Below are 432,074 nucleotides of genomic sequence, written 5' to 3' on the forward strand. Positions count from 1 at the left end.
GGTCCAACTCTCACATCCATACATGACTATTGCAAAAATTATATGCTTAATAGTCATTCGTAATTTTCTTTGAAATGTTTGTCCATATATTTGTCCATTTTATTATCAAGTTGTTGGTCTTTTTCTAATCATTGGTAGAAGCTCATTGTATATTGTGAAATTTATGTTTGATTTGTGATATGAGTTAAAATCTTTTACCCAAACTTATGATTTTTGCCTATGGTGATTATTTCCATAGAGAGTTTTTTAAATGTAGTTGAACTTCTTGGTCTTTTCTTTTTTAGCTTCTGGAATTTGAATCCCATTTTATTTTTTATTTTTTTTTAAATTTATTTATTTTTTTAATTTTAAAATCTTTAATTCTTACATGCGTTCCCAAACATGACCCCCCCCCACCTCCCTCCCCACAACATCTCTCTGGGTCATCCCCATGCACCAGCCCCAAGCATGCTGCACCCTACGTCAGACATGGACTGGCGATTCAATTCTTACATGATAGTATACATGTTAGAATTCCCATTCTCCCAAATCATCCCACCCTCTCCCTCTCCCTCTGAGTCCAAAAGTCCGTTATACACATCTGTGTCTTTTTTCCTGTCTTGCATACAGGGTCGTCATTGCCATCTTCCTAAATTCCATATATATATGTTAGTATACTGTATTGGTGTTTTTCTTTCTGGCTTACTTCACTTTGTATAATTGGCTCCAGTTTCACCCATCTCATCAGAACTGATTCAAATGAATTCTTTTTAACGGCTGAGTAATACTCCATTGTGTATATGTACCACAGCTTTCTTATCCATTCATCTGCTGATGGACATCTAGGTTTGAATCCCATTTTAAAAGGCACTTTCTGCTTTGAGTTATACTGTGTTTTCCTCTAGGACTTTTATGGATTTACCTTTTTATGTTTATATCTGAGAACCATTCCTTGTGCAAAGCATGAGGCATGGATCCAATTGTATTTCTATGCAAACATGGCCACCCAGTTGTGCCTGTGCTGTTTTTTGAATAATCTGTCTTTTCCCCACTGATTTGAAATGCCACTTTTGTAATATACCAACTTCCTCTATGTATGTAGATCTATTTCTGGACTTCCTATTTTTCTCTCGATTAATGTGTTGTCTATTCATCCACCAGCACCCCCACTGTCTTAATTATTACAACTGAAAATTTTGCTTTAATGTCTAATAAGGAGATTTATAGCTTAGAAAGATCACTCTGACTACATTTTGGGGAAGGGATTTGAGGAGAGGCACTGGGGAGACCCACCAGGGGCTCCTGCATAATTCAGATAATGCTCAAGCTCAAGGAAGTTGCAGGATGGATGGGGAGAACAGGGTGGATCTGTGAGGTCCTTAGCAGGATATCACGGTTAATAATGAATTGGATGTGGACTGAAGAGTCCAGAATGCCTCCCCAGTTTATGGCTGGGGTCATTGGAGAGTTGAGGTTCCATTCACCACTGAAGGAGTGCTGCAGGTTAAGGGCAGCAGATGGAACTTGTACAACTGGACCTTCCTCATCATTCAAGACAAGTCACCTGGGAGAAATAATAATTTAGCTAGTAGTTATGCAGAGACTATTGTGCTAAGCCAATAAGGCTGGCATTAGATTATTCCCACACTGCAGATGAGGAAACTGAGGCTCAGAGACGTCAAGAAACTCGTCCAAAGTCACAGAACTGTTATTGGGCAAGGAGGCAAGTCCAGGTCCGTCTATGCCCAGATCCTCCTAGGAGGGGACTATTAGGCTCCAGGATCTCCCCATATGAGTACTTACCCTTCAGAGACTGAATCTCCAGGCGTTTTCTTTCCAGCATCTGCAGCAGCCTGAGACACACGGCTACGGGAAAGCAGGAGAATTCTACAAAATGACTGCCTCAAACATTGGTTAAAATATGGCCCCCGTTGGAGGAAAAGGAGATGTTATGGCTGTGGTGCTCGGCCGGGCACATGGATTAGCTGCGGAGCTTCACAAGCTGCTGCTGCCGAGCCCACCCTCAGAGACTTTGACTTTTCTGGGGAACAGCCTGGGTGTGGAGATGTTAAGCTTCCAGGTGATTCTAACGTGCAGCCAGGAGTGAGATTCACACATTAAAGGGACCAGCTTCTCCTCTTGTACCGAAGTGGTCTGTGACCATGCTTCTGTTTCTTTGATAGATGATGGTAAAAGGCAGGTATTCCACTGACACATTAGAGAACTAAGCGCCTGACTCATCAGTCCTTGGGACCTCCCTACAGGAATCCTCTAAGCCGGGCAGAACAAGCAGTGGCATTTAAGCAGGCTCATAGCCACTTCCCAAATTTCTCCCCCCACTAACCTGCAGCAGTGCTAGCAATGCCTGCCCCAAAGACTCAATTTTGGAACTTATGTGGTGTATTTTAATTAGGTTAAAGAATGTTGTTGCCTGGATGCATAACATATTAGCTGAGGGATCCATCAGCCAGGATTCAGCAATCTGATTATCCACATACCTGTCAGCATAAGTTAGATTATGCTGCATTAACAGGCACCCCCAAAATTTCAGTGGCTTAAAACCACAAAGACTTATTTCTCACGGTGCTGTCCATCCATCCCAGCTCAGCTGGGGCCTCCAATCCACACAGCTCTCTGGAGCTGAGGCTGGCACAACGGCCCCCACCTGGAGTTAAGATCGCCATGGCAGCGGAAAAGAAGGATGGAGCTTCCACCAGAAGTATCACTGCAGTTCATACTTCATCCACAGGAGCAAGTCACGTGGCCACATCTGACTTCAAGGCAGCTGGGCAGCACCATCCTACCTTGCACCTGGGTGCGTAAGGTCCTGGGGTCCCTGTCTGGCCAATTCCCAACTGTTGGAGAATTTTATTTTTTTTACTGAAGTATAAATGATGTACAATATTACATAATTTTGTATATTTTATATAATTTTGTACAATGTTATATAATTTTATATATTATATAAAGTATGTAATAGTGGGCGAATATATATTACATAAATATTATATAATTTTGTTCAATATTATATAATTATGTAATTTGGGCTTCCCTGGTAGCTCAGATGGTAAAGAATCCACCTGCAATGTGGGAGACCTGGGTTCAATTTCGGGTTGGGACGATCCCCTGGAGAAGGGCATGGCAACCCACTCCAGTATTCTTGCCTGTAGAATCCATATGGACAGAGGAGCCTGACAGTCCATGGGGTCACAAGGAATCAAACACAAGCGAGCAACTAAGCACATTATATCATTAAAGGTATGAGTGAGTGAAGTCACTCAGTCGTGTCCGACTCTTGGCGACCCCATGAACTGTAGCCTACCAGGCTCCTCCATCCATGGGATTTTTCAGGCAAGAATACTGGAGTGGGTTGCCATTGCCTTCTCCAAGAGATCTTCCCGACCCAGGGAATGAACCCAGGTCTCCCGCATTGTAGGCAGATGCTTTACCGTCTGAGCCACCAGGGAGATGTACAGCATAGTAACTCAGATTTTTTAAAGATTATGCTCCATTTATTAAACATTGGCTAGGGCTTCCCTGGTAGCTAAGTGGTAAAGAATCCTCCTACTAATGCAGGAGACATGGCTTTGACCACTGATTTGAGAAGATCCCACATGCTACGGAGCAACTAATCACACAGCCCACAGGCCGTGGGCCACAGCTACTGAGCTTGTGCTCTAGAGCGGGTGCTCGGTAGCAAGAGAAACCACTGCAATGAGCAGCCCGCACACCGCAACTAGAGACGAGCCCCTACTCGCCACAACTAGAGAAAAGCCAGCAACGAAGATCCAGCACAGCCAAAAATAAATACATAAATAAAATGATATATATAAAGAAAAATTGGTGCGCCCAGAGCCAGTGCTCTGGGACAGCCCAGGGGCACAGGGTGGGGAAGGAGGTGGGAGGGGGGTTCAGGGTGGGAGGGACACACGCATACCTGTGGCTGATTCACGCTGATGTATGGCAAAAACCATCACAATATTGTAAAGTAATTATCTTCCAATTAAAATAAATGAATTTTTTTAATTGGCTAAATTTCCTGTGTTGTACAATATACCCTTCCCTCTCCCCACTGGTAACCACTAGTTTTTTTCTATATCTGTAAGTTTGTTTCTGTTTTGGTATATTCACTAGTTGGTTGTATTTTTTTTTCACCTGGGTTCACTGTCTTTCAGAGTTCGGAGGAGTTAGAAGTGGCGTCCTGGGACCAGCAGCTGTCCCGGGCAGCCAGATGACCTCCTGCCATACCTGTGGCCCATCGTGGAGTCACCAGGCCCCACCAGGCCCAGCCTCCCTTTTGTCAAACTCTCTTTCTCTGTCAGCTCCCACTGGACTCTGAGCAGACCAGTTTCTTTTATCGTACGTCTCCAGCTGGGCTGCAACCTGTGGATCACTCCAGGTTCAAAGAGTCTGAAGCAGAGGAATTTAGTGCTATGAAGAGTGCTTTTATGGGCTGCGGTTCTCACCTTCCAGGCATGTTTGAAGCAGCTCTGACTCAGTCTCCCTTTCAAAGGCTGTGTTCAATGGGGAACCAGCAGGGAGCTAGCAAACCTGAGCGTCTGAGGGACTGACTCAAAAAGTAGAATAAAAGTGAACAGGTGCGAGAGAGCAGAGTGCCTGCAGCAGCCTCCCACCCACCTCACTGGATGTGCTGGGAATGACGAGGCTTCAGCCTCGCCCTTCCCTGCAACCCAGAGGGACTGGCTTTCTCCTTCTCCTCCTAGCCTACAGCGCCCAGAGGTGTGGGAGGTGGCTGCTGCTACTGCGAGCTGGATGCCTCGCAGGACCCCGGCTCCTGAGCAAGAAAGGGCCACCAGTTACCCTGGTGTGCCCCAAACCCCAACTTGGGCACGTTTTCAAGATGCTTTCCTTTTCATATTTATTCTGAAGGGGATGTTCCTTGACTGGGACTCTGAGAAGCTTTGTGCCCATTTCGGAATCTAGCTTCTCTCACCTGGACAATGGGATTTCTCCCTTCCTGGGTACCTTGAAGAAAGTGCTACAAAACTGAACAGGCTGGCTTCAAACCCCTGGGTCTTTGAAGCCCAGTTTCGAGTTCGGTTCCCAATTATGCCTCCTACTAGCTCTGCGCGCATGTGCTAAGTCACTCGGTCATGAGCAACTCTTTGCGACACTATGGATGGTAGCCCACCAGTCTCTCTCTGTCCATGGGGATTCTCAAGGCAAAAACACTGGAGTGGGTTGCCATGCCCTCCTCCAGGGGGATCTTCCCGACCCAGGGATCAAACCTGTGTCTCATATCTCCTGCATTGCCATGCAGCTCTTTATCACTAGCGCCACCTTGGGTGTGTCCTTGGGTAAATTACCCTTCCTCTCTGCTTTAGTTTCTCCATCTGTAAAATAGAAGTGATACCGAGTGAGGTACTAAATGCCCAATGAGATAGTTAGTCCTCTATTCAGAGGATCAGCTGAGTTGATGTGTGCAAAGCACCAAGAACAGTGCCTATCACCTAGGTTGCACTCTTGAGAGTTAGTGGTTAACATCATCATTGTTACAAATCCCAAGTACAGTCTAGTCCACACCTCACCAGTCAATGGCAAGAGTCATAAGCTATAAAGTAAGGACTCAGGGCAATTCCCAGAACCCTCCCCAGGCTAGAAGCACCCACAAACCCCAGCATTCTATGCACTGACCATCTCTTCTTTCCCTTTGGAGTCTACAAACCATGGCTCTAGGCTTAGACACGATCTAAACTCAGGAGCAGTAAGTTCCCACGGTGTTGCCACATAGGGGCTGCTGAGAGTGAATGTCCTGTAGCCTCCCTGTCTGCTGTGAGCAAGCAGGTGGAGTCAAAGGGTGCTGATAAAGCCTGTTGAGTGCTGGGGACATCATCCTGCAAAGAGAAGAGCATTTGGAGCATGACGAGCTGGGACATAGGATTCTCTTGGGGCTTCCTTCCTTCTCCTGTCTAGGCAGAGGTTGTTGACAAAGCCACGGGGAGATGAGAAGTGAAGGAGACCTCGGTCCAGGTTAGGATGGTGAGATTTGGGATGTAAGGCATTCTGACTATTCAGGGCATAGAGCCTGGGGAGGCTCAGTCATTTCAGGGCAGAGTCACCCTCCAGGCAGATGCTAAATGACCTGGAGCTCACAGCCCAGGGTTCTGCACACGTATGCACACATACACACATCTTGCAAGCTCATGCGTGCACATACACACACACATCCCCAGGGGTGTTACTCCTAGCTGCACGTTGGTGCCTTAGCATCCCCTAGGCCTAACTGAAACCAATAAGCTGTGTATTCGGTGGACGTAACAAGAAAGAAAAGGCCACCTTAAACCTTTTCCGTGGCAAACCTCCCATCACATCCTGGCGGCTGAAGTGGCTCCAGAAACGAGAGAGGAGGCAGCGCGGCAGCTGACGCCCTCTGGTGGATAGTCTGGGCTCAGCTGCCCGCGCGTGTGCTCCAGGAAGGCGGCGGGGGAACAGCACAGCGCAAATAAGCACACGTTTCCGGGCTGGGTGGACGCGCTGCGAAGAAATGAGAAAGCGGCCATGCTGGCTCTGAGATGCTCGCACCCTTCCCCATTACGTCTCGCCTAGCCTGGTTTGCTCTTCCTGTCCTGGCATCTGGATGGTAACCACTTAAACATAACAAATAAACAACCCCAGAAGCTCCTTTCACTGAATGCCCGGTACTCTACACCCTGCACAGGCTCTTCTCATTCATCAGTTCTGTAACTCTATTTTATTGAATATTTTATTTTTGGCCACACTACAGTGTGGCTTGCAGGATCCTAGGTCCCTGACCAGGGATCAAAACTGGGCCCTTCTCAATGAAAGCTCAGAGTCCCAACAACAACAGGGAATTTCCTCTCAGTGTGACTTTTATCTGATTTTACAGAAATCAGGGCTCAGAGCAGGTAAATGACTTGCCCAGAGCCACACAGCCAGCCCATAGATGCCAGAGAAATGCCAAAGATGTTAAGTATGTGTATTTATTTAAATAGCATACATGTACAAAACTCAAATCTTATAAAGAAGTTCACAGTAAAAACCAATCTCCCCACCACCACTGTCCCCCAGGTCACCACCACAGGGACAACCTCACTTTCTAGTTTCTTGCAACTTATCCACAAATATTCTATGAATCTAAAAAGAATTATTTTAAAAAAAAAAACACACAAAAGGTAGCATGCTATACAGGGCTTCCCTCGTAGCTCAGCTGGTAAAGAATCCACCTGCAATGCAGAAGACCCTGATTCATTTCCTGGGTTGGGAAGATCCCCTGCAGAAAGGTTAGGCTACCCACTCCAGTATTCATGGCCTTCCCTGGTGGTTCAGATGATAAAGAATACGCCTGCAATGTGGGAGACCTGGGTTCAATCTCTGGGTTGTGAAGATCCCCTGGAGGAGGGCATGGCAAACCCACTCCAGTATTCTTGCCTGGAGAGTCCCCATGGACAGAAGGGCCTGGTGGGTAAAGAGTCAGACATGACAGCAGCTCCGCTCAGCACAGCATGCTATACACTCTGCTCAGCCTTGTCTTTCTCACTCAACAATGTCACTGAAGGCCGTTCTGTGGCAGCAAATGCATAAAGCTGCCTTATTCTTTTTGAACGTCTATTGTATGGAGTAACCACAGGTCATTTAACTTGCCCAAGGTTGGGGGTTTCCATGTCGCCAGTCTCCTGCTAACACAAATGCACCACAATCAACCTCCTTGCACATATGTCCCTTTTGCACAGGAGGAATTGCTGGGTCAAAGGATATGTATATCTGTGATTTCGAGAGATGTCACCGAACTTCCCTCCAATATGGCTGTACCACCTGACCCCAGGCCCCGCCACTGGCAGAAAATGGGATCCGGGTTCTCCTGACTCCACAACCAAGGCTCCCACCCCTGCCCCACGCCCCACTTCGACAAACCCTCAAAGTTACAACTCAGACCCACCAGGCAGGCAGGGCCAGAGCTGGGCCAGCAGGCTCTCCCCAACCACGTCGGAAGCCCAGGGTTCATGGACGAGGGGAGTCTTCCCGGCTCTAGGGGTGGAATGTCCATGCAGCCACGAAGCTGTAGCTCCTGAACACACAAGACCCTCTAGGGACACACCTTGGTCTCCCAGGCATCTAAAAGGAGGCAGAGAAGTGACCTCTGTCCCTAACTTTCAAGTCAACAGGGCCTCCCGTGGCCACCCTCCAAGGATCTGCACCCTTGCTGAGGGTGCACCTGCTCTGGCCCCTGCTGAGGGGAGGAGGCTCTGTTAGCTGGGAGCCTCTGAGACTTTGGCCCCACTGCACTGGCTGCCACGCGGATGAGCCCGTCTTGCTGGGCGCCTCCACCACAAAGCAGCGTTCACCTCTGAGGAGAGATGGCGAGAGAAGACCCTGGCGACTCGCTGCCCCCTCGTGCAGCCTCCTTCACCAGCAGAGCGTCCTCTCCTCTTTCCCTGTCCCCCACTGGAATCCAGGGACATCTGGTGAGCCAAGGCCAAAGCAGTCTTACTCCTGAGGGGACTGGAGGTGTGAGCAAGGACACTTTCATCAGCTCAGAAGAGAGTCAGCCAGGGAGATCCACGCCACCCACTGTAGAGAGTTCCAGGAAGGGAGTGGGGGGACGTGAAGCAAGGGTCTGCTCTGCCCACCAGCCCTGGGGGCTGTGGGGGTCAGGGAAGCCCAGCTGACTCCCACTCCACACCTGGAAGAAGCCATCACCAGAGACCTGGGGAAGGAGCTGGGGCCTGGAAAGTGCCTGGATGGCTCCAGGGTGGGCGGTGAGCACTGCCAGACGGGGGAGCACTCTTCCAGCCCACTCACCAGTCAGAGCAGCTACCGTCATCACTTCCAGCAAACACCCGTGCCAGCTGACCAGGGCAACGCTGCCATCCTTACAGCTCACACGAGGAAACTGCACAGCCCTTTAAATGGCAGAGTCACAAACAAAACCTCAGCTTTCTGACTGGACACTCGAAACCTAGGGTAGTATCAGCAAGCCTGCAGAGTGACATGACATCAGACCAGAAGCCCCCAAGAGACTATTCTCTAGGGAACCCCACAGCAGCTGCCCTTTAGGTTAAGATACAAACTGTGTCTCAAAAATAATTAGAAAGCTTCAACTACAAGATGACAAGATTCCTGAACCTAAAAGTTAGGGATCCTTGAGCAAGGCAAGTTGTCAGCCTGACTTTGTGCTGTTTCCTCTTCTGAGTGTGGAGTTTTAGAAGTTGAGCTCCTGCCAGCTTTCTCTAAAAAATGCCAAGCTTCCTCCAACACGTCAGACCTGGCTCCTGTCACCAGGGGAAGTGATTTCCCACTCGGACTGTGGTCCTCACCCTTGACTCTCATTAGAAACACTCAGAAACATTGCCCATTTTCAGGCATAATAATGAAACTATGAAAGTGAAGCAAAACTGTTAGTGGCTTCAGGTGAGTCCAACTCTTGGAGACCCCATGGACTGTAGCCCACCAGGCTCCTCTATCCATGGGTTTTCCCAGGCAAGAATCCTGGAGTGGGTAGCCACTCCCTTCTCCAAGGAACCTTCCTGACCCAAGGACTGAACCCGGGTCTCCTGCATTCCAGGCAGATTCTTTACCACTGAGCCACCAGCTCCTCAGAAAAAGTAAAAGTTATCTCAGCCATATATACTAACCTTTCTGTAGATGAGATAATAGGATGTCTGAGATTTGATTCAAAATAACTTGGAGGGGTGTGAGTGAGGGTGGAGATGAAACAAGGTTGGTGTATTGATAACTGTTGAATCGGGACTGTGGGTACACAGAGGTTCTTATGATATGATTCTATCTACTTTTGTACATGTTTAAAGGTCCCCATAATAAAAAGTAAAAAGAGGAGGAGGAGGGAACTTGCGGAGAGCATGGTGGGACGCAGCTCCTTGGGCCTGGCTGGAGAATCCTCAGACTGGAGCCCTGAGCCAGTCAAGCTGGGAGGCTGTGTGCCCCTGGAGACCCATCTGTCTGTTGTCAGCTGCCACTCGGGCTACACGGGGTGTCAGTGCCAGGAGAGTGAGCCGCCTCGGGATCAGCCTTTGCCTGCTCGCCCCCCGCATCACTGTCAGGATCACAATAAGGAGAGTGGCAGAATCTACGCACAGAGCCGGTTTAATCTTGATTAAAATCTTTTTTGTGCACGATGTTCCCAATTTGTTTCTTTATTCCTGGTATCTGGAATCACACAGCTTCTGATGTGTGTCTTGAAGACGGAGCGAGTTTAAGTGACACACCGTGGTGGTGGAAAGACTGATGCCAGCCAGCAGGAAACACCAGCCCCACTGCTGGGCTGCTGCGCCTGGTCGGCCTCTGGGGGCCTCAGCCTGTGCCAGCTTGGGGGGCCTCATGGGGAACTCTGGGCGTGGCGGGCAGAGAGATGCAGGCAGCCCAGGCCTGGCCAGTATCATTCCTGCTGTGGCCGACTCAGAGCTCAACTGAAAGTTTGATCTGACGAAAGCTGACTCAAGCTTGTGCCTAGAGCAGGGTCATCACTCTGGGCTCCCCTGAGCCCCCGAGCCAAGAGAAAGCTTCTGGCTCCAAGCACCTCCCCAGCTCTTCAGCCAAAGCTTCTATTTCCTAATCTGCTTTATGTATTGAGGGGTATAGGTATGACCTTTTCCACTTTTCAAGTTCTACTTCATATATATATATTTAAAGTTTGAATATATATATATATATATATATATATATATATATATTTTCCCCCTAAGTTTGAAAAGAACTGACTTTGATATATGAGGAAGACTAGAAAACGTGGCCCATGTGTCTGTACAACCAGAACATGTGGGGACACTGAATGGGATAACCTGGTTGGAAAAGAGTTGGTGGTTTCTTACAAAGTTAAGCACACATCTACCACGTATTCCTGCCATTCTACTCCTACGTATTTTCCCAGCAGAAGGAGCCAGGGATGAGGAACACCTGAGTCTGATCACCCCTGAAATCCTCAGAAGCCCCTATCATCCAACAGGAGCCATGAGCCCACTTCTGACCCAGGCAGAGGCAGGATGACTTTGACCCAGCCCTCATACAACCAGGTGGGGAGAGCTCCTTCTCCCCATCTTCACATGGACCACCACCAAGCTCAGAGGGTCAGGACCAGTAAGGGTAGGGGAACTCCCCTGAGTATTAACATCTTTTAGGGTGAGAAGGAGGACCATCACTGGACAAACCCTGCTCTGAAAGAAACCAGTTCCCAAATTGTCAATTGTAAGCTAAGTAACTTATTATAATAATAAGTATTTATAATAAACATTACAACCGGCATGAAAACTGACTTTTATTGAGCCCTCACCAGGTTCCAAGAACTCTACAGATATAATCTGATTCAGTAATTCCAACAACCCTATAATGTATTATTCCTATTTTATGAATGAAGAAATTGAATCTCAAAGAGGTTAAGCAACCAGCCCAAGGTCACACAGCTGATAAGGAGCAGAGCAAGAGTTAGAGGACAGTATCTGCTTTTTTAATTCTTGGGGACCCATGTGAGAAGTCACTTCTCAGCTGCCCTCAATGCAGTTGAAGAGATTAATGAAATTCTCAAGATCAGCTTTCCCATTTTGACCTTTTATTTCCTGAATTCACAGGCCTGGTTATTTTTCCATTAGCCCCTTCCAGAGGAAGATAGAACAATAGCCTTTTTCCCTTAGGCTCTTCACTGTGTCCCTGGCAAGGCCATGAAGGTATAACATGAGTATTTGTTGGAACCTTGCTTGAAGACCAGGAAGACTGTGATCCTAGACCTAAGGGGATCCTTAAACTGCCTAGGAATCCTAGGCTGCCTTCTCTGCGAAATCCAGTACTCATCGTTGTCATTATTGTCACCATAATAGTTAATAAGCATTGAGTGCAAACTCCCTGAGCTAAGTGCTCTTTTTTTTTTAAAGGTATTAACTCAGTTAATCGTCACACAGTTCCTTAAGATGGATACTATTATTATCTTATTCTATAAATGAAAACTAAGGCCTGGAGAGCTTAAATAACCTGCTCAAAAAATTATGCAGCAAAGACAGCAGCTCTCAGGTGAAAGGAGCTCCCTCCTGGTTACACAGAGATCTAGTTACAACGAGGCCTCAGCGCCTCTGAAGTGGAGAGGAAGCTGAGCCTCCAGTGGCATCTCCTGTGGTCTGACTCTGAGATCTTCACCCTGCTGTGTAGACAGCCCCCCTCAGGACTGGCAGTCCACGCCCGACTCCTTGAATATGCACTGCCATGGCTTGGAGAACACGCATACCTTTGTCTACACACGTGTTATAAAAACTGACCCTCCCGTGGGGGGCTGAGCCGGAGGTCAAATACTGACTGAAAAACTGAAATTTAAAACACCTGTGGAAAATATTTTATATTCAGAAGATCAAATAAGATCTATAAGAAAGTCCTATGAAAAACGCAAAGCAGTTTCACGGTGATTAGTAATAAATGCTGGCACAGCGCTAAGTTTGACCTAATGCCTTCCACGAGGCAATTCTCCTCTCCATGGGGAGCCAACCATGTGTGCCACTCACCCTCTCAAATTCTTTCCTCTGTGTACTCAGCACCAAAAGACCCCAAGTCTCTTCCCAGCAAGGAGGGCTGCCCTACATCCCCCTCACGATGCTCTGATACTCTTTGCCGCTAACTCTCAGAGAACTGTGGGCAGTCCAGGATTAGCGCCTCAGGAGAGTTCAGAGCTCACCTATGCCAAACCTGCTTTTTCTATTGTGAAAAGTCTCCTGGCATTATGTCATCTTGCAGGGTCCTTTATGTCAGCCGACTACAGTTAGCTTTGGCCAAGTTATTGATACTTTAGACACATAACCCAACGTGAAAGATGCAATTTGAATTCCTCTCAGTTCCCAGCGCTTCCCAAGCGAGAGGCATTCATGTTCAGTTCTCCTACCGGTTGCCTCTCCGAGCTTATTTATGACTATATTGGATTCCAAGGACAGGAAATTACACAGACAACCTCCATCCTCCTTCCCATATTCTGGGTAATGACGCAGTTTCTCTCACACCTCGGCAGCTCTTCTGGGAGCACATGCCAGTCTGGGATGATGGAGGGGCCATTCTAGCCCAGCCATCACCAGAGCAGCTCACACCACTCTCTTGGGCTGGAGGGAAGCCAGTGACCCCTCAGACTTCCCTGCCTCCCAGGCCTGTGCCAGAGCCATGGCTTTTCTCCTCAGAAACTCAGTTATCGGAATCAGGGGCAAAACACCTTGTGATTTTGTCATCCAGATTCATCCCCGGAATGAGCTGCACTAAAGTCATTTTTGTATCCTGAAAGGAGCACAGAGCCTCTGCCTTTCCCCCAAGCCCAGCCAGACTGCCCCAGGACTCTTGATTCTCCCCGCACATTGCATGTTACATGTTCCAGATTATAGATCTGATTCAGAGCACATCTCATACCCACAATGTTGCTGTTGTTCAGCTGCTCAGTTGTGTCCAACTCTTTGTGACCCCATGGACTGCAGCACCCTAGGCTTCCCTGTCCTTCACCACTTCCAGGAGTCTGCTCAAACTCATGTCCATTGAGTCAGTGATGCCATCCAACCATCTCATCCTCTGTCATCCCCTTCTTCTCCTGCCTTTAATCTGACCTCTGCTCTCACCTGGGCCTGCAGACCTGCATACCTAGAAATACTAGAACCCTGATATCCATACACAGCTGTCCTAAACTACCTGTTAAATACTTGACAGAGTAACCACCAACCTCAGATTCAAAATACCAACCCTGACTGCAAACACTCTAGTTACCCCATCATTAAAGGAACAGACACCTCAAAACACAATGAAAGGTTTTTGACATATGATTTTCTGCCTGAATGAGGCGAATAAGAAGGGGAAAGACTGGAGGTGTAGAAAACCAATCTATTGGTTAGCCAGGCACTCTGCCTGCATCCCAAGACCACTCCAAGCCCCTTGCATCCCACATCATGCTCCATCCAGTTCTGCTCTCAGATTAGGAGGCCCACTCAGGGATGATTGAAAACAGGCACTTAGGAAGATTTGTTTTAGGCTCTGAAGGCTAATAGCAACTACTTTAAGTGCCCTCAGCTCCCTGGCAGCACGCCCCAATTTCATCTTGCTAAGTGATAACTAATGACACTTAAATTCCATCTTCTGGGAGCAAGGGAGCACAAGATTTCTCTGCCAGCCAATTAACCACAAGGAGAATGTTTAACCTCGTGGAATCCAAGATATTAAAATTAACAAGGAGATGATCATTTTTCACCTATAAAATTGACAAGTATATTTTAAATGGCAATAAAAAGCATCTATACACAGCTGGTTGGGAATATGTACTTTCAGGAACATAATTTAGGACTATCAATCAAAGTCTTATAAAATGTGCTAAACCTTGACATAAAGAGGAAACTTCAAGGATGTTCATTATAGCAATGATTATAATGGCAAATACATATATATAGGAATCAACCTAAAGTTCATGTAATGGGAAACTGGTTAAATAAATCAGAATGTGTTCATATCATGAATGAATGATGATGATGTAAAGTAATTTGATGACATCTGAAAATGTTTATATTACAATCTTAAATGGGAAAAGCAGGTACAAGATAGTATGATCCCATTGTTTAAAAAAAAATATATATATATATGTGTGTATATAAATGAGAGCAAACCAGTTAATCCTAAAGGAAATCAATCCTGAATATTCATTGGGAGGACTGATGCTGAAGCTAAAGCTCCAATACTTTGGCCACCTGATGCGAAGAGCTGACTCATTAGAAAAGACCTGATGCTGGGAAAGATTGAAGGCGGGAGGAGAAGGGGACAACAGAGGATGAGATAGTTGGGAGAAGGAGACAACAGAGGATGAGATAGTTGGATGGCATCACAGACTCTATGAACATGAGTTTGAGCAAGCTCTGGGAGATGGTGAAGGACAGGGAAGCCTGGTATGCTACAGTCCATGGGGTCGCAAAGAGTTGGACACGACTGAGCAACTGAACAACAACTATACATACATATATATATATATCAGTTCAGTTCAATCGCTCAGTCGTGTCCGACTCTTTGCGACCCCATGAACTGCAGCACGCCAGGCCTCCCTGTCCATCACCAACTCCCGGAGCTCACTCAGACTCACGTCCATCGAGTCAGTGATGCCATCCAGCCATCTCATCCTCTGTCATCCCCTTCTCCTCCTGCCCGCAATCCCTCCCAGCATCAGAGTCTTTTCCCATGAGTCAACTCTTCATATGAGGTGGCCAAAGTACTGGAGTTTCAGCTTCAGCATCATTCCTTCCAAAAGAAATCCCAGGGCTGATCTCCTTCAGAATGGACTGGTTGGATCTCCTTGCAGTCCAAGGGACTCTCAAGAGTCTTCTCCAACACCACAGTTCAAAAGCATAAATTCTCTCTATGTATTCCTAGAGTTCCCTGGTGGCTCAGACGGTAAAGCATCTGCCTACAGTGCGGGAGACCTGCGTTCGATCCCTGGGTCGGGAAGATTCGATCCTCTGGAGAAGGAAGTGGCAACCCACTCCAGGACTCTTACCTGGGAAATCCCATGGATGGAGGAGCCTGGTGGGCTACAGTCCATGGGGTTGCAAAGAGTTGGACACGACTGAGTGACATATATATATATACACATATATACCTACGTGTGAGTATATATATCTGTGTGTGTATATATATATATATATATATATATATATATATTCTGATTCTGAGATACGTGTGAGTATATATATCTGTGTGTGTGTGTATATATATATATATATATATATATATATATGTATATATATATATATATATTCTGATTCTGAGATAGATGTTTGAAAAAGTTATTATTGGTTACCTAATGGGTTAACATTGGGTCATGGGGCTTCCCAGGTGGTATTAGTGGTAAAGAACCTGCCTGCCATTGCAGGATACCTATGAGACATAGGTTCAATCCCTGGGTTGGGAAGACCCCCTAGAGGAGGGCAGGGCAACCCTTTCGAATATTCTTGCCTAGAGAATCCTATGGACAGAGGACTCTAACGTCACAAAAAATAGGACCTGATGAAGCACACATGCATGGGCAATTTCTACATTTTTGTAGTACTTCTCTATTGTTTCAGTATTTTCCACCATGAATATGCAATAATTCATCATCTGAATTTTCTAAAAGTTTTCACTGTTATAATGAAGGTGATGTTAGGTACATCACCATCTTTAGGACTCTTACTGTCTTCTCTTTGAAGGAAAGGAAGAAGGGTGGGTACTCTAGACCTGGCCGGGATATTCCAACAGAGATAGTGATAGAAACAGTTCTAGATGAGGTGGGACTGTCTCGAGAATGCAAGCCCGCTCCACCAGCATGCTGCTATCCACAAGTGAGAGTAGTGACTTGAAGGCCCTGGGAAAATCGAGATGACCAGAAACTGTCCAGAGACCCTGCCCGATGGGGTAGTGGCCTCCAGTCCCTTTCCCTTGTCCTTATGCCAGCCCAGGAAATTCAGTTGCAGTTGAAGATCTCAGAAATGGGCAAGTACATAGACATACGTGTAGCAAGTCACCGATCATCCGGAAGGTCAGCAGAGCCGTGGAGACACTTAGCTTGGAGCTAAATCACACTTTGGAAGTCTTTCTAGCATCAGGAACTACAGAAAGCATAAAGCACTTATTCAGCACAGCAAGTGTCCACTCTCCAGAGAAATAAAATGGGTGCTGTTTAAATACGATCAGAATTTTCTTTCCTAGGAATAGTGGAAAAGGAGATAGAAATCAGGTACCTCTTGATTTAACTTATTAAGTAGCCAATTAGTAGTGAAAACAGTTGGCAAAATAGTTACATGAGAACTAAACAATGAAACCCAAGCACCATGGTACATTCCTAAGAAACAAATCACAGTTCACAGCCACACAAGGTTTGCAAAGCACTACAAAATGGGATGTACTGGTGGTTAACAATTGAAAGTCAATATCTAAAATCAACTATTTGATAAAAGGCTGACCTGAAATCAGACCCATTTGGTGAAGTGCTTCTTGGTATGATATGTGAGGGTGGGATGGGGGTGTCAGAAACATCATCAGACCAATGACCAGCCCAGATAGTCCCCAAGGGCCATCTGGTTCTAGAGGAACGCAGCTCTTCCCCAGGGAGATGGCTCCAAGCCTGCAGCTGGCCCCAAAGTTGGAAAGAATGCACCCTTATGGAAAGTTTGATTGATTCCAAGTCTGAAAGTCTGTGTCCCCTCTGGGCACAGCCAAGTCTCATATCACACAACAAATGCCAGAAGGGATTCGGCATTCCACTTGCCTCTGCTTTGTAAAGACAGGACAGGCTAGACCAGATTATCAAGAGTGAGGACAGGATGGAGCTCAGATCTGGCTTCATCCTCTGAGAGGCAGGCATCTCTCTCCAGGGGGCCTATGACCACTTCCCCACCAACTTCTCAGCAACCAGAAGTCCTGTGAGGCCCAGGCTATCTGAATGAACCTTCAGAAGGAATTGTGGAGTTCCAGAGGAACTGTGGAATGTTCATTGGAAAGACTGACGCTGAAGCTGAAGCTCAAATACTTTGACCATCTGATGCAAAGAACTGACTCATTGGAAAAGACCCTGATGCTGGGAAAGATTGAAGGCAGGAGGAGAAGGGGACAACAGAGGATGAGATGGTTGGGTGGCTTCACTGACTCAATGGACATGAGTTTGAGCAAGCTCCGGGAGTTGGTGATAGATAGGGAAGCCCAGAGTGCTGTAGTCCATGGGGTCGCAAAAGTCGGACACAACGGAGCAACTAAACTGACTGACTGATCCTGTGCCATGAGTCTAGATCAGAGCAGATGAAGGGAGTACTCCCAGAGATCGGAGCTGGAGTAGGTCCAAGGGCTCCTGCTGCCCCAGCCCCCTGACCACATGGCCCAGATGTGTTGGACAGCTTTCCTGCCCCCAGGAAACTATGGGGTCTCAGAAGAGCTGCACAGGGGTAAAGATACTCACCCTAAGTCCCTACCTGGTAAACTAAGGCAGCCGTGGAGCTTTGGCCTCACTCTGAAGCTGTACCCTCAAGCTGTAAACCTGGTGAGTCCACAAGAAGACGAACCCTGAACCGGACACAGATATTTTAACTGGAGAGTAGTGGAGAAAGGAAACCCTGGTCCAGCTCAGCTGCCCAAGTACCCCAAGGGCCAAGATTCCACTCCAGGCTCAAGGGCCCCATTGCAGAAAGAGAAAAGACCCCTAAAGAAGAAACTGCCCTGAGGGAGAAATCACCAGGAATGTTCCCATCATCCACTGAGAAGTATTCCCAGGCAGAGGGAAGACAACAGCCACTCTGAAAACACTTCCGGGGGTCCAGGTGCCAGATACAGAGGTGGATTTGACCAGGCTCCCTTGGCTCAGGTGGCCTTAGTGGTAAAGAACTCACCTGCCAGTTCAGGAGACGTAAGAGACACGCGTTCAACCCCTGAGTCAGAAAGATCCCCTGGAGAAGGGCACGGCAACCCATTCTAGTTTTCTTGCCTGGAGAATCTGATGGACAGAGGGTTGCAAAGAATCGGACATGGTCCAGAGCAGAGGGGTCCTGGGGACAAGATGGCTGTCTCTGATATCCCCCCACCCTCTGCCTCAATCAGCCACAAGACTGGTATCTTGAACACTACACACACACACACACACACACACACACACACACACACACACACCCCTAGCATCTAGGAAGGGAAATTCTATCTCTTGCTTATAACCAAGTTACCCCCATTTTCTGACCTTAAAAAAGAACAGCAGGTTTCCTTTGAAGGTTTCAAACCTTATTAGCCACAGTGGGAAATGATGCTTTAATGGGGCTGTGACGGTCTGAGCCTCGGGTGTCTGTGTACGCAGCCATATTACTTAGCAACACCATAGCCGTTTAGGTTTAATTTCCTAGTTTGCCTGATAAGCAGGCTGCAAATGTAATTTGTGATGCCGCAAGCTGGGCAAACTCAGGGGGCTGTTAGATGAGTCACCGGGTGATCGAGGCCACCGTGCCGACCTCTGCGGAAGAAGAGTAATGAACCCTGATCTGCGGGGCCGATAGCACCTGGGCAGACACTGTTTTCTCTGCATCTGGCAGCTCGCGTTGCCTCCCATCCTGCTTTGGGGTTTGCTGCTGTCATTTATGAAGGGAAGCTTCACTCACCCCTCAGCTCCTGTCAGAATTCCCTTCCAGCTTTCTGAAAACTCAAAGCCCTCTAAGACCAGACAGCTAATAATAATAACAATGATAGTAATAACAGTAATAATAGCAAGTGTTTTTTGACTATTTAGTAGGTGCTATGCTAGTGTTTCACATGAATTATCTCAGCCAATTTTCGTAACGACCCCAGGAGGTAGGTACTGCTGTTATCCCTACTTTCAGATGAGGAGCCTGGGCACAGGACAGGTAGCCTCAATGGTAAGATAACAGGGAGGAGAGGGTGTGACTGTCCACTGAGCAGGGCACGCCCTGCCGGAGGCACCAGCTGTCATTCGAGGCCAATCAGCTGTTACCTGTGTTGCCAGAACTGCCACTTTTCTAAAAGAGCAGGAAATCCAGATTTTTATATAAAATGCCATGAGTTTTAAGCCTCAGTAGCGAATTCAGTTATTGATTCAGTTATTTAATAAATACTATGAGCACCAAACCAGGCAAGTCTGCCTACCAGTTGCAACCTCCTTCTCATTAGAGCAAGCAGGGAAATTCATCAACAATTACACCCCAGGTTTTCTTGCTTCCGTGCCCCCAGCCTTTGGCTCAGCCTCACTTAGCTGTATCCTTTCAACTGGAACTCCATTCTCCCAGGAGCTCAGAATAACAATCTTAAAGTCGTCCTTGGTATCTTCTCTTTTCTCACATCTCGCAGGCAGCCTGTCAACAGGTGCTCTGGGTTTCCCCATTAAAATTATCCATAATCTTCCATTTTTCACACCCCACCAAAACCACCCTGGTGCAAACCACCATCAGAAACCAGCAGCCAATGAGCCACCAGCTACACCCAGCTTTCCCCTTCCCTCCATTCTCCCCAGATCAGCCCTGCCCCTGGAAAGCCTACGTCAGATCTGGTCACTTCACTGTTCAACCCTCTCCAAGGGCTCCCATCTCACTTGGTGAAAGTCCTAAATGGCCCTCAGACCGACCCCACCTCCCACCTCTCTCTCCCTGGACTACAGACACACTGCTTCATCCTTGGTGGTGGCGTTAAGTCACTCAGTCGTGTCTGACTCTGCAACCCCATGGACTGCAGCACACCAGGCTTCCCTGTCCTTCACCACCTCCCGGGGTTTGCCCAGGTTCATGTCCATTGAATCCGTGATGCCATCCAACCATCTCATTCTCTGTCTCATCCTCTGTTGCTCAAATACATCAAAAGCAAATGCACCAGGCCCCCCACCGCAGGCGCTGGCACTCCAGCTCGCTCCAAGTCTCTCCCCTTGGGATCCTCTTGCGTGCCACTCTCCCTTCACTCTGTTCGGTTGCCACGGATTTGGAAAGATCTCCCTGGACCCTTACCCCAAACAGCAGTCTTCTCATCACTCTCCCTCCCCTGCCCTAAGATGTACCCTGCGTCAGCTGTTTGTGTGCTCTCTCTCCCCACTGGAAGACATCCTCCGCAAAAGGTGGGAATTTGCCTTCTTTTCTGCTCTACCCCTGGAGTCTAGACCCATGCCTGGAGCATAGGTCATACACAAACATTTAACTTCATTAAAGGTTTGTTGAATGGATGAAGAAATGAACATAGTGGGCCCTTATGAGACATGTTCCTTGCTCAGATTGCTACACATGCCTTGAAGCCATCTTCTCTTCACTCCACGCGCGCCTGGGGGACTGTTGCCTCCACAAGGCCAGCCGCTTAACAACCTCAGTTCAGTAGGGTGTCGACTGACTGACCAGGAGACAGTCCTCACTCTTGCACGTCTGCCACATGGAACAGAAACTGGTGATCTGTGAGCCTCTCTCCCTGGATGGAAGGAGCCCTGGCTCCGTCATGATGGTGATGACTTTTATAATTACTCCGGATGAGACATGCAGGTTTTGTGTGAGGGTAGAACATTTTAATCCTTAATTACAAGACTAGATAAAAGCTCTTTACTCATTTATCTGCAGAATGCGTGCCTTTGCTTGTTGGCTTTCATTTCATTTCTGTGCTTATTTGAAAACTCATATATTCTGGGAAGGGTAGATGTGATTCAGTCCTTCATATTTCTTTCATATAGACAGAAACAGAGAAATATAGACTGTATGATTCCAACTCCATCCAAATCCTCCAGAAAGTCTGGACAGTAATTCAACAGTAATTCGAGCTGCAGTAATTCAACACATATTCCCTCCATAGACCTCCGTGGACCCAGCACAGCATGGTTAGCACCCCACAGGATCACTGGAGGGCAGGACCCACCCTGATTAGCCAGAGGTGATGTCCTGGATATTCATCCCTCCCTGGCCACTAAGTGCTCCAGCTCAGCAAGACTGGATGACCACTCAAAAGGCCAGGATGACCAGATCCAAATCTCAAGTTTACATGGGAAAGAAGCAGAACCGAGAGACCCAGTAAGACATACTCATGTATGGCAGGGAAAGGCTTCATCTAGCAGCGCCAACTCAAAAGCTGATGGGAGAGAATTTAGGAGGGTGTACAGAAGTGTGGCCCAGTCCTAAGCTATGGCCCAGTCCTAACCTTCTGTCATTTGCTGAGGCACCTAGAATGCAAAACAAGTATCTCTGACCACCTTCTCTGTACCCCCACAGTATTCCTTTCCCAACATCTTTTCATCATTGTCTCACAACTTGCAAGTCAATGTTTTTTTCTTGAATGTTTGATGGAAAAGTCCCACTTTGGGCATATATGCCCCACCCGTCATCACTCCCTCTCACCCCCACCTACCTTTCTAAGGATGTGATAGAGTCTTATCATGAAAGTGTCCACAGCGTTGGCTCCTCTGCCAATCTGCCAAAACCAAGTCTGCAAATGGCAAAAGACTTCCCCTCTGCCTCCCTCTCCCAAACAAGGAGGATCTTTTCTCCTGGAGGAGTGAGTGAGAAGAGAGAGAAAGGGGCAATACTTGCGGAGAGCTTGAATGATAGGGAGGGGTGTTCTTGGGCAGTTGGAAGTACTGTGGATGTGGTAGATGAAGGCAAGAGATTTTATTGTTGTTTACGGGCTTCCCTTGCATCTCAGCTGGTAAAGAATCTACCTGCAATGCAGGAGACCTGGGTTCGATCCCCGGGTTGGGAAGATCCCCTGGAGAAGGGAATGGCTACCCACTCCAGTATCTTGGCCTGGAGAATTCCACGGACTGTATAGTCCATGGGGTCACAAAGAGTCAGACACAACTGAGCAACTTCCACTTTTCATGTGATTTATGATTTATTATGTGATTTATGCTATCCTCTGGAGAGTTTTATTTTTAATTTATTTTATTGAAATATAATTGATTTACAATGTTATGTTAGTTTCTACTGTAAAGTGACTCAGTTTTTTATATATACACACACACATACATATATAGGCTTTCCAGGAAGCACAATGGTAAAGAATCTACCTGTCAATGCAAGAAACACAAGAAATGCAGGTTCAGCCTCTGGGTCAGGAAGATCCCCTGGAGAAGGAAATGGCAACCCACTCCAGTATTCTTGCCTGGAGAATTCCATGGACAGAGGAGCCCGGTGGGCTACAATCCCTGGGGTCTCAAAGAGTTGGACATGACTGAGCATGCAGATGCGTGCACACCCACATACACAACAATATATATATATTGTTTTCCACCATGGTTTATTACAGGATAATATAGTTCCCTGTGCTATACATTAGGACCTTGCTGTTTATCCATCATATATATATAACAGTTAGCATCTGTCAATAGTCTTAATCCCAAACTCCCAATTGATCCATCTCCCAGCTTCCCTCCCCTTTGGCAACAGCAAGTCTGTTTTTTATGTCTGTCTCTCAGTCTGTTTTTGTTTCATAGATAAGTTCGCTTGTGTCATATTTTAGATTCCATGTATATGTGATATCATATGTATTTGTTGGAGAAGGCAATGGCACCCCACTCCAGTACTCTTGCCTGGAAAATCCCATGGATGAAGGAGCCTGGTAGGCTGCAGTCCATGGGGTCGCGAAGAGTCGGACATGACTGAGTGACTTCACTTTGACTTTTCCCTTTCATGCATTGGAGAAGGAAATGGCAACCCACTCCAGTGCTCTTGCCTGGAGAATCCCAGGGATGGGGGAGCCTGGTGGGCTGCCATCTATGGGGTCACACAGAGTTGGACACGACTGAAGCGACTTAGCAGCAGCAGCAGCAGCAGCATGTATTTGTCATTTCTTTTTGACTTACTTCACTTGGTATGATAATCTCTAGATCCATCCATGTTGCTGCAAATGGCATTATTTCATTCTTTTATGGCTGAGCAGTATTCCACTGTGTAGACATCCCGCATCTTCTCCATTCATCTGTCAATGGATATTTAGGTTGCTTCCATGTCTTGGCTATTGTAAACACTGCTGCTATCAATGTAGTGGTGCATGTATCCTATTGAATTAGAGTTTCATCCAGATATATACCCAGGAGTGGGATTGCTGGATCATATGGCAACTCTTTTTTTTAGTCTTTTGAGGAACCTCCATACTATTTTCCATAGTGGCTGCACCAGTTTACATTCCCATCAACAGCGTAGGAGAGTTCCTTTTTCTCCACACCCTCTCCAGCATTTGTTATTTGTAGACTTTTTAAAGATGGCCATTCTGATCGGTGTGAGGTGGTACCTCACTGTCATTTTGATTTGTGTTTCTCTCATATTAGCAGTGATGAACATCTTTTCATGTGCTTGTTGGCCTTCTTTGGAGAAATGTCTATTTAAGTCTTCAGCCCATTTTTCCATTGGGCTATATTTTGTTATTGAGTTCTATGAGCTGTTTGAATATTCTAGAAATGAAACCTCTTTTGCAAATATTTTCTCCCATTTCATAAGTTGTCTTTTCATTTTGTTTATGGTTTCCTTTGCTGTGGAAAAACTTATAAATTTTATTAGTTCCCATTTGTTTACTTTTGCTTTTATCTCTATTGCCTTAAGCGACCAACCTAAGAAAACACTGGTATGATTTGTGTCAAAGAATGTTTTGCCTGTGTTCTCTTCTAGGAGTTTTATGGAGTCATACCTTATAAGTCTTTAAACCATTTTGAGTTTATTTTTTGCATAGAGTGTGAGGATGTGTTCTAACTTTATTGATTTACTTGCATCTATCTAGCTTTCTCAACACCAGTCACTGAAGAGACTCTTTTCCCCATTGTATATTCTTGCCTCCTTTGTTGAAGATTGATTGACCATAGGTGTGAGGACTTATTTCCAGGATCTCTATTGTTTTTTGTGCCAATACCATGTCATTTTGACTACCTCAGCTTTGTAGTTTTGCTCTTGACAGTTTTAGAGAAAGCTAAGCAATGTACTTGAGCTGCTTTTAAGTTGCCTTGGGATCTTGGACAATGTTCCTTTTACCATATCACTCTTCACTTTGAAGAGTTTGAAAGAGTTTCCAGCCTTTGAAAGAGTTCCAAACAGAAATACTCACCCTGGGATGTTCGAGGAGAAAAGTTTGTCATCAGCCTTGACACTAACAGTTGTGTGACTTGGGACAAGTCAGCCGACCTCCTCCAGTTTCTTCATCTATAAAATGAATGACTTGCAAGGAATGAGCTCTGAGGCATCCACCCTAAAACTTTGTGATGCTTGAAAGTTCTACTATAGGCAGTTGGGGAATGATGGTGATGAGCTAGCATTCACTGAATGCTCATTATGTGCCAAAGTCTTTAAAAGCACCATCACAAGAGAAAAGTTCTAAAGTTTTTGTTCTGGTACTATAATCACATGAGAAGATGAGTTTCCAAGCATGATGCCACTCTTGGGGCTGGAAATAGGACAACTTAGCAAAACACAAATGTGATGATTATTCTCCAAATTATTATTTTACCATGAGTTCAAGCCCAGAGACCCCTTGACACACAGAGCTTCTGGACAGCATAATGGGGGGCTGGATAAGGGTAAGGGCTCAAAATGGTGCCATAGCCCACTTTTTATTGCAAACTTTGATGTTACTGGCCCAAGATTACTTGGAGGTTTTGAATTCAAGATTTCCTTCATTGTTAAGGTGACTAGTCCAGTCACTGAACTCTTGCTTTGGCCAGCCAATTGTAGCAGTGACTTCCCAAGAGGGTGGTCTCACTCATCTTTATATTTCAACACACAACACAGTGAGACCTAAGGGAACAAAGCTGTGTAGAGAAGATCCGTGTTGTCCCCATCAGTGGTACCTATGGTGTCAAGGAAGGGAGCTATGTGCAAATTACAGCCTGTTGGCCAAATCCTGCCCACCGTCTGCTTTTGTAAGATCCTGGAGTTAAGAATGATTTCCACATTTTTAATGAAGGAAAACCAAAAGGGCATTAAATTATATGTGAATATTAGATACTCACATAAAAATTATATGAGATTCAAATTTCAGTATCCTTAGATAAATTCATACTGAAACAGCCACACTCATTCACTTATGCGTTGTCTGGGGCAGCTTTCATTCTATAAAGAGTGGCCACAACAGAAACCATGTAACCTGTCAAACCTAAAATATTTACTATCAGGCCCTTTGCAGAAAAAGTTTGCCAAGTTCTGATCTAGAACACAGAAGGCCCACAGATTACAGAGGAATAAAAATGTAAAATTTCAGGCCAGCTTTGATTAGATGAAAGCAATGATCTCTTTATTTCATCCAAGAATTCACATCCTTCACTTTTATCTTTCTTTTCCTGAAAATTTTAGTTGTGACATTTCAAGGATATTTCAAATAATCATTACAGACAGTATGCCTACCCTTATTCTTTTGGCTCTATATATGTAGATAAAGATATATTTTTAACTTTTCATTTTTACCAAGTCAAATAGTAACAGAAGGCTTATAATTCTAGTCAGAGAATTACACTTCTCCACTAAAAGAGACCACTCCTTTAAAGTCAGTTAGCTGTTTCTCCTGTAGTCACTTACCTAAAAATTGAGCATAACTGGTCTTTCATGATTGTTAACTTTACATGTCATCTAAACTGCATCATGACAGATGAGGATTTAACTCATATTCCTTCCTCCCAAGAGAGGTTTTCTCACAATTTTTCGTTACCTCAGTAATCAGTGTTTACATGCTAACTCTAAATGTTTCTCATGACAGAGACAAGTACTATTCCATGGTTACATTCCTCACTGAGGCCTCATTTTGTTATGTTCCGTGTGTTCTACCAGAGTTCTAGACCTCCAGTAATGATCTTCCCCAAACTCAGTACACCACAAATTACGAGAGCAATTAAGTGTCTTTAAAACAGACTGTGAAACACAGATGTTGCTTAAGACTGTTCAAAATCATAGGAACTCAGGCCTGAACTTTTGTTCCAAATTGTAATACCTTGTGTGGCTTTTATATAAGGTAGATTTGGGGCCTTTTGCTTCTGGTCCTGAGGGAAGAGTAAGAAGGAAGGAGTGTTGAGGACGGTTCCCCATCCCTCACTTCCTCTGCTTACAGAACACTTCAGCAAACAGCAAATTCCCCCAAACCGCCCTGCTCAGACTTCTAATGTAAAAGACAGTCAAGAACACCACGACTCCTGGCCACGTGCTAGTCTTAGAATGAGAAGCTAGCTAACTCCTTGAAGAATTCTCAGTAAGGACCAATCAAGTGACTTGCCCAAGCTCAGAACTTTGTTCAGTGTGAGTCCAAGGGATAAAAATGAACAGTGGATCAGATTGCGTTCTGCCTCTGAATGGAAAGACGCTAAAAATCACAATCCAAACTTCGTGAAATCATTTCACATACTTTGGATTCAGAGCTGACTGATAAATAAGAGCTTTCTTATTATAAACAATGCTACAACAATACCCTTGTACACAAAGTCACTTTCATATGTATACAAATACATGCAGAGGATTAACTCCCCAAAGTAGAATTGTTGGGGCAAGGGATATATGCATTTAACGTGTATATATTTATATATATATATATATAAAGAGAGAGAGAGAGAGTCTTTCAGAGTCGGATCTTTGCTTATATTCCATATATGATTTCTAGATCTGAAACGTGCATGACTACATGGCTAAAATTAAATTGCATCTTCTATGCATTGTATGTGTTCATTTCTCCAGGCTAACTGAAGAATGATTTATCCTAAATTGCATTCCTGGCCCAAGTAACTCCCCATGCTATACTGATGTATTTGTTGTGCAGAGTCCCTTCTAATGCCACCTATCCCCACCTATGTTGTTTTTTACATTCCTTCTAGTCCAAATTCATCCCTATATTGTTGTTTATAATCTCAGTTCCAAGTTCAGCAGTGCTCTGCCTTTAGGAGAAATGACAGCTTATAATAAAAGGTAGATCCCACTGATTCACTGTAGATCAGTAAGAATTCTGACCCCACAAAAGGAGCCTGCTGCAATGTTGACCTGGATTACCCTGACCAATAATGAGCAGAAAGAGTAAGCTCTTTTCTCAGGGAGAGAGACTGTGAGGGCCCCTCCTCCCAGAGGTGACCTCCACTCAAAGAAAGTAAAATGATTTTTCATTGAATTGTACTTAGAAAAGGTAAATATCTTTTGATTTAGATCAAATCCCTTTTAGAAATAATGTTTGCAGTCTTCCAGACTGCCCTCAGCCAGAAAACCCCATTAAGGAAAATACTATTGTCTCAAAAACTATGAGAAGAGTTTCTGTAAAGTTAGTATCAGCTTTGTTAAAGATAGAAGTCTGTATGCTTATTGCATTTGGCAGCTCCAGTGATTTGATTTTTGCTGACAATAATGTTTTGAAGAATTGAATATCCAAAGAAATGAAAGAACTGCCTGTCCTATATCCTCTAGGAAAGGATTTGTAATACTCTTTGAGACTCAAGTTGATAATAAATGTATTAAAAGATGGTTAAAGTCTTTTATGTTAAATAAAGGTAGGACAGTGAAAATTTTGATCTCCAGTAATATATTACATTTTTAGAATGATATCCAATTCTGTTAATACCTTTCCAGGAAGTAGTTTGGAATATTTATCAAGAGTCTTTTTAAAATGTGAAGGGAGGGGGTATGATTTAAATAAGACAATATGAAGATTCTCTGTGGCACTGGAACCATTCAGTACCAAATACACTGGTAGATACACCACCCCACACATGTGATAAAATTGCATAAAACTTAATACATACATGCATGAGTACAAGTAAAAGTGGGAAAATCTGAATAAGATAGGTGAATTGTATCAATGTCAACATCTTGGTTGTGATATCACATGATAGTTTTGCTACATTTAGCCTTGGGGGAACATATACAAGGGATCTCTGTACAGTGTTTCTCACAACTGTATGTAAATCTACAATTGTTTTGATTAAATGCTCCATTTAAAAAATGTAAGCCTGCCAAGACAAATGAGATGCAAAGTTTCCCTGGATAAAGAAAGAAATTACTTTGTGTGCTGTAAAAATTTTAGCTATAAGGAACTTCCCTGGTGGTTCAGTTGCTGAGACTCTATGCACCCAGTATGGGTGGTCCAGTTTTAGTCCCTGGTCAGGGAGCTAAGATTCCACATGTCACAACTGAAAGATGTCACATGCTGCAACTGGGACCTGGCACACCCAAATAAATAAATAAGACATCTCTAAACATTTAGCTGTAAGGCAGAGGATGGCCACGTTGCAGGGAATGAGCAGTGAATGGCTCCTCCTAGGCTTTCCATTCTTGTCACTTGGGGAAGGGAAAGAAAGAAGGGTGAGGACTTCTTTGTCCCAGTAAATTCGTATTTTGAGCCTTATTCTCAAGAAATAGAGACACTTGCTGTAGTATTATTTATAATAATAAAAAACCGGAGATAACCTAAAAGTCCATCTTTATGAAATTGATTGCTGCATTATAACATTTCTACCCTGGAATGTCTTGGAACCATTTAAACAAAGCTACGAGGTAAGACACACCAGTATAAAACACAGTTAAGAGAGGGAAGGGCTTCCCAGGTGGTGCTAGCGGTAAAGAACCCACCTGCCAACAACGAGATGCAGGTTTGATCCCTGTGTCAGGAAGATCCCCTGGAGGAGGGCATGGCAACTCCACTCCAGTATTCTTGCCTGGAGAATCCCATGGACAGAGGAACCTGGTGGGCTACAGTCCATAGGGGCGCAAGGAGTCAGACATAACTGAAGCAACACAGCATAGCACACAGCACAAGAGAAGGAAAGGCTGTGTGTACTTTACAGTATTCGAGTATTGTAGACAGTCACCTGGGGAGAAGCAGGGAGCAAAAACTGGCAGAGAATCTGTCAAAGTGCTGCTAATGAACTCTAAAAAGAAATTTGAGACCATCTGGGGAAAGGTCAATGCAGAATGGGTTGGATATTAAGTAATCATTGTAGATTTTTGTTGGATGTAACTGTGTGTGTGTTTTAAGTCCTTCCTTCCCCTTTATGTATTAGTGTTACATACTAAATACATACGGATAATGTCTGGGTAGATTTGCTTAAATCCAGAAGTGTCCATATATTACTTGCACAATTTAAAAATGAAATAAAATAAAGCAAATGTTCCCAGTAGTTATCTCTGGGCTATGTAATTATGGGTACCTCTTTTTCTTTATGCTTTACTATATTTTCTATGTTTTGTATGATGAATAACTCTAAAAATCAGAGGGGGAAAAGTAGGGTGTGTTTAAAAAAATCAGGCCAGAGAACTAAGTGATTTATACACAGGTAATTGCAGCACTGATTTTATTAATCTGGAGACAGTGCCTTTTAAGGGACAATTTACCTTTAGACTTATCAGCTGAGTGGTTGCAGATGCCCTTAACCCTGGGTGATGGAACCAATTGCTCACAGAGTGACCCACGCAGCTGTTTTCCTGCCCAAGTAGCCTGGGCATGATGGGCCCAGTAGCTTCCTGGTGGGTTCCACAGGTCTGAATGATTGTATCTCAGGCTGGTGGCTCATATCCAGGGAAGCCCATCAGAATAACCAACGGCAATTTTTTAAAATAACAGTTACAAATAGTGAATAAGGCCTCCAGGATGCAGGTGCATGGATTATCTAAAAGTTGCCCATGTAATTTTGATGAATACATATGGTCAAGCATCTTTGATTTAAATAAGCAGAAAGATATGTAATATATATAATATAGAAATAATTTTGTGAGTATATGACTTTGCTTACATAGCCTTAAATATTTCTGGAAGCAGATGTAAGAAGGTGATACAAAAACAATGACTTTGGGAGTTTCTTGTGGTGGCTGGGAACAGAGAGAAACTTTTCAATGTATATCCTTTTGTGCATTTCACATTTTATGTGAATGTATTGCCTATTCAAAAAAAAAAATAAGCCAAAAGTGAAAGAAAACCAAATTTTAAATGAACCTCTGCTTTAGACACTCAGCTCGGCAGAATCACTTTTGCTAAAATGGTCACAGTTCTGTAAAATGGTCACATTTGAAGCGGAGAAGTTTTCACTAAACAATTTTTTGAGAAAGCACCCAACATTGACTTTAAAAAAGCACTAGAAATTTATCATCATAATGGATCTTCTAATAGTTACGGAAGCTACTTACCACTGTTGAAACATGCAGTCTACCATTGGGCAGAACATACAGGCAGACTGGCTGGAGAAGGAAAGGGTTCTCATTGTACATTAATCATGAAGCATTTCATAAAATATCTTTGGTGATAGCAGTTACCTGGCTCACTCAAGGGTGAAGGTGGGAGCAAGCTTTTCCTTAATATTCTTTTCTGCCATTTGAATTTTGTGCTAAGTACAACATGTTACCAGTTTAAAATATATATGCAGTATTTTTAAAGTGTGAGCATTTAAGACTGTGTGATCAGCTAGAACTACAGGGAGCCAATTCACGCCCCGCCCCCCACTGTAAAGTTACTCCCAGCAGCACTTTTGAGTTCAAAGGGCAAAGTTGATTGTGGACACCTTCAAAAATCTGATTCTATATATTGAGGCTGACACATTCTGTGGGTGGAAAATCCTGTTTTAGCAAATACTGCACAATAATTAAATGCGGCTGGGCCTGATCATAAAATCTAAAATTAAAATAAAATCTGATTCCAATTCAAAAGAGTGGGCGCTCAGAGTTACAGAGGTCAACTGGAAAAGACTGTTCATTTACAACAGTGAGCTAGAGGTGATCTCATGGTTTAGGACCATTGGTTAACAAGATGACCAACAGATGGAGCCAAGACAGGAACCTCCTCTCTTTAACCCAGTGGCCAGAAGGCAAGTCATTTAATTCTACCTAAACCCCAACTTCAAGGTCAGCATGGGCAGCCATGAGGAGATACCCCTTGTCCAAGGTAAGGAGCAGCAGCTGCACTTTGCTCGAGCAGCTGTGAAGAGATATCCCATGTCCAAGGTAATAGAAGCCCAAGTAAGGCGGTAGGTGTTGCAAGAGGGCATCAGAGAGCAGACACACTGAAATCATAATCACAGAAAACTAGTCAATCTGATCACACTAGGACCACAGCCTTGTCTAACTCAATGAAACTAAGCCATGCTCTGTGGGGCCACCCAAAACGGGCGGGTCATGGTGGAGAGGTCTGACAGAATGTGGTCCACTGAAGGGGATGGCAAACAACTTCAGTATTCTTGCCTTGAGAACCCCATGAACAGTATGAAAAGGCAAAATGATAGGATACTGAAAGAGGAACTCCTCAGGTCAGTAGGTGCCCAATATGCTACTGGAGATCAGTGAAGAAATAACTCCAGAAAGAATGAAGGGATGGAGCCAAAGCAAAAACAATACCCAGCTGTGGATGTGACTGGTGATAGAAGCAAGGTCCGATGCTGTAAAGAGCAATATTGCATAGGAACCTGGAATGTCAGGTCCATGAATCAAGGCAAATTGGAAGTGGTCAAACAGGAGATGGCAAGCATGAACATTGACATTCTAGGAATCAGCGAACTAAAATGAACTGGAATGGGTGAATTTAACTCAGATGACCATTATATCTACTACTGTGGGCAGGAATCCCTTAGAAGAAATGGAGTAGCCATCATGGTCAACAAGAAATGAAGTACTTGTCTGAAACGAAGTACTTGGATGCAATCTCAAAAACAACAGAATGATCTCTTCATTTCCAAGGCAAACCATTCAATATCACAGTGATCCAAGCCTATGCCCCAACCAGTAATGCTGAAGAAGCTGAAGTTGAATGGTTCTATGAAGACCTACAAGACCTTTTAGAACTAACACCCAAAAAAGATGTCCTTTTCATTATAGGGGACTGGAATGCAAAAGTAGGAAGTCAAGAAACACCTGGGGTAACAGGCAAATTTGGCCTTGGAATACCGAATGAAGCAGGGCAAAGGCTAATAGAGTTTTGCCAAGAGAACGCACTGGTCATAGCAAACACCCTCTTCCAACAACACAAGAGAAGACTCTACACATGGACATCACCAGATGGTCAACACCAAAATCAGATTAATTATATTCTTTGCAGCCAAAGATGGAGAAGCTCTATACAGTCAGCTAAAACAAGACCAGGAGCTGACTCTGGCTCAGATCAAGAAATCCTTATTGCCAAATTCAGACTGAAATTGAAGAAAGTGGGGAAAACCACTAGACCATTCAGGTATGACCTAAATCAAATCCCTTATGATTATACAGTGGAAGTGAGAAATAGATTTAAGGGCCTAGATCTGATAGATGGAGTGCCTGATGAACTATGGAATGAGGTTCGTGACAGTGTATAGGAGACAGGGATCAAGACCATCCCCATTGAAAAGAAATGCAAAAAAGCAAAATGGCTGTCTGAGGGGGCCTTACAATAGCTATGAAGAGAAGAGAAGCAAAAGCAAAGGAGAAAAGGAAAGATATAAGCATCTGAAGTCAGAGTTCCAAAGAATAGCAAGGAGGGATAAGAAAGCCTTTTTCAGCGATCAATGCCAAGAAATAGAGGAAAACAATAGAATCTTCAAGAAAATTAGAGATACCAAGAGAACATTTCATGCAAAGATGGGCTCGATAAAGGACAGAAATGGTATGGACCTAACAGAAGCAGAAGATATTAAGAAGAGGTGGCAAGAATACACAGAAGAACTGTACAAAAAAGATCTTCACGACCCAGATAATCATGATGGTGTGATCACTCACCTAGAGCCAGACATCCTGGAATGTGAAGTCAAGTGGGCCTTAGGAAGCATCACTATGAACAAAGCTAGCGGAGGTGATGGAATTCCAGTAGAGCTATTTCAAATCCTGAAAGACGATGCTGTGAAAGTGCTGCACTCAACATGCCAGCAAACTTGGAAAACTCAGCAGTGGCCACAGGACTGGAAAAGGTGTTTTCATTCCAATTCCAAAGAAAGGCAATGTACCACACAATTGCACTCATCTCACATGCTAGTGAAGTAATGCTCAAAATTCTCCAAGCCAGGCTTCAGCAACATGTGAACCATGAACTTCCAGATGTTCAAGCTGGTTTTAAAAAAGGCAGAGGAACCAGAGATCAAATTGCCAACATCCGCTGGATCATGGAAAAAGCAAGAGAGTTCCAGAAAAACATCTATTTCTGCTTTATTGACTATGCCAAAGCCTTTGACTGTGTAGATCACAATAAACTGTGGAAAATCCTGAGAGAGATGGGAATACCAGACTATATGCATGTATCCGTTTCCCCCCAAGCTCCCCACCCATCCAGGCTGCCACATAACACTGAGCAGTTCCCTGTGATATTCAGTAGGACCTTGTTGCTTATCCGTTTTAAATAGAGCAGTGTGTATGTGTCGATTCCAAACTATCCCTTCTCCACATCCTTTCCCCCTCCCACCACAACAGTAATTTCATTCTCTAATCTCTGAGTCTATTTCTATTTTGTAGATAAGTTCATTTGTATCATTTCTTTCTAGATTCCGCATAGAAGGGATGTCTCCTTCTCTGTCTGACTTGCTTTACTCAGTATGACAACCTTGGCAACCCACTCCAGTATTCTTGCCTGAAGAATCGCATGGACAGAGGAGTCTGGTGGGCTACAGTCCATGGGGTCGCGGAGAATCAAATATGACTGAAGTGAATGAGCATGCAGGTCCATCCATGTTGCTCCAAATGGCATTGCTTCATTGTTTTTAATGTCTGAGTAATATTCCATATATGTCAAAGCCTTTGACTGTGTGGATCACAAGAAACTGTGGAAAATTCTGAAAGAGATGGGAATACCAGACCACATGACCTGCCTCTTAAGAAATCTGTATGCAGGTCAGGAAGCAACAGTTAGAACTGGACATGGAACAACAGACCGGTTCCAAATAGGAAAAGGAGTACGTCAAGGTTGTATATTTTCACCCTGCTTATTTAACTTCTATGCAGAGTACATCATGAGAAACACTGGACTGGAAGAAACACAAGCTGGAATCAAGATAGCTGGGAGAAATATCAGTAACCTCAGATATGCAGATGACACCACCCTTATGGCAGAAAGTGAAGAGGAACTAAAAAGCCTCTTGATGAAAGTGAAAGAGGAGAGTGAAAAAGTTGGCTTAAAGCTCAACATTCAGAAAACGAAGATCATGGCATCCAGTCCCATCACTTCATGGGAAATGGGGAAACAGTGGAAACAGTGTCAGACTTTTTGGGGCGGGGGGCTCCAAAATCACTGCAGATGGTGATTGCAGCCATGAAATTAAAAGACGCTTACTCCTTGGAAGAAAAGTTATGACCAATCTAGATAGCATATTCAAAAGCAGAGACATTACTTTGCCAACTAAGGTCTGTCTAGTCAAGGCTATGGTTTTTCCTGTGGTCATGTATGGATGTGAGAGTTGGACTGTGAAGAAGGCTGAGCGCCAAAGAATTGATGCTTTTGAACTGTGGTGTTGGAGAAGACTCTTGAGAGTCCCTTGGACTGCAAGGAGATCCAACCAGTCCATTCTGAAGGAGATCAACCCTGGGATTTCTTTGGAAGGAATGATGCTAAAGCTGAAACTCCAGTACTTTGGCCACCTCATGAGAAGAGTTGACTCATCAGAAAAGACTCTGATGCTGGGGGTGGTTTAGGGTGGGAGGAGAAGGGGACAACAGAGGATGAGATGGCTAGATGGCATCACTGACTCAATGGACGTGAGTCTGAGTAAACTCCGGGCGCTGGCGATGAACAGGGAGGCCTGGCATGCTGCGATTCATGGGGTCGCAAAGAGTCGGACACGACTGAGCGACTGAACTGAACTGAACTGATATCACAGCTGTCACAATACAATCTAATAGAATTGTTTCAAATGAAGTTAAAGACAATTAAGTGCTGCTAGTACCAGTCAATCCTAAAGGAAATCAGTCATGAATAATCACCGGAAGGACTGATACTGAAGCTGAAACTCCAATACTTTGGCCACCTGATGTGAAGAACTGACTTATTTGAAAAGACCCCGATGCTGGGAAAGATTGAAGGCAGGAGGAGAAGACGACGACAGAGGATGAGATGGTTGGATGGCATCACCGCCTCGAAGGACATGAGTTTGAGTAAGCTCCGGGAGTTGGTGATGGACAGGGAAGCCTGGAGTACTGCAGTCCATGGGGTCACAAAGAGTTGGACATGACTGAGTGACTGGACTGAGTGCCAGCTTATAGCAAAACTGAACAAACTTTTTGCCCAAACCAATAGTTAAAGGTTCACGAGAATTCATTGTTGACCTATTGATGTTTTAAGTAGATGATATATTTTTGATGTTCTAATTATCTTCTAAATATTAAATTTATATGGGAGTTCTGCTAAAATGATCAAGCATTGACATAAGTCACCTTCAGCCCTCTGTTAGGAGATGATTTTGACAACTGTTTAGCAAGAAAAAGATAAGATTTTGGATGAGAACTTCAAGCTCACATGATTCTTGCTCACAGATGAGTCAGTTTTCAGGAGGATCTAGCAATGAGAAGTTTTGCCCTGAGATTAGATATGCTTAAAGTTACTTTCCAAATGACCACTGTGAAATAATTACATGGTCCCTGGTTGTTTTAAACAGATTTTTACTTACTAGCGTTTCTGTTTCTCATTCAGTTTACCCTTAGATTTTACAAGTGACATTGCCCTATAAAAAGAAAAGTCTCCATAACAAAATATACCAGTCAAGATCAAATATGACTTTAAAGATTAGTATCATCACACGGGTGACATGAGAAACCTCCAAAAAGACAAGCATCTTTGTCTATTCATTTGGCACATTTTCAAATAGGAGAAGATCCAGGGAAAAAGAGGAGAAACTCATTTTAAAACCCAGAGAAAATTAACAAAACCTAAGTATGACAGAGGAAGTTTTGATACACACTCTGGCATTTCATCACAGCTCTGCCTCAACACAGCCTTCTCAGCACTGATCAACAGCCAAACTTCAGCTCTCTGGGCAGCACGGTCAGTTCCCAAAGTTCAAGGATTTCTCAAAAGGTCAGAGTTGTGGACACATTGCTCAAACCAAACAAGAGAATGTGAAATAAGAGGAGAAGAGGATGGACGCATTAGGGCCTTGCACTGCATGTGCTAGGAGTCATCCCGACAGGGTTTGTAAGCAAGTCCTAACCTCACCATTATGGAGAGCATTAAAAGCAGCTGCTTAAACCTAAGACTGGGTGTGTCACTCACTTCCCTCCAGTCAGCCAGAGCCTGGTATTCACGCTCAGAGGGCCATGGAAATGTAAGTAATTGAAGTCAGGCACACAAACACTCCAATTGGTCCATCTAAAACCTTGGAATTCCCCAGGATCAGGCCAGCAAAGTGATGTCCAGACTTGTGGGATTCACCATTTCCAGTCCTACAGCAACACTTCCTCCTTAACTCAAATCTTGAAAACCAAGGAAACCACCATGATGAAGCCAAGGAAGCCATGTGGTAGATGTTTTAAAACTGAAGCCTGTCCAGAAAGGACAAGACCTGCCCAAAAAAGGAGGCGTAAACCTGTTCCGAACCTGGGAGGATGACTCTGAGCTACAAAACAAAGGAGCGCTGTGTCCCAGGTGAAGGCAGAGCAAGGCCAAACTGGGGGTTGGGGGTGGGGCGGGCTGCCTCCAGAGCAGGAGTACAAGGTCATGGAGGAGTGCTCTAGAAGAAAATAACCCTTCTCTTACTCTCAGCTGAAGTTTCCCTTGGTTGGACAGCCATAGACATTCCAGCATTTAACACTTCTTGGGGGTAAACCTAGGGCTTCTCAAGAGCAAATGACCAAATAAATGGTAAAAGAGAATATGGAAGAAAGGGAACAAGAGTGAATCTACAGCTTTAAAAAGGCTGTGAAAATACATCAACCAAAAAAAGCAATCTAAAGAGGAAATAAAGAAAATAATTCCATTACCAAGAATGAAATCTTGGAACAGGAATGATTTTTAGGGCAGTGAAACCACTCTGTATGATACTATAATGGTGACTGCATATTGCAGATGGTGAGTGAAGCCATGAAATTAAAAGATATTTACTCCTTGGAAGGAAAGTTATGACCAACCTAGATAGCATAGTAAAAAGCAGAGCCATTACTTTGCCAACAAAGGTCTAGTCAAGGCTATGGTTTCTCCAGTGGTCATGTGTGGATGTGAGAGTTGGACTGTGAAGAAAGCTGAGCGCCGAAGAATTGATGCTTTTGAACTGTGGTGTTGGAGAAGACTGCAAGGAGATTCAACCAGTCCATCCTAAAGGATATCAGTCCTGGGTGTTCTTTGGAAGGACTGATGCTGAAGCTGAAACTCTAATACTTTGGCCGCCTCGTGTGAAGAGTTGACTCATTAGAAAAGACTCTGGTGCTGGGAGGGATTGGGGGCAAGAAGAGAAGGGGACGACAGAGGATGAGATGGCTGGATGGCATCCCTGACTCAATGGACATGAGTTTGGGTAAACTCCAGGAGTTGGTGATGGACAGGGAGGCCTGGCGTGCTGCGATTCATGGGGTCGCAAAGAATCGGACAGTGACTGAACTGAACTGAACATATTACTATACATTTGTCTAAACCCATAGAATGTACACCACCACGAGCGAAACCTAATGTAAACAATGGACTTTGAGAGACTATGATGTATTGGTGCAGGTTCATCAGTTGTAACAAAGGTACCGCTGTGGCTGGAGATGTTGATGAGGGGAAGCTGCACATGAGTAGGGCAGAAGGTATATGGGAGTGTGATTGCTGGATTACATGGTAACTCTATTTTTAGTTTTTTGAGGAACTTCCATATTGTTCTCCATAGTGGCTGCACCAATTTACATTCCCACTAACAATGTACAAGGGTTCCTTTTTCTCCACACCATCTCTAGCATTTATTACTTGTAGACTTTTTGATGATAGCCATTTTGATTGGTGTTAGGTGATACAGTATTGTAGTGTTGATCTGCATTTTTCTAGTAATTAGCGATACTGAGCATTTTTTCATATGCCTGTTGGTCAACTGTATGTCTTTTAGAAAAATGTTTATTCAGGTCTTCTGCCTATTTTTTGCTTTTTTTTTTTCCATATATATATTTGGTGTATTTGGTGCTTGGATATTTTGGAAATTAATCCGTTTTCAGTCACATGGTTTGCAAATATTTTCTCTCATTCCATAGGTTGTCTTTTCATGTTGTTTATGGCTTCCTTTGCTGTGTAAAAGCTTAACTACATCCCATTTATTCATTTATACTTTTATTTCTATTACTCTAGAAGATGGATCCAAACAACTATTGCTGCAATTTGTGTCAGAAAGTATTCTGCCTATATTTTCCTCTAGGAGTTTTATAATATCTGGTCTCTAGTCCATTTCAGGAGAAGGCAATGGCACCCCACTCTAGTACTCTTGTCTGGAAAATCCCATGGATGGAGGAGCCTGGTAGGCTGCAGTCCGTGGGGTCGCTAAGAGTCGGGCACGACTGAGCAACTTCCCTTTCACTTTTCACTTTCATGCATTGGAGAAGGAAATGTCAACCCACTCCGTTATTCTTGCCTGGAGAATCCCAGAGACAGAGGAGCCCAGTGGGCTGCTGTCTATGAGGTCGCACAGAGTTGGACATGACTGAAGCAGCTTAGCAGCAGCAGCAGCTTAGGTGATTAGGTTCACTACCTATAGGCTATCAGATCCTTCAAGGAGAAGCAGGACACTACAGTGGCCCCAGCACCTGGACAGGCTGACAATCAGTGAGGGCTGGGGCCTCTGCCTAGTTGGAATGGGGAATGGGAAGACTGCCCAAGAGATGGATTGATGAGGTCACCAGGCATGGACAGAAAAGAGGCAGCAAAACTTCTCCTCCTACTTGGAAGCTTCCAGGCAGGCTCTTCCCTATGAAAGAGAAACCCTTCTACTCCCCACACTGCCCAGTTCCCTGCCCCAGCCAGCTCTTCCCTCCTCAGCTGCTCCCACACAGAAAGCAGTGCCAGTTCTCAGGAGCTGCAGTTACCCAAAGTTAGGCTTAGAACAGGGACATGAGGGCCATTCAGATTCCTTACTCTTACCCTAGATCTCCCCTTCCCATTACTGGAGGAATGTGAGGAAAGTAATACCCAAAGGGAGGCAGCCAGCCAGGGGTAAATTTATGTTCTGGGATTTATAGTCTAGTAGCTTGGTGGCTGAGAGAAGCCATTATGAAGGGTATCTTTGCTAAAACAGAATGCAATAAAAATAATTGAGTGGTTCAAAAAGAAACTATTTTCACAAGAACAAAGTCATAACAGTTTAATAATTTAAATAAAACCAACTTCAGGAACAATATACACCATACATAAAAGTTGAACAATTAAATTGAACAGTGTATTTAAATGCATCAAATTCTTAGAAACTCCCAAAATGAACTCAAGGCCACGGATATGAAAAGGTAATTTTGAATAACTTACCAGAGTAAAACAGACAAGGTAGTTACTCTGCATTTACCAATTCTCTAGACTGATACCATGGATATTTTAAACTTTTATGAGAATACTTCTAGGGAATCTTAAAATAAAGAGTTAAAAAGGAATACAATTGATTTCAGGAAGATGAATTAACAGCTAACAATTTCTTTGGTCCTCCAAGTCACAGCTCTAAAAACCTTAAAATATTAAGCATGAGATGAATGTTAATTCTATCTCTGTCTAAATGTTAAGCAGGATAATGTCTATATCAGGTTAGATTTTAAAAGGAACTCAGAATCAACCACCAAACTACTTTAGAAACTCCAAATATAGAAAAAATAAAGGAACTAGAAGTAGGGAAGAGTTAAAATTAAAAAAAAAAAAACAACCACCTCTGCCATCTTGCCCTTGCATAAGCCAAATAGCATCAGAGTGGCAGAGACGGAACTGCCAGAGTTGCAGCAAGCATGTAGTTAATCCTTGTTAAGGTAACAGGATAAATTTGAAGAGCACAGTGTCAGCCTTCTCCATGTCAGAGACTTCTCCATGGAATAACCGTGTTTGTTTTTGCAGAGAGTTGGGGTTTTTAGTTGTTGTTGTTTGTTTCAATTTGGCCCACACTGCCCCAGTGGAGGAAATTTTAAGATAATCATTAATAAGGCAGCAGCTTCCTGGACTGAAAGACCTATCCCACTTGAACAGTCACACCAAAGATAAGATCCACTTGGGCCACACGGGAAACTAGTATACCAGTTTCCAGTATTTTACACTCATTCCAGAAAACGATGGTGCGTTTTCACAGACACCGACAAAATCGCTTTCATTAGACATGGGACAGAGCTCAAAACAGTTCACAGTGCAATCTACATTCTCTCACGTTCACGGAAGCTATGGTTCTGCAAACCTGAAAATGATGGACACTTTTAAAAGTTTTTGTAAATACTTAGAAAAATATTTGACAGGTTAAAAAAAAATTTTTTTGAGGCATCTACAAGGAACTCACAGAGTAAGCTCCCAAGAAAAATGAAAAGGTAGAACTGTGATAACTAGTTATTTTCAACGTCAGGACTAAGTCTTATAAAATAATGGCTTAAAAAAAAAGGCAAAGGTATCTACACTCTAAATGGTGTGATATTCTCCTCAAGGCACAGAGAGTTAAATGTCTAAATCCCTGTATATTGACATGAGAATATACTCGTAAACAACTCCAGGAACTAATTTCCTGTACTTGAATTTTAAAAAGAATAGAAGGTAGAAATTGCCTTTTTAACTCATAGTGAAATTAAAATACCTAGATATTCCACTACCTTCCCTTGGTGACATATGTTACAACTGGATAGTTTTAAAAATATATAAAAAATAAACTATCATTGGTGGTTAAATAATCATGATAAAATGGAGCCTTCTGGATTTTGAATTTGCAGAGCAATGCTGCACAGTGTATATAAATTATTTCAAGCACGACACCATTTTTGTTTGGAGAGGGAATAAACATATTGACCATAATTTTCTCCCATTCCCAACATTCCTATGCTTCTGAATCAAATTACCATACTCTGAACAAAACATATGAATCCTTCTCCCTTCCTAGCACCCTCAGGTTACCTGAAAGGCAGTGGTTTTATACAAGTAACTTATACTATCCTGGAGAAGGGAATGGCTACCCAATCCAGTATTCTTGCCTGGAGAATTCCAGGGACAGAGAAGCCTGGTGGGCTATAGTCCATGGGGTCACAACTTATACTATTGGCAGTTTTCTTGGATGTTGCCACTAAAAGGTGGCAAGAAGAAAATACAGGGCTCACCCCTTAATTAATTACTTTTATTTGACTTGCTATAAATAATTATTAAATACAATTAATGACAAAGATGAGAGTTCACATCTGTAACAACTGGAAGTGGAATGTACAAACAATTAAGACCAGACAAAACAATGCTTCTAGCTGCACGATCTGTAAACCATGTGGTACAAGCTGAGGCTCAGCTCTTGATGAGGGTCAGAAACTCTTCCCGGGTCTTCGGGTCCTCCCGGAACACCCCCAGCATCGTGCTGGTCACGGTTCTGCTGTTCATTTTCTGCACTCCTCGCATTACCATACACATGTGTCTATGAAACAAGGCAACAAAGGTAGTCTCATGGAGTAGACAGTTGCTGGTTTGGTTTTTAAATAAAAGCAGCCCAAAAGATTAAATCACAGTTATCAAGTATGTCAAAATGTCACTTCTTAGATAAATTTGTTCTAAAACTTTTTTTTAAGTTCCTAAGCCTTATAGCTTTTATTGTTATCAATGGTTAGGTCCTTAAGGCAACCAGTCAGAGGAGGAAAAGTGGACTTTTCTTCCTGGGTGAAACGAATACAAAGGTCTACAGAGATACACAACTTCTAGAGAAAAAGAAATTCAGAGTTCTCACTTGATCCATCTTCAGGACCAAGTCAGCACTTAGCTAGCCTAGGTGTTCAGAGAAGTACTGAGGCACACTGGTCTCACCAAGCGGGATCCACAGAATGGGGACCAAGGGGGGTGAAGTTAGCCAGCAGTGCACAAAGAATGGGTGAAAACTGCCCACGAGATGTACATAATCCTCAAAATTCATTCGAACGTAAGGAAGTGTCTTCAGTTGCTCTTTTTACCTGTTTTTAGGTACAACTCTTTATTTTTTAAATGTGTGACAACATATTTGGAAAACTCTGCTCAAAGAATCAAAGAGCTAAAGAAATCATTAGCTGCTACTGTTGTGTTCATTCACTACACCTAAGCCTATGACTCCCTACACCCCCAACCCCCAAAACCACTATGATATTATTAAATGCAAACAGACTTACGTTGCTTCAACCACGACCCCCACTCCAGCAGGTCGCAAGGCCTCTGTGATTGCTACGGCAATTTGTTTCGTAAGGCGCTCCTGAACTGCGGATGTGACAAGGAGCTCAGTGAGTCTGACCCGAACAGACAGCTGGAAGCTTTTGCTGTTTCTAGAATATTTGAAATCTTAAAAGCAAGACTTTGGTGAGGCTGAAGAGCCACCACCTTTCACCAATGTGCTTGCTCTGCTGCCCAGGCCCCAGGACACCCCTGTTCACTTCCCTCGCATGCAGTACAGGCGCCAAAGGGAACTGAGGAAGCCCTGGCCCGCCAGCGCCACTGGAGGGCGCAGATTAGAATGGCGACTGTCTCTTACGGGCGCACAAAGACCGACAGAATCCTGACAACCAGCACCCCACGTACGGAGAGCAAAATAAATGAACACACAGCTTGCAACAGGATTAACAAAGGGGCTATAATCCAATTATTATATTGCTCTTAGAGCCACGTTGACAACCAGTGATTTAACCTAAATATTCCTGTGCTGAATAAACAATATCTTTGAAAACCTAAGTGTTCACTGCAGCACTGCATTTATTTGAAAATTGACAAAATCCCCAAATATCAGAGCAGGAATTGGTTAAATCATGCCGTAGCTCAGCTGTACAATGGAATGCTGAACAGTCAGCAAAATAAAAGACATGGTTATGCGCATGTGAAAAAAAAAGTTTAAGATTTGCTAAGGGAAAAAAGGGTGAAGACTTTTCAAATACATAAAAAAAGTAAGTTGATTTTCTAAATGTTGGTATATACAATAAAATACGAAAGTGAAAGTGTTAGTCACTCAGTCTTGTCCGACTCTCCACAACCCCATGGACTGTAGCTCATCAGGCTGCTCTGTCCATGGGATTTTCCAGACAAGAATACTGGAGTGGGTTGCTATTTCCTTCTCCAGGGGATCTTCCCGACCCAGGAACTGAACCCAGGTCTCCTGCATTACAGGCAGATTCTTTACCCTCTGAGCCATTAGGGAAGGTGGAATCTGCAAATACAACGATTTTTTCTGGAAGCCTGAAATATAGTAGACTTTCTCTTTCTGTTTTATATTCCCACCAAGGTGTTTCCCCCCCCCCCACTCTTTTATTTATTTATTGTGTGCCATGCCATGCCATGCGGCCTGAGGGAATCTTAGTTCTCTGATTAGGGACTGAACCTGGGTCACCACAGTGAAAGCACCGAATGCTAACCATTAGACTGCCAGGGAATCCCCTTAATTTTTATAAGACATATATATTACACTTGTAGTAAGAACAAAAAATACTTTTCCCTTAATAAAAAATGATTTTATGTAAATAAAATACTTTAAAAGTTACCTTGTAATCTTCTACTGTAGATTTCTACAATCCTAGAAAAGAAAGAATTGTTTTAATTATAAACTGAAGTGAAACTGGAAGCCTTCCCCATAAGTCTAAAGAATAATTGCTTTATTGAAGTAATTGTAGGGTGTGGGCAGTGGATAAATGCTTAGAGGAGAAGGATACAAGTAAACGAGAAGAGGGAGGTCTGAAGGAGACCACCAACCACAAGAGTGGTGCTTGTGAAGAGTGAAGAGAGGTGCTTCCCTAAGTCTGCAAAGACAGAAAGAATGAAGTGTAAACATTCACTGAGGAAAAGCAACAATTAGAGGTGAGTAATTTTCAAGCTCCCAAATCATCAATTTTAGACCACGTCTCAAGTGTTCTAATTAATCATATCGTTTAATCAGAGCTTAAAGCGCAAGCTAAAAATAAAGACTATTTGTTAATTAATAGCAGACCAACGTCAACTATGTACCAACTAAACCTATTAGGATAATCAGATTAGAGTTAAACGGACTTCTTCTTCAGACATCTCTTTATAATACATAAGCACACAGTAATCGCCCGATAGGAGCCCCTGATCTCAGCTTATAACAGTCTGTCCAGTGATCCATTCCCTTTCAACACCTTTTCTTCTGGCTGTAAAACATGGAGATAGTCACAGAATTACACATTTGAGGATTGAAATTCATGTAAAGGATCTTTCCTCTAAAATTTGGCCTTTTAGTCATGAATTTGGACTCAATTTAAGGATCAGCTCACCTACAAGGTGTGTTACAGCCCTTTTCCCCACTGTGCCATTCAGACAGAACTGCCATTCAGCAAGAACAGACGACTTGCTTCTTTATTACTTGTGACAGCCAATGAAGGCAGTCACAGGTGGGCCGCCAGTCTAACAGGAACGCCTCTTACCTTTCTCTACCACCCACGGTGCCTGCCTGTGGCTGGCTGACAGTGGCTACCATGCTGAAAGAGCGTCATTTGTCATTGACCGTCTACTGTGTGTGTATGCGAGTATGTGGCAAACAGGGGTCTTATACCCACAATTTATAATTTCTTATTCCTAGTTCATTCTTTTTCAAGTAAGAAATACATATTGAATCCCTGTCTTCTCAGCATTAAAAATAATCATCTAGTGTACTGTCAGACCATTCAAGATGGCTGTAGTCTTGCTTTCTGGACGTCTGCTCAATGAGGCCCTGCTTCTCTCACATGACCCAATTCTCTTAATTACAGAGCTTAATCAGTAACTGCCTCTGTGCTTGCCCAACGCTCAGTGGCTGGTTTCCCTGGTAACTGATGAGCCAACCTGACATCAATTCCTTCTATACTCTCTCCGAGTAGCTAAGGTGGCTGCTGTGCACAGTGAGGTGTTGTTCCAGGACCTTGCTTTGAACTCATAAGGCTCCCCTGTGCACCAAACTGCTGATATCTCTGTTGCCGTTTCAGGGCTTGTTCTTCGGTCTTGAGGCTGGGCAATCGCAAGGCTTGCAGGCCTGCGGGGTGCAGCCCAACAACTGCCAAGCCAGCCAAGGCCAAGGAAACTACCACGAATGCAGAGATATCAGGAAATGTGGGTGGGGAATGCAAAGTTTTGGGGGAATCCTGAGGTGGCCATCCACGAGCAATGTGGGACCCTGTGGCCACTCACCACCATGAGAGATGCCTGCTTTATATTCCCCCCAATGAGTGAAATGTTGATACACCTTGTATCATATGCTATACCAAGATATAGTACAAGTATGCCGTACCAAGACATCATTGCAATCTAGTTTACCATATTACAGGAATCAACAGTTTTCAATTTTAATCTAAACTACTTTTGTATTCTTAAAGTAAAGCTCCTTGGATGATAAAAGTTTTTTGATAGTTAGGATTTTTATGACTACACTCATAATTGAGATTCGTCTATAATTAAACAGCTTTGTCAGGCTTTGTTATCAGGCACAGGCCGCTTCATCTAATACAGCTTTTTTGTTTTCTTCACACTCTTGAATTACTAACATGAAAGTCAGTGGTTATTCAAAAGTTTGAAAAAATGCCTACTATAATAACTAGGTTTAGCCCCTTCTCAGCCACCCCTCTTCCAATATTAATTTTACTTTTCCTAATGGTTACTAAAAAGCCTCTTGATGAAAGTGAAAGAGGAGAGTGAAAAAACTGGCTTAAAGCTCAACATTCAGAAAACTAAGGTCATGGCATCTGGTCCCATCACTTCAGGGGAAATAGATGGGGAAACAGTGGAAAGTGTCAGACTTTATTTTCTGGGGCTCCAAAATCACTGCAGATGGTGATTGCAGCCATGAAATTAAAAGATGCTTACTCCTTGGAAGGAAAGTTATGACCAACCTAGATAGCATATTCAAAAGCAGAGACATTACTTTGCCAACAAAGGTCTGTCTAGTCAAGGCTATGGTTTTTCCTGTGGTCATGCATGGATGTGAGAGTTGGACTGTGAAGAAAGCTGAGCGCCGAAGAATTGATGCTTTTGAACTGTGGTGTTGGTGAAGACTCTTGAGAATCCCTTGGACTGCAAGGAGATCCAGCCAGTCCATTCTAAAGGAGATTAGTCCTGGGCATTCTTTGGAAGGAGTAATGCTAAAGCTGAAACTCCAGTAGTTTGGCCACCTCATGAGAAGAGCTGACTCATTGGAAAAGACCCTGATGCCGAGAGGGATTGGGGGCAGGAGGAGAAGGGGATGACAGAGGATGAGATGGCTGGATGGCATCGCCGACTTGATGGACATTAGTTTGAGTGAACTCCGGGAGTTGGTGATGTACAGGGAGGCCTGGCGTGCTGCAATTCATGGGGTCACAAAGAGTCGGACACGACTGAGCGACTGAACTGAATGGTTACCAGCTTATCTAGGTTTTCTAATGCTTGGCTCATTCCGATCCATCTTTGTCTTTAATCTATGAGTAAGTTTTTAGGGAAATTTTAAAGAATATGTTTGGTTATATAACCTCTCATCTCCAGATAAAATTATTAAACTTATAAGCAATTATGATAGATCATGCTTTCAGCTTGTCACCATTGAGTAAGATGCTAGTTGTGGGTTTGTCATACATAGCCTTTACTTCATATATAGCCTTTACTATACAAAGCAATAAGGTATATTGCCTTTGTACTCTGAGTTTTTATCATGAATGGACATGGAATTTTGTCAAATGCTTTTCTACATCTATTGAGAGGATATGGTATATCTTTTAGGGCTTCCCTGATAGCTCAGTTGGTAAAGAATCTCCCTGTAATGCAGGAGACCCCAGTTCGATTCCTACGTCAGGAAGATCCTTCGGAGAAGGAATAAGCTACCCACTCCAGGATTCTTGGTCTTCCCTGTGGCTAAGCTGGTAAAAAATCTGCCTGCAATGTGGGAGACCTGACTTTGATCTCTGGGTTGGGACGAGTCCCTGGAGAAGGGAAAGGTTACCCACTCCAGTAGATCCTTCTGTCCATATCAAAGGTTGGGAGGTAATTAATGTTCCTACTCCTTAAGGTTTGTGAGTTGCTCTATGCATTTGAGCCAGTTAACGTTTTGTTTCCATTTGATAAGGATTCATGACTACTTTTAATTTTTCTTTTTTTTCTTTTTTGGCCAAGCCACACAGCATGTGGAATCCTAGTTCCCCAACTAAGGATCAAATCCATGTCCCCTGCATTAGAAGCACAGAGTCTGAACCACTGGACCACCAGGGAAGTCCTCATTACCACTTTTATTATACAACCTTCTCAAAATAAGAAGACCCACTTTATCCCCTCTGACAAATTTTGCCTTAATTTTAATTAGCATTTTATTTTTTTAAAGGGGGGATAGGGTTGGATACCGGAGAAGGCAATGGCACCCTACTCCAGTACTCTTGCCTGGAAAATCCCATGGACAGAGGAGCCTGGTAGGCTGCGGTCCATGGGGTCGCGAAGAGCCGGACACGATTGAGCAAATTCCCTTTCACTTTTCACTTTCATGCATTGGAGAAGGAAATGGCAACCCACTCCAGTGTTCTTGCCTGGAGAATCCCAGGGACGGGGGAGCCTGGTGGGCTGCCGTCTGTGGGGACACACAGAGTCAGACATGACTGAAGTGACTTAGCAGCTTAGCAGCAGCAGGGTTGGATACTACATTTAGTCCAATGAGCCAGGTGGCTCAGTGGAAAGAAACACACCTACCAATGCAGGAAATGCGAGCTTGATCCCTGGGTTGGGAAGATCCCCTGGAGAAAGGAAAGGCAACCCACTCCAATATTCTTGCTAGAGAGTCCATGGACAGAAGAGCCTGGCAGGCTACCAGACCACAGAGATGCAAAAGAGTCAGACATGACTGAACATGCACACACTTACTGGTCTTATAACATCTGTGCTAGGCCCTCTTTCTCTCTGTATTACAACATAATATGTATAATAATATATATAATAACTCTGTACTATACTTTATCTCCTCTTCCTCCTCTGGCAACTGGGAAAGTAATCTGGTGATACTTTTACAGGAAGAACCCTTGGATGGTATAATTTAAGCTTTGCAAATCTTAGAAGTATTTCTGATGCCTTCATATAATTTGACTTGACAAGCTAGACTTGATACCGGGCTGCAAATTCTCAAGTGTGGCTAGAGAAAAAAGGAAAAGAACAGCAAGAAATAGAGCCAGGTCATGGTGGGACTTAACTAAAGTAAGAAGCTTGAACTTTATTAAGGGCTACAGAGCTATGAAGGGGAAGCACTGTCAAACCCACACTTGACAAAGAACATCCTAGCAGCACATGAGAGCGGAGCTAAGGATCCTAAGAGATGTGAGGACAGGAGTTAGGAATTTAAAACATAATCCAGGAGGAACATCAAGGTCCCAAGAGTGTCAGTAAGAATAGCCAGCAAGCAGCATGGGGTCGCACAGAGTCGGACAAGACTGAAGTGACTTAGCAGGTAGCAGGTGGCATGGTGATGTGAGGGAAGCGGGTGGTACAGGAGGTCAGTGAGCATACAACAGCAAGAGAGGGATTCCTCCTCACTCCTCACCCCAAAATACATATAGCAAAGATCTACATATAAAAATAAAGTCATAAAAATAACCCCCCAAAACAGGAATTTATGACTATGCAAGTTTTAAACTTCGTGAAAAAGGACAGTAGAAAACAAGACAAATGATAATCCTGGAAAATGATTCCCAGCTTTAATATTCAGAAAGCACATATAAACCAGTAATAAAAAGACAAACAACCTACTTGAAAAATTAGCAAAAACTAAGATTAGGAAGTTTCTGAACAAATTCAACCTCACTCTAAGTGCAAATTGAAACAATAGGTACCAATTTTTACTTATCTTGTTTGGACTTCAGACTCTTCAATGTTTGCCAGTGTTGCCAAAACGGTAGAGAAACACATGCCGCTAACCTATTATCAGAGTACAGATCTGTAGGATCTTTTCTGGAGAGCAATTTGGTAATATAAACAATTTAGCTACTCTCAACCCAGTAATCTTATTCTAATCTTACAGACTTAAAGTATGGAAATAGATAAAAATGTATTCACCAACAGTTTTTTCCCCCTATTTTTGACAAGTCTCAAGCTGTAGGCTTAAAGGCTGGTTAAGTGAATTATATCAAAGAAATACTGGACTTCCCTGGTGGTCCAGTGATTAAGTATCTGCCTGCCAATGCAAGGAACATGGGTTTGATCCCTGGTCTGGGAAAATTTCACGTTATGGAGCAACTAAGGCCCTGTGACACAATTACTTAGTCTGCTCACCGCAACTAGAGAGTAGCCCTCCCTCGCTAAAGTGCAGACCCAGCTCTGCCAAAAGTAATTAATTAATTTTTAAAAAATACAATGTGGTCATTAAAAGGAACTTGGACATTTTAGACTAAAAGATGTCCAAGGAATTTCAAGGAATTTTAAGTTTTTTTTCTAAAGTGGTAGTGAATGTAGGGCATGATCCCCTTTTGTCTTATTTAGCGAGTAGTTTCAAAGCCACACGTTTGCACTGAAATCATCCAGGAGAGTGAAAGATCTCTAGTGGGGAATGGAAATAGGAAAGAAAAGTTTTCCCTTTACTCACTCACTTGTATTTAAGTTTAACCGGCATGTTACTTTTATAAGAGAAAAATGAGAAAATAAAAACATTCCCTTTGTAATCTAATCTAAGGTTGTTAACTATCTCCCAGTCTGAACCTCTTGGATCAATCGACCTGCTGCCCATCCACTGGAATATGCCTTGCTCCTACCCTCTGATTTGCCTTTGGTTATTCATTAACTATACCTAGAGGCACTTCTCTTCTGTTCAGAACTCTGCTCAGCCCTCCACCCCAGGACTCCTCCAGCCTGCCAGGCCACAGCCATCGTGGGTCCTCTGCACCCAGGGCTAACCAGGCGAGCCTGTGGCACCTGCTGGCTCTCCTAGAGGGTAGTGGCCATGTCATACTTCTCTCTAGCAACCACGGTAACTGGCACAGTGTCCTTTCACAGTAGTTGCCCAGCAGCTGAACCATAGCCACGTGAGGCACTACAATTCTATATTCAAGATCTAATTGTGTTCACTCAATTATTCTAAAGCAAGAAAACGAAACCATGTTCAACGTATTTTCAGCAACAGAAGGAATTTCTATTCAAACTAAATTTACTCTTGAATTCTACCAGGGTTAAACCAGATCAACTTGCTTCTGGCATTTTCTTGTTACTTAAAGCTTTACTGTTTGATATTTGACTTCCCTGGAAATGAAAGGTCATTCATTTGAAGGCAAGCATATAACAAACTTCACATACAAGATTAAAATGAGCGGTGAAATTTTCTAAGACATCCAGCTTTATTCCTTTTCATGCCCTAAATATTCCCAACTTCTTATAAGGAATAAGCAGTTGGATAATATCTTAGCCTTCTGTTTTATTTAATAGATCCTTTATTTAAAATCTTTACAAAATATCTGAAACTAATATACACTCAGTTCGCAGTTCTTTGGTTCCTTTTTTGGTGTCTTACGTTTTAATCCTATTCGTGTAAGAACAAATCCCCATGCTAATAATTAACTCCTTTGTATTGTTCATGAAAGCTTAATTATTGGAGAGCTTTTCCTCCCATTAGGAAAGGAAATAACCAAAGGCTATTCTCTTCCACCCTCAAGTCACCACTCTTTCCAGGACCTCACTAGATCACTCTCACACTCATTTTTATAAGGTGTTGCCCATGGTCTACACATGGTGAGGTCTTCTAGAGAAGACTGCTTACATTAAGACCACAGCCTAGTGTGGTCTGCCAGGCTTTTTATAGTATAAAAACTATCTACTTTACACCTTTCACACACAGAGAGTCTAATACAGGTGGGAGCAGGGCCAGGATTTCTATATGAAATGTAAGACTGGCAATCTTGCTGGAAAAGTGGGTACCAGGGAACTGGGCCTATACTATGTTTGCACAGCAAGCCCACTGAACTTACTTAGACTATGTATTATAAAACAGTAAGCATAACCAATTGTAATAAAGACATATATTTAGCTGATATAACTTTAACATTTGGGAGTAAGTTACTGGGGAGGAGGTTGCTAACAGAAATTACCCTACCACCACCACCAGTGCTATTTTTCAGCCACTCCTTGGCACTGCCATTGGATACGGATCACTGAAAGACATCAACATGCTTGCATATTTGTATTAAGAGCCTGACTGCAGTAAAGAAATAGTTATGATTTAAGAGCATCCTTTCATGGTACCAAGGAGCCCCTTCTGGTTGTGAGATTGAGGGATGAGGTCAGAAACTAGGGAAATTAAATTTCTCTCTTCTACCTACTTTCTCCTTAATCCCTAGAAGAAATAAGTAAGAACATGGAAGTCAAAACAAAGTAAAAAGAACAGCTGTGGAGAGCAGGTGTCAGATTGCTGGAGTGCTGTTTACAGAGTCCAACACAGAACTGGAAAGGATTTGGGCCGTTTCATGATCGTCTAAGTAGAGAAGAAGCAGGAACACATCAGAGCCACAGGATAGTCAACTGGTCACAAAGGTATGTTTATTTCAGTGTTGATATGGTCACTTTCACCTCAGTCAAGTTATCCAAACTTAGCTTGGTTTATTTTTAGAAGGAGGAGGTCAATTACTACATTTCATTACCTACTCCTTCATTTTAACTCTCCTTCAATACACACACCTTCCAGTATTTGCTCATCACCTAGGAATACAAGGAAACCACACAAAAGGGTATTTAGGTCTGGCCCCCAGTATTTCACTGTTCCTATCAGAGATATATAAACACTAACCCTTCTAGCTAAGCACAGGCGACCATGCTGGTATATCACCACTTCTTTCCTAAAACTTAAGAATGGTAGTAAAGGCCTGAACCCGCGGGATAAAGAGAGAAAAAAAATATTGTAGCACAAACAGAAACAGAGGAGAGTAAGTATTATCTCAGGATAGAGCTGAGGGGGAAAAAAGAAAATGAAAAAGTCAAGGAAGGCACAGTCTTGGATCTGAAGAGTTAAAGGAACCAGAAGTGAACCAACTGGCCCTGCAGCACCCAGAGAGAGGCATGGAGGTATCCAGGCACAGTGGAAAGCAAGGCTGAGGCCCAAGGTGGTTCGTTTAAAAGTCAAAAGTGCAGTGCAGTTACACCTCTGCCCAGGTTTTCTCTCTCACCCCTCTTAGCTAAACCACCCTTAAAGAATGGGAGCTGAGCTGAACTTACCCTCAGGGCCTCTCCAGTCAGGAAGGCTCTGCCGAGAAAAGCTTGAGCTAAGGCTTCAAGGCTGAGCAGGTGGGAGGTGGAGAAGGAAGGCAGGCCAACAGGGGAGGGAAAAGAAAAGGGCAGCTGTGTTTCAGGCTCTCTAAGTCTGTCTTAGACAGACTATATATATGTCTATATATATGTCTCTGCGACCATAAAGTAAGTTGGAATGTGCCTCCCAAGTGAGATCCACATTGATCAAGAGACAAAGCTTGATAAGATTCTCACCATGTAGGAACAGGTCCTATAAACCTGTCCTCTTATTCACTACAGTCATACTTACCGAGCAAGTTTGCTGAGGCCAAGAACTTGCTTGTTAGGAAGATAACCGATATGGACCTTCAGAGAAGAGACAGAAATCATGAACTAAGTGAAACACAGTACTTCTCTGTGATAAAAGGAAACAATACAGTAACTTACTATGTAGTTCAGCATAGTGCAAACATATTTCTAAAGCATCTAGGTACTTTGAGATAGAAAATGAAGCACTTGCATAAGTAATTAAAAATTACATAAATGAAATAAAAGGGAAATAAGAATGATTATTAATAAAATGACAAGCTTGAAGTATGGTCGTGGTATTTCCTGGTGAAGTTAAACTCTGGATACAATTCTTCCTTTAAATGGCTGAAACTGTAACTATAAATATTGCCATTCCACACATCATGGAATCCCACCTTGAATCCCACCCTCTTGCAGATCTCTGTTGCACAGAAAGAGGGTACCCATGCCCTTTGTCATGCTGGGAAACCCCATTTCTAAGCTGCTGGAGAACACCATCCTCCTGACAGGGAAAAAAGGACACAGTTACCAGTTGGGACTCAGAATGAACCAGAATCCTCAGTCCTAAATTCTTGTGGGACCTACTATAAAGCAAAGCCATTTCTATAATCTTAAAGAGCACTGGTTAAAAAAAAAAAAAAGAGCACTGGTTAATATCTAGTATGAAAATGTTACCTGTCTTTCAGTCAAATGTTAAGTATGAGAGGACATCAAGTTCTCCAAAAAGATTAATAAATGATCATTTACAGGCAATCAATTTACCTAATATAAAATGACTGATTCATTTGCATGACAATCTGCCAGCCTTAGTTGCATTTGTTCACCTAATATTTACTGTACACTTGAATAATCAGTAATTAGTCATTTTACTGACTAATTAATCATTAGTCCTAGTATAGGTGCTATGCTTTGGGAGTCTGAGAATACCAACTCATTGCCTTCCTGGTCAGCAGAAAGAAAAAATTATGTAGCACCTGGACACTGGGTATTTCAAAGAAAAATTAGAGTGGAAACTTCCCCATAGAACCAAGATACAGAAGTATCATCGAGATTTACATACTTATATGCAGAGCTATAATTTGTTTGCACAATTTTTAGTCTTCCTTAAGATCCCGTCATCTACATGACCACTTTAGACAATCATCACTGAATAATATGTTCAAAAACAGAGCTAATAAGAACACAGACACAGAGGTGATCATAGCAGAAGGCAAAAGCATAGAGTGGAGAGAGACGCAGTGCAGGGTCAAGCCCCTGGGTTTGGCCGCAGCCAAGTCACAAACTCCCTATGTCTTCCCAGACAAGTCACAGCTTCCTAGGCCTAACTTTCTCACTTAAAAGGTAGTGATGAGCTCACACGTTCCCTCATTTTTTAAAATCCTGAACCCTGCTGTCACAGCCTAGCATCATTAATTGTGGAACTACCAGACCATATACGCCTCCTGATATGGTGGAAGACAGAGTTCTCAGCACCCCAATGAACTACTCTATTCAAATATGCTTTTAACCTTAAACTTAAGAAGTTTTAGATCGAATCTAGTATATAGAAAAATCCAAAGACTGGATGGAGAGCAAATCCAGCAACTGAGAGGCTCTATAGAACAACTGGTCTAGTTAGTTGAGTAACAGAATGTCATTAGGGTAGGCAGGTCGGTGGCTGTCAGGGGAGACTATTTTAAAATAAGAGACTTAAGATATGTAACAACCAAATGTATAAGCCTTATTTGGATTCTGGTTTAAACAAACCAACCACAAGACAGTTGAAACCCCTGAGAAAATATAATATGGATTAGTTATTAGATGCTATTTAGGAATTACTGTTACTTTTGTCTGGGCTTCCCAGGTGGCACAGTGGTTAAAAAAAAAAACCACCTGCCACTGCAGGAGACCCAAGAGATGCTGGTTTAATCTCTGGGCCGGGAAAATCCCCTGGAGGAGGAAATGGCAACCTGCTCCAGTATTCTTGCCTGGAGAATCCCATGGACAGAGGAGCCTGGCAGGCTACAGTCCATGGGTCGCAGAGTTGGACATGACTAAGTAACTAGAATACACACACTTTTGTCTGCGGTAGTGCTACTGTGGCTAAGTAAGAGTATTTTAGAGATGTGTATTAATACTTAGTAGTGAAGAGTCCTGTTGGCTAAGATACTTTAATATATTAAAGGACTTACTGTGAACTTTTAAGGTTGATAATCCAATCAGAGTTATATTTCTCAAAAAAAAAAAATCCTTATCTTTTAGGGAAATATGCTGGAAGAAATTACAGAAAAAAAAAAATGTCATCTAGGATTTGCTTCAGAACAGTCCAGTGGGGACATATATATTAATAGAACAAGACTGTCCCTTTACTGACAACTGTTGAAAGTGGTTGATGGGAACATGGAATATTATATATGCACTCAATATGCCAGCAAATTTGGAAAACTCAGCAGTGGCCACAGGACTGGAAAAGGGCAGTTTTCATTCCAATCCCAAAGAAAGGCAATGCAAAAGAATGCTCAAACTACCGCACAATGGCACTCATCTCACATGCTAGTAAAGTAATGCTCAAAATTCTCCAAGCCAAGCTTCAGCAATATGTGAACCGTGAACTTCCTGATGTTTAAGCTGGCTTTAGAAAAGGCAGAGGAACCACAGATCAAATTGCCAACATCTGCTGGATCATGGAAAAAGCAAGAGAGTTCCAGAAAATAGAAAACATCTATTTCTGCTTTATTGACTATGCCAAAGCCTTTGACTGTGTGGATCACAAGAAACTGTGGAAAATGCTGAGAGAGATGGGAATACCAGACCACCTGACCTGCTTCTTGAGAAATCTGTATGCAGGTCAGGAACCAACAGTTAGAACTGGACATGGAACAACAGACTGGTTCCAAATAGGAAAAGGAGTACATCAAGACTGTATATTGTCACCCTGCTTATTTAACTTCTATGCAGAGTATATCATGAGAAACGCTGGACTGGAAGAAACACAAGCTGGAATCAAGATTGCCAGGAAAAATATCAATAACCTCAGATATGCAGATGATACCACCCTTATGGCAGAAAGTGAAGAGGAACTAAAAAGCCTCTTGATGAAAGTGAAAGAGGAGAGTGAAAAAGTTGACTTAAAGCTCAACATTCAGAAAATGAAGATCATGGCATCCGGTCCCATCACTTCATGGGAAATAGATGGGGAAACAGTGGAAACAGTGTCAGACTTTATTTTGGGGGGCTCCAGAATCACTGCAGATGGTGACTGCAGCCATGAAATTAAAAGACGCTTACTCCTTGGAAGAAAAGTTATGATCAACCTAGACAGCATATTCAAAAGCAGAGACATTACTTTGCCGACTAAGGTCCGTCTAGTCAAGGCTATGGTTTTTCCTGCGGTCATGTATGGATGTGAGAGCTGGACTGTGAAGAAGGCTGAGCGCTGAAGAATTGATGCTTTTGAACTGTGGTGTTGGAGAAGACTCTTGAGTCCCTTGGACTGCAAGGAGATCCAATCAATCCATTCTGAAGGAGATCAGCCCTGGGATTTCTTTGGAAGGAATGATGCTAAAGCTGAAACTCCAGTACTTTGGCCACCTCATGCGAAGAGTTGACTCATTGGAAAAGACTGATGCTGGGAGGAATTAGGGGCAGGAGGAGAAGGGGACGACAGAGGATGAGATGCCTGGATGGCATCACTGACTTGATGGACGTGAGTCTGAGTGAACTCCAGGAGTTGGTGATGGACAGGGAGGCCTGGCGTGCTGTGATTCATGGGGTCGCAAAGAGTCGGACACGACTGAGCGACTGAACTGAATCTACCTATTCTTAGATATGTTTGAAATTTTCTATAATAAAAGGTTTAAAAGAGATGCCACTACATACACATCAGAATGCTAAGCTTAGAAACACTAAAAGTGCCAAATGTTGATGAGGACTCATAAGAGTAAATGAAATGTAAACTGTACCCAGTTGTTACGACCAATTTGGAAAACTAAAAGTCAGTATTTAATAAGTTGAACATAGGTATACCCTGTATCCACAGTTCCACTCCTAGGTATACTGCTAAAGAAATGCATGTGAGAGGTGGGTCAAGATGGCAGAGAAGGAGGATATGAAGCTCAGCCTCCCCCACTCCCCAAAGTCACATCAAAAATCCATCTACACGTGGAACAATTCACACAGAAAACCTACTAGAAACTGACAGAAGATTTCTTATATAACCACAGCTATAAAAAAGATATCCATGTAACTAGGTAGAGATCTGATTATGAAAAAAAAAAAAGGTATCAGGGCCAGTGCCCCTAGGAAAGAAGGTCCACAGGTGCAGACCCTCCCCCTGCGGAGCCCCCTTGCCTACTGGGAGGTCTGCTCAAATAAACAGAGAGGCTGGAGTGGCCTGGACTCTGGTCGCAAGGAATGTATACATGCTAGCTTACTAGCAGTCAGTGAAGAGTGACTGGCACTGGCTCCACCTGGCCTCCACACTTCCCAGTCCAAAATGCTTGCTGAGGGAGGTAAGGGTGAGTGGGAAGAGTGCTGCTATTATAGATGATTCAAAGAAATGGAAATATATACCATCCTCTTGGATTAGAAGGATTTTTATTGTGAAAATGGCCATATGACTCCAAATACATATCTACAGATTTTATGCAACCCCCAGTTCAGTTCAGTTCATTTCAGTTGCTCAGCTGTGTCAGACTCTTTGCAACCCCATGGACTGCAGCATTCTAGGCCTCCCTGTCTACCACCAATTCCAGGAGTTTACTCAAACTCATATCCATTGAGTTGGTGATGCCATCCAACCATCTCATCCTCTGTCATCCCCTTCTCCTCCCGTCTTCAATCTTTCCCAGTATCAGGATCTTTTCAAATGAGTCAGCTCTTCACATCAGGTGGCCAAAGTATTGGAGTTTCAGCTTCAATATCAGTCCTTCTGATGAACACCCAGGACTGATCTCCTTTAGGATAGACTGGTTGGATCTCCTTGCAGTCCAAGGGACTCTCAAGAGTCTTCTCCAACACCACAGTTCAAAAGCATCAATTCTTCAGCACTCAGCTTTCTTTATAGTCCAACTCTCAGAACCATACATGACTACTGGAAAAACCATATCTTTAACTAAACAGTACCTTTGTTGGCAAAGTAATGTCTCTGCTTTTTAACACGCTGTCTAGGTTGGTCATAGCTTTTCTTCCAAGGAGCAAGCATCTTTTAATTTCATGGCTGCAGTCACCAGCCACAGCAATTTTGGAGCCCCCCAAAATAAAGTCTGCCACTGTTTCCCCATCTATTCACCGTGAAGTGATGGAACCAGATGCCATGATCTTAGTTTTCTGAATGCTGAGCTTTAAGCCAACTTTTTCACTCTCCTCTTTCACTTTCATCAAGAGGCTCTTTAGTTCTTCGCTTTCTTCCATAAGGGTGGTGTCATCTGCATATCTGACGTTATTGATATTTCTCCCCGCAATCTTGATTCCAGCTTGTGTTTCTTCCAGTCCAGCGTTTCTCATGATGTACTCTGCATAGAAGTTAAATAAGCAGGGTGACAACATACAGCCTTGATGTACTCCTTTCCCTATTTGGAACCAGTCTGTTGTTCCATGTCCAGTTCTAACTGTTGCTTCCTGACCTACATACAGATTTTCTCAAGAGGCAGGTTAAGTGGTTTGGTATTCCCATCTCTTTCAGAATTTCCCAGAGTTTGTTGTGGTCCACACAGTCAAAGGCCTCGGCATAGTCAATAAAGCAAAAGCAGATGTTTTTCTGGAACTCTCTTGCTTTTTCGATGATCCAACAGATGTTGGCAGTTTGATCTCTGGTTCCTCTGCTTTTTCTAAATCCAGCCTGAACATCTGGAAGTTCACAGTTCACGTACTGTTAAAGCCTGGCTTGGAGGATTTTTAACATTCCTTTGCTAGCGCGTGAGATGAGTGCAATTGTGCGGCAGTTTGAGCATTCTTTGGCATTGCCTTTCTTTGGGATTGGAATGAAAACTGATCTTTTCCTGTCCTGTGGCCACTGCTGAGTTTTCCAAATTTGTAAACTCTTTGTAAACATCAAAATACCTATTACATTTTTCACAGAACTGAAACAAGCAACACTAAAATTTATATGAAACCACAAAAGACCCAGAATTGTCTAAACAATCCTGAGGGAAAAGAGAAAAGCTGGAGGCATAATTCTCTCAGACTTCAGACAATACTACAAAGCTCCAGTGCACAGAGATCAGTGGACCAGGACAGAAAGCCCCCAAATAAACCTATGTACTTACTTCCTGTCAATCTATGACAGAGGGAACAAGAATATACAATGCAGAAAAGACAGTCTCGTCAACAAATGGTGTTGGCAAAGTAGGACAGCTACATGGACATTAGTGAAATCAGAACATTCCCTCGAATTATAAATAAAAATAAACTCAAAATGGTTTAAAGACCTAAATATAAGACATGACATGCCATAAAACTACTAGAAGAGAACATAGACAAAACATTTTCTGACACAGGTCATAGCAATATTTTCTTAAATCAGTCTCCCAAAGGAAATAAAAACAAAAATAAACAAATGGGACCTGACCAAACTTACAAGCTTTTACACAGCAAAGAAAATCACTGATAAAACAAAAAGACAGTCTATGTAATGACTGAAAATATTTGCAAATGATGGGATCAACAAGGGGTTAATATGCAAAATATACAAACAGGTTACACAACACAATATTGAAAAAAACAATCCAATCAAAAAATGGGCAGAAGACCTAAAGACATTTCTCCAAAGAAGACATACAGATGGCCAACAGGCACATGAAAAAAAAGGTAATTATTAGAGACATGCACATCAAAACCACAACAAACTATCACTTCACATAAATCAGAATGACCATCACCAAGAAGTCTACAAATAATAAATGCTGGACAGGGTGTGGGGAAAAGGGAACCCTCTTACACTGTTGGTGAGAATGCAAACTGGTATAGCCACTATGGAAAAACAGAATGGAGGTTTCTTTAAAAAAAACTAGAGTTACCATATGAACCAGCAGCCCCACTCCCAGGCATGTATCCAGAAAAGATACAAACTCTAATTCAAAAAGAATGTTCACAGTAGCATTATTCATATGAACATCACAATGTTCACAGCAGCACTATTTATTAATATGATAGCCAAGACATAGAAACAACTCAAGTGCCCATCAAGATACAACTGGTTTATGACGATGTGTTATAGGCACGTGTGTGTGTGCATGTTAGTCACTGACTTGTGTCTGAATCTGCGACTCCATGGACTGTAGCCTGCCAGGCTTCTCTGCCTGCGGGATTCTGCAGGCAAGAATATTGGAGTGGATTGCCATTTTCTTCTGCAGGGGATCTTCCCAACCCAGCAATCGAACCCACGTCTCCCACACTGCAGGCAGATTCTTTACCGTCTGAGCCACCAGGGAAGCCCAGTTATATGTATACAGTGGACTATTACTCAGCCATAAAAAACAATGAAGTATTGCCATTTGCAGCTACATGGATTGAGCTAGAGAACACTAGGTGAAATAAGTCAGGAAGGGAAAGGCAAATATCATGATATCACTTATATGTGGAATCTTTAAAATAATATACAAAACGAAACAAACTAATAGACACAGAAGACAGACATATCATTACTAAAGGGAAAGGCAAGAGGAGAGGGATAAATTAGGATACAAACTACTATACATAAAATAGATAGGGAATGAGTATTTACTGTATAGCACAGGGAAATATATTCAGTATCTTATAGTAACCTATAATGGAGAAGTCTGAAAATATATATATATATATATATATAGCTGGACAACTTTACTGTACACCTGAAACTAATATAATATTGTATATCAACTATACTTAAAGTAAAAAAATAGATTAGGGAGTTCCCTGGTTGCCCAGTGGTTAGGATTCTGGGTTTTCACTGCCATGGCCCGGGTTCAATCCCTTGTTGGAGAACTGAGATCCTGCAAGCCACATGATGTGGCCAATAAATAAATAAAATGGTTTTTTAAATTAAAAAATAAATAAATAATTTAAAAAGAAATATGATGCATCTGTACATCAAAAGAATGCTGGTAGCAGTATTGTTTGTAACAGCCAAAAAAAACCAAAGAGTCACCATCACCACCAACCGAAAAAGTCAAACACAGAGAGAGAGGAAAAACAGAAATATCCACCAAAAACAGAACAATAAATTGTGGTATGTTTGTACAAAGGAATTATATATAGCAATGAAAATAAACAAACTACAATGACAGGCAATAACATGGATGACTCTAGCAATGTAGAACAAAAGAAGCCAAACACGAGAAAGAGTTCATACTGCAGACTCCACCTATTTATATACAGTAGTTGAAAAACGAGCAAAACCAATCAATCTATAATATTAGAAATCCATACACTGTGCTGACAAGATGCGCTGGGGATTAACAAGGGGCACAAGGTGAGCTTTCAAGACATTGATAGTGTTCTGGTTCTTGATCTGGGAGGTAGTAGCGAATTACTCTAATGAGTTGTACATTTTTCTGTTTCACTTCTACAAAAATGAAAAAAATTACAAAAAATGTGAGGCAAATGTTAACACATTAAATTTAGGTGATGGATATATTCATAACCACTATTTCCTATAAGTCTTCCATTCCAAAATTTAAAAAGTAAAAAAAAAAAAAATTATGATATGGGAGGAAGGAACAGGGCAACTCTTGGTAACCCACATGTTCTCAGAGGGATGTTTAACTACAACATTAACATTATCTAGGTCATAGATTCATTTTTCTTAAAATATTTTAAAAGCGTTGGAAACAAATCCACTAATACCATAGCCTCTGCCACAAGAAATTCTGCAATCATTACTGTTCACGTCATATTATACGAAAGTATAGCTTGGATCAAATATTATTTAGTTAAAATAAAGGGCAAAGATTTTTCAGAGACTGCTGCAGGTACCTAGAAAAAAAGATGGTCTTTAATCTCATTATTTTAACCTATTAACATGGTATTTGCTGTGAAATGCTTGCCCTGAGGGCCTTCTGCTTCTTGTTTCTATTTAGCTCATTTCCAGCCATTAAATTAGTTGGGCTGATAAAGAATAGATGTTCATGCATATCTGGGATATTAGGAATTACCAGGTGACAGTTTAAAATATAATTATCCTAATTTTAAAACTGTCGTTGTGCTTTTAAACATTGTTATGAAACAACACAGAAAAACTTACCTTTCCAACAAAAGGAACTAGATGATGTTCACACATGGAAAACATGTCTATGTCCTTCACAATCACCATCTCATCGTGGTCTTCATCAAATATAGCATCATTTAGGACATCTGAAATCAGAGGCTTGCTTTAGCAATGTTTCCAGTTTTACAGTAAAACAACGAATAGAAAAGTTAGCACTCCATAGGTACATATAAATTGACAATCAAGAATGTTAATCCTAATTAAAACATGAACAGCATGCAAATTAAAACTAGCTATTTTTCTCCCACCAAATTAGCAAAGTCTTTTTCCTTAAATCATAGAAAATCCTTAGGAGATGTTACTACATTAAAAATGCAGGATTACCAGTGTATTTGCAGCATCGGAGAGGGAGAGAAAAACAGGGAGGAAAGGAGATAAACTATGCAAAACAGAAGAATGGGTGTTTCTGGCGACAGAAATAGGCTACTTTCACTTTCTACCTGACATCTTCTTGTACCTAACACTTTGTCTATAATGAACATGTAGAAAACTCTATATGAGAAAAAGTTAAAATAATGAGATAAAAAGTTAAAATAATGAGATTAAATACCATCTTTTTTCCAGGTAGCTGCAGCAGGCTCTGAAAACCTTTGCCCTTTATTTTGACTAAATAAAATCTGATCCAACATATACTTCTGTATAATATGACATTAGCTTTCTGACTTCTGAAGCTATATCCAGATACCCATAAACTTGACCCCTGTTATTACTTTTATAATATTTTCTAGACTTCCCTGGTGGCTCAGATGGTATATTTTCTAGCTATTGTATGCAAGCATCAGACTCATTCTAAACAGTTGCCTTCTTCTCTTCCTAAGGAAATTAACACTATAGTTTTTATGTGTGTGCCTATTCAGGTTGGCTCAGGGTGATGAACAGTGTCTGGTTTAACCTGTGGACATGGTCACATATGGCCAGGCTTACAATAGACATTCAGAAACAAGAACTTTATTGTTAAAAACTACACTCATATCTGAACAGCGCCGCAGACTGGATATATTCAAGTCACCTAGCTGCGTGATTTCAGAGATTTGGGGATACCCAATCCACACAGCATGAGACAGAAGGGAGGAGATGAATAGAGCTTGTAGCCATCTACTGTTATTTCCCCTCAGAAAGGCAGGCTGCTGAGTGAGTCACAGAGAAGATATGCAAATGTCCACCCACACAGCTCGACCTTCCATGGCTCCGTCGCTACTAGAAGAGAGTCATCACTGATACTGAGTCATCATTAAACACAGTTGTCATCGCCTGTGCTAGGCTATTCAGAGACACACCTGACTGTGTCGCAGAGCAGTCATCAGTGTGGTAAACAGAAGTAAACATGTGGGGTTTAGACACACAGATAAACACAACACCCTTGTTGAGAGAGGTTGATAAAATCCAGTGAGGAGAAGGCTCAGGGCCACTCTTTTAAGTAAATACTCCTTCTCCAAAAGCAGTTTTCTATTCTGAATATGAGGCCCTAACCTTCAGCTGTGTCTTTGAAAGAAGTTCAGAAATAGATTTTCAGTGCTCCCCAAAGGATCCTGGAGTTCTCCATGATTTCAATGTAACAGTACTGTCACTCATAGCTGACTAAAATCTTGAGTCACACAAGGAATCTTCCTGAAAGTACAAACAAAAATTTTTTTCTTAAAGAACAAAAGAGAATTGTCGAATATAGGAAGTGTTCATTTGTCTTCTCTGGCAAAGAATGAGAGCATACCCTTCTAAGTTCTGACAGCAACCATATGGCATGTGTTAAATGCTGGCCCTTGAGTTACGCTTATGTTAGCGTATGGCTCCATCACTGACTGCTGAATCTTGAGCAAGGCACTCTATGCCTCAATCTTCTCAGCTGTAAAATGGTCATGAAAAAAGCTTCCACATCATACGGGTATCCTGAGAATTAAATAAGATAATCCACTTGTGTTTAGAAATATGCAGGTGGGGTCAGTGGTAGATAATATTATTACTATAATTATGGTTAAGAAAGTTGCCAAACTATGTTCCCATGAACACTGATGTATGTGCATGTGTGTGTGCCAAGATGCTTCAGTCGTGTCTGACTCTTTTCAACCCTGTGGACTGTAGCCTGCCAGGTTCCTCTGTCCATGGGATTCTCCAGGCAAGAATACTGGAGTGGGTTGCCATGCCCTCCTCCAGGGGATCTTCCCGATCCAGGGATCGAATCTGCATCTCTTATGTCTCCTGCATTAGCAGGTGGGTTCTTTGCCACTAGTGCCACCTGGAAAGCCCACATTGATGTACATCACAATTTAAAAAGCAACAATTTGCTTCTAAGGAACAGACTACAGAAAAGGAAAAGCAATAACTTTATTATGGAGAAACATGGCAGACACTCCTTTAATCAAGTAATTAAGGTTAACTTTACCAGTAATAGGGGGTTTCCCCAGTGGCTCAGACGGTAAAGAATCTGCCTGCAATGCAGGAGAACGGGGTTCAATCCCTGGGTTGGGAAGATCCCCTGGAGAAGAAAGGGAATGGCTACCCACTCCAGCATTCTTGCTGGAGAATCCCATGAACAGAGAAGACTGGTCGGCTACAGTGCATGGGGTCTCAAAGAGTCAGACACAGTTGAGCAACTAACACAATAAACTGCAAGTAATAAGACATATTGATATCATGTAGCACCTAACATAAGACCATGAGCAGGGCACATCACCTCTGTAGTATTCTTCCCAAAAATCTGAAACTGCAGTCTAATCACCAGACAAATCGAAGGACATTCTACAAAATACCTAATGTGCGTCCTGTGCCCAGTCGTGTCAGACTCTTTGTGACCCCATGGACTATATCCTGCCAGGCTCCTCTTTCCACGGAATTTTCCAAGCAAGAATACTGGAGTAGGTTGCCAACAAAATACCCAGACAAGTACTCTTTTAAAGAAAGACACAGAGGGAATTCCCTGGCAGTCCTCTGAGTAGGACTCTGCACTCCCACAGGGGCCTGGTCGTAGAACTCTGATTGTACAAACCATGCAGTGCAGCCAAACGAGTAAATGAAAAATAAAAAAGATATGGAAAGACCAAGGAACTGTCCACATTAAAAGAGACTAAAGACACCTAATAGCTAAAAGCCACAGAAAAACTAAAATTGAAATAAAGCCTGTGGTTTAGTTCACAGTGTTGTGATTGCACCACGGCCATATGAGGTGTTACCATTAGAGGAAACTGGGGGAGGGGTGTATGGAATCTCTCTGTACTATCTTCTCATTATTCTGTAAGTTCAAAAGTATTTCAAAACAAAAGTTTAAAAGAAACAGCAAAACAGTGTCTATCAACTGTAATATATAAACAGTGGAGCACTATTCAGCAATGAAATGGGATAAAATAATGATTTGTGCACTGCGGTTGAACACCCTAAAAATTACACTAAGTGAAAGAAGTCACATACATACACACGAAAAAACTCTGTGAGATTCTAGAAAAAGTAAATATAGTGATAGAAAGGAGGCAGGCAGTTTATCAGAGACCATAGAGGTGGGAGAGAGGATTGGCTGCAAAAGAATATGAAGACATTTTTTGTTTGATTTATGGAAACCATCTAAACCTTGGTTGTATTGGTGGCTATGCAACTGTATGAGTTTGTCAAAATTCAAACTGTACACATAAAGTTGGTAAATTTTATTGAATACCTGTTGCAAATTAATAGAGCTTTCTTTAAAAAAATTGTGGTATATTATGCAACTTTTTGTGTAAAAGTCGAAAGGAGAAGTTACGAACATAAATACATAAACACTTATCTTCAAAGAGAAACACTAGAAAAATAAGCCAAAAAGCAAACAAAATGATTACCCATACAGGACCAGGAGAACAAGGGGAAAAGGATACCATGGAAGTGATATATCTTCGAATAAAATCTGTTCTATAATTTTGAACAACTCATACAACTATTTTACATACTCAAAACTAAACCAAAAAGAAAACCAGCGACCTCCTATGTTGTCATGCTTTGTGTGCTAATGGAACACTGATATGTTCCCTATATCCCATTTCATTAAAATGGACCCAGACTATATATTTGACCCAGCCGAGTCGTTTTTCTTCAGTAATGAAGTCTCCCCGCTATATGTATTTATGTTTTGCTGCAACATATCTGAAAGCTACCATCTGCAGCTAATAAGAACAAAACACTATCACAGATTGTTTTAATTTCCTGCCTGTTATCAGCAGCAAGGAGGTAACCCTGGAAACAAGGATTTATAGCATTCTATTTCCTACTGTTGGTCATAACCAACAAAAGAAACCAAGCTGCCTCCCGAAGTTAAAGGCCATCTATAACACCACCACACACAAAATGTATAAAAATATACCTTTCTCATGTCTTTAATGAGTAAGCAATGACAATGAATAACCCTGCTGCGCAGCCATCCCTCAAGTGTTTAGTCCCTTCCTGAAAGCGCACCCTCTGAACCAGGAGTTCTGGCTCCTCCAGTGAGCTTGTTAAAACACAAAATCAATGAACCCTGCTCCTAGAGCTTCTGATTTAGAAGGTCTAGGTAAGCCTGAGAATTTACATTTTTAACAAGTTTGAGTTTTCCAAATTTGCTGGCATGTTGAGTGCAGCACTTTCACAGCATTGTCTTTCAGGATTTGAAATAGCTCAACTGGAATTCCATCGCCTCCACTAGCTTTGTTCGTAGTGATGCTTCCTAAGGCCCACTTGACTTCACATTCCAGGATGTCTGGCTCTAGTGGCCAGACATGATCACACCATCATGATTATCTGGGTCGTGAACCACACTCAAAGCAGCTGTTTTGAAGTATTCCGTGTTCTTTGCTGCTACAGATTCTTTACACCTTCAAATGCTCCTAGTCACACAACATATATCTTAAGGAACACAGACCTGTTTTTGCAGGGGTAGAAGGAAACTCCTAGGGGAAATTCCACACAAAAGGAAAATTATATCTACTGAAATTTCTTTTGCATGAATGGTAATAGTAATTAGCACTATCCTGGATGTTTTGTGATCAGCACCAAAAATTAGAGATCTCTGAGGAAGGAGAAAAGGAAAGATATAAGGCATCTAAATGCAGAGTTCCAAAGAATAGCAAGAAGAGATAAGAAAGCCTTCTTCAGCGATCAATGCAAAGAAATCGAGGAAAACAACAGAGTGGGAAAGACTAGAGATCTCTTCAAGAAAATTAGAGATACCAAGGGAACATTTCATGCAAAGATGGGCTCGATAAAGGACAGAAATGGTATGGACCTAACAGAAGCAGAAGACATTAAGAAGAGGTGACAAGAATACACAGAAGAACTGTACAAAAAAGATCTTCATGACCCAGATAATCATGATGGTGTGATCACTCACCTAGAGCCAGACATCCTGGAATGTGAAGTCAAGTGGGCCTTAGGAAGCATCACTATGAACAAAGCTAGTGGAGGTGATGGAATTCCAGTTGAGCTATTTCAAATCCTGAAAGACGATGCTGTGAAAGTGCTGCACTCAACATGCCAGCTAATTTGGAAAACTCAGCAGTGGCCACAGGACTGGAAAAGATCAGTTTTCATTCCAATCCCAAAGAAAGGCAATGCAAAAGAATGCTCAAACTATCACACAATTGCACTCATCTCACATGCTAGTAAAGTAATGCTCAAAATTCTCCAAGCCAGGCTGCAGCAATACGTGAACCGTGAACTCCCTGATGTTCAAGCTGGCTTTAGAAAAGGCAGAGGAACCAGAGATCAAATTGCCAACATCCACTGGATCATGGAAAAAGCAAGAGAGTTCCAGAAAAACATCTATTTCTGCTTTATTGACTATGCCAAAGCCTTTGACTGTGTGGATCACAATAAACTGTGGAACAATTCTGAAAGAGATGGGAATACAGACCACCTGACCTGCCTCTTGAGAAATCTGTATGCAGGTCAGGAAGCAACAGTTAGAACTGGACATGGAACAACAGACTGGTTCCAAATAGGAAAAGGAGTACATCAAGGTTGTATATTGTCACCCTGCTTATTTAACTTCTATGCAGAGTACATCATGAGAAACGCTGGACTGGAAGAAACACAAGCTGGAATCAAGATTGCCAGAAGAAATATCAATAACGTCAGATATGCAGATGACACCACCCTTATGGCAGAAAGTGAAGAGGAACTAAAAGCCTCTTGATAAAAGTGAAAGAGGAGAGTGAAAAAGCTGGCCTAAAGCTCAACATTCAAAAAACGAAGATCATGGCATCCAGTCCCATCACTTCATGGGAAATAGATGGGAAACAGTGGAAACAGTGTCAGACTTTATTTGGGGGGGCTCCAGAATCACTGCAGATGGTGACTGCAGCCATGAAATTAAAAGATGTTTACTCCTTGGAAGAAAAGTTATGATCAACCTAGACAGCATATTCAAAAGCAGAGACGTTACTTTGCTGACTAAGGTCCGTCTAGTCAAGGCTATGGTTTTTCCTGTGGTCATGTATGGATATGAGAGTTGGACTGTGAAGAAGGCTGAGCACTGAAGAATTGATGCTTTTGAACTGTGGTGTTGGAGAAGGCTCTTGAGAGTCCCTTGGACTGCAAGGAGATCCAACCAGTCCATTCTGAAGGAGATCAGCCCTGGGATTTCTTTGGAGGGAATGGTGCTAAAGCTGAAACTCCATACTTTGGCCACCTCATGTGAAGAGTTGACTCATTGGAAAAAACTCTGGGAGATGCTGGGAGAGATTGGGGGCAGGAGGAGAAGGGGACGACTGAGGATGAGATGGCTGGATGGCATCATGGACTCGATGGACATGAGTCTGGGTGAACTCCCTCCGGGAGTTGGTGATGGACAGGGAGGCCTGGCGTGCTGCGATTCATGGGGTCACGAAGAGTCGGACACGACTGAGTGACTGAACTGAACTGAACTGAGGAAGTAAGAATTGCACAGCCAATGTATTGTCTGGAGGACAGCATTTAAAAATGACGGAAGAAGACCTGGAACACTGAACATGTGCCTGATTTAAGCAACAGGAGAGAGAGAATGGGGTCTGCCTACTGCTTTCAAAATTAAGACAGAAAATGACGAGACCTAATAAGGCATCAGACCTCTGTGCTCTCGGCTGGAATTAAATCAACTCAAGGGGCCAACAAAGATAAGCCCAGCTGATTCAGTGTAGAAACAGCTGAATCACTGGCCTGAACCCTCTAACATTAGAGCTGCCTCAACCAGCGTACAGGCCTTACTGTGTTGTACTTCCTGCACCACTGTTATGCGTGCTTACTTCTCCCAAACTTGGAAGTAAGTACTGCGGCTTAAGGCTTTGGAGTTCCCACACAGTACCCTACATGCCATGCGCAGAGCCAGAGCTAAACAGAGATCTTCCATTTTATCTAATTAATATGTCAGTCTTTACCCTGTGATTTACTTCCTTAAAATAGAAGAGACTTTAAAGAAACTCATGTGGCCGAGGAAACATAAGAATTCTTAACTGCGGTATTATTGGTAATAACATATATTCGGTATTTAAGTGTGCATCAGAAGAACAATTATACATCTTACTTAGAAAAGCACTAAAACAGACTTCCCTGGTCATCCAGTGGCCAGAATTCCACGCTTCCAATGCAGGGGGCCTGGGTTCAATCTCTGGTCAGGGAACTAGATCCCATATGCTACAACTGAGAGTTCATATGCCCCAACTAAGACCTAGCACAGCCAAATAAAAATAAATTTTTAAAATATCATTAAAACCATCAGCTAAGATATCTCCTCCTCTTGAGCAACAGTAACCTTCTACCAAGATGTATGCTTGATTGCCTGAACCCCTTTGTCAAAATCACATATGTACTGACCACCCCGCTTACCTCTTCTGAACAGTTTTCAAAGTTCTCTGAGACGCTGTCTCTTGGGTTATAATTCTCAGGTTGACTGGAATAAAATTTTCCATTTCTTACTTAGATTGACTATTGATTAATTATTCCATTAACCAGAATATAACCATTTAGAAGAAATAAAAACAATACTATATGTTTGTGGACATACACATAAAATGAAAATATAAATATAGGCGTGAGAGTAAGAGAACAAATTCACAGCAGTGGTTAACTTTGTGCAGGGAGGGCAACCAGATCAGAAAGGATAATGATGAGCTTTACATGCATTTTTAAAAGCAATTATAGCAAAATATTAAGGTTTGCTAAAATCAGATGAATGCTGGCTAAAGAGTTCTTTATACTTTTTCTTATATATTTGAGATATTTCATTAATAATGAAAAAAGATTCTTTAAACTGAGCTCATACACATGTTGGTGGGATTTTTTTTTTCCCCTGAAAAAAGGCAAGCAACGAGAGTAGGATTTCATAGGAAAGACTGTTTGTAATGCTACAAACTCCATCAGAAACACACTAAATCACACTCTGCAATTAAAAGAAGCCTTCTGGTCTGAGTGTGGCATTGAAATGTTTGCTTTCTACCTCTTGTCTGAAAAGTCTGTCCTAAGAGCAATATTAAAATGAATTAAAAGAGGAAAGAAAATCACTATTGCCACTTTCATTTCCATCACGGTACTACACATCTTGTTAGTACTTCAACACATACAACTTTCAGCACTTCACAAGACAAAGCTAACATTTGTGAAAACTGGCCAAAAGAAGCATGAACCCAAACATTCCACAGACTGACATAATGACAGAAACTAAGCTGACTTTAGACAACCATTCACACCATCTGCTGGAGTAGGCAGAGCTGCTGCACGCTTTGATATGCTCCATGAACTTACTTCACAAACTGCAAGTTTGTCAGCAGGAAAAATCCAGTGCATTGCAGAGAAAGTGAAAGTCTGGTTATTTTGGAAATTTTCCTTCCTGCCATCCTTCACTTCAGTTCAGTCACGTCCGACTCTTTATGACCCCATGGCCTGCAGCAAGCTAGGCTTCCCTGTCCATCACCAACTCCCAGAGTTTACTCAAACTCATGTCCATCAAGTCGGTGATGCCATCCAACCATCTCATCCTCTGTCGTCCCCTTTTCCTCCTGCCTTCAACCTTCCCAGCATTAGAGTCTTTTCCAATGAGTCAGTTCTTCACATCTGGTGGCCAAAGTATTGGAGCTATAGGATCAGAGCTTCCAATGAATATTCAGGACTGATTTCCTTTAGGATTGACTGGTTTGATTTCCTTGAAGTCCAAGGGACTCTTACGAGTCTTCTCCAACACCATAGTTCGAAAGCATCAATTCTTTGGCACTCAGCTCTCTTTATGGTCCAACTCTCACATCCATACGTGACCACTGGAAAAAACCACAGCTTTGACTATATGGACATTTGTCAGTGAAGTAATGTCTCTACTTTTTAAAATGCTGTCTAGGTTTGTCATCCTTGGCAGAGGTAAATTCTCATATTGCTTCTAAGCAATTAAAATATAGTTAAGACAACATGAATAGACCTTAAGGGCATCATGCTAAGCGAAATAAATCAGACAGAGAAAGACACACAGCATATGATCTCACTTATAAGTGGAATCTAAAAAGGCTGAACTTGGAGAAACAGAGTCTAATGGTGGTTACAAGGGGTTGGGAGGGTGAAGGAGATTGGGAAAGGTTAGTCCTAGAGTACAAACTTCCAGTTAAAGATGAATAAATTCTAGGGATTTAATGCACAGCTTTTTTATTATAATCAACAGGACCAGACAAGGTCAGTTTTCATTCCAGTCCCAAAGAAGGGCAATGCCAAAGAAAGTTCAAACTACCATACGGTTGTGCTCATTTCAAATGCTAGTAAGATTATGCTCAAATTCCTTCAAGTTAGGCTTCAACATTACATGAACTGAGAACTTCCAGATGTTTAAGCAGGGTTTAGAAAAGGCAGAGGAACCAGAGATCAAATTACCAACATTTGCTGGATCATAGATAAAGCAAGAGAATTCCAGGAAAACATCTACGCAAAAGCTTTTGACCATGTGGATCACAATAAACTGTGGAAAATTCTTAAAGAGATGGGAATACCAGACCACCTCATCTGTCTCCTGAGAAACCTGTATGCAGATCAAGAAGTAATAGTTAGAACCTCACATGAAATGAATGACAGATTCAAAATTGGGAAAGGATAAGACAAGGCTGTATATTGTCACCCTGTTTAACTTTTATGCAGAGTACATTATGCAAAATGCTGGGCTAGATGAATCACAAGCTAGAATCAAGATAGTCAGGGAAAATACCAACAGCCTCAGATATGCAGCTGATACCACCCTTATGACAGAAAGTGAAGAGGAACTAGAGAGCTTCTTGATGAGGAAGAAAGAGGAAAGTGAAAAGGCTGGCTTAAAACTCAACACTCAAAAACAAACATCATGGCATCTGGTCCATCACTTTCATGGCAAATAGATGGGGAAAAAGTGGAAACAGTGACAGATTTTCTTTTCCTGGGCTCCAAAATCACTTCGGATGGTGAGTGCAGCCATGAAATTAAAAAATGCTTGCTCCTTGGAAGGAAAGCTATGACAATCCTAGACAACATATTAAAAAGAAGAGCCATCGCTTCACCATCAAAGGTCTGTGTAGTCAAAGCTATGGTTTTTCCAGTAGTCATGTATGGATGTGAGAGTTGGAACATAAAGGAGGCTGAGTGCCAAAGAATTGATGCTTTTGAACTGTGGTGTTGGAGAAGACTCTTAAGAGTCTCTTAGGGACTGCAAGGAGATCAAATCAGTCAATCCTAAAAGAAATGAATTCTGAATATTCATTGGAAGGACTGCTGCTGAAGCTGAAGTTTCAATACTTTGACCACCTCATGCATAGAGCTGACTCATTGTAAAAGGCCCTGATTCTGGGAAAGACTGAAGGCAAAAGGAGAAGGGACAGCCGAGGAAGAGATGGTTGGATAGAATTACTGACACAATAAACATGAATTTGAGCAAACTCTGAGAGATGGCGAAGGATAAGGAAGCCTGGCATGCTGCAGTTATGGGGTAGCAAAGAGTCAGACGAAAAATCACATATTTGAAAGTTGCTAAGAGAATAGATCTAAAAAGGGGGGTAATTCTATTGCAACATATAAATGTATCAAATCAAAACCCTGTACACCTTAACTTTATACAATGTTATGTGAGAATTGACACTTTTGAAACATGGTGTTGAGGAAGACTCTTGAGAGTCCCTTGGACTGCAAGATCAAACCAGTCAGTCCTAAAGGAAATCAGTCCTAAAAAAAATAAAATAAAATAAAATAAATCAGTCCTGAATATTCATTGCAAGGACTGATGCTGAAGCTGAAGCTCCGATACTTTGGCCACCTGATGCAAAGGACTGACTCATTGGAAAAGACCCTGAAGCTGGGAAAGACTGAAGGCAGGAGGAGAAGGGGCCAACAGAGGATGAGATGGTTAGATGGCATCACCATCTCGATGGATATGAGTTCGAGCAAGCTCTGGGAGTTGGTCAGGGACAGGGAAGCCTGGCGTACTGCAGTCCATTGGGTCGCAAAGAGTCAGAGATGACTGAGTGACTGAACTGAATTGATGTCAATTATCTTGATAAAATTGGGGGTGGGGGGGAAGATAGCCATGGCTATGGAAATAAATGTTGGATGTTCTCAAAAGAGTATTGATACACATGTTTCATTCAGCAAATACAGTAGCAGTGCATTATTCCATCCTTTCAGTTGGCCTTATCATGAACACAACATCTATCGGTGACAGACATGCTTCATATAGAAGTTAAAGACCTATTTCTTGATTGCAACAGTAATGTTCATAATAGTTTATTCATAAGACAATAAAATACTGAAATGAGCAAACGGAAGCACATAAAACCTCTCTACCCACAATTACTGACTGGCTCTTAGGGAACCACATGCACAGTGGTTCAAGAAGTAGTATGGTAAAGCAGAAGGAATGAGCTCTCTCTTAGGCTCTGTGCAGACTGTGACCTGGCTGGCAGGGCCCTTACAGGTAAGATGATGGTTTTGAAAAAGGAATTCAACATGACTCCTAGTTCTGGCTTGCACAGTTCGGGGGTGTTGGAAATCAATGCCAAATTACAATAGAATTACTCTCCCACCCCACTGGTCAGCTTTTGGAACGTGCACAGCAATGGCTAGTGGCTTCCTGTACTGAGGCAGAGAAAGGCATCTGTTTTATTCAGATTGATTCATGGATAAAACTGAAGGTTGCCAATCATATACACTAGTAACTCTCAAAGTTACCTAAGCCAAAGAACTCTCATTCTGGTCACAGTTTACTACTCTGAAAATTTGTAGTAGTTGAAAGTAAGATCCTTAAAAGGCTATTTAAAGAAAGAAACATGGTATATTCAAGGAGTCATTAAAAATACACACACACTTGTCAAATTCAGTTCTTTAATTGGATAATTCTGTATATCTTCCATAGTCCAGTTGTGTAAGTGAAAATGGAAATTATAAAATAGATGGTGGTAACAAAGTCTGGTTTGTGGCAGTTCTAAAGAAAGAACACACCAATCTGATAAACTATCCATTTGCTTCAAAGTCTTTAGTACATTCATCCTTAGCATTCTGCTTCACTTATGTCATGAGATTTCATACTGACAGATTTTATAGAACCATTCCATTTTATGGAACAATTTGATGGATTTTACGACAAATAAGTACCAGCAGGGTGTACAAGCCTCTATCATTCGTGACAAATGATTAAAGGACAAGAGATCATCTTTTAGAACAGTGGCTCCCAATCGCTTCTCGGCCTTTTGGCTAAGATCAAGTGCAGAACAGTGGCTCCCAAATATAGCCAATCATAGGAAACCCCGGAAATATATAGTTTCCCAAGCCACCCTGACAAAGTCTGATTCACTGGCTATGGGGTGATCCCAGGATTATGTCTTTTAAAAACCCAAGCAATTCCAGTAATCAGTCAAACCAGGAGCACATGTATTTAGGGGTGAGCGAGGATGAAGATTGGAAATGGACCTGCTGCTGTTGCTGCTGCTGCTGCTGCTGCTGCTGCTGCTGCTGCTGCTGCTGCTGAAGTCACTTCAGTCGTGTCCGACTCTGTGCGACCCCATAGACGGCAGCCCACCAGGCTCCCCTGTCCCTGGGATTCTCCAGGCAAGAACACTGGAGCGGGTTGCCATTTCCTTCTCCAATGCATGAAAGTAAAAAGTGAAAGTGAAGTTACTCAGTCATGTCTGACTCTTAGTGACCCCATGGACTGCAGCCCACCAGGCTCCTCCATCCATGGATTTTCCAGGCAAGAGTACTGGAGTGGGATGCCATTGCCTTCTCCAAATGGACCTACTACTGGCTCTAATTTGCTGTTCAGCAAGGCCCAAATGATGGGCAATAGAATTTCTCTCCATAAACCTTCACTACAGTCACCACAGCAGAGGGTGACAACCCAGGCAGAACACTGTGAGCTCTGCGAAGAGGCCTGGCAGAGGGACTGAGGTTGGGGGCAGCGAGGCGGGTGACAAGAGGAGAGAGGAAGGGAAGAAGGCGGAGCTACCTTCAGAGCAGGTGGCAGAAAGAACCACGTGGTCCAGCAAAAAGCAGAGGAAGGAGGACCTCCCATGAGAAAGCTGTTCCTATCTCCCTGAAAAATATCAGCCATTTAAGAAACCAATTGGCTCCTACAGCTCACTAGAAATCACTTTTGAGAATAACATGATCGAGTTTTCCTAGGAGTCCTGTACTACTACTTTCCAAGCTGGACACAAACATATCAAACTGTGATATCAAAAACCTTAAGATCTGAGAAATAAGCCTACATGTAAAAATATTCAGAGAAAGACCATAGCTAAACTACAGAAGTAATAGTTCCCATAAGGGGAAAATTATGAACCAGGAGAGGAAATACAGTTAAACTAAAGATACAGATTTGAGCCAGGCCTTAAAGATGGATAGGAGGAAAGAGACGGTTTTCTAGAGGGGATGAGGAAAGAGGGTGCCATATGAAATGAAATAGGGAGGTGGCAAACGATAAAAAGAAAGGTGCACTGCCTGAACGAGTCATGCATGGGGCAGAAACTAGGTTCCCTTCATTTAGAGCACTTTTCTTTCAAGTCCTGCCACACTCTGCATTCGTCAAAAGTTATCATCCCCATTTGACAGATGAGGAAACTGATGCTTTATTTGGAAACACTAAGTGCCTGCTGAAGAAGAGCCAACTGTTAGTTCAAGAGCTGGAGTTTGACCCCTGTCCTCTGACTTCCAGATGAGAGCCTCAATCACCAGCCACCTGAACCTGGAGAGACCAGACCAAATCGGGAGTGGCTGCAGCTATGAGGTGATGAAATCCAAAGTCAATGACAGCAAAGGAAATGTCGCCATTGTTATTCAGTCTCTCAATTGTGTCCGACTCTTTGAGACCCTGCAGACTGCAGCATTCCAGGCTTCCTTCTCCTTCACTATCTCCCGGAGTTTGCTCAAACTCATGTCCATTGAGTTGATGATACCATTCAACCATCTAATCCTCTAATACCCTCTTCTCCTTCTGCCCTCAGTCTTTCCCAGCACTAGGGTCCTTTCCAATGAGTTGGCTTTTTACATCAGGTGGCTTCAGCTTCCATATCAGCCCTTCCAATGAATACTCAGGACTGATTTCCTTTAGAATTAACTGATTTCATCTCCTTGCTGACCAAGGGACTCTCAAGAGTCTTCTCCAGCACCATAATTTGAAAGCATCAATTCTTCAGTGCTCAGCGTTTTTTATGGTTCAACTCTCACATCCATACATGGAAAAACTAGGACATGAAGAGAGCAAATCTGATTTTTCAAAAGAAAGATAAAAGTAATTACAAATATGGAGGCTGAAGGAGAGGAGAGGGTCAAGCTAACTGCCAGCCCAGGAGAGCAGCTAGAAAGAGTGGCCTGATACCAGCTGGCTGCGGGAGCCCAGAGCTGTTGCACCTCAATGGCAAAGTTCTGTTTTACGAACTATTTATTTGGTTTATATGCAGGAAAATTCAGTAATTTAATGCTATTTTGACCTTTACTTTTTGAAATCAAACTGGAAGTTTCGGGGGAAAGGAGAATCCCATCAAATCTTCAAACTAATAAAAAGGCTTTTTTTAAAAAGGAAATTCTCTATGGCAGTTTATCCTAGGAAACCAATAAAAGACTATTTTTCAAACCAATTAGAGTCTTACAATCTTCAAGATCCAAATATTGTATCTCTTCTAATTGTGATATTACATGAAGAAAACAGTGCTCCTGCTGAAAATGTTTTCCCTGAATTTAATTAAGTCTTTAGACCTAAATTCCAGTTTCTAGGAATATGAGAGCTAGAGAAACAAACTGAATGAAAACAAGAAGAAAAGAATCACACAAATCTCAAAGGTAGAATACCTTACAGGAGAGCTGACACTCTCTGATAAATTAGGAGGAGGAGGGTAGTAGAGCTTTAGATTAAAACCTAACGATCAAGTGCAAATGTATGGATACTAAGCGGGTCGTAGTTTGAAACAAATCATGAGTGAAAGACATTCGGGATAACTGGAGAATCTGAATGTAGATTAGGTACTAAATGATATGAAGGAATTAATAGTTTTACTAGTTGTTGCTATTTCATCACTAAGTCACGTCTGACTCTTTGAGCCCCCATGAATGCAGCCTGCCAGGTTTCTCTGTCCATGGGATTTTTCAGGCAAGAATACTGGAGTGGATTGCCATTTCCTCCTCCAGGGGATCTTCCCAACCCAGGGATCAAACCCACGTCTCCTGCATTTGCAGGCAGATTCTTAACACGGAGCCCCCTGGAAAGCCCTACTTTTACTAAGGAGAGTATAAATAGTTAAGAAGAAAAACACCTTTGAGTGTGACACTTCACCTCAAAACACACACCTCTGATTTCCTCTCAGAAAGGAAGAGGCCATACCAACGTGACAAAATGTGAATTTTGAATCTGGGTAGTAAGTATATAGTTGTCCCTTATACAATTTTATCCACTTTCCTATCTGGAAGTTTTACATACTAAAAATTAAATGTAAAATAAAGCATGATGATTCTGATAACAGAATATCAGTTTTCTTGGTATTACAGTTTAACCAACAATTCCTCTTCTAAATGATATGAAGATTTACAATAGACTAAAACCTCAAGTGCTAGTTTGACTAGCAACTGTTTATTCTTCTTGAAGAAGTGTCTACAAGACTCCTGAGGGGAAAGTCTTTAAACGAAGGCTTTGTACAATCAGAGGGGCTAAGGTTAGAAGACCACCAACCCTAAAGAACGCATCAGTGAAGAAACTTTAAAAAAAATCTGCGTCACAAGAAAAATAAGAGAGTCCTGTTACCATAGAAACTATCTGCGCGGCTTGAATGTTTCAAAGGAACACAGCACCTCGAGCGACAAAGCAAGCCTGTGGTCCTTGCTAGGACCTCACCTGTCAACTGCTGGACGTCAACAGAGTGAGCAAAGAGCCCATGCTGACACGTGCGCCCATAGTCCAGAGACCTCGGCAAGACAACTCAACTTTAATCTGTCCGCCACTTCCTGCAGACCAGATCCACGACAGTCCTGGAAGTGCTTTGAGCAGGGTCACAAAGCAGTTAGCGTGGATGCCCTGACTAGTCTGGACGAGCTGTTCTTCCCATTGGGCCAGGATGATTCTTTGCTAACACACTAAAATGGCTTGAGAAGCACCAAATGGACCCTTAGAATTATACCAGTGAGCATTTATAACATGTAAATATGCAGTTAAAATACTTGTCTTTTTTATAAACTACTTCACTTGTAAAGAGCCACCCTCAAAATGGTTCAGTTTATTGTGAAGGGGGTATAAAAAGAAAGCGATGGATAGTAAAATCAAACAAACAAACAAAAAAACCAAGCATGGCCTAAAGTTTGGCCTCCACTGAGGCAGAGTCTGAAGGTGCTAACAGCTGGCGGCTGTCCGCTCACTGCACCTTACTCTCACGGCTGAAAGGCAAATTGTTTCTGATGGGCAACCAGAGTGGCACACCGCCACAGCTCCCTGGGCGTGGACTGAAGCACTTCTGTGCTGAAGGGGTGGTGAATTAGAGAGGTGTGACCCACAGCAGCCCTACCTTAAAGTGGTCTGGCCTCCCCCACAGCCTTGCCAGGTTCACAGCCTCTCTGGTGAACTCCAGCACCCAGCACCTTCATCACTTCTCACCGACATCTTACCACAAGTGCATAAAGTATACAGCCGGTATAATTGTATTTTAAGCTATTTTAGTGACACATTCCTTGTTTGGGATGTTTGTCAATGGCCTCTTGAACTGGGCCCTGATTCCTACTTGGAGTAAAAACTAAGACAGGTACATAAAACAAATCATGCCTCACAGTGATAGCCATGAATTTCACTGAAACAGCATCTGGACAAACGATCTCAAAAAAATTCAGCACAGAACTCAGCAACTGCCAATTTCCTCCTCTAAACCTGGATGCTTTTTCTCAGAACTCCAGAGAAGCGAAAGATGTTGATTGGGCTGGGGAGATGGGGGCAGGGGGAGAGACTCTTATGTTTAGCAACCAAACCCACCCCCACTCCCCCACCCCCGCCAAAAAAAGAGGAAAAATTAGAGGAAAAGAGCAGACAAAATGACCAAACACTGCAGGACAAGCCCCATGTAGGACGTGTGCCTGAGTCCTATGTGAGGAGAAAGAGTGGTTTTTCAAACCAGGCTATGTACTAAACTAAACTCAATTGCCCTCCTGAGGAGAAGGTGATGGAAGATAATTTTTAAATGCAGGCAAGAGGCTGGAACACAATAAAACCTCACAGCTGTGGTGAGGAAAGACAGGAGGAAATGAGTCAAGTGTTTTCAGAAAGCAGAGACCTATTCCATGTCTGTAAGATCACGCTGGCACTACTGGCTGGGAGCAGGACATCTAGAAAGTGAAACAGCCGGTAAAGACGTCACTGGACTTCGGGTGAGAGATGACTACGAGTCAGACCAAGGCAAGGCAACAGAGTCTACAGATATTCACGAAGTACAAAAGTCAGAATGTGGGGCACAAGTAACCACGGCGATTAATGAGAAGGAAGAATCGCAAGATGAAATGAACAACCTTTACAACATTTATAAAGTCTGTAAATGTGTTGAGATAAAGTTGTCCATTAGAAGGGCTGACTTGCCAGAATGGACTTTAAAAACATCAGAGAAAGGAGCCAGCCCTTTCCATGCTCATCTTTAAAAAGTTTAAAATAAACCTGCTGCTGCTGCTGCTAAGTCACTTCAGTTGTGTCCGACTCTGTGCGACCCCATAGGTGGCAGCCCACCAGGCTCCCCTGTCCCTGGGGTTCTCCCTGGGGTTCTCCAGGCAAGAACACTGGAGTGGGTTGCCATTTCCTTCTCCAATGCATGAAAGTGAAAAGTGAAAGTGAAGTCGCTCAGTCCTGTCCGACTCTTCGCGACCTCATGGACTGCAGCCTACCAGGCTCCTCCGTCCATGGGATTTTCCAGGCAAGAGTACTGGAGTGGGTTGCCATTGCCTTCTCTGTTAAAATAAACCTAACTGCTTTGAAAGCTTCATTTAATTCTATGATACAGATATCTACAAATATAAGTTGTGAAAAAAAATGTTCTTCTTATTCCAGAATACCTAACAGCATAATCTTGATAATCATGGACTATCTCTGTTTAAAAAATGATAAACACAATTTCCTCTGAGGTTCAGCTCAAAATCCACCTCCTCTATAGTCTTCCGTGGTTTCAAGTTTCTCTGCCATAAGAAGCCACCTTCCTTGTGACCACACAGAACCCTACTTGCTCCTCTCAGCAGGAACTCACTGTCTGGTCCCTGCTAAGACAGATCACAGGCCAAGCCAAGGCCAACCAGTTTTCCTTCCCCTTTAAGAGTTACCACAAGGTCATTCACAGACTGAGTGTTTGACAAAGAAATACGAACACAGTCAAAGTATCTTCGATTCTAAAGATTTCTTTAAATAAGTAAATAAAAATGTAATACAAATTTAAGAACATACAACATTCTACAGAATGAGTTACTGGTTAAAACAAGGACCAAATGGGTCTTTTCTAATTTTAAAATGATGTTCTTAACACGGATGAACCTTGAAGACATGCTAAGTGAAATAAGCCAGCCACAAAGGACAAAATGGTATGATTCCACTCATAGGTGGTCCCTAGAGTACTCAAAGGCACACAGAAAGTAAAACAGAGGTTACCAAGGGCTGGAAGGCAAGGGGATGAGGGAGTTACGGGCTAACAAGGAAGATTTCAGTTTGGGACAAATAAAATTTTCTGGAAAGAGACTGTGGTGATGGTTACACAACAGATGACTATACTTAATGCCACTGAACTGTGCACGTAAAATGGTTAAAATGGTAAACTTTATGTTGTTATACCACAAAAAAAAGCAAACAAATTAAAAAAAAAAAAAGAACATAACATTCAATTGTATGCAACATCAACACAGTTGCAGATATGCTGTCTGAAACACAACTGGGTGAGCTGGTACAGATGCAACATAATTTTGCTACACTGTTTTGCCTAATTATCCAAACAGGAGATAAGATAAATTTGTATCTCTGCAATTTACATACCATTGTAGTTATAGAAAAAATTTCTTTAAATAACAGGAAAGATTAAGAATTTATAACTTCATTGAACAAAAAGTATAAGCCCTAAAAACAGATATTTAAAACAGAACTGAAAAGTTTCTAAACAGTAAAACCATTAAAACAGACTCATAATATATAACTGAATCTTTGCTGTATACCTGAAACTAAAACAACACTGTTAACCAACTATACTCCAATATAAAAAAAAAAGCTAAAAAAAAAAAAGACTCACATTGATAAAGTAAAATGATCACAACATAATTAAATGTGCTTTAGACAAAATATATAAAATTTTGGTTTTTAAATATCTCCTTTAAGTGAAGTTTGCTAGTTATTAATCCATGTTAGAACTGAGTGTAATTTAGCTAAATTGTGCAATTATTCACAAATTCCCCTGATTAAAAATTCCATGAACTATCTTAAAATCAGGATGTTAAACGATGCCTCAAAATGAAAACTCCTTGGCTTTCTCTTTGCTAGAATTCAGTACGAAAAGCAGAGTTCCTATGGGTTACGCTTCTCACACCTTAAATGGACCTTCATATTGAAACGTAACACAGTCACTTAAAACCTGAGCGGGCATGACATTGCCTGAAACAGGAGCACTGTCCGCACACACACCTGGATGCTGCAGCACTGCCCTCTCGCAAGAGACCTGAACCAGGTGCCCCTCAGTTTCCACCTCTTTATAGTGAGGACAGTCTCCAAGTTGACAGGAGGATCATATGAGCTCACATGCACACAACCTGGCTCACTTCCCAGGGTTCGGGCGCCCACCCTCTTTTCTTCAACCCCTAAGGCGTTCATTTACCAGCATCCAGAATGCTGATGCCTCAATACACACCAAGGGGAAGCCCACAAGCTCCTACCCGTCCGGGAAAAATACCTCAAAAAAGGCCTTGTTTTCTGTAATTTGTCACATTATTCTCTAAAGTCCTACAATCTGACTTCTAAGCACATTAAGCTATTGAAACTACTAACACTGAAATAAAATCTCAGTACTCATTGATAACACAGACAGAATGTCTAGAGCACTTCATAGACGCTGGGCACTTCACGCGTACTAACTTACTTAATCCCCCAGTAACCTTATCAGATAAGCGAGTACTATCAGACGCCCTGTTTTACAGATGAGGCAATCAGGCACAGCTGCTCAGTAACAGGGTTTGAAGCCAGGCAATCTGGCTCAAGTTGTCTGGGGACATTTCCCTTCTGTTCTGGCTTCCTTTTTAAACCGCTTCTTGCCCACTCTTACACTCCTGTATCTCCTGCCCCTCACACCTCCTTTTAAGGCTGTCCCTGCTGGTTCTTCTCTCACTCTTAGTGTCAGCATACTGACACCTCCTCTTCCTTTGAGGAGCTCAGGCACTCTCCTAGCTGCAGCTGTCAGCCTTATACTGATACTTCACAAATTTGAATTTCTAGCCTTAAACCATTAGGTTATCTCTTGGCCTGTTTAAGCCACTTTCTTTTCCTCTGCCCAAATACAAATTTTACCCATCCTCATTTCAACATCTATTCCCATTGCTTTTAGTGCATAACAAGATATCCCAGAGTTTACTGGTGAACAATTATTTTATTATGTCCTAGGATTCTGTGGGTCAGGACTTCAGACAAGGCACAGAGGAGATGACTGACCTCTCTCTGCTCCACAACATTTGTGGCTTGGAAGGGACAACTATTTGGCTGGGGACTAGAATCACCTGGAGGAGTCTTTACTCGAATATCTAGGGTTTGGTGCTAGCTGGTGGGTGGGACCTCAGCTAAAGCCATCAGCTGGAACACCCAGACGTGGCCTCTCCTCGAGGCAGAGATCCTCACAGCATGGCAGCCTCAGAGTAACTGGACTTTTACATGGTGGCTCGGGGCTCCAGAGTCTCCCAAATTCTTAAAAGACTTTCCAACTAATCCAAGCCCACAGTTCCTCCTCACCATAAAAGAAGGAATATACTAAGCATCAAGTGTTTTTCACATACCTTCTTAATTCTTATAAGATCCCAGGCAAAGCAAGTATTATCATCCTTCACAAAAAGAGAAAGATGAAATTTAAGTTTAGAGACATGCCAATAATTATACAGATAGTTAAGGGACAAAGTCACATTCAAACTCAGAATCACAATGAAGATCAAGCTTGCAAATATATACATCTAAATATTTTTTCTCTAATTCCAGGGTAAAGGTTTTCCGTAACCAGATTTTTCTTATCAGCTAACCATTAAAAAGTTGTATTTCTTTTGCTCCTAGACTTGAAACAAATTTGTCAGGATGTTTTTAATTTGTCTACTTGGAAATACATGCACATACTTCAAAAACTAAAAACTGAAAATATAGTGAGAAGTCAAGCATGTCATCTGTCATCTGCCCAGTTCATATCCCTGATTGACATGTAACCACTCGGGCATCCAATTCTTAATGCAATATAAATATTTTATTGTCACCTACACACACCCTCACACACCTTTCCCTACAAAACATAACTCATCTGCATCATTTCGCTATTCTAAGGCAATGGCACCCCACTCCAGTACTCTTGCCTGGAGAATCCCATGAACAGAGGAGCCTGGTAGGCTGCAGTCCATGGGGTTGCAAAGAGTGGGACACGACTGAGCGACTTCACTTTCACTTTTCACTTTCATGCATTGGAGAAGGAAATGGCAACCCACTCCAGTATTCTTGCCTGGAGAACCCCAGGGATGGGGGAGCCTGGTGGGCTGCCATCTATGGGGTCGCACAGAGTTGGACACGACTGAAGTGACTTAGCAGCACTTAGCAGCAAGGGATCAGTAGGGTGCTTCCTTTTTCATGGCTGCAGTGACTAACCTTGAGCATAAAGCATTTTGTGTATGCAATTCTCAGAAACAGGATTTTCAAATATGATATATGCATTTGTATTTAACAGGTGTTAAGGATAGTTACACTCTCAATGGTAATATTTGTTTCCCTGTAACTTTAATAATGTAATGAATATCAAGTTTCTAGGCTCTGGCCAAACAAACAAGGAAAAAATATATCTTTGAGTGGTCTTTGTGTATATCTTTCACTGAAGATGAGGTCAGACAACTTTCCATGTATTTCAGAGTTATTTGTATTCCCTTTCCTGTGAATTGTCTGCCCTCAGGTCTAGCCAACTCTTCAACTGTGTTTTTGGCCTTCCTCTCACATTAATTTCTAGCATCTCTTTTTATATTAGTATGGTTATTCTGTTGTCTACAATATGAATTGTAAATATTTCTTCCCAGTTTGTCATTTGACTTCATTTCTGTTAGTATTTGATATGTGAAAAGTCTTGGTTTTTATATAAAGTAACTGTTCTCTTTTATTGCTTCTAGATTGAGTCATAATTAAGCAGATCTCCAGTGCAGAATTAAAGAAATATATATAAGAAAAATTAACAACTTTATATCTCTTTAAGCTTTATTTAAAATATTTCTAAATTTACTGAATGGTTGCAAAGATGGCCTAAAGAGTTCCCATATATTTTCTTTATAAAAGAACTCCAGTTAATAAATTCAGAAATTAAAGAACTAAACACCCCTATTTTTCAACTTCTAAAAAATACTGGATCTAGGCAGTCACCAAGGACTACTAAAATCAGTAACTGAAAGGCTGGTGAGAAACTCTTAAATGGACAAATTGGGCTGATAACACCTAAAGCCTATCCATTTTAACATCACAGAATGACAGACAACCAGATATTTAGGTGCTTACCAATGAAAAAATACGCCACCAACCACGAAGCATTCTTGACTAAATTTAAGAGTCAGTGTGATGAGAGGGAGGCAGGGAGTTGTTGTTGCTCAGTTGCCAAGTCATGTCCGACGCTTTGGGACCCATGGACTGCAGCACGCCAGGCTTCACTGTCCCTCACCATCTCCCAGAGTTTGCCCAAGTTCACATCCATTGAATCAGTGATGCCATCCAACTATCTCATTCTCTGCTACCCTCTTCTCCTTTGGCCTTCAATCTTCCCCAGCATCAGGGTCTTTTTCAATGAGTCAGTTCTTTGCACCAGGTGGTCAAAGTACTGGAGCTTCAGCTTCAGCATCAGTCCTTCCAATGAGTATTCAGGGTTGAGTTCCTTTAAGATTGACTGGTTTAATCTCCTTGCTGTCAAAGGGACTCTCAAGAATCTTCTCCAGCACCACAATTCAAAAGTGTCAATTCTTCAGCACTCTGCTTTCTTTATGGTCCAACTCTCACATTCATCATGACTAAAGGAAAGACCATTGCTTTGACTATACAGATCTTTGCCAGCAAAGTGATGTCTTCGCTTTTAAACACATATCATCTTCTAATTTCATGGCTGCAGTCACCATCAGTAGTGATTTTAGAGCCCAAGAAGAGGAAATCTGTCACTGCTTCCACCTTTTCCCCTTCTATTTGCCATGAAGTGATGGGACCAGAAACAGTTAGAAGCAACAGTTAGAACTGGACATGGAACAACAGACTGGTTCCAAATAGGAAAAGGAGCACATCAAGGCTGCATATTGTCACCCTGCTTATTTAACTTATATGCAGAGTACATCATGAGAAACGCTGGACTGGAAGAAACACAAGCTGGAATCAAGATTACTGGGAGAAATATCAATAACCTCAGATATGCAAATGATACCACCTTTATGGCAGAAAGTGAAGAGGAACTAAAAAGCCTCTTGATGAAAGTGAAAGTGGAGAGTGAAAAAGTTGGCTTAAAGTTCAGCATTCAGAAAACTAAGATCATGGCATCTGGTCCCATCACTTCATGGGAAATAGATGAGGAAACAGTGGAAACAGTGTCAGACTTAATTTTTCTGGGCTCCAAAATCACTGCAGATGGTGATTGCAGCCATGAAATTAAAAGATGCTTACTCCTTGGAAGGAAAGATATGACCAACCTAGACAGCATATTAAAAAACAGAGACATTCCTTTGCCAACAAAGCTGCATCTAGCCAAGGCTATGGTTTCTCCAGTGGTCATGTATGGATGTGAGAGTTGGTCTATAAAGAAAGCTGAGTGCTAAAGAATTCAGTTCTGGGTACTCATCAGAAGGACTGATGCTGAAGCTGAAACTCCAATACTTTGGCCACCTGATGAGAAGAGCTGACTCATTTGAAAAGACCCTGGGAAAGATTGGGGGCAGGAGGAGAAGGGGATGACAGAGGATGAGATGGTTGGATGGCATCACTGACTCCATGGACATGGGTTTGAGTGGACTCTGGGAGCTGGCGATGGACAGGGAGGCCTGGCATGCTGCAGTTCATGGGGTCGTAAAGAGTCGGACATGACTGAGCGACTGAACTGAACTGAACTGATGGGACCAGATGCCATGATCTTAAGTTTTTTTAATACTGAGTTTTAAGCCAGCCTTTTCACTCTCCTCTTTCACCCTCATCAAGAGGCTCTTTAGTTCCTCTTCACTTTCTGCCATTAGAGTGGTATCATCTGCATATCTGAGGTTTTTGGTATTTCTCCCAGCAATCTTGATTCCAGCTTGTAACTCATCCAGCCCAGCATTTTGCATGATGTGCTCTGCCTGCAAGTGAAAGTGTAAGTTGCTCAGTCGTGTCCAACTCTTTGCAACCCATGGACTATACAGTCCATGGAATTCTCCAGGCCAGAATACTGGAGTGGGTAGCCTTTCCCTTCTCCAGGGAATCTTCCCAACCCAGGGATCGAACCAAGGTCTCCTGCATCTCAGGCAGATTCTTTACCAGATGAGCCACAAGGGAAGCCCAAGAATACTGGAGTGGGTAGCTATCCCTTCTCTAGCAGATCTTCCTGACCCAGGAATTGAACCAGGGTCTCCTGCACTGCAGGTGTATTCTTTACCAACTGAGCTATCAAGGAAGCCCTGTACGTATACAGGGTGATAATTAACAGCCGTGACATACTTCTTTATCAATTTTGGACCCATCAGTTGTTCCATATAAGGTTCTAACTCTTGCTTCCTGACCCACATACAGGTTTCTCAGGAAACAGGTAAGATGGTCTTGGTATTTCCATCTCTTTAAGTTTTCCACAGTTTGTTAAGATCCACACTTAACAAGGCCTTATTATCACAGTCAATGAAACAGAAATAGATGTTTTTCTGGAATTCCCTTGCTTTCTCTATGATCCAATGAATGCTGCCAATTTGATTTCTGGTTCTTCTGCCTTTTCTAAACCCAGCTTGAACATCTGGAAGTTCTTGGTTCCGTTATGCTGAAGCCTAGCTTGAAGGATTTTGAGCATAACCTTACTAGCATGGCAGATGAGTACAACTGTCTGGGAGTCTCAACATTCCTTAGTACTGCCCTTCTTGGGAATTGGGATGAAGATTGACCTTTTCCAGTCCTGTAGCCATGGCTGGGTTTTCCAAATTGGCTGACATATTGAGTGCAACACTTTGATAACATCATATTTTAGGGTTTTAAATAGCTCTGCTGGAATCCCATGACCCCCACGAGCTTTACTTACAACAGTGCTTCCTTCCTAAGGCCCACTAGAACTTCACACTCCAGGATGTCTGGCTCTGGGTGAGTGACCACACCATCGTGGTTATCTGGGTCATTAAGATCTTTTTTGTACAGCTCTTCCATGTATTCCTGCCATCTCTTCTTGATCTCTTCTGCTTCGATTAGGTCTTTACCATTTCTGTCCTTTATTGAGCCCATCTTTGGATGAAGTGTTCCTTTGATACTTCCGATTTTCTTGAAGGGATCGCTAGTCATTCCCTTCCTGTTGCTTTCTTCTAACTCTTTGCATTGTTCATTGAAGAAGGCCTTCTTGTCTCTCCATGCTAGTCTCTGGAACTCTCCATTTAGTTGGGTGTACCTTTCCCTTTCTCCCTTGCTTTTCGCTTCTCTTCTTTACTCAGCTGTTTGTAAAGCCTCCTCAGACAACCACTTTGTCTTGCATTTTTTTCCTTTGGGATGGTTTGGTTCACTACCTCCAGCATAATATTATGAACTCTGTCCATAGTTCTTCAGGCACTCTGTTCACTAGAGCTAATCCCCTGAATCTATTTGTCATCTCCACTGTATATTTATTGGGGATTTGACCTAAGTTGCACCTGATTGGCCTCGTGGTTTTCCCCACTTTTTTAAGTTTAAGCCTGAACCTCGTTATAAGGAGCTAATGATCTGAGCCACAGTCAGCTCTCAGTCTTGTTTTCGCTGACTGTATATAACTTCTCCATCTTCAGCTATGAAGAATGTAATCAATCTAATTTTGGTATTGACCATTTGGTGATCTCCACGTGTAAAGTCGTCTCTTGTTGAAAAAGGGTGTTCGCTATGACCAGGGCATTCTGTTAGCCTTTGCCCTGCTTCATTTTGTACTCCAAGGCTAAATTTGCCTCTTACACCAGGTATCTCTTGACTTTCTACTTTTGCATTCCAATTCCCTATGAATAGGACATCTTTTTTTGGCTTTAGTTCTAGGAGGTCTTGTAGGTCTTCATAGAACTAATCAACTTCAGCTTCTTCGGCAAGCCTCTAAGTCTAACAACTAGTATATAAGCAACACAAGAGCTAAAGGAACATGTTAAACTATTAATAAATCATGAGAAAATAATGAGCAGAACCCAGGAGGTGGGGAATTCTATAAGACAAATGACCTTGTTTCTTCAACAAATTGTTAGCAGATAAAAAGAAATACCAAACTAACAAGTTAAAAGAGACTTGAAGACTCGATTTATCAGATATAATATGTGACTCTTATCTGAATCCTTATTCAAACAAAGCAATTTGTAAAGAGATATCTATGAGAAAAATCAAAGAAATGTTAACAATGGTTAGATATTTGATATTAAGGAATTATTACTGATTTCAAATATGATACTATTTTAAAGTCTTTATATGTTAGAGATACAGTAGTAAAGTCTTTATCAATGAAATGACATATCTAGGATTTGCTTTAAAATAATTCAGCAGGTGATTCATATTGATGCATGGCAGAAATCAACACAATATTGTAAAGCAATTATCCTTCAATTAAAACTAAATAAATTTAAAAATAATTTGGCAGGGAAGGTGTGTGACAAGCAGGATGAAGAAAGGCAGACTTCTGTTTATATTAATGGTTGGGTGATAGGCATATTCAAACTCATTATACTATTCTAATTTTGTTCACATTTGAACAATAATTTAAAAACTGACTGCAATCCTGACACTTTCTAGCGATTTTTCCCCGTGAGAATTTTGATGTGCCAGGCAAACAGGCCAGTCACTTCAATCGATACCTTGGAATAACATGTTGACTGAATATAGAAAAAGCCATCTCACCAAACAGGTGAGTTTCTACAGGTGCACGACTCCATGAAGGACACAAAGATGTCTAAAGGATGACCTCTGGCATAGAAGTGTTCAGGAGATCCAACAAAAATAACTCCCATGACTTTTTCATAAAGCTAAATCCCCTATATCTTTCTTTAGTGTTTAAAAAAATAAGCAGCATTTATTGAGCATTTATGCATAGAGCACTGTGCTAGAAGACACACATTAAGAAAGGGTCCCTGTCTTTAAGAAATTAATTCAAACCTTCATCAACTTGTCTACATGTGCTGGGCAATCTGCTAGACATTCTAAGGTAAGGACAGACCATTGCTTTTCTTCTAGAAAACTGTGACTCGGGCTTTAATAAAACCAAACTCTAATGAGCAAATGTTCTCTCAACCTTGAGTGTAACAAATTTACCTTGATTCAGACAATCTCTGGACAATCTTTGATTAACACAATCTAAATTATCCCTCAATCTAATTTCCATAAACTCGATGGAGAATATATAACCGTAGGGAATGTATTCATTATATTTCCTAGAATTATGAATTGTTCATATAATTTTAGATTCATAATCTAGGATTCATCAAAAATTAGACAGTTGCCCTCTCCTGGCAAATTTCATTACTGCAGTCTGACTCAACCAAATACTGGACTCAGATTAGAGAGGTATACAGCAATGAGTCAGTGGGGGAATGCCTAGGCATGGAACAGTTTCCAGAGCTGGACAAAGAAAATAGTAGAGAAGATACAAAAAGGAAAGAGGAGGAGAAGGGAGGTGATTCAAATAAATCTGTAAATTACTATTGTTACAATTAAATTGTGAGATTATAATGATTCTCACTCTCTATCATTCTCCCAATGCTGATACTTTTCAGATAAAGTGAAAGTGAAAGTCGCTCAGTCGTGTCTGACTTTTTGTGAACACATGAACTATACAGTCCATGGAATTCTCGAGGCCAGAATACTGGAGTGGGTAGCCTTTCCCTTCTCCAGGGGATCTTCTCAATCCAGGGATTGAACCCAGGTCTCCCGCACTGCAGGCAGATTCTTTACCAGCTGAGCCACAGTGGAAACTCAAGACTTGGGTAAGTTCTTTCTGTGCCTCAGTTTCCTTATCCCTAAAAATAGGGCTCATATTACCTACCCCATTGGTTTACTGTGAGGATCAATGAGGCAATACATGTAAAGAATGCATGACTGTTCAGCACACAGTAATCAGCTGTGTTTGTTGTTATTCAGATGTCAGCTCAAGCATCCACACTTCCGATCTCCCAGCACAGATCAAGTTCCTTTGTTAAATGCTCTCACTGAGCTGTGTCCTTTTTATCATTACGTTTCTCAGTCTATAATCACACATTCATGTGATTCTATTGAATATGTGATTTAATCCAATAGACTATTCTACGAGAGAAGAAACCATATCTGGTTTTACTCAGTCTACTTCCCAGCATTCAGCACAGTGGGTGGTACTCAATGAATAAATTAAATTCAATTATAAAGTTCCAGACAGTCTAATGAATAAAATCACTTAACACTCGAATAGGCTAAATTGTGTTGAAGATAAGCTGAAACCCTAAATCTCAGTACCTCAGAGGGTGATCTTATTTGGAAATAGAGTTAACTGCAAACATCATTAGCTAAATTAAGATGAGGCCCGTGTGCTAAGTTGCTTCAGTCATGTCTGACTCTTTGCAACCCTATGGACTGTAGCCCGCCAGGCTCCTCTGTCCACGGGATTCTCCAGGCAAGAATACTGGAGTGGGTTACCATGCCCTGCTCCTGGGGATCTTCCCAACCCAGGGATCAAACCCGTGTCCCTTATGTCTCCTGCACTGGCAGGCGAATTCTTTACCACTAGCACCACAAGGCATATTGGAGTAAAATGGACTCAATCCTATGTGACTGATGTCCTTAAAAAAGGGAAATTTGGACACCAGCAGAAGCAGAGATGGGAGTAATGCAGCTGCAAGCTAAGAAACACCAAGGACTGCCAGCTACCCCCAGAAGCTGGGAAGAGGCAAGGGAAGGATGCCCCTGACTCCCTTCAATATTCAGAGGGAGTGTGGTTCCACCAATGCCTTGAATTCAGACTTCTAGTCTCCAGAACTGTGAGTCAGGTTTCTGTTGTTTGAACGGTTCAGTCTGCAGTCCTTTGATATGGCAGTCCATTGAAACTAGGACAAGTACCAGTTTGTTTGGTATTTCAAAGTTATGTGTAGTGACTTTTCCTCCCAGGCCAGAAAAAAAAAAAATTAATAGATAATACATTTTTAGAAGAAACTAGTAAGACTAGCTTTTCTCCTCCATTCTCAATGACTATACCCTAAAATCCAGTCATACACTTTAACAGTCTTGTTATTTTTTTCTTCTTTATTCACAATACCTTTTCCAGCAATATACAGAACTAAGTCCTACACAAGAATTCATTAACAAAATGAAAACAAAACTTAGTAGTGAATTGAGATTTAAATGAACTATACACATCCAAAATAGTACCTCTCGATGATGAGGTTAACTTTTCTACAACATACTTTAAAACTTGGGACATAAATTCATCTTTTGCCCACAATATGGGAGGGGATAATAAATAAGCTGACTTTTTGTCCCCCTTCACATCTTAGAAGTTGTTATAATTCCTACTTTATTGTGGGATTCTGATATGGTAAATCACAGAAGTTTGTGATTCAAAGAAAAAGAAAACCTTTTGTGAGTGCTGGCATATTTCAGTATGAAGTGGCTAAGAATCAATTTTGTGCAAACAGAATATCTAATGCCTGGCTTTATCTTTAGAGAATAGCTGTCATCTTGCAGTATACATGGTTGAGGCAGAGTGGGGAGACAGTCAAGAAGTCCATCACCGGTGGTGCCATCGCTTCCTCTTGCATTATATACAGGTTCATATGCTCTCCAAATCTGGGACACTGTCAGCTTGATTTATGAAAACTTCCCTGGCATCCTGGACAAGGCAAACTAAAATCTATTTCAACTAGAAATATGACAGAAGAGTCAAGACTCTTGCGTATTTCCGTAAACTCATAAAAAGGACAATTAATGAGACAAGTTATACTTAACCTCTGGTGGATAATACTTTCTAAGGCTTCCCTGTGGCTTAGCTGGTAAAGCATCCACAGGCAATGTGGGAGACCTGGGTTTGATCCTTGGGTTAGAAAGATCCCCTAGAGAAGGGAAAGGCTACCCACTCCAGTATTCTGGCCTGGAGAATTCTATGGACTGTATAGTCCATGGGATTGCAAAGAGCTGGACACCACTGAGCGACTTTCACTTTCACTTTTGAGTGTTCCTGATGGCTCAGATGGTAAAGAATCTGTCCGCAATGGAGGAGACCCAGGTTCAAACCCTGGGTCAGGAAGATCCCCTGGAGAAGGGAATGACAACCCACTCCAGTATTGTTGCCTGGAGAATTCCATGGACAGAGAAGCCTGGCGGACTACAGTCCATGGGGATCACAGAGTCAGACATGACCGAGTGATCAACACTTTCACTGTCTAAGAGGTCGTTACCATTTACACCCAGGAGAGGACAGGGAAAGGGAAGGGTCAGACACAAGGACATGAAGACCAAAGACCTCAGGGAATAGTAGAACCTCCAATTTAATTAAGGTTCTGAATTTCAGAAATAGTGGAAATACAGGAAATATTTAGAAAGAAGACCTCAGCAAACTAAAATCTTGAATATGTAAGAGAACTTGGATGGGGTTAAACTCACATGGAACAGCAATAGCTAAAGGTGAGCTGTCCCGTGATGCTATTCAAAGGACAGCCAGTTCCTGGAAGAGATGAGTTTGTCTTCCAGCCTTCCCTCCACTACGAGCTACAGCCCAGTTGGTGAACAATAACCAGGAGACTTGCACAACCTTGACACAGCCCCGTTATAGCTGACCACAGGTGTACCCATTATAAGGTACACACGGGAAAGTAAAGAAAAGTGTACCAGGCAAGGGTAATGAAGCTACACTGCAGGGCAAGGAGAACTGAAAGACTCCCCAAACACCAGAAACTAGCATCAATCCACTTACAAATTTATTTCATTTTATATTTTATGATATTTAATTCAACACTAGTAATAGGAATTAATACACAGAGATATAAAAGATGTTAAGTATCTTATTTATAAGCACAGAAAAGTGATAGTTTCAAAGAAGTCTGTTTCTATCCAAAATAATCTATAGTGGGCACTGAATTATGATCTCTAAAGAAATGAAAATTAGGAATTGGGTAAGAGTGTTTTCTCTATTACTTACTTCTGTATTTTCTATAGATTTAAAGTATCCTTCCTTCTCCCACCTAGGCGGGCCCAAGGCCTGGACCTCCACCCTTTCAGGTTCATTCCTCTAAGTTCAGCATCATCCTTGTCATCCTCTCCTCTGTCTTCTCTTTATGTACCTCTAAGAAATCAATATTAAGTGCTTAAGTATGATCCTCTATATAGAGGCTTTCAAATTTTTGACCACAATATAAGAAACACATTCTTCATATGCAGCTAGTACATACCGCCCCCAGAAAAAAATTATACCAATAAAACCTACTTGGAAGTTTCTCAAAACACTTACCCTTACTATATATGATAGACTGATTTTTCTCCATTGTACTCCACCTTATTTTAATGCTGCATTAGGTCAGCTGTATTAGGTCTGACCCAAGTATTAGGTCAGAACTCAGTCTGAAATTCTTAGTAGAGACGATAACACTGATATATCTTACTAAGTAGCAACATAAGGAAGCAGATAAGATCTGTCTTTAGTCTGCCAGGATTCAAACACCAGCTCAACCACTTGAAGTTGTCAACCTCTCTGCCTCTGCTTCCTTATCATGGGGTAAAAGAACAGTGCTTACCTCAAAAATGAAGGTTAACCAAGACCACACATATAAAGCACTTGGAGCATGAAAAGCATTCAATTAATGGCTATTAATAATTCTTAAACGGTCTGTGAGTTTTTATTGTGGTAAAAATATACATAACACTCATCATCTTAACTATTTTAACATGTGCAATTCAGAGGCACTTAGCACATTCACAATGTGTGCAACCATCAAAACTCTGATCCCAGAACACTTTCATCACCCCAAAAGGCAACCTAGAACCGGTTAAGCCCATTAAGCAGTCTCTCCCCATTTCACTGTTCTCCCCAGGCCCTCTTGGGCAGGGTGATGATTAGATTCTCCCTAATCTGATTTCTCTTCCTAGGTCCACAGACTTTTTAAATAATAAATTAACACTTGACTAGAATCATTTTCTTAGATAGAATGAAGTGTTCTTCACAGTCATTAGTTCTATGGCTCATGAAACAAACCTACGAATCATTTCTTAAGTAAACCGTTTTGAGACACTTAAGGTAATTCTGTGACCTGCCTCAGGGTCAGAAATCGCTCTCTCCGTGAATTCTATTAGGGCAAGATTTTCAAAGCTTGACCAAGTGCAAAGGACACTTTCAGTGTACACAAGAGGCAGACCGAGCAAGGCCCTGAGGAAATGTTTCTGTATTGTGGAATATCACCAAATCACAGATTATTTACAAAAGGAAGAATGTTAATTCTTCAGTCTTTGCATTTTGAAATTCTGTATTCAAGGCTCCAAACGTTTACCAACATGGGGTTAAAAAAAGTAAACGTGGACACAGAACTAGATATCCATGTCTTGGCTTTAGGATGTACTGTCATTTCCTTTTTGGACCTCACCCCTCTCACACTGATTTCCCACCCTTCCTTCGGAGTGGGGTGGGGAGGGAGGGGGGGTGGTACCAGTGCAAAAATAACTGTTTTTCCCAGAATCAATTAAAAGAGTCTCCAGAAACTTGACGGGGGAAACAACCTGACCCCGGAGGTAACTTTGCAAAGCATCTCTTACTCTTTGAGAAATGGTGATGGTAGGTTTCTTGGGTCAAAGAAATAAATGTCACCAAGAGATACAGAAGATGTGAACTGGAAAACAACGTCCTTAGTCCCACCTGTGTAAGTCAGCGCTTTTTTTTTAACTCTCCTTTTTTTTAATTTGACCAACACCCCTCACCCAGAAAACAGGCAGCGAAGTCCTCTGTTAATTTCCACCCCGACCCTGCGCCCTTGCTCTCAGCCTCCTAGGCAAAAGCCTGACCCTCCTCTGGCGCAGAGAGCACTGGGTCAACCCTGTTCCTTTGGGATGGGGATGAGGGGTGGGTGATACAGGGACTCCGAGTTTCACTGCCCAGAAAACTTCCGCGACTCCCAGGGAGACGCCTTCCTGCTTTGGGATTTGGGAAGTGGGGTAGGAAAGGGGAGAAGGCTTTAAGCAGCAAACTAACCCAAGAAACTTCACACCTCAAACTCCGGGAAAGCCTGTACCCAGAACTAGATCCAATTCTGGGGAAGTCCTGAACTGTAGTGACCTCGATGTGAACAAAACATAACTATGACTTTCGCAAGACCGGGGTGCCCTGGCAAGTCAGTGAAAATGAGGCTCCCCCGGCGCTCCAAACACACGAAGCCAAGACTTCATCCCAGACCTACCAAAAAATGAGACCTCAAGGGAAAGGATGACTTAAGAAGCCATCACTTCCAGGAGCCCAGATGCACGTTCCTCAGGTATCCAGCCCTGGACGTTCAGGCTCCCGCCCGGGGGCATGAGGAAGCTCGGCGACCGCGGTCCCGCCAGCCCAGGCTGGAGGAGAGGGCTGTGTGCAGCCAGTGCGGAGGACCCCGCGAGGACGGCTGCAGACAGGCCCCGGAGGGAGAGGCCGCTGACTCTCCAGGCGCCCGAAATGAGTCCCACCCAGGCCCCCGTCCTTGGCCCGACGGCTGGGCCAGGGCCGAGGGCGGGGTTCGGCAAGTGCCAGCATTCGGCTTCCTCCGCCAAGAGTGAGCAACTCCGGAAACTTCCCCGAGCCGGCGCGAGCTTCCCGCAGCCACTTCCCCCGTGCCCTGCATGCCCGCCCGCCAGCGAGCACACTGACCTGAGATGGTTTCCTGGTAGCCCTTGGTGAAGAACTGCATGGCCGTGGCCGCCCTCCAGGGCGTCTTGATCAGCCCCTGCCGCTCGGGGTCCTCTCCCAGCGAGCGCAGGATGGACGAGTAGGCGGCCGCCAGGTTGGGGAGGTTCAGCTCGTTGTCCTCCTCGCTGCGGGGCCGCTCGCCCTTCCAGCCGTCCGCCGGCTGGGCGCTCTTGCTCTCCGGTCGCGGCGGCTTCTCCGCGGGCGGGCTTGGCCCGGGTCGCGGCGGCTCCCCCTCGAGGAACCCATTGCTGCACCTGGCGCCCCGCGACTTCAGCGTCACTCGCCCCGGACCCTTCTCCATGGACCCGCCGCTGCCGCTCCGGAAGGACCCTCGGGTGCGTGAGGGACTTCAGGTGAACTTCCCGGGCGGGGAATGGGCTGTGACCCGAGTCACCTGAGGTAGGTAGGCCGGCCTGGAGCCAGCAACACGTTCCGAGTCCGGAACAGGCGAGCCAAAAGAGTGCTGTGTCGCCTCCTTTTTATGGGCTGGCGGCTCGGTCGGCGCCGCGGGGCGTTTCTATTGGCCGAGCCTCCTGGCGTCACGGCGCTCACTCCGCCCCCCCCCGCCCCGTCCCTCCCTCCGCGGGGCGCCCTAGGGGCCGGCAGATGCCGGGAGGACCTTGTCCGAGCCCCTCCCGCGCCAGCCGGGCGGATTGGATTGGATTGGACCCTTTGGCTGTGACCAAATAAACCAAACCCTAAAGGGGGCTGGTGGCCGGAGCGTGGGGAGGCAAGGTCTGAGTGCCCAGTCAACCATTCCCTCTTAGAGCAAAGAGGAGGCTGCATCAGAAGTGTTCTGGTCCCTTCGTCCTGTCAAAGATAAGCAAACAGGTGGCCTTGTCCGGGAAAATGTGAGTATGGAAACCAACTCATACTTTCAGGTCAAGAGAATAACATAAATTGAAACGCTTGAGTGCGTTAGTTAAAAATGTGTCCAACGCACCTGCTTCCTGGCGCTGTCAGGAGGAATGTTACACCAAGTGGCCCTTAAGTGAGTCCCTATATCTAGGAGGATGACAATATGTGGTGGCCAGAACTTTGATCCTGCAGAAATTGATTAGCAAGGAAGAAAAACTAGTGCTTTCATCAAAAAACCATTTGCGGTTTGTGGAAACCCAATTGTAGGAATTTGATGCTGATGATTTTAACAGTGACATGCTAAGTACCTTTCCCCTGATGTTGCTAGAGATTGTGAAACGTTATTGATCAGCTGGACTCTTAACCAGTGACATCTGCTTTGACTGTGTAAGATTTTTTAAATGGACCTTTTTTTTCTCATTAGGGCGATTATTTCACAATGCCAAAGGTGAGTTTTAAAACATGTATCAAATTAATATTTTATGATTTGCTCCAGAGAGATTCTTATGCTGAATTTCTCACATATAGACAGATATTTAAAGGCTCAGGATCAGACACACTAGAAGGGAAGTCCCTGGAACTGATCTATACTAATAAATTGGCTCAGTCATTATTACTAATTTCTATTTATTGGATGTCTGCTTCAGGCATGGCCCTATTCTAAATGTTAAGGAAAGAAATATGGGAAATACCTAGCCTTCTAGGAACTTTTAGTCTGAAATGTTGGTGTAAGTGGGGTTTTTAAAAATAGTTATTGGACCTCTATATACACTAAATATCAAATTATACTGATCAACAAATATGAACCTGCCTTGGAAAGCCTCTTTGTCACTCTCCTAGTATTTATTGTAAGTGCCCCCCACACCCCTGCAAGATCCTATAATATTTTTTCCCTCTAACTGCTCTGCCCACTGTCCAGTGATATTTCCTAGTCAGAATTATCCACTAGGTCTCAAACTATTTCAAGCTGGAGACATTAAAAGATGACCTTGGATTTAACAAATGAAAACAAAGATACCAAGTGAAGTATTTTTAAAATGGAGGGATTCAAAGGAGATGCTATCCATAAGATTTTTTTTTCAGTAGCCCTTGCAAAGATTAATATATTTCCCAAAGCAATTTCTAATGAAATTTTTATCCTGAAAATGAACATTTTCTTATAAACACTGCCACTAGGCATTAGCACTTTTGTTACCGATTACCAGTACAAGTAACTGGTAGTTATATATTATTGGATAATATATACATATATATTGGATTTGTTATATATTTACTTGTAAAATGGAGGCCATGCATTTCAGCCAAATGCCCAAAGGTAATACAAGGAAGCTTTAAAATCACGAACACTATACAAACAGTTTAACAGTGAAATGTAGGTAGTTGGCAGAGAGTTGGTTATCAGTAGAAATGGGAGAAGAGGGAATAAATTAAAAGAGGAGGGCTATATTCCACAGAATTAGTAGTATAAAATGGTTCAGCAGTGAAACTATAGGCATTCACAGCCAGGAATTACAACAGCATTTGGTTTAAACCCAACAAGGAACTCATTTTCACCTTGGACTCACCGTGGGAGTTGTTGTTGTTGTTGTTGTTGTTGTTACTCGCTCAGTCATGTCTGACTCTTTGCTACTCTTTGAGACCCCATGAACTGTAGCACACCAGGTTTCCCTGTTCTTCACTGTCTCCCAGAGTTTGCTCAAACTCATGTCCATTGAGTCAATGATGCTATCCAACCACCTCATCCTCTGTTGCTCCCTTCTCCTGCGCTCAGTCTTTCCCAGCATCAGAGTCTTTTCCAATGAGTCAGCTCTTTGTATAAGGTGGCCAAACTGTTGGAGTTTCAGTTTCAACATCAGTCCTTCCAATGAATATTCAGGATTGATTTTCTTTAGAATTGACTGGTTTGATCTTCTTGCAGTCCAAGGAACTCTCAAGAGTCTTCTCCAGCACCACAGTTCAAAAGCATCAGTTCTTTGGTGTTCAGCCTTCTTTATGGTCCGACTCTCACATCTGTACGTGACTACTAGAAAAACCATAGCTTTGACTAGACAGACCTTTGTCAACAAAGTGATGTCTGGGAGTTGCTTTCTATCAAAAAGCCAAGGAATTTTTTCTTTTTTTAAGTTCTCCATTTCTAGGGCAGTAGCAAAACAGAGAACCAGACGAGTGAGATACACAGCACCAAAGACTGAAAATACTGCAGGGCTACAGACATATGTAGTCACTTGCCAAGGGTAACAGGTAAACTAACATTAGGCATTTAACAATGGTAATTGGAAAAAAGTGAATTTCTCTAAGTGTACTTGATGGAAATTTTTTATTTGCAATCCAAACTTTGGAGGAGATTCTGGATCAGGATAGACATAGATAATAGCAAGATAAAAAATAATAATAAGATGGACACAAGAAAAGTCTCCTTGTTCCGCTCCTAATTTCTAGAAGTTACCCTATGGAGTCAGTGCAATCCTGAGATGTCTCATTAAATCCCCAAAATGTAGGGAGAAGTGAAGTGAATGGAGGCCCTTACATTTCTTCTGTTCTGAATGAGGAGGAATGGAACAAGAGAGAAAACAGGAGAATGTGAACCCGGAGCTGACTTTCTGAGATGGAAGGGAAGGCTTGAGGGCAACCTCACTGAGTTGAGAAAACTATCCCCCAGCCCACAAGTATCTCACAATGGAAGAACAGACATACCCCAGCTAATCACCTGTGCTTGGCTGTTGTTGATGTTTAGTTGCTCAGTTGTGTCCAACTCTTTTACAACCCCATGGACTGTGGCCCACCAGGCTCCTCTGTCCATAGGATTCTCCAGGCAAGAATGCTGCAGTGGGTTCCCATTTCTTTCTCCAGAGGATCTTCCCAACCCAGGGATCAAACTCATGTCTGTTTTGTCTCCTACATCGGCAGATGGATTCTTTACCAGTAGCGCCACCTGAAAAGCCCAGGACCTTGGTAGAGGATCTTTAATACCATCTTGGAAGAAAGGGCAGATGCTAAATAGAGAATGTTAATGGGGAGTCCAACCACCACAGCTGAATTCTGTCCTAACTGTCACAGTCCCTCACAGAAAAAGAGATAGGACATAACCTCCTCCAGCCCCAAACTGTAGCTGAGTCAGGAAAACAAACAGGTTTTGCTGTAACAGAAAACACAAAAAAGTCATCCTTGATAATATGAGGCGTGGATAGGAGGCAGAGAAGCAGCAAACATACAATCCCTAGAGAACAAAACTAAACAAAGAAAGGTAATAATGTAACATGTGAAAGCTACATAGAAAAAAATTCAACAGAAAAGACAAACTCGTTTATAGAGTTTAGAAAATAGAAGAAAATTCCTCACAATGATTTTGTGTGTTTGGTGTAATATGGACACTCAGTGCTGGGCAGACTGGGAGCATCCAGGAGTTGAGTAGGAGGCAAGATGGGTGGGTCACTGGCCCACACCTGGCCCCAGGAGGGGATGCTGGAAGATGGGGGCAGGCCCAGGCATGCCAAGGGAAGTACCAGAAGGGTGGCCTAGGCAGGCAGACAGACCCTCCATCTTCAGAGATCTGTAGGCCAGCCTTGAGGAGGTATCTAAGCCAGGTGGTGACTGCTCAGGCCTGAGCCTGGCTCAGAGAGGCAGGGTTGGGGCCTGGCTGGGGGATCCCAGAGCTTAGGGGCTGGCATCACTGGGGGCTTCCTCAGTTGGAATCAAGCAGCTCCTGGGGGCAAACTTGGAGGTGGCCGTTCTCTTCTAGGTGGTCCAGACAGGTGTTGATCTGGTCCAACATGGAGTTGATGGCAGCTTATTCTGCTTGCCCAAAGCCCTCATCCTCACCTTCCACACACCCCTCTACTTGCATGCCCAGGTCCACGTTAAGGCTGACATTGCAGGCTCAGGCACCACAGGGGCAAAGTAGCAATAAAACACAGACACTGTTAGGCAGATAGCCCGTGTGGGGCAGAAGGTGAAGGCTCACAAATGTTCTCTGCTACAGAACAACTACAAAAGTTCAGTAAGACCAAAACCAAGATAAGAAAATGATAGAATTGAAAAAGGAGTTGCAGATCTAAGGAAATAGAAGACCATCATTATATAGGATTATTTAGAAAGAAAGTGAAAGTCACTCAGACGTGTCTGACTCTTTGTGACTCATGGACTATACAGTCCATGGAATTCTCCAGACCAAAATACTGGAGTGGGTAGCTTTTCCCTTCTCCAGGGGATCTTCCCAAGCCAGGGATTGAACTCAGGTCTCCTGCATTGTGGGCAGATTCTTTACCAGGTGAGTCGCAAGGGAAGCCCAAGAATATCAGAGTGGGTAACCTATCCCTTCTCCAGCGGATCTTCCCTCCCCAGGAACTGAACCAGGGTCTCCTGAATTGCAAGTGGATTCTCTACCAACTAAGCTATTGGGGAAGCCCGATTAGAAAGAACCATGTACAAAATAGACCCTGCTGAAAACATAATTATTGACGTGAAGAACGGCATGGGAATGAATGCAGAATAAAAGATAAAGATGAAAGCTGTTAGAGAACAAAGATGATCTAGCATAAGAATAATTAGGGTTTCTGAGGTAGAGAACCCAACCAGTGAGAGGATGTAGTCAAATATATAAAGTAAGCATATTTCTCGTGTGGAAATAAATGCTTATATTTATATTCAAATGATTTTCAACAAGGGTGCTAAGACAACTCAGTGGGGTAAAGAAGAGTCTTTTCAACAAATGGTACTGGGACAATTGGATATCTCTTTGCATCTCTATCTCACACTGCCTATGAAAATCAGCTCAAAATAGACCAAAGACTAAACCTAAGAGCAAAAATTACAAACGTTTTAGAAGAAAACATACGCATCCATCTCCATAACCTTGGGTTATGCAATTAGATTTATTAGAAATGACACCAAAAGTGAAAGCAACAAAAGCAAAGATAAATTAGACTTTACCAAAATTAAAAACTTTATCGAAATTAAGATTGTTGTATTTCAAAAGACACTATCAAGAAAGGCGAAAAAACAACCCACAGATTGGGAGAAAATATTTGCAAATCATATATCTGACTAAAGGATATATCTAGAATAGTATCTAGTATATATAAGATGTCTTACTGACTTAATAATTGAAGGACCAATAACCTAATTTTAAAATGAGCAAAAGATTTGGATAGACATTTCTCCAAAGAAAATACACGTGTGGCCAATAAGTGCAAGAAAAGATGCTCAATATCATTAGCCATCAAGGAAATTAAAATTTAGGTATGGTTGACTACTACCTTACACCCACTAGGATGGCTATATTCAAAAAGATAGGTAATAGCAACTGTTTCTGAGAATTGAAGAAATTGGACTCTTTATAGACTTCTGGTAGGAATATAAAACAGTTCAGCTACTTTAGAAACAGTCTGGCAGTTCCTTAAATGGTTACGGATAGAGTTCCCATATAGCCCAGCTCATCTACTACAGGTATAAACCCAAGAGTAATAAAAACATATGTCCATAAAAAACCCTGTACACATCACTTCTCGGCCTTTTGGCTAAGATCAAGTGCAAAAACCTGTACGGAATGCTTATAGCACCAGCATTCATAATACCAAAAAGTGGAAACAACCCAAATGTTTATCAACTGATGAATGAATGAACAAAGTGTGATGTGATATATACATGCACCGGAATATTATTCAACTGTAAAAATGAAGTACAGTACTAACATAGCCTATAACATGGATGAAGCTTGAAGACATTGCTGCTACTGCTAAGTCACTTCAGTCGTGTCCGACTCTGTGCGACTCCATAGACAGCAGCCCACCAGGCTCCCCTGTCCCTGGGATTCTCCAGGCAAGAACACTGGAGTGGGTTGCCATTTCCTTCTCCAATGCATGAAAGTGAAAAGTGAAAGTGAAATCACTCAGTCGTGTCCGACTCTGCGCGACCCCATGGACTGCAGCCTACCAGGCTCCTCCGTCCATGGGATTTTCCAGGCAAGAGTACTGGAGTGGGATGCCATCACCTTCTATCCCAAGTGAAAAAAGCCAGGTGAAAATGGTCACATACTCTGGGATACTATTTTATGAAATGTTCAGAATAAGCAAATACATAAAGAGAGTAAATTAGTTGTTGCCATGGCCTGGGGGGGATAGGGAATAGGGAGTGACCACTAACAGGTATGTGGTTTCTTTGAGGGACGATGAACATTTTTTGGAATTAAATAGTGGTGATGGTTGTGTAACTTTGTAAATATATTAAAAATTACTGAACTTCACACTTGAAAATGATGAACTTGATAGTGTTTGACTTATATCTCAATAAGAATAGTTCTCTTAAAAATAAAAATATAGTTGGCAAAAAATATATACAGTTTTCTAGAACATATTGTTCTAGAAAAAAATTGAAACAGAGGCTTAACACCAAGTTGGATAGAAATCAAGGATAAAGATGGCTTCAAGGATAGGGTATTTTAAGCATCCAGGCAAAATACAAACCAAACCAAAACAATAAATTGCCTAAAGAAGGTTGAGAATAAGAATATAGCCTATCCTCCAAATTTTCCATAGCAACATCCATTGCAAAAAAATAAACAAAAATTTTGAGGAGATAGCTTTATGGCTTCAAGGAAAGTAAGTTATCCCCACTCAAGAAAGCATTCAAGTATAATGGTACACCACCTCAAACATACAAGAACTCAGAAAACACAACTCCTGTAAGTTCCTTATTGAGAAAACGACTTGATATGAGATCTTGCTAATTAAGAGATAATCAAAATAAAGAACTCAAGAATGGAGAAATGACTCTTTGTGACCCCATGGATTGTAACCCAACAGAGGACCAGGCAAGAATACTGGAGCGGGCTGCCATTTCCTCCTCCAGGGATCTTCCCAACCCAGGGATTGAACCTGCGTCTCCTACATCTCCCACATTGGCAGGCAGATTCTTTACCACTGCGCCACCTGGGAAGCATTTAAATATAAAGCCAATTTAAACTATTTAAATATAAAAACAATGCTAAGGTATAAAACCAGTAGGAAATAACTTTTGATATCATTACGAACAGAAAAACATGAACTGTATCAACCTGGACAACATAAGAAAAATAATACAACCAACCAAAGGGAGATAGGCACAGTCTTCATCCTTCTTAAAATGAAGTCAATAATATTATTTAAACTGAAACATAGTAGTAAAAAAAAAATCATCATGGTGTCTAGAATTTTTTTTTTAACTTCACAGGGATTGTTAAAGAAATATTACTGGGAGTGAAAAAAAAATTGTGTCAACTTGACTGGGTTAAGGGATGCCCAAATATCTGGTGAAACATTTCTGGGCATGTCTGGGAGAGTGTTTCTAGAAGAGATTAGCCTTTGAATTGGTGAACTGAGTAAAGAAGATTGCCCTCCCAATATGAGTGGGAATCATCCAATTCCTTGAGAGCCTGCAGAGAACAGAGAGACAGGGGGAAGGCAAATTCACTCGCTCTGCTTGAGCTGAGAGATATATCTTCTCCTGCCCTGGACGTCAGTCATCACTCAAGCACCATGGTTCTCAGTGGGCTTTCCAACTCAGATCATGGCTTACACCATCAGCCAGCTCCTCACTCCACCCCTATTCCCAAGACTTTGGACTCAGACTGAATCACAGCACACTGACTTTCCTGGTCTTCCAGCTTGTAGATGCCAGATCATGGGACTTCTCAGCCACCGCAACCATGTGAGCCAAATCCTATAATAAATCTCTTCTTGTGTATATATTTACATCCTATTGGTTTTGTTTCTCTGGAGAATCTTTACTAATACAGATTTTTCAAAATAGATTCCTTCAGATTTGCTTCAGATCCCCTTTTTTCCTATTTAATTTAAATAAAATGAATTTAAATGTTTCTGTTAAAAATAGTGTTTCTGGTAGGATACCATTTGGCAAAGGGTTTCAACCAACTTGTAGTGAAGAATCAGAAATTCACATTGGGATGCCACTGAATGGTATTCATAATTACTGATTCAATAAACTGCATATGGTCCTCATTCTACTGGGTTGATTCAGTCATAAATCACTTTAAAGTCCCAAGTACATGGGAATTCCCTGGCAGTTCAGTGGTTGGGACTCCGTGCTCAGCCTGAGTTCAATTTCTGGTGGGGGAACTAAGATTCCCCCAAACTATGCAGTGAGGCCAGAAAAGAGAAAAAAAGGCTCAACTACAGCATAAGCCCCAACTGGAGATTGGGTCCTGATGCCCACAGTCAGCAATCAAGTAAATGTCACTGATTTAAAATACTGAAGACTATTTTAGCCAGGTTTCTTCTCTGGGTGTGCTACATGTTAACCGCGGCATAGGAAATAAGGTCAGGGAGGACAGAATCCAAGTTTCCTAATGAGCTTTAAAAGAAAGTCAAGCAACAAAAGCTGTCACACCCTGAGTTGCCTTTGGGAGAATTCATAGAGAGAGCTGAATGTGAAGCATTCTCCAGCCTGTTTGATGATGGGGGCTGGGAGTGCAGCTTTAGTCCTGGGATCTCTTCCTCCAGTCACTGCCCTGGTTTGGGACCACCTGCACACCCGCCGTAAAACACAAGCCTCTTGACATCTGTATTCCATCTGACCTTGTCCATATCGGTAGGCACTGATAGAAGACTTCCTGGAGATAATTTCCCCTGTTCAATACTGGATTCCCAAACCAGAGGTGAACACTGAGATGGAGAATCCAAGCCAAGAAGGAGAAATTTAAAATTTCATGCCACGTGTTCAGTCGCTCAGTCATATTCGACTCTGTGACCCTGTGGAGTGTTGACCGTCAGGTTCCTTGTCCATGGAGCTTTCCAGGCACAAATATTGGAGTGGGTTGCCGTTTCCTTCTCCAGGGGATCTTCCTGACCCAGGGAATGAACCCACATCTCCTGCATTGGCGGGTGGATTAATTGTCCAAATGCTTTTACTTTGAACTGAGTCTTTCAGAATTTCAGTCATTTCCAGAGTCAAGTGTTTGTCCTTTTTGGTCTATCACCTACAAAATATTTATGGTTTTAAAGGTTAACAAAAATTAAACTTGTCATCTGCTCTGGCAGTTAATGAATTTCAGAGAGGGGTTTTACTGTCATGGAGAGGGATTGGCCCTGTGATGTCATCAGGGTTAGGTGTCACACATACATTCTACAAATATTCAGTGAATGTCTGTATAAACTGGGTAAGCTCACAAATTAGAAAAAATAAGGGCCAGCTCGTGTAGTGGTTACGAAACAACCTGTCACCCTCTCTGGGTTCATGCTGTCAGCTCCATTGGCTATCAGCCTGGCGACCATGGGCATATTTCCTAACTTCTTAAAGCCTCGGTTTCCTCATCCGAAAAATGAATATGATGATAATAGGACAGTCTTCTTAGACTTGTGAGAGTTTGAGATAATCTATGTAGAGAATTTTGCAATAGTACTAGAGACATAAAACTGAATGACAAATGTTAGCCATTGTTAATGGCAAAAGTGTTTAAAATACAAAAATACTACTCTAATTATAGAATTGGAATTGGAAATGAGTGTAAGTTCTAATTTACTTAGAGGAGCCTAAGTACAGACCAGAAAAAATTTACTGTTTTCTCTTATTAACTGAAAATCAGAAGTTGAAATAAAATATTTCTGAAATTATAATGTAAATCCATAAGAATATGATTTGCTTCAAGCTTTTCAGCAATAGATTGTGCTAAGTGAGGCAGAACTGCATTGGTATCTTTTTTAGCACACTTTGTGCAACCCCTGATCATGGAGGCACAGAATTATACTTTAGACAATGCATTTTGTTGAATATAATTTCCTATTAAATGCCTATTTGTTGAGTTCCCAACCAGGCCTTGTGAAATGGCACAGTTCGATAAGGAAGGCTTCAAATTCGTGTATGATGAGAACACTGGAGTGGTGCTCTGTCAGCTGAGACAAAAATGATCTGGACTCTGACCGCCATTTATCTGCAAAGAGCGTCGTCTCTAACCCAGCTGTGTCTGATGGCGAGGTGGTACATCCAGTCTTGCATTTCCACTGTTCATGCCTTTCCTCTGTTCCCCTCCTTCAATTAGTGTGGGAGCTATTTCTGGAGGACGCCTAGTTTATCCGAAGTAGAGGATTTGTTTTCTAGTCGGCAGATGCTTTCAAGTGGTAATTTAACTGTCAATGAAAAATAAATAAAAGGTGTTGTGAATTCTGTATGATCTTAGCAATTCTTGGAAGCTCTGTTGTTATTGAATGTATCTCCCTCTCAGCTGCCTGAGGAATGGCATGTTAATGTCACACATCATGCAGTTCTTTCCTGAATGTAATTGTTGTTTTTCTGATGCCATGCTTAGAGGTGTTCAAATGTTTGGCTTCTGGCAAATATTTCCTAATATATTTCCAAATATTTCCACTGTCATCATTCATGACAGTGATGGGTCTGAAGCAATTTTTAATACATTTTAAAATCCCACTAACTTGTTAAATAACCAGAGAAAGAATTCTATATAAATTGAAAATATCTTTATTACCACAAGAGGTGTCTGGGAAGATATATGTGAAACTGTAAGATCTGATGTTTTTAAAACCATGGTTGGTCCACATCTTAGAAGCCAGTCACGCATCAGAGAGGTGCCATATAGTGAGATGAAGCCTGGGACTGGGTGGACCATTGGTTTCTGCCAGCCACTGCTAAATGCCTACCAAATATTCTTTTTTTTAAAAAAGTTTTTGTTTTATATTGGAGTATAGCCGATTTACAATGTTGTGACAGTTTCAGGTAGACATATGCATGTATCCATTTCCCCCCAAGCTCCCCACCCATCCAGGCTGCCACGTAACACTGAGCAGTTCCCTGTGCTATTCAGTAGGACCTTGTTGCTTATCCGTTTTAAATATAGCAGTGTGTATGTGTCAATTCCAAACTATCCCTTCTCCACATCCTTTCCCCCTCCCAGCACAACAGTAATTTCATTCTCTAATCTCTGAGTCTATTTCTATTTTGTAGATAAGTTCATTTGTATCATTTCTTTCTAGATTCCGCATAGAAGGGATGTCTCCTTCTCTGTCTGACTTGCTTTACTCAGTATGACAGCCTTCGCAACCCACTCCAGTATTCTTGCCTGAAGAATCACATGGACAGAGGAGTCTGGTGGGCTACAGTCCATGGGGTCGCGGAGAATCAAACATGACTGAAGTGAATGAGCATGCAGGTCCATCCATGTTGCTCCAGATGGCATTGCTTCATTGTTTTTAATGTCTGAGTGATATTCCATATATGCCAAAGCCTTTGACTGTGTGGATTACAATAAACTGTGGAAAATTCTGAAAGAGATGGGAATACCAGACCACATGACCTGCCTCTTGAGAAATCTGTATGCAGGTCAGGAAGCAACAGTTAGAACTGGACATGGAACAACAGACTGGTTCCAAATAAGAAAAGGAGTACGTCAAGGTTGTATATTGTCACCCTGCTTATTTAACTTCTATGCAGAGTACATCATGAGAAACGCTGGACTGGAAGAAACACAAGCTGGAATCAAGATTGACAGGAGAAATATCAATAATCTCAGATTTGCAGATGACACCACCCTTATGGCAGAAAGTGAAGAGGAACTAAAAAGCCTCTTGATGAAAGTGAAAGAGGAGAGTGAAAAAGTTGACTTAAAGCTCAACATTCAGAAAACGAAGATCATGGCATCTGGTCCTATCACTTCATGGGAAATAGATGGGGAAACAGTGGAAACAGTGTCAGACTTTATTTTTTTGGGCTCCAAAGTCACTGCAGATGGTGATTGCAGCCATGAAATTAAGATGCTTACTCCTTGGAAGAAAAGTTATGACCAATCTAGATAGCATATTCAAAAGCAGAGACATTACTTTGCCAACTAAGGTCCGTCTAGTCAAGGCTATGGTTTTCCCTGTGGTCATGTATGGATGTGAGTATGGATGTGAGAGTTGGACTGTGAAGAAGACTGAGGGCTGAAGAATTGATGCTTTTGAACTGTGGTGTTGGAGAAGACTCTTGAGAGTCCCTTGGACTGCAAGGAGATCCAACCAGTCCATTCTGAAGGAGATCAGCCCTGGGATTTCTTTGGAGGGAATGATGCTTAAAGCTGAAACTCCAGTACTTTGGCCACCTCATGTGAAGAGTTGACTCATTGGAAAAGATTCTGATGCTGGGAGGGATTGGGGGCAGTCTGAGAAGGGGACGACAGAGGATAAGATGACTGGATGGCATCACGGACTCGATGGACATGAGTCTGAGTGAACTCTGGGAGTTGGTGATGGACAGGGAGGCCTGGTGTGCTGCGATTCATGGGGTCGCAAAGAGTCAGACCCGACTGAGCGACTGAACTGAACTGAACTGAACTGAATATTCCATATATATTACATCTTCTTTATCCATTCCTTTGTCAATGGACCCAACTCAATATTCTTTCTCCCCTTCTTATTTTCACTGACGTTAACTCCAATTTAATTCGGAGAGGCAGTGTGCCTGGACTTAGCTAAAAGCACATCGTTTCCAGTTTCCTGAAGCTGCAGTGCTCATTTAACATAATTGTGTTTAATGAGCTTATCAGTCGCTAGATGGCACTTCTGGGAAAGGCCTTTGAAAGGGTGCAGACAGGTGCTCAGCCAACACATGCCTCCTTCCCTTCACCTTCTTCCTCTTGCTAGGAATGCAGAGGCCATGCTACAAATAGATGAGGCATCAAGTGCCCAGAAGACCACAAGCACATGCTCAGGACAGCTGGGCAGAAAGAGAGGAAGATCCTAAGTCCCCGGTTACAGAGCAAAACCTCTGTTCCAGCCCTGGATCACCTCACCCCAGCCTGTCATTCCTTGAGAAAAGTGAAGCAGTTTATTGAGCAACTGTTGTCTTGAGTCCCTGTCCTTAGAAGCCAAACACAATTCCTAACCTGTAGTGGAATACTGCAAGCAAAATGGGAAACTGCACAGAGGGCTTTAAAGATCCACCTGCTGGAGGCTGGAAAGCTAGAAGTCCCTGTTTCAGCAAGTCACGGCATTTGGTCAAACTCTGAATAGGAAGAGAGATGGAACCTGGTTGGTGGATAGTATTGCTGAGTCATTCTAGACCAGCTCTGCCACCCCCAGAGCACTTATTGGGTAAGAAGAATGATCCTTTATATTTTCTTTGCATTTTAAATTATAGAGTGCATTCTACTTATGGCATATAAATGAGAAGAATTCCAAATACTTGGCATGGCATCCAAGATATGAAAACTATTTAGAAATTTCTTGAATAACTAAATGGGAAAATCTTATCATTCTATCTTTATCTCATTTCAGAATGTAGGTAAATGAGAATCCTGCTTTTGTTGGTTTTACTGTTACTTATCTGCCAATTTATTACACCTTGCTCCAGAAAAGTAAACAGTGTACAGATTGATTAAATAATTAGGTTGGACTTTGTCATGGGTAGTCCTAGACAAACTGTGATAGACAATGATGACGGCCCAGTCACTGGTACTTTGGACCTCTCTTATGGGCAGCAAAGCCTATTAATTAATCCTAATTAATACAAATTCTAATTAATACAATCAGAGCCAGACCTAAAGAAATGTAAATGTCAGTCATATTATGTTAGTATCCTGCGTGATTTTCCTGACTCCCCAATCTTTGACATCCATCGCTACTGTATAACTCTGGGTTGAAGAGGGGAAATCCCACATTTGAATAAAAACAACTCTGAATCTTTCCTGTAATCAGACCCCTTCCTGATGACTTCTAGCCTCACAAAGCTTTCTATTCCCTTCTGTAGCTGTCAAGGGCTCCATTTACTATGATTAGAGAAATGGTCTTGCTGCTCTCCTTGACTTTCTGGGTTTTTTCTTGGGTGGTTCAGGGTTTGAATCTCTAGAGCTGACAACCAGATTCTAGTATAAGGCAACAACCATCCTTGTTTCCTTGGGACCTTTCCAGTTTTAACCCTGAAGGCCTAGAATTGCAGAAAACCCCTCATTTCTGATCAAATTGGGATGTTGGTTACACTGGTTACACTTAAAATATGTTATCCTGTTACTTTTCTCAGAGCTTCTGAGTTTTTATCTACAACTACCTTTCTGCTTTCTTTCTTACTTTCATTCTGAAGTGACATTTGTTGTCTAGTCTGTGCCAAGTATAATGTTAGGTGTTGGAGAAGTACAAACAGCAATAGGATTAGGACCTTCTTACCTACTAAAGGAGACAGATATATAACTCTCATTACAAAATAGTGTAATAAACTGAGCTAAAGAAGTAAGTGAGAAATATTTTTGAATACAGAGGAAGAAGTAATTTAAGGTACTGGGTGAGTTAGGAAAGGGCTTCATAGAGAAGAGGACATTTGATCTGCATCTTAAAAATGATTAAGTATTCATCAAGCAGGGAAGTTGTTGAGTAGTTTCTTCTTACAACTTAATCCTTTTTAAAAAATTTTTTCTTTTTAAGGATCCAACTCAAGAATATTTTTTTTTTTTGGGCCATGCCATGTAATATACAGGATCTTGGTTCCCCACTTGATTACTTACTCAGTTGCTCAGTCATGTTGGACTCTTTTGAGAACCCATGGATTATAGCCCAACAGAGGGCCAGGCAAGAACAAGAGCGGGTTGCCATTTCCTACTCCAGGGGATCTTCCTGACCCAAGAATCGAACCCACGTCTCCTGCATTGCCAGGCAGATTCTTTACCACTAGTACCATCTGGGAAGCCCCTTGTTCCCTGACCAGAGGTCAAACCCATTCCCCCCTCCCCCAAAGTGGAAGCTCAGTGCCTTAACCACTATACCACCAGGGAAGTCCCAATCCTTTCTTTTCAATGGAGCTTAAATGGGAATAGAAGTTCAGTATAAAGACCAGGAAATGGATTCTCATTATTCATGATTTCTTATTTTTTATGAAATTTTTATCTGTATCTTTCTCCAACCAAGAATTATGGTTTAGTAGTTCCAGCTAAAGAATGCAAACAGAAGTTGTTGAATGGATGGTAAGACTAATTAAAAGGGACAGACAGCTGGGGCAAGCCCTTCTGCCGTTTCCTCTTCCCTTTTCTGGAATTCAGAGGTGATGACTGGCACTCCTACAGACATCTTGAACTAAGAGGCAGCTTTCAGAATGGTCACACTAATGATGACGGATCAGAAAGTGAGAGGAATCTGATCCCTGATACTTGTAGAGCAACCACAGGAGTTCTGGGCCATCTACCTCAGGACTTTTACAAGAGAGGAAACTCATCTTTTGTGTGTTTACAACCATTGCTGTTTAGGGGTTTGGACTGTATGAAGTTAAACCTAAACACAATGGATAATAGCAGACAACCTTTGGCCATGTTCCTCTTCACTCCAACTCGAGCTCCTATCGCCCTCCAAACACTGTCATTCTCCGGTAACTCCCACTCTTCTCAAGGTTAGCTCTGTTTGCCCACCACCTCAGCCATCTCTCTCCTGTCTATTTACTCTGTGAATTAGTTAATCTACCCACTCCAGACCTCAGCCTAGCTCAGTCCTAATGGTTGTGTTCTTTCTACTCCCCAAAACTATTCTTCTTATTGTAGATAATTTCCCCCTAAAAAGAGTTCTGTATTAACTCTAACATTTTCCCTCTACTACATATGTTATATCAAAAATCCCAAAGCTTTCTCAGCCAATTTTTAGCTATTTGCTGAAGTTCTGTATTATTTACTATCCATGGAAAAGCTTGGTCCACAAAGGAAACTCTCAACCAAAAACGTGCAGATTGAATTTATGGTGTTAAAAGACTTTTTGGTGCTATTTAGTTGCTAAGTTGTGTCCAGCTATTTTGCGACTCCATGGACTGAGGCCCACCAGGCTCCTCTGTCAGGCAAGAATACTGGAGTGGGTTGCCGTTTCCCTCCTCCAGGGGATCTTCACCCTCAGGGCCCGAACCCGTGTCTCCACATCTCCTGCATTCTTTACCACTGAACCACCTATGAAGCCCATGTTAGAAGATGATCTGAGGCACATTAACATTTCACGTTTATCTGAGCACATCAATTCCAGTTGGGCAGCACTAGACTAGAAGGGGTTTGGGTATGCCCCAGAAAGGAGTCAATGTAAAGACTTTTATAGAGAAGCCACATAAACAAAGCAAGAAAGTTATTTAATTGGTTGTAGCTTAAGCCACTGCCTTGTTGGGAAAGACTAGCTTCTTCTGTGGGCTTCTCTGGTAGCTCTGCTGGTAAAGAATCCACCTGCAATGCAGGAGACACTGGTTCAATTCCTGGGTCAGGAAGTCCCCCTAGAGAAGGGACAGGCTACCCACTCCAGCATTCATGGGCTTCCCTGGTGGCTCAGCTGGTAAAGAATCCACCTGCAATGTGGGAGACCTGGGTTCAATCCCTGGGTTGGGAAGATCCCCTGGAGGAGGGCATAGCAACCCACTCCAGTATTCTTGCCTGGAGAATCCCCAGGGACAGAGGAGCCTGGTGGGCTCCAGTCCATAGGGTCACAAAGAGTCGGACATGACACAGCACAACACATCACAGAGCTGGCTGTGTGTGAATGGCTGTCCTTAGGTTTTGATTTCTTAACCTTGAGGCATTTTCAGGTTAGAATTTGGTTTGCTTACTTAGGCAACTAAGGCATTATAGCCAACTCAGTCTAATAACCTTTCTGTTTAATTAATTTAACAGTCCAAAGCCCTAATAATTTCCTCCATATTTCATTTGCATAATATTAATTGCTTAACAATAATGTTGAGAAAGAATGCAGTTTGGCATTGTTGAGGAGGAAGACATTTTCCTCTATCCTTCTAGGTTCTTCTGGCTAGTCTAAGAATTAAATTGACATAAGATAGGTAAATAGGAGAAAATTAGACAAAATTTTAATAGCATGCATATATGGGAGAGACCCAGAAAATCTGAGTAAGTTATCAAAATGGCTGAAACCCTCATCTTAAATATAGGATGTTGGGAGTGGTGGTTTGGGATTTCAAAGGCAATTCACGTAGAGGTAGAAAAGCAATTGTTTGGTAAACAAATGTTTGCCAGGCCTGCAGAGACAACAGGACTGAAGAATTTCCCCAGCTCTTAGCTCAGATTCATTGCAGATATCTCTGATAAGAGCTCTATTCCTGTGACAGGCCTTTCACCTAAATTCTTCACACAGTTAGGGGGAAGGTCACAGTTTCTTCGAGTCTTATGGGCCTTGATAGTTTTCAGCTCAAAATAACCACATGCCAAAGAGAAATTTTAGGGAGGGAAAAGTTCTTTTAGGAAGTTTCAGGATCCACAAGTTAAATTGATAGATTGTTCAGTTCAGTCGCTCAGTCGTGTCTGACTCTTTGCGACCCCATGAATCACAGCACACCAGGCCTCCCTGTCCATCACCAACTCCCGGAGGTCACTCAGACTCACGTCCATCGAGTCAGTGATGCCATCTAGCCATCTCATCCTCGGTCATCCCCTTCTCCTCCTGCCCCCAATCCCTCCCAGCATCAGAGTCTTTTCCAATGAGTCAACTCTTCGCATGAGGTGGCCAAAGTACTGGAGTTTCAGCTTCAGCATCATTCCTTCCAAAGAAATCCCAGGACTGATCTCCTTCAGAATGGACTGGTTGGATCTCCTTGCAGTCCAAGGGACTCTCAAGAGTCTTCTGCAACACCACACTTCAAAAGCATCAATTCTTCAGCCCTCAGTCTTCTTCACAGTCCAACTCTCACATCCATACATGACCACAGAAAAAACCATAGCCTTGACTAGACGGACCTTTGTTGGCAAAGTAATGTCTCTGCTTTTCAATATGCTTTCTAGGTTGGTCATAACTTTTCTTCCAATTGCATCTCATTAAACTGGTCTCTTAGTCTGGTAGCTAGGGGAGTCTAGTTAAATTCACTGCAGGAGGCAGTGACATAGGTGGGCTCTCAAAGTTAGGCCAATAAAGTACAAATGGTCAGATATTTAATAAGAGGCATTTCCATGGAGACAAAAGAAAAACAAAGGTCAATGATTGGAGCAAATTATAAACCAGTTTCTGAACCTGGGACTGTCAGTTGAGAAAATTTCTGGATGTCAAAGCTGAAGCATCTTCTGCAGGTTAAAATGTCTCTGATGATGTCATCAGGTGTTCAGGTAAACCTTCTGAATGGCTTACACAGCATCAAGCATGAAGATTGCATAAGCATGTGCTGTTGTGGTGATCTCTTTCAAGTGTATATCAAGTTGTTCAGCTTCAAAGGACTTCAGAAAAGGGCAGCTTTAGTTCTTAATGATTCTGAGTCAAAAGTGGGAGAAAAATTGGAAATGTTACTTTAGAGTGTTGTCAAATTTTGGGGGAATCCAGAAGAATTTAGGATGCAGTACAGTTTATAGAAAAAGAAAACTTTAAAGTCGATTGGCAACTAGAGTCTAATATCCACAACTGTCTAGTATAGTTTCTTCTGAAACACAACTTTTTCTCCTTCAGATCACCCTGAGTTCTACCAAAGAGAGCCAAATTAAGACTTGTTTGCAAAATAAGTTTAGTCTTATTAAACTTGGCCTGCTTATTTATACAAGTTTAGCAAGAATAGCAATTGACCAAGTACCTGCATCTGCCAGGAACTGGCCTCCTTTACTCATTTATCTGATAAGGCTGCTGAGATTCCTGTAAGCAAGGTACCAGGCTCTTTTTTCAGGGGGATTTATGGCTCCATAAAGTCAACCTTCATTCCTTAAAACTGTCTTGTCATATTTGATTGACGTTTCAGTCAAAACCATGGTAATGTTTATAGCCAATCGTTTCAATTGTGTCTTCTTATAATAAAGAAGACAGATTTTAGTGAACTTATGTTAATAACTATATTGCCCTGAGGATAAGAATATTTACTAAGAGTTTCCAAATTTTGGAGGGATCAGGTAGGGAGAAAAAGGATAAATGTTTCAATTTTGCTTACAAATATAATTTAATAAATTGGTATAAATCATAGTGTAAGAGGAAATGTTTCCTTATATCTGGAAAACAAAAAATTTTTTAAACTAATATTTCAGACAAAAAGTCATACACATTATAATCATATTTATCAGTTTATTTAGTCCCATGTGGTTAATTCTTATTGATCAATCTTGATCTTCTTTTAGTAGTTTTATGGAACCATCAAGTTTTTCATTAGAGTTCTGTAATTCCTTGCCTAATTCAGTGGTATGATCTGAAAGTTATCAGAAAACTATATATGTCAAAAAGTCCCTTCTATGAATCTTCTTGAAGATGAAGCATTTTTGCAAAAGCATTAGAGTGAAATAATAACCATTTATAAATGACAAAAGACTTAAAATGGCATGGTTAGCGATCTGATCACAATGCAATTGACATAGAAATTTTGTTATTTCTGTGACATTTTAAGTTAATAAGAAGAATTGTGACTGACAATATTATATCAGGACATATCTAAATTTGGGGCTTCCGTGGTGGCTCAACTGGTAAAGAATCTGCCTACAATGCAGGAGACCTGGGTTTGATCCCTTGGTTGAGAAGATCCCCTGGAGAAGGGAAAGGCTACCCACTCCAGTATTCTGGACTGGAAAATTCCATGGACTGTATAGTCCATGGGGTTGCAACTGGGCAACTTTCACTTCATTTATCTAAATTTTACAAATTTCATATAATTTCTAGAACATTTATATTAATAACATTTATCCACATGATATAATCTAAGAAGTTTTATGAACATCCTTTGACAACTCCTCCCATGTAATTTAACATACTATTAATAAACAAGACTAGTTAGTTTAATATAGCTCTTTGAGATATTTCAGGGCCCTCTGAAACATCCCAAAGTTAGCTAGAGGTCAAAAGGACTTCAATATAGAGTTTAATTGCAGAAAGTTTGTCAAAGATATAAAAATTTTTTAAGCACTTGGTCAAATAGGATCATAGGTCACTGTGAAACAATATTTATTCATGTAATCAAAGTGACAATTAAAATCTTCAAAGGCAAATACAGAAAGCAGATTATTTAAAAGGTAAAAAAAATATTTACAATCTGTTATCAAGAGCAGATCAATATTCTAAGAAAACTCTGTTCCTCTTAACAGAAAGAAAACCAAATTCTAGTTTTGCACCAGCTTACCTTTAATATTAAAATACATTCACTCACCAAAGCTATCTTGAGAAAGAGGAACAGAGCTGGACGTTTCATGCGCCCTGAAGTTAAGGAATATAACAAAGATACAATAATCGAAACAGTATTGTACTGACACAGAAATAGGCACAGATCAATGGAACAGAATTAAACTTACACGTGTTGGCCAATAAATCTGTGACAAAAGAGGCAAGAACATACAATGGAGAAAAGATAATCTTTAATAAGTAGTGGTGGGAAAACTGGACAGCTATAGTAAAAGAATGAAATTAGAACATTCTCTAATACCATATAAAAAAATAAACTCAAAATGGATTAAAGACCTAAATGGAAGACCAGAAACCATAAAACTCCCAGAAGAAAACAGAGAATACAATCTTTGACATAAGTCACGGTAATATTTGGGGGGTTCTGTCTCCTTAAGTAAAGGAAACAAAAGTAAAAATAAACAAATGGAAACTAATCAAACTTAAAAGCTTTTGCACAGTAAAGGTAACCATCAACAAAACGTAAAGACAACCTCCCAAATGGGAGAAAATATTTGCAAATTATATGATCAGTAAGGGGTTAATATCCAAAATATATAAACAACTCATGCAACTCAATATTAAAAAAAAACCAAACAACCTAATTAAAAAATGGTCGGAAGACCTAAATAAACGTTTTTTCCAAAGAAAACATACATATGGCTAACGCATATGAAAAGGTACTCAACATCATTAATCATTAAGAAAATGCAAATCAAAACCAAATGAGATATTATTTCACACGCGTCAGAACAGCTATCATCAAAAGAACACAAATAATAAATATTGGCAAAAATGTAGAGAAAAGGGAGCCCTTGTACACTGTTGGTGGGAATGTAAATTGGAGCAGCCACTATGAAAAACAATATGGAGGTTCCTTAAAAAACTAAAAATGGAACTACCATATGGTCCAGCCATTCCATGCCTGGGTATATATCCAAAGAAAATAAAAACACTAATTCATAAAGATTCATGCACCCCAATGCTCTTAGCAGGGTGATGATGATAAAGTTTTTATTTTCTTAATTTTCTTTCACTGTCCCAATTTTCCTATCAGTTTAGGTACAGGATTTTATTGATTTGAGTCTGCATTTATTTGCATATCAGCAATTGACGAAGTCAATAAAATGGGGTATGGAATATACTGAAATATACTTACTCTTGACTCCTAATTGCTCTCTGTCCATTCAACTTCCCCAGATTATGCATTTTGATGTGCCAAAATTAAACTAAAACATTATTTGTTGGCAATAAAAAAGAGACAGTTATGGAGTAGCAAAATATGTCTTTATTTTTCTTCAATATTTAAATTATAAAAAGTTTCAGCAGTATCAAACAGTAAAGCTGAAAGAATTTTACAGCAAACACCTGTATACATACCAGTTAGATTCTACCATTAGTATTTTCCTATACTTGCTTCATACATAGCTATCCATCTATTTAGCATGCCCTCATCAATCCATTAATCCAGCTTACCATAGGTACTTTTCAAAGCAAGGTGCAGACAGTATACATCCCTTCTAAGTACTTCAACATGCATATCATTAATAGAATTCAATATTTTATACTTTTTATTTTGTTACAAAATTTATCTACAATGAAATGCACAAATATTAAATGTACTTTCACTGAGTTTTGACAAGGGCATGTACCCATGTAACCGAAAACCCTATCAAGATATAGAGCATTCCACTACTTCAGAAAGTTCCCTGCCGTGAACCTGCCTGTCTGCCCCCTTAAACAGACAACGAAGGAAAACACTGTTTTAATTTTTTCTACCATAAATGTCTTGCCTCCTGCAGAATTTCATGTAAGTGTTGGGGTACCATTCTCCCCTTACATTGCTCAGATTTCTGCCCATTTCACTACCAGAAGCACTAATGGCTTTTGTCCTAGACTCTTTCAAAGGATGTTTGTAATAGCAAGTGATTCTGGAATGCAGAGATGATGTCTGCTTCGAAAGCAAAGTGCAGATATGCTCACAGGAAAATACATGTTTAAATAATGTCTGAAAATTAGCTTCATTGGGTTTAGCCCACATCCCAAAGAAAAAGTAGGATGTGATCTCTGTTATCAGCTGACATAAGCTGTCAAGTTTAAATAAATAAAAAGGGGTGGTCATTGGGGAAATGAACCAGAGAAATTTAGTGGGGAACAGCACTTTAGGTACACATTGTCATGGAAGCTTCCCTGAACCTTTAAGAGGTAAGGATTGATATTCTCATTTTAGAGAGGAAGAAGCTGGATTTTGTTCTGACATTTGTCAGGTGAGTACCAGAAGCCCCAACCGGACCAAACCATCAGTCTAGCCACCATGAAAAAGTCGAGGATCAAGGTAGCAGCTTCTCTTTTCTGACTTCAGTTGTCTCTGTAAGACCGAGGATTGACAACCGTGAGCCTAGACGCTCACCTCGACTTTCACATTTTCATTCACACACTGTTTGTCTACTACCTGCTGCCTTGCCCCAAGATTTCAGCAAACCAAATTCCAGTGGAATGCATACCCATTTCCCTGTCATCAATGACCATCAGCAGCTTTGTCAATAGTGATCTAATGGCAGGTCTCCTTGCCCACCTCCCCTTCTGCAACTGTCCTGCTCTGATGTGACCAAAAGAGGGTAAGTTGCATTGGCGTCCCCATACTGGCCCCTGATACATGGACCCAGGTACTCCGTAGAAGGGCAGTCCCGAATGTTGACATCTGTGTGGAGACAAGTAAAGTGTGGAGACACTTTATTTTGCAAGTAAAGTGCTTTCAATTATTTGTTTTCATCAAAAATGAAAGGAGGGTCAGTTAATATATCACTTAATTTGTGATAGCTCATTATGTGATTTTTCATATATAACTTGGAGGCAAAGTAAATAATCTAGTGTTCTTAAAACAATTCTTGCTACTCCCCCTCTTCAGTGTTCATATCTATAAAGATAAAAATCGGAATGGAATGGATTCTGAATCTTGTCTCATTTAGCAATAAATAATATTCATCCATGGCCACATGAACTATGAGAAGGTGGAGGGCCAATTCTGTCACTAAGAAATAAATTTCCAAAAAATTATACTATTAACACTTAGCACATTTTGTATTTGTATTTGTGATATATTACTTCATGGAGAGAGAACTCAATCCAGAATAACTTGAAAAATTATTTGAAATATTTTATTAATTTAAATTTATACTCAAGTTCTTTTTGTACAGAGGCTTGGCAAGGGCAAACAACAAGAGACTTTCAAATGTGAATGCTGAATAAAGTTCAGTAGAGGGAAGAGAAATGGAAATATAAGTTTAAGAAAAAGATGAAGAAAAGGAAGAGCTTATTCAATATTTGTATTACTGAATGGTAGTACTTTAGTACTTATACTCCATTGATTACTCTCAGAATGCTGCTGTGGTTATATTTTAAAGTCCATGTTTAAAATACACTGCAAATATATCCTTTATAACCATTTATGCTTATAAAACTTTTAGTAATCAATCTAACAATGTGTGTGTGAAGCAGGGAAAAGGTGAGTCAGTTCAACCATTCAGTCGTGTCCAACTCTTTGCAACTCCATAGACTGCAGCACGCCAGGCTTCCCTGTCCATCACCATCTCCTGGAGCTTGCTCAAACTCATGTCTATCGAGTTGGTGATGCCATCCAACCATTTCATCTTCTGTCATCCCATTCTCCTACTGCCTTCAGTCTTTTCCAGTATCAGGGTCTTTTCCAAGGAGTCAGTTCTTCTCATCAGGTGGCCAACGTACTGGAGTTTCAGCTTCAGCATCAATCATTCCAATGAATATTCAGGACTGATTTCCTTTAGGACTGACAGGTTTGATCTCCTTGGAGTCCAAGGGACTCTTAAGAGTCTTCTCTGACACCACAGTTCAAAAGCATCAATTCTTCGGTGCTCAGCTTTCTTCACAGTCCAACTCTCACATCCATACATGACTACTGGAAAAACCATAGCTTTGACTATCCAGAGCTTTGTTGGCAAAGTAATGTCTCTGCTTCTTAATATGCTTTCTAGGTTGGTCATAACTTTTCTCCCAAGGGAGCAAGTGTCTTTTAATTTCATGGCTGCAGTCACCATCTGCAGTGATTTTGGAGTCCAAGAAAATGAAGTCTGTCACAGTTTCCATTGTTTCCCCATCTATTTGCTATGAAGTGATGGGACAGGATGCCATGATCTTCATTTTTTGAGTGTTGAGTTTTAAGTGAGCTTTTTCCCTCTCCTCTCTCACTTTCATCAAGAGGCTTTTTAGCTCCTCTCCACTTTTTGCCTTAAGGGTGATGTCATCTGCATATCTCAGGTTATTGATATTTCTCCTGGCAGTCTTGATTCCGGCTTGTGCTTCATCTAGCCCAGCACTTCACATGATGAACTTTGGATATAAGTTACATAATCAGGGTGACAATATATAGCCTTGACGTACTCCTTTCCCAATTTGGAACCAATCTGTTATTCCATGTCCGGTTCTAACTGTTGCTTCTTGAACTGCATACAGATTTCTCAAGAGGAAGGTAATGTGGTCTGGTATTCTCATCTCTTCAAAAAATTTCCACAGTCTGTTGTGATCCACACAGTCAAAATCTTCGGCATAGACAATAAAGCAGAAGTAGATGTTTTTCTGAAACTCTTGCATTTTTGATGATCCAACAGAAAAGGTAAAATGGTAGAAATTTCCAATGGAAAAGGAAAAACAATTATCCAAGGCAAAAGATAGAGGGACAGATAGATTTTCTAAAATTCTTTTGGAGGTACTGGAGCAAAAATGTTTAGTAATAACCTCTGTAGAATTTGGAAGCTTAAGTGGCAGAATATAACCTCACCTCCCCTCAACCTGTGCTGGGCAGTAGCCACTAACCAATGTGCTTTTAGAGCACCTGAAATATGGCTAGTCTGAAAAACCATATTTAGAAACAAATGCAATTAAGTACAAAATACACACTGGGTTTCAAAATTTAGTAACTATGTCATCAATAATTTATTTTATTTTCTTACTTTCTGGCCAAGCCACACAGCATGTGAGATCCTAGTTCCCCAACCAGGGATTGAACCTGTGCCCCCTACGAAGGAAGCAAGAATTCTTAACCACTGGACCACAGCAAACTCCCTCATCAATCATTTTTATATTGATTACATATTGAAATGATCATATATTGGGTTGAATGAAATATATTATTAAAATTAATGGCACCTGTTTTTTTTTAATGTGGCTACTAGAAAAATTTAAATTATATCGGGAGCTTGAATCTGTGGCTCATGTGATATTTCTATTGAACAGCTCTGTGCCAAGACAAATGTTTTCCATACCTCAGGCATCCCCAGAGCCCTGCAAGATTTTTGCAATATCTGCTCTTTCTGGTGGTATTATTATTGTGCACTTAATATTAACACATTTTTACTTAAAAAGTTATGTGTAAAGGAAGCTGCATATCATGGGGCTAATATATTAGCTCAAATTGCTAATAAACATTAAGTAAATATATAACCCTTAAAATACAAAATGTCTGTGTCTGAATGCACCTCTGAAATCATGTGATGCGGTAGGAACAGACCCAACTGCATTGGGAAACTCTGCCTGGACTGGGTAAGAGGAGTTTGGGGAGGGATTTCTCTGGATGATAGGTGTATCCTCAACAGTGCTATTTCCAGTCACCTAAAGTCTGGCCACCAACAGCTGCAGTCCTGGAGGAAGCAGAGTCAGATTACCACTCCATCCGGTGGAGGAGGTGTGAAGCAGCTCCCTTCACACCTTCATTACCTTCAGTCCCTTCATTACCCTTCACTCCCTTCATTACCACTCCCTAAGGGTGATCCAGACAGCTTCGACAACAAGCATCCCAGTGGCAATCAGGTGGCCTGAGTAACAGAGACCTAGTTCTATTTTCTACATCCCCTCAAATACCACCTCCCAACCCTCTGTTCTGGTGTGGTCCTCCAAGAGAAGAGGCCCCACCTTGACAAGTAGGAGTTGAAGTCATATTAAATTTGATTTAGAAAACAATGTGATTTCTGCCTTCAGTATTGTGAAGGAAAATTCAAATCCCTTACACACTTCTGCAACAGGGGTACTGTTTTCCTTATATGTAGATGAAACTCAGATGGCCTAAGGGACCTCCAAGGTCATACAGCTAGCAAGTGACACCTAGCTGACTTCAACTTTGGAAGCTGGGTGATTCCCGTCTGCTCCCATTTTGCGATGGTCATCAAGGACACAAGAGAGATGTGATCCTACCCTCTACATACATGAAATCTAATTGGTACCCAAAATATTTTCCCTTCATATTATCAGGAAAACATAAGGAAAAAACTTTCACTGGCAAACATACACCCAATTCAATTTCCATAAGCAAAATTTAAAGCTATGTTCAACATTCTTTTGGGTCCACAAAGTAGTTTATTGATGTTTATTTTCATATTTTCCTCTGACCACAAAGAAATAATCATTTGGCAGGTATGGTAAAAAATAGTCCAGGATGAAGTCTGACAGACCTGGATTCCAAATCTGAATTCTACCCTTTCCTGTGTGACCTCAGGGACATAGTCTTTGTGGGCGTCAATCTCTTCATTTGCAAAAAGGGGAAAGTCATTTTGAGAATTAGAAATAATTTATGCAAAGGACCTTGCAAAAGTACCCTAAGTGATCATTATTAATAATATGGTAATTATAGTAAATAATCATTCCTTACTCCTCTTTGTCCTCAAAATCTTCCATCAGCTTTAACACAAAATAAGATCAAACCTTTTATCTTTCTAAGCAAAAAAAGAGCCTAAATGGTGTTTGTGTGCCTGCACCTGTCTATTAACTCACTTAGTGTCATCATTTCCTGGGAATCAATATGACTATTTGCCCCTGGACATAGTTTCCCAGCAACACACATCTTGAACCAATTCAGGTGAATTTCCCCTGTCATTATGGTCACCTGGCTCTTGCATCAAGTGGCTCCTGGAAACCTTCTATAAATATTAGAATTATGTTGGCCAGAGGGAAATGAGCAAAGGTTATGTTTATACACCATCTTTCTCTTGAGATTTTACACTGAATAAAGAGCCATCTGCTGAGGCCACTACAGTCTCTTTGAAAGAGGTTGGGTGGGTATTTTTGTGCCCAGCAAACAGAGCAGAAGAGATTTATTCCTAGGGTTTTCTGACCAGAAGAAAGGAATAATCCTTCAGTGAATCTTCAACAATTATTGTTGAGGATCAGGAGTGACCCAAAAAATAATCTGATTTTCCTGTACAAGGTCTACCCTGACATTTTCTCTCTGTTTCCACTGGGAGCAGACTGGCAAGTACATTTAAAGCAAAACAAAAGTCAAGTTATTGCTAAACCATTTAGCAAACAGTATATGAAGTTTCCATGTTTTAAGTGTAAATATTATTCACTTTAAATTTCCTTTATCTTTCCAAGTCTGATTTTAAAAAAAATTATGTTGCTTGAATCTCTGCAGGCAAGACATTTACTTTGATATTCACTAAGTAGATTTTTGTGATTGCTCAGCAAACATATTTTTAATAATGATGTATAGGCTTTTTATTTGAAAAGTAACAATTATTTTTGATAGGATTAAAATATTCCCTAATTTCACTACAGTGTTATCAATTTGCTATATTTCTTTTTAATAGTTTTACTTTGTACGAATGGTTGTTTTATTTTACTCTGTTATATTTCCATTGGCAACCTGCTTTTTTCTTTTGCATGTTACAACATTTTCATAGCTATTTTTAAAAACTGGCTTACTACCCAGTTAATTTGATAAAATCTCCTCTTTCTCTTACTTTGTCACTGACTGTCACTCACGGACAATCATTTAAAAATAACCTTTGGAATTTAGAAAGATGGTAATGATAACCCTGTATGTGAGACAGCAAAAGAGACACAGATGTAGAACAGTCTTTCGGACTCTGTGGGAGAGGGCAAGGGTGGGATGATTTGGGAGAATGGCATTGAAACATGTATAATATCATATGTGAAAGGAATTGCCAGTCTAGGCTTGATGCATGATACAGGATGCTCGGGTCTGGTGCACTGGGATGACCCAGAGGGATGGGATGGGAAGGGAGGTGGGAGAGGGGGTTCAGGATGGGGAACATGTGTACACCCGTGGCGGATTCATGTTGATGTATGGCAAAACCAATACAATATTGTAAAGTAATTAGCCTCCAATTAAAATAAATAAATTTATATTAAGACAGAAAAAAACCCAAAAAACAAACAAACAAAAAAATAAATAAAAATAACCTTTTCCAGGGTCTTCAATGTGTACCATGTATAGATAAGTAAATTACTATTTGCTAATAAAGTAGTTTTTCTTATTCTGTACTTATACATAAAAATCTAAAGTATTCCATTAGATGTTATGGAAAAATATGAACGAACTTTTTAGTCAACCCAATACAAGCAATGTGATCTTGTGTAAATTATTCAACTTCTAAACTTAGTCTCTTTATCCACAAAATGGGGATCATAAGAGGAGCCAGTTCAAGAAGCTATGAGATCAGGGCTCTCATATGCTAAGCAATCAATAAATACTGTTGATAAATATATACTTTAAACAAGATTCATTTCCAGTCAAAATAAATGGAAAAGGAGCAGTTGGACTTCTACTAACAGAGGTCAAATTAGGTTATGATCTTGCCCAGTGTGTAGAGGGCAGCTGAAGAAATGTAAGTAGCACAATCAATGGGTAATGTTATCTCCTTTTCCAGCAGTGTTGAACTGGCAGCTCTGTCTCCAGCAGAGTCACAGACTACAGCGCAGCGTCACCGCAGGTCCCTACTCTGGTCAGCTGGTGCCTCCAGCTAAGCCTACCAGCCCTGCTCCTCTCAGCTGCCAAGCAAATATTGAAGCTCCACCAGACAACACGGGATGCTTTCCTGCAAAGTGCAGAACCTGTTGTTTTACTTTAGCCTTCAACTGTCTGGATGTTATTCCAAACACAATTTTGTAATTTGGAACCCACACTTGGAATTTCCTGTAAGCTATTCTTCAAAGATTCTGAAATGCCTTGTATGAGAAAGAGGAAGAAAAACTACCTGATTTTCAGTGTTTCTTAAAATATTTAAATATCATTTTAGATTTAAAGAAAATTCAAAAAATAGCATAAAATTTCCCATGTGCCTTCTGCAAGATCCCCTAATTGCAAACATTTTACCATGCTTGCTCCTTCTTTCTCTCTTAGCTTTGAGTCACTCAATGCTATGTGTGAGTTCAACACGTTGTCTTTACAACCACTTCCTTCATGTGAACTGAGATGTTCTCTGTGATATTTGTCCTTTAATTTACTACTCAGTGTATATTTTCAAAATATCTCTCTATAACATAGAGAGACATTTATATAATTAATCAAGGTGATATACATGTATAGTCCAAAAACCAAATAGAAAAGATGACCTTATGATGTGGAAAGCCACAGGTCTATGCTCAGCTCTGCTTGTCAGAGGCAGTATCTTTTAAGCAATCCTTTTTGCTTTGGTTTTTTTCCAAACTTACACATCTCAAAACAATATACTTCTACTGCTATTCCTTCTAATCAACTTGGACATTTAGTTTTACCTTTGTACCACAAAAGAAAAGAATTTAGCTCATTTACTCCTTCTTTCTCTTAGTAATATTATTCTTAATTCTTATACTAGTCACCTCTGTATCTTCAGTCAGCATACTTAAGTCTCAGCTTCGGCTCCAGCCACCAAAGAATGCCAACTTCCTCCAGCTTGGTAAGCAGAGGATATTGAGCAAACTAACTCCTTACCCTCTTCCCTTCACCTAAAAGCTTTACCTTTACTTTTACATTGCTGATTTCCAACATTTTCATTCTGTCCTAGAAGCATCATTCAAATGTCCATAATTTGTCTATGAGTTCATCTTACAAGGTGGAAAACTGACAAGAATTTATGTTTCCATGATGATGTGACTAGGAATCAAGCTCGAGAGTCCTTCTCCGCAAGGCCAGATCATGACCAGCTGTCTCTCAGTGGAGAAGATTCCTGTGTCAAACCAAGGGGGATTCCACCTTTTACCTCCTCCAAATCCCTGAATTGTATCTTTGTGATTTCCCAACTCCCGGCTGCTACCTGATCAGTCGTTGTCCTGGCATCTGTGTTTTGTCTGTGGCTTACTCTTTCCTTCTCAGTCTCTGTGAACATGTAGGAACACCATCCCCTACCCTCCCACTCCTCTCAACCCCCTTCACCCCTTCCCCCAGTACCAGAACTCACTGCTTTGGTTTGCCCTAGGAAATCTGCTCACTTTCCTTAGAACAACCTTCCAATTTAATTACTTGCCAAGGATGAAACAAATTCAGATTTTGCACAAATTCTAGATTTCTGTCTTCTATTGAAAAGTATAAGATTGGGTAACTCTGGGCTTGAATTCTGCAGCTATGGGCTAGGGTGTCACCATACTAGCTTTCTTCCCTTTACCTGTCTGAACCCTGTGGTAATGGGTTTTCAGTACATACTTATACTTGGTCTCCTTGGCTCCAGCCCCACATCTCACTCCTGCCCCACATCTCACTCCTGCCCCAATCCAAAATCTCGCTCAGCTTCCCCAGGGCAGACTGTGCCTCTTCTGGGCTATGTAGCCCCTCCTTATATCTTCTTCCCTGTTATTTACTCAGCAGGTGGTCCACAGACCAGAACAGCCTCAGTGACATCATCTAGGAGTTTTTCAGAGACACAAAACCTCTTACTCTACCCTAGATCTGAGCCCTAATCTGCAGTTTAATGAGATCTCCTATAGTGTGCCAATGAGGAAAAGAGTGGGCCTGGATTATGGTTTCCCTGCCTTGTTCATTGGGGTGGCCTTCTCTTTTCCTGTCCTCCTAAATGTACTGAATCCTCTCATGCATGGATGTCCCTCATTCCTTTCACTTCATCCTCAATTTTGTGGATCTGTTTATTTTTTATTTTCACTTCTTTTCCATTATTTAATGGGATCTCTAGAGGCAAAGGGAAAAAAATTGGGTGGTCAGTAATCCAGCGAGCAATTTGACAGTTTTCAGACACAGGTCTTAAAACACTGGAGTATTAGAAAATGTTACCATGCCCTCCTTTAGTTTTGTTTGCTTGGTTCTGTTTTACAGCTGTTCTCTCTGTAAGTACACAGATGTGAGCAGGGATGATGGATGGTTATGGCCTTGATGGGGCAGCTCCTTACATGGGAGTCTCCTGATGCTCTTTGGTTGCATAACTTAGCAAGGGATTGTTTGACTGCAGCGCCGAAAACCAAACAGATAGCAGGTGTTGGCAGCAGGTAAGGGTTTATTGCAGGCTGCCAAACAAGTGAGTAGAGACAAGCCTCAGATCCACTGTCACTTGGTCTTTGAGTTAGGGGGGTGGTTTAATGGGAAGAACTAAAAAACGGGCTAAATGTCATCTTGTGACATTTCTCTCTTCATTTTTTAAAAAAATTGAAGTACAGTGAACTTACAATGTTGTGTCAGTTTCAAATGTACAGCAAAGTGATTCAGTTATACATATATATTATTTTTCAGATTCTTTTCCATTGTAGGTTACTACAAGTTAGCGATTATAGTTTCCTGTGCTATATAGTAGGTCCCATTGTTTATTCATTTTATATACAGTAATGTGTATAGGTTAATCCTAAACTCCCAATTTATCCATCACCCTTCCATCCCCTTCGGTAACCAAAGGTTATTGCTTTATGTCTGCGAGTCTATATTTGTTTTGTAAATAAGTTCATTTGTATCATTTTTTAGGACTCCACATATAAATGGTATCATACAATATTTGTCTTTCTTGTGATATTTCTTAATCATAGTTTTGAGAGTCAGGATGCCTACTGTTTTGAGTCTCTGGTCTGGTGGTCCATGACCTAGAGAAAATCTGAGTCTGTATGTCAGTGATAAGTTGACAGTAGCCATTTTAGCATATTAACAATGTTATCAACAGCAGCAATTTTAGTCTCTTGACTCTGGTTTTATTATAAACTTCAGTCAGCATGCGATTGAGGTCAGAGGGGACAAGACAGGGAATAAAGTTTAGGATAGGGAGGTTAACCATAAATTCCTCAGAGGAATTTGGTTTTAGGGGGACTTGGTTTCAGTTGATGACTTTACACCTGAGAAACTCAGAGACATTGCTGCCTGAAAGACACACCCGTCTTCCAGGCAGACTTACCACCCCATTCTGCCAGAAAATACCAGCATTAAAAAAGCAAATTGGAAATTACAATAAAGACAAAGAGAATGGAAAACAGCTTAACAGAGTTGTGTAAAGCCATGTTTCTTTGTTGTTCTGAGAGTATTTTTATTTTTAGCATCACGACTGCTACTGTACATTTGTCCCAGCCAGTCATCCAAGTACTTGTGGAAATTAACTGCAATGTTATGAATGTTTCACAGATGGATGAACCAAAACTGATGAGAAAACAAACTGGTTCTGATCTTTTCACCATTTGGAGAATCTGAGTTTTATCTGACTGAAATAAATGTTTTCAATGAGAAACTGCATCATGCAGGATTTCTTTTCCTGCCAGAAATGGAATGCCCAGCTAAAAGTGGCCTGACCCGGTGGCTCTCAAAATGGCTCCATGTTAGAATCACCTAGGAAAACTGACTCCTACCTGGTGAAATCCCATTTCATTGGTCTGGGTTATGACTTGGGCATTGAGAGGACTCATTCTCAAATGCAGCCAAGGATGGGAACCACCTGCTTAAACGATGCAGACGCTTACTGTTTCACTTAACCAGAATCCTGGAGATGACATTATAGGGATGGCTCAGGGACTCTGTAATGTCATCAAGGGCTCAGGCTCTTCCCGACTCTCTCATTAGTCATGCTCAGCATGTTGTCAGTGTCTGCCCTCCCCAGACACAGATGGCTGCTGTCGCTCTGAGCATAAAGTGTTCAAACACAGCAGGGAAAGTGAAGCCAAAACTACCTCCTCCTCTTTGTCAGAGAGGAAGACTTTCTAAGAAGCTCGCCTGCCTCCACCCCAGGAGATTTCTCCTTATTTCATTGGCTAAAACACAGCCACCCAAAGACCAGCTGCTGGCAAAGAAGAATGGCTTACATCCATTGTTGCTGTTGCAAAGCGAAATGAGGGTTCCATTAAACTAAGTAAAAAGAGGGGAAGGCTTTTCGGTGGGCAACCAACAGTGTCTGTCCTTGTAACCTCATTATCCAAAGCGAGTTAGCAACAACTCATCATTAACCCATGGAATAACATCAGGCTCTGCTGGACCTGAAACTAGTTTTTAAGTTTTCTTTTGGGGCAGTTCTAACTCTCTATATGGAGTACTATTTTATGATTTTTTCCTTCTTAGAGGTCTTCCCCCAAAATGAAGGGAATATAGAATTTTTAAAAATAAAATTTATTACCATATGGGCCACTGACACTTTTATAAATCTAAGATACATTATGGGATTTTACTGGTCTTATTTTACTTACTTCATGTTTGCCACTTCATCATTTAGGGAACTCTTATCATACACCAACTTATCCTAGCTATATTTTAAAAAGAATTAAGTTGTACAAAAAATGGAAAATGATGAAATCCCTTAAAAGATGATACACTGTCTTTAAAAAATATATTATCCTGCAGTTTTCTTATCATAGTGCCCAAAGTATTACGTTCATTTTCAAGAAGGAATAAAAGAAGACTTAGAGGGACTATCTTGATGGTTCACTTCAAGATTTCATAGAACAAATTGAGAATTCAGAATTTTTCATTTTCCATTCATAGTGGCAAATAAAAGGAAATTGATACAGGAAGATGTTTCAAAGTTATTAGATGAATCAGAAGATAAATACAAAGAGGCAGGTAGCAGCACTCTTAGACTCTGTTAATGATGGCAAAATTGGTCAGGTTATGAGCTTTCAGATGAATATATTGTAGATGAATCTTCTCAAAACTCAATAATCGATGTGACCTACATATTCCAAAGGACACAAAAGAAATGTGGTATTTTCATCCAGTTAGTCATTTGACAGGAAAAATGTCACTCTGCAATATTTTGTGACAAGAACTTGGACCATCTTGTTTTGCCAAAACGATGTATGATGATACTCTTTAATCTTTTTTATTGTTTGTGTGTCAGTGTTTGAGTTGAAGAGGTTTACTATGTTCAAATTCTTGTGAACATTTCAAATAAAGTTGTTTTTCTTATTACCACTTTATTCTGCAAATTAATCATAAAATGACTTCAAAATGCTAATGAGCACTTTTCTTGGTATACTGATAACTACACAAATAAACTGGAGAAGGAAATGGCAACCCACTCCAGTACTCTTGCCTGGAAAATCCCATGGACGGAGGAGCCTGGTAGGCACAGTTCATGGGGTTGCGAAAAGTTGGACATGACTGAGCAACTTCACTTTCACTTTTCACTGTCATGCATTGGAGAAGGAAATGGCAACCCACTCCCGTGTTCTTGCCTGGAGAATCCCAGGGACAGAGGAGCCTGGTGGGCTGCTGTCTATGGGATCACACAGGGTTGGACACAACTGAGGTGACTTAGCAGAAGCAGCATACAAATAAACATTCGGGTTTCTCAGTTGTGAACTCAGAATCCTTTATTAGTGTTGATAAGAAAAACATATTGATTATCTTGTTTAGGAGAGGCACTGTGCCAGGCTTTGACAATACACAAAAACCCATGTTTGCTCTTGAAGAGCTTATATCCCTGTTAGGGGTCAGGGATATGAATTCTCTTCCACGAGGTAGAGATGCCTCATTAAAGTTTTCATTTCTAGTTGTAGGACATCCTCAGATATCCCCCCTCCCAGTATTACTATCTTACAAAGTGATATTAATAGAATATCAAAACCAAGAAATTGACACTGAAATAATCTATAACACTTATTCAGATTTCACCAGCACAGACTTATTTGTGTGTGTGTGTACCTCTGTGCAATCTTATCACAAGTAAATCCTTGTGAAACCACCACCATAATCAAGATACTCAATTGTACCATCACCTTAAGACTTGCTCTTGTCACTCCTATATAGCCACATCCCCCCTCCCCATCTTTAACCCTGGCAACTACTAATACATTGTCTGTCTCTGTATTATTTCATGAATGTTGTATAAATGGAATCATGCAGTGGAATGGCATCAAAATATCTTTTGAGATTGGCTTTCTTTCAGTCAGCTCAAGTTTCTTGAAGTTAATCCTAATTGTTGCTTGTATCAGTAATTTGTTCCTTTTTGTTACTGGGTAGTATGTCATGCATGGTATGAAAGTACTAGAGATTATTTAGTCATTGAGGGACATGTGGGTAGTTGCCAGTTTGGTGCTATAAAAATAAAGCTGTTATGACAGTTATGTACAAGTTATTTCCCATGCAAAAATAAGTCTTCATTTCTCTGGGATAAGTGCTTAAAAGGGTAATTAGGGTCATGTAGTTAAGTTCCTTTTAGTTTTGAAAGGAACTATCAAACTATTTTCTCAAATGGGTGTACAGTTTTACGTTCCCACCAGCAATACAAGTGATCCCAGTTTCTCTGCATCCTTACTTGCATTTGGTGTTACCATTATATTTCACTTTGCTGTTCTGATAGGTATGGAGTGAAATCTCACTATAGTTTCAGTTTGTATTTCTCTAATAGCTAATACTCTTGAACATCCTTTCATGTGTTTGCCTTCTGTATATCCTCTTAGGAAAAACGTTTCTTAGGAAAATGTGTGTTTGTGTCTTCTGTTCATTTCTAATTGGATCACATTTGTCTTTAATGCTGAGTTTGCAAGTTCTTTATATATTCTAGATATGCCAAGCTACTATTTTTAATCAGCTGCTATAACATTTGAGGGTGAAATGATGTTATGAAGAGTCTCTATCTCATTGAACCACATTAATACTCCTCCCTCTTTAGAAAAACCAACTATATCAATTCCAAACCATCTGTCTTCATAGAGGAACAACACTCCGTGGAAGCCAGGTTCCAACTTTCACTGAATACTTTATTTGCCGTTAATCTGCTCTGCAGCATTCTTTAAGAATTAGAGCGCTACTCTTCATCCTTCTTTCTCTAGGGTTTCTGTTATGGGGGCCACAAAAGCATCTGAGATAATGATTACCTGACAACATCTGTTTGTTTTTAATTTTTTCCCCACTTGTGTGTTTTTATTAGAGAAGCAAAAGGGTTTTCCTCTGCTCATTTGTTTCTCTGCTTCCCTACAACTTTAGCTTTCCCCTGCTATGGCTACAGCACATGCTTTTACATACCTGTGAAGCTCGGTTCCTCTGATTAACTGATTCTGCTTTGGTGTCCACATTCCAAATTTCAGGAAGAGAGATGGGATTACTGAATATTGAGGTCAGTTGTGCACTTCTGGTGCGGTGTGGCCTGGAGAAGTGATAGCAAGTGATAAGTGGCTATCCTTCGGGGGATGTGACCTATGAGGTTCTCTGAGGAGGTCTGAGCAGAAAATCGCTGTCATTTCTATTACAAGGACCACAGGGAACAGAATCACAGAGGTTAAGTTGTTCCCACAGTTACATAGCTCCAGTGGTACAGGAAATATATAAACCCTAAGCCTACCAAGTTCCAAAAATTATACGGTATCGACTATGCCAATCACCCCACCAACATGGTTCCTTCCCTTGAAAACCTGGGTCTCTTGGTGAGATCAACAAGTATCTACAATACAATTACAATACACATACAATCTGACAGAAAAATATACCTGGAGAAAACCAAAGAGAGTTCTAGTAAATGAAATACAATTCACAATTAAAAGAATAACAGCATTCTTCTCTTTTTAAAAAGTTTGGCGTTAGTTTAAATTTATGCTTATATTATTAGCCTCATTATATGAATACATTAGTGTGTTTACATGTCCTTGAGTGAAACAGTTCAGTAACATAAAAAGTTAATTCCAAAAAGTGTCAGAAAAAACCAGAATGCCACAAACACCTTTAAACAAGATACATGGTTTTATTCAAGATACTTTAATTTTAATCAACATTAACTGACTTTCTAATGCTAGATCAATGTTATATTCTTGCAATAAAGTCAATGGGATAACTAAATAGTATCTTTATAAACACAAAGTTGGATCTGGCCGACTAAAATTTTTACTTAGGATTTTTCTTCTATGTTCATGAATGAGATTTGTTTACAATTTTCCTTTTTAAAACTAATCTTGTCAGCTTTTGATATCAAGGTTAATGACAGCTGCTATATCAATAATATATAGTTGTAACTTTTACTTGACTATGATAGAGCTTGACTCTTAAATTCACCCAGCTGGGGACTTTCTTTCAGAGAAGTATTTAAAATATAGACTAACTTTTAAAACTGATTATAGACTATTTAGATTTTCTATTTCTTTGAGTCCGTTTTTTTTTCTTCCAGTTTTATTGAGATATAACTGATGAACAGTACTGTGTAAATTTAAGGTGTAAAACATAATGATTTGACTCACATACAGCATGGAGTAATTATCACAATAATTTCAGTGAATATCTTATATAGTTCAGTGATCTTATATAAGTTCAGTGATCATCTTATACAGATACAAAAGAAATTAAATATTTTTCTTGTGATGAGAACTCAGGATTTCCTGTCTTTCATATATCTCATACAATAGTGTTAATTATATCATGTTTTGCACTGTTGTTGTTGTTCAGTCGCTAAGTCATGTCAAACACTTTGAGATACATCCCTAGTACTTATCCTAGGGCTGGAAATTTGTATTAATACCTTTTGACTATCTTCATCCAATTCCCCTCTCCTCTACCCCTGCCTCTGGAAACCACAAATCTGATCTCTTTTTCTATAAGTTTGTTTTGAAGTACAACTGACTTGTAATACTGTTCAGTTCAGTTCAGTTCAGTCACTTAGTCATGTCTGACTCTGCGACCCCATGAATCGCAGCATGCTAGGCCTCCACAATGTACTGATTTGATATTTCTATAAATTTCCAAATGATCACATCTAGTTACAAACTGTCACCAAAGATGTTACATAGTTATTGACTATATTCACGCTGAACTATATTGATTATATTCATACCCACGACTCATTTATTTTGCAATTGAAAGTTTGTAACGATTCAATTTTTTAAATAACAACTTTGCAGATATAATTCACATATGTTAAATTTATGCCTAAGTATTTTGGTCTTTTTTATAGAAACTTGTTCATCAGAATTTTCCACTTTATAGTCATAAAGCTATTTAAAAGTCTTGAATTAGTCAGTATTCAACCAGAGAAACAGAACCAGTAGGAGACATATATTGAAATTTATTGCAAGAATTGATTTATATGATTGTGAAGGCCAGAGGGCTGGACTAAAACCCTAAATCATAGGGTAGACCTTAAGGAAAAGCAGCCTGAAAAACTCAGGCATGAGCGGAAGCTGCTTTCTAGGGTGTGGTTTCTTCTTCTCCCTCAGGGAAGCCTCAGTTCTGCTCTTAACGGCCTTTCAACTTGTTGAATCCGACCCACACAGACTATGTAGGATAATCTATTAAAGTCAACTGGTCATGAACTTTAAAACACTCTATAAAAATACCTTCATAGCAAAATAAAGGTTAGAATTTGATTAAATAACAATGGTAGCCTAGTCAGTTGACACATAAAACTGACCATCATAAGCCTCTTATTTTTACTTACTTATTTTTGGCTGCAATGGGTCTTTGCCTCGAGTGGGTTTTCTCTAGTTGCGGCAAGCAGGGGCTACTTTTCGTTGTGGTGCACAGGCTTTCCATTGCAGTGGCCTCTCTTGCAGAGCACAGGCTCTAGGAGCAAGTGCTTCAGTAACTTCAGAATGCAGGCTCAGTAGTTGTGGCTCCCAGGCTCCAGAGGATGGGCTCAGCCATGGGCTCCAGAGCATGGGCTCAGTAGCCTATAGGCTTAGTTTCTCTGCAGCTGGCCTGTGGAATCTTCCCCAGACCAGGGATTGAACTGGTGTCCCCTGCATTGACAGGTGGATTCTTTTTTTAATTTTAATTGGAGGCTAATTACTTTACAATATTGTAGTGGTTTCTGCAATACATTGACATGAATCAGCCATGGGTGTACATGTGTTCCCCATCCTAAACCCCCCTCCCACCTCCCTCCACATCCCATCCCTCAGGGTCATCCCAGTGCACCAGCCCTGAGAACCCTGTCTCATGCATCAAACCTGGACTGGCGATGTTTCACATATGATAATATACATGTTTCAATGCCATTCTCTTAAATCATCCCCCCCCTCGCCTTCTCCCACAGAGTCCAAAAGACTGTTCTATACATCTGTGTCTCTTTTGCTGTCTTGCATATAGGGTCATCATTACCATCTTTCTAAATTCCATATATATGCATTAATGTACTGTATTGGTATTTTTCTTTCTGACTTACTCTGTATAATAGGCTCCAATTTCATCCACCTCATTAGAACTGATTCAAATGCATTCTTTTTAATGGCTGAGTAATATTCCACTGTGTTTATGTAGCACAGCTTTCTTATCCATTTGTCTGCCAATGGACATGTAGGTCGCTTCCATGTCCTGGCTATTGTAAACAGTGCTGTGATGAACATTATGGTACATGTGTCTCTTTCAGTTCTGGTTTCTGTGTATGCCATGCCGAGGAGTGGGATGGCTGGATCATATGGCAGTTCTATTTCCCGTTTTTTAAGGAATCTCCACACTGTTCTCCATAGTGGCTGTACTAGTTTGCATTCCTATCAACAGTGTAGGAGGGTTCCCTTTTCTCCACACCCTCTCCAGCATTTATTGTTTGTAGACTTTTTGATAGCAGCCATTCTGAGTGGCATGAGATGGTACCTCATTGTGGTTTTGATTTGCATTTCTCTGATAATGAGTGATGTTGAGCATCTTTTCATGTGTTTGTTAGCCATCTGAATGTCTTCTTTGGAGAAATGTCTGTTTAGTTCTTTGGCCCATTTTTTGATTGGGTCATTTATTTTTCTGGAATTGAGCTGCAGGAGCTGCTTGTATATTTTTGAGATTAATTCTTTGTCAGTTGCTTCGTTTGCTATTATTTTCTCCCATTCTGAAGGATGTCTTTACACCTTGCTTATAGTTTCCCTTGTTGTGCAAAAGCTTTTCAGTTTAATTAGGTCCCGTTTGTTTATTTTTGCTTTTATTTCCATTACTCTAGGAGGTGGGTCATTGAGGATCCTGCTGTGATTTATGTCAGAGTGTTTTGCCAATGTTTTCCTCTAGGAGTTTTAGTTTCTGGTCTTACATTTCGATCTTTAATCCATTTTGAGTTTATTTTTGTGTGTGGTGTTAGAAAGTGTTCCAGTTTCATTCTTTTACAAGTGGTTGACCAGTTTTCCCAGCACCACTTGTTAAAAGAGATTGTCTTTCCTCCATTGTGTATTCTTGCCTCCTTTGTCAAAGATAAGGTGTCCATAGGTGTGTGGATTTATCTTTGGGCTTTCTATTTTGTTCCATTGATCTATATTTTTGTCTTTGTGCCAGTACCATACTGTCTTGATGACTGCAGCTTTGTAGTAGAGTCTGTAGTCAGGCAAGTTGATTGCTCCAGTTCCATTCTTCTTTCTCAAGGTTGCTTTGGCTATTCGAGGTTTTTGTATTTCCATACAAATTGTGAAATTATTTGTTCTAGTTCTGTGAAAAATACTGTTGGTTGCTTGATAGGGATTGCATTGAATCTATAGATTACTTTGGGTAGTATACTCATTTTCACTATATTGATTCTTCCAATCCATGAACATGGTATATTTCTCCATCTATTTGTGTCACCTTTGATTTCTTTCATCAGTGTTTTATAGTTTTCTATATATAGAGAAAACTATAAGAAACTTTTGTTTCTTTCGGTAGATTTATTCCTAAGTATTTTGTTCTTTTCATTCCAATGGTGAATGGAATTGTTTCCTTAATTTCTGTTTTCTCATTGATAGTGTATAGGAATGCAAGGGATTTCTGTGTGTTAATTTTATATCCTGGCAGGTGGATTCTTAATCCACTGCACTACCAGGTAAGTCCCCAAGCTTCTTAACTTTAAAAAAAATCTGTAGATTTTGTCATTAATAATTTCCTTTTTACTTCTAATATTATTTATGCTTTTCTCTTTGTATAATGATTTATCTTGTCTGATTTTTTCCTAATGTATCAGTCTTTCAAAGAACCAACTTTTGGCTTTTTGACTCCAATATGTTTACTTTCCACTCCATCAGTTTTTGCTCTTTATGACACAGTTCCTGAGTAGGTAGAAACTGGTTTTGGTTACAGGAATACTACCAGCAAAAGGCTGCACTTTATAGGCTTGGGCTGTTGTATTTTTCCTTTAACCCTCTGTCGACCATGAATTTGGACTGCACACCTATGTGAAAACAATAAAAAAAGAATATATATACAGAAAAAAAGCCTAATGGCATACACACTTACCAGGGGTCATCTGTGGGTATTAGGATTGGGAGTGATGTTCTTCCTCATTCTTTATTAGTATGTAATACTAATAACTAAAGTATATACTACTACTAACTAAATACAATGCAATACTTTTGATTGATCTTAGATCTGAGGGGGAAAAGCCTAATGGGCACTTTGGGTGAAATTTTAGTATGAAATACATGTTAGGCAATAATATTCTTCTGTTAAATTTGTTATAGTAATGATATTGTGGTTATATAGAAGAATGTCTTTATTCTTGAAGTACCAAGGGGTGAAGTGTCATGTTGCGTATTTCAAATGGTTCCAGAAAAACTGTTTTACAAAGCATTTATGGCAAAATGTCAACAATAGTCAATCTAGATAAAGGGTATATGTATGTTTGCTGTAGTCTTTGAAATTTTCTGTAGGTTTAAGAAATATAAAAATAAACACCTGGGGGGGGGGGGAAATTACATACTTCCATTATAAAATAGCTGGAAAATCAAAAAGGCCCCTAAGACAACCAGTCACTGAGTAAGACGCTTTCTACATAGATGGGTCTCATCCTTTTGTCTAAAGGGATCTGCTCCATGGTAGTGACAATGGCTTACCTCAGGCTGCTGCATTTAGAGTGGCTGTAGATTACCACTGTCCCCACAGTTGGTAGGCATAACCCAGCACTCACTCACTTGCTCTCTGGGATAATTAGAAGATGATGTTTTGAATATCAAGTTATAAAATGAGCTCTTTGAGAAGCTTTTTCTACTGAAGAATGAAATTGAGCACAAGACCACTTTCTATAGAACATAAGCTCAAAATAGGCAACAGTACTGATATCATGATGATGGCTAATATATTTATTTCCATTTGCATTTTCCTACCATTAAGTTCCAAGTCTCTGAAAAGATTTTTTCCTTAAAAGAGGTTTAATATTATATAGAAAAGAAATAGGGATGATATTTCTTCATTTATGAGCTCTGATTTTTAAGTTCAGTTCAGTTCAGTCATGTCTCTTTGCGACCCCATGGACTGCAGCACTCCAGGCTTCCCTGTCCATTACCAACTCCCGGAGATTGCTCAAACTCATGTCCATGGAGTCAGTGATGCCATCCAGCCATCTCATCCTCTGTCGTCCCCTTCTCTTCCTGCCCTCAATCTTTCCCAACATCAGGGTCTTTTCCAATGAGTCAGTTCTTCACATCAGGTGGCCAAAGTACTGGAGCTTCAGCTTCAGCATCGGTCCTTCCAATGAATATTCAGGATTTGTAAGTTAAACTAGGTCAATACAAAAACTTTCCTTCAACCAAACAAATGTAGACCAACCTTTTACAGGTACTTCCCTGGCTGACCAGTGGTTAAGTCTCAACACTTTCACTGCAGCGGGCACAGGTTTAAACCCTGGTTTGGCAACTAAGATCCTGCATGCCGTGCAGCATCACCCAAAAAACAAAGAAAAAAGAAAAAACTTTTTGCGAACTCTTGGTATCATCAGGTTCCTATGGATTTTAAATATAAAACTATAACACTCAAGTATATAATATCCTTAAGAATTATACACTGTGATAAGCAAGTTGGAGAAGTAAAAACAAAATACCTATCTATAAGCATGCTTCCAAAGTAATATAAAAAATTTTTTACTTCAGGATCTTGAAACCAACATTAATTCATAATTAATTCAGAATCAAACTTAATGACAAAGTAAGATTAACTAGCCAACAACATAGTAACAATAGCTGATAAGTATATAAAACACTACAATGTGCCAGGTAAGTGCTTTTACCTCATTTAATTCTCTTAGCAACCCTTAAATTACATATTATTAATATACCCATTTTACAGGTGAATGGACAAAGGCTACGACTTGCCCAAGGCTTTTTAGCTGGTAGGTATTACAGTGAGCCTTTGAACTCAGGTAGTCTGTATGGCTTTGAAATCTGTGCTCCTAACCTGTGTTACAATGCCTCTCAATACCAGCTCCTAAATAAAAAATCAGAAATGCTCTTTCCCAATCTTAATCATGAGACAAGGAATATCCTTTGGCCACTATACATCTGAAATTTCAACATATTTTGTCCCTTCCAACCTAAAACTACCTTCAATTTTGAATCACTTGATTTTATTACTATCCTCCTACCCCAGAGTACCCCTGTACTGTCCCTCATAAAGTGGCTCATTTGTATTAAGCTCTGCTTAGAATACTAACCAAAAACATGTATGAACTACTTAATTTAATCTTGTTTGTTCAAAACAAAAGAGGAGTTAAACACTTTCTCACTCTTTAATTACTCTCTTATCAAGGCTTCAAAGATTTGCTCAATAAAGCACTGCTGATGCTGATAACCAGAGTAGTTTACCAGGAACATATGCTGAGCTTCAATATTATCAAAATAGTACCTTCAATACCTCTGTGTGTTTAATGTGTAACAGGATAAGGGTGAAGGAGGGGCTTGCGTAATTCAATGAAGCTATGAGCCATGCTGTACAGGGCTACCCAAGATGGACAGGTGATAGTGAAAAGTTCTGACAAAATATGGTCCACTGGAGGAGGAAATGGCAGTATTCTTGCCACAAGAACCTCATGGACAGTATGAAAAGACAAAAAGATGTGACACCAGAAGATAAGCTCCCCAGGTCAGAAGGTGTCCAAAGAAGCTGAAGTTGACCAGTTGTATGAAAACCTACAAGACCTTCTAGAACTAACACCAAAAATATATGTCCTTTTCATCATAGGGGAGAGGAATGCAAAAGTAGGAAATCAAGAGATACCCGGAGTAACAGGCAAGTTTGGCCTTGGAGTACAAAATGAAGCACAGCAAAGGCTAACAGAGTTTTGTCAAGAGAACACGCTGGTCATAGCAAACACTCTTTTCCAACAACCCAAGAGACGACTCTACACAGATATCACCAGATGGTCAATACTGAAATTAGGTGGCTCAGATGGTAAAGAATCTGTCAGCAATGTGGGAGACCTGGGCTAAACTCCCTGGGTTGGCAAGATCCCTTGGAGAAGGAAATGGCAACCCACTCTGGCCTGGAGAATTCCATGGACAGAGAAGCTTGGTGGGCTATACAGTCCATGGGGTTGCAAACAGTCAGACATGACTGAGCGACTAACACTTTCACTTTCTTTCATATTCTGTGCAGCCAAAGATGGAGAAGCTCTACACAGTCAGCAAAAACAAGACCTGGAGCTGACTATGGCTCAGATCGTGAGCGCCTCACTGCAAAATTCAGGCTCAAATTGAAGAAAGTAGGGGAAACCATTAGGTTATTCAGGTATGACCTAAATCAAATCCCTTATGATTTATACAGTGGAGGTGATGAACAGATTCAAGGGATTCGATTTGGTAAACAGACTGCCTGAAGTACTATGGATGGGGGTTTGTAACACTGTTACAAATGAGCTTCCCTGGTGGCTCAGACAGTAAAGCATCTGCCTACAATGTGGGAGACCGGGTTTCAATCCCTGGGTCTGGAAGATCTCCTGGAGAAGGAAATGGCAACCCACTCCAGTATTCTTGCCTGGAAAATCCCATGGATGGAGGAACCTGGTAGGCTACAGTTCATGGGGTCGCAGAGTCAGACGTGACTTAGCGACTGAACAACAACAAAAACAAGATGGGGGTAGTGAAAATTATGGTAATAAACATAAAATATATTTTCTAGAAACACTTCCATTTCATGGAAATACAATGTGAAGACCGTATTAAGCTAAACATGAAAATTAAGTTTTATTTTTAAAAAAACAGGCAATACAAACAGATAAAAGTAATATATGAAGAAATTTCCAAAACAAAGGTCTCATCTACAAAATTATTTACATGTTTAGGGCCCATATGAAAAAAAATATGGTCCCCTGGGTCCAGTATAGACATAAGAGCAATCTACAGTAACACACTTTGGAAGAGGACTTTCGTAGCACTTGCCAATATGTGATATTTACCAAACAAGGAACACTCTAGAAGGTGCTTCAATGCTCAGAGGTTTTAAGACCTTGGCTTTGATGATTTTGAAGGTAAGAAACAAAATCAATCCAGCTTCCAATGGGACATGACAGTGGCCTCCAGTCAGTGGCCATGGTCGTGCTTCTGAATGGCCCTCCATTTGGGGGCAGAGCAATCTGCAGAGATGATAGTTTTTACAGATGCCCCACTACTTACACCAATATAGTTACTGGATTATCTTATAAAGACTAACAGCATTCTTTAAACTCTTTCAAAAATACTTAAAGAGTTTCCTACAGATTTTTTTAAAGGTTTAGATTCACCAAAGATCCATTACTCTCCTAAGTTCTAAATTTACCTCCTTACTCTATTCCTGCTTAAAAGCAAAAGCTGACAGTTTCTGATTTGTAGAAAGATCTAAAGGTTTTTGCTTTTTAGGTAAATTCAAATTCTTCATTTTTTCTTCCTGGTTTTCAGTTTCCTGACTTTCATCGACCACACGTTTTCGCTTCTTTTCTTCAGCTCCATCACTTGCAGTTCCTCCTTTGGCCTTGGCAGCCCATGCCTTTGTAAAAATATTCGAAGAGAAAAGATTTTTAGGAAATAACAAATTAATAGGAAGGAAATGATTTCTTTACTTTTACAGGAAACATTATGCCATAAAGCAGCATAATTAGCACTTGAATTGTGAAGCTAATCATTAAGGGTTCTCATTTTTTAAAAAAATAAATTGCTTATTATTTAATTGCAGGGTACATTTAAAAATTTACATTCTAACTATAATATTTCAATCTAAACTCTGCTTGTATTTAACCATATTAAGAGCAAAACACTGTAACTACAGGTACTGTTTAAAAAAGAAACCTTTTATTTTGAGATTAGAGATAGAGATTCCATGCAGTTGAGGAAGTAATACAGAAAGCCCCCGTGTCCCCTTTACTCAGTTTCCCTCAATGGTTGCATCCTGCAAAACTATACTGTACTATTACAGCTAGGATATTGACATCGATAAAACCTTTTTATTTCAACTCATTTGTGTGTGTATGTGTGTAATTCTACTGTAGGCTGTGTATTTACCACCACATTCAGGATATAGAACAGTTCCACAAGCATGAGTATCCCTCATGCTGCCCTGCCCTATTCCTCTCCCAGGCCCCATCCCCTGGCAATCAGTACTCTGATCTTCACCCCATCACTTTGTCATGTCACAAATATTACATACGGTATACGTTCTTTTGGGATTGGTTTCTATTCAGTAAGCGAGAACCTAACAGGGTTCACTCATTTATTTCTTAAACCTCTTTTAATCTCTAACAGTTCCTCCTCCTCCTACTTTATTTTCCTTCCCAGTCATTATTATTGAAAAGGGTACATGTGACCTGTAGAATTTTTCACATTAACAGACTGGATTTAAGAAATGTTTAAGGTTTACACTAAAAATACTGATTACATTTTAAGTATTCAAAAACACGACCACAAGTTTTGCCACGTCTCTTCCTCTTTTCCTGCATAAGCTGACAGTTTCAGCTTATGGTCTTATTCATTCAGATGCCATTTTATTTAATACTTTAGAATTTTTATCCTTTTATAAATGCTCACAAAAAATGAGAAACACAAAGATGCTAATGAGATTCTAAAGAAGGTGAGAGGTGGTTAGACTAGTTTCTAGTTTCGTCATTTTGCAATACATTTATTTTGTAAAACCAGTTTATCAAGGTAAAATATCTATGTCACAAGGTACCCATTGCTGCACCCTTGTCATCCCTGGGGAAGGTAAGTCTGAGATTTGATACAACATACACATTCCTTCCCCTTGTAAAAGAAAGCCGCTCCTAGCCTTTTTCTACATGGCAGGGAATGACCTAAGAAGCGATAGGTACAAGTCACCTGTCCTAATTTCCACATGAAAGGCTAGAACAGAACACGGATTGTTTCCTCACAAAGCAGTATTCTCATTTAGTGTTCAATGTGTAAGTAAATAGTATTTTAAGAAATTCTGCTTACAAGGACTCTAAAGCAGTTGTCCAAAAATGTGAATTAATTTCAGTTTTCCTTACTAATTTTATTTGATTCTGACTTAAAAGCAATGTACTTTTTCTTGGGCTATTCCCCTAACTTACAATATGCAGAAACTTATACAGATGTAGGTAGTATATCTGCCAAAAAATTAACCATCAACACTAAATAATTATTATATAGATCTAGATGTCAAAACTGACATTTTGTTTGTTGCATCTCCTCTCCACCAAGAGGCTGAGTGTATCCAATTTTAAAACACAGAAAAAAAGCATTTTCTATAAGAATTTTTAAAAGCCAGGAATTCGCCAAAGTCTCAATCTCGGTACAATTATTCTTACCTTCCTTTCTTCAGTTGACAGTACTTTAAATCGAACCATTCCTTCTTTTATTATGTCTGCTTCATCTGAAAAGTCAGGATTGTCAGACAAAATATGACTTCTGTTTTCTTCCAGCCACATCTGGAACCCGGTCTTAGGCCTAAAATAGCAATTATACAAAAAAAATTTTATACTTAAGACAGTTCTGGAGTATTTTATGATTTTTCAGGTAAGTAATTAACCATTAGTCTTTGCATACCTATATATAATGTAAGACAGACACAATTAATTATACTTGTTAATATTCATAATTACATATTACTTAAAACTGCCTAGAGACTACAGGAATAATGAGTTGAAAGAAATCCTTTGTAAGATCAATTCAAAGGGATTACTCACATTTATATTTTCCAAGCACAGCACCTGTGAACTCTTTAATGAATATTGACATACTCAAGGTCTCCAATCTTCCTTAGCCCCTCTAGTCCAATAAAACCCTCCCATGAATTCTTGGTAGCCTTTCTCCATTCCCTAAACCAGCTATTTGAAATCTTCATGATTTCTCTCAAGCTCCTTTCTCCTGCTAGCACAGCTGACCTGGGAGCCTAGGTCAGTTCTTCTACCATTATGTAAAGCATGGACACAGCATAAATGCCAATGTTACCAGATTTCAGTTCTGACACAAACTGTTTTTTAGGTCACACCTGAAGATTTAATGCAAATATTTAACATTTACTGATCACTTTTCTTCTGTATAGGCTGTTGAAAGTATAAAAAATTTAATCTTCTTAAATAAAAATTTCACTGTTTAATAGCTAAATTAAATTTAGGACAAAATAAAAAAAATAAAAACTACAGCTACCCCCTCAAATTAAATTGGTTAATACAAGATGTAAGAGTTGGACTATAAAGAAAGCTGAGCGCCAAAGAATTGATGCTTTTCAACTGTGGTGTTGAAGAGGACTCTTGAGAGTCCCCTGGACTGTAAGGAGATCCAGCCAGTCAATCTTAAAGGAAATCAGCCCTGAATATTCATTGGAAGGACTGATGCTGAAGCTGAAGCTCCAATATTTTGGCCACCTGATGCAAAGAACTGACTCATTTGTAAAGACCCAGATGCTGAGAAAGACTGAAGGCAGGAGAAGGGGACGACAGAGGAGGAGATGGTTGATGGCATCACCTACTCAACGGACATGAGTTTGAGTAAACTCTGGGAGTTGGCGATGGAGAGGGAGGCCTGGAGTGCTGCAGTCCATGGGGCTGCAAAGAGTTGGACATGACTGAGCAACTGAACGTGAGATACTGGTTACATGAGATACATAAAGTTAAAAATGAAATGGTGACACTTTTCTGGTGGTCCAGTGGTTAAGAATCCTATCAGTACAGGGGATTCAGATTCAATCCCTGCTCAGGGAAGATTCCACATGCTGCTGGACAACTGCAACTACTGAGCCCACCCACACACAGCAACCGCTACAGCCCACACGCTCTAGAGCCCACTGCAACAAGAGAAGCCACTGCAACGAGAAGCCCGTGCACCACAACAAAGACCCAGTGCAGCCAAAAAGAAATAAATTTTAAGAAATGAAATGGTGACTTTTTCAGTATAGCTGATGTATTTCAAATAAGTCTAGCATACAAGAGATCAAGAAATCTGGTAACATAATGAGTTGGTGGACAAACAGGGACTCTTGTATTGCTGGGGGATACAAACATCCATGCAGAGCAATTTTGCAGTATCTTTCAAAATTAAGTGTACATTAGCTTGAACCATACAGGAATCTATCTTACAGCTATATGTACATAATATTCATATAAAATTATTAATTGTACTACTATTTGTACCAGCAAAAGACCAGCAATGACTTTTTGTCTACTTTCAGAGAACTAAATAAATTATGGTACAGCCATGCAATGAATGTAAAAAGATTAAAGAAACTCTTCATGTAATAAAAAGGAATGATCTGCAAAACCTGCTCTTAAGTGAAAAAAATAAGGCACAAAACAATGTGCATATTATCATTTCTGTAAACCAAAAAAAATGCATAGAATAATTTAAGAAGGCTATAGGAGAAATTGTGCAGTGAGTATTTGTGCACAGGGAACTGAGTGGATAGAAAAAAGATTTACTCTTCACCACACATCTTTTTGTATCTTTGACTGTGTTTCTCCCATGTAACTATATTATTTAAAAACAAACAAATGAAAAAATGAACTAATTAAAAAAATATAGTATCTCAGTAAAATGTGTTCACAATTTAAAACCTAGATAGTTTATCAAAGCATACTTTAATAAGTAATGTAAATAGATACTAATCAATATTTGTGGCTTCCCTAAAATTACATGATTTCAGAATGCCCACTACCTGTGCCAATGTATTATTTATATTAATGAATAACAGAGTCACACAATTTTGTATTGCTACTTCTATGTGCCTTTTATTGGAATACTGCATCTTGAGAATACTAAATTTCTCTACGTACTGACCTTTGGTTTTCAGTGTTTTGAGGACACACAGCTGGGGTTTCAGATGATGAATTTTTAGGATTTTCTTCTTTTACTTCCTCAGTCCTGTCAGCTTGGGAAGTTCTTTTCTGGAAAAAGGATGCTGCAGATGCCTGTGAAAACAAACGTGAATACTGCAACAAAATCTAGCATGATTCTATATTTTATGAGCAAATTTGGAAAAAGGTGGAAAAATACCTATTTTTATTTAGAATTCTTACACTAACATGTAAGTCCTAAGGTTTTCTGTTAAAAGTAAATATTTATACACATGCATACAAAACTTCCAAAAAACTATACCTCAAATTAGTTTACCTATTTTACTGATGACAAATCTGGGATTAAATTACCAAAATTAGGATAAAACCTGGGAAGAAAACTGAGAACACAGAACAGGAAAGATTAGGGCCAGCTACTAAGCTAGCTGTCATTAAACAAGGACAGGCATCAGAACTGTCTGGGAAATGAAAAGAATACAGACAGATGCCTGAGTCCCTGTCCTGGGTCTATATATTAATAGTAATACAATTATGGAAGTGACATCTCATCATTGTCACAGTTACTGGATAATCCCATTACACTTGAGGGGAGGGGCTGTACAAAGTCATGAGGACCAGGAGGCAGGAATGAGTGGGGCTCTCTGAGTCTCTTCTAAATAAATGCGAATACACATCTCTTATAAAAATCACTGGCTTGGTTTAATTGGGAGCATTTTTAATACTTTCTTAAATATCTGGCAGCTGTATAATATGATTTAAAGTATTAATATTTAAAAAAAGTGATTCCAAAGCAAAACCAGAATTGAGAACCACTGCTCTCACTACACTATCTGTTATATACAACCGGGGCCTCCTGTCTCATACCTGAAAGAGTGAACAAAACTAAAGTAAGACAAACAGACCATGAGCTGTTTACTGTAGATGGAGGCAGTTGAAATCATACCTGCTTAGACTTCGGCTTTGGAATCAAGGGCTTTATAACTGGAGACTTTTCATCATCTGTAGCTCGATTAAATGCAGTAGATTTCTTGGATGATTTGTTCATACTGTCTAAAATATTAGTTGAACGTCCTGAATTCACTGAAATGGCTGGCTCTTTGGAACTGCCTGATACCTAAAGAGCAAACTAGTATTAGCATTTCATAAAGCTTAAAGAAGGAAAAAAACCCAAGAGATTTGTTTTTCCTTTAAATTTCTATCAAGTTTATATTATAGTCTAACCTTTAGAACTGAATACATTTGGTTGAATCCAAATTAAGACTGATGCACATATTCCCAAATACCACATCCCCAAGAAAAATAGGGAGTACCTTTCATAACTGTAGGTTCTTAGAAGATAAGGAGAAAATAAAATTCTCGGTCCAAGTGTGAACTAGTGCTGCTTTCATTTTTATTTTAAAATATTTACTTACTTAAATATTTTACAGTTTAATCTGCTGCAGTCTTTAATGCCTCTAAGTCTGAGGAGGGTCATCTGGTAGTTTGGAAATATCTCTCTGTATGGAAATGTATTTAAGTAATAGAAAACATCACTGGAAAGAGTTTACCTTGAAGGGGTTTATTCGTCCTTGGCTGCTAGAGATAACTGCACCTTTCATAAGAAAGAAACCCTCACTTAATAGTCATAAAACTGAGAAGACTTTTGACTCCTACAATAATAATGAATATTTTAATCTGTATTATATGAAAATACTGTACTTTGCAACTTTAAAACTACTAATAACTATATGCAACCTCCTTCCTACTGTTAAGATGAAATAAAAGCTATTAGATAATGAGAGCTAATCCAAGTTGCCACTATGCAATATATTAACATAAATACAGTATGTAGAGATCTACTCTTTTCTCACATTACCAAGGAAGAATGGTGCCTTATTTTAGCTAGTTAATAATTCCTTTACAAGTGCTCTAGATTCCACCCCTTCTGCTTTTCAAGAAACTGAATCAACGGCTACATGCATCACCTTTGACTTTTCCTTCTTTATTGGCTTCTTAAATTTCCTAACTTAAAGAAACAAACAGAAAACAAACACGTTCTCTGCCACACACAACCCTCACCCCTCATATAATTTTCTCTCACATGCCCTAAGCAGCCAAATTTCTTAAGAGCTATCTACACAGCTATTCCCATTCCCTCACTATTCATATGCTCCTCCAACCAAAACATGGCTTTCAGCCCTACCACCCTGCAGGATCTATTCTTTCTAAGAACTCAATAAACTCCATGTAGCCCAAACTGGTGTTATCTTTTTCAGCCAACACCTTATTTGACCTCTCAACAGCATTCCACACAGCTGAGGGTTCCTTTCTTTTTGATCTCCCCATTGACTTCTGAGATAATGCATTCCCTGGCTTACCTCCTTCCTCTCTGTTCTCATTTTCTTTTGATGGTTCCTCCTCCTCTTCCTCTACCTGATGTTTAAATGCTGGCGATTCCCTAAGCCTAAGCTCATTTTTCTCCTCACTTTGATCCTCCCCAGTGCTCACACATACCTGTGGTTTAACTTGTTATACTCATGTCAACAATCTTAACTTCTATATCTGCATCCCAGAGATACTACTTTCCCGAGCTCTTGACCCAAACAGCCCACAGTAATTTCATCATCCTCCTATCTAAAGATACATTTCCCTATACCTGACTCAGTAAATGGCACCATCACTCACTCAAGTACTCAAGCCAGAAACTGACAGCCATTCTCCACACCCTGAACTTCCATACCCTTTACATTATCTTCGGAAATGTCTCTTCAACTCCTCCCTTTCTTCAACAATCACCACCACCCCAGTCTAGGTCACTATCAATCTCACTTGGGACTACATCAGTAGCCTCCTTATACACAACCCTCCTCTGCACAGTATGCCATATATGCTCCTGATTAAAACCTGCAACAGCCTCCTGGCAACCCCAAAATAAAGATCAAAATCCTTACCATGGCCTACATGGATCTGCATGGTTTGGTTCCTGTTCACTGCTCCAAAACCATCCAGCACCAATTTCTCTTTGCTCTCTGCCTTATATGAACCACTCTTAAAACTTCATACATGCTGTTCCTTAAGCCCACATGATTCTCTTCTGCTTGGCTGCCTCATTCCTCCTTGAGATCTCTGCTTTAAACATTCCATGAGGCCTCCTTGGGGTCCCAACTATCTCCCGCCACTGACTAGATTACAGTCATCTGTTATATGCTCTTTTAATAATCTGTACACATGTAAAAGTATATTTTCAAAATCAGAATAATGTATGTATATACTTTTAAAAGCCAACTGGTATGAAGTTTATGCAGGGATCAAATATGCATATCCACTTCACTTCTGTGTCTTCCCTCTAGTCAATACCTGACACACAATAGGCATTTAGTAAGTATCTGTTAAATGAACACAGTTTCACCAACATTTCTGATTAAAAATAACAATTACAACAAAACAGGCCCTGAAGAGTAAGGGGTATTTGAGTAGATGTAGCAGTTTAAGGACTACTTCAAAATTTCCTTGATATTTACAAAATCAAAAACGTCTTACCTGACTTAAGAGCTAGCATATCAGAGGAATCTGCACTTTTGAAAAATGGGCTCTCTCCTATAGAATAATTAAAACAATATAGTATAAATGGGAATATAAAGGAATCTTCTGTAATCAACAACAGGACAAAAAGACACCTTGAAAACGTATGGGTATTCAATTTCCCTTAGCCAAGTAAAATGAGGGAAGTCACACACATGACACTTCTCCTCTTTAAACTGCCTTAAAAATGTATTTTACCATGTTTGTGTATTTCTGGTCTTTCTTCTGTATTATCAGCTTCTCCATTATCCTCCGTATCTTCTTCAACTTGATTTCTGAGCCTTGGCTGACTCCACTCTGTAGAAGTATTACTATAACTAAAAAAGAGCAATATTATTCAATAAAGAGCAATTGAAAAGACCAGGTCAATATTGCAGGATGGTAAAACTAAAACAACTGAGTATATCTTACCCAGCATTCAACTTTTTCCTGAAATCCTCTTCTTCTTCTTCCTCAGCCTGGGTGGCTGCCAACTCTGCTGCCTTCTCTGCAGCCAGTTCACTAAGTCTTTGGGCCAATATTAATCTCCGAGAACGAGAAGCATACTTAATGGCTAAATTCACAGCATTCTGAGTCATTAGACCAGCAAGTTCCACACAACGAAATTCCCGCTCCAGTTTACAGGAAAGCTAAAAGGAAAAAGGGCGGGTGGATCAAATTATGTTAAGTAAAACTTTTTGAAAAATAAAAGACAGACACTCCTGGTAGAACCGTTTTCTTGAGACTGTATCTCTGATTTTAAGATGCACATTTTTACACATTTTAATATCTCTTGAAGTTGGAAGCATCTTACAATTGATGGTGAGTCAGTTTAATTGGCAGCATTTTTTCCTAAGTGACTTTTACAATCATTAATGACATAACATTTCAAGTTATAAATTGCAAGAAGAGTAAGGGATTTATTTAAAATTTAAAAATGGTTTCCCGCCCATTCTACCACTTCAGTCACCAAACAGGGTAGCAAATTTGAAACAAATAATAGAATGTAAATGATTTATTTGTTATTACTTTGTCCAGAAGTGGCACACAAAAGCTACTAAGTGAATTTGGGTGGGCAAGTAGATTTACCCATTAGCTTTCTAAATATGATTGTCTATGATCTCTGACTACTAGAAACAGTTATACAATTTCTAAATTAGCAAGCAACCTCCTTTTTCTTGCTATATTTTTTATACTTGCAATATAAAATGAAGAACACTCATTTATCATCTCTCACAGAACATGGACTTTCTTCTGGTATAAATTTTGACAACTCAAAGTGAGACAACTGACGTATTTACAACATGAGGAAAATGAATACTTTGAAGACAACTAAAAGTCTCACAACTCAAGGAAGTATTATTTGTTACTTAGACATGTCAAATCTGATTCATCAGCACAGACGCTTTAGGTATTTACTTGCACACTCTTCTCAAGTTTTCCAGAATCACTTATCTATAAATAGTACCTCTCAGTCTGGGTGGTACGCTGCCTCAGGAGGCATTTGGAAATGAAAGTAGTATAGTTTCCTAGTAACTAGGTGGCACTATGGGCATTTGCCAGGGGACAGGAATACTGAAGAACTAACAGAGTGCTATGACCACCCTGCTGAGGAACACTGTACTCCAGGGTAAAAGCTCCTCTAGGACTAAAGCATGAGTAACTTAAACAGGTTTCCTTACCTGTGTAGTAGGAAATAAAAAGGTTACTAGTTCATGTTGGTACACAAATGGGACTTTGTAAATGGAACAAAACTTTCTCTACAGTAAACTAATTAAATTTCTTTAATACTAAACTCAAGGCAGTGTTACATAGAGGTGATGGTGGTGAATACCACCTTTTGGAGACTGAAGTTACAACCAGTTCTATGGACTTAGATATCACTTTTCCCTCAGAACTCTTTTTTTCTCAACCTTAGAATGAAACCAAAAGTCTGGGCCACTTACTCTCTGAGGAAATACTGAGGTCTACTGTGTATTAGACACTGTCCGTGCCCAGTAAATGGCAGAGAACGAGACATGGTCATGGCCCCCAAGGTGCTTACAGTCTAATACAAGAAGAACAGGGAAGAAATTACATTATATTCCTCCTCATAAACCAACCTAGAATGAGAACACAAACTTAAGAACTTTATCTTTCAAAAAGTTCTTTTATCTTTAAAGATAAATGTACTTAAATATCCAGGGCACCAAACCTGGTCACTGGCTACAAACTTTTACCACACAGAGTTGCCTAAGAGGACAACAAAAGACAGGCATTCTAAAAGCCTGATGAAAGTTCTTAAGACTGCTCATTCAGCCTTGGAGATCTGAAAGTCTACACTCAAACTTTATCTGTTGGATATGATAGGAGCAGGAGCTGGAGCCAGTTCTCAAACTTTATGAACAAGCATCCAAATTGCCTACAGGGCCTGTTACAGTACAGACCAGGGAGCAAAAATAAAAACGGAGTCAGCACCAAAACAGTTTATTTCTTCCTGTGTTCTGAGGTAGTATCTTAAATATTTAAATGCAACATCAACTGGGAAACTGGTATTTTTAAGGGAGAAAAATACCAATACCACCAGATACAGCTTAAGAATTCTACGTTGTGAAAACTGCTAATTCACATACCATTAAGAAATTCATCCTAGAGAAAAATTTTCCCCCACTGTATTTATTTTACTCACCGCAAGCATTTTCAGTAAAAGTTCCTGTTGTTCTTTTGTTGCTTGATTTTTAGTGCTCTCTTCATATTCATAACCATTTTTTGCTAAATAATCAAGATGGTTGTGAAATATAACTGAACGCCAATACTGTTCCTGCAAAAGTGGAACAACGGCTTAGGTCAACTATCAGCTGACTATCAGGCAAGAGTTAAACATTTATCATATGATAGCAGTTTCTGAATAAGATATTTTCTGAAACATTCCTTTCTACAGCTTACTTTGCAATTCAAATTGTATAATACTATGGTTTGACTTTATCTTCTATACTTACAAACAGGGGGTGCAATACAGTGACTCTTGAACAGTGTAGCAGGCAAAAGCACCTACCCTCTGTGTAGGTGAAAATCTGCACATAATTTATAGTAAGCCCTCCTTATATGCTGTTGCTCCATTATCAGAGGTTCAGTATCCTCAGATTCAACCAACCTTGGATCATGTAGTACTGTAGTACTACTGAAAAAGCCCATGTATAAATGGACCCCCACAGTTCAAGCCCATGTTCTTCACGGGTCAACTGCAGACCATTTTAAAGATTCTTAGTTATCACGGCTAATGCTCAGAGAACTAGTTAAACTAGATTTGTATAAGCTGATTTGTTTCGTGTTTAGAATTACTAATTACAAGATATCAATGACACAGGGCTAGAACTAAACTTAGGCAAGCCTGGTGCCTAGGGTACAAAATTCCAGGAGGCACATCCTCTCAACAACTTGTCCAAGCCTGACGGTGAGGGCCTTACCTAGCGAGGCCCTAACGGTCATACCCATTTACCTCTTGGACAAAGTCCCTGGAAGCAGAGACGGCAACCAGGTGCCCTGGGGTTCACAAGACCTCCTCCCTCCCAGCTACTGCTATTATTTAATTATAAGGTAAGGAATACAGAACAAAAGTCATCAAAGTAATTTTAAATGCCTGTGTTATAGGCAGGTATCATCAAATTGAGTGTCAAGATAAGCTTTGTGCATACCTCCATCTGTCCTTTCTCTGTGGCAGTCTGACAGTAAGGAAGCTTAAAGGACAAAACAGCTACAGCAGGGCGTGGAAGGGTGGGAGGAAATCGAGAACCTTTGCAAGGAATACACCTGTCAGAAAAGAAAGAGTCTCACCATAAAAACTTTTTTAAAATATCATAAAAACTGTTACATGATAAATTTTCCAAAAGTTCGTAACTTGGAATAACATTATTCCAAATTTCTCTTTTAAAAAAGTACTTTAGGGGACTTCACTGGAAAAGACCCTGATGCTGGGAAAGACTGAAGGGAGGAGGAGAAGGGGATAACAGGATGAAATGGTTGGATGGCATCACTGACTCCAATGGACATGAGTTTGAGCAAGCTCCAAGCTTAAGGAGATGGTGAAGGACAGGAAAGGCTGACGTGCTGCAGTCCACGGGGCTGCAAAGAGTTGGACACAACTGAGTGACTGAACAACTGGTGGTCCAGTGGCTAAGACTCTGTGCTCCCAATGCATGGATTCAATCCCTGGCGAGGGAATTAGACCCCACATGCTGCCACTAATCCTGCATAATGCAAAGAAGTCTGAAGATCACAGGTGCCACAATTAAGAGTTGACACCACGAAATAAATAAATAAATATAATAAACAAACAAAAAAATACTTCAGGCCTGATTAACTATAAAAACTATCCCTCTACATATTTCAATTACTGCAAAAATCCCTCCCCACATCAGCTTTACTACGTGAACAATCACTAAATGAAATCAGCTCCTTTCAGATTTTCCTTAGCAAAATGCCCACTTTCAAAATATACAAACTGTGGCATAAATACTTATCACAGGATCCATATGATAAAACAGATTACCCTTAAGATAAAAAGGTGATAAAGCATATTCACTTTCATTCTTCAGTTTGGAAATACTTGGTAACTATTGGTAGAAAATGTCATATAAGAGAAAAAGATGATGAAATGTCCAATACAGGTTAAGTATTTATTATTAGATATTAGTGACAGTGAAGCAGAAGATGCACTATCATTGTAAAAAGGTTATAATGTATATCTATCTGCTCTGCTATGCCTTATGTGTTAATTGGCACATAAGTTCAGTTGGCAAGGACTTTTCTGACTCGATATATAAAGCACTTATACATGCCCATCAGGATGAGTACTTACGTAATTTATGAATGAAAAAATATTCATTCATCACAGTGATTTATATATGTAAAATACTCTTTTAATGTATGTACTCCAAATCATAAGAAAAACATAATTGCATACTCTAAGTACCATACACAAATTTTCTAATGCTCATGAAGGTATTTAAAAAACTAGTACCTTGTTCCATTCTTAGCAAAAGGCATCCATTTATAATACAGCCTTTTAATCAGGACTTTGAGTGATGACTTTCTTAAAGGAAAATACTAAGTAAAAATTAGGGCTTTGGGTTTAAATTCTTTTCATAAATATCTTCTAATATTATCAAGTGTCCATTAGAGTAGTTAAAAAATCAATAAGTAGCAATACCCAAGAATATTTTTCAAATTACATAGTTTCCCCCTTCCCTGTAAGATTTAAATACTCCTTTTTCTTCTTTTTGTGACTATACAATAAAAACAAACATGTTTTTAGAGTTCCAATTTTTTTAATCATAAATCTCATTTTCTTTATTCTTCCTCCTCTTTCATAATTTCATATAAATCAGTGGTTTTCACCACACAGTATCAGGTGACAGTGTGAATATTTAGTGTCTGAAAATCTCTTGTAGCAATTCTATTATGCACCCATACACAAAACCATTTTAGTTGTGCATAATGGAAGACAGAATATTTGCATTCAGAAAGAACAAGTCCAACTACATAAATATATAATGTACATTAACAAAATTAGGAGGAACATTGGAAATAATCTTAATTGCCTTAACGCTCTTTTCTCTACAAAGTGACAGACTCTTGTTTAAAAACATTTTACAACTTTAATACTTTATTGATTTAGTCATAGTAAGCGATTATCATAAAGAAAAACTGATTAGGATTTTACTAACAGTTTCTTTAAAACCACATTTACATTAAAGTAGAGCACCAATTCACATTTCTTATCCTTTTCTTAACTTTAAAGACTTGAAGTAAAATGATCTTTTCTGTTAGATATCTCTTTCATGGAAGAAGAGGAAAAAACAAACTCAACTAACTGCTGCCTTGATGGGTTCTGCCTACAATGAATGTGTTTCCTAGAAACTGTGGCTAACTCAAGTAAAGAATAAAATATGACAAAATAAACCACAGTTTACCAAGGAACAAAATGATTTCAATTCTTTTTCAAGTAAGTCAAAAATTTGTTCTCTTATATTAAACAGTTGAAAAATATCAACCTGGAGAAAACTGGGGCCGATGTCCAGACTAAGTTTCCAAAAGTCAGTGAGTTCGCTTGTCTTCTGTGTTGTAAGGGACGCTTTTCCACACTGGAGGCAATTTAACTCTTTTAGAACATAAGACTCAGGAGAAGATAATGATTTTACCAGCCAACCCTTCCAGGGAGTTGGCCTATTTATCTTCATGGGGCACAGAACATACAGTCAGGACTTTTAACATATGTTTGTTAAATGAATACAACTTGCAGAAAAAAGTTTTATGTCCAAATGCATTAAAAAGAGGTAAATACTCAACACAATACTGAATATAGAGACAATATGTACTGAGAATTCTACACTTGCAGTCAAGGACTAAATTTCTGCTAGCCCACTCCCTACAACAATGTTGTTTAGTTACTAAGTTATATCTGACTCTTTTTCAATCCCATGGACTGTAGCCCGCCAGGCTCCTCTGTCCATGTGATTTCCCAGGCAAGAATACTGAACAGGTTGCCATTTCCTTCTCTAGCGGATTTTCCCATCCCAGGGATCAAAGCCAAGTCTCCTGTATTACACGCAGATTCTTTACCACTGAGCCACCTGGGAATCCCTTATAACAATAATTAAGTCAAAAACCTCAAAAAGTAACTAAATTACATACTCAATTCTAAATCAAGGTTTAAAACAAAAGGCTGTAAGAAAATACGAAATGCCATATTTACCCAGAAACCCCCTCTCTGGGAGAAATGACTCTAGTCACACTAATAAACTTAGTTTCCCTCTCTTTCTTTTTTTGGCTGAGTGGTATGGCTTGGCTTGCAGGATCTTAGCTCCCTGACCTAAGGTTGAACCTGTGCTCCCTGCACTGGGAGCTCCGAGTCTTAACCACTGACCACCAGGGATCAATAAGCTCTAAGTCAAGCAATTGGTTGAAAACTTCAAGTGAATATAAAGAAATTCTTAATTTAGTGACTAGGGAAAACAAATAAATTAACTAAGTTGACAGGATAGGCACAATATAAAGAATTTCCAAGTACTTTTAAAAAGAGTCAACTAAGCATTTTCTAATAGCTCACCTCAGCTGCTGGGGATTTTCATGGATACCAACCACCCAGTAGTGGTCAGATTTTCCTTTACAGTGTTCTCTTGTGTTACATACAGGAGTCCATGTATGACCAAGTCCTCTGTTAAGCATTCGAACAATGCCTTCTGAATCCACATAACATGGGGTACCTATATACCAACAGAAAAACAAATCACCTGGAATCATAGCTATGTATTTGTTAAATAAACCTTTCTTTCAAAAACACACACTGATCATTTAATCTTCAATTCAAAACAAAAACAAACACCTCCTCCAAAAAAACCAAAAGGGCAAATAATCCAAGATTATTTCCTATAACATTTCATTAACCACAGAGTAAGACTTAACTGAACAAAAAGGAAAAAAAATCTGCAAGTGATATGACTTAAAGAGGGCGGAAAAAAAAAACCCTGATGAATTCAGTGAAAACTATGCCACCTGCTGGAAGACAGCAGTTTTTTAAAAAGCCAATTTCAGCAAAGAAGTTAAAACTTGAATCTGATGATTCCTTAGTCAAGAGAGACTTGGAAAAACGAGCAGAACCCGATGCAAGGTGATGATATAGAGAAATGTGTCTTTAGTATTCTTCCTCCCCCTCTCTCCTGGTCTCGTCACTGTTCTGTTCCCAACAGTTCCCCACTGCTCTCTTCCTAAACTTACCTAGGGAACAAGTAAGCATCCCTGTTTCCCCACCTACTCTGCCCCCATTTCAGGAAATGCACGGTACATTTCCCAATTGTCCTTTTCTTTATCTGAGACTTCACATCCCTCTTACTAGCAGTTTCCTCAGGGTCTAGATCTGATAGGTAATTGGAAGAAAAAAACCAAACCGATAAAAATGGAAGTTATTAATGATCACAATATTAAAGCATAAGTGACTAATATCTCAATAGAAAACACATTCAGAAATGGTTGGATTTTGAAAAACAAACTGGAGTTTCCAATGATGAATCATCAAGAATAGAAATATTTAAGCCAGAAGACAGGGTTGACAGGTGCCTTAAAATAAGGCATGCCTTAGTGTCCTTCAAACATCTGTCATAACCCACTGAGTCTGCAACAGGACACTGTTCAGTAGAAATATGTGAGCCACAAATATAATTTTTAATTTCTTAGTGCCATATGAGAAAAGGGGGATAAATGTGAAGGCAATTTTAATAATATATTTTATTCAATCTAGTCTATCATTTTAACATGTAATCAATGTAAAAAAATTACTGAAATTTTTTACATCCTTTTTTTCATACTAAGCCTTCCAAATCTGGAAAGTATTTTATAGTTATAGCACATCTCAACTCAGATTAGCCACTTTTCAAGTGCTCTCAGCAGCCACATTTGGCTGGTGGTTACTGTAGTGAATAATGCAGCGATAGAAAATTCCTGATTTCCACATAGACTCTGCTAGAAAAGCCACAACTTGAACAGGTACTTGTATCTCCTCTTTGCTAGCTAATAAACTTTCAGAAAAATTTATTTCCCTCTTAGTAAGTTTTCTGATCAGAAGAAGACATCTTGTACATAAAACAGTGGCTACCTTGCCTGGAAATCCTAGTTTTCAGTTCTGTTAACATATTAAAATAAAGTAATTTAAACATAAAATACAGACAAGTTATCTTTAAACAAATTAATTAGGAATAAAATAATGAAATAATTTTCTTCTTGAAAAATATCTTTAATATAAATAAATTTATCTTGCCTTCAGCTGAAAATCCAACCCATACAAGATAGGATTTCCTTGTAAGAGGAAGAGGATCACCATGCAAAATTTGTTTTTTCTTTTTCCCTAGCTCTAGCAGTTGAACTCCAAGGCACTGATCCCCATCAAATCCTGTACCTAGTGAGAAAATGTAAATATAAGTCAGGTATCAATGGTTATTTAGCTATAATGCTAAATTATAGTTAAAACAATTAGTCTAAATTATTTTCTGTGAATTTAGGTTATTTTGTGATAAGCTCCTAGATTAATTAGCAGTACTTTTTATAGATAATCTTTTTATCTGAGGCACCAATAAGGCATTAGAACAGTATGTTACATAAAGTAAAACTTTACATAAAGTGGTAATGTACATGGTAATTCTCAAGAATTGAGTTTTATAAGTGGTAATTCTCAAGAATATAACTGTAAATATTCAAAAAGTGGTAATTCTCAAGAATATAACTTTAAATACTCAAAAAGTATTTACAGAGAGCTTTCTTTGTACTAGGTAGAGGCTATAATGTAAATAAGACAATGTCAGTGTTCTCATGAAATTCATATTCAGATAGGAGAGGAAAAACCAATTTAAAAAAGAAAGAAAATACTAAGTATCATCATTGAGGATTAAAATACTAATGTGATACAGAGGGTCACACTGAGTGGCTACTTTAGACTGGACAAAGGTGGCCTTTGGAAAAAGTGAAATTTAAACTGAGAGATGATTTGCAAGTTGGAGCTGGCCATGCAAACGGTAAGAGGAGGAGCACTATAGGGGACAGTTAACGAAAAGGGCCTAACAGAGCAAACATGGTGATTTCGAAGAACACAAAGCAGTCAGTAGGGCCAGAATTGCTGACAAGAGAAAACGTAGTAAGAGATGAGGCTGAAGAGGCAGGCAAAGGTCAGATCATGTAAGACTTTGCCACCCGTGACAACAAGTTTGAGTTTTATTCTAAAGCAACAGAAAATCATGAAAGGAATCTGTGCAGAAGAGGGAAATGACTGGATTTATGTTTTTAAAAAACTACCAGTAAGAACTGAAGATGAAAAGCTAGTTAGGAGGTTATTGCAACACCTAAGAGATGATGTCTCATTTGGACTAAGGTTTTAGTGGAGGTGTGGAATGTGTTGTGTGCACTGACATGATATGATTTTGCTGACACAGTGATGCTAGGGGTGTGAGGGAAGAGAAGGATCAAAGATAACTCTTACATTTCTGCCTTGAATATTGGTAGTACGCCATTTATCAAGATCAAAAAATGAAGAAGCAAGTTCGGAGGGGGAGAAAAAGCCCAGAGGCTTTACTGTGACCAAGTTAAGTTTGAGGTGTATATCAAAACTCTACATAGAGATTTCAAGTTGACAATTGGATATGTAAGTCTGCAGATACAAGAAGGGAGTAGGGTTGATGATACTAACTTACAAGTCATGAACACAGAGATGTACTAAAGCCATGGGTCTTAAAGAAATAACCCAGATGGTTTCTCAAACTGTATTTTTTGACTTGTGAGTCATAAAATTAATCCAGATCAGTAACCTATTAAGACAAGTCTTGGCACAATGATGGGTACTGAAGATAGAATATGAAGAACACAAAGGAATATAAAATACTAGAAAAAATCTACCTCTGTGATAAATAATGACAAGCTGTTCTCCATGTCCAGCCATTGACACAACAGGCCCAGGGAGACTGAAGACCTCTTTTTGAACACCTCCAATGGTAAACAAGCGAAGAAGCAAGGAGGTAGTGGCAGCAGCAGCCCATCCCTGACCAAGACATATGGCTTCAATATCTTCATTCGGAGGCATGTCTACTATCCATTCTTTGCTGGAATCCCAAGAACTAAGGTGCAGGCAGTGAAGCTTGCTAAACAAGACAGAAACAATCAAACTTTCACATTTGATATTATATATATATATATATATATATATAAAACTAATGATACTCAAAATCAAGTAACAAAGTCAAATAGTTTATTTTTCTATTATAACAAATAGAACAAAATCAAATAGTTTATTTTTGATAAACAATAACAAAATAAAAGTTTATTTTTCTATTATACACAAATAATGGCATCTTTATATGCCATATAATATACCAAAAAAATGACCATTTATAAACAAGACAGCTTTAAGAATTATGAAATATCCTTAAAATGTACTATGTTAAAACTTTCAACAGTCATGTTATTAAAGAATATTTAAAGATACAGGAAAATGCTCACAACATGTTAAATGGAAAAAAACCCAGGATAAAATCAGCAGAACATGATCCAAGGTTACACACACATACAAAAATCATGACTGTATTTTTTAAAAGAAAGGAAGCATCAAAATGATCAGCAAGGGTGCTCTCATTGCCAAAGACAAAAACAAAACCTTTAATATGGGAGAATAAAGAGAAAAAAAATTTATTATCACACCAGGGAGATTACCAGCCACTGCTAACAATTTGATTTGTGCTTCCAGTCTTTTTACTTTTGCATCTATATATACATGTAAGTTGTTATGAAATTCAAGCTTCAGAATGTAGATGTCATAGTATTCAGAATCAGAGGCAATACTGATTTCCTGAATAGTAATTTTAAATTCAAATTTAAAATAAAGGGCGATGGGAATTATTCCCTGGCAGTCCAGTGGTTAGGACCCCTTGCTTTCACTGCCAAGGGTGTGGGTTCAATCCCAGATTGAGGAACTAAGATGCCACAAGCCACATGGGCACAGCCAAAAAAAAACTGACCTAAGTAAATCAGAAAAAGACAAAATACCATATGATATCACTTATATATGGAATCTAAAATGTGACAGAAATGAGGTGAGGGGTCAGTTATTCAGTCATGTCTGACTCTGGGACTCCATGGACTGTAGCCCAACAGGCTCCTCTGTCCATGGAATTCTCCAGGGAACAATACTGGAGTGGGAAGCCCCGATGAAAATGAACATATCTACAAAACAGAAATAGACTCACAGACATAGAGAACAGACTTGTGGTGGCCAAGTGGGGAGTGGGGAAAGGATTGGGAGTTCGTAATTAGCAGATGCATATATAGGATAGGTAAACAAGTTCCTACTGTATAGCAGAGGGAACCATATTCAATATCCAGTGATAAACTACAATGGGAAAGAATATATATGTACAACTGAATCACTGCTATACAGCAGAAATTAATGCAGCACTGTAATCAACTATACTTCAATAAAAAATTAAAAACAAAATAAAAGGATAATATTGTCTAAGACTGTGAAATAATATATCTAGGAAAACAAAAAGAAGAACAATCATCAATCAGGAAATCATAACAATCCTAACAATCTGAAATCAAAATTGCACATGGAGCCAAGGGGGAAGGAAGAACTGCAGGGGGAGCGGCGGGGAGGATTGCGAGTCTGGGGTTAGCAGATGCAAACTAGTATATATATAGGGCTGGATGAACAACGAGGCCTAAATGAATAGCATACGGAACTATATTCAATATTCTATGATAAACCATAATGGGAAAGAATATAAAAAAGAATGCATATATAACTGAATCACTTTGCTATACAGCAGTAACATAATATTGTAAAACAACTATATTTCAATTTAAAAAAACTGCACATGGAAATAAATGTTCTAATTACGTAAGATATTCTGAGTTAGACACTAAGTCAACAGTGACTGAGTAAACTGATTTAATTCAAAAATCAAGTACTGAGTTGATTTTACATTGCATAAATTAGGAAACCAATTAAAATATTAAAATGACCCAATCTGGTATTTCTCATGCATACTCTTCCACCTGAGGATCTTGTTAAAATGTAGATTCTGACTCAGAGGGTATGGAGTTGGGTCTGTGATTCTGTGTTTTCAACATGCTCCCAGGTGACCATGCCTATAGTTTGTGGACCATACACTGAGCAGCAAGGAGCTAATGTATCAGTCAGAAGGATTTTAATTTCAAATAACCTGGGAGTTAGTAAGATCTATGATCAAATGTATAATAAGCACCATGATCAGCTTAAAAAATTAACAGAGAGGGCAAGCTGAAATAACAAAACTGAATAAAATGCTTTCTTCTTTTAAAAAAATACAGATTCTGCATCCATTGCTTTTCCAACTTAATTTTCTTGTCTCCATACCTACCTACCTACCCTACCTACCTACCTACCTACCTATTAACATATCTAAGAAGTCTGAAGTATATTAAGTCAAAAAGTCAAAATGATAAATAGTACTTATAAAATTTTTCAATGTGTTCCCTCCTCCCTTTTTTAAAAGAGAAGTTGCAAATCTAATCTACAGTGACAAAACCCAGATTAGCAGTTGTTCAAGGCTAGAATTAGACTAACTGTTAATTGTTAAAAGTAATTATATTTGAGAGAAGAATTCTTCAGGCAATTTTCATTTTCTAAAAATTCTGTACTACTTAAACTTGCTTGTTTACAATTAGTATGTATATTATTCTTATGAAAGAAGGGGACAATCAGGCAAAATCAGACATATGTTCTGAGGTATTACAGGTGTACTGTGTTTGTACTAAACTCTTCGACCTGAAATTGCATACTACAAAAGATTTATAATTTTGTTTTTTGTCTTACAACTTTATGTACTGAATTTCAAAGTTCAACAGTAATGAAGTTCTCCTAAAAATCTTGAATTTACCTTGCTAGTTCATCAGTGCTTTCACATGCCAACAAAACCGCTTCACGGGAAAGATCTGCTACTGTGTAGTTAAAAGTGTTCAGTAAGTGTGTTGCATGGTGTATAGAGGTATCATGGAATTCCACATCTATGGCATTGTCTTGCTCATCATTATAGCAGCGAATAATTCCAACAGAGTTCCACACCTACAAACATGTTAAGGTTAAATACAAGTGAGAAAGATTAAAGTTCTTAGAATCGGCAGGCTAAAATACTAAAAATTAACAAATAATGCAGTCTGCATAAGGGATTAAGTTATGGAAGCAACCACTTTCAGGTAGCAGGAGATACTTGAGCATCAGAGCATCAATTACTAATTATTCTTTTCCTCATAAGAAGGTACATACATACTTATTTATTAGCAAATGTAGTATTTTACTTAATATTTTTAAAGTATATTACTTTCATAAAAAATATTTTACAATTGGCCTTTGAACAGTTGAACCATTCCTCAAAGGAAACATTTCAAAAATTTATTTACAAATATGGATATAAATGACTGCATACTTTTTTGGCCCAACCAAATGGTTTATAGACATGGCATAAATATATACATTATCAGGCAGCATAAATTGATACCATTTGAAAACCTGTATTCCACTCATGTACACTACTGGCTCCCCCTAAGCCAGTGTATCCTTTATTCTACCACAAATATAACTATTAATATAAAGTACTTGACAATATTAGAAAAATTAAGATCTATCACTTGATGATGATTACTGATGAGACAATAAAAAGTTTTTCTTTTTAAATAAAACATCACCTTTAATATTTATCTATAAATTTATGCCAGGACCATACCATTCAAAAAGGACAACTGTTCAAGTCCTCAGTGGAAAAACTCAAGCAGTCAACAAATAAACATATTAAACTTTTTTAGCTCTTAAATTTAAGACAAAAAGTGAATTAGTTGTTTATCCATAAGTATTTATTCAATGCCTACTGTGCCATACCTTGTTCTAAGTGCTATCAATAAACAAAACAAAAAAAATCTCTATACTTGTGGAGCAAAAATTCCAGTAGCATGGGTAAAAGGGGCAGACAATTTTTTACAGTACTTATCACCTTCTGATACTATATTATACTTTCTAAAGAACACCTTCTAACTAGTCTCTTCGAATCTGTACAATCTTCTATATAAAACTAACATGAGAAATAAAAGTTGGAAGCACAGTCAAGAGAAACTGCAAGATATACAGTCACATTTACTTATGTTCATTATATGTCATTTTGTGAAGCAGAATTTTATTTAACCCAATTTTCAAAAATCAGGTTGAAATAAGATTAAAACTGTTAGTTAACCATAAAATAAACCAACCACAAAATTGTAAGCAACCAAAGTGCTCCAGGTCAGTTAATGAAGGTTTTTAAAACATATTTTTACCAAACAAAATTAACTATAATGAGATAAAATATTAAAGTGAGATAAAACTACTTTTAAGTTACATGTAGACCCGCAGCTTACCATGAATCTGTGAGTGAGATGCACAGGCGTAGAACCTGACTGGAATGGCTTCTGCCGGGGAGTCGGCATAGGACCATCATAAAATGGCCTCTGGGATGCTACAACTGGTAGATTGTGAATGCTGCCTCCCTGATCATCTTCCTCTTCTTTGAAAAGACTAGAACCAATTTTTAGCATTGTAACATCTAGAAAACAAAGGGTTATAATTAGAGAATCATAAATACCAGCTATCTTGGAAAAGTATTATGAAATCTACTAACAATGTCCAATCATATTTAATAATACTAGCATGCTATTTGCCTCTTTCACTGTGTTAATATCTGTGGTAATAGTTCAAACGTCAGAGGGTTAAACGTTGGTACCTTAGCATGAAGTAAGTCAGTGGCACCAATGTGTATTAGCAATCAACGTATTGTCAACCAACTGCAGTAAAAATAGTAAAAATATTAATTTTATTTAATTTTGAGTTTTGCATAGACTTTTAAAAAATGTTCTCTGTGTTAAAATGGGAAATGTGTATACAGAATTGGGATGACTGTCTCCAAAAAAAAGCATTTGTTGAGCTGTAAGCTGAACTAACTTTTTCATGTAACAGCATTTTTACCTAAAAGAATGCCAGATAAACTACAGTTATACCAACTCAGGAATGTGGTAAACATCTTCTTAAAAATGAAGTGAACTGGTCATTTAAGAAAAATAACTGACAGAATTTGTGGTTAATGATAAAATTTGAGCTTTCAAGTGAAAATCAGAATAATGAAAAACCTGTATCTGCCACCATGAACTTGGCTGCTCTGAAATATTTTAAAACTTCTGATGAGATTGGTAATGATACTAACAAATATTCTGGATAACATGCCAGTATCAAGAAGGTCTGCAAAGCTCAATAAACCAGCATTTTCCAAATTACCAATGCATATGTGACAGAATCAAGCATGGTAAAAGATCCATTCAAAGCTCAAGTTAGACCAATGGGTTTTAACATAATAAGAGAGTTGGAAAGTTCACCAGCAAGTTTTCAGATTCCACATTGCAAGTAATCTTTAAGAAACTATCATTTGCTGCATTTTGGTAAAGCATCAAAGAAGAATATCTGTAGTTATTTCAATAGACTTATTAAAAATACTTCTCCCTTTTCAAACAATATATTGTGTGAGGCTAAATTTTCTTCATATACTTCAAACAAAACTAATGTATGGCAGTAGACTGAGTCTTGAGGCATGTGAGGGAATTCAGCTGGCTGTCTTCTATGCTAAGATTTGCAAAAGGGTGAAGTAACACCAGTTTTCTGTTTTATTTTCTAACCGTTATTTTCATAAAAAGTATTATTTATGTTTACATGAGTTTGTTGTTAAAGTGAATATTTTAAAATTTTCTCAGTTTTAATTTCTAACATAGTAAATAACAATAAACGTAACTTGGCAAACAATTTTCTTTGGGATCCTCAAAAAGTTTAAGAATGTAATGAGTTCCTGAGACCAAACATCTGAGGAGTACTATACTATAAATCCTGCATGCTTTAAATGTAGCACAATTTACCATGAACATTGGCATTTTACTTGGTAATGTTCAAATGTGTTAATTTTAGCATGTAATAATCATTTATTTAAAGGTTCTTAATTATAATCTCAATATCTTAAACAGATACCAAACTATTCAGGTCACCTATTTCTTGAGTTAACTTGGCAGTTTGTGCCTGTCAAAGAATTTGTCCATTTCCGGCTTCCCTGGTGGCTAAGTGGTAAAGAGTTTGCTTGCCGAGGCAGGAGAAACAGGTTCAATCCCTGATCTGCTAATATCCCACAGGCTGCAGGGCAACTAAGCCTATGCACCACAACTATTGAGACTGTGCTCTCGAGCCCAGGAACTGCAGCTACTGAGCCCACATGCCTCAGCTACTGAAACCTGCATGCCTTAGAGCCCATGCTCCGCAACAAGAGAAGCCACTACAATGAGAAGCCCTCACTGCAACTAGAGAATAGCCCCCACTCACAACTAAATAAAAGCCCTCTCAGCAACAAAGACTCAGCATACCCAAAACGAGGTAAATAATAAAAAAGAATCTGTCCATTTCATCTAAGATGTTGAATTTATAAGCATAAAGTTGTTCATAATGTTCAGTTACTAAACATTTGTTAATAGCAGTACTATCTTAGAGAAATATAACGTGAGTTATAAACGTAATTTAAGATTTTCTAATAGCCATATTTTAAATAGTAAAAAAATACAGGCATAATTAATTTTAATAATATACTGTATTTAAAATATAATTTCAATAAGTACTCAATGTAAAAAAAGGCCAGATATTTTACATTCTCTTTTTTGTACTGTCTTCAAAATCTTGTCACATTTAATAATCACAACATATCTCAATTTGAACTAGCCACATTTTCAGCGCTCAATAGCCACAAGGGGCTAGTGGCCATAATATTGGATAGTGAAGGTCTATGGGATACACAATGATGATACACCTTCACTACTTATATCAATCATTTGTGTCTTTCTTTCTTGATCAATCAGGATAGAGATATAGCAGTTTTATTGACCTTTTCAAAGAATTAGCTTTTGGTTTAACGCTAGCAAAGTAATGCTCAAAATCCTTCAAGCTAGGCTTGAACAGTACATGAACTGAGAACCTGCAGATGTACAACCTGGATTTAGAAAAGTCAGAGGAACCAGAGATCAAATTGCCAACATCTGCTGGATCATACACAAAACAAGAGAATTCAAAAAATCTACTTCTGCTTCATTGAGTATGCTAAACCTTTTGACTGTGCGGATCACAACTAACTATGGAAAATTCTTAAGAGATGGGAGAACCAGATCACCTTAACTCTCTCCTGAGAAACCTATATGTGGGTCAAGAAGCAACAGTTAGAACCAGACAAAGAACAATGGACTGGTTCCAAATTGGGAAAGTAATATGTCAAGGCTGTATTTTGTTACTCTGCTTATTTAAGTACATCATGCAAAACAATGGACTGGAAGAAGCAAAAGCTGGAATCAAGATGGCTGGGAGAAATATCAGTAACATCAGATATATAGATGATACCACCCTTAAGGCAGCAAGTGAACTGGAACTAAAGAGCCTCCTGAGGAAAATTAAAAAACTGGCTTAAAACTCAACATTCAAAAAACTTAGATGATGACATCTGGTCTCATCACTTCATGGCTACTAGAAGGGCAAAAAGTGAAGTAACAGTGATAGATTTTATTTTCTTGGGCCCCAAAATCACTATGGACAGTGACTACAGCCACAAAATGAAAAGAGGCTCCCTTCTTGGAAGAAAAGCTATGGCCAACCTAGACAGCATAGTAAAAAGCAGAGACATTACTTTGCTGACAAAGGTGTGTATAGTCAAAGCTATGGTTTTTCCAGTAGTCACGTACAGATGTGTGAGTTGGACCATAAAGAAAGCTGAGTGCCAAAGAATTGATGCTTTCGAATTTTTGGTGCTGGAGAAGACTCATGACAGTCCCTTGGACAGCAAGGAAATCAAACCAGATAATCCTAAAGGAAGTCAACACTGAATATTTATTGGAAGGACTATTGCTGAAGCTGAAGCTCTAATACCTTGGCCACCTGATGTGAACAGCCAACTCACTGGAAAAGATCATGATGCTGGGAAAGATGGAGGGCAGGAGGAGAAGAGGGCGACAGAGGATGAGATGGTTGGATGGCATCATCGACTCAATGGACATGAGTTTGAGCAAACTCCAGGAGATAGTGAAGGACAAGGAAGCCTGGCATGCTGCAGTCCATGAGGTCACAAAGAGCTGGGCACAACTTAGTGGCTGAACAACAACAAATACCTTTTGGTTGTCTACTCTTCAAAAAAAATTTAACAGCTTTATTGAGATATAACTGACATACCATATAATTGACCCATTCAAAGTGTACAATTTCATGGTTTTTGGTATATTCATAGAAATGTGCAACCATCAGCACAATTTTAAAATGTTTTCATCACCTCAAAATGAAACCCTGTACCTCTTAGCTATTACCCTCTATTTCTCTATTCATCCTTATGCAACCACTAATATACTTTCTGTCTCCACAGATTTCTCTGTTCTGAAAACTTTACATGAATGGAATGATGTAATTTATAGCTTTGTGACTGGCTTCTTTCACTTAGTATGTTTTCAAGGTTTATCCATGTTGTAGCCTGTTCTTTATTATTTCCTTCCTTCTGCTTGCTTGGGATTTAATTTCCTCTTTTTCTAGGCTGCTAAAGCAAAAGCTTTAGATCATTGTTTTTTTAAGGATGAAATGTTTTTCAATATATGTATTTAATAGTATGGCAACACTTTACCAACTCAATCATCAGTCAGTTCAGTTGCTCAGTCATATCCAACTCTTTGTGACCCCATGTACTGCAGAACACCAGGGCCCCTCCCTGTCCATCACTCCCAGAATTTATTCAAACTCATGTCCACTGAGTCGGTGATGCCATCCAACCATCTCATCCTCTGTCGTCCCCTTCTCCTTTTGCTTTCAATCTTTTCCAGCATCAGGGTCTTTTCAAATGAGTCAGTTCTTCGCATCAGGTGGCTGAAGTATTGGAGCTTCAGCTGCAGCATCAGTTCTTCCAATGAATATTCAGGACTAATTTCCTTTAGGATGGACTGGTTGGATTTCCCTGCAGTCTAAGGGACTCTCAAAAGTCTTCTTGAGCACCACAGTTTAAAAGCATCAATTCTTCAGCACTCAGCTTTCTTTATAGTCCAACTCTCACATCCATACATGACCACTGGAAAAACCATAGCTTTGACTAGACAGACCTTTGTCGGCAAAGTAATGTCTCTGCTTTTTAACATGCTATCTAGGTTGGTCACAGCTTTTCTTCCAAGGAGCAAGCGTCTTTTAATTTCATGGCTGCAATCACCATCTGCAGTGATTTTGGAGCCCCTCCCAAAAAAAGTCTCCCACTGTTTCCATTGTTTCCCTATCTATTTGCCATGAAGTGATGGGACCAGATGCCATGATCTTAGTTTTCTGAATGCTGAGTTTTAAGCCAACTTTTTCACTCTCCTCTTTCACTTTCATCAAGAGGCTCTTTAGTTCTTTTTTGCTTTCTGCCATAAGGGTGGTGTCATCTGCATATCTGAGGTTACTGATATTTCTCATGGCAATCTTGATTCCAGTTTGTGCTTCATCCAGTCCAGCATTTCTCATGATGCACTCTGCATGTAAGTTAAATAAACAGGGTGACAATATACAGCCTTTGATGTACTCCTTACTTACCAACTCAATACTGACTTTGAATAATAGTTTTAATAAAAAATGGAAAATTCACAGTCAACTCATACCAACTGAGTTTTCATCATCTTCGAGGATGTGACTTCGCTGTCTAGGACGACCTGAAGCCAGCATAAGGTCATCATCATCTTCCTCATCATTCACAATCCCTTTTGAAAAAGAGTGGGTTTTGACTGCATTGTCTTTTAGACAGTCACTGACATTACTTGTATCATCTCCATCAAAAAGATCTTTATAATCCTTTTCTACTCTGCTAGACACCTTGAACAAATTAATACAAATAAGAAAGCATTAGTGAACTATTTAGATAAACACAATTACTCAGAAGGCAACCTTTTAACATGTACCTATAAACTCTACTGAGTAAGCAAATGCCTTGGTAAAAACAGTTAGCAAATATATTTATTAGGACTGTTATTTACATTATGAAAGACCTAGTCCTTACTTTAAATGCCTTATAGTCTATAGATAAGTTGGAAGTATAAGACAGACACGCAAAGAATACATGTGAATATCCAAATATAAAGCAAGATTTTATTCCTCACAATCATTATCCAGAAAAGAAGTCACCTATGAGTCCTTAAAAAGTCTCTCACTATAAGATATTCTCTCTTTATTTTCTTTTTGAACAAGATACTGCTTAGGTAAGATGTTTAAATGATCTCAGTTAAAGCTTGTTCTGGGGATATTTTTGGAAATTTTTTGATGCTTATAGAAGTAAACAGAACCAATAGAAAAATAAAAGTGGCAATTAAATTCAACATTTATCATTGATTCCTAGGAATATGAATATATTGCAAGTATTGAATGTCACTGTAAAAAATTTTCGAAATCACTTTAAAAAGTGAGCAGTAAGCAGTTATGCTGTAAAGATCACAGTTATTAACACAGAATGAATAAAAACCATACAATGTTAAGTCAAAGGAAAAACTTATAGCTGGGAATAAAAGTCTAGTAAGAACACCATTAATGGATTTGAAAGGGACTATATCACAAATCTGTTAGGTGGAAATGCATATAAATGTGTTCTGGAAAGTTGACATTTAAAAAATGAAGAGAACAGGAAAAATATTTCTAAGTTCATATGACTGAATACTTAAATAACTAAATGCTAAAAGAAGGTATTTAACTATTTTATCCATAGTCCTAAATGTTTACATACTCAAGTTGGTAATAAATTTGCTTTTAACTTTGTTATCAAAAATGAGGATTTTAATCTTTTCCTTACAGAGAGGGCCACTCAGTGCTAGAGGTGTTGTAAGAGAAATATGTACTGTGAGAAACAAAAGCAAAAAGGAGAGAGAAGACAACTCTAAATAGAAGGGCTAAGGTTTTATAAGAGGTGACAAACTAAATTATAACAAATTTTTTAAAATTCTTTAAAATTTTATTGAAGTACAGTTGATTTACAGTGTTAATTTCAGCTGATTGAGTTATACATATATGTATTCTTTTTCATATTCTTTTCCATTATGGTTTATCATAGGTTTCCTGTGGTACACAATAGGACCTTGTTGAACTAAAAATTATTTCTCAATTTACTTTTTATTTTTATCAATGTTATATATACATATAGTCAGTGTTACAGGTTTAATATAAAAACAGATGATGGATTTGTTCACTATCTTGATTATAGTTATGGTTTCAAAATTTACCTAATCATACATTTCAAGTATGTAGTTTACTTTGTATCAACTATACTTCAATTAAGCTATTTAGGAAAAATTAAGCTATAAGGATATGCTGTACAGCATGAAACATAGCCAATATTTTTTAACAACTATAAGTAGAATACATCCTTTAAAAATTGGGAATCACTATATTATATACCTGTAACTTACATAATACTGTACGTCAACTATACTTCAGAAAAAAAAATTCTTCTCTCTGTTTTGGTCTTTTTCCCTACACAGATTTCCCCCAAAGATCTTCCAATCTCCTGCTTGAAAAGCATAAGACTGGCTGACAATGCTCTGGGAGCCAAGTATGAAAAGTGAGCTGGAAATCCGAATGTTCAAATATATACATTTTCATATATTCTTTTTCAGAACAGTTTTTCCCCTTGACCCAACACCACTCAGTGGTACCCAGTGTAACCTTACTTGGAGAACAAGTCTCCAGCTTTCTGCCAGAATGTACACGGGCTAGGGAGGACAATCACCCAGCTGTGCTCACTGCTGCTGAGACTGGAGGGGTCTATCTGCTTATTAAATCAACCCTCCTGTTTCCAGCTCCACTTTTATGTACCTAGGGCTACCAAATTTTGAATTTTGGGGACTAAGTCAAGCAAGCTAAACGGCACCTCAGCTGACCCCCATTGCAGTCTTAGGACTCAGCTTTTTGAGAAGTTCAATCTAGTTTCTAATTGTCCTTCTATTTTCCAACTTCCAGATTTTTTATTTTTTTACTATCATCATTTTAACTATCTCCTTTATGAGATCATGCACTTGAAAAAAATTGTCAGGATTTCCTTGGTGGTCCAGTGGTTAAGAATCGGACTGGGTTTGATTGGGTTCAATTGGGTTGGGTTGGGTTTGACTGCGGATTGGGTTCAATTCCTGTTCTGGGACGATCCCACATGCCATGGGACAACTAAGCCAGAAATCCATAACTACTGATCCTGTGCTCCTCGGCAGAAGCCACCACCGCGAGAAGTCCATGCACCACAGCTGGAGAGTGGCCCCCACTCGCTGCAGCTAAAGAAAGCAGAAATGACCCCGCACAGCCAAAGATAAATAAATAAACATAAAAAAATAAAATTCAGTCGTTTTGGTAGGGCTTTCAGGTATCAGGTATTTGAGCATACATAAAACAAGCTCTGAGAGTTAAGGCTAATTCAGGACACAAAAACTTCAGGTTAAACTAAATCACAGCTATTAACTCTAATTTTCATCTATAAAACATTTAACTAAAAATTGCTAGAACACATGAATACTAAAGCAGTATTTCACAAAGGCATTTCTTGGAGAGCCATGGAATATTAACGGACATTGTATGGAGGGGAAAAAAGTTCCTTAGCAAAGTGTATTTGTGAAACATTAGGATAAAACAAGTTTAAACAGTTCTATGACAGAGCATTACTGAACATCTAATAACATAAATTATAATTTTCAAAGAAGGTAACCTAGTTTGCAGTGTTTCCCAAATTCATACGACCACAGAAAGACTGAAGAAACTGCTCAACCCTATTACTTATTACCTTACTGTTTGACATCTTTCCATTGGGGTCACAAACATTCTCCAGGAGCCCCAGATTTCCTTCTGCATCAGTATAAGCTATTTGAGCACAAGTAGGATGCCATGACAGGCCACAAATTGCATAACCTTTCTCATGTTTCACCCTAAAAATTAAAATGTAAGCTCTTAAAACCTTGTCAAGAAAATTATAAGCTATCCATTTCTGTAGATAAATTTTATTTAGCAAAGTTTTGATAAATGTATTAGTGTGTATTTTAACAATCTAATGATCACAAATTTGAAATGTTTAATAAAAAGCAAAAATCTAATAGAAATAAGCAAAAAAGAGACAAAAGATTTACTGAATCATACCTTTCAATGCAATTTTTGGTTTCCACATTCCAAATTATAATTAAACCATTAATACTCCCTGCAGCTAAATACTGTCCACAAGGAGACCAGGTTACTATATTCAGTGTCTAGTAAAGAAAAACAATTAATAAATAACTATTTTATTTAATTTGAAACTAAAAAACTCATTTTATTACCAAATTCAAAATTTTATATCCAATTTTTATTTAAATCTGATACATAAATGGCAAGACAAAGTTTATTTATTTTTTAATGTTCTTTTCCAGTAATACTTAACAAAGTAATAGCAGCTACTAGTTTGCTTATCATCAGAAAATTACAAGAGCATAATTTTAAAAACAGAATCTAAGAAATGCTTTTATCCTGGAGAGACAACACAAGTTATCCTCTTAGCAGTCATCAAGATGAAGAACCAGGAAGTGAAGTGAGTCATACTAAGAAGCATAACTGCTGACCTACTGGGCCTCTGTTTCCTAACTGCAAAGTGGATAGAATGAGAGAAAAGAGGGTGAGGGTGAGAGAGAGACATAGACCAACAACCTTTCCTGTCCTAAAATTCCAGGGTCTAATAAAAAAGTCTCAAGGAAGTTCACTTAACAATAAATGCTTACTACTAATAATGTGAGAGTTATCTATTCTAATATTATGCTAGGCATTTGACTTCTTACAAATTAAAAGATTTTCTTATCAAATTTCACAAAGGAGAATGGTCAAATAAGGACCTAATAAAGACTTATCTACTGTCCAATTATTGGCTAAATGAAGAAAGGCTGAGGGGTGGAAGATAGAGTTCTTCTCCATGTCTAACAATATTTAACTGTAATTGTATTAAAGCAAAGTATGCAGTAAATATTCCTATTGGCCTCTTGAAAGTATCACTTACAAAACCTACCTGAGAGATGAAATCATCTGAAAGATCAAACTGGTTACTCCAAGTTTCTCTTCTATATAGCTTAACAGATTTTTCCACAGGAACTGCCAGTAACTATTAGGAAAGATAAATGATTTAAATAGAAGTTGACATTAGGTTTAAAGAGGAAAAAAAAGCAGAAAATTCATCCAAATAAGAGCAAAGCTATATTTTAATTGGCAAGTAACCAAACTCAGAAGGTTACTTAAAATCCTAATAAGCAAAGAATGGGTGATGATCACTCAAATGCTTGTACTGAAAAACAAAGCACTTATAATACTCATATTTTTATTTTTTTTATAATACTCATATTTTTAATACCATTTCTTGAGGCATATAAGCACTTTGGATCTAGAAATTCATCTTGGACTTTCCTGGTGGTCCAGTGGTTAAGACTCTGTGCTCCCACTGCAGGGGGTTCAAGTTTAACCTTTGGTCCTATTTCGCATGCCACAATGTGTGGCCAAACAAAAAACATTTTTTTAAAAAAATTCATCTCATTTGCTGGAAGGAAAGAAAAGAGCCACAATACTTTGTGTATCTTAGAAAAAGGAAACTTATCTTCTTACGTATTCTTCCAAAGAAATAAGATTAGTAAAAAATGACATATTCTTTTCACACTTACCAAAAAAATGTATGGTTTTAAAAATTTTATTGTTTCATAAGCAAAGAAAAATACATACCAGATTTCTCAACTATCACTTTAATGCTGAATGTACTCATAAAAGTTTCCATGACACAAAAGGGTATACATTGAAAAATAACTCTCTCTAATCCCTAAATCCTATTTCTACTTCCCAAAAGCAAAGAACTTAAGCACAGTCTATACACGAATGCATTATGTACATATATGCAAAGAAACAATAAACAGCATTCTATCTACTATCTATATCTACAGCTTTATAGCCTGATGTTTTTAGTATTTCTAAAGATTGAGTATTCCCTGTGAAGACACAGATATACCTCATTCTAACAGTTGCAGAGTATTCCACTCCCAGGAATAAACACCACAATTTGATTAATTCTCTATTAAAGAACATTTAGGATGTTTACAATCTTTTGCTACTACAAATAATGATAAGACATTTTTGCCATACATGATACATAGTGCGTATGTGCCAAATATATCTACAGAATATATGCCTAGAACTAGTTCTATTGTTCATGCATTCCAATAAAAACTACCACATACTCCTCCATACAGTTTACATCAACCCTTTGAAGTTTGAGCATCAGACAAATGAAAAACAGATGATCATGTTTCAATTTTTCTTTCAGTATGAAAGCAAGTGTTAGTTGCTCAATCCTGTCCAATTCTTTGCAACCCCATGGACTGTAGCCCACCAGGCTCCTCTGTCTGTAGAATTCATGTTTGGGAACGCATGTAAGAATTACAGATTTTAAAATTTAAAAAATAAAAAACTGAAAAAAATAAATAAATAATTAAAAAAAAAAAAAAAAAGAATTGGAGTGGGTCCCCATTCCCTTCTCCAGGAGACCTTCCAACCCAGGGATCAATCCCAGGTCTCCTGCGTTGCAGACACATTCTTTACCATCTTAGCAACTAGGGAAGTCCTTAGTATAAAAGGCTGCATGTATTTTCATATGTAAAAGCCATTTGTGTATCTTTTTCTATACACTGTCTGCTAATGTCCTTGTTCATCTTTTTATTGGGATTTTACTGATTTATAAGAACTTTGACTATCAAAGAAATGAACTCTAAATCATAATTATTTCAAGCTCTCAGTTTACATTTGTCCTTTGCACTGAAATATTTTTTTTCATATTACCGAACTTATAAATTTCTTCTCAAAATTTTCACATACACAGAGAATCTGAAAAACAATACAGCAAATATCTATACAATGAGATTCACCATGTGATAGGAAGGCCTCAAGATGGTTCCCAGTAATTCTCACCTCCTGGTATTTATGCCTTTTGCCAGTACCTTTATTAAATCTCCTTTTCTTCACCTTTTTAATATACTAACTTCCCACATTTGCTTGATCTACCTCTCTGTTTAATAGATATCTATTCATGAGTAAGCAGCAAACTTTTAATTTCCAAAGCACATTATATGTTATATTTAACTAGATTTCGCCACTTTTCTTTTTCAAAACTTTTAGTTTTCCATATGGCTTTAGAATAAGTTCTTTGGTCCCCCTAAACATCTTACTGATATTTATATTGAATGTTTTCAACACTATAAATAATTTAGGCAATAACTGATACAGTAATATCAAAAATTCATTTCAAATAATGGGATATATTTTTTAATGTACTTTTCTAAATATTTTCATTTGCAACAACATGGATGAACCTGGAGGTATTATGCTTAGGGAAATAAGTCAGAGAAAGGCAAATACTGTTATGTTATTACTTACATCTGGAATTTAAAAAATAAAATAAGTAAATAAAATGAATAAATAAAACAGAAACAGACTCACAGATAAATAGAACAAATTAAGTGGTTACCACTGAGAAGAGAGGCAAAGTGCAAAAGAGGGGCTAGAGATTAAGAAGTACAAACTATATCGTATAAAATAAATAAGCTAAAAGAATATATTGCACAGGGGATGCAGCCAATATTTTATGTAACTTTAAATGGAATACAGTCTAAGAAAATCCTGAATCACTATGTTGTATATCTGACACCACGAAACATTGTAAATCACCTATTCCTCAATAAATAAGTAACTTAGAAAAAAGAATGGGATAAATTTTTTTCTAAAGTTTTCTTTTACTCTTCTGGGTAGCATGTTTCTCTTTATTTGGCTCTTACACATTTTTTGGAGTTTACTCCAAGTTATTTTATCTTTTCCCACCATAGTTTCTAAATGGCTGCTGTTTATATACAGGACTGTTACTGGTTTCATATATTAATTTTGCTTCCAACTACCAGATTGAATTTTCATATCAGTAATATTTTTCCCTCAGTTGATTTTCTTGGGATACAAGCATTTTCTTGTATACATTCTCCTTCTCTTCTTTGAAATGTCTCATATCCTTCCATTGTATCAACTGTATCAACAAGTACCCCCAAGATGTTAAACACTAGTAGTAAAAGTTAACATAACAAGACTGTTTCCACATTGTTTCATTTAGAAAAATAAAGGAAAAAAAAATAGAAAAAAAGACAAAAGTTGAAATGTTTCTTAAAACTTTTCAATAATAATTAATTGGCTTTAGCTCTAAAATTTATAGAATAAATGAAATAGTTACAATTAAAAAAACTATTCTTACACTCAAAGGCAACAAGGACCGAAACACATAAATAAAACAAAGGTTGAAAAATGAGAGTTGCTCACCTTCCCACTTTTCGGCTGCCAAGCAAGTCTGCAGATCGACTTTGCATTTACCACATCATTGCATTTTTGTAGCAGTGGCCAACTAACAGGACATGTCTGATTAAAAACAAAATTAAAAAAAAAAACAGGAAAATCCAAGTCTTCTGACTGAAAAATAACCATTTTAAATAAATAAAAATAAAAAATAAAATGCAAAATAAAAACTTATTTCCCTTTATGAAAATTCTCCCCAAAAGATAAGCAGCACTAAATACATTTAATAAATGGTTTCTTCAAACTGATACATCACTCAGAAAAAAGCAACTTAATTCACTTTAACCTAATTATAATACAGTATTTGATTTACCTAAGTTCCTTTAAGTTTTTCAGAATTATAAAGAGCACAAGTCTTAAATAATTAACTCAATAAGAGTATTTCCTACGTAGGACAAGCAAACAATATACTCACTGAATAAACACAAACAAATCCCCCAGTACATTAAAATCTTAAAGTAACTATGAAAAGAAACTTGAGAGATTTACTGTAAAATGTCAAGCTGTCAAAGTCAATTCTTTTAAACAGTTCACACATGAGGGAAGGGACTGTGGCTATGAGCTGAATCGTATCTGTAGGGGATGTTTTTCTCATCAGCCACATCATCCCCACAAATGCCAAGCCTTCTCTGATTGCCTCAGGAAGAATTAATTGTTCCTTCCACTGATCCAGAAAGCACTTTCTTCATACCTCTTTTAAAACTACTATCAGGCTGGGTTAGTATAAATTGTGTGACTCTCCAAATCAACTGTGGCCCATGTCTTATTTTTGAATCCCCAACATCTAGGGACCAAAATATGGTAATTAGTTTGTAAATATATAACGATCAAATTTCCCTTACTGACTTACCAAACCTAAAAATGAAATATAAATCTATAATTTCCTTTGTGATTGGGTGCAAAATCAATTAGTCTTCAACATATTTACTTTTGAAATTACCATGGAATTCAATCACAAAACCAGTATTTTATGCTACTGAAAAGAAACGAACTATGAAGGAAAAGAATTACTAATTTGGCCCAATAATAAATTATGTAACACCCAATATATGACCAAATAGGCAAACAGTTTAAAATTCAAATTGATGAGTTTACCTGATCTGAAATTTGCCACACTTTGACAGATCCATCACAACTAGCTGATGCCTGCAGGAATGAAACAATAGATTTCTCTATAGTTAGACCCATAATACTATATGGAAACTGGTTCAAACAGGCTTTTATCAATTGCATGAAATTTTATGCTACTTTTCTTACAGCTTTAAACATATTCATCAAAAAATGCAAAAAGAGGGAAAAAATGATTACCAGAAAGATGTCCTTAGGGTCAAAGGAAAGACTTAAAACAGGGGCATCATGTCCTCGAAATGTTTTCTGTTGGCTGCAATCCATCACATCCACAATTTTGACTAGAAAGTCACTAAGAACAAAAAGAGTAATGTACATCAATAAATGTCAATGCAAAGGCTCTCAAAAGCTATGACCCAAATATTTCAAAAACACAAGAGTAAATGCCATCATTTCTTTGTTGCAACATGTGAAATCTGGCACCCATATCTAATAACTTACCTTTTAGTTTTGCTCTATGCTGTTGCTGCTAAGTCGCTTCAGTCATGTCTGACTCTGTGCGATCCCATAGATGGCAGCCCACCAGGCTCCCCCGTCCCTGGGATTCTCCAGGCAAGAACACTGGAGTGGGTTGCCATTTCCTTCTCTAACGCAAAAAGTGAAGTCAGTAGTGTCCGACTCTTCACGACCCCATGGACTGCAGCCTATCAGGCTCCTCCGTCCATGGGATTTTCCAGGCAAGAGGACTGGAGTGGGGTGCCATTGCCTTCTCCTTCTGCTCTATAAAGATGCTATAAAACATAACTCAAGGTTTCCTATATGTTCAATACAAATACTTTTAGAAAGTGGCTTCCTTAGCTAAATCTTAAGCTTCTATTATTTGCTAATCTAATTCCAGTAATAATCATTTTTAAAAGCACTTTGCCAGCACTGCCCTGGTGGTCCAGTGGTTAAGAATCTGCCCTGCAATGCAAAGGACACTGGTCTGACTCCTGGTCTGGAAAGATCCCAAATGCTGTGCAGCAATTAAGCCCTCGAGCCGCAACTACCCACACCGAACTACTAAAGCCCACTCGCCCTAGAGCCCATGCTTTGCAACATGAGAAGCCACCACGATGAGAAGTACGCACATCCCAACAAACAGTCACCCCTGCTTGCCACAACCAGAGAAAGCCAGTGTTCTGCAACAAAGACCTACCATAGTCAAAAAATTAAGTAAATCTTAAAAAAAAAAAAAAATAAAGCACTAGGCCTTTTACTCCAACTCAGAAATTCACCAATTACACTTTCTTCCTATGACAAATAAGCATCAAGAGAAACAAAACTCCTAACTGTACAGTGTTGCTGCTAAGTCGCTTCAGTCGTGTCCGACTCTGTGCGACCCCATAGACGACAGCCCACCAGGCTCCCCCATCCCTGGGATTCTCCAGGCAAGAATACTGGAGTGGGTTGCCATTTCCTTCTCCAATGCATGAAAGTGAAAAGTGAAAGTGAAGTCGCTCAGTCATGTCTGACTCTTAGCGACCCCAAGGACTGCAGCCTACCAGGCTCCTCCGTCCATGGGATTTTCCAGGCAAGAGTACAATGTACGTTCTGTCTAAAATAATTTTTAAAATTTTGTATCCAACTATCATCTTTCCTCAGTCTTTTCCAATATTTACTTAGCAGGCTGTCAACAAAGCAATATACCTCAGTTCACAAAGAAGCACTAGTTTATCATCAAAAACCTTTACCAGAAAAAAAGACTAAAATATAATACTTAAATAACAACAACAAAGAAGGACTAGAGTCCTGAATATGTTATCCTGAGTCCAATGAATGAGGCCATTTTGTTCTAATATTATTTCATTTTCTGATACCAAAGAGCCTTACCTAGATCCAGCAGCAATTTTTGTACCATCCCCATTAAAGACCACATGGTTTGCATTTGTGGTGAAGCGAGTCAATATTCCATCCGGAACTCCTTCAGGAAATGTGTGCACTTGAATAGTATTGTTAGATACTGCAGTTACCAATTTTCCATTCTAAAAGAAAAATAAAAGAAACACTGGTAAAAATGAACTAATTGGGAGTCCCTCAGTAGTTAAAAATCCTGTAAAAAACAACAACAAAAAATTTACAAGTGTAATCAAGCTGGAATCAAGATTGCCGGGAGAAATATCAATAATCTCAGATATGCAGATGACACCACCCTTATGGCAGAAAGTGAAGAGGAGCTAAAAAGCCTCTTGATGAAAGTGAAAGAGGAGAGTGAAAAAGTTGGCTTAAAGCTCAACATTCAGAAAACGAAGATCATGGCATCTGGTCCCATCACTTCAAGGGAAATAGATGGGGAAACAGTAGAAACGGTGTCAGACTTTATTTTTTTGGGCTCCAGAATCACTGCAGATGGTGACTGCAGCCATGAAATTAAAAGACGCTTACTCCTTGGAAGAAAAGTTATGACCAACCTAGACAGTATATTCAAAAGCAGAGACATTACTTTGCCAACAAAGGTCCATCTAGTCAAGGCTATGGTTTTTCCTGTGGTCATGTATGGATGTGAGACTTGGACTATGAAGAAGGCTGAGTGCTGAAGAATTGATGCCTTTGAACTGTGGTGTTGGAGAAGACTCTTGAGAGTCCCTTGGACTGCAAGGAGATCCAACCAGTCCATTCTGAAGAAGATCAGCCCTGGGATTTCTTTGGAAGGAATGATGCTAAAGCTGAAGCTCCAGTACTTTGGCCACCTCATGCGAAGAGCTGACTCATTGGAAAAGACTCTGATGCTAGGAGGGATTGGGGGCAGGAGGAGAAGGGGACGACCCAGGATGAGATGGCTGGATGGCATCACGGACTTATGGATGTGAGTCTGAGTGAACTCCGGGAGTTGGTGATGGACAAGGAGGCCTGGCGTGCTGTGATTCACGGGGTCACAAAGAGTCAGGCACGACTGAGCAACTGAACTGAACTGAACTGAATTGAACTGAACTGAATCCATGTTAAGAGAAAAATAATCACTCAATGTACAACTTTTCTCAAATAGCTATTAGCAAGAAAAACTTATTTGCTGTCTTTAGAAAATTTAATTCCCCCTTCATCAGCCCAACTTTCAGCCTCTGATTTTTCTTGTACTTCTGCCAAGAAAAATAATTAAATAGTGTTTTATGGATTTCCAAATGTCACAAAAAAAGAGACTCTGACAAGAAAGCATAGCTCGTCTCAATGAGGGAACAGCACAATGGACACGCTATCAGTGCTGCCCTATGTTCCGGAAAACAAGCATCAGATGTCTTTGTGGAATAGAGTGAAGTCTAAATGCACAATTCACAGCTCCCTTTTTTTTAAGCACGCCACGTAGCAGGCAGGATCTTAGTTCCCTAACCACGCATTGAACCCAGGTCCCCTATAATGGAAGTGCAGTGTTTATTTAGTATTATAAAAACACCTGAATACATAGAAAATTTTAGGATCTGAATATGATCAGCAAACACTGTTGTTCTGCAGAGCTTTTAGCTAAGAATCATAAAAGGTTAAGGATCTGCCCTACCACCTTAATTTTTATTACTTATCCAGGAAGAATTAAGTCCTGATGGGCAAGACATAGTCTACCAACCCCACACACAACTTAAAATATCATATGGTCAATTTATTAATTTATATTGAATTATAACTGCTGAAAAACACAAACTACTCTAGTTTGTTAATGAACTTACTTTACCCTACACCAATAGGTCTTAGCCATATTTGCATACTTGGGATCTCTCAGCTTATCTGCCACATCTGCTCCCATTCTAATGGGAAAAGAACCTGGTAATACAATGGCAAGTTACCATACAGCAGTATTTGGGGAGATGTATCCATCTGTTCAAACAACAGCACAGACAATTCAAATTTGAACTGTGATAAACACCTCTGAGTTCAATTACTGGAACACTGGTGAAAAATACTGTTTATGCCTGTTTGCAACCACTGTATATAATTAAAAACCCACAATAAACTAAATTGATAATGTTGAAGATAAGCTAACAATAATTTAAATGTGAAAACAAGAAGAGAATTAACAAAAAACTATAACCAACTCAACACAACACTGATGGTGCAAAGTGTTCTTTGGCCAAACTGTTAAAACACCAACTATTTATTTATGTGCATGGGCAGAAATTCTGCAACCTGGCTATTCTTTACTTTGCAGACAGATTTCTTAGTAGAATACTAAGCATCCTCAGTTATCTCCAGTAAAGAATCTTGGTAGTTCTTTAACACAACTTTAACTAGCCCTCTATTCATGTGAAAATGTTAAAATACATAACTACACTAACTCCCTTGCAAGCCCAGAATAAAGGCCTTGCTTTTAAGTCATTTTCAAACAAATCTATTAGGAAATCAACTCACTACCAGTATATAATGTCAACTAGTAAAAACGAAAGAAAAAAAAGAAACCATGCAAAGGATCAGAGCTGTGTTCTGGACCAGGTCAAGACTATTCTTTTTCTTGGTACACAGGGAGGAAGGAACCCCAGTAAAGGATAACTTGGGCCCACTGTGTTCCTTACTAGCCATTTGACCTTCCTATGAGCTTTGATTTTTCCCAGGAAAAAAAGACAGTATAAAATACTAGGCAAGTATTAACAATAGTTAACTACTCACAGATACATTGATACATCCCACTTTTACTATTTTGGAGGGTGGTACTTTTTTTTGCTTTGTTCTCAATTAAAGCACCTAATTGTATTTTCCTTATAACCAATTATGCTTTAAATGAAATACATCGCAAAACTGTCAACTTTGCATGGCTATTTGGAAATATCTTTTCATTGAAGTATTGGGTTAGCCAAAAAGTTCATTCAGGCTTTTATTTTATGTTATTGAGACAGCTAAAGCTTAGGCCAGTTGATAGGGAGTCCAAGGACCCTCAAGGAGGAGGAGGAGACCAACATTCTTTATACATTCTTTTGCCTTAAAGCATCTAGTCACATAGGCTCCACAAACAATACATCTTGCACACGTGTTATGTTTTTTTTCTTTTTTTAACTCCATGTTAATGATTATAATGGTAACCACATATCTTGTCTGAGAATCTGTTTTTCCCTCAAGACTGTTGTAGGAATACATCCCCTCTAGCTAATCCTGTGCTGATGTTATCTCAAGATGTATGTTATGGGGGGGAAGGTCCAATAGAGCTTTTACAACCTTGAAACAGTTTTTTAATTTATTCTTAGTGATAAATTAAAAGTATGTAACGCTCTGCTCAAACTGATGACAAGGGTATTTTCTCTACCCCCTTCTGATGTCTATGTCAGAAACTTTCTCTGCTCCTTTTCAATAAACTCTCTTTGCCACAAGCCTTGAGTGATTTCTGTTATTTCCATGAGGGAATTCTTCTCCCCACAAGAGCCATGAGCTGGGTAGAACACAGCCTGCACTCTGTGGCTTCACCACACCAGAACTGATTTCATCTCATTATGAAACCAGAATGAACTTTGAGGCCAACCCTACACGGCCAACCCTACACGGCCAACCCTACACGGCCATATACTATACTATAAATTCCATTCCTAAAGCCAAACATTTTAGCACTTAACATGGGACTTCTAGTGGGCTGAATGATGTTGATGCTCAGTCCCTAAGTTGTGTCTGACTCTTTGCGACCCCATGGATTGCAGCACACCAGGCTTCTCTGTCCTCCACTATCTCCCAGAGTTTGCACTGCTCAAATTCATGTCCACCAACTTTGTGAGGCTATCTAACCATGTCATCCTCTGCCATCCCCTTCTCCTTTTGCCGTCAATCTTGCCCAGCATCAGGGTCTTTTCCAATGAGTCCACTCTTTGCACCAGGTGGCCAAAGAATAGGAGTTTTAGCTTCAGCATCAGTTCTTCCATTGACTATTCAGGATTGATTTCCTTTAGGATTCACTGATTTGATCTCTTTGCAGTCCAAGGGACCCTCAAGTCTTCTGCAGACCATAATTTTAAAGCATCAGTTCTTCAGTGTTCAGTCTTCTTTATGATCCAACTCTCACATCAGTATATGGCTACTGGAAAAATCATAGCTTTGACTCTATGGACCTCTGACTATATGCCTCTATTTTTGAATATGCTCTTTAGGTTTACCATAGTTTTCCTTCCACAAGCAAAAGCATCTTTTAATTCCATGGCCACAGTCACCACTGCAGTGATTTTGGAGCCCAAGAAAAGAAAATCTGTCACTGCTTCCACTTTTTCCACTTCCATTTGTCATGAAGTGATGGGACCAGATGCCATGATCTTAAGTTTTTTTAGTGTTGAGTTTCAAACCAGTTTTTTCAATCTCCTCTATCACATTCAAGAGCTCTTTAGTTTCTTTTCACTTTCTGCCATTAGAGTTGTATGATCTGCGTATCTGAGGCTGTTGATATTTCTTCTGCAATCTTGATTTCAGCTTGGGATTCATCCAGCCCAGCATTTCGCATGATATACTCTTCATGGAAGTTTAAGCACGGTGACAATATATAGCCTTGTTGTACTCTTTTCCTAATTTTGAATCAGTTGTTTCATGTCTGGCTCTAACTGTTGCTTCTTGACTTGCATACAAGTTTCTGAGTAGACAGGTAAGGTGGTCTGGTATTCCCATCTCTTTTAAGAATTTTCCAGATTGCTGTTATCCACATAGTTAAAGGCTTTAGCGTAGTCAATGAAGCAGAAGTAGATGCCTGTCTGAACTCCCTTGTTTTCTCCATGATCCAACAAGTGTTGGCAATTTGATCTCTAGCTCCTCTGCCTCTTCGAAACCCAGCTTATATACATCTGGAAGTTCTTGGTTCATATACTGTTAGAGCCTAGCTTGAAGGATTTTGAGCATAACCTTGCTATGATTTAGCTCATATTTAATGTACAACAGTCATTTATATTTTTCTCCTGGGAAGACATTTTCTATTCTATATGACTATTTAAAAAAGAATATGTAAAGTATTTAAGACCATCTCATCTACCTTAATGAGTCTAGGTTTGAAAAATATCTGAATTCTATAGAAATATTATTTTTTCTATCCAAATACAATACACTTAACTCAAAATTCATCAAAAATAAAAACTCAGATACTTAGTTTGCAAAGTCCTTCTGAAAACACAGCTCCATTCTCCAAGAAACCTATATCTCATTCCCATATTTACTTTAAATAAAATATTAGAAATATGAAATAAGTCTGTATCTTGAAGTTAATGAAACAGTCCTTTTTTCCAGTATAATTTCTCAAGTTATGTGAATTAGTGAGCTAAAATTTTGAAAATATATTGTTAATTTTCCAAAGGAGAACAGGAACATTTAAAACTCTAAAGATAAGGTATAATTTCTTGCATATATTTTAACTGGCTCACTGTCACTATCCATTAATCACCTTTTATAAACCACTCAGATTTTACCTGTAAAAATTTTTAAATTATGGCATTATTACACATTTTAAAATATTATTTCATAAGAGAAATAAAAAAAAAACCTGCATTCAGAACTTCTATAAAAATATTTTTCATCCAAACATCACATGGCAGTGTCATTTCATATCAATTGCTGTAATTGTTTGTAATACCTTTAAAGCACATGAATATGCTTTTTCTCCAACATTAATGGACTTAGGGTCATCATCATCCAAATCTTCCCAAATCCTCACATCACCATCACTTCCAGAAGTTACAATACAGCTGTGAAGGAAACACACTCATTAAAAAGTCACCCAGTTTTAGGTTTATTAATTTTTTTAGAATGCTACTTTATCTCTTTTTTAATTAAATCAAGGTTATCAGCCAATGTTTCCTTATTTTACATATATTAACCTCAATAACAAGGACTGTTAACCTCTCATTCTGTAAAATAAAATGTAAGTTTATGTTCTCTACAGTTTCTCCATGGCATAAAATTATTTAGATATTTGCAATAATGTAAGACAGTGAAACCTGTAATCTCTGTAAGAACAGGGACACGGACCAGGTCTACTTCGCTTACCATTGTGCCTACAGCACAAAGCAGTCTCTGACAGAAGCTTTGATAAATGCTGAATGAATAAATGGATGAATGCAAGAGCTCAATTATCCAAAGCTGATTATTCAAGTGGCTATCTGTCATCTCTCAAATCTTATTTTCTGAGTGATGTTATTCATTTGTTATGTCCTCTCTAGAAACAACAGTAAATAAAATACAAAAATAAAATGGTAAATGGCAAAGAGTAGCCATATAAAAAACTATGGATGGGGGCTTCCCTGGTGGCTCAGTGGTAAGAAGCCACCTGCCAATGCAGGGGACACAGGTTTGATCCCTGATCTAGGAGGAACCCACATGCAGCAGAGCAACTAAGCCCATGCACTACAACTACTGAGCCTGTGCTCCAGAGCCCAGGAGTGGTAACTTCTGAGTTCATATGTTGCAACTACTGAAGCCCATGCTCCTCAACAGGAGGGCTCCACAATGAGAAGCCTGTGCACCACAACTAGAGAGTAGCTCCTACTTGTAACAACCAGAGAAAGCCCACACAGCAATGAAGATCCAGCACAGCCAAAAATAAAAACAAACTATGGATGTTCAGGAGAAAAAAATTAATTTCCACTTGCAAAGTCAGAAGGGTTCATAAGAAAAGGACAGGTAGGACTGGATATGCTGAGATTGGTAAAAAGGACAGTTTCAAACAGACAATACTACATGAATCAAAATAAGAAATTAGTAAAGCATAGGGGAGTTTACATGGAGCAGGCATGCCAGGAAACTGAAGGGGGAAAAAGTAGATTGACTTTAATGCCAGAGTAAGGAGTTTGGATTCAGTTCTATAATAAATAAATAAGAGGACTGTAAGTCTCAGTTTGCCCTGGACATTCCTGATTTATGCACCCCGCTGATTTGGCATTTATCCTAATTTTTTGCTTTAAAATGTATCAGTATTAGTTGCATTAAAATTTGTCCTAATTTTTCACTTTAAAACACATTAGCACTAGTTGTGTCAAAATTGGTGAATTTGACAGACTTCTTTTCCCTTTCAGTTTCTGCCATGATCTTGTTTGCGGTGTAACAAGTGCCATGAATCGAGTTCTCACCTCAACATGTAGATAAATCTGCAAGACAACCACTGATACCCATCTCTCCCTTACCAACCCTTTCTTGATATAACATAACACCTCTTTTCAAAGACAACAGGTGTTAACTGATAAAAAAATTTTTAATGTTTTGACACAAATTTTTTTACAAAAACATTGTCTTGAAATAGTTTTTGAATAGTAGTATGTTACAGATCTATTAAAAAGAATAATTTGCCAATCATTAAATAATTTAAAAAACTGTACTTTATTTTGAAACCCTTCTCTCCATTCTCAAAGGTGTCCTAGGTTAGATAATAAATGAAGAAATCCACTGTAAGTTTTTAAGCAAAGGACTAATTCTATCACACCTTTATCCTCTCTCCCACAGCAATGCTCTTTCCCTAATCTAACCACCCTTTCCTAACCCTTCCAGTGGGCCTCATGAGATTCATGGTCAGGCACCAGCAAAATCAGCTTTTTTCTGAACATTCCTCTGAAAACACTGCTTCCTCTTCAGCCTTCTTAAGTGGTGGCTGACTTCTTTTCTATATCCCTCTGGGACCCCACGTTATTACCCTGGCCATTCTATCACCACACCCTACTCTCTCAGGAAAAAAAAAAAAAAAAAGGCCTGAAACTGTCATCAGACCAGCTACAAATTCTTCAAGAGAAATCCCTTGTTCCCTAACAATTTTTAGCAGAAGGCTCCTTGTTATTCTCTAACACTATTCCTATTGCAATTCTGTATTTTCAATATCCATGTAGATGAAACCTTCTGATACTTGATCTTGTACCTCTATCCCATCTCAGACTCAAATTTTGTCTTTATCAACACTGCAATTGGTTCATAATCTGCTTCAAGCATCTTAATCACTTATTGTTCCACCTTATACCCTTAACATCCTAACTCCAACTATTTTTAAATTCTATTACAATTCTATCTACAATCTACTGAAAGTACCTTTTCACTGTTTCTCATTCCCTCAAATTCTCACATACCTCCTAATCTGGTTTAGATCCATACTGTCACTAAAATGAATTCTTTATGTTATACTCAAATAAATCCTTTGGGTTTCACTTTGTCTACCAAAAAAAAAAACCAAAAACCCAACAACAACCCTGGTTAAACATCCAACTCACTGCCTATTAATAAGTTTGCACTTACAGAACTAAACAGAATTGGAGAAAACACAGAACCAGATTATTTCATCCCAATCTAAATTCATAACTATTAATTTGAATTAGGCCTTTAGTGCTGCCCTGTAATCCAATTACATTTCCCTAGTTCATTCAACTTACCCTCTCTTCTAACCACCTATCTCATATCTACTCCTCTTCCTTCAAACCTCTACCTCCTGTCCATTCTCAACTAATGACTTTATTTCCTATTTCACTCAGAAAACAGAAACAGTCTATAGAAATTATCCACGTTTTCCACATTCATTCTAGGTGCTCCTTTCCTCTGTTTATAAAACTGACCGTGCTCCTATCTCTGGCCAATCCCTCCTGCTTTTTACTCTACCATAGTGCCTCTCATCCACTCAAAGACATCACCATGGCCATTCTCCTTCTTTTTATTCTAATATTGGCTTAACCCTCTTTTGGTTCCTCTCCACTGAAACATATGCTATAATCTTTCTCACCTTAAAAGATTACCTTTCCTGACTTCACATTCCTATTCCACTACTCTCATTCTTTCAGTGTCATCCTCATAAACTCCAATCATTTTCTATTCTCCTAAATCCATTGTAACAAAGCTTTTATTCTTACCGCTCCATTAAAAAAGAAAACAAATAAAAATACCCTCAACTTGACCCACCAGCAGAATTTGCCAGTGTATTTCCTCCTCCTTAAAATATTTATTTGGCTTACTGATACCATTCTTGTCTCTTGATTTTCTACTTTTCTTACAATCCCTTCTTATCCTCTTTGGCTACACCTCCTTCTCCTACTTGGTATCCTAATATTCTGGAGTGCCCAGGGCTCAGACCTACAATCTCTTAAAAAAATTAAACATTCACTCCCTCCCTAGATGATTTCATCCAAGTTCACAGCACTAAATATCCCTCCCTTCTGAAACTAGGCCAACTTCCCCCTCCTATATGCTTATCACTATAAATATCACTTAATAACTCTAACTGTAATTCTAAATGTATTTTTTGTAATTAATTTGTATTCTGTTTCTGTCAATCTACAAAGACTTTAAGGTCAATGAGGGAAAAGACTGTGCTTTGTTTGCACTATTGTATCTCTAGCACCCAGTGGAGTAGACATGCAATATTTTCTCAGTGAATCAATAAATACAGAAGTGACAGCAGAAGCCACACAACTGGACAGTACTGAATAGGAATTCAGAAAGCTAAAAGGGAAGCTGGGAGAGATATTCACACAGTGAGATATGGGGAAATCACTGTGGCTTATACATGATTTAACGTAAACTCTATGCTACTTATATCAACCTGTCTTATGGCTTGTCAAACATACACTGTACAACTGCTTTAACTGATTAAGAAAAGAATATGTTGAAAAGTTAAAATGGACTAATTGTAACTCAGGCATTCAAATTAGAGCTGGGTGGGCATTGTGGATATGGTTTCAAATACATTCCTGAACTGCTGAGAATTTGAATTTTCTGAACTGTATGAGATTCAAGGATACCACTAGCTGTTCTCAAAACAGTATCTGCTAGCAGCTGCCAACTGCAACCTTATAACCATACAATCATACTGGACTCCAGCTAATCCTTAACAAGCACCCTTACTTCTTGCCCACACCAATCATAATTCTGACAAACTACTCATGCAATTTTGCAATCTGGGCTGTTGTAAGTCTCCCTCATTTTGTAGTTCAACAGAACACAATTCAAGTACTTCTTTAATCTGTATCTCCTGGACTATAGTCTTTTAGTTTGGCTCAAGTAAAACTCTTTCCTATTCCGAGTGTAGACTGTTAATATAGATTATACCCCTCCAAGGGACTAGAATAATCCTGACAAAATATCACAAACTAGGAATCAAGCAGAGGAAATAAGCTGGGGGCGGGGGGTGGGGGGGGGAACATATCAAAAAGTTTTGAACAGTTTTAAAAAGCAAAGAGCATCACAAAAGGCCCTCCAAAAAGTTTGAATTAACCACTAAATTTGACAATCAGGCAGCTAGCATTCTGGCAAAATAACTAATAATGTGAGATGCATAAAGGGGAATGTGGGGCAAAGCTCGTATCTTTCCAATTCCTCTGGAAGTAAGATTTCACACTCCTTAGCTTTCTTGATATACTAAAACTACCATGCTGGGCTGAATGAAACAGTAAATCTATGGACAACACATGTGCCATTTTGGATTTCAACCTTATTTCTATCTGGATGAGCCACTTTACGCAGCACTAGTTACATGACATAGAATAATAACTAATATTCACACCTGAAACCTCTTTTTTTGGTTCTCAAAGTACCTTACCTCCCAGAATCATCAAAACAGACATCTGTGTGTCCCTCTGTGTGGCCATATCTCATGGGCTTCTGTGTGGCAGGCATTTTTTCCTTTACTTATCTGAAAATGTTTGATAAAAGTTAGTATTATTTTAAAGGACAGGAAAGCCGGGGGCTGATCGTAAAGAAGGGAGGTCATTCTTCTGCGGGACACGCCCTCGGCAGCCCCTTTACCCCCACCCGAGGGGCGCAAACACGATATAGCGAAGGGTCCGTCCGACATAGGCAGGAAGAGAACACGCTTCTCTTCGATGGGCGGCAAGGACGAGGCCATTGAGAACGGCGACTCACCTACAGGACCGAACCTCCACAGCCGAGGAAAGGCAAGCGGGAGCGAGCGCCGGCGCCGGACGCTTCCCGCGCTCGGCGTGGTCCCACACTGCGCCTGCGCGGGTCCGCCCACTCCCAGCGCGGTCCAGACCCGGGACGCCGGGCGGTGGCGTCAGCGGCGCGCACGCTGCTCGGGGAAAAGCCGGTTGCTGGGGGAGTGAGGAAGAAAGGGAGGGAGCCGAACACGGAAGTGGTGGCCGCGCCGGCGGAGCAGGTGGAGGCGGTGAGTGCGACGTCTGCGATGAGAACCCGGCACCGCAGGATGGGGGCCTGCAGACAGACAGTCGCCTCGTAGGACTTACATGAGGTGCCGGAGTGGCTGGGCCTCCCTTGTCCACCTCAGCGAATACCCAGAGTGATGGCGGTGGTGATGGCGGCAGTTCCAAGGATAGCCCCTGGTAAACTGCGTTCCGAGAGGTGAGTGGGGGAAGGGTAGTTTCTGCTTGGCCTTGCCCTCGCGGGGTCTGCCTCTACTTTCCTGGCGCTCCTCACTGGCAGCCATATCCGGGTCCCTGAACGGGTCCAGCCCCTCCTTGGGACCGGGCTAGAGAATGAAATGTCTGGGCTTGTTCTTTAAAGAAAAGGAAGACGAGACCCTTTTCAAGCCTTTAATCTTGGCATCCTTGACGCCTTCATCTTGCCATTTCTATAGCGGTAAAGGAGAAAAGACCTAATCTCAGTTCACGATTCCTGGAGGTGCGGCTTGTACATTAATGCTTGTTCTATAGGACATTGTATATGTATCCCTTGAAGTAATTCGTGTTTCCCTATTCAGACTCCACCTAAAGTTCAATGAAGTGCATATCTAATTTTATATCTATAAAAGAAGAGCTAAAGTGTATTGTTGAATACTTCATTGGATCCTTGCAATCTTTGCTAAGGTCTTGGCCATTAAATTTATGCTTTGGTTGGATCTTTACGTTCTCCATGTTGGGAGACCGATCTCTCATGAAAACCTTCACAACTGATATTTTTTTGTGGTACCCACCTTCTAGTCTCAGTCGGAATTTGATTATGACATAAGTGAAACGTTTTTCCTTTGTAGAGTTTTCCCCATGGTTTTTCAGTCTAGTTTCGTTGGGGAAAGTTGCAAACACATTTAGACAAACCGTGGTATTGTTCTTACCGTGTTGGCATTGTGTAAGGTGTTGCTTTAAGTACTAAGGCTCCAAATGAAGAGTGATTGGCTGAAAAGAACTTGGGATTTGTGGGGAAATAACCAACCTATTGTTTTTACACAAGAGCAAAAGATTCCTGAGGTGATTCTTTCCGAGTGACTTAATTTTTGTCCGGAGATGTTTCATTGTTTAGATAGACCGATTTCTAGTTCTGTTTTTTTTTTTTTAATCCAAGTAAATATCATTGCATAGACTATGGGGTTCGAGACGAAGTCCGATAATATATCAATATATCATCATGAGATTTCGGTGTAGGACTTTTCAGAGCCCAGCATAAGAAGAATCTGCAAATTTGGAACAAGATTTGTAGGTATCAAATGCTCTAACTATAAAATCTGTAACACCATGTGACTTTAAAACTATGAATGGTGTTCGCGCTTCTCTCCTTTAACTCTGCCTTAGCAATCAAGCCATTTGATTCATAGGTTAAAAAAAATGTATATATGTTTTGTTTTTTTACAGATTTAACATGTATGGAATAAGCTTGGGCCTTAAAGCTGAACAAACCTAGATTTTAATTTTGACTCTCACAGTTACTCGTTGTGTGACCTTGAATATGCTTCTCTACTTTTTCTGAACGTGAGATTCCTCATCTCTAAAATGAAGATGACACCTATTTCCATAGAACTGTTATAGTACATAGAAGATACTCATGAATGTATAAAAGTAATTGTCTTGTGTTATTAATGGGGTACTTTGGGTGGGCATTTAATGGTTCATTCAAAATGGAGTTGTTTGAATCACTATTCAGTAAAATTTTTTGAACATTAAAAGGTGTATTCTTGCTTTTGCCAGTGTGTTTTCACATTTCCATTTTTCAGTCAAATTTTAAAAACAAAAATTTTAATGTCTTCAATTAATTCATGATGTTGTTGAGGGAAACAAACATTCAGATAACACATACAAGACAATAGTGTGGTAATGAAATGTGTATAACTTGAATCTTAGTAAAAAAATTGCCTGGTTAGTTAAGATAATATAGATTTTTAAAAAGAAACCAGTGTTGCAGTCTGCCACTTATGTGGCTGTCAGAGTTTTCCAAATGAATTTATCATAGCAGTGCATGTCTCACAGGAGTGGATAGCTAAATGAACTCACTGAAAATGATGCCAAGGTCGCAGCTTCAACTGCAGTGAAGGTTAGTTAGCTTTGCTCTGTGGTGACCATTCATACTACCCTTAGGCTCACAAATATTGTTGTTCTCAAGGACAATAGGGTAAGAAAACATGAGTATATTACCATTCTACTGTGGCAGTATGACCTATATAATAATAATATCACATAATCTTAGTTTATCCAGGAGGCATATCAATATTGCCTTATGGGAGGAATGTTTAAACTCCTTTTTAATAAAATATGTATTTGATATAAAAATTATTAATCTTATGAAAGATAAGGTTAGAAGAAGAGAGTAATAACAAAACTGAGAACAGAGTAAAAAAAATATTGAAGACAGTTTAGAAATCTGAAGATTTTTATATCTCTGGAAGTGTCAAACTTACCAGCCTATTTAATTTATTTTGGGGGTAAATAATACTTGCATACATAAAAATTTTTAAGGTATTAAAGGGAATACAGTGAAAGACCTTCTCTCAACCTACCCAATTCCGCTGGCTAAGGACAGCTAGTATTTGACTCCTGTGTTGTTACAATGACGGTGGATCCTTACCACAACAAAATAGATATAATCATTGTTTTATCAATAAAAAAAATCAAGGCTCAGTAAGGTGATGAGTTGTCAAAAGTCACACACCTAACCATGTGTCAGAACTAGAAATAGATCTTTTACTTCTGATCCAAGTAGTCTGCCAGACTGCCTCTCCAAGTCATAACTGTTGCCATAAAACTTAGAATTTAGTTTTATCAGAATATGAAGGCAATTTTAAGTCTAGAATAACATTATACTAGTTTGTATGTAAAACTTGTTACCTAGGCTTAAATGTAAGCATATATAATTAACATAAAGCCATGAAAAGAAGAATCTATGATCAGTAAAAAAAAAAAACACTTTGCCTACTGTTTCTGTTGAAATTGATTTATTTATACCCATAATATTTTTCAAGAATTTGAAACTTAAAAACTTTTTTTAAAAGAGCATATTTAATATCAGGAGTAATAAAAAGAGCTTTATGATATTTCAGAAATGATGAAGCATCTTCAGCCTCAGATTTTTGAGATATGTTTTTGTGTGGATTTTCTAGCCTTTTATGTAGCCTGTGTTTCCTTTCATTCTTTTTCCTTATTGCCACTTTCCTAGCTCTTTTTTGAAATTAGCTTATTTTACATGGAAGGTTCTGAGAAAACATAACATATTGCAGAATGTAATACATATTCTCATTAAGCTCAATGTATGCTATTTTCATACATTTTAACCCTGACAGTAAAAACATGAGGCAGCTAGCATTATCCAGATTTAATAATGTGAACACTGAAGCTGAATGAGATTTTAAAAATCAGGAGAGACAGCTAGTAAGCGACAAAGTCTGAATTTTAGATCATGCTTGATGATCAGCTTGATGAACAGCAACTCATGCTGCTTCATCTGCACCATGCTTCATTTTTTAATATGATATAGTCAAAAACTAGATTGTTAATTTTTTAGGGACCTTTAAAACTTAAAAACTTTCTCTTTAGACCAAATTATACTCATAGGAAGAAAGACTGCAAGGAAATTGGCCAAAATGTCTAAATTGATTACTTCTAGGTAATTGAATTACCATCTTTTCCCCTCCTTTTTGAACCTGCCTGAATGTTTCCTGTATTATAATATGCATATATTATTTTTATAATTAAAAAACTATAAATTGAAAGGACAAAATACATCTGTACAATCCAGTTTATTCTCTGAGAGTCACAATCAGGTATCTTAAGCTTCTGGTTTCTAAAATCCTGTTACGGTTTTTGTGCTTTTAGAAGTTTGTAGTGCCAGCCGTTAGTTTTCTGTTCCCTCTTCACTCTAGATTAACCCTCTTCAGTGACTGGTCCTAGACATTTCTCTTTAGCTTGCATACCCATGATGTACATTCATTTTAATGTTAGCCCAAGTTAATGTTTCTCCCACAGTTTATTCCACAAAAAGTGTTTACTTTGAGTTAAATATAGGAAACTGTGGCCTAATCAGGTTTCTTAACCTTTTGCTATCTTTCAGTGGGGAAGTGATTTCCAAACTTGTTTGATAATGAAACTTCCAATTCTGTAGGACACGTATTAATACCTTCTAGCACTAGTGTACACAGAAGTTCAGATTGGGGAACACTGGTATAAGCAAAATGTAGGAAATTAAGAACGTTTAGAGAAAGGAAGAAAGGGTATGCTGCTGCTAAGTCGCTTCAGTCATGTCCGACTCTGTGCCAACCCATAGATGGCAGCCCACCAGGCTCTGCCGTCTCTGGGATTCTCCAGGCAAGAGCGCTGGAGTGGGTTGCCATTTCCTTCTCCAATGCATGAAAGTGAAAAAAGAAAGTGAAGTCGCTCAGTTGTGTCCGACTCTTAGCGACCCCATGGACCGCAGCCTATCAGGCTCCTCTGTCCATGGGATTTTCCAGGCAAGAGTACTGGAGTGGGTTGCCATTGCCTTCTCCAAGAAAGGGTATAGTGGTGCCAATCAGTGTGTGTGTTTACTTCCCTGGTGGCTCAGAGGGTAAAGCGTCTGCCTGTAGTGTGGGAGACCCGGGTTCAATCCCTGTGTCAGGAAGATCCCCTGGAGAAGGAAATGGCAACCCACTCCAGTACTCTTGCCTGCAAAATTCCATGGACAGAGGATCCTGGTAGGATATAGTCCATGGGGTTGCAAAGAGTCGGACATGACTGAGCGACTTCACTTTCACTTTTCTCTTTTTCCAAATCAGTTGAGTCCCCTGAGCCATGGCTTGTTAGCATTGAAAAGGAGGTACTTTAAAATATTTACTGGAAAATTGCTTTTGTAATGAGAAAAAAGTACTTTATAGTTCAGAGATGTTTCTCACTTAAACATTTGAAAAAAAATTTTCATGTTTTTTGATTAACATTCTGAGGAATTTATCTGTCGTGTACTATCCAGTATATTCCATTTGTGGACTCTTAAGTGTTTCCTTAGAATACAACTCAAATATTAGCCTATGATCAAATATCATGGACTATGATCAGAAAGCAATCAAGGAGTTTTGGGACACGTAATAGCAGGTAAACTTTGGAATAATAGATTTAATAAGGAAAATACTACCAGAATAATACTTTAGCTGTGAATTCTTTATATAGTATAGTAAATTATTCTTTATAAGGTCAAATTTAATACTTAGATGAATTCTGGTCCTAAGTAGCTGTCAGCATTGTGGACATAGTAATTCAACGACTAATCAATATATATAATAATCCTCTGTTATCTAACATCATAGAGAATACAAATGAAGTTTCTAGATAAATGAAGTTTAACCCTTTGTTGACTAACTTTTACAACAGTTTTCAATGGAAATTTGAATTTTTCAAATTAATCTTTCCAGCCTTATTCAAGAGAACTAACTAAATGTCATTTAAATCTGTTGTTAGTCTAGGATGGTCACTTTGGGTATTCAGTCTTTTATCACTATCTGTGCAGTTGATTGTAGAACCTGGGATCAAATGGCTACTGAATCTGGGAACTTGATTTCTTGAAAAAGGCTTTTATATCAACTTACTTTAGACACTTGCCACTTCCTCATTAAGAAATAATAATTTTAAAAATGTCACTGTGTAGTCCCCAAGGTATTGTAACTTAGATGCCTTCATAAAAAATTAATTGTTGAATCAAGAGTCAAAGCAGTCTTCTCCCAAGTGGTTTTTTCACTCTTAAAAAAAGAAAAGCTTCTTTGCAGTTACTAACAAAGACTGTTGATGCGTCGACATTTTTCAAGATATCATCTTTGATTTCTATACTACATAAAAATGGTAGTAAAGCCACTGTTTTTTTTTTTTTTTATTTTGTAGCTCATCTTCTACTTCATTTTTACAAAGTTTATGTAAAGCTCCAACTATTAATTATGGGGTTGAGGGGACTCACTCAGATTCAGAACCTTACACTGTTTTTTAACATTCAAACTTTATGTGTATAGACAAACGTTTGGCAAGACACCGAAACGTTTTTTTAAACTCATTTTTAGTCTTTAAAAATAGATTTTTTTTCACTAAAAATTAATAGTTATTTTTATTGAGAGAAATGTAATTGAGTTTTTTAATTTTGTGAATTTTGGTTTAATGCAACTTTCAGAAGAGATTAGATATTCTGTCGTGTTTAAGTGTAAAGATGCAAGAGTTTATACAATACATTTTTATCATTATTGTAACAAAATCATGTAATAGTGAAGGAAATTCTGAATATTTTCTTTTTCTAAAAAGATCTCTCCATAGCCTTTTCTTCTAAAGCAGTTACTTTCTCAGTAGTAATTCTGATGTTACCTAAACCATGAATAGCCAGTGAAATATTTTGTTTTGCCTTTTTTCTTAATGTATCTGCCAAGTAACTTCTCAGAGCTGGCTTATTATCCCAATAAAGGTCATCAAACTAAGAACACTTGTCATTTTGAAAAAGAAAAATACATAACTTGTCTTATAATATTAGAAGCTAAACTGGGGAAAATTCTTAAAGAGATGGGAATACCAGGCCACTTGACCTACCTCCTGAGAAATCTGTTTGCAGGTCAAGAAGCAAGTTAGAACTGGACATGGAACCACAGACTGATTCAGAATTGGGAAAGGAGTATGTCAAGGCTGTGTATTATCACCCTGCTTATTTAACTTATATGCAGAGTATGTCATGCAAAATGCCAGGCTGGATGAAGCACAAGCCAAAATCAAGACTGCCGGGAGAAATATCAATAACCTCAGATACGCAGATGATACCACCCTTATGGCAGAAAGCAAAGAAGAACTAAAGAGCCTCTTGATGGAGGTGAAAGAGGAGAGTGCAAAAGCTGGCTTAAAACTCAGTATTCAAAAAAATAAGATCATGGCTCATCTCTTCATGGCAAATAGATGCAGAAAGAGTGCAAACAGAGACAGACTATTTTCTTGGGCTCCAAAATCACTGCAGATGATGACTGTAGCCATGAAACTAAAAGATGCTTGCTCCTTGGAAGAAAAGCTATGACAAACCTAGACAGAGTATTAAAAAGAAGAGCCATCACTCTGCCAACAAAGGTGCGTCTAGTCAAAGCTATGTTTTTTCCAGAAGTTATGTATGGTTGTTAGAGTTGGACCACAAAAAGGCTGAACGCTGATGAATTAATGCTTTTGAACTGTGGTGTTGGAGAAGACTCTTGAGAGTCTCTTATACTGCAAGGAGATCAAACCAGTCATTCCTAAAGGAAATCAGTCCTGAATATTCATTGGAAGAACTAATAATGCTGAAGCCACTACTTGGCCACCTGATGAAAAAAAAAGCCAACTCATTAGAAAAGACCTTGATGCTGGGAAAGATTGAAGGCAGGAGGAGAAGGGGACGAAAGAGGATAAGATGGTTGGATGGCATCACTGACTTAGTGGACATGAGTTTGAGCGAGCTCTGGGAGATGGTGAAGGACAGGGAAGGCTGGCATGCTGCTGTCCATGGGGTCACAAAGAGTTGGAAACAACTGAGTGATGGAACTCTGCCCTGAGATAACTAGCAAACATGGTGTTACAGAATTTCCATGGTCATGTCTATTCACAAAGTATTGTAAAGATTCTCTTACGTAAGATAATATAATCCACAAATGTATTCCAACAACATAGAAGCAGTTGTGATCCACTAAAAGTACACAAAGAAATGGAGAGGGTTGCCATCAAGTACTTAGCTTTTTGGAGCTCCCATTCCTCCCCCCAGAACAGCACCTCATCAGACAAGTACCCATCTCACAATGAGTAATGGGAACATTGCCAATCATATATTCAATATTAATAGAGTTTTCTAATTTTTAGACAAGTATAAGTAGAAGTTAAATTTTCTTCCTGCTTTGAAGACTACAACATTAAGTGACATTCTGGCCAATATATCGATATGGTAAGTAACTAAGCGTTAGTCGCTCAGTCGTGCCCAACTCTTTGCAACCCCATGGACTGCAGCCCACCAGGCTCCTGGGTCCATGAGATTTTTCTAGGCAAGGATACTGGAGTGGGTTGCCATTTCCTTCTGCAGGGGGGACCCAAGGACTGAACCCGGGTCCCCTGCACTGCAGGCAGATTCTTACCCACTGAGCTACCAGGGAAACCCATTGATATGGTATATTTTACCAAATATATCTTTTTCCATGACAGTTTATAAAAAGTGCAACTTCTGAAGCATGAACTGAGTCTTCTGTTAAAAGAATAGCTATGTAAGATTTATATAAGGCTATAGTGCTTAGATACCAAAAGATAACCAGTCAGAAGATTTTCTGTTCATTAACTCTTCAAGTACAGGTATGGAAAATTCATCTAGGACAGTGGTATTTTTCACTTTATTTTTTGGATACCTGTAGCATTAGTATATGTAAGAACAATTAACCTAAAATCCAGAGATACTTGATTGATTACTCTTATTATGTACAGGTTGGTAAGCCTTGCCAAAATAAATCTATTATGTTAGCATTTAAACTTGTTTTGAGTGAGGCTGGAAGTCAGTTCTCTGGTGGAAAACGTCAAATTGTTCTTAGCTTCATACTTCATAGTCTGTTGAGTTTTAGCTATGTCTAGCTTATTAATCCTTTTTTATTTTGAAATATTAGCTATCATCCTGAAAGTTATATGTGCTCATAAACTTTATAGTTAGCATTGGGCTAGAGACAGAGGTATTTCAGTGATTTCTTTACTTATGAACTATTTCTATAAAACTGTCTTGGGTGCTATAATAAAACAACATATGTAATGTCTGTTTCTTTTTTAAAAAAGAAATATGTTAACCTTTATTGTATACTTGCTCCATTTAGAATCTGAGCTACATATGTATTTTACATACCTTATTTCTTTTAATTCCTACCAGCCTAATGAAATATATAGCATCAGTGTCTCCATTTTACAGATGAAGAAACTGAGGTTTTAAGGTCATATGGCTAGTACAAAATCTATTTTATTTTTTATTACTTTCATGGTTACTTTTTTCCTCCAAGTTCTTTGTGTCTTAGTAACTTGTTTATTTTAAAGGCTTTCCTCAAAAGTCTAGTGACCTGTTATAAATGAAGCACAACAATGCTGTCTGAAAGTATAAGTAAGTAGGCATGGCTTATGGATGGATGAGCCTTACAGAATGCCTGGGTGGCCCTCCAGCTTTTTATTGGAGGATTTCCAATTACCAGAATCTGTAGATCTTTTCTCTTTGGTTATTCTGTTTCTCCAGTTTAGTACTGTCCAATCTCTTATTAGGGGGGTGTAAGTTTGACCACTGGAATTCTGGAAGCTGGATGGAAGAATGGAGCAGGAAACTTTCTGATTTTAGTCCCAGGCCTCCCATCTATCCTTATTATGCCTGGTATCCAAAGTCTTGAGCCTTTCTGGTTCAGTTTCTCCAAATAATAAAATCCTGTCTCCTCTAAGTATGAGAGTAAGAACCAGAGAGATCTAACTGCCCTAACACAAATCTTCAACCTGCTTCCGCATGTTTCTGACCTGTTCTCCATACACACTTTCTGTAGAATCTGGTGCCTCTGAGTGTCCTGGACTTTGCCTGCTCCGTTGTCTTCTCATCAGCATTGCCTCTGTGCCTGGTGTCACCAACCTCTCCACTGCTGAGTCAGTCATTGCTCCTCTGTTCGTTTTCTGTCCTTGTATTTTGTCACTCAGGTTATATATACGTGATAGTTTCATTGAAGATGAGATTTGTGTTTTTATTGCTTTGGGCTGACTTCTGAGAGAAAGGTGGAGCAAAAAGATTTTCACTTAGCCGTTTTTAAACTGCATCATTACTTCTTTTATAATTAGAAAAAAACCAAAGCTATTTTCTTTTTGAGGGGGAACCAGCTATTCATTAAGAAATTTAATATGGATAGCAGCAATTATAACTAAAGAAAGTATTGGAATCACTAGAAGAGTTTATAGGAGACTTGGTTGTTTTTGAAGAGTGATGGAAGCAGACCCTGGTAAAGATGGAAATGTCATCAAGAGCAGATGTGTGGAATTAGCTCTGATAACAAATAAAGGAAGATGAGCATGTTTATATGCAGTGGAGTAAAGTTGACCTTAAAATTAATAATCTGCTCCTTTGATATTTTTAAAGTAAATAAAAACACTAGATATTTTAAATCTTACATAATATACTTTTTACATTATCACATTGAATAAAAAAGTTGAGAGTATGTAGTATTAACAAAAAAATGCTTGAGGCTCCTATTTAATTTTTTTAATCTTGAAAAGTGTAAGTATAAGCTCTTAGTAATAAGAGACTCTTCTGATCAATGACTTCATATTCTTCATATTCTGTAGCTTCTGCCTGTTTATTTTTGTTCAGTGAAATTTAGTCAATGAACAACCAAAGTATATTGTTAAATATAATTTGGTATACTAAGTGATGATGTTTCTTTGAAATTTAGATTTTAAAATATTTTTTCTCTGTGAATTTTAAATGATTATGTACCAGTGAGCTCACTAAATCAAAATAATAAGTATAATCACCTGATGCTATTCTTTGTTTAGTAATCAGGTACTTTATATCGCAAGGGCTTCCCTGGTGACTCAGTGGTAAAGAATCTGCCAATGCAGGAGGTGTGGGTTCGATCCCTGGGTCATGAAGATCCCCTGATGAAGAAAATGGCAACCCACTCCAGTATTCTCGCCTAGAAAATAACCATGGCGGGCTTCAGTCCATGGGGTTGCAAAGAGTAAGACACAACTTAGCAACTAAACAACAGCAACTATATATGGCAAGCCTTTATCATTAGTTCATACCTTTAAGCCCATCCCAATCATATTTGTCACTGCAGATGCTTTTTTCAAACTCCACTGCTATGAAAGTGGATTCTGGTAGCTCTCAACATTTTCTTGACTGTTGGGATGGTTGAGAATATTGAGTACAACTGATTTTCTTAATCACAAAATTCAATATCCATTTATAAAATACTTGAGATTATAGAATCCCTCCCCCAAAACTTGGACTTAAATCTTATTCCATCTAAGAATAGCTAAGTAGTTTTTATCTATGACCGATCATTATTATTAATCTTAAAATTTTGTTTACATTATAAATTTTAGGGTATCTAGCCAATTTCATAGGAAAGGCATTGCCCTATAGAACTTTATCTGTTTGTTTTTTTGAAATTATCAGGAAGAATATATAAGTGTGTGTGTATGTGTAAAGTAACAAATTTTTATCCAGTTCCAAATTTTCCACACACTATGTAGACTAATAGTGAAATTGACCAAATATTTAAATGAGTTGACAAAAATTATGTTAGGAATTCTTGCATGATGTTTCTACTGTTCAGTGCTGATTATTTATTTAATAAATTCTTAACAGCTTTTATAACTTAAAATTATTCATATTTTCAATCAGAAAAGAAAACGAGAGAGAAGAAAGGTGGTTGTTGTTGTCTAGTCACTAAGTCAGTCATGTCTGACTCTTTTGATTCTGTGGGCTATAGCCCGCCAGCTTCCTCTGTCTGTGGGATTTCCCAGCAAGAATACTGAAGCAGGTTGCCATTTCCTTCTCCAGGGGATCCTCCTGACCCAGGGATCGAACCCACTGCAGACAGAACCCATTTCCTGCATTGCAGACAGATTCTTTACCACTGAGCCACTGAGGAAGCCTACAAGGAGGGTGAAAGTGAATGTCGCTTAGTTATGTCTGACTCTTTGCAATCCCATGGACTGTAGAGTCCATGGAATTCTCCAGGCCAAAGTACCAGAGTTGGATAGCCTTTCCCTTCCTCAAGGAATCTTCCCAACCCAGGGATTGAACCCAGAAGGAGGGTAGTGATCGTTAAATACCAGCTCATAGTTTTCTCATCTCTGACAAAGAATTCCCTGGTCTGCTGTGAAATTAAAAAATAAACCACAAATTATTCACATTTCAGACATATATTTTGGCTGACAGGATGCTTAGCTTTTTTGATTCACATTGACAACTAGCTGTGGGAAAGAAACTCAGATTGTTGACTCAATGGCACTATAGAATTATTAGTATATGGTAAAGTAGCTTATTTAAATGAGAACAAAATATCTTGGAACTGCCTCCCAACATTTCCAGTACTTTTTTGAAAAGTATATTAATTATCTATGGCAAAAACCACTACAATATTATAAAGTAATTAGCCTCCAATTAAAATAAATTAATTTTTTAAAAACCAAAAAAAAAGTGTATTAACTATCCCTTTTCATCTTGTATATAATTGGGACTTGATATATAAACTATGCAATGTTAATGACAGACACTTAATGATCTTTATTTTTTTTCCTTAGATACATCCAGAAAGTACCCAGAAGAAACATTCTACTGGAAAAACTGAAAAAGCATTATTTATAACACTGGAATTTGTGCACAATTTGTTAAAATGGCAGAAAATAGTGAAAGTAATAGTAAAAATGTAGATGTAAGGCCCAAAACTAGCCGGAGTCGAAGTGCTGACAGAAAGGATGGTTATGTGTGGAGTGGAAAGAAGTTATCTTGGTCAAAAAAGAGTGAAAGTTGTTCAGATGCTGAAACAGTGAGTGCTATAGAGAAAACTGAAGTTCCTTTAAGGAGCCAAGAAAGGAAGCACAGCTGTTCATCTATCGAGTTGGATTTAGATCATTCCTGTGGGCATAGATTTTTAGGCCGATCTCTTAAACAGAAACTGCAAGATGCTGTGGGGCAGTGTTTTCCAATAAAGAATTGTAGTAGTCGGCACTCTTCAGGGCTTCCATCTAAAAGAAAAATTCATATCAGTGAACTCATGTTAGATAAGTGTCCTTTCCCACCTCGATCAGATTTAGCCTTTAGGTGGCATTTTATTAAACGACACACTGCTCCTATAAGTCCCAAATCAGATGAATGGGTAAGCACAGACTTGTCTCAGAACGAATTGAGGGATGGTCAACTAAAACAACGAAGAAACATGGAAGAGGTCAACTGCTTCTCACATACCAGTGTTCAGCCCTGTGTCATAACCAGTAACAATTCTTCGGGTAGAGGTGGTCTTGGGACTGACTCTATAGTGAACCTGGCTTCAAATAACAGCATAGAAGATAGTGATATGGATTCAGATGATGAAATTATAACACTTTGCACAAGTTCCCGGAAAAGAAACAAACCCAAGTGGGAAATTGATGAAGAAATCCTGCAACTGGAAACACCTCCCAAGTACCATACTCAGATTGATTATGTCCACTGTCTTGTACCAGATCTCCTTCAGATCAATAATAATCCATGTTACTGGGGTGTTATGGATAAATATGCAGCTGAAGCTCTACTAGAAGGAAAACCAGAAGGCACCTTTTTACTGCGAGATTCAGCACAGGAAGACTATCTTTTCTCCGTGAGTTTTAGACGGTATAGTCGTTCTCTTCACGCGAGAATTGAACAGTGGAATCACAACTTTAGCTTTGATGCACATGATCCTTGTGTCTTCCATTCGCCTGACATTACTGGGCTCCTAGAGCATTATAAGGACCCGAGTGCCTGTATGTTCTTCGAACCACTTTTATCCACTCCTTTAATTCGGACTTTCCCCTTTTCCCTGCAGCATATATGCAGAACAGTTATTTGTAACTGTACAACTTACGATGGCATTGATGCGCTTCCAATTCCTTCTTCCATGAAATTATATCTGAAGGAATATCACTATAAATCAAAAGTTAGAGTACTCAGGATTGATGCACCAGAACAACAATGCTAGAAAAACGGTAGGAACAAGGGTGTGGTTATATATGTATTTTCATTTAATATTTTATTTTTCTTATTAAACCACTTTGAATTTTTCTACAAGGGCAGTTGAAGTCCAGAATAAACTTCTGCCCTAAATTTTACTTCCAGATCAGTTTATTTTTCTTAGGATACAGTAATTGTTGAACAATAATAATTGTTACACACTAGGGGTTAATGGATATTTTTGACCAGGTTTGGTTTTTGTTTTTACCATGTAGATTGTTTACTTAATTTTTTTCTTTTCTTAATTGTAACTTAACTATGATCCAGGGATATTTGAAGTTTGTAGGCATTGCAGACACATTTAAATAATCTGTATTTCATACTTTTCTTTAAAAATAATTGTTTCTTTTCCTACATATAACATACAAAACACTTTGTTAACCTATGTCATTGGCATTCCTATACATAAGATATAGTTTCCACATCATCCTTTCATTTGTTTTAAAAGCCTGCAGTAAAGCTGTGTGTGTGTGTTGTAATTTACTAATAGGGATGTTAAAAGTTAACAAAATGGCTTCAAATCAAACTTGATGTGTTTTCATTTTAAATATTAATTATAAAGCTGAATTACTAAATTTGATTAATCAGGTCAGGAAGAATCAAATGAGGACATGGTATCTTAGAGGTGAATTTATTCTTCTGTAATGTGGCATGGTCATTTATTATTCCTTGAGTAGATCTTTCTCTCAAACTTGGAAGAGTTACCATCTTCAGAACATAAGTATTGTTCCCTTCTCACTGGAAGCTTTAAAAATAATGATACTACTATTAGGAACTAGTAATTACTAAATAATAAAGCAACTGGGGTTTTTTCTGTATTGACTTGTGAACTGTTGCTTCTGCTTAGCTCTCTTAGAAACAGCCTGTTACTTTGGAGAGATGCCACAATTTATAAACAGCCACAAATTTCCATTGGTAACCAAAGAGACCTAAGTAGTTTTCCATTATTTTGAATTGAGCTTGAATAAAGATTCAAGAAGTAAACATGGAGCTTAGTATTCAGGGAACTTAATACTGGTTTTGATCTTCAGATTTCAGGTAACTATTCCTATTTTCAGAACTAACATATCTTTAGTATGGCTTCAGAAAAAGGAAAACATTTTGAGAGCTATACTGCTTATGCCATACTGAACAACACTGGGCAATGGGTATAATATTTTTAAGTTTAGCATCTCAAGAACAGAGAAGCATTTTGTAGAGAACATTATCCCAATATAATAAAATAAATGGAGTGATAGCCTATTTAACTTTTCTTTTTTAAAGAATCAATAATAAATTTCCTAGACAGTTATTTCTTCTGGTGAGTTGTCTACCCCTTTATACAAATTAGCATTTTTAATATAGTAAATTGATCTCTTGATGCTAGTTTATCTAGTAGGAAGCTGTTTCTACTTGGTTGAAAGAACTTTGACTCAAATTTCCCAGTTAGAATAGATGTTTCTTAAGTATTGCTTTTATGTCGAAGTAGCATTTCCCTTTCCTACAGTTTTGCTGTTAACATGAAAATGGCATTTAAAATTAATTGCTTTAAAATAAGTTTTTAGCAGTTATCACAAAATTGAACAAGAAAATCTCATACCATTATCTTCTGGCATCTTTTTTTCTCAAGTGATCTCAAGATTGTCTTGGTTCCAGTGAGGGTTAGCTACTAAAATAGCACCTCTCTCAGCAGTGATGAGGCTCAGGATAACATCAGTGTCAGGATAAATATCTCTTCTAAAGATGATATTTCCCTTTTACGAAAGTTGGACAGTCTCATACTACCTCATCTTTATTGTGGCGCTTTTGTAGATCACTGAGAAGCTTATCTTATTTACCAATATAATGCTTCCTAAACATCCATCTTTGGTGAAGAAAATTAACAGTATGGTTAGACTCTACCCATAATTATAGCTTTTTATCAGAATTTGATATTGAAACTTTCTGTTTCTATGAAACAATATTGTTTTAAATATTTTTCTTTTAAAGATAACTTTTTATCAATACAGAAAAACCTAAGGAATGATTAGCTAATGAATATTCTGTTAAAGGTAATTTTATAAAGAAAAAGAAAATATGCTGTCTTTTATAATGGTAAAAATTAGTATTTATATGAAGATCAAGATCTAAGTAGCCTTTCATATATTCAAACTGGTTGCTTGTGATATATTTTCTCTGGCTTTCTTATTTTTTCAACTTCAAGGTATTGATAGCTGTTAACATTTTCAAAATACTGCCATTTATATAGCCTTGAAGTAGATGATCTAATAAATGAGAGCAGGAAAGAGACTCGTTTACTCTGAAACAGTTTGTATTTTTTCCTTTGGTATTTGCTACAGTGAAAAGAAATCGGGAAAGTAGAAATGTAAGATTTGAGAAGGGAATCGATTACCATGAAGGAAAAAGAAGAGTAAGAATTCTTTAGAGCATGAAGGGATTGGAATTTAGAAAGGTTAAGTCTTTCTCAGTGACTTTTTGAGGACACATTTGAAAGAGCATTCAGCATTCAGAAATTAACTCATTAAAAATATACTTACTGGAATTATGTGTAAGTAAATGAGTATAAATTTTGAGAGGAACAATGTGGGGAGATATATAAATATAAATTTTGTAGCTAAGTTGGACACTGAACATTTGAAAAGTGTAAATTTCAGAGTCGGAGAAAGCATTCAGCATGGTGGAAATGTCGTGCTTACTGGTGAGAGAGGATGGGACTAAAAGAAACAAGATAAAATATTAAATTAAGAATCTAGGCATCACCTCAGGGGAGAGCCTTGACAGTGAAAGGGAACTACTTAATCGCTAATAGCTAGTCTGGACCAGACACTTAAATGCGCTTTGGGAATCATCCTGCACTAACCAGGAAATAAACTTGATATTTCTATTTCTCTCTGAAGCTTTCAAGAGTACCCCCAAGCCTGGCTCCCCTTTTTTTAAGCTACAGCATCTTGATTCATACTGTACTTCCCGAAACATGCTGAATGGATTTTTTTAGGTTACCTGAGCATTTTTGTATGAAGAATTATATCTGATCTTTCTATAACTGTGCCATTCACTTAAATAATTCATGGAATGGTTTAATTTAAAGGAAGACCTAATAGGAAGAAGATTAAAGGAAGCTTTTAGTCAGCCTGTGGCTAGATTTATTGATTTGGTGATCAGACTTATGTTCTTTCCTGAATTTCAGCTAATGGCAAACTGTGGTCAAAAAATGGCTTTCAGTTAAAGTTTTGACTTCTTATTGTAAATAATATAAAGAATGTCTAAGTAATTAGAAATCCTCTTTAAAAAGTAGAGCAAATGTGGCAAATAGGATTCATCATTATACAAATTCCATTTCTTTTTATAAGAAAAACAAACCATTATCATTTATTCATGAGCCAAAGCCATTAAGAAGATAAATCAAGTTATCAGCTTCCTGCCTCTCTGAAATTTGGATCATTTTATAGATCCATGTAATAGAGAGCTTCCTTCCTATGAAATGAAAATCTTGAGACCTAACTCTTAGACTCTTATTTTTCATTAAAAATCTTTTTTGTCACTTTTAGCTATAATCAAATAGATTATACATTGATTTTGGTAGAGGAAATTTCACAGGAAGTGGACTTAATTATATGACATTCCCTGAGGCAACACAAGGAAAACAATGTTTAAATGTAAAGTAGATTGTGTGTTAGGTAATTTAATGCCCAAATGAATAAAAGATTTTAAGTCAAGCAGATTATTGTTTCTACTTTGGAAAAAAGTGTTTACAATCTTCATTTTACATAAACAGTTTTACATTCGTTTTTACTTCTAAAGAATGGACAGAAAGCACAAGGGGTTTTTCTCTTTTAATGGTCTAGAAATAAGCAACACTACAAGAGTCTGTACTATTAACACAGGAAGATACTGGAGACAAAGGGGAAGTAACTATGGCTTCTAAATAAAAATGTAGACTAATGGATATAATCCAAGGAAAAGGAATTTAAGGCACATGACTCCTATTTCAAATAAAGACAGTCTTTACTTTTTAATTCTGAATACATTATTCAATTCTATATCTTTCTTTAATTTCCTAGCACATAAAATATAGATGATAATATATGTCACTTGACTTCCTGCGGGTTACTTCTTTAGTTAAGAGGTGACCCTTGGAGCATACTTAAAAATATTTCTGTATAGCTGTTAAGTACTAACGTGATGACAGGTTTTCAAAGTATCCCCTTAGAGAACCCTGCAGATTCCCATTCATTTCTTTTAGTCTGTAAAGGCCTTCTTGCCTTAATTTGACAATAAAGATAATGGTACAATTTAAATTTATGGTTTAGACTCTGCAATTAGATGAACAGTTGCAATTTCCTCTTATTCTTAAGATTTATGTAAAATTGATGTTTGCCCACGTTATTTTAAAAGTTGATTACATTTGCAGGAAGTAAAGATAATCACTTTTGCCATAGTTATCAAATATAAGCTTTCAGACTTAAGTATAAAACTCAAGGAGGTTTACTTAAAGTATGCTGACTTTGCTAGAATTTGATAAATTCTGTATAAATCAAGTATGAACTAGATATATACCTGAATATACAGAGTTTAAGTAGTAACTTCACAAAGCTGTTAGTATTCATCAATCAGCATTGTATGATCCATCCCTTACCTAAAAAGAAGTAGAGTGTTTCCTTTTTTATTTCTAATCCTGAAGTTGAATGTTTCCTCTTGGATGTGAGTTCAAATAAATTGATCTGAATACATTTTCATTTCTTATTAATTAAAACCTCATATATAAAATCCAAAGGCTTTGTAGTCTGTTTTCAAAACACTACTGTGTATATCCTTACCTGACATGTTCAACTTAGAGAAATTTTTAAATCTGTATTACACATTTTCCTTTCAGTTCTTTAGTGTGTCATTTTAGGTCTTCCAGAAACAGATGTCAAAATGTGATTAAATGTACAAGAGATGTATTGAAGGCCGATGGACACCTTTGAAGAATAAAGGGGAATGGGACTTCCCTGGTGGTCCAGTGGATATAACTGCTTCAGTTCAGTTCCGTTCAGCCACTCAGTCGTGTCCAACTCTGCTACCCCATGAATCGCAGCACGCCAGGCCTCCCTGTCCATCACCATCTCCCAGAGTTCACTCAGACTCACGTCCATCGAGTCAGTGATGCCATCCAGGCATCTCATCCTCTGTCATCTCCTTCTCCTGCCCCCAATTCCTCCCAGCATCAGTCTTTTCCAAAGAGTCAACTCTTTGCATGAGATGGTCAAAGTACTGGAGTTTCAGCTTTAGCATCATTCCTTCCAAAGAAATCCCAGGGCTGATCTCCTTCAGAATGGACTGGTTGGATCTCCTTGCAGTCCAAGGGACTCTCAAGAGTCTTCTCCAACACCACAGTTCAAAAGCATCAATTCTTTGGCGCTCAGCCTTCTTCACAGTCCAACTCTCACAACCATACATGCCCACAGGAAAAACCATAGCCTTGACTAGATGGACCTTTGTTGGCAAAGTAATGTCTCTGCTTTTAAATATGCTATCTAGGTTGGTTACACACACAATAAGAAAGAAAGCAGGGAAAGGTGGTGAAGTCTCTATAGCACATTGCAGGTCTGACATCTGTAAAAGAAGTTGAAGGAAGCACTGGGTAGGGTGGGCAGTGCAGTTCTGAAAAGGCCAGGCTGTGGATTTAGTTCCCAACAGGTTGCCTGTTGGAGCCCACATGGGACAGGAATGGGCTAATTTGATAGTTCCCACTGTGCTCAATTATTGACTGGGATTATGGGAAGAGCTGAAGGCTGTTGGTCACTCATGGTCAGGACTAGAGTGAGGCACTTAAATGTGGGCATAATTTTTTTTTTTTTTTACCATAAACCCAGTAATGAAAATAACTTGGTGTGACTTTAAAATTCAGTATTAATGCACAATGACCCCTATGATAAGCAAAATATCAAAAACTTATTTTAGCACTCTTGCTGACTTAGGGTTCCTTCTGAATTCCTATGGCTTCACAGGGCGCTGCTGATTTGCAGCCTCCTATGAGGATCAAGTAAGTCACACTAGTATCCTTTTCCATAGACCACTGCCCCTATCCAAAGACGTGTCTTCCCCAGGCTTCAGTTCAGTCACTCAAGTCATGTCCAACTCTGCGTCCCCATGGACTGCAGCACGCCAGGCGTCCCTGTCCATCACCAACTCCTGGAGTTTACCCATACTCATGTCCATTGAGTCGGTGATGACGTCCAACCATCCCATCCTCTGTTGTCCCCTTCTCCTCCTGCCCTCAATCTTTCCTAGCATCAGGATCTTTTCAAATGAAACAGTTCTTCATATCAGATGGCCAAAGTATTAGCATTTCAACTTCAACATCAGTCCTTACAGTGAACACCCAGGACTGATCTCCTTTAGGATTGACTGGTTTGATCTCCTTGCTCTTGAGTCTCCAAGGGACTCTCAAGAATCTTCTCCAACACCACAGTTCATAAGCATGAATTCTGTGCTCAGCTTTCTTTACAGTCCAACTCATCCATATATGACTACTGGAAAAACCATAGTCTTGACTAGACAGACCTTTGTTGGCAATGTAATGTCTCTGCTTTTTAATATGCTGTCTGCTGCTGCTAAGTCGCTCACCAGGCTCCCCCGTCCCTGGGATTCTCCAGGCAAGAGTACTGGAGTGGGTTGCCATTTCCTTCTCCAATGCATGAAAGTGAAAAGTGAAACTGAAGTCGCTCAGTTGTGTCTGACCCTCAGCGACCCCATGGACTGCAGCCTTCCAGGCTCCTCCGGCCAGGGGTTTTCCAGGCAAAAGTACAGGAGTGGGGTGCCATTGCCTTCTCCAATATGCTGTCTAGGTTGGTCATAACTGCTTCCAAGAAGTAAGCGTCTTTTAATCTCAGGGCTGCAGTCACCATCTACAGTGATTTTGGAGCCAAAAAGAAAAAAACGAACGTCTGCCACTGTTTCCCCATCTATTTGCCATGAATTGATGGGACCAGATGCCATGATCTTAGTTTTCTGAACGTTGAGCTTTAGGACAAATTTTTCACTCTCCTCTCTCACTTTCCCCAGGCTTAGGTGTTCGAAGTTTCTCTATCGCTCATTTTTCAGTATGGGAATTACGTGTGCTGTGGAATAAACCCACATAAGTCTTCGTTTAAGAAGCTAATAGTAAAACGTCCACCCTCCAATCCACTAACAGCAAGTGAAAATAAAATCTAATAATACTGCATACGTTTTAATTTTTACACTAAAACATATGTACGTGTTATATATGTATATTTTGCACAACACGTAATTATGACATCTTCATTGTTAGCTAGCACATTCCCTGACCGCTGCGGTCAGACCCCTTTGGGGTCTGTCACAGAGTAGATAGGTAAAGGTTTATTCAAAACTAAACTACGGGGAGAAAAAAATATTGATCAGAAAAAACCTGCAAAGATATCCATTCCTTTTGTTAATATCAATTTGTCAAGCCATTTGCAAACGTCTTCACTTTTCTGCAGTGTTGCTTTACATAGAATATATAAAAGTCACTCAGTCGTGTCCGACCTTTTGCGACCCCATGGACTGTAGCCCACCAGGCTCCTCCCTCCAGGGGATTCTCCAAGCAAGAGTACTGGAGTGGGTTGCCATTTCCTTTAGCTCTCCACAATTTTGGCCAACGGATCTGTGCCCCGGGTTAGAAGGCATTCACATCTAGCCAGCTTCGAGGCCTAACTCTCAAATGCCGCAAGTGTAGGGAATCCAGAACTTGCTTTCAAGCCTCTCCAGGAGACAATTTCCTCCAGGCTGCCAGAGCGCAACTCGCCACTGGCGTTTCCTTTAGACACTCAGAACTCCGGGAAACTAGGGATCTTTCCTCCCGCCCACCGAGAGAAAAACAGCCGAGCAGCCGTGGACTGGCTGGCCGCAGTTCCACCGGGGCCCTGAGGAGGGCGCGCGCGGCCGGGCCCCGCCGACCAGTGGGGAGGCGGAGCCGGGTGGGGGCAGCGCGTCCGAGCACGGCGCTTCCTGTTCCGGCGCCAGGAGGAGCCGCGCGCTGCTGGTGCTGCTGCCGCCCCCGTCTCCGCTGCCGTCGGTCGGGCTACGCTCGGTTCTTCAGCGCCCAGTTCTCGCGGACCCATCGCCACTTCTAGATCTTGCTGCGAGTTCGAATCTTGCCGGGTGAGGCTGCCTCGGCGCTAGGGGGGTCATGGAGGAGAGCGAGGGAGCCCGCCCAAGCGGGACGCGGGGACAGTAACGGAGGTGCCTCAGACGCCTCTTCGCGGGGGCCGGGGGCTAAGAGTCTCTCCCCGTGGTTTTCCTCTCCGCTGTGGGCAATCAGCCCGCTAGGCCCCCAAGGAGAGGGCGTCGGGGGCGGGTGACGTCGTAGCGATGGATTTCTCGGCGGGTGACGTCAGGCCTGGCTCGGGGGGCGGGGCGGGGAGCGGGCCTGGCCCCTCCCCCACCCTTTCCCGGGCGGGCGCGACCCGCTCGGAGGCCGGTTCGCTCCGGTTAATCCCGGACTCCTTTTGTTCGCTGGGCTCTGAAGGGCTACCCGCCTAGCGCCCCTTGGCCCCGACTCCCTCCCCTACTCATTAATTGCTAAGGAAAGGGAGAGGAAGGCTGAAAGATTCTTGTAGGAGTCTTTGGCGCTAGTTTAAGATTATTCGCAATATGAGGTTTTGCTCATCTTTTTTTTTTTTTGTCATCATTTTCTAGAGGAGTTCCTAGCAGATACTCAGATGAATATCCATGACAAACTGAGAAGTGTTGAGTTCTGTAGTGCTCCCTTATTTTAGGATTTAGGAGCGCCTGGTGGCTTTGGACCGTTTTCTTCTGAAAACCAAGAGTAGCGCTTTTAATAAATGGGGATAGTAATGTTGAAGCATGGAAGCATACTCATCTGACAGAAGACGAAAAACATTTTTATAGGGTTGCTACTAAAGAAATACACGCTCGTACGCTTCATGGCTGTGAGTTTGTTTTGAAAACGAACCCTCCATTAAAGACGAAGTTACCCTTCAGAAATCTTTCAGAAGCTCTTTGTTCGGGAATAGTGGTCTTCGGGCAGGAGGAATAGACATTTTTCTCAATACGAGTGTCTCTGAACTTTCTATTCAAAGCTAGTTTGTTTCAGAAACTTGAGTTATGTGTACTGGAATGTCCCTTTTTCTCTCTCCACGAGGAATGGAGACCCAGAGACAGCCCCTTAACTGAAATCCTTGGGACCAGTGTGTTTTGGAATTCAGAAATCCTAAAATTTTATCTTTAGGTTTTAGAAAGACGATAAGGTACAAAGACGAGAGATCACACCAGCGGAGTCGGGGCAGCGTCCCCAATCCAGCATTAATATTTGTGCAGCGATGAAAAGTGAAGTCGCTCAGTCGTGTCCGACTCTTTGCGACCCCATGGACTGTAGCCTGCCAGGCTCCTCTGTCCATGGGATTTTCAGGCTGGAGTGAGTTGCCATTTCCTTCTCCAGGGGATTTTCCCGACCCAGGGATCGAACCCAGGTCTCCCACATTGTAAACAGACGCTTTACCGTCTGAGCCACCAGGGAAGTCCACCAAGTAAGTTTTATGTCAAACGGGAACACTTCTTTCATTTCTAGAAGTTTCTAAATTGAGAACTGCAGGTAAAAATTTACAAACCTATCATAGCAATTTGTAGAAACTGACACCTGTTGAGTTTTTGCTACGTGCCAGACGGTGACCAGGAGATTTATTGTGTAAGTCTCACGGCAAATCTGTGAGGTGGATACTACTGTCAGCTTTCACCTCTGGGGTTGGCACAGCTTGGCTTGTCCAGAGCCCACCAGTGAACTGCAGCATTACCTAGTTTTAAATACTTGTGGTGTGCACGCCTTTATTTTTCTAATGCTTTTTTAGTTGAAGGATAATTGCTTTACAGTATTGTGTTGGATTTTGCCATACATCAGCCTGTACTAGCCATAGGTATATACATATGTCCCCTCCTTCTTGAACTTCCCTCCGACCCCCCTCCCCAGGCTTGTAGCCATATGCAGTAGCCCGTACACCGAGGAAGAGAAGATGATATGTTTATTTATGTTCTCTAGGCACTTTTACTATAGGCACTTGATTTACCAGTCCCATTTAGTCCTGACCCATTTAGCCCTGACCTTAAGGACCCATTATTATAGTTGAAGTAACAGGTTCATTGAGGTGAGCTATCTCTGAGATGGTCAAACTTTGGTCTAGAGACTCTCTGGTTGAAGCTTTCATATTCCTCCCCTTTCTACATTGCAGCCAATCTGATCTGCTTATATGTCCCTGCCCCAGCTTTTGCACAAACTGCTCCTTTCCCTAGGGCCTACCCCAGGTCTTTTTGTTCTCCCACACTGCAAAGACAGGACTCCTCAGGATTCCTCCCTTGATAATCCTTTCCTTGATACCTTTAGGAGCTCTTCAGGGTGCTCCCATAGTGCCCTGCACTTACCGCAGGTAGCCTACTGTTTAAATGGTAGTTCTCCACCAGACTGAACTGCCATTAAGTGTTTATTCCACCTAAGACTATTCATTTCCCCAAGGCCCAATGCAGTACCAAGCACTTAGGTTCCAATAAATATGAGTGTAGAAAATAGGACTAACAGGACCTTGTTGAAAAGTTATTTTTTTAATTACATATTTTTAAGTAATTTAAAATGTTCAAAAACATGCAGATCCCAATTTCTTAAGTTGTCCAAATGTAAAACAGAGTGTTAGCTAATAAATGACAATACTAGAAACTATCACATAAAAATGCTCATTCAAAATTTATATTTTCAGTACAATATATTTCCAGTATTCTTTCCCCATACTAAACAAGTCAATGCAAAAATCCTGATTTTGCTTAATGACTCAATAAATATCTTGTTTATAACTGTAGATTTTTAGATATTTTACTTATCTGTGAAGTAGTCAGGAATTGTAACTGTTTTGCTGATGAGAGAAGTGGTCTCTGGCTAAAAACTGTCTTTGTCAAAAGATTCAGACAAAAGATTTGGTGTCCAGGTTTCATAACTGTGTAGTCCCATACTGTTTTTGACTCCTACAGTTTGATGGCCCTTATTCCTTGTCCAATACTCACCAGTAATTCAACTTTTTAGAACTCCCCCATGATTGAATTACTATTTTTATTCTAAAGGCCATAGGTGTTACAGAAATGCTTTGTTTCTAGTGCTAGTTGAAAGAAATTATGTACTCTTGTTTTAAAATTGCTCTTCAGAAAATACAATTATTTATTTTACACATGATGTGTATTGCCATAAAGTGTTAATGGAAACTTTTGGAAGTGACAGCTTTAGATTTTTCCAAAACGAAACATTAAAGTCTTCCTTGATTATAAACTTTTTTTTTTTGTAGTTCAAGATCACATTGGACTCATCTTAATTAGCATAATCTGTATGTTTTGGAGGGTTTTTTTTTTTCCTTGAGAAAATGTAGGGTTTGGGGAGATTTCCTGGCAGTCCAATGGTTTGTTGGTTGTTTTGGGGGTTTTTTTGCAAGTCTACTCGATGTCCACTCTATTGGATTGTACTCTAGATTGGAGTACTGATGTCCAGCTCTATTTTTTTAACCAGTTTATGGTGAAAGTATTCCCCAAATAGTAAATTGGAATGTTTCCAACTGATACTGTTTGGGCAGGAGAACAAGTTGCTTTACAGTGCAGTGCTGTAAAACAGGAAGTGACCTCTATTTCTAATCCCTTTCGTCAAGGCTTTATTATTTCCTCTATCTTCCCAGGATTTGATGTTGAATTTAAACTTTTGAAAGCCAGAGTTAGATTTTAATGTCATGCTATGATTAATTAACCATAGTTTTTCAAAACTAAGAAGGAAATGAGTAATTCTAAAAACCTGAACTGTAAGACCAGGTGAAGTTGAATGGGGTTGCTTAGTTAGGTTTTTTGCTCCAGAATTAATGTGAACTTTGATACAGAACCACTTTCTGTTTCTAAACGGCTCACCCTGTGTGAAAAGAATGTTTGTCTTAGGTAGACTTGAAACTTGTGCATCGATCAACTTTCTTTCAAGTGTTAGTCCTAAGAATCTACTGTTGTGTGATGTTACTTTTTAGTATAAAACCTTAACATGGAAACAAATGGATAAATATATTTGCTCTACATTCATGATGTGTTTTTTAATCTTATGAATTTAAGAGCTGTTGAATTATGAATTAATGAATCGTATGAATTATGAATCTTATTAAATTAAGTGCTTATGAATTTATAGGTGTTGTGACTGCAGGCTTCCTGTTCATTTTATCATTCCACATAATAACCATACCACACAAACTAAAACTCTGTAAATGGCTCAATATTAAGCAACATATATATAACTATATTGTGTACTGGTGGGGCAGAATTGTGTACTGGTGGGGCAGAGAAAAAAACTGTGAGATCAAATCATTAGATGCATAAAAAATCTGAAGAAATTCAGTGGGTTTTAAGTTAGCAAAAAAAAAAAAAAAAAGACCAAATCTAGCAAAAATAGGCATAAATAGAAACTTCCTTACTGTAATTTTTTAAAATCTCAAAACTAAAAATGAGAATCATATTTAAACATTATAAGCATTACCAGGAGAGTTGGGAAGACTACTGTGTTCGCACTATCTTATTTAACATTTCATTGTTTAAATTCTAGCTTATGCAAAAGAGAAAAAGGGTATAAACATTGCGGAGAAGGTAAAATTATTTTTTGCTAATGGCATAATTCTTTATCTGCAGATTCCAGAGACTCAACTGAGAGACTTTCAGAAATAATTCAGTAATGTCACTGCTTACAAAAGTAATACACTAAAATTTAAAAGGCTTTTCCCGTATATGAACAACCAACCAATTAGAAAACATAATGGAAGACCCAGTTTACAACCATGAAAAAAAGTTTACCATTTAGAAATCTAACTCACAAAAAATGTATATGAGTCTTGATTTTTAAAAACTATTGAGTGATAATAAATGACTGTGATGGGTACCAGGATGATATACCTTGTTTCTCAAATGATAATATTTATATATTTTAAATATATCAGATGTCCCCTAAATCTGTAAATTTAATTATGTTTTATCGTTGTGCTGTTGGGGTTTTTTGTTTGTTTCACAAAGTGACTTAGAAAAAAGAAGCATGACAGTAGTCAGGAAAACCCGAAAAAATAGTAATAGTAGGTCATAAAATTCGTTTAAAAGTATAAAGCTGCCCTAATAAGATGGAATGTTATACTGTGGATCAGTAGAATAGTGTTCACAGGACCTTTGGGAAATGATGGAGGCTCTGTGGCCTGATGGTTTTGGAATCAGACTGTACCTGGGTTTGAATCTCAGTGTTTGTCACTAGCTCTGTGACTTGAAACAAGTTCACTTGCTAAGCTTCCTTTTCTCCAGCTGTAAACTGGGAGTGGTAATAGAATCTGCATCTATTTGTGAGATTATGCACCTAAAGCACTTAGCATGGTAGATAGATATTCAGTGTTTGTTATCAATAGCAGCTGTAGAATGTGTTAAAGGTAGCTTGTTGGATCAGTTAAGAAAAGATAGATTCAGTTCAGTTCATTCGCTCAGTTGTGTCTGACTCTTTGAGACCCCATGAATCGCAGCACGCCAGGCCTCCCTGTCCATCACCATCTCCCGGAGTTTACTCAAACTCGTGTCCATCGAGTCGGTGATGCCATCCAGCCATCTCATCCTCTGTCGTCCCCTTCTCCTCCTGCCCCCAATTCCTCCCAGCATCAGTCTTTTCCAATGAGTCAACTCTTCTCATGAGGTGGCCAAAGTACTGGAGTTTCAGCTTTAGCATCATTTCTTTCAAAGAACACCCAGAGCTGATCTTTAGAATAGACTGGTTGGATCTCCTTGCAGTCCAAGGGACTCTCAAGAGTCTTCTCCAACACCACAGTTCAAAAGCATCAATTCTTCGGCGCTCACCTTTCTTCACAGTCCAATTCTCACATCCATACATGATCACTGGGAAGAACCATAGCCTTGACTAGACGGACCTCTGTTGGCAAAGTAATGTCTCTGCTTTTCAATACGTTATCTAGGTTGGTCATAGCTTTTCTTCCAAGGAGTAAGATTACTCAGTAATTATTATTTGAAAGAAAAACAAGATTTTTAAACAAGTTAAACTGTATAAATACTATTAGAAAGCATAGATGAATTTTTTGTGTGTCATCTAATACCCTTAATGTCTTATAAAGCATTAAAAAAAAAAAAAAGAGAGAGATGTACTACTAATTAGTTGGAGAAGGAAATGGCAACCCACTCCAGTACTCTTGCCTGGAGAATCCCATGGAGGGAGGAGCCTGGTAGGCTACAGTCCATGGGGTCACAAAGAGTCGGACACAACTGAGTCAAACTAGTACTAGTAGTACTAATTAGTAAAATGATCAAATGCAAAAAAAGTACATACTGTATTATTCTGTTTATATGAAATCAAGGAACAAGCAAAAACTTAAAAAGTGATTGCTTTCTTAGAATAGATTGGGAAATAGCATGAGTAGAAAGTGGTCCAAGCATATTCACAGAAAAAGAAGTCTAAATGGGGTATTAAATTTAAATAATGCTCTACTTTCCACTTAATTAATAATCATATGTAAGTTAAAACATGATGCCAATCTTTAACCTGTCATTGAAAATGATGTATAAATTTAGTAACATCCAGTGGTGAAGAGGAGCTTTAAAAAGGTAGTGTAAATTGGGATGGCCTTTTTGAGATGGATTTTAAATGGCCTTACCTGTTGACTGTGTATTTCACTTCTAGTGCTTTTTCCTCGTAATAGACTCAAAAAGATAGGTGTTTAGAGATGTTCACAGTGTCGTCATTTTAAAAAACTCAGAATGCAACAGCCTAAACAGCCACCAACTTGAGAGTACAAAGTAAATTATGGATCACTTTTATATACTGTATAGCCAGTAAAAAGGGATGAAGTTTATCAGGGTGTATGAACTATTTTGGAGATTTTTCCTACATGAAGAAAGTAATTTTATAAATTATTAAGATTCCATTTAAATAAAATAATATATGCATAATTCCTTAAAGAATATAAAATATAATAAACTGGTTTTGAAATATTCCTTCTTTTTTTGTTTTGTTTTGGTTTTGTTTTTAGGAAAATGTCTGATGAATTTTCGGTAAGTTGATGCATTTATTCTTCATAAGTTTTTTGGCTCTTGAAAAAAGACATGGTCCTAACTGTGGGCCCGAAGTCTTCCAATTTAAAAGAAATGCTTTTTGTGATTCTTCTTCTTTTTTTTTTTTTTTAGCATGTGATTTTGATGGATGATTTGTCTTAATTTAGCTATAATATTTGAAAATGCATTCTGTAGTACTTATTTCTTGATGAATCTTTAAGTATAATTTTTTAAAGGCTTACTTCTGTTTTCTTTTAACCGGATAGTGTTAATTATAGCCAACATTTCTTGATAATTGTGTACCAGGCACTGTGTTAAGTGCATTGAGTGAGTTATCTCATTTAGGCCTCAGGTTAACCCTAAACTGTTGTTTTGAAAATGAGGAAACCAAAGCTCAGAGAAGGTATGTCACTTGTTTGAGGAAAAGCCAGGATTCAGTTCATACTGTGTTGATCAGTTGTATTTAGAAAACTTGAGCTTCTCTGAGGAATTTGCATTGTAAAGCTGATATTCAAGGAAACTCCCAAATTTTGTATTAAACGAAGTGGTTTTAAACGGAACAGCTTGGCTTTTGAAGAATTCCTGACCTGATAGCTTACCATCCTTCATAGGTTGATAATCGTGTATGGCATTGCCTGTCCCTGAATAAGATCAATAAGACATGCTTGTTTTGTATTCCAGTTGGCAGATGCGCTACCTGAAAACTCCCCTGCCAAAACCTCTGCTGTGAGCAATACAAAACCCGGCCAACCTCCTCAAGGCTGGCCAGGTTCCAACCCCTGGAATAACCCAAGTGCTCCACCTGCCGTGCCATCTGGACTCCCGCCAAGTGCAACACCCTCCCCCGTGCCTTTTGGACCAACGCCAACAGGGATGTACCCCTCCGTGCCTCCCACCGGACCGCCTCCGGGACCCCCGGCTCCCTTTCCTCCTTCTGGACCCTCGTGCCCCCCACCTGGGGGTCCTTATCCAGGCCCTGGCCCCACTGGGCCATATCCTACACCAAATATGCCCTTTCCTGAGCTTCCAAGACCATATGGTGCACCCACAGATCCAACTGCAGCTGGTCCTTTAGGTCCATGGGGATCCATGTCTTCGGGACCCTGGGCACCAGGAATGGGAGGGCAGTATCCCACCCCCAATATGCCATATCCGTCTCCAGGGCCATACCCCGCTCCTCCTCCTCCCCAGGCACCAGGGGCGGCCCCACCTGTTCCATGGGGCACTGTGCCACCAGGAGCCTGGGGACCACCAGCGCCGTATCCTGCCCCTGCAGGATCGTATCCCACACCAGGACTGTATCCCACTCCCAATAATCCTTTTCAAGTGCCTTCAGGACCTTCTGGTGCTCCACCGATGCCTGGTGGCCCCCATGTGAGTGTTTAATTTGTTATTAACATGCAGTAATAGTCCTATAAGCTGAAAAACTCTCCAGTTTTGGATGGACAATTAGAAAGCTTTTAAACCCTTTTTTTTTTTTTAAGGGGTGTGTATATAAAATAAGTAAATTTCAACCTTCAGACAAATTTAGATAAAGCATTTAAAAGGATGAAAGCACAGGTATTCCTGGTATTAAAAATACAGAAATTGCTCAGATATCCCTCAAAGGATTTGTAATGTAGTAAGCGGTATCCTCAACAGCATTCTTGAGGTAAACTCAGAGATGTGTTTCATTGGACTTTTTTTTTTTTTTTTTTTTTTAACTTCTCTCAGTAGTGTTTTGATAGCATCAAACCAAAGCACAAAGTTCAATGGAAGTCATCTCTCTCAGTCTGGCTAGATATAGAGGTAGATTTTCAGAGAATCCAGAGCCATGAATGTGTAACGTTGCCCATCGTTCACGCAGCTGTCGTGTTTCTCAGCCAGGGTTATGTTAGACCCTTCACAGTACTGAGCTCAAGATTATCCCACGCTTCTGCATTGCCAATTATATGTAATGCTGTGTGCTCTACTGTCAGCCAAGCTGGAGTAGGGTTGACATCTTAGTTGAGGACCTGTCTTGGGCATATGACCAAGTAGAAAAGCACCATGTTCCCCTATGAATTGAGCCAAGTCACATTCTCCACAGGGGAAAAGAAAATCTGTTTATTCTTAAAAGGACTAATCAGATCTCCAACCAGATTAATCACAACCAATTAATCTTAATAAAGTGTCCCTGAAACTTTTAATTAGTGTAACTTTTTGCCATATGTATATTGTTTTAAATATTTCAGTAAAGTGTATGCCAGAATAAGTGATGATTTGCTGTTTGGATTTATTAAGCAATAAGTTTAAGTCACAGCAAGGAGTTAATAAACTCCATGTACAAAATCTAGAAGTTTACTTTTTCTTTTTTCTATTGCAGTCTTACCATTAAGTTAACAATGGATGAAGAGATGACGCTTTGCTTTTTGAAGTACATAGATATATGCACTTGAATGCATATATAAAAATTGCTGTTTCCCTATTCTTAGAGGGCATTCATGAAAGAACAACTCTTGCACCTCTCAGAAGATGTCTGCCTCTTGTGCTTGGATGTATAGTACATCTGATGGATACAATCAGATAAAAATGTAAACAAATCATTCAAATGTGATTTTTATTTGGTTTTTATGGAAAGTTAAATAATTACGTATATTGAATAGCTCTTTGCTACAATTTGTTTAAAACAGACTTTTCAATTTGTTTAAATTATGAAACTAAACACTTATATAATCACTTTTTCCCCCAAATAAACACACTTTGAAAACAATCCCATTGTCATAATTTAAACAAATGATACTTCTCAACATCTTGAGCTGTTCTCTCTACAGGATAAATAAACCTGGTCCTTCTGAGGTTAAAATTTGGATATACATTTTAAAACTGTTGGTGATTACTGTCAGATGTTGAGTTCATTTTTATCCTTGAGCTTTTAGTGAAAACTTTTCCTTCGTTTTTAGTTCCACTGATAAGTCTTATTTTTAGCCAGATGGGCCATGCAGTGCTAAAATATGCCCTTTGTGGAAACTTGTTTCTTTGTAAATGTAAATTATATTCTTAGAGAATTGGTGATCTCTTTGTATTGTTTTAGAATAGACTGAATGTCCATATTGCTTTGGGAAGAGCTCAAGGAGGAAATAATTCTCTCGTTTGTCTGGAACCTCAAATTGGAGGAGACCCTGGGAACTACTTCATAGTAATAAGTAATTTGCATTCCCACAAAACACTCTTCTACAGGGCCCTTCCTGTAGTCCCCTTTCCCTCAATTTTTTAGAAGGGGCACATCCCGTAATTCCTCCCTGATACTGAAAACTGGCCCCCTCTAGGGGTCTGTCACAAACACAGAAGTTATGTTTAGAGAACCTCAGTCATACAGACATGACTGTTCTTTGTAGAAGTGTGATCGAAATATGGTAATGTCTTGCAGAGTCTGGTTAAGCTATGTCATTGTGTCTCCCATAGTTTTCCTGGATCTGTTTGTAAAGTGCTTATGGTTAACAGTTCAGTTCTGTATTTGTTGACAGTAAGACAGGTAAATAGGTAGAAGAATGAGTGCCACCCAAAAATTATTCTCTAGCTCTAACACTGAGCATAATCATAAAGTATAGATCTCTACAATTGAGTTTAAAGTAGTGTGACTGTGTTACTTAAAAATAAGTGTTGTTTGTAACCTTCAAAATAGCTTTTTGGCACCTTATCTTTAAATCATATTTTTAGATTTGGGATAGAACTGACCATGTTACTTGTCAATAACATTTTGAAATTTTGAATGTATCCATTAGGTTACTAAAATGTATTTGTGACTTTCTTGACCAATATATGAGAGATTTATGCAGGAGCTCTTACTTTTGCTTAGAAAGAAAATATTTGGTGGTTTTATCTCTCTTATAGTTAAAATGTCAAGAATGCCAAATGCTGCCAGTTTAATGGTTTGTTAGCTACCTCCTTTTAAGAAAGCAAGATTGTCAACTTTCTAGAGTAACATTCAGTATTTAGGGCTCCCTTAAGTAAATGATAGATTCAAGCTTTCAGAATTGAAACTAATTTGTTTAGGTATTTTCAGACTGGGGAATGTTAGCTTTTTCATAGTGGCACAATCTTTTTCTTTCACTTCTTTGCAGGGACAAGTGGCAGCTATCTACAGTACTCTTGAAATCTGTTCTAGCCTTCAACTTGTAAGGCAGTAGCCTTAGAAGGTATCATAGCTTAAATTATCAGTTAATATCATAATATTAGCTAATTTGGGAAGGATGATAGGAAAAGTGAGATGGCAACAAAGATCTCTCTCCTTTTGCTTATTTTCATTGTCCTACCTTGGGATAAGTTGACAGCTCTGGCTTTAGATAAAATATTTAACACTAGAGAGGATGATGTTTGACTACAAGAAGAAGAGGTAGCAAGTTTGGGAATCTTAATTGTGGAATCATATTATTATGAGAGAAAATCTTATGCTAAAGGATTGGAAGGGCCATGAATACAAGATTTGGAACTACTATCCCTTATATTAACTGCTGCGACCCACACTGCCCAGCGTGCCCTAGACTGCCATTTTAAAATTGGCTTTTTAAGGGTTTTCCAACTGACACTTGGGAAAATTTTTTTAATGAATCAAAATTGAAGGAAGTAGAATTTCTCTACTTGGGGGAGGGACATCTCAATTCTTAAACATACTCTGGGCCAGCAGGTATTTTGGGGTTCAGGGTGGAGTTAAAAGCAGAAGTTGTTTCAAGGGCAAAATGGAAGAAAGCATCTAAGGTTTTTTGTCTTTACTAGGGAATATTTTAAAACAAATTATGCTAGGCTGAGATTGGTTTGTGGAACAGGCTACTTGTTAGAAAGTATGTTTGGCCTTAAGGGGGTATGCAGTAAGTATACTGGCATTTGGACTTTCAGAGCAGAAACTTTAAGATAAATTTGATGGAGATAGTTGAGATGTGTTGAGGAATAGTATGTCTGGAGTTAGGATCTTAGGTTTTCAAATTGTTGAGCCTAAAGGTGGCAGAAATTCAAATACAGACCTTGGGTCCTCACTCATACACACAGTCCTCAAAAATCAAGGCTCCTTAAAGAAGTGCTTACAATGCCTTGGCTTGTCTTACTAGACTTGGCCTAATGCTTTTGAAGATAGCTGTTTACAGCTCTGACTGCATAGCCCTGTTTTCTGTAAAGTAATATATTGATTATTCAGGAATAAGTGCATTTTTTAATTACTAAAGGGCCTCCTTCCTTTGTTAGTTTTATTGCTTACCATTTTCAGTAGAGAATAATAAGGGTGGCTCAGACAGTAATGGACAGACAGTAATTGCTCAGCCTGCAATGCAGGAGACTCAGATTCGATCCCTGGGTCAGGAAGATCCCCTGGAAAAGGGAATGGCTACCCATTCCATTATTCCTACCTGGAGAATTCCATGGACAGAGAATAATAAAGGGGCAGAGAAGAAAGGGGGTGGTCTGTCACACCGCTACAGTGGGATATTGGAATATTTTCTAGGAGACGAGTCGATTTTGCCCCTGATATTTTTACCTCACAGTTATTAGTACTACCTTTTGTACTGAGATGTACAACTTTTGGAACTTTGTGTATATCAGCATAGCTCTACTCAAGAGTTTGAGTTAAAATACTGTGCCTAGCTTGCAAATCAGTCAGTTGCCTACACTTCGAGGAGATTCGTGCCAGTGTCTTCCTTTCTCACCCTGAATAGTGCTAGATTTATAAAATGCCTGGTTTATAAACCTTGGAAATTAAACCTAAGCACAGACCTTCAAGTGTTCAAGTTTTTGAAAAGCATAAGGCTTAATTCAGATGGATCACACTGATCCACTGTACTATGCATAGAAAGTGGTGGGTGGCTTTCAGGGAAGACTATAATTTTATCTTAATAGAGCAATATTTAGTGTTGAGGACAGGCACTGTTCTTTTTAATTTCAGAATTCTGCCAGGTAAAACAAAAATTGCCAATAAAATAATTGGTATTAAAGAAATGGCCATGCAAGCTTCTGGCAATAGAAAGCCTCTGAAGACTGCATTCATTCAGCAGACACTTAAATGTCCATAATCCAGGTGCTTTTGTCAGATGCCAGAGATACAGAGATGAAGAGGATGCCCTTCAGAGGCTTACAGCCTAGGTAGGGGCAGGCATTACAGATTTGATGAGTACACCCAGTATTAGTTCCCTGGATAAACATTTTAGTATTCTTGCTGGTGGAAGTTTTGGACTAGCCTTTGGGCATTTAAAGAACAAAGTATGGAATACCTTTTTTCTTTTTTTAAGTAAGAAAATGCTTTTCAAGACTGTAGTGTTTGTTGATGGAACTATTCAAGCACACAGAGTAACGGGATGTTTTGCCTCTTCAGTTTTCCCCTGGATAAAGGCACTTTCACTGCCTGCCACTGATCAGCAGATCCCGATTTGTTGCCATTAAGTAAACTTGACTTCTTACGTGTGCTCTATAAAGGTTTTGTATTTTTTCCTTGATATTGTAATTTTTTCATTGATTTAATAATGACAAATTTAATGTATGTAATTGTCTATGCATTTTAAGTTAAACTGCCTAAAATGTGATTTGCCACATATACATTTGTTTGTATTATAAACTGTAAGCAATCCGTTGGAGATGTTAGGTTTTATCACCTGCTGCTGTATTTGTAAACAAAGACAAATGTTGCTTTAAGACGTAATTATAATTAGGGATAGTATATGGATGTGATACTTGATATTTTTTAAGATAAACTTGTTTGCTTTTGTGTATTATACCTGAAAACTTTTTTTTTTTAATGTATTTTCATGGTTTTGCGGTTTTTTCACTTATTTTAATCTTTAGGCCCAATTCTGGGCTTCCCAGAAAAAGTCCAGAGCCTAATTAACTACAAATTTGTTGTCATAAAGAAAGAAAAACAGCCTGAGGGGACACCCCCCCCCCCCTTCATGTGACCTGCATTCACTAAGGCTGCCTGGGAACATGCCTCCTCCACAAACCCATCTTTCAGCCACGCAGTGTCCCTGGTGAGGATCCCCTCTCCTCCCTTTAAGGCTGGCCTATTCTTTGTAACCAGGTTATCTGTGCACATGAAATCAGGGAGCCTTCCCTATCTGCCCCTGCTGCCGCACACCCCTCCTTTCCTCTACAAAAGATGCTGCTGTGCCTGCAGTAAGGGTCACATTGTTAACTTGGCATATAGTTGCTGCTTTCTGTCCACAGGGGGTTTGCTAGCATTTCTTGAAACCCGATATGAGTGGGGCTATAAATGAGTGAATTAATTTGTGGTATATTCTATTTTTGAAAAGGATTTCTGCTTTTTGCTTTGGACCCCTCAAAAAAAAAGTGTTGTTTTTTTTTAAAATTTGCATTTGATGTCTTAACTCATATCTCCTAAAAGGACCCACTTAAAGTGGAGCTGTGAAATAGGTAGTGAAATATAAGACCACTCTGGAGCAGGGCTGGGAGGTTTTCCCATCATGAAATGACATTCCTTTGGCAAACATGTTCTTGCCTGGATATCTGACACAAGCAGTTTCATCACCATATTAAAAGTTAGCACTAGTCCCTTTGCAACAGATCTCTAAAGTAAAGTAGAATCCTAACTATTAATATAAGCACACTTTAGACAAGACAGTGCAGTAGAGTTCTAATACCGGAAGAGAATCTGGTCCTAGAGTTTGTTCCTACAGCATCTGAACATTATTCTCACGGGGGCAGGTTTTTGTGTTAATTCTCTGAGATTCCAGGAATGAAGACAAAGCAGGTTCAGCTTGGTTCCTCTCTGCTTTCCCTGAAGCAGTTCCACAATTCCACTATAGGTCAGTTTGGGCTGCTGTAACAAAGGATCATAGACTGGATGGCTCAAACGAGAAATTCTTATGGTTCTGGAATTTAGGAAGTCCGTGATCAAGATGCCAGCTGATTCGGTTACTTGGTGGGAGCCGCTTCCTGGCTAGCAGCTCCTCACCGTTTGCTCCCACGTAGAGAGGAAAGCTCTCAGCGGACTCTTAAATGGACACTGTTCCCACTGTAAAGGTCCCATCTCCATAAACCATTACATTGCAGCTTATGACTTAAACATGGATTGGGGGGAAAAGGGGGCACAATTTCGTTTATAACACAGATAAGGTGTTTGAGGGGACAGAAAGTTTGGCTCCTTTTAAACTTTTAAAGCTATTATTTTAGACCACATCTAGTTGAGATTACCTGAGATCAGATTACAGTAGAATCTCCCTCCATCTAGATTTCTAAGCTATGCTTAAAGTGTTAGTGTCACTCAAGATAAGTTTTTGCTTTGTAAGACAGATAAAAAGAGCCTTTTTTAGAGGTAAGAATATCTTTAAAAGAGGTTAAGTAAACCCCAAGGTCTAATTACATGAGAATGGCATCAAGACTTAAAGATTGTGTCCACTAGATTATACCTTGCTCAGATACCCAGTACCAGATACCTTTATATATGCAGTTCCTTGATTATCAGTCTAGACCTCTGCCTCTTTAAGTGGACATCCTGACCTGTTCTTGTCCCCTTAAGACACCACTGAGTAGATTTCCAAAGCTATGGGGAGGTTAGGAAGACACTCATCTGGTTAACTTTTTTAGATAAAGAGGCCAAGTTAAACTGAGCTTCATGTATTGTCCTACTTAACCAGTTTCATTTCCTGGGAGCTGATAACGATAGCTCTAATGTACATTTTATATACTTTGGCCCACTGAATTCTTAACACCTGGAATTTAAGTTACAACAGAACTAAAGGTCAGTTTTTAGTTTCGATTTTCTAGATAATGAAACTACAGCTAAGAGGTAGAGACAGCCTAACCTGGTATGTTAAGGAACTGAGTACAGTCAGGTGTGACTGATGGCCAAGTTTTACTCTGCTCTGCTTTGCTGCAAAATGCAGCTTTCCTAAGAACAGCTTCTCCATCTCACACGTGCCTGCCGTGGTTGCCTCAGTGCTATAGCACTGCTTCCAAAACTGTGTATCTGGGAAGTCAAATCCATATAGCATTGAATGTTACATAGCAAACCTTTCACATAGGCCTCCCTAGCGGCTCAGTTGGTAAAGAATCTGCCTGCAATGCAGGAGACCCGGGTTTGATCCCCAGGTCGGGAAGATCCCCTGGAGAAGGAAATGGCAACCCAATCCAGTGTTCTTGTCTGGAGGATTCTATGGCCAGAGAAGCCAGGAAGGCTATAGTCCATGGGGTCGCAAAGAGTCAGACACGACTGTGCGACTAACTTTCACTTTCATACCTTTCACACAGTTTATGTCGCTGAATGAGTTTCATCAGATACTTTAAAAAGCTAGTGTTTGAAATGGGTATCCTTGCAGTTTGGTAAATAAGCACAGTTCTTAAACAGCTAACTTACTGAGTTGTATTTTCATAAACAATCATCAGAGGTGTAGCATTTTAAAGTAGGTTAAATATGGATGTGAGAATTGTTAGCAAAAGGTTTTGGATGATCGAATCACTAGTGTCAGCCCTACTGATTATTGAAGACACTGGTTATCCATCTGCCCCCAAGTGGCAAAGGCTTGGACAAGGCTGTCAGAGTGGCTGAGACAAAAGAGGTCTCTGTTACTAGTAGATGAGCAGCCAAGATGTACAGGAACTCTACAGAGGGTGGGAGAGTCCAAGGGAGGTTCTGCCAAGTATGGCCTGACAGTTCTTTTTTTAAACTTGCCAATACAGGACATGCTAAGTTAAAACCTCTTAACTGTTGCTTAGTTACTGCAACACAGAAAAATCCCAAGTGCTAAACTTAATGAATACCTGGATCCCTTCTTGAATGCCCAAAGAAATCTTTACAAAAAAAGACCAAACTACAGGACTAACGATCAGGACTGGATCTTGGTCTGTTTATAGAAGGGGAACGAAGACGATTGACCTGAACTAAGAAAAGCCTGTTTACAAACTTCACAAAACTTCTTATCTGAAAGGTGGTAATAAGTCTCCACCTCTGGTGAGTATGTAATAGAAATCTGATCAAATTCTAGAATGTAGCTGTTCATGATTCAGTGAGCAGCACAATTGCTGGGGATTCATGCACAGAGCTTTTAACCTTGAGCTCAGCCTGGCAGTGTGATTTGGCGCAATTGACTAGCTTCCTGTGCTGATTTACCTTATCTGTAAAACAGATGATAATGCTCAAAGTACCAAGAGGGAAAAGTGGAACATTCTTACCTCTAGCCAAATGATTCTATTTAGTATATTAGCATAACTAAAAATTACACATCTAATAATATACAGTATCTGTATAAATGCTTTTTAAAAAAAATCAGATTGTCAGGACTTCTCTGGTGGTTCAATGGCTAAGACTCTGCTCCTATGCAGGGGGCCTGGGTTCGATCCCTGGTCAGGGAATTAAGTCTCACATGCAACTAAGAACAAATAAAAGTCACTCAGTCATGTCCGACTCTGCGACCCCATGGACTATTGCCTACTAGGCTCCTCGATCCATGGGATTTTCGAAGCAAGAATGCTGGAGTGGGTTGCCATTTCCTTTTCGAAGGGATCTTTCCCATCCAGGGATTGAACCCAGGTCTCCTGCATTGTAGGCAGACACTTTACAGTCTGAGCCACCAGGAAGTCAGGCAAATTAAAAGACCTTGGTAAAATCAGAATCAGTCGAGCTTGAAGGCTAAAATGTACACAGTGTGTTGGTATGTTTATTAAACACAAAGGATGCATTATAAGTGATCATACATGCCAGTTTGCCTGAGACAACTCTGGTTTATGTTGCCCAGGTGTAATTAATAGCACACTCCTTGTAGTCTCAAAAGGGTCTGGATTTAAGGATAAATTATATGGTTATCTTGACTACTGGAAAGCAAATGGAGATTTTCCATGTTTGTTTCCTGAGATAAAAAATCATCCTAAAAAAAACATGTTTCAGCATATAATTGACCTTTCCTTCACATATATTATCTAGAGTGCCACTTACACTGCATCTTATTAAAGTGAAGAACAATATCTCACTTAATTGCAGCCACAATTGCCTTCAAAAAATTCCCAACAAAAAGAGCACATTCTGATCCTAGACCAGGAAGCTGTGACTTTTTAAATAGAGATGCTAGATATTGAGAAGGAGAGATGGGAATAGGCTTCCTACTTTTCTGGGCATCTGTCCAAAGGTTTCTGCCTCATAACCTCAAATGTCTTTTTTCCCCCCGTTCTGGAAGCAATTTCCCTTAAAGCTCCAAGTTCTTTCCTAACTTAATCCTGTCACAAACTGATGCTGAAAGCTATGTCCAGTTTCAGAGGCTCTTTAGCTGCTGCCTACAAACAGCAAATCTCTGGTAGAACTGCATTTCATTTCCAGTCCTGGGCTGATAGGAGTGCTTCTCATTCACAATGATAGTAGAGGGGAGGGGACAGTGAAATTATCAACATAGGGTATATTAGTGGCAGGAAATAAATGACGAAAACTTGTTAAACCACTTCAGAAATGTCTAAAGTAACAGTTGGCAGGAGTAGTAGTTTTCCATCTTTTTTGTTTTGAGGCACATTGAATACCAAAACTGGTGGCTCTCCTGTAAGGATTCAGTGCTTCAGGTGTTACCACACTAGTCTTCATCAAGCTGTTAGAAGAATTTCTGCTGCCACAACCAAGTTCTCAAGTCTTCTCACATGGTTACATGGCAAAGTTCTTGGAGTCGAGGAAACCATTTCTCCTTGGTGGTGGTGTACTGGTACACCAACGGTTTGAATACTGATCTTCACCACCTGCAGCATCTTCCTAGCTTAGCATTCTGACAGCATTGTCATAAAAGCACATGTCCCCCGCTGTGGCAAAAATAAATTTTTCACATTGACCACAATTTAGTTGACACATCTGTGCTTAGTGCATTATTATGCTGCAGTGGTGGTGAAGTTAGAACTGGAAACAGCTCACTGAAAACATCTGATGAAATGTTTGAATAGAAAGTGAAACCTCAAAATACTTCATTTGAATATCCATTTGCTGCTAGTACCTTTTATAACGAAATACGTGGGGGTCACATCTGACTTATTGGTTAGAAAATTATTGCTCTCAAGCAACTCATACTCTGTTTAATGAAAAGCATATTAGCATTTACCAGGGGGACGGTTGGAAGGAGAGGCAATTGAGATATGTGCATGAGGACTTGATAGAGTCTGATACTGTTCTATTGATAGGGATGATGGCTATACATGAGCATTCACTCTATTTTATTTGGTTCCAAAGATATGTAATACTCTTTGGGATGTACAATTTATATGCTAAAGCATATGGAGCCTGAGCACATAATACTGAAAGGAAACCCCAGTTTCACACAGACCCTCTTTAAGAAAGGTAGAAGGCCAGAATTCAGATATATATCAGTAGCATACAGTCATACATAGTATCAATGTTTTATTTTTTCCTAATAACAAAATCTCAGTTGCTTTAGGAAACAGATGGTTGTCATTAAGAACACAAAAGCACAGGAACTCCCTGGTGGTCCAGTGGTTAGGTCACTACTTTTCCACTGCAGAGGGCAGAGGTTCAATCCCTGGTCAAGGAACTAAGATCCTATATGCTGTAGTGTGGCCAAAAAACCCCACAAAAGCATAGAGTCTGTCCAGTGGTCCACTCAGTCTAGTGAAAGTATAACAGATACCTAAACCCAGCATGAGGCAAGTGGAGAAGTGATTATAAAGCATCCGATTATATAAGGCATTGGGTTAGGTTAGTACAAAGAGAATCCTAGAGTAAAGACAGTCCCTACACACAGGAGGAGATGATTGGGAGGATATGTTCCATGGTGGTGGCAGGATAAATGGAGAAAAGGGAGGGAAACATAATTAGAGTGAGGATGAGGTCGTATTTGTACAGTGTAAAGAGCACAGTTTCTGGAACCTGACCAGGCATATATACCACTTACTGGTGGCTCGGTGGTAAAGAATCTGCCTGCCAGTGCAGGAGATGCAGGAGATCCAGGTTCAATTCTTGGGTCAGGAAGATCCCCTAAGGAAGGAAATGGCAAACCACTCCAGTATTCTTACCTGGGAAATCCCATGGACAGAGGAACCTCAGTCAGTTCAGTTCAGTTGTTCAGTCATGTCTGACTCTTTGCAACCCCCTGGACTGCAGCACGCCAGGCTTGTCCATCATCAACTCCCAGAGCTTACTCAAACTCATGTCCATCGAGTCGGTGACGCCATCCAAGCATCTCATCCTCTGTCATCCCCCTCTCCTCCTGCCTTCAATCTTTCCCAGCATCAGGGTCTTTTCCAAGGAGTCAGTTTTTCGCATGAGGTGGCCAAAGTATTGGAGTTTCAGCTTTAGCATCAGTCCTTCCAATGAACATTCAGGACTGATTTCCTTTAGTATTGACTAGTTTGCTCTCCTTGCAGTCCAAGGGACTCTTTAGAGTCTTCTCCAGCACCACAGTTCAAAAGCATCAATTCTTCAGCACTCAAGATTTCTTTATAGTCCAATTCTCACATCCATACATGACTACTGGAAAAACCATAGCTTTGACCAGATAGACCTTTGTCAGCAAAGTAATGTCTCTGCTTTTTAATACACTGTCTAGAGGAGCCTGGCGAGCTACAGTCCACAGGGTTGCAAAACTGTTGAACACAGTTTAGTGACTAGAACAAGATATATCACATTGGATGATAACAATAATTCCTACCTCCACAAGGTTTTAAGAATTAAATGAAGTAATCCAGGTAAAGAATTTACTGCTTGATGTCATAGGCACTCAACAAATATGAACATATCATGGAACCTGGAAGGCATTTTTTCTATGTGTTACAGTCTGGCAGAGGAAAGAGAAAAGTAAACAGGCCGTTTTCATCCAGTGTGATGTTCCAGATGCAGGAGGCGCAGTTGACTCTGAGAAGACCCAGGAAGCACCTAATAATTGAACAGCTATCATGTTTTGAGCACTACAGTCTCCGAAGGGCTTGAATTGCATTATCCCATTGAGTCCCAGGGTAAAATTCAGCTCTGTGAGTACCCCCAGCTGCATTCTTTCCCCTCTGTGACGCAGGTCTCCATTCAAGGCATCTGGCACTTCAGGAAAAGGCCTGGGACATTCCCTGATAGTTGAGAATGTGCCTTGCAATGCAGGGGATGCGGGTTCAATCCCTGGTGGGGAACTAGATCCCATGTGCCATGGGGCAATAACCCAGCTCAAGGCAACTGGAGAGGCCGACATCCTGGAACCCAACTGAACCCATGCTCTACAACAAGAGAAAGCCTACACACCACAGTGAAGCCCCAGTGCAGGAAAAAAAAAAGGGGGAATACAAGAGGGAGACAGTCCTTACCTCTAGCTCCTTTGCTCCAGCCACAGTTTCCTAATCACACCCATGTAAATATGTGGTCGTTGCTCAGTTGTGTCCAACTCTGACATCCCATGAACTGTAGCCCACCAGGCTCTTCTGTCCATGGGATTTCCCGGCAAGAATACTGGAGTGAGTTGCTATTTCATTCTCCAGGGGATCTTCCCCATCCAAGGATTGAACCCCGGTCTCCCGCATCGCAGGCAGATTCTTTACCGTCTTTACTCAGTTTTAAAGCAGCTGACTTTGGGGTGGGCTAAGGACTGTATGAGTGAGTTTCCGGTGGGATGAGAGGCAGGCAAGTACTCTGAGGGGAAGTGACTGAAACAGGTTGAGTGTAGCTATTCTACCACTGAGGAGCCTGTGTTCCCAGCATTCCAGAGAATGGCCAGCCCCACCCTGGAACAGCTTTCCCAGCATTACTCCCAGTGACAGCAGCAGCATACCTGGGAACACAACTCACTTCATGGCTGCCCACAGCTACACCATTCCTTCCTGCTGGGCTGTGGGAGCACACAAGACCTATTCATTACAGAGCCTCGGGCCACTCGGAACTCTGAACACCTCATTTTTAAACAGAGAGCCCTGCTTTTCCAAGGCTCCTTTGCTCCAAATTACATGAGAGATTTTAGCCCATATACAGTGATGGGCTACTTGGATCAGGGAATAGATAAGAGGGTCATTTCTTGGAATGTGTGTGAGAGGATCTGAGCCTTGGATAAAGGGAATTGAAAAGATTCTGACCTAAGACGAAGGCAGACAGAACAGCCCTAACTTAAATGAGCAAAAATATATCAGCACCAAGAGTTTTTCATTCAACTGTTATTTTTATTAACCACTGACTCTGCCAAATGTTAGTAATTTAATAGTGAAGTATTCAGTTTCTGCTCTCACACAGCTCACAAGTTAGTGGAGGAGACAACTACTAAATAATATTAATTACACTTGTGATACGGGCTTCCCTTGTGGCTCAGCTGGTAAAGAATCCACCTGCAATGTGGGAGACCTGGGTTTTATCCCTGGGTTGGGAATACCCCCTGGAGAAGGGAAAGGCTACCCACCCCAGTATTCTGGCCTGGAGAATTCCAAGGACTGTATAGTCCATGGGTTCACAAAGAGTCAGACACAACTCAGCGACTTTCACTTTCACACTTGTGATAAATGATGGGGAGGAAAGTATAACTTAATATATAGGAGTCAAGTAAAGCTTGCCAGAGGCAACGACATTTGAGCTGCCATCTGAAGGATGAGCAGGACTTTGGCAGGAGACAAATTGGGAGAAGGGTGACCGGAAGACAATATAAGAGGGCCAAGTGGGCAACCCTTGTGTGCAGGAGGGAGGGCCAGGAGTGGGGGTACTTGCCTCCATGTGGATGGTGAAAGTTGCTCAGTCATGTCCAACTCTTTGCGACCCCATGGACTATACAGTCCATGGAATTCTCCAGGCCAGAATACTGGAGTGGGTAGCCTTTCCCTTCTTCAGGGGATCTTCCCAACCCAGGAACTGAACCAGGGTCTCCTTCTTCGCAGGTGGATTCTTTACCAACTGAGCTATGAGAGACGCCTCCATGTGGTAGAGGATGTGAAACAGAGCACAAACAACAGGGTGGAAGACTTGTGATTGGCTCTACTTCCTTCCCCCCAGTTTTATCTACTAGATTAAGTCAGCTGTGTTCCCACTGACAAATGCAGAGACTCCAATAAACTCAGTTTCAAGTCTTTAGGCTCTCTTGACCATCCAGGGTAACCATATCAGGGAGATCCTTTTCATAGAGATCTGGGTTTTCTGCGGTCCCATTAAACTAATATTTTCCCAGCCTGGTGTAAGAGGCAGTCTTCTTTTTATAACCTTAATATGCTTCAAAGTGCCTGACTTTGCCACACTCAATAAGCCATTTAGTGGAAGAATCATTGTCAGCACTGTGCTGACTGGGGAATGGGCTGTCCATCCCTGGGTTTATTCCAAAGGAGAAATTAGAGAAATCCTTGATTGCATAATTTGGTCAGCTCACTTGGGAGCAACCCCAGTTTTCCTATCTTGCCATAGATTTCTTTCTAACCCGTTTCTCATACTATGCTTTACATTGACTATTTAATAAACTTTGTAATCCAAGCATTTCAGTTTGTTGTGTGATCTTTTATATTCCATGAATTCTGGGACAACTTGTCTAGTAGTATATTTAGAGGCTGTTATTAGATGAAGATAATTTTCCACATAACAGAGTGACACACACACACACACACACACAGATTTTTTAAATTAGCTGATCTAATCAATGACATTGATAAACCTAGGCTAGTATGGGTCTTCCTTGGTGACTCAGACAGTAAAGAACTTACCTGCAATGCAGAAGACCCAGGTTCAATCCCTGGGTTGGGAAGATCCCCTGGAGAAGGGAATAACAACCCATTCCAGTATTCTTGCCTAGAGAATCCCATGGACAGAGGAGCCTGGAGGGCTACAGTCCATGAAATCGAAAAAAGTCGGACATCACTGAGTGACTAACACTTTTACTTTCAGGCTTATCAGGGGGAAAAAAGGAAATACAAATTACCAGTATCAGGAATGAGAGATGACATTTCTACACATTCTGCAGATTCTAAAAGAAGAATAAGGAAATATTAACAACTTTATGCCAATAAGGGCTTCCCTCATAGCTCAGTTGGTAAAGAATCCACCTGCAATGCAGGAGACCCTGGTTTGATTCCTGGGTCAGGAAGATCCACTGGAAAAGGGATAGGCTACCCACTCCAGTATTCTTGGGCTTCCCTTGTGGCTCAGCTGGTAAAGAATCCGCTCGCAATGCAGGAGACCTGGGCTCGATCCCTGAGTTTGGAAGATCCCCTGGAGAAGGGAAAGGCTACCCATTCCAGTATTCTAGCCTGGAGAATTCCATGGACTGCACAATCTGGGGTCACAAAGAGTCATACACCACTGAGCGACTTTCACATGCCAATAATTTCAACAACTTAGATGAAAGTGACAAATTCCTTGGAAAACATAAACTATCAATCCTCACTCAAGAAGAAACAATAATCTAAATAGCACTATCTTTTAAGGAAATTGAAGTTATAATTTAAAACCTCATTGTGGGATTTCCCTGGTGGTCCAGTGGTTAAGAATCCACCTGCCAATGCAGGGGACATGGGTTTGATCCCTGGTCTGGGAGGATCCCACATGCCGAGGGGCAACCAGGCCCATGGTGTCACAACTACTGAAGCCCATGCACCTAGAGCCTGTGCTAAACAAGAGGCTACTGCAGTAAGAAGCCTGCGCACCACAACTAGAGAGTAGCCCCCCAGCCCCCCACAGCAACGAGAGAAAGCCCGCACACAGCCAAGACCCAGCGCAGCCAGAAATATAAAAGCAACAACAGTAAAACCTTTCCATTATGATACAGCCACTTTGGAAAACAGCCTGGCGGTTTCTTCAAATGTTAAACGCAGAGTCACTATATGATTCAGTAATCCTACTCCTTAGGTATATACTCAAGAAAAATGAAGACATGTTCACACAAACACTTGTACACAGATGTTCATAGCAGCATTATTCATGACAGCCAAAATGTGGAAACAATCCAGATTCATCAACTGATAAACAGATAAACAAAATCTGGTATATGCATACCATAAAATAGACCTAAAAAGGAATGAAATATTGACATATGCTATAGCATAGATAAACCTTGAAAACATCCAAATCAAAGAAGCCAGTCACAAAAGACCACATTGGGAATGATTCCATTTATACGAAATGTCCAGAATTAGCAAAACCATAGAAGTAGATAGGTGATTGCCAGGGCCTGGGGACAGTGGGGAAAATTAGGGTGACTCCTAGTAGGTACAGAGTTTCTCTTTGGGGGAATGAAACTGTTATGGAATTTTGATTGTGGTAATGGATGCACAACTCTATAAATACAGTAAAATCCACAGAATTGTACCTTCTAAAAGGGTGAACTTTATGCTCTATGAATTACATCCTAGTAAAGCTATTATTTATATATAGCCATCTATATAATTCACCATATTAAGGACTATAAAAGAAAAAGTCTAAATTGTATCAATAGATGCAGAAAATCACCTGGCAAAATCCAACATTGATTCTTGGTTAAAAGAAAAAAAAAAACCTCCTAGCAGACTAGGAATAGAAGGGAACTTCCTCAGTCTGTTTTAGGGCATCTACAGATAACATCATACTAAATGATAAGAGACTGAAGGTTTTCCCTCTAAAATCAGGAATAAGGGAAGGATGTGTGCTTTCACCACTTCTATTTAACACTGTTCTGATTCAAGCCAGTATAATAAGGCAAGAAAAAGAAACAAAACACAATCAGATTGAAAAGGAAGTAGTAAAACTGTCTATTCAGAGAGGACATGGTTGTCAATGAAGAAAATCCTATGGAGTCTATAAAAATAGCTTCTCAGTAATAACTGAGTTAGCATGACTGCTGGATACAAGTTCAATATATAAAAAATCAACCAAATTTCTTATATTAGCAAACAATTGAAAATTGAAATAAAAAACATACCATTTTGGAACTTTTCTGGCAGTCCAATGCTAGGACCCAGCACCTACATTGCCACATGCCTGAATTCAATCCCTGGTCAAGGAACTAAGATCCTGCAGCATGGCAAAAAAAAAAAAAAATCATACCATTTACTCTATTTCCAAAAATGTCAAATATATAACCATGAAACTGACAGAAGAAGTCCAAGTCCTGCACACTGAAAACGATCAATACAAAACATAGCTAAAAAAAATTAAAGGAGACCTCAACAAATGAATAGATACTCGATGGTCCAGAAGACAGTATTGTTAAGATGTCAGTTCTTCTTGAATTTACATATAAAGCTATTCTACTCAAAGCCCCAGCAGGTTTTTGTGTAAAACTTGACAAACTTATTCTAAATTTTATTTGAAAATGAAGACCTAGAATAGCTAAATGACTGTGGAAAAGACACAGTAATCAAGACAGTACAGTGTTGGCATGAAGACAGATCACTGGGGGAAAAATAGAGTGTGGAAATAGACTACACATATATGGTAAATTGATTTTTCAACAAACATGTAAAGTGATTTAGCAGAGAAAGGACTATCTTAAGACTGCTGAAATATTGGCTACCCAAGGGGGATAAAAACTATTCTGATTTATGTCTCACACCATATACAAAATTTAGTTTAACATTTACAGACTTAAACATAAAACTTAAAACTATAAAACTTCTAGAAGAAAGTATAGGAGAAAATCTTTGTGACCTTGGATAAGAATAACAAAAGCATGGTCCCTAAAATAAAAAAAACTAATAAATTGTATTTCTTTAAGAATTTTAAAGTCTCAAAACTCAAAAATAAGAAAACAAAAACCCCATTGAAACAGTGCAAATACCAAGTCTCCTGTAAATGTGTTACCATATTCTCATGATTTCAAAAAGAAAAAAGAAAGAGAATTAAAAAATTATAAGAAGTTTTAATTGAGCAAACAAATACTTTGAACAGATAATTCATCAAAAAAATACATGGATGGCAAAAAAAAGCATATTTTAAAACACTCAACATCATTAGTCATTAGGGAAATCAAAATTAAAATCATAAAGAGATACCACTACACACTTATTAGAATATCCAAAATTAAAAAGACTGATCATACCAACTGTCGTCAGTGATGTACAGCAACTGGACCTCTCATACACTGCTGAGGAGAATGCAAAATGGTACAAACACTTGGAAAATAATTTGGCAATTTCTTTAAAAAAATTAATCTTTACCTGCCTTATGACCTATCCATTCTATTCCCAGGAAAAATGTAAGAATGTGCCCATACAAAAATTTGTAAACAAATGTTCACAGAATTTTTATTTCTAATATTTCAAAACCAGAAACAACCCAAATGTCCATCAGGAGGTGAATATATAAACAAATTGTGGTATATCTACTTAGCAGTTGATAAATTCAACAGAGGAGAATTACTGAGCCACTGATACACTCAAGAGCCTGGATGAAACTCAAAATAATGCTGAGTGAAAAGCCAAAAGTATAGTGCACACTATATGATTTCAGTTATATACAGTTCTAAGGACTGGAAGCTAATCCATAGAGGAAGAATAGTGATTGCCTGAGGACAAATAAAGGGATTACAAAAAGATATAAGGAAAGACCTTCTTCTACCAGCAAGAGGACAATTTGCTGAAGGCTCAGATGAAAGTTAGCATTTTTTAGCAATAAACTATTTTAAATTAAAAAAAGATATAAGGAAACTTTGGGAGATTATGGATGTATTATTCATTAACTTGATTATGGTTTCATAGGTGTGTACATGTTAAAACTTATAATATTATATACTTTAAATATATACAGTGTATGTTACCTCTCAATTACTTCAATAAAACTGTTTAAAAAGATCAGAGAATAGAGTTAGCCAAAATAAATGTAATACCTATTAAAAAAAATAATAGCCAACATTTATTGAACATTTGGATTTCCCTGGTGGCTCAGACGGTAAAGCATCTGCCTACAATGTGCAAGACACGGGTTCAATCCCTAGGTTGGGAAGATCTCCTGGAGAAGGAAGTGGCAACCCACTCAAGTATTCTTGCCTGGAAAATCCCATGGATGGAGGAACCTGGTAGGCTACAGTCCATGGGGTCACAAAGAGTCGGACACAACTGAGCAACTTCACTTTCACTTTTCATTGAACATTTTAGAATGGTAAACAATATGCTAATTAAGTTACTAGTTCCCAGTAACTTTATAAGGGAGGCAGTATTATTTCGATTAAGTAACTCACTCAAATTACATAAACCAATGAGATGCTACGCCAGAACTCAAACCCTTGACTTCACTGCCTGTAATCATACCCTCTGGACACCATGATTCCAAGAGGCCTTCAAGGAATTTGCAGCCCAGTGGTGAGGCGGATGGCCTTCCCAGGTGGCTCAGTGGTAAAGGAGCTACCTGCCAACGCAGGAGACGCAGGTTCCATCCCTGGGTTGGAAGGATTCCCCTAGAGGAGGAAATGGCAACCCACTCCAGTATTCCTACCTGGAGTATTCCATGGATAGAGGAGCCTGGCAGGCTACAGTACATGCGGTCAGAGTTGGGCATGACTGACTAAGCACGCACTCACGGAGAGACAGATGCCACCACAGATACCATCTCCCAACTATAACAGAGTCACTGACGGGGAAAGAGAGAGAAATTTTAGTAAAGCTGAAACTAAGCCAGACCACCGGCCGAATAACATGGGCAAGGCTCTAGATACAGAGTCCTGGTACCTCTGTAGGGCCACTGGAGAACGGAGGGGCTGGTGGGAAGGGATGGGAAGTCTCTATGTAGACCAAAGGAGATTGGACCATACACACTTAGTTCAGGCAGGGCTCCTTCAGTTCTGCCCAAGTTAATCAGAAGCAATTGATCAAACATTGTCTTTTCCCATTTCAGGAATATGAAGATAGGTTTTTAATTGAAAGACCTAAATTAGAACCTTGGGCGAGTCCTTTCACTGCTTAGTATTCCCACTGCCTCATGTCTAAGGTGGGGAAGTTGAACTAGGTATTGCTGTGGTTCCCTCTAGGTCTCCCGTGCTCTGTCCCAGCCTGTTATGGTTTTCTCAGAGTATGAAGGCTCTGCTGGCCATCCAGGAAGTGTCTAGTAGGGTGACTTTACTTCTCTCAGCAGCTCTGCTGACTACACGGAAGCATACTGAGATCATAAAGTAGCATCATCAGATGACTAAAAAGGAAAATCATTAACTATGGATGCCTTTATATTAATAGTTACTTTTCTGATTAAATAATAGAGGTTAATCATAGACATTTAAGGAAATACAGACTGTGAGAAAAGAGTTAACTCAGCAGGTCTGGTTGCCTACTCACTACCTGTATTCAAGGGACCCGTGATTAACCCTTACCCAACTCCTGGGAATGTGGCCTTAGAGTGTTCTTTCTGTTAGTGATTGATGGGTGTGTTATATACACCTGGAGCCATGGACCATATCATTACCTGCTTGTCAGGTTGCTTTGCACTAACACAAAAATCGACGGTCTGCACCTGGTTTCATTGTTAGGGTCCTGAGTTTACCTTCTCATGGTTGGTTGCATAACAGGAGATACCTATGTGACCAGCTCCCCATAAAAACTTTGGACTCTGAGACTCACAAGGCTTCTAGGGGCAAAGACAGTTCACAGATGAGTCCGTGGTCAACAGTGAAAGAGTACTCCTGTGTGACCTCAGACAAGGAAGGACATTGGAAGCCTGGGTGGACTCTCTCTGGATCCCATTAATGCATATCTTCCTCCTGCTGCTTTTGCTCTGAACCTTTGCTATCATAAATCTCAGTGAGAATAACCTGCTACTAGGTCTCATGGGTCCTTCTGATGAATCACTGAAGGAAACACAATACACACACACACACACACACACACACACACACATATATAAATAAAAATCCCTCCACCTAAATATAACCATTGGGCTAACTTTAAAAACAGGTCTTACCAGTCAGAATGGCCACCATCAAAAAATCTACAAATTCCGGAGAGGGTGTGGAGAAAAGGGAATCCTCTTGCACTGTTGTGGGAATGTAAACTGATACAGCCACTATGGAGAACAGTATGGGGATTCCTTAAAAACTAGAATTAAAACTACCATATGACTCAGCAATCCCACTACCTGGGCATAAACCCTGAGAAAAGCATAATTGAAAAAGACACTTGTACCTCAGTGTTCACGGCAGCACTATTTACAATAGCTAGGATATGGAGGCAACCTAGATGTCCATCGACAGATGGATGGATAAAGAGGCTGTGTACATATATATGGAACATTACTCAGCCATAAAAAGGAACACATTTGAGTCAGTTTTAATGAGGTGGATGAACTACAGACTGTTATACAGAGTGAAGTAAATCAGAAAGAGAAAAACAAATACCATACATTATTGAATATATATGGAATCTATAAAAATGGTACTGATGAACTTCTTTGCAGGGCAGCAATAGAAACGTGGCAGATGGTGACTGCAGCCATGAAATTAAAAGATGCTTGCTCCTTGGAAGAAAAGCTATGACCAACTTAGATAGTATATTAAAAAGCAGAGACATGACTTTGCCAACAAAGGTCCATCTAGCCAAAGCTATAGTTTCTCCAGTAGTCGTGTATGGATATAAGAGTTGGACTATAAAGAAAGCTGAGCACAGAAGAATTGGATGCTTTTGAACTGTGGTATTGGTGAAGACTCTTGAGAGTCTTTTGTACTGCAAGAAGATCAAACCAGTCAATCCTAAAGGAAATCAGTCCTGAATATTCATTGGAAGGACTGATGCTGAAGCTGAAACTCCAATACTTTGGCCACCGGATGTGCAGAACTGACTCATTGGAAAAGACCCTGATGCTGGGAAAGATTGAAGGCAGGAGGACAAGGGGACAACAGAGGATGAGATGGTTGGATGGCATCACCAACTCCTGATGGACATGAGTTTGAGCAAGCTCTGGGAGTTGGTGATGGACAGGGAAGCCTGGCGTGCTGCAATCCCTGGGGTTGCAAAGAGTCAGACACGACTGAGTGACTGAACTGAACTGAACTGAAGAGAGATGCAGACATAGAGAACAGACGATGAAGACATAGAGAACAGACTTGTGGAGATAGTGGGTGAAGTAGAGGATGGGATGAATTGAGAGAGTAGCTGGTGGGAATTTGCTATATGATGCAGTGAGCTCAAACTCAGTGCTCTGTGACAACCTAGAGGGGTGGGAGGTGGGAGAGAGAGGTTCAAGAGGCAAGGGACATACGTATACCTATGGCTGATTCATGTTGATGTATGTCAGAAATCAATACAACATTGTAAAGCAATTATCCTCCAATTAAAAAAAAAAGCAAAACAGATCTTGACTGCTCAAAGATGGTGTTGAGGGCAAGGAAGCAAGCCCCTAATGCTCCAAAGCTGAAGCCAAAGCAAAGCCTTCGAAGGCTAAGAAAGCAGTGTTGAAAGGTACCCACAGCCACAAAAAAAAAAAAAGATCTGGACATAACCCACCTTCCTAAGTCCCAAAACACTGCAGCTCAGGAGACAGCCCAAATATCCTTGGAAGAGCGCCCCTAGGAGAAACAAGCTTGACCACTATGTCATCACCAAGTTCCCCCTCACCACCAAATCAACTGCGAAGGAAACAGAAGACAGCAGCTCACTGGTGTTCACTGCGGATGTCAAGGCCAAGAAGCACCACATGAAACACGATGTGAAGAAGCTCTACGACACTGATGTGGCTGAGGTCAACAACTTGGTCAGGCCTAACGGAGAGAAGAAGGCATATGTTTGACTGGCTCTTATGGTGCTTTGGATGTTGCCTGCAAAATTGGGATCATCTAAACTGAGTCCAGCCGGCTAATTCCAAGTATAAAAGTTTTCACTATTAAAAAAAAAATAATAACAGATTTTGACCAATTAAATAATCTTGTGAAAGTTTTTCTAAATTGTCAGAAGGCAAACAACTGTTAATTGATGATAAGCTGTATGATGAAGATTAAATTTTATGGGAGCCTCATATTAAGACTTAAAAGAATAGTTTTGCTGTTTCAAATAATTACCAACATTTATTGAACTTACTTTTGTGACATAATAATGGTTTCATCTTCCCTGGTGGCTCAGGCAGTAAACAATCTGACTGCAGTGTAGGAGACCTGGGTTCGATCCCTTGGAGAAGAAAATGGCAATCCACTCCAGTACTTTTGCTTGGAGAATTCCATGGATGGAGGAGCCTGGAGGGTATGGGCATGAGGTTGCAAAGAATCAGACACGACTGAGCAACGAACACTTTCACTCTTCAAACTCCACATTATTCAAGGGTCAACTGTACACACATACACACACATAGTTTTAGTTCAAGGATTTGGCTCACATGACTGTGGGCTCTGACAAGTCTGGAATTTGTAGGGCAGGTTGAAAATTCAGGGAAAAGTTTTGATGTTGTAGTATTGAATTTAAAATCTGTAGACTAGAAACACAGAGTTTCTTTGTTGTGGCCATGAAGTAGAATATCTTTGGGAAACCTCAGTATTTGCTCTTAAGGATAAAGGCCCACCTGCATTTTGAAGGTAGAAAAGTACCGATTTAAATGTTAACCACACATAAAATTAACTATCATAGTTGTGATCTTTCCTTTTTAAAGAGGAAAGGGAGGGTGGATTCCCAAATGTGATCCACTATCACAAGACTAACCCTGAGATGTGCGTGCTCCCAAGTGGACAACCAGCCCCGGTACCCCAGTCACAAGCGTCTCCCCTTAGCCACAGCCATGCAAGTCTGGCTTTGGCCAGAAGAGGGCACTGCCACCTACTTGTGTGACTATCTGCTTGGGAACCAATAGGATGGAAGAGGTTTTGACATGACTTTCAATTAATTATTATTTTTTACAGCCCCTGAGTTACCATAGCACAACCTTGATAGAATAAATGCCTGTAAACTTTTAGTTTCACTGTGAGACCAAAGCACCTCCCTGTCATCACTGAAACTTGAGGTTCAATAATGCAAGAGGACGTAGAATCCACATGTCCTTTGCCTTCCCTGGTGCAGTTAGGCAGAGCCACACTAAATGTTTTTTTCAGATCAAGAAAATCCAGGCTGATGCAGAGGAAAGGAGGAAGTTGAGGCATTTGGGGACTGACAGGAAGAACTGGGAAGACCCCATGACTTAGTTGGTAAAGAATCCACCTGCACTGCAGGAGACCCAGATTCGATTCGATTCGATCCCCTGGTGGGGAAGACCCCTTGGAGAAGGAACTGGGAACCCACGCAGTATTCTTGCCTGGAGAATTCACTGAACAGAGGAGCCTGGTGGGCTACAGTCCACTGGGTCGCAAAGAGTTGGACATGACTTAGTGACTAAATCACTGGGCCTCCAAGCAGGTAAGGAATCTTCTGGTAAGATACAGAGGAGGCAGGCTTGGGAGGTTACTCTCTGTGCTTGGGTTTGAGAGAATAATACTACAGGCCCCTCTGGCAAAACCACTTGGCCTAGCAGAGCAGTTAATCTAATCTCTGGATTTTTAATTGGAAATGGAAATTCACATAAGTATAGTTCTTTAGTTCTCGTTAATAATTAAAAGCCTCCTTCCCCTGCTTCCATGTTAATGACAGCTTCCATTCATGCAACTTGAGATTTTGCAGAGAGGGCTTTCCCACCCACAGCAAGGAACAGAGCAGATACTGATTATTTCCACTTTACAGCTGAGGAAACACAGAGGGTGAATGATTTGCTCTGGCTCCCTATAATTTAAGCCTGGGAGGGGACTAGATGCCTGGGGCCCGAGAGCCTTGTGCTCTGTCCCCTATCAAAAACACATTCCTAACCCTCAGCACTGCTGTTTCCAAGGTCTATTAAAAGCTGAATGTATGCAAACCCCATGACCAGCAATTCCACTTGGAGGAATGTATACAGCGGAGACACATGCACGCAGGCCCCGAAAGTATATGCAATACTGTTCATAGCAGAATAACGTGAACTGGCCCCAGAGGGAAACCAACCCCAAGACCAACCAACACAGAATGGACAAGTAGACTGTGGTATATTTCTATCATGAAGTCCATGTGGTAATGAGAATAAATGAACAAGATTTATGCAAAATGTGAAAATTTTCACAAATTATATAAAGTTCAAAACAGCCAAATTAATACAAAATATTGAAAGGCTGGGGCTTCCCTGTTAGCTCAGATGGTAAAGAATCTTCCTGTAATGCAGGAGACCTGGGTTTGATTCCATGAACAGAGGAGCCTGGCAGGCTACAGTCCATGGGATTGCAAAGAGTCGGACACGTTAGCGGTTATACCACTACTAGTAACTGGGACAGGGACACAGGGGTCTACTGGGGTGCCGGTAATGTTCTACTTCTGGGCCTAGGCAGTAGTCATCTGAGTGGGACAGGGGTGTCAGTTTGCATAAATTCGCCAAGCTGGATATAAAAAGTTAAATAACTTTTCCATGAGCAACTTTATTACTGCTCAAATGTGGCTCATCCCTGATGAAAGCAGACTTGTTTGTTGCTCGACTCCAACAGTGACCACATCACCATTCCCCAGAGAGTTCTCGAAGGGTTGAGAGAGCAGGTCAACATCTGCCTTTGCCTTTGTGCGTGCAAAAATGCATTTCAGGAGGGCTGCCACACAGGAAGTTCATCCCCAGCCTCCACTACTACAAACATATGTTCATTTGGGGTGTCCAGAAAGTGAAAAAGGAAACATGCAAGCAGGTGAGTCAAACCCAGCAAACATCTCCAAATGGCAAAGCTTCCCTGCCTGTCTCGCTTTTAACACTAGCACTACCTTGCAGGGAAAACAGAACAAGAAATCTAACCCCTGCACCCCAAAGATGCAGATGGCACCTCTAGACAAGAGAGTCTCAAAACACAAAACACAGGGCAGCAAACTGAAGCTGCTCAAAATTCCATGGCAGGGCCTGATGAACTCATAAATGGAACCAGATTTCCTGTTGCCCAGAGTACAGCCTGCTTCTCATCAGCCCTTATTGCTTCTAACAGGATGAGGGGGCTTGAAAATCTTAAAGGACAAAAGTACAACAACATGTTAGATCAAGGATTGGCTATCTTCATCCATGGGCCAAGGACATTTGGTCTAGGGCTACACACACACACCCACACAAACACACACACACCCTGGCTCCCCCTGCTGCTTTGGAGAGTTTCTCACACCGCTTCAGCTGCTTCTGTCTCCTATGTCAGTGATTACTGCTGTTTCGGACTCTCAATCCATCTCGGGATGTAAGAGTGGAAATCTTAAAAACCACTTTGATACCTCCTCCAGCTTGATTGCATTTGGAGTAGCTGGCCTTCTTTTTCCCTCCCAATAGTCAGAGAGACACTAGCTGTACTTTTTGCACCTTTCCATGATGTGGTGAGCTTCCCTGGTGGCTCAGATGGTAAAGAATCCACCTGCAATGCGGCAGACCCAGGTTCAATCCCCGGATCGGGAATATCTGCTGGAGAAGGGAATGGCAACCCACTCCAGTATTCTTATCTGGCGACTTCCATGAACAGAGGAGCCTGGTGGGCTACAGCTCATGGGGTCGCAAAGAGCTGGACACAACTGAATGACCAACACTTTCACTTTGACGTGGTGGGGTTGTCAGGACTCTGAAAGTTGGGCCATAATGTGTACTGCGACTACAACAGCAAAACAATAGGGCAAGAGCAGAGGTCAGGACTGAGCCTGGTGGTGCTCCTCCAGGGTTTAAATGAGTCCTGGAGGAGCAGAGATACCCTGGGGTATGAATAGTTGGAGCCAGGGGTTTTCTGGCAGTGGCAACACTCAAAGTCAGTAGATGGCACAACAACATGGACCCAAAGGAATTCACTGCAGCATTGTCGTCACAGAGAAATGGGAAGCAAGCAAAGCCTCCAATGGCACAATGTGTTAAATGATGCTATCGTTACATACAATGGGTTATCATGCAGCCATGAAAATAACGAGGCAGCTCCACATTAAATAACACAGAAAATGGTCTACACTTTAATGTTAAATGATAAAGGCAAGCTGGAGACAACTACATAAAGCATGATTCCATTTATATATTTTAAAAATCCTGTATGCTCACCCCCACAGTCTCCCACATGCCAGTATTGGTAAATGATCTAGAAGAATGCACATTCACCAGGTTACATCTAGGAAAGGGAACTGAAGTAGGTGAGGAGGAACATTCCAAATTTGGCATTCCTGTTTTTATTATTTATGCTGTACCAGTAGCTCTTTCGGAGAAGGCAATGGCACCCCACTCCAGTACTCTCACCTGGAAAATCCCATGGATGGAGGAGCCTGGTAGGCTGCAGTCCTTGGGGTCGCTAAGAGTCGGACACGACTGAGCGACTTCACTTTAACTTTTCAGTTTCATGCATTGGAGAAGGAAATGGCAACTCACTCCAGTGTTCTTCCCTGGAGAATCCCAGGGACGGGGGAGCCTGGTGGGCTGCCGTCTATGGGGTCGCACAGGGTCGAACATGACTGAAGTGACTTAGCAGCAGCAGTAGCTCTTTAGTGATTAAAAAAAAACAAAACTCAAAAGCCAGGGCGGGGACTTCCTTGGCAGTCCAGTGGTGAAGAATCTGCCTTGTAATACAGGGCACATGGGTAGGATCCCTGGTCAGAAAACTAAGATCCCACATGCCACAGAGCAATGAAGCCTGTGTGCCACACCTAGAGGGTCTATGCCCCAAAAAGAAAGATCCTGCATGACAACGAAGATTCTGCATGTTGCAACTAAGATCCCATGCAGCCAAATAAAAAATAAATACATAGCATCAATTTAAAAAATAATAATAAAAAAAAGCCAAGGCTACAGGGGTGGGGTATGAAGGAGGCACATCTGCTGGGCGTGGTCAGCACAGCCAGAGGCTTCTATGAGTCAGGATCAAGGACTGGGGAGTAGATTCACCCAGAATTTTGGCAGAGACTCGCAGCTCCTCGATATGCATAACAGGTTTTTCTCCTGTGTTTTCTCTTTGGGGTCATGTGCTTTGGGTTCTTTGGGTCACTTCCAACCCAAGGCAGCCGGAGGAGAAGGGCCCCTCCCTAGGAGGTGCCCATTTGGCCTGAAGCCTTAACAGAGAGGCCTCTTTTCTTTAGTGCATATTTCCTTGGGGTTCTTTTCCTGGGCCTTTGCCATCAGAGCACAAGCTCTCCAGGGGCCAAAGAAAAGGGACTCAGCGCTTGGCCAACTTTTAGTCAAGACTACTGCTCTTCTCTTGGGGAGGTTTTCTTAAAATATAAGCCTCAAATATATAGACACACACATTGAAATAAAGAATAAAGGCTTTGTTACATTAGCAAGTGGCCCATGCTGGGTAAAATGGAAATTTTCATCCATTCTGGAATGAGTGCAAATTGGTTAAGAGCCTTTCAAAGAGCAATTGGGCAATATCAAGAGTCTAAAATATTTTCATACTATTTTATCCAGTAATAAAACTTCTGGGAATTTCTTCTAATGAAATACAAAATGCCTCAAATAGGAAAATGCATAGGAAGATTGTTTTCATTATGTTTCCTTTTTATAATAGTTAAAACTTGGAAACAAACTAAATGGTCAACAATGGCAGGTGATTGGTAAAACATGTGTGCTCCATGGAACACTGCACAACAATCAAAATGTATAACAAAAATTTGTAATAAGAAATTCAAATGTACTAGTGATGGCCTCGTAGCTTTTTTTGGTACAAAAGTACTTTAGCACTTATATAAAAGCTCATCATAAGAAAGAATAAACAAGTTCAGGCCTTTGAGTGAGTGAGTGAAAGTCACTCAGTCATGTCAGACTGTTTGTGATCCCATGGCCTATAACGTCCATGGAATTCCCTAGGCCAAAATACTGGAGTGAGTAGCCTTTCCCTTCTCCAGGGGATCTTCCCAACCCAGGGATCAAACCCAGGTCTCCCACATTGCAAGCAGATTCTTTACCAGCTGAGCCACAAGGGCAGCCCAAGAATATCGGGTAGCTAATAGTGGGTAGCCAATAGTGGGTAGCCCATCCCTTCTCCAGAGGATCTTCCTGACCCAGGAATCAAACCAGGGTCTCCAGCATTACAGGGGGATTCTTTATCAACTGAGCTATATCCCAATCTAACTAAAACAGAATGGGAAAGACTAGAGATCTCTTCAAGAAAATTAGAGATACCAAGGGAACATTTCATGCAAAGATGGGCTCGATAAAGGACAGAAATGGTCTGGACCTAACAGAAGCAGAAGATATTAAGAAGAGGTGGCAAGAATACACAGAAGAACTGTACAAAAAAGATCTCCACGACCCAGATAATCATGATGATGTGATCACTAATCTAGAGCCAGACATCTTGGAATGTGAAGTCAAGTGGGCCTTAGAAAGCATCACTACCAACAAAGCTAGTGGAGGTGATGGAATTCCAGTTGATCTGTTTCAAATCCTGAAAGATGATGCTGTGAAAGTGCTGAACTCAATATGCCAGCAAATTTGGAAAACTCAGCAGTTTTCCAAACTGGACTGGAAAAGGTCAGTTTTCATTCCAATTCCAAAGAGAGGCAATGCAAAAGAACACTCAAACTACCGCACAATTGCACTCATCTCACATGCTAGTAAAGTAATACTCAAAATTCTCCAAGCCAGACTTCAGCAATACGTGAACTGTGAACTCCCTAACATTCAAGCTGGTTTTAGAAAAGGCAGAGGAACCAGAGATCAAATTGCCAACATCCACTGGATCAGGGAAAAAGCAAGAGAGTTCCAGAAAAACATCTATTTCTGCTTTATTGACTATGCCAAAGCCTTTGACTGTGTGGATCACAATAAACTGTGGAAAATTCTGAAAGAGATGGGAATACAGACCACCTGACCTGCCTCTTGAGAAATCTGTATGCAGGTCAGGAAGCAACAGTAAGAACTGGACATGGAACAACAGACTGGTTCCAAATAGGAAAAGGAGTATGTCAAGGCTGTATACTGTCACCCTGCTTATTTAACTTCTATACAGAGTACATCATGAGAAACGCTGGACTGGAAGAAACACAAGCTGGAATCAAGATTGCTGGGAGAAATATCAATCACCTCAGATATGCAGATGACACCACCCTTATGGCAGAAAGTGAAGAGGAACTCAAAAGCCTCTTCATGAAAGTGAAAGAGGAGAGTGAAAAAGTTGGCTTAAAGCTCAACATTCAGAAAACGAAGATCATGGCATCTGGTCCCATCGGTTCATGGGAAATAGATGGGGAAACAGTAGAAACAGTGTCAGACTTTATTTTTTGGGGCTCCAAAATCACTGCAGATGGTGACTGCAGCCATGAAATTAAAAGACGCTTACTCCTTGGAAGAAAAGTTATGACCAACCTTGATAGCATATTCAAAAGCAGAGACATTACTTTGCCGACTAAGGTCCATCTAGTCAAGGCTATGGTTTTTCCTGTGGTCATGTATGGATGTGAGAGTTGGACTGTAAAGAAGGCTGAGTGCCGAAGAATTGATGTTTTGAACTGTGGTGTTGGAGAAGACTCTTGAGGGTCCCTTGGACTGCAAGGAGATCCAACCAGTCCATTCTGAAGATCAACCCTGGGATTTCTTTGGAAGGAATGATGCTAAAGCTGAAGCTCCAGTACTTTGGCCACCTCATGCAAAGAGTTGACTCATTGGAAAAGACTCTGATGCTGGGAGAGACTGGGGGCAGGAGAAGGGGACGACAGAGGATGAGATGGCTGGATGGCATCACGGACTCGATGGACATGAGTCTGAGTGAACTCCGGGAGATGGGGATGGACAGGGAGGCCTGGCGTGCTGCGATTCATGGGGTCGCGAAGAGTCGGACATGACTGAGCGACTGAACTGGACTGAACTGAACTAAATCAGAAGCTCAGGAGATGGGGTCTGGACATGAGAATTTTTTTAAGTTTTCCCAGATGACTCTACTTGAAGCCAAGGCTGAGAGAGAACCATTGACTTGGGATCAAAATGAAACTGCCCACTTCAGCTGTGGCCCAGTCCAGCTCATCTTGTTAGAGTTCTGCATGGGGTTCTGGATGGCCTATGTTTCCCTGGCCTTGTCCTGCATATAATGACTGGAGGGTTGTGTAGTGGCCCCAGGAGGAGACTAACCATAAATTTGAGATAAGGGCCAAATCACTTTCCATCTTATCAGAACCCGCCACAGGCAAACTCATTAGGAAGCAGAGAATTAAGATCATCTCAGTAAGACACATGAGCTTGCATGAGGTCAGGTCAGCACTGGTAGGCATAGCAGACGCAGACCCTACAAAGCTGGGCACCTGAGCAAAAGAGTTGGAACCAAGTCCCAGAAGGTATGTCGCCTGATGAGAAGGGGACATAGCCCTACAGAGCCACTGGCTGCCTGCCTGTTGGTGTCAACCTCCACAGTATTGCTAGCAGGGATCAAAGCAGAAAGCCTTAGAAGTTTTACCACTAGATTCTGGTGTCTACAGGGCCCCTTAGAAGAAGCTGTGACAGCCAATTTGCTGCTGGGCCAAAAGAATCAAATAAAAATTGAACAGGAGAGAAAACTCAAGAAAGATAAGCAGCAAAAGGGGTCCATCAGCAGAATATAGTGACCCCTTTATGCCATCCAGACTCTTTGTTACCTGTAATTCCACTATGAGAGTACTTCCACTTGAGTTATTAAGCATTTGCCCCTTCATTGTTGCCCTCTCCAAAAAATGCAGACTCCTAAAAGGAATGATACTTTGATTCAGTAACAACTTTAATGGAATTAGCTCATGATTTATTCAGCCAATCTGAATGCCTATTCTGTGCTTGGTACTACACTGGGAACTGGGATACACTGGAAAGAAGACCTCACTAAGGTGACTAAGTCGAGTTAGGGAAATTAAAATGAAGGTAGTCTTGTTCAGGTTTCTGAAGTAGAGGAGCAGGCCTCTGACAAGACTTCTGACCTTGCCTGGACCTTGCCTGGACTACATGCCTGTCTACAAGCATACCAATTGTTATCAACATGTCAGGTGACACTTTAGATTAGAAAGAGAGTAGGTCTTGGAATCCTTAAGCCCCTGGAGGCCTGACCAGCCCCCTGGGGTCTAAGAAGTCTTATAACTCACCAGGTTAAATAAACAGCATTGTAACAGTGAAACCAGAGCTGCATTTTTGCATACAAACTGATGATGATATCAGTATGCAACCCGAGATTACAAGCAGCAGCCCCCAAAGCGGCAATCTGTAGTTTCACCCATGGAGTAGACATACATTGCCTGGGACCCACCCTTTCCCAACTGGGATTCCAGACTGCTGTTACTCAGTGCTACTAAAGTCTGAATGTATGTTTCAGCCCAATTTGGTGATGTACACACTATTACCTCTCTCTATTGTTTCTATTTATTTTAATGACTGTATATTGAAATTAAGTCAAATAAACCCCTATTAAATATTGTAATTGCTTATTGTGTGTGTAACAAGTGGTTTCTTTTGTTAACACATCCTTCAAACCTAAAATGATACTAAAACTTTCGACCAAACACTAAGAAGACTCAGTTCAATACAGAAGTATCTACTGAACACATCCTGTCACCTGACTAGGAGCTGGTGCTGAGGGAAGAGGAAAACAGAAAAATGCACAACACTGTCATCTCCCTCAAGAAGCTTCTAGCCCTGCTCGGGGCAATCCAAGCACCCAAAGATCCAAACAAGCAACTGCTTATTAAACTGCTAATATAATCAAGGGCCAACGTGAAGGGTGGAGCTAAGTACCTTCATGTGAAGGAGCCTTTTCAGAAGCCCTTATGATTGTATCACACTAACTCTTTTCATTAGGGAGCCTGGAAAATGAGCTATTATAGCCTCACTGTTTCCTTAATATTAATACGAGTGTGCCTTTCTGGTTCTGGGGCCTCACCTTAGTTTCCACCCTACACACTATAGATCTGGCTAGGCTGAGTACTACTGAAAGGGAGTTATTCATTACGCATTTACAGGGCGCACAGGGTCTACCCACCTTCTCTGACTATGCCCCTGACTCTGGCCAGTTGCCATGTCTTAGTGGTGGGCTGAGTGGTTTCACATTTACTAAACACCCACAAGATACATGGTTTCTGTCTACGACAGTCATGCTCACAAGGTACCCTTGTGAGAAAAGCCTCACCAGCTGTTGGCTCTGGCTGTCACTGTGAAGGGAGAACTGTGACTGTCACCCAGCTGGAATAAGGAAGCAAGGTTTAGGAACAGAGGAATAGGTATGCCTCAGAAGCCAGGCATCGAGCAGGATCAGACAGGGAGATATTGCCAAGTGTGGGGTGTGGAGCCTTTTACTGAAACTATCATTCATAAATCGTATTGTCCTGGAAACACATTCCAGGCCAGATATCCCTTGGAACAAGGTCAAAAATCCAGAAGGAATGAGAAATATAAATTAGTGCAGGAACCGAATCAGCATCTACTCCACAGAAGCAGCAGATTCTTTGGCAGCAAGAAATTGAAAAAGACTAGAGGAGGAATTGGAAATCAAATCTAGGATTGCTAAGGAAGGGCAGATATGAGAACCTCTCAGCCCAGGCACTGAGGTAGCATGAGAGCCAGGGGAAGAAGAGCACAGGATGAAGACAGGGGCTCAAAACCGAGAAGCTGATGTCTTCAGACTAAGCAAAATACAGGAACACTGGTTGCCTCAGGTGGTGGGAGGACTAACTGAGAAGAAACTTGACGGAACTTTCTGAGAACATACAGAGATGAATGTACCATTATTGAAAGAAGTGTGGGTTCCATGGGCACACCTATTTGTCAAAAGCTGTTGAACTGCATACTTAGGATTTGTTCATTTCAGTGTATGTAACTTTTACCTAAAAAACTGTAAACAAATCAAACCCTAATTAGGTTGACTTCTAGCAGTGCTAGGAATTAGCAATTCTAAAACCACAATCTGTATATTCTTGGGCATGAGGTAAATGGGAGACAGACTTCCAGCTGTTGGGGAAAGAAATTACAGATAAAGAAAAGGCATTTTTTTGCATTGGAATTGGGGTTAACAGTATAACTATATATCTATGTCTAATATCTCTCTCTGTGTATATACATACACATATACACTATATTTCTAATATATATCTATGCCTCTATTTCTGTATTTATATATAGGTAATAAAACCTATTTCTGTCTGCTAAAAGGAACTAAAAGAAATGATACAGTAGGAACAAGAAATTTAACCCCCAGATTTTGGTTTCTAGATACCATTCCGCAATGAAGGAACCAGGAATCCTTGAGAAGTGACTTACTCCAGGGTTGAGGACAGGAAAAGTAAAGGATGAGCCTAGAACTGAGCCAAAAAGTAAAGAAATACTCAAACAATCATGTTGAAAGGACTCAGAAGGCAGCTGAATGGGGCTCCCATTGGCCCAATCTGCTATCATCTCACATTAGAATAAATAAATATTAAGGGACTTCCCTGGTAGTCCAATGGTTAAGAACATGCCTTTCAATGCACGGGATGCAGGTTTGATAAATAAATAAATGGGGATTTCCCTGGTGGTCCAGTGGTTAAGAATCCACCCTGCAATGCAGGGACTGTGTGTCTGATCCCTGATCAGAGAACTAATCACACACGCCATGGAGCATGGAGCAAACAAGTCCAGGCACCATGACTAGACAGTCCATTCCTCAATGAAAGATCTCAAGTGACATGACAAAGATCCCACGTGCAGCAACTAAGACCAGCCAAACAAACAAATAAATAAAATAATAAGCAAATGAACAAATAAATAAATGGAGGTAAAGGGAAACTACTGCACTATAGCAGAACGCCAAAATGACGAAGGTAAGGTAGCCAACAAGCAGGAGTGTTCAGTTGTGTCCAACTCTTTGTGACCCCATGGACTGCAGTGTGTCAGGCTCCTCTGTCCATGGAATTCTCCAGGCAAGAATACTGGAGTGGATTGCCATTCCCTCCTCCAGGGGATCTTCCTGACCCAGGCATCACACCTGCATCTCCTATGTTTCCTGTTTTGGCAGACAGATTCTTTACCACTGAGCCACTGGGAAGCCCCAAAGGAATACTCAAAGACTCATGTTGAAAGGACTCAGAAGCCTGCTTAATGGGGCCCTCATTGAGGTAGAAAACTGATAGGTAAAAGTTTGACAAAAAGACAGAATAGTTTACAGAGTTGCAAAGTATGCTCCTCAATTACTTACTGATTACAAAGGGAAAAAAAAAACTTCACAGTAGCAGAAACCACTTCAGGTCATTGAACCATAACATTGCTATATTGTTATAAACCAATATTTAACATCATGTATCTGCGATTGGAATACTGGGGGAAGGACATGCCACTAATTCTGTGATATTCCTGTCAAAAATGTATAACTTGAATCTAATCATGAGGAAATATGAAACAAACCCAGATGGAAAGATGTTCTACAAAATAACTGGCTCATAGTCTTTTAAAATGTTAAGGTCAAGACACAAAAAGAAAAGCTGAAGTAATGTTTCAGAATAAAGGAAAATAAATAGATTGACAACTAAATTTTGTACATTATCTTGGATGTAATCCTGGACTCAGGGGGGAAAAAAAGTAAGGAAATTTTGGGAACAACTGATGAAATAGTAGTACTGCTGCTGCTGCTAAGTTGCTTCAGTCATGTCCGACTCTGTGCAACCCCATGGACAGCAGCCCATCAGGCTTCTCTGGCCACAGGATTCTCAAGGCAAGAATAGTGGAGTGGGTTGCCATTTCCTTCTCTGATAGTAGTACTGTTAGTGTTTACTGAACTGTGCCCAGTAGGAAAATGTCTTGCTGGAAAATGCACACTGCAGTATTTAAGAGTAAAGGGACACCACATCTCCAACTTGCTATTTAAATGAGGGGACAGAGAACGAGAACATGAACCAGAATGTAACTAAGACAAAAATGCAAACCAATGGATCAAAAGATTGTAGCTCCTTGTACTCTTCATGTAATTTTTCTGTAAAACTGAAGTTTTATCAAAAATATCTTCAGCAAGTGGTGCTGGGAAATTTGGACAGGTGCATGTGAGTCAATGAAGCTAGAACACAACCTCATGCCATATACAAAAATAAACTCAAAATGGCTTGAAGACTTAAATACAAGACACCATAAAATGCCTAGAAGAGAACATAGGCAAAACATTCTCTGACACAAATCATACCAATGTTTTCTTAGGTCAGTCTCCTAAGGCAATAGAAATAAAAGCAAAAAATAAACAAATGGGATCTAAACAAGCTTATAAGTTTTTGCACATCAAAGGAAACCATAAACAAAATGGAATGACAACCTATGGAATGGGAGAAACTATTTGCAAATCATGTTACTGATAAGGGTCTAATTTCCGAAATATAAAAACAGCTCATACAATTCAATAACAACAACAAAAAACAACCCAATCAAAAAATGGGCAGAAGACCTAAATAGAAATTTCTCCAAAGAAGATATACAGATAGCCAACAGGCACAGGAAAAGACACTCATCATTTGCTAATTATTAGAGAAATGCAAGTCAAAACTATGATGAGGTACCACCTCATACTGGTCAGAATGGCCATCATTTAAAAGTCTGCAAATAATCAATGTTGAAGAGGATGTGGAGAAATGAGAACATTTTTACACCATTGGTGAGAATGAAAATTGGTACAGCCAGTATGGAAAACACTATGGAGGTTCCTCAAAAAACTAAAAATAGAATTGCCATATGATTCAGCAGCTAGTGGAGGTGATGGAATTCCAGCTGAGCTATTTCAAATCATAAAAACTGATGCTGTTAAAGTGCTGTACTCAAGATGCCAACAAATTTGGAAAACTAAGCAGTGACCACAGGACTGGAAAATATCAATTTTCATTCTAGTCCCAAAGAAGGACAATGCTAAAGAATGTTCAAACTACCACACAACTGCACTCATTTCACATGATAGCAAAGTAATGCTGAAAATTCTCCAAGCCAGGCTTCAGCAGTATGTGAACTGAGAACTTCCAGATGCTCAAGCTGGATTTAGAAAAAGGCAGAGGAACCAGAGATCAAATTGCCAACATCTGTTGGATCATAGAAAAATCAGGAGAATTCCAGAAAAACATCTACTCTGCTTCATTGACTTTGCTAAAGCCTCTGACTCTGTAGATCACAACAAATTGTGAAAAATTCTTAAAGAGATGAGAATACCAGATCACTTTATCTGCCTCCTCAAAAATCTGTAGGCAGTTCAAGAAGAAACAGTTAGAACCAGACATGGAACAACAGACTGGTTCCAAATGGCAAAAGGAGTATGTCAAGGCTATATATTGTCACCCTGCTTATTTAACTTATATGCAGAGTACATCATGTGAAATGCCAGGCTGGATGAAGCACAAGCTGGAATCAAGATTGCCATGAGAAATATCAATAACCTCAGATATGCAGATGACACACCTCTTATGGCAGAAAGCGAAGAGGAACTAAAGAGCTTTTTGATGAAAGAGAAAGAAGAGAGTGAAAAAGCTGGCTTAAAATGCAACATTCAGAAAACTAAGATCATGGCATCCGATCTCATCACTTAATGACAAATAGATGGGGAAACAATGCAAAGAATGGAATGCTTTGTTTTCTTGGGCTCCAAAATCACTGCAGATAGTGACTGCAGCCATGAAATTAAAAGACGCTTACTCCTTGGAAAAAAGCTATGACCAACCTAGGTAGCGGGGAGGGAGGTGGGAGGGGGTTCAGGATGGGGGACGCATGTACACCCATGGGGTGATTCATGTCAATGCATGGCAAAAACCACTACAATATTGTAAAGTAATTAGCCTTCAATTAAAACAAATAATTTTAAAAAATTTATTAATTAAAAAAAAAGCAGAGACATTATTTTGCTGAGAAAGGTCTGTATGGTTTTTTTTTTCAGTAGTCATGTACGGATGTGAGAGTTGGACCATAAAGAAGGCTGAATGCTGAAGAATTGATGCTTTTGAACTGTGGTATTGGAGAAGACTCCTAGAGTCCCTTAGACTGCAAGGAGATCAAACCAGTCAATCCTAAAGGAAATTAATCCTGAATATTCAATGGAAGGACTAATGCTGAAGCTGAAGTTCCAATACTTTGGCCACCTGATGTGAAGAGCTGACTCACGGCAACCCATTCCAGGATTGTTGCCATGAGAACCCCACGAACAGTATAAAAAGGCAAAAAGATATGACACCAGAAGATAAGCCTCTCAGGTTGGAAGGTGTCCAATACGCTACTGGGAAAGAGCAGAGGACAATTACTAATAGCTTCAGAAAGAATGAAGCAGCTGAGCCAAAGCAGCTGAGCGGAAATGACGCTCAGCAATGGATGTTTCTGGTGGTAAGTAAAATCCGATGCTGTAAAGAACAATACTGCATAGGAACCTGGAATGTTAGGTACATGAATCAAGGTAAATTGGATATGGTCAAGCAAGAAATGCCAAGAGTGAACATCAACATCTTCGGAATAAGTGAACTAAAATGGGCAGGAATGCGCAAATTTAATTCAGATGACCATTATATCTACTACTGTGGAAAAGAATCCCATAGAAGAAATGGAGTAGCCCTCATAATCAACAAAGGAGTAGAAACGCAGTAGTTGGGTGCACTCTCAAAAATGACAGAGTGATCTCAGTTCAAGGCAAACCATTCAACATCACAGTAATCCAAGGCTATGCTCTAACCATTGATACCAAAGAAGCTGAAGTTGACTGATTCTATGAAGATCTACCAAACCTTCTAGAACTAACACAAAAAAAGATGTCCTTTTCATCATAGTGGATTGGAAGGCAAAAGTAGAGTGTCTAGAGATACCCGGAGTAACAGGCAAGTTTGGCATTGTATTACAAAACAAAGAAGGCCAAAGGCTAACTGAGTTTTGCCAAGAGAAGGCACTGGTCACAGGGAACACCTTTTTCCAGCAACACAAGATACGACTTACAAATAGATATCACCAAATGGTCAATACTGAAATCAGATTGATTACATTATTTGTAGCCAAAGATGGAGAAGCTCTATATAGTCAGCAAAAACAAGACCTGGAACTGACTGTGGCTCAGATCATCAGCTCCTTACAGCAAAATTCAGGCTTAAACTGAAGAAAGTGGGGCAAACCACTAGGCCATTCAAGAATGATCTACATCAAATCCTTTACAATTATATAGTGGAGGTGACGAATAGACTCAAAGGATGAGATCTGATAGACAGTACCTGAAGAACTATAGACAAATGTTTGCAACATTGTACAAGAGGCAGTGACCAAAATCATCCCAAAGAAAAAGAAATGCAAGAAGGCAAAGTGGTAGTCTGAGAAGGCTTTACAAATGGCTGAGGAAAGCAGAGAAGCAAAAAGCAAGGGAGAAAGGGAAAGATATACCTAACTGAATGAGAGTTCCAGAGAATAGCAAGGAGAGATAAGAAAGGTCTTCTTAAATGAGCAATGCAAAGAAATACAAGACAACAATAGAATGGGAAAGATTAGTGATCTCTTCAAGAAAATTGGAGATATCAAAGGAACATTTCATGCAAGGATGGGCAGGAACATAGGCAGAAGAGATTAAGAAGTGGCAAGGATACACAGAAGAACTCCACAAAAAAGGTCTTGATGACTCAGATAACCATGACGGTGTTGTCACTCATCTAGAGCCAGGCATCCCGGAATGTGAAGTCAAGTGGGCCTTAGGAAGCATTACTACCAACAAAGCTAGTGGAAGTGACGGAATGCCAGCTGAGCTATTTAGAATACCATTTAAAACACCAAAATACCATTTAAAATAACACCATGCTAATGGTGTTAAAGTGCTGCACTCAATATGTCAGCAAATTTGGAAAACCTAATAGTGGCCGCAGGACTGGAAAAGGTCAGTTTTCATTCCAATTCCAAGAAAGGGCGGCGCTAAAGAATATTCAAACTATTGGACAATTGTGCTCACTCCCCATGCTAGTAAGGTTATGCTCAAAATCCTTAAAGCTAGGCTTCAGCAGTACTCGAATTGAGAATTTCCAGATATACAAGCTGGGTTTAGAAAAGGCAGAGTAACCAGACATCAAATTGCCAACATTTGCTGGATCATAGAGAAAGCAAGGGAATTTCAGAAAAACAACTACTTCTATTTCATTGACTAGGCAAAAGCCTTTGATTGTGTGAATCACAACAAACTGTGGAAAATTCTTAAAGAGATGGGAATATAAGACCAGCTTACCTGCCTCCAGAGAAACCTGTATGCAGGTCAAGAAGCAACAGCTAGAACCTTACATGGAACAACTGACTGGTTCAAAATTGTGAAAGGAGTACAACAAGACTGTCTATTGTCACCCTGTTAATTTAACTTATATGCAGAGTGGTTTTTGTTCAGTTGCCCAGTTGTTTTCGACTCTTTGTGACCCCATGGACTGTAGCACTCCAGTCCTCTCTGTTCCTCATCATCTCCCGAAGTATGCCCAAGTTGATGTCCATTGCATCAGTAATGGCATCCAGCCATCTCATCCTCTGACACCCTCTTCTCCTTCTGCTCTCAAACTTTCCCAGCATCAGGGACTTTTCCAGTGAGTCAGCTGTTCTCATCAGATGACCAAAATACTGGAGATATACAGAGAACATCATGCGAAATGCCAGGCTGGATAAGTTACAAGCTGGAATCAAGACTGCCATGAGAAATATCAATAACCTCAGATATGCAGATGATACCATTCTAATGGCAGAAAGCAAAAAGGAACTAAAAAGCTTCATGATGAGGGTGCTAAAGCTGAAACTTCAGTACTTTGGCCACCTCATGAGAAGAGTTGACTCATTGGAAAAAACTCTGATGCTGGGAGGGATTGGGGGCAGGAGGAGAAGGGGATGACCGAGGATGAGATGGCTGGATGGCATCACGGACTCAATGGACACGAGTCTGAGTGAACTCCGAAAGATGGTGATGGACAGGGAGGCGTGGCGTGCTGCGATTCATGGGGTTGCAAAGAGTCGGACACGACTGAGGGACTGAACTGAACTGAACTGAACTGAACTAAAGCCTTCTGTTTTTGTTACAGTCCATCCAGAGACAGAAATGTGTTTCCATTTTTGCAAGGAGGCCTGAATTTTTAAAAATCTGATGAAAAGAGTTTACAATTAGAAGAATTTAAAGTAAAATCAGTAAAAGTTTTCCCATTTAGTAGGAGTAGTAATTAATGAATAAGCTTTCCCTAAGTGATTCCTTTCCAAAGAGAGGCATATGTTTAAACTGAATTCATTCATCTCTTTTCTGTGGCCATTATCCTGTCTGGCCTTCTGCCACAGGTCTAGAGCACAGTGATTTCTTTTTCTCTGTCATCGCTTTCTTTTTCTGGACAGAGATTCTGAGAATTGTTGAGCTGCTAATTATATGATTTTCTCTGGTTTGCCCCCAAAAGCTTAACAGTCATAAGTTGTTGTTTTTTTTTTCCCTCCAGCAAATTTAATGCCCCACAAATCAAAGACAAATTAGCTGAAAATAAGATAGACTTCTTCACACAAATCCTAGGTGGATATCAACTGCCTGTCCCATAGTAAGAGGTGGCCACTATGCAGTTAGCCACAAGTTCATTTCATTTTATGGCTGAGTAATGCAGATGACACCACACTTATGGCAGAAAGCGAAGAAGAACTAAGGAGACTCTTAATGAAAGTGAAAGAGGAAAGCGAAAAATTTGGCTTAAAGCTCAACATTCAGAAAACTAAGATCATGGCATCCGGTCTCATCACTTCATGGCAAATAGATGGGGAAACTGTGGGAACAGTGGCAGGCTTTATTTTGGGGGGCTCCAAAATCACTGCAGATGGTGACTGCAGCCATGAAATTAAAAGACACTTACTCCTTGGAAGAAAAGTTATGACTAACCTAGACAGCATATGAAAAAGCAGAGACATTACTTTGCCAACAAAGGTCCACCTAGTCAAGGCTATAGTTTTCCAGTAGTCATGTATGGATGTGAGAGTTGGACTATAAAGAAAGCTGAGAGCCAAAAAATTGATGCTTTTGAACTGTGGTATTGGAGAATAGTCTTGAGAGTCCCTTGGACTGCAAGGAGACCCAACCAGTCCATCCTAAAGGAGATCAGTCCTGGGTGTTCATTGGAAGGACTGATGTTGAAGCCAAAACTCTAATACTTTGGCCACCTGATGTGAAGAGCTGACTCATTTGAAAAGATTCTGATTCTGGGAAAGACTGAAGGCAGGAGGAGAGTGGGATGACAGAGGATGAGATGGCTGGATGGCATCACCGACTCAATGGACATGAGTTTGAGTAAACTCCGGGAGCTGGTGATGGACAGGGAGGCCTGGCGTGCTGCAGTCCATGGGGTCACAAAGAGTTGGACACGGCTGAGCGACTGAACTGAATATTCCATCATGTATACGTGCTCTGTCTTCTCTATCCATCCTCTGCCAATGGACATTTAGGTTGCTTTCACGTTCTGGCTATTGTAAATAGTGCTGCAAAGAACACTGGGGTACATGTATGTTTTTGAATTATCATTTTCTCTGGGTATATGCCCAGGTGTGAGATTTCTGGGTCGTATGGTGGGTCTATTTTTAGTTTTTTGAGGAGTTTCCATAGACATAGAGATGTCACAGAGTGAAGCAAGCCAGAAAGAGAAAAACAAATATCATACAATATCACTTATATGTGGAATTCAGAAAAATGATACAGATCAACTTAACTGCAAAGCAGAAATAGAGACACAGATGTAGAGAACAAACTTATGGGTACTAAGGGATAAGGGGGCTGTGATAAACTGGAAGATTGGATTTACATACACACTACTATGTATTGGATAACTAATGACAACCTACTGTATAGCACAGGAAAATCTACTCAGTGCTCTGTAGTGACCTAAATGGGAAGGAAATCGAAAAAAGAGGAAATATATGTATATGTATAACTGATTCAATTTCCTGTACTGCAGAAACTAACATAACACTGCAAAGCAATAAGAATTGATTTAAAAGAAAACAGAGAGAGAAATAGCCCTCTGCCAGCCCCCTTCAAAACGGATCTCACAACGAACGTTCTTCCTAGCCCTTAACTTGCACCTCCCAGGCTGTGCTGGGGAAGGGCCAAAAGTGGCTTCAGTGACGGGGAGTGGAACAAACTGGAATTCACCGTCCCTTTCCCTCTGCCCACCTGTGGGGAGTGTTTCTGACTCCCACCCCGGCTCAGGCAGGGCGCTGGCGGCCTGGGCAGCACCTGGCCTTCATTAGAGGAGATGCTGGCCCAGGAAGGCCTGGAACACACCGCTCATTAGACAGAGGCTGAGTCATGGGGTGTGGAGGCCGCTGGGTCACATTCTTGCAACATAACAAGCAAACAGAGAATTGGCAGAGAAAATCTAGACTGTGGAGTCTGTAAAACTTTTTCAAGGCCAGTTCACAAAGACACCCACAGGTCTGTGAGAGTGAAATAAAAGGTGAGCAGAGCCCGTCAGAACTGTACAAGATCAGATTAACCCATGGTTGATCTGAAAGAAGAGGCTTCTAGAAAGGCAAATACCTTTTGGGATATGAAGGCTCAGGCAGAGAGAGGGCCTGAAACCTTACCTTTTTTTTTTTTTTTTTAATTTTACTTTACAATACTGTATTGGTTTTGCCATACATCAACATGAATCCGCCACGGGTGTACATGAGTTCCCAATCCTGAACCCCCCTCCCACCTCCCTCCCCATACCATCTCTCTGGGTCACCCCAGTGCACCAGCCCCAAGCATCCTGTACCCTGCATCGAACCTAGACTGCCAATTCATTTCTTACATATTATACATGTGAAACCTTACTTATAAAAAGGGCAAAAGACTGAGAAGCAACCTCTCTCGGGTAAGACTTGGTAAATCTCTTACCAGCCTGTGGCCTCCAGCTCTAACCACTCTTGGTCTTGAACCCCAGCCTGGACAGAGTTTTCCAAAGCAGAATGTAGCCCTTCACACCCCGAGTACCTGGCAGAGAGGAGTGCTTTGAAACCGAGCTTTGCTTCCGAGGAATAATTAGTTCAGATTCCTGAAACTGGAAGATGAAAATCCAGCACATCTGAGAAGCAGGCCTGCTGGAACCTGAAGGTTCACACAGACAAACTGAGGCAGACCTAATTTGTTTTCTTCATAGCTTAAAACCACCTCTTTCGGGCAATGATCTGAAGGGGGGGACACATGGCCCTAAGACCAGACTTGAGTGTTCATCCTTCCGAGGAGATATTTCTGACAGATGAAAGGGCAGGAGCCGACAGAAGCCTAGAATGCTGAGGCTAACACACTGATGTGATGGCCACAACCATCCCCCGTGTGGACACCGCCTCCTCAACAGGACATTTTGAACCTGGCATGTAATGAGCTATGGGAAACATGAAACACATTTTCACTCTCATGATCAAAGGATGAGAGATGCTTTCTGACTTCTTTTTTTTTTTTTTTGGTCACTCCATGAGACTCGTGGGGTCTTAGTTCTCAGACCAGGGATTGAACCCAGGCCCTTGTCTATGAAAAAGTGCTGAGTCCTAACCACTGGACCACCAGGAAATTCCTGCTTTCTGCCTCTTTGCCTTTGGCTAGTTTTCTCTCACTTCCCAAGCTGGGCTGAAGAAAAAGAAAGGTGAGGTCACTAGTTATTTGAATTTGATTTGAATTTCACTTTCTAGCTACATTTGATTTAAATTTTGTATTTAAATATACTTGGATTTCATTTTTAACATATATTTAAAACCATTTTTTAAACTATAATTAAAAATACAAACATGCAGCCATGTTAGCTACCAGATCCTCACCCAATGGAAAGCACTTTTGCTCACAGGTTTTTAAACAAATCTTGGGACAGAGTTTCTTGGGCCCTCCCTGCTTCTCTTTCCCTTCTCCCTCTCTCTTTCAGCTAATAAGGCTTTGCAGTATAATTTACCTACAGTCAAATACACAGTTCTTAAGTATTTAGCTCATACTCCATATAATCACCACCCATCTCAAGATATAGAAAACGTCCAGCACTCTAGAATCCCTTTTTGCCCTTTCTTTTGATTTTATAAATTATTTTTGTTGTTGTTGAGATGGGTCTTCATTACTGCACGTGAGCTTTCTCTAGCTGCAGCAAGCGGGGGCTACTCTCCAGGTTCAGTGTGCGAGCTCACTGCAGTGGCCTCTCTTGTTGCGGAGCATGGGTTCTAGTTGCACGGGCTTCAGTAGTTGTATCACGAGAGATCAATAGTTGTGGTGCACAGACTTAGTTGCTCTGCAGATGTGCAGTCTTCCTGGACCAGGGATTGAACCCATGTCCCCTGCATTGGCAGGTGGATTCCTATTCACTGCACCACCAGGGAAGGCCCCATGTATGCCCTTTCAGGTCGCTGGCACCCTTCTCCCATCACTATCTGACTCTATCACCATGGATTAGTTAGTCGTGTGCCATCAGTTAGGAAAGTTATGGATCTGCACTGGCCTCTTACTGTTCCTGTGATGAAGTTCTCCGAAACACAGCATGCAGTCACACCAGGCTCCGAAGCATCTATTTATTTGGCCCATGTTCTTGTCAGGCCTCAGGAGGCTTTCATAAGTGAATGCACAACCTGCTACCTGGCTCTACTGCTTATAAAAGATGTTGGGTAGTTCACGTCTGCCTTTTGCACCCAAAACAAGAAATTCAATAGTATTAATTAGGATTATTTGGACATTTTTAAGTGTTCTGGTATTCCATTTTTCAAACTTCTGGATCAGTTTAAAGAACAGACAGGTGACTAGGCAAGCTGTTTTGTGTGTGTGTGTGTGTTTAGTATTTTATTTATTTGGTTGTATTGGGTGTTAGTTTTGGCACACAGGCTGTCCTAAGGCATGTGGGATCTCAGATCCTTGACCAGGGATCAAACACATGTCCCCTGGATTGCAAGGCAGATTTTAAACCACTGGACCACCAGGGAAGTCCCTTATTTTTTTTTTTTTAATATTTGTTTACTCTTTGTGACTAAAATAATATAAAAGTAAATTAAATGCACAGAAGATTGCAATGGTTTTACCTAAATTAATTGTTTCAAATTTGGAATTTATCAAGACAGTCATTTTTCCTCATAGATTAACTTATACAAAAATTATTTAAACATTTTTTAAAAACTAGAGTTTATATAAGATTTGTCTGAAAAAGTTCTAATACTAAAAAGTTTGCAACCAGCATCTTAGGACATAATTTGTCTGGACATAGAGACTGAGCTGTTAGAGTAGCTGAATTTTCCTTCTTGACATGCATGCAGGCTTACCTTCTTCTGGACTGCCTTATTCTTTTACTCTCCAGTTTGAAGCAGTTTCTTTATCTGTGGTAGCAATGGAAACAATGTAATTAATGTTCTACTGCCTTCACCAGGAGAGCCCACAGTCCCTTTCCCTATAAACCTGGTTTTTAAAAGTTTCTTTGGAGAGTGTGTATACATGTGTGTGCACATGCATGCACTGATGTGTGTGCCTATGTGTCCATGTGTGTTACTAACAGCATTAGAGATTGTTGTTCTTCTTCTCTGTATGTATTTTTCTATTGTTAAAAAAATGAGGGGGACCTCCCTGATGGTCTAGTGGTTAAGACTCTACGCTGCCAATGCCGGGGACCTGGGTTCGATCCCTGGTCAGGGAACTAGATCCCACATGCTACCACTAAGACCCGGTGCAGCTAAACCAATTTACAAGGAGAGAAGGTGGAGAGATCATTTTCAAAAGTCATTTCCTGCAATAAAGAGGGGAGGGAAGGCACAAGTGTGAAGGCAGTGAGTCATCAGAAGGCAGCCTGGAGGAAGCACGAGGCCACAGGCGTGAGCTGGGGGAGCCTTGCTCAATCTTCCACAGGCCTCTCAGATTAGCGAGCTGAGCAGGGTATTGAGCCCTTCATATGTGAGAAGAGGGCATTGTGAGAGGTCCAGAGTGTACTGATGTACAGGGTGGTGGACAGCTGGAGATTCAAGGGAAAGGCAGACAGGCTGGTCCTGGGATTTTGGCTGGGGCCACTTCAGTTCAGTTCAGTTTAGTTGCTCAGTAGTGTCCAACTCTTTGCGACCCCATGGACTGCAGCATGCCAGGCCTCCCTGCTGCTGCTGCTGCTGCTGCTAAGTCGCTTCAGTTGTGTCTGACTCTGTGCGACCCCATAGACTGCAGCCCACCAGGCTCCCCCGTCCCTGGGATTCTCCAGGCAAGAACACTGGATTGGGTTGCCATTTCCTTCTCCAATGCATGAAAGTGAAAAGTGAAAGTGAAGTCGCTCAGTGGTGCCCAACTCTTAGCAACCCCATGGACTGCAGCCTACCAGGCTCCTCCGTCCATGGGCTTTTCCAGGCAAGAGTACTGGAGTGGCCATTGCTTTCTCCTTGTCCATCACCAACTGCTGGAGTTTATTCAAACTCATGTCCATTTAGTCGGTGATGCCATCCAGCCATCTCATCCTTGGTCGTCCCCTTCTCCTGCCTTTAATCTTTCCCAGCATCAGAGTCTTTTCTAATGAGTCAGTTCTTCACATCAGACAGCGAAAGTAATGGAGTTTCAGTTTCAACATCAATCCTTTCAATGAATATTCAGGACTGATTTCCTTTAGGATGGATTGGTTGGATCTCCTTGCAGTCCATGGGACTCTCAAGAGTCTTCTCCAACACCACAGACCAAAAGCATCAATGCTTCGGCACTCAGCTTTCTTTATAGTCCAACTCTCATATCCAGACATGACTGCTGGAAAAACCATAGCCTTGACTATGTGGACCTTTGTTGGTAAAGTAATGTCTCGGCTTTTTAATATGCTCTCTAGGTTGGTCATAACGTTTCTTCCAAGGAGTAAAATGAGGCTCCCAGGGTTGCTTGGACTGTGTGAATGTGGACTCAGGATAGACAGGGCCTTACCACTCGGTCAGATAAAACACACCTCAGGCACCCTGCATAGGGATGTGAACTGGATCGTTGGAAAAAGCAGCACTTCCAAGATGGGAGGAGGAAGAGGGCAGAAGGAGCTGAAGGGGGCAACTCTATAATCAGTGTAGCGGCCCCAGGCCCTGAGAAGAATCACGGGGCTCCCAACCTGGACCTGACCCAAGCAATTGCAGAGAAGGTGGTCAAGGGGCAACTAGGAGGCCCTATCCAGAAGGAAGACTGAGAAGGAGGTGTGGAAAGAGGCTGCAATGTCCATGGCCAGGCAACTAGGGCAAACCAGTTCCGCCCCCAGCTTAAACTGGAGATCACGACTCTAGCAGCTGACTCTGTGGGTAGTGGGTGAGTGGGAGGATTATATTCTAGATAAAGCCTAGACTGACAAGTCCCACTAGAGCTTTGAAGAAGAATTAGGAAAGCGGAACCACAGGATGCCTGGTTCCTCTTGTATAAAATTTAAAGTCTCACATCACTACTGACTTATTCTAAGTCTTGCTGTGGTTAACTGCCCCATCATTTGCTCCCTTTGTTGTCTTTTATTTCTCAAGAATTAGGAGTGCATTGCAGGGATGAAGACTGGTCAAGAAATCAGACTGCCTGCTTTCATTATTGTAGCTTCGTCACTTATCTGTGTGGTAAGGCAAGCTTTTTAAATGTCCCTTTTTAAACGTCCTTTATCTGTAAAGTTGAACTATTGTCAGAAAGAACACATAATATGATTAAATGAAATCATGCATTTAGGGACTTCCTTGGTGGTCCAAGGAAGGTTAAAGACTCCACTTTTCAAATGCAGGGGTGTTGGGTTTGATCCCTGGTCAGGGAATTAGGATCCCACATGCTGCATGGCAGGCCCCCCCAAAGTATCAAGCATGTAAAGATCCTGGCACAGGGTAAGGGTTCAATAAACATTTGTCAGTTGAGATGGTAAAGCCAGAAATAATAGCAGCGGTAGGAATGAGAGTGACAACCCAAGTGGCAGTCAGGTACATGTTTCAGGGAAAGAAGAGTAAAGTCGAGAATGCTGCCCTATAGGACTGGTGTGCAGAGGAATCAGAGAGGCAGCGCTTCCTACCGTGGTTAATCTCTGGGCACCTCATCAACCCAGGTTGGTTCCCTTAAGCCCGCCCACAGCTCTGGAAATCCTCCCTTCCTTCAGTCTCTACGCTGAAACCGTGTTAGTGGATTCCTTCCCCTGCTGGGGCCCTGACTGATCCAGTACTGATGGTGGTTGTGTATCTTTCCATCAGTCTTTTGTGCTGGGCCTCAAACCAGCCCCTTCTTCCAACTTGCTCCCCATCCTTGGCTTTGGGCACCAGCTTATTTCTAAGCATTTAAGTGTGACTTTCAGTCATCTCTGACTGGTTCTTCCCTCTCCCCGAGCCCCCACAATCTAACGTCCTGAGACTCTACATTCCTACCCCACAGAATACCTCATGTCCTCCCCCTCATCTCCTTTCCCATGGCTTCTCCTTTCCATTCAGATTCTTCTTACTGCCCACTTGGGCTAGGGAGAGAGCATCCTAACTAGACTCCTAGGCTTCAGGTTCCTCCTCTACACCCTTCATTCAGCCTATGATTTGCTGTCAGATTAATCTTCTTAACTCTGGGGCTTTCAAAATTTTTTGGCTGTGACTCACAGTAGGAAACATATTTTACTTTACTACCCAGTACACACATACAAAACACAAAAAGCACCATTGCACTCTGCTTTTTTTATCATGAGACTCCTGAAATTGACTTTGTGACCCACTAACGGATCATATCCCACAGTTTGAAAGTAGTGCCCCCACAACAGATTTAATCGTGTCCCTACCCCAGTGAAAGCTGTCAATAGTCCCCATCATTGACTGAAGTCAGTACAAACTGTTTAACCTGGCATTTAAAGGCTTCGATAGGATGACCTTGACTTGTTGGCCTAAGCATCTATGTCATTTTTACCTCTCTGACCTTTAGTGACCTAATATAGAGAAGAGGAACAACAATATTTCCCTAGCATGAAGGCCAGGGGTAGACCAGATGATACATTTAGCTTCCTCTTTAAGGGCTATGATTCTGGGAGCATATGTGCCCACTATCCAGTCACCAAACATATCTCCTCTCTGGTCTTTGGACACTTCCTATACCTGTGTCATCGTTTCCCGTTGCTCCATTTAGCCATCTTCCTCCATCTCTCTCTATCCTCCTATGTTGAAATCCCATCAAAGTTCAGCAAAGGCAAAGGACACAGGAATAAAAGGTTAGAAAATACTTAAGCAATTCAATTAGTGTACTGAGGGTGAAGCCACTCAGGCTGGTATGTTACACACAGATGGGAAGATGAAACTAAAGAAGTAGGGTAAGTGAGATTATGCCAAACTGAGACCCTCAGGCTGAGATTTCATCTTAATTTAGAGGTCACGGGGAGTCACTGAGAGTTTCTGAACAGGTGTGATATAGCTAAAGGTGAGGTTTAAGAAAACTTATCTACCTGGAGCTGGGGCAACAGAGGTTATTTCAGTAGTAAAACTGACATAGCCCAGATGAAGCTGGTCTTATGAGAGGCCAGGTCATGGATGGATCCTATAAATTCAGGCAGGCAGCACCGTGGAGGTTCAGCTATGGCCACAGATAAGCATTCTGGAGAGCAGATGGAATATGGTGACAAGTTATGTCACCATAACAAGAAGGTGCCTGGCTTCTGCCAACTCTGGCAACACAGTGCAGGGGCTCAGCCAGGAATGAGGACTCAGGGTTAGGGGGCTGGTCCTTGACAGGGCTGCTGGGAGCAGAGCTTAGGAACCATACATTTTACTCAGACCCTGGATAAGACAGTTTCTCTGCCAAGTAGTGTTGCATATTGATCTATCTGACTCCCAAGCCTGAAGTCTGAATGATACCGAACTGAGGTCTCTGAGGACAAGAAGCAGAATCTCTCTCCTCCTGAGACCTGGCATAGTGCCTGTCCAGAGTAAGCCTAGATAAATATTTGTTGAATCAAACTGAAAAGAGATTATCATTCCTATCACCCCACAGATAATCGCTGCCTGTTTGTCTGCACTGGTGATTCTTGGTGTCCTGGGCCTTATACTGTTTAACTGAAAGAGCTCAAATACTAAAGCTCTGTGACTGATTATACTGATACTCTGAGTTCATTAATCTGGGCTTCCCTGGTGGCTCAGATGGTAAAGAATCTGCCTGCAATGAGGGAGACCAGGTTCAATCCCTGGGTCAAAAAGATTCCCTGGAAAAGGGAATGGCAACCCACTCTACTATTACTGCCTGGGGAATTCCATGGACAGAGGGTACAGTCCATGAGGCTGCAGTTTCTAAATGAGTTTCCCAGGTGGCTCAGTGGCAAAGAGTCCACCTGCCAATGCAGGAGATGCAGGAGACACAGGTTCAATCCCTGAGTCGGGAAGATCCCCTGGAAGAGGAAATGACAACCCACCCCAGTATTCTTGCCTGGGAAATCCCATGGACAGAGGAACCCCAATAGTCCATGGGGTTGCAAAAGAGGCAGGCATGACTTGGCGATTAAACAACAACACATTTCTAGATGAAAGGCTTCAGGTGTGGCTTCCACGACTGATGATGTGTGTGAACAGCCAATGGAGAAATGAGCGTTAGTGTTGTCTTTCATCCCATAGCCTTGGGGTAGGGGTGGGGTGGGCAGAGAGAGCTCGGCTCTGCAGCAAACCTGAACTGGACATCATTGTGAGATTTGTTTCCCCTCAGGCAGGGAAAGAAACCTGTCTTTTTTCATGTGTCCTTTTCCAGATGTATCTTGCTCGATCCACCCCCTGAGGTGTTCAGGAGATGAGAGGAGCCACTCACGGAGCAGCCAGAATTAGAGGAAGCTGAGAATGTGTGGGCGCTGCGGGCTCTGCGTGGGCGCTGCGGGCTCTGCGTGGGGCCCCCAGCAGTTCTAGCAACCCCAGCGCAGGTGGGAGCTAGCCACCCTGAGGGAGCACGCTCCTGGGGGTGAGCAGGGAACACCAACGGCCAGGAAAAGGGTGTAGAATTGCTTTCCTTGGTAAACTCTCCATAAGCATGTATTATTCATACTCCCTGGCTCCGAGTTATTCAGTCAATACTTATTATGGGATTTCCCTGGTGGTCCAGTGGCTAAGACTCTGACCCGGGTTGGGGAACTAGATCCCACACACTGCAACTAAGACCCTGCACAGCCAAATAAATTTACTCACTAAAAAACACTTACTTACTAAATGTCCCTCTGCTAACAGGAAAGCAGAGGGAAGACAGGTTTATTCCACTATTGAGGCTCCGGTGCTGTGCTGTGCTTAGTCGCTCAGTTGTGTCCAACTCTGTGACCCCTTGGTCTGTAGCCCACCAGGCTCCTTTGTCCATGGGGATACTCCAGGCAAGAATACTGGAGTGAGTTGCCATGCCCTCCTCCAGGGGATCTTCCCGAACTTAGGGATCAAACCTAGGTCTCCCACATGGCAGGTGGATTCTCTACCAGCTGAGCTACCAGGGAAGCCCTTTTGAGGCTCCTATTTAAAAAATAAAAGGCTAAGCAAAATTTCAAAACCATACTATATTTTAATGTGCTTTTGAAATTAAAATTATATGATGAATACTATTGCTTTGGTCCCTCTTATAACTACAATTTTATGTCTGAATTCATAACCTCATTTGTAGGTAGGGCAGAAGTCCAAATTTGAGGCTCTTTATGAATATGAGGACTGGATCTTTTGCCCCTAACCCCCCAGGCCTCCCCCTTTGTTCCCTACCAGGTCCTGAAGCATAGAGGACTGAACCACAGAACATTATTGCTTTGACTAACATCAGACTCTCCACTGCTTCCATTCAATGCAGAGGCTTCCTTTGATTTAAGTCCAGCCTGCTGCTTTAAACTGTCCTGAGTGGCTCCACCCAGATGTAAGGCTCTGTCTGTCCCTGTCTGAAGCCGGTCTCCTGGATCGTGAGAACCTTTACTGCCAACTCACCCAATAAACCATGCTACTTGGCTTGAGTTCTATCTATGATTTCCTCACAAGCACTTAAACTGTGAGGACGCCCTATTTCTAAATGCTTGGACACAATCACGTGCAGCAACAGGAAAAGCAGGGATTCCCCAGAGACTCTTTTGCTTGGGCACATGACACATGCCTCTAAACCCACTTAGCCAGGAATAGGAGGTACCCTGATGTCCAAACACAGAAGCATATGACTTGATGCCATTGTGATCAAATAAGGAAACACCAGCAACCTCTTTTAAAAACCAAAGGAACCTAACGCAAAACATTAACCCGTCTACTCTGTAAGATTTTGGCTTTAGAGAACGATGGTCAGAAGGACACATTTCTTTGGGATGGCTGAGTCTGCCTATTCTCCAGCTCTGCAAAACCCACCCGGGGGGCTCCTACAAGGCCATCTGACCTCTGGGTCAAAACCTTGTTGGATTTTCCTTGCTCAGATCTAAGAATCTCACATCTGTTTGGAGAGAATTAAGGAGTCGGCAATCCACCGGTAGAGTCCCCATATAAACGGGTTCTGTCTCTTCAAGAAGTGGGACATGGGGTGACATGGTTAGAGAGACCTGTCTAAAGTTCTTAGTAACCTGGATATCATTGATATGTAAAAGTGCCTACCCTTCAGAAAAATCAGATAAGCAGATGAGAAAGAGCTAAAGGAATAACCTAGACTCTACAGTATCATTAAAGGAATAAAAGTATTTTTTCAAGCCTCATCTTAATTATAAAGAGGTACAAATATGATCATATAGCTGCCAGAACCGTGTTTTTTGGCAAACAGCTATGTAATTTCTGTTTTCTCACAGGCTATGGCAAAGGGAAAACATTTTTTAAAAACTTTTTTTTTTTTTTTAGTTCCCAAGAGGAAAAAGAAGACAAGTGGAAGAAACACTTTTCCCCATACTCGATCATACTTACATTTGTAAAACTAGTGTACTTCTGTTTATTTTAAAAAGCTTCTGCACATCAGCAAAAGGCTAGAAGACAGAGCTGGTTACTCCGTGTTTGTCTTGGGTGTTATCTCTTGAAAGAAAAGTATAAAGGAAGTACCATATCCATCATTAATCACTGAGCTCTAGAAACCCTTAGTCACATGACTTTTAGCGTGTGTTTCGAAAGGAAATATTGACTGTTGCCTTCCTTTCTTTGACTTTAAGGGTGAAAATTCTGTATAGTTTTTACACAAATTCTGGTGGATTTGACCGTAACTAGCCCCTCACTTTCTCTGCCCACACCTTCACTCTTCGCCACCTTCTTTTTATTTCTCTGGCTGTGTCAGGTCTTACTTGCCACAAAGGAGCTTTGATCTTCATTGTGACATGCAGGATCTTTTGGTAGCGGCATGCAAACTCTTAGTTGCTGTGTGTGGGATCTAGCTCCCTGATCCAGGTCCCCTGCATTGGGAGCGCAGAGTCTTAGTCACTGGACCACCAGGGAAGTCCCTTCACCACCTTTATCATCAGTTAAAAATTATTTTCTCCACCCACTGCTATCAAGAACATTAGTCCTAAAAAAAAAAAAAAAAACATTAGTCCTAATTACTGCTTCCTTCATGTCTAAGAAACAGGGATGTCATTCAACCATTTAGTCACTTTATTCAATATGTGTTCATTCAGTGCCTGGTGTTTTCCTGGTGACCCCATGAGTTGTAGTCTGCCAGGCTCCTCTGTTCGTGGAATTTTCCAAGTAAGAATACTGGAGTGGGTTGCCGTTTCCTCTTCCAGGGGATCTTACTGACCTAGGGATCAAACCTGTATCTCTTGCGTCTCCTGCATTGACAAGCAGATTCTTTACCACTGCGCCACCTGGAAAGCCGACAGAGGTAAATTACACTCTTTCCAAGAAGACATCCTCCTTGTTCTTATTTTGTCCAACATCAGTCTCATCCTGTTCACCTCCTTTCCTGTCAGCAACATGCTGTGGTTCTTCCCTTTAACCTTGCCTCTAAACGTCTTGACAGAATAGTTCTATATTCCTCATCTTCTTTTCAGCCACCAAACCATGTAAGTTGGTTCCTGCTCACCCCACACTACTGAACTATCCTCTCAAGATTGGCAGTGAGGGTTCCCCCCATTATGAATCCTTATGGCAGCTTCACTGCGGCCCTCAGCCTCTCCCAGTACTAACACACCTGACTGTCTCCACCTGGCAGCGTTCCTCTCTACCGGACAGTGCTCTCCTTACACAGCCGAGTGACTGGTATTCCCAGGGTTCCATCCTCAGCGTTCTCTGTCTTCTGTCCAAGCTGGGAGATGCCATTCACTTTCCAGGCCTCTGTCTTCCATTGAATTCCACACCTAGAATATCTATACCAACAGGGATAGCGAACAGGTTTCATCTAAGGTACCGACTCTAACCAATTAGCAGTCGGTGCCTGAAGTACCACTGTGTTGAGAAGGATACTGAGGCCGCATGTGACCTCACCAAGAAAAAGTACAGTGATCAGTCATCAGCTCTGCTTCAAGTGGTGGCACGTGTGCCAGGTATTTGACATCAAGCTCCAAGCCTATCAGTGAGATAATGAGATAACCTGCTCCTGTTCCCATTATCCCTGCTCTGGATATTCTCTTTAAAGTATTACAATAGTCTCTGTGTGTTGCCTCCTTTCAGTCTTTCTCTTCTTCATCAGTCATCCAGCCCTTGTTTTATCCCCCCAAAGCAAACATCTATGTCTGTTGATTTATTATTTATTCATGCCTGTTTAGAAAGGCTCCCTCACCCTAGGATAAAACATATGGCATTAAAGGCCATTTAGAATCTGACTGCAGCACACCTATCACCATGTGCCCAGTGCCTCCCAGATCAGATGGTATAGCATTGGTTCACTGCAGAGACTTGAGACCAACCTGCCCTGGTTTCAGACTTCAATTCTGCCATGGTTCTGTGACCCTGAACTATTTGACTCTGTGTTATCTGACTCTGTGTTTCAGTGTCCTCATCAGCAAGATGAGGAGAACAATCCTACCTAGCTCTTGGTACGTAATAAACCCAATTAAACCTTGACTCCTATCATTGCTACCATGCCTGGCACACCTACCCTCAGTGACTTTGGTCGAACTGTCTCCATTGGCCCTGCTCCACCTTTTCCCACTCCCAGGAAGAATACATTGCTCCTTGCTCTTTCCTCCCCTAGAATGTGTCATACTCCTCTACTCCAGCGGTTATCACAGTGTACAGTACCCACTTGGGTTTTTTTGTTTGGCTGAGCACAGAGTGTAAGATCTTAGTTCCCCAGCCAGGGATGGAAGCCACGCCCTGTGCAGTGGACATGCAGAGTCTTAACCACTGGACCACCAAGGAAGTCCCTGTACTTAGTTTATTATGTGTGTGCCTGACCCAGTAGTTGGGGGCTCCTGACCCAGTTGGGGGCTTCCCTTGAACAGGAAAGGTTCATGCGAGAAAGTTTAGAACTGGATGGGAGGCTGTCTTATTTACTTTTATGTCTTCTTGTACCATGATGTCTGGAGAATAGTAGACATAATTATGTCTGAGTGACAACATGATGGCTGAAGGAAAAAATGAATTGGCAGAGGTCAAATGAGCACCAGGTGGACTTCCCTGGTGGCTCATACGGTGAAGCATCTGCCTACAATGTGGGAGAGCCACGTTCGATCCCTGGGTCAGAAAGATCCCCTGGAGAAGGAAATGGCAACCTACTCCAGTACCGTTGCCTGGAAAACCCCGTGGATGGAGGAGCCTGGTGAGCTACAGTTCATGGGGTCGCAATAAGTTGGACATGACTGAGTGACTTCACTTTCTTTCTTTTCTAGTGATAATGATTATAGTGGAATCTGTGGTCTATCTACAGGGAGATAATAAATAACAGTTAATCTGTTGGAATCTTATACTAGTAGCAGGTACATTTGTTCTTACTTTTTTTGTGCTAGTATATCACCAGGAATCAATTACCATGCTCTGACTTTTCCTTTGCCGCCAGAAAGAGCTTTTATTAACGTAAATGTTATAGTACTCATTTTCAACTCTATAAACATGAACTTCACTTTCCATGGTTCAATTCCATCCCAGCCTCCAATTCTATGCTAGATTTAGCCCAAACAGAAACTGGGCTGTAAGACCAATTCCTATTGGACTGTAAGGCCATTGACTTTTACTCTTGCTGGGATCATGGGCAAGTAGTTCTCAGGTCCCATGATCATATCAGGAGCTTGTCAATCTAGCTCTAATCTGACAGCTAATGATAACCTCAGATATGCAGATGACACCACCCTTATGGCAGCAAGTGAAGAGGAGCTAAAAAGCCTCTTGATGAAAGTGAAAGAGGAGAGTGAAAAAGTTGGCTTAAAGCTCAACATTCAGAAAATGAAGATCATGGCATCTGGTCCCATCACTTCATGGGAAATAGATGGGGAAACAGTAGAAACAGTGTCAGACTTTATTTTTGGGGGCTCCAAAATCACTGCAGATGGTGACTGCAGCCATGAAATTAAAAGATGCTTACTCCTTGGAAGAAAAGTTATGACCAACCTAGATAGTATATTCAAAAGCAGAGACTACTTTGCCGACTAAGGTCCGTCTAGTCAAGGCTATGGTTTTTCCTGTGGTCATGTATGGATGTGAGAGTTGGACTGTGAAGAAGGCTGAGCGCCGAAGAATTGATGCGTTTGAACTATGGTGTTGGAGAAGACTCTTGAGAGTCCCTTGGACTGCAAGGAGATCCAACCAGTCCATTCTGAAGGAGATCAACCCTGGGATTTCTTTGGAAGGAATGATGCTAAAGCTGAAGCTCCAGTACTTTGGACACCTCATGCAAAGAGTTGACTCATTGGAAAAGACTCTGATGCTGGGAGGGACTGGGGGCAAGAGGAGAAGGGGACGACAGAGGATGAGGCTGGATGGCATCACGGACTCGATGGACGTGAGACGTGAGTCTGAGTGAACTCCGGGAGATGGTGATGGACAGGGAGGCCTGGCGTGCTGCGATTCATGGGGTCGCAAAGAGTCGGACACGATTGAGTGACTGAACCGAACTGAACTGAATGATAACAAGAGGTTTGGAGAGCTCTGACTTACAACCTGGATTAGAAAGAAAAAGGCCTCCTCTGAAAGTAGTTACCACTTATCCCTGCCTCACGCTCTGGGTATGATTCAGAGTATACTTTTCTAGGCAATAGATTTCCACAGTTTATAGTAAACAGCCTCTCAGCTTACCTGTGTGCCTCTCAGCTTCTCTTCGAGATTTATGACCTTGGTTCTGCCCTTGTGGATTCAGAGCACATGGCATGCCCTTCAAATGTGCAGAAGGGGGAATCTTCCTCCATATTCTCCTATTTTCTACACAAAACAGATCTCCCAGTTCATTCCATGGAGATACTCATGCTTGCTGACATGGTGCCTGTATGCAGATTGGACTGATCTCCCAATGGGAGTCTGTCAATCCTGTTCCACCCCACCCTGCCTCGGGGTTGGCAGTGTCCAGAGTTCTGTTTGCACTGAGAGCAGTAGCTCTGTACAGGCTTATCTATAAGCTTATCTAGGCTCTCGGATGCTCTTGAAAAAGCTAAAGGCGAGCCTCCATCAAGTGGCTTATTTACAGTCCACCACTGCCTCGGGGTTTTACTCAGAAGAGAAAACCCCCTTAATTAATGCTCATCTCCCACCACAGCTGTCGGGACACGCCAGCCCTTCCGAGGTTGCCACAGGTCAGCAGGAACCCATAACGTTTGAGGAGCCCAGCCACCAGCGTATCCATCAAATCAATTACTGCCTGGTGTGAGGGGAGGAGGAGCCGCTGAACACCCCCAGAAAACAGCGGTTTGTTGAAGGATCCAGAACCCAGGTGAATGGTTACAGGGATGGAGTTGAGTTTCTTGAAGATCTGAGCCCACTGCTCTCCTCTGGCTTCCTTCTACCTGCAATAACCAGGGGACATCTGCCTCCAGCCTACCTACTCCCCTAGCTCCCTGAGCAATCTATCAGCCAGCATCTTTCCAAGGACCCCCAGGGGCAGAAAGCTGGAACTTCAAGACCAGAGTGACAGGCTGCCTGGAAAGCCACCAGGCTCAGTAATTTCTCAGTCTAGGGCAATACCTGCCTTCTCAGTGAACAAACTTCTCAACTTTAGTTAGAGTTGAGAAACATAAGCCACCTTTTCTGTCACACATTCTACCTGGATAAAAATGGTGTCAGATTATGAGCCAAATACTCATCCTCCTCACCAAAATCCAATATACAGATGGGAAGCTGAGGCTGACAGCCAGCAGGTGAATCACCAGAAGTCACATATCTGGCCAGTGACAGAGCCCAGCTATGACTCAGGTCTCTCTGCCCTTGTCAGTAGCTTTCAAAGCTGAGTGTACACGAGAATCCCTGAGGGACATTTGGAGCCTGGTCCCAGAGCCCTGGCAGCCCCACAATACATTGTAACGCTCTCTCCTGGCAATTGTGATGTGCACGCAGCTTGGGGAGGCCAGCTCTACATCACACCACCCCGCTACATTATTCAGGAGAGCAAAGCTGGACTCCTCCACCTGCGCTGTCAGCGGTTCTTGGGATTGAGCCTGAGACAGCCTGGGTCTCACAACTTCTAGAAGTTGCCCAACAAATAATATATTACATATATATGTATATGTATATATGTATGTATATATATAACCAAATCACTGTGCTGTACACCTGAAACTAACACAACATTGTAAGTCAACTATACTTCAATTAAAACACTGAGAGGTAGCTAGAATAACCAAATTCAGAGAGGCAGGAAGCAGAATAAAGGTCATGATTATGTACATGGACTATTACTCAGCCATAAAAAGGAATGAAATCATGTCATGTGCAGCAACATACATGGAACTAAAGATTGTCACACTGGGTAAAGTAAGTCAGACAGAGAAAAATAACTGTCATATGACATCACTTACCTGTGAAATCTGAAAGAAGGCACAAATAGACCTATTTACAGAGCAAAGGGGGCTTCCCTTGTGGCTCAGCCAGTAAAGAATCTGCCTGCAATGCGGGAGACCTGGGCTCGATCCCTGGGTTGAGAAGATCCCCTGGAGAAGGGAAAGGCTCCCCGCTCCAGTGTTCTGGCCTGGAGAATTCCATGGACTGTACAGCCCATGAGGTTGCAAAGAAATGGAAACAACTGAGCAACTCACTTTCACTTTTATTTTTTTCCACAAAACAGAAGTAAGAGTCACAGTTGTAAGAAACAAATAGTTAGCAAGGGGGAAAAGGGAGGAGGGATTAATTGGGAAATTGAGATTGACTGTATAACACAAGAAATTCTACTCATTACTCTGACCTATGTGGGAATAGAATCTTAGAAAGAGTGGAGATATGTGTTTGTGTGACTGATTCACTTTGCTGTATAGCAGAAGCTAGCACAGAATTGTAAATAAACTCTACTCCAATAAAAATTGTTTTAGAAAATGAATGTTTTGATAACCAGGGGCTGGGAAAGAGGAGAATGCAGAATTACGGCTTAATGAGTAGAGAGTTTCAGTTGGGAATGATGACAAAGTTCTGAACTTGGGTAGCGATGACAGTCACACAATAATGTGTACGTGCTTAACGCCACAGAACTGAACACTTAAAAATTGTTTTAAATGGAAAATTTTATGTTATGTATATTTAACCACAATTTCTAAACATTGAATATCTTTTTAAAGCACTATCCTCTAGCTGGTGGGAATTTGCTTTATGAGGCAGGGAACCCAAAGCTGGTGCTCTTTGACGACCGACAGGTGTGGGATGGGAGGGAAGTTTAGGAGAGGGGAGGATGTACTTATGCCTATGGCTGATTCATGTTGATGAATGGTAGAAACCATAACAATATTGTAATTATTCTCTGATCAAAATAAAATTTTAAAAACATAAAAAAAAAAAAAAAGCTTATCTATATGCTTATCTATAGTGGCTGGTTTCCAGCTGGTTTCCTCCTCTCCATTTCTCCTAACCTAACAGACCAGCAGGTTGGAGGAGACACACCCAGGGAGTGTTTCAGCTGCTCCAGTGTTAGCAACAGGCTGAAGGAAATCCATGTTAAGCAAGCCTATGTGATTCTGCAGTGTGGGGAGAGGGGTTTGCATGATTTGGGGAGGAAGAAGAGGATAGAATCCACCAAGGAGCACGTGAGGAGTGGAATGACAGTCCTGGAGAATGCAGCAAGGTGGAGGCCAGCACTCATGAGTGATTGTTGGGGACAAAGATCAGAAAATTGTGGATCTAAGCAAGGCTGGGCTGACAGTGGACAGGCCACCTAGTAGAGAAGGTATTGCCCAATGCCGAGTTCCCAGAAAAGACTTCCCAAGAGCGGGGTGTCTCCCAGGCCCCTGAGTTGTGGATGGGCAGTGTTAAGATTCAGTGTAGAAATCCTAGAACATGAGTCACGTAGCGGTAGCTATGGCAACAACACTGAAAGCCAGTTCTCTCTGATTCAAGTCTTTCTTTAGTTCTTTTTTTTGGCTGTGCTAAGCGGCTTGCAAGATCTCAGTTCCCCAAGCAGGGACTGAACCCAGGCCATGGTGGTGAAAGCCCAGAATCCTAACCACTCCCTCAATTTTTTTTTCTCTCTTTTCTTTCTTTTTTGGTTCAGATCTTAAGTAGTATGCACTCACACACAGATGACCCAGCCATTCACAAGTCACATGGACTTCAGTGAAGTCCTATGAGGGCCTGGGTTCTATATTAGGGCTCCTTGATGGCAAATGACAGAAATCAGCTTTAGCAAACCTAAGCAGAAAAAGGATTTTTTTTAAAGGTAGGGTGTTAGGGGTGGTGGGCAAGAGTGACCCATAAAATACAAATGCAGAAATGAAGCTTGGGCTCTGAAAAGGCCTGGAACCAGACATTTAAATATGTCAGAATGCTCTGTGTGTCTTGTCTCTTCTCCCCTTGAGGCTTCTTGATTCATCTCGTCAGCTTTCTCTGCTCTTCACTTCACGTAGCTCCCAAGTCCACATGGTTACAGATGCAGCCACATGTACCGACTGACTGACAGTCTCTCAGAGGCCCACATGCAAGCTCCCAGGTGAGAGAATCCAAACGCTCAGCCTGTTTCAAGAGTTTGCTCCTGATCCCATCGACTCCTGTGGGGGCGAGAGGTGGTGCCAACATGGCTGCTGGGAGCCTCTCCTGCTCAGATGCCGGGAAGGGGCTTCTGAGAGAAACAGGCCAGAGAAGATGCCAAGTAGGTGTCTGCCCTGTCACCTGTCCCTGCCGCTGCTCTCAGTGCTGTTCCTGCTGGTCCCTCCTCCTTGTTTACATCTCAGCTCAGTTATCACCTGCCTGGAGACAGGATCCCTGATCACACCAGCTGAAATACGGTCACCCCCTCCCCACTCCTTCCCATTCTCTCTCTGTGTGAACTGAACTGTGTCCTCCAAATCCATGTGTTGAAGTTCTAACACCCTGTACCTTAGAATGTAACTGTATTTGGAGACAAAGTCTTTAAAGAGGTTAAGTTAAAATTAAGTCATTAGGGTGGATCCTAATTCAATATACTGATGTCCTTATAAAAGTGAAGTCGCTCAGTCATGCCCAACTCTTTGTGACCCCATGGACTGTAGCCTACCATGTTCCTCCATCCGTGGGATTTTCCAGGCAAGAGTACTGGAGTGGGTTGCCATTTCCTTCTCCAGAGGATTTTCCCAACCCAGGGATAGAACCCAGGTCTCCCGCGTTGTAGGCAGATGCTTTACCATCTTAGCCACCAGGAAAGTCTGATGTCCTTATAAGAAGAGGAAATTTGGACAAAAATATGTACAGAGGAAAGACCATGTGAGGCCACAGGGAGAAAGTGGCCATTTGCAGGCCATGGACAGAGGCTGAGAAGAAACCAACTCTGCTGACACCTTGATCTCAGACTTCGAGCCTCCTAACTGTGAGAAAATACATCTGTGTGGTTGAAGCCACCAAGCCTGTAGAACTTTGTCTCAGTAGCCCTAGCAAGTGAATATATTCTCTATCCTTTCCCTAGTTTGATGGTCCCTCAAAGAGGCAGCTGAGAGGGACTTCCTTGGTAGTCCACTGGTTAAGAATTTAGCTTCCAGTGCAAGGGATGAGGGTTTGATCCCTGGTGGGAGAACTAAGTTCCCACATGTCATGGAGCAAATAAGCCTGCGCACTGCAACGAAAAGCTTGTACAGCCAAAAAGAAAAAAAAATCACTAAAGAGGCAGTTCAGATAGTGGTTGATGCACAGATCCTTGCTCTGGCTTTCTCAATAATGGCAGCAGCTGTGACAGGGTCTGCTGGATGTTCCAGAAGCCCAGTTATCGAGATAAGTGGCTGTGGCAGGCATGGGGGTTTAGGTGGTAGCTGGGAAGAAGCCAGGCCTAGTGTCAGGCTCCAGGGCAGGCATCACTGAGATGGCCAGGCTGATACATGGCTGGAGAAGGCCCTTTCTACCTATTGTGGTGCCAGGAGACCTTTTTTCTGGTGCTACTGTCTTTCCCATCCAAGAAGGGGTGAGGTCTCCCTTCAAAGCAGGCTTCGGCTTCTCTTGTGCTCCCAAGGAGTTCTAGTTAGAGTATAACAGGGGACCTTGCAAACCAGCACTGAGCTTGTCACTGCCACTGATCCCATCTCACTTGTTGACCAGGCTTTGAAGAACTCCTTCAAGACTTGGATTTTGCAAAATGGTTGAGGCATATATTAGACCCCCATTAAATACCTCTAAAATGAAGGGAGTATGTGCAAACAACCAGGAATTGAAATAGCACACAGACACAATCCCTTTGTCCTAGATCTGGAAATTTCTCTGCTTCACAAGATGTATTTTGTTCCCCATAACACTAGTATCCCCTTCAGTCCCTCCGTCTGGCAGCCACATGTTCCACATAATTCCAAATTCAGAATCCAGTTGTTGGCATGAGACAGACCAAATGCCCCAGTGCCCGACTCCACTTCTCACTTGTATGTTAATATCCCTTGGACACAGATTTGCCAAACTTGCCATGGATTCCCCAGGGTCCAAATATAAAAACTGGAAAGATTTGTTTTCCCTTATCTGGCTTTCCTGTATTCTGTTGCCTTTACTTACTATCCACATATTTTTGTTTATATCTTATAAGAGCTTCATCTTTCGTCAGACATTCTTTCCTTATTTGGCCCCAGTGTCATGCTGGTTTCTGGGTAGTTTTTCATCATCTCTTTTCTGCCTTGTTTCAGCTCACTCACACTTTTTATTTGTCCATACTTTTCCTACTGTCCTCTCTATAATCCTCTCCAATTCTACTTTTTTTTTTTGGCTGGGCCACATGTCAGGTTGACCAGGGATCAAACTCTCACCCCATGTATTGCAAGCACAGAATCTTAACTACTGGACTGCCAGAGAAGTCCTCAATTCTATCTCCCTATTAAAAATTGGTTCTGCTTTCTCCTCCACTTATTTTATTCTCTCTTCTCTACTCACCCTCGGAAATTCACTCTTTGCTCTCCTCTTCATTAGCTACTCTCTCCTGGCACTCCCTAACAAAAGTTCCCCTCATCCAGATGTCCTCTGGATCTGCTGGCATGCCACCAGCTTCCTCAAAGCTCCTCCTCTCCATCATGGTGAGATGCCTTTCCCAAGGTCCCTGCTTTCATATCAAGGGCCTAAAAATCTGTTATCAGTAGAAATCAGCAAAACTTCATTGCTTGAGGGCTAATGCTGGGCTTGCTCCTTATTTCAAATAGCATAGTGATTTGTATATAGAAGTTACTCAATAGTGTTTTTATCAATGTTATTAGATTGCTTTCTACGCTTATCTTGGAAGAGTTTTATAGGCTTTGGGTGGGGTACTACTAAGCCATTTACTGCATGTGTACAAATTATAAATTCCTAGACACACCTGGATCATCGCAAAACCCTTCTGTTAGCTTAAGGGGCATGGATCTGACACCAAAGATTGTTGCATGGGGATGTGCAATTAAGGAAGTGAAGCCAAAAAGATTTCTGAGCACATGATTATTAGCATAAGCAAGCCCACTAAGTAGCAAGGGCATGAGCTTTATCTATCCCGGAAGATCACTGGAAAGAAAGACAAGAGGGTGACTCATCCCTTGTCTCCATAACAACCAGTTGGCCATCCCTTTTTCTTATTACCAGAGGTTAGCCCTTTACGCAATGCCACTCCTGGCCCTGTGGCCTCATGATTCAAAGTCTTAAGATTTACAGCATTTTCTGAAGAGGTGAAGGTCATTCCCTTGGGTAACTCCTTTTGAATACTCCTAGATGAGTCATTTACCATGAATGATTCTGTTGAGTAAATTGGTTGCCAGGTACCCTCTTCAGAGAAGGGCTCTATTTTTATAACCAATCCCCAGCATACAGTGACTTCTATGTGTAAACCTAGAGGGGCCAGCAATGCAAGAACAGTATCAACCACTAAGGCACTTTCAAATGTATCTTAAGTGATACATTTGAAACTTAAGTGATACCCATTTCCAGCTCCATCAAGTGAACCCTTCACATGCACATTTCCCTCCTACAGTGAAAAACTTATCTGCATGAAAGTATTTATCTTTACACAATTAATTATATGGTTATTTTAGAGAAGACAGGAATTATTTATGAACCAGATTATACCTTATTTCTGAGTCCCTGCAAGGATTCTCCAATCAGTGTTTGTCTAGATGAGTTGTAAAAGTCAGGATTTCTGGATTCTGTTCCTAAACATGGATGATCTTGGGTAACTATCACTTTCCCTGATAGTAAAATGGAGACAATAATACTTATCTACATCTTCCAACAAAAAGATAAGGCAAAGTTAAAAGAGAGTATACATAATTTAACTTTCCTGTAAAAATGTACTAAAGAGTTGGCTGATAACTGCTTCATCACGGAGTTGTGGAGTTGTTTTGAGAATAGGTTTATTTAAATGAAATAAGTGGTCAGTTTTTAGTTCCCTGGAGAAAAGACATTTTAACATTTTTTTGTTTTTTATATTTTGTATTTTACAAACATAGCAAACCTATTAGGGAGCACACCCAACCTATTGAGTGCTTCATTCTTAACTTTTTAATCATTTTAATAGGCATTAAATAGTTAACTACAAGTGAAAAGCACTGAAAGTAATCAAATCAGACAGCCTCAGGAATTTTCTCCAGGGCCCACACTATGAATTTGTTTACTTAGCAAATATGGAGTGCCTATTATATCCCTCTTGGACTCATCATTCATACAGCAAAGAACTGTGCAGTCAGGGAAGGAAGTAAAAGAAAGTCAGAGGAACCAACAATAAACAGAAATAAACAGGGACTTGTCAGGTGGTCCAGTGGCGAAGACTCCATGCTGCCAATTCAGGGGGCCCAGGTTTGATCCCTGGTCAGGGAACTAGATCCCACATGCCACAGCTAAGAGTTCTCATGCCTCAACTAAAGACACAATGCAGCCAAATAAATAAATATAAAAAACAAAAAGTACAAAAGCACATAATAAGTGCTTGATGAATAGTAGCTGTTAATATTGGGCTGGCCAAAATGTCCATTTGAATGATTTTGGCCAATTCAACATTATCTGAAACTTTAGTTATGCATACATATAAAATGAGATATATCTGTATATAATAAATATATATATACATATATATGAAACAATTACCACAATAGTTTCCATATCCATCACTTCACAGTTACTTTTGTGTGTATGTGATGAGAATACTTAAGATCTACTGTCTTAGCAACTTCCAAGTATTGTTAACTTTTTTTTTTTAAGTCGCTCAGTCATGTCTGACTCTTTGGAACTCCATGGACTATACAGCTTGGAATTCTCCAGGCCAAAATACTGGAGTGGGTAGCTTTTCCTTTCTCCAGGGGATCTTCCCAACCCAGGGATTGAACCCAGGTCTACCACATTGCAGGCAGATTCTTTACCAGCTGAACCACAAGGGAAGCCCTTGTTAGCTATAGCATTGTTAACTATAATCACCATGCTATACATCAGATTCCAGAATTTATTCGTCTTGTAACTAATTGGAAGTTTATGCTCTTTGAACAACATCTCCCCACGTCTCTCATCTCCTAACCTCTGGCAACGAAATTATGTTTCTACATTTCTGTTTCTATGAGCTTGACTTTTAGACTCCATATATACGTGAGATTATTTCGGTATTTGTTTTTCTCTGATTTACTTCACTGAGCATAATGCCCTTAGGTTTCATCCATGCTGTCACAAATGGCAGGATTTCCTTCCTGCCGTTTTAATGACTGAATAATATTTCACTGTGTGTGTTAACCACAAATTGGCACTTGCCATCTACTGCTACAAGAATTAAATCATGTGCTGCTGTTAGCTGCTGACCTCCAACACCCCGCTGAAGGAGTTCAGGGTGGAGAGCTGGAGTGAGGCACTTTGTGTTCCTGGAAACTGGCAGGACAGGTCTTCAGATAGTTATTCTCAGGAGCTGATTTTATGAGTCCAGTTCGTGTACCGTCTCATATTTAGAAAAGCACTAAAATCCTTCATGGCGATGACTATTTCTCATGACTAGAAGAAGCTTCATGAGACCAACAGAAACTTTCTAAAAAAATAAATGTGCTTGATTGCATGTACTCCCCCTTTTACCACAATCATATATACTGTCCTTCCACCCATCTCTTTGGAGCAGTTTCTCAGAGCTATCCGAGGTGCTGTCTCCTGGGCTGCAGCCCCCACACTGCCCCAAATAAAACTTAACTTGCAACACCCACGTTGTGCATTTTTTTTAAGTCGACATGTGTATGTGTGTGTGTGTATGAATGTGTATAGATATAGACATAGTATATAGCTATAGATGGGCTTCCTGAGCAGCACTAGTGGTAAAGAACCTGCCCACCAATGCAGGAGATGTAAGACACTTGGGTTTGAGCCCTGGGTCAGGAAGATCCCCTGGAGGAGGACATGGTAATCCACTCCAGAATTCTTGCCTGGAGAATCACAGGGATAGAGGATCCTAGCAGGCTACGCTCCATAGGGTCGCAAAGAGTCAGGCATGACTGAAGCGGCTAAGCAGAGAACAGCACATGGCCATAGATATAAAGCTCTCATTTTCTTTATCCCGTTCATCTATCGATGGACATTTAAGTGTTTTCCAGGTCTTGGCTATTATATATAGTTCTGCAATGAGCATGGCAGAGCAGGTATCTCTTCAAGATAGTGATCTCACCTCCTTTGTACCCAGAAGTACATACCATATGGGTCATATGGTAATTCTGTTTTTAAGTTTTTGAGGAACTTCAAACCATTTCCACAATGGATGCACCAATTTACATTCCTACCAATGGTACACAAAGGTTCTCTTTTCTCTACATTCTCTCCAACACATATCTCTTGTCTTTGGACAGTAGCCATTCTAACAAGCATAAGGTGATATTTCATTGTGCTTTTGATTTGCATTTCCCTGACAGTTAGTGACACTGAGCACCTTTTCATGTACCTGTTGGCCATTTGTATATCTTCTTTGGAAACATTTGGTTCCTCTGCCCTTTTTTTTTTTTTTGCAATTGAGTTGTACGAATGAGTTCCTTATATATTTTGGATATTAGACTCTTATTTGCATATATGATTTGCAAATATTTTTTCCAGTTCTGTAGGCTGCCTTTTCATTTTGTTGATGGTTTCCTTTGCTGTATAAAAGCTGTTTAGTCTGATGTAGGTCCCACTTGTTTACTTTAAGCTTTTAATGCTTGTGCTTTTGGTGTCATATCCAAATAATTACTGCTAAAATCAATGTCAAGGAGCTCTTTCTCTATTTTCTTCTAGGAGCTTTATAGTTTCAGGTCATACATTTAGGTCTGTAATCCATTTTGAGTTCATTTTGAAAACTGAAGTATTGTTGATTTACAATGTTTCAGGCATACAGCAAAGTGATTCAGTCACACATTACTTTTCAGATTCTTTTCAATTATAGGTATTACAAGATACTGAATATAGTTCCCTGTGCTACACAGTAGGTCCTTGTTATTTGTCTATTATTTATATCTTATTTGTCTAGGAGTATGTATCTGTTAATCCCAAATTACTAATTTGTTCCTTCCCCTCACTATCACACTGATAACCATAAATTTGTTTTCTATGTCTGTGTGTTAACTTTTGTGAGTGGCAATTTGAATTAAAAAACATATGTATCTAAGACATCCTTAGTCATTTTACTCAGCTGTTACCCAGTGAAATGCTACTGACAAATACCACTTCCCCTTGGAAACACCACTACTTGTTGTAACAATCTTTCTTAGAGACATGTTGTACTGTGCTTAGTTGCTGAGCCAGGTCAGACTCTTTGTTATCACATGGACTGCAGCCCAGGCTCCTATGTCCATGGAGATCCTCCAGGCAAGAATACTGGAGTGGGTTGCCATGCCCTCCTTCAGAGGATCTTCCCAACCCAGGGATCAAACCTAGGTCTCCCACATTGCAGGCAGATTCTTTATTTTACTTTATGTTATTTTTACTTTATTCTGAGCCACCAGGGAAGCCCAAGAATACTGGAGTGGGTAACCTATCCCTTCTTCACGAGTCTTCCCCAGCCAGGAATCAAACCGGGGCCTTCTGCATTGCAGGTGGATTCTTTCCCAGCTGAGCTACCAGCGAAGCCCTTCTGAGAGCCATAGCTTTATTTTTTTCCTACTTTTCTCAAAGGTACATTTGTATTTAACTCTCCCCTCCATCAGGACTCTTTCTAATCTTTGAGAAAACAGACTTCCTAGGAAGTGATTCACTATTTTAATCATTCATTTACTAAACAAATTTAACCAGTTTACTGAGGACCTACCAAACACAAGGCAGATGTTGAGGAGGCAGTGGGAAGCAAACAGCAAAACAGTCTAGGGCTCCTGGTCTGAGAGGTGTGTACCCACATCACAGTTCAGAACGGGAATAAAAACAAGACATGGAGCTTCTCACCCAGCATCTCAAAAAACGTGACAGGACCCTCCCTGTCACTAAAAGCTTCCTTCGCAGACTCTCCCTATCTTGGCCTGAGGACTTGGCAGGTGAATCTATTGAGAGGGCGGTGAACCCAACCTCTGGCGGCTGCGGAGGGGACCGATCGGACGTTGAGGGGATGGAGGCCGCGGGTCCCACCCACCGCTGTCCTGAGTCAGGCGTCTCCTCTGCGTCCTGGATCCAGCGGGGCCAGGACTCGCCCAGCCTCGTTCGCACGGAGAGGCCGGGGGCGGCCGGGCGGGCGGCCGGGGTGGCGGCCCCGCCCCGGGAGAGGCGTGCCGGGCCGGGCGTATTTGAGGCGCAGAGCCGGCCACCGCCCGGGCAGGACCACACCACCCCTGCCCGAGCCTCCCCCGCGGCGCGCGAGCCAGTGCAGAGGCGTCGGGTAAGTGGCGGGGGCGCCGGGACGGGGGTGCAGACGCGCCTGCTGCAAGGCCAGGGCGCCCGGGCGCAGCTCGGTGCGCGGCCCCCTTTGCCGGGCTGGGCGGGAGCCGGAGACGAGGGCTTGGCTTCCCCGGGGAACCGCGCTTTCTGGGCCCAGGTTCCTTGGCTTCGAGCCCTCAAGAGAGGAGTCTGAGACTCGAGGAAAGTTAGCAACGACTTAAAAGACTCACCTGCATTTCCTCGCGGCGGACGGGAGGGTCACCCTCTGCGGCGACTGGGAGGCTCAGCCCCGGCTTCGCGCCCCGCGCCCCGGCTGGCCCGTGGTGTGTGGTGGGCGCGCGCGCATCCTCCCAGCTGCCTGCTTCAGCTGGGCGGGAGGAACCAGGTGCCCCTGCCTCCGTCGGCGGTGGAGACTGCCCCGGCACTCTGTGGGCGGTTCCTCAACTCTTAGCTTGGCTGTGGGATGGGGATGTGTTCTGCTACAGGCCAACAGAGTCCGGGGCTGCAGCCGCTCTCTGGATGCTGATCCCGCAGAAAATGGTGCTGCCCCAAGGCTGAGTGGGCATGTGCCCGGCTTGGCAAAGACCGCACACCCTCAGTTTTTGCACATCCCAGTCCGGATTTGAGCATTAACGATCTCAGACCTGTGCTGCGGACGTGTGGGGTGTGGCAGAATTGAATGTTCGTCCGAGGGTGCAGAGCCCTAGTTGAGGTGGGGAGGGGTTGCTTCTAAAACATGTTTGAGGACATATTCTAAATTGTGAGTTGCTCAAATCAAAGCACTAATGTGCCTGCGCTTTTACGAGTAGGAACTCCGGGACACTGGGGTTGAGGTTGTGTCTTAAGCTTCATGCCCTGCCCTTAGCGATCCTGATTTCAGATACCTGGAATATTTGTAAAATGACTCCTGGGAATTGGGTTGCTGGACAATGAGAACGGTTTGACTTCAGTGACCCAGTCTGTTTCTAGGATTCTGGAAAAGGAATGGAAGAGAGGCTCATTTTGTTCTGCAGAAAATGGTGGCAATAAGAATTGACCACTTGGCACAGAGCATGAGAAAAAATTTTCACCAACTTCCAAAATTCTGACTCACTTGCCCCAAGTTAAACACAGTTGATCTTTCATGCTAGGAAACTGTGTTTCCATAAAAGTTCAATAATAAAATTCATTGTGCCACAAGAATGTCCTTTTCAGACATTGTCTTTGAATCCCTAGAGTCATGTCATCCATCCCTTTGATGACTGTGCCTCACTCTTAATCTATGGGAAATTGGAGCTGCCTAAATTAATCAAGTGGGGGGCTTTTGCTTAAAATCAGCATTCTCTCCATATTCCGGGGAGAAGTTTGATGATGGGTCTTGAATGTTTTGAGCTTAGAAATATTAGGCGGATGCCTCGCCAAGTTACATAAGAAGCAGAAGAGGAGGAGCACTGTTTGATAGATTGACCCCAAAAGCTCATTTTTTAAAATAAACTGTGGTGTTGGAGAAGACTCTTGAGAGTCCCTTGGACTGCAAGGAGATCCAGCCAGTCCATTCTAAAGGAGACCAGTCCTAGGTGTTCTTTGGAAGGACTGATGCTAAAGCTGAAACTCCAATACTTTGGCCATCTCATGCGAAGAGTTGACTCATTGGAAAAGACTCTGATGCTGGGAGGGATTGGGGGCAGGAGAAGGGGACGACAGAGGATGAGATGGCTGGATGGCATCACTGACTCGATGGACATGAGTTTGGGTGAACTCTGGGAGTTGGTGATGGACAGGGAGGCCTGGCGTGCTGCGATTCATGGGGTCGCAAAGAGTCGGACATGACTGAGCAACTGAACTGAGGCTAATCTCGCTCTGTTGAAAGGTCTTTCAGCTCATTTCAGTTCAGTCAATGATATTTTGCTATGCTACAAATACGCAGCAGAGCTTTATAAAAAGACTTTTTATGTATTGCTGCTGCTGCTAAGTCGCTTCAGTCGTGTCTGACTCTGTGCGACCCCATAAACGGGAGCCCACCAGGCTCCCCCGTCCCTGGGATTCTCCAGGCAAGAACACTGGAGTTGGTTGCCATTGCCTTCTCCATTACTTATTGCTGCTGTTGCTGCTATGTCTCTTCAGTCATGTCCGACTCTTAGTGATCCCATGGACTGCAGCCTATCAGGCTCCTCCACCCATGGGATTTTCCAGGCAAGAGTACTGGAGTGGGTTGCCATTGCCTTCTAGTGAGGTCAAAAGGCTGTTATTGGTCTCAGCTATGATTTAGATACTGTTTACCTAGAACTCTCTTCAGTCAGACTCTACATCTTATCCCTAATAGAGATCTATATTCATATAATAAAATTTGAGGTGCTTATGTTACCTAAAATACCAGTTGGCTTATAAACTTCTTGTACCTGAGACTCATGGTAACTGATCAAAAACTTAGCCTCTCTTTCCTTTTAGTTTGGGACAGAGGCTTCTGCTGAGGACAGCTAGTTAACATTTTCTATCTGGTGCCTGCATGAATTCTTCTCATTAAATTCTGAGTGGTAAGCCTGCCAGGGCAGTAATTCTAGTTTGCTGCTGACTAAGTATCATGTGTTCTCTCTTAACTGATACTCAGCTTTTCCATATGGGGAAAAAAAAATCAGTAACTGAGAGGTACAAAGTAACTTTAACTTCCTTATGGCTGAGGAACTGCGATGAAAAAGAAATCCTGGGAAAGGACCAGTTTCCTTTATCCTGACTAGCATCTCTGAATTTGGCTTTGCACATAAGCATTTCTCAAGCCTTGTTCCATGTTTCAGTAAGACCAGGAAGTAGCCCGCCTCTCCTGTGTTCTTTGGAGAGGAGTGCGGGCCGTGCTTGGGGTTCTGAGGAAATAGTTTGTGATCGACTTCCCTTACAGCTTTTATAAAAGTTGGGGCCCTTTGTGGGCAGAAATTTCATAAGTCCTCCTGGGAATCCAGGCAACTGAATTAATTGCTACATGGGTCTAGAATAACATAGTACAGTGGATAGCAACTCTTTATTAAAGGGCAAAAGCTGCAATTAACAGATTAAAAGTGGTCTGCATTCTGACTCATGTTTAAATTCCTTGTTCCAAAGTGATACTGAACTAATTCTTGTAGGTTTTTCCAAATATGAGGATTCAGATCGTATTTTTAAAATGTTTTTGCCTTTGATGTAGTGTTTCTTATCTGACTTCAAAATTCTCTGTTTCTGGAAATGCCAGAGTTCACATACCTATAGTATTTGTATAGTGGGAAGTTTGGTTTTTTTTTTTTTCACATTTGATTGTCTCTTTATATAAGCTACTCATCTAAAAAGAAATTTTCCAGGCAAGTAGGAAGATGTTTATCTAAACAGATTTTTAAAAAGTTTTCTTGGTTCTCCTTTTAAGTTCTAAGGTTGCTAACCTTGATTTAAAAAGAACATTGGTTAGAAACCTTTCCATCAGAGAGCTGATGGTTGGGAGCTGATATAATCAAAACAATGAATACCCAACTTTTAGGAAAGTAAGCTTTATCAGTTTAAATGTGGTTATAATTAGCAAAATGACTGTGCAAAATGGCATCCTTGGATTCAGTGTCACTGCACACTGCATGAGCCACCCAGCTAGTTTCTGACAAAAGCGTGATCGCTTTTTGTTTACAATTTCAGCATGTTTATGCAGTTCCAAATGAGTAAGCCAGATAATTAATTTCTAAATGAAGTAACTAATCCTTTCGCAGGACTATACTTCAAAATGTCAGTGTGAGGTTTGCTACTAGTATAAAATCAGTCAGAATTAGGAGTCAGGATGTTTGGACTCAGGTCCCTGCCTGCCAATGACAGAATGGGCCACCATGTTAACTCTCTGAGACTCAGTTTCCTCACCTTTGAAGTAAGGATATCAACTTTTCCCTGTCAGTCTCATAAGATTATTATCAGAATCAAAATAAGAAAGGTATGTGAAAGTGCTTTATAAACTGAAAACATCACACAAATACAAGGTGTCATTATTCTAATGGGCTTCTAATGTGTCAGAGCACAATCCAAACTGTCATCCTTGCTGTTACATGAAACACAGCAGAAACAGTGGAATCTGTGTTGTTTCTCCAGTTGTTTTGGTCTAGTTGGAAAAGAGGGCTTCCCAGGTGGCTCAGATGCTAAAGGATCTGCCTGCAATACAGGAGACCCAGGTTTGATCCCTGGGTCAAAAGACCCAATGGAGAGGGAGAACGCAGCCCACTCCACTCCAATCCAAAATAAACTGAGTATGTTTGAGCAGAGACTTGGAAAAGAATAAATGTTACATTTGGGGCTAGCTGTCTTGGCCTGAGTTTCTGGTTGTGATCAGCCTTTAAACATACCTAAGTTTAATTGGGTTTATATTCATAGATGGGCTTCCCTGGTGGCTCAGCCTGTAACGTGGGAGACCTGGGTTTGATCCCTGGGTTGGGAAGGTCCCCTGGAGGAGCTCGAGTGGCAGCCCACTCCAGTATTCTTGCCTGGAGAATCCCCATGGACAGAAGAGCCTGGTGGGCTACAGTCCATGGGGTCGCAAAGAGGTGGACATGACTGAGGGACTAAGCACACATATTCAGGACCCTTTATGAGGCCAGTGGTACAGCTTTAGCTAGTTGTAACAACTGAAACTACCTTTCTGTTTTTTATTGACCTGAATGGGTACTTTTATGTGAGGATACATATCCTCATTAGCTCAGGCCAGTGGTTCTCAAACCAGGCACAGTTTTGCCCTCCTCTTGCTTCCCCAGGGTTATTTCGAAACATCTTAAGACATTCTAGGTTATCACAGTGCAGGGGCCGGGGGGAGGGGGGGCTGCTGTCAGCTTGTGTGTTGAAGCCAGGGACGCACAGAAGGGCCCCTCCCTACGAAGAATCCCACCTGAAATGTCAGTGGTGCTGAGGTCAGGGATAAGCCCCAGCACAATGGGGATAAAAGAAGTCAAAACACAAAGTTATTGCTAAGTCATTGCTATGTTGCTCAGGAATGGAAGAATTTGTGTAATCAAAGGAACTAAACTTTCTGCCTACTGTGAAGTCCAAAATTGTTTCTTTCTGGCGTCCAAAGTGAGAAGCTTTATTTCTTGACTTAAGAAATATCCTTTCAAAGGACTTCACGGGCAGTCCAGTGGTTAAGACTCCGTGCCTCCACTGCAGGGGGTACGAGTTCCGTCCCTGGTCGGGGAACTAAGATCCCACATGCCTCATGGTATAGCCAAAAAAAAAAAAAAAAGAAAGAAATGTCCTTTCTTTCCCTTTTCTGTAAGAACTCTTTAAGCTGTTTTTAAAAATCTTTATTGAATTGTTACAATATTATTTTATGTTTTGGTTTTTTGGCCACCAGGCATGTGGGATCTTAGTTCCCCAACCAGGGATCGGACCTGCTCCCCCCGCATTGGAAGGGGAAGTCTTAACCACTGGATGGCCAGCGAAGTCCCTGTAACAACTCTTAAGTTCCTCCTGTGGTAGCAGCACACTTCTCTAGGCAGTGGCAGTCTTTTGGGGAAGGAAGTACAGAGGAGCACCGACTTTTGCATTGAAGAGTCAAATATTATATACTAAACGCAGTGAAACAAGCCCTGGGAGAGTCACTGTGACTTCCCAATTAGATCACCTGCAGTTTCCAAATTGGAAGATGGGCACAGTGATAACCTGAGTGTATCCAAATATGTTTCAGAATGTCCAGATTTGAAAAGAGGTGTGCAAAAATAAAAAATTAACGGAAGGTCATATTGAACTGTATTATAAGTAACAGCAGAGTAAGATAAAATATCTGGTATATAAATGAAGCATACAGTAAGTTCTAGGAGGACGTTTTGTCTGCTTTTGTTTTACCAAAAAGTCTAGTATTTTGTATTTTTAGGACCTATCAAGTAGCCACCACTTAACGGATCATTTCTTAGAATAACTGAATAACTTTAACAAGTAGGCAACTTACGGCTTCCCAGGTGGTGCTGGTGGTAAAGAACACGCCAGCCAGTGCAGGAGATGTAAGAGATGTGGGTTTGATCCCTGGCTCAGGAAGGTCCCCTGGAGGAGGGCTTGGCAACCTACTTGTTTTCTTGCCTAGAGAATCCTATGGACAGAGGAGCCTGGTGGGCTATGGGTCCATAGGGTAGCAAAGAGTCCGACATGACTGAAGTGACTCAGCACACACATGTAGACAGCTTAAGGAAAAAGATTCTGATTACTGAAGATCCAGGTAACTTTGACCATAGCACAGGTGATCCTGGGCGGAGAAAATAACCCAGGCCTGAGGAGTCCCAAGCTGCCCTCCTCTCCTCACCGCCAGAGCACCAGCTCCGGGAGCAAGTGTAGAACATCTTGTTTGTTGGGAACTGGCACTGAGGGAGGAGCCAGAGAAGCAGGAGTGATGGTCTCATGGCCACACACTGAGGCAGCTTTGGGCAAGGCCAACCCTCTTTGGTAGCATCCTACCCCAAAATATTTTTCTCCAAATTGTCTTTTTTTTAAAAAAAACCTTGGTTTGTTATACTGCCAGATATTTTCATTTGGAATAACAAACACCTTTTTTTAAAAAAAGTACATCTTGTGCTCGCCTTTCTTTGCTATTGCTTCATATCCCCAGTCTCACCTTCCTTTCAAGGTTTAGCTCAACACTATCCCTGTTGGAAGTCATCTTTCCAGTTGTGACTTCTCGTAGCACATAGTCTGGCTCGCACCACCCATTACTTGTGACCCTTTCTGGCCTCTGGACCCTTTGATGATATATCTTAGCCAATTCCGTCTGCAAACCCAGACCTGAGCCTGCCCAGTGCCTGGCACAGAACAGGCACACATGTGTGCAAATGAAGAAATAAGTCAGCAGCAGCAGCTATGGCTTGGGCAGTGGGGCGGGCAAGGCAGAGACTATCTTTCAAACACTAGCAGGAAGAACCAACGGCCTCCTCCTAAAACCCAGAAGAGGGTGTGGGGCTATCACTGAGAACCGGAGGAGAGGTGGGCGAGATTCATCTGATGAACACTTTTTATGAGGTGGTGGAAAAAAAGAGCACAGGAAGGAAGGTGAAGGAGAACCAAAGACAAACCAGGACCATTTACATTTGTTACCTAGGAAAGGGCAGAGTATTGTACTTCCTGCTCTCCCACTTGTATTGTATAGCCTGTTACTTCCAGGATTCAGCCACAAGAGAGTGTGATTAGAGTTCAGCTATGAGTTAAATAGGGCCTGGTGATTCAGGTGGAGAGCATCCTCACCCTTTGAGACATTTTTGTGGTTCCCCACCATTGATTTTGGCATATTTGGAGAACAGACTTGTTTGTGTTAAGAGAATGCCTGTACATTGACTTGACCTGCACAATGAGCTGTTTGTGATGTTCACACAGAAATCAGTGAAATCTTTTAGGATCAAGTGATAACCCCTGTTTTTTTTCCTCCTTTCAGGAAAATGGCAGACGGTTTTTCGGTAAGTGTTTTATGTCTGTTTTCCTACCTTAATATATATACATTCATGCAGGATGAGGGTTTTTTGTTTGTTTTTTAACCGCTCAAGTTTCCTGTTTAACTCTCCCACCTCGTGGCTTCCTCTGGCCTCATCTGTCCAATGAGGGCTTGTTAGGTGGAGTCTTGTTTTTGCAGCAACAGGTTTGGGAAGAAAGCCAGGCAGAGAGAGGCCTCACTAACAGTAACCCCTTTACCAAAGGCCTAGGACAGAAGCTGGTGGATTCTGCTGGCAGGAGCTGAGAAGCCAACTGAGCAAAGGGCAGTGTGGTTCATTCTGAGCAACCTGATTTTTTTTAACCCTAAAGTGCCCTCAACTCCTTCTCCCTTCCCAAATGCTGGAGTAAGAAGCAGCCAAAACGAATTCCTATTAGCATACTTATGTATTCCCCAATTCCCTAATGGAATGACACGTCACCTAGAGCCATGAGCTCTGCTCAGGTTTGTTTTCTAAATCCAGTTTGCTTTCCATCATCACGGAGCCCTCAGTTTCTCTCTCCCCCTCCCCCAGGACACATGGGCTCCCTTCACAGCCTCACTGTGTTGCCCCAACACCAGGTCTAGGGTTGTGTTCCCAATGCATCAGAGACAATCCTGGCAGATCATATTCAGTCAATGGAGAAGCCTTTACTGGGCATCTTCCATGTACCACCTGGCAGCGTGCTAAACACTGTAGAAAACAGGCAGGGAGAAAGCAGTCTCGTCCTGGAGAGAAAGGACACAATCCAACGCTGGCACAGAGTGTCGCAGTCTGTAAAGAGCCGTCCCAAATGTGGCCTCACTTGCTTGTCACAACGATCATGTGAAATAGGTCATTATCCCCATTTTACAAGCAAAGACACTAAGTCCTATACAGGCAACACGATAGCTCTGAAACTCTGGAGCTCTTGATCGATAACACTGGATTTCTTGATGGATGGCACTGAATTTTAAACCAAGTCTTCTGACTCCACATCGCAGGCTTCTCCCTGTGTACAAGGCAGCCTCTCTGGTACTAGCCTGGATGCCACTAAGTGGTAACTTACCTGGCGTACCCAAAGTGCAGTAGACATCCCGCAAAGGGAAGGCCAACACAACCAGGGCCAGCTTGGTGGCAGGTTTTGCAGCCCAAGAGTATACTGAGTTTGGTGACTTTTTTTTTTCCCATGTCAGTTAGAAAGTATGTGCTTTTACATAGAGAATGCAGATTACAAAAAGGCAACCCTCAGTGATCTGAGATGATGGGAGGCAAGAGTAAAGTGATAAAGCATGTATAATACCATAGTCAAATTTTAGTCTTAGGAATTCAAAACTAAAAGGTTGGAAAAACTTTATTGATGTGAATTTCGTATCTTCACCACATCCCTCTAATTCTTAGATCACATATTCCTGAAAATTCTGTTGTGATTGTTCTTCATCCTATAATTTTTTAAATGTCTTTTTTTCCAGCTTAATGATGCCTTAGCTGGGTCTGGAAAACCAAACCCCCAAGGTTGGCCTGGTTCATGGGGAAACCAGCCTGCTGGGGCAGGAGGCTACCCAGGAGCAGCCTATCCTGGGGCCTACCCTGGACAAGGACCTCCTGGCCCCTACCCTGGACAAGGACCTCCTGGCCCCTACCCTGGACAAGGACCTCCTGGCCCCTACCCTGGACAGGGACCTCCTGGGGCCTACCCTGGCCCAACAGCACCTGCTTATCCTGGACCAACTGCACCAAGTGCCTACCCCGGACCTGGGGCCTACCCACCTCCTGCCTACCCTGCTGCCAGCCCCTATGGCATCCCTTCTGGACCCCTGGTAAGATGGAGTGAATCATTTAGTAAACTTCAATGTGCTTGGGACCAAGTTAATAAAGAACACGGCTGGGACTTCCCTAGCAGTCCAGTGGCTAAGACTCCATGCTCCCAGTGCAGGGGGCCTGAGTTTGACCCCTGATCAGGGAACTAGATCCCACATGCCACAACTAAGACCCAGCACAACCAAATAAATAAATATTTAAAAAAGAAAGAAAATGGTAATTTTCTGGAGCGGTAGTGTCATCACTTTGTAGTGCTCTGACTGGAAGCTGGCGCTGGGCACTGGTGACCTGCAGAGGGCTTCGGGAGACCTGAAGCTTGAAACTCACCGCTTAGAGCCATTTTGCAAGGACCAGGCACAGTGTATGTTGGTTCAATAGAAAAATTAGTTTCCGGTGTTTAGTATATGTACTGTTAGTTTAAAGAGAAGCCAATATATGTTTTGAAGGCATCTGTAGAGCAGCTTTAATATAAATCAAGATCATAGTAATGGTTGTTATTATTACTGATAAACACTGAATATATAACATGTACCAGCTGAGTGCTTGCTTATACATGGATGCTCTCATTCAACTCCATAAGCACCCTGTAAGATACTATTATTATCGCCACTTTACAAATAAGGAAATAGGGTAATAAAGGGTTATACAACCTTCCCATGGTCATAGAGGGGAAATTTGGGGCAACCACAGTAATCTGGTTTTTAAAAACCTTCTAAAGATAATTTTGTGATCTAAGGGTTGAATTTTCATTTATATTAAAACTCATTTTAATAAATGAATTCTAACCATAAAACCCAACTCTGGGGGCTCCCGACACATCTCCAAACAGTCTAGCTGTGAGAAAAGATACATATATGAGAAAAGAGTTCAATAGCAGTGTGAGATCAGCCCCTTTCAGGAGTGTGATGGCACAGGGAATATTTGCTCTGCTTATTGGTCGGCTTAGAGGAGAGCAGAGAGACAGCATTAGGTGCATGAGAGGCGATGCGCAGGACCTGGACCACACACAGGTAGTCAGTTTAGACAGGAAAATGGAAATTCTGGAAGGAAGAGGCAGTGGGAAAGAGATTGAAGAGGAGGAACCCCAGAATCTAGTGGTTAAGTCTTGTTTTTGTTCAGTCACTAAGTCGAGTCTGACTCTTTGTAACCCCATGGACTGCATCACACCAGGCTTCCCTGTCCTTCCCTACCCCTTGGGGTTTTCTCAAACTCATGTTCATCAAGTTGTTGATGCCATCCAACCATCTCATCCCTTGTTGCCCTCTTCTCCGCCTGCCCTCAATCTTTCCCAGCATCAGGGTCTTTTCTAATGAGTAGGCTCTTCACATCAGGTGGCCAAAATATTGGAATGTCAGCTTCAGCATCAGTCCTTCCAATGAATATTCAGGGTTGATTTCCTTTAGGATTGACTGGTTTGGTCTCCTTGCTGTCCAAGGGACTCTCAAGAGTCTTCTCCAGCACCAAAAATTCAAAAGCATCAATTCTTTGGTGCTCAGCTTTCTTTATGGTCCAACTCTCACATTCGTATATGACTGCTGCAAAAACCACAGCTTTGACTATACAGACCTTTGGAATCAAAGTGATGTCTCTACTCTTTAATAGCTTTTCTTCCAAAGAGCTAGAGTCTTCTGATTTTGTGACTGCAGTCACTATCTGCAGTGATTTTGCAGTCCAAGATAATAAAATCTGCCAGTTTCCCACTTTTCCCTCATCTATTTGCCATAAAGTGATGGGACCAGATGCCATGATTTAGTTGTTTTGATTGTTGAGTTTTAGCCAGCTTTTTCACTCTCCTCTCTCATCCTTATCAAGAGGCTCTTTAGTTCCTCTTCACTCTCTGCCATTAGAGTGGTATCATCTGTATATCTGAGTGAAGTGAAGTGAAAGTGAAGTCGCTCAGTCGTGTCCAACTCTTTGCGACCCGTGGACTGTAGCCCACCAAGCTCCTCCGTCCATGGGATTCTCCAGGCAAGAATACTGGAGTGGGTTGCCATTTCTTTCTCCAGGGGATCTTCCCGACCCAGGGATCGAACCCAGTTCTCTCATATTGCAGGCATACGCTTTAACCTCTGCACCACCAGGTAAGCCCCTGAGGTTGTTGATATTTCTCCTAACAATCTTCATTCAGTCCAGCATGTCACATGATGTGCTCTGCACAGAAGTTAAATAAGCAGGGTCACAATATGCAGCGTTGACATACTCCTTTTGCAATTTTGAACCAGTTCTTTTGCAATTTTGAACCAGTTCATTGTTCCATGTCCAGTTCTAACTGTGGCTTCTTGACCTAAATGCAGATTGCTCAGAAGGCAGGTAAGGTGGCCTGGTATTCCCATCTCTTCAAGAATTTTCCACAGTTTGTTGTGATCCAGTCAAAAGCTTTCACATAGTCAAATGAAGCAGAAGTGGACATTTTTCTGGAATTCTCTTGCATTTTCTGTGATTCACGGATGTTGGCAATTTGATTTCTTGTTCCTCTTTTCTAAATTCAGCTTATACATCTGGAAGTTCTTAGTTCACATACTGTTGAAGTCCAGCTTGAAGGATTTTGAGCATTTCCTTGCTAGCATTTGAAAAGAGTACAACTGTATGGTAGTTTGAACATTCTTTGACATTACCTTTCTTTGGAATTGGGATGAAAACTTTCCTTTTCCGGTCCTGTGGTCATTGCTTACTTTTCCAAAGTTTCTGACATGTTGAGTATAGCACTTTAACAGTGGCAAAGAATCTGCCTGCCAATTCAGGAGACACAGGTTTGATCCCTGGGTGGGGAAGGTCCCCTGGAGAAGGAAATGGTAATCTACTCCAGTATTCTTGCCTAGGAAATCCCATGGAGAGAGGAGCATGGCAGGTTACAGTCCATGGGATCATCAAAGAGACATGACTTCGTGACTAAACACCAACAACAAAGAGTCAAGAAACGACTGGCTTTTCAAGGCTGGACAGGGAGAATGTCAGCCAAGGGTCAGTCCAAACCAGGAACTCAGGAAGGGGATCAGATTGGGGAGAGGCAGGGGAGACTGTTGCAGTTCACACTGGTTGGATTTGTGGCACCAGTAGCAAAGCCAGATGGAAAGAAGCACAGGACTAATACAGATCAGATCAGAGCTAGAGAGAAAAAGACTTGGGCAATGGTTGAACCCAGGGGGAAACAATCTTAAAGGAAAAAGAGAAGAAGCCAAGATAGAGCAGTGGAAATATTTATAACACCTTGAACACAGACAGTCAGTAAATATTTGTTGAATGAACTGGGGAAGGTATTAACTGGAAAGTTCCCATTCGACAAACATTGAGTACCTGCCACCTTTAAAGCACCACACAGGGCCTGTGTGAATTAAACAGAAGAACACCTCAGAGGCCTAGAAGGTGCCAGTGTTTGCCTGCAGGGAGCAGAACCACCAGGACGAACATGTCATATGACAAGGATCTTAAGAGTGGCACAGAAATGTTAATGTTGATTGCAAGGTCTAGCTTAAGCCTTTCCAAAAAACAGGCTCCATGGATGAATTATGGATTAGGATGGCCCTTATCATGAGAGATACAGTCTCCAGAAGGGAACATATTGTCTTTGGCACTAATTAACTGATGGCCTTTTTCTTGATTGTTGTAGTTGTGTAGGGAGCCATCTCTCTTCAGACCCTGGACAAGGTGGCCTGAGAGTCTGAAAAGATGGTTTAAAGTAGGGTTACATGTTATTCACATATATTAATAGTGGTTGAACTCTAGCAATGTCTTTTTCTTTCTTCCCTCAAGAAAACATGACTCTTTCTTTTGGGGGGGGGTTGGGTAGCTGCATGGCATGTGGGATCTTAGTTCACCGACTGGGGTGAACTAGGGTGAACTCACACCCCCTGCAGCAAAAGCACAGCATCTTAACCACTGGGCTGCCAGGAAACTCCCCTGGAACATGACTCTTTCTTGATATATACACATTTTTCTATTCCCAGAATGTGCCTTATGACCTGCCTTTTCCTGGAGGAATCATGCCTCGCATGCTGATAACAATCCTGGGTACAGTAAAGCCCAATGCGAACAGGTAAAGAGCAAAATTAGCAAGTCTAACATATTGATTGATTGATTTTGAAATAAAGGGTGATCTGTTTTAAATTTTAATGGAATTTAAAAAATTACATTTAGAATCTTGGCTATACCATAGTTTGCGTTTTCCCCATAAATCAATACACAGTCTCACCAAGAGGACAAATCCCTTGCTAAGTCTTGGGTCAAAAAGAAAAGGTGCCTAGTTGATCTGAGAGCTTAAATATTATATCTCCTGTCCTCATATTGGTACAATCTCCCTGGAGCTGTGAAGGTCATGATACACCCTCAGATTTGTGAGCTTGGTTGCCTTTTCCATGTTCATACTGTTGGCCTGGTCTTCAGATGACAACTGACAAGACGGGGAACCCCAGTGTTCTGAGTAGACACTATTTACTTAAAAGGTTTGAAAAAACTTTACAAGTTAAAGTTTTAACTTGACAAAGTAATTTGTCAAAATAAATCAGTCTTCACCATTGGTACTGCTTTGGTTGAGGTGAACTAGAAGGGGCTAAGATTTTGAGTTCACTTCGGAAAATCCATGCTGATTTACAGCTGCCTTGGAATATCGGACTCTGGTTATCACCACTGGTTATATTTACATATATCCTGAAACTGTTCAGTATGTCTGTCCTTGAGGTTGGTGGTACCATTAAAGCTCCTATAGCCATTAATTAATCTGTTTCTGGGTCTTGTCTATAGACAATACACAAAAGGTACACATTCAAGCTGTGTACACAGGTTTATTTAATTCTGTAAACAGCCTCTGTGAGTACCTGTCACTTTGATCCTGGTGAATCAGCGGGAGCAACATCCTGTTACCAGGAGGTGGACAGGTTCTATCGGATCATTTTACATTCAGCAAACCAGTTCACTCCACCTCCAGCCAGCCTCCTCTGGTTCTACGTGGTAGTCACTATCTTAAGCTAGTTCTTCCTTCCACACAGCCTAGACAGCTTCTTTCAGCACAGTACTTCCCTACACAGTAAAAACTGGTCTCACAGCAAGTTATAAAACATATACTCAATATATCTTCTGCCTATATCCTCATCCACCTTGCCTCCCAAAATAACACAGGACCCAGAGCCCTGATCCTGTGCAGGCAGCACTCATGATTAGGTAATATCTGCTCTCCTGAGGCAGCTGCTGTTAAGCAGAACCACAATGGCATCTTTGCTTTACTTAGGACTATCACACTAGAAAGGCTGGGCTTCCCAGGTGGCTCAGTGTAAAGAATCTCCCTGCCAAGCAGGAGACACGGGTTCTAATCCTGAGTCAGGAAGATCCCCTGGAGGAGCAAATGGCTATCTACTTCAGTATTCTTGCCTGGGAAATCCCATGGACAGAGGAGCCTGGCAGGCTACAGTGCATGGGGTCACAAAGAGTCTAACACGACTTAGGAACTAAACCACCACCACCACCATCACCATTAGGAAGGTTAGAGACTGTGGCAGGTTACAACCAATATTGGTTGAAATGATTAAAGTGGTAGTAAACTGAGAAATGTATTGCTTTGAGCTGCAAAATCTATGTGAGGAATCACATGAAAGAAGAAAAATCCTTGAAGTGGTAGAGATGACAATTACCTTTTCACTGCTCAGAAAGTACAAGCGTTGCCCATCAAATATAAGTTCTATTGCCATTTGACTGTATTCGTTCTTTTCCTGTGAATTTAATCATTGATGGTTGTATGTATGTTACTGGGTGAATGAAAACACCCAAAGGATCATTGTTAATAGGTCTAGAATGCAGACCTTGCTTTAAAACAAGAGCTGTTTTAACAGAACCAGCTGCTTCTGATATTAGCGCTCTGGGGAGCACACTTTTGAGAAACCGTGTGGAGAGGGTAGTGCTTTAACAGCCAGAGAACTTGTGTTTGTATTAACATCCAAGGAGAGAGATCAGGGTAGAAAGTTTATCCAGCACTTCCATTAATTCCACTTTACATCACAGAATGTTTAACACATTTATTATTATGACTTTACAACTCAGCAACAGGATATTGAACATTAACTATGTTATATCATTCTTGCTGTTTTAGGACTAGGTTTTCTAGTTAACTATGAGGAAGCTAGGGATTTGATAGCACTTTATGTGACTGGTTTACTTTTAATAGGGATTGAAAGTAACCTGTCAGGGCAGGAAAGAGGTAGGCATATTCCCATAATGTCAGGTATAAAGTGCCCTCAAGGTGGCCCCAAACCTCTGCAAGGAAACCTTGACCATGTTTATATGCAGAGATAGTAAAAAGGGAAACACAGGTAAATAGGATATAACCAAAGACAACAAGGCTAAAACTCAACACATATTGTCGTTTACTGTGGGATACTGTGGTAGTATGTCGAATATAGTAGTGCTCCTTATTGGAGGTTTTGCTTTCCACAGTTTCAGTTACCCAAGGTCAATCACAGTCTGAAAATATTAAGTGGAAAATTCCATAAATAAACAATTCATAAGTTTTAAGTTGCCAACACTGTACACAGCATGGTGAAATCTCATGCTGTCCAGCCCCATCCTGCCCAGGCTGTGAAACCACCCCTTTCTGCTGTATGTCTGGTCTATCAGGTATCAGATCCACTGCCATGGTACCCTGGTGCTTGTGTCCACAGAACCCTATTTTACCTAAGAATGGCCCAAAAGCAAGAGTAGTGATGCTGGCAATTCACATATGCCAAAGAGAAGCTGTAAAGGGCTCTCTCGAAATGAAAAGGGGACAGTACTCAATTTAATAAGGAAAGAAAACAATTATACACTGAGGTTGCTAAGATCTACAGTAAGTACAAATCTTTTGTCTATGAAATTGTGAGAAAGGAAAAAGAAACTCATGCGTTTTTTTTTTTTCAGTCATACCTCAAACTGTAGAAGTTATGGCCCCAGTGCATAAATGTTTAGTTCCGATGGGAAAGGTATTAAATATATACAATATTTTGAGAGAGAGACCATGACTTTTACAATATATTGCTATAGTTTTCCTATTTTATTAGTTGTTAATCTCTTACTGTACTTAATTTATAAATTAAACTTTATTATATGTACGTATAGGAAAAAGTTTATGTGTATAGTTGGACAGATAATTTGGTTCAATACTATTCATGGTTTCAGCTATCCACTGGGCGTCTTGGAACACACATCCCATGCATGAGGCAGAAATACTGTACTTGGCCCAGTATACTTTCCAGTTTGAACCCATTCTATGGTTTATTTGCTTTCTGTTTAGAAAATTGTCCTGTACTTTATAAATGATTTGCTTTTTAGAAAAGTATATGTTCTTCACTTGATACAAATGTACAACTCGAATCATTTTACTAACTCTGACTTTTGACTTAAAACAGACTTGCTTTAGATTTCAAGAGAGGGAATGATGTCGCCTTCCACTTTAACCCACGCTTCAATGAGAACAACAAGAGAGTCATTGTTTGTAATTCAAGGCTGAATAATAACTGGGGAAAGGAAGAAAGACAAATGCTTTTCCCATTTGAAAGTGGTAAACCTTTCAAAGTAAGTTACTGCTATTATATATTGATAATGTATATTTCTCACGGGGAATCAAGCTTAAACCACAACACACTGGAAATTAATTTTCATCAGTTGTCCTGGGACACCTAACCAGTACACCTGCTCCCCATCCCAGGGGAATGGTCTCAGACATAGTGGCACATTCCTCAACTCCATTTAGCTACCTCACCATTGTCCCTGTTACCAGCCCTCTGAGTTTAGTCAACCCTAAACTGATTTTCTGGGAATGAGAAACATAGCATCTTTAATTTAAAAGGCAGAAAATCTCTCTTTTTTTGGCTGTACTGTGAGGCCTGTGGGGCAAATCTGCTTCCCCTGCAGTGGAAGCAAGGAGTCTTAACTACTTGCCAGGGATGTCTCCTAGAAAGTCTTTATGATATAGTTGGGCTGAGATTTAATTCCTTAAAACAGCATGGTTAGCATGGCAATCAAAACTAAATTTTTTAAACTCTAAAATTAATTCATGCTTGTCTATGAAAATAAAAATTTACAAATTTTTTTTTACTAAAAAGTCCTCCATCCTTTACCCCTCCCCCATCCTCACAAAGGTTACAACTTGAGTTATCTTTCCAGTGTTTTCTTATGACAAGCAACACATTTTTTTATTTTTAAGCATGGCTTCAACAAATATTAGGTCCACAATGTTGGGTTAGGGTTGACTATACAGTGGGCAATAAAACAGCTAGACCATCAGCTCCTCAGGGGCAGGGACTAACAGGGTCTATATTCTACATTTGGTGGACATCTTTCCTTCTCAGAACATTGTCACCTAATACTTCATTGTTTAGATATGCAGTAATTCAACCAGTACCCTACTGATGAAAAATTGGAGTATGGAAATATTACAAACAGATAAAACCTGGAAAGCTTTATTTATTTTACAAAAATACTGTGATAACTATCCTAATACATCTTTGCTTCCTAGAAGAGTAATTTTACTCAAAAAATATATATGTTTAAAATTTAGATGAAGATAATGCTGAAGTGCTGCTTCCAAAATGATGTTAGAATTAACACATCCTCTAACTACTGGGAGATTTGTTTCTCTTACTCTTGCCAAAACTGGTTATTATCCATCTTCATAACATTCACTCCTCTAAACAGAGAATTCCTACTTTAGCATTTATTTTTACTTTCAGTGTTTGAGACCATACAAAAGCTTTAAGTTTTTATGTAGAGGAATGATTAATCTTTTCCTCTGTGGCTTCAATTATATATCCTTTTAACAATTTATCATTTTGTTCCATTTAAATCTTTGAATAATTTGGAATTTATTTTTTTCTGGAAAGTTACCTTCTCTGACTTTAATTAGTTCTACAAGTGATCAGAAAGATGAAATTTTAGACACCCTGAGGTTAGGCCAGACTGGTTTTAAAAGGAATGGGCATTTCTAACAGTTTTGTGTATGTGCCATTTCAGATTCAAGTGCTGGTTGAACCTGACCTTTTCAAGGTTGCAGTCAATGATGCTCACTTGTTGCAGTACAATCATCGGGTGAAAAATTTTGGGGAAATCAGCACGCTGTCGATTTCTGGTGACATAACTCTCACCAGTGTTTCGCACACTATGCTATAATCTTAAATGGGCAGATACTTTTGTAAAGAAATGAATTTGAACGTAAACCTTACACATTTAAAGGTTTCATGTTGAGTGAAAAATTTTACCTTTATTCATCAATGTCCTTCTTGTAAATCAGATTTAATAAATATTCTAAGAGTTACTTGTCTTTATATGTAATTTAATTGGGGCAATTTATTGTTGATAATACACAATGGACTTAAAGGAAAAAGAAATATGTGGCAATGTTAATACTGCATTAGAGTCTCCCAGTTTTCAATATTTGAAACTATATTTTTAAAAAGAAATCAGGAGTAAATACTACCACAAAATTAACCTCTCTCTTCTAGAGTTTGGTAAAAACCAATGGATACTACAAAAAAATCATTCTTCTATTGTTTTACTTAAGGAAACATATTCAAGAAATAAGAAAAGCTAAGTTTACATACATATAACCTTTTGGACTTTAACTATTTTATCTCTCTAAACTATACTTCACGGTTTCAAATCATTAATTTATACCAACATCAATCTTCCTCTGGGTTCTTTTGGTTTTATGAAATCTCCAGATTTGTAGAAGGAAAAAAGTAGGTTTTTATTTGAAAATCCCATTGTCAATACTCTATCAACCATGCCTTTCTGCCCTTCTTCATTACCAGGAAGGTCAAAGATTAATATAATTTCAAAACTAGGATATGCTCAGACCACTTCATTTTATAGAAAACCAAAATATTATTTGATCTGTTACTGTTTCTACAGTACCATCTTCTCAACCATGATCTCCTGCAGAGATCAGAATGCAGGAGGTTTATGAGGGAGGATATGCCCTTTCTCTCAACAGCTGTGAAGGCAAGAAAGTACATGACTGCGCAGAGAGAGAAGTGGAGCATCTACGCCTCAGTCTACCCTACAGGGATTCTGAGCTGGGATGATCCTTTAGAGCTGTCAAGAGGGGGACAGGCCTTCATATTTTTACTTCATCTCATTTCTTTTTTCATTTTTGGAAAAGCTCTGGTTCTACCCAGTTTTCTTTCATTTTGTCTTTAAAGGTTTTCTTGATACCTCATAATTCTAGAATCCAGTAGCCCAAGGACACTCCATCTAGTTGTAGGGCATAATGACGGCTGCCTACCTGACTCATTCCCTGCTACCTAACAGTCCTGGTTTTACCCAGATATAATCCCAGGTAAAACAGGGAATCCTGATTAAGTAAATCCCAGATGAGATGCAGATGGAGATGTGGCATTAATTGGCCTAACCAAACTAAAGGGAAGGACATAGCTCTGATTACCACTAGCAGCCATCTTATACCCCCAAGCACCCAGCGTTAGAGATGCTGACACCAAGGATGCCAGAATGAACTGTGAACAGATATTGGACCTTGATGCATCATTGAGCTGTTGACTGTGAAGTGCCTGAAATCACCATGACAACATTATAATAATGAACTTCCTATTGTTAAGCCAATTGGAGTTCATTGCATTGTTACTTTAACAGCCAAAAGTTTTCTAAGTGATTCAACAGTACATCTTATTAAACCTAAAAAAAATCATGTTTACTGACTGACATTGTTTTAGTCTCATCTACTTTATCAATGGCAACCCACTCCAGTATTCTTGCCTGGAAAATCTCATGGACAGAGGAGCCTGGCAAGCTACAGTCCACAGGGTTGCAAAGAGTTAGACACAACCGAGTATGCACACACTGACTTCATCCTTGAGGGCAAATGTTATCTTATTGTTACATCACATATCGCTTTATGTATGTACTAAGTCTTGGGTTGCTCTGTACTCATCTCTTTTACATGTTCATGGCCCTGGACCCTTAGAAAACTCCCAACTTTGATAATACTGTCTTTTCTACAAGCCCAACACAACTTCCTCTAACAAAAGTGGATGTGCTTTTCCTTTCTTGTTTGGAAGGCCCTCATCTTAAAGAATTATCCATAAAGGTGCTGCTTGTTCAGTGAATACCCCCAATACTCACCTCATTTGCAAACAGAAATAACTGGCCCCAGGTCTGATGGGAAGCTTCCGCTACTTATGAGTCAGCTTAGTGCTCTGTCGTACTGATGCCCCTGTCTTCTACAATCCTACAGTCAAGAGTTTTATAAAGGAGAAAGTATTCCAAATATACTGATTGATAGCTAAAGAAACTCCACATACCCTGAAAATGCAATATGTAAGCTATTCAATATCAACAAATTTAAGAGTTCAAACTAAGAATAAAGTATAAAAGAATGCAAATATTTGTCAAAGTTTAACATTATATTTCAATTAAACTGAAGAATGTTAGTAAGCTCTGAGCAGATATACTTAAGCTTATACATTTTAAACAAGAGAGGCAAGGCACAGTACATTTTTATTCTGCATTGGTTAATATATAACATATCCCCACTTCCCTTGAGAAATAGTATCATAGCTAAAATACACTTTGATGAACACTGAATATTAAAATATTACACAATGACTCCTCAGAATCCTGAGGGGGGTGGTTGGATTGGTCCCAGGATCACCCCCGTCCCCTCACACACACACACAGATACCAAAATTCAAGGATGCTTAAATCTCTTAACAGCAGGCTCTCAGTATCCACAGGTTCTGCATCCACCTAAGGAGGGTCAACAGTCTACAAGTAGCTTGAACAGCACTGAACACAAACACTCTTCAACTTTTCAATATTCTAAGAACACAGCACTGATGACATGAAGAAAGATGTCTGGATTTATTTTTAAATTTAAAATTCTTCTGGTTGTTCTCCACTGAGAGGCCTCAGAGGTGAAAAGGAAATCAGGTTACCACCAAAGGAAATGTGTCTGGTCTGTTCTTGATGTCTTCTCTCCACCTGAATGAATGTATTACTGCAGTTCAGGCCTGGCTAGAGAAGAAATTTAAGAGAAGCCACTGAAGTAATTATCAAGAGTTTTACCAAGTGAGTGTTCAATCTTTCAAATTAGTAGTGGATTAATTAATAATATAAACAACATTTTTTGTACACAATGATAAAATTCTTAGTAACATAATGTTATGCTACCCTCCATGGATCTAATTTCAAAATAGAGATTTTTTAAAATTGAAAAGTATATTAGGAATATATACCTTATATATGGAACCTAGAAAAATGGTACTGATGAACCTATTTGCAAGGCAGGAATAGAGATGCAGACATAGAGAACAAACTTCTGGATACAGTGGAGGAAGGAGAGGGTGGGACAAATTGAGAAGTACTGAAATATATAGATTATCATATATAAAACAGCTAGCTAGTGGGAAGTTGCTGCATAACACAGGAAGCTCCACCTAGAGGGGTGGGATGGGATGGGAGGTGAGGGGGAGATTCAAGAGGGAAAGGACCTATGTATACTCATGGCTGATTCATGCTTTTGTGTGGCAGAAACCAACAGAACATTGGAAAGCAATTATCCTCCAGTGAAAAATAAATTTTTAAAAAATAAATATTTCTAAAAAGGAATACATGCCTTAAAAGGTGACAGACTTCAGTAACGTATGCAGGGTGACTAAAACTGAAGCCACTTAGGCAGATTCCACACACCCTAGTCCACATCACTGTAATTAGCAGAACTTTTACTGGTGTGATCCTGCCAGGATCCTTCTCTTTGTTCTCCCTCAAGCCCTACTTCAGGTTTAAATTATGCTGGTAATCGTGTGGGTCTAAAGGTATATCTATTAAAAAGATCCTAGAATATAAATCCTAATATTTATGGGAATGGAAAATAACTCACAGGGAGACTAAGTTATAAGATACTAAGATTTATCAACAAGAAAATGTATAACTGTGAAGCAATTTTAATTATATTACTAATAATATATCAAAAAACAGAATGTTATGATTAACTTCTAGACTTATTTATAATACATATTATCAGAACCAATCATGTAGAGTTGAGAACTGGGAACGAGATTAAATCAGGTTTCTATAAACTGGCCTCATGCTGAAATCCCTGTCCGTCTAGGTGTCAGCCTCTGAGTAAAGAAGGCTGAAACCAAGAATGAACAGTGCACGTCACAGAAACCATTCTGCTCCTGAGATGCAGCGAGCCCTGAAGGCTGAATATGGAGAAGGCAGCTTTGAAAGATAATAAAAAGTCAACATAGTCAGAGGTCCTTAAGGAATTAGTGGTGTAAGAAAGCCAAGCATTCGTCAGGCTTCGTGAGATTAACAAAAACTGTTGCTGTTTTATTCTACATTTGCCTTAATGATTTTTTAATATTCTGAGATTGAAGATTAGCAAAAAAGCCCATTCTCTGACTCATTTTAACAATTGTCCCTGGAAAATTTCCAGGTAAGGCTGTAAACCAGAGTTGCTGACCCTGGCTACATAAATTGCCTGGTGAACGTCCAAAACCAGATCACTGAAATAAAAATATCTGGGAGTGGGGCTGAAAACCAATGCTGCAGAGACTCAGCAGGCAAGAGAGCACGCTTCCATTTATGTCCTAAATGTTAAGTGCCAGCATCCATGAATATGAATCAGACAGCTCTGCCCAAAGAGGAACTTACAGTTAATAAGGGAAATAGATTCCTGAAAGCATCGTATGTTTTACGAATGCAATAGTTTATTCATATTATACTCTCAAAAAGAGATTAAATGTGTGTACTGCATGTACTGTACACCTTTGTCTACAGAGGAACAGATGAGAGATGAGAGCTTTTACAGGAAGGCTTCACAGACAGGCAAATGTTTGGACTAGACTTAGAGGCAAGAGGTCACTAAAAAGTAAAGGTCGGGGGGCTTCCAAATAAAATAACAGGACATAAAAACAGCAATCTAAAAGAATTACAATGAAAATAAGCATTGATGACTGAAGATAGGATAGACATTTTCTTCTCAACTGTATACTTCAAAAGGGTATAATCTTGTGTTATCCTTTTCTTGCATCACTGAGAAATACTAAGCATACTAAGTATTCAACCAATCTGTCACAACAAATTTGATACATAAACCATATAAAGAATTAAATCTTCAGTTTAATACTAAAGCATACTATAAAGTATATGAAAATTTTTTCCCCATTTTGAGAAAAAAATAAACAAAAAAGGACTTCAGAGTAAATAGTGATAAGATGTACATTTTAAACTGTGCATATAAACTGAAAAATAACGCTCATTTTATAAAACAAATCTAAAATACAAAGAACTTTTCAAATAAATTGAAAACTTACTGAATCAAGAAGATGGCATCCAGTACTGAGACTTTTATTATCACATAATACTGAAAAAAAAAAAAAAAAGAATAATTTTTAACTTTTTAAAGAATATTCTCGCAGTTAAGGGTTGTTAGAAAAGGACAGACTTAAAAGATATGAAAACTTCCAAATATCAAAGGCGAAGAAAAACGTGGGCCATCTTATGCTATATCTTTTTAAATGTAGTTAAATTTCTTCGTAAAATTCTCATCCTTAATTTCAGTATACTAAGTCTTCTCTAAATAAATCTCATGCTTGTAATTTAAAGGTACCCAAAAAACGCTATAAGAACATAGCAGAAGTGCATTAAGTGTCTGCCCAATGTTATAATGTTTATTTTACCTTAGGCCCCAACCAGAACAGCACCATAGGGTAACAGGTAAAAACAGGAGGTGAAACCATCACACATTACATTATAACATAAATACAAGAGCCATTTCCTATTGAAGAACAATTGCAACAAAACAGGTAAGAAAAGGTATTAGGGCAGAAAAAAAGGACATTTTTAAAGAAAGGTTTGAGGTTCTTTGATGGAAAAGAAGAGAACTAAAAAAAGTTTAAGGGAATTTTTCTAATTCTGAGCCTTCACAAACAACAAAGGACCCCAGATAGTTAGGTCTAATCAAAAGTGCTCTTGTCATTCAACGTGGATTAGTATCTGTTGCTGATTTTTAACAAGTCTGTCTCAAAAGGTTTGGGGTAGAGAGTGGGGTACCACAACAAGAACTAATTCTCGTTAGATATTTACAGCAAGTGTCCAGTTTCTCAACCTTTATTCTTGGAAACTATATCCAGAAGTGTCTACGATAATCTATACTTTAGGACAAGTTCATTTTTTAATGAAACCTTATTTAAATACATTAAAAAGACCTTACCTGGCTGAGAAGTTTTTGTTTCTTCTTCCCATGAGATGTTATTTTGTGATTGTATATTTTTTTCAGGGCTAATCATCAAAACATCTTGTGTTGTAACTGAATTTAGTTCCATTCCTTCCACAACATCTGAAACTTCTTCCTTTTTGTTAGTATTAATATCATCTGCTACTTTGCCAGCATGGAGAGCCAAATTCATTCTTTTACTAGATAAACAATCTATCTCAAAGTTTATCTTATTTATACCCTGGAAGTAAAAATGGTTTTCATATTTAATTATCCAAAAGTTAAATAAACATAAAAAGTCTTGTCACTATTTAAAATAATAATAGAGGGATGACATTCTGAGCACAAGCTAAAGAACACTATAAATCCATCCTACTATCTTGCTTCTTGAACAATGAGATCAGATAATATTACAGCAATAGTATAACTGAAGGAAAGTTTCTCAGCAAGTACCAATATCCCGGTTCAGAGATTGACAAACATTCTATGTGAAGGGCCAGGTGTATGATGGACTCTTGAACAATACATGTTTGAACTGCAAGGGTCCACTTAGAATCTTTTCAGTGGTAAATACTATAGGATCTGCAGTTGTTGAATCCACAGATGCAAAACTACTAACATGGAAGAACCAAGTATAAGGAGTGGGCCAACGTAAGTTTTATGTGGATTTTCAACTGTGCAGAGGGATGGCACACCCCTCTTGCTGTCGTTCAAGGGTGTGTGTGCTCAGCTGTGTCCAACTCTTTGTGACCCGAAGGACTGCAGCCTGCCAGGATTCTCTGTCCATAGAATTCTCTAGGCAAGAATACTGGAGTTGGGTTGCCATTTCCTATTCCAAAGAATCTTCTTGATCCAGGGCTAGAACTGAACTTTCCAGATTCTTTACCATTACACCACCTGGAAAGCCCTCTGTTGTTCAAGAGTCAACTATAAATACTTTAGGCTTTGTAAGCCAGTCTCTGACACAAACACTGATCACTCTATCATTGTCTTTTTAAAGCAGCCAAATATATAAATTAATGACAGTGGCTGTAGTACAATAAAACTTTATTTACAAAAATAACCTTGATGTAAGCTGAAATACAAATTGGCACTATGGTCTCAAACAAGCCAAAGGAATAAGAACTATCATTTCATATAACTGATTAAGATTTCCAGTGGAAATTCTGGGGATTGTTTATGGAGTTACTATATATATTGATTCAAATAGATAACATCCTGGGCTACCTAATGCATCGGAACAGGACTTACATGGTTTATTTCAATTAAATCTTGTAATCCAAGACACTTAGCATCTTCTCCTATGCTGTTCCTGAAAAAGAAAAAAGAAGCACTGTACTCAGAAAATTAAACATATTGCTGTCTTGACTTGTTTTGAGACTATCCTTTATGGGTCAGAGATGGGCCCTCATCTAAGATCAGGCCTGATCCAAACAGATTAGTTTTTGATGATAGCTACTATAGGATGGCCTTAGAAACCAAATGCATTTTCCCCAGAATGCTTGCAAGCCTTTGACCATGCTGGTCAGTCTATTGGAAATCTTTTGAACCTCAGCCAAATCCAGAGCCACATACTAGGGAAGGGTAAGCTAAAGCTTACTTCTAGGGGACAGAAGCAACATGCAAGTATTGTATAGCTGGAGTTGGCTACATTTACTTGTTAGCTACAGCACAATACATTCAAATCCTGAAGTTCTTAACTCACGTTTTATTAGAAACATCTGTCTCAATCTCTTGGAGTTTTTTTTTTTTTTTAAGTATACTCTATTTTTCTGGTTTTCAGCTTCACTTTGCCTTCATTGTACAAAGTTGTTTGTAAAAAGGCTCTTTTGAGACTATTTTTAGAAATTAAAACAGTAAAGAGAAATCCTAAATAGCACTTGTAATATCACTTAAATACAATTTTGGATCTTCTTAGTACAAGAAAATGAACTGCAGGATAAGAAATGACAATAAATTGGTATCTTATAATCCACAGAGTTTTAAAGCATCTAAAGTATTTTAACTGCCACAAATGCTAAATACACTGTGGCTTACATTAAAAACTAGAAATTTTACAACTTGTTCCATGAAATACTTACGAAGAAAAACTTTAATTTGTTTCCCCCATTTCAAATTATAGGGTGTTCTCAAGGTGAATTTGGGTAACTTACTCACTTTCCAAATTTTCTCATTTTTGAAAAATGGGGATTCAGTACCTCACATGGTTGTTCTGAGGACTGAATGAGATAATATGTGATAGGAACCCAGAACCATGTCCAGCCCATAACAACTGTTCAGTACGTATTAGCTCCCCCTTGTCTGCTCTGCCATCTGTCAAGTCAAGATTCCCAAGGTACTTTCCATAAAGGCTGGTACAAAAGTGCCTACCTCTTAATGACCCTGCAGGGACGTAACAGCACTATTTTATACATGATGAAACTGAAGCTGAGTTAATTAAACTTGACCTGAAGTTTCACAGTATGTCACATGACTGGTTTTGAGCTCAGATGTGTCAAGCACCAAAACTGCATACAAAAGAACACTATACTGCTGAGCACCAAAGAACACTATATTGTTTCTTTTCTTCTTAGTTCTGCAGAATTTATTTTATCCTTCTAGATATGACCATTTCCAAATCTGAAATCTGAAGCCTTAGTTTCCTCCTTTATAAAACAGAAATATTGCCTATATGTTATGGTCATTGTGAAATTTAAAAATATATGTGTTGCATACTTAACAGGTTAACAACTGGAAATGGTATTTAATGTCTACATCTGTTAAACTCTTAGTAATAACACATTAAAGAAATACCTGTTTCCAGGAATATTTGAAATCAAAGTCTTATCAACATGTTCACTTTTGGCACCCTGAGGACCAGGATTCTCTGGTGATGTAGTTTGTCTTAGAAGGCCCATCTCAGCCCTGGTCTCAGACACAGTTTTGCTGACAGACTGAGGTGTTTTGAGTCTTTGAGAAACACATTCAGAAGAAAGTCCTAGAAGATGAAAGAAATCATCTCAATACCAAAAAGCTATTTCATTCATTTTTCACTATAATTAGACAGTGCCAATTTTTCCTATTCCCCTAACAACTAGCTTCTTTCTCCTATAAAAAATAATGTTTGTTAAAGTCAAATGCCTGAGACTTTCAGTTAAAGATGATACTGAACACACAAACTAAAGGCTTCCTCTTAACGTTTCACTACTATAAACAGTAAAGAGATAATCTTAAAAGGGAGAACACTACAAGGACAAAGCATCCTCTTTTTTTAAGGTCAGTGACTTTTAAAATTTGGAATATAATTTTCAAGGACAGGCGAAACAAAGAGACAACAAAACTTAGGAAATTTTGGAAGTGCAATATAGATGGGCGAGTAGTGTATTTCCTAGTAAACCTGAGAAAATAAATCCTAAGCCACCAGCCAGGAAAGATGTGAATCAGCCCAGTTTATACCACAGTACTCCTCAGAAAGAATTGGTGGCGTCAAGAATCGCTAGGAGCACAGGTAATAACAGGAAGATTGGTTCAAAGTCAGTTTAAAAAACAATTAAGAGTCCAGACGCCTTTCCTCATTATGCACAGCTGGGCAGCTGTGAACAATCCCCTCCCACCATGAAGATTAAAAAAAAAACTAGAGGCTTATTTCCCCTAAAAAGTTGAAATAGAGGGTCTCTGGTTTAGGGGATACAATTCAAAGAGGAGTACTATGTGTAAAAGGGGGGATGAAATGAGTATTTTTAAAACTGTTGATACACTCAGTTTCCCTCCCTCCATGTAGCTCCTGAAAGACTGGCAGCCAGAATTATACCCTCCAGGCAGCAGATTGGAAAGATCTCTGGAGAACCTGACTGCTGCTGCTGCTAAGTCGCTTCAGTCATGTCTGACTCTGTACGACCCAATGGGAGCCCATCAGGCTCCACCGTCCCTGGGATTCTCCAGACAAGAACACTGGAGTGGGTGGCCATTTCCTTCTCCAATGCATGAAAGTGAAAAGTGAAAGTGAGTCCCTCAGACTCTTAGCGACCCCATGAGAATCTGACTAGCCCATGAGAAAAGACTTAAATACAGCATAACAATGCAGCTAAATCATCCCACAGTAAAAACCCTACCACCCATGTGCTGCCATGCAGAGCCCTGCTCATCGCTGTGAGCAGGCAGTGAACTGCCATTAGATACCCAAGGGAAGCCTCTGATACAAGAGATAGAAACCAAAACCAAACAGATAAGAGCATTTTGGAACAAATATTGACTCTCCAGGAGAAGAATACATAAAAGTTATCATTAATGTCTGCAGAAAGATAAGACAACGCACTTAAGAAACAAGTACAGAATATTATAAAACGGAACATCCAAAGAATGAGAGAGAGCTCTTAGGAATTAAAAACATCGTCAACAGGAAAGTTGAAGAAATTCAGGAAGTAGAAGAAAATGACAAGTACAGGAAAGAATGATAGCCTGTTACCAGGAGAAAGACATGTGCTTCTGGAAGAAAGATCAGAGAGAACCAAGGAAAGTATATCAAAGAAATAATTCAAGAAAAAAATCTACACTTTACTTAGAAAAGGCCATAAATAATACCCAAAGATTCCTCTAAGCACTGGAAGTGGTGATCTTGAGGACATAACAAATAGGGGCTTCTTGGGGGACTTCTATTTTATAACAAACCTCATATAACCTATGTGTTCTATAATTAAAACTCAATTTCAAAAAGATAAATTTTGGTCAAAAACCTTGATCTCTCTAGTCATAAGTGCCAAGATGGGACATGAAAGAACATACAGCAGTGAACCCACAGTCCTGCAAACTACTAGGATCCTTGGAAAGTAAGTAGCAAGGAGCCGTGTCATTAGCAGTGAGGCAATTCCTGGGCATCCAGGGAGCATAGCTGCTTAGAAGAAAGGAAACACATCAAAACCACACACTAGGTGTGATACCTAAATTGATTGGGAGGTTATAAAATACTTGGTGATAAATTTACATTTTAAAGTAAACATTAGATAGCAACTCAAATTTATTGTCAGAAATCTTCCTAGTGGACACAGTTAGATAATAGAAAAAGAAAAATCCCTTCTGCTAATTAGTACTTAAAGAAGACTTGGTCTGCTTCTCCTTGGAAATAAACATCTAGCACTTAAAGCATTAACAGAAGTGTCTACCAAGATTTAAGGAACAGATTACTTCAACTATGACCTCTCATTTATGGCTTATATTTAATTTCAATCTAAGTAAATAAATTCAATCTAATAAAGATTGCCTGTGAAAAACACAACCAGAGTTAGAAAATCATAAGAAAGAATGACTTCCCAAAGTATTAAGAGATGGTTACATGGCAGTATTTTAAAATCAGGGAATAGGTACTTTCATTACATTTCAAAAACACTGGAGGAAAATTTTCACTCCAAATGAAAATGAAACCAAACTTATCTTCCATAAGCTATTTCTCAGAAATCACAGTGAAAACACATAAATCTTCACATGAAAACTGTTTTCCAACTCTTACGCAAGCGTCCATCCAACCAAAGTATTTCCCTTAAGTAGTCTCAGCAGAAAAAACTAACCTGAGAATGATTTAATGGGACTTTCAATTCTGAAAAATCCAGCATCAAACACTATTTTATCCACTTCCTTTGGCATTACAGAGGCTGCTGCCTCAGCCTGTTCCTCCTGCTTAATTCTCTCTCTCATTGCATTTTTTATGGCAGCGAGGCGATTTCTAGCAGCAATTCTTCCGTCATCCTGTTTGGGTTTACTTGTTATACCCGAGACAACTTTTTTCTGTGAAGAGAAATTATAACATTTATTAAAGCTACTCATTATCATCTAAAGAATCTGCCCGCAATGCAGAAGGATCCAGGTTCGACCCCTGGGTTGGGAATATCTTCTGGAGAAAGGAATGGCTACCCACTCCAGTATTCTTGCTTGGAGAATTCAATGAACAGAGGAGCCTGGCGGGCTACAGTCCATGGGGTCACAAAAAGTTGGACATGGCTGAGCGATTAATACTTTCACACATTATCATTTTATAAGAAAAAACAAATAAAGCATTTGTAAAATATTTAGCATGTTCAATATATACTTATCAAGCTCCTAGTATGTGCTAAAATGCTGGGGCCAAAAGTTAAAGGACCAAGTTCCTGCTCTCAAGGAGGTCTCAGCCTCATGGTGGAAGAGCTAGATAAAGACACTGAGAAGAATAAATGTCATGTTCAAACTAAATTCAGAGGGCTGAATTTATGAATTAATCAACCTTCAGAGGCACCAAGAAAAGCTTCCAGGAAGTCACACCTAAGCTGAAATCAGAGATAGGTGGGCTACAAGATGGGGTAAGGAAAGGGCTAGGCAGAGAGAACAGCACGTTTGCAAAACCAGAAGTGAAAAAGCACAGAGGAGTTGGCATGAGGTGAGCACAGCTAATCAGAATCCTTCACATGTGGCCATTTACACAGAGGACAAAAGAATAGAGATTACCTATGATTTTTAAGCAGGAGGTTAGCATTACCGAATTTGCCTTTTAGAAAGGTCACTCACTCTGTCCAGCCTGGAGAACGGGCTGGAGGGTGACAAGCCAGTTAGGAAGGAGACTTCTGCAGTGACACTGGGAAAAGATGCCCGTAGTTGAGGTTAAGGAGGGGGAAAAATGGAAAAAAGTAAACAGATTCAAGAGATGTTTAAGAGGAAGAATTGAGAGGACTTAGCAATCTTTTAGACATGCAAGGGTAAAATGGTGAAAAACAGAACGGATCACAGAAGATAACCAGGTTTCCATCTTGGGCCCCTGGAGGGATGGTACCACCATTCTCTGGAACAGGGAAACATCAATGTGTGTGCAGATGATTTCAGTTTGGGATAAATAGCTCATACATATCTTGATACTTAAAGTATTACTGTGTCAGCAGTAAGTGTGGTTTGAAATATAGATTTGGGAATCATTGCAGCGTGGGTACAACTGCACATGAAGAAAGTGGAAGGAGGGAAGAGAGCTGAAGTAGAAACTTATATCACAAATACCCACTTAAGGGACAAGTGGAAACAGAAACTTGCAAACATGACCGAAGAATGGATATAGAGGTAGGAGGAAGATCAGTAGAATATAATTTCAAGAAAGAGGAAGCAGACTGTATTTAATCATGCAGAGGGACTAGATTTTATAATTAACTGTCTATTAACTGCAGAACTAGTGGGTCAATAACCTTGGTTATAACTGTTCTAGAGGCCTGGAGAGGGTGAAGCTGAATGGCGGTGAGTTGGAGAGGTAAATGGGAATCAAAATAGTAAAGACAGAGTATAGAGAACTTTGTGACTGGGAAGAAAGAAATGGGAATGAGAAAAGGAAGGTACAGATAACTAGAGGGAGATGTGGACCTCATAGGTTTAGTTGTTTTTGTTTTTTCTAATGTAAACAAAGATAAGACACTTAAATATATCTCAAAACAGATGGAAAAAGGAGGGAAAGGTAGAAAACAAGGCTAAGTGATGGAATGAGAAGTCAATAAATAGGAATCAGAAGGGAACGGTGTCAAAATATAGGTAAAAGATAAATCTTATTTGTTCCATAGCTTAACAATAGCTTATAAATAAAGTAGGAGGAGAGGGACACCTGGTGATGAAACGCAGAATTACAAGGCTCTGCCATATTGCTACAGCCATTATTTGCATCACTGATGATATTGATGTTTCCAGGACTAAGTACTCAATAAGAAATATCTACAGTAGCTTCAAAATGTTCAAGTATCCTTCACTGTTTAGTATATTTAAAACTCATTTGTTTAATTTTGTCAGTGTCCTTAGAGTCCTTGTCATAACAATTAGCAAAATAATTTTATTAAATCTTTCTTTAATACTCTAACATCTTAAATTCCTAAGGAGTCAAAACAGTTTTTTATCTGGACTACACAGCATAATAAAGTACCAATCTGGAAGCCTAATTTTATAACCACAGGCATTTTTCTAAAATCTAAAAGGAAAACTGGATGTTTGAAAAGTGCTCATCTGAACCAGTGAGTTTAAAACATTACTAGAAGGCCTCCCTGGGGCTTAGTGGTGAAGAGTCCGCCTGCCAATGGAGGAGACACAGGTTTGACCTCTGATCCGGGAAGATCCCACGTGCCATGGAGCAACTGCGCTTGTGCGCCGCAACTACTGAGCCTGTGCTCTAGAGCCTGGAAGCCACCTCTGTTGAGACCATGTGCCACAACTACGGAAGCCCACCCACATGCCCTAGAGCCTGTGCTCCGCAACAAGAGAAACCAGCAGCCTGCAACTGGAGTACTGCCCCACTTGCCACAACTAGAGAAAAGTTCACAAAGCCATGAAGACCCCATACAGCCAAATAAACAAACAAACATTATTAGGGGAAAAAAATCTACAAATATATAACATTGGAATCTATCATGATAGCCAGCAGCCTGCAACTGGAGTAGTGCCCCACTCGCCACAACTAGAGACAAGTTCACAAAGCCATGAAGACCCCATACAGCCAAATAAATAAATAAACATTATTAGGGGGAAAAAAATCTACAAATATGTAACACTGGAATCTATCATGATAAAGTGAATTTCACAGAGAAAAGTAAAAGGAAATTTTACGAAATAAAGTGTAGGGAAGAAGACAGATATTCTAAAGAGGCATTGTTCCTCTTTTCTATTTAAAATTCTTTCATTTTGAAATGTATCACTCAAAAGAGACACACAATCCACTGTACTGGATAAAAGCAGGGATTCTGGAATGTGCAAGTCTGGCCTGAAACCTAGCTCCACCTTGGGCATGTAACAATCTATTCTGGGCCTCACATCCCAGATAACAGTACCACCTCAATAGGATTGTTGAGGATTAAGTGAGTTAAAACATGTTAAGTACTTGGAACAACACCTGGCACATACTAAGTGTTATATAAATTATTTACTTCTACTATGTATAAACACAATTTGAAGAATAAAACAAACACACACATATGCGCTTAGTAGCACTAAGTACCGCAGAAGCTCCTGGGGTGCCCGAATGCCATCACAGCCCCCATCATTCCTCCCTCCAGAAATAATCATCCTGAATTTCGTGTTGTTCATTTCCTTATTCTTTCTTTAAAGACAATCAGGATATGAAACTTATTTTATAAAATGATAAAAAAATCTGAAGCTAAATGTTTTTGAAGCTGGAAGATAAAAATTCTTTAGAGTAGAGGAGTCTATATTAGAAATCCACAGACTTACCCGAAAAACTTTTTTGCTTGTATTGTTATTGTTTTGCCATCCAGATTCCTCAAGTTTGGTCAGATTGCTGAATTTTTGATTTACGTCTTCTATCTGTTAATAAATAAAGCACAAGTTTATCAGATCAATTTAAAAAACCACATTAAAATGACAAACTAATAAACTGAAGCTTAAAAAAATTGAGAATGGCAACATAAATTAGACTAAATCATTCTCAATTCAGTATTCAAGTAAAAAACTCTTATGGTAAAATTGTTTATTGTTATATTTTGTCTTCTAAACCTCCAAAATCTACATAATGGATGTCATATATGAATAACTCTCCTAAATTATTTTTGATCACTAAAATGCTAAGAGAGATATCCTAAATGTTTTTGTTTCCTAAGTTACACAATCTGAACACAACCATTCTCTCTCTTTTTTACAGTTTATTTATCCATTCTCTTACTGAAGGACATCTTGGCTGCTTCCAAGTTTTGGCAATTATGAATGAAGACGTTATAAACATCTGTGTACATGTTTTTGTGTGCACGTTTAGGATTATACGATAAGAGCACATCTAGCTCTGTGAGAAACTGACAAACTGTCTTCCAAAGTGGCTGTACCATTTTGCATTCCCACCAGCAATGAATTAGAGTTCCTGATGCCTGCCATGCTCACCAGCATTTGGTGAAGTCAGTGGTTTGGATTTTTGCCATTCTAATAGGCATGCAGTGGTATCTCATTGTAGTTTTAATTGGCAATTCCTTAGTGATCTATGATGTTGAGCTTTATCTCTTCAAATGCTTACTTGCCATCTGTATATCTTCTTTGGCAAGGTGTCTGCTCAGGTCTTTTCTCCACTTTAAAACCACTTTAAAGGTGGTTTTAAGGATTCTTTGTATATTTTGATGCAGATATGTCTGTATCAAATATCAGATATATCATTTGCAAACATTTTTCTTCTAGTCTGTGGTTTGCCTTCTCACAATCTCACTTTAAAAAATTCAAAGTAATATCCCCATCCTTTTGATATTTCCAATCTCTTCCAAAGAGGTACCCACTGTCAACAGTTTGGTAAATTTGCTTCAAGTGCCCTTACTATGTATTTATATTTATAAATATTCTCAACCTCTCTCTCTCAAAAAAAAATTTAATGTCAAAATGACTCAGGATTACCTTTATGATTACTGATTTTCAACAAGGTGCCACTGCAGTTCAATAAGGAGAAGACAGTCTTTTCAAGAAACAGTACTGGGAAAATTTTATATCCTCAAGAAAACAGATGAATTTAGACTTTTGCCTACACTATACACACACCAAAAATTCCAAATGGCTCACAGACCTAGCTGTAAGAGCTAAAACTATAGCACTTTTAGAAAAAACCTAACAGAAAATCTTTGTGATTTGTGGTTAAGCAAAAAGAGTTCTTAGATATGATCACAAAAAGAAAAAAAATTGATAAATTGAACTTCATCAAAATTTAAAATATCTACACTTCAAAAGAAATTATTTAGAAAATTACAAGACAAGCCACAAATTGGGAGAAAATATTTGCAAATAATACTTCTGATAAAGGACTTGTGTCCATGATACATTGAAAACACTTACCACTCCATAATAAAGACAAACCAATGTAAAAATGGGCAAAATATTTCACTAGATATTTTACCCCAAAAAATATGAACAGCTAATAAGCACATGAAAAGATGCTTAACATCATTATCATTAGGGAAACACAAACCAAAACTATTATATAACGAGATACTTCTCACCCACTAGGATGGTTATTCTAAAAACGATAGACAATAACAAGTATGAATACGGTAAAAAAGGAACACACCAATTGTTGGTAAGAAAAATGCTGTAATCACTTAGGGAAATAGTTTGGCAGTTTCTTTAAAAGTTAAACATAAATTTACTGTATGATCCAGCAATATTCCACATACCTACCCGAGAGAAATAAAAACATAAACCCACACGATATAGATATATTCATAGATGACTTCATAATCACCAAAGAGTGGAAACAATCTAAACATACATCAGTTGGTTAAAGTTCAGATACAATCTACAACATGGATGAACCTCAAAAACATCATGCTAAGTGAAAAAAGTCACATACAAAAGACCACATACTGTATTAGTCTACTTAATATGAAATGTTCACAAAAGGCAAATCTACAAAGACAGCAAGATCAGTGGTTGCTTGGGGACTAGGAGTGGGAGTGCGGACTGATTTGCAGATAGGCAAAGAGGACCTTTTTGTGGTGATAAAAGTTTTCTCGGGAATTCCCTGGTGGTCCACTGGTTAGGACCCAGTGCTTTCACTGCTGGGGTCTGGGTTCAGTCCCTGTACAGGGGTCTAAGATCCCTCATGCTGAGTGGTGAGGCCAAATAAAAAATGTTTAAATAACAAAAATGTTCTAAATTTGGATCATGGTGATGGTTGTACAACTCTGTAAATTTATTGAAAATCATTGAACAGAACACTTGAAATGGGCTAATTTTATGATATGTAGATCATACTTCAATACAATTTGTTTTGTATTGAATTTGTTATGTATACATACTACAAGCCAATTTGTTGAAGAGGCTCCCAATGACCAAAGCTGAGAAATGAGCATCAATACAGACGGTAACTATAAACAATGAAAACACATCCAATATCTTTAAATCTATAAATTAATAACAATACTAGGAAACACAAAATTAATTGATCACCATTGAAGTATACTAGCTGCAGTCCATGGGGTCACTAAGAGTCGGACACGACTGAGCAACTTCACTTTCACTTTTCCATTTCATGCATTGGAGAAGGAAATGGCAACCCACTCCAGTGTTCTTGCCTGGAGAATCCCAGGGACAGGGGAGCCTGGTGGGCTGCCGTCTGTGGGGTCGCAGAGTCGGACATGACTGAAGCGATTTAGCAGCAGCAGCAGCAGCAGCGAACCAACTCATCAATGTGAAAATTGTCAGATATATAAAAACTGGTCACAAAGTAATGCTTACAGTATGATTACATAAACACTATTCACAGGACTCCCCTGGCAGTCCAAAGGTTAGGACTTCGCCTTCCAATGCAGGGGGTGCGGGTTTGATCCCTGGTCTGGGAGCTTAGATCCCACATAACTCGCAGCCAAAAAACCAAAACATAAAACAGAAGCAATACTGTAATAAATTCAAAAAAAGACTTTAAAAATGGCCCACATTAAAAAAAAAAAGAACAAAACACTATTCACATCTGAGTCATACAGTTATTAAGACAATTATGTTCCTTTACTCATTTTTTTCTCTAGACTTGTGTTTTAATATTTTATTTATTTATTTGGCCGCACTGCATCTCAGTTGCAGCACACAGGATCTTCGCTGCAGCAAGTAGATCTTTAGCTGTGGCACGAGGGATGCAGCTCCCCAGCCGGGCACAGAACCTGGGCCCCCTGCCTTGGGAGCGCAGAGTCCCAGCCACTGGACCACCAGGGAAGTCCTCTTGTTTTGCTTTTTACTTGCTTAGTTGTTCATGTATGATATCTATCACTGACTCATTCTAAACTCTGCACAGTAAGTATAAATCTCCTCTTAATGCAATTTTTAAAACAAATCAGGTATTTTACTCAGTTTCACTTTCCAGAATTAGGTCTGGAGGAGCCCGAGGCACCCTGCTCTGCTTCGAACATTCTTGGCTCCCCCGGGCCTCAATTCTCTTGGTCTCTTTCTGGGGATCAAACTCATCTTCTCCCCCATTCTTGGTTCATTCCCTCATTTTTGTGAGATACTTTCTCATTTAGCTTCCTGAAAGAGTGCTTCAGAGGTAGTATCTGAGACTGTTGTGCTTGGAGAATGCCCATCCACTTGATTGGTTGGCTACAGAACTCCAGGTTGGAAAATTATTTCCCTTAGAATTTTGAGGGCATTGTTTTCCCAGTTTTAAATGTTGCAGTTGAGAAATTCAAGGCTATTCTGATCTTTGACCCTTTATATGAAACTTGTTTTCTCTCTGGAAGCTTCTAGAGTTTTCTCTTCATCATAAGAGTTATACAGTTACACTTAATGAAGTGTGCTGGTGTGGGTCTATTCTGATTCACAGTGCTGGGCACTCAATAGGCACCTTCAATCTGGAATTCATGTCCTCCAGTTCTGGGGAAATTTTTAAACCACTTCATTGATTTCCCATTTTTTCTGTACTATTTTTCTGGAATCCCTATTATTTGGAGACTATACCTCCTAGATTGGTCCACTTCCTCCATCCAAACACCTTTCTTATGTTTTTCTTGGCTTCCTTCTTTCAGGTTTGAGGCTTTCTTGAAATGTCTAATAGTTGTTGGCTATAGGTTCTTGACTTCCCTGGTGGCTCAGAGGGTAAAGCATCTGTCTACAATGCGGGAGACCCGGGTTCAATCCCTGGGTCGGGAAGATCCCCTGAAGAAAGAAATGGCAACCCACTCCAGTACTATTGCCTGGAGAATCCCATGGACAGAGGAGCCTGGTAGGCTACAGTCCATGGGGTCACAAAGAGTCGGACACGACTGAGCGACTTCACTTTCACTTTCTTTCTTGTAGGTTCTTGAAATGGCTTTTTATATACTTATTACTAAAACATGCCCAAGAAGCTGGAAACTGTCATCTCCTCCCATGCCTTTACTAATCTTCCTAGTGATTCCCTCTCTCATAGCACTTTTTACATTAGATTGGAATTTCTCTGGGGCAGAAAATGTGCCGTATTTTATCAACTCCTAGTACAATGTCTAGCACACACAGGAACTCAGTAACTGCTAGATGAACTCAACTACTAAAGAACAGATTTCATTTTCTCACATGTAGAAGCATTACAGATTATTCAACAGTTGAATATAACTCAATTTCCAACCCAAATAGAAAACACTGATTATATGGGGAGAAGAAATCGGTCATTACATTTTGACAGCACTTTACAGTTTACAAAGGTACTAACATCTCATTTATTAGGTTGGTGCAAAAGTGTGGCTTCAGACTGTGAATTTTAAATCATTATAACTAGCTTAAACACATCTTTCAAAATAGGAACCATTACAATCAACACATTTTTGCCAACAAGAAATGTTTGCTTATTCCTGTAGCATAAAAATATGTGCTTTGGGATTCGATGAACCCTTGGAAAGCATTTTCTGCATCCTGATGATTGTGGAAGCATTTCCCCTGCAAAAAGTTGTCAAGATGCTTGAAGAAGTAGTAGTTGGTTGGCAAGAGGTTGGGTGAATATGCTTGTCGTTCAGTTGCTAGGTCATGCCCCACTCTTTGTATCCCCATGGACTGCAGAACACCTGGCTTCCCTGTCCTTCACCATCTCTCTGAGCTTGCTCAAACTCATGTCCATTGAGTCGGTGATGCCATCCAACCATCTTATCCTCTAGTCTCCCCTTCTCCTCCTGCCTTCAATCTTTCCCAGCATCAGGTTCGTTTCTATTAAGTCGGCTCTTTAGCCACCTTTCTAATAAGGTGGCCAAAGTATTGGAGTTTCAGCTTCAGCATCAGTCCTTTCAATGAATATTCAGTGTTGATTTCCTTTAGAATTGACTGGTTTGATCTCCTTGCTGTTCAAGGGACTCTCAAAAGTCTTCTTTAGTACAATTTGAAATTCTTCAACATTTAGCCTTCTTTATGGTTCAACTCTCACATCCATAGATGACTACTGAAGTCAGGCAAATATGGTGGATGAAGCAAAATTCCATAGCCCAATTTGTTCAACTTTTGAAGCACTGGTTGTGCAACGTATGGTCGGGCATTGTTGTGGAGAACTGGGCCCTTTCTGTTGACCCATGACAGCTGCAGGCATTGCAGTTTTGGTGCATCTCATCAATTTGCTGAGCATACTTCTCAGATGTAATGGTTTTGCCAGGATTCAAAAAGCTGTAGTGGATCAGACCAGCAGCAGACCACCAAACAGTGACCATGTGCGAGTATGGCTTTGGGAAGTGCTTTGGAACTTCTTGGTCCAAATACTGAGTTGGTCATCACTAGTTGTATAAAATCCACTTTGGGTGCATGTCACAGTCTGGTTGAGAAATGGTTCATCACTGCATAGAATTCTAAGAGAAGACAACACTTAAACATGATGATATTTTTGATTTGTGGTCAGCTATTGAGGTACCTACTTATTGAGCTTTTTCACCTTTCCGATGTGCTTCAAATGCCAAACAACCATAGGACAGTCATCACTGAGTTCTTCAGCAACTTCTCCTGTAGTTTTAAGAGAATCAGCTTTGAAGATTGCTCTCATTTGGGTCTTGTCAACTTCCAACAGCTAGCTACTGTGCTCCTCATCTTCAAGGCTCTGTCTCCTTTGCAAAACTTCTTGAACCACCACCGCACTGTACATTCATTAGCAGTTCCTGGGGCCAAATGCATTGATGATGTTGCGAGTTGTCTCCACTGCTTTACAACCCATTTGAATTTGAATAAAAAAGAAATCGCTCAAATTCGCCTTTTGTCAAACATCATCTCCATAGTCCAAAATAAATATAAAATAAACAGCAAGTAATAAGTCAGCAAAAAACATAAAGTGAGAAATGTGCATTAAAAATGATGTATAACTTAACCATATTTATTAAGAATGCAGTCCGATATCAAACAGCAAATTTCAACAACGGAAAAACGACAATTATGTTTACACCAACCCAATAATATTACAGGTACGTAAGAAGCTACTTTTCTTTTTTCTTAACTTGATTTATTTTTGGCTGTGCTGGATCCTCATTGCCACACAGGTTTTTCTCTACTTGTGGCAAGCAGAGGCTACTCTCTGGTTGTGGTGTGCAGCCTTCTCATTGCAGTGGCTTCTCTTGTTGAGGTTCATGGGCTCTAAGGCAGAAGGGCTTCAGAAGTTTGGGCACGTGGGTTCAGTAGTTGGGGCTCCCAGGCTCTAGAGCACAGGCTCAATAGTTGTGGCACATGGGCTTAGCTGCTCCAAGGCGTGTGGGATCTTCCCAGGTCAGGGACTGAATCCATGTCTCCTACACTGGCAGGTGGATACTTAACCACTGAGCCACCAGGTTAGTCCCAGAAGCTACTGCTAACCCTTTTATATTACTGTTAGGGGCTTCTCCAGTGGCTCAGTGGTAAAAAAATCTGGAGCTGTAAGAGACTTGGGTTTGATTCTTGGGTCAATAAGATCCTCGAGAGGAGGAAATGGAAACCCACTGCAGTACTCTTGCCTGGGAAATACCATGGACAGAGGAGCCTGGCAGGCTGCAGTCCATGGCGTTGCAAAGAATCAGACACGACTTAGCAACTGAGCACATATTACTGTTAACTCATTAAAAAAAAAGACTCAAAGTTAATATATTCAAAATACTTGACCACATACCTGAAAACTAACCATATCCCAAAATCCATCCAGATCTGTACAGGTAGTCTCCTTTTCACCTCGTTTATATTCACAATTGTCCACCAGTCCTTCAAACTGTTTAAACCTTTCTTTCATAAGGAGTCTTGTTTGACCAACTGCTGTGCGAATAAGATCTTTAGCTAGAGGAAATACAAGGTTTTTAAAAATTAAAGGACAAAACAAGATCTTTATTGCAATCCAACCAGCTGATAAGGTGACCTCATTCCAAACATCCTAGAGTTATAGAATCAAATTCTTACTTTATAGCAAAACAAAAAATATCTACTACAAAACTTTGTCATACAAATATAGAGCATTTACTATCTGTTTCAATGCCTGCTAAAAATTAGCAATATACATTCTCATACTCAACAGCTACACAGTAAAGCATTCTATCTCTCCTTGTATTGTATAATAACTCAACCTTAAACAACCTACTGTACATCAATATCTAAGGACTTTGAGCTGGCAGCACACAAATGACTTTTTTTTTTTTCTAAACAGCTTTCCTGAATAGGCAAGATTATGGAATTTTTCACAAAATTTGATCCATATTGATTTGAGTAATCTTCATTCAGAAAACATTTTTGTATAATTAAGCAATATCAGACATAGTTGTCATTCATGGAATCATAGTAAAAAAAATTTAATAATAAAATTGGCAAATGTCTAACTCTCAGGAATGATAGTCAATATTCTAACTACTTACATCTTTTAAGTTAGGTACCATTTTAGCACAGAGATATTAGTGAACATATATGTCATATGGAAAATTCTTGCTATTTTGAATAACAATGAAACTATAAAGTTGGACAACACTAGATTTTTACGTTTCAGGTAAATGCAACCATATTAAAATAAACAAAGCTAAGACATTAAAAAAATATAAGTGTTCCCTCACCATCATCTGGAATGTCCAAGTCAAGTTTCCTGTCCCACTCAAGGCAGCGTGAAGTTAACTTCTCAGTTTCTGACCGGAGAGTATTTCTACAATGAAGACATACACTAGCACTGTGACACTTACACATCATTGATTTCCCAGAGCTGATGCTGAGCTGTTTTATGAACTGCGATATACTAAAATCCATGAGTACATATTGATATTCCATGTTCATCCTTATCCACCTAAAACTTCAGTGGATGGTTAATGCTAAGAGCCCATTTTTCAAGCTAATATTTCCAGTTATTTCTGTTCTTATTTTTCAAACGCTGAGCAGAAAGAATCAGACATTCCGTAGTTCTGCTCTTAGTTATTTTCCATGGAACTATGACCAACCCAATTGCCAAGAGTGAGTAAGATGAAGCTAAAAACTGTAAGTCTCAAATTATAGTGATAAGGGCTTCCAGATTTTACTTGGCTTTGCTTATCCAAAGACAGCGGCATTTTCAAGTGGGGTCAATTTTTCCTACCAGGTAGCATTTGGCACTCTCTAGAATCATTTTTGATTATCATGAAATAGAGGAGTGCTGCTGGCCAGGGATGCTACGAAACAACCTATAATGCAGAAGACTCCACAACAGGAATTATGCAGCCTAAAATGTCAACAGCGCCAAGGTTAAGAAACCCTGGCTTAAGGTAAATTTAGTATGTTTCTTTACAAAAACATCTGAGCAGGAAAACTGAGGACAGTTTTTCTTAGAAGACAAATTTAGCTGTTTAAATCAATGGCAACAGAGAATAGCTTAATAAATGAGAAAGGAGACCTGACTTAGATCTGACATTATTTAATTGGATAAATTGCTTATCATCTCAATGTCCCAGCTGAACAATATAGTAGACTAGTTAACCTCTAAAAGACCTTACAATACCAAAACATTATACATAAAAAAAGATACTCATTCATGACAGGAAGAATGACTATTAAAACAAGGGTAAAGGGAATTGCCTGGCGTCTCAGTGCTCAAGACTCTGATGGTTTGATCCCTGGTCAGGGAACTAAGATCTCATGCCAAAAAAAGGAAAAATAAATAAAAAATAAATAAAACTAGAGTAAGATAATATTTTTATTTATTTGATTGGTAAAGTTCAAAAATTGTTAATATTGTATTGGAAATGGTATGGGAATTTTCTTGCTATATTCATTCAAAAATTGTAGGATATAATAATTTTCTGTATGATGTGGAATATAAAGGCCTTTCTTAAAATGCACACCTCTGATATGTTTCCAAGGCATTTAGGTGACATGTTGAAGTTCCCCAAATAGGAACTTAATTTTCAATTCAGAGTTAGAGAAACATAATCCTATCTCATGAGTTGACGGGCCACTGAGCCTCCTATTCTTTTTTTTTTAAATAAACTTTAATTTGGTTCTTTGGGGGGTGGGGAGGTATGAGAAAATAGGAACTCCCATACCATGCTGGAAGGGATGCAAACTGAGGTCCTCATATATTTGCACATGAGAGAACTGAAATGTATGTTGTTCTTTGCAGCCTTGATTATAATAGTATAGATTGAACCCAATGCAAATAATCAGCAACAGGGACTTATTCAGTAAATTATGGTATATCCATATTATTGGATACTATGCGGCCTTTAGGAAACACACACTCAAAATAACATGAGAAAGCTCTTTAAGTACTAAAATGGAATGTCTGTTACAGTTAACATTATATGAAACAAAATAGCATGCTATTGTTTATATTAAAAAAAAGAAAAAATATGTTTGTTATTCTACATATGCATTATCTAACTCTGGAAGTATTCACAAGAAATGAATAACACTTGCCTCTGTGGAAGGTTCGAACTATCCCCTCTGTGAGACAGATTTGGGAAAAAGACTTCTCACTTGTATCTTTTACTACCTTTTGAATTGGGAACTAGTTAGTGAAAAAAAAATTATTAAAATTTAAAAGATAAATGAAAATCACCAGAATTCAGTTTCCCCCAATTCATCTATTACATTCAGGCTAAAAATAGTTAATCTTGGTTTTAACTGTCTACACACGAATACAAAATTCTTATACTAGGAACAAATGGACAGACCTGAAATACGGCACATCATGCTGTGGCTGAGATAACTGATCTTCATTTACTTCAAGTGATGGGACTTCTTTTACTGAAAGGCCATTTGAATTTTCATTAGTAGTTCCATTTTTATTTGAGATATGTTCTATAGATTAAAGGAAATGTTACATATAAATTTCAAAGCAGCCACTCACAAAATGATGTCCCCCACAAGACAAATCTGTTTAAATCTTCCAATTTTTTCAATATGAATTTTCAAATTTTATCTCTGACTTAAAGATTCCATTCACCACATATCTCTAAAGTGCCTCCCAATATTCATCTCTTCAAAGTTACATTTATTTCTCAGTCCGTACTCCTCATTCCAACTCTCTCTCTCTCCAGCTACTTTTCCCCATGTCTTCACTTCTTTCCTGACCCTGAGATCACATTCCTGGGCTATATGTTGAAAAGGGCCTAATAAACCTGATAAATCACAATTCAGAAAAGCAAGTAAAAAATTAATTAAAATTCAATACCTTTATTCCAAACTGTTAAAGAACCCAAAGGACACTGTGATTTACTTGAATCTTGAGGTACTGTTTTGGCAGAGAAAGTTTTACATTTTTGTGCCAAGATTTCTTTTGTTGCTTCAGTCTTATCACTAAAAACAATAGTAAAAATATACCTCTTAAAACATAAGCCTCATATGAAGGATTTCAAAATGATGTTGCTTTTTAAAAATCTGGGATTAAATAGAAACATGTTTCTAATTTTTTAAAATGTGTCTTTTCTGGACACATTTAAACACCTATAGTGGGAATGTCTGTCTTTACTAATTATGAGATCCAAAGATTACAAAGATCTCTTCATGGAACATAAGCACTCTATAGTCTCACATGCTGCTGAGCAGTTTCTAGTAAATTTGCTACCAGCCAGTCTTTGCAAAACAACCATGCTGTTTCTATTAAAGATTCCAACTGATTTTCCCTCACGTTGCAAGTTAATTATTTTTGTCTTTAGAAGTAATTTTTCTAAAGTAACACTCAGCAAAAAGACAAAAAACCCCACCATTTCTGAGCTATAGTATTACTTTCTTTCTTCTAAAAATTTATTTCTAAGTCTTTATAAAAAGATCACCCATTAAAAGCAAAAAAACCCCACAAAGAATACCATGAAGATACAGATAAAAACAATGTATAGGAAATAGTAAAACTGTGCAGTACATTACTGTACCCTTCTGAAGAATTTTTTTAAAATACCAAATTTTCATGATTTATAATTAACATAATTTACTCACTAAACATTAACCTTTAAAAAGCACAGGACAAATCTAAGAAAGGTGATTGTTAACCATCTTAGCAAAGAATTCATTATTAACTTTAAATTCTTACACTTCTGTGTTTAATGGGGTCCAGGTATAACTGGGTGTCAAGAAAGCAGTGGCACTTCTGGGAGTCATAGGTGTTACTTGATAGGTCTTCAGACCATCTAGTGGCTGAAATATAAAATCTTTAGGTGCAAAGGAATTCTTCCCTTTCATTTTTGCACTGTTTGTCTTAGATACATTTTCCATTCTTGATAAGACTCCATCTGGATTCATTCCATTTGTTGCACTGGTTTGTGAATCCAAAGTATTTCCTTCATTATCAACTTTAAAAGAAATGACCTGGATGGAAGGAAACAGAAAAGAGTGAGAATTTCTCTCCTGAGGATATAGTCAAGCCAATTTTTACAGGTCTGAAAATATTAGAGTTGAGATATGTATCCCATGAATATAATTTAAGAAAGAAAAATAAATACAGTTAAATATAAATATGAAATCAGTAGACCAGCTAACTAAACCATTGTTATGATCCAGAGAGAGAGAACCAATCCTCATTAAAAAGACTAAATAACAGGTTTTAGGTATTACAGCAAATTAAAATACGTGAAAATTAAGGTGGACGACCTACCCAACTAACAAATACCCATCTTTTTATTTAAATTATGTGGATAATTACAATGATTTGAGAATCAGAAATCCAGCGTTTAATGGACGACTATTATTGTCAAGTAACAAATCTTCTTTTACAATAACCTTGATTATAAATAAACTTACTAATGAGAAAAATATTTTTCAATGTGATGCAGTGAGATTAACCAAATATAATGTGAAGCTTATTACTTTCTTTGTCAATTTAATTATTTGGTTTTTGTAAAAAAAAAAAACCTGATGCTAGTTTTAGGCATGAAACATAATGATTTGATATTTGTATGTATTGCAAAGTGATCTAGACAATAAGTCTATCAACATCTGTCACCACACAGTTACAATTTCTTTTATGTTGAGAATCTTATGACCTATATCCTGTTAGCAACTTTCAAATATACAACACAGTATAACCATAGTTACCATGTTGTTTATTACATCCCCAGACCATACTTTTTAACTGGAAGTTTGTAACTTTTGACAACCTTTACACATTTCACCCACCCATACAAGCAAATTTTTTAGAGGATTTTATTCTGATTTTTAATTTTCAGTTAAAAATCTAGCCACATTTTTTTTAATTTTTAAATTTTTAACTGGAGTATAATTACTTTATAATGTTGTATCAGTTTCTGCTGTACAACATAGCTACATTTCTTATACTTCAGTATAATTCTTTTTTAAGGTTAAGGAATTATAGCATTGATTATAAACCAAGGCTTTGGGGTCTCAAAATGGTGACTCTTTTCTGAAGACCCTATAAGGTACTATGCTAGACACTGTCAGAAACATTAGAGTACTTAGTTCTTAAAACTACTCTTATGTTGGAGATGGGAAAACAAATTCATAACTTGCCCAAGGTTATATAGCTAATAGGACAATATTCAGACTCAGGCCTAACTGAATCCAGAGTCAATACGTTTCACCCTACTCCAACCTCTCTCAGCTAGTTCCCACCTGAAGGTTTCTGTCAGCTGTGTTTCTATCACTTTTCTCTATTTCCTGTTAACCAAATTATGCTTTCTCTAAACTATAAAACTCTGAGGATGAGACATCTGAAAAACAACAAGTAAAGCCTCCTGATGCTCCTTTATGGTTAAGGAGGTTTTAAGACACATGGTGAGTCAACTTCTTGAAGCAGTTCTATATGCTTAATTTCCATTTTATGAAAGTAGCAATGAGATTTTCAAAGTATCTAGAGATAAACAGATGTTTATACTCTACCTTGTCAGGTTTTGTTCCTATCTTTTTGGCAGGTTTTCCTTGATTTGGTGCCTTTCTGTCTGCTTCATTATCTAAATTAAAAGTGAAATAAGACACCCATTTTGACTAGATAAAAAAATGCTGCATTAAAAGTACAAGTTAAAAAAAAAAACTAGGTAATTTGGGAAAGGAAAAAAGGCTTAATAGAAATGTACAGCTTAAAGGACATTATGATTAAAAATCACACTAGAAAACAGGATAGAAACAGATGAAATTTCCTGTTTCAAGTATAGGCCATCTGTTTTCAAAACCAAACAAAACAAAAGGTGTTAAGATATTTTACCTTTTGCTTCTAAATATAAAATACATATTTATTATAGAAAATTAGAAAAAATTGTAAAAAGCACAAAACCAAAAATTTTTCTAAAATTTACATTACTCAGTGGTAATCACTGTTGACACTTAAGAATATGTTTTTAAAAGTTCACATACATATTTCATTATAGAATTTCGATCATACTGTTCAGGGTTTTACCTGTTTCTCTTTGCCCACTTAATATCATTAACCATATCATTAAGTGTTTTTTCACACCTTGTTCTTACATGATTACACTTCAATCCACCAAATGGATGGACTATTATTGGGGCTATTAATTTTTTACTTTGAATCACTGCTTACACCAATTCAGCATTTCAACATTTGAGCACCCACTGTGTGCTAACACGATATCAGGGCACAAAACCTGCTTTCAGGAGTTAGAATCTCCCATTTCCTCCTGTCCTACTCAGAGACGTGTAAGGATCTTAAAAACTGAACATAAAAACCCTCAAGGATCAAAACATAATCCTAGTTCAGTCACTGATCAAGAAATTGTTCTTACCATTAATAGCCCTTGTCTCTGGCTTTCTTGCTGCTGTAGACGGGATTTCCTTGACAATCTGCTTTGCTGCTTGAGTAGATGATCGAGTCAGTCTCACTGGCAGCATTACAGGTTGTACAGCTGCGGGGGGAAAAAAAAAACAAAACCGAATGCTTTCGGTGGTTTTAAATTATTGTGGCAATATCAGAACTTACAAAAATTGCTAATGCTTCTACCTTTTTTCTCTTTGTCCAACACTTTCTTCTCAGAAGTCTGTCTTTGACCAGGTCGGACTGCTCGAACATCAATCCCATTATCACTCTATTTAAAAGATTAGGTATTAATTAGGTGATTTAATTGCATAATGAACCAAACCACCACATTTTTAAGGTGTAAACTGACATCTCATTTGAAATCTGATACTGTAAAGGAACCAGCAAAAAATCCACTACCCTAAATGAGATGAAGAAACAGGTTTTCCATTACATAAATTTCCTAACAAACCTTTTCAGAATCCCAGAATTTAGAAAAACTATTAAAAAAATAACTGACTATAATCTTCTGAGACTCCTTAAACGCAACAGGTATCTTTTTATCTAGAAAATTCCTCTCCTGGAAAAAAGCTCTTCCCCACAACTCACTCTTCTACTTCTTGAAAGACTGCATTTAAACTGCCACCAACTCAGTGAGGCATGATCAAAATTCTACCCTTTACCTACTTCACAACTCTCCAGCTCCGTTCTTTCTTTTCTTTCATCTCCCCCATAATACTTTTGACCATCTGACACACTAAATGGTTCTTTTTTTTTTAACACTATCTCTTATGTAAAGTCCTTGAAAACAGGAAATTTTGTTTGTTTTATTCACTATTATATCCTAGAGCCTAGAAGAACGTGACAGTCACTCAAATTCAGTAACTACCTGAAGCAGCTTCCTCCCGACAAAGCAGCACCCTCTTTTTCTCCCTGCCCACTTGACTTTAGTAATCCTCCTAGCAACTTTATCCAAAACAGTGTTTTGAAGACCCATGAATTTATAAAACTCACCCTGTGTGCTTTCTATTTCTATCTGCACTTCATGGTGACATGGGATACATAATAAAAGCCCAGTAAATAAACAAAAAAGAATGTGTCAGAGTTTAGTATAGATCTCATTAAGGATGTCTGTGCAAAGTATTTTAAGTGACTACTTCCTTGGCATGTAGCCAAATCTGCTCTGTCACCATATAGCAGCATCTATTTTGGTACTATTAACTCTGGTAAAATAATCACTATTGCTTAAAGCTGATATTAAATGAAAAATAAATTTACTTACTCAGAAAAAAAGTACAATTTGTCATTTTAGTAACACTGACCTACTAAACTACCAACTATACCTTAGTCAGCTCCATTTGGTTTCTGGCCTTTGACCTTGTAATCCGTACAGAAGATGGAACATCCTTAAAACAGTCAAAAGAAGATAAAGTTTAAAAAATATATCAAATAAACTGCAAAATTTATTTCCATAAAGCTCCCATTTTATATATTTATTTTTGAGTGGCTGCATAGCATGCCATGTGGGATCTTAGTTCCCTGACCAGGGGTCAAACCCTCACCTCCTGAAATGGAAGCTCAGAGTCTTAATCCCTGGACTCCCAGGGAAGTCCAAAGTCCTCATTTTAAAGTTATAAATAAAAAATATTTATATTTTAAATTTATATATTTATATTAATCATTTACAGCTAAAAGATACTTGCTAACTTACTGTTTTCTTTTTTTTTTTAACTTTAGTGGGTTTTTTGGCCATGCTGCACAGCTTGCAGAACTTAGCTCCCTGAAAAGGGACTGTATCCCAGCCCCAGCAGTGAAAGCACCGAGTTCTAACCACTGGCCTGCCAGGGAACTCCCTAAATTACTGTTTTGTTTTTTTTTCCTGGTTCTGGTTTGAGATTCCCTGGAGTAGGAAATGGCAACCTGCTCCAGTGTTCTTGTCTGGAAAATTCCATGGATAGAGTAGCCGGGAGGACGACAATCCATGGGGTCACAAAGAGTCACACATAGCTGAGCGACTGAGCACACAAATGAACAAACTTGAGTATTAGAATCTTTTTTTGTTGTTTATGAAAAGATACTGTACAGCTTACTTCCCTAGCTTTGACAATTTGCCTTCAAATCTCATGATTACACAGCAGTTCACTGTCAGTAAGAAAATGGAGACCTGATCAAAAAATGTGGGAAAAATTGAGAAGACTGATTAAAAAATTATAAGACATTTATCAACTCTATAAAATTTCTTAAGAAGCATAATCAGACTTCTCTAGATGAGAAGTCATTTTTCTTCTCCAAATCTCAATGAAAACCTAGTGCTAAAGAAATTAGGCTTTTCTTAACAGTACTTAAAAGGATTAAAATTCAGCAATGGCTATTGCCTAAATAAAATGAAGAACAATGATTGACTCCTCACTGAATCATACTATTTAACACAATGATGGGTCTCTTGTTCCTCTTACACATATTTCTTATCATATTTTAAAAGTTGTTTATGGTGTAGACCAATGAATGGCATCCTATATATTTTTGAAAAGATAGCTTAAATCTAATCCCTTCCAAGATGTCTTCTCTGATGTTCCTCCAATGCAAACAGTCTCTCCTTCCTCTAATATATAGAACATATTAATCTATATCTTTCCACTTGAACTACATTCTATTAATTTTGGTCTCTTCTACATTATCCTAAGATCATACAGAGTAAATAATCAAAGATCTGTCAAATGAATTATTGAGATTCATGAGGCCTAAAAAAGAAGCAGTATCTTGGGGCTTTATATTATCAATTCTTACTTAAATCAGGAATGAGTATATAGTCAATGAGTTCATTTATATGTATCTTTAAATTGCAAACCACCAATGACTGCCTAATCTACAGTCCAACTGATCTGTTCAAATTTCATCTTTTTTTTTTAGGTTTTAAATTTACTTTTTAATTGGAGGAAATTGATTTAAAATGTTGTTGGTGTCTGCCATACAACAATCCTAATTATATATACACACATACATGTATCTCTTCTCCCTCGTGAGCCTCCCTTCTCTGCCCCCATGCCACTCCCCCTAGGTCGTCACAGCGCCTGGCTGGGCTCCCTGGGTTATACAGCAACTCCCCACCAGCTATCTGTTTCACACGTGACAGTGTATATACGCCAATGCTACTTTCTCAGTTCATCCCACCCTCTCCTTCCCCTGCTGTGTCCACAAGTCTGTTCTCTACATCTGTGTCTCCAATCCTTCCCAGCAAACAGGTTCATCAGTACCATTTTTCTAGATTCCATAGAAATGCATCAATATATTTTGTTTTCTCTTTCTGACTTACTTCATTCTGTATAATAGGCTCTTGTTACCTCACTACCACTGACTCAAATCCACCCCTTTTTATGGCTGAGTAATATTTCATTGTATATACCTGTACCACATTTTCTTTATCCATTCATCTGTTAACGGACATCTAAGTTACTTCGTGGCTATTGTAAATAGTGCTGCAATGAATGCTGGGGTATACGTCAAACTTCATCCTTGACTTACTCATCATTCTCTTTACATCACCCCTTCCTTTAGCATTTATTCTCTTGCCATTTGATCAGTCCTTTTCAACATATCGCTGCCCACTTGAAGCTGTTCTCTAGACCTCACTCAGATAATTGTACATATTCTTACTGGAGTGGTTACATTTAGTCCTACAACTTAAACTCCTAATATTACATCCTAAATCCACATTTTAGCATGAATCTCTAGCCTGATTTCCAAATAGGATTTTTTTTAAAGGTTATTAATATTCACCCACTTACGCTTATTCCTTTTCTTGCCTTCCGCATCTCTTTTAGCAGTAGCAAAGTTTGTAATATTATTTTTTTCCCATACATTCTTTCTTTAAAATTTATTTTTACTCAGAAGGCAACTGCTTTACATTGTTGTGTTGGTTTCTGCCATACAACATGAATCAACTATATGTATATGCATATCCCCTTCCTCATAAGCCTCCCTCCCACCCCACTCTCCCGTCTAGCCTCTAGTTTATCACAAAGCACCAGGCTGAGCTCCCTGTGTTACACAGCAACCTCCTACTACCTATCTACTTTATACATGGTAATAAATAATATATTTCAATGCTCCTCTCTCAATTCATCCCCCCCTTTTCTTCCCCTGCTGTGTCTACAGTCTGTTCTCTGCATCTGCATCTCTATTCCTGCCCTGAAAATAGGTTCATCTGTATCATTTTTCTAGCAATCCCCTTAATGGGCATATACCCTGGGAAAACTATAATTCAGAAAGACACATGTACCCCAGTATTCACTGAGGCACTTAATTACAACAGCCAGGACATGAAAGCAACCTAGATGTCCATCGACAGATGAATGGATTAAGAAGTTAGGGTACCTATATACAATGAAATATTACTCAGTCATAAAATAAACATGAATTTGAGTTAGTTGAACTGAGGTGGACAAACCTAGAGCCTTTTATAAAACTTGTATTATTGCTCAAACTATTATCTTCAGAACAATCATCCTTAACTCTTCAACTTCCTTTACCCCTCACTACTTACTTGAGGTCACCAGTCCTGTCAAATTTATCTCTTAAGAAGTCTTATATGACACGTGTTAGAAAGGCCATTATCAAAAAGACAAGAAATAATAAGCATTGGTGAGGATATAGAGAAAAGGGAGCCCTACTACACTGCTGTTGTTAATGGAAACTGGTGCAGCCTCTATGGAAAAAGTATGGAAGACCCTCAAAAATTAAAACTAGAACTACCATATGATCCAGCATTTCCAATTCTGGGTACTTATCCAAAGGAAATGAAAACACTGACTCAAAAAGATATATGTAGCCCCATGTACACTGCAGCATTATTGATAATAGCCAAGTGTCCATCAATGGATGAGTGAATGAATAAAGAAACTAATAGTCCATTTGTGTGTTTTTAATATTATTCAGCCATGAAAAAAGAAGGAAATGTTGCCTTTTGTGACAACATGAATGGACACTGAGGGCATTATGCTAAGTGAAATAACTCGGACAAAGACAAATACCATATGATCTTACTTATATTTGGAAGTTTAAACAAATAAGCCAGAGAAAGACAAACACCATATGACCTTACTTATATTCGGAAGTTTAAACAAATAATAATAAAAAAACCCAACCTCCTAGATAAAGAACAGACTGGTGGGGGGCTTCCCTGAGGGTCCAGTGGCTAAGACTCTGTGTCCCCAATGCAGGGGTCCCAGGTGCGATCCCTGGTCAGGGAACTAGATCTGGCATGCCATCAGTAAGAGCTGGAATGCCACAACTAAAGATCCCACATGCCACAACAAAGATCAACAGCCCTGCATGTGCCATAACTAAAGACCTGGTGCAGCCAAATAAATTAATTAAACTAAACTTAATAAGTCAGTCCTGGGAATATAGTATTCGGCATGGTGCCTACAGTTAATAATACTATACTGTATGTGTGAGCATTGTAGAGTAGACCTTAAATGTTCTCATCACAAGAAAAAAATTTTTGTAACTATGTGTGGTGATAGATGTTAACTAGACTAACTACGGTGGTCATCTTATAACGTATACAAATACTGACTCATTATGTTGCACACCTGAAATTAATGTCAATTGTATCTCAGGGAAAATGATGTCTTAAACCTATTTCTTGTTTTTAAACCAACGGCCCAGTCCACTTATCTCATTTCTCCTAATCTATGTATAGAGAATAGTCATAATATATGATTCACAACTGGCCTTCCCATCTATAAAAGCTTTCCTTTCTAGACTATAATCCTCAAGGCAAGGTAATCTTCCTGAATATTAGTTTGATAATGGTACAATCTCATTTATAAGCCTCCCTTAACCCTGCATCCTATAAGGTAAATACCAAATACTCTGGCACAGCATTCACTGTTTAGCCTGGCTCTACCAGGTTTTTTCCAATCTCTCCCCTGGTTTTATCCAATCTCAACCTACCAGCAGTTACATCAAGAGACTCTGTTTTCATCTTCAGAGTTACTATGATGTCATTCCCACCCCTATCAACTAGGGGACTCAGGGAAATGATTATTTTAGTCATCTAATCTTTAAAGAAAATACCAGTTAAAAGCAACTATTTCTCTGTATCAAGTTAGGATACTAACCTTTTTTGGCTCAGCTTTCATAGCATTCTGGTTTGAGAAAAGAAAACAAGGCATATCAGGTCTATAAAGACCCACTTTAAATACTCCTCGTTTAGTTTTCTCTCTCTGCTCTTTCAATTTTTGAAGTTGTTTTTCTTCTTTGTATTTTTGGAGCATCTGTTTTCGTTGATCAAAGACAACAGTTTTTGTTGACTCTAAGTAGGAAAAAAGAAAAAACAGTATATAAAATATTTCAGATAGAAAGTTAGGCAAATATCTTAACTTCTAACTTCAACTGTTGCTAAGAAGTGCTTTTAGTAACTTCCTATTAATTCCTTAGTCCTTCAATTTATTTCCACCTGTTTTAAAATTCCTATTTCTTTTGACTTCACTTGTTCAAATATCTAATTGCTCGCTATGTACTAGGGATGTATTACTTCCCTTTTAAATTAGTTAACTTCTGTGACAGCCAGACTCTGAGCTGACGTCCAGGGACTCTCGCCTCCAGGCAGCCATGTCCTGTGTCATCCCCTGCCGTCTGAACAGGGCCGACCTGTGTGACCAAGAAAGTACTGTGGAAGCGATGGAGAACAACTCCATGACTATGCAGGTTAGCTCCTGGGTTGGGAAGATGCCCTGAAGGAGGGCATGGCAACACACTCCAGCATTCTTGCCTGGAGAATCCCCACGGACAGAGGAGTCTCGAGGGCTACAGTCCACAGGGTCACGAACAGACACAACTGAAGCAACTTAGCAAACACTCTTAGATCACTTGTTCTGGGGGGATGCCAGTGGCCACGTGGAACTGTAAGGAGACTCAGGAAGCCGCACAGAGATGTCTGCGTGACAAAGAACTAAGGCCTCTTGCCAAAAGCCAGCATCAACTTGCTGGTCACATGAATGAGTCACTTTAGAAGCGAATCCTTTACAATAATCAAACAGTATGGTAGAAGCAGATTTCCAGTCTCAGTCAAGCCCTCAGACGCATCCTGGATAACATCCTGACTGCAGTCTCCAGAACCATCTAGCCAAGCTGCACTCAAATTCCTGACCCACAAAAACTGTATAAATTAATATACATTTATTGTTTTAAGCCACTGAATTTTGGGGTAACTAATACTATTTTTCTTTTGATATTTGGGCTCCCTGTCAGTTTCTTTAGCTCAATTCAGGTTTTCTACATAAATCTTCTTATGTTTCTTTAAACTATGAAGCATTTTACAATATAATGCTTATTTAATATAATAAGGTTTGCTGAAACATTTTTATATGAAAAATGTAAGTGGCTACCATGTGTGAGACATTTTTAGGTAGGAAGAATAAGTAAGAAAATGTCTGCCCTTGAGGCGCTCAAGGGAACACAGTTTCAGTTTAGCATGAAATAAAAAGGAGGTCGCACATAATAAAGAATCAGTACAACAGCTATCTGGAGAGATCAGGAAATGCTTCCTTAAGATAGCACACCTAAAAAGGGTTCAGAGGAATAAGTAAGTGTTTGTCCCCTGGGTAAGGATTAAAAATAATCCATACATAACTGCATAACTGAGTAAATTTACTACAAAAAGGTATATACTTAAAATGAGGGAAATTTATAGTATATAAACTGGACCTTGATAAAATTGTTAAGTAAAACAAACCCCCAGGCAGAGTACAGAATATGCAAAAGCACAGATGATCAAGTGGTCAGTCACCAACAAACCCCTTTATCTTCGACTTCTCTGAAGGTTCCCCTCAGCTCTTGACTGAATTGAAACCTGGCTCTCCCCTGAAGTCACTGCTTCCCTAGTTGTCCTCTCAAGAGGCTGACTGTTTTTTCTCCCACACCAGAGTATCACTGCACCTAAAGAGGAGAGATGACCTCATTGTTGGTTCCTGATTATGTCTTCTTCATTTAAAGATCCCAGCTTTACATTTCGTGTCATCAGATCTAACTACCCAGTATCTCAATCTGTTTCCACGTTTGCTTCTCCTTCCTTGATGGCTTTAGCTCGTGGCTCACTGTCATTGTCTCCGTCACTACTCTTGCACAAATCTTGATGACTCATCCAGTACCCTAGCTTCTCAGTTCTTAGGTGTTCTTTCTTCCAGTGATCTCTCTTCCACTGTATCTCAGGCACCCATTCCCATGATCACACCCATACCAGTACTTCAACCTTTCTCGTGTCATGGAACACATAGAATAACATTCGCAGACCACACTGCTTGTGGTCAAATGCAACTAACCAGCCAGAGAGAGAGAGGTCTGATCAACCCAGGCCCTGCCAGAAACTGCAAGGGCTCAGAGGACCAATTTCCTGTCACACCTGTATTCATTCATGAGATAACCAGGCACTTGAGACCTCACTATTACCGATGAATACTGTATGTCCTTCATCAGCCCAATTTTAAGAAATCCACTCTCTGATTACCATATCTGATCTTTCCAACAATTCTTTGGCTCCACGAGGACGTACCTATACGCTCCTGACCTACGATCATATTTTCACTGTCTTTCACCTCCCTCACATCAAGTGTTTTCATATCCAATTTAAAGTCCATGATTTATCATCATAATCACTACTTCAACTTTTTGGCCCCTCTCTCACTCTGGCAAAATCCCAATTCCAATTAAAGGCCTCTCTGTGTCTACTTCCCACCTGCAATGTGCAAATGAATATGGCTGGAACAGCACACAAAATGCATGCTACTTCTTTCCTTTCTACAGTTGACTCTCCATATTCCTGGGTTCCACAGCCACAGATTCATCCAACTGCATACGGAAAATATTCAGGAAAAAAAAATTCCAGGGGATTTCCTAGCACTCCAGTGGTTAAGAATCTATCCTACAATGCAGGGGATGCAGGTTTGAACCTTGGTCAGGGAACTAGACCCCACATGCCACATCTAAGATCCCATATGCTGCAAGGAAGATTGAAGATTGAGTGCCACAAGTAAGACTTGGCACTGCCAAACAAATAAATATTTAAAAAACCAAAATACCATGTATAAGTCGGCAACACCTGAATTTATATATCTAGCTCAGACTTCTCCTCTGAACTCATCTTGGATATCCAACTACCTTTCCAAATCTCTTTTAAATCTAATAAGCATCTTCAGTTTAACACATGTAAAACTGAACTCTCAGTCTTACCACTCCCCCAGTCCTTTACAATTTAGTAAATGGCCACTTCATATTTTTAGGTGCTCAGGCCAAAAACTTTGGAATCATCTTGATTCCTCTTTCTTACTCATCTATATTTATTTAACTTTTTGGCCACTCAGCATGTGGGATCTTAGTTCCCTTACCAGGGATCGAACCCTCACCCCCTGCAGTGGAAGAGTGGAGTTTGAACCATTGAACCTCCAGGGAAGTTTCCTTGACTTCTCTTTCTTTATCAACCCCTACATTGAATCCATTAAGAAATCATATTGGTTCAACCCTCAAAATACATCCAGAATTCAACCAACTATTTTTGCTGCTACCACTCTGGCTTCCCTGGTGGTTCAGACAGTAAACAGTCTGCCTGCAATGCAGGAGACCCAGGTTCAATCCCTGGGTCAGGAAGATACCTGGCAAAGGAAATGGCAACCCACTCCAGTATTCTTGCCTGGAGAATTCCAAGGACAGAGGAGCCTAGTGGGCTATAGTCCATGGGGTCGCCAAGAGTTGGACATAACTGAGCAACTAACACTTTCACACTTTCACCACTGTGGTCAACCATGTACTAAATTATTACAACAGTCTTCAAACTGGTCTCTCTGTGGCTATGCTTGCCACCCCACAATCTATTCTCAACACAGTAGCCAACGAGATGCCTTTAAATCATAAATCAGAGAAACACTCATTAACCCATTAAACATTTCATAGTAAGTAAGTAAGTCGCTCAGTCGTGTCCAACTCTTTGTGACCCCATGGACTGGGGCCTACCAGGCTCCTCTGTCCATGGGATTTTCCAGGCAATAGTACTGGAGTGGATTGCCATTTCCTTCTCCAATATTTCAGAGTAAAAGCCAATGTCCTTATAATGATAAGGCCATAAGGGCTCTATGGGAACTTGCTTGCTTTCCCCAGCCATGCTTCCCTATTCACTTTCTCTGGAAAACACCTGGCCCACTCCTACCTCTGCTGCTGCTGCTAAGTCACTTCAGTCATGTCCGACTCTGTGCGACCCCATAGATGGCTGCCCACCAGGCTCCCCTGTCCCTGGTATCTCCAGGCAAGAACACTGGAGTGGGTGGCCATTTCCTTCTCCAATGCATGAAAGTGAAAAGTGAAAGTGAAGTCGCTCAGTCTTGTCCAACTCTTCGCGACCCCATGAACTGCAGCCCACCAGGCTCCTCCGCCCATGGGATTCTCCAGGCAAGAGTACTGGAGTGTTGCCATTGCCTTCTCCAACTCCTACCTCTATGCCTTTGCAAATGAGGAATAAAAGACACTTTAATAGCACACTGACAAAGTTAAATTTCACTTGAGAGATTCTGGCCGAGGAATGAAATGTTTGAAAGGGTCCAAGTAGAAGCAAAAAGACAACTCGGAAGGCAATAACATCACCTCTTCTCACAGAAAATGTCAGTTCTTTCTTCAAAGCCCATCTTATTCAGTTCTATGACCCAGTTTTCATTTCCTCTGAACTCCTAACAGATGTTATCCTTTATTCTATCCCTCTCAATGACCAACCCACTCCCTTTGATCTTTAAACATAAACCATCACTTCATCTCAAAAACAAAAATGCTACGACATATTAATCAATTCTTTTCTCTCACTTTCTTTTAGAATCACAAAAATGACAAATCTAGAAGAAATAGTTTTAGCCCACCCCTCCTTTTTACAGAAGCAATTAAGCTTTATATGTTGAGTGTCTTGTATGTGTCAAACATTACACTGGTTCTGGAAAAATAATAAAAACTGAAGCAGTGAACACTTAGAATAATGTGACATCTCATCTCTATAAAACTTCTAAGACTATCTCTCTCTGCCATTTCTTCAAAGTTCATCTTTGCTTTGTTTCACTGCAATCTAGCTCCTGCTGCTGCTGCTGCTGCTAAGTCGCTTCAATCGTATCCGACTCTGTGCGACCCCAAAGACAGCAGCCCACTAGGCTGCTCCGTCCCTGGGATTCTCCAGGCAAGAAAACTGGAGTGGGTTGCCATTTCCTTCTCCAATGCATGAAAGTGAAAAGCGAAAGTGAAGTCGCTCAGTCGTGCCCAACTCTTAGCGACCCCATGGACTGCAGCACACCAGGTTCCTCCGTCCATGGGATTTTCCAGGCAAGAATACTGGAGTGGGGTGCCATTGCCTTCTCGCAATCTAGCTCCTAGTACCTGCTATATAAACACAACTAAATAGGAGTCCAATGACTCATTCTGCAAATGCATGCCACTTTCCAGTTCTCTTCCTTCTATTCTATAGTATCCCTTGCCTTCTAACACACTCGTTTTTATTATCTTTATCTTTTGCTGAGACCATTCCTTTCTTTTTTAATTGGTTCTTCCCCTCCTAACCACCCCAAATCCTTCTAGGCAAACTAGGGATGCCTAGGGATGAATACTTTGATTTAGTATCCTTACTTTGTAGATACTTCAATGAAGCATATCCATATTTATTTTTAATTGCAGCATGCAAATTCTCATCATCGGTTATATTTTTATATAACCCTTATCAACTTATCTTGTTAATGTTTATCTTACCTAAGCTCTAGAAGTAAGAAATTAGGATTCCTATAAGGCTATATAGGTAAAAAATGTTATAATACTCCATAGGTGAATGGCGTTAGCCTAGATAGGGACGTTCAGTCTTTGCTTGAAATAGGCAGTACTTAATTGTAGAAAACACAGTTATTTAGAATGTTATTTCAAAACTCCATTCTTCTGGTCAGGGTTTTTTTAAACCTCAGATATTAATACTCTCAGGTAATAATACTCTCAGATATTACTCTTCAAAGCACTTGAAATTACAATCAACCTTTACTTACTTGGCTTGATACTGGCCTTTTCTGGAACAAGCTCTTGAGATGTCTCATCTAATTCAAGAAGACTTCTACTTTCCAAGGTTGGAATGTTGACATCTTTCAAACCAAAGTGTCTATTTCGTTCATATTCCTTATGTCTGTTTTCTTTCTGAGACAGTGATTTTCTATGAGCAATTTTAGTTCTAATCATGTCAGTACTCAAATCCTTTCTGTGCCGACTGGCAAAATGTGATGAAGACATCCTGTCAGGAGAAAGAGAGAAAGACCAACTTACGTGGAATTTCATTTTATATTTTAAAAACTCAAGATTCCAGTTCACTTCCTATACCACTTCAGAGCTTTCTGAAATAAAAATGTTAAAATACAAAATGGAATATACGTGTGACTTCAGAGTGGGAAGAAAGCTATCAAAAGAGAAGATGCTACAAACTATTTTGGGGTTCTGAATAGGAACTTGTTTGACAGGTGAAGTGAAGTCCAGGAAGCCAAGGTCTGGAATAGAAACAAGAGATTCTAGGCTTACCATAGAGAACACTGCAAAATGTATGAAGTAAAAGGTGAAAATAGGGAAAAGTCAATGAAGGACAGCATACAGAATAGTTGCCTTAACCTTCCCCTGATGATGAACGCAGGCAGCCTAGCGCTTTTTCTCAACCCAAAAGACAAAAACAAACAAACAAACAAACAAACCCACAAGATGTCTATTATACAGTTAGAGAAGATAAATAGGCAGTCAGATACGAGATTGAGAAAAAAGGGTTTCCAGAAGTACCATAATGATGTAGAAGGATAACCATATGCTTGCTTTGGTGAGACAGAATAAAATTCTTTTAGCTATATATGAAGTCATATAGTTTATTTGGCATATACTCTTTTCTTAGAAAGATCCCTGAGAATGTATTGAAGTAAAACAAGAGAGAACAAGAAAGAGGATGTCATGGGTTCTAAGAAACTGTGGATCCAAATGAAAGTGAAAGTGAAGTCGCTCAGTCCTGTCAGACTTTTTGAGATCCCATCAACTGTAGCCTACCAGGCTCCAACTGAGGAAAAGAATAAAGGAAACTGGAATATCTAAGAGCCTCACCTAAACAACTAGTGGAAAGAACAACTAAGCCAAACTGGAGAAAAGGGACCAATTCTCTAAAGAGTCTTGCCAACTTAAAACAAAACGGGGCGGGGAAGGGGGGTGCGGCGCAGGGAAGGATGGAAAGTCTGTCACTAGGAATTTTAAAAATATATAAGCACACAATGCTCTTCAACAACAAGAATAACTAAGAAAGTACCCTAGAAAACTGCACATAAAAATCTGCATAAGAAGTGAGGCAAATTAAAACGCTATTCCAAGCAATCAACAGAGTATAAAATATGAGAATTCATCCGATTTGAATGACTCATTAGAAAACATCCTGATGCTGGGAAAGACTGAAGGCAGGAGACGGGAACAACAGAGGATGAGATGGTTGGACAGTATCACCAACTCGATGGACATGAGTTTGAGCAAGCTCCAAGGAGTTGGTGATGGACAGGAAAGCCTTGCAAGATGCAGTCCATGGGGTCACAAAGAGTCCGACATGACTAAGCGACTGAACTGAATGCTAAAAACATTCTCTTTGAAGGGTCCAGAGGAAGTGATAAAGAACTGTGCTTTTTATCAAGAACTCTCCTCTACTATTTGATTTACCACTTCTCACAAATACTATGGAACACTTGCTCTCCTTGCTGCACAGCAGGCCAATGAAGGGGAGATGACGTGTAGAGGTAAGGACTTTATTCCTGAGAGCTGACCAAGAAGATGGCACACTAATGTCTAGCGTTCTGAACAAAGGTATTTTAATTTTCGTGTAAGAGTCAAGCAGAGGGGTAGAATTCTCTGAGGCAGGACATTATGTATGCTTATAATAACAAAAGCAACGGAAACCAAGTCAAAGAAACAGTTCCAACCTGGAGTCAAAATTGGCTTTTCCTGCAACAATATTAAGCAGTTATTAAAGAAAAAATAAAAATTATGTATTAGTTATTTAAAATACGGCATAGCACTGTATTGTACACAGCAATGCGAGAAAGGACTAACACTAAAGGCATATTTTATTATCCTCTAAATCCTAAAAGGTAGTATGCTGCTGCTGCTGCTGCTGCTAAGTCGCTTCAGTCGTGTCCGACTCTGTGCGACCCCATAGACGGCAGCCCACCAGGCTCCCCCGTCCCTGGGATTCTCCAGGCAAGAACACTGGAGTGGGTTGCCATTTCCTATACAGATGAGATAAATTAACTGCCCACATAAGCACTGTTAAAAGGTAGTGGAGCTGCAGTCCCCAGCCCCGCAGCCCGGCTCTTCACACACATTTAAGTTCTCTACTCTTGACTGGAGTTTCTTCCAGCCTGAAAGTCTAGAATGCCTTACTTGGTCTTGCTTGCCTAGGGATTGTCAACCCAAGCGTTTTTAGTTGTCACACAATCTGTAAGGAGCTACTGCAATAAAGTTGGGGCCAAATGCCAATTACACCCCGGTGGCGAAATGCTGCTGATACACAGATCTTCTCAACAAATATTTACTCTTCCAGAGGACTGCGTCAACAGCTTCCGGAAGGAGAGGTAACGCGGTCCTAGAAGAAGCTCCCCCAAGCGAAGTTCAGAGCGTTGCCGCCAGTCCTCGGACCCTTTTATAACTTCTACAAAGAAGCGAACCGTGTCCTCCTCCAGCTCCCCAGCAACCACCTACCTGAGGCAGTTTCTAGCGTTAAACCTCAACCAAACTAAAAGGAACCCTCTGGGCCCGGAAGACCACCGCCTCCGAAAAAGGAACGTCTACAGCAAGCAGCGACAAAATTCAAACTTCCCGCACAGAGCCGCTGATTGGAGGTATTTTAACCAACACTTCCGGTAAAAAGTGCCCGCCTCTTCCCCTCGACGAGACTCGCTATTGGCTCGCTCCTTGCCATATTTGAATTGATTGAAAGGTGAACGGACCATTCAAAGGGTAGATGTGAGCGGACTCTTTGGGCGTGTCCGGGATGCTCTATTGACGGCGGGCGGGGAGCGGTGGGCGGGCGGGGAGCGGTGGGCGGGCGGGGAGCGGTGGGCGGGCGGGGAGCGGTGGGCGGGCGGGGAGCGGTGGGCGGGCGGGGAGCGGTGGGCGGGCGGGGAGCGGTGGGCGGGCGGGGAGCGGTGGGCGGGCGGGGAGCGGGAGTGGCGGGTGGTTGGCCGTGGGCTACGCATGCGTCCACTCTGAGGCTACATAGCCCTCGCGGGTATCGGAGAAAGGACGGATGGAGGAGAGGGGAGTCAGAGTTTGCAGGGCTTTTTGTTGTTGTTTTTTATTTGCCCGGCTTTTTAATGTCCTTGTTTAATTACATAAATCAGCTGAACTTAATGAAATATTTTCTTCGCTTAAAGTTTTAAAGAAAGTTTTATTATCACACCAAATTGCTCCTTAAATCATTATTAGTTTTATTACTTGTTACTTGTCTATGTTTTCTCGTCTACTTTAAAAAATAGATATAAAGTAATTACATTCAGAAGCATAGGTTTTTTTAGTGTATAATCTGATGAGTTTTGCTAAATGTGATCAGCTGTGTAACCACCACTCAGTCAGGATATGAGAGCATTTTCAAAACCTTTGAGTTCCTCAAGGCCCATTCTAACTCTCCCAGCGTGTAGGTGCTCACTCTTCTGATTTCTGTCACCTTAAAATTAGGAGTGGTAGGTACTCTCCTGTTTGCCTTTCTCTCAGTGTATTGTTTGCAAGATCCATCCCTACCTTTGCATGAATCAGCCTTGTTTTTATTGCTGAGTAGGATGGTGTGATCACTCACCTAGAGGCAGACATCCTGGGATGTGAAGTCAAGTGGGCCTTCAGAAGCATCACTAGGAACAAACTAGTGGAGATGATGGAATTCCAGTTGAGCTATTTCAAATCCTAAAAGATGATGCTGTGCAAGTGGTGCACCCAGTATGCCAGCTAATTTGGAAAACTGAGCAGTAGCCACAGAACTGGAAAAGGTCAGTTTTCATTCCAATCCCAAAGAAAGGCAATGCCAAAGAATGCTCAAACTACAGCACAATTACACTCATCTCAGTACCAATATCATATCAGTTCAGTTGCTTAGTCATGGCCGACTCTTTGCAACCCCATGAACCACAGCACACCAGTCCTCCCTGTCCATCACCAACTCCCAGAGTTTACCAAAACTCATGTCCACTGAGTCAGTGATGCCATCCAACCATCTCATCCTCTGTTGTCCCCTTCTCCTCCTGACCTCAGTCTTTCCCATCATCAGAGTCTTTTCAAATGAGTCAGCTCTTCGCATCAGGTGGCCAAAGTCTTGGAGTTTCAGCTTCAACATCAGTCCTTCCAATGAACACCCAGGACCGACCTCCTTTAGGATGGACTGGTTGGATCTCCTTGCAGTCCAAGGAACTCTCAAGAGTCTTCTCCTCGCACATGCTAGCAAAGTAATGCTCAAATTTCTCCAAGCCAGGCTTCAACAGTACATGAACCATGAACTTCCAGATGTTCAAGCTGGATTTAGAAAAGGCAAAGGAATGAGAGATCAAATTGCCAAAGTCTGTTGGATCATCAAAAAAGCAAAAGCGTTCCAGAAAAACATCTACTTCTGTTTTATTGACTAAGCCAAAGCCTTTGATTGTGGGGATCACAATAAACTGTGGGAAATTCTAAAAGAGATGGGAATACAGACCACCTGACCTGCCTGAGAAAATGTATGCAGGTCAGGAAGCAACAGCTAGAACTTGACATGAAACAACAGACTGGTTCCAAATAGGGAAAGGAGTACATCAAGACTGTATATTGTCACCTTGCTTATTTAACTTATATGTAGAGTACATCATGAGAAACACTGGGCTGGATGAAGCACAAGCTGGAATCAAGATTGCCGGGAGCAATATCAATAAGCTCAGATATGCAGATGACACCACCCTTATGGCAGAAAGTGAAGAAAGACTAAAGGGCCTTTTGATGAAAGTGAAAGAGGAGTTTGAAAAAGATGACTTAAAGCTCAACATTCAGAAAACGAAGATCATGGCATCCGGTCCCATCACTTCATGGGAAATGGGGAAACAGTGGAAACAGTGACAGATTTTATTTTGGGGGGGGGGGGTGCTCCAAAATCACTGCAGATGGTGACTACAGCCATGAAATTTAAAAGATGCTTGCTCCTTGGAAGAAAAGTTATGACCAACCTAGATAGCATATTCAAAAGCAGAGACATTACTTTGCAAACAAAGGTCTGTCTAGTCAAAGATATTGTTTTTCCAGTAGTCATGTATGGATGTGAGAGTTGGGCTGTGAAGAAGGCAGAGCGCCGAAGAATTGATGCTTTTGAACTGTGGTGTTGGAGAAGACTCTTGAGAGTCCCTTGGACTGCAAGGAGATCCAACCAGTCCATCCTAAAGGAAATCACCGATGAATATTCATTGGAAGGACTGATGTTGAAGCTGAAACTCCAATACTTTGGCCACCTAATGCGAAGAGCTGACTCATTTGAAAAGATCCTGATGCTGGAAAAGAGTAAAGGCGGAAAGAGAAGAGGACGACAGAGGATGAGATGGTTGGATGGCATCACCGACTCAATGGACGTGAATTTGAGTGAACTCCAGGAGCTGGTGATGGATGGGGAGGCCTGGCCTGCTGCAGTCAGTGGGATCACAAAGAGTCGGACACGACTGAGTGACTGAACTAAACTGAAGTGTTCCATTGAATAATTTGCCATCCATTCTCCTGTTGATGGATATTTGGATTGCTCCAGTTTTCAGCTATTATGAATAAAGTGGCTCTAAACAATCTTGTACAAGTCTTTTTGTGGGCATGCTTTATTTATCTTAGAGAAATATAAATGTGAATTTTTTTTTAATACTGAGCTCTGATTAACATAGTATTAGTTTCAAGTGTACAGTATAGTGACTCAATATTTTATACATTATGGAATGATCACTACAATAAATCCAGCTACCATCAATCACCATACAACATTGTTATAATGTTATTTGCTATATTCTGTGATGTTTGTTATATAGTTGAAAATTTGTACCTCTTAATCCCTTTCACCAATGTGGTCCATTCCCCCCACTCCTTCTCCTGACAACCAACAGTTTATTCTCTGTATCTATGAGTCTGTTTCTGTTTTGTTTATTCACTTGTTTTGTTTTTTTAGATTACACATATAAATGAAATTATATGATATTTGTTTTTCTGTCTGATTTATTTCACTTGGCATATTACCCTCCAGGTCCATCCATGTTGCCATAAATGGCAAGATTTCATTCCTTTTTAGTGGTTGAGCAATATTCCATTGTACATAGGTATACCATGCCTTACTATATCCACTCAACCATCAATGGACATTTAGGTTGCTTCCATATCTTGGCTATTGTAAATTAGCTACATATTGCAGTGGACATAGTTAGGGCTTCCCTGGTGGCTCAGTGGTGAAGTAGCCTCCTGCCAAGCAGGAGATACTGGTTTGATCCCTGGGTCAGGAAGATCCCTGGAGAAGGAAATGGCAACTCTCTCCAGTATTCTTGCCTGGAAAAATCCCATGGACAAAGGAGCCTGACAGACTACAGTCCATGGGATTGCAAGGAGTCAGACATGATTTAGTGACTAAACAACAACAGCAAACATAGGCATACCTATCGTTTCAAATTATGTTTTCACTTTCTTCAAATAAATACCCAGAAGTGAAATTGTTAGATCATATGGTAGTCTTTTTAGTTTTTTGAGGAAACCCTGTACAGTTTTCCACAGTGACTGCAATAATTTACATTTCAACTAACAATGCAAAAGGGGTCCCTATTCTCTACATACTTGCCAACACTTGTTATTTTTTTATGTTTTTGATAATAGCCATTCCAACGGGTGTGAGCAGGTAGTTCTCTGTGGTTTTGATTTGTATGTCCCTGATGATGGGGGTGCTAAGCACCTTTTCATGTGCCTATTGGTCATCTATATGTCTTCTTTGGAAAGATATCTATTCATATCTTCTTATTTAATCAGGTTATTTTTTTTTGATGTTGAGCTGTGATTCCTTTATATATTTTGGCTATCAATCCCATTTTCGTTTATCTTTTGCAAGTATCTTCTCTCATTCATTGGGTTGCCATTTTGTTTTGTTGGTTTCTTTCACTCTGCAGATTTTTAGTTTGATGAAGTCCCCTTTATTTATTTTTGTTTTTATTAACCTTGCCTGAGAAGACATATTCAAGAAACATTGCTAAGAAGAAAGTCAAAAAGGTTACTACCTATGTTTTCTTCTAGGGGTTTTGTGGTTTCAGGTTTTACATTGAAATCTATAATCCATTCTGAGTTTATTTATTTATTTCTATGTTTTGGCCACACCATGTGGCATGTGGAATCTTAGCTCCCTGGCCAGGAATCGAACCTGTACCCCCTGAGCTGGAAGCATAGAATCTTAACTACTGTACCACCAGGTGAGTCCCATTCTGAGTTTATTTTCTTATATGGTGTAAGAAAGTGGCCCAATTTCATTTTTTTTTGCAAGAGGTTGTCCACTTTCCCCAACATAGTTTATTGAGACTATCATTTCCCCATTATTGTTCTACACTCCCCATTCTTGCCTCCCTTATAAATTAATTGGCCATATAAGCATGGATTTGTTTCTGGGCTCTCTATTCTGTTCCACTGATCTATGTGTCTGTTTTTGTGCTAGTACCATACTATTTTGATTACTGTAACTTTGTAGTATAATTTCAAGTCTAGGAGTGTGATGCCTCCAGCTTTATTTTTCTTTTTTAAGTTTGCTTTGGCTACCTTTTAATTATGAATAAAGTTTCTATAAACATTCTTGTACAAGCCTGTCTTTGAGCATGTTTTATTTCTCTTTGGGAAATGTAGATGTGGTATTTCTGGGTCATTCTGGGTATGCTTAATTTTATAAAAAAATTGCCAAGCAGTCTTCGAAAGTGGTTGTACCATTTTCAGTTCAGTTCAGTCACTCAGTCGTGTCCGACTCTTTAAAGTGAAGTTGCTCAGTCTTTGCGACCCCATGAATTGCAGCATGCCAGGCCTCCCTGTCCATCACCAACTCCCGGAGTTCATCCAAACTCATGTCCATCGAGTTGGGGATGCCATCCAGCCATCTCATCCTCTGTCGTCCCCTTCTCCTCCTGCCCCCAATCCCTCCCAGCATCAGAGTCTTTTCCAATGAGTCAGCTCTTCGCATGAAGTGCCCAAAGTACTGGAGTTTCAGCTTTAGCATCATTCCTTCCAAAGAAATCCCAGGACTGATCTCCTTTAGAATGGACAGGTTGGATCTCCTTGCAGTCCAAGGGACTCTCAAGAGTCTTCTCCAACACCACAATTCAAAAGCATCAATTCTTCGGCACTCAGCTTTCTTCACAGTCCAACTCTCACATCCATACATGACCACTGGAAAAACCATAGCCTTGACTAGACGGACCTTTGTTGGCAAAGTAATGTCTCTGCTTTTCAATACGCTATCTAGGTTGGTTATAACTTTCCTTCCAGGGAGTAAGCGTCTTTTAAGTTCATGGCTGCAATCACCATCTGCAGTGATTTTGGAGCCCCCAAAAATAAAGTCTGACACTGTTTCCACTGTTTCCCCATCTATTTCCCATGAAGTGATGGGACCAGATGCCATGATCTTAGTTTTCTGAATGTTGAGCTTTAAGCCAACTTTTTCACTCTCCTCTTTCATTTTCATCAAGAGGCTTTTGAATTCCTCTTCACTTTCTGCCATAAAGGTGGTGTCATCTGCATATCTGAGGTGATTGATATTTCTCCCGGCAATCTTGATTCCAGCTTGTGCTTCTTCCAGCCCAGTGTTTCTCATGATGTACTCTGCATATAAGTTAAATAAGCAGGGTGACAATATACAGCCTTGATGTACTCCTTTTCCTATTTGGAACCAGTCTGTTGTTCCATGTCCAGTTCTAACTGTTGCTTCCTGACCTGCATATAGGTTTCTCAAGAGGCAGGTCAGGTGGTCTGGTATTCCCATCCCCATCCTCTTTCAGAATTTCCCACAGTTCATTGTGATCCCCACAATCAAAGGCTTTGGCATAGTCAATAAAGCAGAAATAGATGTTTTTCTGGAACTCTCTTGCTTTTTCCATGATCCAGTGGATGTTGGCAATTTGATCTCTGGTTCCTCTGTACCATTTTACACTCTCACTAATGATGTTTAAGAGCTCCCATTGTTCCACATGCTTGCCAACATTTTGAGTTATCACTCTTTAATTTTAACCCTTCTAGTGGGTATAAAATGGTATCTCATTCTCATTTTGTAGTTCCCCGATAGCTAATGATGATGAGCATTTTTTCATGTGCTTATTGACTACTTCTGTATCTTGTTTTTTGAAATTCCTGTTCAAGTCTTTTGCCTATGTTTTTAAAATTGAGGGTTATCTTTTAAAATTTAATTGTCTTTTTAGTATTCAATTATAGAAGTTTTATCTATTCTGAGTCCAAGTCTTTTTTCAGATACATGTATTTTTAATAATTTTCCCTTTTTAAAAAGGTTAACCTTTTAAAATAACAAAGCTTTAATTTTAGAATAGCTTTAGATTAACAGAAAAATTACAAAGATAATAAGATGAGTTCTCATATGCCCCATATCCATTTCCCCCTGTTATACTAGTATGGTATATTTGTTACAATTAATGAAATGATACTGATACATTATTATTAACTAAAGTCCATATTTTATTCAGATATCTTTAGTTTTTATCCATTGGTCTTTTTCTCTTCCAAGATACCATATTACATTTGGTCATCATGTTGCATTAGACTTCTTAGACATCTTCTCAGACTTTTCCTTATTTTTGGTAACCTTAACAATCTTGAGGAGTACTGGTCAGGTATTTTGTAGAATGACCCTTAATAGGAATTTGTCTGATGTTTTTCCTATTCATAGACTGGGATTATGGCTTTGGGAAAAATACCATAAGGATGAAGTACCTTTCACATCATATCACAGTGAGTATATAAAATCTACATGACTTATTACTGTTAATGTTAATCTTGATTATTTGGTTGAGGTAGTGCTTGTCAGATTTCTCCAATGTAAAATTACTCTCCCCCTTTCCATACTATACTCCTTGAAAGGAAGTGTGAGCAGACCACACTTAAAGCCTGGGAAGTTATGCTTCTTGAGTACAAACTGTGGACATAAATTGTTTGAAACTGTTCTACATGGGAAATTCTTCTCCCCAATTATTTGTTTAGGCAATCATTTACCTTAGAGCTTGTGGTCGTTTATTTTATGCTTTGGGTTATATACTAATACTACTTTATTTTGTTGCTCACATTGTTATAATTTCAGCCATTGATAGCCTTTTCCGTTTGCTCTTCCGTCACTTGGAACATGTCTCCATCACTGAGGCTTTTTGTCTGTTGTTTGTCTGTTTTTGTTTGTTTTAGTGTTACCTTACTTTCTGACGCTACATGATGCCCTGTGCACATGTATTCAGTCACTCAGTCATGTCTGACTCTGTGCAACTCTTGTGGACGGTAGCCCATCAGGCTCCTCTGTCCATGGGATTTTCTTGGCAAGAATACTAGAGTGGGTTGCTATTTCCTTCTCCAGGGGATCTTCCTGACCCAGGGATTGAACTCTTGCATTGGCAGGTGGATTCTTTACCACTGAGCCAACTGGGAAGCCCATAAGATGCTCCACGTTCATCTTATATTTTCCTTGCCCACTACTGGAATCAACCATTTCTCTAAGGAACACTGTTTCCTCTGACTGGATCATTGTACTAGAAACCAAGATCTGGGCAGTAGGTATACTCTTTGCTACTAGGGACTTTCTCAGGTGATAGAATGAAGGAATATACCTGTCTAGACTAACATATGTATATACATACCTATAAGTATTTCTACATGTAAACATCTGTATATATTAAGCTAATCATGAGTTCATGCTGATGTCTCCAACTCTAATCCATCACCACATGGATCATTCTAGCCTCCTCCCCTTGCTTATCTGTAACCTCCCACCCTTACAGTAGAAACCTGGCTCTGTTGGTTGCCTTTGCGTTTTCTTAGCATCATTGGTGAATAGAGGGTTTAAATTTGATGAAGTCTAATTTATAATTTTTTTCTTTTATCTTTAATGCTTTGTTTCCTGTTTGAGAACTGGTCGCTTAACACATGGTCATAAAGTTTTCTCCTATGTTTTCTTCTTGAAACTTGATAGTTTTAGTGCTGATGCTTAGATCTGTGATTCATTTTGAACTAATTTGTGTGTGGTATCTCCAATCTTTTCTCACTTTTTAAATATATTGTCCAATATCACATATAAATAAAATTCGGATGTGTGGCTATTTGTGGAAAAGTTCCCCCTGCAAAAGCCTTGGGTCATATTTCAGAGTTAACTAAAACGAAAACATTTTAGTACATTATGACATATAAAGCAAACACTGCCACCACCACCACCACCACATATACTATGTCATGCAAAAACTAACCAGTAAAAACCTGGTACATTGTTAAGAATGGAGAAGATCATGGTGGACTGATAAAAGAAAGCTAGAGCAGCGTTGAGACACGCATAAAAAAGCAAAAGTGTTAGTCACTCAGTCTTGTCCAGCTCTTTGTGATCCCATGGACTGTAGCCTCTGTCCATGAGATTCTGCAGGCAAGAATACTGGAGTGGGTCGCCATTGCTTTCTCCAGGGGAGCTTCCTGACCCAGGGGTCGAACCCAGGTCTCCTGTATTGGAGGCAGATTCTTTACTGTCTGAAATCAACCAAGTTAAAACTTAATTCTTTTTAAAATTAAAATAGATAAAACTCTAGCAAAACTAATTCAAAAAGAAAAATGCTTTCATGAATGAGGATACACATTATCTATTATTGTGTAACAAATTGTCCTTAAATATGTAGCATACAATGACAACCATATTACTTGTTCTTGATCCCATGGATCAGGAATTCCAGCAGATATCCATGGGAAAGTTCATCTTTGCTTCATGTCTGTGGTTACAGCTGGGATGGCTTGGTTACAGCAAGGATGGATAGAGTCTCTCTTTTCATTCTCTCATCTTGCTCTCCTAAGAGAGAGCAAGATGCTTCAATGGACTTGCCCACCTGTGTGGGTCTTGTTGCAGGCCATCAGCTGGAGCCACTCTTTCTACATGTTTATTCTCTTATTCTCCAGCACATTCTTCATTTGGGCTCTTTCTCCAGCAGACAATTTTGGACTTCTGTACATGGCAGCTGAATTCCTTCTCAGCAAATGTGGACCTCTTAAGATCTAGGGTTTGAACTCCAACAATGTCACTTCTACCTTATTCTACTGGTCAAAGTAAAGTCACAAGGCCAGCCCAGATTCAAGGAGGTTCAATCTTATGGGAAGGGTAGCAAAGTCATGTTCAAAGGAGACTGGACACAGGGAGGAACAATTCACTGGGAGCCAGTTTTAGCTGTCTCCAGAAAAGCATAATTACAGATAAAGTTCTAAAAAGACAAGAAGAGAATACCATTAAGACCAATATGCCAATTTTGAGAACTTAGATTAATGAATAAATTCAATAGAAAGCTTAAATATTCTATAACCAATTAAAGAAGTGAAAACTGTGGTTACATATGTTCCCATAAAGAAAACAGCAGGCCCAAATGGTTTTACAGATAAGTTCCATCTAACAGATTCCTCCTCCAACTCAGTTCATGGTAAATTCAATAAAAGGAAGAAAGCTTGCATTAAAAAATGCCCTTTTCCTTACTAAAAATAAAATCAAGAACCTGCAATTTTCCCACTGTAAGTGGTGACAGTAGCTAAATTTCTCTGCAATATACCAACTTTTTAAGATCTTTAGCCCACACGGTCAGTCCATTGATTACTTGTAACTGAAACAAGTCTGGTTTATGTTCAAACAGGACTTTATTTTAAATGCCAGGGTATTATGAAGGAAAATGCCTGTCATATTGTATTTCTTAAAACATTTTCTCTTGCATAGAACCAAGGGGAGCAGAGTTCATAGTCTCCAGTGATCTGAAGAAGCAGCCCAAAGTTGTCCATCTCATTCTAAAATTGTCAAACTGTCACCTTTTTCCTTAAAAAATCATCTTGATGCATTTTAACCCTAAATTGAGAAGTCTATATGGAATTTATTTAGTGTTTTATCCTCAAAATCCTTCAGCAAAGATAGATGCTCCAGGAAGAAGCCCCATAATTTTCTTGTGATTAGGTGTTTTCTAGTGTGCAAAGCACAGGAGGTAATGTGATTTGCTGCAGACATGGCAACCATTTGCAGCAGACCCAAGGGAATCCAGAAATAAAGGGATCTTGCGTAATTTTTCCCTCTTTGCCTTCTTATCTCCCTTCGTATTGGGGGCATATCTTTTAAGCCCACTACCTAGCATGGCTACTCCTACAGCTCTAGACAAGACTTGGGTACTTTTCTAGAGAAGGCCTGCACAGTTCTAGTTTCCTGGTAAAAGAGCCATTTCTTCCTGGGTATGTGAGATGACTCATTCAGAGAAGGCCATCTAAATGGAAATGTGGCTTTACTCTTTCAACATCAACAGGATAATCATATTTTCAGACAATATAACAGTCTCAATACTTAAGAAAAATGTACATATGTAGTCAGGGGAGAGGGGTTCAGGTATGTAATATCATCTTATTTCATTACAGTAAAATGGAAAATTCCTGGCCAAGAGTTAAAGCTGGATTTCAGTCTTAAACCATACCAGGATTCCATGCCTTCACTGCCAAGGGCCTGGGTTCAATCCCTGGTTAGGGAACTAAGATTTCCACACGCAATGGGGCATGGCCCCCCCAAAAAAGCGTAGGACAATGATTGCAAATCTTAGACATGTTCATGTTTATTTTGGGGAAATGGTGGCTAAAAACATTAGTTCTCCCACATGCAAACCGTGGGGATGATATCTATCTACATACATACTTGCCAAAGTTGTGTTAAGGATGAAATGAAAATAATACATGTGAAAATGTTCCAAAAACTCTAAAGTCTGTATACATAAAACCTGATGTTATTGTTAAAGTATTTTTAACTGGGAAAAAGAAGGAAATGATGTTTACAAGTGGCAGTCAATTTATACCATTTTTTGAAAATTACTTATTAGGCTCTTCTGAAAGAGGTCTTTGGAAAATATGTCTCCTAACAGTTATTGTTTGGGGGTAATTGTTCCTTTTAACAAGTTCAAAAATCATGCCAGTAGTTTCAACAAATACTATAGGAATGGAAGAAGATAGTGAACCTTTGGAACAAAAGAAATTATTGGACTTCTATGGAATTTTATTCATCTATGTAATATTTAGGCACTTCTAGGTTAACCTACGTAATGGAATTAGCCAAGGCAGCAAGTTCTTTTAGCTGAGATTTTTGCCATCAGAAGGACACATTCTTCCCAGTTTCAGAAACATTTTTAAGCAAGTACAAGTCTGCAAAATTCTTGTCCTTTCTATAAACTTAAACTTTGCAACAATTATGATACATTCAATGTAGAATAATGCTGACCTAAATTCAGAATGGTATCTTAGTGCTGAAAATTAATGAATAAGCAGTTATTATAATTATAGAAACCCTAAAATAAAAAACTGTCACGAGGTTGTGGAAAAGAGTCACAGTGCCACTTAAAAATATATCAAAATTCTATTAGTATGTATTCCAGGGTAAATGAATATGCATAGAAGAAAGAATGCTGTAAATAAATTGGTAGTTTTCTATGTGGCAAGAAAATTAGGCCAAGATCATATTTAAAACAATGAATTCAGGTGTGTGCATGGAGAATTATTTTTAACTGGTGACACTGTAAATTAATATAATTTTGGGGAAAAGCATTTTGGCAGTATGTACCAAGAGCCGCAAAATCTTCAGAGCCTTTTTGACCCTAAAATGCCACATCTGATGGTTTACCACAAAATCATGCCTAAAGACATTCACCAGTTCTCTGAAAATGAAAAACCGGAAGCTATTTAAATGTCAACAATAGAGGAATCTGGTAGTTAAGAGTCTAATCTACATGATGGCTTATTATGCAATCACTAAAAAACATAACTGTGAAAGTCAAACAACCACATAGAAAAATGCATAGGGTAATTCCCTGGTGGTCCAATGGTTAAGATTTTGTGCTTTCACTGCCAAGGGCCTGGGTTCAATCCCTAGTTGGGGAACTAAGATCCCATAAGCAGTAGGGCATGGCCAGGAAAAAAAAAGCATAGGACAATGATTGCAAACCTTAGACATGTTCAATAATTATTTGGAGACTTGGGGATTATAAGATCTCAATATGTTTATATAATTTGAAAAGTGGGGCATTTACTTTTCTATTCCAATTTCATACAGCAGTTTTTAGTATACTTGAAGATGATAAAGCATTATGGGACAGTGGGATAGAAGCCACAATTAACCAAATTGTAGCATTAATTTGTATTTATTCACTTATCTATTTTTTAAATTAGTTATAGAAGCTAACTTAGATAACTGTTATCTAATATTTAATTCTTTCTGCGGAGTTTGATTCAACATTCATTGAGCCCTAAGTACTATTTAAGCATAACAACAAACTAGATGAATAAGATACAGTTCTTGTCTTTAAATAGTTTCTCTAATGGTGAATTTAAGCCCTCTTTCAAATGGTAAGTTTGTAAATGAATTCCTTGTATTTAAACCCAGAGAAGCTTTGGTGACCCCAAACAGTTTTAATCAACCTTTTAATCTAAACAAGCACTTAATCAGCTAACGAGCAACTGCTTATTGAATGCCTTCTATTAATGACTAAACTAAAATTACTGAAATTTTAATGAACACTAATAACCACTGAATGTTGTGCTATTTTCAGTTTTTTAAATGATATTGTTTTGTTTTGTTTTACTTTTAAATGAGTACAGTCTCAGTTGGATACTAATGAATTGTGCCCTCCATAAGAACCTCCATTCTTCTAAGAAAAGGATTCTGCTTCTACCTGGAGAAATAACCTTATCAATGAGGCTTTAAAAAATACTCACATAAGGAAAAAAACTGAATGAAATGGGAAAGTACCATCAAAGTAATATGTTTTAAAAGAAAGCAGAATACAAGTTATAACATTGTTTTAATCCAGTTTTAGAAAGTAAAAATATTTATATCTAATTATAACAATTGCTAATAGTTAATATGATCTTGCTTCCCTGGTAGCTCAGCTGGTAACAAATCCACCTGCAATGCAGGAAACTCCTGTTTGATTCCTGGGTTGGGAAGATCTGCTGGAGAAGGGATAGGCTACCCACTCCAGTATTCTTGGGCTTCCCTTGTGGCTCTGGTAAAGGGTCCACCTGCGATGTGGGAGTGCTGGGTTCAATCCCTGGGTTGGGAAGACCCCCTGGAGAAGGGAACAGTTATCCACTCCAGTATTCTGGTCTGGAGAATTCCATGGACTATATGGTCCACTCACAAAGAGTCAGACACAACTGGGTAACTTTCAGTTTCTTTCTTTTGTGCCAGACACTGTCCTGAAAGTGCTTTACCCATTTAATCCTCACAAGAATGTAATAAAGTAGTTAAGGTTAGGAAACTGAGATACAGAGAGTGTAAGTAATTTGCCTTAAGTAACCTCCTCCAGATCACACATAGAAAGTAAACAAAAAACATTTGAAGGAAATATAAAATTTTTACTAATTCTTAGGTCTAGAGAATAGATAATTTTCATTTTCTTCTTTGGTTATGTATTTTCCTATTTTTTCTGTGATGAACCTAAATTGTTTTGTAATCATAAGTGTTTAAAAATAAAATCTTCAAGTTTTAGAATCCATGAAATTGCCCAAAATATAGTAAGTGGATTGCTAAAAGTCAATATATTTCAATGAGCATGCAAAGAGCATTAGCATTGACTATTTGATAACTTTTTCTCATAGCTTGAATGGGGAAATGAATTTACTTAGGAAGTGCATAGACGAAATCAAAAAGTTCCTTTCAGTGAGTGTAAAAAAAACCTTAGGATTACAGTTGGACCCTATTTCATGCATATATCCTCCCATGGGAATATACGCTATTTAAATTTTTCACAAAACTTCTCCAGAATGAAGAATGTGTACGTTTTAATCCAATTCTGATCTAAAGAAAGAGCGCTGCAGAATCAGCAGGACTGCTATATGGTAGCTGGTTTTTTACTTTAAGTCCTCACTATAAAGAACCACTACTAGCCCATATCTAAAGGAATAGCACCTCTTCGTGTCTGTGTGTGATTTATTTATTTTTAATTGGAGGATAACTGCTTTACAATATTGTGTTAGTTTCTGCCATACATCAACATGAATCAGTCATATGCATACATATGTCCCCTCCCTCTTGACCTTCCCACCTCCCACCCCTCTAGGTTGTCACAGAGCACTGGGCTTGAGCTCCAAGCATCATACAGCAAATTCCCATTGGCTATTCTGTTTTATGTATGGTAAGGTATATGGTTTGGAGAAGGAAAATGGCAACCCACTCCAGTATTCTTGCCTGGAGAATCCCAGGGATGGAGGAGCCTGGTGGGCTGCCATCTATGGGGTTGCAGAGAGTCAGACACGACTGAAGCGACTTAGCAGCAGCAGCAGCAAGGCATGTTTCCGTGCTACTCTCTCAATTCATCCCGCCCTCTCCTTCCCCCACTGTGCCCACAAGTCTGTTCTCTATGTCTGTGTCTCCACTGGGGATACTACTTCTTAATGCCTTGACTATTTGGCTAAAGATTTGAATCCACATCTCTCTGACTTCAGTGTTTATGCTCTTTCTGGAATACCAGGCTGCCTCTCAAAATACCATACCGTACAGTTCTCTTTGGCTTCTTCTTTTTTTTTAAATATTTAGCTTTATTTATTTATTTGGCTGCACTGGGTCTTAGGGTTTCCCTGGAGGCTCAGTGGTAAAGAATCTGCCTGCAACGCAGAGCCGCAAGAGAGTAAGCTTGATCTCTGAGTCGGGAAAATCCCCTGGAGGAGGGCATGGCAACCCATTCCAGTATTCTTGCCTGGAGAATCCCATGGACAGAGGAGCCTGGCAGGCTACAGTCCATAGGGTCACAAAAGAGTCAGACATGACTTAGCGACTAAACAACAAAATTTCAATGAAAATCTAAAATCAAAATAGAGATCTGCTCTACTGGATTTGAAGCCTTGGTATAAAAACAGAAGGTAAGGTGTCTAACATTTTTTATATTGATTCTGTGTTGAAATAATATTTTAGATAAATTGTGGATCCATTGAGTTAAAATAGATTACTAAACTTAATTTCACCTGTTTCTTTTTATTTATTTTATTTATTTATTTTCTTTCAGGAAAGAGCTTTATTGCTTCCAGGATGGCTGCTTCAGCCTGGGTGAGGTCCTTGAGCCTCACTTTCTTGTGGTCCAGGCTAAAGGCAGAAACCAAGGACCTGGCCGTCTCATTGCTAAAGCCAGAGCAGCTGCCAGGTTGGTCACTCCACGCCTGGGACACAGTCCTAGGGGTCAGCTGCAGAGGGGAAGGGGGTGGAGGGGGGAATTCCCATCAGGCTGGTCCAGGCCTCTCTTCTCCAGCTCCAAAGTTTTTTCCACTTAAGCCCAGGTGCATCTTCTTGGCTTAAAGGCTGACTCCACGGTTTCCCTATGGAACACCTGGGGGCTGCTGAATGGGAGAATCCCATCTGCTCCTCAAGAAAGGCCAAACAGTGCCACAAGCTGGAGGAGGCTGGCCTGAGATCCTGCCCACCTCCCCATAGCCCTGAAGCAGGACACTGGCTAGTCCGGGCACTCCCCCTCTACAGGCAGCCCACTGGTACCATTGCCTGAGGGGCCCTTTAGCGGGTCTCTTTCTGCAGGGCCAGTGAACCAAACTTAAGTCTCCAACCTTACTGAAAAATATTTAAAGTATCCCTTCCCTCCCGTCATGGACAGAGGAGCCTGACAGGCTACAGTCCATAGGGTTGCAAAAGTCCGACAAGACTATGCTCCTGACCCTCCTCCCACATGGAATTCACAAAATAATAATACACTGAACGCTAGAGAAATGATTCTGGTAGCAGCCATGCTACCTAATGGCCACCTCCTGCATGCTGGGCCCTCTGGGCACAGCCCATGGCTTCATGGCCCTCTGGCTTCAAGGACCCAGGCTGAGAGTGAGGCCAACTCCTAGTCTGCTGGTCTGTGAGCAGGCACAGCTCTGCTTGTCCCACCAAGGCCTTGCCACTCACCAGTTTCTTTTCAATGTGGCTATTAGAAATATTTAAATGGTGTATGTGGCTCATATCACATTTCTATTGGAAAATACTGTCATAGTTTCTGAGAAACTTCTCTGTTTTAAATATCAAGGAGAATGGAATGTCTCACTCCCTGTGAGTTACTTCGACACAGGGAAGCAACCTCAATTTCCAGCCCAGAGCTTCAGAAAAGAGGTTTGTAAATGGTAGTTTCCAAGGAAACAGGTAATCCTACTAGAATATTCCCAACAGAACTTTGAAAAATGTGTCCAGCTGGAGGAGGCCAAGGCCATGCAAGCAGTGTTTCTCCCCAGGTGATACAGCTCCTTTCCTTTGGAATGATCAACTGCTTTTTTTCACCAGCATCCAAAACAAAGACCACTTTTAATTATAATACTGAGAAATAAAATGCAAGACACATTACTATCAAAAATAAGTAGGAACAACAAAATTAGCATTGGTTGGTCGCAACTATAAACTGGCAAAGTCTTTCTGGAAAACAAGCATAAGGGGTGTTTCCCAATCAGTCTTACTTGCTCAAGTGTGGGTAATATGCTGTCGTGCGTGACTCTTTGCAGCCCCATGGACTGGGGCCTGGCAGGTTCCTCTGCCCATGGAATTTGGAGTGGGATGCCATTTCCTACTCTAGGGGATCTTCCCAAACCAGGGATCCAACTCATATCTCTTGTATCTCCTTTGTTGGCAGGTGGATTCTTTACCACTGGCACCACCTGGGTAGTCTGTAAGGATGGGTAAAATTTCACTTTATTCTTTACACTGTAAGCCATTGCTTTGGATCAGTGTTTTCCACCAGATGCCATTTTGAAATTAAAAAAAAAATCTCATTCAAACTTTTCTTATTCTAATTATTGCTGCTTTTCCCCCATGAATCATTAAATTTTATCGACAATTCTTTACTCAGAAACTGTTTGAGAAAATATAACAGAAATGCACTTAATAAGTTGATTGAAAATTTTATATGTAGATGTTTTATATAAAGTGACAAATATTTCATTTTTTATGGTGCTGTGAACTCATAAAATATGATTAAAAACACTTTTAAAATAAGCTCTGTAGAATTTAAGCACACATCTCCAAAATCATATCTGAAAATATGTAAATACAGAGCTGGCAGATTGCAAAGATTTCAAATTTCATTGACAAAGTCTGAAAGGAAATGCAAAATTTTGTGCACTTTCCTTATATTTAATTTCTAACTAGTGTTATAATAATAGCTTTTGTACAATAAATAATAGCTTTAAAATTTGTGCAAATAGCTGGATCTATGTCCCTGAGGATCTGATTAAATGTTCAATTTTTTAGTTATTTAAAATACATCTTTCTTAGAAAGAAAATGGTTTAATTAATTGCTGTGTAACTTATTATGTTTTATACATTACAAATCATTCTATTCTTATTAGCTATTTAAGCTATTTTGTTTCCTGTTGTAAATAATCCTTTAAAGTTAGCACCTTTTAAAATGTCAATTTTTGGTCAAATTTTTTTCATATCACAAAATTGTTTCTTTATTTCCTAGTTTTTATAATGTGAGAGGAGAGTGGTAGAATTTTTAAAAGCCATTTTTTTTTAAACTGAAAGAAGTAAAAATACCTGTCAAATAGTGCAAAATACATACCTTTACCCCACCCCCACCCCCGCCTGTCACTCCCATCACTGCCATCTCCATCTGCATGTGATCCCTTTCAGTGTATTCAAATTCCTGATCACTTCTTAGGAGAGCATCTCAGATAGGGCATTACTGAATAATAAAGGATCAAATAACATAGAAATGATAGAAACAGTAATAATATCACATGTTGAATCTTAAAAAATCAAACTAGTGAATATGCAAAATAGAAGCAGACTCAGAGATACTGTTTTGTTAAAACTAGTGGTTACCTTTGTGGGGGAAGGGGAAAAATAAGGGTAGGGGTGTGCGAGATACAAACTATTGGGTGTAAGATAGATTCAAGCATAGAGCATGGGGACTGTAGCCGGTATTTTGTAATAACTGTAAATGGAAAGTAATCCTTAAAATTGTCTAAAATTATTTTTAATTTTTAAAGAAATTCAAGGAACAGTAAAGGAAACTGTTGGTGGCAAAACAGAAAATTCAAATACTACATACATACAATATATATTCACGTATATATACATACATAATAAATAGTTGCACAAGAGAAAACAAATGAAATAGGGTTGTTGTTTAGCCACCAAGTTGTGTCCTAGTCTTTTGCGACCCCATGGACTATAGCCCACCAGACTCCTCTGTCCATGGAATTTTCTAGACAAGAATATTGGAGTGGGTTGCCATTTCCTTCTCCAGGGGATCTTCCTGACCCAGGGATCGAACTCATGACTCCTGCTTGGCAGGCAGATGCTTTACCACTGAGCCACCGGGGAAGCCCTGCAACAGGGGAACGCTTGCAATTAATATGTCAGATGAAAATTTGGTATCTAAGAGAACTGATAATACATTCTTTGGACAATAGCATTCAGTAGGTAAGTAAGAATTTTATAAAGAAGAAAAATGAGAGCTAGACATGAAGGAATTTGCCCTGTGACATCTATGCTGAGTCTATGTGCTTAACAACTATTGTATCTTTCTTTTATTCAGGAATTATGTGTGTTTGTTATATGAAGTTTAGATTTCATGACTAAATATATCATGTGATTTGTATTGATAGAGAACGTATATACGGACTGTGATTTAAGAGTGCTGGAAAATATTCTCTAAAATCGTTTTACTGGATCAAAGGATGTAATCATTTCTGTGACTTTGATCACGTAAATGAATGATTTGAATGATTTCCTCCGTTGAAAGACTGCATGCTCCTTCACATTGCTCTGTTAATAGTAACTGTTGTTATTTTGTGTTAGTGTTTCCCTCTAATTGTTTTCCAAGTGTTTCTTTTGGGGTAAATTATTTGCTCATCTGTATAAAGCTAAGAAGATTTGTTTCTCAGTGTGGCTATTTTAGCACGTGTTCATAATATGGGAAGGAATTTAATAGTAAATTTTTAGAGTAAAGTCCTAGTACCCAAGGTATATTTTAGTGTGTGAGTTCTTTATTAAATTTATCTCATAAATATTAATCTGGTGGTGTGTTTAACATAGTCTTATTTATTTATTATGAGTTAATCTAATTTTTTAGAAAAGAATTGCATTACATAAAATTAAAATTTAAAAGTTAGAATGAAAATAAAGAAGTCTCCCTCCTCTTCCCAGCTATCACTTCTCCTCATCCCCTAATTTGATTTTCAGAAATCACCTCTGTTACCAGTTTCTGCTTAATTTTTCTTCAAATTTTACAGAATCTGTTGATATTCTACTATGAAAGTATAAGAATTTATCATGACCTAGCTACTTTTTCATGTCTGGATTTTATTGCTTATTTTTTATATTTTTATTTTCTAGTGGCTGCCTTATTTACATTAAATTACACATTTAAATATTTAGGTCTTGATTTATCAAATTTAGTATGGCTTCAGTTCAGTCACACAGTCGTGTCCGACTCTTTGCGACCCCATGAATCACAGCACGCCAGGCCTCCCTGTCCATCACCAACTCCCAGAGTTCACCCAAACTCATGTCCATCGAGTCAGTGATGGACATCCAGCCATCTCGTCCTCTGTCGTCCCCTTCTCCTCCTGCCCCCAATCCCTCCCAGCATCAGAGTCTTTTCCAATGAGTCAACTCTTCGCAAGAAGTGGCCAAAGTACTGTAGTTCCAGCTTTAGCATCATTCCTTCCAAAGAACACCCAGGACTGATCTCCTTTAGCATGGACTGGTTGGATCTCCTTGCAGTCCAAGGGACTCTCAAGAGTCTTCAACACCACATTTCAAAAACATCAATTCTTCAGCGCTCAGTTTTCTTCACAGTCCAACTCTCACATCCACACATGACTACTGGAAAACCATAGCCTTGACTAGACAGAGCTTTGTTGGCAAAGTAATGTTTCTGCTTTTGAATATGCTATCTAGGTTGGATACTCGCAATGAAAAATGAGACTAATACCCTCCTTTCTACCTTTATCTAACTCTTAGTTTTTCTCAGTTGTATTAATATGTGTCTGAATAATTCTATTTTCCCTTTCCCATTTTTCCATTCAAACAAGTAACAGGCTCTGAATTTTATCACTTCAGGGGAGGTATAAGACAGAGAGAGAAGCAGAATTAGCCTGTAAAATTTGTCCTGGCTTTTGTTAATTCCACAGGCTTATGCTCACTGAAGAGCTTAGGATTTGAGGCAGGCAGCATGCTACCTGGCGAAGTGGGAGATGGGAGAGGCTTCTCCCCACTCCAAGAGGGTTGGGTGGTAGTGATAAGCTGTATGAGACTCAAACCTGCTCCGTGGTGGAGTTTTGAGGAGCAGGCACGTCTCAGATGGGGTAGCAGTGCAGGTATCTGGGGAAGGGAGGACCCTAGCACGGGATCTCAACCTCTGCCAACAATCTCATGCCACACCTGGGACCACAAAGAAGTAGAGACCTGCTGCACAGGAAACAATCACTTCCTGAGGCTCTCAGACACCTGGATGTACAGATAACCAATGACTGGAGGGTCCCCCTTCTCTCCGCTGCTTTGGTAGTTGTGCACTTTGATGGGACCCAGGAGGTCAGAGAAACCCTAAGAATGTCTGTGTTTACCTTTCCCATCAATCAGAGCTTATGGGGGAGGTGGGACAAGAAAGGGAGTATTTTCAAGAGGTAAAAATTAAAGTGTAGAGAATAAGGTGGTATTTCTTACAGACTTGAATGTGTTGCCTGAGATTTATCCCCTGCCACATAATTTTTAAATTGTCATGATTTATGACATGTATTTGTACCTCTGTAATATAATCATTAACTCTTCTGTGCTTTGGGCATTGTTGGATACCCCGAAGTGAAAACTAATAGCACAAATGCTGACAAGCATTATTCATAGTGAACCAAATATTGTGCTTGGGCTAATTTAGAAGGAAACTGAGTCTTGTGACATTAAAAGTGTGCTGCTTAAATCTTGGCTTAATTTTTTCTGTTTATGCTTAGTTGCTACCTTGTTGTACAGCCTGATCCCTTGGATTTCTATTTTTGTGCTGAAGCGCTTCTTCAAGTAATTTTTTCTCATGTATAGAATGTGAATGGTAAATTTTGAATTCCCAGATATATTTATTTTGTCCTCATGCTTATTTAATAAAGCTAAACTTAATAAAATCTTCCCTTAGATCTTGGAAGGCATTATTTACATTTTGTCCAGCCAGAGACTAAGGGAAGTGAATTAGATTCTCTATTTCTTGTGTGTTTCTGTTTCTCCTTGTATCATCTATGATTTTTGCTCTATGAATATTGATACTATGTTCTTTGGTGCATAGATTTTATATCTCTATTGTAAATTTCCCCTTCAATACAGTAAAGTATCTTTTTTAATGCTTTTTTGGCCAAAATTCTGAAGTTACTACAAATCTGACTTTGAATTTTCTCTGAGGCCTCAAAAATCTCACCAGAAAGCATCTTTCATGAATTGCCCTGATGGTTGCTTCATAAACAGCTCCTCTCTTAGAATTTGCTGCTGCTGAGCCTCTTAGAAAGAACCTGGCTTGCTTTTGGTATCCTAGGATACAATTAATTCCCTTTTGATTTCTTTCACAAAATTCAAAACCATTTGCTTTCTATTTTTCAGGTAGTCCTCAAATTTTCTGGTACACTGATGATCCTCTAATCATTTTTTACTGATACAGTTTTGTGTTTAAAAAAAAATCTGTCATGGAAAAAAAAAGTCTGTCTTGAGGTTCCCGTGGCAGGTGGATAGATGGGTATGGGGTTAAACACGTGTCACAGTCTACATCCTGACCTGGAATCTTTCCTAGAGATTCTTAATAAGCACCACATTTATAAGAATAAAACATTGTTCATTGTCTATCCGCTTTCCTCTTCCCTCCTTTATTCTTCAACATGCATTACATATGTACACAAAATCATTTAATTTATCATGTGTTTACTTTTCCTTAGTATTCATTAAAATTCTCATTGTTTGAGTTCTTTTCAGTTCAGTACAATTCAGTCGCGCAGTCGTGCCCGACTCTTTGCGACCCCATGAATTGCAGCACGCCAGGCCTCCCTGTCCATCACCAACTCCCAGAGTTCACTCAGACTCATGTCCATCGAGTCAGTGTTGCCATCCAGCCATCTCATCCTCTGTCGTCCCCTTCTCCTCCTCCCCCCAATCTCACCCAGCATTAGAGTCTTTTCCAATGAGTCAACTCTTCACATGAGGTGGCCAAAGTACTGGAGCTTCAGCTTTAGCATCATTCCTTCCAAAGAAATCCCAGGGTTGATCTCCTGCAGAATGGACAGGTTGGATCTCCTTGCAGTCTAAGAGATCTCAAGAGTCTTCTCCAACACCACAGTTCAAAAGCATCAATTCTTCGGCACTCAGCTTTCTTCACAGTCCAACTCTCACATCCATACATGACTACTGGAAAACCATAGCCTTGACTAGATGGACCTTTCTTGGCAAAATAATGTCTCTGCTTTTCAATATGCTATCTAGGTTGGTCATAACTTTTCTTCCAAGGAGTAAGTGTCTTTTAATTTCATGGCTGCAGTCACCATCTGGAGTGATTTTGGAGCCCAAAAAGTAAAGTCTGACACTGTTTCCACTGTTTCCCCATCTATTTCCCATGAAGTGATGGGACCAGATGCCATGATCTTCGTTTTCTGAATGCTGAGCTTTAAGCCAACTTTTTCACTCTCCTCTTTCACTTTCATCAAGAGGCTTTTGAGTTCCTCTTCACTTTCTGCCATAAGCGTGGTGTCATCTGCATATCTGAAGTTATTGATATTTCTCCCAGCAATCTTGATTCCAGCTTATGTTTCTTCCAGTCCAGCGTTTCTCATGATGTTCTCTGCATATAAGTTAAATAAGCAGGGTGACAATATACAGCCTTGACACACTCCTTTTCCTATTTGGAACCAGTCTGTTGCTCCATGACCAGTTCTAACTGTTGCTTCCTGACCTGCATACAGATTTCTCAAGAGGCAGGTCAGGTGGTCTGGTATTCCCATCTCTCTCAGAATTTTCCACAGTTTATTGTGATCCACACAGTCAAAGGCTTTGGCATAGTCAATAAAGCAGAAATAGATGTTTTTCTGGAACTTTCCTGCTCTTTCGATGATCCAGTGGATGTTGGCAATTTGATCTCTGGTTCCTCTGCCTTTTCTAAAACCAGCTTGAACATCAGGGAGTTCACGGTTCACATATTGTTGAAGCCTGGCTTGGAGAATTTTGAGCATTACTTTACTAGCATGTGAGATGAGTGCAATTGTGCGGTAGTTTGAACATTCTTTAGCATTGCCTTTCTTTGGAATTGGAATGAAAACTGACCTTTTCCAGTCCTATGGCCACTGCTGAGTTTTCCAAATTTGCTGGCATATTGAGTGCAGCACTTTCACAGCATCATTTTCCAGGATTTGAAATAGCTCCACTGGAATTCCATCACCTCCACTAGCTTTGTTCGTAGTGATGCTTTCTAAGGCCCACTTGACTTCACATTCCAGGAGGTCTGGCTCTAGATGAGTGATCACACCATCGTGATTATGCAGGTCATGAAGATCTTTTTTGTACAGTTCTTCTGTGTATTCTTGCCACCTCTTCTTAATATCTTCTGCTTCTGTTAGGTCCAGACCATTTCTGTCCTTCATCGAGCCCATCTTTGCGTGAAATGTTCCCTTGGTATCTCTAATTTTCTTGAAGAGATCTCTCATCTTTCCCATTCTGTTGTTTTCCTCTATTTCTTTGCATTGATCGCTGAAGAAGGCTTTCTTATTCCCCACAAATGTAAACTATTAGAAAATGTGAAATACTGGGAAGAGCTATTTTAATGAGATATCACTAGTGAGCTTTCAAAAATTTAAGCATGCATTTTAAGACATGTTGCTGTTATATAGCCATTATAGAATGCAGAATTCCAAGGGGAATTATAGAATCTATAGTCAGAATATAGTATAGTAATTTTAAAAAATGAATAAGTTCAAAGGTTTGAGTAAATTACTTGTATATAATTTTATTCTTATACTTTCTGTACATTACCAGTTCTAAGGAACTTTACAACTAGCAGCTGGTAGCATCTGCAATAAGTCATTTTTCCTTTATAGGCTAAATATACAAGGGCTTCCCAGGTGGCACAGTGGTAAAGAATCTACCTGCCAATGCAGGAGACATGGGTTTGATCCCTGGGTCAGGAAGATCCCCTGGAGTAGGAAATGACAACCCACTCCAGTATTCTTGCCTGGAAAACTCAATGGACAGTAGAGCCTGGCAAGCTACAGACCATGGGGTCACAAAGAGTCAGACACAAATACACAGCAGAAAGTTATATATTCAATTTAATTATAAATATATGTGATGTCATTATCTACCTCATCTTAAATCCTCATTTTGGAAGGTAAATTCTTTTTCTTCTTTAATAGGAGCATTGGTTCACCTTCTTTGTTAGCTGCATCAGAATCTGTATTATCATTTTTCATTTTGGAAATTAATAGTTGGAGTCCTTCAAAGAATCAGTTGCAGTACAGCAGACTCACCGTGTGGTGGCACCCAAAAGCCCAGAAATCAGCATCACACAGCCATGTCAAGCCTGTATCTAAAAATTTAGGCAGACAACTATCTTGTAGGTAGTAACAAGAAACAGAGCTGTGAAACAGTCATATTAAAAGATGCTAAAAATGTTCTGTAGCTTTATCAGAATTGTGGTTACACAGGTATATACATATGTAAAAATATCTAAGATTTGTGCATTTTACTATATGTATACTATACCCTGGACTTCCTAGGTGGCACTAGTGATAAAGATCCTGCCTGCCAATGCAGGAGATGTTAGAGACCCAGGTTCTATCCCTGGGTTGAGAAGATCCCCTGCAGGAGGACATGGCAACCCACTCTAGTATTCTTGCCTAGAGAATCCCATAGACAGAGGAACCTGGCAGGCTACAGTCCATAGGGTTGCAAAGAGTTGGACACGACTGAAGCAATTTAGCATGCATGCATACTACACCTTGATAAAAAGTTTTAAGTGATAATAAATGAAAAACATTTTATATAAACCACCTTAAAGTTTTCCCTATTACTGAACACAACAAAAAAAAATTTCAGAGGAAATGGGATGTAATAACAATTTCCCTAAACAGTATGAAACTAATAATAGTTATATTTTAACTTATTGCAATAAATTTAAAACATTATGAAACTTAGAACATTTAGTTCAGTTCAGTTCAGTCACTCAGTCGTGTCCAACTCTTAGCGACCCCATGAACTGCAGCATGCCAGGCCTCCCTGTCCAACACCAACTCCTGGAGCCTACCCAAACTCATGTCCATTGAGTCAGTGATGCCATCCAGCCATCTCATCCTCTGTTGTCCCCTTCTCCTCCTGCCCTCAATCTTTACCAGCATCAGGGTCTTTTCAAATCAGTCAGCTCTTCGCATCAGGTGGCTAAAGTTTTGAAGTTTCAGTTTCAACATCAGCCCTTCCAATAAACACCCAGGACTGATCTCCTTTAGGATGGACTGGTTGGATCTCCTTGCAGTCCAAGGGACTCTCAAGAGTCTTCTCCAGCACCACAGTTCAAAAGCATCAATTCTTCGGCGCTCAATTTTCTTTATAGTCCAACTCTCACATCCATACATGATCACTAGAAAAACTATAGCCTTGACTAGATGGACCTTAGTTGGCAAAGTAACGTCTCTGGTTTTCAATATGCTATCTAGGTTGGTCATCTTTCCTTCCAAGGAATAAGTGTCTTTTAATTTCATGGCTGCAATCACCATCTGCAGTGATTTTAGAGCCCCCCAAAATAAAGTCTGACACTGTTTCTACTGTTTCCCCATCTATTTCCCATGAAGTGATGGGACCAGATGCCATGATCTTAGTTTTGTGAATGTTGAGATTTAAGCCAACTTTTTCACTCTCTTCTTTCACTTTCATTAAGAGGCTCTTTAGTTCTTCTTGACTTTCTGCCATAAGGGTGATGTTATCTGCATATCTGAGGTTGTTGATATTTCTTCCAGCAATCTTGATTTCAGCTTGTGCTTCATCCAGCCCAGTGTTTCTCATGATGTACTCTGCATATAATTTAGATAAGTAGGGTGACAATATATAGCCTTGATGTACTCCTTTTCCTATTTGGAACCAGTCTGTTGTTCCATGTCCAGTTCTAACTGTTGCTTCCTGACCTGCATACAGATTTCTCAAGAGGCAGGCTCAGGTGGTCTGGTATTCCCATCTCTTTCAGAATTTTCCACAGTTTATTGTGATCCACACAGTCAAAGGCTTTGGCATAGTCAATAAAGCAGAAATAGATGTTTTTCTGGAATTCTCTTGCTTTTTTGATAATCTAGCAGATGCCGGCAATTTGGTCTCTGGTTGCTCTGCCTTTTCTAAAATCAGCTTGAACATCTGAAAGTTCATGGGTCCACGTACTGTTCAAGCCTGGCTTGGAGAATTCTGAGCATTCCTTTACTAGTGTGTGAGATGTAATTGCACTCAATTGTGCAATTGTGTGGTAGTTTGAGCATTCGTTGGCATTGCCTTTCCTTGGGATTGGAATGAAAACTGACCTTTTCCAGTCCTCTGGCCACTGCTGAGTTTTTCAAATTTGCTGGCCTATTGAGTGCAGCACTTTCACAGCATCATCTTTTAGGATTTGAAATAGCTCAACAGGAGTTCCATCACCTCCACTAGCTTTGTTTGTAGTGATGCTTCCTAAGGCCCACTTGACTTCACATTCCAGGAGGTCTGGCTCTAGGTGAGTGATTAACTGGGTCGTGAAGATCTTTTTGTATAGTTCTGTGTATTCTTGCCACCTCTTCTTAATATCTTCCGCTTCTGTCAGGTCCATACCATTTCTGTTCTTTATTGTCCCCATCTTTGCATTAAAAACTGTCAAGTGTGTTTAAAACTGGATCATCCATATCCTAACAATACATTGGATGGATATACTCACATATTGGAACATTATTCAGAAAGGCGAATTAGGGAAGCGCAGCTAAATGCATCAACATGGATAACTCACAACACAAATTTAGGCGAACAAAACAAGTCACAAATATCACTTAATATATAAACTTTTATATAAAGTTCAAAAATAGACAAAATAAGATATATTGTGTATGTATGCATGCATAAGTAAGTAAACCTAAAGAAGTACCAGCATGATTATAATATTCAGGATAGTGGTTACTCCTTAAGGGGTGAGAGGAGGATGCCATCTGCAGAGAAGAACACAGACAGCTTCAAAGGTCTTGGCATCATTCTGCTGTATTTCTTCACCTGGGTGGAGGTTCCACAGAGGTTTGCTTTACATTTTCTCTTAAAGTGTAAAAGAGGCAGATATAAAGTAAAAATCCCCAAACCAGGTATTTTGTAGTTCAGAAAGCTCAGGGGTTTATCCTCTGGCAAACTGAAAGTATTCACAAACATGTGACATTATATGTAGGGTTGGCAGATTTAGCAAACAAAAATAAGAAACTCTAGCAAATAGCTATAGGGAAGCTAGCTGGTGGCTCAGTGCTAAAGCAGCTACCTGCTGATGCAGGAGTGCAGGAGACACAGGTTCGATCCCTGGGTCAGGAAGATCCCCTGGAGGAGGAAATGGCAACCCACTCCAGTATTCTTGCCTGGAGAATCCCATGGACGGAGGAGCCTGGTGGGCTACAGTCCATGGGGTTGCAAAGAGTTGAACATAGCTGAGTGATTGAGCGCGCAGTGTATGTAGTAAATAACAATCCGGAAGCTCAAGGTGAATTTCTAGCTGTTGTTTAATTGCTAAGTAGTGTCTGACTCTTTTGTGACCCAATGGCCTATACTCCACCATGCTCCTCTGTCCATGGGATTTCCCAGGCAAGAATACTGGAGTGGGTTGCCATTTTCATCTCCAGGCATCAAACCGTCATCCCTTGCATTGGCAGGCAGATCCTTTACCAGTGAACCACCAGGGAAGCCCTGAATTTCTAGTAAACATCGACTAATTTTTTAGGATGAGTATATCCCCATGTAATATTTGATCCCATGCAGTATTTGGAACACTGCTACTGGTAAGTCACTTCAGTCGTGTCTGACTCTATGTAACCCCATAGACGGCAGCCCACCAGGCTCCCCCGTCCCTGGGATTCTCCAGGCAAGAACACTGGAGTGGGTTGCCATTTCCTTCTCCGATGCATGAAAGTAAAAAGTGAAATTGAAGTCACTGAGTCGTGTCCAACTCTCAGCAACCCCATGGACTTCAGCCTTCCAGGCTCCTCCATCCATGGGATTTTTCAGGCAAGAGTACTGTTTAAAGGCAGAAGGCAGTGGCAACCCACTCCAGTACTCTTGCCTGGAAAATCCCATGGATGGAGGAGCCTGGTAGGCTGCAGTCCATGGGGTCGCTAGGAGTTGGACAGGACTGAGCAACTTCATTTTCACTTTTCACTTTCATGCATCGGAGAAGGAAATGGCAACCCACTGCAGTATTCTTGCCTGGAGAATCCCAGGGATGGGGAAGCCTGGTGGGCTGCCATCTATGGAGTCGCACAGAGTCGGACACAAGTGGAAGTGACTTAGCAGCACCAGCAGCATGTTTAAAAATAATTCATTGTTTATCTGAAATTCACATATTATTGAGCATCCTATACTTAATCTGGCAACACTAATTATGTGGTGGCAACACTAATTACATGGCAAGTTACACAGGCAAAGGCAGTTCTCTGTGGCTCACTGAGTGTACCCAGAGGAGGATCAAAGAAAAAGAAAGAAGAGAAAAAAAAAAAGTCTTAAATTAGCCTGATTCTAAACCCCCATGTGGAAAACAGAGTGATGGATTTGCTGAGTTAAACCATTATTGCAATAGTTCACAAACAATGAATTGACATGAGCTATTGAATGATTTCTACCAACGAAAAGCAGTACCAGTAGCTATTGAAAACAGCCATCAGTATTTCTGCTAAAAACTGGATATCTCTCATTGCATCATCATCTCTTCTGATGATTTTGGTTAAAGATATCGTGGAAAATAACCTTGTTGATGCTCATTCTGTGACTAAAGTTTTTCTAATTCGTAGACTATGACTAGCAAGAGTGTGAAATTGCAAGGGAAGTTGTTTTGTTTTTATTCTACAAATATTCTCTGACAGCTCATCATGTGCCAGGAACTCATCTGAGACCCAAAGGACAGGATAATGAATGACACAAAAAGTGTCTTCCTGCAAAGCTTAGAGTCTAGGCCCTAAAGGACTGTAAGCTGATGATAGACAGACAGACAGAGAGATGGATGGATAGATAGATAATTATGTGCTCTAGGGAAAACATTATGTAGCAATAGTAGATATCTGCTGTTTTCTGGCCAACATTCCTCTTTCTTTTGGGAAATCACCAAACCCAATTCCATGTGTTTGAATTGACCCCAAGCCCATGACCACATGCTTTCAAATTGTAGTGCTGGAGAAGACTCTTAAGAGTCCCTTGGACTACAAGATCAAACCAGTCAATCATAAAAGAAATCACCCTTTAATTGGCAGGACTGATGCTGAAGCTGAAGCTCCAATACTTTGGTCACCTGATGCAAGGAGCCAACTCATTGGAGAAGACCCTGATACTGATACTGATTGTGGGCAGGAGAAGTAGGGCACAATAGAGGAAGAGACGGTTAGATAGCATCACTGACTGAATTCTGGGAGACACTGGAGGACAGAAGAGCTTGGCGTGTTGCAGTCCAGGGGGCTGCAAAGAGTTAGACATGACATAGTGACGAGAAAACAACAACCATGACACAATTGGTGATGACTGATTCAAGGATGGGAAAATAAGCTAATCAGAATGAATGGACCCCTAAAAGGCATTAGTAGAGGCGTCTCAGAAAACTAAGATCATGGCATCCGGTCCCATCACTTCATGGGAAATAGATGGGAAATAGTAGAAACAGTGGCTGACTTTATTTTTCTGGGCTCTAAAATCACTGCAGATGGTGATTGCAGCCATGAAATTAAAAGACACTTACTCCTTGGAAGGAAAGTTATGACCAATCTAGACAGCATATTAAAAAGCAGAGACATTACTTTGTCAACAAAGGTCCATCTAATCAAGGCTATGGTTTTTCCAGTGATCATATATGGATGTGAGAGTCGGACTATAAAGAAAACTGAGCACCAAGAATTGATGCTTTTGAACTGTGGTGTTGAGAGTCCATTGGACTGCAAGGAGATCCAACCAGTCCATCCTAAAGGAGATCAGTCCGGGCGTTCATTGGAAGGACTGATGTTGAAGCTGAAACTTCCATACTTTGGCCACATGATGCGAAGAGCTGACTCATTTGAAAAGACCCTGATGCTGGGAAAGATTGAGGTCAAGAAAAGGGGACCACAGAGGATGAAATGGTTGGATGGCATCACCAACTCAATAGATATGGGTTTGGGTAGACTCTGAGAGTTGGTGATGGACAGGGAGGCCTGGAGTGCTGCGGTTCATGGGGTCGCAAAGAGCTGGACACGACTGAGCGACTGAACTGAACTGAGAGGCTACTGGGAAAAGTGAAGCATTCCTTCTTGCCTTTGGTTCCCGCCACTATGTTGCTAGTTTGATAGAAGCCATCCAGACCATCAAGACCGTCAGGTATACGTCGCAGACAGCATCAATTACACATGCAAAAGATGAAGTCAACTCCCGGAAAATCATCCTAGTGATACTGGAGCTGTGATTCAAAATGAACTGAATGAAACTCCTCATAGACGTTTTAGTTAAATTGAGCTGATACATTTCTTTCTTTTTTCTTTTTCCGCCACTCCATGCAGCTGTGGGATCTTCGTTTCCTAATTAGGAATAGAATCCAGGCCCACAGCATTGAAACCTTGAGGTTTAAGCACAAGACCATCAGGAATTCCCTCAATTCATTCATTTTTAAGGACAATTTGAGTTTTGGTTTTCTATCATTTGCAGAAATAGAGTCCTAACTGATACAATAAAAGTCTAAGAGGAAATAAAAGATTTCTCTCCTATTCCCCAACCTCATTTTATCCCCTGAAGATAATCACTGTTACATTTCTTTCAGACATTTATTTACTTTTCATGTAAATAGGATTGTGTTCCACCATTTGCTTGTTTTAAACTTATGTTTATTGGGGATATCTTCATTTGTGGATGCAGAATAACCTATAAATATATAATCATCAATTTAATGTCTTCCACTGATAGAAATTAATTTTTCCTCAATTTTGCCTTGATAAATAATACCTTTATACTTATAGCTTTGTGCATTTATGCAACTATAAAAAATTCTAGAAATGGAAATCTTCTTTCAAAGTGAATGTACATTACAAAATTTGCCCTCCAGTATGATTACACCAATTCCTAGTCTTCTCAAAAACAGAGTTTCTACTCACCATTGCTAACACTGTGTTTTGTGAAACGTCAAGAAATTTACCAAGATGACAATGAAAATCAGAATTGTTTTCTTGATATACATTTATTTAATGCATGAATAACATGTACAACACACATGGAGAGACCTACGTATACTTAGGCTGTTTTATAAATTCACCATTTTCCTATAAATTCCCCATTCATGTCCTTTGCCAATTTTTCTCTTGGGTCATGTGTCTTCCTTGTTGATTTGTCTTTATAAATTAAGAAACTGGACCCTTTTCTCACACATGGTTTGAATATATTTTTCCAAGTTTATTTGTCCTTCAGCATTCCTTCCTTCCTTTCTTTTTCTTTCTTCTTTCTTAAGTATAACATTTCAAACATACAGGAAACATGAGAGAATTATATAATGAGCACTTATACGCTCACCATTTAGCTTTAAAATGTTATCATTCTGCAGTTTGGCTTCATTTTTAAAAACAAAAAGAATAAAATGTCACAGGTACATCAAAGCTTCTTTTTATATTCTCATTGATTCTGTTCTTCTCCACCCCTCCCCAGAGGTAATCATCACCTTGAAGGTGATGTGCACGTATTTTTGAAGACCCTTTATATACTTGAAAACCCTCTCTCGTGCACCAAAATTGTAAATATTTTCCTATGTCACTCAGAAAAAAAAAAGTGGGGAGAGGACAGCAATAACAAACTGTCAACAGTTGTTCTAAAGTTAGTCACATCAGGGATCTGCAGTATATTTTCTAAGATTAATTTCACATTATTGCAACAGCAGGGCTTGCAAAGGGCTTCCCAGGTGGCTCAGTGGTAAAAAATCTGCTTGCCAATGCAGGAGACAAGGGTTCGATCCCTGGATCAGGAAGATCCCCTGGAGGAGGAAATGACAATCCACTCCAGTTTTCTTGCCTGGAGAAGTCGTTGGACAGAGGAGCCTTGTGGACTACAGGCCATGGGGTCACAAAGAGTCGGACATGACTGAGTGACTAAGCAGGCACGCAAGATTTGCAAAGTTCCCATGAGAAACCTTTTACAAATATGCCAGGCTTCTGGTTAATGTTGCTGATAAAGAACAGCAAAGAATCTACCCATCAAACTTGCCTCAAATGAGGTTATGATTGCATATATTTATATAATTCTATTATTTATTTTGACCTCAGGAGAGGTCAGTTTTCAAATGGCCATAGTACCGTTCTTGACCACTTTGAAGCATATGTTAATTGGAGTCAAAGCCTGCTATATAAATGGTAATGGTTATGGAGGCTGGGGTGTTTAGACTCACTCGGCATTTCATAAGTAGAGTAATGACACCAATGTATTCATGTCTGAACATTTTTGCAGAAAGAATTAAAAGACAGTTAAAAAAATCTTTGATATCTCTAGCCTTTTGAAAATATTCTGAAATTTCTATCTAATTGCTTATTTTTAAAACAACCCGTGGGGAGTTCCCTGGTGGTCCAGGGGTTAGGATGCTGCACTTTCACTGCCAGGACCAGTTTTGATTCCTGGTCTGGAAAATATGATCCCACAAGCACAGGCAAAAATAAACAAATAAGCCCAAATTATGCTTAGCATAAACAAGGGAGACACCTGTGATTTTGACAAGCATCTTAAAAAACTTCTATACTTTTATTTTTTCACAGATCTCTTTTAAATATATATATAACTTTATGAAACTGTGAAAAGTTGATATAAATTGCACATACTGTGCATATCCTTCTGCAGCTCATTGTGGTTTTCAGGATGACTTCAAAATTTGTCCATGTTGATACACGTATTAACAGATTGAGTTGATTCATTTTATCTATTCAATAGTATTCTATTTGTGAGTTTTATTTTCCATTTTAAAATTAATAAACATTTAGATTCTTCTTTTTTCTTCTAGTAAAAACAGTGCTGGATTGAATATATCTTCTTGTGCACATGTCTGAGAATTTCTCTAGTTCATCTGACTCCAAGTGAAACTGCTGCTTTGTGAGTTCCATACCCCTGCAGAACTAGATACTATCAAACTGTTCTTCCAAATGGTTGTATCATACAACTTCTATTTTCCCTGGCAGTAAATGAAGGTTCCTATTTACCCATATCCTTTCTGTCTCTGGTATTTTTATTTTGGAGTTGCATAATTTTAATAGAGGTATATTTTATCAAGCTACTGTCTTATAGCTATCCTATAGCTTACTGACTTATAGCTTCTGTGTCTATATATGAGTTGTCATGTTTAGAGGGTAGTTTTTGTCTTCTGGGCTTCCCTTGCGGCTCAAACGCAAGGGAAGAATTTGCCTGCAATCTAGGACACCTGAGTTTGATCCCTGGGTCAGGAAGAAACCCTGGAGAACGGAATGGGTAGACTTCTTTTCTAAATTAATTTATTTTTAGTTGAAGGATAATTGCTTTACAATATTGTATTGTTTTCTGCCATACATCAATATGAATCAGGCATAGGCATACATATGTCCCCTCCCTCTTGAATGTCCCTCGCACTTCCCACCCCATTCCACCCCATTCCACTGCTCTAGGGTGTCACAGAGCACCTGATTTGAACTCCTTGCTTTATACAGAAAATTCACATTGGCTATCTGTTTTACACATGGTAATACATATGCTTAAATGCTACTCTCTCTGTCTTTGCGTCTCATCTTCTCCTTCCCCCACTATGTCCGCAAGTCTGTTCTCTATGCCTGCATCTCCTTCGCTGCCCTGCAAATAGACTTATCCATACCATCTTTCTAGATTCCATAAATATGTGTTAATGCACGATATTTTTCTCTTACTGACTTACTTCACTCTGTATAATAGGCTCTAGGTTCATCCATCTCATCAGATTCAAATGCATTCCTTTTTATGGCTGAGTAGTATTCCATTGTATACATGTACCACAACTTCTTTTTCTATTCCTCTGTCGATGGCCATCTAGATTGCTTCCATGTCCTAGATATTGTAAATAGTGCTGCAGTGAGCTTTGGGATACATGTGTCATTTTCAACTGTGGTTTCTTCTGGGTATATGGGATTATTGGGTCAGTAATGGGACTATGCCAAAGCCTTTGACTGTGTGGATCACAATAAACTGTGGAAAATTCTGAGAGAGATGGGAATACCAGACCACCTGACCTGCCTCTTAAGAAACCTGTATGCAGATCAGGAAGCAACAGTTAGAACTGGACATGGAACAACAGACTGGCTCCAAATAGGAAAAGGAGTGCGTCAAGGCTGTATATTGTCACCCTGCTTATTTAACTTCTATGCAGAGTACATCATGAGAAACGCTGGACTGGAAGAAATACAAGCTGGCATCAAGATTGCCGGGAGAAATATCAATCACCTCAGATATGCAGATGACACCACCCTTATGGCAGAAAGTGACGGGGAACTAAAAAGCCTCTTGATGAAAGTGAAAGAGGACAGTGAAAAAGTTGGCTTAAAGCTCAACATTCAGAAAACGAAGATCATGGCATCTGGTCCCATCACTTCATGGGAAATAGATGGGGAAACAGTGGAAAGGGTGTCAGACTTTATTTTTTGGGGGCTCCAAAATCACTGCAGATGGTGACTGCAGCCATGAAATAAAAAGACGCTTACTCCTTGGAAGGAAAGTTATGACCAACCTAGATAGCATATTCAAAAGCAGAGACATTACTTTGCTAAGAAAGATCTGTCTAGTCAAGGCTATGGTTTTTCCTGCGGTCATGTATGGATGTGAGAGTTGGACTGTGAAGAAGGCTGAGCACCGAAGAATTGATGCTTTTGAACTGTGGTGTTGGAGAAGACTCTTGAGAGGCCCTTGGACTGCAAGGAGATCCAACCAGTCCATTCTGAAGGAGATGAGCCCTGGGATTTCTTTGGAAGGAATGATGCTAAAGCTGAAACTCCAGTACTTTGGCCTCCTCATGCGAAGAGTTGGCTCATTGGAAAAGACTCTGATGCTAGGAGGGATTGGGGGCAGGAGGAGAAAGGGACGACCGAGGATGAGATGGCTGGATGGCATCACGGACCGGATGGACCTGAGCCTGAGTGACCTCCAGGAGTTGGTGATGGACAGGGAGGCCTGGCCCCAATTCAAGGGGTCGTAAAGAGCTGGACACGACTGAGGAACTGAACTGAACTGAACTGAACTGAATGGGATTATTGGATCATTTGGTAGTTTTGTTTCTAGTTTTTTAGGGAATTGCCACATTGTTCTCCATAGTGGCTGCAGCAATTTACATCACCACCAACAGTGCAAGAGGGTTCCCTTCTCTCTACACCCTCTCCAGAATGTATTATTTCTAGATTTTTTGATGATGGCCATTCTGTGAGTGTAAGTTGATACTTCATTGTAGGTTTGGTTTGCATTTCTCTAATAATGAGCAATGTTGAGCATCTTTTCATATGCTTATTAGCCATCTGTATGTCTTCTTTGGAGAAATATCTATTTAGTTCTTCTGCCCATTTTTGATTAGGTTGTTCTTTTTTCTGGTATTGAGTTGTATGAGCTGCTTGAGTATTTTGGAGATTAATCCTTGCCAGTTGTTTCATTTGCTATTATTTTTTCCCATTCCAAGGGTTGCCTTTTCACCTTATTTGTAGTGTCCTTTTCTGTCCAAAAGCTTTTAAGTTTAATTAGATCCCATTTGTTTATTTTCGTTCCTATTTCCATTACTGTAGGAGGTGGGTCATAGAGGATCTTGCTGTGATTTATATCAAGGAATGTACTACCTATGTCTTTCTCTAAGAGCTTTATAGTTTCTGGGCTAATATTTAAGTCTTTAATATATTTTGGGTTTAATTTTGTGTACGATGTTAGGTGGTATTCTAGTTTCATTCTTTTACATGTAGCTGTTCAGCTTTCCCAGCAACACTTATTGAAGAGGCAGACTTTTGTCTATTATATATTCTTGCCTTCTTTGGCAAAGATCAGGTGCTCATAGGTGCATGGGTTTATCTATGGGCTTTCTATCTTGTTCCATTGGTCTATATTTCTGTTTTTGTGCCAGTACCGTATGTCTTCTTGCTTTTTGTGAGTTTTTTAGTCATGTTTAGTTTTTGTAGCTATTGCAGCTAACTTTCAAATGTACTTTTGCTGTTTTTCATTTTGTTTTATATGGTGAAATTAAAAAAGAATAGTGCTAATGGTCCAGAAATTTGTTAACCCTGCATCATGATTCTTTCCAGACTGTACAATTCCTTGCCTGACAAATATTAAGGGGTTAACAGTAAAATTAAATTCAGAGAACTGTGATTTGAAAACTCTGCTAAACATGATGTATAATAACTGGACATTTTTCATGGAAAGGTTTTTGCTCACTGTATAGAACTGGCTTATCTAATACAGTATTAATATACCAGGTCCATGGTGAATAGCTAATCTGTAGGGTTCCAGAACTGATGTTTCTTTCCCCCATCTTCCTCATCCTCATTTTTTTGAGTAGCGTTCACTTTCTCTTCCTTTTCAGGTCAGTCATAATGTTTCAGGAAAGTTCTAGGTGTCACAAAGTTCAGTTTAAAATTTTTGCAGTGTAAGCTCATTCAAGGCACTAAACTTTCTTATACCATCCCAGCTAAAAATAAACTAAAACTCCAAACCTGTGGGGTAACCAGATGTGACATGTGCCGAGCTGTCCTGTATAAATAAGCAATAAATCACAGAGTGAACAAAGACCATATAGCAGATGTGGTAAGTCAGGAATGGCCTTTTGACACAAACTGATGGCATTTTTACATCTTCTGCAATAATCAGAGGCATTTCCTTATTTTACACGCTCAATCTTTTTTTGTGAAACATTGTTTCATAACAATGTAAAATCTAACAACACTTTATCACATTATCACTAGGGACCGGGGACCGGGGACTGGGGAGATTGTTTTCTTTCACTATCTAAATGTTCCTAAATGAAGGATTTTTGCCTCAAGATGTTCATTCCTCCAAATTATGCGTGAAGTTTTCTTTGAAGAGAGTCTAACTACTTTATAAAAGTTGAAGTCTTGCACAGGGAAAATAATTTTGCTTTTTACTATTTCATGGTTTTTAGGAGGTGGCAAGGCCTTTAAGCCCATCTGTCCAGACGTGGGTTTTTTCATTTTTGTTTTTTTTTAGTGAGAGTTGAAAGAAAACAAATCTTCACTCAAAACACATGGAAAGATATCCCTAGTTTACAAAGTCTTCCCAGACCCTTTCAGTAAGATATTCAGAATCCTATCCTTTCTACAGCAAACTGGAGGGCACTCTTGGTTACAATTTGTGTTGCAACTTCTCCTACGTGAGTAGTATTTGTTGTGTCCGACTTTTACGTCCCCATGGACTGCAGCGTGTTGGTCTTCCCTGTCCTTTACTATCTCCCAGAGTTTGCTCAAACTCGTGTCCATTGAGTCAGTAATGCCATCCAGCCATCTTGTCCTTTGTCGCCCCTTTCTCCACCCGTCCTCAATCTTTCCCAACATCAGGGTCTTTTCCAATGAGTCGGCTCTTGGCATCAGATGGCCAAAGTATTGGAGCATCAGTCCTTGCTACGTCAGGTCCTACATCAGGACTTATGTATTATCTTTTGAATATTTATATTTTGGAACTCACTGTTTCGTAAATCTATGCTTGTCATTTCATTTTCCTTCTGTCTGATTCCTGACCTTCCATTGACTTCAGCTCTCAGTTGAAAAGGGGAAACTCATATGTATTAATGTATTTAAGATGTATTTAATGCCTTAAGTTGCTTTTACTGTCATCTTCAATGATACATATAGAAAAAATTAATAGATCCTATCTTTCACATTGGGAACTTATAAATCAATCCTGCTTGGTTGTATGCATCTCTCTGTGCTCACTAATAAACTCATAGCAGCTGATGGTTGGTATTAATCTCTTTTTAATTAGAGAAGCATATGCTCACATATCATTCTGAATGGGAGCAGTGGCATTTAATTTGTTTCTCTGATCCTGCTCACTTTATTGTCCATTGATCAGTACATGATGATTATATATCTTATCATAGAGAGGGTGGGGTGGTAGAATAACATGGGGTTTGGAGGCGATTGTTCGGAGTTGAGTCCAGGCCTCTGATTTAGCTGTGTGACCTCAGGCAAATTGTCTGATGTCTCTGAGCCTTAGATTCTTCATCAGTTAAACAAAGTCATTTCAGTTATTTTATAAGACAGTTATGATGGTTAGATAAGATAAAACATGGGAATAACTCAAAAACCTTTGAAAAATTTTTGATTATTGAACATTTCAAACATATTCTGAGACTGAGAGAAGAGGTTCATACCCTGACATACCCATCACCTGCTTCAGCCCTCAGGCATTCATGCTCAGTGATGTTCATCTATGCTCCATTCAGTGCCACCCTCTTTCCCCAATGTTAGAAAACAAATTCCAGATATTGTATTTCCATCCTTAAACATTTCCCTTTTTTAAAAAAGCATAACTATAAAACCATTATCATATTTTTAAATGTAACAAAATATCCAGTCATTGTGCATTTCCCCAATTATATCATTTTTCTATAATTATTTTGTTTGACTTAGGACCTAAATAAGGGCTACATAGCATTTGGATGGCCTGTCTTTAATCTACAATTGTTCTACAATCTTTCTTTAATCTACAACTGTTCAATGTGGTAGCCCCTAGCCATATGTGACTGTTTAAATTTAAACATAAATTAATTAAAATTAAATAAAATTTAAAATTCCATTCCTCAATAGCAATCACCACATTTCAAGTGCCAAATAGCTATATGGATATATGTGTATGTGTTAGTCAGTCAAGTCTGACTCTTTGCCATCCCAGGGACTGTAGCCCACAAGGCTCCTCTGTCCATGGAATTTTTCAGGCCAGAATACTGGAGTAGGTTGCCATTTCCTTCTCCAGGGGATCGTCCCAATCCAGGGATGGAACCAGGTCTCCGAAACTGCAGGATATTCTTTACCGTCTGAGCCACCAGTGCAGATACAGAACATCACTGCATAAGTATTATGGGACAGAGTTGATCTGTAAGCCTCTCTTTCCTCTCTGTTCTATGACTGCAAGGAGATCAAACCAGTCAATCCTAAAGGAAATTAGTCCTGAATATTCATTGCAAGGACTGATGCTGAAGCTGAAGCTCTAATACTTTGGCCACCTGATACTAAGAACTGACTCATTAGAAAAGACCCTGGTAGAGGTAAAGATTGAGGGCAGGAGGAGAAGGGGATGATGGAGGATGAGATGGTTGGATGGCATCACCGATTCAATGGACGTGAGTCTGAACAAGCTCTGGGAGATGCTGATGGACGCGAAAGCCCAGTCCACTGGGTCGCAAAGAGTCAGACATGACTGAGCAACTGAACGGAACTGAACTGAATATAATTGTTGGAAGAAAACAAATCATTAGTTGTATAGAATTTCCTATATTCTGGATTTTTCTGATTGAATTCCCTTGGTGTCCTTTAACATAGTCCTTTGTCTTTGGTTTATAATTGGCGATTAGATGTAGAAAGGAAAATCTGTTCCCCTGTTTTGTGAGCTCATGTGCCACCATGTGACCTTAAGCACACAACCTGACCCATGTAAATGTTAGTTTCCTCATTTATAAAATGAGAATAATAACAGTACCTATATCATGCGTGTGTGTGTGCTCAGTCACTTCAGCTGTGTCTGGCTGTTTGTGACCCTGTGGACTGTAGCCTGCCAGGCTCCTTTGTCCATGGGATTCTCCAGGCAAGAATACTGGAGTGGTTTGCCATACTCTCCTCCAGGGGATCTCCCTGACCCGGGGATGGAACCTGTGACTCCTGCGTCTCCTGCATTGCAGGCAGATTCTTTCCCTACTGAGCCACCTGGGAAGCCTGTAAAGAGTATATGAGAGTATTAATAGAAAGGACTCAACCTGGTACATGGCACACAGTATGGATTAAGTGTATATGTTAGTTATTACTTGCAATATTATACTGATTATTAGGCAATGATTCTCAAATCCCAGTCTATATGGATTGGTTGCATTGAAATCCTCTACACAGGACTTTAAAGAAAAGTTTTCTAGAGAGTCTCATTCAGTAGATTGGAACATGGTCCTCCCAAATCTGCATTTTGTAATAAGTTCTCGATGATACTGTTGCAGTTATGGGTTTGGAAACTGATAACTCTATGATGTGCCAGCTTGACTACTCTGAACTACAATCTCCAGAATTTCTTTTCTAGTATGCTTCCCATTAAGGTGGATGACAGATTTCTTGCAAGTCAGAGGAGGAAAGGGAAAAAGCAGCTATTTTGCAGCATAAATACACCTTCTCCCAGTTATTTAGTCAAATGTAACTTAGGTGCTACTGTGAAAAGATTTTGCAATTGTAATGAAAATCCCTGGTTAGTTGACTATAAATTAATGCAGAATGAGATTATCCTGAGTAATCCTGACTTAATCAACTGGAATACTTTTAAAAGAGAGCTTAATCCAGGCCCAGCTAGTTTCACTGGTGAATTTTATGAAACATTTGAAGAATTAATGCCAATGCTTTGCAAACACTTCTAAAATATAGAACAGGAGGAAACACTTCCCAATTTACTCTATAAGGTCAATATTACCATGTTAAAACCAAAAACATCACAAGAGAAGAAAATTAGAGAGCAATATCTCGTAGGAATACAGACATAAACATCCCCAGCAAAATGCTAGCAAACTGAATCCAGGAATATGTAAAAAGAAGTATATATCATAATCAAGAGATTTATCCAAGACATGAAAAGTTGGTTTAATACCTGAAGTGAGTTAATGTAATATAATTTACCAGTAGAATAAAGGACAAAACCATATAATTATTTCACTAGATATAGAAAAAGTATTTGATAAAATTCAATGCCCCTTCATGTTAAAAGCATTCAATAGGGTGGGAAGTGGGAGAGAGGGTAAAGTGGGAGGGAACATATGTATACCTACGGCTGGTTCATCTTGACCTATGGCAGAAACCAACACAATATTGGAAAGCAATTATCCTTCAGTCAAAAATAAATAATTTTTTCTTAAAAAAAAAACAACCAGGAATAGAAAGGAACTTCCTTAACCTAGTAAAGAACATCTACAAAAACTCTCTTGGGAGTCCACACCTTCTTTTGTTCTTCTATTCCAAAAACTTTACTCATGCCTGATTTTATGCAGAGACTGGGGATAGTCCAATGTCTGGACCTGGGTGAGACTGTCTTATAAGACAGACTGTGAGATTCAGTTATAAGACATTTATTTGCCTATGGATAGATGCCATATTATCCACTCTAGTCTTTATTAATAATAAGAGTGATATTTAGACTCATCCCAGCCACTAATGCCTTAGACTCTAGATTATTCCTCAATTGGTTCAGAATTAAGACAGGGAAGAGGGGGTGGTAGCCTTTGTTCATTTTAAAGACCCCAGCATGACACAGTAGAAGGGATAATTTACAGACAAGTTTTAGACATGCACAACAGTAATCCCCAAAGTAATGACTAGGATCTTAGACTGTTTTTTAGAAATTGGAAAGGATCCCAGAGATCATCTAGCAGCTAGATTCTAACCCGCAGGGGTTAAGTAATGTGTACAAGACTACCCGGCCATCTAGTGACATATCACAACTAGAATTCAAAATTTTCGTCCAGCCCACTATACTTTCCACCACACCCTCCTGCTTCCTTAGTATGCCGAGATAAAAAAAAATAGCACGTTAGCTATTTGTTATCATCTTATCTGCTTCCCTGAAGATCAGAATTTTGTCATGAAGGAATAAATGCGCTTAAGTTAAATAACTTTCCGTTAGTAATAGGGCTTATCAGAGGTAGCACTGGAAATGAAAAATAGTACTCTAATTTTAGTTCAAGGCTGTACTCATGAGATCATTTTTTTTTTTTCTGTCAAAATGCCAAACTGAAATAAATAGGAGAGTAGAACAGCCTGGAAATACAGCAACTGCAGCAGAGTCTGTGGCTGATATGTTAATTCAACTGACGATCTTTGGTTCCTTTTCTAGCATGATGTCAGTGTATGTTGTGGTACTAAAATTTCCTCCTGTAAGAATTGAAGGAAATAAGTAGAATGGAGTGTCACAGCTTAACTCCAGAGCCTGTGATCTTAATTAACTATGGTTTGTACTGCCTTCTCAGAGGCGTAAGGTGCAACGGCAAATGTTAAGACAATAAAATGAAAGTTTAGGTGAATATCTAGAAACAGTTAATTTAAATGTTATTCATAAAAGGACTTAGCACTTGGTTATGACAGATTTCTTTAAATAATCATCTCTGTGAATTTATTGGTGGAAGCAACAGTTATGTGAAAGAAGCACATTAGATCACTGAGATGACACCAGATCTGCTCATCAGGCCAGAATTCTTAGATTTTCTACAAAATCTACCAATAAATTTGATTTTATACAAAATAGATCTTTAATCCCATCTCTTTGCCATGTTGAAAGTTATTCATTCTTTCATATGTACTTTTATGCATCTATTGAGTGTCAGGCACTGTTTTAGGTACTGGGAAAAGAATTATAAATAGAACCAAGTCCCTGATCTCATTGAGAACACGGTACTATGAAACAATAAATATAATAAAATTCTTTATTTGGTGTTATTAGAGATGGGCATTGATCCAATAAAGTTGCAATATTTGTGCAGAAGGCAATGGCACCCCACTCCAGTACTCTTGCCTGGAAAATCCCATGGATGGAGGAGCCTGGAAGGCTGCAGTCCATGGGGTCGCTAAGAGTCGGACATCACGGAGCGACTTCACTTTCACTTTGCACTTTTTGCACTGGAGAAGGAAATGGCAACCCACTCCAGTGTTCTTGGCTGGAGAATCCCAGGGACGGGGGAGCCTGGTGGGCTGCCATCTATGGGGTCACACAGAGTCAAACATGACTAAAGTGACTTAGCAGCAGTCATTTGTATCTTTAGAGAAGAAAAGAAAAGAAACTATGGTAAAATAAGTTTGGGAAATAATGCAACTATAGTTTCTTCTTAATGCTTCAAATTACAACTGGTTTACTAAAACCCCTAAGACATTAGACAATAAAAGAAACCCTTTAACTCCATTTTTCTTGACTTATTTGACCATTTAAGCTTTTTCATTTGCGGAGAGGAAGGATAGCACTTATTAACCTTCTGTGAAATGTACCTTCCAAGGAAGCCAGTTTTAGAAAATACTGAACCATAAGAGCTCTTTGTACAGTTTTTGTTTTTATATATGTTCTATGAGTCTAGTCAAGGCTATGGTTTTTCCAGTAGTCATGTATGGATGTGAGAGTTGGACTGTGAAGAAGGCTGAACTCTGAAGAACTGATGCTTTTGAACTGCGGTGTTGGAGAAGACTCTTGAGAGTCCCTTGGACTGCAGGGAGATCCAACCAGTCCATTCTGAAGGAGATCAGCCCTGGGATTTCTTTGGAAGGAATGATGCTAAAGCTGAAACTCCAGTACTTTGGCCACCTCATGCGAAGAGTTGACTCATTGGAAAAGACTTTGATGCTGGGAGGGATTGGGGGCAGGAGGAGAAGGGGACGACAAAGGATGAGATGGCTGGATGGCATCACGGACTCAATGGACGCGAGTCTGAGTGAACTCTGGGAGTTGGTGATGGACAGGGAGGCCTGGCGTGCTGCGATTCATGGGGTCGCAAAGAGTCGGACACGACTGAGCGACTGAACTGAACTGAATTGATAATTCTTTTTTAAAAATTATAGTTTATATACAATATTGTATTAGTTTCAGATGCCGAGCAAAATCATGCAGTTATATATGTATATTTTTCCAGATTATTTTCTGTTATAGGTTATTATAAGATGTTGAATGTAGTTCCCTGTGCTATACAGTAAATCCTTGTTGCTTATCTATTTTATGAATAATATTAGTTTGTAAGTTTTCGGATTCTATATCAGTTTTAGTTTTATTTTATATGGTTAAGTTTTGGAAGACAAAAATGGACCTGTACTAGCTCATATGCCTAGTAATAATCAATTATATTACAACAAAATCTATTGGACTTACTTTTCTTCTTACATTTTCCAGGTTGGTTTAGCTCTGTGAATCACTGTAACTTTTAAAAAGTAGAGCTTAGTGACTAATTATAAGATAAACACCTTGTAGCCACCATCCAGGTCAAGAAATAGAACTTTTCTGGTCATCTCAGAAACCCCTTCCTGTGCCACTTGTAATTTACAGTCCCTTCTCTCCCTCCAAAATAACCACTGTTCTGACTTTTATAGTGATCTCTTTCTTGCATTTCCAAAAAACATTTATTTATTTGGCTGTGCTGGGTCTTAGTTGGAGCACTTAGGACCTTCAATCTTCACTGGGGCATGCATGACCTGTCATTGCCCCCTGCATTGGAAGTGCGGAGTCTTAGCCACTGGACCACCAGGGAAGTCCCTTTCTTGCATTCCATTACACAATAGTCTAGTTTTTCTCATTTAAAAAGGTAAAAAACCCTACCTTGTTATGTCTTTTTCATCTCTTTTAATCTACGGGTTCTCCCTCTATCCCTTCTTTTCCTTAATATTTTGTCTGTTATAAACTCAGTCTGTTTGAGTTTGTATAATGTATGCTCAATCACTAAGTCATGTCTGACTCTTTGTGACCCCATGGACTGTAGCCCACCAGGCTCCTCTGTCTATGGGGTTCTCTGGGCAAGAATACTGGAGCAGGTTGCCATTTCCTGCCCCAGGAGATCTTCCCGACCCAGGAACTGAACCAGCAACTCCTGTGTCTATTGCTTTGGCAGTCGAGTTCTTTACCACTAGCACCACCTGGGAAACCCCACTAAATGTTTAGATTCATTAATTTGTTGAGAATTGCAAAAAAAAAAAAAAAGATTTTTTTTTATTTATTTTTTAATTGGAATATAATAGTTTTACAATGTTGTGTTAGTTTCTACTATATAACAAAGTGAATCAGTTACAGGTATATACATATCCCCTCCCTCTCCATCCCATCCGATCCCGCTCCTCTAGGTCATCACAGAGCACTGAGCTGTGCTCCTTGTGCCAAATAGCAGATTGTCTAAAGGCTGTCTTTCTTTAGTGCTTGAAAATAATCTTCTATTATTTATTTCATTCCATCCATTCTTTCTCTTTTTGGAATTCTGTAAGATGAACGTTGAACTCCTTGTATTAATCCTCCATTTAATCAAAAGGATGATATTCTATTTCTACAATTTTTCTTTCATGTATTACTTTAGATACATGATTCTATCATGAGATGCTTTCCTTCATCTATTGATACTATTTGGTTATCCAATGGAATGGATTTTCCAGAAAAAGGTAGGACAAATGTTTGAGTTTTCCCTTTTACTTCCCCAGTTTTTGGTACAATGAATTGATTCTCTATTATGTTTTTAAATTTTCAATGAGATTTTAAAAATATTATAATGAACCTGAACATATTTAAGAGATTTCAGTTTATTGCAACTTTTGCCCATTTATTTTTAAGGCTGCACAGTGTCGCATCTTAGTTCCCCGACCAGAGATTGAACACATGCCCCCTGCATTGGAAGTGTGAGTCTTAACCACGAAACTACCAAACATTTCTCTCTCTCTCTTTTTTTTTTGGCTGTGCTTCACAGTTTGTAGGATCCTAACTTCCCAGCCAGGGATCAAACCGGTGCCCCATTCAATGAAAGTACCGAGTCCTAACCACTGGATTGTCAGGGAAGTTCCCGACTCTTATCCTCTTTCAAGGATTTCCCAGGTGGCAATAGTGTTCCCAAAGCAAGAGACACAGAAGTTGCCCGTTGGATCCCTGGGTCAGGAAGATCTCCTGGAGAAGGAAATGGCAACCCACTCCAGTACTCTTGCCTGGAGAATCCCGTAGACAGAGGAGCCTGGCAGGCTATAGTCCATAAGGTCACAAAGAGTCAGAGGCGACTTAGCATGCTTCCTTTTTGAAGGTCCAATTGTCCTGTGTTTGACCGGGAATCTTCAAATTGGCTCCTTGAACAAGATCCTAATAGTTTTCAATAGTTTTCTTGCTGGCTACTATGTCAAGATGTTCCATTTTCTGCTCTAGACCTCAAACCCTGGAATCAGCCTTTTTCCTAAGGACTCCTAGTTTCTTGAATGGGAAATGTTTCATGAGCACAACATAGTTGCTATTTCTAAGCCTTGCTGGTAGAATGTATACTACCTTACATATTTGCATTCATATTTCTATTTTAAATTCAGAACAACGTAGTTTTTACTTAACCTCTTCTATATTACATCTGTGTCTTCTATCTTCCACACGAATAACCCTGATTCTCAAGGTAACAGGGGATGATAGAGTTAGAGTATTCCATAGTTTTCATTTATTTTTTCCCACCTTGGACAGCAAGGAGATCCAAACACTCCATCCTAAAGGAGATCAGTCCTGGGTGTTCATTGGAAGGACTGACGTTGAAGCTGAAACTCCGAGACTTTGGCCACTTGATGCTGAGAACTGACTCGTTGGAAAAGACCCTGGTGTTGGGAAAGATTGAAGGCGGGAGGAGAAGGGGATGACAGAGGATGAGATGGTTGGATGGCATAACCAACTCAATGGACATGAGTTTGAGTAAACTCCAGGAGTTGGTGCTGGACAGGGAGGCCTGGTGTGCTGCAGTCCATGGGGTCACAAAGAGTTGGACACGATTGAGCAACTGAACTGAACTGAACATAATACCAACAACTGTTCCAGAATAACAATACTAGTTGTCTCAGAATACCAGTAGTAATACTGATTTTAATATTACTAATATTATCATCAATTACTAAAAAAAGAAAGAAAAGCTATTAATATCTAACCTGACAATGGTCCTTCTTCCTGTGTTTACGTAACGTTTAAAACGTTTGACTGCTTTCTGAGATTTCCTGACCCTGTTCCCCTCAACCATTTTTTATCTGGATCTTTTAACTTCATCATCATTGTCACTATCCTGGTCAATTTTTATTCCAAAGCCAGAGGTTTCTCCTCAGAGCTATGTCCTGGAAGGGAGGTTTTGTTGGTCAGCACTGAAAATTCATAAGGGTGAGACTGTTGCCACCCTTTCAGGTCTTACCAGGACTTCATTGTACTCATCTGTTATTGGAATGGATAAAACCAGTTTCAGTTGCTACTCTCAGATTTCATTTTCCAGCAAAATATCTGTTTCTTTGGGATTGTCCAGTTCTCTGGTCCATCAAATATCTGACTGATTCCCTTTATTCTCTTGCGTAGACTCTAACATTGTGGTCTTCTGTTTCAGGTGATTTGGCCCCACCTGCATATAATTTGTCAGAGAAGGTGGTGGCACCCCACTCCAGTACTCTTGCCTGGAAAATCCCATGGACAGGGGAGCCTGGTGGGCTGCAGTCCATGGGGTCGCTAAGAGTCGGACACGACTGAACAGCTTCACTTTCACTTTTCACTTTCATGCATTGGAGAAGGAAATGGCAACCCACTCCAGTGTTCTTGCTTGGAGAATCCCAGGGATAGGGGATCCTGGTGGGCTGCTGTCTATGGGGTCGCAGAGTCGGACACAACTGAAGTGACTTCGCAGTAGCAGTAGCAGTAGCAGTAGACTCCTTCTTGGAGGATTTCCTCAGTTTTTCCATGTCTTTCATGACACCAACTTTTTAAAAGAGAATAGGTCAGTTATTTTGTAGAACATGTCTCAATTTGAATTTGCCTTTTACTTATTAGATTGGATTCAGATTATTCATCTTTTTGGAGAAGTACCACAGGCATGATGCTACGTTCTTCTCAATGCATTATCAGGAGGCAAATGAACACATGTTAATTTGTCCCATTTCTAATAATGTTGGCTATTATCATTCTTTAAGACAATGTCTGCCAAACTTCTTCATTGTAAAATTAACATCTTGTACTTGTTAATTACTGTGTTATTAAGCAGTATTTTATGGAGAGCTACTTTGATATTATGTAAATATCCTGGTTTTAATGGCCATTGTTGGTTCTTCCCTAAACAAGTGATTACTATAATAACTGACAAATGGTGATTTTCTAATTCCATCCTTCCATCTATATTCATTATTTTGCACTGTTCTATAAAATAAAGCTTCTATTCATTCCCATTTATTTATTTATATATATTTATATCAGGATAGACCCAGGATTCCTATTTTATCCAATAAGTCATAATCTGTTGCTACCATCATTCATTTTAAGTTTAAATAATCCCAGATTTAGTTAACGGAAGCTCTGCAGTTTGACTCCTTTCTAATAACTCCTCATCATTTTTTGAGTACTTCCTTATTTTTATGCTCCACAATAATGTTTCAGGGACATATTGTACTTTCCCTGTCCCAGCCCCGAATTCAACCATTTCTTCAAGGAGTTTTGGACGATTTTAGTGGAGAACGATATTCAGAAGCTACACTTTGGCTGCTGGAAGTGCTCATTACTTCTAGGGGATCACTTCTTCCAGGCCTAGTTTTCTTCCTTTCCACATTGAGAAGTCTAGCTCCCTCTAGTTTGGTCTACTTACGTAACCATCCTGTATACCATCAATCTCTTGACCTAATAGCAGACCGACACATCACCGACCATTGAGGCCACTGTGTAGTAGAAATGAGCCTGTCGCAACAGGCCAGCCCCACTGCTCTTCCCACTATAACTTGTGAATTACATTAAACAAAGCAAATGAGATACTTTTTCTCAACTCATTCCTATTCTGTATGCAAAAGAGAGAATATGTGAAACTTGGGACTCTACTTATATAATTTATCATAATTTGAAAAATTCATTTTATGGTAGAAATGAATATCATAAATACTGTGACTCAAATTTTCTTATCTGAAGTTTCTCATTTTGGGCTTTTTATGACATGGTGAGAATATTTGCTCAACTGCTTTCTGAGTATACATCAAACAAGCTGATAGATGAGACTTGACCAGCAGTAAAGAAATACAGTGAAAAGTTTAAAAAATTCAGTTAGTCACAAAACTCACTTCTCGAATTGAAAAACTGATTTTAAAAAAGCTAACACAGGGACTTACCCAGCAGTTCAGTGGTTAAGACTCTGCAGGAGGCATAGGTTCTATCTCCGGTCAGGGAAACTAGGATCCTGCATGCCCTGTTTCATGGCCAAAAGGAAAAAAAAAAAAAGCGAATTCAAATTTAATTCAATAAATGTATTCCTAAACATAAACAATTCTATTGTAGGCTTTGTCATAAGTAATAGTTACTGTTTGCAGACAAAAACTTTTATCTGTATGAGCATTATTGCTTCAGTTCAGTTCAGTTCAGTCGCTCAGTTGTGTCTGACTCTTTGTGACCCCATGAACCACAGCACTCCAGGCCTCCCTGTCCATCACCAACTCCCAGAGCCAACCCAAACCCGTGTCCATTGAGTTGGTGATGCCATCCAGCCATCTCATCCTCTGTTGTCCCCTTCTTCTTCTGCCTTCAATCTTTCCCAGCATCAGGGTCTTTTCAAATGAGTCAGCTCTTCGCATCAGGTGGCCAAAGTCTTGGAGTTTCAGCTTCAACATCAGTCCTTCCAATGAACACCCAGGACTGATCTCCTTTAGGATGGACTGGTTGGATCTCCTTGCAGTCCAAGGGACTCTCAAGAGTCTTCTCCGACACCACAGTTCAAAAACATCAATTCTTCAGTGCTCAGCTTTCTTCACAGTCCAACTTTCACATCCATACATGACCACTGGAAAAACCATAGCCTTGACTAGACGGACCCTTGTGTTACAAAGCCCTTCAAAACTATTATCTCAATCTTTTCCTAGCTCTGTAGAGTAGATGATATTATCTCCATTTTACAGATATGATCACAGGGCTTTTAGAGGCTATGCAACCTATTAAGGGTTGCCCAACTATTAGGTGGTAAAATGGGATGTAAACTCCTTTTCACTATTTCATTCCTCTGACTCGGGAGGACTGACTGTTTCATTCCTCTGAATTGGGATTTTTCTCTCATCTCACTCCTGTCCTGTTTGCCAGATTACAAATAGGTAACTAACTTTCCCAAGTAGTTTACTAATTAGCCTGAGATCACTGAGTCAACCCTAGCAGATCTCATTTTCTCAAAGTGGCAGAGGGTGTTTGTCCCCCAATATTAATTTCCCCCTCATTCTGCAGTAATAGAATGGTTAGCCAGGAAATGGCTATCTAGAATAAAGTTCATTTCCTAGCCTAGTTGGCACATGGGAGTGGTGATTTAGTCGCTAAGTTGTGTCTGACTCTTGCGACCCCTTGGACTGTAGCCTGACAGGCTCCTGGTCCTTGAGACCAGGCAAGAATACTGGAGTGGGTTGCCATTTTCTCCTTCAGGGGATCTTCCCCACCCACAGATGGAACCCATGTCTTCTGCACTGCCAGTCGATTCTTTACCACTGAGCCACCTAGGAAGCCCAGCTGGCTGGTAGGTATAGTCACGTGATTAAGGTAGCCATGCGTGACAGCTTCTAGAAATCTTCCTTCAAATGTGCCCTTTTGCCCGTTTTTGTTTGTCACTTCCTCTATGCTGGGATAATGAGGGTTAAGCCTACGCTCTAGGAATGTCATTAGGATGGTGAGCTAAAGGGAGACTTCTGGGTCCCAAGGACATTATGGAGCAGAGCTGCTGTACTAAGCTTGTGCTGCAAAGTTCCAGACTTTTAGCAGGGAGACAGAGAACTTCTACCTTGTTTAAGCCAACGATACTTGCCCATCACATCCAAATTCAGTATCCATCTGTGGAATCCTAGTTGTCTTCCTAACATTCATTTAAGCCTTCTGACCTCAGGAACCTGCCCAGCAGTTGAGCAAGATTGACCACACACCTCATATCCAGAGGGCTCATGACTGATTACCTGTCAATCTGTGACCCCCTGAGCTGTAGCCTGCCAGGCTCCTCTGTCCATGGAATTTTCCAGACAAGAATACTGGAGTGGGTAGCCATTTCTTTTTCCAGAGGATCTTCCTGATCCAAGGATGGGACCTGCATCTCCTGCATTGGAGGCCAAAGTTTTTACTGCTGAGCCACCAGGAGAGAAGAATGTAATCTTAGATGTAAGCACAGAAACAGATTTTGCTAAACCATGGTGAGGATATAGCTGGTTTGTGGATGAAAGTAAACCAAGAGAAATGAAGGAAAATGCTATTTTCCTTCAGTTTGCACCAACCTAAAGCCCGCCCAACTAGTGGTCTTTTCTGGAAACTGAACCAACAAGCTTTCAGTTATATTAGTTAAGCTAATTTGAATTGGATTTCCTGTTATCTGCCTCCAAAGACATCTTAACTAATATACCTTCCAATGGCTTCAGGATTATATCCTATTCAATTGTGCAAATCAGCACTTCCAGGGAAGTATTTTTGAATGGAAGTTCTAACTTAACAAAACTTGTTCATATTGTTGACCTTGTTGTTCTATTTTCAAAACCTGGAAGGAAAAAAAAATCTTGAAGTATCCTTCTGCAAAGGCTGAGATGTCTGTGTTACAATTCAAATGTATCCTTTCTGGAATCATTCCTTGATTTTCTTCTTGTTGTTGTTTTTGTTTTTGTGGGGTTTTGTTTGGCCACACCCTGAAGCAGGCAGGATCTTAGTTACCCAACCAGGGATGGAATCTGTGCCCCCTGCAGTGGAAGAGTGGCGTCTTGGCCACTGGACCACCTGGGAAGTTCCATCCATGTTTTTCTTATGCTATTTCATTTCTCCACCTTTTTCTCTGTCCATTTTTCATATTGTTTCTGTACTGACTCCTTTAGTTTATTTTCTCTTCTAACTCCCTGAAGAGCAGCATGTCCTACTGTTTAGCCCTGGGGCCCTGATTTAATACGAAGCCTTTCTCAGAGGTGCTGCTTACTTTTATGATTTCAAGTCGTTTCTTCAGTGGTCGCTTTTTTTTCATGCCTCTATTTCCATCTCTACTGGGAGTCACGGAGATACTTAATGCAATGTATCTAAAACTTGATTAAATTTTCATCTAAACCTAGCTCTCTCTAAGAAGGTTTTCGGTTTTTGCCTCTGCACCGTCATACTCTGTTTCTCAATTCCACAATTTGTCGTCTTTATGTTCTACTTTCCCTTTTCTACCTCCTGTACCCTCTAACCAGGCTTCCCTGGTAGCTCAGTGGTAAAGAATCAATCTGCAATGCAGGAGACATAAGTTCGATCCCTGGGCTGGGAAGATCCCCTGGAGAAGGAAATGGCAACCCGCTCCAGTGTTCTGGCCTGGGAAATCCCAAGGACAGAGGAGCCTGGTGGGCCGTAGTCCGTGGGGTCCCAAGAGTCGGACACAACTTATTGACTAAACTACCACCTCCTCAAAACCAAAGTGTGGTTTCTTCCTTTGTGATGTTTCAAGGACCACTACCTGGCACAGACCTTTATAACCTCACATCTGGATAACTATATTTATTTTCTGACTTGTCATCCTGTCTCTATACCTCCAATCTATTTTATATGTGACATCTGACATCTGTCTCTTGCTAAGAAGCTTTAAAGACTCCTTAAAGCCTTTATCCTGGCATTTAAGGCCTCCCAAATTGGTACTTGCTTACATCAAACAACAAAGTGTGTGGTGTACTAATTTCTTCCCAGCTGCCACATTTATATCTTCTTTGCTCACATCCTTCTCCACTCTCTGAAATGCCCTCTTTCTTATCAGTTGTTTAACGTTATTTCTCCCCTAAAGGTAAGCTCAAGTTCTGCTTCCTCCAAGAAATAGTTTTTAGGGTGGTAGGATGGAGGTCCCTCTCCAGTTCTTCCCTTTCTCTCCCAGAGTTAGATACATGTCAGGCTAGCCTTATAGAATGGCACCCCACTCCAGTACTCTTGCCTGGAAAATCCCATGGATGGAGGAGCCTGGTAGGCTGTAGTCCATGGGGTCGCTAAGAGTCGGACACGACTGAGCGGCTTCACTTTCACTTTTCACTTTCATGCATTGGAGAAGGAAATGGCAACCCACTCCAGGGTTCTTGGCTGGAGAATCCCAGGGACGGGGGAGCCTGGTGGGCTGCCGTCTATGGGGTCGCACAGAGTCGAACACAACTGAAGCGACTTAGCAGTAGCAGCAGCAGCAGCAGCCTTATAGAAGACATCCAGCCCTTAGTAAACCTTCTAGCAAGTGCAGGAAACACCTACAGGATTTTTAACCATATCCATGGATGATCTGATTATTTTATAGTTACCACAACCTGAGTGCAGTCCACTGAGTTCTCTCTTTCCTTTTTCCATCTTGAGCCTCCAGGGTTGGAAACCCTAAGGGACTTGACTAAGTCCCAAAACTGACATTTGGCACAGAAGCAATGGGTTCCTGAAGTCAGGGAAAGGGAGAATGAAAAACAAAAACTCTGTAGCTATAGGAGAGGAGGTTTCTCTGATAAGGAGGTCAGGGAGGGGAGAGGTTGAGGTCTGGGTCCCATGAAAGAATTTAGGGAGTAGAAACTGATATTAGAGAACAGAGGAGTCACTCCTGTATCTCCAGTGCTTTTATTAAAGGCTATTTTGCACATTCTTTATATCTGTGTGAACTTGACCTATCTCCAAATGGTAAGACTACTTGGGAACAAGTACAGTACTATCTCCTCCTTTCTAGAATACGAATATAACGTTGTAGTCAGCTTGCTGGCTGGAAAGAAATGGCACATTCAGCAGTTTAGCCAAAGAGTTTAAGCAAGGACTATTGTCAGAGGTGTGAGCAGAGTTAAGAGACACAATAAAATTACTGGTGATGCTCCCAGGAATAAGCAACAGCTGAGAGCTGTTACCACCATAGGTCTGGAAAGGCAAGGGAAGTGAGCAGTAATACTAGAGACCCAGGGACCTGGAACCATGGAGAGAGACCACTTGGCAATAGTTGTGGCCAGAAAGCAACATGACCTCTGCTAGAACCCCACAGTGCTGTGGGCACTACGTTCCCATATCTTCTTCCCTTCCTCCAACTATCAGGAGCTTCTCTTGGCAATTCCCAGGGGTAAGCCACAGGCTAAGGGAGTACAGGGCATGCGGTCCTTGGAGGTCATCCTTCTAAGGCACAGAAAACGGGGCAGAGAAGAGCAGATAATGAATCTGTGGTGAGAGGACCAACCCAGAGCACCTCAAACACTGGAGTTAGAGGAGTGATTGCTTTCTATTCTGAATCCCACTGCACTTACAGCTTACACCCTCAGTTCAATTTTCAACAAACATCTCCTGAGCACTTCCCATAAATAGTAGATGCTTTGGGATGAAATTAACCTGACATGGGTCCCTTACGAGCTCAAATCTAATGGGCAACCACTGGGACACTTGGAATTTGCTCTACCTTGGAGGGGAGGGTTCAGGAGACTGCACATTTCAGAGTGCAGGAGCAGAGAGATGTGTTCAGAGATGTTTTCTCTTGGGATGTGATTATGTCAGGCTCCATTTAGAATTAGAAGGTTAGTTCGGATATTGTGGCAAATCAGGCAATACCACAATGGCTTCTGCAAAAATCACCTCTGATACTGGTGGTGTGGCTCCCTGTTCCCTGCTCTTCTCTCTCTCTATTCTTGTATCCTCACTTATCTCTGTTTGCTAACTGCTCACCTCTTTGCATGTCTTACACAGATTCCCTGAGACAGAGTTATGTTGTATCATGGTGTACCTATTAGAGTCCTATAAACCACTTCAAAGAGCAAATATTTCCCTTATGTTTAGTCTTTAGATGAACCGTTATGTCCTGAATAGCCAAGTCACATGACCCAATATGACAACTGTAATGAGCATCTGTAATTCATGGCTGCCCCAAACCTTCTGATCATTCTCTCTGCATAATCACAATTCTTCACAGTATAAATCCTGCCTTCTCAATGTGGAACCATTTTCCTTTCCACGCTTTCCTCCTTGTTAGGGTGCAGGCATGTGGCATGAATTCTGCTAACCAGACTCAAAACTTTGTTTCTGAATGGAGTTCTGTGCGCTAAGAGGGAGGGTGCAGGGTGTGTATTTTGCTGTTGCAGATCCTAGCAAAGGTGGTTCTGGAGCTGGTGAAGGGAACTGTAGAAACTAAAGAAGAGGTGGGCAACCACAGCTGCTCTTACTGTACATCCCAGTTCCAAACAGTTTCCCTGAGGATGAAGACTTTATGGAAAGAAAAGACCATCAAAACAGTTGTTGCTGTCTCACAGCCAGAGGAAACTTCTTAAAAGGCAAAGAGTCCTTCTGCCTCTGCCATTGCCAAGGGAAGATGTGACCAGGCTTTTCTGCCATTCTAGGAGGAAGATGAGGAACAGTTAGAGTAGAGCCCAGGGCACGGAAGGGTCCAGTCTGCATCAGCTTATTCCCAGCTGACTCGGAGATACACTGAGCGAGTCTAGCCCAATGCACCCCCCCTCTGATGACCCCAAGGCACGTGAGCACATCTAGCCAAGGTAAGCAGCACTGCCTAGATCAGCACAGGTCAGCTCACCCCCAGGTAACCTTGAGACATATATCGATGTCAGCTGGGGTTATCAGACCTATTCATCCCTGCCCAGTTAAAACTGGCCGGTTCCCAGCTAACCCACAGATTCAACAAGACTGAACTACTCATTGAGCTGGACCATGCCTGTGTCCCCCAGGACTCAAGGAGTAGGCTCTGCACTGAGACGCTCATATGGCCCAATACTCCTGCCCCTGAGCAGCATCCATCCAGCTCCCAAAAGCCCCTGAAATGCTCACTGTGAACCAGTAGCACGTGAGTGCCTTCTGTGTCATCAGTCATTTTACTACTCTGTGCAGGAATAGTTTGAAAATCATGCTGTTTTTGATCCCAGTTGGACTACACAGTTTTGAAATGTGAACACTTCGAAAACACCTCTTGCTTCTTCCTTAGGTTTTTTCCCTAAATATTTATGTATTTATTTGGCTGCGTCAGGTCTTAGTTGCTACATGCAGGATCTTTGATCTTTGTTGATGGATATTTAGTTGTGGCTGGAGAACTCTTAGTTACAGCCTGTGCCTCTGACCAGGGACCAAACCCAGGCCCCTGCATTGGGAGCACAGAGTCTTAACCCCTGCATCACCAGGGAAGTCCCTCCCCTAGTTTTTAAAGATAAAGTTAGTGAAGTAAGTTGAAATTCTGCAACTGCATCAGCACTTCTCCTTACTTTATTCAAAGGCCAGTCAGACACAAGCCAAGGAAGGGATCTGAGAATAGGGAGATTTCTGTGAACTTTGTGGGCAGGATAAGGCCTCCAGGACCTCAGAATAAAAAAGGGAGAGTCATTGGCCAGTGTTTTACTGATTCTTCTTCCTTACCTCCATCAAGGTCTGTGCCTGTTTCTAGTCACTAGTTTGGCTTCAGACCGAGTGATCTGGTGTGTTCTCTGCCATTTGAGGTAGCCGGCAGGGTCCTGGGAATGTGATGCTCTGCGTCACACGAGTCCCGGAGACACTGTACCAGGTGATGGCAGCACAGGCAGGGGAATACAGACCTGGCCCAGATTATCCTGGATTTCTGTGGGAAATGATGTACTTATATCTATAGTCACAGTTTTACTTATTATATGCTACTCTATATGAGACAGAAAAAAACTTACCACTGGAGTCTGTGCCCTTCTAGAGAAAGACATCTAGTTTTTGACAAGTTTGACTTCATTCAAAAAGAATTTAGAAAAGGCTACATGCTGTATGATTCCAACCACATGACATTCTAGAAAAGGCAAAAGTACAGATACAATAAAAAGATCAGTGGTTGCCAGAGGTTGTGAAGCTAAAAGGGATGAATAGGTAGGAACACAGAGGAATTTTGGGACTGTGAAACTATTCTCTATGAGACTATAATGAAGGATACCATTTGTCAAAGCCAAAAGAATATATAAGACTAAGAGTGAAATGTAAACTATGGACTCTCGGTGATAATAATGTGTCTGAGTAGGTTCATCAGTTGTAAAAGATGGACCACTTCTGTGGGGGATGGTGATAAAGGAGGGGTATGCATACCCATGTGTGAAAGAGAACAGGGGTGTATAGGTAACTTTCTGTACCTTCTGCTCAACATTGCTGTGAACCTACTCTAAAAAATAAAATTTATTAATTAAAAAAGTGATCTGAAATTTATAGGAAAGTTAAAAGTACAGTACAGATAACATTTTATCTTAAACCATTTGGGAGTAATGGAGTAGGAAACTCCAGTTTCTACTCCAGTATTCTTGCCTGAAAAATTCCATGGACAGAGGAGCCTGGTGGGCTACAGCGTGGGGTTGCAAGAGTCAGACACTGAGTGACTTTCACTTTGGGAGTAAGTTGCCAACCTGATGTCCCATTGCCCCCAAATAGTTCAGAGGTTTGTGTAGGGCATTCTATTTCATAGTCACAATACAATCATCAAAATCAGGAAATTAACATTGATAATACTAACTAATCCTGAGACCCCATTGAATTTTACCAAATGTCCCGGGAGTATCTTTTAATGCAAAATAAAGGATCCAATTGAGGGGGAAAGAAAAGAATTTAGAAGCCTTGAATCAACTTTAATGGATGCCACATTTGAGGAAAAATGATCAAAAATATTAAAGCTGGAAGTCATTAATAAAGAGCCAGAAATTTTCAACACATTTTATGAGCTTAAAGCAATTGAGAAAAGGACTCAAAGAGATAAATGTAAACACTTAAGAGAAGTTGAGCTGATGATTGACATTATAAGAGAGATTCAGTCTTTAGAATATGCATTAAAACATAAAATTTAAAGTAACTTCAACCAAAGCAGCCTTCAATATACACAGCAAGGGTAAGAAACAATTTCAGAAGCACTAAAAGATGCTTTGATGAAAATTTTTATTTTTTAAGGAAACATAAAGCTGTACTCACAAGAAAGGGAAGAATAGAAAGGAAGAATGATGGACTGATCCTACAGAAGAAAAAAAAGATGAGGAAATGCTAAAGAGCACATGGAGCAAGGCTCTGGTGAGCACGTGCTAATGATGAGCCACCAGGCTTCTGTTCTTAAAGACAACGTATGTTGTGGGCACTTGGAACCGGATATAAGAAATGCTTTAGAAAACGCTCAGCTCCTAGAAGATGAATAAAAGAGATTTTTAAGAAATGGATTGATGTGAGTTAAATACTTATTTAAAGCTTTTTGAAGAAAAAAGAAACCAAATGTACACAAAATTAATGAAAGAAGGTAAGTTAATTGATGCATTTAAAGGTCATATTAAAAGAGGACTTCCCTGGTGTTCCAATGGTAAAGAATCCACCTGCCAATGCAGGAGACAGAGGCTCAATCCCTGGTCCAGGAAGATTCCACATGCCTTAGGGCAACTAAGTCCATGTGCCACAACTACTGAAGGTCGTGCCTAGAGCCTGTGCTCCGAATCAGGAGAAACCACTGCTATGAGAAGCCCTCACACGGCAACCAGAGAATGCCCTCATGCATCAGTGAAGACCCAGCACAGCCATGAATAAATAAATACATACATTTATATAAGAGCACATTAAAAGTTGGTAAATGTGTAACAGCCTTAAAGTTAGGCGGGAGGGAAAGCAGGGAAAGGGGGAGGCTGATGATTTGACTGAAACTCCAAGTTCTTCCTGAGTTGCATCAAGAAAAAGAAATGAATTTTCACCAAACAACCAATTTAAAGAGAAGTTACCCTTTGAAGATAAAGGAGAATCTTTCCAAAGCAGATGTGAAGATGAGCCATGCATGTGAAGGGCTGAACACCTATGAAATTGAAGCCTAAGTTCTTTTGGAAAAATTCAAAAGAACTGCTGGCTATTACCCATGCTAGTTCATTTTCCACTTAAGAAAGGATTGTGTAATGGGTTGAGAGCTCTGTTGGCTGAGAGAAACTTTGATAATTTAAGAAGAGAAAACGCATGCTATAAGATGTTTGGGAAAATGATCTTTCTGTTCCCAATCTTCCAAATAGGATATCTGGCAGAGACTCAGGTGGACTCAGGTCCTTTATGGACCAAATACCACCCTCAAGGGGTTGTTACTGAACACAAGTTCAGGTGCCTGATGAACAGTGAAGCCAAACAGAAACAGTGGAGTTTGCAGCAGAGAACTGTTTATTGCAGGGCCAATCAAGGAAAACAAGTGGCTTGTGCTCAAAAACCCTGAACTCCTTCACGGTTTTTGAGGAATTTTTAATTGGTAAAATTTGGGGTGAGGGCTGCAGGGCGTGTAGAGGGCTGCACTCTCTTCTGACTGATTGGTGGTGAGGTAACAGGGTGGTGTTCCAGAAACCGTGCGCTCAGCCTTAAGCCCACCCTCCTCCTGGGTGGGGGCCTTAGTTCCCCAGAAGAACTCAGAGATAATACTCTGTATATTCCTCCGGGAGGAACCAGGACTCTGCCCCAAGGTTGCACTATTGTTTCCTGACTCCTCCTCCCTTGTGTCTGCATTCCCTCCCTTTCCTGATTAGCAGATGTTTGAACTGCCCTTTGGAACTCAGGGAAAGTCCAGGAGGCTGAAAGAAGCCTATTTCCTACAAAAAAGAAACAAATGAGGAGAGGGAGGGGAGGAACACAGAAAGGATTTTTAGCTGGGAGGGTCCCACAGGGTTGTGCTTCATTTCAGGTTCAGGATCCCTGAGAAAGGATCCATCCATCAGGCCAACTTCATCCTGAAATAGATCCTCTTCCAGAAGCAACACAGAGCTTTCCCTTTTTTCCTGGTGCTCCTTACAGTGACAGATGCTTAGGATTTTTTTGGTTACCTTACCACGGAACTGGAAGACACTGACCCAGGCAGTTCCTCTCTCATCCTCCTGTCAGGAGTTAAGATGTTGCAGAGGGGACAGAATGCAATTCCTGAAAATTAGGTCCCCCTCCCTCTTCTTCCCTTGGGGCTTCCCTGGTAGCTCAGCTGGTAAAAAATCTGCCTGCACTGCAGGAAAGTGAAAGTGAAGTCGCTCAGTCGTGTCCGACTCTTTGCGACCCGTGGACTGTAGCCCACCAAGCTCCTCCGTCCATGGGATTCTCCAGGCAAGAATACTGGAGTGGGGTGCCATTTCCTTCTCCGGGGGATCTTCCTGACCCAGGGATTGAACCCAGGTCTCCCACATTGTAGGCAGACACTTTAACCTCTGCACCACGGAAACCCTGGTTCAATTCCTGGGTCAGGAAGATCACCCGGAGAAGGGATAGGCTACCCACTCCAGTATTCTTGGGCTTCCCTGGTGGCTCAGATGGTAAAGAACCTGACTGCAATGCGGGAGACCTGGGTTCAATTCCTAGGTTGGGAAGGTCCCCTGGAGGAGGGCATGGCAACCCACTCCAGTATTCTTGCCTGGAGAATTCCCATGGAGAGAGGAGCCTGGTGGGCTACAGTCCATGGGGCCGCAGAGTTGGGCATTACTTGAGTGACTAAACACCCACACACAGGTCCTTCTTCCCTTCCTCTGGAAAGTAAGGATGAAGCTCCCCAGGAATCCTTCCCACCCTCGTCTGCGGAAGGTCCCTACACAGCACATTCTTCACTGGCAACAAGAAAGGATTGCACACCAAGGCTCAGTCTCTAAGCACACAGCTGGAAAACAACATGTATCATTTTCCACTGTGATCCCTTGTCAACGAGTCTACTTTTGAAGATCCAAAACCACAGCAGGTAACTTTTGTTCTCTCTGCTAAACTAAATTATATTTTTTCTTTTAGTTTTATTGCTATGAAGTTTTTATATCGGCTACCCTGGTGGCTCAGTTGGTCTGGGTTTGATCCCTGGATTGGGAAGATTCCCTGGAGGAGAACATGGCAAGCCACTCCAGTATTCTTGCCTGGAGAATCCCAAGGACATCGGAGCCTGGCGGGCTGTGGTCCATAGGGTTACACAGAGTCAGACACAACTGAGCGACTAGCCACACAAGTGAATATACAGTGGTTCAGATGGAAACTTAATAATATCATAAATTCCTAGAATAATGTTTTCCAGTGGTTTGTTGTTCTTTGCTGTTCAGTCGCTCAGTCATGTCCGTCTCTTTGCGACCCCATGGGCTGCAGCATGCCAGGCTTCCCTGTCCTTCACCATCTCCTGGAGTTTGTTCAAATTCATGTCCATAATGTTTTACAATGATAGAGTTTTAAATTGCGAATCTTAAAAATTAATTGCTTTCATTTTATATTTGTGGGTAGAATAATTACAATATTTTTGTTTTTGTTAATAAGTTCATTAAAACAATTTGGAAAACACTTTTTGTCTTCAAAATAATTTTTTATTTTTTTCTTTTTTTAGCTATGCTGGGTCTTTGTTGCGGTATACGGGCATCTCATTGTGGTGACTTCTCTTGTTGAAGGGCACAGGCTGTAGGTGCTCAGGCTTCAGTAGTTGCTGCAAGTGGGCCCAGTAGCTACGGCTCTCGGGCCCTAGAGCACAGGATCAATAGTTGTGGTGCACCGGTTATTTGCCCCACGGCATGTGTAATCTTCTCAAACCAGGGATCGAACCTGTGTCTCCTGCATTGGCAGGTGGATTTTTAACCACTGGACCACCAGGGAAGTCCTCTCTTGGTTTTACTATTTAACTGATTATACAATTACTGACGTAGAAAATTAATAGGACTATGATTCTTAGATTTTCTAAATGTATACTAAATGAATACGCATCTTATTCGTAAATTGTTTTCATTTTATTTGATTTCTAGATAGTTCATCATATTTTTGTATTATTTAACAAACTTTTCTTTTTGGGTTTTTTGGTCTCTCTTACAAAGTGGTTTTGAATTTTCTTGCATTTAGTTTCTCTGTAATAGTTGTATATTTGTTCAGAAATGAGCTTGATAGGATATAATTCACAGGATAGTGTTTTTAAACGTAATTTACTTAAAAATGACTTTCACAAGTAAATGGTTTCCTTTTCTTCTATTTCTGGATGGTATAAGGACAACATTTCACTTCTCTTTAACAAGTCTTCTTTCCATAACATGAATTGTTGTAGCAATCTCATATGAGATGTCTCATAACCAAAGACACTCGAAACTCGTAGTTTATGATCATATACCGAAGACTAAATTTACTCCAGTTGTGAGACTGTCTGAATAATTATCGCAAAAATGACCTAATTTCAAATAATTATTAATAAAGTGGAAAAGAGAATTCTCTTTATAAGACTGATATTTTAAAATAACTTTTGGTTTAGAAAAGAGCGGAATGAGAAAAAGCTGATGAAATGGTAGATGAGTCTTGGTTTAATATGTTAGTTTGTCCGCATAGTCTTTAAATTGAGGAAGTAAACTCTGACTTGACTCTGTGCTATTGCTTTCTCACTCTTGACTGTAACTTCATCATCAAAAGCCCCTAAAGGTCGTTGCTAGAGCTTGCTAGAGCTAGCACTCAGGAGCTCGTGAGGGCCGATTGTGCCCACCTGTTTCTAATTCCATGTTGCCTCTCTGAAACTATGTAACTCAGTTTAGGACTTGAACCCACTGTCTTTTAACTAAGATCACACACCTGGATTCAGGAATTAATTAAGCTCAGATTCTTGATATCTCATCAGAGAAAGAATTCAGTGAGAAACAAAGTGATAGGTAAAAAGTGGATGTGTTTAGAAACACAGTCCATAGATAGAATGTGGGCCATCTCAGAAGGTGAAAGGCCTGGAGATGTGGCACGATTAGTTTTTATGCGTTAGGTAATTTCATAGGCTGATGAGTGGGAGGATTATTCCAACTATTTTGGGGGAAGGGGTAGAGATTTCCAGGAATTGGGCCACTGTCTACCTTTTGATCTTTGATGGTGGGCCTTGGAACTGTTATGCCACTGGTGTGTTTATCACTTAGCTTGCTGATATGTTAGAATGAGCATATACTGAGGCTCAAGGTCTAGTGGAAACCAACTTGTCCATCATCTTGGACCTATTTGGTTCTAACCAGTTTTCGTCATATTCTACTGCTATGTCATTCTTCTAAAGGCTATGCCCTACCCACTTCCCTCTTGTTTCATCTTCACATTAGTAGCTTGAAACTGGTTAAGGTGGGAGTATTTAACCAAGAAATAGGCTCATATTGTATGAATCAGGGCTCCTTGGAATAACCCTCCCCCACCCCGAACAACCAGTTTACCAGCGAATCCCCGGCACTGTGGCAGCAATTCTTAACCTTACTGTGCATCAGAATCACAAATGCCGCAGCTCCCCCTCCCAGAGATTCTGATTCAGTTGGTCTGGGTGGCGCCTTGGCATCCTACTCTTCAGAAACTCCCTGGGTGATTCTAACGACTAGCCAAGGTTCAAAACAACTGCCTATAAATACTTTCAACTAGCCTTTGATCTGTTTATTGTGCAAGAGACCTTTGGATGTTTCCTTAATACTTCTTTACGGAAAAATAAATCTACTTTATCAAGTTCTGAGTTCTCATCTCCTGGGACCTCTCTCTCCTGAGTCAAGTAGATGCAGTATGTGAGAAGACTGTAGAATGCCTTGCAAGAGTTACTGGGTTTTCTCAGCTGGAAATCCCTCCTGAGGATGCTTGGGTGTTACTAGCTCTCCTTCCCATCAGCTCCACACCAGAGTGTGGCTACTTTATGTAGCATGTTACTTTTGATGTAAGTCCTTGGAACTAAGTCATTTTCAATAAACAGGATCTTTTTCTTTTTTCATAAGAATTTTAAATCTCTCAGATTTAAAGTAAAAGTCTTTAATGATGAATCAGGTTTGTTGTTGTTGTTGTTGTTTAGAGCTTACTGAGGCCTCATTAGCCCTAACAATATGTTTGAAATTTATTTTGCATGAAGAATAGAGGTCAAGGGTTTGGGCACTTGGTGGAGTGACCATAGACAGTGCCTTTGCTGCAGCTCCATAAAGGCTCGTAACAGAATTCTGTGGGTGTCTCCTTCTGTGTGTCTCAGCGCCCTCTGCCCTCCACGGTGTTTAGTCATTGAATGATGCTGCTTCGTCATAAGTTAGTCATATATTTGTGTGCTTTGTTTGTGTACAGTTCTGGGGGTTACGGAACCAGCCAGAAAAGAAGCTGATAGGAGGACAATATAGGGATGAGAGGAGAACTTTGATACTCTGTCTCACTGTCAATTCTATGTGTGATTTTTTTTTTCCACTTAGATTTTTTTTTTTAATTGCAAGATAATTGCTTTACAATGTTATGTTGGTTTCTGCCATACGTCAACATGAATCAGCTGCAGGTATGATTCCCTCCTGAACCTCCCCCACCACTGTGGTTTTTTTTTCCGTGGGTTTTTTTTTTTTTTTTTTTAAACAGCATTACAGAGGCATTTGCTCCTTGAGTTCAAATTCCAGGTGGCTTATAAATGCCTGAGTTTTGTCTTTGCCTTCTCACTGGAAAAATAGAGCAGTAATGCCAGGGTAAGTAAAGACAGAAATCTTAACTTTGCTTTCTCCACTTAACAAAGAAGTATCATTTTTATACATTAAGACTTCCGCATGTTTCACAAACAGTGTCATAAATACTTTGGTATAAGAGGGGAAAAGAAGAATGAACTGAAGCTTTTTTTCTTTCATCACTGTTACCTATAGGCAGTAAGTTAAATGGTTTTTTTCTCAAGGATATTCTTCACATCACAACCTCTCCTAAAATTTTCAAGTGAAAAGTTTCCATTTACTTCTTACATTTATAAAATACAACTAAGATGCCAAAAAAAAATCTGAATAATTTTACAAATACCATTTTTATTTATTTTATTTTATTGTCTGTACTGCAGGGCATGTGAGATTTTAGTTTCCCTACCAGGGATGGAACCCATGCCCCCCCGCACTGGAAATGCAGAGTGTTAACCATTGGACCACCAGAGAAGTCCCTCACCATTTTGATTTTTAAAAAGATTAGCTGTGAACCCAGAGAAGGCAATGGCATGCCACTCCAGTACTCTTGCCTGGAAAATCCCATGGATGGAGCAGCATGGTGGGCTGCAGTCCATGGGGTCGCTAAGAGTCGGACATGCCTGAGAGACTTCACTTTCACGCATTGGAGAAGGAAATGGCAACCCACTCCAGTGTTCTTGCCTGGAGAATCCCAGGGATGGGGGAGCCTGGTGGGCTGCCATCTATGGGGTCGCACAGAGTCAGACACGACTGGAGCAACTTAGCAGCAGCAACAGCAGCTGTGAACCAACCATATTTGGTTCAGCTATTTTTTTTCTTAAATAGAATATTCTATTATGATTGAAGTCCTTCTTTGTGCCTCTTCCTAACATTTTCTTCTCTTGTTCTCCTCAGAAATAATTATGATTCTGAAGTTGTTTGGGGCCCTTCTCATCCATATCTTTATACTTTTATTGCAATTATAGCTGTCCACAAACAATAGTTAGCATTGTTGTGTGTGTTTCATTTGCATGTTTTTAACATTTGTGTAAATGGTAATATATAATGTGTATCCGTTTGCAACTTGCTTTTATCACTGATATAGTCTACGGGGTTGCAAACAGTCCAACATGAGTGAACCAATTTCATACTTTCACTTCTATCACTGAACCCAGTGTTTTCTGAGAATCACCACATTGATACACATAGATCTAAATGATTGAATTCTATTACTGTTTCTTATTCCATTATATGAAGATACTTCCATGTAGTAGTCATCTATCCCCTATTTGTGATCTTTTTTTTTCATACCTATGAATAGGGACAAATTATATATGCATAAAATAGTTTACTTTTTCTTAAGTATTTGAAGACAGCTTTCTTCTTTTTCATCCTCCCATTTCTCCTCTTCCATTTTCATTATGTACTAGGTAGTCCTGCTTTGCTTTTACAGTTGACTGCCAGTTTTGTAAGAATGACAGGGGATAAAAGGGAAGGGAGAGCTTGACTGGGATAAGATTTGAAACTGACAGGCTCAGTTACTGCCTAAATGAATACTAAACTGTGCTTGAAAACAAATAAGAAAATCCTTATCACAAACTCATTAAATTTTCAAATAATTTTATTATTTAATATGAATAAGTTAGAAGATTCAAATAATTCATCTTTGACAATAACATACAAATTATAGTCCAATACAGAATAAAACTCAACATTAATTTGATGCATCAGGCCCTCTGAAGGGAACATGTGAATCATTTTACCTTTGAGAAGACACTGGGGGAAAATGGGAGCCTTTTCAAAAGACAACAAGCAGCACTGTGACCATAAAGACAAGTTGACCACTTAGGAAAGGATCATAAAGCTATGACCATTGGAGAGGGTCATGCTGTTTAATTTGGGGGAGCTTCCCTGGTGGATCAGCGGTAAAAGAATAATCCTGCAATGCAGGAGACATGAGTTTGATCCCCTGGAGAAGGGGTCGGGAAGATCCCCTGGAGAAGGAAATGGCAACCCACTCCAGTATTCTTGCCTGGGAAATCCCATGGACAGAGGGGCCTGAGGGGCTCCAGTCCGTGGGGTCCCAGAGTCCAACATGTCTCAGCGAGTAAAAACAACAAAAACAACAACATGCTCTTTTAGTTCCATTTATGTAAAATTGACAAGCTTGGCAGTTTAAATATCATTGCATTTAATGGAAAGATATTTTTACCTCTGAATACTTTTGAATATTTTGATATAGTCAATAAAATTGTTCTCTTAGCTCTTTCATTCATTCACTGATTCAGTAGGTCAGTTTATGTCTTTAAAGAGCTCACAGAGGAGAAGGGAAGCTCTATACATAATAAAGCACCTTGAAATGTTTTAAGTGGAGTAGCACAAGTGGAACAAAGTTCCGTGAGATCACAGATCGGGAGAATGACTAATGTTGTTTAGGGATTCAGGGAATGAGTCATAGGAGTCGTGAGATTGCAGTAGGTGAATAACATGCTTGTATGAGCCACAGTACTTGCATCTTCTCTGGGCACCTGGATTGTAAGAGCAATCGCAAAAAGGTAAAAAAATGAATACCAATTTTATTCATTTTATGCCTTTTAAAGGAAGAGTGGCTTAACCGATTATTTTGGAGCTTGAAAAACAATTTTTTTTCCCTGTAATATTCCAACAGGGCTTTTTATCATCAGAGCACAACTTCCTCCGCAAAGCAGGAAATTAAGAATCAGATGTGCCAACGTATAGAATAACACATATGTGGAAATATATTTAGGACATTTTGGAGAAGTAGTTAATGAACTTAAGAACAAGATTCTTACCACAACTATTAAGCACATATTGGTTTATTTGGAGAGTAAAGCCCTAGAGTTTTGCCAGTACTGGAAATACAAGAAAGATAATGCCTGCAGTCATGCACAAGTAGGCCCTGAGTAGCAGGGAATGAAGGAAATCACTGAGAAAGAGAGAGGATTCAAACCTACACTCACTATGTAGAGACTCGCATGGTATCATGTAGGGACTAACAGGAATCGTCTTCTCAACTAGTGGTGATTATAAAAGTCAGGTCATTAGGTAGGAAAATCAGGAAATAGAGGAGCTATAGTGGGGGCAGAGGCTGGAGAAGTGCAGCAGTAGTCAGGGGAATAGATGGCAAAGCACAGGAGCAATGAATGGGACCCTAAGGAGCATATTATCTGAGTGTGAGAATAGGGGCTCTGAGATAAGAAAACCAGAGTGGCTCTGAATAAGAGGGAGCAGTCAGGTGCCCCCACTCTTTCACAAGGCCATTATGCCACTCTGAAAGCATGCTTTGGCTTTGTTGAGAGGAGGGTCATCTAAAGAACCCAGGGATTGAACCTGGGTCTCCTGCATTGCAGGCAGATTCTTTACCGTCTGAGCCACCAGGGTGGCTCAAAGAAAGGACAAAACAAGCTCTAATACATATATGTGTTGTTGGCCACATGAGTCTTACTGAAGGTATATAAAACATTACCCATAGCCCAGCAGTTTTAAGAAGCGGTGAGGATCAAGATGTGAAAAAATGATGGGATTCTCTATTAGAGTACGGTAAATTCTAATACAGTAGAGGGATGGGTCCATTGCTTCAGAATGGGTGTGTTCAGAAGAAACCAACCACCATATACTTTTCCAAGGAAAATATCTAGTTCATTAATGTAATATTAGTATATTACTCATTGATAAAACAAATGATTTAGCAAGGAAATGCTGGTAACTGAGCTCTGTACTTTTTGCAAAGTATCTTTGGTATTTCAAAGTAAGACTTGGCACTAAGAGCATAGTTATGCCTGGTGGAAAATGTCAGCAAATCCTAAAATTGCAGAATATGTTGGTGGCATTTTTTTTTAAAGAGCTCACTTTTGAGCAAAGTCAATGCCCTGGACCATTTTAGCAAGCTGATGTAACTAGGTTACATTAGCCAGGCAGCCTTTCCTTTGCTACAGCAGGTGCCTGTGAATTTGGTGTGCTAAAGCTGAGGAAGAAGAAGGACAGGCTGGCTAGTTTTGTGCTAATGCTGCAGGCTCCCCCAAAGTAAATGTCAGTGATTTGAAAATATCGTTTTCTTAAAGATTTCAAAGTATCACGAGTTCCAACTCATTTATTTAAAGAACACAAACACGCATTCACAGATTCTTTTCCCACTGGTTTTATCAACTTCTAGCATCATTAGTTTAGGATTGTTCCAGAAGCATAGCAAAACAAAATTATTTTATTATTACACTATAGTAGCGCTTGCCCCCAAAGAAGTAGGTTAGTGTCCCCCCCACTGCTACCGGTTTATGGTCTATACAACAATCTCCCATCCATGAATATAAGTGTGTGTGTGTGTGTGTGTGTATGCATGCTAAGTTACTTCAGTAATGTCCGACTCTTTGTGACACTATGACCTGTAGCCCACCGGAATTCTCTGGGCAAAAATACTGGAGTGGGCTGGTATGCCCTCCTCCAGGGGCTCTTCCCAACCGAGGGATCAAACCCAGGTCACTAGCATTGCAGGAGGATTCTTTACTATCTGAGCCACCAGGGAAGCTCCCATATGTGTGTGTGTACACACACACATACGGGCAAATGAAATGGCAACCCACTCCAGTATTGTTGCCTGGAGAATCCCATGGACAAAGGAGCCTGGTGGGCTACAGTCCATGGGGTCACAAAGAGTCGGACATGACTGAGTGACTAACACACACACACACACACACACACGTGACACTAGTGGTAAAGAACGTGATTGCTAGTGCAGGAGACGTAAGAGACGTGGGTTCTGTCCCTGGGTTGGGAATGTCCCCTGGAAGAGGGCAGGGCAACCCACTCCAGTATTCTTGCCTGGAGGAGCTCATGGACAGAGGAGCTTGGTGGGCTATAGTCCATAGGGTCGCAAAAGATTCGGACATGACTGAAGTAACTTAGTGTGGCACAGCATACACATATACGTACTAGGATGTTTTTAGCTATTTTCACAATTTTTAGGAAGTCCTGCTGCTGCTGCTAAGTCGCTTCAGTCATGTCCGACTCTGTGCGACCCCATAGATAATGTCTTAAATATTAATACAATTTATTATTTTATATAAAAAGAAATCTCAAGGATTATTTTAATCAGAAGTTCAATTATGGCATCAAGGACGCAAGATACTTCCATCTTTCTGCTTTGCCCTTCTCTCGTGTTGTCTGCAGCTAACATCGCTCATGATTCCAGGATGGCAGCCGCACTACCAGGCACAGTTCTAGCAGCAGAAGACAAACTTTTTCTTCTTGTGTGTTTTTCTCTCCCTTTTCTTGTTCTTGAGTATAATTTTATTTATGAAAGTAATGCATTTCAGCAGAAAATAATGTCTTTTTACTAAAGGTAAGAAAAACCTTTTCTGGATATATCTTGGGCTTCCCAGGTGTGCTAGTGGTAAAGAACCCAACTGCCACTGTAGGAGACATAGAGACTTGGGCTCAATTCCTGGGTTGGGAAGATCCCCTGGAGGAAGGCATGGCAACCCACTCCAGTATTCTTGCCTAGAGAATCCCATGGACAGATGGAGCCTGGCAGGAAAAACCTTTTTCAGGTATATCTCAGTAAACTTCCCTTTGCATTTTATTAGGTAGATTTGCATCACATACACATGCCTCAACCAATCCCCGACAAAGACTTCGGGACCACTCGAGTGATGACTTTGCTGCAGTGTTTCTCACCTTTGGCTTTCAGGGAGGGATAACTCTTTGCAGTGGCAGTGCTGAACTGTTGTAAGCTGTTGAGTAGCATCCCTGGCCTCTCCTGTTAGATGCCAAGAGCAATTCTCTCCAAGCTGTGGCAATCAGAAATATCTTCAGACGTTGTTGAATGTCCCCTGGGGGACAAAATCTATCTCCCCACTGAGAACCACTGGCTTAGGTCAGTCATTGTTCATCCCATGGATCTGGGCCCATCTCCCCTGAAACACACAGAGAGTGCCTAAGCCCAGGATTCTGTTAGCAAGGAAGAAAAGGGAAATTGCTATTTTATAGACAGCCAACGGACAGTGACTCCTCCCTTCCCCTATCATTTTTTTTTCTTGTCATTTTTCGACAAACAGATCAGAGCCTTATCAAAAATGTGAAAGATATAAGAATGAGTTATCTGGTATTACCCGATGAAGGCTAGTTCCTGTCTAAATGCCAGGTGGGTAGTATTAATATAAATATCCTTATGTTTATATTATTATATAGCAAATGTATCAATCATATATTAATATATTAATTAATAATATAATGATATATATTATATGATATATTAATATATCTGATTAATTGGTGAATCAGAAAATTTGGTCAAAGGTAATTTGTATGGAAGCACCAAAATCATGACTGGTTGGTTGAGTTTTACAAGATGTTCTTACTTTTGGTCATTTCCTGGTACTAAGACCTTAGGTTTTAATTTTATTCAGGTTCTGCTTCTACTGTACAAGACCATTTACTCTTGTTATTTTTATTAATCATCCATTGATGATGAACTTATGCATCCTGGATTAACTTGTTTGGTGTGAGTAGGTATGAATATTTCAAATAATTCGACAGGTATGTATTGGGTGCCTATTATTGTCAGGCATGGATTCCGTGAAGGAAAGTGACAAGGCTGAAATATTGCACAGAGAGTTAGAGAAAGCTCTGAGGAGGTAACATTTCAGCCAAGACAGGGTCAGAATGGAGAGAAATTGAGGAAGGGGAAATTGCTATGGATCTTTGTGTTTGTGTTGTAGAAGCTGACATCTGAATGTTGCTGAAAGGTCAAAGGGCACTTAACAACAATGGGCTGGTTTAAGGACAGTACCTTGGAGGGAGGAAGACCTGAGACCTTGATTCACTTTTGCCTTGGCATTTCCCTAGAAGAGGTTGTTGTCTTTTACTTCCCTTTTTAAGTGTGCAGGTTACCATAAAGTTAGTTGATCTAAGGGCCTTTTTTTGGGAGAAGTTAAATTTATTTTCAAAATTATAAGACTCTGATGCTGGGAAAGATTGAAAGCAGGAGGAGAAGGGGAAGACAGAGGATGAGGTGGTTGGACAGCATCACTGACTAGATGGATATGAGTTTGAGCAAGTTCCTGGAGATGGTGAAGGACAGGGAAGCATGGCATACTGCAGTTCATGAGGTTGCAAAGAATTGAACATGACTTAGCAACTGAACAACAACAATACATTACAAGATATACTCATCTTTCTTGGCAGTTTGCTGCCCTGGTCCTTCTGCTTCCCTTCAGTTGCTCTTCTGTTTATCATGAATGAGGTTCTTCCTCCTGGCTGAGTAGCCTCTGCTACCTCCCATCACCATCACCATGGTTCATCCGTGCACACCCCGGGCAGAAGCTCGGTGCTTCACACATGCTCCAATGACTTCATTCAAGGAGAGATTAACTGCATGCCTTAACCTGTGTAAACTTTAAATTTTGGAAAGCACTTTCACTTTTCTCACTTGTTTGAGCTTCAAGGTAATACAGTGAACTAGGAAGGGAAAATCATAATCACACCTAGGAAGCTAGTTTTGCAGTAAAGAGGGGCCTAGAGACAAAGTCCATTTTCCTTTTGGTTTCCTCTGTCCTAAATGGAAGAAGTAGGTTGGGTTAAGAGTTTAGGGTTGTGGAGGACGATCAGAACGTGTTTTTCTTTTGAGGTAGGAGTGAGCTATTGAGGAGCTGTGATAGGTTCTTAGTTTTTATCTGAGTGGAAAGTCTGGGTCTATACAAACAAATCCATTGAACTGGATCTTAATTTAATGTGACGTTTGCTTGCTGGTTTGAGATGACTAAGTTCTAATCATTCATGAAATAACCAAAGTAATACATCAATACTTTATAATATTTAGACCTTCTCAGCTGCTGTGCCCCCGAAGTCCCTTAATCTGTTCTTCTGTCAGCACTGCTTCAATCCCACAACCCCACTCTGTCACCCTGGTACCCAAGCAGGCCAGGGAACTCCCTCCCAGGTGTGAGGCACTGCACTGACTCTACTAGCTTTTTTCAAAGTTTATTCGCATTGTACAGATGGAGAAACAATCAAAGAACTACTTGTCTCAAGTGGTTTCACTGCCTGCTACTCTGATTGTTCTCTTAGACTGCTGCTGCTGCTAAGTTGCTTCAGTCATGTCCAACTCGGTGCAACCCCATAGACGGCAGGCCACCAGGCTCCTCTGTCCCTGGGATTCTCCAGGCAAGAACACTGGATTGGGTTGCCATTTCCTTCTCCAATGCATGAAAGTGAAAAGTGAAAGTGAAGTTGATCAGTCGTGTCCGACTCTTAGCGACCCCATGGACTGCAGCCCACCAGGTTCCTCCACCCATGGGATTTTCCAGGCAAGAGTACTGGAGTGGGGTGCCATTGCCTTCTCTTCTTTTAGACTAGTGCTATTCAAAGTGTGGCCCACTAGGCAGGTTTAGAGTCAGTCCATGAGAAAGAGCAGAAATGAGAGGAAGAGGTTCAGAAACTTTACTAGCAATTTGACAGAGTAACTTTATGTGTGCTGAGTTTAATAAGAATTTGGGCTGTTTAAAACAACATTTTCACATTTCTAGAAGTTTTAGTCAGTTATATTACATTTTACAAAATAGTTCACAATGCATTAAATATTTAAAAAATCCCTGCACGACTGGTTCTCAATCAGAGACAGTTTGAAAAACACTGCATTAGACCAGACAGTCTTTATAATTAGACTCTTACAATGAAGATATACTGGCCACATGGAAACCAGTGTCATTTAATTTTGATATTTGTGTTTTTTGCAGTTTCAGTGTCTTTAACTCATTTGCAATTTCCAGGAACAGTACAGTGAGTGATATGATAAGAGTTCTGGGGTCCTTGCTCAGTTTGGCTCTAATAATGAGGCAGGAGATAGATGGGCCCCAGGCTGAACAGTCTCTCCCCTGAAGAGAGAAACTCCCAAACAGTAGGAACTTCATAAAAGCAGGATCATAGAGGAGGCTGGGGCTTTTCCAGATAGAAGATGAGTGCATGCTAAGTCACTTCAGTCATGTCCCACTCTGTGCATCCCTATGGACTGTAGCCCGCCAGGCTCCTCTGACCATGGGATTCTCCAGGAAAGAATACTGGAGTGGGTTTCCATGCGCTGCTCCAGGGGATCTTCCCAAGCCAGGGATCGAACCTGCTCTCCTTACATCACCTGCATTGGCAGGGGGGGTTCTTTACCACCAGCGCCACCGGTAAGAGACCACATATTCCTCATTTTCAGAGTTAAGGAAAACTCCCTGCCTATATCCATGCTGAGAAAAGGCTCCTTGGAGGTCAAAAGAGAGAGGGCATCACCTCAGTTAGTGATGTCAGCTGCCCATAAGTCTCTTGGCTAGAATTCATCATGGCTAAAAGATACACGCACACATGGGAGGACCCTGAGAAATATCAAATACAGACTCAGAAACAGGGAAAGCAAGATGATTTGTCAAAGGAAATCTGGAAGAAATGACTCATAAAAGTGACTGCAAACTACCATGAGGGCGCGACTTTTAAAAGTACCAATACTCTTTCACCTAGAAATTCCATTTCTGGGTATTTATCTTAAAAAATTTACATTCATGAAAATGTCCTATGGTTTCCTTATAATGTCATAAAGGAAATAAGTCTGAGAATGAAGAATTTGGTAAATTTTGTATGTTCACTTAATATACTTTTACACAGCTTCTGAAGTGTTTATGAAGCTTATGAAGAACTAGGAAAAAACAGTTATAAAAGCAAAAACAAAAAAGCACCCCAAACCAACAAGGATCCAAAATTGTGTGTACACTATGAGCACAGCATTATAAAATAAATAGGCATGAGAAAATGTCTAAAGGAAAATAAGCTGAATGCTGAGCACCTGTGTTAGGGTGAAGGCGTTTTTTTCTTTTATTGTCCTCGTTTTATGATGTGGTCAAAATTATTTTTACAGTGAATACAATTATCAGTTTAAAGGCTGAGTATAAAATAGCCTTCACTGGCACTCTCATTTGAAAGTATTAAATAAAGTACCAAAAACCTCTTTTGTAGTCATCATTTACAATCCTTTACTCTTCTAAAGATCACATTTTGAGACTGTCAACCTCTAAGTTTATCAAATTGCTGGTAGGTATTAATGCCATTGAGCAGGGCATGACAACCCACTCCAGTGTTCTTTCTTGGAACTCCCATGGAGAGAGGAGCCTGACCGGCTATAGTCCATGGGGTCACAAGAGTCAGACACGACTGAAGCTATTTAGAATGCACACACGCATTCCTGCCTTCATTTGTATAGAAAAGAACATAATGGACATTCCCAATCCCTTCATTTTACGCATAAGAACTCTGAAGCCCAGCTTCCCCAGATAGTAGCAGAAGCAAAATCTGAACCCAAGTCTACTAGGTTATCTACCAGTAATTTAACACCATTTATATAGTTCCACCTCGGAGAAGGCAATGGCAC

General features: G+C 40.2%; 6 protein-coding genes, 1 long non-coding RNA gene and 1 pseudogene across 13 annotated transcripts; 5 read left to right on the plus strand and 3 right to left on the minus strand.

Moving 5' to 3' along the window:
- Positions 1–39,544: 39,544 nt before the first annotated feature.
- Positions 39,545–97,210, minus strand: GCH1 (GTP cyclohydrolase 1). Of its 2 annotated transcripts, XM_015096738.4 has the most exons (6): positions 96,718–97,210; positions 62,066–62,175; positions 52,868–52,923; positions 43,905–43,936; positions 42,552–42,636; positions 39,545–41,833 (listed from the first exon to the last, which is right to left on the minus strand). In XM_015096738.4, exons 1-6 carry the CDS (start codon positions 97,055–97,057, stop codon positions 41,707–41,709), a joined length of 750 nt encoding a protein of 249 aa, XP_014952224.2. In that variant the 5' UTR covers positions 97,058–97,210; the 3' UTR covers positions 39,545–41,706. The 2 variants fall into 2 exon arrangements, 1 of the variants encoding a protein (XP_014952224.2); XR_009601238.1 differs by lacking the exons at positions 39,545–41,833; positions 42,552–42,636; positions 43,905–43,936; positions 52,868–52,923 and having other exon boundaries at positions 62,065–62,175; positions 96,275–97,072.
- A 301-nt stretch (positions 97,211–97,511) lies between these two features.
- On the plus strand, positions 97,512–147,674 carry LOC132660057 (uncharacterized). The gene is made up of 4 exons (XR_009601243.1): positions 97,512–107,580; positions 108,594–110,687; positions 140,809–140,851; positions 141,700–147,674. It is a non-coding gene; the product is annotated as an uncharacterized LOC132660057 (long non-coding RNA).
- WDHD1 (WD repeat and HMG-box DNA binding protein 1) lies at positions 142,676–294,428 on the minus strand. 2 transcript variants are annotated; one of them, XM_042252549.2, is made up of 28 exons: positions 294,276–294,428; positions 270,184–270,237; positions 247,086–247,237; positions 192,838–192,930; positions 187,909–188,020; positions 182,235–182,386; positions 180,603–180,714; positions 180,390–180,440; positions 179,262–179,357; positions 175,936–176,028; positions 175,044–175,150; positions 174,694–174,835; positions 171,545–171,755; positions 166,235–166,419; positions 164,728–164,912; positions 161,711–161,952; positions 160,086–160,223; positions 158,382–158,538; positions 154,969–155,083; positions 153,963–154,094; positions 151,727–151,944; positions 151,514–151,632; positions 151,274–151,330; positions 149,302–149,345; positions 148,698–148,868; positions 147,738–147,868; positions 145,271–145,409; positions 142,676–143,478 (listed from the first exon to the last, which is right to left on the minus strand). In XM_042252549.2, exons 4-28 carry the CDS (start codon positions 192,912–192,914, stop codon positions 143,281–143,283), a joined length of 3,384 nt encoding a protein of 1,127 aa, XP_042108483.1. In that variant the 5' UTR covers positions 192,915–192,930; positions 247,086–247,237; positions 270,184–270,237; positions 294,276–294,428; the 3' UTR covers positions 142,676–143,280. The 2 variants fall into 2 exon arrangements, with proteins under 2 accessions (XP_042108483.1, XP_004010710.1); XM_004010661.6 differs by lacking the exons at positions 247,086–247,237; positions 270,184–270,237; positions 294,276–294,428 and adding an exon at positions 193,161–193,250.
- SOCS4 (suppressor of cytokine signaling 4) lies at positions 193,287–211,931 on the plus strand. The gene is made up of 2 exons (XM_004010662.5): positions 193,287–193,616; positions 205,733–211,931. Exon 2 carries the CDS (start codon positions 205,825–205,827, stop codon positions 207,145–207,147), a length of 1,323 nt encoding a protein of 440 aa, XP_004010711.1. The 5' UTR covers positions 193,287–193,616; positions 205,733–205,824; the 3' UTR covers positions 207,148–211,931.
- MAPK1IP1L (mitogen-activated protein kinase 1 interacting protein 1 like) lies at positions 215,146–228,958 on the plus strand. Of its 2 annotated transcripts, XM_060418089.1 has the most exons (5): positions 215,146–215,303; positions 216,604–216,691; positions 222,224–222,245; positions 222,927–223,619; positions 224,590–228,958. In XM_060418089.1, the coding sequence occupies exons 3-5, from the start codon at positions 222,228–222,230 to the stop codon at positions 224,599–224,601; spliced, it is 723 nt and encodes a 240-aa protein (XP_060274072.1). In that variant the 5' UTR covers positions 215,146–215,303; positions 216,604–216,691; positions 222,224–222,227; the 3' UTR covers positions 224,602–228,958. The 2 variants fall into 2 exon arrangements, with proteins under 2 accessions (XP_060274072.1, XP_004010712.1); XM_004010663.5 differs by lacking the exon at positions 216,604–216,691.
- Positions 246,381–246,977, plus strand: LOC106991283 (large ribosomal subunit protein uL23-like; annotated as a pseudogene).
- LGALS3 (galectin 3) lies at positions 293,985–312,528 on the plus strand. The gene is made up of 6 exons (XM_004010664.5): positions 293,985–294,046; positions 301,424–301,445; positions 302,909–303,256; positions 307,202–307,290; positions 310,625–310,790; positions 312,228–312,528. The coding sequence occupies exons 2-6, from the start codon at positions 301,428–301,430 to the stop codon at positions 312,381–312,383; spliced, it is 777 nt and encodes a 258-aa protein (XP_004010713.2). The 5' UTR covers positions 293,985–294,046; positions 301,424–301,427; the 3' UTR covers positions 312,384–312,528.
- A 2,085-nt stretch (positions 312,529–314,613) lies between these two features.
- Positions 314,614–356,880, minus strand: DLGAP5 (DLG associated protein 5). 4 transcript variants are annotated; one of them, XM_060418086.1, is made up of 19 exons: positions 356,765–356,880; positions 354,049–354,287; positions 348,118–348,311; positions 343,336–343,398; positions 342,197–342,281; positions 341,982–342,101; positions 341,122–341,192; positions 339,320–339,594; positions 338,465–338,589; positions 337,965–338,037; positions 335,883–335,968; positions 334,961–335,121; positions 327,640–327,732; positions 323,991–324,207; positions 321,244–321,427; positions 319,702–319,762; positions 318,448–318,691; positions 317,549–317,598; positions 314,614–315,238 (listed from the first exon to the last, which is right to left on the minus strand). In XM_060418086.1, the coding sequence occupies exons 2-19, from the start codon at positions 354,284–354,286 to the stop codon at positions 315,233–315,235; spliced, it is 2,346 nt and encodes a 781-aa protein (XP_060274069.1). In that variant the 5' UTR covers position 354,287; positions 356,765–356,880; the 3' UTR covers positions 314,614–315,232. The 4 variants fall into 4 exon arrangements, with proteins under 4 accessions (XP_060274069.1, XP_042108484.1, XP_012037077.2 ...); XM_042252550.2 differs by having other exon boundaries at positions 314,614–315,242; XM_012181687.5 differs by having other exon boundaries at positions 337,965–338,091.
- Between the last annotated feature and the right edge of the window lie 75,194 nt (positions 356,881–432,074).

This window comes from Ovis aries, chromosome 7, assembly GCF_016772045.2.
Source record: "Ovis aries strain OAR_USU_Benz2616 breed Rambouillet chromosome 7, ARS-UI_Ramb_v3.0, whole genome shotgun sequence".
Lineage (NCBI taxonomy): Eukaryota > Metazoa > Chordata > Mammalia > Artiodactyla > Bovidae > Ovis > Ovis aries.

What these genes read in the sequence shown, in the direction of transcription:
- LGALS3 (XM_004010664.5), top strand. An exon ending in GCATCCCTTCTGGACCCCTG is followed by an intron (nt 303,257 to 307,201) that starts GTAAGATGGAGT and finishes TTCTATTCCCAG; the next exon opens with AATGTGCCTTATGACCTGCC. An exon ending in GTAAAGCCCAATGCGAACAG is followed by an intron (nt 307,291 to 310,624) that starts GTAAAGAGCAAA and finishes GACTTAAAACAG; the next exon opens with ACTTGCTTTAGATTTCAAGA.
- GCH1 (XM_015096738.4), bottom strand. Translation starts at nt 97,057, where the DNA reads ATGGAGAAGGGTCCGGGGCGAGTGACGCTGAAGTCGCGGGGCGCCAGG. An exon ending in CTACCAGGAAACCATCTCAG is followed by an intron (nt 62,176 to 96,717) that starts GTCAGTGTGCTC and finishes CTCTGATTTCAG; the next exon opens with ATGTCCTAAATGATGCTATA. An exon ending in CTACAGTAGAAGATTACAAG is followed by an intron (nt 42,637 to 43,904) that starts GTAACTTTTAAA and finishes TCACATCCGCAG; the next exon opens with TTCAGGAGCGCCTTACGAAA.
- WDHD1 (XM_042252549.2), bottom strand. Translation starts at nt 192,914, where the DNA reads ATGCCTGCCACACAGAAGCCCATGAGATATGGCCACACAGAGGGACAC. An exon ending in AGCACTGATGAACTAGCAAG is followed by an intron (nt 161,953 to 164,727) that starts GTAAATTCAAGA and finishes TGTCTTGTTTAG; the next exon opens with CAAGCTTCACTGCCTGCACC. An exon ending in TATGCTAGCTCTTAAGTCAG is followed by an intron (nt 149,346 to 151,273) that starts GTAAGACGTTTT and finishes TTCTTATGAAAG; the next exon opens with GTGCAGTTATCTCTAGCAGC.
- SOCS4 (XM_004010662.5), top strand. Translation starts at nt 205,825, where the DNA reads ATGGCAGAAAATAGTGAAAGTAATAGTAAAAATGTAGATGTAAGGCCC.
- DLGAP5 (XM_004010665.6), bottom strand. Translation starts at nt 354,286, where the DNA reads ATGTCTTCATCACATTTTGCCAGTCGGCACAGAAAGGATTTGAGTACT. An exon ending in CTTGGACATTCCAGATGATG is followed by an intron (nt 335,122 to 335,882) that starts GTGAGGGAACAC and finishes TATTTCCTCTAG; the next exon opens with CTAAAGATCTTATTCGCACA. An exon ending in TCAAATATTCCTGGAAACAG is followed by an intron (nt 319,763 to 321,243) that starts GTATTTCTTTAA and finishes TTTCTTTTTCAG; the next exon opens with GAACAGCATAGGAGAAGATG.